Source organism: Dama dama, chromosome 20 (assembly GCF_033118175.1).
Source record: "Dama dama isolate Ldn47 chromosome 20, ASM3311817v1, whole genome shotgun sequence".
Taxonomy (NCBI): domain Eukaryota; kingdom Metazoa; phylum Chordata; class Mammalia; order Artiodactyla; family Cervidae; genus Dama; species Dama dama.
This window is the reverse complement of record NC_083700.1, coordinates 90,799,780-91,354,365: the sequence shown is the minus strand read 5'-3', so window position 1 is coordinate 91,354,365 and position 554,586 is coordinate 90,799,780. Positions and strand designations below refer to the sequence as shown.

General features: G+C 38.9%; 8 protein-coding genes, 1 long non-coding RNA gene, 3 other non-coding genes and 2 pseudogenes across 29 annotated transcripts; 7 read left to right on the top strand and 7 right to left on the bottom strand.

Moving 5' to 3' along the window:
• Positions 1 to 18,736: 18,736 nt before the first annotated feature.
• TXNDC12 (thioredoxin domain containing 12) lies at positions 18,737 to 49,548 on the bottom strand. The gene is made up of 7 exons (XM_061121902.1): positions 49,312 to 49,548; positions 33,815 to 33,875; positions 25,316 to 25,368; positions 24,459 to 24,532; positions 22,409 to 22,478; positions 21,544 to 21,627; positions 18,737 to 19,592 (listed from the first exon to the last, which is right to left on the bottom strand). Exons 1-7 carry the CDS (start codon positions 49,406 to 49,408, stop codon positions 19,513 to 19,515), a joined length of 519 nt encoding a protein of 172 aa, XP_060977885.1. The 5' UTR covers positions 49,409 to 49,548; the 3' UTR covers positions 18,737 to 19,512.
• On the bottom strand, positions 28,254 to 30,668 carry KTI12 (KTI12 chromatin associated homolog). The gene has a single exon (XM_061121900.1). The coding sequence runs from the start codon at positions 30,003 to 30,005 to the stop codon at positions 28,821 to 28,823; it is 1,185 nt and encodes a 394-aa protein (XP_060977883.1). The 5' UTR covers positions 30,006 to 30,668; the 3' UTR covers positions 28,254 to 28,820.
• LOC133041360 (large ribosomal subunit protein eL31-like) lies at positions 35,540 to 35,941 on the top strand (annotated as a pseudogene).
• Positions 49,549 to 50,623: 1,075 nt separating the features above from the next.
• BTF3L4 (basic transcription factor 3 like 4) lies at positions 50,624 to 72,768 on the top strand. Of its 5 annotated transcripts, none has more exons than XM_061121903.1 (6): positions 50,624 to 50,746; positions 53,953 to 54,019; positions 57,591 to 57,704; positions 70,599 to 70,800; positions 71,649 to 71,708; positions 72,235 to 72,768. In XM_061121903.1, exons 2-6 carry the CDS (start codon positions 53,966 to 53,968, stop codon positions 72,279 to 72,281), a joined length of 477 nt encoding a protein of 158 aa, XP_060977886.1. In that variant the 5' UTR covers positions 50,624 to 50,746; positions 53,953 to 53,965; the 3' UTR covers positions 72,282 to 72,768. The 5 variants fall into 5 exon arrangements, with proteins under 5 accessions (XP_060977886.1, XP_060977889.1, XP_060977888.1 ...); XM_061121905.1 differs by lacking the exon at positions 50,624 to 50,746 and adding an exon at positions 50,878 to 51,011; XM_061121904.1 differs by lacking the exon at positions 50,624 to 50,746 and adding an exon at positions 52,782 to 52,800.
• A 44,864-nt stretch (positions 72,769 to 117,632) lies between these two features.
• Positions 117,633 to 295,651, top strand: ZFYVE9 (zinc finger FYVE-type containing 9). Of its 4 annotated transcripts, XM_061121892.1 has the most exons (20): positions 117,634 to 117,796; positions 176,118 to 176,235; positions 187,151 to 187,255; positions 198,245 to 198,350; positions 202,817 to 204,912; positions 228,036 to 228,135; positions 230,549 to 230,725; positions 232,370 to 232,539; positions 237,562 to 237,682; positions 242,181 to 242,303; positions 243,872 to 244,027; positions 250,734 to 250,958; positions 252,032 to 252,114; positions 261,735 to 261,839; positions 283,126 to 283,276; positions 285,378 to 285,458; positions 287,763 to 287,925; positions 290,826 to 290,931; positions 293,291 to 293,467; positions 294,960 to 295,650. In XM_061121892.1, exons 4-20 carry the CDS (start codon positions 198,281 to 198,283, stop codon positions 295,119 to 295,121), a joined length of 4,266 nt encoding a protein of 1,421 aa, XP_060977875.1. In that variant the 5' UTR covers positions 117,634 to 117,796; positions 176,118 to 176,235; positions 187,151 to 187,255; positions 198,245 to 198,280; the 3' UTR covers positions 295,122 to 295,650. The 4 variants fall into 4 exon arrangements, with proteins under 4 accessions (XP_060977876.1, XP_060977875.1, XP_060977874.1 ...); XM_061121893.1 differs by lacking the exon at positions 176,118 to 176,235 and having other exon boundaries at positions 117,633 to 117,796; positions 232,478 to 232,539; positions 294,960 to 295,651; XM_061121891.1 differs by lacking the exon at positions 176,118 to 176,235.
• LOC133041842 (small nucleolar RNA SNORA44) lies at positions 121,790 to 121,920 on the bottom strand. Its single transcript, XR_009689400.1, has one exon. It is a non-coding gene; the product is annotated as a small nucleolar RNA SNORA44 (small nucleolar RNA).
• LOC133041769 (U6 spliceosomal RNA) lies at positions 148,631 to 148,737 on the top strand. Its single transcript, XR_009689343.1, has one exon. It is a non-coding gene; the product is annotated as a U6 spliceosomal RNA (small nuclear RNA).
• A 348-nt stretch (positions 295,652 to 295,999) lies between the features above and the next one.
• On the bottom strand, positions 296,000 to 314,521 carry CC2D1B (coiled-coil and C2 domain containing 1B). Of its 4 annotated transcripts, none has more exons than XM_061121898.1 (25): positions 314,378 to 314,521; positions 312,726 to 312,812; positions 311,390 to 311,534; positions 310,236 to 310,339; positions 309,724 to 309,882; positions 309,161 to 309,286; positions 308,798 to 308,957; positions 308,402 to 308,583; positions 308,170 to 308,245; positions 307,962 to 308,072; positions 307,753 to 307,883; positions 307,473 to 307,545; positions 307,136 to 307,272; positions 306,594 to 306,711; positions 306,344 to 306,516; positions 305,836 to 305,961; positions 305,236 to 305,294; positions 305,032 to 305,148; positions 304,588 to 304,661; positions 304,394 to 304,452; positions 304,146 to 304,197; positions 303,609 to 303,708; positions 303,352 to 303,442; positions 302,104 to 302,233; positions 296,000 to 296,815 (listed from the first exon to the last, which is right to left on the bottom strand). In XM_061121898.1, the coding sequence occupies exons 2-24, from the start codon at positions 312,789 to 312,791 to the stop codon at positions 302,105 to 302,107; spliced, it is 2,568 nt and encodes an 855-aa protein (XP_060977881.1). In that variant the 5' UTR covers positions 312,792 to 312,812; positions 314,378 to 314,521; the 3' UTR covers positions 296,000 to 296,815; position 302,104. The 4 variants fall into 4 exon arrangements, with proteins under 4 accessions (XP_060977881.1, XP_060977882.1, XP_060977879.1 ...); XM_061121899.1 differs by having other exon boundaries at positions 296,000 to 296,334; XM_061121896.1 differs by adding an exon at positions 314,053 to 314,221 and having other exon boundaries at positions 296,000 to 302,233; positions 314,378 to 314,512.
• A 60-nt stretch (positions 314,522 to 314,581) lies between these two features.
• Positions 314,582 to 325,137, top strand: LOC133041356 (uncharacterized). The gene is made up of 4 exons (XR_009689220.1): positions 314,582 to 314,621; positions 319,162 to 319,295; positions 319,734 to 319,842; positions 321,302 to 325,137. It is a non-coding gene; the product is annotated as an uncharacterized LOC133041356 (long non-coding RNA).
• ORC1 (origin recognition complex subunit 1) lies at positions 317,580 to 351,332 on the bottom strand. Its single transcript, XM_061121895.1, has 18 exons — positions 351,140 to 351,332; positions 347,090 to 347,164; positions 346,317 to 346,416; positions 345,405 to 345,532; positions 343,617 to 343,795; positions 342,128 to 342,446; positions 337,584 to 337,953; positions 336,358 to 336,459; positions 334,253 to 334,448; positions 328,918 to 329,015; positions 328,023 to 328,124; positions 327,451 to 327,622; positions 326,643 to 326,750; positions 326,232 to 326,381; positions 325,433 to 325,552; positions 320,761 to 320,930; positions 319,710 to 319,797; positions 317,580 to 317,917 (listed from the first exon to the last, which is right to left on the bottom strand). Exons 3-18 carry the CDS (start codon positions 346,409 to 346,411, stop codon positions 317,723 to 317,725), a joined length of 2,592 nt encoding a protein of 863 aa, XP_060977878.1. The 5' UTR covers positions 346,412 to 346,416; positions 347,090 to 347,164; positions 351,140 to 351,332; the 3' UTR covers positions 317,580 to 317,722.
• A 275-nt stretch (positions 351,333 to 351,607) lies between these two features.
• PRPF38A (pre-mRNA processing factor 38A) lies at positions 351,608 to 372,740 on the top strand. The gene is made up of 10 exons (XM_061121890.1): positions 351,608 to 351,766; positions 353,285 to 353,444; positions 354,951 to 355,072; positions 357,102 to 357,187; positions 364,463 to 364,573; positions 366,914 to 367,026; positions 367,609 to 367,635; positions 367,747 to 367,844; positions 368,263 to 368,311; positions 369,171 to 372,740. The coding sequence occupies exons 1-10, from the start codon at positions 351,637 to 351,639 to the stop codon at positions 369,211 to 369,213; spliced, it is 939 nt and encodes a 312-aa protein (XP_060977873.1). The 5' UTR covers positions 351,608 to 351,636; the 3' UTR covers positions 369,214 to 372,740.
• Positions 372,741 to 375,339: 2,599 nt separating this feature from the next.
• On the top strand, positions 375,340 to 375,412 carry TRNAG-CCC (transfer RNA glycine (anticodon CCC)). The gene has a single exon. It is a non-coding gene; the product is annotated as a tRNA-Gly (tRNA).
• Positions 375,413 to 375,563: 151 nt separating this feature from the next.
• TUT4 (terminal uridylyl transferase 4) lies at positions 375,564 to 504,750 on the bottom strand. 8 transcript variants are annotated; one of them, XM_061121886.1, is made up of 30 exons: positions 504,592 to 504,750; positions 475,618 to 476,493; positions 469,838 to 470,001; positions 462,535 to 462,651; positions 443,242 to 443,419; positions 441,571 to 441,659; positions 440,196 to 440,247; positions 437,925 to 437,994; positions 436,402 to 436,528; positions 430,248 to 430,367; positions 429,869 to 430,081; positions 426,746 to 426,920; positions 424,008 to 424,708; positions 421,880 to 422,030; positions 418,466 to 418,552; positions 413,666 to 413,769; positions 410,918 to 410,975; positions 410,733 to 410,836; positions 410,350 to 410,439; positions 405,045 to 405,158; positions 399,960 to 400,037; positions 399,641 to 399,818; positions 399,085 to 399,132; positions 398,914 to 398,996; positions 386,591 to 386,706; positions 385,471 to 385,694; positions 384,612 to 384,712; positions 381,552 to 381,999; positions 377,135 to 377,293; positions 375,564 to 376,284 (listed from the first exon to the last, which is right to left on the bottom strand). In XM_061121886.1, the coding sequence occupies exons 2-30, from the start codon at positions 476,402 to 476,404 to the stop codon at positions 376,217 to 376,219; spliced, it is 5,004 nt and encodes a 1,667-aa protein (XP_060977869.1). In that variant the 5' UTR covers positions 476,405 to 476,493; positions 504,592 to 504,750; the 3' UTR covers positions 375,564 to 376,216. The 8 variants fall into 8 exon arrangements, with proteins under 8 accessions (XP_060977869.1, XP_060977864.1, XP_060977868.1 ...); XM_061121881.1 differs by having other exon boundaries at positions 375,564 to 376,195; XM_061121885.1 differs by having other exon boundaries at positions 375,564 to 376,195; positions 381,570 to 381,999.
• LOC133041716 (uncharacterized) lies at positions 407,248 to 407,932 on the bottom strand (annotated as a pseudogene).
• Positions 504,751 to 554,586: the final 49,836 nt, after the last annotated feature.

Genomic DNA, 554,586 nt, shown 5'->3' with positions numbered 1-554,586 from the left:
GCCATTTCTAAAGCTCTTGCTTGTGCATTTATCACTTCGTACTCAAAGAAGCCCATGGAGAGAGGCAGGATCTGAATGGCTGTCTACAGGTGGAAGCGAAGCCAGAAACCTGGGCATTGTTGTATACCCTATGCACTCCTTCAGACCCTATATCCCATCAGCCTGGTAATAACGCCTCCATAAAGGTATCCCATGGAGAAGAGAATGGCAACCCACTCCAGTATTCTTGCCGGGAAAATCCCATGGACAGAGGAGCCCGGCAGGCTACAGTCCCTGGGGTAGCAAAGAGTTGGACACTACTGAGTGACTTTCACTTCACTTCACTTCACTTCACTTCAAGATATCCTATCCCTTCCCTTCCTCTCTATCGCTCTCACCCTGGTTCAGGCCTCATCACTTCTTGCTTGAACTAAAGCAACAGCCCCCCAGTGGGTCTCCCTGCCTCCACTCTTCAATTTACCGTCTTCATCAGCAGGTTGAGTGATTGTTCTATATGTCACCATGTTACCTTCAACCCTGATGAAACAAACAAAACATTTCCAATGGCTCTCCATTACCAGCAGTAGCCTGGAGTGAGAAAATGTTCTTTCCTTGTCATTAGACAGTCCCATCATTGCCAGAGAAGGCAGGTGTAACAGGTAAATAGCATCCCATCCTTCCATACAGACCTGGACTTCATTTCAAGTTTTCCTGAGGTCACAGGAACCAGCTGCCACGTTTGGTTTAGAATTATAATCCCTCCCCATTGTCGTCCTCCTTTTCAAATCTTAGAGGTCTCTTGTTGTTCAGTCACTCAGTCATGTCCAACTCTCTGCGACCCCATTAACGACAGCTTGCCAGGCTTCCATGTCTTCACTATCTCCCAGAGCTTGCTCAAACTCATGTCTACTGAGTAGGTGATGCCATCCAACCATCTCATCCTCTGTCGTCCCCTTCTCCTTGTGCCCTCCATCTTTCCCAGCAACAGAGTATTTTCCAATGAGTCAGCTCTACACATCAGGTGGCCAAAATATTGGAGTTTCAGCTTCAGCATCAGTCCTTCCAATGAATATTCAGGGTTGATTTCCTTTAGGATTGACTTGTCTGATCTCCTTACTGTCCAAGGGACTCTCAAGAGTCTTCTCCATTACCACAGTTCGAAAGCACCGAACCTTTGGCACTTGGCTGTCTTTATGATCCAACTCTCACATCTCTCCAGGACTACTGGAAAAACCATAGCTTTGACTATACAGACCTTTGTCAGCAAAGTGATTTATATGTTTATGTAACTGAATCACTTTGCTGTACACTTGAAACTAACACAATGTTATAAATTAACTATACATCAATTTAAGAAAAAAATCTTAGACAACAGAGTCAGATATCAGAATATTTTTTCCCTACATTCCATGATGACTTTATCTACAGTTTGTCTCTCTGGCCCAAGGAGCCACCCAAAAGACAGCCCCTCTGGTTGTCGGACTTCTCTCTCAGACTCATCTTGGAGCTCTTCTGAGCTTCTCCACCCCCTCCCTTTCACTCACCTTCCCACCATCCATGTCCTGACAGCCCTTCCCACTGTGCTGTCTAGAATCCTGTTCTTTTGCCAACAAACTTTCCTACACCCTCTGCTTCTTCAGAGCATACTCAGGTTACTTCTTTGCCTTTATTAATGCTTGACACTCCTCCAGGACTTCTCTTGAAGCCTTCTGCAGGAAGGCTTCTCACTTCCCTACTCTCTGCACACCACAGAACCAAGAGGTGGGGTTGGCATTGCCACTTCCACCCTTGTACAAAAATTCCTTCTCCTTTAGTCTCTGGACACACCACCTTCCATCTCTCCTATCAACGACATCACTGACCCCCCAGTTGCTCCTCTGTATTGAAGATTCCAACCTCTGGCTCGTGGTCATTCACATTAGCTCAGTCCTTACACCCTCCCGGTGCCTTTGGTAGCCATGTGGTTTCCTGATCCTTCAGTCCTTGGTCTCCTCTTCACTTTCCCTCCCATGGTCATACCTTGAACTTAACACAGAACTAGTGCCTCTGTGATCTTAAAATCAAACATCCTGTGCTGCCTGCTACCTCACTGTCTTACTTGAGTTTTCGCATTTTCAAAATGGGTGTCATGATAATGACTATTCATTCTTCACAGGAATAATGAAATAACACAAAAAACCCACCCTTTTGGAGTTGAGAGACAATAGGAGAACAGATGGTATTGGTTTACATCGCCTCAGATCTTATCATCACTTTCTCTTTCTTCCCTTGCATGTAATAAAGTGGACAGAGGACACACTTAGAACCAGACTGATGTAGTTTTTAATCCTTGTTCTACACACTTACTTGCTGTGTGACCTTATGTAAATTATCTCATTTTTCTGACACATGCACCTCATTGTTATTTGTAGAAATAGTAATAATGTTGTGAAGATCAAATAAGAAAATGGGATAGCTACTGGAAAGCACTTGACTGAGTGCCAGGGATATAGTAAGCCCTCAATAAATAGGAAACATTTTGGTTATAACAGAACAGAAAACACTATTTTTAACCACAACTGTCTTCCAAGAAGGATAAACTTTAATGTACAGAGGTCCTTTTGTCCTACTTAGGGCCTTAAGAAGTGTGAATATATAAGTGTGAGAGGAGAAGGGAGACACTAACTTACTCAGTGCAAAAAGGAAAGGAATTTGGAATTTACTTAGCAAAATGGGTGGGGGAAGTAATAAAGAGAGCTGGGAAGGGGAAAGGAAAAAAATGAGTAAGAAAATCAGTGTAAGGGTAGGTGTTGCATGGTGAACACCATTGTGGTTAAGAGTCCTACGAACAAAATTTCCTTATATCTTTTCTAGTTGTCAGAGTAGTCAGCCTTCTCTAGCTCCCAATTTGCACATGACATACACAAGTGATGCTTTTTATTGAATGAGAATCAATCACTGAGCTTCATTTTACATCAACTATACTTCAATTTCGAAAAGAAAGAAAGGAAAAAAGAAAAGGTAAGAAGGTAGTAGCCTAAGTGTGGATGTCACTTGGAATGTTCAAGTCTTTACAAGGTTCAAATCTGTACCCCAGTGTGAGTCCCTCATAGCCAGCCTAGAAATGTAGATCTGTTGGCAAGTCAAGTGTTTTTCTCTGACCTCTTCAGCAGGTTGCCTCATATAACAGAGAAACTGGTGCAGGTGCCTAGAAGTCACCAGAATGTGTAAAGCAGCTCTAGAAACACAAGATTCATGAGAGGAATGGTGGAAGACAGGGCTAGAAAGAGAAGCAGAGGCTGGCTGGTCTGAGGCCTTGGAAATCACATTATTGGGAATTTACTTTGCAAGCAAAAGGTTTGAAGCAATGAAGTAACCTGGTTATTTATGCATGTATGAAAGACAGCTCTGGGGCTTTGTGGGTTGCTCAGAGGTAAAGAATCTGCCTACCAAAGCAAGAGATGCAGGTTTAATCCCTGAGTCAGGAAGATCCCCTGGAGGAGGAAATGGCAACCCACTCCACTACGCTTACCTGGAGAATCCCATGGGCAGAGGAGCCTGGCAGGCAATAGTCCATGGGGTCTCAAAGAGTCAGACGTGTCTGAGCACACACACACACTCGCACAGACTGCAAATTACATTAGAAAAAAATAAAAGAAAGATAGCTCTGACTGTGGTGGATGTGATGGATGGAGTGGGAAGTGTAAGGAGCAGGGAGAAAGGAGAGAGGGAACCCAGTTAGAGATTGCTGTAACAATCCAGGTGAGAGATGAAGAGGACCAGAACTCATGTCAAGGCATGGGGAAAGTGGAAAGTAGAGAGATCCAATGTGTACTTAGGACCTGGTGGAAGATTAAATGTAAGATGTTGGGGAAAGGGAATCGGCAGAAACAACCAGGTAGGCAGTGAAGCCAGTCACTGGTAATGGGGGTGGAGAAGGTCCTTCAAGTTATGCATTCCTGCATAACAATCACTCCCAAAAGTTCAGTGGGTTAAAACAGCAATAGTTTATTATTTCTCACAATTCTGTGGGTGGCTGGATGGGTTCATTCGAAGATTTTTATTAATATCTCAGATCATTTGTGAACAGTGTTCAGCTGGAAGGTCACCCCTAGGTCTGGCAGTTGGTGCTGGCTGAGGGCTGAGTGCCATAGTTCTTTCCCACGAGGCTTCTAATCCACTGGCAGGCCAGACCGGTTCACATGGTGGTCTTGGGGCAGTGTTCCAAAAGAGCAAGGCAGAGGATACAATCTATTGAGGCCGAGCCTCAGAAACTGCAAAACATCCCATATGCTGCATTCTATTGGCCAAATCAAGTCACAAGCCTGGCCCAGATTCAAAGGGCTTTGATTAAGAAGAGCAAAGTCACTTTATAAAGAGGCATGAATAGAGATGGGAGGAATCTGTGGCCTTTAACCAGTCTGCCACAGGGATGGGAACAGATTTGGATAATGAGAAAAAATGGTTAAGTATTTCAAACACCACTTCTTGCACTAATCAGCTGTTCTCTCTGCTCTGTGCCTCAGCTTTTTCATTTGTAAAATAAATGAAAATGCGCAATGAGGACACTGCCCCATCACCAGGGCACACTGCTGTCCCCATGGGTGGAATCTCACACACACACACACACACACACACACACACAAAGCTTTCATCATATGAACAGTCAGAACCCAGGTCCCACCCACCACCCCTCTCTCTTGCCCATCCTACCAGTCCTTCACCAAAACCTGTCTGTACTACTTCCTGAGAGTGCTCCATTCCATCCCTTCCTTGCCACTGCATGGCCACAGCCTTCTCACTGTCCTAGACTCACAGTAGCCTCAAAACTTCTCATGTAACCACCCTCCAACACTGCAGCAGAGGACTCTTCCTAACCCAGCTTAAATCTGTTTAATATGCACATATGGCTTCTTGTGATCTGGCCCCTATGACCTCCTAGGCTCATTAGTGGACACTCCCCCATCTTGCCCTAAGCTCTAACAACATTAAATTACTTTTAGTTCCCAGAGTGTGACCTGTTCCATAACACTGCATTGAATTTGTCTTAGTTTCTCCCAGTACCTTGAATTCACTCCTTCATTCACTCCCTCACCCACACAGCAAATAGTCCCTGATCCAAGATGCTCAGGGTCCATGCAAGATAGCAGGTTTTAAGACCCACTGACCTGAGTTCACAAAGGCATAGGCCAAGCTGCAACTCAACATGATCTCCTAGATCATTCTTAGAAGGGGTCAGGGATATTTGCTGAATAGATAGGCATATAGATAGTCACAAAAGATTTCTCACATCTACCATCTCATTCAACTTTCACAGTAAACCTATGAAGCGGGGATTGATTCATGCCATCCTGGACGAGAGGAAGAACTAAGTAGCTGATGGTTTCTTAGATACTGAAAGTAGGGAAAGCCAAGATTAAAATCAGCCACATTTGGCAAGATGTGGCTATTTTCTCACTGTGGAACGCATCAATGGGGAGGAGCCTAAGTGTTAGGCCCCATGCTGGGATGCAGAGTTGAGACTTAAGCTGAGTCTTCATGGATAAGTAGGAGTTAAACTCAGGGAGAAAGAACCCAGGCAGAAGGGCCAGCCTTGAGCCAAGGCCCGAAGGTATGAAATCATATGAAGGCTTCAGGGAACTTCAGGGATTGTAAGTCTCTGGAAGCACAGAGATGATGAGCAAAGTACAGGTGATGAATGAGGTAGGAGGGTAAGTCAGAGCCAGAGGTGAGCCAGGGCCTGGGAAGCCATGCTGAGGATGATGGACTCAAAGATCAGGGCAATGTGGAGCTGTTACATTGCTTTCTCCAGAGGGGACACTTGGTCCACTTTATACTTTAGAAAGAACTCAGCTTGGAGGATAATTACAATACTGTGATGGTTTTTAGAAAGAACTCAGTTTATAGAGTGGAAATGGATCAGAGGTTCCAAAATACAGAGGACAAGGAGAACAGAGAGAAAGCTGGTGCAGTGACTTCAAAAGAAATTATGAAGGGACTTCCCTGACGATCCAGTGGTTAAGATGCCACGCTCCCACTGCAGGTGGCACAGACTCCATTCCCGGCTGGGGAACTAAGATCCTACATGCCATGCGGTGTGACCAGAAAAAGAGAGAGAGATAATGAGCTTGAGCTGGGAGATGCAGTGGGACATAAAAGGATGAAAAAGATAAGATCTGGCAACTCATTGGATATAGATGGGGGAAAAAGAAATGGAGGCAACTAGGGGAGTTTTGTGACTTGGGTGGTGCCATTCCCCATGAGAATGGGAAGAGAAGTGACAGACACATGGGAAGTGAGGTCCAGAAGAAGGGGAACAAGAACCCAGTGGTAAAAGCAGCAACTGAACTGGAAATGATTATTCATAAATGTCTTCATTAGTTTTATTTAGTTTTAAGCATGCCAACCAGAAGACCAGATGGTTGGATGGTATCACCAACTCAATGAACATGAGTTTGAACAAACTCCAGGAAATAGTGAAGGACAGGCAAGCCTGATGTGCTGCAGTCCATGGGGTCACAAAGAATCAGACAGGACTTAAGGACTGAATAACAACAATCAGCATCTCAGGCAGGCCTTTCCCATGAAGCCCAGAAGCAGAATCTAGCACTATCAACTCCCTCATCTCTGCCTCCCCTGCCCTCTGGCCCTTCCTTTCCCTAGCTGTTAGAGAATACTTAGTCCATAATTGACACAGACAATGACAATGACCTGTTACCAGGGTTTTGGCTCAAAATCTAATTAAGATTTTACTGAGGAGCTAAACGAACCTCAGATCATCCCTCCCCCACCATCCAACACGGGCGCACCCTCTGTAGCCTTGGGATGCTCACTTCCAAGAATGTGGAGACAATCTCCTTACCCTCTGTAGCCTTGGGATGCTCACTTCCAAGAATGTGGAGACAATCTCCTTCAAGGCAGTCTGCTTTGTCTTTGGACAGCTCTTGTTATCGTGAAAATCCTCTTCTTTACTGACATCTCCCTGTTCACATCTTTCATTCTCTGCAACCCTGACATCTCCCTGTTCACATCTTTCATTCTCTGCAACATTCTTCATAATTCTGACATAATTCTTCATCATCATGTCATTCATTCATTCTTTCTACAAAGATTGGTTTGTATGTGCTAACACTTAGTGTTTCTGGCACAGAGTACACGAATGTGAACTAAATAGACAGAACCCTTGCTCATATGGAGGTTATAAATCCTAGAAGGACAAACAGTAAATAAGGAAATAAAATCTAACATAATTCAGTTAGTGATGAGCACATTTAAGGAAATAGTCCAACAAGGTGATGGGATAGATAATGACTGGATGGGGGTGGTTTAGTCTCTGAGTCATGCCCGATTCTTGTGACCCCCATGGACTATAGCTTGCATAGCTCCTCTGCTCTTGGGATTTCCCAGGCAAGAATACTGAACTGGGTTGTAATTTCCTTCTCCAAGGGATATTCCTGACCCAGGGATCGAACCTGCATCCCCTGTATTGGCAGGCAGATTCTCTATGCTGAGCCACCAGGAAAGCCAGAACGTGACTAGGGGAGGGGCTATTTTAGAAAGAAAGTCTCTCTAAGGAAGTGACATTTGAGTTAAGACCTGATGGAAGAAGAGTCAGCCCGTTTTAGGGATGAGGCACTTAAAGGGCAGAGGACAGAAGATTCTCCGAGAGTGAGACCATGGCTAACTGGTCTCACCAAAGTCTCCCCCTCTTGCAGAGTGTTTATATGGCAGTGGCATTGGCTCATTTTTGGTCAGTGGCTGGTGATTCTTGTGTCCACAAGCACACCCTAGGGACAAAATCCCCCTCAGTCTCATCAGTTATTACTCACAACAGACCAGTCTTCTTTCTGAACCATTTCTGTTAAATAAGGGGATTTAATTAAAATGAACTCAAAGGCTTTCTAGATGACCAGTGTGGAATAATCAAAAGGACGTACACTTTGGAATCAGAGAGTTTGTTGTTGATGTTGTTTAGTTGCTAAGTCATGTCTGACTCTTTTGCGACACCATAGACTGTAGTTCAAATCCAACTTTCACCATTTCCTAATATGTGATTGAAGTACTGTTGATCATACAGGTTGCTGATCTGTAAAATGGAGGTCAGAATTATTTCATTGGCTCCTTAAAAGAGTTCAATCAAAAAATGATAGTGTATGTAAGTTAGGGGATGCTCAATAGGATATTCAGCAACATCAGGTACTTTTAGGGATCTGACAACTCTTACAACTAGGTATATCATGCTTGCCAATGACTTCTCTCATCAAATACATGTCTATGGAACTTAAGAACAGTTGCCACTTTCTTAGAAGCTATAAAATGTCAGGTTGTCTCTCTATTCTTGGGAAAATATCTACGTCCTCTTTCTCAGAGGGCTTGCTGAAGGATACTGCTCAGGCTGCCGTCTGACCATTTGCAAAAATCCAGTCTCATACTCCCCCTTGTGCTTTAAAAGGGAAATGCATTCTCTCAGGACTGATCAGTCTTCAGTCGGGCCTGAACATAGAGGCTGAAAGAAAGGGGATTAGCATTTGGTAAGCACTTAACTTAAGGAAACTTAAGCACTTAAGGAAAGATATACCCATCTGAATACAGAGTTCCAAAGAAGAGTAAGGAGAGATAAGAAAGCCTTCCTCAGTGTACAATGCAAAGAAATAGAGGAAAGCAATAGAATGAGAAAGACTAGAGATCTCTTCAAGAAAATTAGAGATACCAAGGGAACATTTCATGCAAAGACGGGCACAATAAATGACAGAAGTGGTATGGACCTAACAGAAGCAGAAGATATTAAAAAGAGGTGGCAAGAATACCCAGAAGAACTATACAAAAAAGATCTTAATGACCCAGATAACCATGACGGTTTAATAACTCACCTAGAACCAGACATCCTGGAGTAATACAAAGTCAAGTGGACCTTAGGAAGCATCACTATGAACAAAGCTAGCGGAGGTGATAAAATTCCAGTTGAGCTATTTCAAATCCTAAAAGATGATGCTTTAAAGTGCTGCACTCAACGTGCCAGCAACTTTGGAAAACACATCAGTGGCCACAGGACTGGAAAAGGTCAGTTTTCATCCCAATCCCAAAGTAGGGCAATGCCAAAGAATGTTCAAACTACCACACAATTGCACTCATTTCACATGCTAGCAAAGTAATGCTCAAAATTCTCCAGGCCTTGCTTCCTCCATGGACAGACCTAAACAAAGAAAAGAACTGAAAAAATCAGTGATGTTTATTCATGATAGGATAAATTGCAACCTCATTAACAAATTCAACCAAGTCCTTTTCTCTCTACATTTATCTCCCACCACCAGCCCCCTTGATCCTTGTTCCCTGGATATGCAGAATGACTTACAACTCCCAGAACATTCTTTATTACTCACCATTTTGCATAGGCCTTTGTTTCTACATTGAGTGGCTTCCTGAATACTCCTCCTTTATAAAAAAGACTCCTCCCAGCTCATCCTTGCATCTATCTCATTCTTACTTGGAGGGAATCTAATCACTCCCTCCTTTGTACTACTTCTGGACCTTAGGATTGCAGTTGGTACATGATAGCTAAAGTAAAATGCTCAGCCCTAGGAAATTGGGCCCACGCTTTAATACAACAAGTATTCATTTATGGTATACTCATGGATTAGGAACCTGGCAGGCTACAGCCCATGAGAGTTGCAGAAGAGTCAGACACCACTTAGTGACTGAGCACACATGCACAGGCATAGCTAAAGGTTCTGAGCACTGGGACTTCCTTAGTGATACAGTGGTTAAAACTCCATGCTCCCAATGCGGGGAGCCAGGGTTCAATCCCTGGTCAGGAGACTAGATCCTGTGCGTGCGTGCTAAGTCACTTCAGTCGTGTCCGACTCTTTGCAACCCTATGAACTGTAGTCTGCCATACTCCTCTGTCAATGAGATTCTCCAGGCAAGAATACTGGAGTAGGCTGCCATGCTCTCCTCCAAGGGATCTTCCTGACCCAGGGATCGAATCCATGACTCTTAGGTCTACCTGCATTGGCAGGGGTTCTTTAGCAATAGCACCACCTGGGAAGCCCAGATCCTGTGTGCCACAACTAAAACCCAGTGCAGCCAAATAAAAATAAAACAAAGATACTGAGCACTAGAAACACAATAATAAGCAAGTCAGATACAGTCCCCAGTCTCACAAAACTTACACTCTGATAAGGAAGGCAGACATTCACAACTAATCACATCAGTAATTATCATTGTGATCATTGTTTTGAAGGGAAAGTGATGAGAGATATAAAACAAAGAGCTGTATTGGTGCCGTGATCATGGAATACTTCACAAAGCAACATTTAGGTGGGATTTCTGAAGAATGAGTTGGGCAAATATATGGGGAAGGAGACTCCAAATAAAGGGAAAAGCATGTGTAAAGATCATTGAGTAACTTGGAAAAATGGAAAGAAAACCAACATGGCTGGAATTTGTGATAGAATGAGAGAATGACATGCAATGCAGCTGGAGAGAGACTTGGGAGCCAAATTATACCACCCATTTAAACATATTGATTTTGGACTTTGTCCTGGAACTAATGGAGGAGAGTCAGCAAAGAGTATCAAGCACGAAAAATGAAACAATCAGAACTCTATTATAAAGAGAGCAGTCCCTGTGGAGAACATCTGGAGAGAGGGGCAAGGATGGATGTAAGGAAACCACCTAAATAGCTATTCATTTATTTAGCCATCTCATTAATATTTATTGAATGCCTACCACATGCCAGATTCTGTACTAGGCCTTAAGGATACAGCAATCAACAAGATGGAAAAAAGCCCTACCTGATGGATATTACGCTGTAGAAGTCTTGGTGACAAATGATGGTGGTTTAGACGATGGTGGTGATGATAGGGATGAAGAAGAGTGTGTTAGTCAGCTTGGGCTGTCATCATCCAGAACCACAGACTATGTGGGTTAACAACAGATTTGTTTCCTCACAGTTCTGAAGGCTGGAAGTCTGAGATCAGGATTGATTTCTTAAAGTCTCTCTGCTTAGCTTATAGAGAACCGTCTTCTCCCTGTGTCTTCACATGCTCCCTGTGTGTATCTGTGTCCTAATCTCTTCCTCTGAGAATATCAGTCATATTGGATTAGGCCCTGCCCATATGACCTCATTTTAACTTAATTACTTCTCTAAAGGTCGTATCTCCAAATACAGTCATCTTCAGAGGTTGGGGGTTAGGTCTTCAACATATTAACTTGGAGGTAGATACGATTCAGGCTATGACAAGGATTTAAAAAATATCTAGGAAAACGAATGAACAATAATTGATGATTAAGGAGTAAGAGAGAAGGAGATGTCAAGGATGGGTCTCAGGTTGCATGTGTGCTCAGTCCCTAAGTCATATTGGACTCTTGTGACCCCATGGACTGTAGCCCGCCAGGCTCCTCTGTCCATGGGATTCTTCAGGCAAGATTCTTCAGGCAATATTGGAGTGGGTTGCCATTTCTTTCTCCAGGGTCTCAGGTTTCTGGCATGTAAAATAATAGGGTGATGCTATTGACTTATTTGATAAGGAACACTGAAAGAAAGTTCACTGTTCACCAGGATCCATTTCCTGTTTTTTAGTAGTTGCGGTTCTCTTGGAGTCCTGAAGCAATGTACAAAAATGCATAGTTTGGCCAACAGCATATCACAATGTTTATTGGCACATGATATCAAATACAGGGTGGAGGGATTGGATCATCCCTGCAAGTCTGAATGAGAAAGAGCTTTCAAAGATGACTTTATCAGTCAAACTTTCCTCATTCACTTCCAATCTCTTATCTCCTACCGTTATCTTAGCAGGAACCATTTAGGTGGAGTTGCCAAAGCCAAAGTGTAACACGTAGCATGTTATGAGAGAATGAGGTGAGGAAAGCTTGATCATATGTGTGCTAAGTCTCTTCAGTCGTGTCTGACTCTTTGCAACCTATGGACTGTAGCCTGTCAGGCTCCTTTTGTCCATGGGATTCTCCAAGCAAGAATACTGGAGTGGGTTGCCATTTCTTTCTCCAGGGGATCTTCCCGACCCAAGGATGGAACCCAGATCTCTCATGTCTCCTGCACTGGCAGGTGGGTTCTTTGCCACTAGCAGCCCCTGGGAAGTGGATCAGGCTAAATAGCACATAAGTCCACAGATGGTTTGTTTTTAGATAAGAAATACCAATGCTTATTTACGTTTGCACAGGAATAACCCAAGAGGGATAGAGAGATTAATTATATAAGAGAGAAAAGGGAACATTTACAGAAAAAAAAAGAAGTCTGAAGACAGGGAGGGGATGACTCCAGAACTCAATGGAAGGATTAGCCTCTGAAAAGTAAAAATTGGGCTTCCCAGGTGGCGCTAATTATAAAGAATCCGCCTACTGATGCAGGAGAAGCAAGAGACCCAGGTTCAATCCCTATATCAGGAGGATCCCCTAAAGTAGGCAATGGCACCCCACTCCAGTGTTCTTGCTTGAAAAATTCCATGGGCAGAGGAGTCTTTTGTGCTTTAGTTCATGGGGTTGTAAGGGGTTGGACACTACTAAGCGACTGAGCACAGGACAGAAGTAGAAAGTATCTCTTTCACTGGAATAAAAGGGTAGGATAAAAGGATGAGACAGACGCAGGGAAGGTGTGTAGATTTACCAGTAAAAAGTTGAGGGAGTTATATTAGAAGATCTGGATAAGGTTAAAGTGTAATGGAAGATACTGATCAGTTAGGTTGAAAGGATCAACAGTTGATTGGAATCAGAGAATATTTCTGAATTCAGGGTTTCAAAGGTAAAAGAGTTTTGAGTGGTAACACAATGAGACCATTGGAGTGGGTGGGTGGCTGAAATAGAGTGGAGGTTATTGATGATAAGGAGGTCAAATAAACAAGAGGCCAAGGTTTTTTCATGGATTTTCATGGCAAGTAATGGGAAGCCAAACTTCAATTGACTTAAATTATTGGGATATCAGCTCATATATCTTCAAGTGCACGAAGGGGGATTTCAAGGTCGACTGAATCCACTGCTCCAACCATGTTTCACTTCAATTTTCTCAATATTTCATTCCCTTCATGTGTTGGTTTCACACTCCATCTAGTAGCAACTAAGAATATCCTGTGAGACCTCTCAGAACTTCTAAAATATTAACTTGAGTTATAAATCATTCCAAGAGATAAATTGTTATCCAAACTTATTTAATCATGGAAAGTCTTTCTAGGGGCACTAGTGTTGCATGGAATATACCTTGGGAAATGCTGCTATAACCTTGTTAAGCAACAGTTATTGGCTCCAACAGTGGCTAGCCACAGAAGCTTATACTCTGATTTATGTAAGAAAAAAAAAAAGAATTTGTTAAATGACACTGACTAGATCACAAACTACCTGGGGATGCTGGAGTACCAGGCTTGGGAGTATACATTGAAGACTTGCTGGGGAAGACACAATTGCTGTCACCACTAAGCCCTAAATTTGTACTGCTGACACCACTGCCTCCAACACTGGACACCTCTATGGGCACTATAGCCACCACTGCCCCAAGAACTCAGTCTTCCTGCAAATGATGTTATCTTGTGCTGCATGAAAGTGTACCTGTTTGGGCAAGCTGGGGTCATTTGCCTATAGTCTAGCTGCAAAGGAGGCTGGGAAAGCAATTATCTGGTATTTCCAACTTCTAAAATGGAAGGAGGGTCCCATCTCCCTCCAAAACTTAAAAGGTAAAGGATTTTTAGAACCTAAGAAAGACAATTTAATGCAAAAGCTAAAAATAATTTTTAAATATCTATATAATATACTAATTTCTTTGCCCAAATGAACTATGTTATTTCCCACCTAGTCATATTTAAACTTAAAAAAAAACTTCAATATAATGCAACTCAAAATACAATTACCCACTCACCAAAAGCAGTACAACCCAAAGTCTCATCATTTACTACATCCAATTACAAATGTAGAACTTCTAAGTGATATTTTTGAAATATCATTTAGATATGACATCTTTTCTAAAATATGTATGTATGTATGCATGCATGTATGTACATATTTGGCCACGTTAGGTCTCAGTTGCATCAAGTGGGATCTTTAGTTGCGGCATGTGAACTCTTAGTTGTGACACGTGGGGTCTACTTTCCTGACCAGGGATCAACCTCAGGCTCCCGGCATTGGGAATGCAGAGTCTTAGCTCCTGGACCACCAGGGAAGTCCCCTGTATATATGATATCTTTATTAGGAAGTTCACCACTATAGTAAGTTAGGTCCTATTGTTGATAATAGGAATCACGCTAGCTATTTTAATCAGAAAGCATTTATTACAGGGAATTAGTTACTGAAATGATCAGAGGAACACACATTAGCCTGGTCCCCAAGGAAGGACTCCAAGGACATCTGTCCTGACATGGGAAATGAAAGTTGACATCAATCTGGAAGGTCGAGAATCAGGAATCTGCTCTCCAAGTTTCTGGTTTTGGAATCATACCATCTTGGCCATCACACAATCTTAGCCATCATCGGGAATTAAGGAAGCCATTGTCCTCCTGGAACACACTGTGATAGCTATTAATACCACCTGAGGTCAGGAAGCTGGTGCCAGAATAGTTGACTCCGGGGCCACGTCACACCTGCAAGGTCACACCAGCAAAATGGAGGCCTCACACTCTGCAACTCTTCCCCAGCAGTTCCATCTTCAGATCTCACATGCAAGCATCACTGTAAAGTGTGTTCACTGCTCAGAAAATACTGAGTGAGACAGCATGATGGCAAGTAGGGCGGTCAGCAAGTGGTACAGATGGTGGTACCAAAGCAGAAACTTGGTGGAAGGGGATTCCAGATTAGGATTCCAATAAAGTCAGATCACTGCTTCTTCTGAGATCAGAGGGATCCAGTGTAATTAAACTGACATGAGCAGGAATTCCCTGGCAGTCCAGCAGTTAGGAGTCAGTGCTTTCACTTCCAGGGGCCCAGGCTCAATTCCTGGCCAGGGAACTATAATCCCACAAGTCGAGCAACCTGCCTCCCCGCCCTTAAACAAAGCAGAACAACCAAAACCTGACAGGGGGTACCTTGCTGGAGTGTCTGGATTGTGTCGCCAAGTCTAGAGATTCAGGATTGTTTGCTGCAACTGACAATTTGGGCACTCAGCAGTGACAGGTGGCAGGTTATCCTTGCAGAGGTTGTATAACTGTGATCAGTGGCCCTGATGCTCATGGCCTCGGATGGCAGGGGAGAGCTGCCCAATGAAGGGAACAGAAGCAGTGCTGAGGAACTGCAAGGGCCACCTAGAAGGGCCTTACTGACAAGATAAAGGGGCCAAGTGCATGGACTGAATAGTGGAGGCTGATAAGAAAATAGACGTCCCAGCAGATGCCTTCATGGAAAGATGTGCCAAGACCAGGTAGGGTACATTATACCTCAGAAGATGCTAGCCTGGGCAGTGTCTCTTATCTGAGGTCACGATATCATATAATTCTGAGACTTAATGCCATCCAGGCAAAGACGAAAAAGAAATCCTGAAGTTGACCTAGTTTAAACCTCAAATAACCTAAAAAACCTTGAACCTGACTTGAAGAGGTTTCGCTGTCTTCATGCAGAATGACAGTTTAAAAAGGAATTGTTATTGGAATATACAATTGTTTCTCTTTTTTTTGTAATTGTATTAGTTGGTTTGAAGATTTATAGTTGCTACACAGCCTAAGTCATTGATGCAATCCTTGAGTTGGTTGACTTGAATACAAATTACCTAGTATGGTGCAGTAGTTAAAGGCATAGATACAGGGGCCAAATTGCTCACATTCAAACCCCAACTCTGATCCCAGTAGCTTTGGTGAATTACTTACCCACTGTGTGCCTCCATACCCCTATCTATTATTTTATAAAGCACAGAGGATGATGGAAATGGATTTGGAAACCAAATCCATCAGTTTATTGTTAGGATAAAATGAGTTAATGTGACTGGAGGATTTAAAACAGTTCCTAGCACACAGTGCTGTATAAATATTTGCAGATGAAGAATGTTCGAAACCTTTAATCTTGAAACTTCTATGGTTGCATGACCCCTGAAAGAATTTTGGAAAACTATGTACTTTCAAGTTGACATCTAAAAGCATCACCATTTAAATAATTGCAAAGGACATAATTTTTGCTGTAAATATTAACATTTAGAAAAAGTTGTTATGTCACTTTTTAAAAATATATCCATTAGAGCCTAAGTACCACAGGAATTTTATATCCACTTACCCACTTAATTTTTTTCCACCTTATTCACTTAAAATTAATAGATGGACAGGCTCTTAACAATTGGGAATTTTACATCATTCTTCTTTTTGAATTTGTATTTCACTCTATCCACAGAATTATATTAATAGATGGACAGGCTCTTAACAATTGGGAATTTTACATCATTCTTCTTTTTGAATTTGTATTTCACTCTATCCACAGAATTATAAAATAACATAATGTATTTATTGGAGTAGGAAATGGCACTCCATTCCAGTATTCTTGCCTGGAAAATTCCATGGACAGAGGAGCCTAGTGGGCTGTAACCCATGAGGTCACGAAGAGTTGGACATGACTGTGTGACTGAGTACACACAAAGGACTTATATGCTTAAACCTCTCTTACTGACCATCACCATGTCATACCTCTCAATAGTAAATACATATATTTAATTGGAATTAAAATGCTAAAATTTCCTTTGGCTATAAGAATCTAAGATATGTTAGACAGTTTTTGTACCCTACTTTACAACCTCTGGATCTTTTTCCTGCTTTGGCAGTCACTGTGGTAACCAGCTACATTTGGAGGTTGAGGATACCACCATAAAGCTGCATTCCCTTATCTCTTGTTTTATGCTTCCATGGCTCTTTGTCGCCTCTGTGTCTGTTCTTCCAGGAAATTAGCTCCTCGGTGCAACGCTGGACCAATGAGGTAACCAGCTCAATAATATACTCTACGTTGGTTCTCCCTCCTGTGCTTCACTTTTACTAGTCCCTCAGGCCTGTTCCTTAAAATCTCTTCCTAAAATATATTACCTGTATAGGCCTTATCTCAGGCCCTGATTTTAGGGGAACTTAAGCTGAAATCCCAGAGTTAAAATTTTTCTTTCAGATTCAGCTATTGTTACAAGAATTATTATTAGTATGTCAATCAAAACAACACACATCACAAATTATAATAATTAACACTAAAGTTTTATTAAAACTTTAATAAAAATACATCTCAGTGACATGACTTTGTTTTTTTCTTTTTTTGACACGACTTTTTAAAAATATCATCATGTATCTGTGGGAAGAACATTACTTACAGCTATAATGAGACAGGATTCAGCATTAACTCTATTTTTTATATCGAGTATTTGCAAAATGTTAAAAAAAATTTTCAAACAGATTCTAAGCATATGCAAAAGTTTTAACTTATTAATAAGGACCAGCAAGATGACAAAAACCAATTCAAAGTTGAAATACAATTATTAAATCAGATACAAAACTGGTTAATGGACCTATCTTCTCCCTGGGAAAGAAATCATTTGCTTATTAGTTTTCTGTAAGTTAACATATAACTCTATAAAGTGGTAAAATGTCTGTACCCTAATTCATAGTAAATCAAGGACTTCCCTGGTCGTCCAGTGGTTAAGAATCTGCCTTGCAGTGAAGGGTTGAGAGTTCGATCCCTGGTTGGCAAACTAAGAGCTCACATGCTAACAGAGCAACTAAGCCCAAACGCCGCAAGGAAAGATCCAGCATGATGCAATGAGGATCCCTTGTCCCACAGCTAAGACCTGACACAGCCAAGTAAATAAATATTTTAAAAAACAGTAAATCAAACTAAGCTATATTCTCTCAGAAAATCAGTTAACCTTTTAGGCAGGATTGTTACAACAATGCTGTGTGCTTGCCTGCTCAGTCACTAAGTCACGTCTCTTTTGTGACCCATGTAGCCTGCCAGGCTCCTCTGTCTGTGGGCTTTTCCAGGCAAGAACACTGGAGTGGGTTGCCATTTTTTAAAATTCTCCAATTTATTCATTTAATAAATATTTATTACCTAAATATCTCCTGTGTCAGACATTTCAAGAATCTTGTCATATACTCTGAATAACACTGAAGTACTTGCCCTCCTGCAGCTTACATTCTCAAAGAAAGAGGTAGAGAATGAACTTGTAACTTCAGCATAGTTACGAACAGTGCCTCCGTCACTCTCAGTGTTCCAGTGGAGGTGATACCGTATAAGATCCCTCTTTTTATACTGCTGAAATAATATACAGGGGAAAGAGAAAGAGAGTGTAGGGGAGGGTAGGCTGTTACTACTAACAAAGTCAGTGAAGCTTTAGTGAGAAATGATGGTGCAGAGCCTGTAGACGGCACAGGGAAGAGTGGCCCAGGCAAACGCAACAGCAAATGCAGACTCTGATGCAGGGAGGCCCCAATATTTTCTGTTAACATTGTTTTCTTGAAGGAGGCAGGAAAGGCTTTAAGCAGGGGAGTGACATGGTCGCATCTGTGTTTTAGAAAGATTACTCTGAGGGAAGTTAAGGAGGATGGATGACAGGAGAGATTATCGGAGGCAAGTAGTCAAGTCACAGGCCGTAACAGTAAACAGGAAGTAGAAAAGGCCTGTCCTGTACAAACAGTGACAGTGAGGATGGAGGGAATTTGGGTATTTGAAAAGTAGAAGAGACAAGTTCTGATGTCCATGAGAATGTGGGAGATGCAGGTGTGGGAACAGCCCTAGATAGAGCTCCTGGATTAGGCCCTCAAGGTTAGTTTTCTTCCTGAAGTGCTCTCCCTCCATTCCCCAATAAGAAAAAGGCCATCACAACACATTTCCTTTTAAAGTTTTATTAAAGTTTAATGGAACAATTAATATTTTTTCTTTTTTTGTTGTTAATCCCAGTACAAAAATACAGTTGACGACTTGACAAAAATGGCTCCATCTAGGGCTAGAAGGTTTCTTCAACAGTTAACGGGGGGAAAGAAAGCATGCTTCCAGCTGGGGCCAGTCCAGAGCACACAGCCATTCCTGCACACGCATGCGCGCAGACAGGGAAGCCAAGCCAGAAAAGAGGAAGGAAGTTGCAGGCATTCAGGAAGAAGCCCAAGATTATTCCCAGGAGAAAAAGAAGAGACAGGCTGAGCTCCTTGGTGGGGCAGAATTACAGCTTTACATTTAGAATTTGTTGTCTTAAATGACAAGCTCCTTCCGCAATTTTTAACATTATAAAGAAGACGCTTCTGGTCTCTTTTCACCACCAAGGTGAGTTAAGCAGGAGGAATGGAAAGATTCAAATACTGCAGTGTGAGGAGTAAATCTCCAAATGGCTCAAGTTTTTTGTCAAAAGGTGTCATTCTTTACCTTCAATGACAAAGAGATATTTAGGTGAGAGGGGACAGGACAAGGAAGTCTGCCACATTCTGCTGGATCACAAACATGGAGACCAGTTTCTGGCAGCAGAACTCTTCCAACAGTGAGAGGGCCCCTTCCCATGTGGGAAGGAGCAAGGTTTCCTGATCCATTCAATTGTTCTGATTCCTCAGTATTCCCTTCCCTGCTGCTTTCTTCCAGCACAATAACTTTGAGGAAAGAAGGGATGCATTCATGTTACAACTCATCTTCCAGATGTTTCTCTCTGAAGGCATCACCCGTCAGCCTTTCCTGAGCTTCCTTCATCCCCTGAACAACTGTGAAATAAACATTGAGGGGAAAAGTATGAAGCAGGTTTTTCATATTTGACAATCAACACATAATTTTATGTTTTAGGAGACATGTAAGAGGAGCACAGGATCTGGATTTAAGATCTAATTCTGGATTTTAGCCCAGGAGAGTCTCTTGAATTTGTTTTCTCATCTATAAATAAGGTGATGTTACTAACTTCAAACAGATTATAAAAATTAAATGAGAGAATGAATAATAAATATCCTTTGTAAACTATGAGGTCCCACAAAAATGTTATTTAGCAGTTCCTTTGGCTTACCCTCCAGGATTAGAGTTGAACCCCTGTCATAAGCTGGAAATACACATGACACTAAGGGGATAGAAAGCATCTTCCTATCATCTCCATCACCTGTTCAGGATGAATGCTGCATTTATTTCATTTTCTTTGGGGGTTACACTGATAATGTGACCAAGTATGTGTGCTTAGAGGGAGGATGGCCTTCACAGAAAGAGGTGGTCATGTCCAGGACCAATTATGTATGGAAGAAGTCAAGTTCTCAGGCAAAAGAGAAACCTGGAAGGCAGGCCCTGGGTAGACAGGAGATGAATCTTCTTGTCTGTCTCAGGAATCAAGGAGGGAAGCTGGGTATAGGCTCCCTATACAATGGCAGGCCAGGTGTTAGGGTTGAGCCACAGTCTGTGGATCTCAGAAAACATAGCAGGTAGTAAAGTTTGTTACACCCCTTTAGTTTTGCCCAAGCATTTAGTAAAGCCAGGTTTGAATATTTCAGCTTCATGTCAGCTGAGCCATGGGGAATTCAGGTAAGGGTTCTGTGTCCATATCTGGACTAATATATTAAAGGATGATGCCCATGTCAAGATGGCAGGGGTAACTGCATGAAATTCTAAAAGGAAGGTGAATTTCAAGGGCCAAGAGTTGGGGACCTGAAGTTCAGTTGCCCTTTTCCATGTGGAAAACTTCCCTCTAATACCAGCCTCCAGGGATCTGCTTTTGGGTAGGCAAGATAACATTCTCCTTACCCTTGGGAAGGAGAGGATAACCTCTCCAGATTTTTCCTCTCCCTATTCTGAGAAATAGGAGTGCTGAGGACTCAAAACATAAAATGATCAACAAACTGGCAGCACGGCGAAGGAAGACACACGGCAACTTAAGAAATAACCCTCTTTTACAGATGGCAGGGAGAATTCAGAAGGAAAACAGTGACAGTATGTGGCATGAATTCCAACTTCTGCCTCTAGAATGGTTGCACTCAGGATTAGAGAACAAAAAAGCATGACTGACTTATGATTTCAATCTTCCCTCACATGTTTGGGCTGACGCTGTTCCCTCTGTCTTAAATAATGCTTTGCACATCCTTCTGCTGGTTAGGTCACATTCTTCAAGACTCAATCCAGTTATCATCCCCTCTAGCGTAACTCATGCACTCATGTTGGGCTACACCTCATACACACACACACACACACACACACACTTTTCCCTTGCTTCCTTAGCTTGAAATGTCCTCTTCATATCTGACCAAAGAGACAAATTCTTATCTGTCTAGATCAAGTTAGTTCACTATCTATGAAACCTTTCAGAATTGATCATCTAACAGCATTCCCCTTCCTTTGAATTCTTACAAGAATAGTGTTAATGAAGTGAAAAAAACCAAGTTGTAGACTGAAATCCTGGCTCTGTGACTTATTAACTGTGAGTCCAAGGGCAAGCAACTGTTTCTGGAAGCCTCAGTTCTCTAGTTTCCTATGGGTCAGTTAGCCTTCTACTGGATTGTAAGAAGCTAGAAGAGGGGCTCGCTCTTCTCTTTCTTCTATATCCTACACAGCACCTAGCCAAAAGCCAGATGCAGAAGATGCTTAGTTAACCTGCTGAATTAGTTTCCTATACAACCTTGCATGTGGTTCACTCCAGTTAAACCTAGCAGCAACCCTCTCTCTTCTCTCTCAACATAACCATACCTTGCTCAGCACTGATGTAGAAATACTTGTAGCTGGGGTTTCCATTCTCGTTGATGATTTCAGGACGTACTTTGCCACTGGGATCTATTGTAGACAAAATGGCAATAACTACAACAGACAGGTACTTCAAGCATTATATGATATACTAGGGCTTCTGGAAAACGAGACCCGCCCATCTTTGCAGCCCATAACTCACCACCCTCCCCCTGTGTTTCACATCGCGATCAAAATGAATCCCTTGGAATTCCCTGGACACAACCCACCCCCACCCCCACCCATGCCAATATGCTGTTCCATCTTTCTGGCATGTTCCTTTTCTGCTTGATGATAGTGGGATCCTATATTTTTATTTGTATTCCCCGTAGAATCTAGCAGAATGCTGATCAAAGACAAGGTGGTCATTAAATCTCTCCCAGGAAACTGTTTCTGAAAAGATATTTGTCTGGTTATAGTATCCCACTGCCTCAGCTGTGCTACAGGGCAAGGGTGGGAAGTATGGCTTCTCTCGGCCCCTGTAGTGCCTAACTTGTGGCTGACAGTGCTTAACTTGTGGCTGATGCACAGATGATTGCTAAATGAATAAATAAATGATCAGTACTCTCCCATTGCTCACAAAAGCAGTTAGTTTGGGCAGGGGGCAGGGGCCAGGGGGGTTGTTTTATTGTTTATTACAAAAGCAGCTAGTTAATGGGAAAAGTTTTCCTTCAGACCTGAGGCTCTGGCATTTAGAATCCATCAGTCCCTTTTGAAAATGGCTTTTGTTTTTAGCCATTACAGCATAATTTCACTAGGCGGAGTCAGTGCCTTGATGCACTTCTCTCTCCTTCTGTACCATGGATCCCCAGATTAAGACATTTCACCTTACCCAGGAACAGGATTCGTGGAATATAACCCCCATCGGGGCTGAAATCTTCATCTTTGGGCTCCTCTTCATCCTATTAAGTGTAAAACTCAAGTCAGATTATGTTCCTTCTCTCCTCAAAACTTTTCAGTGGCTTCCTTTCCCACTCAGGGTAAGTCCTTGAAGTGGCCTGAGAGGCCCTACATGACCTCCTACCTGGGCACTTCTCTAACATCACATCCCACCCCTTGTTTAGTTTTTCCCAAACACACTAAGTTGCCTGTTGTTGCTATCATTAAACAAGCCAGGCATGCTCCCCACTCAGGCTTTTGGACTTGTTCTTACCCTCTGCCTGGACATACTTCCCCCTTCATCCAGGTGGCTCACTCCCTTTTCTGCTTCAAATCTTTGCTGAAATGCCATCTTCTTTTCTAATCACCTAATTAAAACTGCAAACTGTCCCCTCTATTCTTCATTTTTAGCCACAGGATCTACCACCACCTGACATATTTTATTTAACTTATTTGTCTGCCTCCCCATATTCAAGTTCTCATATGTAATTTAATGCCAGCAAAGAAATTTGTTTGTTTTGTTCATTGCTTATTCCCAATACCTACATCACTGACTTGCACAGTTTTTCTTGAATGCATGAATTGATAAGATTGACATTTTAGTACAATTGTGAAGTTACCGTCCTCCCAGGAGACATGACCCCACAGCTAGCTTTCTTTTTAAGAAATCTCTCAAGTTGGGGAATGCTCATTGAACACATTTGTGTTTTCTTTGAATGGTGATTCTAACTTACCATAAAAAATGGTGAGGAGTTCAGATAGATAGGGATCAATAGTAACTTTGTCATTTATGGTGTGATTCCCATTTCAGAAGTTATACCAAAGAATATAACTTTGCCTTCAGTGAGGTGTGTTAGCATTCAGGCTATCTACTAGCTTTATTTTTTTTTTAATTATTTATTTATTTTTGGCTGTGCTGGATCTTCATTGCTGTGTGGGCTTTGTCTGTAATTGTTGTGAGCGGGGGCTATTCTCTAGCTGTGGTGTGCAGGCTTCTCATTGTGGTGGCTTCTCTTGTTGTAGAGCACAGACTCTAGAGCGTCTGGGTTTCAGTAGTTGTGGCACATGGGCTCCATAGTTTTGATTTCTGGGCTCTAGAGTACAGACTCAGTAGTTGTACTGCATGGGCTTAGTTGCTCTGCAGCACGTAGGATCTTCCTGGATCAGGGATCAACCTGTATCTCCTGCATTGGCAGGTGGATTATTTACCACTTAGCCACCAGGGAAGCCCCTATCCACCAGCTTTATGAGCAATCCCTTAGCTACCTCAACATTAACTGTTAATGTGTTCAGATTTACAGTCTTGTGTTCAAATAAACATCATCTTACAGAAACATAGGGCCAGGAGGATCATCACAGAGCATCCAAGAATCCCACATTTGAAAAGTACAGCCTAAGAGGCAGTACAAGTAGATCACAGTACCTATTCTTATCACTTACTCGGCTCTATGATCTTGACTAAATCACCTAACTCCTTCAGGTCTAAGACGCTCAATGTGTAAAATGGGAATGGTATCAATGGCCTGAAAATCCCTTCTAACTCCAAGATCTGATATTCTGGCTTGGGATTCTAAGACCTCTGGCCAATGTGAAGTACAAAAAAGACATCTAACCAAGAAAAAGGAGGCTGTACATATAAGCCCAGCACAGAGTAGGATTTCAACTGAATCCTACTATTTTTCAGGGAATTGTGGCCTGCATGTATGACTACATATTTAGTTATACAAAGATGTGAAACCATCACATAATCACAAACTAAAAATGAAAGAATCTTAAAAGTTAGTCATTTTAACCAATCTTTCTTCTCCTACTTCCTGTCACAAATGGGGGCTGGATGGTTCTACTGTACCTGATACAAGTCTTAGTATTAGAGTTCAAAAGAAAAGCACATACATACAAGTAGACAACTCTGCTGAGTAAGATTTTATACCATCAATGATGTTAATCCTAAAACAGTGAAGACTTAAAATCATAGCAGAAAGGAGAAACTCTGGAATTCTTACCTCAAGATTTACCATAACAAAATTATGGGAAAGTTCTGAAATTTCTGTAGATTCTGCAAATTTGGGCTTTAAAGCTGCGGGTGGGGAGGAACACAAGAAAACATCATTGTCATATCCAAACCTTAATTTGCTGAGATGATTCATGTAACTGACAGTTTTTCTAATCTTAAGACCCAGAAATCGGATCTGAATTCTGGTCCTGCTTCTGCCATTGACTTGCATAGCTGTGTATCCTTAAGTGATTAACTTCATTTCTGTGAAACTTGCATCTCATTTATAAAAAACAGATAATGAACACTGATGAAAAAATTACCACTATTTGCTTTTTTACATATTTCAATAACATCTACTTAAGAACAGATGTAATAAAGACAATAAAGGAACAATACTCTACCATTAATGCACATGTATTACTAAACTAATAATTTACACTAATTTTATACTTTTTCCAACAAGATTTTATTAAGTATAGCACACCAAACAAAAGAAGAAATCCACCTGGGAAGTTGCAGGGTGGCATAACAGAGAACACATGCTGTATAGTAAGAAAACCTTACTAACTCAGTTCCCACCTCCTCCAGGAAGACTTTGCTAACCACTCCTCATATCTCTTTTTGTATATACAACTGTTAATACAACTACTGTAGCACTTAATCCCATAATCTATATAACCATATCTTAATTGCCACATCCTTCAATCCCTTGCAAATACTACTTTCTTGAGGGCAGGGAATGTGTTCCATGTATTTCTTTGGTACTCCTACAGGCAATAAACAGTACTGAGCCAAAGTCAGTGCTAATATTTTTAAAATGTTAACATTTGAGAACACATCTCAGGTTTGATCATTTCCACCTACCTTTGCAAGCTCCACACCAGGACTTATGGATAATCACCATCAGGGGCAATCCACTTAAAAACAAAACAAACAAATTATAATCTAGTAATTCCACTTTTTGAAAGGCACTCTAATAAAATGACCAACCGATGAAGACAAAGATTAATGTACAAGGATGTTCATGTAGCATAATTTCAGTAAAAAGAAATTTAAGACAATCTATTCAATAATAGTGGACTATTATAACAAAATTATTGCTAAGTTCTGATGTTCCAGTAAATTGTGCAAATTTGGGCTTTAAAGCTATGGAGAAGAGATTAAAAAAAGAAAAAAACAAATTACAACACTTTCAAATGTTACAGTTATATAACCACTAAAATGGTAACAAAATTTTTCATTGGTACACTGAACATAAAATTATTATCTGTGTTGTTGTTGTTTAGTCTCTAAGCCATGTCCAAATCTTTGCAACACCATGAACTGCAGCACACCAGGCTTCCCTGTCCTTCACCATCCCCAGGAGTTTACTCATACTCATGTTCATTGAGTCGATGATGCTATCCAACCATCTCATCCTGTTGCCCCCTTCTCCTCCTGCTCTCAATCTTTCCCAGCATCAGGGTCTTTTCCAATGAGCTGACTCTTCGCATCAGGCGGCCAAAATACTGGGGCTCTAGCTTCAGCATCAATCCTAACAATGAATATTCAGAACTGATTTCCTTTAGGATTGACTGGTTTGACGATCTTGCTGTCCAAGGGACTCTCAAGAGTGTTCTCTGTGACATGTCACAGAAAAAAAAAAAAAGTCTTCTCCAACACCACAATTTGAAAGCATCAGCCTTCTTTACGGTCCAACTCTCACATCCCTACATGACTACGGGAAAAACTATAGCTTTGACTGTGGACCTTTGTCAGGAAAGTGATGTCTCTGCTTTTTAATGAGCTGTCTAGGTTTGTCACAGCTTTCCTTCCAAGAAGCAAGCATCTTTTAATTTCATTGCTGCAGTCACCATTCAGTGTTTGTGGAGCCCCCCAAAATTATTACCTAAAGTTTCAATTATACAAACATGTAGAAAATAAAAGGAAATGTTTCAAAACTTAAGTTATCTCTAGATAATGGGATTGTGGATTTTACTACACTTTTTCTGTATTTTTCAATTTTTCTAGAATTAAGTGTAATTTTTTTTGGAGGGGGCAGACCTGTGGGATCTTAGTTCCCTGACCAGGGACTGAACCTGGGCCCCAACAGTGAAGGCATCAAGTCCTAACCACTGGAATGCCAAGGAATTCCCAACTAAGTATAATTCTTTTATCATCAGGGAGGAAAAAGCTTTTTCTTTTATAAAATAATAAGCACCATATTCCACATGAGTCAGTCTTGGCCAGCTGAAGCTCCAATACTCTCAAGGCTCAAATGCCAACTTGTAGAAGGGTCCTACGTCAGCAGCCACTGGCTTTCTCCATCATCCACCCCAATGTCACCACATCATCACAGGCGTATAATACTATCAGAGCATTCAGCACACTGAACTGTATCTATTATTTACTCATCTCCCCTCACTGGCCTTAGAGCTTCCTAAGGAAGGGCCTCTTAGCTGTCTCTATATACTCTACAACTAGTACAGTATTATCGGTAGCCAAAATGTATATAGTATTTACTATGTACCAGGCACTACTCTACAGCAGACTGGTTCCAAATTGTGAAAGGAGTAGTCAAGGCTGTATATCGTCACCCTGCTTATCTAACTTATATGCAGAGTACGTCATACGGAATGCTGGGCTGGAAGGAGCACAAGCTGGAATGAAGACTGCTGGAAGAAATATCGATAACCTCAGATATGCAGATGACACCACCCTTATGGCAGAAAGTGAAGAAGAACTAAAGAGCCTCTTGATGAAAGTGAAAGAGGAGAGTGAAAAAGTTGGCTTAAAACTCAACATTCAAAAAACAAAGGTCATGGCTTCTGGTCCCATCACATCATGGCAAACAGATAGGGAAACAATGGAAACAGTGAATGACTTTATTTTTGGGGGCTCCAAAATCACTGGAGATGGTGACTGCAGTCATGAAATTAAAAGACGTTTGCTCCTTGGAAGAAAAGCTATGACCAAACTAGACAGCATAGTAAAAAGCAGACATTACTTTGCCGACAAAAGTCCATCTAGTCAAAGCTGTGGTTTTTCCAGTAGTCATGTATGGATGTGAGAGTTGGACTATAAAGAAAGCTGAGCGCCTAAGAATTGATGCTTTTGAACTGTGGTGTTGGAGAAGACTCTTGAAAGTCCCTTGGACTGCAAGGAGATCAAACCAGTCAATTCTAAGGGAATCAGTCCTGAATTTTCATTGGAAGGACTGATGCTGAAGCTGAAACTCCAATACTTTGGCCACCTGAGGCAAAGAACTGACTCACTGGGAAAAAACCCTGATGTTGGGCAAGATTGAAGGCAGGAGGAGAAGGGAATGACAGGATGAGATGCTTGGATGGCATCACCGACTCAATGCACATGAGTTTGAGCAAGCTCTTGGAGTTGGTGATGGACAGGGAAGCCTGGCGTGCTGCAGTCCCTGGGGTTGCAGAGAATTGAACACGACTGAGCAATTAAACTAATCATCTGTTTACTACTAATTTCTCAAGGGCAAAGACTAGTATCTAAACCATCTTTCAAAAATATAAGCACTTATCTATTATTTGTTTAATGAAATAAATGAAAGACAAGCTTAAAGGGCTTTTGCCTTGAAGAACAGAATGAAGCACCCAGTTAGGGAAGTTGTCATGATAGTGACTCCATGTTAAGAACAAGACATTGAGACTCACTGAGCACTAGCAAAGTACTTTTGATAGAAGGCATACATTTGCCTTGTATGTAGAGGAATACATACATTTGTATCTAAAATGTTACATTAAGTAAATTATATGAAGAATATAAAGCTACATTAAGAGAAAGAGATGCCAGCACATTGTCTTTTTATAAATGATTTTTATTAAATGAAATAATCTAGTGGTTTTATCTTTCAATTTCACTAGAACCAAAGCTTCCCAAGGATAGAAACCAGTGGATCTGTGACCCGGGGCCCCAGGTCAGAGACTAGCCAAACGTAGGCACAGTACTTAAAAAACTGTGGTATGAAGAAAGGGCCAGCACAGATGCAGAATTGTGCTATGTTCAGTTCTGTTCACAATTATTATAAAACAATTCATCCATCCCATCTGCTCTCCCACACTCCAGATGCAAGAAATCAGCGGTGTGTGACAGACCAAATAGAACTCAATCTATGCAAGCTCTGTCCACTTGAGCTTTGTCCTTTAGAGAAATTTGTCTAGATCCTCAGACAGTTCTTCATTCTCTAGTATCAGGTTTGCTGTAAACTCAAGGCCTGGCACAGAGGGATCCAGGAGGTATGAGTGAATCAGTCACAACAGCTCTAGTACCACACATCAATATATCCTGCAGAACTTTATTCTTCCCAGAGAAATGTTGTAGTGGTTAGACAAGAAACCATGGTTTTCCCCCTCACTTGCTCCGGTTAGTGCAGGCTCTGGCTCAGATACTGCAGAAACATGTTGGCCAGTTGAGGCAGGTTCTCATTGTTGGGATGCATTTTGGTGTAGGAAATAAACTGACGACGGAGGCGACTCAGTTCTGCCATGGTCAAAGGCCTGGTAAACTGCAGGTGCTCTGTGGTGCCAGGAAGCTTTAGCAAGTCTCCGGGGACTGCACTCTTCTGCGCTTCCATCAGTCCTGCCAGCACCTGGCTGGTGACCTGGTCCAACTGGTGCAGAAAGCTGCTGGAGGCAAGTGGTTGGGACTGTGTAGACTGATGGGGTGGAGGGGCCCGGTTCTCAAATAGGGCAGCTCTGATCTCTGCCAGGGGCAACGGTTCATCTAAGCCCACCAAAGTGAACAGGGGTCGGTCCCAGCGGTTCCGAGAGTCGGGAGCTTCGAAGCGCAGCGCTAGGGCCTCCAAAAGTTCGGGAGGGTAAAAAGCACCAGACACATGCTCGGCATATTCCGAAGCCACGAGAGCTGGAAAATCTGCCGCCCTGGTTTCCTTTTCCTCGGATTCCGTAGGTACTTCTGCCCGGGCTCGTCTATTTACTACAGAGGCCGCTGCCTGTGGTTCCCCGAGGATATCGGTGCCCACCACCAGAGGTCTCCCTCCCTCCTCAGCTCGCGATCTCCAACTCACACTGACATTCGGATTCGGATTCTCCACGGCGCCTGCCACCTGCAGTCCCCCGCTCAGACTGCCTGGTCGAACGCAGTAGACGAGGCAGAGAGGAGTGCGCGCTGCCCGCGCCAAGCAGTACAGCTCGTAACGGAAGCCCTTGATGTAGTTCAGCGAGTCGAGGATGACCACGTCCTGGCGACTCAGGCGCCGCTCCACAGCCGCGCGCAGGGCCCCACGCAAGGCCTTCTCACGAGCTGAATCGCCATACACTGTTGCGTCCTCCGCGCCCAGCACCGCCGCATCGTCCACCACATGCACCACGCGGCCCTCACCCGCCAGGGCAGCGCGGAGCTCCTCCACGCGCCGGCTCTTGCCACTGTACGGCAGCCCGCAAAACACCACCAGCGGCATCCTTCCAGGGCGCGGCCATGTGCAGATGCGCGGCGTCAACTTCCGGGTTGCCGGCAGCTCTGACGCAAACCGGAAATGAAAGCGGTACTTCCGGTATCTCTTTACTCTTACAGGACCCCTTGTTGCCATGGAAACAGGCGCTCCAGGCCAACTAGAACCAGGTCCTGCTCTCTGCAAAAGGAGCTGGACCTTAGAATGGCATCAGTTATCTATGTAAAATGTTTTAGGTCTCGAGAATGTGACCTCCAGATGCCCAATGACTGTGTCCATAAATTTACAGTGGGGGCCTTAAACAGCATTCAATATTGCTCAGACATCAATGCAAAGAAATAGAGGAAAACAATAGAATGGGAAAGACTAGAGATCTCTTCAAGAAAATTAGAGATACCAAGGGAACATTTCATGCAAAGATGGACTCAATACAGGACAGAAATGGTATGGCCCTGACAGAAGCAGAAGATATTAAGAAAAGATGGCAAGAATACACAGAAGAACTGTACAAAAAAGATCTTCACGACCCAGATAACCACGATGGTGTGATCACTCACCTAGAGCAGATATCCTGGAATGTGAAGTCAAGTAGGCCTTAGGAAGCATCACTACGAACAAAGCTAGTGGAGGTGATGCAATTCCAGTTGAGCTATTTCAAATCCTAAAAGATGCTGCTGTAAAGTGCTGCACTCAATATGTCAGCAAATTTGGAAAACTCAGCAGTGGCCACAGGACTGGAAAAGGTCCATTTTCATTCCAATCTCAAAGAAAGGCAATGCCAAAGAATGCTCAAACTACCACACAATTGCACTCATCTCACATGCTAGTAAAGTAATGCTCAAAATTCTCCAAGCCAGGCTTCAACAGTATGTGAACCATGTACTTCCAGATGTTCAAGCTGGTTTTAGAAAAGGCAGAGGAACCAGAGATCAAATTGTCAACATCTGCTGGATCATCAAAAAAGCAAAGAGAGTTCCAGAAAAACATCTGCTTCTGCTTCATTGACTATGCCAAAGCCTTTGACTGTGTGGATAACAATAAACTGTGGAAAATTCTGAAAGAGATGGGAATACCAGACCACCTGACCTGCCTCTTGAGAAACCTGTATGCAGGTCAGGAAGCAACAGTTAGAACTGGACATGGAACAACAGACTGGCTCCAAGTAGGAAAAGGAGTATGTCAAGGCTGTATATTATCACCCTGCTTATTTAACTCCTATGCAGAGTACATCATGAAAAATGATGGGCTGGAGGAAGCACAAGCTGGAATCAAGATTGCCGGGAAAAATATCAATAACCTCAGATATGCAGATGACACCACCCTTATGGCAGAAAGTGAAGAGGAACTAAAAAGCCTCTTGATGAAAATGAAAGAGGAGAGTGAAAAAGTTAGCTTAAAGCTCAACATTCAGAAAACTAAGATCATGGCATCTGGTCCCATCACTTCATGGCAAATAGATGGGGAAACAGTGGGAACAGTGTCAGACTATTTTTGGGGGCTCCATACTCACTGCAGATGGTGACTGCAGCCATGAAATTAAAAGACACTTTTTCCTTGGAAGAAAAGCTATGACCAACCTAGACAGCATATTAAAAAGCAGAGACATTACTTTGCCAACAAAGGTCCGTCTAGTCAAGGCTATGGTTTTTCCAGTGGTCATGTATGGATGTGAGAGTTGGACTATAAAGAAAGCTGAGCACTGAAGAATTGATCCTTTTGAACTGTGGTGTTGGAGAAGACTCTTGAGAGTCCATTAGACTGCACGGAGATCCAACTAGTCCATCCTAAAGGAAATCAGTCCTGAATAATCATTGGAAGGTCTGATGCTTAAGCTGAAACTCCAATACTCTGGCCACCTGATGCGAAGAACAAACTCATTAGAAAAGACCCTGATGCTGGGAAAGAGTGAAGGTGGGAAGAGAAGGGGATGACACAGGATGAGATGGCTGGATGGCATCACTGACCGGATGGACATGAGTTTGAATAGGCTCCAGGAGTTGGCGATGGATTGGGAAGCCTGGTGTGCTACAGTCCATGGGGTCACAAAGAGTTGGGCACAACTGAGCAACTGAACTGAACTGACTGCAAAACAATCAACATTATATTTAGTGTATAGAGGACAATTCACAAATACTAGTTCCCCTTCATTCCTTATGGCCAGTGACATTCAGTAACTGTTTATTTATTCAATAACAATTTCAATCATTCAGTATCTTCACAAATAGGAATACAGAGATGAACATAGAAGTTTCCCCACAGGAGATCCAAGGGTCTGAATGGGAAAAGTCAGGCACCTACAAGCTGAATAATACACATGCTATTGGATAGAGGTAGGCTGGGTTGTAAAAGTACAGAAGAAAAAAACATACTGCCCCCCAAAATTACTGAAGACTTTTAGAAGTAGTCATTTGATTTAGAACTTGAAAAACGAATAGGAATTTTTCTCCTTGGTAAGGATACCAGATAAAATATAGGATGCCTAGGGCTTCTTTGGCAGCCCAGTGGTTAAGACTCTGAACTTCCACTGCAGAGGGCATGGGTTTGATCCTGGTCAGGGTGCAAGATGTGGCATATATATACACACACATATGTCACATGTATATACATATATATACACACACAAATATATCATATGTATATACACACACAGAGAAGATGCCTAATTAAGTCTGAATTTCAGATAATTAATACATATTGTTTTTAAAATAAGTATGTCTCAAATATTACTTGGAGCATATTTAAAATTACTTATTGTTGGGAATTTGCTGTTATGACTCAGGGAACTCAAACTGGGGCTCTGTAACAAACCTAGAGGAGTGGAAAAGGGTGGAAGGTGGGAGGAAGATCAAGAGGGAGAGGACATATGTACACCTATGTCGAATTCATGCTGATGTATGGCAGAAATCAAACCAATATTGTAAAGCAATTATCCTTCAATTAAAAATAAATTTTAAAATAAATGAATAAAATTACTTTTTATCTGAAATTCAAATTTAACTGGGCATCCTTTAAAATTTTTTTTTTATTGAAGTATAGTTGCTTTACAATGTTGTATTAGTTTCCACTGTATAGCAAAGTGAATCACCTGTAGATATACATACACCCCCTCATTGTTGGATTTCCTTCCCATTTAGGTCACCACAGAGCACTCAGTAGCGTTTCCTAAATTAGACAGTAGGTTCTCATTAGTTATCTATTTTATAAATAGTATCAATAATGTATTTATGTCAACCTCAATCTCCCAATTCATCCCACCACTCCTCATCCCCTTGGTGTTCATAAGATTATAGTCATCCTCCATTTGTACTTGCTAAATTTGGCAACCCCACCTCTGCAGAAGACATGAGTCTCAGAGCCATGAAGCTACAGGATCTGTTCTAGCAAAAGCAAGCATTATCATTTGGTAGGTGCAGAAGTATGAGTGTTTCTATGCAAGGATGTGTGTGTATAAAGTAAGTGCAAACATACTGGATTTTTGTATCTCTCCAGTACAGTATAGCAGAGAATGTGCATTTCCTCCTCCATTTGTATGTTTCCTGTGCATAGACTACACATACTTGGAACTTAAGACTATTCAACTGAGACTATAAGGCAGTATGTTTTACTGGCTGAGTGTAGGATTTGAAGTGTCTGGGTACAGATCTTGGCTCTACCACTTAACTAGCTATATGATTATGTAACTGCTCTGTGCCTTAGTTTGCTCATCTATAAAATGAAGATAACAACAGTACCAACCTCAGAAGAGTTGTTTTTAGAATTAAATGAGTTAATTCACATAATAAATGTCTGGTGCATAGCAAGCACTTAAAAATGTTAGCTAGTATCACTACTTTTGTTGTTGTTATGCAACTACTCCACTGCTTTGCCTTGGCATAACCCTTCACCTGAAATTAATGGTAAGTTGATGGCTGGAAAGTATTATAGATAAGCAAAACCATATCTTGTACCTGGCAGCTGCTTCCTTCTTCCCATCTTCTAGGGTCCTCCAATGAATGTGATCTCCAAAACCTGGAAGGAAAGAGCCTCATAAATATTCACATGTGAACAAAGGGCAAAGACCCATGAAAGAAATGTAGCATATTCACAAGATACTCATTAAAAAAGGCTTTCCTTTGTCAAGAGCATGGTGTTCAAGTCTCAACTCCACCGCTTTCTAGGTGTATAGAACCATGGACAGTCCCATACCTCAAGTCTCAGTTTTCATACCTGCAAAATGGAGATAACGTCACCTAATTCAGTTTTTAAGGAGATTAAATTATTAATGGCTATGAAAAGCTTTGTAAACTAACAGAGTATGCAAATAATACTATAAGAAGGAATGAGAATTTTCCACAGTTATCATAAAGCAGGCCCTAAAATCATTGCTAGTTGGAGTCAACACAGCAGTATAGCTTAAAGAGTCAGAAAGACATTAAATGTGTGAATTTTGTAAATGAAGTAAGTTCTTGGAAGTCCCAATTTCTTCATCTATAAAATCAAGAATAATACCCATACCTCCAAGTGGTGGTGTAAGGATTTTAAGACATTATATTTTGAGACAATATAAAGTTATTCTTGTTGTTATTCCCCACACTTCAGCTAGAGTGATCTTTTAAAATCACATCTTTGCTTGGCAAAATATCTCTCAGAGGCGTTTCAAAGCCCTAAAAAGGAAGGTCAAACTCTTATAGCAGGGTTTCTGAAGCAGAAGATGGCTCCTACTCACCTCTCGAGGCTCACTTTCCACACTTTTCTTAAAATCTTACACAAAAAACTAATTTTCAGGAGCAGTTCTCTCAGGATTACTTGAGATGCTGTCTCCCAGGCTTGAAGTCCTAAAAATTCCCACTATATAAAACATAACTCTCAAAAAAAAAAAAAAAAACTAATTTTCATTTCCTTAAACACAATATGCACTCTCTCTCCCTTTCAGCCTTCATAATCACTGCTTCCCTTGCCTTTCCTCCCATTGTCACCTCCAATTCATTCTTCAGGTATGAAAGGAGAAGGCATTCCTTCTGGGAAACCTTCTCTGACTCCCCAAGCACTCTATTCTTGCCCCATCACAGCACTTCCCAGGCTGAATTGTAAATGTTTATGTGCGTCTGCCTCCTGGGCTGGGACCGTATCTGTCTTAGTCCCTCCTGTTTCCCTAGCATTTTGCACTACACAGGGCTTCCCTGGGGACTCAGACAGTAAAGAATCTGCCTGCAATGCAGGAGCCCTGTGTTCGATCCCTGTGGGAAAGATTCCCTAGAGTAGGAAAGGTCAGCCCACTCCAGTGTTCTTGCCAGTAGACTCTCATGGACAGAGGAGCCTGGCAAGTTACAGTCCATGGGGTCACAAAGAGTTGGACGTAACTAAGCGACTAACATTTTCATTTTTCATGGCTATAGTAAGTGCTCCACAAAATATTTATTGAGCAAATGAATACTGTTTAGGCCATCTCACATAAATGACTTAATTTTGCATCTTGAAAATGGTGACCCTAACAATGCTAGCTGTTATTTATTGACCAATTTACACATGTCCTGCACAGCACACGTTATCTTATTTATTTTATTTTTTATTTTTTTATGTTATCTTATTTAAATTTATTCTTAACAATAACCCTTACACTGAACCTCTCTATATTTCCATTAAAATAGACATAATAATAGCTGTATCTTGCCTTTCCAACCCTGGCCGGCACGATGGCTCCTGCATAGAAGGATGGTGAGAAGGGCTGGGCCACTATCAACGGAGGTGGTAACTAGAGAATACACTATGAACATTCACAAGCATCCATGGAGTGGGTTTCAGGAAGCATGTCCCTCAGGCACTCAAAAGAAAGCTGGAAATTCGCCATGAAGGAGATGGGAACTCCAGATGTATGCATTGACACTAGGCTCAACAAAGTTGTCTGGGCCAAAAGAATAAGTAATGTCCCATACTGTACCCATGTGCCCACCTGCACAGGGTTGTCCAGGAAATGTAATGAAGATGAAGATTCACCAAACAAGCTCTATATGTTGTTTACCTATGTACCTGTCACCACTTTCAAAGATCTACAAACAGTTAATGTGGATGAGAACTAACTGCTAATGGTTCTATAAAGTTATAGAACCTCAAAAACAAAACAAAAAACCAATAGAAAACCTGTATCTCATAAGATTGTTGTTGGACATTAAATCACACATTTTATATATATATATATATATATATATATATATATATATATATATATATAATCTTAACACAGTGCTTAGCAGATTGAAAATGATCAGTAAATAGCACCTTTTGTCATTCTTTACAGTTGAGACTTTTGAGACTCAGAATACACAGCCTATCAGTTCAGTTCAGTTCAGTCGCTCAGTCATGTCCGACTCTTTGCGACCCCATGAATAGCAGCACGCCAGGCCTCCCTGTCCATCACAAACTCCCAGAGTCTACCCAAACCCATGTCCATTGAGTCGGTGATGTCATCCAGCCATCTCATCCTCTGTCGTCCCCTTCTCCTCCTGCCCTCAATCCCTCCCAGCATCAGGGTCTTTTCCAATGAGTCAACTCTTCGCATGAGGTGGCCAAAGTACTGGAGTTTCAGCTTCAGCATCAGTCCTTCCAATGAACACCCAGGACTGATCTCCTTTAGGATGGACTGGTTGGATCTCCTTGCAGTCCAAGGGACTCTCAAGAGTCTTCTCCAACACCACAGTTCAAAAGCATCAATTTTTTGGCCTACACCAGGTCACATAACTGATAAATGGCCAAGTAGGGGTTTTAAGTTCAATTTTATGACTTTTGGTACTATACATACTGTTCTTGAGGCCTTTCTTTCCCAGAAATTTCCATCAGCTTAGCATAGGGAAATAAACAGCTTATCCAGATTAGCACTGAGAGGCAGTATCCAAACTAACCATCACTTTTCATTCCAAACAGCAAGAGCTACTGGCCAAGGGAAAATGTGTCACTTGCCTACAGCCCAAAGTCTAATCCTAGAGAGAGAGTGACCAAGTGACAGTGAAACTGGGAAGATGCCCAGGAGAACTGGAAGGCGCCTTACTATGACCATCATCATTCTACCCGTCAAAACCTAAACTCAGGCAACAGAACACTGCTCAGGAGAGATGCCTGACTAGACAGTCTGGATGGATATCCACCTACAAAACAATGAAATCCTACATAAAACAGACTTTCCAAAAGGCACTCACTGGGCTCAAAGTAATAGACACAAACACAAAATAAGCTTAAATCAGACAAGGAACAATGAGCAACAAGCAAAAGACAAGGCTAACCTGAAAGCAAATGTCCATCATCATGTGGCAAGATGGAGGAGATGAATCTGAGACTCCATTTTAACCCAGCTGTCAAAAGCAACTAGAGTGATTCCAGGGCAGTAATTAGTAGCCCCTGGTTTCCAGATGAATCAAATGCCAAACCTTCCTAGAGGAAAGCATTACTAATGTTAGGCCTCCAGGATAATTTATACAAATAACCATTATGAGCTCACAATCATAGATCACGAAACCTGTAAGCAAAGAAGTCACCACAAGTAAGAGTCAGCAGAAGCAACAAATAGATAAGAGGACTTCCGATATTAGAACGATCAGGCATAGGATACAAAAATAACTACTATACAAACATTTAAAGAAATAACATATGGCAAGACAAAAATATGCATATAACAAAACACAAAATAGGCAAAACTGTAAAGGCACCAAATAGAATTTTTTTTAACTAACGTGATTTTTGAAATACAAAATCAATGAATATTCAGTGATAGACAGAAATGAGTCATTAAGCCATAAAAAGACAAAAAAGAGCCGACTTCCCTGATGGTTCACACGGTAAAGTGTCTGCCTACAATGCGGGAGACTCGGGTTCGATCCCTGGGTTGGGAAGATCTCCTGGAGAAGGAAACGGCAACCCACTCCAGTGTTCTTGCCTAGAAAATCCCATGGACGGAGAAGCCTGGTAGGCTACAGTCCATGGGGTCGCAAAGAGTCAGACATGACTGAGAGACTCCACTTTCAAAGTGCATACTGGTAAGTGAAAAATGCCAATCTAAAAAGGCTACATAATGTAGGATTCCAATTATATATGACTGGTGTCTGGAAAAGGCAAAACTATGGAGAGAGTAAAAGACCACACTAATGCAGGGGAAACTGGGATAGGGAAAGGTGAAGTGGTAAGGGTTCACATGGGAACTCTGCATTTTCTGCTCAATTTTTCTACAGATCTTAAATTGTTCAAAAATAAACTCTACTAATTAAAAAACAATTCAATGGATAGGTTAAAATAGCAAATTAGAGACAGGTGGAAAAGTGGATCAGACGTTACCCAGAATATAGCACAGAGGTAAGAGAGAAAATGTAAAATAAATAGACAGTAGATTAAGAAAAGATCAGTATATATAAAATTGGAGTCTCAGAATGCAAAGTTGAAGGAAAAAAACTTATCTGAAGAGATAATATACTGGAGTGGGAACTGGATGCCTGAAAAACAAGAGTGGAAGGAAAAATATACCTCTTAGAAGTATTAAACCATGATAATGTATCATATCTACTTAAAAACACATTTGCATTTTTTAGAAAGAAAAAAGATGAATGATAGCATTTTTAAGAACCAAGATAAAACATGAACCTGCATGGCTGATTCATATCAATGTATTACAAAACCCACTGAAAAAAAAAAAAAAAAGAAAATCTAGGTCAACAAAAAAAATAAATAAATAAAGGCTCATTTGTTCAGAGGAAAAAAAAAAAAAAAAAAAACATGAACCTGCAGATAGTAAGAAGCACAATGTATAACTGACAAATTACAAAAACAAAACACACACATATAAATTGTAGTGAAACTGCAGAACAACAAAATATTAAGATCTTAAAAACATTTCAAAGAGAAATGACGTATTTCCATTAAAAGATCAACAATTTGACAGTAACAAATTGGAAATCAGAAGATGGCAAAACATCACTTTCAACATGCTGGAAGACAATATCTCTAAATTTAGAATTATGTACCTAGCAAAACTATCTTTCAAGAACAAGGGCAAAATAGACATTTTTAGATAAACTGAGGTATTTTTCTACCATCAGGTAGTCACCACTCATTATTTCAGTAAGTATTTATTGAGCAGTATTATGCAGTGGTTAAGAGCATGGACTATGGACCTAGACTCTCTGGTTTTGATTCCTCTAGTTCTGTAGCTAACTAGCTGTGTGATTTTGGGCAAGTTACTTAAACCCAATTTCTTCGGCTGTAAATGACAGTAACAATAGCACCTACCTAGTTGGGCTGCTTTGAGGATTAAATATATCAATACATTAAAGATCTTAAAACACACAAAAGACCTTGAATTGCCAAAACAATCTTGAGAAAAAGGAACAACGCTAGAGGCATCCTGTTCTCTGACTTCAGACTATACTACAAAGCTACAATCATAAGAACAGCACAATAATGGCACAAAAACAGATACACAGATCAATGGAACAGAATAGAAAGCCCAGAAATAAACCCACATTCTTATTCAATTAATCTATGACAAAGGAGGCAAAGTATACAAAAAAGAAAAGACAGTTTCTTCAATAAGTAGTATGAGGACAACTGGACAGTTACATGCAAAAGAATGAAATTACAACATTTTCTCATACTACATACAAAATTAACTTCAAAAGGGATTAAAGACTTAAATAATAGACCTGAAACCAGAAAACTCCTAGAAGACAGCATAGTCAGAACACCTTTGACACAAATCACAGCAATATTGTTTTGTATCTGTCTCCTAAGGTGAAAGGAACAAAAGCAAAAAGAAATAAATGATACCTAATTAAACTTAAATGCTTTTGCACAGGAAAGGAAACCACAGACAAAACAATAAGACCTCCTACTGAAAGGGGAAAAAAATGTTTGCAAATGATATCACCAATAAGAGGGTTAACAACCAAAAATACACAAACAGCTCATACAGTTCAATATCAAAAAACCAAACAACCCAATCAAAAAGTGGACACAAATATTTTTGCTAAGAAAACAATAGAAATTACCAACTGGCATATGAAAAAATACTCAAAATCAATAGAATGCAAATCAGAGCCACAATGAGATATCACCCCATACCTTTCAAAATGGCTATCTTGAAAAAGACAAGAAATAATAGATATTAGAGAATAGGTGGAGAAAAGGAAACCCTTGCACACTGTTAGTGGGGATATAAATTGGCACAGTCACTGTGGAACATAGCTTGGAGGTCCCTTAAAAAACTAAAAATAGAACTACTATATGATAGCAGTTTCACTCGGGAATATACATCTGGAAAAAACTGAAAACTAATTTGAAAAGATACACATACCCCAATGTACACAGCAGCTTCCCAAGTAGTGCCCGTGGTAAAGTGGTAAAGTGGTGTCTCCTACATTACTATACCTGCAATGTAGGAGACATAAGAAACACTGGGTAAGGAAGATTCCATGGAGGGGGAAATGGCAACCCACTCTAGTATTCTTGCCTGGGAAATCCCATGGACAGAGGAGCCTGGTGGGCTACAGTATGTGGGGTCACAAAGAGTTGGACATGACTGAAGCGACTTAGCATGCACTCAGTGTTGACAGCAGCATTACTTACAATAGCTATGATATGAAAATAACCTAAGTATCTATCAACAGATAAGTGGATAAAGAAGATGGGTATATATAGGGGAATCTGTTGGCAGTCCAGTGGTTAGGACTTGGCACTTTCACATGTGGTGGCCCGGGTTCAATCCCTGGTCAGGGAACTAAGATTCACAAGCCACATAGTGTGGCAAAAAAACCCAAAATGGTGTGTATATACATATATACAAAGGAATATTCCTCAGTCATAAAAAAGAATGAAATTTTGAAATTTGCACCAATATGGATGGACCTGAAGGATATCAAGCTAAGTGAAATAAGTCAAAGACAAATACTATGTTTTCATTCATACATGGAATATAAAAACTAAAAGAAATGAATGAACATAACAACAACAACAAAGAATTTAGAACAGTGTCTGGGGCTGAAGATTTGCTACAAATATTTACTATTAACATACCAAGCAATATTTTAAGCACTTCACCAATATAGATCCTCATAATAGCCCTAGAGATAGGTACTCACTAACCCCATTTTATAGATGAGAAAACTGAGGCAAAAAGTTTACATAACTTTCCCAAGTTCACGCAGCTAATGAGTATCAGATTTGGAATATGAACCTATGCGCTTAGGGTCCAGACTCCTTGCTCGAAAGCACTAAACAATGCTGTCCTTCAAAGTAGGAGGTAAGGACAAAAAGGCAAGGGAAGGAGCAGGCAATACAGGACCTGATAGGCTACTATAAAGACTCTGGCTTCTATAAACTTTTGGAGGGTTTTGAGCATAGTAACATGATGTGATTTGTAATTTAACAAAACTGCTCTGGTTTCTGTGCTGAAAACAGAATATAGCGGGTGTTACCTGTTGAACTGTGTGTCTCTAATCCCCAGTGCCTCAGATTGTGACCTAATATGGAAACAGGGTCTTTACAGAGGTAATCAAGTTAAAATGAGGTCATCACGGTGGGGCCTAATCCAATATGACTGCTGTCCATATTAAAAAAAGGGAAAGTGGACACAAACATATACACAGGGAGAACACAGCCATCTCTAAGAGGCCTGGTACAGATCCTTCTCTCAGCCTTCAGGAGGAACCAATACTGCCAAAACCTTGATTTCAAACTCCTAGTCTCTAGAACTATGAGACAACAAATTTCTGTTGTTTAAGTCACTCATAGCTTGTGTTACTTTGTTATTGCAGCCCTAGTAAACTAATACAGAAAAGGCAAAAGAGACTAGGAAAGTGGTTATTGCAATAATTCAGGCATGTGATAACAGTGGTTTGGACTAGCTGTGACGGTAGAGGAAGCAGATACTATCAGATTCTGGACATATTTTGAAGGTAAAGTCGAAAGGGTTTTGTCCTTGATATAGGGTGAGAGAAGTTAATGATGACTCTTAAGGTTTTTTGGCCTGAGCAACTAGAAGAATGGAGTTCTCATTAATAGAGATGGGGAAGAGAGTAGGTGGAATGAGTTTTTGAAAGAAACATTAAAGTGCCTGGATATGGATACGCTCATCTTGAGATGCTTGAAGTGAAGTGAAGTCGCTCAGTCCTGACTCTTCGTGACCCCACACATTATAGCTTAACCAAGCTCCTCTGTCCATGGGATTTTCCAGGCAAGAGTACTGGAGTGGGTTGCCATTTCCTTCTCCAGAGGATCTTCCGGTTAGGAAGGGTTCAAACCCAGGTCTCCCGCATTGTAGGCAGACACTTTACTGTCTGAGCTACCAGGGAAGTCCAACTTGAGATGCTTACTAGACATCAAAACAGAGATGCTGAATAAGCAACTAAATATCTGAGCCTGGAATTCAAGGGTTAGTTATCAGCATGCAGAAGTTATTTAAAGCTTAACAGTGAATAGGATCACCAAGGGAGTGAGTGTAGATAAAGAGGGAGTTCAGGAACCCTGGAGCACTACCAGATAAGGGAGATAAAGAACCAACCAAAAAAAAAAAAGAACCAACCAAAGACCAGCTGGTGACAAAGAACTGCCACCACCAGCACATGGAATTCCAGAAGTGTTTCCAGGATGTTTTAAGAAGGAAGGATGATCCACTGATTCCAATGCTCCTACTAAATCAGAGACTTCTGGATTTAGCAAGTGGAGAACAATGCAGACCTTGACAAGCCCAGTTTCAGTAGGAGTGAGAATGAAAAGATGATTAGAGCAAGATCAAGACAGCTCAGGGGAAGAATTAGGGAAGAAGCACACACAACTCTCTCAAAGAATTTTGCTGTGCAGGGGCAATTGCTAGAGGGTGCTGTGAGTCCATGAAGGGTTTGTATTCAATATGGAGGAAAGGATGGGATGTTGAAAGCTGATTGAAATGACATAATAAAGGTAGGAAAATTGAGGATACAGGACTAAAAGGGAGAGTCAAAAATATCGAGTAGATGAAAGGAGATGGGATTTCCTACTCAAGTAAAAGGACTAGCCTTTGCTAGGAGCACTATCTAGTAAAGACAGAAAAGGAAGAACATATGGACACTGGTGCTAGAAAGTGGGTAAAATCAGTAAAATCGTGGTGACAATTTTTGACAGATCTCTTCCAAGTCCTTCAACCTTCTGTTAAACAGGAAGCATGGTGACTGGCTGAAAGCAAGGATTGTGGAGAAAGTACTACTTTTGAAGAGACAAAAGTAAATATGAGATAGTCCTCTAGGAAAGAACCAGAGAAACTAAAAGGATACTAAAGGGCAAGTTTCAGGAAAGAAGTGATTCCATAATAAAGCCTACCTACAAGGAACAGTGAGCAAATTAACTGGTAAACATGTAGATAGATCTAAATACATTTGTATAAAAATTTTAATGCTCAATTTATAGTTAAAAAAAGAGAGAGAGAACTAAAGTATTGGACAACATAGCTTATAAAGAAAGAGGAAGTGACTGAAATTAGAATGCTCTAAGGCCCACTAACCATTGGGGGGGGTTAAGATATTAATGTTAGATTTTGTTGTTAAATATGTGAGTAAAATTCCAGAAGTAACCACTAAAAGAAAAGGGTGCCAACTTCCAAACTAAATAAAGGCAATAAAGCAATACAAGAACCAGCAAATATTCAACCCCCAAAGAAAGGGAGAAAAAGAATAGAAAAAAACAGTAGCAATAGAAAATTGGATGAGAGAAATAAGACCAGCTCTGTCAATAATCACTACAAATATAAGTGAACAAAACTTGCCAGGTAAAGTTAAAGAAAGAAATTGTCAGATTTTGGTTTAAAAAAAAATCCTCTATGATGTTTACAAGAGCACCTAAAACGGAAGGACTTGTAAAAGTCAAAAGTAAAATGACTGAAAACTACATCCCAGACAAATGAAAACTAAGTCCCAGACAGACATCAGGCAAAACAAAATTAGGCAAGCTAGATTACTATCAAGCAAAATAAAATTTCTCCATAAACATGGACTACTCAGAAGCTAGCTGACAAAGCATACAGTCATAGGTTATAGCTAAGAGAGACCCCAGGGTGGTGGGTCTTCCCTGGAGGCTCAGATGGTGAAGAATCTGCCTGCAATGCAGGAGACCCGAGTTTAATCCCTGGGTTGGGAAGGCCTCTGGAGAAGGAAATGGCAACCCACTCCAGTATTCTTGCCTGGAGAATTCCATAGATAAAGGAGCCTGGCATGCTACAGTCCATGGGGTTGCAAGAGTTGGACACAACTTAGTGATTAAACCAAGGGCAGCGCTGTTTGATCTTTCTCCAATGATGGAAATTTCTATATCTGCATTGTTCAATATGGTAGCTACAAACTGTTGAGTACCTGAAACATGGCTAATGCAACACAGAAGCTGGACTTTTTAAGTTTAATTTTAATTAATTTAAAATTTGAGTGGTAAGGGCCTAGCCTTATTTCATTGGACAGCACAAAGTTGCAGATCAGTCCAATCCTCTCACATTACAAAGGCCTGGAAAAGTGAAGAGGCTACCAGAGACCACAAAGGAAGCCACAACCAAAATTTACTCTGATTCATAATTAAAATGCTTTCCCAGAGCCCAACACTTCCCTGGCTGCCTTAGTGCACCGTTCCCAAGCGTAATTCTAGAGGTGTAATTTGAAACAGCTCACTATGTGTAAAAAATTTCTTTGAAAATTCATATTAAAAAGTATATTGGAATTTTTCATAAGTAATAATCACCACCATCATGTTTTGAGTGCTTACTTTATGAAATAATGATAATAATATGTTGTGTGTTAGCTGCTCAGTTGATTCTAACTCTTTGTGGCCCCATGGACTATAGCCTGCCAGGCTCCTCTGTCCATGGAATTCTCAGGCAAGAATTCTGGAGTGGGTAGGCATTCCCTTTTCCAGAGGATCTTCCCGATGCAGGAATTGAGCCTAGGTCTCCTGCATTGCAGGTCAATTCCTTACCTTCTGAATAATAGGGAAGCCCCGATTATGATAATATAATACTAGTAATGACTAACACTTATGTGGCATTTACTATATGCCTGGCATTGTTTTTCATGCTTTTACATGTATTAAATTATCTAATCCTTACACTTATGAGGTAGAAACTCAATTGTCTTCATTTTACAGACAAGGAAGGTGAAGTGAAATAGCTTGCTAGTAAATGCCATAGCTGGGATTAGAACCCACGTGGTGGAGTTCCAGAGTCTGTAGTTTACTCACCATGCTTCACTAACTCTCCCGCAAAGATAAACATGAATAAATGAATAAAGGAACGTGGCTTTCCCAAAGCAGAAGGAAAACACAGACTTCAGGTCTGGAAAACCTGGGTCCTTATGTTTCCCTTCAAAAATAACTTGAAAACTTGAAAAGGCACAGTGCTTACCTTGTTGCTATACCTACTCCCTGACACCACCCACACTCATACCCATGCCAGCATGGAACATCTGAAGACAGTCCAACTTCCTCAAGTATCACCTGCACAGCCACTTTATTTATGCCAGTTATCTACAGAGTGAGCTGGAAGTTCCCACATTAGCAGCTCCTTCCCTAACACATTAATTTAAAAGGTGGGCGAGGAAGGAAAGTGACTGTTTCCAAACACAGGATTTACATCAGAATTCCCAAGCCCTTCAGGATAAAACTGTTTCCCTGAGGGTAAGCTAAGGACATCAGAAAAGTATTACCCACCCTTTCGCAGCTGACAGAACAAAAGGTTAAGTGTCAGAACTGGCAGCCAAGCCTCTGAAACAGGAACGCTGTACCTGAGAGGTAGAATAACACCATGGCTAAATAAAGTCTGTATGCATCAAACAAGTCCTAATTCAGCCACTTGCTGTTTTCATGTGTGTGAAATATGACTAACAAAAATATCTGTCTCTTAGGCTTGTTGTGAATGTGAATAGGACACAGTATGGAAGGTAAACACTCCATACGTGTCAATGCCAAACGGTCATTTCAGAGACTTGACAAAGTCATCCATTTCTGTTTCAGGCAGGAGAGTGCATGAACCACCCCCATTGATAACTTTCCCTTTTCTCCTTCAAAGGAGTCTCTGCACTCAGAGCAGGAGAGGTGTACTGTTGAGGACAAAAGCTCTGGAATCTGCATCTCAGCTGGTCCACTTACTAGCTATGTGACTCCTGCATCCCATTCTAGGCTCTTCATCTGTGTAATGGGTAATGTAATAGATAAATGATTACATCCTTTATCTACCTCAGTGGGTTATTATGAGGATTTAACCAGTCAATACATGAAAAATACACAGAATGGTTCTTGGAATATAGCAAAATGTACAGTAAATGTTAATCACTACACTTCTTCCCACAGGTGGTACGTTCCAAATGCTGGGCACACAGAGAACAAGATTATTTCAGAACTCTAAGATATTAGAGCTGGAAGGACTCTTAGGAATCATTTCTAGTCCAACTTTCTCATTTAATAAATGATCCCCAGGGAAGCCAAGAGCTGGCTATATAGCCTGACCAGGATTAAAATTCAGGCCTCCTGATTCCTATCCAGTGCTCACACCACATCACTGTACTTCCTCTCTGCAAACTATCAGGCCATCAATATGGAAAGAGTCAAATCTACTTAAACTTCTGGGAAGAAATCTTACTTATCACTGCTCTGGGTAGCACTTTTCTGGGAGGTGGAGTGGGTGAACTATAATCTGTTTTCCAAGAATCCATACCCAGGAGATACAAAAAAAAAAAAAAAAGTTTGATATCTTATTAATTCCTTTCAGGAACAAGTCAATATTTTTCCTTGGGTAAATATAGTAATAAGCATTAAATAAATACTTTCTAAGTTTGTGACACAGTATTAAATGCCTTTTGTTTTTTCATTTAATCCTCACAGCCCCTCCACCACCAAGTTGCCCTTGTATGTACTCCTACATTTACCTGCCATTTCCTTGCTGACAGTACATCACAGTGTACTGCTTATTTGTGCTGACAGTCTTCAGACTATGAGCTGAAAAAAAACAGGGACCCCAACGATCATGTGTACCATTCATTTCTTCTTTCAACAAATATTCCTGAGCATGAATAAGACAGAAATAGTCCTAACTTACTGGGTAGACCATACTTTCCAAAGATGATTGTAGTAATATCTCCCATTCCACAAGCTCTTTTTACAACGTGACCTCAACATTCCTCCTGTGGGGGATGGAAAGGAGGTAGTTAATGTCCCTTCCCCTTGAACTGGCCCATAGTGTACAGTGGAAGTGATGCTATATGACTTTCATGGCTAGATGACAAAAACGCCATGTACTTTCACCTTGTTCTCTTAGGGTGCTCACTCTTGGAATCCAGCTGTCATACGGTGAGGAAGCTCACACTAGCCCACGAAGACGATGCACGTGGAGAAGTAACCAGCTAAGCTGAGGCCCCAGACTCGGAACCAAGGGATACACAAGGGATACACTGTGCCTTGTTTGACTTTCTGGCCCACAGAATCGTGAGCATAATAGAATGATTTCTTCACACCACTTAATTTGGGGTGGTTTATTATGCAGCAATGGTAAATGGAACAACCACACAGAGCTTAACATCTAACAAGGAATACTGAATATGTGACTCCAAGGTATTGCCTACACCTAACACATGCTTTTGAACTGTGGTGTTGGAGAAAACTCTTGAGAGTCCCTTGGACTGCAAGGAGATCCAACCAGTCCATCCTAAAGGAGTTCAGTCCTGGGTGTTCATTGGAAGAACTGATGCTGAAGCTGAAACTCCAGTACTTTGGCCACCTCATGCGAAGAGGTGACTCATTGGAAAAGACCCTGATGCTGGGAGGGATTGGGGGCAGGAGGAGAAGGGGAGGACAGAGGATGAGATGGCTGGATGGCATCACCGACTCGATGGGCATGAGTTTGAGTAAACTCCGGGAGTTTGTGATGGACAGGGAGGCCTGGTGTGCTGTGATTCATGGGGTCGCAAAGAGTCGGACATGACTGAGCAACTGAACTGAACTGAACACAGTTAACTGGAATAATAACTGGGTAATTATTTGTTGCATGTGTGAGATAGCTGTTATGATGCCCCTTTGGCACATGAGGAATTGAGCTTTGAGAAGTTTTAGCAACTTGCCCTAGGTCTCTCAACTGGTTTGTGGCAGAGTAAATTAAAACTCAAATCTAAACCCACTCCTAATACTACACGCTAATGTCTCCTTCAGTACTTACAATTTTACATGAATTTTACAGTAATCTGCTTTAAAATGGGACTGTTAGTACTTAAAACATTTTGGCCCAACAGAATTCCCTGTGGTTTCATCACTGAGATGGAAACCCACATATCACCTTCTCAGAGAAGCCTCCCCTGACCTTCCTAGCTCAAGTAATGTCAGCTCCCTCATCCTTTCTCAGTCTTTCTACTCCATCAGTTTCCAGAACTCATCCCTAGCTGAAATTATCTTGTCTATTAATTTGTTCATGTACCTACTCTCTTGTCTCTCTGAATTGAACATAAACTTCATGAGAGCAGGAACCTTGTGTGTCCTGTCCATTCCTATATCCCTGGTGCCTAGGATCATGCCAGGAATATGGTAGGTAATCAAAAATTATTTACTGAATGAAGGCATGACTGCATTCAGGTGCACTGAATGTCCACCCAATCTCATCACCCACCAATAAATGTGCAAATAGGGAGGATAAAACACAATTTAGAACATCAGGGCTGCAGTAAAGACATTTCATAAAGTAAGGTCAGTACAAAAACAAAACAAAAGAAAAAAGGAAGGGAAAGGAAATACACACTACCACACAACCACCTAGAAAAAGCATAAACCCTGAGTTCCAATAAAGATGTAGACAATGGGATGGATGGAGTATGGGGGTCACACCTCTTGTTCTCCATTCATAACGACTGTCCCCTCACGCTTCAAAAAAATCAGTTTCTTCAGACACACACACTGAACCACACCAAGGACAATTTTTGATGACCGTCTAACATCAGACCTGTGACCCTTCATCCAGTCCTTCCTTTTGTATCAGTCACTGCTCCCTGGGATGCAGGTGCTGTTCCCTACAAGGTAAGGAGGCAGTAACCTAGCTCTTCAGGGAAGAGGTGAGGAGGGAAATCTTCAGACCCAGGGCAAAGGTCCAAATATGCAGGTCCCCAAAGGTCCTATTTCTCCCGGGAGGGAAGGTAACAGTGCCCGAGGACCTACGAGGTGTTAGGCAGTATGCTGCTCTCTTAAACATGTTTTTCGAAATATAAAAGCCATTTCTTATCCCAACCCAAGAATTTAGGGAGGCCTCAAGTAAAACTTCCCCATCTCAACATTCCCCAGACCACTACTCCTTACCCCAAACTCCAGGAGCAGTTGGAGAGGATATAAAGAAATCTAGCGTGGCCAAAGAGACAGAACGGGAAAGGAATCGTATTAGGACAAGAAGAGGGTTGTACTGGGCTAGGGCCCAGGATAAGTAAAGATAAAGAAAAGAATGCAGTCTGACCCTTTCCAAGCCCATTAGGTCCACCAGAAGAGGTGACGAGGAGCAGGAAACTGAAGCCCAGCAAACAGGTGGCCCCGAGACGAGGCCGCAGCTCCATCGTGGTAGGTGCGCGGAGCCACTGGGCTGAGCAGACGTAGAGCCGACGAAGTCCTAGAAGGTCCGAGCGGTTTCCCAAGTGCGGATCAGCCCAGCCGCTCGCGTTCCCAGATTTCTTTTTTTTTTTTTTTTCTCCCTAACCCTGAAGGAAGTGATGTTAGACGGATGTGGGTGGTGCCTCCCGGGTCCGGTTTGGAACGGAGTGAGACTTTAAAGGTGCAGATCACGTAGAAGGTTGCGGGAGTTGCTTTGGGGCGCTATTTGCTTCGCCCCGGGTTCTGAACTTTTAGTCCGAGGACCAAGAAAGAAAAGATGGGCCGACATAGTGGGGGTGGGGAGGAGGCTCGGGAGAACCGTTGCTGGTTAAGTTCCCCCCAAGCTAGCCCCTCCCCCTCAAGAACCACTGCACTTAATATTCACTACGCAAATTACTGATCGGTGAAGTCAGCCGCTCCCAACCGTGGGCCGGTTGCCCATTGGCTCCGGATACCCCTTTCCCCAACGCAAAAAAAGAAAAAAAAAAGGCAGACCACTGGACTTCATTCTCAGGTTACTGCTCAGGTCTGGCACAGGTCTGCCAAACCTGTTTTGCGGTGCATGGTCTCGTGCCTGCAAGAATGCCCCTGACTGCTAGAGAAGAAGCACTGGACTTTATTATCCCTTGTAACCTAAATTCTTCCTCTCAGGGATGATGCAACCAACTGACGCAAGCTCCGAGAAAACCATACTTGGAATCTCTCATTGCAAAACTGACATAGCTCTTCAGGGCGCCAGGTCATAATTCACTGCAGGTACTTAGAAGTGCAAAGCTTCTTTTTAAATCTACTTGTTTTTGTTGTTTTTAAACTGGGTTATTTGTTTTCCTCTCTGATGTATAGCAAGGTCCCGTCTCTCCTCCGGAATGGAGGCTAATTGAGTCCCCACACTAGTGAGTTCGCCCTAGTTAAGTTTGGCAGCGCGTGTGCGTACTTAATGCCTAGTGAAAAGACAACCGGCAAAAGGACAAACCTAAACAAAAATACACACCTCCCCTTTATCAGGTTCCCTACAAATTGCAGGCACGGACACAATGGAACTCCAGGCGGACTGCAAGCTCCAGAATGCAGCGCGGCCACCTGCACCTGCCGCGTTTCTATTGGGAGGCGCAGAGCGGCTTGGCCTTTGTAGTTCGTATATGCGCTCCCAGGATAGGCTGCTCTGGTGAGAGAGAGGCGGGGCAGGATGTGTCACGTGGGTCCCACTCCCGCCGCCGCGGCCGCCTTCGTCTTTCTCTGTCTCGACTGAGGCAGCCATCTTGCTCTTGCCGCGTGCTGGTGTTGGAGGACCCTCCTTGCTTCAGGTGAGACCCCCGGCGGTCCCGCCACTCCACGGCCATAGGCCGCTGCGCACGGTCTCCCCCCGCCCTCTTCTTCCGACACCCGCCAACCGCTTGTGCTGCCACTTCCGCCGTGGCGCGCTGAGTGGGGGCGGAAGCGGCTGGCTTGGCCTGTCGGTTACCGGCGGCGCAGCTGGGGGTCTGCACCTGAGGGAAGGTCCCCAGCACCACCGCTTTCCGTGGGGGCGAGCGAGCCAGCGCTGTTGCCGCCCAGATCAAGTCCCAGGAGGCAGGTGGTCCCCCGCCTCTGTTCTGTTACTCCTCATTATTCACAACAATAACGCTGTGAGCTTTATACCACCTATCTGCTGTCATCTCATTTGATCCTCCCACTCGACAGCTAAGGAAACTGAGGCTAGCAAGCCCCGCCCCCGGGCTCTGGAGGTCGTATTCCGTTGCATTGCTCTTCACCTTGTAATGACAGGATTTGTTTACAAGGCTGCCACCCTCTCTGAAACATTGCCTTGCCCGTCATTCTAGCCTTATCACACTGCCTGGTGCATAGTAGGCTGTCAAGAAGTTGATGATTGACCGACAGGCAGTGTTACACATCTAGTGAATGGTGGTTTCAACTTCCGTTCCCACGGTCTTTCACTGTACCAGCTCTGTCCTTTGAGTGGTAACAATAGTTACCAGTTTTTGAATATCTGCTGTGAGCCATACCCTGTGCTTGATAACTTAATCTTTAACTCTGAAAACTAAAAATACTGTGAAGTATGTGGTGTTACACTTTTTCTAATACGGAAGGAATATAAGTTCAGAGAAGTAAAATATGTTTCTGAAGCTCTAAGCAGTAGACCCTTGATCCTTCTGATTCCAAAGCCTGTGCCTCTCTTAGAGGCCACATAATAAAAAGTCAGGGTTAAAGATTGAATTTATTTTATCTCTTGTGTAAAAATGAGGTGTGTGTAAATGCCTACTCTAATGCTTAAAACTTAGGCACTCAGTAAATGTTGGTTATAACCTCATTATTTGCACCGTTTCTTGCATCTTTGAGGAAAAGACTAAAAGATCCTAGGATCCCCAAGGAAGAACTCACGAATCATGGCCTTAAGAAGTTATTTCTCCCTTCTGGGCCTAGGAGGACTTTTATTTCCAATTCTGTTAAATTGGAAGGAATGTGAGCTGTTTTGTGTATTTCTGATTTAAACCCTGCTCCTGCTTTCAAGTATTTCAGATGGCATCCTTTACAGGACAGAAATAACAGGTACAATAAAAAGAAAGGTTGATTGAGGAACAGGGAGTTAAAGCAGGTGATCTTTGAGGTCTATTCCAGATTCTGAGCTGGACATCTCTTCTCTCATAAACTGAATCCAGTCCACTTTCTTACTTGAATTCCATGCACCCCATCCTGGTAGTAGACAAAGAACCACTTTTCTTCTTCCCCTCCCAACTTTGAACTTCCAGCCTCCCTAGAATGCTTTTTCTCTGAGGTACTCCTTGAGAACAAGTTTTTGATTATACTTATTACCTAGAATGGACTCTGTTCTTGTTTGCACATTGATTTAAAGAGTTAATTTTGTTCTGGCTTTGTTTCAGACAGATCAGGGCTCTATTTTGACTTGCATCTCTTCCATCTCTTCTCTTGGGGATTGATACTTCAGAATGCAGAATAGTCCCAAAAAGTTTATCTTGTATCTGGTTCTAATATTTTCACTTGTCCCCTTTTTAAATAAAAAATTCCTTAGGCTCTTTGTTAGTTCGCTACACCTTCATGGCCGCATTACTTTGAGAACAGTGAATTTTGGTCCTTTACTATAGAAACTGACTGTAGAGATTGGGATTTACATCAGCAAATTTAAGTCAGTGTCAGATTTAAGTGTCAGTGTCAGATTTAAGTTGAGATTGCCACACACTTAAGCTTTTTGATTTTGTACTCTATTCACACTTACTCCTATAAAAGAATTTTTTTAGCTGCTTGAGCATTGTGATACAGTGCTGAGTAAAGATTGAAGAATTGTAAATTCTAAATGTTATTTAGGAACTGGACTTCGCCCTTAAAGCAGAAAGATACACAGGTTTGTATCTTAAGTACAGTGTCAGAATACAGAATAATTAGTACTTACATAATCTTTGATTCTTTCATCTCTAAAATGAAGAAAACAATATCTTTTTCATCTGGAAGATGTTTATAAAGAGTTTAGAGAATCAACCAAAAAGTTTTGACAACAGCCTTACCCTTTATTCCCTCTGCTGTATCTCAGTAGTGATCTGTTGATCTAAGAACAAGTAAAATAAGACTTTTAACATTGGCTTTTATTTGTTTATATAGTGTGGAATGTTATGACCCATTATAAACTGAAGAACTTTTTTTTCCTTAGTAGGAAAGGGCTGACCAGACTAGGATTCTTGACTTTATAATGAACTTAGAGTTTTCAAAATCAAGATTAGCCTTTAAAAGTTTATTTTTAAGATTCCCCTCTTCCCTGCAAAATTTCATATTAATGTAGCAGAGATAGGTTTTTGTCAAATTGTGCAAGGAGGTATTTTACCTTATGTGCAAGACTGTCTTGACAGTTATGACATACTATGTTAGTGCAAGGTGTTGAACGAACTCTGTGGAAAGTGCTGCAGAAGCACCGAATGTCTGAAAATCTGGTTCTCTTTTCCTATTATTAACATACCACCTAACCTTGAATATAGGATGCCATGACTACCTCATATCTTGACAGCTAGATAGCCTATTGAATTTTTTTCTTTGTCCAGATTTTTCTTTCTTTTGTCTTCTATGATTTAAAAAAATAATACAGAATATGATTTGAGAGAAAAAAAAAGTTGTGCTAATTTGCTAACAGCTCTCTTCTGTAAAAATCTTTGGGGAAGAAACTGGTGTACCTACAGAGATTTTAGAATTGATTAGGTTTTATTGAGTACCAAAGTACCGAATTACACTTTTAAGGAGGGATCTTCAAGTAAGTAACTTTGAATCTCAATTCTATTTTCTGTTTGTATATACAGCTCCCTCTTGGTGTTTCTTAATTTTGGTTCTTTTGCTCTCTGACTTATGAAGCTAGAAAAAATTATTAATATTTTTAAAAATATAGACAATATTATTATGGTGGTGGTGCATATTACAGGTTCAGTGAACCAGAAGGTACTGTTGTATAAACAGTTATTTTGTTTTGGTAAATAAAACAGTGACTTTAACAAATTTATTTTTCCCCCCCTAGATTTACCAACAGCATGAATCAAGAAAAGTTAGCCAAACTTCAGGCTCAGGTCCGGATAGGGGGCAAGGTGAGTGTGGCATAAGAAAAATTGATAGGAGAATGTGTTATTACCAGATAGTAGTATTATTTTGGATTTGTGGTCATTGAAAATCTAAAATTTTTAAAACTAATCAAGATTAAACCACATTCCAATTTGAAAGTAACTTGTCTAGATCTAAAATAGGTAATTAGAAGATATCTCTCTGATGGGTACAATTGAAATAGCCACCTTTGACACTTTTTAACATTCTGGTGGTTAAATGATATGAACAAGTTATTTAATCTTGCTAAGCTTCCATTTTTGCATCTGTAAAATAAAAATGATCCTATATAAGATGCTTCTAAATATTAGAGTAATATTTTTAAAACACCTCAAACAGTGTCTGACACAGACTAGACACTTACTAAAAGACAGCTGTTATTATGTTAGACCCACCCTCAGATATTCCTGGATATTGAGGTTACCTTATCTTGACTTGATACCCCTACTGCTTCAGTTAGGTTTACAATGGGAGATGCAAAAGCTAATGGTACCTTTGTTCATTGCTAGGTTTTCCTCCCAAATTGTTACTTGTTTTTCTGTATTGGTGAATGTGAACATGAGCATTCTTATTCCATGTACTTTGAAACTTAAGGGAGAGTTAGTTCTGATCACTGAAAATCTTTGATTCCCTTCAGTTCCAACCCTGGCCTCAAGGAGAATATTCTACCTTTATCTCTGCTCAATACAATCTTTGTAAAAGGAAAAGCAAGAATAGTATTTACCTCAGACCTAGGGAGGGGATAGGTGGGACAGTGTGTAGCAGCCCCACTCTGTCATTTACTTTGATAATAACTATAGCTCCTGGGGATAGGAACAGGAGAGGGGGAAGGGAAGAAACAACTAGTATTAATACTTTCTCCTTCTTTCCTAGTAATACAGTTATCTGACTCTAGAGTCATAGCAACAAATTCATGTAGCTAAAGTACTAGTCACATTGTAGCAGGAAGTAATGTAATGTATCAGTGCAAAAATTAGGACTATTCAAGAAACACATACCTGGAAGAGCTTGATATAGCACATCACTATTGTATATTTTAAGCCAGAAGGTTGGCACAGTCAGCCAGCTAGTTTATTGAGCAACTGCTATGGGCCAAGCACACAGTAGATAAATAAGTCAAGGTTTCCTGCTCTTGATACAGTTCAGCTTGGAAGGGAGATGCACTCAGAATTACACTGCTACTGCGACTGCTGCTAAGTGGCTTCAGTTGTGTCCGACTTTGTGCGAGCCCATAGACGGCAGCCCACCAGGCTCCCCCATCCCTGGGATTCTCCAGGCGAGAATACTGGAGTGGGTTGCCATTTCCTTCTCCAATGCATGAAAGTGAAAAATGAAAGTGAAGTCACTCAGTCATGTCCGACTCTTAGCGACCCCATGGACTGCAGCCTACCAGACTCCTCCGTCCATGGGATTTTCCAGGCAAGAGTACTGGAGTGGGGTGCCATTGCCTTCTCTGCACAATTACACTACAGAATAGTAAATATTAAAATGAAGTTTAAGGTGCACCTGAGTCAAGGAAGTCATCACTGAGCAGAGATTTGAAGAATAAACAACAGGTATGAGAACAAGTAGATAGGGTGAAGGGGGAGATTGTTATTCTCACACATGCAAGTGCATATAGGATGCTAAGATGCTTAGTGGATGGCATGATGCTTAGTGGAATGGCTTGCTTTAATTTGTTACAACTAGAGTTTATAATGGATAAAGAATGGCAGCAAATGAAACAGGTAATTTAGAGTCAGATCATAGTTTTGTGTGTCATACTAAGATTAGGATTTTATCCCATAGGCAAGGTCAACTACTGAAGAATTTTAAGAAAAAACAGTAACAGTGATTTTAAAAGGTAGATACTGGCATTGTGGAAAATGAAATAAAACAAGTTGGCATAGAGGAGAAGCTACAGCTTGTAGTACGTGGGACACAAATTTAGGGGTTGTATATGACACAACTTAATGATGGATAGAATGTGGGGAACAGAGGTGAGAGAGGAGTCTAGGATGGCCTCCAAATTTCTAGTTTTAGAGCTATGAAAATTAGGAAGTATAGGAAGAATATTTTGGTGGGCTGATGAACTTATAGACAAGTTGATTTTAAGGTACGTAAGGATCATTTAAGTTGTAACCAGCAAGCAGTTGAATCCGGAACACTTCACAGATTAGTGGCCATCTATCTTAATAGTCTCTCTTAGTCCATCCTTTAACTTGATTTCATTACAACCTCTGTTGCTACTCATGGGGCTCTCTTCCACTCCCACCGGAGTTTCTGAGACTAAGCCTCCTGCCTACCCTTTATAAGGCTGATTTCCTGAGTAGTGTTGGCTCAGGAGTTTAATTCATTGTCTTAAATAGTTTTTCAAGGGAAAAAATTATTTAGAGTTTCAAAATATCCATTTAGAAGTGAAGTTTTCCTATCTCAGTAAATAGTATAATTTTCAACCCATTTGCTCAGGTCAAAATTCTAAACATCATTCTAGATTCCGTTTTTCCCTCATATCCCATATTTAGTCCAGCAGCAAGTCCTTTTGGTTCTTCTGACTATCTTAGCTCTATCTCCACTGCCACAACCCTCATCTCTCGTCTGGACTTCTACAGTAGCTTCCTGACTGATCTCATTATAGTTCATTTTCCACAGCAACCTCAGTCATCTTTTAGAATCATAAATCAGAACAAACCATTCTCGTGCTTAAAACCTTCCAGTAGCTTCCTATTGCAGTTGATATAAAGCCCAGTTCCTGCTCATGGCACATTAGGCTACGTGATCTGGCCCTTATCAGTCTTTCTGATTTCATTTTCCTCTACCTTTCCCATTATTTATTCTAGTCATACTGGTCTGCTCTGTCTAGAAATGACAGGTTCACTCTTGTTTCATTTTTCTTGGATCCCTCTTCCCGTAAATCTTTTCATAAGTCTCAGCTCATACACCACCTCTTCAGAGGGACCTTCCCTGAGCATTCTAATAAAGTAGTGCTTTGCCCTGACCCAGTATTCTTGTTGCTCTGTTATTTTTTTGTTTCTTAATACATTTATCCTGTTTGAAATAATCTAATCTGTTTATGTATTGATTTTTCCTTCCCATTGTAATGTGTGCTCCTTGAAGTAAGAACTTGATCTTTTTCATTCCTAGGTTCTAGGGCTCTAGAACACTCACAGAATAGGCATTTACCTGTTAGGTCATAATCTCCAAAGTTTCAGAATATCTTTAGAGGGTGGTAGATAGTATAAAAACCTTTCCTTATATTGTTGGAAGGTTGAAGTAAAGCATACTTCAGGTTATTTTGAAGTTAAAAATTTTTTGTTAGAAAACACTTGAAACAATGTGTTAAAATGACAGAGGCTAGATATTGGAAAGAATGAAAAAAATTGGCTAGAAACTAACCTTCAAAAATCTGAGTTAGGCTGACAGTCACAACTCTGTGACTATGAGAAGTCTTTTTAATTATTACTATTAAGTCTGCAATTTTTTATGTGAGGTTTAGGAAGAATATTATGGAGAGGAAGACAAGTGATTACAATCATCAAATGCATGGCATGCTAATACTTTTGTTTGGTTATCTTTCAGGGTACAGCCCGCAGAAAGAAGAAGGTGGTACATAGAACAGCTACAGCTGATGACAAAAAACTTCAGAGTTCTCTAAAAAAACTGGCTGTGAATAATATAGCTGGTATTGAAGAGGTATGATCACTTTGAAAATTGTTATGTGGATAAACAGAACATTCACAAATGATTATCCAGACTTTCAAATGTAACATATCAGCTTAGATGAATCGTATACTCACTTTTTGAAGGACTGGAGCTATTGAATTTGCTTACTGTATAAAATTGGATTGTCAAAAAATGATTTTATTAGATGGTTAAGGAATTCATTATACTTTTCAGACTCAAAGTACTGGGTTGGCCAAAAAGTTCGTTCAGGTTTTTCTGTACTGTCTTACCGGAAAACCTGTATGAACTTTTTGCCAACCCAATATTTACATATATAACAAAATTATGGACCTACTCTTTAGTTTTAATGTAAAATAAGATTTTTTTCCTAATAATACAGAAATAAGGAAACCCAAAGATTTATTCCAATAAGGTGGACTTTTTTCCCCATAAGAGTACCTTTCTGCTCTTCACAGACTCTCAAATTATTACTCAGAAAGCTCTCACAGTAGCTTTACATGAATTGCATTTCTTATTAGACCATTTCAAAAACTATTAATTTTAAAATTATTTTATTTTGATGATACTACTTTTCTCAGATCAGAAGCCAAAAATTGATATGCAAGAAAAATCATCATAACACCAACTATTTGTGATCTGTTACCATCTAGATCTACTTCTACCTGATGATTACATTTTTGATAATAGTGTTTAAATTTTAACTACTATCAGATTTCATTACATCATTACCAGGTGTAATACTACCTCACAAGTTTTAGTAGATTATTAATGCACATGTGCTGTAAAATGTAGATCAGAAACAATGCAGGAGGTGAGGATCACTATTAAAGAAATAGAAGAGTAACAAAGAAAAGGCAGTGAAATGGCAAAGTGCCACATATTCTTTCCATCACGGATATATGAACAAATAAATATATTGTTTAAGTCTGCTTTATACTTTCAAAATTAATGTACTGATAAAATAGTAGGGAAGGTAAGTCACATGTATCTTTTTTCCTTATAGCTTCATATGGCTGTGCATTCTTACTCTGATAAGTATTAAAACTTTATTTGCAAGTCTTGAAATTAAGCATTTAAAATGCTTTTTTTCCCCTGAGCTATTAAAAGCTTTCATATATTTTCATTGACCTAAAATAATTTCCAGAGAGAGCATTCTCTATCTGGGACATAATTGAGAAAAAGCAAATCTAAGCTTCTCTTTAAAAATTACAGCTTCACTAAAAAAAAAAAAAAAAAGTTGCAATAATGGACATGAACTCTGATAATATTAAACCTAACCTACTAATAAGTGTTTAGGCAATCTTATATCTTTGCCTATCTTTCTACCCTCCCAACTCCTACCCCTCCCCACTCAATCTCAACACTATTGACACTTTGAACCAAATAATTCTTTATTGTGAAAACTGTCCTATGCATTCTAGGATGTTTGGCAGTATTCTTGGAGTCTCCCCACTAGATCTTCAGTTACGACAACCAAAAATGTCTCCAGACTTTGATGCAGGTCCTTTGGGGGGCAAATCACCCTTTGTTGAAAACACTTCTTTAGAGAGAGGAAAAGATTTTATTTACCTCCTTGAAGTATAGATTTTATCTCCAAGGGCATGCTTTTCTAAATGTTTGATTTTGTTCAGATTTGGAAAACTCTCTGGCTCTTATAATTAATAAAACTTTTAGTATTTTATAGTGAAATAACAAACCAGTTAGCAGTGTTTGATCTCTTCCGAATATAATCAAACCTAATTATAATGCTGTGCTGAGGTCATAGTACTTTTGTAGTTCAAATTATCATACTGAATATTTAATGGTAGTGAATATCTGCTGTATGCCAAGCATTTTGCTAGGCAGTGGTGCATAAGATATTATTCATAGTCTCTGTCCTTTAGAGCCTGACATCTAGTAGGGAAACTAATTAGTCAGCTTAGCCAGATAAACAAAATATGTATTATGCATTTCAGCTCCACGGTATCTCTTTGAATTAGTTATTGTTGGTTACAGATAAGAAAGTTGAGACTTAAGAGTCAGGTACCTGTTCAAGATCACATAGCTGGTAAGTGTTGAATTCCAGATTTGAGCTAAGTATGTCAAAATGGGAGTTCATTTTATCCATTGATTTATCTTGCTTTGGTCTTCTTAGTTACACTTAGGCCCACTCTTGACCTTTCCCTCTCCTCCTGCCCCTCTTTCCTCTCCATTCTTCCAAAGTCCCACCAAAGAAAGGGACAGTACCTGCCTTATCCTGTATTATTGAGTACCTGCCATGCAGAATTCATTACTTACACCATCATAGATAAATGAAATTCCCAAAAGTATTTCTAAGGACATTGCTTTTTCTCCTTTTCAGGTATTAATGTAGGTGTTATTTTGTCCCAGAAGTCTTCCTGGTAGCACACATACACATTTATGCAAAGAGAGGTTAGATGCCTTTCTTACGTACCTCCATAATGCTCTGTATTTAATTTTATTACAGCATATATTAAACTATATTGTTAATTCATTTTTGTTGGTGTTGCCAATGCAATTCTGTTTGGGGAGTCATAGCTCCAAAATGTTGCGCAGAAAACTAATGGTACATATAGGCATATACCGATGCAATGGACATGAACTTGGGCAAACTTAGGGAGATAGTGAGGTTCAGGGAGGCCTGGTGTGCTGCAGTCCATGGGGTCACAAAGAGTCAGACACAACTGGACGACTGGAAACAATAGCAACAGTAGACATGTACACACTCTTGTTGCACCCCTACCTCCATATGGGTACACAAGTGACGTCTTCCAGTCCTCACAGACTAGTTATACAGAGAAAATACAGATAAAGAAAATTAACAACATGAAGTAACAGCTATAAAATTTCTGAATGCTTGAGCCTAAAATGGGAAGTTTTACTTTTTTCCTTCTTTCCCTCTTTCTAAAATTGATTTTTTGAGAACCAAGATATTTGTACTTTATATAACACTTTGCAGATCTAAAATAATTTTATTTAGGCATATCTAGTATATAATCTGGTTTGCCTCAAACATTACATTTGTGTTACTATAATTAAACAATTTTTTTCTTCAAGAAAATGATGACACACTTTAAAAACAGAAAAAAGAAACTACTACCTTAAATGTATACATGAAAACATGCAGTTTTCAGAAACATTAAAATAGGAAAAAATATATATGTCTTAGAATAAACACATTAATTACAGTTTGGGCTGTTTTGAACTTTTTCAAAGTGCTAAACTCTGGAATATACTATCTTCTGGGGTTTTGGCAGTTTAAGGAAAGTAGATAAAAACTTTTGAAAAGAGCAGATAGGAATGGTAAGAGAAGATCGCAATGGTAACATTTTAAGACAAAAATAACATTACTATGTTTTCTATCCTTTGACCTTCAAAACATCAAACCAGTAGAAAGTAATCAGTTTGGTGGCTTGGGCACAGAGAGATCAGTGGTGGGTTTCAAAAACTCATTGCACGTTTGCCTAGTAAAATTCTAACCTTACTTTCTAAGCCTTCAGTATTGGCAATTATTTTTTCCTCTCCTAATGCTTAATTTATGTCCTCTTCAAATATGTAAAAGCTAAAGGACTGTTTGAATTAAGAGGGATTTCACTGATCTTTATGTGTTAATTAGTTGTTGATTTGAGGTAATAAGTTTAATTGTATGTAGATTTCTTTGACCTGTCACCAAAGACAGAAATCCAAAGCTGTCAGAAAGGGGCAGGGGAGTGCCAAAGACTGTTTCATACAAAGAAGCCAAGTAACTAACCAGGTTTTAGGAAGGAATGCCTATGTGAACTCTGAGAGTATAATCCAGAACTCAGTTCCTGAAAAATTCTTACATTCTATGGCAGTTGAAGATACTTAGATGTGCTGCTTCTTTAGTAATCTGATGGAATATAGAGATGGTGTTGTCACCCTGGTGATAACATGAATCTATCAAAAGTAGAATCTGTTTTCTTTTCTCAGAGACGATTGATTTTTTCTGATGTATTTGGTAAGAAATGTCACCAAAAATCTGCTTCTCTGGTTCAGATGGTTTAGTTGCTTCATGGAGTTTTACTGTTATCTTCAGAGGACAGCTTCTATCTTAATTAAGGTATACTCTGTCTCTGTGAAACCTTCCCTTCTTTCCAGGCATAATAATCAACGCTTTCTCTGTCCTTCCACTCCCCTTAACTTAAATTGCTCTGCTAGAATATGTTTATTATTACCACCTCATATTGTAAGGTATGATTACTTTCTTATTAACCAAGTAGTCTGTTTGCCGTAGTCTCTTGATTACAAGAGTCTTGACAGCAGGAACTGTGTTTATTCATCATTTATAGTCTATAGCATGCTGACTCCCATGGACATCCCAGGTTTTTGGGGGCCTGTTAAATGTAAGAGATACTGATTATTCTAGGTGAAATTGTTTAGCAAGAAGTTAGTCATAGACAGCTGGAGCTCAGGAGAAAACTTAGGACTGGGAATTTAAATTTTGTAATTGTACACATAAGTTTTACTGTTCATATTTTCCTTTTCTTGAACCACTTGTACAGCAAAAGGACTTAAAGTTCCTAAAGTTACTGGTTGACCCTTACTGTAGTTCCTTCTTCCTTCAACCTAGAGCATCAGGTGCAATGGGTGTACAGCTCTGAGTGCAGGAGAATTAAAGAGGAGCACTCTGTCCCATTGACCTTATTATTACATGGCAGTCTTAGTTTCTTTGGATATCTTTTTTTTTTCCGGCCGTGCTGCCAGCAGGTGGGATCTTAGTTCACTAAGCGGGATCGAACCCATACCCCTCAGTGGAGCATGGAGTCTTAACAATGGGACTACAAGGGAAGTCCCAAATACCCTGCTTTTTTGGTTTTATGTTTTTCCACATTTTTATGTGGAAATAAACATAGCATAAAATCTGCCATTTTAACCTTTTTTTCCGTTCCCTGTGTGCAAATCCTTTTTTAACCATTTAAAATTAAAAAAAAAAAATTTAACTATTTAAAATTTTTTAACCATTTAAAAAATTGAATTATAGTAATTTACAACATTGTCTTAGTTTCAAATGTACACCAGAGTGATTCAGTCATATATATAATGACTGAATTACTTCACTTAACTTTATAATTTCTAGGTCTATCTATATTGCTGCAGATGGCATTGTTTCATCCTTTTTATGGCTGAGTAATATTCCATTGTGTGTATATTCCACACCTTCTTTATCTGTTCATCTGTTGATGGATGTTTAGGTTGTTCATGTCTTGACTCTGGTAAATTGTGTTCCTTTGAACATTGGGATACATGTATCTTTTCAAATTAGAGTTTTGTCCAGATATATGTCCAGGAATGGGATTACTGGATCATATGGTAACTCTATTTTTAGTTTTTTGAGAAACCTCTGTGCTGTTCTGCATAGGGGATGCACCAATTTACACTCCCATGTAGGAGGGTTCCCTTTTTCTCTACAGCCTCTCCAGCATTTATTATTTGTAGGTTTTTTAATGATGGCTTATGAGGTGATACTTCATTGTAGTTTTAACTTGCATTTCTCTAATATTTAGCAGTATTGAACATCTTTCCATGTGCCTTCTGGCCATCTGTATAATATCTTCTTTGAAGAAATGTCTATTTAGGTCTTCTGTCCATTTGTTGATTAGGTTATTTGGTTTTTGTTTTGGTTTTGATATTAAGCTGTTTATTTTGGAAACTGATCCCTTGTTGATAACATTTGTAAATATTTTCTCCCATTGAGTAGGCTGCCTTTTCATTTTGTTTATGGTTTCCTTTGCTGTGCAAAAGTTTTTGAGTTTAATTAGGTCTCATTTGTTTATTTTTGTTTTTATTTCCATTACTCTAGGAGACAGATCCAAACAAATAATGCTGAAATTACATTGAGGAGTGTTCTACCTGGGTTTTCCTCTAGGAGTTATATAGTATCCAGTCTTACATTTAGATCTTTAATCCATTTTGAGTTTATTTTTGTATATGGTGTTCTTTTACATGTAGATGTCCGGTTTTCCCACTGTCTTTTTTCCCATTGTATATTTTTGCCTTCTTTGTCATAGGTTAATTAACCAAAAGTGCGTGGGTTTATTTCTGGATTTCCAATTCTCTTCCGTTGATCTATGTGTCTGTTTTCTTGCCGGTATCATGCAGTTTTTTTTTTTAATGGCTGCACTGGGTTTTCGTTCTATGTGTAGGCTTTCTCTAGTTGCAGTGAGCAGGGGCTACTCTGTGTTTGTGGGGCACTGGCTTCTCATTGTGGTGGCTTCTTTGTTGTGGAGCATGGGCTGTAGGTGCACAGACTTCAGTAGTTGTGGTGCATGGGCTCAGTCATTGCAGCTCATGGGCTCCAGAGTATGGACTCAATAGTTGTGGTACATGGGTTTTGTTGCCCTGTGTCATGTGGGATCTTCCTGGACCAGGGATCGAACCAGTGTCCCTTGCATTATGAGGCAGATTCTTAACCACTGGACCACCAGGGAAACCCAGTATCAACTGTTTTGATTACTGTAACTTTGTAATGTAGTCTGAAGTCAAGGAGCTTGATTCCTCCAGCTCCATTCTTCTTTCTCAAGATTGTTTTGACTATTCAGGATCTTTAATTTCCATACAAATTAAAAATTTTTTTGTTCCAGTTCCATGAAAAATACCATTGTTAATTTGATAGGGATTGTATTGAATCTATAGATTGCCTTGGGTGATGTGGTCATTTTGACAAGTATGGCCTCCCAATCCAAGAATATGATATCTTCCCATCTGTTTATGTTATCTTCAATTTCTTTCATTAGCATCATAATAGTTTTTAGAGTATAGATCTTTTGCCTCCCTAGGGAGGTTTATTCCTAGGTATTTTATTCTTTTTGATGTGATAGTAAATGGGATTGTTTCCTTAATTTCTCTTTCTGATACTTCATATTAGTGTATAGAAATGTAACAGATTTCTGTATATTAATTTTGTATCCTGCAACTTTACCAAGTTCATTGATGAGCTATAGTAATTTTTCAGTGACATCTTTAGGATTTTCTCTGAATACTACTGTCATGTCATCAGCAAACAGTGACAGTTTTATGACTTTTTTTCCATTTTGGATTCCTTTTTTTTCTCTTTTTCTTCTCTGATTGCTGTGGCTGGGACTTCCAAAACTATGTTGAATAAAAATGGTGAGAGTGAGTATCCCTGTCTTGTTCCTGATTTTAAAGGAAATGCTTTCAGCTTTTCACCATTGAGTATGATGTTAACTGTGGGTTTATCATATGTGGCCTTTATTATGGTGCAGTAAGTCACCTATATGCCCACATTCTGGAGAGTTTTCAATGTAAATGGATGTTGAATTTTATCAGGAGCTTTTTCAGCATCTGTTGAGATGTCCTATGCTTTTTATTCCTCAGTTTGTTAATATGGACTGCCAGGGAATGCTCTACCCTTTTTTCTTTTTTCTTTTTTTTTTCCTTTTTTCTTTTACAGATGATTTCACCTGTTATCCTGCTTCCTCTTCATCATCATTTCACTGATACTCTGTAGCATTTGCCAACACTCTCCTTAAAATTTTGTGCTTTGCTTCTTGCCCTTTCTCCTCCTTTGTTTTATCCTTATTTCTTTTGGTGTCTCCTTTTCTTTCCCACCTCACTGAAACTATTATTTCCACAAAATTTTGTCATTACTATATTTGCTTCATTAGTTCTCAGATTGGTCTTGGGACCACTTTTTTTCAGAATCATATAGGTTGCTTTTAAAAGTTCAGACTCATCAGTCCACTGGAGAGCTCCAGAATTAGATTTCCATTTTAAGCATTTGTAAGTATACAATTCAGTGACATTAATTACACTCACAGTGTTTTACAACCAGCACCATTGTCTATTTCCACAATTTTTCATAATCCCAAATAGAAACTCTGTACCCAGGGACTTGCCTGGTGGTCCAGTGGCTGGGACTCTGCAGTCCCAATGCAGGGGGCCTGGGTTCGATCCCTGGGAGGGGAACTAGATCCCACATGCGGCAACTACAGATTCCACGTGCTGCAACGGAGACTCGGCACAGCTCAATAAATATTTTTTTTAAAAAAAGAAGAAACTCTGTACCCATTAGAAGTAATAACTCCTCATTCCTCTTTCTCCCAGCCTCTGATAATTTCTAACCTACTTTTTCTTTGTCTTACCTGTTACAGATATTTCCTGGAAGTGGAATCATAAAATAGTTGTCCTTTCATGTCTGACTTACTTCACTTAGCTTGTTTTCAAGATTTATGCATGTTTAATGTGTATCAGAACTTTACTCCTTTTATTGCTGCATAATATTCCATTCTGTGGGTAATACCACATATTATCCACTTGTTTATTGAGAAACATCTTTTGTTTTTAAAACAGCTTCCCCCCCAGTTATAACTTTTACAGAAAGTTAGGGGTATACAAAAAATATGAAAAAATATTAATATTCAATCATAACTCCATTACCCAGAAATAATTATTATTAGTTGTGTCTTTATTATTATTATTATTATTATTAGTGTCTTTCTTTCCCATCTTTATATGCATATATACTTAACATATCTGAGACTACAGCTAGATGTACAATTTAAAACCCTTCCATTTTTGAATAGTATTATAAAAATTGTTTCCTGTCAGTAAAAAACTCTTAAGCATCAGTCTGAGTGTCTGTATATATTCCAATATGTGAACATAGCATATTTTAACATTTTTTCTCATTTATTATGCATTATAATGCTGTGATAGTAAAGAATCCCATATTAGACTCATATATACATAAATATTTATCTTCATTTCTGATTTCCTCCAGACAGATTCTTGGAAATGTAGTTACTGACTGAAAGATCATTAGTATTTTTAGAACTTTTCATCCATATTGCCAAATTGATTTTCAGAAAGGGTATGCCATTTTACACTATCTACAGCATAGCTACAGAGAATCCATCTCATCAGATTCTTGCCACTATAGCATAAGGGAAAATGATCCCAGCATTATCATATAGTCTAATGATATCTGTTAACTTTCACTCTTATCAATAATAATAGGTTATGCCTCATACTAGCCAGAAATAAGCAGGCGCTTAAAAGGATTCAATGTGAAAGATGCTGACTTATGGGAATGCAGAGGCCATAATCTTCAAAATCTGACATCCTTTAGCCTTACAAAATCCAGACACTTATGTGCCTTATTCTTAAAATGTTTATTATTTCACCTCCATTAAAATATAACAGGAAGACAATAGAAGATTAATTTTCTGATAAACATTTAAGTACCACTACATATAAGAAGGAGTAGCAATAAAACTTGATATTAAGACAGCTGTCAATTATGAACTGCAGCTAACTGGCCTAATGGGGACTTGGAGACACACACGCAAAAAATCACATAGCAGAATTTAAATTTCCTCTCTGAACTGAGAGGGCAGTTACCAGCAAGAGCTGTGGGGTCAATTATAACTTTGTAAGCTTCTTTATAGCCACAAAAACTTACCCACTGTGTAGTAAAGCATCTAGAAGGCTGCTGTGGTTAATGTATGTACCCTATTCAAAGGCTAGCAGTGGCAGGGGTTGCTAAGGTTTTGATAGTATAATTGGGCCACCCAGCAGTTGCCTGGATTCTGTAGAGCATTTGGGCTCACTCAGAAAGGGCAGAACAATAGGAAAAGACAAGCCTAAAAATAGCCCCAGAGGTTCTGGGAATCTCCATTGGAGGAACTATTGTTGCTATTTCTAAACCTTAACATGACCCCTCATCTACCATTTGAGGTATTGAGGTCTGATAGCATCCATGATTTCAGAATAAGCTGTATAAGAGGTGTTGATTCATTCAGCAAATTTGAGTGACTGTTATGTCACTTGAGGGAATGCTGTGTCTCATAAGACAGTGACCTCTAATCTCAAGGAATTCCTCTTCTAGTAAGGTCAAAGATTACAAACACAATTATACTACAAGATAATTTTGTATAGTATCAGTTTTCATGAAGTCAGAAGGTACATAAACCACCTTAAGTTTTCACATAGAAAGAAGCACCTGACCCATGTCTTGGATAAATGGGAACTTGCAATGTGGAGAAGCAGGAAAATGTTCTTCTAAACAGTGAAAACAGCATATATAAATACACTATACATGAGAGGACGTAGTAGTTTCTGGTAACTTCAAAACATGTCAGTATTATTACAGTGAAAAATAAGAGCAAGAGCATCTGGAGTTCTGAACTGGGGTCAAAAAAAAAAAAAAAGCCTCTTCCTGTCTAATTCAAGTAGCATTCTTTACCTCAGCTACCTGTTAAGTGGAAAAAGCACTGTGACATAAAGGGGATACTTGATTGATTGAAAAAGGGACCTGAGAGCTGGTATGGTATCTAGTTTAACAGTCAGTTCCTTGTCCTTATACTATATATAGGTTGTATGATTTAACGTAGACCAAACAGCAGTAAAATCACTGGAGAAAGTGAGGTCTTCATATGAAATGCATACAGTTTGCTTTGTTAATTCAACAAATTCCTTATCCTTCCTTTTGCCTCTAAAAGAGTTGGGAAGTGTCTTGTTCATCTTGCTTGCTCAATAATTAATCCTTTGATAGTTCTAATAGCCTGTATCTAGGAGCCTTATATAACCATGTTATTTGCTCAGTAGAGGGGAAGGAATGTTAGACTGAAATAAAAAATTCTGGCCTTTGTAACCTCTAGTATTTCATTCTATCTACTCTAAAATTAAATTCTCCACCTGTTTCTGGACCTTTCTATTCATGAAGTTACATCTTTTACACAACCTCATTTAAAACAACCATTAATAAATTTCTATTTTACAATCTGACATGGAATAGATATGGCATATATTATTCATATATCTGCTGTTACTTAACCTGTACTCTGAGATGAATAATTCTCTGACAAGCTTTTATGGTGCCACACAATTGAATTTTTATAGACAAATAGGTGTTTAAGAATGTGAATGACATCATAGAAAAGAAACTAAATATAAAGTTGGGAAACCTAGGTTTAAGTTCTGAGTTTGCACATAATCGGTTATTTGTCCTTGGGTATATTGCTTACTGAACAACAGTATTGCTTAACCAAGAACTCTTATCATTAGGAGATAAGATTTGAACTAGGAGACCTCTAAGTTCAACAAATACATGGCCTGACTTTTCTTGAGCAGTACTGATTTTAAATCTCTTGTGACTGTAGTGTTTGTAAATAAAATATATCTCATATTCCAATGTTGAGACACTTTTCACCCCTGGTAGTGCTATAGAAGTCATTTATTAAGTTAAGTGATGGGTCTTGATTTGGAAAAACATAGTCCTACCATATCTTTATTCTTTTCCCATACTAAAATTATGTGATTCTGGGACAGATCCAGAAAAGCATCCCATTTCACATCTACTATGCCACTTCTGCCTTCTCACACCATTCCTCTCATACTTTAAGCTACTTTTCCATTGAACTTTTCTACCTACACAATAATTATCTTCAGAAGTACATAGTTTATTTTTTTCTAAAGTTAACATAAATTAATTTTAACTCATGATTTTTGTTCAGTTGGATTGAATGCTTACTCTGTATAGTATTTGTGGGATTTAGTTACAGTTTTCTAGGGGACTTGCCTTTATTTTCTCTGTGTTCCAGGTCTTGCCTGAAATTTAGAAGCCCCTTTCTTCCCCTTCCTTTCTGGTGCTGTGTGTCAGTGGTGGTGATCACCTCTGAGGAAGAAAAGCCCACTTCCACTGACCATGGAGAACACTCAGCATCTCTGCTTGATTGTGACAAGGGCAGTTTTTGGATGGACCATGAAATGCTTCTAAAGTAGCCAAGAATTAACTCTCCTAATCTTTTTGTTTAATAAGCATGTTACCACCAAGGTATCTTACCCAGTGAAGTCAACTGCATAGTGTAATCACATTATTTACACATTTAACTTACATGCAAATATAATACATAGGACTCTACTAAAACACAGCAAGAGTGAGAGAGAAAAATAACATTTTACATAGTGCACACACATTCAACCTTCCTTTTCAGTGAGTCCCAGGCAATGGATGAGATTAAATCTGAAGCGGTTCATATTGAAGAAAGCTATTGAAAGAATATGGAGATGATTTTAAGGGTTTCCTAGTAACTGATAAATGTTCAGATGGCTAGACAACTGAGTGGGAGAACTTCTTGTCATTTACAAGGGTTATTGAAGGTTGTTGAGAAGCTTTACTTAAAAGGATTAGAGGAACTGACAAAATCTCCTACAAAGAATGACATGAGGAAAACAAGTTGAAACTTTTGTAAATTTACTAGGTATTCAAGAGTAAAACCCTGATTGATTTAATTTCTGAGTGTTCTTTATGGGTTTTCAGTGGTTATTTTTACGATACACTATTATCTCCTTACCACCTGTTCCATAAGTAAGATGCTAACTATTGTACAGATACAGTAGTATCTGTATGGATTTAGTTTGATAGTGTAAATTGAGTAATGGGTAATTTCATTAAGAAGCCAATTCTTGGCTGATAACTACCTTTTTTAAAAAATGTGGGCCTGATCTTCCTTCTCATAGTAGAAATCTTTGAATTTAAAATCTAGATTCTAGGGAATTCCCTGGCAGTCCAGCAGCTAGGACATGGCATTTTCACTGTTTTGGACCCAGGTTCATTCCCTAGTCAGGGAACTAAGATCTTGCAAGCCATGTGGCACGTCCAATAACAACAAAATAATAGAATCTAGATTCTATAATAAAGCGATTATTTCTTTACCATCCTAGTAATTTGTGCCATAAACACCATTTTACTTTGTTGCTAGGGTGTTTTTCCACCCAAATTCACTGCTTAGATAATTATTACATCGGGATTGCAAACCACCTACCAGGTAAAAAACAAGAATTGTTTTTAATTGTTTTTTAAACAGATTTTTTTGAGTTGTACCAAATATGTGAAATACATTTTTTTCTGTGACCATACAGGTGAACATGATTAAAGATGATGGGACAGTTATTCATTTCAACAATCCCAAAGTCCAAGCTTCCCTTTCTGCCAACACCTTTGCAATTACCGGCCATGCAGAAGCCAAACCAATCACAGAAATGCTTCCTGGAATATTAAGTCAGCTTGGTGCTGACAGCTTAACAAGTCTTAGGAAGTTAGCTGAACAGTTCCCTCGGCAAGGTGAGATTTCAGCCTTTTTCCCTTCTCAGCTTACTTAAAGAACCTAATGATTTAAAGGTATCTATGTCATGCTGAAAGGATTTGCCTGTTCATAAATTTTACTTTTATAATGTTACTTGTATGCTTCATAAATTTTTGAGTTTGTTCCTTTAATGATTAATGCAGTGTAGTCTATAGACTCTTCGGATACATTTGGTAGTAATATAGAGAGTTGGGAGGTAATTACCTAAAAGGAAAGTACCAGGATCTGCAGGCTATTTTATAAATAGTTGATTTGGTATTTACTTCTGACTAATAACAAGAAGATAGTGATATCACACAGAACTGTATTTTCATTTAATATTGTTGATTATACTACAAATGCAGCAACTGTAAGTTCTGAATGTCCAAGATAGTCCTGGTTTCAAATTTGTCTTGTCATTCTTGAAAATCAGAGCCTTTTATTTCAGTGTTCATTCTACAAAGCTCGATACTTTTATGCAAATAAGATAGAAAAAATCTTGAATGTTGAATTTTTTATTTGAAGAATATGGAATTTGGAAAAGAAATTTAACTATAATGTTTTTATTTAAACTCGCCTAAATTATTCCATTTTGCATGTTGTACCTTCACTACACATTGAGATTGCCAACCATATTTAGTGTATATCTAAAGAAGCAAAACTTCTATTAATTTTTGTATTAAATAGAAGATATGGCATTTAGATTAGACAATATTTAGCTTCTCCTGAACAGCTATGTAAGATTTGTTTCTATAAACTATGTAGACAGGCAAAAAAGATAAACATTGTAAGTGTTCCATAAAGGTCTTTGTTCTCAGTGACTAATTTTAAAGTAAACTTTTTGTAGTGCTGGATAGCAAAACCCCAAAACCAGAAGACATTGATGAAGAGGAGGATGATGTTCCAGGTAAGTGACCTTTCTTTAGTTTTAAGACTTTTAGCATCCTGTTTATCTCATTTAATTCACTGTGATGATATTTCAGTTTTTTGTTGATGGTGAGCTTGTGAATTTAAATGGATTCATAATGATGTGCATTCAGTCTAATGAAAAAACCCTCCCGTTTAGAATGTGGAATCAGAAATCGTCACACAAAGCTCTGCTGCATTTACTGAGTTAGAATATACCTTTATTAAATTGAAATCACTGTGATTATAAATTTACGTTATAGCATTTCTGTAGAAATTATGATTGGCATATGAAAACGCTGTTCACCTTAGTAGTTTGCTTAGGCAAAAAAGGACTAACATTTCCTTAAGGTTTCTATTTTAAGCAGAAATTGAACCATTATCAGTGAAATGCCCCCAATTCGTTTCTGCCTCTTGTCCTGTGTCTTTTCAGGCTAATTCTGGTAGCAGTATTTGTTGAGCCAGAAGATAGGGATTGCATTTACTTTTTTTTGTATATTTAACTCATTAACTTTTTTTTTTTTCAGATCTCGTAGAAAATTTTGATGAGGCATCAAAGAATGAAGCTAACTAAGATCTTTTCTGATTTTTGGAAGCTGGCATGGACTAGATTTAACAAATCAGCTATGTGGTTCCAAAGTTTTACAGACACGGAGAACATCAACTGTTACTAGTTCAGTAATATAAATATTTTGTATATTAATAATGCTGTTTATTCAGCAATTTTTGGTCATTTAATTTTGCATTTTGCACTTCCTCCCAGGATCTATTCTTTTGGTCAAAATATGAAGTGTTGGTGCAGTTTGAGGGTCTTTTGGTTTTTGATTCATGGTTTTTTTGTTTTTTGTTGGGGTATTTTAGGTGTGTGTATGTGTGTATGTGTGTGTGTGGATATGTGTGTATACAGTGGAGAGCAAATTGGAAAACAGTTTTATTTATCCTCCTCCTTACCCCAGTAGAAATAAAACAAATCTTTACATTTGTTACTTTTTATTTTTTCTAATGATGCACAGAATTAATAAAAAGTGAGGGTCTTGGATTTCAAATCTGAGAAGATTCTACCCTTGGAAGTTTTGGTTTTAATTTGCTTGGTTAACATATTTCTCATATATTTTTCTGGGCTTAAAATGTCTTGAGATATTTTGCCACCAGCTACAGGCTGGCATGATGGGTAGCATATCTTTGGTGCAGTTGCCTTAGATTCACTTACCTAGTTAGACCCAGAAGAACTTCTTCTACTAGCTTTCTTTCTGAATGCCTTGTTTCCTCTCCTCTCGGTCTCCAAATGGCCTGGTCAGCCTGTAGCAATGCTCTTCCTCATCTTCCATCTAGCTTGAGAAGGATGTTCTCCGTATAGAGTTAAGTGAGTGCCTAATCCCTCTTTTTGTAAGATGGTTTCTTCATCTTTGAGAAACAACAGCTCCGTCTTCAACTTTTTAATCTTTTTGATTTTACAGCTTGGTAGATTTCAAACTGGAATAGCTAGCATGTGCTTGCTAAATAATTTTATGCCAGCCTTATCCTGTGTTCTAGCTGTTCTTAATAGCAGGTGCAAAAATGCCTCTTTTTCAGCAAGGTTGAAGTTGGGAATGTTCTTTCAAATCAGAAAAAATAGGCCATAGACTCATTCCCCAGCACAAACGCGCATTCTGTGAAATGGTACTGGCCCCAGGAGGACTTCTTCAACCGTTCCTCTACTTTTGGCCTTGAACCTACCTCTGGATTGGATCTTACTATTGTAGCTGCTCACAGCATCCTCCTGCATGCTTAGGTAATGCTTTGGGGGAATATTGATAAAACACAGTATTTATTTTTTCACCTCCTTTCAGAGGACTTGGAGGTAAGTTGCATTCATTCACTGAAGCTTCCCTCTTGCTGTCTGATGATAAACGCTTGCACTTTGTTATATCAGCTTTTGTTAGAGCCAATATTTAAGAATAAGATTTAGATAATCTGTCATGACCCATCATCAAACTATGGCTTAACCTTGCAGCATATCAAATCTTGTTTCAAGCTAGATATCTTTATTTGATATCTCTAGTGCAAGACCAACAATATATCAAGAGATCTATAGACACAAAGGCAAAGCTCTTGTGTTTTTTTCCATCCAGACACCTCAATTTATTTTATACATTTGTTGCTTTTTCCTGTTATGTTTTATATAATATATGGACTTAACTACAAAATAAAATAACAGTAATAAAATAACAAAAGAGGATAATACTTCCTCTTGTGCTTCTTTTTGTTGTCTATAGAATTTCCTCCTTTTGTATTTCCTCTCTGCTCCTCACCCCAAAATGAATTGCAATCTAGTCATTTTTTTATATACTGCTTCCTACATTGTTAGATCAGCAGGTCTACATGGTCTCCATAGTCCAGAACGCTGTTCTTTTGACTTTCCCTAAAGGGTACATTGTGGGGGCGAAGAGAGTTAAAGGGATTTCAAGTGGTTAAGAACACAGAAGAGGTGGGTAGTATAGCAAATGGTTGGGGGGTGGGGACGTCTCATTTGGAATTCAGGAGAATTAGGTCCTAGTCCAAACTGTGGCATTAACCATATGACCTTGGGCAGATTCCCTAACCTAACAACTTTGAAATTCATCAGCAGTCAAATGAGATGTTTCTGAATTAGTATTTCTTATGTTGCTATAGTTCTGTGAATTCCATTTCTGAAAATCCTCAAGTAGGTGTTTTATCATCTTTTCAGAGTTGTCTTTGTATCAATACCCATAGAAGTTTTTTGTATATATATACTTCCTCTTTTACATTTTGATCACATTTTAACTACCCACCCAGAGGAGCTCTCCTCAGTATTTTCCTTTCATCCTGTTGACAACAACTCTTAATGGCTGGCCTCTCATGTGTAATGAGCCAATATTCTTTTTGTTTTATATTTTCATACCTTCACTTTTCCTGGACAAAGCATACTGAGATCCTGACTCAACCCAAAGAAATGTTCCTGCCTTCAGAGTGAGTAGGTATAGGTAAGAATGTTGATGGAACTTCTGTAAATTGTAGTGTTCTTGGCATAAATATGAATTATATAGTTTTTTTAAAATATATGAAGTAGTTATTCAGCGTTTACTTTTTACTAAGTTTATGTGTTTACTGACAAGATAACTATAGGATTTTCTGGGGAAATTCACCTTAAAATTTTGAGATAATTCAAGAAATGTCTGCAGAGAGTTGATTGATAATCTTGGTTTTTGTGGTTAGTCCTTACAGTTTTTATAAAGGTCCTTATTTATCTGTTTTGGGGAAGCCCAAAGTAAATAATTGGAACCTTATATTTGTTTTACCCCTGTTAAGTAATGGCTTAAGAATACATCAAGCATCTTGATTTGTTGTTAAGTAACTAGTGTTTATGGGATTCCATTAAATTAATTTTAATAAGCCGACCAGGTTCTTGTGAAAACCCACATTGGGATGTGTTTGATTTGTTTCTTTGTTTCAACTCAGTGTTTAATCCTAAGTGTGTTATATATCCACAAATAAAATATTATGATAAAGACATATCAATAGTATGGGATAGTAGAAGATGTACAGGTTTTTAGATGGAGGTCAGTTCCATTGCCTGCTATGTTATATGTTATCTTTTCAATAAGACTGCTATAATGCACAGCTCTAGGGGTCACCATCCATATTTGTTGTGTTCCAGTGGTTGCCATTTTCATAGAGTATAATGTAACTAGTGTCCCTATATTAGCATAATAATGGCCTTGGTCTCTGAGCCTGTCTCCTCCCCTGTAAATGGTCTCTGAGTCAAACAGGGTTCCTTAGAACCCTCTAAATGATTAAGGTGAAGATGAAAGATTATTATAAAGTGTGTTATCTCCCAAGCCATGGCAGAAAGGAGCCTATGGTTCTAGGCACAGCAAGGCCCCATCCTGCACTGCCACCCTCCCGTTCAGGCTGCATTGCTCTGCCACACAGTTTGCCTAGATTATCATAGCCTCCTTATTGGGCTGGCTTATGAGTCACTTGCTCCAATCCATCCTTTAGAACCTAAATTTCATATCTGAGCATGACAGCCTTACATTTGTGACCATCATACCACTTTGTTTCAAGCTTTTATTGCTTTGCACATATTTTTAGTGTAGTATAATATTGAGATTGATTCTCTTCATACTTCTCCCATCTAGACTGTGAGCACCTTGATGGCAGATGCTGTGTCATACGTCTTTATTCCCAGTATCTTGCATAGTGACAACATGTAGTCTACTTACAGTCATAATAACCAACACTTATTGAATCCAGAGTTATCTCATTTAACTCTCACACTCCCACTCTCAGTGGGGCAGATGTTACGGTCTAAAGCAGAACAAAAATGGTGTTGAGAAGTCCCAATGCAACTAATTGGTGAGAGAACCAGAATTCTAATCTAGAGCTGTCAAATTCCAGGGTTTAAATTCTAAATATCACCCCACATCACTCAATGCTTATTGAAATGAAAAGTATGTATATGTGGCCTCTTGATAGAAATCTTCATTAAATATCACTCAATATTAGCCTGGAAGTCAAACCTTAAGGATTACTCAGTAAATTTGAGAGGTTTTTTCTTTTTTAACAAGTAGGATTCATAGTTTTTGTATATATTCAGGAGTTGACTTTTACAAACTTAATAATTAGATATTCTGCATACCTGGGACAGGATCTTTGGTCATGGTATTTGGGCCAGAATTCTTAGGTTGCATATGTTGATTTCCTTGGCACTGGTGTTTCTTCTCAAAGATTTGCCTCCTCTTAGGGATACCTTATCAAAGAAAAGTATAAACTTGAACGAGGTAGTGATGAGTTTATCCTGCAGTTAACACCTTTTTTTAAAATGTGTCTAAGAAATCAAACTAGCCCACCAAAAAACACTAATAAATAAATTCAGGAAAGCTTCAGGATACAAAATCAACACACAAAAATTAGTTGCTTTTCTATACACTGACAATGAACAGTCTAAAAAGTAGATTAAGAAAGTAATTCTGTTCACAACCGGATCAAAAAAGAACAAAATACTTAGAAATAAACTTTACCAAGAAGGCAGAAGACTTGTACACTGAAAGCTACAAAACATTGCTGAGAAATTAGGACATAAATAAACAAACTGACATACCATGTTAATGGATTGTTGTTCAGTCTCTAAGTCGTGTCCAACTCATTGCAACCCCGTGGAATGCAGTATGCCAGGCTTCCCTGTCCTTCATTATCTCCTGGAGTTTGCTCAAACTCACGTCCATTGAGGTAGTGATGCCATCTAACCATCTCATCCTCTGTTGCCCCCTTCTCCTGTCCTCAGTCTTTCCCAGCATCAAGATTTTTCTGAATGAGTTGACTCTTCGCATCAGGTGGCCAAAGTATTGGAGCTTCAGCCTCAGTATCAGTCCTTCTAATGAATATTCAGGGTTGATTTCCTTTAGGAGTGACTGGGTTGATCTCCTTGCAGTTCAACAGACTCTAATGGATTCATGGATTGGAAGACATAGTGTTAAGATGTAAATACTACCCAGAGAGATCTACTGAGTCAGTGCAATCCCTATCAAAACCCCAATGAAGTTTTTGCAGAAATAGAAAAACTCAGGACTTCCCTGAATGTCCAATGGCTAGGACTCCATGCTCCTGATGCAGGGTACCTGGGTTCAAACCCTGATCAGGAAACTAGATCCTGCATGCCACAGCTAAAGAACCTGCATGTGAACACGAAGACCTGGTGCAGCCAAATAAATTTTTTAAAGTAGAAATATTAATTCTAACTTTTGGTGGGGATGTAAATTGGTGTGATCCTGTGGAAAACAGTATGGCAGTTCCTTAAAAAAACTATTCTACCATGTGATCCAGCAACTCCACTCCTGGAATATATTTGAAGAAAAAAAAAAGAAACTAATTCAAAAAGATACATATACCCCAGTGGTCATAGCAGCACTATTTACAATAGCCAAGACATGGAAGCAACCCAAGTGCCCATCAGCAGATGATTGGGTTAAGAGGATGTGATACAAATACAATGGAATATTAGTCATGAAAAAGAATGAAATGTTGTCATTTGCAGCAACATGGATGGGCCTCAAGAATATGCTTAGTGAAATAAGTCAGAGAAAGACCTGCTATATTACATCACTTATGTATGGAATCTTAAAAATAATACAAGTGAATCTATATACAAAATAGAAACAGTCTCATGAACGTGGAAGACAAACCTTGCCAGAGGGGAGTGGGGGGAGGGTCAAATTAGGAGTATGAGATTAATGGACACAGGACTTCCCTGGTGGCGTAGTGGTAAAGAATCCACATCTCCTGTGTTGGCAGGTGGATGCGGATTCAGTCCCTGGTCCAAGAAGATCCCACATGCCGTAGAGTCAGTAAGTCCACAGGCCACAGCTACTGAGTTCTAGGGCCTGAGAGCCGCAACTGTTAAGCCCTTGTGTTGCAACTATATCTAAAATAGATAAGCAACTATAACTAACTATAAATAACTATAAGCAACTATACCTACAATAGATAATGCAAAAGAATGAAGTTATACCCTTATTTTACACCATAGGTGGCTCAGACAGTAAACAGTCTGCCTGCAGTGCAGGAGCCCCGGGTTCAATCCCTGGGTCAGTAAGATCCCCTGGAGAAGGAAATGGCAACCCACTCCAGTATTATTGCCTGGAGAATCCCATGGACAGAGGAACCTGGCAGCCTGCAGTCCATGGGGTTGCAAATAGTCAGATATGACAGAGTGACTTCACTTAAACCATAGCCAAAAGTTAACTAAAAAAGCACAGACAAAAAAGTAAAAAATAAGTAAATTGAACTACATCGAAATTAAAAATTTGTGTATCAAATTAACTATAAAAGAATGAAAAAGCAGCCCACAGACTGGGAGATAATATTTGAAAATCAAATATCTGGTAAGGGTATGTACAATACCAACTGAACAAAAAAACAGCCTAATTGAAAAATGAGCAAAAGATTTTAATAGACATTTCTCCAAAGATATACAAATAGCCAATAAACTGAAAAGATGTTCAACGCCATTATTCATTAGAGAAATGCAAATCAAAGCCACAGTCAGCTTCCACTTCACACCTATCAGGATGATTATTAAACAAATCTTGGCAAGGATGTGGAGAAATTGGAACCCTTGGGCGTTGTTGGTGGTAATGTAAAATGGGGCAGCCATTGAGGAAGACAATATAGTGGCTTGTCAAAAAATTACATACCAAATGGTCCAGCAATTCCACTTCTAGGTATGTGCCCCAAATCTGAGATACAGAGACTCAAACATATTTATAGAGCTAAGTTCATAACAGCGTTGTTTACAATAGCCAAAAAAGTAGGAACAACACAAATGTCTTGAAGTGATCAACAGAATGTCTATACATACAATAGAATATTATTGAGCCTTAAAAAAGAACCTAATTCTGATATGTGTTTAAAAAAAAGATGAACCTGGAAAACATGTTTAGTGAAATAAACAGACACAAAACTACAAATATTATAGATTCCATTTGTGTAAGTTGTCTTAGAATAGTCAAATTTAGGGAGACTGAACAGTGATTACTAACGGTTGGGAGGAGGCAGAAGTGGGATATGTCTGTGCTAAGTCACTTCAGTTGTGTCCAACTCTGTGTGATCCTGTGGACTGTAGCCTGCCATGTTCCTCTGTCCATGGGATTCTCCAGGCAAGAATACTGGAGTGGGTTGCTGTGCCCTTTTCCAGGGGATCTTCCCAACTCAAGGATTGAACCCGTGTCTCTTAACGTCTCCTTCATTGGCAGGCAGGTTCTTTACTACTAGCAACACCTGGGAAACCCCACAGGAAATGGGGAGTTACTGATTAGTGAGTACAGAGTTTTAGCTCAAGATGATGAAAAAGTTCTAGAGATGGATAGTAGTGGTGGTTGCAGTAAATGAATATACTTAATGCCACTGAAAATGTATACTCAAAAGTGATTAAAATGGTAAATTTTATATTGTGTATGTCTTAACCACACACACAAAAATCAAACTGTCAGCATGCCTCTCAGTACTCTTAAGAGGTCAGCCAACAGTAGGTAAGTGTATCCCATCACAAACTGTTCACCTCAGCATCAAGTTGATCCAGGGCACAGTGTTGAGAGCCCTTGGGTATAAGTTTTGAAGGGTCAAGGATAGATAGGAGCCAATCCCTGCCTCCATGGTACTTAATTAAGTTAGAAAAAGAGTGAACAGAAAATAAAAGATCAAGCATCCAACAAATTCAACTGCATCCAACAAATTCTGGTAAATTCTCTTCTCATTTTTATTCTGTTGCAATTTTTTTCTAATTTTCCTTGTTATGGCTTCTTAGATACACCCATCCTTTAAAAGTGGACATTTAATTTCCAAATACATGGGGTTTTTTAAGTATCTTTGATATTAATTTCTCATTTAAATGCTTTCTTCTCTGCAATCACCCTCTGTGTTTTTTCAGTCTTCTAACTTTCTTGAGGCTGTCAGTGGCTAAGCTAGATACCTCTCTTGGTAAATGTCACATTGCACTTCAAAAAATATGGGTTATTTTCAAATATCTTTTGATGTTGATTTCTAACATAATTCCACAGTGATAAGAGTACAGACTCTATAATTTCAATATCTTTAGACCTTGAAATTTTTGTACCTTGTTCTATGTTCCTAGGTATGTTCCAGTGTCTCCTACTTTATAGTCTATGGAAACTTGAATAGAATTTGTATTGTATCCTACTGTTGTGTGAAAACTGTATAAATCTTAATTATGCTGAATTGGTTCATGGTGCTTTTCATGTCTGCTGTATCCTACTTTTCTTTTAATTTTTGAGAGTTTGATTTTAACATTCCAACTAAAAATCTTAATTTATCTACTTAAAGATAATTTTCATAGTGTAACTAACTATATGTAACTTTGTTGTGTATTTTCTAAGTCTCCTATAAATATGTTGCCATACTTTAAAAAATAAGAAAGAGAAAAAATAAAATATGCCATGGGCCAGGTAAGTACTGTAGATTGTGTTTAAGTGCCACAGAAAAAGAGGCTATTCACCCCATTGTTATGTTTTTCTGAACAAGATTGTTAACACAGCCCAGTTCATACCCCTACTGAAATTATTTTACATCCACAGATCCTGCTTAAACCCAAGCAGCCATGTTTTCAGGGTGACTTCACTGGAGTCATAGGTGGTCAGACCAAGGTTAGAACATGATCCAAGATCCAACCCATAGGTTAAATTCTGTCAATCTATTTATTTCTAAGGATTTTGTACTTTAAAAAAGACTGAGTCAGAGATAATGAAATATGAAGGGTCAAGAAGGATAGCGCTAAAACAATAATGTTGGGTCATGAGCAAGCAGTGGGAGCTTGTAAGAATAATATGGAATGAAGAATGGATGAAGTAGAAATGACAGCTTCAGAAAATGGCTTCAAAATTCTTGTCCCTATGATGCCCAACTGTCCTTTTTCTGGCCCTGGGTTACTAACGTGCCAGTGAGTTTTTTGTGTTCTTAAAACATCCCCCTTGGGGACTTCACTGGTAGCCCAGTGCTTGACTCCACACTTCTACTATAGGGTGCACAGGTTCCATCTCTGGTTGGGGAGCAAAGATCCAGCATGCCTCATGTTGTGGCCAAATAAACACCTCCTTCTGCCACCATTACTGTTTGCTTAAGTTAGCTTGAGTGTTCTTTGCAACTAAATGATCCTAGAGAGAGAACATTTGAATTTCCTCTATAAGAATCTCTCGATTATAGATGAAAAGGATCACTTTGGAGAGCTGCTTGTCACTGGAGGGCTTCAAACAGGAATTTAATGTTTAATGAAGGAGTTGGAATAGATCAAGGTATTTTCAGACTATTAGGTCACTGGAAGTAGCGTGAAGGTATATGATAGAGTGGTTAAAGAGGATTTAAAGTCCCTGCAGCACTTCTACATTCAAGTCTTAGCTCTAACATTTCATGTCTGTCTTGGATGACTTAGCTTCCTAAACCTCAGTTTTCTCATATGGGGAAAGATAACATCTTGTAGAATTGTTGGGGAAAATAAATGTATATGAAGTATGTGGAACTCAATAATTGAGTTTTTATTGTTACAGCGTGACTGATGTGGCTTGTTCAAATCATATCATCATGATCTTGGCCCAATTCATGGTAGATTTTTAGCTAATAGAATTGTTCTCAAGTTTTTCCCATTTGGCCCTACTTTGTTACTACCTGAATCCTAGGAAAGGCCAGGGTAGAGGAAATAGATGAATCAAATAGCATGCAAATAGTAAGAGTAAAATTACACAGCTACTTGGAACAGGGAATAGGTTTTATTACATCTTTGTGCTTTCAGTGTCCAGGACAGGACCTGGCATATGTTAAGCACATGTTAAATAAACTAAGCATTAGTTCACTAGTGTGTGAGATGAGTGCAATTGTGCAGTAGTCTGAGCATTCTTTGGCATTGCCTTTTTTGGGCATTGGAATGAAAACTGACCTTTTCCAGTCCCTCCCGTGGCCACTGCTGAGATTTCCAAATTTGCTGGCATATTGAGTGCAGCACTTTCACAGCGTCATCTTTCAGCATTTGAAATAGCTCAGTTGGAATTCCATCACCTCCATTGGAGATCAAATTGCCAACATCCGCTGGATCATCGAAAAAGCAAGAGAATTCCAGAAAAACATCTATTTCTGCTTTATTGACTATGCCAAAGCCTTTGACTGTGTGGATCACAATAAACTGTGGAAAATTCTGAAAGAGATGGGAATACCAGATCACCTGGCCTGCCACTTGAGAAACCTGTATGCTGGTCAGGAAGCAACAGTTAGAACTGGACATGGAAAAACCGACTGATTCCAAATAGGAAAAGGAGTACGTCAAGGCTGTAAATTGTCACCCTGCTTATTTAACTTATATGCAGAGTACATCATGAGAAACACTGGGCTGGGTGAAGCACGAGCTGGAATCAAGGCTGCTGGGAGAAATATCAATAACCTCAGATACGCAGATGACACCACCCTTATGGCAGAAAGTGAAGAACTAAAGAGCCTCTTGATGAAAGTGAAAGAGGAGAGTGAAAAAGTTGGCTTAAAGCTCAACATCCAGAAAACTAAGATCATGGCATCCGGTCCCATCACTTCATGGCAAATAGATGGGGAAACTGTGTAAACAGTGGCAGACTTTATTTTTTTGGGCTCCAAAATCACTGCAGATGATGACTGCAGCCATGAAATGAAAATACACATACTCCTTGGAAAGAAAGTTACGACCAATCTAGACAGCATATTTAAAAGCAGAGACATTATTTTGCCATCAAAGGTCCGTCTAGTCAAGGCTATGGTTTTTCCAATGATCATATATGGATGTGAGTTGGACTATAAAGAAAGCTGAATGCCGAAGAATTGATGCTCTTGAACTGTGGTATTGGAGAAGACTCTTGAGAGTCCCTTGGACTGCAAGGAGATCCAACCAGTCCATCCTAAAGGAGATCAGTCCTCAGTGTTCATTGGAAGGACTGATGTTGAAGTTGAAACTCCAATACTTTGTCCACCTGATGCGAGAAGCTGATTCATTTGAAAAGACCCTGATTCTGGGAAATATTGAGGGCAGAAGGAGAAGGGGACAACAGAGGATGAGATGGCTGGATGGCACCACTGACTCGATGGACATAGGTTTGAGTGGACTCCGGGAGTTGGTGATGGACAGGGAGTCCTGGTGTGCTGCAATTCATGGGGTTGCAAAGAGTTGGACATGACTGAGTGGCTGAACTGAACTGAACTGAAGTAAACTAAAATCAACTAAATTTAGAAGTGCATCAAAGTCCATATGTTTAATCCAAGTGGTGACCAGGGGTTTCATACAGTGTCATTCTCTGTCCCAGATAGCTCAATTATTGTGAGATCTGTTGTGATAGGGCCCAAGTAGCAGTGGTGTTCATAAATCAGTTTTGATCTTTGAGTCCTTTCTTCTGGGTCCCCATCAAAAGTACCAACCTGCACAATTAGGCCACTCAAGATGGTGGTTCTCTTGCTCTTCTGTAATACCCTGCTCAACCAGTGCTTACTTCACCTGTACCCTATTCACATGATTGACCTTCCTACATACTTGCCCCAGGTCCCAGCTATGGCTTGTTGTAGCTTTGGATCAAAACTCTCCATTTTGCTTATCAAAGGTGTGATTAGGGGCATACCTTTCTGTTGCTTTCCCTGGTATCTGAAAAGCCAACCTGACATCAATTTCCCCTATAACTGGCAACCTCCCTCTCCTGCTGGAAGTGAAGACTGCTGCCATGTCTTGTCTGCTGCACACAGTGGGGTGCTGCTCCAGGACCTTGCTTCAGACATGTAAGTTCCCCCATTCATTAAACTGTTGAAGTCTCTGTTGCTGCCTCTGGGCTCTCTCTTCGGTCTTGAAGCTGGGCAAGTACAGGGCTTTCAGGCTTGTGGGATGGAAACCAACAAACCTGTACCTGCTGATAAATGGATCTTTGCAGTATTTCCAAGTGTAGAATATGCTGCCTCCAAAACCCAAAGAGGCTTACCAAATGTGCTTCCTTCTTGGTGTTTAACAGGTGCATTGTGCAAATGGCTTTTTTTTTTTTTTCAATGGTGGAAACAATGTGCTGGATTGTTCCAGATCATTCAGCCTGTAAAAACTTCACTGATGTGGTTGAACTCTTAAATATTTGTATAGTTTCTCCCCCACATTCTAGAGTAGCATATGCCTTACTAAGGCATCCAGGATATTTGCCTCTAATCTATCACTTCTATCACATCTGATGATATTGATATACTGGATCAATATGATGTTCTACAAAACTTTCAGACAGTTCATATGCCTTTGGACTACAATATGACAGAAACTATGACACTGAGGGATGACCATGAATGTACAGTGGCCCATCCTGTGTGATTCTCTTTCTATACGGGTGTGGAAAAGAACACAGTTTCTAGATGGATGTTTACACACCATGTACTACAGGCTCTGTTAAGCGCCTCTAGAAAGACATCACATCTGACACAGCAAGTGTAGTTGGAGCCAATGCTTGATTAAGTTTGCATTGTTTATCTTCTGCCTTGATCCGTCAGTTTTTGCAGAGGTCAGACTGGTGAATTAAACAGGAATATGACAGGGACCATCATTCTGGTATTCTTTAAAGTTTTGAGGGAGGTAATAAACTCTTCCATTTCCCTAAAATGTGGCAGATTTTTTATTTATTATTTTGACCATTGTTGAGGAGCAGCTTCAGGGGCTTCCACTTGGCCTTATTACCACGTAGCAGCTCTTATTCTATAGGTCAAGAAACTAATGTGAGGATTCTGTTGTTTCTATGTACACCCATTCAAATTATACATCCAGGAACAGGAGAAATAACTGGGTAGATCCATGCACCTAGTGGAACAACTGTGAGACAGACCTGGCCCAAGACTTCCTTTATTATCTAACTCATACATGCTCCTAGTCCAATAAGGAAACAATGCTAATACTTTATGTCCCCGGTATCAGTGTTAATTTGGATCCCCTATCCAACAACCCTAGAAATATCTGGGTATTTTCCTAACTCCAGTATAGAGTTTTCTGAATAAATGGCAATAGATTCCTGTGGGGAAGGACTGCAGGAGTCACTAGTATGTATACTTGCTGTGGTTTCATAGGGTCCTTCCTCATGAGAATCTGGTCTCCTTCAATCGACAACTTCTAGGTTTGATAACAGGCAAAGATTTGTGACTATCTATCTCCAGTAGAGCAGCAGAGCTCAGCCTTCTCATCCATTTTTTTCTAAATAATTAAAAAATTTTAATTGTGGTAAGAAGCACACAACATATAATTTGCCATCTTAACCATTTTTAAGAGTACAGTTCAGTAGTATTCAGATTATTCACATTGTTGTGCAACAGATCTCTAGAGTTTAAACATCTTGCCAAACAAATTATCCATTAAACAACAACTCATTTCCCCCTTCTTTTTAGTTATATACAAGTGGCATTCCATCTACCTTGGCCCTAAGAACACCATGTTCTTTTTCTTTTTTTGCTGTGCTACCTAGCTTGCAAGATCTTAGATCTCCATCCAGGGATTGAACCTAAACCTCCAGTAGTAGAAGCTTCAGAGTCTTAACCACTGAATGGCCAAGAAATTCCTGAACATGATGTTCTTTGAACCATTGCCAAAATCCGTGTTGGCCAGACCCTCCTGGCTGCCATTCTAACATTATGCCCCACCCTTCTTCAGGTGGTTAAGGACTGCCACCTAAGTCAGTTCACTTCAGTCGCTCAGTCATGTTCGACTCTTTGCAACCCCGTGGACCGCAGCACACCAGGATTCCCTGTCCATCACCAACTCCCAGAGTTTACCAAAACTCATGTCCATTGAGACAGTGATGCCATCCAACCATCTCATCCTCTGTTGTCCCCTTCTCCTCCTGCCTTCAGTCTTTCCCAGCATAAGGGTCTTTTCAAATGAATCAGCTCCTCGCATCAGGTGGACAAAGTATTGGAGTTTCAACTTCAACATCAGTCCTTCCAATGAACATTGAGGACTGATCTCCTTTAGGATGGACTGGTTGGATCTCCTTGCAGTCCAAGGGACTCTCAAGAGTCTTCTCCAATACTACAGTTCAAGAGCATCAATTCTTCGGCGTTCAGCTTTCTTTATAGTCCAAATCTCACATCTATACATGACTACTGGAAAAACCATAGCCTTGACTAGACGGACCTTTGATGGCAAAGTAATGTCTCTGCTTTTTAATAGATTGGTCATAACTTTCTTTCCAAGCAGTATGTGTCTTTTAATTTCATGGCTGCAGTCATCATCTACAGTGATTTTGGAGCCCAAAAAAATAAAGTCTGCCACTGTTTACACAGTTTCCCCATCTATTTGCCATGAAGTGATGGGACCAGATGCCATGACCTTAGTTTTCTGGATGTTGAGCTTTAAGCCAACTTTTTCACTCTCCTCTTTCACTTTCATCAAGAGGCTCTTTAGTTCTTTTTCACTTTCTGCCATAAGGGTGGTGTGTCATCTGCATATCTGAGGTTATTGATATTTCTCCCAGCAGTCTTGATTCCAGCTTGTGCTTCCTTCAGACCAGCGTTTCTCATGATGTACTCTGCATAGAAGTTAAATAAGCAGGGTGACAATATACAGCCTTGACCTACTCCTTTTCCTATTTGGAAACAGTCTGTTGTTCCATGTCCAGTTCTAACTGTTGCTTCCTGACCAGCATACAGGTTTCTCAAGTGGCAGGTCAGGTGGTCTGGTATTCCCATCTCTTTCAGAATTTTCCACAGTTTATTGTGATCCACACAGTCAAAGGCTTTGGCATAGTCAATAAAGCAGAAATAGATGTTTTTCTGGAATTCTCTTGCTTTTTCGATGATCCAGCAGATGTTGGCAATTTGATCTCTGGTTCCTCTGCCTTTTCTAAAACCAGCTTGAACATCTGGAAGTTCACAGTTCATGTATTGCTGAAGCCTGGTTTGGAGAATTTTGAGCATTACTTTACTAGCGTGTGAGATGAGTGCAATTGTGTGGTGGTTTCAGCATTTTTTGGTGTTGCCTTTCTTTGGGATTGGAATGAAAACTGACCTTTTCCAGTCCTGTGGCCACTGCTGAGTTTTCCAAATTTGATGGCATATTGAGTGCAGCACTTTCACAGCATCATCTTTTAGGATTTGAAATACCTCAACTGGAATTCTATCATCTCCACAAGCTTTGTTCGTAGTGATGCTTCCTAAGGCCCACTTGACTTCACATTCCAGGATATCTGGCTCTAGGTGAGTGAGCACACCATCATGATTACCAGGGTCGTGAAGATCTTTTTTGTACAGTTCTTCTGTGTATTCTTGCCAGCTCTTCTTAATATCTTCTGCTTCTGTTAGGTCCATATCATTTCTGTCCTTTATTGAGCCCATCTTTGCATGAAATGTTCCTTGGTATCTCTAATTTTCTTGAAGAGATCTCTAGTCTTTCCCATTCTATTACTTTCCTCTATTTCTTTGCACTGATCACTGAGGAATGCTTTCTTATCTCTCCTGGCTATTCTTTGGAACTCTGCATTCAAATGGGTATATCTTTCTTTTTCTCCTTTGCTTTTTGCTTCTCTTCTTTTCACAGCTATTTGTAAGGGCTCCTCAAACAGCCATTTTGCCTTTTTGCATTTCTTTTTTTTGGGGATGGTCTTGATTCCTGTCTCCTGTACAGTGTCACAAACCTCCATCCATAGTTCATCAGGCACTCTGTCTATCAGATCTAGTCCTTTAAATCTATTTCTCACTTCCACTGTATAATCATAAGGGATTTGATTTAGGTCATGACTGAATCGTCTAGTGGTTTTCCCCACTTTCTTCAATTTAAGTCTGAATTTGGCAATAAGGAGTTCATGATCGGAGCCACAGTCAGCTCCTGGTCTTGTTTTTGCTGATTGTATAGAGCTTCTCCATCTTTAGCCAGCCTTAAATTTCACCCCACATATCCAGTCCTCAGGCACACTTTCCTGGTAATTGCCATACATGTAAGTCAGGTCCTGTAGCTATCTGGGGATATAATCTTGCCTACTTGGGCTATTTGATCCTAGGTATGAGTCTGGGGTCAGGAGAAGAAATCAGAGTAGGTCCTAAGGAGTACTTATATTGTCTTCTAAGGTGACATATATCATGGTCAGGTGAAAGGAAAACTTGTTTGGGAGTCAGATATAAATTCAAATCTAGTTTTTGCTGCTTCATTCATTCGTTCGAGCTTCAGGCTTCTATTTTGACTGTCAGGCTTCTACTATGACTGAAATCTCTAAGGTGGATTTTTGGCAAAATATGTACCAAGCAATAAAAGAAATCAAAGTTCCCTTATGTAGATAACAAAAAATGTTTGTGAAAGTGTAATTTTTTTTCTTTCACAAAATGAGTATAAGAACATTGATATCTGGTATATCCTTTGTGGACTGACTGATCGCCAGGTTCAGGTTATCTTGATGGTGACTGTATCCAGGGAGCCAGAATCTAGGCCAATGGTTAATTTCCCAATGTTCATTTTATGTAATTAAGTCTTACAGTGACGTTGGGATATCTTTCCCACACACAGCTCCTGGAGCAAGTGGGACAGCAAATAGGACACAGAGATGGCTCTGGGTCGCATGGCTTCCTTTGTAAGGCTCTGTGCTATCTGCCAGAGGCAATTCTTTCCTACACCGGGGGCCACTCAGCCCTGACATTCATAAAGGGTACATGAGTATTTTTACCTTGCCACCTGTATTATTTTATCTTTTTTTTAAACATTCTTGGAGGATTGTTTATTTTTTTAATCTATGTATTTTTAACTGGAGGATAATTACTTTACAATGAAAGTTGCGTTGGTTTCTGCCATACATCAACATGAATCAGTCATAGTATTTTATCTTTTATCTTATTTTTATTTTTTTCCCCCTCAGAGGCTTGAGGTATATTTTGGGCAGTAATGAAGAACAATGAAACTCATTTGGCAACTGGCTTGAGATTCATTTCCTCAATCTTATTGCCTGGGTGGCGCTAGTGATAAAGAACCTGCCTGCCAGTGCAGGAAACATAAGAGTTGGGAAGATCCCCTTGAGGAGTACATGGCAGCCCACTCCAGTATTCTTGCCTGGAAAATCCCATAGACAGAGGAGCCTGGCAGGCCACAGTCCATAGGGTCGCAAAGAGTCAGACGCAACTGATGCGACTTAGCACACATGCACAATAAAATACATAGAACCAAAACCCAAGGCAGGGACTTGTGGTTCAGTGGTTTTTATTACATGCTTCCAATGCAGGGGGCCAGGATTCAATTCCTGGTCAGGAAATTAGATCCCACATGCTGCTCCTAAAAGACCCTGCATGCTACTAGGACTTTCCAGATGGCGTTAGTGGTAAAGAACCTGCCTGCCAATGAAGGAGCATAAGAGACTCGGGTTCGATTCCTGGGTCAGGAAGATCCCCCGGAGGAGGGCATGGCAATCCACTCCAGCATTCTTACCTGGAGAATCTATCTAATGGACAGAGGAGCCTGGTGGGCTACAGTCCACAGGGTCGCAAAGAGTTGAACACAACTGAAGTGACTTAGCACTCACACACCCTGCTACTAAAGACCCCATATGCCAAAACTAAGACCCAGCACAGCCAAATAAATTCAAACAAAACACCTCCAAGGCATAAGAATGTGAAGTTTTCCACAGCTTTGGTTGTGTTCTGTTCCCCAAGACATCATCCAATCATGATCCTAATTTATTAAACTACATAATCACTTTTTATATCACTGATGAGCTTGTTCAATGGATTAGAAGAACTTAATTCTGGCTAATTTCAACTCTCAAGTTTGCATATACTGGTCTCCAAGTGTAGTGGGAATTCCTAATAATGTGCTTTCACAGCCATGAGAAATTTCACAGAAATAGCACTTGGAAAAACAGTATAAGTTAAGAAACTGTGTTATGATTATTCTTCATGTTTTTCTTAGAATAATAACCTTGTTACAAACCCCAAGGCCAGACCCAGAAGGGATTATCATTGGGATCATAAAAGCATGGACTTTGGAAAACCGGGTCAGGTATGAACACTGCTTTTGCACTTGCTGATTGTTCCCGAGACGTTCCCAGAGGGGAACGGCCTGGGGTAAAAACAAGGAGAGCTGAACTATGTCAGTGTAGTGTCTTGGGAAAGAAAGATCAAAGAAAGTTTTGTAGTCTGCAATTAGAAATAAAAGCTGGACTCAGAGTGGACTCTGCACCTCAGTCCAGTAGAGACTGCGGGTACCCTGACCCATTGCAGGATTTCGTTCTGTTTTCATACTCGTTGCTCACTCCTGGACCTTTAGGGCAACATCCAAGTACTGTTTCGGAGGCAAAATGGGAAGTGGCACTAATAGCCTATCTGCACACACACCCTCATCAACCCTGACTCCAGTTTTTCTCCTTCATTCTATATAGAACACTTTTTAAGAGCTAGGAATTCTCCCCCTCTGGATGGCTGTGTTGGTTGGAGTCCTCCTGGAAGCAGGACAGAGATAAAATGCAATAAATCTATTGGGGGTAACATCTGTGGAAGATAAGCAGAGGAGCAGGAGTATTTTCAATGTGTCTTTCCTCTCTGAGTCATTTTCCTTCCAAAATATTCAGCCAATATCTGGATTTAAATATACTAATCATGAACTCCAGCATTAAAAAGGCACATACTCACCATGTTTAAGTGAGTAAATCCCCTTTTCCAAGGCGGTTATTGGTGTGGGTCTTCAAAGAATCCAAGATGGGATTATCATACACAAGTTTTATTAGGGGAGATTCCTCTATAAAAGAGAACAGGCAGGAAACTGGGACAGGCTGGCATTGCTGTCAGACTACCATATAAATCTGACCCTAAGTGAAAGAAGAAGAAAAGACTGGGTGTGAGCACCCCAGACTTCTCTACAGTTAGGGGAAGGTTTGGCAAAGCCATATGGAATCCCCAAGTCAAAATCAGTGATCAGAGGAGTCCTATGTCTTTCAGATACAGATCTGCCTTTGTATTCTGTCATACTCAGTAACTGGGTCAGCCCCTGGAAGGCATAGACTCAGTACAAATGTGGCAATGGATTTCACAATTCAGCAACTGGAGTCTTGGTCAATTACCCTCTCTGGTTGAAATTCTCCATGTCACATTCTCATGGCTACCACCTGAATATACTCATAAAAATATTTTGTAATGCATACATACAAGGGTAGCCATCGGCTTTACTTTTTAAAAATCATCATCGGGGGTGAAATTGGATAGCTTTACACCAATCATTCTATTTAATTGCAACAACAACTTTGAGATAGATACTAATATTATCTTTGTTTTATCGATGAGGAAAATATGGGCCAGCAAGGTTGGAGAACTTGTCCAAGATCACACAGTTTGCAAGTGTCCTGGCTGGAATTTAAACACAAATAGATTTGTCTAACTCTAAAGCCAGTGTGGCAGGCATTGTGTTTGGGCCTGACTTAGTGAACAAGATAAAAGTCAACCTTCAGAGAGTTTACAGTGCCAATAATCTTTCTCTGCTCCCTGGTCTTCAGAGCTATAATTTATTGATTATTTCTCTGTGCTAGTCACTATGCTCAGTGCCTTACAGACATTAGCTTCCTTAGTCCTCAACACACTTCCTGTTGAATGAAGTTTAGAAAAGTCATAGCTATAAACTATAGCTGATATTTATTGAGCTCTCATGATAACCTTATGTAGTAGGTGCTCTTTTTATTTTCATTTTACAGATGAGAAAACTGAATTAAAGCACCATTGGTTTAATAGCTTCCCCAAGGTGGAGTGGTGGAGTCAAACCAAGGTACACTGGTCTCAGAGCTTGTTTACTTAACTACTATGCTAAACTGCCCAATGACAGGAGAGCTGGATTTGTATCTCTAGTCTGTTTGACTGACTCCAAATAATTGTCTGCCCAAATGATATATTGCTCTGCTACTTAATTGTTCCTCATTCACTTATACTTTTTTTTTCTTTTGGATCATGCACTTCCTCAACACACTCACTGAGCACCTACTCACATGCTACATGCTGCGGCTGCTGCTCGCGTGCTCAGTCGAGTCAGACCCTTTGCGACCCGACGGACTGGAGCCTGCCAGGCTCCTCTGTCCATGAGATTCTCCAGGCAAGAATACTGGAGTGGGTTGCCATTTCCTCCTCCAGGGGATCTTCCTGACCCAAGGATTGAACTCGAGTCTCCTGCATTGGCAGGAGGATTCTTTACCACTGAGCCACCTGGGAAGCCCCAATAAGCTACATATATGTACTATATGTGACGTACCCAAACAAAGGAGGATTATGGAGCCATTAAAAAAAAAAAAAAAAAAAAAAAGTAAGGAAGGGACTTCCCTAGTGGTCCAATGGCTAAGACTCCACACTCCAAATCCAGGGGTCCCGAGTTTGATCCCTGGTCAAGTAACTAGATCAGATCCTACATGTCACAACTAAGGATCCTGCATGACACAATGAAGATCCTATATGGTGCAACTGAGACCCGGCATAGCCAAGTAAATTAAACAAATAAATAAAATTTTGTTTTAAAAAAGAACAGAAGAGCTTATTATGATACAGCATAATCTCCGGGATATATTGTTAAGTGAAAAAAAGCAAAGTACAGAAGAGTATTGTTGGCCCTCCCTAATCTTATAAGGAAGGGAACCATGAAACAAATGGTCTGAACTCTTAAAAAATGTCAGTGTGATGAGCAACCAAAAAAAAAAAAATTAAGAGGTAAATATGAAAAGACAATAAAGAGACTTGACAAACTAAATGCAACTTGTCATTCCCCAATAGGTTCCTGGATCTGGGGAGGGAAGAGTTATAAAGTGTTAAGTCCTGAACTATAAAGGGTCTGAAGTATTTCCCTATTTTCAGTTTTACACACACACACACACACACACACACACACACACACACACAGAGGAACATGATACCTCTGGATATGGATCAGAAATAGAACTGTTTTTACTGACATAACAATCTTAGCACCAGTTTTCTATGTCCTGTTTTCCCATGGGGTGACAGAAAGAGAGCCTGATGTAACCTGTACATACAGTGCAGTTTGTACTATGTAAGAGAGACTCCAAAATTATGAATCCTAGAGCTTATCTAGCATGGCCTTCACAGCTGCCCATCCTTCCCTCCAGAAGTGAAGAGAGATCTTGGCTCTGGAATGCAATAAATCCTATTTAGGGAGAGGTTGGAGTGATCACTAACTTTCTGGACAAAAGAACTACGGGGAGAGAGAAAACTTTAATTCTCCAGAAGTCTCTATCTTTAGGGTTTCTATTTAATCATCCTTTAACCCAGGCTGCCAAAATTTGTTTTCTCAGCCCTAACCATGCAGAAATGTGAAAATATTTGTGGAGAGGTTGTTTCTTAACGTAAGGGACTTAGTGGGACAAGGAGTGAAATTTGTATTTGAACTATATATTAGACAAAAATTTGGAATGAATGTTAAATTTCCTGAAATGGATAATTGTATTATTATCTATTTTAAAATGTCCTTTTTCTTAGGAGTAAAGGGTCATGATGTCTGCAACTTCCATGCAGTTAAAAAATTTATACAAAGCAATAAGTCAAAATGTTGATTATTAAACCTAGGAAGTTGAGTTCATGGATATTTATTTAAACTTTCTGTATGTATGAGTTTTTCTATAAAAAGGAGTTTGGGGGGGGAAAGACATAATTTCTATTCTCATGGAGCTCAAAGATTAAAGGAGAGGATCAGTAAATGTAAGTAAATTTGATGGGTGAAACATGGAAAGGATTCCTAACTCTAAAACCCAACCTTTCCTTCTATGCTTATGTTGCTATTTATCTTTCTTCCCAGCTAAATTTTTGTAAGGTATATGTAAGCAGAGACATCTTTCCTACACTAGTCTAATTAGCATTCAGTTAGGCTCTAAGCCTGTTCAATATATTTCTATTGAGTGAATCTTTCCTATTAACAACACTTCAGTGCTTCACCATAACCTAGAGGCAATTAGCCTGGCACTACAAATCCTTTACTCAGCCTCATCAACAAATGGGTCTTTGAAAATACTGTTCCCTCTCATGCTTCCATACTTTTATAATTTTTCCTTCCTCTTCTGAAATGCTCTTTCCCTTCTCTGATTGCCAGATGCATCCTACTATTATTCAGGAGTTAGCCGAAATGCCACTTACTCTCTGTTTTCATAACATTTTGTATGTGACTCTGAGCATATCATCACTATCATCATCATCATTATAGCGTCCCCCATGCCTCTTTACACACACACATACACATACACACACAAAATTATGGATATTCTGAATGCTTAGACAACCCCTAAGGAAGGTATCATTCTCCTCTTTGTATAGAAGAGACTAGTTCAAAGATATAAAGGGGTTTGCTTAGTTGCATAACCACTAAGTTAATGAGCCTGCTTTCCAAACCCAGGTGTGTCTAATGCCAAAGCTATTATAATTGTTTTTTCCACATAATTTCCTCAGAGGAAACTACTTCTGATTTCTTTTTATTTCCCCAGGGCTTACAATGTAACTGGTGAGTAGTAGACACTCCATAATATATCTTTGTGGAAAATTGTTGGTGCACACCATGTTAGATCCTACTTCCATAAGCTCTTACTATTTTCCCACCTAAATACCCTACCTCCCCTCTGCCTATTTAAATTATATCTATCCTTTGAAATGCCTACTCTGTGGATCCCTTCAATTGTTGCAGTCTACACATAGCTCTTTCACCTGTTTCAATAATGCCAGCCTACATATTTTTGCCCTGGATTACATTCTACCCTGCACTGGGCTTGTATTGTCTTATTCATGGCTAGCTTCTCAGGACAAGGACAGAATCTTCTTTTTGAAATGCCTCAGAGCACATAACACAGGTCTGATCACTAGGCTCTTTGCTTAGAAGACTTCTTTCATCTATAGCCAAATAGCCTTCAGTAACATTGGGAGGTTACATTCAGTTCTACACATATCTGAAAGTGGCAGTTCAACTCCTACTCTCTGAATAAGATCCTTTCCTCATTAGACAGAAAAGTGACTTTTGTGGAGGCACAATCCTATTATTAACATAGGATAAGGATTGAAAACTGAATTGAAAACTAAGTATATCGAATCCACCATCGGAAGTTCAAGTTCTACTTTAAGTTCCAGAATCCTTCAATTGCACTCTAGATTGTTCCACTGAAATCCCCAAGTTCTATTTTGTGAACTCCAAATTCTAACACTGGACTTCTAGGCCTACTCTGAGCATATCTGATTCTACTAATGCAAACCGTACTCTACTATCATTCCATAAAATTAATCTATCGAACTATAGATTCTACTCTGGGAACCCAGTTTATGTTTAGAATTCCAGATTGTATTATGTGAGTCCTATGTTCTCCCCCTGGGCAAACAGATTCCAGTATTAAATAAAGCCTAAGATGCTGCTTTTGGAATTATAGCATCTATTTTGGCAATACTAGATTCTATTCCCTAGATTCTAGATTAAAATATTCCAGTAATCCCAGAGTCTCTTGTCAAGGCCCAAGATTCTAACATTAGAATTCCAGGTTCTATTCTTTGAATCACATATCCTACTTTTGGAATGTGATATTGTACTCTCTGAACTCAAGATATTTTAAAAAATAGATTTATTTATTTATTTTTATTTTTTGGCTGTGATGGGTCATCATTTGCTGCATGCAGGCTTTGTTGAGTTGCAGAGAGCAAGGGCTACTCTCTAGTTGCAGTGCATGGGCTTCTCATTGTGGTGGCTTCTCTTATTGCAGAGCACAGGCTGTAGGTGCATGGGCTTCAGTAGTTTCCACACGTGGCTCAGTAGTTGTGGTGTACGGGCCTATTTGCACTATGACACGTGGAATCTTCCCAGACCAGGGATGCAACCTGTGTCCCTTGCCTTACAAAGCCGATCTTTAACCTATGGACCACCAGTGAAGCCCTGAGCTCAAGATCTTAATATTGGACTTTACATTCTACTACTTCAATTTAAGATTTCATTATTTGAATCTCAATTTCTAATCTTGGAACTCAAGGATCCACTAATTCTGGATTCTGCCATTAAAACCCTAGGTCTGTTGTCTCCCCAGAAAAATTCAGACGTTAAAACTCAAGGTTCTACTCTCAGAAACTAAAATTATACTATAGAAACTTTACTTGCAGAATAGATTCCATTATCAGGATTAAACCTGAAGGTTCAGAGCTGAGTCTGAAATTCTGGTTGTAAAATTTTGAACTCCAATTATTGAGATTAAATTAAGGTCTTCATTTGAAGCTCTAAATTCAGGATGAAATCATTTATGTTTTATTCAGTTTTTATTGCATGAGTCCCTTAGTCTACCATTGGACATAAAAATCACTCAAGATGCTGTTATTGGCATAATTTCTATTAGGGTAACTCAAGTTTCTGTTAAACCTCAGGTTTTACTAATAGAATTTAAAGTTCTTCTAAACTCTAGAATCTAGAAGTAATCTCAAAATACTTAAAAGCATGAGCTCTAGAGGCATACTTGCTTATGGTCAGATACCATCTTTGTGCTTCCCAGGTGTGACCTTTGGAAAATTATTTAACCTCTCTATGCCTCAGTTTCCTCATTTGTAAAATAGGGATGATAATAATAGTACTCAGCTGACAGTTTTTTTGTGAGCATTTCCATGTAATAACAACAACAACAACAATAATACAGGTAAAGGACTTAGAACAGTGCTTGGCACATGCGTCTGTGTGCTGCTCAGTCGTGTCCGACTCTGTGACCCAATGACTGTAGCTCCCCAGGCTCCGCTGTCCATGGGATTCTCCAGGCGAGAATACTGGAGTGGGTTGCCGTTTCCTTCTCCAGGGGATCTTCCCGACCCAGGGATGGACCCCAGACTCTTGATCTCCTGCATTGGCAGGTGGATTCTCTACCAACTGCACTACCCGGCAAGCCCAATAATAACAATGACAATGATCATACAGATAAAGGACTTAGAACAATGCTTGGCACATAGTAAGCACTTAATTAGCATTAGCCATTAGCATTATTACTATTGAAAGCTGATTCTAATACTAATCTAATATGCTAGATTTCAATTTTGGAATTTCATAATTCAATATTATACCTTAGGTTCCACCAGGACACCTCAAGATTCTCTATTGGAATACAACATGTGCTCTCTGAACCCTGTATTCTGTGCTTGGATTTCAGGCTAAGACTTCAAACTAGAATACTGTATTATCAGAACTTAAAGTTCCAATCTCAAAGCCCAAGATTCTAATAATATTGTAAATTCCATATTCTATTCTTGGAACCCCGCATTCAAGTTAGGAACCATCAGTTTCTTTCTCTGAAATTGAAATTCTGCTATTGGACCTCTAGATTTTACTCTCATAACTGGAGTTTTGTTTTATTTTTTTTCCAGAGATTTTACTATTAGAACTCCAGGCTCCAGATTCAGTCTGAGACTCGAGTACTGAATTCCTGTACCTACTATTGAAACTTCAGGTTCTATTCTCTGAACCTGGGCAATCTACAGTTAGAACTCAGCTGCTATTTGGAACCCCAAAATTCTACTACTGGAAGAATAGGGTTTCTTCTTGGAACTTGAATCTACAATTAGATTCCAAAATCACAATCAGAAATTCTACTTCTGGGGAATTCCCTGGTGGTACAGTGGTTAGGACTCAACACATTCACAGTGGTGTCCTGGGTTCAACCCCTGGTCAGGGAACTAAAATTCTGCAAGCTGTGTGCAGTGCAGTTGGAAAGAAAAAAAGAAAAAGAAATTCTACTCTGAAATTTCAATAATAGCAACCTAGGATTCTATACGGGAACACAAGTTCTAACTTGCAAATTTTAAACTTTATTTTTGACCTTTCAGTTCTATCAAAGTCTGAGATTCTAATACTGAACTCCAGGTACCAAATCTGGAATTTCAGATTTTACTATTTTACTCCAGATTTCATTCTTACGACCCCAGATTTGACTTTTGGTTTTCTAGCTTCTCTCTAGAGGATGCCATGAAATGTTTCTTGAGAATTTTCTAGGCATTCTTACTTGACTCTACACTGTCCTGAACTGTACTGTCAAATTAGAATTCCTGGGATAACAAATCCCCTGATGAATAGAGTCCTCTGGCAATGGCTACCACAACAGAGAACTAGTTTAGCATCTGGCAAAATTAATGACACTTGCTAGAGTTCCTTTTCCTTCCCCTATCTGCCATCTCATCTTTGTGGCTCTTCTTCAGGTCCCCTGGCTTAAAACTCAACATTAAAAAAACTAACATCATGGCATCCGGTCCCATCACTTCATTGCAAATAGATGGGGAAACAATGGAAACAGTGACAGACTATTTTCTTGGGCTCCAAAATCACTGCAGAGGGTGACTGAAGCCTAAAAGATGCTTGCTCCTTGGAAGAAAGTTGTGATAAACCTAGACAGCATATTAAAAAGCAGAGACATTGCCAACAAAGGTCTGTCTAGTCAAAGCTATGGTTTTTCTAGTAGTCATGTATGGATGTGAGAGTTTTACCATAAAGAAAGCTGAGCCCTGAAAAATTGATGCTTTTGAACTTTGGTGTTGGAGAAGACTCTTGAGAGTCCCTTGGACTGCAAGGAGATCAAACTAGTCAATCCTAAACGAAATTAACCCTGAATATTCATTGGAAGGACTGATTCTGAAGCTGAAGCTCCAATACTTTGGCCACCTGATGTGAAGAGCTGACTTATTAGAAAAGACCCTGATGCTGGGAAAGACTGAAGGCAGGAGGACAAGGGGACCTCAGAGGATGAGATGGTTCGATGGCATTACTGACTTGATGGACATGAGTTTGAGCAAGCTCTGGGAATTGGTGATAGACAGGGAAGCCTGGCATGCTGTAGTCCATGGGGTCTCGAAGAGTCATCGGACACAACTGAACAACTGAACTGAACTTCAGGTCCCCATGGCCCTGTGCACACTCACTGCATCCATCCAGCCCACTTAGGTCAAGTGGTTTTGAAGAATGTATTTTAAACTTTTTACACTGAAGTGCAAATGAATTAAAGTATTTAATACATTCCCCGATCCCTACCCTCCATTTAAATATTTAAAATTTAAAATCTCAACCAAAGAGATGAAGCTCCTAAAGTAATACTACACACATTTTCAAAAAAGGAGGGAGGTAATTTGGAAGGAAAATCAGAGTCTCTGGTGGACCCTTGAAATCAACTCACCTAATTGATTGATTGGTCTTTCCAGGTGGTGTTAGAGGTAAAGAATCCTCCTGCCAATGCAGGAGACAAGTGGCAGCCCACTCCAGTACTCTTTCCTGGAAAATTCCATGGATAGAGAAGCCTGGCGGGCTACAGTCCACGGGGCCACAAAGAGTCAAACATAACTTAGTGACTGTGAAATTGATTGATAATGAAAAGATTTTGGGATTTGGGAAAGCTCCCTTATTTCTCACTTCATTTTTAAAGTGGGAATTAAAAATTCATGTGGATAATATACATAAAGTGCTTTATGAACTTTACCCAAGTATTAGTTGCTGTTGTCCCTTTTGTAAAGAACACTTCCTTGACTGCCTTGATAGTGACTACTGTGCCACCTGTTGGACATGGCTTGAATTACACCATTGTTTTTCTAAGTGTCAACAATCACTAGATTTTCTTTGGTACACTTGAAGATCCTTAAGATTAAAAAATATGTATCTATTCCCTTGATTGGTTTCACTGAATTTATAATAAATTATTTAAGATTAATGAGTTCAACAAATATCTACTGAACTTTTATCAAGTGTATAGGGCTAAGGACACAAAGAGGGAGGAGTCTTAATGCCTACCACCAAGGGAATGAGAGATATGCCAGTGTTTTAGGGAAGACATCACAAAGTAGGTGATCTCCTACCTACTCTGTGCCAGGGAACTAAATCGTGGGAACTAAGAAGTGCTGATCCCATAAGAGTAGAACTAGCAAGCCCCTCAGAAGTTATGTCCAGTATCCTCACTGTGCAGATAAGGAAACAGGCCCAGAGAGAAGCAGTAATTTGCCCAAGGGTCACAATGTATTAAAAAGCAGAGACATCACTTTGCTGACAGTATAGTCCATATAGTCAAAGATCCATCTAGTCAAAACTATGGTTTTTCCAGTAGTTATATATGGATGTGAGAGTTGGACCATAAAGGCTGAGCACCAAAGAATTGATGCTTTCAAATTGTAGTGTTGGGGAAGACTTCTTGAGAGTCCCCTGACCACAAGGAGATCAAATTAGTCAATCCTAAAGGAAATCAACCTTGAATATTCATTGGGAGGACTGATGCTGAAGTTCCAATTCTTTGGCCACCTGATGCAAAGAGCTGACTCATTGAAAAAGACCCTGATGCTGGGTAATATTGAGGGCAAGAGGAGAAGATGACAGAGGATGAGATGGTTGGATGGCATCATTGACTCGATGGACATGAGTTTGAGCAAACTCAGGGAGATAGTGAAGGACAGGGAAGTCTGGAATGCTGCAGTTCATGGAATTGCAACGAGTTGGTCAAGACTTAGCAACTGAACAACAACATATAGCAGTGAGGCAGACTTTAGGGACCCTGACTAACTGGGATTTGCTTCTCTTTAATTCATGACAGAATATTCTTTCCTAAAAGCATGCATTTAAGAGTAGAGATCACCTGGAGAAGGAAGGGGACAGAGAGGGAGGAATAGGAGTCTCGACTCCTGGGGACAATCTGACCCTCTCTCCAGCTTTTCTGGGAGGTGGCTTTGTTCGGGGACTTAAGAGGTTGTTAGTGGGAAGACAATTGTTTTTGACAGGAAACTCCTAGGAGCAGAAATGAGATTTGCCTCCCTTCCTCTACTCAAAATTCCTTTACTCACATGGAATTCATTTGATATGGTATATTCCAGTATTGTTGGGACCATCAAAGAAATAGCAGAGTCCAGTTCTGTGGCAACTGTAGGCTGGGAGTCAGACGACCTGGTTCTACCTCAACTCTGACACTATCATTCTGGGTGACACCTGCAAGCTCCTCCTTTTTTCTGAACTTTAATATTTAGTTTTCTCATCTGTGCAGTGGGATATTTGTACCCAACCACCTGTAATGAGTCTTTCAATCTGCAATCATATGTTTTTTTTTAAATTGCTAAACATTTTAATTAATTAATTAATTTATCTTTATTGGATATAATTGCTTCACAATGTTGTGTTAGTTTCTGCTTTACAACAAAGCGAGTTGGCTACATGTATACATATATCCCCTCCGTCTTGAGAACGACAACTTTCTAGGGCTTCAATTTTTCATGTTGCCCAATAGGAAGCTCCCTACTAACTGGCATCAAGGGGTTCTGATGGCCTGGTCCTGTGCTGAGTCAAACAGTTTTCTAGTTGACATAACCTCCTCTAACCATAGCAGTTCCGTACTAGACTGATCTCTTTCATCTGGAAAAAGAAAAAGCCTTTTAGACAGGAGCTTTATCATGCTAATCACTCTGACACCAACTCTGGTTTCCTTACTCAGCATAATGAAAGTGAAAGTGAAAGTCGCTCAGTTGAGTCTGTCTCTCTGCGACCCCACGGACTACACAGTCCATGGAATTCTCCAGGCTGGAATACTGGAGTGGGTAACCTTTCCCTTCTCCAGGGGATCTTCCCAACCCAGGGATCGAACCCAGGTCTCCTGCATTGCAGGTGGATTCTTTACCAACTGAGCGAATATGAGATGATCATTATTACACAGAGGGAAGGATGATATGGAAGCTGAACCTCTCTGAATCTCAGCTTCTTCATCTATAAAATTTTTAAAAAATCTGTAAAATACCTACATCATGCAGTTATTGTGAGGCCTAAATAAGAGAGTATATTTGACAGTAACAGGCATGTATTTCAAATTCATCCATCTTGTTTGTATTTCCGAGACTCCTGTTCCCAGTTTCAAATATTATTTCTACAATTCCAGTGCCTCTCAGCAGTCAGTGATATTTTAAACATAAGTTGGGTCATATCCCTCCCCTGGTTGAAAACCCTTCAAGGCTTCCCACTGTCCATAAGATGAAACCCCAACTCCTTATCATGAGCTACACGTCCTTTGTGATCTGACGTTTGCTTCTTTCTGGTCTCACCTCTTGCCACTCACTCCTTTCTCTGGCCACTCCAGCCACACTGGCCAACTCAGGTTCCCAGGTCATTGTGCACATGGCTCCCTGGTTAACTGCTCCTGCAGGTCCCAACTTATATGCTGCTTCCTCAGTAACAGTTTCCTGGACCCTCCTGAATAATGGTTTCTCAAAGATCTTTTTGCCCCAGTTCTTCTCTCTCCTAACAATCTATTTTTTTATTACAAATGACTAACTAGTAATAATCCTCTGAATATTTCTAGGCCTGTGCTGTGGTACTTTTGCACCATGGAAGACAACTCAATTGTGTGTCAGTATATTTGGGCTCCAGTCCTAAAATTTGTTTCATGAACATGAGCACCCTGTCTCTTTGAGCCTCATTTCCTCATCTATAAAATAGGTTTACTAATCCCCTACCCTACTCACCATATAGGGCTATTAAGGGGCTTAAACAGGATGGTGCATGTACAAAGGCCTTGCAAATTGTAAAGGGCTGTATTTAAAAGTAAAGGTCTATTATTATTAATAATCCTCTCAAGAGAGACTCTGGGTAAATAAGATAATACTGAAGTAATATTCCAAGTGATTGAGGCCAAGGAGAGAGCTTTGGCCTTGAGGCCATGTTTGAACCTGATCCTCTCCCCTGGGGCCAGGTCTCTTGTTTAATCCCTTATTGAAGAGAGAAGCCTGAATATCTCCCCAGTCTCTTGAATGCCTCAGGGTGTAAGGAGAGAAAAGTCCAAAAATAAGACATGGCTTGTTTGCCTGCCCTATTGCTGTTTGCCAGGATAGGGAGAGACACCTGGCAGGTCTCTTCTTGTGTCCTAATACTTCTCGCGCCTCCTTCCCCTAGGGGAGGTACACAGCATTATTAGGACTCTGGAGAAAAAGGGCTTTCTTATTAGCTAAACTGATGACAACTGTTTTATACACCTTCGCTGCCCACGGTCACTCTGCCATGCCATGGAAAATATATTTTCCTGGATACCCAGGGATGTGGTGTCAAAGTGTAAAAGAACAGTACATGATTCAAAGGTTGACCATCCATTCATTCACTTGTCTGTAACCTTGGGCAGGTCCTGGGTCTCATGCCCCTAAATTATAAAATGATAATAGATCATAGGATCATTGATGTCCTTTCTAGCCTGTGGTGTGCTGGATAAAGTCCAATTTATCTATTTTTTTCCTTGGACTGCTTGTACTTTTGGTGTTACAGTTATGAAGTGTTAGTCACTCAGTCGTAGACGTAAATCTTTGTGACCTTGAATCAGGGGGTGATGTCTTAAATATACAAGGTCACAAAGATTTATACCTATGTTTGTTTCTGAGAGTTTTATAGTTTTAGGTTTTACATATAGGTCTTTGTTTCATTTTGTATGTGATGTGAGGTAGGGTCTGACTTCATTCCTTTTCATGTGGATATCTAGTTGTCCCAGCACCATATGTTCAAAGGCTATTCTTTTCTTGTTGAGTGGTATGGCACATTATAATTTAAAACATTCAAAACATTGAGAATTAAAGTGTTTTGTTTCTTTGTAAAAAATTATTAAGAGTAATTTAAACAGTGCTTGCCTTCCTGTTTTATAACTTAAAATATGACTGAGCAACTTTTTTATAAGTAGAACATGGACCTACTTGTTTCTAAGTTTGGATCCACTTTCAACATTTCACTCTTTGTACTTTCAACATTGTAAAATATCTCTAAACTTTTTAAAGTGAAGTTTTTTGCCAGGGTTACTTTCTCTAAGATACCTTCAGTCTTTCTCTCACAACCACTTTCCTCAATGCTATCAATAAGTTTCTCTGGGGACACACACATGTAGTGCCTTGCAAATGAAAGAAGTATCAGTATTTCCATGCTCAACTATTTCTTCTACAATTCCATTTATGTTCAATTAAAGTTTCACTTTCGGTCTTATTTTTTGTTACCTTGCTTCATTTTTTTTTTTCCGGTTAATTCCCTTTTTTGATTATTAATTTCTGTTTTTTTGATTATTGATTTATGTAAAATGTCTTATGGGTTTTGTCATTAGTAAAAGAGGCAACACAATACATACTTTTTTGTCTGTGTAAGAACTGAATAACAATGGCTGTATAGTGATCAATTCCCAACACTTTGAAAGAAGTGATGTGATTGATCACAAGTCATAAAGTGCATCTGTTATTTATATAGTGATTTGTGAACCAAAGAGACAGCAGCAAAGTTTGTACTTCCTGCAATTACTTGCAGTTAATATACTGTGATAAATGAAATGTGAACTGTCCTGTTGGACTGATGTTATTTAACTAAACTGTGGGAACTAAAATTTGCACATTTCAGAACTTTGCAAAGCAAGCTGCCTGTATGGATTACTCTAACATCATGCTTATATAACTTTTCAAAATGGCCACATTTAACAACTAGCTCACAAAGTTTCTTAAAATTTAACAACTGGCTCTCATGAGCCAATAAAGCTGGCTCCACCCCATCACTGTTTTCAGCTTTTATATTCCTCAGCTCTATGAATCTAATCCTTCCTTTCCTCAGCCAAAACACATATTAACACATACATAAGGTGTGGTGTGCTTTAGTTGCTCAGTTTCCGACTCTTTGCAACCCCATGGACTGTAGCCTGCCAGGCTCCTCTATCTGTGGAATTCTCCAGGCGAGAATACTGCAGTGGGTTGCCATTTCCTTCTCCAGGGGATCGTCCCAATGCGAGGATAGAACCTGGCTCACCTACACTGCAGGCAGATTCTTTACTGACTGAGCCACCAGGGAAGCCCAACACACACATATAAATACACTTAAAACTAAGTAAAATGTCCTTTTTTTCCAACTCTGTATCCCTATAACTTCTGGATCATAGTTAAAAATCAGTGTTTGTAGGACTGAGGTGAATTCATATGAGAACACACACGTTATTCGCTCATATGCACAACTGGGGTGTAGCATGCTCAAATAAAATAAACCTTGTGAGTCATCAGGCTATAATGGATACTGACTACTTGGCTGGTCTACTCTGCTGCAAAATGTTTTCTGTTTATTTGATTTTCTGACAGTGAGAAGATACATGTACATTAGAAAGAAAAGGAAGGGGTATAAAGAAACTATTAACTCACTTCTGGAGCTGATAGAGATAGGAAACAGTGTTTGAGGTTCAAAAGATGAGAAAAGACAAGGGAAGATAATTTACCTTGAGTGTTTACTACATACTTGGCACTTTCTTGATGACGCTTTCAACCACATACTATACAAATGAGTAAAATAAGACTCAGAGTAAGTGGCTACCTTCAGTCAAATAGCCTGAAGTCAGTGGAACTGTGATTTAAACTCAGATTTGCCAATTCCAAAGTGCAGGTTCTTTCCACTATACTATACTATCTCTGTACATGGCCAGTAGTATGGAGTAGGCTGGTATGCTGAAGCAGCCCTGATTGAACTGGACACCCTGAGGTAAGGCCCAGGGATTCAAAGGCCTAAATAACAATTTTCTTCTTCAGTCCAGTCCATGTTTACGTCATTAGAACCCAGGTGTCCAGTCTCTAACCCAGGATCTTTCCATTGTACATACCTGCCATGTTGCCTCATATGTAATCCTTATGAAAAACCCATAATAAACATTCCCCAATCTCAAATGTATCTCCATACTTTCTTTCTAGGACCAGAGAATGGCAGTGTGAGTCATCACAGGCAGAGGGTTAATAATTATGCTTATGGAAACACCCTCTTGTGTTGTTATTCAGTTAAATTTGACTCACAGGAAGATATTTCACTCACATTATAAATGTTTCCAGTGGCTTTCCCCTCCCTGGTGGTTGGTGCACATTCCCAATCTGAGTGTGGGAGGAGGTGTGGTGGTGCTGAAGCAACAGGGAACATTGTAGTCAGATGGACCAGACTTGGCCTGCCACTTACAGTCACCTGGAACAAGTAACCTCAGTTTCTTAATTTGTCAACATGTTGAAACAGCAGTCATCATTTTTTTCTCCCAAGCCCACTATTTCCCCACAGTTGTCACCCAGTCTGATAGCCATAGACCGACCACCCAGTTGCCTAAGCCAGAAATCTGAGTCACCATTGACTTCTCCCTCTTTTTCACACACCAATCCTATCATGAGTTTGATCATTTTGCCTTGTGAAATCTCCATTCTCCCTACTCTACCTTAATTCAGGTCACCATCGCTTTTGCCTAGATTATTGAAATAGTGAAAGTGAAGTCACTCAGTCGTGTCCGACTCTTTGCGACCCATGGACCCACCAGGCTCCTCCGTCCATGGGATTCTCCAGGCAAGAAAACTGGAGTGGGTTGCCATTTCCTTCTCCAGGGGATCTTCCCGACCCAGGGATTGAACCTAGGTCTCCCGCATTGCAGGCAGATGCTTTAACCTCTGAGCCACCAGATTATTGCAATAGACACTTATAAATGGCTTCCATGTCTCCAAATTTGTATCCTCTAATCTATTTTCCTTTTATTTACCTTAGTATTTATTTTGGGGATGTGCTGGGTCTTTGTTGCTGCCCACAGGCTTTCTCCAGGTGCAGCAAGCAGGGGCTACTCTCTAGTTGCGGTACACGGGCTTCTCACTGCAGTGGCTTCTCGTGTTGCAGAGCACGGGCTCTAGGGTGCTCAAGCTCCGCAGCTGTGGTGTACGCGCTTAGCTGCCCTGTGGCACGTGGAAACCTCCTGGACCAGGGATCAAGCCCGTCTCCTGCATTGGCCAGTGGATTCTTAACCACTGGACCACCAAGGAAGTCTCTAATCTATTTTCTACACAGTGTATAGAGTGATTGTCTGTAAAATCAGACCTACTAATCCCACTGACAGCTTAAAAGCTCTAATGGCTTTCCCTCACTCATAATAAATGCAGAGTCCTTGATATTGACTATAAAGCCTTTCCTGACTTTGCTTCTGCTCTGGCTGTCATCCCTCCCCAACCCTGTCCACTCTGCCTGAGACAAAACTGTCTCTTAGTTCTTCAGACACACATTTTCTCTTGCCCCTAGCATGTCGCACATTCTACGCCTGCTGCCTGAAGCACACTTTCCCTAACTACCCACTTCGTGCCCCTCCACCCAATTTACCTAGCTAAGTTCTAGCCATTCTTCATGTCTCCATTTAGGTACCATTTCCTCTAAAAAAATCTTGCCCAATCTTGCCCAAAAATCTTACTAAGTTTAAGTAAGATGCCCTGATTTTTGTTCCTATATAACACACTGTGCTTACCCTCTAAAATTCTAATTGCCTATTTTCTCATCTGCCTCCACCAACAGTCTAAACTTAAGGGCAGAGATAATATCTTGTTTACCATAGAACATAGTATCTCATACATAGGAGTGTTCAATAAATATCTGATCAACTGAATGAATTAATGAATTGTTCAGTGCTCTCACTGTCTAGATTCCTGGCTCTGTACCCTAGATTTTAGGATCTGTTTCTAGCCCTCTTTTCTGATTTAGGTGCCCTATGTCTCTTCTTGTCCAAGGAGTTGGGATATCCAAGGAATTAGGATATTCCAAGGAATCCAGGGTAACTGGGCTGATCAACCCTGACCGCAACTCACACTCGCCCAAAGAGACTCAGATAATAAAACAGTTACCATAAATGAGTGCCTACTATATGCCAATCCTTGCAAATATAGCAGACATTAGCCTCATTTTATTGATGAAAAAAAAATGGTCCTCTGTTCATTGTTGCTGTTCAGTCGCTAAGTTGTGTCTGACTTTTTGCGTCCCCATGGACTGCAGCATGCCAGGCTTCCCTGTCCTTCACTATCTCCTAGAGTTTGCTCAAACTCATGTCCATCGAGTCAGTGATGCTATCTAACCATCTCATCCTCTGCCACCCTCTTCTCCTTTTGCTTTCAATCTTTCCCAGCACCAGGGTCTTTTCCAATGAGTTGGCTTTTCACATCAGGTGGCCAAAGTATTGAAGCATCAGCTTCAACATCAATCTTTCCAATGAATATTCAGGGTTGATTTCCTTTAAGATTACTGGTTTGATCTCCTTGCAGTCCAAGGGACTCTCAAGAGTCTTCTCCAGCACCACAATTCAAAAGCATCAATTCTTTGGTGCTCAGCCTTCTTTTGGTCCAACTCTCTGATTTGTACATGAATACAGAAAAAGCTTTGACGATATGCACCTTTGTTGGCAAAGTAATGTCTCTGCTTTTTAATATGCTTTCTAGGTTTGTCATAGCTTTCAAGGAGCAAGTGTCTTTTAATTTTATGGCTGCAGTCACTGTCCACAGTGATTTTGGAGCCCAAGAAAATAAAACCTGTCACTGCTTCCACTTTTTCCCCATTTACCCAGAATTTGAACCCAGATCTGTCTTGTTCCAAAGCTTTTGTACAACAGATCATGTAAAGTGTTATTCTTTTATTGTAATCTCTTACTGTATCAGATTTGACAGAAAAATACATGTGTTCCCTAGTGGCTCAGTGGTTAAGAATCTGCCTGCCAATGCAAGAGATGTGGGTTTGATCCCTGGGTTGGGAAGATCTCCTGCAGAAGGGAATAGCAACCCACTCCAGTATTCTTGCCTGGAGAATCCCATGGACAGAGGAGCCTGGCAGGCTACAGTCCATGGGGTTGCAAAGAGATGGACATGACTGAGTACAAATGCAACATTGGTAGGGGAGACAGACACTGGTAGCACTGAGGCACAACCCCTTGGTAGGGTAATTTGGTGCTATCTTTTTTTCAAATTATTTTTTATTGATGTATAGTTGCTTAACATTGTTGTGATAGTTTCTGCTGGACAACAAGGTGAATCAGCTAAATGTACACATACATTCTGTGTTTTGGATTCCCTTCCCATTTAGGTCACCATAGAGGATTGAGTTCCCTGTGTTATACAATAGACTCTCACTAGTTTTCTATTTTATACACAGTTGTGTATATATGTCAGTTCCGATCTCCCAATTCATCCCACTTTCCTACCCCATGCCTGTATCCATATGTCCTTTCTCTGTGTCTGTCTTTACTTCTGCTTTGCAAATAAGTCCACTTGTATCATTTGTTTAGATTCCACATGTAAGCAATATTATACAATGTTTGTTTTTCTCTTTCTAACTTACTTCACTTTGTATGACAGTTTCCAGGTCCATCCATGTCTCTGTAAATTGCACAGTTTTCATGGTTGAGTAATAGGTGCTATCTAATAAAACTACATGTGCATTTATCTCTTGAGCCAGAAATATCAATTCTTCTAAGAATTTCCCCTGAAGATACATCTACAACATTATAAAAACATAGATGAACAAAATTATTTGTTGTAACATTGTTTGTAATACAAAATACTGGAAACAACATAAATCCCCACATGTAGGAGAAAGTGTAGAATAAACTATGGGCGAATAAACTATAGACATGGTTCTCAAACATTTTGGTAACAGACCCCCTTGACTCCCTTATAAATTATGGAAGACTGCAGAAATCTTTTGTCTGTGTGGATACCTGTTAATATTTATCATCTTAGAAATTAAAATGGAGAAAATAATTTAAAGAATTACTCATTTATTTAAAATAACAGTGAACTCATTATATGTTAACATAAGCAACTTATTTTAATGAAAAAATAATTGTATTTTTCACAACAAAAATATATTATGAAAACTGGCATTATTTACATTTTTGTAAATTCCACCCCTGCCCCCAACCAGAGTACCCATACCCCTGCAGTGGAAGCTCAGAGTCCTAAGCACTAGACTGCCAGGGAATTCCCTTTAAATCTCTTCAAAGTCAGTCAATTAGAAGACAGCTGGATTAACATATCTACTTCTGCACTCAATCTCTTGGGATATGTTTAGTTGATGTTTGTGAAGAAAATCTGTCCTTAAAGGATACATAGTTAGAATAAGTGAGGAGTACATTAACAGTCATTTCAGATAACAGTGGATATTTTCTTTGATACTACTTTAAAACTTAACAAATGGTAATTTCTTTCATATAACATATACATATATATACACATATACATGTATGAAAAGTGAAAGTATTAGTTGCTCAGTTGTGTCCGATTCTCCAGGAGCACATGGACTGTAGCCCGTCAGGCTCCTCTGTCCATGGAATTCTCCAGGCAAGAACATTAGAGTGGGTAGCCATTCCCTTCTCCAGGGGATCCTCTCAACCCAGCGACTGCATTGCAGTCAACCCTGCATTGCAGGCAGATTCTTTATCGTCTAGTCACCAGGGAAGCCCATTCATGTAAAGAACAAAATATTTATATATACTTATATATGTATGTATATTTTTTATTTGGTTGTACCACGTCTTAGTTGTGGCATGTAGGATCTTTTAGTTGTAGCATGTGGGATCTAGTTCCCTGATCAGGGATCAAACCTGGGCCCTCTGCAATGGGAGCCCGAAGTCTTAGCCACTGGACCACCAGCAAAATCCCGACAAGTACCAATTTCTTAATGGTTAGCTACAATGTGGAATCTGAAACCATATCAACTAATTTTTTGCATTCGTTTCCATTAAAATTTTTTGGTCTATATTACACTTTAACAGGATATTTTACCCACATATGTATTTGTAACATCATGCATTGGTCATCTGAAAAAAAATACTAGTACACTGAGTTATGTAGACCTTCCAAAGGTTGACATATTTTATTACACAATTAAAAAAAAAACAACTCTACAACATTTGTTAATAATCACCCATCTCTTCAGAAAAGTTTGGGAAGCTGTCAAGTTTATGTTAGTGGAAAGCTTGAATTTTATCCTTGGCAACAAATACTGTTAGTTCCTTTCCTTGAAGTGACAAGCTCACTTCAGCCATTTTCTAGAAAATGACTGCCAAATTCCCAAGTCTGAATACCAGAGTTAATCTGTTCTTTAAAATAAAAATGAGGTTCAAGTAAAAGCGAAGTGGGTGTGTTTGTATGTTTTCTAGTTCTACTTACTGAGAGAGCCTAGAAGCAATGGCATCATAGTGGCAGTGAGCATACCTACCACTTAGATTCTTAATTTCTAAATACCTTCCTTCACTAAATAGAACTAAGGTTTTTAGAGGAAATGGGTGTTTCCAGGGCAGGGACTAGGAAAGCCCAAGGCCAGACTGGGTTATAGTGCCAGAAAGTAAAGTAAATGCTTAGAAGACGATGGAAAGATGATAAACGAACACAGAAGCCAACCAAATCTGAAATAATTTTTCCATCAAAATAAACAGTGAAGGTAATGATTATAAAATTCATAGAGTAAAATAAAAATTGATGAGCTTATTCTGATATAAATCAACAATTTGATTGATAAACGGGGGAGAAGCAAAAAGCTCGCCCATACGGTAGGGAGGCAAATAAAAAAATGTACTGGGAATGATAATGATGGAATTAGAAATTTGGCAATGATTAAGTTAATAACTGTTTCAAGCAAGAGTTATCAACACATGTTAAAATTTGTAATCTCTCTAAAAGATATTTATTAATTACAAAGAACAAAATAGTTACTGACGCTGGATAAACCTGGCAGATACCATCTTAATCAATCAAGTGATCATCACTAGTCATCAGTTCAGTTGCTCAGTTGTGTCTGATGACTCTTTGCGACCCCATGGACTGCAGCATGCCAGGCTTCCCTGTCCATCACCAACTCCCAAGCTTACTCAAACTCATGGCCATCAAGTTGGTGATGCCATCCAACCATCTCACTCTCTGAGGTTCCCGTCTCCTCCTGCCTTCAATCTTTCCCAGCATCAGGGTCTTTCCCAGTGAGTCAGTTCTTTGCATCAGGAGGCCAAAGTATTGGAGCTTCAGCTTCAGCATCAGTCCTTCCAATGAATATTCAGGACTGATTTCCTTTAGGATTGACTGGTTTGATCTTCTTGCTTTCCAAGGGACTCTCAAGAGTCTTCTCCAACACCACAGTTCAAAAGCATCAATTCTTTGGCGCTCAGCTTTCTTTATGGTCCAACTCTCACATCCATACATGACTACTGGAAAAACCATAGCTTTAACTAGATGGATGTTTGTCAGCAAAGTAATGTCCCTGCTTTTTAACATGCTCTCCAGTCTGGTCACAGCTTTTCTTCCAAGGAGCAAGCATCTTTTAATTGCATGGCTGAAGTCACTCTCTGCAGTCATTTTGGAGCCCAAGAAAATAAAGTCTGTAACTGTTTCCATTGTTTCCCCATCTATTTGTCATGAAGTGATGGGACTAGATGCCATGATCTTTGTTTTTTGAATGTTGAGTTTTAAGCCAGCATTTTCACTCTTTCACTTTATAAGGGTGGTGCCATCTGCATATCTGAGGTTATTGATATTTCTCCCTGCAATCTTGATTCCAACTTGTGCTTCATCCAGCCTAGCATTTCGCATGATGTACTCTGCATATAAGTTAAACAAGCAGGGTGAAATACAGTCTTGACGTACTCCTTTCCCAGTTTTGAACCAGCCTCTTGTTCCATGTCTGGTTCTCACTGTTGCTTCTTGACCTGCATAGAGATTTCTTAGGAGGGTAAGGTAGTAAGTGAACAAAACTGCTATTACTACCAGTGATGGGATGTACAATTAGCATATGACTTCTGATATGATCCATTGAGAAGGACACAACATCAATTCTGTAGTACTCCTGCCAAAAATGCATAATCTGAATCTAATCAAGAAGAAATAGCAAGCTAAAATTGAGGGATACTTTACAAAATAAATGGCATATATTCTGTAAAAATGTCAAGGTCATTAAAAACAAAGACTGATAAATAGTTCCAGATGAAAGAATATTAAAAAAATTTGACACTAATTATAATGTGTGATCCTGCACTGAATCCTGGGCCAGAAAAAAATTATTTTATTTTTCTATAAAGAATACTAGTGGGACAACTAGCAAAATTTGAATAGAGTCATAGATTAAGTCACAGTGTTGGATCAATATTTTCTGATTTTGATAATTGTATTCTGATATCTGTACTATTTTGGGTAAATACACTTAAATATTTAGGAATAAATGGATCAGAAAATAATTATAAAACTTACTTTAAATATATTTATATCCATCTCTCTGTAGAATATGAGAATAGGAGTACTGGGTTCGATCCCTGGATTGAGAAGATACCCTGGCAGAAGGCATAGCAACCCACTCCAGTATTCTTGCCTGGAGAATCCCATGGAGAGAGAAGCCTGGCAGGCCACAGTCCATAGGGTAGCAAAGAGTCAGACACGGCTAAAGCGACTTAGCACCCATGCAAAATAAAATATATAGAACCAAAACCCAAGGCAGGGACTTGTGGTTCAGTGGTTAAGATTACATGCTCCCAATGCAGGGGGCCAGGGTTCAATACCTGGTTAGGAAATTAGATCCCACACGCTGCCCCTAAAAGACCCCATATGCTACTAGGGCTTCCCAGATGACCTTCGTGGTAAAGAACCTGCCTGCTAATGAAGGAGCCATAAGAGACCTGGGTTCGATTCCTGGGTTGGGAAGACCCCCTGAAGGAGGGCATGGCAACCCACTCCAGTATTCTTGCCTGGAGTATCCCATGGACAGAGGAGCCTGGCGGGGTACAGTCCATGGGGTCGCATAGAGTCGGATAAGACTGACCAACAAAGCACAGCACAGCACAAGGGTGAAAGATATATGGGATCTTTTTTGGTAGTATTTTTGCAACTTTTCTTTAAATATAAAATTATTTCAAAACAAAAAGTTAAAAAAAATCTCACAAACATACATTTTGTATTACTTCTTCTAAATATTATATGTTTCAGAAATATATAGAAAAATGATTGGCATCATCAATGGTCTTTTTTTAACACTTCATTTGATATTGAATCACAAGAAGTATTAAATGTCTTTTAAAACTCTTCAAAAATGCAATTAGTAGATGCATGGTATTTGTATTGAGATACTGTAATTCATTTAAGGTTTTCCTTACATATTTGTGTCATAAACCTACAGTAAAATCTATAATAAATATCTTTTTTGCACATATCTTTCTTTACATATTTGATTACTTCCTTAATGTACATATTTGAAAAGTGGGAACTGCTTTGCTCCTTTTGAAATGACTCAAGTGACATAACCCAAATGTTCCCAATTTTCTTTTTTGTGTTGCTTTACTGACCTGACTTCTAGTTTCTTCTAGGGCTCTCCTGTTTGGTAACAAGTAACTCTCAATTTTGGTTTGAACCCTGGACAGAGAAGCCTGGTGTGCTGCAGTTCTTGGGATCACAGAGTCAGACATGACTGGACAGAACAATAACATCCCCTGAGATGCACTCTGTGCTGAGACTGGTTGTGGGAACATAGAAATGAATGAAACATTCACAATCTGATAGGGAAAACATACAAACAAATAGATATTGACAGTGTAGTAATGCGTACTTACAAATTGGAAAGCACAACGATTATCAAAAACACAGAAGAGATTTTGTGCTCTTTAAACAAACATTTATACAGTAATACTCCTGTACACAAGTATAATATTAATTCCTCCTTCTTCCTTCCCTTCTTTCTTTGTATTCAGTGCATCTACAGAAGCGGAACTGGAGAGAAGGAGAGAAAGTCAATGATTAAGTAACAGATAGAGTGATTTCCCCTGTGGTTCAGTGCAGAGGGTGTGGGTTTGATCCTTGCTCAGGGAACGAAGATTCCTCATGCCACATGGTGAAAAAATTAAAGTTAAAAAGAAAAAGAAGTATAATTTATCAGGTGTAGTGATCAATTGTCCAGGACAGAGACACAAAAGTTAATGACAATTCCTATGCCATTCACCAAGCCAGAAAATGAATACCTTTTTGTTCTGAATTTTCTTTTCTCAGCCTATAATTGACAAATAAAAGGACTGAATTTTAAAGAACAAATTTTAAGGAGCAAAGAAAATTTTGTTTGGGGTGCTATACTTTAAACTCACTTGAAGAAACCATTCTTAGAAATATGGGCTTTCTATAGGTATGTATGCGGTATAAAAGCAAAAGTGTGTTTACCAGGCTGGGAATAAGGAGGTATTTTACTGTCACTGGATAGGAGTGGGAATCAATGAAAAACTGAGGGTAGGGTAATCAAATCAATTGATAGCAGGTCAATGTAGATTAAAATGAAAGAGATTTACAGTAGAGGAGAAGAGAACAGATGAAAGACATTTCAGAAGCAGAGAGCAGATTGGGTAGGAAGCATTGAAACCATGCAATAAAAGTGTAGATGAAAGGATTTAAAATGGACTACTATAATCAGAGAAATGGTAGTGATGATCAAGGCAGCCTCTTTGAGCAACATAATTTGAATAGAAGGGGAGAAAGTGTGAAGCAAGAGGAAATTGGTCCTGGGAACAAATGAATCATCTTCACGTAGTAGCTACACCCTGTGTAGCACGATTATTCATAAACAAATGCAGATTTCCTGCTGGTGGTAGTGAACTAGGCTTGAAAAGCACAGTGCTAATGTTAGGTTGCCAAACTAATCTTAATTAAAGAGCCCATTTCTCTAGATTGAGAACTAGACTCAAATTGTCGTAGCCTTACAGCATTTTCAGAATATTGCAGAAAAGATTGTTAGAGCATCAGATGATACTTAAAGAAGGAATTTCGGGGTCTACTTCCAACTTTTCCTTACACTGGAGGTATTTCACATGTAAAATGGTGGTAGTGTAGTACTTAATTCATAGAGCTGTTGTGAGAATGAATCACAGTTTCCTTCTGAGCCCCAGTTTCTCTTGTTATAAAAAGGGGATAGTGACTTTTTTGCAATGTGACTCAGAAGTAGGTGGCAAAGGCACATGCTGGAACAGCTTTCATTGATTGGAAGAGAGCTGTTAGGTTATATTTTCTCTGAGGTGGCTGCTCAATTATTATTTGAAAGTTTCTAGAGACCTTATATAATTTTCTCATTAAGATTTATTATTCTTAGGACATAACCTAAGGTAAGGTGAGATTGCCTTATAATTCTTTTTTCATACAGAAAAATATACTGGTTCTATGCTGATATCTGCCATGCAACAGAACATCATAGGATCCAGTATACTGGCTCTATTAGCCTTCTGTGGAGGGATGTTATATAAATTCAACAGTGAAATTTAGGGAGATTTTACCCAGTCCAAGAATGTTGCACCTTCTTTTTATACACCCAAGAAAGACTGCAAAGGTGTTTTGGAACCAATCATAGTAGGAACTAACATTTATTGAGTATCTTTCATGGGCTAGTTCCTTTACACAAATTCTGTCTAATCTTCATAACAACCAGCAAGGTAGGCATCAGAAAACCAAGTTTCTGAAACATTATATAATTCATCCAGGGTCATAAAGTTACACGTGACAGAACTGCAATGGGCAGTATCAGGACTTGTCTGCCATCAAAGTCCCTACTTGTTCCACTATACCACTTTATGACAAAATGATCTATTTGGAAAAATTGGGGACCAGAGGATTTAAAGAATTTCTCAGTTTCCCTATTTTCCCTCTGATAGTTTTTTCGTTTGTTTTTGGTTCTGATGTTTGCACCCTAGAGTTTGAGTGGGATCGAATGTGGGGTGTCTGCAAACAGAACAATTCCACAGCCCTTCCACAGTCCCGGCTATGTAACAATTTCCTTCCTACAAAACCTCACCTGGGATTTGGGAGGGAGGAAGAGCAGAGACGGAGGCGGGGGAGTAGGTTAGTTAGAATAGATGGATAGTTCTTCTCTTACCTTTAAGTTACTTATGAATTTCCGGACAACTTATTGGTTAACTCTTCTCTTGCTCTGGATATTATTGTTTTCTATTGTGGGGGAGGTTGGGGGTTAAGGGTTTGGAATCTGAAGGAAATTCCTCAGATGATCTGCCACTAGATCCAAAATAAATTAAGGTCAAAGACAATTCCTTCGTCTGTTTTGGGAGAGGACTGGGTGGGGGTGGGGTGGTGGGAAGGGAGGTTGATTCTGGGTCACTTCTTATATCCAGACACACTGAAGGGATTAGGAGGGATCCCCCTTGAATCACGAGAGATGAAAACGAGAAGACCGCCTCACATTCCCGCTCTCAGGTGAAGGTCCGAGTGCCAGGATTGTTCACGTACCTTCTGGAGAGAAGGAAAAGGTGCAAAGATGCTCAGGGCCTGAAGACTGGGAAGTGGGGAGGGGACCCATCAAGCTCGGTGGGGACCGAGGGGCTTCCGGCTCCCGGGAGGCGTCTTCTGGGGCGGGCCGGGGACCCGAGGGCGGCGCAGGGAGCACCCGGCCCCCGCCAACCTCAGGCCGCGCTCCCTCGCGTTCCCTACCGCTCGTGCCCGGGCGGCCGCCGCAGTCCCGGCGCCGTAGCCGGGCGTGGGGTCCAGGGGGCGCTGTGGCCCAGCGGCGCCGGCGGCAGGAGCGGCCACGGCGACGCTGGAGGCTTCGCGGAGGATCCCCGCCTGCAGCACCTCGGTCGTCCCGCCGCAGCCTTGCGCCCCCGGCCCGGCTCGGCGGCGCTCCTGCGGGATCCGCGTGGCTGCGGCGGCCGGGGAGCCCGATGCGGTCTGGCGGGCGCCGGGCCTCAGCAGCAGCGGCGACCGCAGCCCCTGTAGGAGTGGGAGGCTTCGCGGCGGCGCCTGGGGCCGGGCCGGTGCCCTCCGGAGGAGGCTGTCGGCTCAGGGACGACCCCCCCGGCCATGCTGAGGCGGCAGCGGCCGCTGCTCGAGGTGAGTGTGGCGCCGCGCGGTCCCGGGCTCGCTAGCCTTCGGCCGCCCAGGAGGGCCCTGGCGGCAAGTCCTCGGGCCGGGCGGACGGGGCGTCCTGTCGCGGCGGCCGCCTCCCCACCCCGCGGCTGGTGGAGGCGGGGGGGGGGGGGGGTCGGCTCAGCCTTTCCTCCTCGCGTCCCCCGAGAAGCTGGAGGCGCGTGGGGGGCGACTAGGCCCCGCGACGCCGGGAAGCCCTCGCTTCGGCCTGGGCAGCGGGGCGGCCGGGTGTGTGGAGCCGGGGGCTGGCAGGGTCGCTGGCAACCTTTGGATTGGCCGCGGGCCCGGGAAAGCGCAGCCTCTTACCCAGGGCCCCGCACGTACATCCCGGAGGGAGGCAGAGGACGCGTGTTTGCGAACAGCCCGGGCTCCTCCGCGCCCGGTGCGGAGTCCCGCAGAGTCCCGGGGGGAGGGCCGGGAGGGCAGGGTGAGAGAGCCCGCGCCGAAAGTGCGGGCCCCGAAAGCCCTTGGAACTCCTGGAGTGTCATTCCCCCACCTGACTGGGCTGAAAACGACCGTTTGCGTCTTATTTGAGGTGAAATTTCATCACCTACCGGGAGCTCATCTCTGCCTTCTTCTGTTCCATTTTGCTCCTGAGCGTGGTCTGCCTTGGAGAAAGCCCCATTCCAGCTTTGCGGTGTTAAGTTTCCTAGATAAATACTCACAATTAGAAAAACATCTTTTTTTTTTTTTCTTTTTTAACAAAGGTCTGGCCCCCCATCCCCACCCCTGCCATAAGAGAGTGTAAATATTTTAATGCCTCAGTCCTCGTTACAAAATTGTCTCCCTAAATAGATCCATAGGATGAATGACAAGAGGATTTTAAAGTCATGCTAACTATCCTAATAACAGATACCTGATAGAAATAGGACGTATTCTAAATTTTAGTAGGTAAGTGATTTGTCCTAGTATTAATGTAAAAAGAAAAGTTAGTGATCATGATTTGATACCTTAGATATTTGAGTATTTATAGTTAATGATAAACGTGGTTCGGATTATTGTTTTCTATTATGCATGTGAAGGTTGTAGAATTAAGTGCTTATAAAACTTATAGTCCTGAAAAAAATATGCTTATTGGAGAAAATTCAGAAAGTACACAGAGGTGCGTGCCAACCCTCAGTAAATATTTAATAATGGGGGAAAATTCATCCATAATCTTGACAGAACATTTTGATGGCCATTTAAAGTTTAAAAATGGGCTTGTATTATTGGTGATTTTCAAGTGATTATTTCTGTGTTAGGTTCAGAGTTAACCGTTCCATTTTACTGTTGCCAGCCATTTGTATTAGACCTATAAAAATGTTTTACTAAATTACATTGCAGTCATAGTTGATTTCCTCAATTAAAACAGAATTTAACATAGCTAACTACTTAAAAGACCCCTAATTTACCTCCTGTGCAGTGTGTGAAGCTCCAGGTGGAAGGAGGTTTTGTGTGTTAAATGCTTTTGTTAAATATGTTAAATAACCTATCCTATTAGATGCCATAGTCTAGTATTGTTTTTGGAAGATTTTTGCTTAAATATAACTGTAAAAAAAATGGCCTTCATTAAAACATTTTGGGGAGGTAGATTAAGTTTAAACAAATCTAATTCATTTCTTAATGTGTCTCTAAAGACTACCAACATTATAATCAGCTAAGAGTGCTTATTAAAATATGCAGACTGCTGGCCCCTTGAATCAGAATTTTTAGAGATGGTGATGATCCAAGAGCTTAATTTTTATCAAGCTAGTCAGTTCTTAGGCCTTCTAAAGTTTAAGTATCACTGGTAAAATTAATTAACCTTGTCAAGCTGAATGAAGGTATCTGTTTTCTAGCAAGTCTATAAGTCTTAAGTGGCAGTACAGTCATTTCTCATAGCAACAGATCATTCATTATGTCATACATGATGTGGTGTTATACTCTTAGAAAAATAATATTTTGAGGGACAGCTGATTCAATCAAACACAATTTTGAGAGCCTGTTCTGGTAGCTGTGGTGTTACTTCAGAAGGATACTTACCTTGGCTCTTAATCTTGGATTTCAATGTCATTGTCTGTAAAATACAGATAGTTATACTTATGCAAGGCTTTTAGGGTAAATGCGTTTGGAAAAGTTTTGTAATCTGTAAAGATCTTTGTAAAATTTTAGCTACCAATATTAAGTGTGAGGTCCTGTCTTTGGTGTTGTAAGAAACAGGAAATGACCAAGGTCTCTGTGAGCAACTAGGTAATTGTGGAAGCAGGACATGTTTAATTAAATGTTATAAGGCAGAACCAGACAAGTGTAATTGGGGGAAACATGCTGGATCTCTCTTTAAAGCTTCTGTGTTTAATCCAGTAGCTTGCCCTTTACAGATATTAATAATTTTTATATATGTTCATTCCTTCTTCTATTTCCTGATTCAGTGTTTTATTTTTTAAGGAAAAAACCATATATGTTACTTGTGAGCAATAATTTTACATTAGCTCCTTTAGAAAGATGGTGTGTGTGTGTGGGAGGCTCAAGAGGCAGGGAATATATATTACATGATTCTTTGGTGTGTTTATGAGTGAGTGAGTGATAGTCACTCAGTTGTGTCTGACTCTTTCCAACCCCATAGACTGTAGCCTGCCAGGTTCCTTTGTCCATGGAGTTCTCCAGGGAACAATATTCAAGTGGGTTGCCATTTCCTTCTTCAAAAAAAAAAAAAGAAGATGTGAGTGGAGTTGATCCCATTTCTTCCTCTGTTACATTCCATTCAATAGACTTTTGTTTGGCACTTTTTTTGTACTGGCCACAGACTAGTGGCACAGGCATAAAGCTTATTTAAAAGATAACTGCTTGAATTTTAACTTAAATTCTCATGTTCCTAAATGGTGTGTTTTCTGGTTGTTAATTGCATGATGTGGTGCAGAGCATGGAGTCGGATGTGAGTAGGAATCCTTTCTGCAGTGTTACTATACCCTAGAGCAATGTGACATTTAGATCCTGAGTTTTTTCTTATGTGCTGTTGGAGTAATAGTACCCCTTAGTACTCAGGCATTCCGTGAGATGAAAGTGATCAAAAACAGTTAGTTCAGTGTCTGTCACATAGAAGGTGCTCAATAAATATTTAATTCCTTTCCTTATTTTGGGGAAAACGAGAACAAAACCAGGCATTGGAATTTCTGTGTGCCTTAAAACTTGGTAGCTTTAATTTTTTAGAGAATGAGTTTACTTTTGGACTTTAAAAACAAATTTTTTTTTGATGGAAAACTATTTTGATCTTAACTATTACACATATTTTCCATTTCATTTTTAGCTAACAAATTAACTATTCTCTGTGTTTAGCTAAAAATTAGCCATTCTCTGTGAAAATATATACATGTTACATTTTCAGAATTTTGTTGATTTTCAGTTATTCATTTTCAGAGTTTTGCATGATCTTTGGTTTTACTTGCATTATATAGAACAATATTCTTAGTATATAATAATCAGTGAGAGGTACATAGTTGCAGTTACTGAATAGAAATAGTTCTTATACTTAGTTTTCAAAAAGCAGCATCAGTTTATTGACGAATCTTCAAAACATAGACTTTTCCTTACATACTGCTGTAGATTAGAACTAGATTTTTGTAACATGTCAGATATGGGGTCCAGTCTTTTCTTATAACCCATTAACCCTGGACAAGTTTCTTACCCCTTATAAGCCTCAATTTATTCTCCTAGAAAATGAAGCTGATAATGCCCACCTTATAGGGTTATAGCAAGGATTAAACGATATAATGTCTAAGTCAGAGCTGTAATTCAACCCCATGAGTCCTGGTAAATCAGTGTTACCCTGGAAGTGGAAAATATACTTCTTGTTTACTTCTGTTTGAAAGAGCTTGAAAGGTGATTATTTTTTTTTGTGTGTGTGTGTGTGTGGAAGCGCTAACAAAAAACCTAACCTATACAGAATGTGATTTTGATGGAAACATGGATTCAAGTGGAAGACTTCCAGCCCAAATCCTGAGAGATTATAGGAAAGGCAAGTGGCAGCTGCAGGTATTATGCTGACCTGTGCTGTCAAAGTCTCTCCACGTTGCTCTCGCATGCAGTTGGAGATCCCATGGCCACAACAGGCCACAGCCCTTGGAAACATGCCGGAAAGGTGATTATTTATAGAGTTTACTATAAGAAAATAAAATCAATATAGTCAATATGTATCTATTAGATATTGCTAAATTAGGGAGAAGCTAAAGTATCAGAATTAGTATATTAATTGTGTAGTTAGTGGAATGTCTTATACTGTCAGTCTTATTTAATAAAATAATTTAAATGTTGTGTGTGCATGTGTGTGTGTGTTCAGTCACTAAGTCGTGTCCAACTCTTTGTGACCCCATGGACTGTAGCCTGCCAGGATCTTCTGTCCATGGGATAGCCCAGGCAAGAATAATGGAGTGGGTTGCCATTTCCTTCTTCAGGGGATCTTCCTGACCCAAGGATCGAACCCGTATCTCCTGCTTGGGTGGGTGGATTCTTTACCACTGAGCCACATTGTTGTTGCTAAGTTGTGTCCGACTCTGCTGTCCCGTGAACTTCAGCATGCCAGGCTACCCTGTCTATCACTGTTTCCTGGGATTTGCTCAAACTCGTGTCCATTGAGTCAGTGATGCAATCCAGCCATCTCGTGCTCTGCCGTCCCCCTCTCCTCTTGCCCTCAGTCTTTCCCAGCATCAGGGTCTTTTCCAGTGAGTCAGCTCTTCACATCAGGTGACCAGAGTATTGGAGCTTCAGCTTTAGCATCAGTCCTTCCAATGAATATTCAGGATTGATTTCCTTTAGGATTGACTGGTTTGATCTCCTTGCTGTCCAAGGGACTCGCAGGAGTCTTTTCCAGCATTGAAGTTAGAAAGCATCAATTCTTTGGCGCTCAGTCTTCTTTATGGTCCAGCTCTCACATCCGTACATGACTACTGGAATACCATAGTTTTGACTATCTGGACCTTTGTCAGCAAAGTGATGTCTCTGCTTTTTAATATGCTATCTAGGTTTGTGATAGCTTCTTCCAAGGAACAAATGTCTTTTAATTTTGTGGCTGCAGTCACTGTCTGCAGTGATTTTGAAGCCCAAGAAAATAAAATCTGTCACTGCTTGCATTTTTTCCTCCTTCTATTTGCCATTAGAGTGGTATCAGCTGCGTATCTGAAGTTGTTGATATTTCTTCTGGCATTTTTGATTCCAGCTTGTGATTTATCCAGTTCAGCATTTCACATGATGTACTCTGCATATAAGTTAAATAAACAGGATGACAATATACAGCTTTGATGTACTCCTTTCCCAGTTTTGAACCTGTTTGTTGTTCCATGTAAGGTTCTAATTCTATCACTGTTTCCATTGGAAGAAAAGCCATGACAAACCTAGACAGTATATTAAAAAGCAGAGACATTACTTCACTGACAAAGGTCCGTCTAGTCAAAGCTATGGTTTTTCCAGTAGTCATATATGGATGTGAGAGTTGGACCATAAAGAAAGCTGAATGCTGAAGAATTGATGCTTTTAAACTGTGGTGTTGGAGAAGACTCTTGAGAGTCCCTTGGACAGCAAGGAGATCCAACCAGTCCATCCTAAAGGAAATCAGTCCTGAATATTCATTGGAAGGACTGATGCTGAAGCTCCAATACTTTGGCCACCTGATGTGAAGAACTGACTCATTGGAAAAGACCCTGATGTTGGGAAAGATTGAAGGCAGGAGGAGAAAGGGACAATAGAGGATGAGATGGTTGGATGGCATCACTGACTCAATGGCCATGAGTTTGAGCAAGCTTCGGGAGTTGATGATGGACAGGGAAGCCTGCCGTGCTGCAGTCCATGGGGTTGCAAAGAATCGGACATGACTGAGCTGAAGAATATTCCACAGTTTGTTGTGATCCACACAGTGAAGGATCCACACTATGCTAAAGTCATAGTCAATGAAGCAGATGTAGATGTTTTCGTGGAATTTCCTTGCTTTCTTTATGATACAACAATTGTTAGCAGTTTGATCTCTGGTTCCTCTGCCATTTTTAAACCCAGCTTGTATATCTGGAAGTTCTCAGTTCACGTACTGATGAAGCCTAGCTTGAAGGATTTTGAGCATAATTTTACTGGCATGTGAAATGAACACAATTATTGGGTAGTTTGAACATTCTTTGGTATTGCCCTTCTTTGGGATTGGAATGAAAACTGACTTTTTCCAGTCCTGTGGCCACTGCTGAGTTTTCCAAATTTACTGCCATATTGAGTGCAGCATTTTAACAACATCATCTTTTAGGATTTGAAATAGCTGGAATTCCATCAGCTCCACTAGCTTTGTTTGTAGTAGTTTTTCCTAAGGCCCACTTGACTTCACATTCCAGGATGTCTGGCTCTAGGTGAGTGACCACACCCATGGTTGTTATCCTGGTCATTAAGACTTTTTTGTATAGTTCTTCTATATATTCTTGCCACATCTTCTTTTCTTTTCTTTTTTTTAGTTCTACCAGTTTATTGCTACCAACCCATTTCCCTCCACCCTCGTGCACACATGCTCAGTCATGTAATCCCATGGACTTCAGCCCGCCAGACTCCTCTGTCCATGGACTTTTCCAGGCAACAATACTGGAGTGGGTTGCCATTTCCTTCTCGCCACATCTTCTTAATATCTTCTGCTTCTATTAGATCCTTGCCACTTCTGTCCTTTATTGTGTCCTTCCTTGCGTGAAATATTCCCTTGATATTTCCAATTTTCTTGAAGAGATCTCTAGTCTTTCCCATTCTATTATTTTCCTCTATTTCTTTGCATTGTTCAGTTAAGACCTTCTTATCTCTCCTTCCTGTTCTCTGGAACTCTGAGTTCAATTGGGTATATCTTTCCCTTTCTCCCTTTCTTTTCACTTTTCTTCTTTCCTCAGCATATTTGTAAAGCCTCCTCAGGCAACCACTTTGCCTTCTTGCATCTTTTTTTCCTTTGGGATTTTTGTGGTCATTGCCTCTTGTACAGTATTATGAACTTCTGTCTGTAGTTCTTCAGGTACTCTGTCTACCAGATCTAATTCCTTGAATCTACTAGTCACCTTCACTGTCTGTTCATAAGGGATTTGATTTAGGTATACCTGAATGACCTGTGGTTTTCCCTACTTTATTTATTTTAAACCTGAATTTTGCAATAAGGACTCATGATCTGAGCTACAATCAGCCCCAGGTTGTTTTTGCTGACTCTGTAGAGCTTCACCGTCTTCGGCTGCAGAGGATATAATCAATCTGATTTCGATATTGACTATCTGATGATGTCCATGTGTAGAGTTGTCTCTTGCATTCCCTATGACCAATGTGTTTTCTTGGCAAAACTCTGTTAGCCTTTGCCCTGCTTCATTTTGTACTCCAAGGCCAAATTTGCCTTGGTATCTCTTGACTTCCTGCTTTTGCATTCCAATCCCCTATGATGAAAAGGACACCTTTTTTTTTTTTCGGTGTTATATCTAGAAGGTTTTGTAGATCTTCGTAGAAGTGGTCAACTTCAACTTATTCAGCATCAGTGTTTAGGACGTAGACTTGGGTTGCTGGGATGTTGAATGGTTTGCCTTGGAAACAAACTGAGATCATTCTGTTGTTTTGAGATTGCACCCAAGTACTGCCATTTCCGACTCTTTTGTAGACTATCAAGTCTACTCCATTTCTTCTAAGAGATTCTTGCCACAGTAGTAGATATAATGGTCATTTGAATTAAATTTTCCCATTCCCATTCATTTTAGTTCACTGATTCCTAAGATGTCAGTGTTTACTCTTGCCATCTCCTGCTTGATCATGTCCAGTTTACCTTGATTCATGGTTCGTATGCAGTGTTGTTACTTACAGCATTGAACTTTACTTTCACCACCAGACACATCCACAACTGTGCATCGTTTCTTCTTTGGCCCAGCTTCTTCTTTCTTTCTAGAGTTATTAGTAGTTGCTCTCTGCTCTTCCCAAGTAGCATATTGGACACCTTCCAACCTGGGGGAGCTCCTCTTCTGGTGTCATATCTTTTTGCCTTTTTATATTGTTCATGGGGTTCTTGGGGCAAGAAGACTGGAGTGGTTTGCCATTTCCTTCTCCAGTGGACCATGTTTTGTCAGAACTCTTCACTGTAACCCATCTGTCTTCAGTGGCCCTGCAAGGCATGGCTCATAGCTTCATTGAGTTACACAAGCCCCTTCGCCACAACAAGGCTGTGATCCATGCAGGGGTTTATGGATAATACCAGTTTAATTTATCCATTCAGTTTGGGTTGTTTCAACTTTTTCACTATCATGAATTATGTTGCTTTGGATATTTTATGTGGTTTCATTTCTCTTGGGCATATACTTATAAGTGAAATTGCCAGGATCTAATGGTAACTATTTAAACCTTTTTGAGGAACTGCACCGTTTTACATTACCACAGATTCTTCACATCCTCAAAACACTTGTTATCTGTCTTTTAAATTACTGTATAGCCATCCTAGTGGGTGTGAAGTGGTAAGATAAGGCTTTATTTGAGATTTGTAACTTTTATTTACAGTCATTAGGTAAGTTGTTGAAACTTTTACTTGCAGATAAATTGCCAGATTCTTCGATGAGAAGGGGTTTTTGGCTTGAGGATGAATGGCATGAACTTTTTAGTTTCATGTTTAGTAAACGGTGAGCTGGTTAACCACACTGGGTGATGATGAAGATAGTGGTATGGGGACTTCAACTAAAAGATTGAATTCTAAGAATTTTTGTCAGTAAAATGCAGTTGTAAACCTTAGGTTTAGTTTTCTGCTAACTGCTAAAATATTTCTTAAAAGTTAAGAGTACAGTTGCAAATTTACCTATTAACGTTTCTAAGCACTCAGTTCTGACAGGTTTTAAGGATTGTCATTACCTCCCCGTGAGATGTAATTCTGTATAAATACAGATTAGTCAAAAATACACATTATTTACAGCAAAGTTCTTTATGCTTGTATGTAGGATGGCCCCCTATTGTTTGTTCCCATTCAGGGAAAAGGTTATTAAAACCTTTTCTGTGAGGTTTTGTAGGACACAGTTCAAAGTCAGCCGTAATGACTTGCTTATGTTTCTAAAGTTTTTTCAAACTAGTTAGGAAATTCTCCAGGGAACCATTGTTTGAGTAAACAGAATGCATTTTGGGGCTTCATTCTACATACAGTGGATCACCTTCAGTATTTTCCCATTTGATTATGATCACTGTTAGATCTTTTAATGCTAACTTTCAACTGAGTGAGCTGAAAGTTATACAAGATTATATAACTGGTTTTTACACAGTCTTGTAGTTGCTTTGGATGCCATAATTTCTATATAGTTATTAAAAAAAACAGTAGTTCTGAAGTCTTTTGCTGGGATTAATGAAAATGTAAACATTTCTGTTTGTAATATAGTTCTTCTTTAACCTCTCATGGTAAGGTTTAGTAGCTTATCTGCCAGAATTCATTTTATTTAAATGAAGAAAGATAAATGGTAAATGTTTTCATTATTTTTTTAAACCTCAGCAGACCCTATCTTAGAATTCCCTTTATTAAAATAAAGAGCAAGCAGTATCAGAATTTTGTGAAAATATTCCCTTAAACTTCATGTAAACATTAGTCTCCATTTCTCATTTTAAATTGAGAGAAACAATCTCTAATTATTTGAAGTAAAACACTGCCACTTTGAGAAAAAATTTTTAAACTTCAGAACTTCATCATTTAGACCTTCTTGTGATTCTGGTGATATAATAGCTGTCCATGGTTTTTTGTTTGTTTGTATGTTTTTAAATTAGTAGCTAAATTAAATTATTTTTGAGATTATTCTGAGGTCACTCTTAGAAATTTTTGCTCAGAGGTTAAAAAGAAAGATTGAAATTCTTTATTCTGGCACAGCCCTTCATGGTCTGCTTCCAACCTGATCATTCCTCACTCTTATTTCTGCTTACCCCATTATCCAGTGCTCCCAGGTTAACAAAATTTTCCTTGATTTCTTTTGCCTTTTATTACTTATTTGTGTAATGTACAAAAGTTTTGTCAACAGTGTGCCATCTTTCTAATAGGTGTTTCATGTCTGTTATTTACAATTATTTTTTTTTTTTTAGAATTCTTAGAATGATCCTGTAATATCCATGGTGTCATGGATGTTCTACAACTGAAGAAACTGAGGCTTAGAGAGTTTTATTGACTTTCCTAAGCCCACATCCACGATTCAGACCATATAACTGACTACAAAGTCCAGTCTTTTTCATCAAGTGAACTTCCACATGTGTTCTGTATTTGTTTTTTTTTTCTTTTTTTTTCTGTATTTGTTTTATCCTAAGATTTTCCATACTGCTTAAGGGAGTATTCAAATTAGGAGAGCACAACTTTAGTTGATTGATTTTGGTGGATATTTGTCTTTGAAGTGTGCTACTGGCATGTAGCTATTTGTATTCATTTTTAAAAATGTATATATGCGTGTATTTTGGGAATTTCTGCTTTCATACACTTATTTTTGAAGTAGATAATGTGCCTGCTTTGTGATTAGTAGATAAGTATAATAACTGACCTCTGGACCTCATTTCTCTGATCTGAAATTGAGTGATGGGCTAGATGTTAAAGCCGTTTCCACACTTAATAGTCTGTTCAATATTTCTAAAGAAGAGCTCAATGAAAAGATAGTTGGTATGTGAACAACTCTAGGCAATGGTGACTAAATGTCATTAATGAAGTAACAGAATGGATGGCAGTGGTCTGTTGGTAGTGGCTGAGGAAGATAGGAGAATCAAGGTCAAGGGATTGTGATTTACAGAGATGTTTTCCCTGAATGATTAAAGAGAATGTAGTTCTGAATAAAAACACAGAAACTCTGGAACTTAGCTGGGTGAATAGTTTGTGGCTAAGGTCTCTTCCCTCTCTACCTATTATTCCCCTTCTTTTGCCCCCTCCCCCCTTTTGTTGTTGTTTTTTTATTCTTTTTTGGCTGTGCCTTGCAGCTTGTGGGATCTTAGTTCCCCAGTTAGGGGTCAAACCCACACCCTTGGCAGTGAAAGCAGTGAGTCCTTACCACAGGACTGCCGGGGAATTCCCTCTTCTGCCCTTTCTTGTGATGTTTATATTTGTGGAAAATGCATGTCAAACTGTGTTATGTGAAAATAACCAGGTCACCACTAGCACACTTGAAATAATTAAAACTTTCATATTGCTCATAAAGTGGGAATTCAGTAATTAAAATGTGGACCCATTATTGTGGATCTTAAGATAATTTGTTTATAAAGCAAGGTAGGGTGTGTTTTGCATTCAAAAAGGATGACAACTTTAGTGACAACTTTTATATAGCCTACCCACCCTGAAGGTATTAGATATGCTAATATTGACATGTAGGTAATCAGGTGATGTTTTGGCTGGCTGGAAAATTGTTACCCAGCTAGAAAACTATCATGCTTTTCCTTGTCAGCTTCTGGAGTCTTTGAATCAGTGAATCTTGACTTAGCAAAGAAATAATCCTTGACCAAGAGCAAGGAAGTGTTCTTTAGTCAAATACATTTTTTTTTTCCGCAGCATACTAGATCCCTCAGAGATTTGTAACTGCACATTAGTATTTTAAAAACTGAGGAGTAAAAGTAAAGAATTTGTTTCACTTTATTTAGTGGTCTGTTACCCAGACTAATTGACTGTGGAACCATTTTTTCCACATGATACTTAGTAGTAAAGCTTTTACTGATCTAGATCAACTTTTATCTGTTTTGTAAAGCCTCACTCTTCACAACCCTCCGGTGACTGGCTCTGATTATTTCTGAAGGACTTCATTCTGTTGTTGGTTACTGCTGATTATTAGAAAATTTCTTTTTTAATTAAGATCTGCTTTTCTTTAGTATCTATCCTTTTTTTATTTACCTCTAAAATTATACAGGATAAACATTTGCTCTCATTTTAATATCTGAAGATGACAAGATAATTTCTTCTCTTCCCTGGTATAGTGACTCAAAGCTCTCAATGCCTGGGTTCATATTTTAGTTTCACTGCTTTTGCTTTGTGATCTTGCACAAGTCATCATCTCTGTGCCTCAGTTTCCTCATCCGTAAAAAGGGAATAGCAGTAATACTTTAGTAGGCTAAATGGGATAATCCATATAAAGAGCTAATTGCATAGTGTGTTGGTTTGGTCCCCTGGGAATCACTGAGCTGGATGCCCATGACGGGAAAGGGAGAGGAAACTGAACTGACCAAGGAGAGCCTCAATCTATGATGCAGATCTGGGGGCGGGGGGGGGGGGGGGGGGGAAACTCAGTCAACTCAATAAGAAACTCAAGAGCAAAAACTTCTTATTAGAAGGAATGTCTAGGTTCTAGAATACCCCCTGTGTTTAGTCACTGGCTAGGAGCTGCCCAGGCTTCCCTGGTGGCTTAGCGGTAAAGAATCTGCCTGCCAATGCAGGAGATGAGAGTTCAATGCCTGGGTGGGGAAGATCCCCTGGAGAAGGAGATGGCAGCCTACTCCAGTGCTCTTGCCTGGGAAAACCGTGGACTGGGGAGTCTAGCAGAATACAGTCCATGGGGTTGCAAAGAATCGGACTGAACAAGAAGGAACTGCCCAAGAAGAGTATGGCCTCCACTGGAAAGCTGAGATGAATTCTGATATGCTGCAGCTGGAGGCTGTTAGCTAATTGTACCCTTTGCCTGTGAAAGCAAGTTCTTTGAAGGGAGAGGCAAGTAAATGCTATAGTCCTTTTTTTATGTTGTATCGATCTCTGTCTCTAAACATTTTCTGAGAGCAACTCCTCCCTTTTCCATGGCCTTCTCTTCCTGATGGGAAAGTTAGAAGAAGTAGGACAGTGAGACAGGCTTCAGCCTCCTTCTCTGTAGCTAGTCTTAGGGTCACAGTGGTTCTCATTGTCTCCTCCACTATCCAGTCTGAATTCTTGCCATCAGCTATCATTTCTGAAGGTCTTGGTGGTTTATCTAGTGATATGACCCAAACCTTTCTGAAGGGTCTGAAAACCATACTCTTCTAAGGGTGAAGTGGTTGTGTTTTTCCATTCACAGTCACAATTGGGCAGGGGAGTATCAAGTGGTACCCAGTAGATCATCTGAATTCCAAACATACTTCTTGATCCCATTATGTAACAGCAGCCCTACTTCTCCTGAGGATGAAGTTTAATTAACTCTGCCATGGTAGTGATTCTTCTTGTCTCCTGGTCCCTGGTCACACAGAGTCCCAAATGCTCAGGTATGATCCTTGATATATCTCCTGGCAAGTGTGCCCAGGACCTCTAACTCTGTAGAGCCCAGTGTTTGGGAATCCACTGGAAACCTCCAGTGGATCACTGGGGATGATGGTAAGTGGGGGGTCATTTTGGCTACTCCCTTTTGGTTCTTGAATCTATGGGTTCTTAGACCCAACTGGAAACATAGCTTTGAATCAGTACATGTACTGCATCCTAGAGGATATTGTACCATTCTCGCCTCTGAGCTGGTACACTGGCTGTGTCCTTAGTAGGTCATTCCAATAATCTGTAAGCCTGGCTGCCTTTTTGTGATAAGACCACTTGGTCCCATGGATATGGGCCCACTGCCATATTTCCTTCATGATGAAGTGATTCCCTTGGTTGGATGCTCCATTATGTGGGATTCCATGTTTGTGGATCAAGTACTCTCTAAGCCCTTTTTTAGTTGTGTGGATGCAGCTCTGTTGGCAGGAAACACAAACCCATACCTGGAATAAGTATCTTTTGAATACTCGTGAGGATCAGTCACTGGCCCTTTCAAGAGGGAGTAACACAAGTGGTCAGCTTGTCATCTAGAGCCAGTTGGTCAGCGTGAGGTATAGTGCTGTACTAGGGGCTCGGTGTTGGTCTCTGTTGCTCGTAGGTTGAATATTCAGAGTCGGCAGTAGCCTGATTAAGCCTTGGTAAGTGGGAGTCCATGCCTCCTCCTCTGCATCCGTCTTCACTTCTGTTAGAGTGGCTTCTCTGTTCCTGTCTCCATGTGCCAGTTCTGGGGTGGCTAATGTCAGCTGTCTGAGTCATTTTGTCTGCTTGGTTGCTTGCCTCTTCTGCATTGGATGCTTTCTGGTGGACATTAACGCCTGGAGAAGATTTTCACACTTTATGTTCACTCCCGTGTATTAATTCATTTGTCTCCACTCACATCTTTTTGCATCCATTATACAGTCTTTTTCCTTAAAGACCCCTAACCAGGTACTCAATCCATTTACATTGCCCATAAGTCTGTATATTTTCGTCTCAGGCCACTTTTCTTTCTGCACAAAGTGTATCAAAGCTAAATCTTAGGGAGACTTTCCCTTTCCACTATCAAGGTCACCCCTAAGTGTAGCTGTAATGAAGCTATTGGGTTTTTGTTTTGTTTTTTAATTTTTATTTATTTATTTGGCTGCATGGGGTCTTAGTTGTGGCATGTGGGATCTAGTTCCCTGACCAGAAATCAAACCCAGGCCTCCTGCATTGGGAGCATGAAGTCTTAGCCACTGGACCACCACGGAAGTCCCTGAAGCCTTTTTTTTTTTTTTCCCCAATGTGCATTCACATACTGACCTGACCTGTTGTAAGCAAAACTTTGGTTATGTCCTCCTTAAGTTGATTTCATGCTGCTGCTGCTTAGTTACTTCAGGTCATGTCTGACTCTGTGCGACCCTCTGGACTGTAGCCCACCAGGCTTCTCTGTCCATGGAATTCTCCAGGTAAGAGTACTGGAGTGGGTTGCCATGCCCTCCTCCAGGGGATCTTCCCAACCCAGGGATCGAACTGGAGTCTCCTGCATTGCAGTTAGATTCTTTACCACTGAGCCACCAGGGAAGCCCCAAGTTGGTTTCATGGGATCCCCCAAACAGTTATAGATGTGAGCTGAAGAAGGGTGCTGGCACAGCTGTGGTAGATGTCAGGGAAGTCTTGCCTGCCTACTTACATAGCTTACTTGTGCCCTTTGGTTCTACTTGGGTTTGATTTTTGTTATACTATTACTGCCTCATAATGGATTGTTGCTGAGCTCACTTGACTTTATGACTTGGAGAGCTTCCTGTTGAACCCTGCTTATGGGCAGTTCTGGACATACGGTGCCCAATGGTCAAGTGTTCTATCTCTTCCAGAGCCCAGTAGCACACCAGAAACTGTTTTTCTAATAGCATGACTTTTCTGCAGAACTCCAGGGGCCTGCATTGTATCTCTCCCACTGGGGCTTGCTATAAATGCTATACTGCAACTTTCCCCACCATTTATACCTCCAGTGGCATAGGAACTGCTTGCTCTACAACCTGGATCGACTGCAGAGTTGTTTATGCCACTCAAAGCTGACAGCCTTTCATACTAAGTACATGGGCCAGAACAGTGTATAGAATGTGTTGTATCTAGAATCTGAAGAAATCTACCAGACCTTGTGCTTCCCCTTTTTTTTTTTTTTAAATAGTGGAGATACAAGGTGCAGCAGTTTGTCTTTTGCTTTGGGGAAGGGGGTGTTGGCATAACCTTAACCATTGGATTCCCAAAACTTCATTGAAATGGCAGACCCCTGAATATTTGTAGTTTTTCTCTCACCCTTTGGATATATCTCCTTGGGAATGCTAGCCATCTCTTGTTCATCTTGCAAGAACAACATCATGTCGTTGATTTAAAAGGTTAGTGTTCTGTTCTGAGTTCAGGTCTCTTCAGACTATATTATGACAAGGTATGACAATTAATACAGCCCTGAGGCAAAACTGAGTGTATCCTGTTGTTCACTCCACATGAAAGGAACTGTTTCTAATTGGGATAGAAAAGAACTCATTAGCCAAATCAGTGACTGCATGACATGTTGTTGTTGTTTGGTCACTAAGTCGTGTCCAGCTCTTTTGTGACCCCATGGACTATAGTCTGCCAGGTTCCTCTGTCCATGGGCTTTCCCAGGCTAGAATACTGGAGTGGGTCGCTGTTTCCTTCTGCAGGGGATCTTCCCAACCCAGGGATGGAACCTCCATGTCCTGCATCGGCAGGTGGATTCTTTACCACTGAACCACGAGGGAAGCCCATGTGCCGTGTACCTGAAGCTTCTCTCTGCTGTAGCAAACATTACGTCCTGCACGGTGGCTGCGGGCTTCCGCAGTGGCTCAGTGGTACAGAATCCACCTGCAGTGCAGGAGATGCAGGAGACACAGGTTCGATCCCTGGCTTGGGAAGATTGCTTGGAGTAGGAGATGGCAACCCACTCCAGTATTCTTGCTTGGAAAATCCCATGGACAGAGGAGCCTGGGGAACTATAGTCCATAGGGTGGCAAAGAGTTGGACACAACTGAGCATAGCAACATGATAGCTATGGCCATGGCTACTACTTGGTTGAACTTGCGTTAGTCTCTTAATTCTCTAGGATCCAGCTAGTTTCTACACAGAACAGACTGGTGAATTAAACGTATGAAAGGGACCACTACCCCTGTGTCTTTGAGACCCTTAAGGGTGGCATTAATATCTGCCATTCCTCTTACCTCCACCCTGACACAATATTTTTTTGATTTACTCTTTTGGCCAAGAAGTAGGGAGACATTTGAAAATCTCATTTGGCTTTGAACTGCTAAGTATGCCAATCCCATTTATATATTCAGGGCCTGGGAAAATAACTGCTGGGTGGGTCAGTGGACAGTGGACCCACTGTAAACTATTCTTTGGCCAGGATTCTATTAATTGCTTAGTTCCTATATTCCTTCCCCTGTAGTAGAGCCATGATGTTGCAACTATGTTCCAGGTTTCCAGATATCAACACTAACTTAGACTCTGTGGCCTGTAGTTCTTCAAATGCCTAGGTATTTTCCTTTTCCCACTATACCTATATAGTCACCTGAGTAAATGGTCATAGATCCTTTTGGGAAAATATATATATATATATATATATATAATATTTGTTTCAGGGTCTTACTCCTGGGGACCCAGCCATCTCTTTAAATCCGTGGGTCTGGATCCGAAAACTGACTCAGGTCTAGGAATTAGGCAAGGAATAGTAGCTATTTATTGAGGCAGGCACTCTCAGTTTTGTTTTTATCTGTTCTTGCTTGCTTTGATTGTGAATGTAGTAATAAGCAGAACTGTTGTTGATTGCCTGTTTTGCTCTTCTGACACCAAGTTCTGTTAACTATCTCCACAGCTCCCTGTGGATCAGGCTTTATTGGCTGTCTCCTACCTTGCAAGTTACGATGATAGTGTGGTCCACTAGCTTCTGGTTTTTAGTGCCACCACCTGGCCGCTGTTGCTTCCGAGCCCCATCATTGCCTTCATCAATGAACCAGTTTCCATGACAGCCTCTACTATAGAGGAGAGCCACCCCGTCTCAGTGATGCTAATGCCTGTCTCACCCGTGTATTCTAGTGGCCTTGGTCAGTGGTGTGTCTAATGGACCATCTTATGGAACATAACTGGTGATTCCTCTGACCTCACATAATATATCCACTCCAGCATTCCCCCCTTTCTGGAACCTTTTAATCCCATCATCCATTCTCTGCCATGTTAATTCAGGCATTTGAACTTCATTCAGTGTGGGCTATTTTTTCCAGGCTTCTAGGAGTCACTAGTAGTGAGTTAGTGATTAGTGAAATAGCCCAGTCTTGTCCCACTCTTTGCGACCCCGTGGACTGTAGCCTACCAGGCTCCTCCCTCCATGGGATTCTCCAGGCAAGAATGCTGGAGTGGGTTGCCATTTCCTTCCCCAGGGGATCTTCCCAACCCAGGGATCGAACCCAGGTCTCCCACATTGCAGGCAGACGCTTTAACTGCTGAGCCACCAGGGAATTGTCACAGTGGTAATCCCCATATTCTGCGACAGTGGCTCTCCTCCTAACCAGACTTTATCTTATTCAGTCATGTTTGACCTCCTTGGTTAAATACTCTCAAAATCCATCACCGTGGGTATCCCCACTGATCCAGCTGGTATATGCTGGCTAATTCTTGCAGCACCTTTGGGGTGTTGTCTCTCTTCTCTCTTATCAAGCCCAAGATGTCCTTAACAGGATTAACATCAATTATTACCATGGCAACCAGGAATGGAGGTGGGCGGCAGATTTTGAGGGGAGCTCTTGTTGCCTTGCAGGAGAGAGACCTCTGAAGTGTGTTCCTTTAGAGGGGGAAGTGCCAGAGTCAAAGTCTTTGGAGGCAACCATCTTGTTTATCCCTTCACCATCTATCAGGCCTCCATGTTTTCCAAACCAGGGCCCTGACCTTAAGCATAGCAAACTTGCCCTGAATGAGATTCAGTCCTCTTTGAAGCCTTGCAGCCTTTAATTATCTCTTTCTGCTCTTCACTGTAAATGATAAGGACTTCTTTGTGAGCTACCAGAGAGCCACACTTAATTTCCAATAGTCAGTTGCCCATGCTAGCTACTTAGTGCCACGTAATAGCCAGCCAATTCCATTGTTCTTATTCGTATTGTTCCCCTTAAACTTTTCAGTCATCACAGTTATTACACCAGATGGAATATTCCTCTTTGGAAACATTTTCCCAAGAAAGTTTTAGCATTTTCCGAGGAAAGTTTTAGCATTTGGGCCATTAGCTTGTTCCAGGGACTGCCCATGCCTCACACATCAACTGGTTGAGATCCTTATTGCCAGCAGGAAGTGATCTAGTTTCCAAACCCCATATCTTACCTTCTGCTTTCTCAGTCCATTTCTGGTACCAGCTGTGCCAGTTGGAGTTCTGGAAGTGAACGTCAAGACAGAGTTAAGAATACAAGACGTATAAGGGAGAGGGGGTTCCCTGGTGGCTCAGTTGGTAAAGAATCCTCCTGCAATGCGGGAGACCTGGGTTTGACCCCTGGGTTGGGAAGATCCCCTGGAGGAGGGAACGGCTACCCACTCCAGTATTATGGCCTGGAGAATTCCATGGACTGTATAGTCCATGTGGTTGCAAAGAGTCGGACACGACTGAGCTACTTTCACAAGGGAGAGGGGGAGGACTCGTATGAAAGGCCAGAGGGAGGAAACAGAATTGGCAGGAAGAGCCTCAGTGTGATTCTGATCTGACAGAGTCTCAGACCCAGTGAGGGCTCCATCAAATATTCTTCATTAGAGGGTCCTGTATTTGACAGAAATGTCCAGGCTTTAGTGCTGTGCTGTGATCAGCTATCCAGGAAGACAGTGGTCTTAGCTTGAGAGCTAGGGATCCTCAAGGGACTGTAGCTGGAAACTGCCATCTGACTTCTAGGCTATGCTATCAGTTATTGGAGGGCTGGAAGCATATCTTGTAGTATTTAACCCATCTCCTCTGAATCTCCTTCTGCTATTCACACTCTTTGTTATTCCCTCTTTTCTTTGAAGTATGTTCCATGGAAAAAGGGGCTAGTTGAATCTGCATGTGCAGATGCTTTCATAAGACAACCATTACACTTCGGTGTGCAGCACAAGTGCCTTATTCATACTTACCATTTTTTTTACACAGAACATTAAAAAGACATTTACTCAAGAGTTGATTTAACAAAATTAATAATTTTTATTGCTCCATTAATCATGTGAAACTGGCATTTTTATTATTTTTTTAAATTGAGAGTACATGGCAGTGAAGAATATGACTACTAATACAATTTGGTGTTGCTGCCTTGATTCGCGCCCAAGTGCAGACAGCTCTTCCCACTTTTGCTTTTGCCCCTCACAAATATGTCCACCAGTGCAAATGTCGGTACAGTGAAAAAGGCATTCTAAGCTGTTGTATCTTAGTGTTATTATGAAAATGTGTGTGTGCTTAGTCGCTCAGTTATGTTGGACTCTTTGCCACCCCATGGACTATAGCCCTCTAGGCTCTTCTGTTCATGGAATTCTTCAGGCAAGAATACTGGAGCAGGTAGCCATTCACTTCTCCAGGGGATCTTCCTGAGCCAGGGATTGAACCTGGGTCTCATGTATTGCATGCACATTCTTTACTGTCTGAGCACAAGGGAAGCCCAATATGAATTTTTTTTTTAAATTGAGGGGTATAACTCATGTTTAACATTATATTAGTTTCAGGTGTACAACAGAATGATTCAGTAATATGTATGAAAATAGTTTTGACCTCATATACTTTCTGGAAGATCTCCTGGAGTCTGTGGATGTGCTTTAAGAACTTAATCAGCTCATCCCATATTGTGCTTAGATGCCTTCAGGCAGCCTGAACTTTGCTTATAAGATTACCTAGCTTGTTTCTAAACTTCCATAAATTCAACAGCATTGTTAGATAAACTCCACTGAGTGTTTGAGCCAGTCAAGTCAATTTTAGAAGTCAGAGAGTACTTAAGAGATTTTCTAGGCTAGTTTCTTCTTTGGATAGATGAATGAACTGAGATCTAGGTTAGTACTTTTGTCTTTTAAGCTATTAATTTTATTTATTTAAATTGATTAAATTAAATTAAATTCTTGAATATCCTTTCTCAGGACCAATTTTGTTACACATGTTTGTCTAGATAGAGTACTTTCAATTTTTAAGATATTCTAATTACACATGAAACTTTAAAAAATAACAAAAGACCAGCCTAGACAAGTCAGTATGCGTACCTTGAAAAGAATAATTTATGCAGCAGACTCGTTCCTCAGATTCCACATTTATCTCAAAGATCTCTTTCGATCTTTCTTACTTTCTCTCTGCTGAACTAAGTGCTGTATCTCTGTATACTCATCTCTCATGGAAAATATTGTTGTTAGTCCCCTGATCCCCATTGGGCTGGAAATTTCTTATTTTCAGAGCTCTTAGAATAACTGTTGAGCATAATAGTAGGTGATCTGTAAATGTTTTTTTTTTTATTTTGCTGCACCATGTCGCTTATGTGATCTTAGTTCCTGACCAAGGATCGAACCTGGCACTTGGCAGTGAAAACATGGAGTCCTAACCACTGGCAGAGAATTCCTAAATATATTATTTTTTTAAAAATTATTTACTTATTTACTTGGCTGTGCTGGGTCTTCATTGCTGTGCATGGACTTTCTCTAGTTGGGGAAAGCAGGGGCTACTCTTCAGTTGCAGAACACGGGCTTCTCATTGCAGTGGCTTCTCTTGATGCAGAACACAGGCTCTGAAGTAGTTGCAGCTTGCAGACTCTAGAGTGCAGGCTCAATAGTTGGGTCATACGGGCTTAGTTACTCTGCAGCATATGATATCTTCCCAAATCAGGAATCAAACCCATGTCCCCTGCACTGGCAGGCAGATTCTTAACGACTCGATCACCAGGGAAGTCCTAAATATATTCTTGAATAGATATATGCTTGGATGAATTCACAGACTGGCCAAAAAGATAGACTTTCCTTTTTGTTCATGTATAAATTTACCAGTGTCCAAGGGAAAGAAATACCTTAAACCTGCAGATATACCACTCTTACTATGGATGAGTTTCAGCAATCTTTGAGTTTATGAGCTTTATTTTCAGTATTTAGGTGTAGTAGTAGTCCCCCCTCTCCACTTTGAAGCTTCATAATCACATGTATTTGTTGAGGTATCTGCCCTCAACCTCCATATTTATTATACTGAATGTTTCAAAGATAGAACTGATGCATGCCAGTGTCTTCCTTACCAGTTATGAGTTGTCTTTTATTGTGAAGGTTAACCAGAAGATGTGTTTTAAGTTTTTGAAAATTGTGAACATACTTTCAAAATTCCTTTATTGTTATGTGCTTTCCCTCTTCTGTTGCTCTTTCAGCTTTGTCTTTAATACAAGTTCATCAGAGCTTTTCCTTTTTAAACAATTCTTAAAAGACAGTTAAGTATGGGTGGATGGGGCTGCAGATAGGACATCATGAAGTTTTACGAATTCATGCAACTGTTGGTAATTTAATACAGTTTTTATCCTTGGGAGAATACCTTTCTAGCTGCCAACTTTAAATTAGGTTATTTTACTTTTCTGCTTGTCCTTTTGGTGATTCTTTAATGACAAGTGTGGATGCTCCCTAACATGGGGTTCCTATTTTAGATTGCTTAGGGTGGTGTTGGAGAGAGTGTTACTTTTGCTCAAATATTTTTTGTAGTATTTTAGAAGCAACAATAAACAGGTAAACATGACATTTTTGTGACTTGACTTTAAAAGCTTTAAGGAAAATACTTTTGAAGTCAGCTTTAAAAAACATTTTTTTTGTCCTGCTCAAAAAGAAATTCTTTCTTTACTATCTAGGAAAATTATCACTGATAAGGACCCTTTAGATTTAAATAGTTACTAATGTTCAGTATAAAATAATTGATAAAAAGCTTTATAAATCAATTGATATACTATTTTTTTGTTTTGAGCAACTAGAAGCTTTTAGGTCTGTTTCCTTCTAGTATAGCACCACTATACTAGTGGTGTCCGTCCCCAGATTTATGCTCCCCCTAAGAAGTGTTTGATATTTTAATCATCTGCTGTCCATTTAGGAGATAATAACTGTACTTTACAGCCATCTGCTGTCCATTTAGGAGATAATAACTGTACTTTACAGAATGCTTTCTTTTTTGATTTTCATAGCAATCAAATAAATGGTTAGGGCAGATAATTTTATTATAAGGAATTAAAAAAACAAGGTAAAAATAAGTCAAGCAACTTTTGTAAGGTCACACCATGCTAAAAGATTGTAAACTCATGCATAGAGTTTTTGAAAATTGTGAACATACTTTCAGAATTCCTTTATTGTTAGGAGCTTTCCCTCTTCTGTTATTCTTTCAACTTTGTTTTCAATACAGGTTTATCAGAGTTTTTCCTTTTTAAGCAATTCTTAAGAGACGGTTAAAGTGTGGGGCTGCAGATAGGACATCATGGAGTTTTATGAACTCATGCAACTCAGAATAAGGTTGGAAACTTATTCTGACAGAATTCTCAATGCTTAGTGGAGGTTGTTATTGTTGTTTAGTTGCTAAGTCGTGTCTGACTCTTTGTGACCCCATGGACTGTTGTCCACCAGACCTCTCTGTCCGTGGGATTTCCCAGGCAAGAATACTGGAGTGGGTTCCTTTTCCAGGGAATCTTCCCAACCAGGGATTAAACCCACATCTCCTGCATGGCAGGCAGTTTCTTTACCACTGAGCCACCTGGGAAGCTCTTAGTGTAGGTACTTTTCATGAAATTACAAGCTGGGAAATGTTGTTCAGGAATGTCTAAAATTCCTTTGCTTAGCTCTGTTAGACAATTAGTACTAGTTCTTGATAAATCAAACAAATAAAATATGCTGTTTTTGAGTTGGAGGTTTTAATATATTATAGAGCTTTGCTAAACACTTTAAAATCCTTTATTAAAAATAAAATTGCTTAATTTTTTCAGCATTTATCATAGTTGGCATTTGATGACTGTTTTAAATAATATGATTTCATTAAAAGTAATAGTTTTATCTTTAAAAAATGGGCATAGAAGGAACCTACCTCAACATAATAAAAGCCATATATGATAAACCCACAGTAAATATTATTCTCAATGGTGGAAAACTGAAAGCATTTCCTTGAAGATCAAGATTAAGACAAAGGTGCTCAGTCTCACCACTGTTATTCAACATAGTTTTGGAAGTCCTAGCCATGGCAATCAGAGAAAAAAAGAAATGAATCCAAACTGAAAAAGAATAAGTAAAACTCTCAGTTTGCAGGTGACATGGTACTATATACAGAAAACCCTAAAGATACTATCAGAAAATTACTAGAGCTAATCAGTCACAGAACAAAATCAATTCACAGAAATCACTTGTATTCCTATGCACTAACAATGAAAAATCAGAAAGAAAAACTAAGGAATCAGTCCCATTTACCACTGCAACAAAAAGAATAAAATACCTAAGAATAAACCTACCTAAGGAGACAAAAGAGCTGTATACAGGAAACTATAAGACACTAATGAAAGAAATCAAAGACAGCATAAATAAACAGAGAGATATTCCATGTTCCTGGGTTGGAAGAATCAAATACTGTGAAAATGACTATACTGCCAGAAATAATGCAGATTCAGTGCAATCCCTATCAAATTACCAACGGCATTTTTCACAGAACTAGATATGCAGATGACACCACCCTTATGGTAGAAAGTGAAGAAGAACTAAAGAGCCTCTTGATGAAAGTGAAAGAGGAGAGTGAAAAGGTTGGCTTAAAGCTCAGCATTCAGAAAACTAAGATCATGGCATCCGGTCCCATCACTTCATGGAAGATAGATAGGGAAACAGTGGAAACAGTGGCTGACTTTATTTTTCTGGGCTCCAAAATCACTGCAGATGGTGATTGCAGCCATGAAATTAAAAGACACTTCTTCCTTGGAAGGAAAGTTATGACCAACCTAGACAGCATGTTGAAAAGCAGAGACATTACTTTGTCAACAAAGGTCCATCGAGTCAAGGCTGTGGTTTTTCCAGTGGTCACGTATAGATGTTAGATTTGGACTATAAAGAAAACTAAGTGCCGAAGAATTGATGCTTTTGAACTGTCGTGTTGGAGAAGACTCTTGAGAGTCCATTAGACTGCATGGAGATCCAACTAGTCCAACCTAAAGGAGATCAGTCCTGGGTGTTCATTGGTAGGACTGATGTTGAAGCTGAAACTCCAATACTTTGGCCATCTGATATGAAGAGCTGACTCATTTGAAAAGACCCTGATGCTGGGAAAGATTGAGGGCAGGAGGAGAAGGCGATGACAGAGGATGAGATGGTTGGATGGCATCACTGACTCAATGGACATCGGTTTGGGTGGACTCCAGGAGTTGGTGATGGACAGGGAGGCTTGGCGTGCTGCGGTTCATGGGGTTTCAAAGAGTTGGCCATGATTGAGCAACTGAACTTAACTGAGAACAAAGAATTTCACAATTTGCATAGAAACACAAAAGACCCCGAGTAGCCAAACAATCTTTAGAAAGAAGAATGGAGCTGGAGGAATCAACTTTTCTGACTTTAGACTATACTACAAAGCTACAGTCATCAAGACAATATGGTACTCACACAAAAAGAGAAATAAAGACCAGTGGAACTAGATAGAAAACCCAGAGATAAAAACACATCTGTGGGCACCTTGTGTTTGACAAAGGAGGCAAGAATATACAGTGGAGAAAAGATAGTCTCTTCAATAAGTGATGCTGGGAAAACTGGACAGTGTAAAAGAATGAAATTAGAACATTTCCTAACACCATACACAAAGATAATCTCAAAATAGATTAAGGACCTAAAGGTAAGATCAGAAACTATAAAGCTCTTAGAGGAAAACATAGGCAGAACACTCTGTGACATAAATCACAGCAAGTTCCTCTATGACCCACCTCCTAGAGTAATGGAAATAAAAATAAACAAATGGGACCAAATTAAACTTAAAAGCTTTTGCACACAAAGGAAATTGTAAATGCCATGAAACAACCCATAGAACGGGAGAAAGTAATAGCAAATGAAACAACCAATAAAGAATTAATCTCCACAATATACAAGTAGCTGGTACAACTCAATTCCAGAAAAGCAAACACCCCTGTCAAAAAGTGGGTTGAAGATCTAAACAGACATTTCTCCAAAGAAGACATACAGATGGCTAATAGATGAAAAGATGGTCACCATCGCTCATTATTAGAGAAATGCAAATCAAAACTACAATGAGATATCACCTCACATTGGTCAGAATGGCCATCATCAAAAAAAATCTACAAACATAAATGCTTTAGTGTGGTGCTGGAGAAGACTCTTGAGAGTCCCTTGGACTACAAGGAGGTCAAACCAGTCAATCCTAAAGGAAATCAGTCCTGAATATTCATTGGAAGGACTGATTCTGAAGCTGACGCTCCAGTACTTTGGCCACCTGATGTGAAGAGCTGACTCATTGGAAAAGACCCGGATGCTGGGAAAGATGCAGGAGGAGAGGGAAACAGAGGATGAGATGGTTGAATGGCATCACTGACTCAATGGACATGAGTTTGAGCAGGCTCCGGGAGATGGTGAAGGACAGGGAAGCCTGGTGTGCTGCAGTCAGTGGGGTGGCAAAGAGTTGGACACAACTGAGCAACTGAACAACAAATGCTGGAGAGGGTGTGAAAAAAAGGGAACCCGGTTGTACTGTTGATGGGATTGTAAATTGATACAGCCATTATGGAAGACAGTGAGGAGATTCCTTAAAAAACTAGAAATAAAACTACCATACAACCCAACAGTCCCACTGCTGGGCATATCCTCTGAGAAAACCATAATGGAAAAAGACACATGTACCCCAGTGTTCATCGCAGTATTATTTACAATAGCTAGGGCTTGCGAGTGAGAGTCAATTCTTAGGTAGCTTGGTAAGAAGCCCAGGGTCCCCAGGAGGAGAAAGGGTCCTCTGGAGTTCTCAAGGAGGATAAAAGGACAAACTTTTTTCCTACATTCCTTAGTGTTAGTCACATAAAATGTTTTTTTTTTTTTCTTCTTTAAGCCCAGAACTGATGATTACACAACAAAACAACTCAGCTTAAACACTGTACTAAGGATTATATAACAACAATGTATCATGCTTAAGGACATGTTTCTTCTCCTTGAGAACCTTTTGACTAATCCTGTTATTTTACAATGTGGGAGTGGGTTTGGTAAGACTTTTACAACCTTGAGACATTCTTTTGATTTACTGTAATAACCAACTGAAAAAGTATATAGCTCCCTTGCTAAGACTAGTGAGTGGGGCACTCTCCATCCCCCTTCTGATGTTTATTTCAGAAACTTGCTCTGTTCCTTTTTGTAATTTAATAAAACTCTGCTATACAAAAGGTCTTGAGTGATCAAGCCTGGTGCCTGGTCCCTGGTCCCGAAGCTAAATCTTCTTTTGAGATCATGAATCTGAGAACCTAGATGTCCATTGACACATGAGTGGATAAAGAAACTGGTACATAAATACAACGGAATATTACTCAGCATAAAAAGAAACACATCTGAGTCAGTTCTAATGAGGTGGATGAACCTAGAGCCTATTATACAGAGTGAAGTAAGTCAGAAAGAGAAGAACAAATATCATATACTAACACATATGTATGGAATCCAGAAAGACGATACTGATGAACCTATTTGCAGGGCAAGAATGGAGATGTAGACATAGAGAACAGACTTGTGGACCTGAAAGGGGGAAGAGAGGGTGGGGCAAGTGGAGAGAGTAGCATGAAAACATATACTTTGCATATGTAAAACAGATAGCCAGTGGGAATTTGCTGAATCAGCAAGGAGTGAGTGCAAATCTGGTGCTCTGTGACAATCTCTAGGGGTGGAATGGGATGGGAGGTGGGAGGGAGATTCAAGAGGGAAGGGATGTATGTATACATATGGTTGATTCATGTTGGTATGTGGCAGAAACCAACACAATATTGTAAAGCAATTATCCTTCAACTAAAAATGAAAAAAAGAGTTTTGGAGTTTTGTACAAAAATTTGATGGTCTTGTAGCTCTTATAATGAGAGTACTTTGTTGAAAGAATACTGGTTGTTAATTTTTCCATCTTACAATTGAAGATTTTCCATCTTATAATTGAAGATTCACAATGGCTTTTATGTGGTAGATTGATGGACATGACAGAGCATGCATATTACGATCAGGCAGGTTAAAAATAATAGTTATTTCTAGTTTTGTTTAAAAAGTAGCTTTATTGAGAGATTTCCCCCATGGTCCAGTGGCTAAGACTTTGCACTCCCAATGCATGGGGCCCAGGTTCAATCCCTGGTCACGGAACTCGATCCCATATGCCAAAACCAAAGATCCTCTATGCTGCAATGACGATCAAAGGTCCCAGATGCCACTGCTAATACCCAGCACAGCCAAATAATAAATAAATATTTTAAAAATAGCTTTATTGATTTATAATACGCATAGCATAAAATTCACCTGTTTAAAATACACAGTTCAGTGGTGAGAGTCATACAACTATTCAGTTCAGTTCAGTTCAGTCGCTCAGTTGTGTCTGACTTTGCGAGCCCATGAATCTAAGCACGCCAGGCCTCCCTGTCCATTATCAACTCCCAGAGTTTACTAAAACTCATGTCCATCGAGTCGGTGATGCCATCCAGCCATCTCATCCTCTGTCGTCCCCTTCTCCTCCTGCCCTCAATCCCTCCCAGCCTCATGGTCTTTTCCAATGAGTCAACTCTTCACATGAGGTGGCCAAAGTATTGGAGTTTCAGCTTCAGCATCAGTTCTTCCAATGAACACCCAGGACTGATCTCCTTTAGGATGGACTGGTTGGATCTCCTTGCAGTCCAAAGGACTCTCAAGAGTCTTCTCCAACACCACAGTTCAAAAGCATCCATTCTTCGGCGCTCAGCCTTCTTCACAGTCCAACTCTCACATCCATACATGACCACTGGAAAAACCATAGCCTTGACTAGACGGACCTTTGTTGGCAAAGTAATGTCTCTGCTTTTCAATATGCTATCTAGGTTGGTCATAACTTTCCTTTCAAGGAGTAAGCAAGCGTCTTTTAATTTCATGGCTGCAGTCACCATCTGCAGTGATTTTGGAGCCCAAAAGAATAAATTATGACACTGCTTCCACTGTTTCCCCATCTATTTCCCATGAGGTGATGGGACCAGATGCCATGACCTTAGTTTTCTGAATGTTGAGCTTTAAGCCAACTTTTTCACTCTCCTCTTTCACTTTCATCAGGAGGCTTTTTAATTCTTCACTTTCTGCCATAAGGGTGGTGTCATCTGCATATCTGAGGTTGTTGATATTTCTCCTGGCAATCTTGATTCCAGCTTGTGCTTCTTCCAGCCCATTGTTTCTCATGATGTACTCTGCATCTAAGTTAAATAAGCAGGGTGACAATATACAGCCTTGACGTACTCCTTTTCCTATTTGGAACCAGTCTGTTGGTCCGTGTCCAGTTCTAACTGTTGCTTCCTGACCCGCATACAAGTTTCTCAAGAGGCAGGTCGGGTGGTCTGGTATTCCCATCTCTTTCAGAATTTTCCACAGTTTATTGTGATCCACACAGTCAAAGGCTTTTGCATATTCAATAAAGCAGAAATAGATGTTTTTCTGGAACTCTCTTGCTTTTTCAATGATCCAGCAGATGTTGGCAATTTGATATCTGGTTCCTCTGCCTTTTCTAAAACCAGCTTGAACATGTGGAAGTTCATGGTTCACGTATTGCTAAAGTCTGGCTTGGTTAATTTTGAGCATTACTTTACTGGTGTGTGAGATGAATGCTATTACCATTGTTTAATTTTAGAACAATTTCATCACCTCCATAGAAACCCCTTTCCTATTAACACCCATCCTCTATTTCCTTTTATCACCCTTTTTCAGTCCCTGCCAACCACTAATGTATTTTTTGTCTCTATGGATTCCTCTTTTCTGGATATTTCATGTAAGTGGCATCTGGCTTCTTTCACTCGGCAAAGTATTTCCAGGGTTCATTCATTTGTGTATCACTACTTCATTTCTTCTTATTACTGAATAATACTCTATTTATTGCATATACCACATTTTATTTATCCATTCGTCAGTTAATAGATGTTTGAATTGTTAACACTTTTTGGTTATTGTACACAGAGCTGCTGTGAACATTTTTGTATAAATTTTTATGTAGTCTTGATATGTAGTACATATGATATGTAGTATCATATTCTCTTGAGTGTTTACCTAGGAGTGAAATTGTTGGGGTGTTTGGTTATCTCTATGTTCACCTTTTTGAGGAACTGCCAAACTGGTTTACAAAGCTACTGTACCACTTTACCTTCCTGTCAGCAATGTATCAGGGTTCCAGTTGTGTTTTTCTTTTTGTTTTTCATCTTACCAACACTTGCTGTTGTTTCGTCTCTTTGATTACTTTGCCAACAAGGGTCCGTCTAATCAAAGCTATGGTTTTTCCAGTAGTCATGTATGGATGTGAAAAAGAAAGTGAAGTCCGACTCTTTGCAGCCTCATGAACTGTAGCCTACCAGGCTTCTCCGTCCATGGGATTTTCCAGGCAAGTGTACGGGAGTGGGTTGCCATTTCCTTCTCCAGGGGATCTTCCCAACCCAGGGATCGAACCCAGGTCTCCTGCATTGCAGGCTGACGCTTTACTGTCTGAGCCACCAGGGAAGCCCACGGTTGAGAGTTGGACCATAAAGAAAGCTGAGCGCCAGAGAATTGATGCTCTTGGACTGTGGTGTTGGAGAAGACTCTTGAGAGTCCCTTGGACTGCACGGAGATCCAACCAGTCAATCCTAAAGGAGATCAGTCCTGAGTATTCATTAGAAGGACTGAGGCTGAAGTTGAAAGTCCAATACTTTGGCCACCTGATGTGAAGAACTGACTCCTTGGAAAAGACACTGATGCTGGGGAAGAGTGAAGGTAGGAAGAGAAGGGGATAGCAGAGGATGAGATGGTTGGATGGCATCAGCGACTTGATGGACATGAGTTTGAGCAAGTTCCTGGACTTGGTGATGGACAGGGAAGCTTGGTATGCTACAGTCCATGGGGCTGCAAAGAATTGGACACGACTGAGCGACTGAACTAAACTGATCCTAATGGTTGTGAAGCAATATCTCATTATCATTTTGATTTGCATGTCCCCGGCAACTAAAGACTTCAACCTCTTTTCTTGTGCTTGTTGGCCATTTCTGTATCTGCTTTGGAGAAATGTCTTGTCAAATTCTTTGCTGGTTTTTAATTGGGTTATTTGTTTATTTTTGGCTGTAAGAATTAAAAAAAATAATATGCATGTATTTATATATTCTGTAAGTCTATTAGATTACAAGTATTTTCTCCCATTTTGTGGGTTGTCTTTTTTACTTTCATGATGATATCCTTTGAGGCAGAAAAGTTTTTAAATTTTGATGAAGATTAATTAATGTAGTTTTTTTCTTTTGTTACTTGTTCTCTTGGTGTCATATCTAAGAAATCATTGCTGAAACCAAGGTCCTAAAGATTTGCTTTTGTGTTTCTTTTGAGAGTTTTAGCTCTTAGGGTTTGTCATAGAGGGCATTTATCAGGTTGAGTAAGTTCTCTTATGTCTTAAGTTTGTTGGGTGTTCTGATAAGATTAGGGTGTGTTCAGTGCTCGCTTGGGCAGCACATATACTAAAATTGGAACCATACAGAGAAGATTAGCATGGCCCCTGCGCAAGGATGACACGCAAATTCGTGAAGCGTTCCATATTAAAAAAAAAAGATTAGGGTGTGTTCAGTGCTTACCCTCCTTTCATCTGGTCTCAGGTAATCTTTTGATGAGTTTCTCAGGTTTATTTAATATGGCCTTGGTAGTCTTCTCTGGAATGAATGTTGACATCTATTTGTTGGGCATTTTAGTTCTATAAGGAATTTAAAGATATAGTTATGTATATCTCTTGAGACAGAACCAGGACTCTGACCCAAGGCTGCACTATTGCTTCTTGGCTGCTCCTCCCTTGTTTCTGCATCTCCTTCTGCGAGAAACATGCTCACCAGCCCAAAACCAAGGAATGGACTCAGAGACAGGAAGCAAAGCAAAAGGAGACTTTTAATGAAGGTCTTACAAGATCAGGAGTCTGATGGGCAGGCACACCCAGGACAGTTACAACCAGCAACTTATTCTCTAGCTCACAAGTCCCTCCTGTAGTTACTCATTGGCTGAGTACTATGGGGTGAACAATCTTCCTGGACGTCCGCTGAAGTTTATTCCCTTCCTCTTTATGGGCTGGCCCCTCCCTGACATCTTTTTTCCCTGTTTCCTGTGCACTTCAGTTCAGTTCAGTCTCTCAGTCACGTCCGACTTTGTGACCCCATGGACCACCGCATGCCAGGGTTCCCTGTCCATTACCATCTCCCAGAGCTTACTCAAACTCATGTCCATCGAGTTGCTGATGCCATCCAACCATCTCATCCTCTGTCCTCCCCTTCTCCTCCTGCCTTCAATCTTTCCCAGCATCAGGGTCTTTTCCAATGAGTTAGTTCTTTGCATCAGGTGGCCAAAATGTTGGAGTTTCAACTTCAGCATCAGTCCTTCCAATGAATTTTCAGGACTGATTTCCTTTAGGATGGACTGGTTGGATCTCCTTGCAGTTCAAGGGACTCTCAAGAGTCTTCTCGAACACCATAGTTCAAAAGCATCAATTCTTTGGCACTCAGCTTACTTTATAGTCCAACTCTCACATCCGTACATAACTATTGGAAAAACCATAGCTTTGAATAGACAGACCTTTGTTGACAAAGTAATGTCTCTGCTTTTTAATATGCTGTCTAAGTTGGTCATAGATTTTCTTCCAAGGAACATGCATCTTTTAATTTCATGGCTACAGTCACCATCTGCAGTGATTTTGGAGCCCAAGAAAATAAAGTCATTCACTGTTTCCATTGTTTCCCCATCTATTTGTCATGAAATGATGGGCCCGGATGCCATAATCTTATTTTTCAGAGTGTTGAGTTTTAAGTTAACTTTTTCACTCTCTTCTTTCATTTTCATCAAGAGGATCTTTAGTTCTTCTTTGCTTTCTGCCATAAGGGTGGTGTCATCTGCATTTCTGAGGTTATTGCTATTTCTCCCAGAAATCTTGATTCCAACTTGTGCTTCATCCAGTCCAGCATTTCTCATGATGTACTCTGCATATAAGTTAAATAAGCAGGGTGACAATGTACAGCATTGACGTGCTGCTTTCCCGATTTTGAACCAGTCTGTTGTTCCAATTCTGTCCAGTTCTAACTGTTGCTTTTTGACCTGCATACAGATTTCTCAGGAGGCAGGTAAGGTGGTCTGGTAGTCCCATCTCTTTAAGAATTTTCCACAGTTTGTTGTGATCCACACAGTCACAGGCTTTGCTGTAGTCAGTAAAGCAGAAGTATATGTTTTTCTGGAACTCTTTTGCTGTTTCAGTGATCCAGTGGATGTTTGCAGTTTGATCTCTGTTTCCTCTACCTTTTCTAGACCCAACTTGAACATCTGGAAGTTCTTTGTTCATGTACTGTTGAAGCCTGGCTTGGAGAATTTTGAGCATTACTTTGCTAGCATGTGAGATGAGTGCAATTGTGCAGTAGTTTGAGTGTTCTTTGGCATTGCCTTTCTTTGGGATTGGAATGAAAACTGACCTTTTCCAGTCCTGTGGCCACTGATGAGTTTTCCAAATTTGTTGTCATTTTGAGTGTAGCACTTTCACAGCATCATCTTTTAGGATTTGAAATAGCTCAACTGGAATTCCATCATCTCCACTAGCTTTGTTTGTAGTGATGCTTCCTAAGGCCCACTTAACTTCTCATTCCAGGATGTCTGTCTCTAGGTGAGTGATCACACCATCATGGTTATCTGGGTCATAAAGATCTTTTTTTGTATTGTTCTTTCTGTGTACTCTTGCCAACTTTTCTTAATATCTTCTGCTTCTGTTAGGTTCATACCATTTCTGCCCTTTATTGTGCCCATCTTTGCATGAAATGTTCCCTTGGTATCTCTGATTTTCTTGAGGAGATCTCTAGTCTTTCGCATTCTATTATTTTCCTGTATTTCTTTGCACTGATCACTGAGGAAGACTTTCTTATCTCTCCTTGCTATTCTTTGGAACTCTGCATTCAAATGGGTATGTTTTTCCTTTTCTCCTTTGCCTTTAGCTTCTTATGTTCTAATGTTTTGAATTCACGAATAGAATGAGCCCCTGGGAAGCCCTAGGCATCCCACCTTCCCTTTGTTTGCCTGGACTACAAAACTGGAGTTCCAGTTTTGTAACTCCTAGGGTTGCTACATTAGCAACAAATCATTAGAGAGAGGCAAATATTGGTTTGACAATGTATGAATGCTTTATTCAGGAGGCTGACAACTGGGGGAGAAGGCGAACTCCAAAACCAATTCTGAAGATCCTGCTCAACCATGAAAGGTTTTAAAGGGAGAATCATTTGGGGAGGGGGTCAGAGCCTTTATTATCTTCTACTGTGTACAGACTTACTTCTGATTGGTTGGTGGTGAGGTAACAGAGTGGTGTTCCAGGAATCTTGTGTTTAGCGTGAAGTTGCCATCCCCCACCTGTGTGGGGGCTTTAGTTCCCACAGAAGAACTTGAAGGCATTGTTATATATGTGTTCCTTGCGGAGCACCCAGAACTCTGCGCCACAGTGGCACTATTGCTTCTTGGCTGCTCCTTTTCCTTCTGCCCTTCCTTCTGATAAGCAACTGTTTGCATCTGCCCTTTGGAACTCAGGGAAGACCAGGGAGGCTGAATGAAACCTCTTTCCTACAAACAAGAGATGGGAGACCCAGAAAGGATTTGTATCCGAGAGGGCCCCACAGGGTCATGCTCTGTTTATTATCTTTATTATTTCCTTCCTTCTGCTTGCTTTGGGTTTAGTTTGCCTCCCCCCGACCCTTGTTTTATTTTTAGTTTCTAAAGGTAGAAAGTTACTACTTGTAATTTTGCTTTTTTTTTTAAAGTAGATGTTTATAAAGTTTCCTCTAAGCATTGCTTTCACTGTACCCCATAAGTTTTGGTATGTTGTATTTGCAATCTTAAAGTATTTTCATTTCACCTCAAAGTATTTTGTAATATTCCTTGTGATTTATAATTTGACATGTTTATTTAGTGTGTTGTTTAGTTTTCATATATTTTGGAATTTCCTTTGTTATTGATTTCTAATTTCATTCCATTGTGGTCAGAAAGCATACTTTGTATGATTTCAGTCCTTCTTAATGTATTGAAGCTTGTTTTATGGCTTAACATGGTCTCTCCTAATCATGTGCACTTGGGAAGAATGTATATCCTGATGTTGTTGGATGGAGTGTTCTGTAGATGTCTGTTAGGTCTAAGTGGTGTACAGTGTTCATGTGTTCGTTTTCTTTACTCATCTTCTCCCTAGTTGTTTTATCCACAATTGAAAGTGGAGTAGTGAAACATACAACTCTTATTATTGAATTGTCTGTTTCTTACTTCAGTTCTGTCAGTTTATGCTTCATGTACTTTGGTGCTCTGTTGTTAGGTGCCCTAGCTTTAATTCTGCTGCATGATGTGAATTGGATGCTTGTATGTGGACACTGTTGATAACTCTAATAAACATTATTCCCATTTTATGCCCAATAAATTGAATTTGTTTTGATGTGGCTTTGATGCTTAAATGATTATAACTAGTAGTAAGTTATTTTGTCTTGGTTTCCCAGGTTGTGCAGTGGTAAAGAATATGCCTGCCAATGTAGGGGACACAAGAGACGGGTTTGATCCCTGGGTCAGGAAGATCCCCTGGAGAAGGAAATGGCAACCCACTCCAGTATTCTTATTCTTGCCTGGAAAATTCCATGGACTGAGGAGCCTGGTGGACAGTTCATAGGGTCACAGAATCGGACATGGCTGAGCATAGGAGATTATTTTGTCCGGGTTACATAAAGATGCACTTGTGTCTGAGAAGACTTATCTTTACTAGGGCAGTGGTTCATTTTAAGGGTTTATGTATATGTGAGTTAGAGTGAACTGAAGCAGTTTAAACGTGGCAGAGATAAAGTATTTAATAATGACTTTGCCAGTACTGATTTTTTTTTTCTAAACAACTTTTTATTTAAGTATAGCTGATTTATAGTGTTAATGTTAGTTCTAGGTATACAGCATAGTGATGCAGTTTCAAAATGTGTGTGTATGTGTATATATATATATATATATTTTTGTTTTGTTTTTCAGATTCTCTCCATTATGAGTTATTATAAGATAGTAAATATATTTCCCTGTTTTATACGGTAGATTCTTTTTGTTTATTTGTTTTATATATTGCAGTGTGTATCTGTTCATCTCAAGCTTCTAATTTATCCCTCCTGCTCCTTACCCTTTTGGTAACCGTAAGTTTGTTTTCTATGTCTGTGAGTCTATTTCTGTTTTATAAATAAGTTCATTTGTATCATTTTTTGATTCCATATATGTGATTTCATATGATATTTATCTTTCTCTGTCTGATTGAAAGTGAAGCTGCTCAGTCGTATCTGACTCTTTGCGACCCCATGAAGCCTACCAGGCTTCTCCGTCCATGGGATTTTCCAGGCAAGGATACCGGAGTGGGTTGCCATTTCCTTCTCCACGGGCTCTTCCTGTATTAATTTTTAGTGAGATTAGAGGGCAGATGATAGTATAATGTTCCTGACTATCTCTAGAATAATTTGAGTCAGTACCATTATTATTAAACTACTAAGAGTATCTACTTTTTATACAACCAGGTCCTAAAGTATATCTGGCTTTGGAGGAAGAAGGAAATAGAAAAGTATCTTTTATGTTACATCTTTTGATATAAGTGGTATCGCTCTCACTTTACAAATGAGCAAATTGAAACTCAGAGATTTATTAATTTGATGAAGGTCACTGGTAGGTGCTCTTTTCATTTTCTGTTGTTCTTTTAGTTGTTCCTTCAACAAATATGCCAGGCTTTGGAGATGCAGCTGTGACCCAGTCAGACATCATCCTTGCTCTCATGAAGTGAATTGTCTGGTGCAATTGTTTTAGTGTAGTCTTTGAGTCCTATTTCATATAGTAGTGACATATATTTGTAGAGTACCTCATAAAATATTTCTGCATTTTAATCTAATTTTATAACTCTTATTGCAGTCTTGCGGCCCAGGTGGGTTAGATATAGTATTGCTGTTATTCCCATTTGAAAACTTAAGGAAACTGAGACTTAGGGATATTTAGGTGATGTAGTAAATGGCTGAGTTAATACGCAGACCCAGATCTTCTGGCTCCAAGGATCCTGCACTTCTTCCGTTATGCCACATTGTCTCGCTGTTTCGCATGAGACTACGAGCCTAGATCACCAAGAGTGATATTCCGGAAAATAATCAGCCTAAGAGCACTTAGCAAAGCAGAGCTCTGTCAGGCAGGGCATGTGGGAAGAGGAATCAGGAGACCCAAACAGCTGTGTCTAGCACTGGACTGGACTTATTTCTGAGTAACACACTGAGGAAGAATGATTTGGAGAGAGACTAAACCTTGAGAAGCACTGCACAGACATGGTCTCAGCAGCACCTGCATGGCCTCACAGCAGGGTAGCTGCCAGGGACTTTTTTTTTTTCCTAGAACAAAGACTTGAAACAGATGGTGAATTCAAGAAGTGACCTAAACAACACCAGAGTCCTAAACAACAGCTCCATACAGAGCTATTTACAGCTGCAAATCAGAGAATAATCTTTATATGAGGAAGGGATTGTTTGTTTTCCATTGATTACCTCAGCTGCTTTCACACAGGTTCAGAGATAGCAGTCTCTTCAGTAAAAACCTTTGAGTACTTCCTCTGTGTAAAAAGACTATTAGGCATTGTGGGAGTGATACCAACATAGGTATGATGCCATCCTTGCCCACAAGGAGCTTGTAACCTAGTAAGGTTTTTGCATTCATTCAAACAATATGTGTTTATCCAGAGTTCATTATGTGTCAGGCCCTGTACCACATGTTAAGGAAACAAGAGTAGATAAGATAGAAACCATCCCTTTGCCTTTAGCTTTTACTTTCCATTGCCTGGAGAGTATTCCTTACTTCCTTCCCCTGAATCTAAGCACTCAGAAATCTTTTTAAAGTAGAGAGCAGAACGTGAAATTCTCGTAGCAAAATAGTAGTCAGCACTGCTATTCTTGTAACTTGGCCACAAACAGAACCCGATAGCTTATGGGTCAGAGCTTAGGTGTCATGCTGTGAAATATTTGCATCACATTTAGTGTCACATTAAGAAAAGTACAAAACATCCCAATAGAAAAAATGGATAAGAGATTTGAACAGATCACAGAATAGAAACTAAAAAAGATAAAATATATGTCAGTCTTACCAGTAATCAGAGAAATGGCAATAAATAGTAAAATAATGTTTTTGCCTCTCTCATTGGCAAAAAAGTAAAAGTTGGTTAGAGCAAATTTAAGCAATAACTACAAGAGAACTTCACCTGGATCCCTTCTCTGTGGCAGGCACAACAGTCTTTACAGTAACCCTAGTGAGGTGGGTACTATTATTATTATTGCTTTATTGTTAAGGTACTTGAGGCACAAGGATAGAGAAACTTGTCCAAGGTCAGACGTTCAGTGCTTACTAAGCCAAATTTGAATTCAGACAACCTATATCTAGAGCCTGTGCTGTTTTTTTAAAAATTTATTTTAATTGGAGGCTAATTGTTTTACAATGTTGTATTGGCTTCTGCTGTACAAGAGTGTGAATCAGCCATAAAGGTACATTTGAGCCCCTCCCTCTTTCTAGAGCCTGAATTCTTAATCACCAAAGTGGTGCCTTTGCCTGAATTGGTTACCATTATGCTGTATGCTCAGCCTCTGGAAGTGTCTGCCACAAAAAAAGCTCTTAATTATTTGTTGAATGAATTCTTAAAATGAAAATGTGTTAGGCATATCATTTTGGAGGGTAGTTTATGAATAGCAAAGAAGACACATACTAATAACTCAATAATCCTATTTCTTAATGTGTATCTTAAAAAAACATGTGTATAAGGAGGCATGTCCATGGCAGCATTCTTGGTACTTGTTGAAAAATAGGAGAAAATGTAAGTGCTCATCAGTGCTATAAATAACTAATAACTAATGTATAGCTCTATATAATTATTAAACAGCTAAATAAGCTATGATATAGGACTATTTTAGAATTCTATATGCATAGTTAAATGAAGTATGATGTGGTAAGTTATCTAGGATATATTATGGAATGAGAAAAGCAAGTTACAGAACTTTTACTGCCAAAATAGATTCTAGACAATGAAAGAGTGAAACAAACAAAAATAGCCATGAAAATAGCAGGGAAAACATATGTTAACATTTTTATAATATTGGAATGAGAAAGGCTTTTCTAAGTATGATGTGAAGTGTAAAAACCATAAAGGAAACTGATGAATTTGATTACAAAGAAATGGATGACTTCCAAGTAGAAAAAAAAGAATAAGCATTAAACTGAAATAAAGATCCTAATAAAGTGGATGAACAAGAGCCTATTATACAGAATGAAGTTAGTTAGAAAAAACCCAAATATCATATGTTAATGCATCTAGAAATATGGTACTGATGAAGCTATCTGCAGGGCAGTATTGGAGATGCAGACGGAGGACAAGCTTGTAGACACAGTGAGGGAAGAGGGGGGATGAACTGACAGAATAGCACTGAGATGTGTACATTACTGTGTGTAAACCTACAGAGCCAGTAGAGATGTGCTGTGTGACATAGCAAGCTCAAATCTGGTGCTCTGTGACAGCCTCCAGGGGTGGGATGGGGTGAGGTGTGAGGGAGGCTCAGGAGGAAGAGGACGCAGGCATACTTACGGCCGATTCATGTTGCTCTGTAACAGAGACCAACACAGTATTGTACGGCAATTATCCTCCAATTAAAGATAAATAAAAAACTCCAAACATTGTGTGTGTACATATATATATATACACACACACAATAATATATATACTGTGTGTGTGTGTGTGTGTGTGTGTGTGTGTGTGTAGGCTTCCCTGGTGGCTTAGATGGTAAGGAATCTACCAGTAATATGGGAGATCCAGGTTTGGTCCCTGGGTCAGGAAGATCTCCTGGAGGAGGAAATGGCTACCCACTCCAATATTCTTGCCTGAAGAATCCCATGGACAGAGGAGCCTGGAGGGCTACAGTCCATGGGGTCATGAAGAGTTGGACATGACTGAGTGACTAACCCAACCTATATGTATATATAGACAAAAAGGCCAATAAGCATATGACAGATAAATAGATGTTCAGCTTTTACTCATAATTAAAAATACAAATTAGAAGGATGTCCCTGGTAGTCCAGTTGTTGAGAGTCTGCTTTCTCTGGTCTGGGAAGATTCCACATGCCACAGGGCACCTGAGCCTATGAGCTGCAGCTTCTGAAACCCACATCCCTAGAGCCTGTGCTCTGCAACAAGAAAAGCCATCACAGTGAGAAGCCCACACTCGCACATCTAGAGAAAGCCCACAGGTAGCAAAAAAGACTCAGTGCAGCCAAAAATAAAAAATTAATAAAAAAATACTAAGTGAAATATCAGATCCCATTGCTTCTACCTGTGAAATTGGTGAAGTTTGATAATAGTAATGATGAACTTATAGAAAGAATTTTACATAGAAATAGAAATAAGCACAGCATATTTGGAAATTTTGGCAATGTTTATTAAAATTTAGTCCGTGTAATACTTTTGTCTAAAATTCCACTTGTAGGGTTTTATTGTATATTAAAGTGTAAATGTATGTGTACAAAGATATTCATTATGTTGTATATAGTTATAAAAATATTCAGACAATCTAGATGTCTGTTAAAAGGGATGAGAGTTAAATTGTAATACATGTAATGGAGTGCTATTCGGCTATTTTAAAAGACTGTGGCAAACCTCGGTGTATACACATGCCCCGTTTTACACTGCTTTGTGCAGTGCTGACTGATTATAATGCTACATTAAATAACCTTCGTGTGAATGTAGTCCAACAGTAGGCCTGTGTGTATTTTAAAAATCCATTATAGTAACCCACTGATGTATATCTCTTTTTCCTTGCTCTGCTCTCAGTACTATTACCTGTAGTGGGAGCATTAAGTAATTCAGACATACTATGGTCTAGTATTTAGATGTTATTAAACTAGAGTTTCTCTTTCTTTTATTAGCAAAAAGAATAAGGACAACTTATAGCTCATGATAGCATTTTTATACTGTAAGTACTTCTAAATGCGAAAAAGCAGAAGTGAAAGAGGAATGTTGTTTCCAAATATATACATAACTGGTGGCTAAGACTCTGGGATATGAAACCAGGATGCCTGGGTTCAAATTCTGGCTTTGTTACTGTGTATGACTTTGTGCAAGTTATTTAGCTTCTTTTTGCCTCCATTTCCTCATTATTCATCCAACAAATATTTGAGTGCTTTCCATATGCCAGACACTATTCTGGATGCCAATGATAAAACAAGGAGAATTAAGACAAATTCTCTACCTTCTTGTGGTATATGTACATTCTGAAGGACTTAATTCTATACCTTACTATTTAGTGTTCATAAGAGGATTAAGGGTTTAATACCTCTAAATCACTTGCAGTAATGTCTGGTACATAGTAAGTGGACAATAAATAATATTGTTCATCCCTCCCAAATAAATAGGTACATGGAATGTAATTTATTAACTATTTTATGAAAATTTTTTGTTAAATAAAATGACATTCAAAGATATATAAAACACTGTTTCAGTATATCCTTACATTTGTCTGCATGCTAGTTGGTCACATACATTTTTAGTCACTGAACTCTAGCCTGACAGATCATACTGTCCGCTACTGGCCACTGAACTTTACCTTATACCATATACCATGTTGCAAAAGCTCTTAGCCCAAGAGTGTTCTCCTACTCTATCTTGAGTGTACTCAATGTTGAAGTGCAAAGTTTTCAGTAGTTCTTTTAAGGAATCTTGATGGAAATGCTACAAAATCAAGAGAGTAAAGATTAAAAAGATATTAACATTGGTAAATTGCAGGTCATCATAAATATCAGTGAAGCCTGGGATGATTGACTAATAATTGTATAACATCTACTAGGAGAAATTGTATGTTATATTTATTGTGAATATATAAAATTTCAGCATATAATCTTTTTGTTGTTGTTCGGTGGCTCAGGTGTGTCCAACTCTTCGACCTCATAGACTGCAGCACGCCAGGCTTCCCTGTCCTTCACTGTCTCCCAGATCTTGCTCAAACTTATGTCCTTTGAGTTGGTGATGCCATCCAGCCATCTCGTCCTCTGTCGTCCCCTTCTCCTCCTACCCTTCAGTCTTTCACAGTATCAGGGTCTTTTCTAATGAATTGGCTCTTGGCATCAGGTGGCCAGAGTATTAGAGCTTCAGCTTCAGCATCAGTTCTTCCAGTGAATATTCAGGGTTGATTTCCTTTAGGATTGACTGGTTTGATCTCCTTGCAGTCTAAGGGACTCTCAAGAGTCTTCTCCAACACTACAGTTCAGGAGCATCAATTCTTCGGCGCTCAGCCTTCTTTATGATCCAGTTGTCACATCCATACAAGACTACTGGAAAAACCGTAGCTTTGACTATATGGACATTTGTTAGCAAAGTAATGCCTCTGCTTTTTAATATGCTGTCTAGGTTTGTTATTGCTTTTCTTCCAAAGAGCAAGCGTCTTTTAATTTCATGGCTGCAGTCACCATTTGCAGTGATTTTGGAGCCCAAGAAAATAAAGTCTGTCACTGTTCCCATTGTTTCCCCATCTACTTGCCATGAATTGATGGGACTTAATGCCATGGTCTTAGTTTTTTCAGTATTGAGTTTTAAGCCAGCTTTTTCACTCTCCTCTTTCACCTTCATCAAGAGGCTCTTTAGTTCCTCTTTGCTTTCTGCCATAAGGGTGGTGTCATGTGCATATCTGAGGTTATTGATATTTCTCCTGGCAATCTTGTTTCCAGCTCATGCTTTATCCAGCCCAGCATTTCGCATAATATACTCTGCATAGACGTTAAATAAGCAGGATGACAATATACAGCCTTGATGTACTCCTTTCCTGATTTTGAACCAGCCGTCGTTCCTAATGTGGCTCTAATTGTTGCTTCTTGACCTGCATACAGGTTTCTCAGGAGACAAGTAAGGGGGTCTGGTATTCCCATCTCTTTAAGAATTTTCCACAGTTTGTTGTGATCCACACAAAGGCTTCAACATAGTCGATGAAGCAGAAGTAGATGTTTTTCTGGAATTCTTTTGCTATTTCTGTGATCCAACTGATGTTGACAATTTGATCTCTGGTTCCTTTGCCTTTTCTAAATCCAGCTTGACCATCTGGAAGTTCTCAGTTCACGTACTGTTGCAGTCTAGCTTGGAGAATTTTGAGCATTACTTTGCTAACATGTGAGATGAGTGCAATTTTGTGGTAGTTTGGGCATTCTTTGGCATTGCCTTTCTTTGGGATTGGAATGAAAACTGACCTTTTCCAGTCCTGTGGCTGCTGCTGAGTTTTACCAGATTTCCTGGAATATTGAGTGCAGCACTTTCACAGCTTCATCTTTAGGATTTGACATAGCTTAGCTGGAATTCCATCACCTCCACTAGCTTTGTTCGTAGTGATGCTTCCTAAGGCCCACTTGACTTCGCTCTCCAAGATGTCTGGCTCTAGGTGAGTGATCACACCTTTGTGGTTATTTGTGTCTTTAAGATCATTTTTGTATAGTTCTTCTGTGTATTCTTGCCACCTCTTCTTTACATCTTCTGCTTCCGTTAGGTCCATACTGTTTCTGTCCTTTATTGTGCCCATCTTTGCTTGAAATGTTCTCTTGGTATCTCTAATTTTCTTGAAGAAACCTTTAGTCTTTCCTATTCTATTGTTTTCCTTTATTTCTTTGCATTGTTTACTTAGGAAGGCTTTCTAATCTCTCCTTGATATTGTTTGGAACTCTACATTCAGATGGGTGTATCTTTCCTTTTCTCTTTTGCCTTTTGCATCTCTTCTTTTCTCAGCTATTTGTAATGCCTCCTCAGACAGCCATTTTGCCTTTTTGCATTTCTTTTTCTTGAGGATGGTTTTGATCACCACCTCCTGTACATTTTTACAAACCCCGTCCATAGTTCTTTATGTACTCTATCAGATCTAATCCCTTGAATCTATTTGTCATTTCCACTGTATAATTGTAAGGGATTTGATTTAGGTTATACCTGAATGGCCTGGTGAATCATACTTGAATCATAGAGCAAATATTTATTTATTTATTGTCTCCTCTCTATTATGTTAAATCCTATCAGTTCTTTAGTGAACTACATAGTCATGGAACCTACCCTCATATAGCTGATATTTCACAATATTACAGAAATAATTATAGGGTTATGAGAGAGCAATGCAGGAAACCTAGTCTGAGGAATCACAGGAGATCTTCCTTGTGGAACTGAGATTTAATCAGAGACCTGAAGGTTGAGTGAGTTTTTATTAGCCAGGAGAGAGTTACAAGAAATGGGTGGGAAACAGAAATGCAAGGAGAAGGGATAGCATCAAAAAAGAACCAGAGGTGGAAAGGACATGGTACTCTTGAAGAACAGGAAGATGTCAGCGTGGGTGGGGAGCAGTAAATGGAAGGGGATGTGGCAAAAGAATAAGCTGCACAGGTAGGCAAGGATTAAATTATGCAGACCTTATAAAGTCAGAGTAAGGAGTTTTGATATTGTTGTAAGTGCAACAAGAAACAGTTGAAGAATTTCAAATTGAAGAATCACTTGATTAAATTTTAAATTGAGGTATAATTGATGTATGACATTTTATTAGTTTCAGTATACAGTATAATGATTGGATATTTGTTTGTAGTTGTGTGAATGATCACCACAATAAGCCAAGTTAACATGTAGTTGAAAAAAATTTTTTATTTTGATTAAGCACTTTTAAGATCTGCTGTCTTAACGACTTTGAAATATGCAGTATAGTAATATTAACTACAGTCACTACAGTGTACATTATGTCCCATGACATTTATTTTATACCTGGAATTTTTTGCCTTTTGATCCCTTCACCCATTTCACCACTCTCCATCCCCTCACCTCTGGCAATCACCAATTTGCTATGAGTGTGATGTTTTGTTTTTTTTAAATTCTGCATATAAGTGAGATCATATAGTGTTTGTCTTTCTCTGACTTATTTCACTTAGCAAAATGCTCTCTACTTCCATCCATGTTGGTGTAAATGGCAAAATTTCTTTTTTTATGGCTGAATAATATGCCATTGTCTATACTACATTTTCTTTATCTGTTTATTCATTGGACAGTTGGATTATTTCCCGATAGTTTTATTTTTAATTTTTTGAGCAACCGCCTTACTGTTTTCTGTGGTGGCTGCACCAATTTATGTCACCACCAGCAGTGCGCAGGGTTCACTTTTCTCCAAGTCCTTGCCAACAGTTATTATCTCTTGTCTTTTTGATAGTAGCCATTCTTACAGGTGTGAGGTGCTATCACTGTGGTTTTGATTTGTATTTCTTTGATAATTTGTCATATTAAGCACCTTTCCATGTACTTGTTGGCTGTAAATATGTCGTCTTTGGAAAAATGTCTATTTAGACCTCTGTCCATTTTTAAATCAGATTTTTGTTTTTTTGCTATTGAGTTATGTGAATTCTTTATTTATTTTGGATATTAAACCCCTATTAGATAATATGGTTTATAGGTATTTTCTCCATTTTTTACAAGCATTTTCATTTTTTTTGATGATTCCCTTTGCTATTCAGAAACTTTGTGGTTTGATTTAGGCCCAGTTGTTTATTTTTGCCTTTGTTTCATTGTTTTGGAGTCAGATCCAAAAAATCATCATCAAGGCAAATGTCAAGGAGTCTACTATTTATGTTTTCTTGTAGGAATTTTATGATTTCAGGTCTTACTATTCAAGTCTTTAATCCATTTTGAGTTAATTTCAGTATATACTGTAAGAATAGTTATATTCTTTTGCATGTAGCTGTCCAACTTTCCCTATTTTATTTATAAGAGAGATTATCCTTTCCCTGTTGTATATTCTTGCATCCTTTGTTATATTAATTGACTAAATATTATATGCATTTATATGTACATGGGTTTATTTCTGGGCACTGTTTCTGTTCCATTGACCTGTGTGTGTTTTTGTGCCAATACCATGCTGCTTTGATTACTATAGCTTTGTAATATAATTTTAGTGTGATGCCTCCAGGTTTGTTATTCTTTATCACAATTGCTTTGGCTATTTGGGATCTTTTGAGGTTCCATCCAGATTTTAGGATTGTTTGTTCTATTTCTGTGAAAAATGTTGTTGGAATTTTGGTTTTGATTGCTTTGGATCTGTAGAATGCTTTGAGTAGTATGTAAATTTAAACAATATTAATTCTTGTAATCCATGAACACAGAATATCTTTCTGCTTGTTTATGTCTTCCTCAACTTATTATTTTTTTTTTTTCTTCCTCAACTTCTTTCACCAGTGTCTTAGACTTCTCAGTTACAAATCTTTCACCTCCTTGGTTAAATTTATTCCTAGGTATTTTAATCTTTTTGATGCAATTGTGAGTGGAATTGTGTTCTTAATTTCTCTTTCTGATAGTTTATTAGTGTATAGAAATGCAACACATTTTTGTATATTGATTTTGTATTTTTCAACTTTACTGAATTTATTTATTCTAAGTTTTTTCGTGAAGTCTTTAGGATTTTCTGTACTGTATATAATATAATGTCATCTGCAAATAGTGGCAGTTTTACTTTTTCCTTTCCAATTTTGATGCTTTTTATTTCTTTTTATTGCCTGAATGTTCTGGCTGGGCTTTCCAATACTATGTTGAATAAAAGTGGTGAAAGTTAACATCTTTGTCTTGTTCCTGATCTTAAAGGAAAACTCTCAGTTTTTCACCACTAAGTATATTAGCTATGCACTTGTTATGTATGGCCTTTAATTATGTTGAGGTACATTCTCTCTATTCCCACTCATTTGAGATTTTTTATTATGAACAGGTATTGTATTTTGTCAGATGGTTTTCTGCATCTGTTGAGGTGATCATATGATTTTTATCCTTCATTTTGCTAGCATGGTATATATCACCTTGATTTGCAGGTGTTGAACCATCCCTGGAATAAATCCCACTTAATTGTAGTGTATGAGCCTTTTAATATATCATTAAATTGGTTTGCTGATATTTTGTTAAGGATTTTTGCATCTGTGTTTATCATGGATGTTTGTCTGTAATTTTCTTTTTTTGTGATGTGCGGTCTGGTTTTGGTATCAGGGTAATTCTGGCCTTGTAAAAGACATTCCCTCCTTTACTGTTTTTTCAAAGAGCTTGAGAAGGGTTGGTGTTAATTGATGTTAATAATTAATTGGTGTTAATTCTTCCTTAAATGTTGCTGAGATTGGACTTTGTTGTTTGGAGTAGTGTTATTAGTGATTTAATCTTCTTACTGGTAATCACTCCACTCGGATTTTGTATTTCTTCATGATTTAGTCTCATAAAGTTGTATGATTCTAGTAATTTGTTCATTTTTTTCTAGATTGTTTAATTTGCTGGTGTATAATTGTTTATAGTCAGCTCTTTTGATTATTTTTATTTTTGTGATACATTGTAACGTGTCCTCTTTGATTTCTGATTTTACTTATTTGAGTCCACTTTTTTTCTTGGTGAGTCTAGCTTAAAGGTTATATTTTCAAAAACCTGGCTTTAGTTTCATTGATATTTTCTATTGTCTTGTAGTGTCTATTTCCTTTATTTTCACTCTAATCTTTCTTATTTCCTTCCTTTTACTAACTGTGGGCTATTTCTGTTCTTCTTTTCCTAGTTTCCTAGGAAAGTGTAAAGTTAGGTTGTTTGTTTGAGATTTTTCTTAGTTTTAGGTAGGCATTTTTTTGTTATAAACTTCCCTCTTTGAAATGTTTTTCCTGCATCCCATTAATTTTGGCATGTTGTATTTCCATTTTCATTTGTCTTAAGGTATTTTTAAAAGATATTTTTTAAGTTCTCTTTTGATTTCCTTGTTGGCCCCTAATTAGACCTTTTTAAAAGATTACTTTAGCTTCTGAGTGAAGGATGGATTGGGGGAAGTGACAAAGGTACTATGAGATGATCATTGAAGAGATTATTTCTGTAATCCAGATATGGTATAATAGTGGCTTGGACCAAAGTAGTGGTTGTTGACAGAGAAAGTGTATTTTTATCAATTTTAGGACATGATTGAATGTTGATGATGACCATCATGGAGAGAGAGAGATGGAGAATGACTATGTCCTGAGCATCTGGGTAATTGATATAGGGAACAGAGGAGAAACAGCATTGATTATTGTGAGACTAGATGTGCATTTTAAGTTTGAGATGTCTGTGAGACACAAAGACTTAAATAAGCACTTGTATATATAGATTTAGAACCCAGAAAAGAGGTCTGAAGTAGAGAAAAGGGTATTAGGACTTGTTAACAGATAGTGTTTGAGGCAATTGTAGTAGAATTCTCTTGGAAAAGAATATAAATCAAGAAAGAAGAGGGCTAAGTATAGAACTTGGAGGAATTTCAGCATTTTATTGTTATTTAGTTGCTAAGTCATGTCTGACTCTTTTGTGGCCCCATGGACTGTAGCTTGCCAGGCTCCTCTGTCCTTGGGATTTTCCAGTCCAGAATACTGGAGTGGGTTGCCATTTCCTTCTCTAGGGGATCTTCCTGACCCAAGGATCGAACCTGCATCTCCTGCATTGGCAGGCAGATTCTTTACCACTGAGCCACTAGGGAAAGCCCATTTCAACATTTAAGATTGGGTAAAGGTGAAGGAGTCAGGGATGAAAGTGTGAGGGAGATATCAAAGAAGTAGGAGAAAATAAAAAATTTCAGTGTCACATAAGTCATGGAAGAATGGTTTCATCAAGAAGGAGGATGTGATCTACTACAATTGAGGGTTGCTAAGATGGGAAAAGAAGCCGGAAAAGAGTGGGGCATGCATGCCAGGTGAAGGGGAGACATTGAGAGTAGACAAATCTTTGAGAAAATAGCTCTCCTGGGACTTCCCTTGCAGTCCAGTGGTTAAGATTCTGTGCTCCCAATGCAGGGGACATGGGTTTGATCCCTGGTCAGGGAACTAAGATCCTGTATGCCACACGGCAAGACCAAAAAAACGGTAAAAAGAAAATAGTCCTTTTGAATGTGAAGGGTTAACTATTTGAAATTCGAGGTATAGTGAAATATCTAAATGGAGAAGGATTGTATGTTGGGTGGGTGAAGCAGCTGTGGCCCTGGAATTTGAGTGAGAGGTGAGGGTTAGAGAAATCGGAGAGCCATTCACAAAGTAGTTGAAGGCTTTGGAAGAAAAGGGGGCCAAAGATAAAACTGGGAGATCATGTGTAGTTAGCGATTTTCTTTGGATTGTTATTAAATAATGCTGTAGTGTTCCTAGTGCAAGTAATCTGAGCATGGGCCTGTTTCCTCCAACTCAATTATCCAAAGCTTTGGCTGATACAGTTAGGTTTTGCTTTTCTTAAATTTGACATTGTTAAAAGTAAGATACAGAGCTCTAAATTGCTCCCTTTCAAGGTTGTCAAGACAGGTACAGCATAGGATTTCATTTTACTGCAGATGTTAGGGTAAACATTTTATGAACCTACCTGTTTGGCTAGGTTTTCAATAGTTGGTAGTTTGTACATGAAATACATAACTTGTAGTGAGTAGGTTAATGGTGAGTCGTAACTGTTCTTTACACTAACTCTTGTTATTACTTTTGGTACATACAATTTGTGCTGTACAAATTATATCTCCTTGTCAATCTTCTTCCTGAAGTGATCTAAAAAAATAAGACCCTTCTCCAGTGAGTTTATCTCTTATTATCTACTGTAGCTCATAGAATTTCTAAGCTAGTGTCTGATCTTTGAAATTTTAGGTATGTGATTAAGGTTGAAACTCTGATTTTTTAAAGATTTTTTTTTTTTTTTGATGTGGACCATTTTTTTTTTTATTCTTTTTTTTTTTAATTAATTAATTTATTTTTTCAGTGGGTTTTGTCATACATTGACATGAATCAGCAATAGATTTTCATGTATTCCCCATCCCGATCCCCCCTCCCACCTCCCTCTCCACCCGATTCCTCTGGGTCTTCCCAGTGCACCAGGCCCGAGCACCTGTCTCATGCATCCTACCTGGGCTGGTGACCTGTTTCACCATAGATAATATACATGCTGTTCTTTCGAAACATCCCACCCTCACCTTCTCCCACAGAGTTCAAAAGTCTGTTCTGTATTTCTGTGTCTCTTTTTCTGTTTTGCATATAGGGTTGTCGTTACCATCTTTCTAAATTCCATATATATGTGTTAGTATGCTGTAATGTTCTTTATCTTTCTGGCTTACTTCACTCTGTATAATGGGCTCCAGTTTCATCCATCTCATTAGAACTGGTTCAAATGAATTCTTTTTAACGGCTGAGTAATATTCCATGGTGTATATGTACCACAGCTTCCTTATCCATTCATCTGCTGATGGGCATCTAGGTTGCTTCCATGTCCTGGCTATTATAAACAGTGCTGCGATGAACATTGGGGTGCACGTGTCTCTTTCAGATCTGGTTTCCTCAGTGTGTATGCCCAGAAGTGGGATTGCTGGGTCATATGGCAGTTCTATTTCCAGTTTTTTAAGGAATCTCCACACTGTTCTCCATAGCGGCTGTACTAGTTTGCATTCCCACCAACAGTGTAGATGTGGACCATTTTAAAAAGTCTTTATTGAATTTGTTACAACGTTGCTTCTGTTTTACGTTTTGACTGTGAGGCATGTAGGATTTTAGTCCCTGGCCAGGGATCAGTCTGTACCCCTGGATTGGGAGGTGAAGTCCTAACCACTGGGAAGTTTCAAAACTCTGATTTTGATGTCATTTGTCTCAATTTATATCATTCTGTGCAGATGTATTTGTTAAGATATTTGTTGTAAGTTAAAGCAACCAATTAGAGCTTACTTATGGAGAATTTTATAAGGATACTAGCATATCTCACAGAAAGGCAGGGATTGCGGTTGTTTCTTAGGAATAGTGTAGGAGAGTCTGTAATTCGTTAGTTTAGTCCAAGAGCCCACACCAGATTAATAAACTTGTTAAATTGATTAGCTTCCCAAGAATATGGCTTTTTATCTTGCAATAAAAATTTATATGTGTGTATGGAATGAGAGACAGGCAATCCTAGAGTTCTAACGACAAAGATAATACAATAGATACCTACCACATATTTAAAAATTAAAGATATTGACTTGAACTACTGTAGTGTTCATTAGTGGTTCCAGTCATGGACCATCTATTTGCTACTTAAAGGGTGTTGTATATCTGAATAATATACCCTATATACACAAATTTGTTTTTATGTCTTGAGTCTTACTACTCTAGACTTGAGAATTATGCATGTTACTTGTTTCAGTGGCAATCTCAGATCAGTTTTTGTTCTAGAGGTTTCAGTGGGTATGTATATTTGATACGTCTGTTACCATGCTTTCCAATATTTGTTCAACTCTGTTTTTTTTTTCCCCAATGTGTACTAGATGACAGCAACTACCAGGTCCTAATAGCTCTTGACTGAGAATTCAATGTTTGTGAAAGATGCCAGGTTGATATCCTGGAAATTGAAACCCTGTGTGAATGTGATATAGCAATAATGTCAACTTCCCACATCTTCCTCTCTTAATGTACTTTGGTCTTGATCTTGCAGGAATAAAGCTCTTCTCAAAGATTATCTCATTCCTTTTTCTGCCACTGTGAGTGAGATTGTTTAAAGCATGTTTTTATAGGATCAAATATACTTAGCCTCTTCAGAAAGTTGAATAGTCAAGTTACTTTTTGTTCCTGTGTTTCTTTTCATTGTTCAAACTTGAATCCATCACTTAAGACCAGTGCCTCTGATGGATTACTAATTGTATAGACAGACTAGTCCACTGTTGGCTTTATGGTGCAGATCACATTCTGGTTTTCTGTTGTAATTCTTTCACATAAATTGCATTTTGATGATGAATAGTAATAGCAACCACTCATTGAACACTTAACATATGAGACCTAGGGAAGGCACATTTTTAAAACTGTCCTGGCAAGGTTGGTGTTCATACAAAGTATAAAGAAACTAAGACTCAGAAAGTTTAAGTAAATTGCTCAAAGCAACAACAGTTGTTAGATGCTGCTGCTGCTGCTGCTGCTAAGTCACTTCAATCGTGTCTGATTCCGTGCAACCCCATAAATGGCAGCTACCAGGCTCCTCTGTCCCTGGGATTCTCCAGACAAGAATACTGGAGTGGGTTGTCGTTTCCTTCTCCAATGCATGCGTGCACACTAAGTCGCTTCAGTCGTGTCTGACTCTGTGCGACCCCATGGGCAGCAGCCCACCAGGCTCCTCCGTCCACAGGACTCTTCAGGCAAGAATACTGGAGTGGGTTGCCATTTCCTTCTCCTTGTTAGATGCTAGAGCATAAATTCAGACTTGGATTTGCCGGAGTCCTGCGCTAGTGTTCTTTCACCAAACTCCAGTGATGCTCATAAAAATGTTCATTTGATTAAACATCAGAGAAGCAAGTTACTTATTGGTAATCATTGATTTGAAATTCCAGTCCCAGTTTTCTAGATATTCCATTGCTGTGTTTATGGATACCCTTGAATCACACCTTTTTTTTTTTTTTTTCTTTAAAGGTGAGTCATCAAATTAATAGAAGCTGTTTGAAGTTGTGACTAGGATAGAAAGCCCTGATAAAACGTAGTTTAAGTTTGAACTTCATTATGCAAACTAATAATTTTATGTTGGCGTTAGTGAACTTTAAAATGGTAATTACATTAGAGCCTTAGCAGTCTTAGCACAACTCTTGGGATCCTTTGTGGGTGGAAGTACTATAAAAGTTTGCTTTTTGGTTATTTTACTTTGGATCACTAGTAAGTTAGTGAGCACTTATTCTGTGCCATTCTCTCTCTCTCTCACACACACACACACACACACACACACAGAATATAGTGATCAATGTGTCAGAAGCAGTCTCTTTTCTGTAAAACCTCAGTAGCCTGGAAAGAGGAGATAAACAGTTAAAAAAAATCATAATTCATATGAGTGCTGTGATAGAGGAAATGAAGATATATGGAAAGAAGGAGCTCTTGTCCTAGACCTAGAGCAGAAGGACTTCATGGAAGATAATGATGTTTAGGGTAGGAAAAGGAGGATAAGCAGGAATTAGTTGAGTAATAGTGGTGGGTGCAGAGTATTCTGGGCCTAAATATTAATATGTGAAGACCTGTTTTTTTCCTCAGTAGTTTGGAGATATAATTCACATATCATAAAATTCTCTCTTTTTAAAATTCACATTCAGTGGTTTTCAGTTATATTCAGAGTTTTCCAACCATCACCACTACTTAATTCCAGAACATTTTCATCACCTCCAAAAGAAACACCATACCCATTAACATTCACTCCCTATTCCCTCCTCTCCCTGGCCCCTGGCAACTACTAATCTACTTTCTGTCTCTAAAGAGTTGCCTGTTCTTGACATTTCATATAAATAGAACCATACAATATGTGGTCTTTTGTGACTGGTTTCTTTCACTTAGCATAAGGTGTTCAAGGTTCATCCATAGCATGTATCGGTATGAAGGCCTGTTTTGAGAAATGGAGATGAGCAGTATCGAGAATCTAAAGTTCAGTTGATCAGGATGATAGTGCATAGAGCAAGGATTTAAGACTAAAGAGAATGTTTCATACTGGAGAGGTAAGCAGAAACCAAATCAACAAAGCTGTGTTACAGAGGTATGGGCTTTATCCTGAGGGCAGTAGGATACCATTGAGTATGAAAATAATATCATCAAATTTGTGTTTTCTATTTGTGTAGAGGATAGGCTGGATGGACACAAAATGGGAGCCAGGGAGATTAGTTAGGTTTCTTGCAGAAATCTGAGCAACAGAAAGATGTTGATGGTGTGGGATGTGGCCTGGGAATAGAGAGCAGTGGATAGATATGAGAGGTTTAAAAGGCAGGATTGGCAATACTTGGTGTTAGAGTGGATGTAAAGGTGAGGGAGGAGAGGTAGAATCTAGAACGGCACTGAAGTTTTAGGGTTGGTGGGCCAGGTGGATTGTGATTCATAGATTAATTAAGGAACTGGCTAGGTAGATAAATTCCCAGGGTGCCAATCTATGAGGAGTACTAAAGTAGCACTGGAAAGCTAAAGAGATGAAAAAATGCATTTACAAGAACTCTTGTGGAGGAAAACTTTGGTAAGCTTCTAGAGAAGGAGATAAGACTCCCCTCTCTCACCTACCTTCTTGGTTGAGTAATGAATGAGATGTTTTCTAAACTACTCTGAGAAGCCCAAAGGCTTTTTTATTGAGTGGCATATGTAAATTTGGAACTAGCGCTAAAAATAAGCCAGTAGTGGAGAGGCTGCCATCAGGGGTCTTCTTTTTTGCCTGTTCTTATGTTTCTTACCCTTTTTTCGTGGATTTTTCATATGAGATTGGATTGAAGAGTGTCAAATTACTTACTATTGTTTATATCTATTGTTATGTAATAATTTGCACAAAAACATAATTTTTTACAGAATTTTTGTAATTCTCTCTTGTGATTCTAGGGATTGATTGGACTAGTTAAGTGGTTCTCTTTTAAGGGTCTTTATGAAATTGTAGTCAGATAGTGACTGGGGCTAGGGCCATCTTGAGGTTTGCTCATTCACATATGGGAAGGTTCATGGGCCAAATCACCTACGTGTAGCCTTTCCCCTGGGCTCTCTCAGGATAACTGGATTCAAAGACTGAGTGTCCCAAGAACAGGCAGGAACTCTATTACTCCCCCCCGCCCCCCCAGTTCTGATTTCTTTTATTTAAAAGAATAGCAATTTTTAAAACTTTTAATTTTGTATTGGAGTATAGCCAATTAACAATGTTGTAACAGTTTTAGGTGGAGAGCAAAGGGACTCAGCTGTATCTATTATATTTTATGACCTAGGTTTAGAAGTTGTCTCCCTCCTGTTTTACTCTGTTAGTTGAAGCAGTCGTGAAGGTTTACCTCTGTGTAGAGGAAGGGGATATAGGTTTTACTGTTCTTGAAAGAAGATTATGTGGGATGGAATGGCTACTGCAGCAGCCATCTTGGTAATTTTTATTTTTTGAGCTGTACTATGGGACTTGTAGGATCTTAGTTCCTGGTCCAGGGATTGAATCAGGGCCTTCAATAGTGAAAGCATGGAATCCTAACACTGGACTTCCAGGGAATTCCCCATCTTTGGAAATATAATATGTCATACCTACGGTGTGGACCTAATAGGAGCAGAAGATATTAAGAAGAGGTGGCAAGAATACATAGAAGAACTATACAAAAAAGATCTTAATGACCTGGATAACCATGATGGTGTGATCACTCACCTAGAGCCAGACATCCTGGAGTGTAAAGTCAGTAGCCTTTAGGAAGCATCACTGTGAACAAAGCTAGTGGAGGTGGTAGAATTCCAGTTGACCTATGTCAAACCCTAAAAGATGATGCTGTGAAAGTGCTGCACTCAATATGCCAGCAAATTTGGAAAACTCATCAGTGGCGACAGGACTGGAAAAGGCCAGTTTTCATTCCAATCGCAAAGAAGGGATATCCCAAAGAATGTTCAAACTAATGCACAGTTGCACTCATTTCACATGCTAGCAAAGTAATGCTCAAAATCCTTCAAGCTAGGCTTTAGCAGTACATGAACTGAGAATTTCCAGATGTTCAAGCTGGATTTAGGAAAGGCAGAGGAACCAGAGATCAAATTGCCAACATCTGTTGGATTATAGAAAAAGCAAGAGAATTCCAGAAAAGCATCTACTTCTGCTTGGCTACTTCCTTGACTACATTAAAGCCCTTGACTGTGTGTATCACAACAAACTGTGGAAAATTCTTAAAGAGGTGGGAATACCAGACCAGCTTACCTGCCTCCGGAGAAACCTGTATGCAAGTCAAGAAGCAACAGTTAGAACCGGACATGGAACAATGGACTGGTTCAAAATTGGGAAAGGAGTACATCGGGGCTGTATATTGTCACCCTGCTTATTTAACTTGTATGCAGAGTACATCATGTGAAATACTGGGCTGGATGAAGCACATGCTGGAATCAAGATTGCTGGGAGAAATATCAACAACCTCAGATATGCAGATGACACCACCCTTACCCTTATGGCAGAAAGCGAAGAGGAACTAAAGAGACTCTTGATGAAGGTGGAAGAGGAGAGTGAAAAAACTGGCTTACAGCTCAACATTCAAAAAACTAAGATCATGGCATTCAGTCCCTTCATGGCAAATAGATGGGGAAACAGTAGAAACAGTGAATGACTTTATTTTCTTGGGCTCTAAAATCACTGTGGACAGTGACTACAGCTATGAAATTAAAAGACGCTTGCTCCTTGGAAGAAAAGCAATGACAAACCTAGACAGCATATTAAAAAGCAGAGGCATCACTTTGCCTACAAAGGTCCATATATAGTCAAAGCTGTGGTTTCTCCAGTAGTCATGTATATAAGAGCTGGACAGTATAAAAGGCTGAGCGCAAAGAAATGATGCCTTTGAACTGTGGTGCCAGAGAAGACTCTTGGGAGTCCCTTGGACAGCACGGAGATCAAACTAGTCACTCCCAAGGGAAATGAACCCTGAATATTCATTGGAGGGACTAATGCTGAAGCTGAAGTTCCAATACTTTGGCCACCTGATATGCAGAGCCCATTCATTGGAAAAGACCCAGATACTGGAAAAGATTGAAGGCAGGAAGGGAGGACAGAAGATAAGATGGTTGGATGGCATCGCCGATTCAGTGGATATGAGTTTGAGCAAACTCTGGGAGATAGTGAAGGACAAGGAAGCTTGGCGTGCAGCAGTTCATGGGGTCACAAAGAGTCGGACACAACTGAGCAACTGAACCCCACCATTACCTACCTTGAGAGCCCTGCCCAGACTGAGATAGGAAACCAAGAATGAGGACTTTGGGATGTTAAATGTAATTTTGTATATATTGAGTTAGGCTGTTTGTCAGACTTCTTGGTGGAAATACTATTAAGAAGTTTGGATGTTAAGCAGATACTGAATTTGTTCTGAGATGAATAGTATTAACCAGAGACAAGACAGGAAACAATTTAACTGAGAATGTTTTCTAGTTTATTCTTTTTCTTTTTTTAAATGTATGGTCAGGATTTTGGAAATTATTACCTTAATCTCTTATGTTGTAAATAAGCCCACATCATAGTTTCCTATAAGTTGCTTGTATTTTATATTTTAAACATTATCTTTATTCTTGTCATTTTTCATTATAGGTTTTTTTTTTTAAAATCTTGGTTTCTTAATTTTAGATGATTCTTCTTTTACTTGCCCTATATTATAATTAAAAATTTAATCATCTATTGTATATCCCAGGGAGATAATCTTTTGAAATACTTGTTTTTCCTGCTTCCTTCCTTTTTCATTTTTCATATTTGAAAGTAAAAATTTTAGTAGTTTGGTTTTTATTTGTTGAAATTCATGAATGTGCCATTCTCTTCCCTTTTATTAAGAAATAATACACATTCAACTGAGAAAAATTTAGGCTATAGATAAACTTGAAGAAAATGTTAATCACCCAAACATTATTGAGACTATTATTTTTTAGTGTATATATATTTAAAGACTTTTATGTTTTTTCCCAAATGTGGAGTCTTACCATTTGTACCATTTTGTAAATTGATACTTCTATCTGACATTTAGATTTTTCTCACTATACACTGTGTTAAAACATCATCTCACAGTTAACATGTTGTCAGTTCAGTTCAGTCGCTCAGTCGTCTCTGACTCTTTGCGACCCCGTGAACTGCAGCACACCAGGCCTCCCTGTCCATCACCAACTCCTAGAGTTTACTAAAACTCATGTCCATTGAGTCAGTGATGCCATCCAACCATCTCATCCTCTGTCGTCCCCTTCTCCTCCTGCCCTCAATCTTTCCCAGCATCAGGGTCTTTTCAAATGAGTCAGCTCTTTGCATCAGATGGCCAAAGTATTGGAGTTTCAGCTTCAACATCAGTCCTACCAATGAACACCCAGGACTGATCTCCTTTAGGATGAACTGGTTGGATCTCCTTGCAGTCCAAGGGACTCTCAAGAGTCCTTCCAACACCACAGTTCAAAAGCATCAATTCTTCGGTGCTCAGCTTTCTTTATAGTCCAACTCTCATATCCATACATGACTACTGGAAAAACCATAGCCTTGACTGGATGGACCTTTGTTGACAAAGTAATGTCTCTGCTCTTTAATATGCTCTTTAGGTTGATCATAACTTTCCCTCCAAGTAGTAAGCGTCTGTTAAAGTTTCATGGCTGCAGTCACCATCTGCAGTGATTTTGGAGCCCAGAAAAATAAAGTCAGCCACTGTTTCCTCATCTATTTGCCATGAAGTGATGGGACCGGATGCCATGATCTTAGTTTTCTGAATGTTAAGCTTTAAGCCAACTTTTTCACTCTCCTCTTTCACTTTCATCAAGAGGCTCTTTAATTCTTCTTCACTTTCTGCCATAAGGGTGGTGTCATCTGCATATCTGAGGTTATTGATATTTCTCCCAGCAATCTTGATTCCAGCTTGTGCTTCTTCCAGCCCAGTGTTTCTCATGATGTACTCTGCATAGAAGTTAAATAAGCAGGGTGACAATATACAACGTTGACGTACTCCTTTTCCTATTTGGAACCAGTCTGTTGTTCCATGTCCAGTTCTAACTTTTGCTTCCTGACCTGCATATGGGTTTCTCAAGAGGCAGGTCAGGTGGTCTGGAATTCCCATCTCTTTCAGAATTTTCCAGTTTGTTGTGATACACACAATCAAAGACTGCGGCATAGTCAATAAAGCAGAAGTAAATGTTTTTCTGGAACTCACTTGCTTTTTTGATGATCCAGCGGATGTTGGCAATTTGATCTCTGGTTCCTCTGCCTTTTCTAAAACCAGCTTGAACATCTAGAAGTTTATGGTTCACATATTGCTGAAGCCTGGCTTGGAGAATTTTGAGCATTACTTTACTAGCATGTGAAATGAGTGCAATCGTGTGGCAGTTTGAGCATTCTTTGCCATTGCCTTTCTTTGGGATTGGAATGAAAACTGACCTTTTCCAGTCCTATGGCTACTGCTGAGTTTTCCAAATTTGCTGACATATTTGTCATCACTTTCACAGCATCATCTTTTAGGATTTGAAATAGCTCAACTGGAATCCCGTCACCTCCACTAGCTTTGTTCATAGCGAAGCTTCCTAAGACCCACTTGACTTCACATTCCAGGATGTCTGGCTCTAGGTGAGTGATCACACCATCATGATTACCAGGGTCATGAAGATTTTTTTTGTACAGTTCTTCTGTGTAGTCTTGCCACCTCTTCTTAATATCTTCTGCTTCTCTTAGGTCCCTACCATTTCTGTCCTTTATTGAGCCCATCTTTGCATGAAATGTTCCCTTGGTATCTCCAATTTTCTTGAAGAGATCTCTAGTCTTTCCCATTCTATGTTTTCCTCTATTTCTTTGCATTGATTGTTGAGGAAGGCTTTCTTATCGCTCTTTGCTATTCTTTGGAACTCTGCATTCACATGGGTATATCTTTCCTTTTCTCCTTTGATTTTCGCTTCTCTTCTTTTCACAGCTATTTGTAAGTCCTCCTCAGATAGCCATTTTGCCTTTTTGCATTTCTTTTTCTTGGGGATGGTCTTGATCCCTGTCTCCTGTACAATGTCATGAACCCCCATCCATAGTTCATCAGGCATTCTATCAGATCTAGTCACTTAAATCTATTTCTCACTTCCACTGTAAAATCATAAAGGATTTGATTTAGGTCATCCCTGAATAGTCTAGTGGTTTTCCCCACTTTCTTCAATTTAAGTCTGAATTTGGCAATAAGGAGTTCATGATCTGAGTCTCAGTCAGCTCCCGATCTTGTTTTTGCTGTCTGTATAGAGCTTCTCCATCTTTGGCTGCAAAGAATGTAATCAGTCTGATATCAGTGTTGGCCATCTGGCAATGTCCATGTGTAGAGTCTTCTGTTGTGTTGTTGGAAGAGGGTATTTGCTATGACCAGTGCGTTCTCTTGGCAAAACTCTATTAGCCTTTGCCCTGCTTCATTCTGTACTCCAAGGTCAAATTTACCTGTTACTCCAGGTGTTTCTTGACTTCCTACTTTTGCATTCCAGTTCCCTATAATGAAAAGGACATCTTATGCTTGTTAGTTCTAAAAGGTCTTGTAGGTCTTCATAGAACCGTTCAAGTTCACTTTCTTCAGCATTACTGGTCGCGGCATAAACTTGGATTACCATGATATGGAATGGTTTGCATTGGAAACGAAAAGAGACCATTCTGTCATTTTTGAAATCACATCCAAGTACTGCATTTCGGACTCTTTTGTTGACTATGATAGCTACTCCATTTCTTCAAAGGGATTCCTGCCCACAGTAGTAGATAATAATGGTCATCTGAGTTATATTCACCCATTCAAGTCCATTTTAGTTCGCTGATTCCTAGAATGTTGACGTTCATTCTTGCCATCTTCTGTTTGACCACTTCCGGTTTGCCTTAATTCATGGACCTAACATTCCAGTTTCATATGCAATATTGCTCTTTCCAGCCTCAGACCTTGCTTCTATCACCTGTCACATCCACAACTGGGTGTTGTTTTTGCTTTGGCTCCTTCCCTTCATTCTTTCTGGAGTTATTTCTCCACTGATCTCCAGTAGCATATTGGGTACCTATCGACCTGGGGAGTTCATCTTTCAGTGTCCTATCTTTTTGCCTTTTCATGCTGTTCATGTGGTTTTCAAGGCAGGAATACTGAAGTGGTTTGTCATTCCTTTCTCCAGTAGACCACATTCTGTCAGACTTCTCCACCATGACCCATCCGTTTTGGGTGGCCCCACATACCATGGCTTAGTTTCATTGAGTTAGACAAGACTGTAGTCCATGTGATCAGACTGGCTAGTTTTCTGTGATTGTGGTTTCAATCTGTCTGCCCTCTGATGCCCTCTCTCAGCGCCTACCGTCTTATTTGAGTTTCTCTTACGTTGGATGTGGGATATCTCCTCACGGCCGCCACTCCTGACCTGGGATGTGGAGTATCTCCTCTCAGATGCCGCTTCTGAGCCTGGACGTGGGGTATCTCCTCTTGGTCGTCCCTCCTGACCTTGGACATGGGTATCTCCTCTCGGCCGCTCCTGGGCCATGCAGCTGCCGCTTCTGTTTTATATCCTTTCTATTTATTTCCTTAAGATAAGTGTCAAGAAGGGTAATTGTTATGTCAAAGGGCCTATGTTTGTATACTAACATTAACATTTCCCAATTATTTAAATCCTTGGCACTTTTTCTCTCTCCTACTAGAAAATTTCTGTTTTTTGTTTCTCTCTTGTATTTGCTTACTGGCCCTCTCTTCCAACACACAGATATTCATAAATATTTATTTCTTAGGAAGAAATCTTCATCATGAAGTTGATTGGTTAAGTATGAACATTATTAGTTTCATTTGATTTACTTCTTCATGAGACATTTATTGAACACTATGGGCTTCTCAAGTGGCTCAGTGGTAAAGAATCTATCTGCAAGAGATGCAGGTTCGATCCCTGGGTCTGGAAGATGCCCTGGAGAAGGAAATGACAATCCACTCCAGTATTCTTGCCTGGGAAATCTCATGAATAGAGGTGGGTTGCAGTCCCTGAGGTCACAAAGAGCCAGACAGGACTGAGCAAGAGCATGCATGCATATGTGCCATGCCCTGGCTTGAAGAGAATGAAGACATAGTCCTTTTCTCAGTGAATTCACAGTCTAATGGGGAAGACAGACAGGATTACTCACAATGTAAACTAATTTGTTCTGTGCTGCCATTAGTAGAGAGATACATGACAAGAACGTAGGGTGACTCTTCTAAAACAGTTTGTAGAGAATCGAGGATGGCTTCCCAGGTTTAGCTGAAGTGAATTGAACCTTGGTAATGCAAGTTAGGCAAATCAAGAGTAGTTCAACATAGGTATAGAACATGCAGTGATAAAGAAGCTTGGTAGAGTGTCTCACAAAAAATATTGGTAGTTTGGTATGATTGGAGCTTGGAAAGTAGTGAAAGACCAAGTTCTGAAGGGATCTCTATGCCATGTTAAAAAACTATACTTCATTTTTGGGGGAAAGGAGGAAGAGGATCCATTCAGTTAGCTAGGAAAATACAATCAATCTGGCTGGTATATATGGTAGCAGATGAAGACCTATCACTGTGACATCCAGAGATATGTCTATTAAGTAGGTGAGATGGAAAAATAACGTGACCTGATTTTCTTTTAAAAAGTTACTTTGGTAAGACTATGAATCGATATATTTTCTAGACAAAAGGAGATAGTGACGTTCGTTTGGAAACTATACTGAACCATTCTGGATGAGAACTAATGAGGGCCTAAACTAAGGCAGTTGTAGTAGAAATAGAAGGAGGGGGATACAGTTAGGAGCCATTGATTTGGAATCTTTGCTGTGCTGTACTTAATTAATTATGCCATGTATTAACACCTACTTTATGACAAGCATGGTGCTGAAGTGTTGGTATAAACGGATGAATAAAGAAGTCTCCCTTTCTTGAGTGGTTTTTTGTTCAGTGGGGTGTAACAGGTTTATAAAGAGAGAAATTACCGTGTAATGTGAAAAGTGTTATTGATAGAAATGTATTGTGAGAATGTAGAGAATTAAGTGACTGTTAATGTCACGTTGGGAGGTGACATTGATAAGAATATTGAAGGATACATTTTTTTATCCAGAATAAAAAAGATACACTTTTTTCTGTGTATATTGAAATGTATTTAAGGCTTTTTATACTGTATATCTGTGCATTTACTGAATTTCTTTTGTTCCTTCCAAAAAGCCATTCTGTGATGCCATAAGTCAGTGCACTAATATTTGCAGTATAGGGGTCCTAGAAGGAGAAGAGAGAGAGAAAGAGCCTGAATGATAGTAGCTGAAAACTTCCCAAACTTGGGAAAGAGAACAGTCACCTAAGTATATATAGAATCTCGTATACGGTGAATCCAAAGGGAACACATCAAGACATATTGTATTAAAATGACAAAAAATTAAAGATAAAGAGAGAATATTAAAAGCAGCAAGGGAAAAGCAAAAAGTAACATATAAGGAAACTCCCAATAAGGCCATCAGTTTCAGCAGAAACTGTAGGCTAGAAGTGAGTGGCAGGATATATTCAAAGTGATGAAAGGGGAAAGCTTAAAATCAATAGTAATACTTTACTGGGAGAGATCAAAAGCTTTATGGACAAGAAAAAGTTAAAAGAGTTCAGCACCACCAAACCAGCTTTGCAACAAATGTTAAAGCAACTTCTCCAGGAGAAAGAAACTAGAAAGTTATAAAATGAAAAGACTCACCATCAAAGGCAGACATACAGTAAAATTAGTGTATCATGCACACACAAAACTAGTAGGGAGGTTAAATGACAAACACAGTAAAATCATCTGTATCCACAATAAGCCATTGTGGTTTATACTAATCAATTTGATGTAAAACATGATATCAAATACAGTAATTGTGAAGGGCAGAGAATACAAATGCATACTATTTTTTTTTCCACAATAGTAAAAGATGTTTATCAGTTTTCACAATCAGTAGCCAGACAAGAAATAAAAGATAATTACAGTTGCAAGCCATAATGGGAACATGATTAACCTAACAGTATAAAATAATTACATACAGTTTGGGGGAGGGTCAAACAAAGTGATGTGATAAGTAGAAGTGCATACATCACATGTTTTCATCTGCCCAGCCAGTCTATGTCTTTTGGTTGGTGCATTTAATCCACTTACATTATTGATACGTATAATCAAATAAGCAACCTAACCATACATCTAAAGTAACTAGAGAAAGAACAAACAAAACCAAAGTTAGTAAAGGGAAAGAAAGAATAAAGTTCAGAGCAGAAGTAAATTAAATAGAAACAAAGAAAACAGTAGAAAAGATCAAGAAAAGTAAAAGTTGGTTCTTTGAAAAGATAAAATTGATAAAGCTTTAGCTAGACTCATCAAGAAAAAAAGGGAAAGGGCTCAAAGCGATAAAGTTAGAAATTAAAAAGGAGAAGCCACAGCAGACACACAAAAAAGTACAAAGGATTGTAAGAGACTGTTATAAGCATCTGTATGCCAATAAAATGGACAACCTGAAAGAAATGGACAAATTCTTAGGAAGTTACCATCTCCCAATACTGAACCAAAAAGAACTAGAAAATATGAACAGACCAGTCACAAGTACTGAAATTGGAACTGTGATTTAAAAACTCCCAACAAACAAAAGTCCAGGACCAGATGGCTTCATAGATGAATTCTATCAAAAATTTAGAGAAAAGCTAATACCTGTCCTGAAATTGTTCTAGAAAATTGCAGGGGAAAGAACACTTGCAAACTCATTCTGTAAGGCCATCATCACCCTAATACCAAAACCAGACAATGATATCATAAAAAAGGAAAATTACAGACCAATATCAGTATGATGGACAAAAGTGCCAAAGCCCTCAACAAAATACTGGCAAGCTAAAATCAAATAAGGCATTAGAATGATCATGTACCATGATCAAGTGGGATTTATCCCAATGACATAGGGATTTTTCCATATCTGCAGATCAGTCACTGTAATACACCACATTAACAAACTGAGGAGTAAAAAGTATATGCTTATCTCAATAGATGCAGAAAAAGCTTCAGATGAAATTCAGTGTTCATTTATTTTTAAAAAAAAAAAAGCATTTCTCCAGAAACAGGCATTGAGGAACATACCTCAACATGATACAGGCCATATCTGACAAATCCACAGCTAACGTTATACTTCATGGTAAAAAGCTGAAACCATTTCCTCTAAGATCAGGAACACCTGAAACTGAGGATGCCCAGTCTCACCATTCTTATCCAACATAGTTTGGAAGTCCTACCCATAGCAGTCAGAGAAGAAAAAGAAAAGGAATAGAAAGTGGAAAGGAAGAAGCGAAACTATCACTGTTCAAATGACATGATACTATACACAGAATATCCTAAAAACACCACCAGAAAATTATTAGAGCTCATCAACGAATTCAGTAAAGTTGCAAGATATAAAATAAATACATAGAAATCTGTTGCATTTCTGTACACTAACAATGAAATAGCAGGAAGAAAAATTCAGGAAATGATCCCATACCCACTCCAGTATTCTTGGGCTTCCCTTGTGGCTCAGCTGGTAAAGAGTCCGCCTGCAATGCGGGAGACCTGGGTTTGATTCCTGGGTTGGGGAGATCCCCTGGAGAAGGCAACGCTACGCACTCCAGTATTCTGGCCTGGAGAATTCCATGGACTGTAGAGTCCATGGGGTCGCAAAGAGTTGGACATGACTGAGAGACTTTCACTATCAGCATTGTATCAGAGAGAATAAAATACCTAGGTATAAATCTCCTTGAGGAAGCAGAAGACCTGCACTTGGAAAACTGTGAGATACTGGTGAAAGAAATTGGAGACAACATAAAGATATGGAAACATATATTGTATTTGGGGATTGGATGATCGATATTGTTAAAATGATTATACCACCCAAGGCAATCTATAGTTTCAATGCAATCCATATCAAAATACCGATGGCATTTTTCACAAAACTAAAACAAATAATTTTTAAAATTGTATGGAAACACAAAAGAACCTGAATAGCCAAAACAATCTTGAGAAAGAAGAATGGAACCGGTGGAATCAGTCTCCCTGATTTCAGACTATACTACAAAGCTATGGTAACCAAAACAATAGGAACTGGCACAGAAACAGACTTACAGATCAATGAAACAAGATGGAAAGCCCAGAAATAAACCCATGTGCATATGGTCAGTTAATCTATGACAAAGGAGGCAAGAATATACAGTGGAGAAGACAGTCTCTTCAGTAAATGATGCTGGAAATATTGGACAGCTACATGTACAAGAATGAAATTAGAACATTCTCTAATACCATATACAAAAATAAACTTAAAATAGATTAATGACTTAAATGCAAGGCTGGATATTATAAAATTCCTAGAGGAAAGCATAGGCAGAACATTCTTTGACGTAAATTGCAACAATATTTTTTTGGATCCATCTCCTAAAGTAAAGGAAACAAAAATAAGTAAATAGGATCTAATTAAGATTAAAAGCTTTTGCACAGCAAGGGAATCCATCAACAAAATGAAAAGACAACCTACTGAATGGGCAAAAGTATAAATCGCTCATAAAATTTAGCATCATAAAAACAACCTGATTTAAAAACGGGCAGAAGAATTGAATAGATAGACATTTTCCAGAGTGGAAATACAGATAGCCAACAGGCACATGAAAAGATGCTCAACATCATTAATCATCAGGAAATGCAAATAAAAACCATAATGTGATACCACCTCACATTCTGAGCGTGTGTGTCTTTTTAACCTATGATGCAAGTTCAATAATATTATGTAACTCTCAAAAATCATAGGTTTGTCAGAATGACTGTTATTGAAAAGACACAAATAATATGTGTTGGAGAGGGTGTGGAGGAGGAGGAACCCTTCTACATTGTTGGTGGGAATGTTAATTGGTACCACCACTGTGAAAACAGCATGAAGTTTTCTCAAAGAACTAGAGATAGAATTTCCATATGACTCAGCAGTTCCACTCTTAGTTACATATATGAAAAAGCCAAAAACACTATTTCAAAAAGATACACGAACCCCAATGTTCACAGCAGTGTTATTTACAATTGCCAAGATGTAAAGCAACCTAAGTGTGCATCAGTAGATAAATGCATAAAGAACATGTGGTAAGATGTACATTGGAATACTACTTAGTCATAAAAAAAGAATGAAATCTTGCCATTTACAGCAACATGGATGGACTTGGAGGATGTTATACTAAGTGAAATAAGTCAGAGAAAGATATTATAGGTTACTACTTATATGTAGAATATAAGAAATATAGCAAATTAGCAAATATAACAAAAACAGAAACACAGAATAAACTTGTGGTTCCCAGGGGGAGAGAGACAGGGGCAATGTAGAGGTAGGGAAGTGGGAGGTATTAATACATACTATTCATGGCTGATTCATGTCAATGTATGACAAAATCCACTGAAATGTTGTGAAGTAATTAGCCTCCAACTAATAAAAAAAATAAAATAAAAAATAAAACAAACAAAAATACATACTATTGAGTGTAAGATAGGTTCAAGGATGTATTGTACAACATGGAGAATATAGCTGATATTTTGTAATAACTATAAATGGAAAGTAGGCTTTAAAAATTATCTAAATTAAAAAATAAAATAAATTTAAAAATAAGCTATAAAAAAGAGAAAAAGTAAAGAAAGGTTTTAAAACAAAGACTATAAATTACCTGCAGCAGGAGCTTTGATGAGAACAAGTGTGTACCACCATAGAACCTTAGACAGTCTTGTGATGTGGAGTCTTTAGGGACCTCTGAAGGCTTAGGTGAGGTGTGGTGTTGAAAACAGGATTGGTTGCAAGTCTGTGCTAGGAGTGGTTAATTTTGCAGGTGTTCCACCTTATCTTTTATGGTCAAGTAATTTTCCTTCTTGTCCTGCAGGAGACTAGAGGTTTATCTTCTGGTAGAATTGAATTGTGAAAGCTTTCAACTGAAGGATTTGGGGCATGTCAGAAAGATGAAGATGAGATATAGGGTTGAAAGTAGATTAACTAAGGAAAATGTAGTGTGAAGTCATAAATGTGAAGTTGAGAGGAGTCACCATCTCGTGTGGGTTTTCCTTTAGCCTTGTTTAAGCTGCTTAGGGGAACGTATGGAGTAGGTAGATAGTTGAATTTAACCAGGCTTGAGATTTTACCAACTGAGGCTAGGTCAGAGGGATCCAGAAGCAAAACCTATATTTGAGACAGTTATATCATATTATTGGACTTGCCTCACATGTTAAAATAGACACACATACTCAGAATTTGACTTTGAATTTATATATATATTTTTAATTTTAGCTAGTTATTAGAAGTATTACTTTGGTCTCATTCTCATTTTGACCTTGGAACTTCTATCCTATATAGCCCTTTCATACTTCTGGTATGATTTTGTCCTTTATTTGATAGATGGAAGTTGTTTCTTAGCATCAATAGCTCTTCTCATTTAGAGTATATAGCATGTATATATTTTTCCACGTTCTCAAGACAGGAAGATTTTTCATCCATGATTTTCATTCCACTTTTTAGAATTGTTCACTGGAAACTTGAATTCCCAGCCTTTTAGAATCAGTTCAGTTCAGTCACTCAGTCATGTCCGACTCTTTGCGACTCCATGGACTACAGCATGCCAGGCTTCCCTGTCCATCACCAACTCCTGGAGCTTACGCAAACTCATGTCCATTGAGTTGGTGGTGCCATCCAACCATCTCATCCTCTGACATCCCCTTCTCCTCATGCCCTCAATCTTTCCCAGCATCAGGGTCTTTTCAAATGAGTCAGTTCTTCGCATTAGGTGGCCAAAGTATTGGAGTTTCAGCTTCACCATCATTCCTTCCAATGAATATTCAGGACTGATTTCCTTTAGGATGGACTGGTTGGATCTCCTTGCAGTCCAAGGGACTCTCTAAGAGTCTTCTCCAACACCACAGTTCAGAAGCATTGATTCTTCAGCGCTCGGCTTTCTTAATAGTCCAACTCTCACATCATACATGACTATTGGAAAAACCATAGCCTTGACTAGACTTTGTTGGCTAGGTTCTTTGTTGGCAAGGTAATGTCTTTGCTTTTTAATATGCTGTCCAGGTTGGACATAGCTTTTCTTCCAAGGAGCAAACATCTTTTAATTTCATGGCTGCAGTCACCATCTGCAGTGATTTTGGAAGCCAAGAAAGTAAAATCTCTCACTGTTTCCATGTTTCCCCATCCATTTGCCATGGAGTGATCAGACTAGATGCCATGATCTTAGTTTTCTGAATGTTCAGTTTTAAGCCAACTTTTTCCACTCTCCTCTTTCACTTCCATCAAGAGGCTCTTCAGTTCTTCATTTTCTGCCATAAGGGTGGTGGTGTCTGCATATCTGAGGTTATTGATCTTTCTCCCAGCAATCTTGATTCCAGCTTATGTTTCATCCAGTCCGGCACTTCTCATGATGTACTCTGCATAGAAGTTAAATAAGCAGAGTGGCAGTATACAGCCTTGACGTACTCCTTTCCCAATTTGGAACCAGTCTGTTCTAACTGTTGCGTCTTGACCTGCATACAGATTTCTCAGGAGGCAGGTCAGGTGGTCTGGTATTCCCATCTCTTTCAGTTTTTTCCACAGTTTGTTGTGATCCACAAAGTCAAAGGCTTACACTTTGGCTTTTTAGAATACTTATTATTTTAGTAACCACATCATTTTCACATCAGATAGGATAATTGCATTTGTAATAATGTCAGAAGAATTTCTTTTATTCCCAGATAACTTTAAAATTAAGTGATGTTTACTAGATCATGTCTAAGATACTCTTCTATTTTGAAACTGTTTTGATCATAGGTTAGGTAGTTTATACAGATAATATGAGATACTTAGTTTTATTCTGATTAGTTTCAACTTTCTAAGCAGCAGAAAAGGGCTGAAATCATAAGGGACTCCATTTGGAGGAGAAACAGTTGTTTGGCATTAAAAAATCTTAACAGAAATCTTTTGATCTCAGTTTAAGAATTCTGTATGTGTAGGAAAAAAATCACTAACAGAGGACTTTCTTGTGAAGCAGCAGTTTTGTTAGCTTTGGGTCTGTGGAAGGCCTATTGAAATATAAATAAATAGTGTTTTTATGAATTATCATAGTCATTGGATAAAAAGTGCCTGCCTTTGATCTCTCACTTTGTATTACTCATTGAAAATAAGAAGTGTGTGGAAATTTTTAACTATTCCTTGAAACATTTAACTTTGGGCCTTTTTAGACAACATGATGTGTCTGCTGCTGCATTCCATGCTGGCCAGGCCTTTGAATCTGAAGATATAATTGGAATAGCTTTGATTTGTCTAACTATGATAGATTGATTGGAGAAGGAAATGGCAACCCACTCCAGTGTTCTTGCCTGGAGAATCCCAGGGATGGGGGAGCCTGGTGGGCTGCCGTCTATGGGGTCGCACAGAGTCGGACACGACTGAAGCGACTTAGCAACAGCAGCATGATAGATTGATATGAAGAAAATTGGGGCTTATTGCTTTAGCAGATGTAATGAGCAATGTGTGTTTTCTTTAGGATCAAACAGAGCATACTGAAACAGCAGGACTGGCTGGTAGTGCAGCAAGCATCATGAGTAAACACATAGAAGTCCGTTCCTTATCACGTGTGTAAGGGAAAAAGGTAAGAAATACAGTGATCTTATTTCTTGTGAGAGCTTGAACTTGGGAAAACAGATAGCTTTATAGAAACTAATGCTCATGAATATATGTTCTAATTGCTTCATTTATGACACTGCCTTTTATTAAATCAGGAATATTGCTTTTTTTACAAAAAAGATTTGGCTTAATTCCAAGGAAAAAGAGGATGTTTTAAAATTCCTATTGAATTACATCAAAATGCTAATTTCTGTACCAGTGCTTGGCTTCTTCCTTTTAGAGTCAACTTCTGCCTTGAGCATAGAAAGGTAATTTCAGCATGACAAAGAGCATGGACTTGAGCAATATTATTAAGAGGAAATCTACCTAATTAATTGGTATATCTACCCAATTAATGTTATGAATACTTCTTAGTTAATCACACAAGTGCTAAATAGTTAAATCTTACTTTAGGATAAGGAATCAGAAATACAGATTTAATTACATTATTTTATTTTGTATGTTTAGATTAGTTCTGAAGAGAAGTCATTTCCAGCAGAAAATTGGAAGTATTTTATTAATTCTGATAGAGCAAGACTTCTTAATCGTTGACATTTTTCTGACTAGGAATCCTCTTTGTTTTCTTTCAAGTCTTATGATTATTTAATGTGTAGAACATGGTGGTGGGAAGGGAAAGTATGTGGGTGAGATTGGTTTCAGAGACTGATTATGCCATTCCCTATTGGAGTGTTGTGTGCTCTGGCTGAGTACTCTGATTTTCCGTGTACGCTTCAAGGATAGAGGCGTGGGTCTGACAGTGTGTGGCTGACTGAGTTCTTAAGGCACCTAGCAGTAGTACTTTCCTCACCAAAACTTCTGGACTTGGAGTTGGCTAGGTATTTCTTGTCCCCTAGCTTTCTCACATATGAGTGTGAGAAAAGAGTGCTTCTGTCTGCCTTCATCTGGCAAAATCTTATTTTTCAGGCATCTCCTCTTTAGGAAGTTTTCAACCCACTGCAAAGACCATTAATAATAATAAATAATAATTAGTCAGCAATAATAAATGATTGGAGTATTTCTTACAGTAGGCCATCCTACCCCAAATAATATACCCCTGCTCTAGTCTGATTTGGAGTCCCATCTTCTTTGGCTCCATCATAAAAGCAGGAGGATAAAGGGAAATCCTATATATTAAAGAGAGGCCCTTCCCATCTTCTGTTCTTCTTTCAGACAGTGATTACCTGGTGTTACATCTCTGCACCCCCTTATAGGAGATTATATGACTCTTTTGGGAGTCCAAAGAAAAGACCTAGATATGCTGACATTTGGAGGTCTCTCAGTGAAATAGCTTTGTTCCCCGCCAATCACCGTGCAGTGGAAGCCTTCCAGCTGAGAAGCCACACATTCAGAGCTTCCAGTTGGCTTTTGGTACTTCATTTGTTCAATGTGAGGCATTTGAGGAAAGCATCCAATGTGAAAGACAGAGATCAAAACACAAAACAGGAACTTGGAGGAAATAGTATTGGAAACAGAAGGTTTAGGAAAAAGAAAAAAAGTCAGACCAAATTGTAGGTAATTATATTAAAGAAGTAAGAAAAGAATTATATCCATTAAGTAAGATCAAGATGTCATAAAAAGGATCAGAAAAAGAAAGTACCCTGAAAATTTAAAACATCATAGTTTTAGTGCATTTAAATTAAAAAAAAAAAACTTTCTCAGGTTTATAGAAAATTTGCAAGTATAGTACAGAGTTTTTTTCTTTGAATCATTTGAGAGTAAGTTGCTAGCTGCATCCCCTACCATGTTTGAAACTGTTCCCTTCAAAAAGGGATTTTGTGCATAACTATAACACCGCCATCAAATTAGGGAATGAACTTTGATGCATTACCACCATCCAGTTGTCAGATCTTTCTCATTTTGCCAGATGTGCATATAATGTCCTTTTTGGGAGTACTGAGTTTGGGATCACATGTTTCATTTAGTTGGGAAGCCAGCCAGTGTTTCATGCAGTTTCAATCTGACCTCCCCACCCTGTTTTGGGAGTAAGCAAGGGTGTGCGTGCTCCCCGTGTGCTTCCCACAGCCCTTCTGTCAGAACCACCAGCCCTTCAACCAGCCAAGGGGACTTGTCTTCCTGGCGTCGAACCTCTGGCTGTGGCTCCCAGTGTGTGCCTTCAGTGGCTCACTCGCCAGGAGTTTCTCCACCCATGAAATCCCCCTCCTCTTCTGAGTCCCCTCCCAAGCACACAGGCCCCAGCCTGATCACTTCTTCCTTTCCTACCTGATTCCATGTGGATGTTTCCTATAGCCTTGGTTGTGCAAGAGTCTTTCTGGCAGTCTCCAGTTAGTGTTCAATGAGATGGTTCCACATGGAGATGTATTTTTGATGTGTTTTTGGAGGGAGGTGAGTTCCACTCTTTTCCTGCTCCACTACCTTGATCTCTCTTCAGTAAACTTTATTTTTTTTTAGAACAGTTTTAGGTTCAGAGAAAAATTGAGCAGAAAATACAGGGAATTTCCATATACCTCATTTCACCCTACCCCACCCCCCCAAATCCTCTCCCAACCTCCCCTAGTGTGGACATTGCTGTTTCTTTTTATTGCAATCTATCAGGGAGCATGAAGTTTGTTTGTCCTGTTACTGATGATGTTCATTCACTGTGATCACTCATGTAAGGTGACATCTGCCAAGATTTGCCTCTGAAGTGACTCCTTTTTTTTTGTAATTAGTATTTTTGTGGAGAGGAATTTTGAAACTATATAGTTTCAAAATTCAAAATAGTTTCAAATACCCCATTCCTCATTACACTTGGAATTCATTTATTTATGTTGTAAAGACTTGTGGCTTTCTTTTTTTAATCCAATGGTTATAATCTGTTGCTACCGTTGTTTACTTTGATGTTTAGAATGTCCCTGGTTAGGTCAGTGGAAGCTCCTTCAAGCTGGTTTCTGTGTCCTTTGATATGTCCCCATCATTTTTGGACACTTCTTTTTTCTTTTTTGTTTAATTGAAATGTAATTCACATACTATATCATAAAATTCACCCTTTTAAAATATATGGTTCAGTGGTTTCTATATATTTGCAGTGTCTTGAAGTCATCACCACTATCTAATTCCAGAACATTTTCATCACTCCAAAAAGAAATCTTGTCTCTGTTAGCAGTTACTCCCATTTCCCTCCGATTCCTCCCAGCTGCTGGCAACCCACTAATTTACTTTTTGTTTCTGTGCCTATTTTGGACATTTCATATAAATGGAATCATGTAATCTGTAGGTTTTTGTGTCTGCTTGTTTCAGTTACCATGATATTTTCAAGCTTCATCTGTGTTATAGCATATGGCAATAATTTATCCATTTAAATTATCATACACTATTATATTTTATTAATATATAATACTACATTTTATTTATCCATTTATCAATTAATAGATCTTTGGATCATTGTCACCTCTTGGTGTTATGAATAATGTTGTTCTGAGCATTCACAGATAAGTTTTTATGTGAATGTATGTTTTCATTTCTCTTGGGAATAAGCCTAGGCATGGAATAGCTATGCCATGTGGTTAATTCCTTTTAACTTTTTGAGGAACTGCCAAACTGTTTTCCAAAGTTGCCACACCATTTTACTTTCTTCCCAGTTATGGGTGAGGGTTCATGTTTCTCTCCATCCTCATCAAAGTTCTTATATTTTTTCTACTTCAACTTTAGAATCAGGCATTTTTCCGTGGAGCCCTTGCTCTTTTTAGTGAATAACAATATTTACAAATCAAATCTGGTGCTAGGTATGCTCATTGCTACATGGAGTGGAGGTGGGGATCTGCTGCTCCAAGGTTCTTTGAATATATGTGTACACACACACACTTAGATCTGTGTTTATTGCCATGAATACAAAAACTGTGTTTACTTATTACTATAAGTATGCTTATTGAAATCCATGAGCTCAAACTGACAACTCAGATTCCAAACCAACACTGCAGGGTTCTTTGTATTTTTCTCTTTTTCCACATTTACATTGCAGGGTTCTCTCTAGTTCTCAAGTTTTCCCCTATTTTAACCCCTTCTCCACCAATGAGAAACCTTCCTCCTAGTACCCTTTGCATCATCGCTTCTCTGATCCATCCCTCTGCATGTAATCTGGGCCCTGTCACTGTCTCCTCCCTTTGGTCCTTCTAGTCCTGCTCAGACTGTGACCTGCCACCCTGGACTGCCCTCTTATATCTCCTCCTCACCCTTCCTGCATGTGAAGCCATCCTACCCACTGTGCTGTCTCCCTGCCAGACCGTCCCCTTGGTGTGGGCGCCCTCCTCACCCCTCTGGGACTCTTAACAACTCACGCTGGGCTGTGCTGCACAGGCAGCTTCCTTCTTGGGGCTGTGACACCTGATGCTGGGCCACCCCTATGTAAGGGCATCTGCTTTGCCACACTTGGGCTCTGACTCCCCCCATACACAGATGCCCTCTTCATCTGCTCCTTATTTATTGAATTGTTAATAATTTTCCCCCTTTATTTTTATTTTTTCAAGTTTTTATTTTAAAGTCACTGTAAATTCACAGGACATTGCAAAAATAGTATAGTTTTTTGTGTATCCTTCATTTGCAGTTTTTCTCATTTGCTACATCTTATGCAACTAGAGAAAATGTAAAATCCAGGAAATTAGTATTTTATTTGTCCATTCATCAGTTGATGGATATTTTGGTTGTTTCTACCCTTTTGCTCTTATGAATAATGCTGCTGTGTGCATATTCATGAATGTATGTAGTTCTGTCCCATTTATCACAGGCAGATTTGTATAACCACCATTTCAATTTAAGATACAGCATGATTCTATCACCACAAATATCTCCCTTGTGCTTCTCCTTTATAGTCATGCGAATTCTTCTCTCTCCACTGTCACATATTTAATGACTTCTTAAAATTAAAAACATTATTACAAGTCACAGGAAGAGAAGAGCTGAGCAAGGATAGAGATAAACTATGTTTATGTTATGTTCATGAATGGGAAAACTTAGTATCATTACCAATCCTGAGGGAGGGGCAGGCTACGAATTCTAATTTCTGAAGGTTGATTTTTATTGGCATTTTTTTCCATCGGGCACCATTGCTGAGTCTTGGGGCCATTTGGGGCAGTTTTTCCTTCAGCTCTTGGCTTTATGCAGAGAGCCCAGTCTGGCCCTCTATAATGCAAAAACTTCTAGAAGTTTACAGCCAATAGTTCCCATCCTACTTTCTAGCTTTCAAATCCTGGGTCTGAAGGTTGCTGTCTAGTTTTGTAACCCCTGTGACTGCCACACTTCAGTTCTCACTCATTGCTGTGGCTTGATCTCTTCTTTGTTAATGGCGTATTTCTCTTCCTTGGTTTTGAATTTCACTGTATAAACTCTTTAGAAATAGTGTGTTTTATCTAGAATTTCTGTATTCAAAGTAGAAAAGAATGTTTTCCACCACAAGCTCAGTACACTTTTTTTCCTTTTCTTTTGAAAAATTTCAAGCCTGTAGAAAAGTTGAAAGAATACTATAGTGAAGAATATACAGTGAAAGAATAGTACAGAAATATCCATCACCAGGTTCATCAATTTCTACTATTTTGCCTCTTTCTTGAGCCCTTTTCTCCTCTCCCCCTCACCCTTGCCACTCACTCACACTGACATTCACATATTTTTTTTTCCTGAATTATTTGCAAGTTAGTTGCAAATAACATAACACCTTTTTTCCCCAAATAGACACAGTAGGTGTCTCCTAAGAGTAAAGACATTCTCCTACAAAATTTAAATACTTATCACATCCAGAAAAATGATTATTTATTCATTGTATCACTAATGTATAGTCCAAATTCCCCTGATTATCCCTTAAGTGTCATTTTTTTTGCTGTGTATTTTATATGTATATTTCCTTGATCCAGTTAGTATTCAGCACATAACATTTGGTTCTTTCATTTCTTTAGTCTGTCTCAATTCAGAATTGAATACACTGAATTTTTTGGAGAATTCAGGACAGTTGTCTTAGAATGCCTCACATTCTACATTTGCCTAATTTTTCATGATTCAATTCACATTAAACAATTTGAGAAAGAATACTTTGTAGGTAAATGTTTTAAATTTATCGTATCACATCAGGAGATGCATACTGTCTGCTTGTTAAATTGTTGGTGATGCTGAACTTGTTCATTTGGTTAAGGGAGTGATTGCTGCATCTTTTCACTGTAAATGTACATTTTCTCCCTTGGGACTAACAAATCATCTATAGAATGATATTTTGGGGCATTGTGAAAATTTTCTTCCCCACTATTTACCTAAAGGTTTTAGGCGTCCATTTTTGATGCTTGCCTGAATCAATAGTTACAATTGGAGTTCAATACAATTTCTTGAATGGCTGTTTATACTGTTCATTTATTTATTTCACAGGTGTTTATGAAATAGGTGCCACATTAGGCTCTGTGACAGTCACATGGTGAACACTGTTTAGTGGGTGTCTTGGAGTTATAGCTCAGGGATGGAGCATTTGACTGCAGTTTAGTGGCTGCCTTGTGGTGTCTGCAGTGTGGTAGGAGAGACTGACATTCATCAAATAATCACACCAATGTGTATTTATAATAAGACTGTGATAATTATTACAAAGGGAAAGGTAAGGGTGCTTTGAGAGATTGATTATAAGGAGAGATCACCTTTTCTAGGGATTCAGGGAAGACTTCTTGTGAAAGTAGTATTTGAGCTAAGAACTAAAGATGTAGAGTTGGCCAAAAAGTTCCTTCAGGTTTTAAGTAAAAAAAGAAGACACATTTGCATTTTCACCAGGAAATTTATTGAGTAACGTATTCACTGTTTAGTTTTACTACCCTTTGCCATTTTTCTGGCAACTTCATAATTCCATCTTCTCAAAACTTTATCTCTTTGAGTAAGGAACTGTTCCAGGTGCCTTTTATGCTCTTCTGGGGAATTAAAATTTTTTCCATTAAGAAAGTTTTGTAAAGACCGAAATAAATAGAAATTCAAAGGTGCAATATCTGATGAATACAGCAGGTGAATCAGAACTTCCCAGCCAAGCTGTAACAGTTTTTGCCTTGCTCAGTTGTGTCCAACTCTTTGTGACCCCATGGACTGCAGCATGCCAGGCTTCCCTGTCCTTCACCATCTCCCAGAGCTTGCTTAAACTTCTGCCCATTGAGTTGGTGATGCCATCCAACCATCTTGTCCTCTGTTGTCCTCTTCTCCTCTTGCCTTCAGTCTTTCCCAGCATCAGGTTCTTTTCTAATGAGTTGGCTCTTCACATCAGGTGGCCAAAGTGTTGGAGCTTTAGCTTCAGCATCAGTCCTTCCAGTGAATATTCAGGATTGATTTCCTTTAGGATTGACTGGTTGGATCTCCTTGCAGTCCAAGGGACTTTCAAGAGTCTTCTCCAACACCACACTTCAAAAGCATCAATTCTTCAGCACTCAGCCTTCTTTATGGTTCAACTCTCACATCCATACGTGACTATTGGAGAAACCATGACTCTGACTATACGGACCTTTGTTGGCAAAGTGAGGTCTCTGCTTTTTAATAATGCTGTCTAGGTTTGTCATAGCTTTTCTCCCAAGGAATAAGTGTCCTTGCTCCTAGTTTTTGCCTAGTCATCAAAGAAACATTCACTCTTATGTTGTCCTGATGGAAGATTATGTGTTTTGTGTTGACTAATTCTGGATGTTTTTCATTGAGTGCCACTTTGATTTGGTCCAAATGAGAACAGTACTTGTTGGAATTCATTGTTTGGTTTTCTGAAAGTAGTAGAAGATTCCCTTCCAATCCCACCATATACACAATATCACTTTCTTTGGATGAAAACCATCTTTGGTGTTGGTTAATGGTCCATTTCTCTTGCCCCATGATCTCTTCCATTCCATATTATTGTACAGTATTCACTTTTCATCACCCGTCACAATTTGTTTTAAAACCATAACGTTTTAAGTAGAGAATCACACACACAAGTACAGTCAAGAAAGTTTTCATTTACCTTATGTGGAACCCAAACATTAAAGTGATTAACATTACCAAGCTGGTGCAAATGACTTTCAGGGCTTTATTTGGATATTTTGAATATGTTGGTTTATCTCCTGTGTGGTATTAACATTTATTGGTCTCAGTTAATGCCTCGTTTTGATTGACATCAGCTTCACCTGATCTACCCGACTGTGGAGCACCATCCAGCGAGAAAGCTCCAGCTCGAAACTTCACTGACCACTTCTGATATGATTGATCAGTCATAGCACCTTCTCTGTATACTGCATAAATCTTTTTTTGCATTTCAGTTGTTTTTATCTTTCTTGAAATAATAAAGCATAGTATGCCAAAAATGTTACTTTTTCCCTTCCATCTTCAATGTTAGAATATCTACACAAAAATTCACCAATCTTGATGTTTTTTTAAAGTGCACTCTGATATGATAGCTGTCACAATACAGTCTAACAAAATTGTTTTAAATGAGGTTAAAGACAACTAAGTGCTACTAGAACCATCTTAGGGAAAAAACCGAAAAAACTTTTTGGCCCACTATTTTGGCAAGGAGTGTGTGTATTGGAGACAGATAAAAGGTCTCAAAGAGAAAAGGAGCATGAGACATTGAAGAAATGTATATTCAAGTAGTGTTCCAGCACAAAGCATAGCACATAATAGATGCTCAGTAAATATTAGTGGAAAGGAGGATAGGGCTGAAAATTAGCCTGTGTAATCACTGTTACTAGATATTTTATAATAAAAGGATCAACTCCAAGGTGTAAAAACTTAAATAATTACTGATGAAGCATTTATCATGTGCGAGACAGTATTTTAAATGTGTTATCTATGTTAATTTATTTAATCTTTAGGTATGTACTTTATTACTCAGTTTTGCAGATGAAAATTAAGTCACAGGTAAATTGAATACTGGACTTCCCAGGTGGCTCAGTGGTAAAGAATCGGCTTGCCACTGCAGGAGACGCAGGAGATGTGGTTTCAGTCCTTGGGTCAGACAGATCCCCTGGAGAAGGAAATGGCAACCCACTCCAGTATTCTTGCCTTGGAAATTCCATGGATATTGGAGGCTGGTGGGCTACAGTCTATGGGATCAAAAAGAGTCGGACACAACTGAACAACTGAGCATGCACGCAGGCACAAATTGAATAACTTCCCTAAGGTCAAGTAGTTAGTAAGGTCAAGTGGAATTAGAAACCAGGATTAGAAGTTGGATGGTCTAGTCCTAGAATTTATGTTCTTGTCCATTATGCTGTACTTCTTACTATTGCTTAAAGTATAAATAATACTTTTCTCAAATTTACATTCTGGGGCTTCCGTAATATAATGCCTGTCACTACAGCTGTGTCCTGCTGTTACCCATGTAAATAAATCTTTGTTCCAATTTCATTGATTCCTCAATAATTGCCCATTCCTAGTATGTCTCTCCCTGTTTGAAATTTCACTTGTGCATCTTCCCGTGTAGAAGACTACTACAATTTTATCCATCCTTCCAGACCCAGGTCAGATCCATAAATAATGCCTTCCTTGACCATCCAGACTGATCAGCTGGTCCATTTCTTGAACTTTTATAGTACTTACTCTGTAATACTTACCTGTTAATTTTGACAGATTAACCGTTTAGTTTCTTGCGCTGTGTTGTTATTAAAATTGTTTTGATTACTATTTAAATTTTCTCATTTAGCACTGTTTATCATTAAATAAATGATAAGATTCCTGATGTTAGGGATCGTATCTGAGACTTCAGTTGATCCCAGTACCCTGCATACAGTAGATGCACTGTAAATATGTTGATCTGATAGTTTCTGTGTCTTAGCTATTGTAAATAATGCTGCATTGAACATGGAGGTGCAGACTCTCTTCCAGCTAGCAATTTTATTTTCTTTGGATGTATACCCGGTGATGAAATTACTGAATTATATGGTGGTTATAGTTTTAATTTCTTAAGGAGCTTCCATACTTTCTGTAGTGTCTGTATCAGTTTGCATTTCCACCAATAGTACACAAGGATTCTCTCTTCTCCACATTCTCACCAACACTTATTATTTGTTTTCTTTTTTGATTATAGCCATTCTGACAGGTGTGATGATATCTTTGTGGTTTTGATTTGCATTTCCCTGATGATTGGTGGTGTTGAGCAGTTTTTCATGTACCTGTTGGCCGTCTTATGTCTTCTTTGGAAAAATATCTTTTCAGATCCTCTGCCCACTTTTAAATGCGGTTGTTTATTTTTTTGATGTTGAGTTATATGAGTTCTTTGTACAATTTTGGATATTTACCCCTTGGTGGATATATCATTTGCAAGATCTTCTCCCATTCAATAGGCAGCCTTTTTGTTTTGTTGATAGTTTCTTTTGCTGGGCAAAGTCTTTTTAGTTTGATGTAGTTCCATTTGTTTATTTTCACTTTTGTTTCTCTTGGCTAAAGAGCCATATCCAAAGGTATATTGTTAAGGCTGATGTCAAAGAGCATATTACCTATGTTTTCTTTTAGTTTTATGGTTTCAGGTCTTATATTCAAGTATTTTTATCTATTTTGAGTTTATTTTTGTATATGGTATGAGAAAGTAGTCCAGTTTGATTCTTTTGCATGTAGCTGTCCAACACCATTTATTGAAGAGCTGTCTTTTCCCCATTCCCTTTGTTATAGGTTAACTGCCCATACAAGTGTGGGTTTTTTTCTGAGTTCTGTGTTCTGTTCCATTGATCTATGTGTCTGTTTTTGTGTGAGTACTATACTGTTATAATTACTGTAGCTTTGTAGTATAGTTTGGCATCACAGAGTATATTATGGGGTGGTTTTTAAATAGTGATCTAATCAATCACCTTATTAGTGATTGGTTTGTTCATATTTTCTATTTTTTATGATTTCATGTTGGTAGGATGTATGTGGCTCGGACTTTATTCATTTATTATGAGTTGTCCAATTTATTAGAATATACTTATTCATAGTAGTCTGTTATGATCCTTTGTATTTCTGTTTTATCAGTTGTAATATCTATAAATTTTATTTTAATAATTGGGAGTATAATAAAATTTGATCTTTTTTCTAGATTTAAATAAGTCTCTTGAGTGGTGTTTTCTCACCGATGGAGAATTACTTCCAAGCAGAAGCTTACAACCTGGACAAGGTGTTAGATGAATTTGAACAAAACGAAGGTGAGAATTTAGTTTGGTGACACTATTTGAATGTATTTATGATATAGAAAATGTGGGATTATAAGAGGATGCAGTACTAAAACAGAGAAAGTTGAGTCCAATGCCTTATTAATGATAGTATTATATATTAATATTCAGAGGAAGAACTAACATTTTTTTAGCCCTAACTATGTGCCAGACACGAAGCTCACCCATGACCCTAGGCTAAGTCCTGGTTCATGTAAATTTGAAACTTATTATTTTGGGATTTTATTAGATGTATGTAGTTGGGCTTTATAAACATGAAGTGGAAAGTGTATTGTCCTTTCAGTTCGGATCATTTATACAAGTATCTTCTCACTCTCTTCTCTAGTTTCTTCCCTGCTTGTATCACAGTTGTTTTGTCATCTACACAAATGTTACACTTAATCATGTGAATACTGTCTCTAGAATACCACTGACTCTCATTAACAAATTTATAGTTCTTTACCTTGGTCTCTTTGCAACTTCTGTAGGTTCTAGTTGAATATTTTCTATATATTTGATGTGCAAAATATTCCTGTTGAGTAAGTAAAAGTTGTCGCTTTAGTTGAAATATAGTGTTTGCTTACCAAAAATAACTCCTTTAAAAGGAGAATGATTTCAGAAGCCAGATTTTTTGCAACTACACTGATCATTTGTTTTGAACTTTTTCTTTTTTTAAATTTTTGGTTGCTCTGGGTCTTCATTGCTGTGTGTGGGCTTTCTTTATTTGCGGCGAACAGAGGCTACTCTTCACTGCAGTGGCTTCTCTTGTTGAGGAGCGCAGGCTCTAGGCATGTGAGCTTCAGTAGTTTCAGCATGCAGGCTCTGTAGTTATGGCGCATGGGCCCAGCCTCTCTGCAGCATGTGGAATGCTTCTGGACCAGGAATTGAATTCATGCTCCCCGCATTGGCAAGCAGACTCCCATCTACTGTACCACCAGGGAAGTCCTGTTTTGACCTGTTTTTTAAAAATCTCAGTTGTTGTTGTTTAGTCATTCAGTCGTGTCTGACTCTTTGTGACCCCATGGACTGTAGCATGCCAGGCTTCCCTGTCCTTCGCTGTCTCCTGGAGTTTGCTCAAATTCATGTCCATTATGTCAGTGATGCCATCCAACCATCTCATCCTCTGTCACCCCATTCTCTGCTTGCCCGCAGTCTTTCCCAGCATCAGGGTCTTTCCCAATGAGTAGGCTCTTTGCATCAGGTAGCCAAAGTAGCTTCAGCTTTGGTGTCAGTGAATATTCAAGGTTGATTTTCTTTAGGATTGACTGGTCTTATCTCCTTGCTGTCCAAGGGACTTTCAAGAGTCTTCCCCAGCATCACAATTCAAAAGCATCAATTCTTCAGTGATCAGCCTTCTTTATGGTCCAACTTTCACATCCATACATGACTACTGGAAAAACAGATAGCTCTGACTATCTGTACCTTTGTCAGGAAAGTTATATCTCTGCTTTTTAGGTTTTAAACGCTGTCTAGGTTTGTCATAGCTTTTCTTCCAAGGAACAAGTGTCTTTTTCATGGCTGCACTGCACCGTGGCTGCAGTGATTTTAGAACCCAAGAAAATAAAGTCTGCCCTTGTTTCTATTTTTTCCCCATCTATTTGCCATAAAATGATTGGACTGGGTGCCATGACCTTAGTTTTTTGAATGTTGAGTTTTAAGCCAGCTTTTTCACTCTTCTCTTTTACCCTTATCGAGAAGCTCTTTAGTTCCTCTTCACTTTCTTGTCATTAGAGTGATATCATCTGCATATGTGAGGTTATTGCTATTTCTCCTAGGAATCTTGATTCCAGCTTGTGATTCATTCAGCCTGGCATTTTGCATGATGTGCTCTGCATAGATGTTAAATAAGCAGAAAGTGACAATGTACAGACTTGATGTACTCCTTTCCCGATTTTGAACCAGTCCATTGTTCTGTATCTGAATTAACTGCCGCTTCTTGACCCACATCCGGTTATCTCAGGAGGCAGGTAAAGTGGTCTGGTATTCCCATCTCTTTAAGAATTTTCTACAGTTTGTTGTAATCCACACAGTCAAAGACTTTGTGTAGTCAGTGAAGCAGAAGTAGATGTTTCTTTGGAATTCTGTTGCTTTCTCTGTGATCCAGTGGATGTTGGCAATTTGAACTCTGGTTTTTCTGCTTTTTCTAAACACAGCTCTATATCTGGAATTTCTTGATTCATATACTGCTGAAGCCTACCTTGAAGGATTTTGAGCATTACCTTTCTATTTCTAGTATGTGAAATGAGTGCAGTTGTATGGTAGTTTGAACATTCTTTGGCACTGCTCTTCTTTGGGATTGGAATGAAAACTGACCTTTTCCAGTCCTGTGGCCACTGCTGAGTTTTCCAAGTTTGCTGACATATTGAGTGCGGCACTTTTATAGCATCATCTTTTAGGATTTTAAGTAGCTCTGTTAAATTTCATCACCTCACTAGCTTTGCTCATAGTTATACTTCCTAAGACCCATTTGACTTCACACTCCAGGATATCTGGCTCTAGATGAGTGACCCCACCATCATGATTATTCCGATCATTATGATCTTTTTTGTATAGTTCTTCTGTGTATTCTTGCCACCTCTTAATCTCTTAAAAGAAGTACAAGTTACCAAATCTCAAGTCTCTGCCAGCACACATTTGGGGAACTCAGGATTTAACATTTAGCAGTCAAAGCATATTCCCATTCTGCATGCAATCTGAATTTTTTTGGGCTTTTGCAATCTGTCCTTTCTAGCTTCTTTTCACTACATTCTTACACTAATTCTTTTTTCACCTCAAACTGATTTACTTAATTGCTCTTTCAGATTCTTGTGCTTGGGGCTATACTTTTCCTTTTTTCTCTTTTATATATGTCCTGTTTCCAAGTTTATGTAAAATTGTCTTTGAAGCCCAGCACACATCCTCCTGCTTCCATGAATGCAAGTTTGCTGCATCAGCCTGTAAAATAGCTTCGTACTAAATTTATTTTCTACTACTACATAGTAGTTTTCAAATACTTAATCTGTCATATACTGCTAGTTAGATACTCATGTTTGCTTTATCTATTTCTTGTTTTTCCAGCTATATTATGTACTTTTTGGAGGCCAGAGCTATCATTTAATCTCATATTCCTCAACCTCAATGCTTTTACTGTGGTATCACTTAGCATATTTTTACTGTGTACCTACTACATATTTATCAGCATGTTTTTATTGTGTACCTATTACATATCAAGTGTTCTGTAAAGCTAGGGCTAACACTGATGGGAAGAAATGGTTTCTGCCTGAAAATGTCAGGTAAATCATTACATTTCAGTGTAATAAATGCTTTGATAGAGATATGAACAAAGTGCTAAGGAAACCTTAAAGATTAATGTTGCTGCTGAGAGGAAGGGGCTTCCCTGAGAGCAAATTGTATCAATGTAATTTCAGGGCTGTGACTATCAGATTTACTCTAGGAAGAAAGCAGGAGAGGCAATCATTGCAGAGTGCTTGGTTTCTTACTTCTCTAATTAGACATACACATAGCACATAACTTGGGAAAGTAGCTATCATAGTTATGATCTATTAAAAAATAAACATTGAATGAAATTTTGATTATTGATAGAGTATTAAAAACATTGATTTCATATGGCAAATGCATAATTTCTGCCAAATTTCCTCAGTATAATTATGAACCTAAGAAATAATGTATTGTAACATAGTTATAAGCAGAATTTCACATACTGTAGAAACTTTTAAACTTGTTGCAGACAAATTTCAAATATATACAAAAGTAAATAGACTAGTATAATAAATTCCTGTGTACTCATTACACAACTTTAGTAGTGATTGACATGCTGCCATTTTTCATTTATATATCTTCATTTATTCCTCACTCCCTGCTTCATTGTTGTTGTTGTTGTTGTTGTTTTTTTACAGATTTTTAAAGGTAAAATTTATACATTAAATGTATAGATCTTAAATGTACAGTTTTGACCAAGAGATATATCTGTATAACCCACATCTTAGTCATGATGTAGATTATATAACTTTCTGTCTCCACAGAAAATTTGTTTCCTTTCCACTCAATTACTATATCCTCATCACTGTTCTGATTTGTTTTTCACTTTAGATTAGCCCCTACCCCATACTGTGCTTAGCCTATGCAAGGGCTACCTGATTACTGTGCTCCCCTGCTCAGCACAAAGGACAGCCCGCGAATTGCTTTAATTATGTTAACTAGATTGAGGTAGAATTCTTTCATTGTTTGAAATGTTCTGAGGTATTACCATTTGGTGATATATAACTCAGGGAACTGTCTTAAATGTTTTCTCTTATCCTTAGCTAAAAATCAGAAACTTCATATCCTGGGAATATTCTGTTTTCACATATCCTAGGTAACCAATTTTACTTTCAGAGAATATTTGCAAGTGTATTTCAATAACTTAGTCCTAACCTTATCAGTGTTACCAACAAACTTACTGTAATTATTTATTTTTTCAGATGAAACCGTTTCTCCTATTTTATTGGATACAAAGTGGAATAAGATTCTAGATCCCCCTTCTCATCAGCTGTCATTTAACTCTGCACTGACCAGTGTGAATGAACCTACAATTTCTGAGTCACAGCCACAACTGAAAGTCTTCTCTCTGGCTCATTCAGCTCCTCCTAACACAGAGGGAGAGGACCACTGTGCTAATGGACAAGACTGTAGTCTGAATCCAGAGATCAACACAATGTGGATTGATGAAAATGCGGTCACAGAAGACCAGTTAATTAAGAGGAACTGTAATCGAGATGATCAATGCAGTACTGTCGAAGTGGGAGAGAAGAAATGTGGAAACCTAGCTTGTCTGCCAGATGAGAAGAACGTTCTTGTTGTAGCTGTCATGCATAACTGTGATAAAAGGACATTACAAAGCAATCTGCAGGATTGTAATAATTATAATAGTCAGTCCCTCAAGAATGCTTTTAGCTGTTCACTGGATAATGAAAACAGACAAACTGATCAGTTTAGTTTTAGTATAAATGGGTCCACTGAAAAAGATATGAACTCAGAGAAACAAATGGATCCATTGAATAGACCAAATGCAGAGGGGGTTTCTGATAAGTATATATGTACTACTTCTGATAATCTAGCCAGTGTTTGTTCCCCTTCACAGCTACAGGATGATGAAAATATAGATAGAGACCCCTCCATGTCTGTGATTACAAGCTTAACACTAGATTCAGTAATCTCATCCCAGCGAACAGAGGAAGGTCCTGCTATAAAGCAAGAGGACTGTACCCCAGATAAGGTTCTCACTGGCAAAACCAGCTCTCCTAGGACAGACCTGGGGAGTCCAAACTCCTTTTCTCACTCGAGTGAGGAGATTTTGATGAAAAAAGAACCAGCAGAGGAGAGGACAGCCGAAGAATCCACCCAGCCTGCTTCACCTTTACTTCTCAAAGCTGACTTGCCTAATGGGTCTGGTAGGGATGATAACTCTGAACAGGTTTCAGCTTGTCTTGTGCCCAGTGAAGCTAGAGCTGATGACAAGGAAGGTTGTAAACATGAAGAAATTCTTGGCACTAAAGAACTTCTTAATATGACAGAGCATTTCTCTGAATCTCAGGAGATGACTAACTGGAAATTGACTCAACCAAACAAGATGAATGACAGCCAAGTAAAAAAAGAAAATGAGAAGTTCCTGCAGGTGAATCAGCCTGAAGACACCTGTGATGACAGTGGAGAGTGTGATAGAATGGCTGAAGCAGGTCTAGATTTAGAAGGAACTTGCGTGAATGAAAGTGAAGGATGTGATTTCTCCACTGTTAGGGATACACCAGCAGCAAGTTCACTGTCTAATTGTTGTGATTCCTATGGAATGCAGAGCCCGGCTGTTTGTTTTGTTCCAAAGACTCTACCCTCCAAAGAAGATTCCGTAACAGAAGAAAAGGAAATAGAGGAGAGCAAGTCGGAATGCTACTCAAATATTTATGAACAGAGAGGAAATGAAGCCACAGAAGGGAGTGGACTACTTTTAAACAGCACTGGTGACCTAACGAAGAAAAACTATTTACACAATTTCTGTAGCCAGGTTCCATCAGTGCTTGGGCAATCTTCACCCAAGATAGTAGCGAACCTGCAGTCTATCAGTGTTCCCTTTGGTGGTGCAAGACCCAAGCAACCTTCTAATCTTAAACTTCAAATTCCAAAGCCATTATCAGACCATTTGCAAAATGACCTTCCTGCGAACAGTGGAAATACCACAAAAAACAAAAATGATGTTCTTGGGAAAGCAAAATTAGGGGAAAACTCAGCAACCAATGTATGCAATGCCTCTTCGGGAAACATCTCTGTTGCTGATACAAATGGGGACCATTTAGAAAGTTATGAATCTGGGATATCTAGTAGACCGTGCCTTGCATTAGCTCCAGAAAGCCCAGATAATGATCTCAGAGCTGGTCAGTTTGGAATTTCTGCTAGAAAGCCATTTACCACTCTGGGGGAAGTGGCTCCAGTGTGGGTACCAGATTCTCAGGCTCCAAACTGCATGAAATGTGAAGCCAGGTTTACATTCACCAAAAGGAGGCATCATTGCAGAGCATGCGGGAAGGTAAGCTGTGTGTGTCAGGAATCTGGCATGTGCATTTTACAACGCTCAATTAAAACTTAATAAAGGTAATATAAGGGAGTATGCTTAAGGCTGAGATGAGATTACAAATAGCTTTTGAATATGCAGTTCTAGTAAATTTCCAAATGAAAAATGGCCTCGCTGATTCTTAGTGTTTATATAATTTTCTTGTTGTTGTGAAGATTTAAGCCAAGTCAATTTTCATAAAGAGATGAGAACTGCAGAAGTGGTAACTTTGATTTCTATATTGATACTTTGCTTAATGGAATAGCTTGAAACGAGGAAGTTATTCTTTTGAATAAGATTTTAAGAAATTTAAGAAATGTTTATAATTGACTTTGTACTTTTTAATTCTTGAGTAAATTGAATGTTATACTTAGAATCCATCCCAGTTTTTACTATAGAATTTTTGCCATTGTACTAGACATTCTGGAACTTTCTGTACACATATTTTTGTCTTTTCCCCCTGTATAACTTTGACTCAAAAGACTTGAAAGCTGTTGATCCTTGTGACAGTGTAATAAGGGTAATTGATATTCCTTAGTTCTCCCAAAATTCTGTTAGCTAGTGACACATCAATATACTAGTGTTTCTTTAAGCAAGAACTATAAACAAGGAGGAAATAGGGTTTTGTATTTTTTAAAGGAATGTAAGGTTTGGTGTCAGGTCTGGATTTGAACCTCAGCTTTATTACTATTAACTGTATAACTTTATTAAGCTTTGTGTGCATGCTGAGTTGCTTCAGTTGTGTCTGACTCTGTGCGACCCTGTGGACTGTAGCCCGCCAGGCTCCTCTGTCCATGGGATTCTCCAGGCAAGAATACTGGAGTGTGTTGCCATTTCCTTCTCCAGGGGAATCTTCCCAACCAGGGATCAAACCCATGTCTCTTATATCTCCTGTATTGGCAGGCAGGTTCTTTACCACTAGTGCCATGTGCCAAGTTTGTCATAAGAAAACAAACCAAAAGATAACTTTCATTGGGCTGCTCTGAAGATTAAATGAAATTACATGTAATAGTAAGTGCTCAGTAAATGACCTCTGTTTCTCTTCTTGCCTGATTTACTGGTCTGTCTTAATTAGATTGCCATCAACTTCAAGGGACAGACTATCTGGCTCTCAGTGACTCAAACGAAAATAACATTTATTTCCCATAACAAGAAGACTGAAAATAGAGACTTTGCTGTGTCTGGGTGTAGAGTCAGGGTTACTGAAGTTCTCTTGGTCTTCCCTTCATGGTCTCAATATAATGTGGCACAGCTTTAAGCACCAAGTCCAACCTGACGACTTCCTAAGTACAGAGAAGCTGGTCAGTGGCAAAAAAGCCCATCTCTCTTGCCACCCTCTCATCAGGGAGGAAAGAACCCCCGGCAGCTTCTTTCACTTTATTGGCCACTTCTAGACCACAGGTCCAGTTTAGACCAATGACTGACAGCAGGGGACAGAAGTGCCAGGATTGGCAAAGATCAATCGTGGCTCACCCCCTGGGGCTGAGCCAGTATGGCAGCATTAGCTCCAGAAAGCTCAGATAGTGAAAGGGATATCAAAAAATACAAAATCCTGTTTCCTCCTTGTTCTCGCTTTAAAAAACCTAGTATATTGATGTGTTACTAGCTAACAGAATTTTGAGAGAACTAAGGGATATCAGTTATCCTTATAACATCACAAGGATCAATAGCCTTCAACTCTTTTTTGAGTCATAGTTATATGGGGGGGAAGACAAAAATATGTGTACAGAAAGTTCCAGAATGTCTAGTACAATGGCAAAGGAAAAGGGGAAGAATGGTTCTTGGGTGGACATTCAACAAGGGCTACTATAAAGTCATAGAACAGATGAACCAAATAATGGGGAGCAGAAAGTTGTTAAAATTGTGACTAGTCTGTTAGTCTCTGATTATTAAAATTTGAAGAAAATAATGTGTCTAACTCCTAAATATTTTGCAGTCTGAAGTAAACCTGTGGTCAGTAGCCTGAACAGTTAGTTTTTTGTTAGGGGATTAGAGGCATCATTTTTTTTGTTTCTGTTCTATGTTTTGCCTACTGTGTGTAACACTTTGTGAAAATTTTGCTTTCTTAAGCAAATAATAAAAATGCTTTTGTTCCAGGCCAGCATATTCAGATGTAATGACGAAATAGGTAACTTAGGTGGATTCAGAAAGAAAATGGTGGCATAAAAATGCACATAAACTGAAAAATTACATGGAATTTTTGCTGAGTAGAATTTGTAGGATTTATAAATTTATCATTCATATGGACTATGGATTCATATTCCGTATTTTTTTCTTTCCATCTCCATTTTCCTCAGAGATATTCTGAGGATTGTTGAGATAATGTCTGTGAAAATCCTTGAGCATCTCAGAAGAAAGGGGCTTATAAATGTGGATATAGTTTTTCTAGACAGTAAATTAATCAAATGATACTTGGAAGATAGCTGGAAAAATACCCTAAGCAATGTGATTTTGTAAAATAGTGTTTACTGTTGAAAAAAGAAATTTAGTTTGTACCATTCTAATATTTCTACTATCCAGTAATTTCCAATACTTTTTTAACTTAATATCTATAGGCAATAAATTTTCCTTATTGTAACAAGCATATATTAAGCATCTACTATATGAAAGTTTCTGGGCTATATGCTGGAGATTCGAAGATAGAATGTATGACCTCATAGAGCTTATAATCAGAAGGATTGATTTCAGTGAGTGAGGAGTATCTGGATTTCCTGTAGTTTTGTAAAAATCCTAAAAAAAAAAAGTAGTGAACTGCTGATCTGAGTAGAAAATGGGACCATCCCATACAATTTATAATACAGTATTTTAAGAGCCAGTTATGTATGTTTTATATTCATTCTCATTAAATCCCTATCACCATCTTGTAGAATGGGTGGTTAATTTTTTTCTACTTGACAGATCAAGAATTAGAGGCTCAGAGAGGTCAAGGAATATAACCAAAGTCACGTGGCTTGAAAGTGCTAGAGCCACCTTTGGAGGAAAAGCTAGGACTCTTTCCTTCCGTCATAACTGCTTCTCCTAGCATGTCTCCTCATTTATAATAGCAGTATGAACAAAATGCTTTAGGAACAGTAAGAAAGGGGAGCTTAATTTTTCCAAGAATGGAAGAAGGAGTCAGGAAAATTGTAATGTAAAAAGCAGCCATTTGGGCCTTCTCTGGTGGTCCAGTGGTTAAGACTCCTCTCTGTTTCTGCTTCAGGGCTCTTGGGTTCCGTCCCTGGTGGAGGAACTAAGATCCCTCGTGCTAATCCCGCATGCTGCCCGGTGAGCATACTGCCCCCCACCCCGCTTCTGCCCGCTGCTAAAAGATAAAATGACTATTTGGAGAAGGAGATAAGAAAGTGGATATAATTTATGGATCAAAATTCTAAAGTACGTAAGAGACTGGGATCACAGCAGAGCACAGGTGGAGAATTAGCAATAGGAAAAGGGAAATCGTTTTACAGAAGAATGGGCTGTGATAAAAATACACTTGAATATAGAAGGAGCTAATAGAAAATTGTGGGAAATTATTTAGCAAAGATTAGGGCATATATTCAGCTCTTGATGAGTAGTATTACAGATATTGTTATATTTATCTTGATATATTATCATTAAGAAGAATATAATTATATTGAATTTCAGAAGGTATTAAAATATTGCAGTTTATTTCTATATTGTTATAGTGGACATCAAAACACCTGGATTCCATTCTTGTCTTCATTGTTAATTGGAAAACTATGTCATGCTCTAAAATGCTTAGCAAATGGGTTTTATGATTTCACACAATATTAATTCATATAATTGTTCCATATAGCAGCAAAATCTCTACTTCTCCTGTATGATAAGTGATAAATTACAGAATAGAAAGAATACAGAAGAGAGTTTCCTGCTGGTCCAGTGCTTAGGACTTGGGGCTTTCACTGCTGTGGCCCCAGGTTCAATCCCTGGTTGGGAAACTAAGATCCTGAGAGCTGTGCAGTGAGACCAAAAAAAAAAAAAAAGAATATAGAGAATTCCTTCCCTGAAAAGTGCCCTCTAAGTTCAAATGATCATTGTTATTATGTACCTATATTTATTTCCTGTGGGAAACACTGAATCTAGTAGATCATGGTTATTAATCCTCTGTCATGTTCCATTTGCCATAAATATTTTGACCCCTTTTTATTTGATTATTTGACTTGAAAGGCCTGAAGGAAGCTATTGAATTTAAGAGTACAGGAAAGAGTTTTTTGAAAGTGGAAAAGAATTTCTAAAAGCCACTACAATATTGTAAAGTGATTAGCCTCCAACTGATAAAAATAAATGAAAAAAAAATTAAAAAAATAAAAATAAAAAAAACTTTGTTCTTAAAAAAAAAAAAGAAGAAAGTTTTTTATCTTTTATTTGGTCATTCACAAGGTTTTATCACACTTTATCCATTACCATCAGTTATGTGGCTGGTTGTTATTTACAAGATGTCAACTGCTTAATGACTGTTCTATCTACTGAAATAGACATGAAAATAGCCTTTAAAAGTTCTTGAACTGATCCTCACAATGTAGATACTGTGTATTTGTTTAGGACAGTATGCAAGATGAGAATAACATTTTTTTTTTAACCCTTCTACTCTATGCTAGGTTTATCTGGTCTAAACTAACACAGTTCTCTGAGATACAGTTAAAGGGGAGAAAAGTGCCTCAGAAAGTAGAGTTTATAAACAAGAGTGCATGGATTTTAACACAGATTTATTCAGTTCCAAAGCCCCTTGCTCTTTTTATCACACTGGACATAGTAGCAAAATTTATCTGTATTTGGATTGCTTACTAGAAATATAAATGATTGTCTTTGGGTGAACGTTAGTTTTGGATAGTGGTAAAGGACTGGGAATTTGAAAGGAAGACAAAAATGCTAAGTGATTGGTGCTATCAGTGGATGGGAGAGTATAGCAAAGATAGCAGGATTTTAGGTTTTACTTCACTGTTAGGTCTTGGACTACAAATTAGGAAAAGAACAATGTGGTTGCCAGGTCATAGAATGAGGAGAGATATACCACTCCAGTTTACTCACTTTTTCCACATTAATCGACTTTAACAGTATAACTCAAAACTGATGGATTTTTACTATGTTTGGATAGATGGTGGTTTGAATAGACAGACCACAGAAGAGAACTATAGGAGAGGTGGTATGGAAAGAACCCTGGAATGGGTATGAAACAGCTCTGGGCTTATGTTTCCTCTGCTGTAAAAGGAGGGGATTGCATAGATTTTATTTCCTTGCAGCTCTGAAATCTTGTGTGAACTTCTGTGTTTAAAAAAGAAAAGGAAATGATAAGGTTGTGCCAGCACTGATTTATCTCTGTAAAGTTATTATTAAACATACTTGATTAGCCAAGGTCACTTTGTGGGAAAAATATGCCATTAGACATTTTGTAATGTGCTGTGCTGGAAGTGTGTTTTCTGGAAGTCATCTTAGTTTGATTGGAATGCTGCTTATTACAGTACCACTTAATGGGCTAGGGATTGTATTTTGCAATTACTGTTATTTTTTATTCATTTCCAATAGTACTAATACTTTTACACGCAAATGATCATTGCATATAGTTTAAAGCAGATAGGTTGATGACATGTATAATGTCAAAATGGCATATTGAAGACCGATCTAGATTATTTTTAATATAGTTCTAGAAAGGTACCTCCCTCTACACACTGGGGATTATAGGTATTTAATGTATACGGAACATTTCTAAATGTAATTATAAAGTGTTATGTTTTACATAAATTTATATTTATGAAAGTGATTTCATATATAATGAACTTTTCTAAATATAATTATAAAATTTTATGTTTTACATAAATTTATATAACATAAATATGTTTATATAATTTATGTTTATGTATAAAATGGCAATCTACAGTTAGTATTTAATGTCATACTTTTTAATTTGAATTACTGTTCCACAGTCGTTATGAGTAATTTTGCCTATAAATATATATAACAGAATTATATAATAATATTTTGATATTTTTGTCTTTATAGCATATTTTTAGTTTAAGTGAAAAATATTTTAAAGAATTAAAATAATTTTTCAAATTTGAAATAGAAAATAAAATACATTTTTAGTTGAGAAGAAGAGGCCTGGTGCTATTTTTGTTTTAAACTAAGTAATAGTTATATATTAAAGATGGCAATCTTCTACCTACTTTTACAAATCCCAAGTCTCTAATTCAACTCCCTGGATATACCCACTTTAAGAAATTAATAGCCTGTTTCTTAAGTTAAAGTATAGTTGGTTTACAATATTACATTAGTTTCAAATGTACAATATAGTGATTCAATATTTTAATAGATTATACTTTTTTTGTTTTCTGACTGCACCATACAACTTGTGGGATCTTAGTTCCTCAAACATGGATTGAAACCACACCCTTGACAGTGAAAGTGTAGAGTCCTAACCGCTGGACTGCCAGGAAATTCCCTATATTCTATTTAAAATTATTATAAAATAATGACTGTGTTTCTCTGTACTGTATAATGCATCCTTGTAGCTTATTTGTTTTATGCATCAGTTCAGTTCAGTCACTCAGTCGTGTCCAACTCTTTGTGACCCCATGAATTGCAGCTCGCCAGGCCTCCCTGTCCATCACCAACTCCCAGAGTCTACCCAAACTCATGCCCATCGAGTCGGTGATGCCATCCAACCATCTCATCCTCTGTCATCCCCTTCTTCTCCTGCCCCCAATCCCTTCCAGCATCAGGGTCTTTTCCAGTGAGTCAACTCTTCGCATGAGGTGGCCAAAATATTGGAGTTTCAGCTTCAGCATCAGTCCTTCCAATGAACACCCAGGACTGATGTCCTTTAGGATGGACTGGTTGGATCTCCTTGCAGTCCAAGGGACTCTCAAGAGTCTTCTCCAACACCACAGTTCAAAAGCATCTATTTTTCGGTGCTCAGCCTTCTTCACAGTCCAACACTCACATCCATACATGACCACTGGAAAAACCATAGCTTTGACTAGACGGACCTTTGTTGGCAAAGTAATGTCTCTGCTTTTTAATATGCTATCTAGGTTGGTCATAACTTTCCTTCCAAGGAGTAAGTGTCTTTTAATTTCATGGCTGCAATCACCATCTGCAGTGATTTGGAGCCCCCAAAAATAAAGTCTTGACACTGTTTCCACTGTTTCCCCATCTATTTGCCATGAAGTGATGGGACCAGATGCCATGACCTTAGTTTTCTGAATGTTGAGCTTTAAGCCAACTTTTTCACTCTCCTCTTTCACTTTCATCAAGAGGCTTTTTAGTTCCTCTTCACTTTCTGTCATAAGGGTGGTGTCATCTGCATATCTGAGGTTATTGATATTTCTCCTGGCAGTCTTGATTCCAGCTTGTGCTTCTTCCAGCCCAGTGTTTCTCATGATGTACTCTGCATAGAAGTTAAATAAGCAGGGGGACAATATACAGCCTTGATGTACTCCTTTTCGTATTTTTTTTTTTTTCCTTTTCTATTTGGAACCAGTCTGTTGTTCCATGTCCAGTTCTAACTGTTGCTTCCTGACCTGCATATAGGTTTCTCAAGAGGCAGGTCAGGTGGTCTAGTATTCCCATCTCTTTCAGAATTTTCCACAGTTTACTGTGATCCACACAGTCCAAGGCTTTGGCATAGTCAATAAAGCAGAAATAGATGTTTTTCTGGAACTCTCTTGTTTTTTTGATAATCCAGAGGATGTTGGCAATTTGATCTCTGGTTCCTCTTCCTTTTCTAAAACCAGCTTGAACATCTGGAAGTTCATGGTTCACGTATTGCTGAAGCCTGGCTTGGAGAATTTTGAGCATTACTTTACTAGCGTGTGAGATGAGTGCAATTGTGCGGTAGTTTGAACATTCTTTGGCATTACCTTTCTTTGGGATTGGAATGAAAACTGACCTTTTCCAGTCCTGTGGCCACTGCTGAGTTTTCCAAATTTGCTGCCATATTGAGTGCAGCACTTTCACAGCATCATCTTTCAGTATTTGAAATAGCTCAACTGGAATTCCATCACCTCCACTAGCTTTGTTCGTAGTGATGCTTTCTAAGGCCCACTTGACTTCACATTCCAGGATGTCTGGCTCTAGGTGAGTGATCACACTATCGTGATTATCTGTGTGGTGAAAATCTTTTTTGTACAGTTCTTCTGTGTATTCTTGCCACCTCTTCTTAATATCTTCTGCTTCTCTTAGGTCCATACCATTTCTTTCCTTTATTGAACCCATCTTTGCATGAAATGTTCCCTTGGTATCTCTAATTTTCTTGAAGAGATCCCTAGTCTTTCCCATTCTGTTACCTCTCAATCCTCTATTCCTATCTTGCCCCTCCCCTTCCTTCTCCTCAGTACTAACCACTAGTTTGTTCTCCTTATCTGTGAGTCTGTTTTGTCATATTCATTTGTTTTATATTTTAGATTTCATATATAGAGTTTTGTCTTTCTCTAACTCTTCACTAAGCATACTCTGTAGGTCCATCCATGTTGTTGTAAATGGCAGAATTTAATTCTTTTTAGTGGCTGAGTGATAGTCCAGTGCGTGTGTGTGTGTGCGCGCGTGCGCACCCATCAGTACATGCACATGCACATGTGTGCTGCATATTCTTTGTCTATTCTTCTATTGATGAACATTTAGGTTGTTTCCATATCTTGGCTCTTGTAAATAATGCCATGATGAACATAGGAGTCCATATCTTTTTCAGTTACTCTTTTCATATTCTTTGGCTGAATAACCAGAATTGGGATAGCTGGATAATACGTTAGTTTTGTGCTTAATTTTTTGAGAGATTTCCATACTGTTTTCCATAGTGGCTATACCAATTTACATTCCCACCAGTAGTTTATGAGGGTTCCCTTCCATGTCCTTGCTGACATTGTTATTTGTGGACTTCTTGATGATAGCCATTCTGAAAGGTGTGAAGGTGATAATCACATTATGGTTTTGCTTTGCATTTTCCTGATGATTAGTCATGTTGAGCATCTTTTCATGTGGCTCTTGGCCATCTGTGTGTCTCCTTTGGAAGCATGTTCATGTGTTGTGTCCATTTTTAAATTCAGTTGTTTGTTTTTTTGATACTGAATTGTTTGAGCTCTTTATATATTTTGAATATTAATCCCTTACTGCTCATATAATTTGCAAATGTTTTCTCCCATTTTGTAGGTTGTTTCTTTGCTTTGTTGATGGTTTTCTTTGCTGTACAAAAGCTTTTAAGTTTAATTATATGCCATTTATATATTTTTTATTTTTTTCCCTTTGGCTTAGGAGATAGACCCAAAAAATATCAATACAGTTTGTGTTAAAGAGTGTTTTCTATGTTTTCTTGAAGTCTTATACTTTCCAGTCTAACATTTAGGTCTTTAATCCATTTCCTTTTTGTAAGTGGTGTGAAAAAATATTCTAATTTTATTTTGTAAAATAAATGTAGCTGTCCAGTTATCCAACACCACTTATTGAAGAGACTATCTTTTCTCCTTTGTATATCTTGCTTCCTTTGTCCTAGGTTAATTGATGTAAGTGTATGGGTTTATTTCTGGGCTCTCTATTCTGTGTTGATCTGTGTCTTTTTTTTTGTGCCAGTACTATGCTATTTTTTTTTAAAAACTTTTGATTTTGTTTTGGGGTATAGCCAGTTAACAATGTTGGAATAGTTTCAGGTGAACAGCAAAGGGATTCAGCCATACATATACATGTATTGATTCTCCCCCAAACTTTCTTTCCATCCAGGATGCCACATAACATTGAGCAGAGTTCCATGAGCTGTGCAGCAGGTCCTTGTTGGATATCCGTTTTAAATGTAGCAGTGTAGTACAATGCTATTTTCATGACTGTAGCTTTGTAGTATAGTCTGAAGTCAGAGAGTGTGCTAGCCCCAGCCTTGTTCATTTTTCTTAAGATTGGTTTGGCCAGTCAGAGTTTTTTGTGGTTCCATGTAAGTTTTAGGATTGTTCTAATTTGGTGAAAAATGTCATGGTTATTTTGATAGGGATGGCATTAAATCTGTAGATTGCTTTGGGTAGTACAGTATTTATCAGTGTTACTTCTTCTGATTCATTTCTTCAGTGTTTCAATTCATTTCTTCAGTATCATCTTCAATTTCCTTCATCAGCGTTTTGTGGCTTTTAGAGTCTTTTACCTCCTTGGTAAGTTAATCCTAGGTATTTGTTGTTTTTGATGGCATTTTAAACAAGATTGTTTCATTGCTTTTTCTCTCTGGTAGTTCATTATTAGTTTATAGAAAAGCAACAGATTTCTGTACATTAATCTCATATCCTGCAACTTTACTAAGCTCATTTATTCTAATAGTTTTTCAATGGAGACTTTAGGGTTTTTCTATATGTAGAGTCATGTCATCTACTAATAATGACAGTTTTACTTCTTCCTTTTTAATTTGGATGCATCTTATTTCTTTTTCTTGTCTGAATGCTGTGGCTAGGACTTCCAGTACTATGTTAAATAAAAGTGATTGAGAGTGGGCATCCTTTGTCTTGTTCCTGTTTTTAGAAGAAAAGCTTTTAGCTTTTCACCATTGAATATGATGTTAGTTATGGTCATGGGCTTTCCTGGTGGCTCAGTGGTAAAGAATCCACCTTTAGTGCCGGATACTTTGGGATTTGTTTGTTCTTCTTTTTCTGATTGTTTTAGATTGTAGTTTGTTTGAGGTTTTTCTTATTTCTTGAGGTAGGCCTGTATCACCATAAACTTGCCTCCTAGAATTGCTGTTGCTGCATCTCAAAGATTTTGGAATGTTGTGTTTCCACTTCATTTGTCTAGGCTATTTTCTGATTTTCTCTGTGATTTCTTCATTGATTCATTGGTTTTTTAGTAATGTGCTGTTTAGGCTCCACATGTTTGTTTTTCCAATTTTTCTTTCTGTAGCTGATTTCTAGTTTCATACCATTATGATTGGAAAAATGCTTGAAGTAATTTCTATCTTACATTTGTTGAGACTTGTTTTGTGACCTAGAATATAATCTGTCCTGGAGAACCACACTTGAAAATAATGTGTTTCTGCTTTTATGGATTGGATGCCCTGTAGTTGTTTGTTAAGTTCAAATAGTAGGACTGATGCTTGCTTATTGGCACACCTCCCCTCAAGTGGACCTCATTATTGACATCTTGTACTAGAGTAGTACATTTGTTGCAATTAATGAACCAATATTGATACATTATTTTATTAACAATAATCATATAAAAGAAATACACTCCACCTAATAAAAATAAATGAAAAAAAAGTCAATCTAAAAAAAAAAAGAAATACATACTACAGTTTTTGTTAACGTTTGCTCCTTGAATTTCACAGTTCTATTGGTTTGATTAATGCATGTTATTACCTTATTATTATCATATAGAATGGTTATACCACCCTAAAAGTCCCTTGTGCCCTGCTTATGTATCCCTCCCTTACTTTATCTGAACCCAGGCAGCTACTGATCTTGGCCCTGTAGTTTTTGCTTTTCCAGAATGTCTTTTATCATTAGTTGGTATCGTATATTATGTTGGCTTTCAAACTGGCATCTTTGACTTAGAAATACACATTTAAGATTCTTCCCCTTTTAAAAAATTGAGTATAATTGACATATAAGGATGTATTACTTTCGGGTATACAACATAATGATTAGGTATTTGTATGTATTGTGAAATGATCACTGTAATAAGTCCAGTTAAAATCTGTACCATACATAGTTACAAAATTTTCTTATGATGAGAACTTTTAAGATTACACTCATAGCAACTTTCAAATTTGCAATGTAGTATTATTAACAATAGATGGGATGACAGGCACTACACCCAATGATTTATGTAGTTTATAACTTCAAATTTGTGTCTTTTGAGCATCTCATCTCTTTCACATATATTGCCACCAGACTATTCTCTGATTTGATGAGCTCATTATTTGTTGTTTTGTTTGGATAGTTTTTAGATTCCACATATAAGTAAGCTCATCCAGTATTTGTCTATCTCTGACTTATTTCACTAGCATAATTCCCTCTAGTTGCATCCATGTTGTTGCAAATGTAAAGATATTATTCTTTTTTGTGCTAATAGTCCGTCATGTGTGTGTGTATACACATATACATACAAAAATACATACCAGAATTTCTTTATTCATTTATCTATTGATGGACACCTAGGTTGTTTCCATATACTGACTATTGTAAATAATGTTGTAGTGAACATGGTGGTACAGGTATCTCTTTGAGTTATTGATGTTGTTTTCTTTGGATAAATACCTAAATGTGGAATTGCTGGGTCATACGATAGTTGTTATTTTTAATTTTTTGAGCATCCTCTATACTGTTTTCTGTAGTGGCTGCACCAGTTTTCATTCCCACCAACAGTGCACAGGGCTCTCTTCACATCCTTCCCAACAATTGTTATTTGTTGTCTTTTTGATAGTAACCATTCTGACAGGTATGAATTGATATCTCATTGTGGTTTGATTTGCATTTCCTGATAACTAGGGAGCATCTTTTCATATACATGTTGGCCATTCTTATGTTGTCTTTGGAGAAATGTCTGTTCATGTTTTTTACCCATTTTTAATTGGATTGTGTATTTTCCTCCTGTTGAACTATATGAGTTCTTTGTACATTTGCAATATTAACCCCTTATCAAATACATGACTTGAAAATATTTTCTCATTTTCCATATTGTCTTTTCATTTTGCTGATGGTTTCCTTTACTGTGTAGAAGCTTTCTAGCCTGATGTAGTTCCACTTGTTTATTTTTACTTTTTTGGTCATTGCAAAGACCAGAGTCAAGGAACCTCCATGTCTTTTTGTGACATGATGACTCATTTCTTTTTATTGCTGTGTAGTGATCTGTTGTATGGGAACACCACAAGTTTGTTTATTCATTCAGCTATTGAAAGGCATCTTGGTTGATCTAGTTTTTGGCAATTATAAGTAAAGATGTTATAAATATTTGTGTGCAGGTTTTGACTAGATGTAAGTTTTTCATTTGTATAAATATATAGGAGCATGGTTACTGGAGGGCATGGTGAGCCTGTGTTTCTCTTCATAAGTGTTAGTGGCTCAGTTGTGTCTGACTCTTTGCGACCTCATGGACTGTAGCCCGCTAGGCTCCTCTGTCCATGGAATTCTTCAGGCAAGAATACTGGAGTGGGTAGCCATTCCCCTTTCCAGGGGATCTTTCTGACCCAGGAATCACACCCCGATCTCTAACGTTGCAGGCAGATTCCTTACTGTCTGAGCCACCAGAGAAGCACTTCTCTTCATAAAAAACCGCCAAATTGTCTTCCAAGGGGGCCGGACCATTTTTGCCTTCCTATCAGCAGTGAATGAAAATTCTTGTTGCTCCTCACCAGCATTTGGTCTTATCAGTTTTGGATTTTTAGATCTTTTAATTAATTTATTTATTTGGCCATGGTGTGTGGCTTGTGGGATGTTAGTTCCTCAACCAGGGATTGAATCTGGGCCCTTGGCAATGCGAGCTTGGAGTCCTAACTGCCAGACAGGCAGGGAAATCCCAAATTTTAGACATTTTAATAGATGTAGTATCTCATTTTTGTTTTAACTTGCAACTCTAATGACATGATACTGAACATCTTTTCTTATACCTATTTCCCATCTGTGTAGCTTCTTTGGTAAAGTGTCTATTTAAATCTTTTCCCTATCTTTTAATTGGGTTGTTTGTTTTCTTTTTAAAAATAATTTTATTTATTTATTTTTCACTTTGCTAAATCTCTGTTGCTATGAGAGCATCTTCCTAGTTGTAGTGAGTGGGGGCTACTCTTTAGTTGCGATGCACGGGCTTCTCCTTGTGGTGATTTCTCTTATTGCAGAGCATGGGCTCTAGGCTCGTGGACTTTAGTGGTTGTGGCACGTGGGCTCAGTGGTTACAGCTCCTGGGCACCAGAGCACAGACTCGGTGGTTGTGGCACACAGGTTTAGTTGCTCTGCAGCACATGGGATCTTCCTGGACCAGGGATCAAACCTGTGTCCCTTCATTGGCAGGCAGACCCTTTACCACTGAGCCATCAAGGCAATCCCATTTTCTATTTGCTTATTTGTTAATGGGAAACAATAGATATAAGAGTAAGAAATAGATGCTTTAAATAGAATATTGCATAGTAAGTTAGTTTCCCTCATACTCTGCCTGAAAACCTGCCTGTCCTATCTTTTCACTGACATTATGAGTTTAACCGTTCTGGTGTGGTAAAACCAGATCAACCATGCTGGTTTCATCTTGAGTTCTAATGAAGCTAGGAAATGTTTTCCTTTGAAAAGACTGTGAAGGCTAAAAATCAGCCTCACCCATGTCATAGCACTTATCATACAGTATTATCTTTGTCCTTCTCAAGACCCCATTGGTCTGTAAGGATCTTGTGATTATGATTCTTTTTGTATCCCCAGCATTTGGTGTGGTACCTGCTACCTACAAAGTGCTCAGTGAATGTTTGTTAATGAATAAATGAATCCCAGACAATTATTTTATTCAATAAACACCGAGTGTCTGTCACTGTGCGGGGTGCTGGTTTATACTAATGACATTGTGATCCGTATTCTCATGTAAAGATTAGTGGGAATAACCAAAAGCAAACAAACAGAATTGCAAATTGTGATGAGGCCTATTTAGGAAATTAACAAGGAGGGATACTGTATAAAAGGGACGGGGAGGAATGTCTGGGTAGTCCTCAGAGAAGTGGCATTTTAGGTGATATATGAAATTTGAGGAGTCAGTCATCAGAACAGGGAGCAGAATGCTTTAGGAAGAGTGAACATTACAGACACAGTGTCTGAGGTAGGAAAGCACCTCTTCAAGAAAATGAAAGGAATACAGTGTGGTTAAAGTACAACAAGTAAAAGAAACCGCCTAAAAAGAGCTTAGAGAGGGACTCGGGGAATAGATCATTGGGCTTTGCAGGTTATGTAGGGAACTCAGTGAGAAGCTATGGGGATGCATGAGCTCACCTAGGGAAGCGTGGACAGAGGGAAGAGAAAGGGCCCAGGGCTGAGCCACTGAGGTCAAGTGGAGAAGAAAGACTCAGTACACATGACTGAGAAAGAGTGGCCAGAGAGACAGGTAGAAAACAAAGAAAATGTGTTGTCTTGGAGGTCAAAAGAAGAATGTAGTTTGTCAAAGAATGGCGACTATCACCTATGTAAAATGCTGATCAAGGTCAATAAAATGTGGACAGAAAAAGGACCATTATACTTGACTACAGTAGGGTCACTTTAGCTGTCTTGATAGAGAATGCTTTCTTGTATTCTGTCAATGCAGAAGCAGAATGGGTCAAAAATGGAGAATTGGTTGAAAATGGAATAAGAAGTGAAGGGGCTGAGAGATCCTTTTCAGATTTTACTGTTAAGGGAGAACAGAAAAGATTGGAGCAATTATTGAATGAAGGTGGTGATTATGGGTGAATTTTTTTAAGGATGGAAGATTCTACTGTATTTATATAACATCATGAATGATCTTCTAGACAAGTTGTTTTAGAAGAAAAAGGGTATTTATCAAAGGAAGGGAAAAAATTTTGAGAATGCCAAAGAGATGACATCTGTGCATTTATTGAGTGTTAGGTTTTCAACAAGGGTAAGAAAGAGAAGGTAGGGAATTTTTTTTGTATTTAGGTAAATTTTTGTATTTAGTGGTGAAAGCATTAAGAAATTTCTAAATCCTTGGCTCATATTTCACATAGAAAATATAAACATTGAGAGAAGGTGAAATAGGGATAGATTATGAAGGTTTCAGAAAATTGTTAGTTATTTTGGAGTGGGAAAGTAAAGCTTAGTAGAAAATTGAAATTTTCATAGCCCTGTAAGACTTGGCGTTAAGCTTTCAGCTAAATTGTACTGGTCCAATCCATTCTTGGGATAGGGTCAGAATTTGTCTTTGGAGACATTTTTAACTTGTTACATTGTCTTTGCAATAAAAACACTTTCTATTGAAAAAGCAAGGGAAGTCCTAACGGGCCCATCTATGTTGCCATCTGTTGTCTATTTCCATTTATTTGTTTACTCATTAATTCATTCAGTGAGCATTATTTATTGCTTACTGTTCTGTTTTTAATTAAAGAGAGGCAAAAACAGTATAAGAATAGTCACTGTATTAAAACATACTGCTCATATTTCTGTAGATGACAAAGTTTCAGTATATAAAATATAATAAGTAACAAAGCAATTACAAAGTTGCAGATGCTTTGCAGTTGGAGGCAGATTGATGATGATGGTGGTAGTGATGGCGAGGAGAATGAGATAATGTTCTCATTTAATATTTAGTGAATGTTTACCATGTGCCAGACACTTCTAAATGCTGATTATATGATCTTATTTAGTACATGTTAACTCTTTAGGAGATAGCTAGTGTTATAATCCATATTTTGCAATAGGTTTAAAATGATTAAGTAACTTGTTCAAAATCACACAGCAAATAACTGTTTGAGTTAGGATTCTAACTCAGACTCTTTGACTTGTAGAGTCCAAACTCCAAAGCAATTTGCAATGGTTTTAGGAAAAAACAGAATAAGAGAATGGTGAAATTGAAGTCCTTAGTTCTAGGGCCACTTCTCTAGCAACACCTGGACTATGACCACACAGTTCCTGGGCAGCCAGCTAAGAGGGAATCAGAAGGGAGTTAACATTTATTTAGTACATGCTCAGTATTTTGTTTATTATCTAATTTAATCTTTCTAGTAAACCTGTGTAAATGGTGATATTATCCCTACCTTACAGTTGAAGAAACTAAGTGGAACTAGAAACCAACCAAGGCTTTTTTTGGCTGTATAACTCATGCTTTTCCCCCATAAATGTGATGGGAGAGGGTAAAAATTAAAAACCCAATAGGTTTATTGCATAGACATCACCTGTACCTTTGAGCATTTAAAGGTAATAATTTTTGTCCATTGTTGTTCCTTTTTTCTCTGTTTTTCCCTGCAGAGTTGAGTGACAATAGTATCAGTACAAAAATAAAACACTTCCCCTCAAAAAAAAAAAACCTATTAAACTTAATATGTTATACTTTATACACTTTTATACTTAATTCAAAAAGAAGGGTGAAGAAACCCTGATTTGTATTTTGCTAGATGACAATTTGTTATTTTAAATAAAACTATACATTAAGTAACAAATTACTTTTGAATAACTTGACTTACAGTCAGTTTTGTTTATCGCTGAGGATTTTGGTGGTGAATACAGCATAACCTTTATAAGACCCTGAATTAAAAGAACTTTAAAATAATCTGTTGGCTTACAACCTCAGAGATCAATTTCTCAAGATTTTTTTGTCCTCTGGTCTTAAAACATAGCCACTTGGTTATGCTTCTTGGGAAGCAGAGAGGTAGTTAATTTCTCAAACTGCAGTTGTATTGAATTGTGGTGTTAAGAGCATTGTAATGAACTGTTGTTTTTCAGTCATTAAGTTGTGTCTGACTTTGCAACCCCATGGATTGCAGCATGTCAGGTTTCCCTGTCCTTCACTATCTCCGAGGGCTTGCTCAAACTCATGTCCATGAAATCAGTGATGTCATCCAACCATCTCATACTCTGTCATCCCCTTCTCCGCCTGCCCTCAGTCTTTCCCAGCATCAGGGTCTTTTCCAGCGAGTCAGCTCTTTGCATCAGCTGGCTAAAGTATTAGAGTTTTAGCATCAGTTCTTCCAATGGATATTCAGGATTAATTTCCTTTAGGATTGACTGGTTTGATCTCCTTTCAGTCCAAGGGACTCTCAAGAGTCTTCTCCAACACCACAATTCAAAAGCATCGATTCTTCGGTGCTCAGTCTTCTTTATGGTCCAACTCTCACATCTGTACATGACCACTGGAAAAATCATAGCTTGACTATATGGACGGCAAAGTGATGTCTCTGCTTTTTAATATGCTGTCTAGGTTTGTCAGCTTTTCTTCCAAAGAGCAAGTGTCTTTTAATTTGTAGCTGCAGTCAGTATCCACAGTGGTTTTGGAGCCCAAGAAAATAAAATCTGTCACTGTTTCTACTTTTTCCCCATCTATTTGCCATAAAGTGATGGGACTGGATGCCATGATCTTAGTTTTTTGAACCTTGAGTTTTAAGCCAGCTTTTTCACTCACCTCTATTCACCCTCATCAAGAGGTTCTTTAGTTCCTCTTTGCTTTCTGCCATTAAAGTAGTATCATCTGCATATCTGAGGTTGTTGATATTTCTCCTGGCAGTCTTGATTGTCTGGCTAGTGATTGGTCCAACCTGGCATTTCCTATGATGTACTCTGCATAAAGAAGTTAAATAAGCAGGTTGACAATATACAGCCTTGATGTACTCCTTTCCCAATTTTGAACCAGTCTGTTGTTCCATCCCAGTTCTAACTGTTGCTTCTTGACCTGCATACAGGTTTCTCAGGAGACAGGTAAAGTGGTCCGGTATTCTGTTTAAGAATTTTTCACAGTTGGTTGTGATCCTCAGAGTCAGAGGCTTTAGCTTACTTAGTCAGAGAAGTAGAAGATGTTTTTTTGGAATTCTCTTGCTTTGTCTATGATCCAAAAGATGTTGGCAATTTGTACTCTGATTACTTTGCTTTTTCTAAATCCAGCTTGTAGATCTGGAAGTTCTTGGTTCACGTACTGTTGAAGCCAAGCTTAAAGGATTTTGAAAATTACCTTGCTAGTATGTGAAATGAGTGCAATTGTACGGTACTCTGAATATTCTTTTGCATTGCCTTTCTTTTGGATTGGAATGAAAACTGACCTTTTCCAGTCCTGTAGCCACTGCTGAGTTTTCCAATTTTGCTGGCATATTGAGTGCAGCACCTTAAATGCATCATCTTTTAGGATTTTAAATAGCTCTGCTGGAATTCCAGCACCTCCACTAGCTTTGTTTGTAGTAATGCTTCCTAAGGCCTGTTTGACTTCACACTGCATGTCTGACTATAGAATAGTAACCACATCATTGTGGTTATCTGGGTCATTAAGACTTTTTTGTATATTTTTTCTGTGTATTTGTGCCACCTCTTCTTAATCTCTTCTGCTTCTGTTAGGTCCTTGCCATCTGTGTTCTTTACTGTGCCCATCTTTGCATGAATTATTCCCTTGGTATCTCCAAGTTTCTTGAAGAAATCTCTTGTCTTTCCCCTTCTGTTGTTTTCCTCTATTTCTTTACATCGCTCCCTTAAGAATACTTTCTTATCTCTCCTTGCTGTTCTCTGGAACTCTGCATTAAGTTGGGTATATCTTTCCCTTTCTTCTTTGTCTTTCACATCTCTTCTTTTCTCAGCTATTTGTGAGGCCTCCTCAGAGAACCACTTTGTGTTCTTGCATTTCTTTTTCTTTGGGATGGTTTTGGTAACTGCCTCCAATACAATGTTTCGAACCTATTATGTAGCTTACTAGCTGTATGGCAGAGTAGTTTTACTTCACATTTATTTAACTCTGTTAATTATGAATGAATGCTTTCACAGAATTTATGAGTTTAGATGAGATAATACATGTGTGTTAAGTGCCTAGTATTCCTGTGAACTTGAGCAAGTCATTTAACAATCCAAATTTAGTTTCCTCTGATAGAAAATAAGATAATAGATCCCCAGTTCTCCCTATATCACAGAGTTATTTTGATAATGGGAAGCCTCTGAAAATGTAAATTGGTAATCATGGTAACTAGGTAGATTAATTATACCTAGTAGAAGAAGAGGTGATTGCTCTCACTTTGTCTTTGTCTTTGTCTCACTTTGTCATCTCTTGTTTCGGTTATGTAAGATACAGGATACTTATTGGCCATAAAAACTGGATTAGTAAAATTTGCACTGCTGGGAACACCTTTCTGCCTGTATAAAGTTCTCTCTGATAGGGATTAATGAGTTCTCAAGAAAATAAATCTTAACAGGGAGCTAAGGATATTCTTGTTGCCTGGTATGGAAGGGAGAAGAAAGTAAGATTGTCGGGAACCAACCCTGGAAAATGGAAGTAAGGTGCTGGAAATTGGCATGGCCAATTTTTGGTGGCCTAGTTTGATTCCCTGTAGCTGGGGCTGTGCTTACTTTTATGGTTGAACTGTGTATTTTGATCTTTCCTGACTTGCGTAGCAAACCAATGAAAGCAGCTGGTATGATTATTATTCCACACATAAGGGTAGTAAAAAAACAGAAGTGAAAGCCCAGAATTCCCAGTCTTTGTTTATTTCACCTGCTATATTGCCTCTTCAAACAGAAATAGCAGATGTTACTAATCTAAACACCCATGTTATGTGTTTGTGGATAGGAATTTTGCCTAAGAACAGCTTAGATTTTTTCCCCCTCCTATATATTTGCTTCCCTGGTGGCTCACCAGTAAAGAATCTGCCTGCAGTGCAGGAGATGGAGATGTGGGTTTGATCCCTGGGTCAGGAAGATCCCCTAGAGGAGGGTATGGCAACCCACTCCAGTATTTTTGCCAGGAAAATCCCATGGACAGAGGAGCCTGGCAGGCTACAGTCCATGGAGTCACACAGAGAGAATGCACTGGTCATAGTAAACACCCTTTTTCAACAATACAAGAGATGACTTTACACATGGATATCACCAAATGGTCAGTACTGAAATCAGATTGGTTTCATTCTTTTTAGCTAAAGATGGAAAAGCTGTATATAGTCAGTGAAAACAAGACCTGAAGCTGACTTTTGGCTCAAATCATTAGCTCCTTATAGCAAAATTAAGGTTTAAATTGAAGAAATTAGGGAAAACCACTAGGCCATTCATGTATGACCTAAATCAAATCCCTGATGATAATATAGTAGAGATGATGAATAGATTCAAGGGATTAGATCTGGTAGACAGTGCCTGAAGAACTGTAGACGGAGGTTCATAACACTGTACAGGAGGTGATGACCAAAACCATCCCAAAGAAAAAGAAATGCAAGAAGGCAAAGTGGTTGTCTAAGGAGGCTTTACAAATAGCTGAGGAAAGAAAAGATGTGAAAAGCAAGGGAGAAAGGGAAATGTATAACCAACTGAATGCAGAGTTCCAGACAATAGCAAGGAGAGACAAGAAGGCCTTCTTCAATGAACAGTACAAAGAAATAGAGGAAGACAGCAGAAGGGGAAAGACTAGAGATCTCTTCAAGAAAATTGGAAATATCAAAGGAACATTTCATCCAAAGATGGGCACAATCAAGGACTGAAATGAAAGAAGTAGAAGAGATTAAGACGAGATGGCAAGACTACACAGAAGAAGTATACCAAAAAAAGATTTTAAATACCTGGATGATCACGATGGTGTGGTCACTCACCCAGAGCTAGACATTCTGGAGTGTGAAGTCAAGTGGGCCTTAGGAAGCACCGCTGCCAATAAAGCTAGTGGCAGTGCTGGAATTCCAGCAGAGCTATTTAAAATCCTAAAAGATGATGCTCTTAAAGTACTACACTCATTATGCCAGCAAATCTGGAAAATGCAGCAGTGACCACAGGACTGGAAAAGATCAATCTTCAATACTAAAGAATGTCCAGACTACCGGCCAATTGCACTCATCTCGCATGCCAGTAAGGTTATGCTCAAAATCCTTCAAGTTAGGCTTCAGTAGTACATGAACCAAGAACTACCAGATATTCAAGCTAGACTTAGAAAAGACAGAGGAACCAGAGATCAAATTGCCAGCATTTGCTGGATCATAGAGAAAGCAAGAGAATTCCAGAAAAGTATCTACCTCTGTTTCATTGACTATGCTAAAGCCTTCAGCTGTGGATCATAACAAGCTGTGGAAAACTCTTCAAGAGATGGAAATACCAGACCATCTTACCTGTCTCCTGAGAAACCTGTATGTGAGTCAAGAAGCAACAGTTAGAACATTATGTGGAAGACTGACTGGTTCGAAATTGAGAAAGGAGTACGACAAGGTTGTTGTCACCCTGTTTATTTAACTTGTTTGCATAACACATTATGTGAAGTGCCAGGTTGGATGAGTTATAAGCTGGAATCAAGATTGCTGGGAAAAATATCAATAATCTCAGATATGCAGATAATATGACTTTAATGGCTGAAAGAGAAGAGGAACTAAAGAGTCTCTTGATGAGGGTGAAAGAGGAGAGTGAAAAAGCCAGCTTAAAACTCAGTATTAAAAAAGTTAAGATCATGGCACCTGGTCCAATTACTTCTTGGCAAATAGAAGGGGAACATGTGGAAGTAATGACAGATTTCCTCTTCTTGGGCTCTAAAATCACTACAGATGATGACTGCAACCATGAAATTAGAAGACGATTGCTTCTTGTCAGGAAAGCGAAGGGCTTCCCAGGTGTCACTAGTGGTAAAGAACCTGTCTCCCATTGCAGGAGACTAAGAGACCTGGGTTCGATCCCTGGGTTGGGAAGATCCCCTGGAGAAGGGCATGGCAATACACTCCAGTATTCTTGCCTGGAGAATCCTATGGACAAAAGGAGCCTGGAGGGCCACAGTCCATGGGGTCGCAAAGAGTCGGACAACACTTGGTGACTGAACAACAACAATATTGACTCTTTTTTTTTTTCAATATTGACTCTTAAAACAGAAATAGCAGATGTTACTGGTCTAAACACCCATGTTGTATGATATTTTGAACAGAAATTTTGCCTAGAGACAGCTTAGATTTTTTCCCCCTGCTATGTATTTGCTTCCCCGGTGTCTCAGCGGTAAAGGATCCTCCTGCAGTGCAGGAAACACGGGAGATGCGGGTTCTGTCCCTGAGTCGGACATGACTAAAGTGACTGGGCATGTATATATTTGCTATACAGTCTTGGCTAAAATTTTTGTTCTCAGTCAGCAATTTAGCTTTCCTTATTTTTGACAGACATGTTCATCTCTTTCTTGCTTTTGAATAGGGTCTCACACCCGGCTTTCACAATTGCATTTTCCTTTGAAGTTTTTAGGACTTCCCTGGTGGCTCAGACAGTAAAGTGTCTGCCTACAGTGTGGGAGACCTGGGTTCGATCCCTGGGTTGGGAAGATCCTCTGCAGAAGGAAATGGTAACCCACTCTAGTACTCTTGCCTGGAAAATCCCATGGATGGAGGAGCCTCATAGACTACCGTCCGTGGGGTCACAAAGAGTCGGCATGACTGAGTGACTTCACTTTGGAGTTTTTAGTGTTGTATTAATATGGTTTCCTGACCACAGTGTTGATCAGTATTGGTTTACTTCCTTTATACTGTGATCCTAAGTAAATTTAGTATGTTCTTTTTCCTGCAGGTTTTTTGTGCTTCCTGCTGTAGCCTGAAATGTAAACTGTTATACATGGATAGAAAGGAAGCTAGAGTATGTGTAATCTGCCATTCAGTGCTAATGAATGGTAAGTATTAAAACAGGTTGAATTCACAGTTACTGAGACAGAACAAGAGAATGCCAATGAAAAAACTCCTGATTTTTCCTGCCTTACTCTTCAAGTTGCTCACCTCAAATGTCGTAACTTTAACAGAAAATTTTGAAAATATCTTAGTATTCCAGAATTCCTGTGCCTAGTTTAATGAATAATTGCTAAATTCAGGTAAGTTTTGCAGGAAGAATGGAAATTTTTGTGGAAATCTGGTGCTACATGGCTGTTCACGTTCCTGTGAAGGAAGTAACTGGAATGGGAAGGGGAGGGCACTATTGACCACTAAGTTGATGAAATATTGGAACTGGGCTGAGGTTTTCCTTTCGAGGGAAGAATTCTCTTTCTAGGGAATACCTTAATGACTGAATATATTCTTATTAACACCTTGGTTCACTCATCTTGTGAAAAATAAATATTTTTAGCATCTAAGATCAAAGAAAATTGCATTTTTCTATCATGTATCACCTTAGTACCACTTAGATTTGTTATGAGGATAATGATTTTGAATTTACTTATATGGTAAAAGAATATGGCCAGGAAAAGGTAAATATAGCTTATCCTGTGTTCACCTTTTGCAGGACTGGAAATAAATCCAAAGGCATTTTAGTTAAAACCGAACAAACCAACCAACTCCAGAGTATTCTTGTAAAAAGATAAGATAAAATTGATCAGGCTATTTGGTATTTTCTCTTTGAGGGCATCTCTGTGCAGTTGCTAGAACAGTTGCTGATAGACGTGAAATGCTGGAGTTAGACGCCAGTGCTGCCTCTGCCGGGGTAGTGTGTCTCCTGGAGGCTGAAGCTTATCTGCTCAAAGCCCCTCCTGCTGTCTGTGTCTGCCTTGCTCATAGTGATGTTTTCCTGTTGCTGGCTTATTAACCTGTTGCATGTTATTTAATCTGATCTTTTCTGATTTCCTATGATCCACCCAGTTTCCTCCCATTTCTGAATTCTTATAATTTTGGTCAAATATGAATTCATTCTCTTTACTCTTAAGGGTCATTTTTCAGATGGTGGTTATTTCACTCAGTGATCATTTCATTTTCAGATGTTTATTCACAGATAATAGCATGCTGCTTAATTACAGTACCCAGTACCTCTTTTATTTGATGAGGTCTTCCAACTTGATAGCTTGTTTTTTTAACTTGGCATAGCTAAAGATGAAGGAAATGGCAGAGGATTCATATGGAATACTTACTTTTTTTAATTAAGCCAAGGATGCCCTTAACAGGGGATCCTAAATTCTTCTTTTCCTGGTTTTTCCAGCATCTTTCCTCTCGCATGGCTTAGCCTGGTCTTTTACTGAATATTTAATTTGATGCTTTTCAGTGTTCCCTGTCCCTTTTTCCCTTTCTCCTTTTCTCTTCCTTCCCTCTTCCTGCCAGTGCTTTCAAAGGAACATAACTGTTGTTTCTAGCTTTGTCCTGCAGTTTGGAGGCAACATGTATTCAAAATCTTATGGATCATTCTTTGATGCAGAATGAGATTTTTTAAAAAATGCTCCAAAAATTGAGTGATTTTGTTCCTGACCGTGTGATATTACCTGAACCTAGATAATAAAATTTATATATTTCATTTCTGTAGCATCTTTCATCCTATTTACTTTGAAGACAATAGTTGATATGTCAGTATTTAGTTAGTAAAATTATGGAGTATACAGAACCTTAACGCATTTGTGATCATTCATACTGGTTGATGGCACTTATATGATATTGGCACATTTTCATGTTCAAATGGGTCCTGTGCTTTTGAGACACACCAGAGATGTGAAATGGTTATTCTTGCTGTATACTTTTACACAGGGTAATGATTGCAAAAAAGCAAAATTCACAGAAATGTTGAGATGTTTTCTTCTGAGCTTTAGGCTTCAGAATTTTTCAAATGAGATTTTACTTCAGCTGAGAAGAGCCTAAAAATCTAGAAATGAAACAAAAAATATCATACAACAGAGTTTTGGTCTTTTAGCCCCTGAGTTTTTTTTTTTTTTAATGCATTAAATATTAAACCTGCCCCGCCACCAGAAATGTCTAAATGCTATCCCAATTATAAATTTTTAATAAGTTTAAAATTATTTTACTCCCTCTTAAGGGAATGTGTAGTCCCTTTTAAAGGAGCCAGGAGCCTATCATTAACCTCAAGACTGGTCTGCTATCAGGCTGTATCAGAAGTATCATGTAATTCTTATTTGTTGCTTCCAAATAGTTTACTTAACTACATGGTCTCCTTTACTGAATAAAATCATCTATCTCCTTAATACCTTTATTACCTGGAAGAGAGACATACTATGAGTGTTAATGAGGAGGAACTACATTATTTATCCAATATTGTGGAGGTCTTGATGTCCATATTTTGCAATCCATTCACATTGATTGTGTCTGTATTTGCTTTAGCTCAAGCCTGGGAGAACATGATGAGTGCCTCAAGCCAGAGCCCTAACCCTAACAATCCTGCTGAATACTGTTCTACTATCCCTCCCTTGCAGCAAGCTCAGGCCTCAGGAGCCCTGAGCTCTCCACCTCCCACTGTGATGGTACCTGTGGGAGTTTTAAAGCACCCTGGAGCAGAAGGTAGGGGATCATGTGCTATTCTCTCTCTTTTTCCTCACCAAGTTCCTCTGAAAAGGTGCTGATGTGATTTTACATCACAAGTCTTTAACACACTGCAGATAAGTCCCTTTGGGTGGTTAAAAGTGGAAGAACAAGGTGAGAAATGTCTTGAGACTATTTCTGGGCAAATAAGGAATAATATTGTATTGCCTGATATTTTGGAGGCACCTCTGAAAATACGCCAATACCCTCTCCCACTTAAGAATGGAGTAATTACTTTGTTTCTTCTTGAAGAGTTGAAGAATTTGAAGTCAGCCTGAAAAATTCTAGCCTCATGCCTACCTTAGTGTTCTTTGTCGGACTTTAAGAAGTGATAAAAATGAGAATTCTTTTTTTCTGAGCAGCCCATTCTAGTATCAATTTTTGGAATATATATTGCCATTTTAAAAACTCTACCCATATAAAAATATGAAAATACTGTGTTAGGTGCACAGATCTTTATAAAATCCAAAACTTTAATTCTGATGATATCATGTGTTAGGTGGAAAATTATAGACTCAACTTATTTTAGTTTATTATATCTTTATGATAATAGTATTGTTAGATGAAAGGCACTTTGTTAAGTTCAGGGGATTATGAATAGCAAAAATAGCAATTATTTATTTCTTTAAAATGATCTTGTCAATGAATCTCCCTTGGTAATTAAACTCTGTCTTCTTTCATTAATTTTATAACTTTTTTGTCTAGCAATATTCCCTTCCCCTTGCTAAATAGCCCTCCTCTCCTTTTGAAGACCAAAAACTTCTATTGACATTATCATACTTTCCCCCATTTCCTCCTCTTTTCAGATCATCCCTTGGTCATTCTCCTTGTGTTTTTATAAGCTCAGGTTTTCTTTCTTAAAATCTTTATCCTCTTTACTTCTTTTGTTGTTTTTGTTGTTCTTCCCTTGTCTCTCTTTGTTTTCACTGTTTGAATTGATTTTCAAAACTGGATTTGAAGAGATCATTTTTCTGGACTTAGTTTTCCAGCTTTTCCCCATCCTTTTACTAAAATGCAGACTACTTTTACACTGCCAGATCAGTCTTTTTCTTTCTCAGCAACACTTCAGCCAAAGATCTGGTCAGTTTGCTTCCCAGTTCTTTCATATCTGTGCCAGCTCTTCTTTTATTAGTTAATGATTCTTCAACATTCTTCAGGGCATCTTTTGCCCTTTCAAAATGCTGTATCACTTTTCCAGATAGATACTTTATTCCTACAGAAACTTCATACTTTCTGGAGATGTGGATGTCTATTTCTAGATATTTTCCCCCTGATGTTTATTTCCTATGCACTTCAAACATTTTCCTTAGTTTATCTGTTTGTGTTAACAGGACAGAGTATGTGACTCATAGGCATATTTAATATTTTAAAGCAAAGTGTTTTAAATCTTTAAGACTGTGTTTAAAGATTATAGAATTAAGGGATTATATAAGTAAGGAATATATTTAAATGTGTATTTTATTAACTGATAACCACTTTTATGCAGTCACAATTATGTTTATAATTATAAAATGCTAAATAGTGGTTTCTTTGTACATCTGAAATTGGTGACCTTCTCTTCTTGGTGTTAGAAACCCTACCAATGTCACAGTGATGCCTGTTTTATTTTTCTGGCTCCTCAAGTGGCTCAGCCCAGAGAGCAGAGGCGAGTTTGGTTTGCTGATGGGATCTTGCCTAATGGAGAAGTTGCTGATGCAGCCAAATTAACCATGAATGGAACTTCCTCTGCAGGAACCCTGGCTGTGGCACACGACCCAGTCAAGCCAGCAACTACCAGTCCTCTACCAGCAGAGGTAAGAAAATAAAACAACAACTAAAAGTGAGTACTTTCTTTTCTCAGCATTGTGCTGCCTCTGTCTTGCCTTTTTCTGGATTGAGTGACCTTTCTGTGGAACCCTATAGACTTTTGATACAGTTTCGTACATGTGTGTGTGCCTGCTTGTGTTGTGCATTTAGGGGTAAAATAAATGTGGCAAAATCAGTTGGTTTTGTTGCTCTATATTTGCAAGTTTTTTCAGGAGAAAGATTCTTATAAAGGTTGTTCTTGGGTGAGCTCAGCCTACCACTGTTGCTAGAGGTTGTGCTGGAGGGAATCTTGGTCCCTTGATACATATATACATGTGTGTTCAGTCACTCAGCCATGTCTGCCACTGCGACCCCGTGGACTGTAGCCTGCCGGGGTCCTCTGTCCATGGAATTCTCCAGGTAAGAATACTGGAGGTGGTTGCCTTGTCCTCCTCCAGGGGATCTTCCCGATCCAGGGATCGAACCTGCATCTCTTGCATTGCAGGCGGATTCTTTTGCTGTCAAGGCACCAGGAAAACCCTGGTCCCGTGATACACAAGCTTTTTAAAAGCATATTCCCCAGGTTCTGTGATAGCCTCCAAGAAATTGCCGTGGTGAGGAAGGGCCAGGAAATAGGAAGATGGCTGAGGAATTAATCTGTCCTTTGTCTTCAGTCTGAGTATCTCTACTTTTTTCTGGTGTACCTGTAGTGTTTCCATGTAAGATTTTTAAAAAGGGATTCTAAAGCTTAAAAATAAGTTGAAAATCCACTGACTTAATGGTTGAAAGATTAGTTTATCTGAGGAAACGAGCTCATACTGTGTGGTCACATTTACTTTGTCTCTATAGGATGTACTGGTCACAATTTGGGGGTTTATTTTCAGAAGGGGACAAATACTATCTTCATTATTTTTGAGTCCGTGAAAGAATAGAGCCACCTAGAACCATAATTAGAAAGTATACACATAGGATTGTTTATACAGTGGGTCCCGATATTATTACTATTTGCCCATTTAATATGGTAGTCAAGATTATAATAAGGTGATTAATTCCAGCTATGTGTGTTTGTCTTTTTTTTTTTAAATAAAGTAAGAGGATCAGAATTTGGATAATGTTGCTACTTTTCAAGTTTTTATGGTTACTGTTTATTTATGTTTATGTTCTATAATATTTTTCTAGAAATTTACATGATTTTTTGATTTGGTTGTAGTTGAAATTACATGTTAAGATTAAATTTATTGACATACAGAGCTAAATTTCCTTTTTGATGAAAGTACAGTAAACCATATCACTGTCTTCAAGTATTTCTATTTTGGGGGATTTTTCTATGGCTGCAGAGGACAATAGCAAGAACTAGGACTGATTCTTCTTTGTATCTAATAAATGACTTTGTCAAGAAAATTTATTTTTTCTCCAATTGTTTATGTGGAAAAATTTCAACCCACAGAAGAGTTGCAGGAATAGTACAGTGGACGCTTATATACTCTTCATCCATATTCACCTGTTGTTGCCATTTTGCCACATTTACTTTACCTCTACACACACACAAATTTTTTTTTTGAGGAACCATTTGAGGATTAGTTACAGTTTGTCACTTTAATACTTCAGCTTATGTTTCCTGAGAACAAGTCATTTTTTTTTTTTTACTTAAGTACAATTACGTGAGAAACAAATTTAACACATAATTCTATTATCAAACATATCATTCATATTCAGATTTCTCCAGTTGTTCCATGATGTTCTTATTCTTTCCTTTATACATACGTATGTGTATATATTTTATATATATAATTTTTATTAAAATATTTTTTAAAAAATTAGGATTCCATCAAGGATCACAGTTCTGTTTAGTTATGTTTCTTTGATTTTCTTTCATTGAGAACAGTTTTCCCACTTTTTTTTTGTCTTTCACATCATTAATATTTTTGAAGCATATAGGCCATATTTGGCATAAAATCCTTAATTTGTGTTTGTTTTTGCCCTCATAAGTAGTTTCAGATTAAATATTTTCAGCAAGAATGTAAGTGATGGTCATTTTTTATTGGAACACATCAAGAAGTATCAGTTTGATAATTAGTTAAATTGATGTCTCTTGTGTATGTCCACTGCAAAAGTAGCTTTTCCTCTTTGCAACTAAAAAGTAAAATGAGGGTGATACTTTGAGACTCTGGGTGTCCTGTTCTCCTATAGTCTTTCAAGGTCTTACTGCCCTTTGAGACAATCTTACCTGAATCAGCGATAACTGTAGTGATTATACAGTAAAGATTATAGTGTTTTTCTTTCTATGAAACTTATATGATAGGTTCTTAAAACATAAATTTTTTGAATGAATGAGCTAGCTCTAGTGAATGACTGTTTTAGTGAAACAAAACTCAGGTCATTAAGAGAAACTAAAACAAGTTAGTTATTTTATTTCTGTGCTCTCACATTGTTCAATACTCTATATTAACGTTTGTCTGATAAAATGAAGGGAAACAAATTCTTTAAGGCCAGAGTTGAATATATTTTTTTCATTTTCATGATCTAGTAGAGTGCCTGGCACTTATTTAAAAGATGCTCAGGAAATGAAACAAATTTCTTTTCATAGATATTTAAGTAGAGGCCAGATGACTACTACTTATAATATTAAAAGGTAGATTTATGCATCATTAAATAACAAGTTGGATTAGGTTACTTTGTTTCCTGTATTAGCCCTTTAGATCAATAATGTTTAGCCAATAAAATTTTCCAAATTTCATTATAGGGTGGTGTCCTGAGAACACTGCAAAATTTTTAGCAAAAACCCACTAAAAACTTATAGTCCTAAATTATAGTTAATATAGACAAAAATATGTTAACACCTGGGTTTTTTTTTTATTATTTTAATCTTTATTCAAGTATTTTATATATATATATAGTGAAGTACTTAAGGAGCATTAATCTTTAGGAAAACATTGATGAACATACACATATGTGTGTGTCTCTCTATATGTACATATAGACACACACACACACATGTAACCACCTCCCAGGTAAAGATACACATATTTCTGTCACCATAGAAGTTTCCTTCATGCCCTTTTTCTGTCAGTACCTTCCCCCCCCCCCCCCAGAAAAATAAACATTATTCTGACTTGTATCACCTCAGATTTGTTTTGCCTGTTTTTGAATTTCATATAAATGGAAAAATATAGTATATAATGTTTTGTGTCTAGCTTCTTAAACTCTAATTAATGAGATTTATTCATGGTGTGTGCATCAAAAGTAAATATTTTTTATTGCTGAGTAATGTTCCATCATGTAGCTATGCCACAGTTTATCTGTTTTCCTATAATGGGCATTTGGATTGTTTCCATATTTGGGCTATTTGAGTAAAGCTGCTATAAGCATTTTTAAACATGTTAAACAGTTTTTATATGCTTTTTCTTTAACTCTTTTAAAGCTTTCTTTTTTAACAGTTGAAGTATTATTGATTCACAGTGTTGTATTATATATAGCAAAGTGTACAAAGTGTAGAACAAAGTGATTCATTTGTGCTTATTATATATTTATATATTCTTTTTCATATTCTTTTCCATTATAGATTATTACAAGATACTGACTATACAGTAGGAACTTGCTGTTTGTCTATTTTACATAAACTAGCATGTATATGTTAATCCCAAACTCCTAATTTATCACCTCCTCCTTTCCCCTTTAGGGAAAGTTTGTTTTCTAAGTCTGTGACTCTATTTCTGGTTTATAAATAAGTTTATTTGTATTACTTGTTTTTAGATTCTGTATATAAATATGTGACTTTTGTCTTTCTCACTTACTTCATTTAGTATGATAATGTCTAGGTCTATCCAAGTTGCTACAAATGGCATTATTTCATTCTTTTTTATGGCTGAGTAATATTCCTGTGTGGGTGTGTATATGTGTGTGTGTGTGTGTGTGTGTGTGTGTGTGTGTGTGTGTGTGTACACGCGTTCACATGTGTGCATGATTCTTTGAGACCCCATGTACTATAGCCCACCAGACTCCTCTGTCCATGGGATTTTCCAGGCAAGAATACTGAAGTGGGTTGCCATTTCCTCCTGCAGGGATCTCCCTGACCCAGGGATCGAACCTGTGTCTCTTATGTCTCCTGCACTGGCAGGTGGATTCTTTACAACTAGCACCACCTGGGAAGCCCTGTGTGTGTGTGTGTGTGTGTGTGTGTGTGTGCACACGCGCGCACATCTGTATCTTCTCTATCCATTCATCTGTTAGATGCATGCTTAGGTTGCTTCTGTGTCATGTCTTGGCTACTGTAAATAGTGCTTAAAGCTTCTGTTTCTTGCTTAAGTTGTGAAGAATATAGAGAGTAGAGCATCATTTTAATAGCTCTTTGAGCATATTCTATTAAATTGTTAATTAAGTGGATTTAAACCCACTCAGGATGTATTCTGCAACATTATACTTTATTAAGTTTAGTTAATGTGACCTTCATATTGATGCAAAGAAAAAAGAACTTGAAGTTTAATTTCATTACAAAGTAAATGAAAACTATATGTTATCAAAGTTAATTTTTTACATTATAGTACAATATATATAACATAAAATTTGCCTTTTTAGCCATTTTAAATTACATTTACATTGTCGTATAACCATCACCCCAATTCTCAAAGTTACTTTGAAAAAGCCTATCATTAAGACTTTAAGTAGATCCAAATGTGTAAATGTTCAGAAAGTATGAGATAATATTGAAATTTTGTTTCTGTTGCCACTGCTGGTTTAAAAAATATTTTTCTTTTATGGTAGAAGAAGCCTTGGTAGAGGAAGCTTTCTCTCATTACTATGATTTGATGATGCCAAAAGGAGAAACTATACAACTGTAAAAATATTCACATTTTCATTTATAGTTTAAGCCCAGCCCTTGAGACCCACAGGTTAATGAGTATCTTATGCTATGTTTCAAAAAGTATGAATTTGAAGTTTTCACTTAAATTCCCATTTGTAGTCTTGACTATATATCCTGCCAAATTCTTAAACTCTCTGTAATGCTGTCTATGCCAATTTACTTTTCCTAGACGAATACTTCTCTATTCTCTGGAAGTATAACTCAGGTCGGAAGTCCTGTTGGCAGTGCAATGAACCTTATTCCTGAAGATGGTCTTCCTCCCATTCTCATCTCCACTGGGGTAAAAGGAGGTATGTGGACTTAGATGTTTAAACAGGGATAGTTATACATGCAAAATGTTGCCTTCCAATTAAGGGAATGAGAGAGAATTCAAGTAATAACCTCCTTTCTCTTTTCTAGCAACAAAAAAGTGATTATTAAGTGCCATGAAAAGCACTGTTGCTGTTAGTGATTGTTTTAGAGAATATATTTATGTTTTTATAGTATAATTTAATTTGTTGAAAGGATATATTATTTTTAATTGTAATGTAAATTGTAGCTTATTGGCAGTTCTTTCTTTGTATTCCAAAGCATATAATACTCTGTGAAGAGTTGCTCATAGTTCTAGGATTGACCCATGTTATACAGTCAGTATATTCATTTAACTTTTTGTTTTGAGTAGAATACATATTCAGAAATGTATATATAATAAGTGGAGAGCACAGAACATAAGTAGCAATTTTCTGTTAAAAAATATTTTTAGTGAGCCCTGGTAAGAAGCAAAGTTACTACTCAGTCAAAAGAATGCTTATCTTTATGTGAAAATTTCTTGTTGATAGATCCAGATCAGCATCCAGTCAGTACATTTTCAGGAGATGGTTTTTTCCAATAATCTTTCCTCACTTTTGTCCTAGTCTTTTACCTTGTCTCCTTGCCTTCAGTTTTCCTCACCTTTATTTAATCTTGCACATTGGTGCCAGTTATCTTTTATTTTGTTTAAGTACAGTTGATTTACAATGGGTTAATTTCTGGTGTGCAGCAAAGTAATTCAGTTATACATGTGTTTGTGTGTATATATGTGTGAGTGTGTGTGTGTGTGTAGACACACACACATATGTATACTTTCTGATATATTTTCCATTATGATTTGTAACAGGACATTGAATATAGTACCCTGTGCTATACAGTAGGACCTTGTTTTTTTATCCATTCTATATATAATAGTTGGCATCTGCTAGTCCCAAACTCCCAATCCAACCCTCCCCCACACTCCCATTTCCCTCGGCAATGACAAATCTATTTTCTATGTCTGTGAGTCTGTTTCAGTTTTGTAGAGAATCTACGTATAAGTGATATCATATGCTATTTGGTTTTCTCTTTCTGACTTGCTTTGCTTAGTATAGTAATCTCTAGGTCCATTCATGTAACTGCAAATGGCATTATTTCACGTTTTTTTTTTTTTAAATGGCTTAGTAATATTGCGTTGTATATATACACACTGTATCTTCTTTATCTGTTCATTTGTCAATGGACATTTAGGTTGTTTCCATGTTTTGGCTATTTTAAATGTTGCTACTCTGAACATAGGGGTGCATGCATTTTTTCAAATTATAGTTTTGTCCAGGTATATACCCAGAAGTTGAACTGCTAGATGATATGGCAAATCTATTTTTAGTTTTTTGAGGAATCTCCATAGTGTTCTACATAATAGCTTCACCAATTTACATTCCCACCAACAGTGTAGGAAGGTTCCCTTTTCCCCACAGCCTCTCCAGGATTTGTTATATGTAGACTTTTTAGTGATAGCAATTCTGACTGGTATGAGGTAGTACTTCATTGTAGTTTTGATTTGCATTTTTCTATGAGTGATGTTGAGCATCTTTTCTTTCATGTGCCTGTTGGCCATCTGTATATCTTATTTGGAGAAATGTCTCTTTAGGTTTTCTGCTCATTTTTGATTGGATAATTTTTTGTTACTGAGATGTGTGAGCTGTTTGTATATTTTGGAAATTAAGCTCTTGTTGGTTGCATCATTTGCAAATATTTTCTCCTAGTCTGTAGATTTCCTTTTCATTTTGTTTATGGTTTTCTTTGTGATGCAAAAGCTTATAATCTTGCATAGGTCCAGTTATCTTTTTAAACATAGATATTATCATATACTATTCTTGCTTAGAAAATTCAATGGGTTCCCAGTGCCTTCAATATAAATTACTTCCTTTGACGTATAGTGTTCCTGGTAACCTTATCTCAATTTATCTATTTCCAGCCAGCACCTTAGTACTTTACAGGCATAATACAGATTATTTGCTGTTTTCTGAATGTTCACATTTCATACTTCCATGCTTTTTCTTATGGTGTGCAATAGTGGGAAGAACATGGACTTAATTATTAAGAGCTGGAAAAGCCCGAGTTTTAACTCCAGTACCAGTCCATTCTAGCTCTATGATCCAGTGAAAGATGCCCATTCCTGTCTTACTCTTTGCAACCCCATGGACATGGAATTCTCCAGACTGGAATTCTCCAGGCCAAAATACTGGAGTGGGTATCCATTCCCTTCTCCAGGGGAATCTTCCCAACCCAGGGATCAAACCCAGGTCTCCTGCATTGCAGGCTGATTCTTTACCAACTGAGCCACCAGGGAAGCCCAAGAATACTGGAGTGGGTAGCCTATCCCTTCTCCAGCAGGTCTTCCTGACCCAGGAATCGAACCAGGTCTCCTGCATTGCCGGTGGATTGTTTATCTGCTGAGCTACCAGGGAAGCCCTTATGATCCAGGGGGCAAGTCATTTATCTCTCTGAATCCTTTTCCTACTTTTTTGTTTTCTTTTAAATTATGTAACTATACCTACTTAAGTATCATTATGAATTTAAATTAGATTTCATACCTGAAAATATATAATAAGAAAATTGGTACAAAGTAGGCATGTAATAAATATTTTTATTATTTTCCTTTCTTCTATCTAGAATAGAATACCCTGCTATATGCCAGTCTCCTTGAATAACTCCTCAATCTTTCAAAATCCATATTAATGGAAAACTTCTCTGAATCCTACGTTGGATGTCTTTGTAGTAGTGTTTTACATCCTCATTTCTGTTTAAATAGAAATTCTTATAGACTATTACTATACTAACACTTTTTTCACTGTAATTTACATACTGTATAGGTCTGATTCTTTCACCTAAACCATGAGTTCCTTCAGTCTGAATTCATGTTTGTGTCTTCTGTTCCTGTCATGGTGCTGGGCTGAATGTATCATACTGTCAAATCCAGCTTGTATCTCAGATGCTTCAACAATGAACTTTCACATAAAGTTAAGCCTTCTTTTGATTGGATAATGCTTCTTTACTAGAGCCATCTAAAAATATTCTTTTGTAAGTAAATTTGCCACTTAGGTTTCAAATTTGGGTTATTTTAATAAATCTTAAATTAATAAGAAATTAACTTGGCTTCTGTTGTTAATTAAGATTGTGTTTTCTTTAAAAGTTACATCCATTAAATCTAATTGTCAAAGCCTCTCTTGCCAAGAAGCAGCAACTAGTTATGTGTATTCACTTCCTTAAACCATATTACTATCTCTGAGCAGAATTTTGCTATTTTGTATTCCAGTGGAAAAAAATTTTTAAAAATTTAAATCACTTAATGTTTCTCTTTTCAATAAATATTTTCATTGATAGGATATACATTTCCAAAATACATTTTCGCTTCTATTGGTTAGTGAGAAATGGTGTTACTTTGTTCTATCTTGCTATCCTTCATTGCATTTTATATAAGACCAAACAATATGGACTTCCCTGGTGGCTCAGATGGTGAAGCGTCTGTCTACAATGCAGGAGACCTGGGTTCAATCCCTGGGTCGGGAAGATTCCCTGGAGAAGGAAATGGCAATCCACTCCAATACTCTTGCCTAGAAAATCCCATGGACGGAGGAGCCTGGTGCAGGCTACTGTCCATGGGGTCACAAAGAGTCGGACACGACTGAGTGACTTCACTTACACTGAACAATATGCAGCTTTTAGAATTTTTAATTCTGTCCCCCTGTCTGTAGATTCTGCAATAGTTATTACCCAGGGTTTTGACTTCAAGCTGAGAGGACTACCATCATTCAAAATGGTGTGGCTGAATTTTACATAATATGCTTGCAAAGATTAAATGGGAGGGGTTCTGTGCAGCCTCAAGTATTAACTTGTCATGCTAAGAATCTGATATGTGATTTCCTGCTGATTTTGGTAATATGTATACTAATCTCTTTCTTGACTTATTCTTCGAGGCATTTTTTTCATAAAACCAGTCACTTATGATACTTTACTTTCTAGGTACATTTTTAAAGTTTGACTTTTAATGGTGAAAAATCTCAACAATACAAAAGCATATAGAGTAAGAAGTAGGATTCCCCTCTGTTTCAACTGCTATACATCCTTTCCAGCGGTAACTAGTATATTACCACTTCCTTGTATATCGCAGATTATTTTATATGTTGGTCTTAGAACATGTCACATGTGAAATTCTTATTATGATGGTTGGAGGATTTTTGTTAAATCAAAGGGTTGTTTTTAGACTGTGATATAAACCATTGTGTGGAGACGTCTAAGCATAGGATAACTGTGTTACCATCCAAACTGGACTGGATCACTTTTGCGAATGAAAGGGCGCTAGTAATATGACACTAGGTTAGCAGATACAAACCTGTATTTGCCTATCTGTAAATCAGTTGCGTTTTTCCTATGAATGATGAGGCTGTTCCTCTGTCAGATTTCTCTCTTGATTTGTCTCTTTAACCAGTCTCTTAACATTGTTTTCTCCCTTTACAGACTATGCTGTGGAAGAGAAACCATCACAGATTTCAGTAATGCAGCAGTTGGAGGATGGTGGCCCTGACCCACTTGTATTTGTTTTAAATGCAAATTTGTTGTCAATGGTTAAAATTGTAAATTGTAAGTTGAAAATTTGTTTTTTTTTTTTAAATTAAAATGAGGTACTGAGTCATAGATAATAAAGCTTTTAGATTCATTATACACAAGTATTTTTAATGAAATAAATCCTTAATGAAAACTGGTTGCTGAAGAAGTACATCTTAGTGAAAACTGGGTACCGAAGAAGTTGGTTTGTAATAAATTATATATCGTTGAGGACAACTGTGGGACTGAGACTCTTGTTTTTAGTCAAAGGAGTGAGATACGTGAATTCTCCATGGAGGAAAGCCAAACGGAACTTCTGAGTTAAGTTCTTCCTGAGATGGGTATGCCAAGTCACAACTCACCACTCGGATAACTAGAGGTGGATAAATTATCCAGAGGGATCAATTTGTACATGCTAGGTTTAAATCTCAGGAACATTTAATCATGGTGCAAAACCTTATTTGGGAGTAGTGTTAACTAACACATAGTAAAACTTCAGTGTATCACAAGTTAGGATTCAGAAGAAACTTCTCAATTCCTGGTGCTAGCTTCTTAGGCAACAGAATGAGAGAGAGGACAGTAACTTCAAATCTTGGTTCCAGTATCATACTGGAAAACGGAGAATTCACTTATCCTGGATAAATGTTAATAGGCAGAGTTTTGGAGAGACGAAGAAAGCATTGGGGAACAGTCCTCCAGTCTCACTGTATATTGGTCTTAAGTTGTCCTTGAAAACCAGAATCACCAATGTACTAAATTCTTTAGAGGTTCTATATACATGAAATGCAGTTCTGGTTTGTTTGCTAATCACACCCTTGTGTGTTTCGCTAGTCACTAATGCTTGCCACCTTTCCTTCTAGGATCAAATTTTTAAATAATTTGCTTGTAATTTCAATTTACCATATATAGTTTATATACTTAGAAAATAGCTAGTCTAGAATTCCTTAAGTATGCACCATCTTAATATAGTTGGATTGGGCACCTTTTATTTGGTATATAAAGAAACAATTCCCAGAGGGAAAGAAAGATCTTTTATTAGTGTTGATTTATATCATGATATCCATAATTTTATTTGAACCTTCTTTCAATTCCATTGAGAATCTTGTGTTGAAGTACAAATAATAAAAATATCATGGACTGAACATTGTTTTGAACTACATATAGCTTGTGTTGTGCCTCTGCATAGCCTTAAAGTGAAGAAGTGGAAGTAATTAGTCCAGAAAAGCTATCTATTTCACCACTTTTTACAGGATGAAGTCAGTTAAAGTTCTCTTGCTGGTTATCTGGAACTTTCTTCCAGGAAAGACTATAAATAGCTAGACTCTTTCAATCACAGTTTAAATTCAGTAAGTGTACATCAAAATATATTTTCTTTAGGCCACAGCCTGAATCCCATCTAAGTGTTTGCTCAGAGCCAGAGGCACTGGTATGTTTTATTTTCTGCAAAAGTCCTTTGGCTCAGTAGTGACAGTTCACAGTTGAATTATACAAAGTCAGTGGGATCTGTTTTGTTCTTCGGTGTGTTAAAACAGAGTTCTGTGCATTTCTTAAGAGTAAGGATAGAGAAGAAGGTCTTCATTTGTATATTTTTATTCAATCTGTAGATGTGAACAGGAAGTGCTGGTGTTTCACAACAAAGGGAATGCATGCAGTTGGTCAGTCTGAGATAGTCATTCTTCTGCAATGTCTACCAGATGAAAAGTGTTTGCCAAAGGATATCTTCAACCATTTTGTGCAGCTTTATCGGGATGCTCTGGCAGGTGGGGATACTTTATGAGTTTGTGTGCACCCTTTATAGTTGATAAGAAATTGTGGACTCAGATGCAAAATAACAGTCTTTAATTTGGAAGCCTGGTGTTGGACTTTGGAATTATTGGCAAGTTAGAACTTGGCATGGTTTGAGGAGGTTATAAATTTTAATACTTTATCTGGTGTAGTTATTATTTTACAAAGACTGTAATCAGAGTTGTAAGATAATCCACTGACCACAATGATGTAAGAATCTTTTCCTTTGATTGGTTTAGGACATGGTATTGTTATCTGGTAGAAGGAAGGATAATGATAACTTGCTAACTTGTTTAATAATATTCATATAATCATAATATAGATATTCATTTAATTTTCAAGTTTCAAAAACCACTAGCATGAGTGACTTTATTATGATTTCAAAGTAAATTATAAGTATTACTAACTGTAACAATATGAAAGTAAATGCATAGCTATTAGAAGTTCAAAAGACTAAATATACTAATATAAAGACATACTATTAAAAATTGGGAGAGAGGGAATATTTTTAAGTATATTAATAGGATAGAAGTTTTAAAAAAAATGTGCATAATACTTTATGTGCTATGTCTATTTTACTATGAATCCCATATTTAGATAATCAAGGTAGAAGTTTAGTATATTATTTCACTGTGATATTTTAAAAATAAATGGACACATTATAAGTGTTCTAAGATGATCCTGATTCATTATTTTTCTTCTCTTATGGTACATTGTGTGGAATTGGCAAGCTATATGTTAAATTTCCCTTCAGTGTAAAAACCTTAAACACTCTATCCCCAGCTTAGTGGTTTCTCTGCTATATGTCACTCAAAAGGCTGCAGAAGCCCTTATATGAACTGTCTTTATAATTCTTTTATGAATTTTTAATTTAAACTACATGTATTAATAATAATGTATATATGTATATATGTATTTATATATGTTTCTCTTTTAGTGTATATAAAATTTTTGGTCACACATCACTGCTTATCCTTTCCACAGTGAGGGGGAAAATGGTGGTTTTTGAGAAGTGACATTCTGAGAGTTTCAGGATGCCTACTGGTTATTGCAGGGCATGGGAAAGTTATTTCTCCCCGTCTCTCCTCCCTTCCTCCATGTCTTATAGTTATGTTTTACAAACAGACACTCAGAGCATGAATTTGAATGAAACAGGAATTATATGTACCAGATTATTTTTTCTGGAGTTAGTCTTCAGTTATTTCCCTCTTTTACTCAAAACCCTTTCTTGGCTTCATGTTACCTTTAGAATGAACTGTGTACTCTGACATTCAGTGCTGTACATACATATCTGATCGTCTATTTTCAATCTCATTTCCCACTAGTAATCTCCTCATACTACCATTGAAGGCAAACTAGACATTCCTTGGTTTGTTACATGTTGGGTTGGCCAAAAATTTGTTTGGGTTTTACAGAAAACTGGCTTAAAACTCAGCGTTCAAAAAACTAAGATCATGGCATCTGGTCCCATCACTTCCTGGCAATTATATAGGGGAAAAAGTGGAAACAGTAACAGATTTTATTTTCTTAGGCTCTAAAATCACTGTGGACAGTGACTGTAGCCATGAAATTAAAAGATGCTTGTTCCTAGGAAAAAAATCTATAACAAACCTAGACAGTGTATTAAAAAGCAGAGATATCAGTGTTGGACAAAGGTCTGTATGGTCAAAGCTGTGGTTTTTCCAGTAGTTATGTTCAGATGTGAAAGGTGGACCATAAAGAAGACTAAGCACTGAAGAATTGATGCTTTTGAAGTGTGTTGCTGGAGAAGACTTTTGAGAGTCCCTTGGAAGGATATCCAACTAGTCAGTCCTAAAGGAAATCAAGTCTGAATGTTCATTGGAAGGACTGATGCTGAAGCTGAAGCTGCAATACTTCGGTGAAGAGCTGACTCGATGGAAAAGACCCTGATGCTGGGAAAGATTGAGGGCAGATGGAGGTGGGGATGACAGAGGATGAGATGGTTGGATGGCACACCGATTCAATGGACACGAGTTTGAACAAACTCTGGGAGATAGTGAAGGAAAGGGAAGCCTGGCATACTGCAGTTCATGGGGTTGCAAAGAGTCGGACACAACTTAGTGACTGACCAACAGCAACCAGTATTCTTGCTGGGAAATCCCATGGACTGAGGAACCTGGCAGGCAGTATAGTCCATGGCATTGCAAAAGAGTCAGACACAACTTAGTGACTAAACAGCAACAATGCTTAGGAGGAGAATTGCTTTTTTATAGGGTATTGATATCTTCAACATTATTAGGTGATGTTAAACTGTCTCCCAGAGAGGTTTACCAGTTTATATCTATCTGTGCCCATCTCCAGTGTATAAAAGTTGTCAACACTTGGTATTATCAGAGTTTTAATTTTTGCCATACTGGTGGATACAAAATGATATCTCACTCTGAATTGTGTTTCACTATTAATGAGACTGAGCATATTTTCATGTATTTATTGGCCATGTATAGTTTTTTTTCTGTGACAGATACATCCTGTTTATGTCTTTCACTCCTGTATCTGTTGCATTAGCATTTTCTTTGGGATTCCTTTAATTTTTTCAACGTAAGTGTTAACTATAACCATTTTATGACAGAGTTAAATTCAGCATGTATTAGTTTTTTATTACTATATTCCTAAGGCACAAACTTAGGCTTAAAGCAGCACACATTTATTATCTCAGTTTCCATAGGTTAGAAGTCCAGGCATAGCTTAAGTGAATCTTCATCTCAGGGTGCCTTAAGGTGTTAGCTATGCTGGGCTTCTCATTTGGAGCCCAAGGTCCTCAGGTTGTTGGCAGAATTCACTTTCTTACAAATACCCATTTTCTTATTACTACTGGTTGGGAAGTACTCTTGGCTCCCCGAGGCCGCCTGCAGCTCCTTGCCTCATTGGTAGTTTACCACATGAATGTTTCCTTTCCTTCAGGTCAGCAGGAGTGTGTCTCCACTTTGAATCTCTGACCCCTAGACCTAGATTTAAAGAGCTTATGTCAGGCCAACTCTGATAACCTCCCTGTTGATTAACTCAAAGTTTATTGATTAGTAGCCTAATCATGGGAGTGACACCCAATATGTTAATAGGTGTTATCCCCACAGAAAGGTAGGGAATTAAACAAGGTGTGAACAGGAGGAAGCTGACAGTTCTGCCTCAGAGCATTTCAGTCCTTCCAAACATGACACAGACCTCAGCATACTTCACTCATTTAATATCTTTGCCATTCTTGCATTTGTTGTAATTTGTTTTACCTTTTGTAAAAGAAAAAAAAATATTACTTATATTCAATTATATTCAGTTTTTAATTCCAGTATTAAAAATCAAGGTTGATTTTCAGTTCAATCAAAATTATTAAATTCACCACTATATTGTTATCTGCTATTTTAGTATCCCATGTTTCCATTAGGACTTGCTTTTCTTGCTGAAACACATCTCTTAATTAGTTCTCTTAATGATGGTGTCTGGTTGTTAAACTCCATTAGTCTTTGTATGTCTGAAATGTTTTTATTTTTCCATCATTCTTAAATAATTAGTTGGCTAAAGAATTCTAGGTTAACAGATTTTTTCCCCTCCCTTTCTTTCTTCCTTCTTTCGTTCATTGCTTCATTTCACCTTCCCTTACCAAGTACTTTGAAGGTATTACTTCATTGTCTTCTGGCGTTTTCTGCAATCTGAAAGAAAGTGAAAATGTTAGTCTCTCAGTCTTCTCCTACTCCCCTACTTCTCCTACTGTTTGCAACCCCGTGGACGAGAGCCTGCCAGGCTCCTCTGTTACTGGAATTCTCCAGGTGAGACTACTGGAGTGGGATGCCATTTCCTACTCCAGAGGATCTTCCTGACCCAGAGGTTGAATCTGGGTCTACTGCATTGCAGGCAGATTCTTTGCCATCTGAACTACCAGGGAAGCCCTGCAATCTAGCTGCTTTTTTTGAGCTGCATATGTTATGGATTCTTAGTTCCCCTACCAGGGACCAAGCCCTTGGCCTGTACAGTGTAAGGGCAGCATCCTACTTTGTGGACTGCCAAAGAATTCCCCTTTTCTCCTTTTTTAGTAAATAGTTATTTGTCTTTCCTCTTTGGCTTTTAGAACTGTCTCTTTCTCTTTGATTTTCTGTAAGTTCACTACTAAAGTTCTCTGAGTTTTTTTAGTCAAGTATATGAGGTATAATTTGTATACAGTAATGTGCCTTTTTAGACATATATTACTGTATATAAATACACATAGTTCATTGAATCTAGACAAACCAATAAAGTCCGGTAACAGCTACCGGTATCAAATATATAATATTTTCATTATCTTTAAATCCTGCCTCATGTCCCTTTGTATTTAATCCCCTCACTTTACCCTCTGCTCCTGGCAACTAGTAATTTGATTTCTGTCCCTATAGTTTTGCATTTTTGAGAAAGTTATACCAATGAAATCTCACTGTTGTGTTTGACTAATTTTTCTTAGTGCAGTGCTTTTGAGATTTGTCTGTATCGTTGAATGGATGCTGTTGTTGTTCAGTGGCTCAGTCGTGTCTGACTCTGCGACTCCATGGACTGCAGCACACCAGGCTTCCCTGTCCTTTACCATCTCCCAGAACTTGCTCAAACTCATGTCCATTGAGTTGGTGATGCCATCCAACCATCTCATCCTCTGTCATCCCCCTTTCCTCCTGCCTTCAATCTTTCCCAGCATCAGGTCTTTTCTCATGAGTCAGCTCTTAACATCAGGTGGTCAAAATATTGGAGCTTCAGCTTCAGCATCAGTCCCTCTAGTGAATATTCAGGATTGATTTCCTCTAGGATTGACTGGTTTGATCTTTTTGCAGTCCAGGGGACTCTCAAGAGTCTTCCAGCACCACAGTTCAAAAGCATCATTTCTTCGGCACTCAGCCTTCTTTATGGTCCAACTCACATCTATACATGACTACTGGAAAAACCATAGCTTTGACTATACAGATCTTTGTAGGCAAAGAAATGTCTCTGCTTTTTAATATTCTGTCTAGGTTTGTCACTGCTTTTCTTTCAAGGAGCAGGCGTCTTTTAATTTCATGTCTGTAGTCATCATCCATAGTGATTTTGGAGCCCAAGAAAATAAAGTGTGTCACTGTTTCCCCATCTAGTTAACATTTTTTGAGAACACACCGTGTGCAAGATGTTATTTGGCATTTTACGTATATTCTATCATTTATTCACATCAAGTCTGAAATTTAGTGTAATCTTCCCTATTGTCACAGATGTTGAGGTTCACAGAAATTAGGTAACTTGCCCCCAATCTTGTAATAGTAAATGCTCAAACTAGTGTTCAAACCCATGTCTCTGTGACTTCAAAATTTGTGATTTTTTTTTCCCAAAATAACATTTTCCTTCCTTGATATGGGGGTTATTCTGTTCTTATAGATCTGGCCCAGCAGTTTAAATGTGCAGCCAGATTTGGTTAATCCTGGGGAAGAGGTGGTTGTTCAGTTGCTTACTCATGTCTGACTCTTGGCGACCCCATGGGCTGCAGCACACCAGGCTTCCCTGTCCTTCACCATCTCCTGGAATTTGCTCAAACTCATGTCCATTGATTTGATGATGCCATCCAACCATCTCCTCCTCTGTCGCCCTCTTCTCTTTCTGCCCTCAATCTTTCCCAGCTTCAGGGTCTTTTCCAATGAGGCAAAGGTACTACCCCGAAGGTATTTGGAAGATGATGCTGCGCAGGTGAACGTGACTTTCAGTCATAAAGCTTCTCTGGATTTTGTGGGGTGGTATTCTCTCCACTTGTGGTCCCTGCTGTTAGTATAGCTTCCACTTCTCTCAAGGATTCTATGTTCCATCACTGAACTGTTCTGCAAATAGACTCTTAGTTTCCAAGGAAAGTAAGCATTAACTTCTCTGATGGCAGTTTCTCTACTTGCTATTATTTCAGAGGTATCAAAGGAAGTTTGCACATGTCTCGGAATAAATCTTCTGTTACGTTATTGAACAGCTCTTATCAGGAAGTTCTTTTGTAATTCTAAACTGAGGAAACTGTCTCCTTAATGAAGGGTGATTTGTTACTATTTCATTCAAAGAATACTTGAATTAGAAAGTACTTGGTTAAGAGCATTTGCAAGTAAAAGAAAAAAACCTGCCTGATATGAGATCAAATAAGCCCTAGGTTGTTTCTGTTTTATATTTATCTCAACTATTAATAAAATTAGAATAAATCCAATCTGTCGTTCTACTTTCTCCATAAATTTTCTTTCCTTAAGTGTCTCTTATGTATCTGTACTTAATGTCTTCATTAATTATATTCATGAATTGAATTTATTTACTCAATGGGACTGTAAACTGTGTGAGAGCAGGTACCTAATCCTAATACTTTTTCATGACCTTTGAGGTAATAATTCTGATCCTGAGACCTCTAAAGTAATTCATACAGTAAGTTGTATAATCTAAAGCAAGCAATCAATATTTTTTTATGTCTTTTAGCCAGACAAACTAGAGTGTGCTAATAATGCAAGGTATTTTATGCTCACCAGAAACCCTGATCAAATTGGAAAACAAATTTTCATTTAATAAATGCCATTTATTTAAAAAACAACTTTATAAATGTGTGTCTTTCATAGTGAAAGGTTTGGAATTAATGTTTGGTAATGTCTGGCCCAGTGCTGATAATAATGATTATTAAAATATGATTGTTTTATTGATAATAATTAATGTACTGTTTTGTTTTAGGGAATGTTGTAGGCAACTTGGGACATTCCTTCTTCAGTCAAAGTTTCCTTGGCAGTAAAGAACATGGTGGATTCTTATATGTGACATCTACCTACCAGTCACTTCAAGACCTAGTACTCCCAACCCCACCTTACTTGTTTGGGATTCTCATTCAGAAATGGGAGACTCCTTGGGCGAAAGTGTTTCCCATCCGACTAATGTTGAGACTTGGAGCTGAATATCGACGTAAGTAAAAAATACCCTCTTCTAAACCATATGACCAAGACCAAGACATAAAAACTAAGCAAAGACTTGAGATATTCAGAGCCCCATGGTGATACAATTAAACAGAAGTAGTCTTTTAAAATAACTAAGCTAAATATGGTCAGTGTCTCTACTTTTCTTTGAGACCTCCTCCAGGGATCTTCTGGACCCATGTCTCTTGCATTGCTTTGGCTGTAATGGGAAGGACTCAAAATAACAAGTGAGGATGTTAGTGATTATTTATTGCCTTGTAAACTTACTGATTTTATAGGTTAATTTATAGGTTTTATACAGGATCATCTTCAGAAAAAATGAATATCAGCTTAACAAGTAACTGTATTTTTTATAGTATCCATATATGGTGAGCATATTTTTTGTCACTTGCTTGGAAAATAGTTATGACAAATTGTATTTTATATAATGTAACAGACTGGAAGCTAGTGTTATAGAGATAACTCCCAGCTGGTAAAGTAAGCAATAAAAGAGCCTCTGTGCCCATGGTTGTAGCAGTGCAACTAAGCTGCTATTGTTTTTAAAGACATTGAGGCCTGAATGCAAGCCTTATTTTAAACTTTGTATCAAAGTTGCCCTGGTCTAGGAATTAGACCACTGGAATAGGTTTTTAACTTTGCCACTTACTAGCTCTATTACTTTGAGTGAAGTTGTATAAGTTGCTGTCAGTTTCTTTGCCTTTTCTGTTGCATGGCATTATTAAGAGGATGGTATTATGAATCAGCAAAATAAAGTAAGGAAAGGAAAGGATTAAATTTAGAGGAAACAACATTTGTGTCTCCCTGGCTTGCACAGACAGTTGAAACCATAAAGTTCAAGGAGCCAGCTAGGATCACCTGGTGTTTGGCTTATCTAAGGAGTGTCCTGATTCAGACATGTCTAAGAGTGAACTCTTTTAAAAAGACTCCCTAACCACAGAGGAAGGAATTCAGTGCTCTAATGAGTAACTACAATTATATTTTGAGAACTTTATGAAACTTGGTATCTCTTTTACCAAAATTATAAGCTGCCGAACTTAGTCTGTTGATTTCTCATTTGCATAGTTTATCCATGCCCACTGTTCAGCGTCAGATTTCGGAAGCCATTGTTCGGAGAGACTGGGCATACCATCATGAATCTTCTTGCAGTAAGTTGAGAATTATTATTTTATTGTTCTTCACTGGGATTTGTATGGGAGAAGGAAGCAGATTTTATTATTTTGTTCATACCTTGCTGCTTCAGGGAAGTGAAGATTTATGCTAAAAGAAAAGAACAGAACATGTATATTCTTTGGAAACTACTTGGAGCTTTGGAATGAAATAGTACTGGATTCTGGCTCTTGGTTGTACACTTACTAAGTGTCCTTGCAGGATTATTGTGAGGAGTAGTGCATACTTAAAGCACCCAGCATTATGTCTTGTTTTAATTTTAAGCCTGGCATCCTAGAGATTTCCCCTGTGTCCATGTAGCTTACAGTTTAGCCAAAGATTGATCAGAGGTTGTATTCACATACCTCAAGCCAGTAAGGCATCTATACTTTTTTGATGTGTGGACTGGGATTCAAATATTATTCCTTTATTTTCCACTGGACTCTCTCATATCTCCTTGGCACATGCATAGGCTCTGACCCTGTTGACCAAGAATTAGTTGGCTTGGTCCCACTAAGGTTTCTGCTGCACATGTGCACATGTGCACAGACTAAGGTCAGTCCTAGGTATGTATGTGGAGAATTTATGAAATTCCCTGTTGCCGTCTCATTCCCAGAACTCCTTGTTAAATTTCTGGCTAGTCTGCCTGCTTATTACTTGCTCCAGATAGACTAGCAGCCTCTGGGTAACAGAGCCACTGGTCTTCTCTCACTAGTCACTAAGATTACTGCTTTAACTGAGACACTCCAAATCAAGCAAGATTCTACAAGAAGCAAAGCTTACTGTTTTCACAAACTACCTTGCCTTGGTTGAACTACAGGACAAAGTTAGGGGCAGCCCCAGGCCAGAAGATCACAGACTCAAGTCTATTCTTCTTACTTGAAGTTCAGTAATTTTCCTGAATGAGCACATCTCAGTGTATTGTGTGCTTTTAGCCTGAGTCAAGGGCACTGAAATGGTTGGGTTTTGTTTTCTTTTTTAAATAAATTTATCCAACTTTATTGCTTTCGGGGGACTTGATTTATTACTCTGTCATGGAATTGTAGTTATAGTTCCAGTTATCTTTTAAAGAGATTTAAACAATGAGAAAGATTCTTATAGGTCTACTCATGTAGCTGCCATTTGCAGCGCTCTCCATTCCTTTGTGTAAATCTGTATTTCCATCTGGTGTCCTCCTACCTGAAAGATTTCCTGTAATGTTTCTTATAGTGTGGATTGACTGGTAATGAATTCTTTTAGCATCTGTGTTTCTTACAAAGTCCTTTGTATTTGAAAGAAGACACTTTTGCCGGATATAAATTCTAGACTGACGGTTTTATTCTTTGAGAATTTAAAAAATTTATTCTATTGCCTTCTGGTTTGCATTTTTTTCTGATGAGAAATATGTTTCCCATCTTGCCTTTCTTTGTTCCTCTCTACAGCGATTTGTGTGATATCTGGAATGAAAATGTAAGAAGCATTTTTCCCCCCACAAATTGAGTAGAAATACTGAGAAACAAGAGCAGATATTGACATCAATAGACAAATACTTCAAACGTACAGCCATTTTTCTAGTATACTACATAATTATGTTAAGATACTTTCTGTCCTTCAGCCATGACAAAGAAACTTTTAAGCTATCACCAGTAGGACATTTAGCTGTTATTTCAGTATTTATGATGAGATTCCGCAAATAGTATCTGACATTTATATGATTCTTTGTAACTCAAAATGCTTTATATTATTTTGCCACCACAGTAGTTCTACAAGTTAGTAGGGATGCATATTATCTGCATTTTAAAGATTCAGCAACCTAAGCTTAGAAGTTGTATAGCAATTGTAAAGCCAGGGTTTGCATCTTCCTGCTCCATCCTCCTTGCTCTTTCTGCTACATATCTCAAAAGTATACAACTCCTGCAGCTCAATTCCAGAAAAATAAATGACTCAATCAAAAAAATGGGCCAAAGAACTAAACAGACATTTCTCCAAAGAAGACATACAGATGGCTAACAAACACATGAAAAGATGCTCAACATCACTCATTATCAGAGAAATACATACTCCTTGTATTTTCAGTCAGTGCTCTTAGATGCAAACACTTGTGAGAACAAGCTTCTAGATTTAAAGCAAACTTGCTTTATAGTATTTATTGAATTTAGAGTGGATCAGATCATTACATTTTTCTCAATATTCTAGCCAAATAAAGCATTAATTATCATATGTTGAAAGTAGTACTATTAAATTTGTTTTGAAATGTAGTTATTAGTGTCTCTAAACACTGAACAAAATAGTCTATCAATTCAATCTCGAATTATGTTAAAATTAACTGGCTCAGAGTACAGAAAAAACAGTTGTAATGCAAATTACCTATTCAAACTGTAGGGTTGAGAATAAAATAGTGGAAAATATATGGTGGCCATTATAAGTGGAAGAGGGCTTTCCTGGTGGCTCAGTAGTGAAGAGTTCACTTACCAGTGCAAGAGACACAGGTTCAATCTTGGGTCAGGAAGATCCCCTGGAGAAGAAAACAACAACCTACTCCAGTATTCTTCCCTGGAAAATCGCATGGACAGAGGAGCCTAGCGGGCTACAGTCCATCAGGTCTCAAGAGTCGGACATTACTTAGCGACTGAAACAACAACCACAGTGATTTTTAGTGACTTTGGACATTATTTGGAATTAAGTTAAACCTCACAGATTAAACACACAGTTCTTCATAAGACTGCCATTACTTCAGATGCTAGCTGTAAATTCAAAGGTCCCCAGACCTCCTACAGTTGGCACTAACTAGATACAAATGTGGGAGATCCCACTAACCCATCAGGTTTGATGATTCACTAGAATGATTCACAGAACTCAGCAAAGTACTATGCAGTTGACCCTTGAACAACATGGACTTGAACTGCTCAGATCCACTTATGTGGATTTTTTTTTTTCCAGTAAATTTGTACTACACAGTCCATGGTTACTAGAACCTGCAGATTACAGAACTGTAGTTCAGAGAGCTGAGTGTAATGTTAAACATAGATTTTTGACTGTACAGGGGTTGACTCCCCTAACCCCCATGTTATTCAAGAGCCAACTGTACTTAAGATACAGTTTTATTATAACAGTGGGGATATAAATCAGGAGCAGCCACCAGTAGAGACACATAGTGCAGGGTCTGGGAGGGTTCCAAACAAGTAACTTTTGTGTCTTGAGTTTTTATTGGAGATTCCTTACTATTCCTGATTGATTGAATCATTGGCTGTGTGATTGAACTCAATCTTCAGCCCCACTTCAGCATTCCCCAAAAGTCAGGCAGGTATTGTGTACCTCAAAGCCCCAACCTCTCATCATGTGGTTGATGTTTCTGAAATGGCCAGCTACCACCCTGAGTCATCTTGTTAGCCTGAATATCATCAAGTTGACACTGACTGTCAAATGACATAGACATAGAGCCCACCAGGAATAAGAAGGGCACTCACATCACTCAGGAAATTCCAAGGGTTTAGGGGCTATGTCCCAGGAACCAGGGGCAAAGGTCAGCCAAATTCTTTTATTATACAGTAAGACTCTACTCAATGCCCATGAATGCCCAAGAGGTCTTTCTATCTGGATTTTGGGAATAGGCATTATTCCCAGACCTGTGTATCAGATAATGCTCCCAATAATCACTTCAGGCATTTCTTTCACTGGCCTCAGGTTTCCTCACACTTATTAGCTAATGAGAGCACTGCTAAATACGTGATGTGACCTTCTGCAAACGTTTGGAGTCCTGTCTGCAGTTTTCTCCTCTCTGTCCTGTCAACTCTAACTACCTACCTTCATTTTTCTCATTTTTCAGTTTTCTCTCCTCAGGAACTCTGCCAGCCTCTACCGGGGTTCCCCTTTCCTGCATCTGAGCTTGGAAGCTCTCCTGAAGCGTGACCTGGGCAGTCACAGAGCTCATCTTGTTTGTTTCTAGTCTCTCAAGGATCACTGTCCTTTCTTACCTGAAATTCGCTCTCTTGAAAATCATTGTTCCATATGTTTTGTGTGGTCTTTGGTTGTTTAAGACATGAGGCTAATCCAGTCTCCTTTCCTCTACATTGGGCAGAAATGAAAATTTCTAAGTTATATTTTAATGTATAATATCTCTCTATATTCTTCTACTCCAGCCCCCACCCCTTTGTCCCTCCTTGGTAATTTTAGTTTTTAGTCTCATTTTTTTGCAAGATAATTTTTCTTTCAGGTTGTATTCTATTTTGGAATGAAAAGGAGATATTTGTCCTGTAATCTAGCAACAACAGCCTAAGGTTTCTGTGCTCTCTATCATTTTATTTATACAAACATTTGTTGAATTATCTCCTGAAGCATCTCACTCCACATCATCACTTTCTCTCTAGATTATCAGGATCCTGCAGTCTACTGATTTCAAGAAACCTTTTCACTATTTCTCACTCCTGTTGCTTTTCTGTTTTTGTATATTTTGATTCCGTAGTTTCATCATCAAATCACTTTTTTACATAATTCTAGTTCCTTTTTCTCTTTTACTGTGTGTTGTGGTAGCCTGGCAAAATGTAAACTCTGCTTAAATCTACCTCTTTCTTTAAAACTTAAAAAAATTTTATGTATGGTAAAAGCCACCTTTTTTTGAGACATTTCCAAGAGTTTTCACACATGTAACGGTTACATTACAACCACTCTCACAATTGAAATACAGAACAGTTCTGTCACTCCAGAATATTTGCTGGTGCACTTCTAATATCTGGTAATCATTGATCCTTTGTCCCTGTAGTTTTAGTTTTTTCAGACTGTCCTGTAAGGGAAATTATACAGTATGTAGCCTTTTCAGTCTGGCTTCTTTTACTTATCTTAATGCATTTGAGATTAATCTGTGTTATATGTATTGTTGGGAAGGAAATAAAATCTTTCTCGTCCACTCATCTCAGGTTCTTTGGATGAGGTCCTCTAGATTAGACTGGCCAAAGACTGATTAACAAGAGGCATATTTAGCTGTGGTATACTCTGGTAACCTTCAGTTATCAATAGATGATTGATTTTTATTGCTGAGTAGGGTTGTGTTGTATGTGTGAACTATAGTTTGTTCATTCACCTGTTGATGGATATCTGGGTTTCTAGTTTCTTGCAACTGAATAAAACTGCTATCAATATAAATATTCATGTATTAAATTCTGTGTGAATGTTTAGTTTTCATTTATCTAGGGGTGGGAGAGTTGAGCCATATTGTATGTTTAGCATTATGAAAGTGAAAGTCATGAAGCCGACTGTTTGCGGCTTCATGAACTATACAGTCCATGGAATTTTCCAGGCCAGAATACTGGAGTGGGTAGCCTTTCTCTCCTCTAGGGGATCTTTCCAACCCAGGGATTGAACCCAGGTCTCCTGCATTGCAGGCAGATTCTTTACCAGCTGAGCCACAAGAGAAGCGCAAGAATACTGGGGTGGGTAGCCTCTCCCTTCTCCAGGGTTCTTCCCGACCCAGGGATCAAACTGGGGTCTCCTGCATTTCAGTTGGATTCTTTACCAACTGAGCTATCAGGGTTTAACATTATAAGAAACTGTAAAATAGTTTTCCAAAATGCCTGCAATGTCTTGCGTTCATCAGGTACAAAAGTCTTTTTTTTTTTTTTGGTCAACACTTGTTCCTGCCTTAGTTTTTAATTTTTGTGATTCTAATAGAAGTCTAATGGTTTTAATTTTTGTAATTTTAATTTTTATGTTTCCAATGATGAGTGATTTAGAGCATCTTTTAATTTGCTTATTTTGTCTTCTTTATGTCTTTAATGAATGTTCAAATTTTTGCCCATTTAAAAGATATGGTTTTTGTTTTCTTATTGTTGAATTTTGAGAGTATTTCATGTATTCTGAATGTAAGTCCTTTGGTAGATTTGTATCATTTTAAAATATTTTCTTTCAGTCTGTAGATCATCTTTTCATTTTTTAAAATAATGTCATTAATAGAACCAAAGTTTTTAATTTTGTTGAAGTCCAGTTTGTTAATTTTTTATGGGGCATTCTGTTTATATCATATTTAAGAACTTATGAACTAAAACTTAAATCACAAACATTTTCTGCTATGCTTTCTTCAAAAGTTTATGGTTTTATGTTTTACATATAGATTTGTGATCCATTTTTAGTTAATTTTTGTTTGTGAGGCATTCCTTGAAGTTCTTTTTTTCCCCATTTGCATGTCCAGTCATTTCAGTATCGCTTGTCATTTACTTGCCTTAGCATCTTTCAGTCAGTTCAGTCGCTCAGTCGTGTCCAACTCTTTGCGACCCCATGGACTGCAGCATGCCAGGCTTCCCTGTCCATCACCAACTCCCGGAGCTTGCTCAAACTCATGTCCATAGAGTTGGTGATACCATCCAACCATCTCATCCTCTGTTTTCCCCTTCTCCCGCCTTCAATCTTTCCCAGCATCAGGTCTTTTCCAGTGAGTCAGTTCTTCCCATCAGATGGCCAAAGTATTAGAGTTTCAGCTTCAGCATCAGTCCTTCCAGTGAATATTCAGGACTGATTTCCATTAGGATTGACTGGTTGGATCTCCTTGCAGTCCAAGGGACTCTCAAGAGTCTTCTCCAACACCACAGTTCAAAAGCATCAATTCTTCAACATTCAGCTTTCTTATGGTCCAGCTCTCACATCCATAATGACTACTGGAAAAAAAACATAATTTGACTAGATGGACATTTGTCAGCAAAATAATGTCTCTGCTTTTTAATATGCTGGCTAGGTTGGTCATAGGTTTTCTTCCAAGGAGCAAGGGTCTTCTAATTTCATGGCTGCAATCACCATCTGCAGTGATTTTGGAGCCCCCCAAAGTAGTCTGTCACTATTTCCATTGTTTCCCCATCTACTTGCCATGAAGTGATGGGACCAGATGCCATGATCTTAGTTTTCTGAATGTTGAGTTTAAGCCAACTTTTTCACTCTCCTCTTTCACTTTCATCAAGAGGCTCTTTAGTTCTTTGCTTTCTGCCATAAAGGTGGTGTCACCTGCATTTCTGAGGTTATTGATATTTCTTCCGGCAGTCTTGATTCCAACTTGTGCTTCACCAAGCCCGGCATTTTGCCTGATGTACTCTATATATAAGTTAAATAAGCAGGGTGACAATATACAGCCTTGATGGACTCCTTTCCCGATTTGGAATCAGTCTGTTTTTCCACATCCAGTTCTAACTGTTGCTTCTTGACTTGCATACAGATTTCTCATGAGGCAGGTCTGGTGTTCTGGTATTCCCATCTCTTTCAGAATTTTCCACAGTTTGTTGTGATCCACACAGTCAATGCTTTGGCATAATCAACAAAGCAGAAATAGATTTTTTCTGGAACTCTCTTGCTTTTTCGATGATCCAGCAGATGTTGGCAATTTTACCTCTTGTTCCTCTGCCTTTTCTAAATCCAACCTGAACATATGGAAGTTCACGGTTCACATACTGTTGAAGCCTGGCTTGGAGAATTTTGAACATTACTTTGCTAGTGTGTGAGATGCGTGCAGTTGTGCAGTGAGCATTCTTTGGGATTGCCTTTCTTTGGGATTGCCTTTCTTTGGGATTGGAATGAAAACTGACCTTTCCAGTTGTGGGGCCACTGCTGAGTTTTCCAAATTTGCTGGCATATTGAGTGCAACACTTTCACAGCATCATCTTTTAGGATTTGAAAAGCTCAACTGGAATTCCATCACCTCCGCTAGCTTTGTTCATAGTGATGCTTCCTAAGGTCCACTTGACTTCACATTCCAGGATGTCTGGCTCTAGGTGAGTGATCACTCCATCATGGTTATCTGGGTCGTGAAGATCTTTTTTGTACAGTTCTTCTGTGTATTCTTGCCACCTCTTCTTAATATCTTGTGCTTCTGTTAGGTCCATACTGTTTCTGCCCTTTATTGTACCCATCTTTGCATGAAAAGTTCCCTTGGTATCTCTGATTTTCTTGAAGAGATCTCTAGTCTTTCCAATTCCATTGTTTTCCTCTATTTTTTTTTTTTTTTGCTTTGGTCCTGAGGAAGGCTTTCTTATCTCTCCTTGCTGTTCTTCGGAACTCTGCATTCAGATGGTTATATCTTTCCTTTTCTCTTTTTCCTTTAGCTTCTCTTCTTTTCTCAGCTATCTGTAAGGGTTCCTCAGACAACCATTTTGCCTTTTTGCATTTCTTTTTCTTGGGGATGGTCTTGGTCACTGCCTCCTGTACAATGTCATGAACCTCCATCCATAGTTCTTGAGGCACTCTGTCTATCAGATCTAATCCCTTGAATCTATGTGTCACTTCCATTCTATAATCGTAAGGGATTTGATTTCAGTCATACCTGAAAAGTCAATTGATTTTACCAGTGCAGATCTGACTCTTCCTTCATTCTTAACTTCCATCCAAGTTAAATATGAGTGAAGACAGAAAGAGCAGCATACTCATGGGTCTCATTTTAGATTCATGACCAGTACCATTAAGGAAGCTCTTGAACCTACCCAGCAATCCTTCCTGGTCCCTAATACATTCCTAACTCCTCATATGACTTTTTGTATGTGATTTCTTCTCTAATTTCCTGTGCTGCCTCTCCTTTCCTCAGTTTCAGCTGATGACATAACCCCAATTTCTCTGAATGAATAGAAGCAATCAGAAGATAGTTTTCACACAGTTCCATCCAACAACTTACTAGCATCTACACATTTTTTATTCTTAGTTTCCCAGACACCATTCTTTCTCAATTCTTTTCCTGCAGTCTTCTGACTTGCCACCTTCCCCTTTCCATCATATTCTGTATCTCAGTTGGTGGCAGTTCCTGTCTTCTACCTGCCCAAGCCATAAAGTTCAGAATCATCTTTAACTTTTTTTTTTTTTTCTCACATTCCACATCCAACCTAAGGGCGAATATTGTCTGTTTTCCCTTCAAATATATCTAGAATCTGATAACTTCTGACTACCTTTTGAACTGTTAAAATCTTGGCTCAAGTTATCACTCTCTCTTGCCTGGATTATTTTTATTGTGTTTATCTGATCTCCTTTCTTCTATTCTTGCTCCTTTTCCATCTGTTCTTTACAGAGGAGAAAGTTAGAGAGATCCATTACAGTAGGTCGAAAGCCTTCTCAAAGTAAAGGTCAAGGTCCTTGTGACCTCCAGGACCCTGTGAAATCCAGCTGTGTGCCGTCACTCTGACCTCAACTCCTGCCACTTCTTGCTCATGTTGCTTCAGCCACACTGGGTGTGGTGTATGTGTGTGTTTTAGTGTATAAATGTTCAACGAGTTCCCATCATGTTCCAGGCATTTGGGATATAATGAGAACAAAACAAGTGATTATCTCTGCTGTCTTGGAGCTTACCTCACTGGGAGGCACAGTTAACAAATAAATACAGAAAATGTCTGGTGCTGATAAAGCAGGATAAACATTTAAATGTTTGTTTAATGTTGTATATAAAAGTATATGAAACTTCTTAATCTGCCTCCTTGTGAGAGTTTACAGACTAACTGGAGAGTTAGAATACACACAGTGGGGCTTTCATCATGCATTTTCTTATTATTTAAGTGAATGAATTTATTTATTTAATTCAAAAGTATTTAATTTTGGCATAACTTTTCCTTTGTGCTAGTTTTATTACTGTTAATCAGATCCTGCCGTTGATGAATTCTTTATTCCACTTCAATCTGCTTTTGCCCAGGACTTTAGAAATTACCAGTATACATTGCCGGTAGTTCAAGGTTTGGTGGTTGATATGGAAGTTCGGAAAACCAGCATCAAAATTCCCAGCAACAGATACAATGAGGTAAGACTTACTGTGATTTTTTTCATAATTGAACATTATCAATGAAGATGAAAAATACATGATTGCATGTAAAATTTTAATTTATTGGTAGTGAAATCAGTTCACAATATTATATGAATTAGATCAGTGATAGAGAATTTCATAACAGAAAGAAAGATGTTAAATTTGTCTTAGTTTTTGGTTGCGTCATTTGTTGTTTTTTGACCTTTTGGTGCTGACAATCAGCAGATTTGCATTTTGATTGAGGTATAAAATTCACTTTATAATATTAGTCGTGGGATCTTTTGATTTTTCCCTCTTTTGGTAAGTATATATTATTAACTACCCTTAATGTTTAAGCATAGCTCACCTGTGTAAGTCCCAAAATGATTTTTAAGTTTGAAAGCAAATGATTGCATCTTGAATTAAGCTGTATTTTGTAACTAAAATGAAGTTGTGCATACTACACCTATATTAACAGAATTATGTAAGCACTGTTCTTGCCTATTTGCCAAGTGAAGTACTACTTGAATTTTAAAATTTCTTAAAATCAATTCTGAAGTGCAGACTAGTAATCACTGTGATTTAAAAGAGGAATTTCCTCCAACTAATAAAAAAAAAAAAAAAAAGAGGAATTTCAAAACTTAGTTTGATATGTTAAAATTTGTTGTTTTAAAAAAAAAAATTTTGTTGTTTTATTAGGCAGAGTAGTAACTCCCCAATTATTTCTTGTACTATTTTTGGTATAAAATAATTTCTTCCTTCCTTCTCTTACTTTCCCTTATTCCTTTCTTTTTTCCCATTCTGCCATGTATTCACTTAGTCATTTGTACATTCAGTAAACATTATTTTTGTACTTGATATACACTTAAAATCACAGAAATGTCTTACTGGACTTATAAGCTCAGGGCTCAGTATTATTATGTGGGAAAGACATATTTGAAGAAAACATTTACCTCATGCTTTCTGTCTGATGGCTTTTTTCAGGACACTAGAAAATAGTAGTGAGAAAGAGTGCTTAATTTTTTCTGGGTACAATTAGCTGTTGGATAGCCCTACCTTGAAACTATACCAAACTACGTAGAGTCAAATTTTTAAAGAGAACTATTTTTGTGTAATTTGTACCCTAAGTAGTTTTTTAAGCTATGCTTTGAAAACTTGTTTTATTTCTCATTGAAGTGTTATTATCTATTTCATAGATATTTATTAAATATATTCTGTGATATGAAATACAATGATGAATTAGACATTATGAATGCTTCTGTGAGTTCATTGTCCAGAAATGAGATGACGACACACATTGCTATGCCTGATGTTTGCACGATGATGCTTTGTGTTTGGTAATTGGAACTATTTATACAGGTATATCTGTGAAAGCCATGTTGTTGTTGTTTAGTTGCCCAGTGGTGTCCAACTCTTTGCAACCTCATGGACTATAGCCTGCCAGGCTCCTCTGTCCATGGGATTTTGCAGGCAGGGATACTAAAGTGGGTTGCCATTTCCTTTTCTAGGGGATCTTCCCAACCCAGGGATTGAACCTGCGTCTCCTGCATTGACAGGAGGATTCTTGACCACTGAGCCAACCAAGAAGCCCGTAAAAGCTATGAGGCCCCCATAATTATTTCAGTACTTGACTAAGGACATTCATGACAACTTCCATTCATATTATCTGTCTTTATCTGAATTCTGCCTCCTAACTTTATGGTTGTGAAGTTTCAAAAATTTTTGTTCAAAAGCAGTAACTATATTTCTTGTAATTTATTATATTTAATTTTCAGTAAAGTTTACCAATTATATATCACTTATTTTCCTTACTTGATTTAGCAGACTCACTTCTCTTCTAATTCGATTTTTGTTTTAACTCAGTGTAATTTTATTTCTTATGATCTTGGACAATTGTGTCTATTAGTTGGAAAAGTAATTTCATACACAATATTTCATTGTATGTTGTTGTTGTTTAACTGCTAAATTGTATCTGACTCTTTTGCGACCCCGTGGACTGTGACCCACCAGGCTCCTGTGTTCAGCTTTTTCACTCTCCTCTTTCACCCTCAAGAAGGCTCTTTAGTTCCTTTTCACTTTCTGCCATTAAAGTAGTATCATCTGCATATGTAAGGTTGTTGATATTTCTCCCAGCAGTCTTGATTCCAGCTTGTGAGTCATCCATCCCAGCATTTCACATGGTGTACTATGCATAGAAGTTAAATAAGCAGGGTGACAATATACAACCTTTCTCAATTTTGAAGCAGTCCGTTGTTTTGTGTCCAGTTCTAACTGTTGCTTCTTGACCTGCATACAGGTTTCTTGGGAGGGAGGTAAGGTAGTCTGGTATTCCCATCTCTTTAAGAATTTTCCATATGTTGTGATTCACACAGTCAGAGGTTTTCTTATAGTCAATGAAGCAGAAGTATATGTTTTTCTGGAATTCCCTTGCTTTCTCTATAATATAATGGATGTTGGCAATTTGATCTCTGGTTCCTCTGCCTTTTCTAAATCTAGCTTGTATATCTGAAATTTCTTGGTTCACATACTGCTGAAGCCTAGCTTGAAGGATTTTGAGCCTTATTTGCTAGCATGTGAAGTGAGTGCAATTGTATGGTAGTTTGAACATCCTTTGTCATTGCCCTTCTTTGGGATTGGAGTGAAAACTGACCTTTTCCAGTCTTGTGGCCACTGGTGAGTTTTCCAAATTTACTGACATACTGAGTATAACACTTTCACAGCATCATCTTTTAGGATTTGAAATAACTCAGCTGAAATTCCATCACCTCCACTAGCTTTGTTCGTAATAATGTTTCCTAAAGCCCACTTGACTTCACACTCCAGGATGTATAGCTCTAGGTGAGTGACCACACCATCATGGTTATCTCATCATTAGGACCTTTTTTATATAGTTCTTCTGTGTATTCTTGCCACCTCTTCTTAATCTCTTCTGCTTCTCTTAGGTCCTTAATGTTTCTGTCCTTTATTGTGCCCATCCTAGCATGAAATGTTCCCTTGTTATCTTTGATTTTCTTGGGGAGATCTCTAGACTTTCCCATTCTATTGTTTTCCTGTTTTTTTGCATTGTTCACTTAAGAAGCGCCCCCCACCTTTTATTTTTAATCCTGGCTATTCTCTGACACTCTGTATTCAGTTGGATATATCTTTCCCTTTCTACCTTGCCTTTTGCTTCTAATATGATAATTTGTAAAAGAGATTTTTATAGGTTTTAAAGCAAAAACATGACTTAACCAAAGTAAAATTTTAGAAAACTTAGTTTTGGCAGCTTATATGTAAATTATCGAGAGAAGGGGGACTTCTAAGTGTCAACTAAAAAAAAACAAACACAACATAAAAGTTGAGAATTATGTTTTATTCAGTGGCCTTATTGAGAATACAGCCCAGGAGACAGCCTCTCAGATACTTCTGAGGGACTGTTCCAAAGAGGTAAGGGAGGAGGAGCCAGGACATGTAGGAATTTTTGCTGGAAGAAAATTGAACATCAAAAGATTACTGCTAAGTGTGAAAAATCCAGACATCTCAGGTTAATGGTTTTAGTTCTTTCTAAGTATGGAAAGATGCAAGAGTCAGAGTTCACTGAAATTATTCCTTAGATATGCATTTGAGCCATGTAAGGTCAGTATCCTGTCTTTCTCCATCCTGATATCCCCTTATCATGGACTGTTGATGTTGGCTATAGTGGTGATGAATTGATGGCAGGCAACATTCATTGTTTACCAGAATGACAGGCAGCATGCTTTGTTTACTGAAATGTCAGACAACATTTTTTTCCATATAAGGAAAGACTTTAAGCTTAGAAAGCTAGAAGGTAGTATTTCTGAAGTAGTAATTTTAATAAATGAAGTAGTCACTGTATATAAATTTTCTAATTTCCTTCATCAAGGCTATTCAAGATCTCTGTTGGTCTAGGTAAAGTTACTCATGTTCTTATGAGACATTATCTTGATCACTGTGTTAAGTAATATCTATTGAGGGTATATTATGTATCAGGCATTATTCTAAGCATATATGTATCTTCACGCTACCTCTATGAAATGAGTAGGGTAAGTCCATTGTTACAGGTAAGGATATTAAGGCACAGAGCTAGCAAGTGTTGGAGCTAGAATCAAACCCAGGCACTCTAATTTCAGTGTCCCTGTTCTTAAACACTATCGTAAACTGATTTTCATAGACATCAGTTTAATTATTATTTCTGATTGTAGAGCTGATTTTAGGGTCTTTGCAGAGGTAAAGCCCCAATCCAGTATGACCTGTTGTTTAGTCACTCAGTCATGTCCGACTCTTTGTGACCCCATGAACTGTAGCCTGCTAGGCTCCTCTGTCCATGGGGATTCTCCAGGCAAGAATACTGGAGTGGGTTGCCATGCCCTCCTCTAGGGGATCTTCCCAACCCAGGGATCGAACCCAGGTCTCCCACATTGCAGGTGGATTCTTTACCATCTGAATATAAGAAGGGGAAATTTGGACCTCGACATGTATAAAGAGAAGATGACAGGAAGAGACATAAGGAGAAGATGGCTATCTACAAGTCAGGAGCGAGTTCTGAAACAAATCTTTCCTTTTGCAATCCTCAAATGGAACCAGTGCTATTGACATCTTGATTTGGGATTTCTAGCCTCCAGCATTGTGAGACAATAAATTTCTGTTGTTTAAGCCACCACTTAAAGCCATCACAACACACGCTAACATACCAGTCTACCTTAAATAGCTAAACATCATGACAAAATATGTGAGGGGAAAAAAGCAAAAACTTAAGAACAATGGGATAGAGAAGGTGAGTCCTATGATTACCCTACCTTACTGTCTGGAGTTAGTTTCCAGGCCATAGTGCAGTTAGAGGGAAGTTAACCTGATCCTAGAGGTCTAGAGGCTCCCTGAGTTGAAGAGAATGTAGAGGGCATCATGGCTAGAATTTACAAGACAGATTATGGAAAAGAACTCTGGAGATCTGTAAGAAATTCCTATTGGGTCTTCAGCTGACTACTAATCAATGCATGTATGTGAGAAAAAACGCTGGAGAGGAGCAGCTGGAACATTTCTCAAAGTTCCAGGAATAATTTATATTCTTACCATCTAGAGTAAGAAAGGGACAGATAATTTCTAGTGATCAAAGTTGTTCATAAATTTAGTCTGCTCTGATCCTACCTAACAAGCTTAAAATAAAACTTCAACAAGATGAGGGCCTGTACATTCTAAGGCAAGACATGGAAAATATAAAAAACCCAAATCAAACTTCAAGAAACAAAAATGACAATGAGATGAAAAATACACTGGATGAGAATAATGGCAGATCAGACACTACTGAAAAAAATTAATAAACCTAAAAACAGAATAGAACCATCCAAGGTGAAACACAAAGATAAAAGGCTGGAAAATAAAATGAATGGAGTATCATTGAGATGTGAGAAATGTTGGATGGCTTAACTCTGTAATTGAAGTCCCCAAGAGAACAGAGAAGTGGGTTGACAGAAAAGGTATTCGAAGAATCAGTGATGAAAAATTTTGTAAATTTAGTGAGAAGTATAATCATAAAGATTCAAGAAGTTCAATGAACTCCAGCTGCAGGATGAAAAGTATTACATTAAGGAACATTATAATCATCATCATCAATTGCTTAACACCAGAGGTAAAGAATCTTAAAGGCAACTAGAGAAAAAAAAAATCCACTTTATGTACTGAGCAATGGGTATAAGAATGACTGTAGACTTCTCATTCAAACAGTGCACAAAATCCTTAAGGTACTAAAAAAAAGAAAACCTATCAACCTATAGATTAAAACACCTAAAATAAAATACCCAGGAATAAATTTAAACCAAGGATATAAAGATCAGTACTCTTAAAACCATAAAACATTGATGAAGAAAATTGAAGATGATACCAAGGAATAGAAAGATATTCCAGATTTATGGATTAGCAGAATTAATACTGTTAAAATCCATACTACCAAAAGTGATCTATAGATCTAATGCAATTCTTACCAAAATACTCATGACATTTTTCACAGAACTAGAAGAAATAATCCTAAATCTTATATGGAATCACAGAAGACCTTGAGTTGCCATCCAATCTTGAGAAAAAAAAAAAGGACAAAGCTAGAGGTACAATACTTTTTGACTTCAGACTATAGTACAAAGCTGCAGTCATCAAAATAGAATGGTACTGGTACAGAAAGAGATAAAGATGAATGGAATCAAATAGAGAGCTCAGAAATAAACCCACATACTTATGTTCAATTAACCTACAATGAAGGAGGCATGATATTTACCGGAGAGCACAGTCTCTCTTCAATAAGTAGTGCTCAGAAAACTGGACAGCAGCTTGTAAAAGAATGAAATTAGAACATTGTCTCACACCATATACAAAAATAAACTCAAAATGGATTAAAGACCTAAATGTAAGACCTGAGACCATAAAACTCCTGGATGAAAACATAGGCTGAACACTAATTTACAGAAAGTGGAGCAATATTTTCTTAGATCTGTCTCCTAAGGCAAAAGAAGTAAAAGCAAAAATAAATAAATGGGACCTAGTTAAATGTAAGAGGTTTTTTAATAGCAGAGAAAACTATCTCCAAAATGAAAAAACAACCCCCTGAATAGGAAAACACTGATGCTGAAGCTGAAACTCCATACTTTGACCACCTCATTTGAAGAGTTGACTCATTGGAAAAGACCCTGATGCTGAAAGGGATTGGGGGCAGGAGGAGAAGGGGACGTCAGGGGATGAGATGGCTGGATGGCATCACTGACTTGATGGACATGGGTTTGAATAAACTCCGGGAGTTGGTGATGGACAGGGAGGCCTGGCGTGCTGCGATTCATGGGGTCGCAAAGAGTCGGATACGACTGAGCGACTGAACTGAACTGAACTGAATAGGAAAAAATATTTGCTAATGATATGACTGATAAAGGGTTAATATCCAAAATAGATACATGGCTCACACAACTCAATATTAGAAAGGCAAACAACTTGGGGGACTTCCCTGGTGGTCCAGTGGCTAAGACTCCATGCTTCCAATGCAGGGGATCTGGGTTCGATCCCTGGTCAGAGAATTAGGTCCCGCATGCTACAACTAAGACCTGGTACAGTCAAATGAATAAAGTAATTAAAGAATAATAACAAACAACTTGATTAAAAAATGGTCAGAAGAGAATGCTCTGGAAGTCCAGTGGTTAGGACTCAGCACTCTCACTGCCTAGGTCTGGGTTTGATCCCTGGCCAGGGAACTAAGATCCTGCAAGCTGCACAATGTAGCAAAAAAAAAAGAAGGTATGAATAGATGTTCCAAAGAAAGTATACAAATGGCCAACAGGCACATCAAAAGTTTCTCAACATTTCTAATCATCACAGAAATGCAAATCAAAACCTCAGTGAAGAACCACCTCACACTTGTCAGAATGACTATCATCAAAATGTCTATAAATAACAAATGTGGCAAAGCTGTGGAGAAAGGAAGATCCTAGTACAGAGGGGATTCCTGTTAGGGAGCTTGTAAATTGGTACAGCTACTATGGAAAATATTATGGAGGTTCCTAAAAAAACTAAATATAGAATTATCATATGATTCAGCAGTTCCAGTCTTGGGTATATATTTGAAGAAAAAGTAATTTGAAAATGTACATGGACCCCAATGTTGATAGAAACATAATTTACAGTAACCAAGATACAGAAGCAGCCTAAGTGTCTATCAACAGATGAATGGTATATGTGTACATATGTATACACACACACGCTTGCACGTGCAATGGAGTGTTACTCAACCATAAAAAAGAATTAACAACAAAATGAATGGACCTAGAGGATATTAAGCTTACTGAAATAAGTCAAAGACAAATACTGTAATGTTATCACTTACTTGTGGAATCTAAAAGAATAAAACAAGTGAACATAACGAAATAGACTCACAGATGTAGAAAATAAATTAGTGGTTACTAGCAACCTAGATGCCCATCAGCAGATGAATGGATAAGGAAGCTGTGGTGCATGTACACCATGGAATATTACTCAGCCGTTAAAAAGAATTCATTTGAATCAGTTCTAATGAGATGGATGAAGCTGGAGCTCATTATACAGAGTGAAGTAAGCCAGAAAGATAAAGAACATTACAGCATACTAACACATATATATGGAATTTAGAAAGATGGTAATGATAACCCTATATGCAAAACAGAAAAAGAGACACAGAAGTACAGAACAGACTTTTGGACTCTGTGGGAGGTGAGGGTGGGATGTTTCAAAAGAACAGCATGTATATTATCTATAGTAAAACAGATCACCAGCCCAGGTGGGATGCATGAGACAAGTGCTCGGGCCTGGTGCACTGGGAGGACCCAGAGGAATCAGGTGGAGAGAGAGGTGGGAGGGGGGATCGGGATGGGGAATACATGTAACTCCATGGCTGATTCATGACAATGTATGACAAAACCCACTGAAATGTTGTGAAGTAATTAGCCTCCAACTAATTAAAAAAAAAAAAAAAATATATATATATATATATATAAAAATTAGTGGTTACCAGTGGGGAGAGGGGAATGAAGAGCAGCAAGATATGCATAGGGGAATAAGGAGGTACAAACTACTGTCTATAAAATAAATAAGCTAGAAGGGTATATTATACAGCCCAGAGAAGTATAGTTGTTATTTTCTAAACTTTAAATGCAGTATAATCTATAAAAATATTGAATCACTGTGTTGTACACCTGAAATTAGTATTGTAAATCACCCATATTTCACTTAAAAATAGTGAAAACACAAAGTCCCATTATGAGGTATGAGAGAAGGGGTATTATTACAGGCTCTATAAATAGTAGAAAAACAGTAGAGCATAGTATGAATGCATTTATACTAATACATGTCCAACTTGGACAAAATGGACAAATTCTTTGAACGTTGACTTTCATACCTCTCTCAAGAAAAAGTAGGTAACTTGAATAGCCCTGCATACATTGAAAGAATTGAATTTATTATTGTAAACCTCTTCACAAGGAAAAGCCCGGGTCTAGATATGTTCACTGGTGATTGTTACAAAAGGAAGGACAAAAGAACACCAGTTCTATACAAACTCTTAATAAATAGATGAGGAGGCTTTAATTCCACTAGTATCAAAATCAGAAAAAATTTTTAAGAAATGAAAACTGCAGACCTATATCCCTCATAGTTGGTTGCATAAATACATAACAAGTTTTTAGTATATCCAATTCAATAATATACAAAAATTAAGATACTTCATAACTAAATGGGATTTATTCCAAGAATGCTAAATTAATTTAACATTAAAAAATCAATCTGTAACTCAGCATATTAATAGGATAGAAAGGAAAAGCATGTTAAAATAAAAAACTACAGAAATCTCATCTCTCTATATATATACATATATATGTGTGTATATATATATCAGCAGTTTAAAATAGAAGTTTTACAGTCTAATAAAGAGAATTTATGAAAGACCTAAAATTAATACGTCCAATGGTGACTGACTGATTGGTTCTTTAAGATGAGGAACAAGGAGATGATGTCTATTCTTGGTTTTGTTAAACATTTCAGTGGATCTTCTAGCCAATGTAATAAGGGGGGAAAAAACAAAATCAGAGGAATACAGTTGGAAAAAAAAATGTCTTTATTCATGGATAACATGATTATCTATGTAGGAAATCCTGGAGTAGTGTGTGCATGCTCAGTCTTGTTCAACTCGTTGCAGACCCATGGACTGGTAGCCCATCAGGCTCCTCTGTTCATGGGATTTCCCAGGCAAGGATATCGGAGTGGATTGCCATTTCCTACTTCAAGGGATCTTCCTGACCAAGGGATCGAACCCCAGTCTCTTGTGTCTTCTGCATTGGCAGATGGATTCTTTACCACTTCTTCACCTAAGGAGTTTACAAAATAGTACTAGATCTAATCAATCAGTTTATCAGAGTTACAAGATCATTGTGTAAAAATCAATTGTATTTCTGTATACTAACAATCAGAAGTTGGAATTTAAAAACTATACAATAGCATCATAAATATGATGTATTTAGGGGTGAATTTAACAGATTATCAGCAGACCCTCTATGCTGAAAATTACAGAACATTGCTAAGAGAAACTGAAGACCCAAATAAATACTATGAGGTATACTATGTTTTTGAATCAGAAGATGCAATATTGTTAAGATGTCATTTGTCCCCAGATTGATTCATAGCTTCAGTACAATCCCAGTAAACATATCAGCAAGCTATTTTAAAATAGAAATTGAGACACTGATTCTAAAATGTATATGGATATTCAAGAGACCCAGAATAGCTGAGACAACTTTGAAAAAGAACTTAATTCAAAGACTTACACTACCTGATGCTTAAAGCTTATTTTAAAGATATGTTAATCAGGACAGTATTATTTTAGTGTATAATATGTATGTCTAGATCGGTAGAACAGAGTTGAGTGATTTCAAGTGCTGTTTATAAGGGTATATACACATACCAAAATTTGTCAGATTACACACTTTAAATGTGTACATTTTGTCACTTATTTTAAATACAGCTAAAAAATATCACAAAATCTTTCAGGAAATGTAGTGGACATTCAAACTTTCATCACATCACTGGGGGAATAGAACCAAAGAGGTAGCCTCATGTCAGAGTTTCAAGCAAAAAGGAACAAAATTGTGTTGATTCTTTACTAAAAACCAGAGAGAAATAATGTTGGTTGTGATATAATATAAGAATCTATGAAACTGTATATCTATGCAATCCCCAACTTGTATAATTTAGGCTGAATGGCATCTTGAGATTCTTTTTCCCTGAACAGTTCTAAAATAGGAATTTCCGTTTATTTTAGTTCAAAGCTACATATATCCTTCAGAGAATTGTGAAGTTACAAAAGCATAATTTTAAAGGTTCATTGTAGCACAAGCATGAACAGATGGTCCTAAAATCTGCTGGAGGAATGTTTTATTTTTTGGCCTTCAAGGAATACATTTCTTTTCTCTTAGGGAGAAGGAACTAATAGTCTTCTTTTCAAAAGAATGAAGGGAGTTGGTGAAAGGTGCTCTGGAAAATGGGGCAGAGGAAAGAGGTGCTGTTCCATTGACTGTTAGCATAGCTGTTCCTCGTGTTATACATGGAAGACAGTGTTTAACCTCAGGTTGAATGAAAATACAAGGATCCCCCAGGAGCCCTGGCTGTTACCTCTCCAGTGACTGCAGCAGGAGCTGAACACTGCATGTTCACAGTAAGATTGTCTTTACCCCTCCTCCCCCATGTCCCTGCATGCCCAGTGATAGGGGTGAGCCGTGGCTTCAGAACGTTATTTCTAGCTAAACCCCTGGGTTTCCCTATCTCCTAGCTCTCCCAAGGTTGCTGCTACTTTTAACGTTGAGGCTACCAGCTCTAATCTCATTGTGTTCAAGTACTGTAAGAAACCCTGGTCTCCCTCCACATCCCTCATCTCCCCAAATTTAATTTCTGTCTCTGTACATCCACCTTTCTGACCCCATTTTTCACTCATCTTGAAAAACTCAAAGGCTCAGTCCCTGTAAGTTTTATTTGTCTCTGTCCACTTCCTTGTTGATCTAGCCAGTCCCTTGGGTTGAAATACAGCCTCCTGATGTCTTCCAGATATCTTCCTTCAACCTGACTCTTCCCTGTTTTATAGGCTTGAGTGTCTTTTTTAAAAATTAATTAATTTGTTTATTTACTTATTTTGTTGGCCATGCCACATGGCTTGCAGGAGTATCTCAGTTCCCTGACCAGGGATTGAACCCATGCCATGGCAGTGAAAGCCTGGAATCATAACAACCAGGCCGCCAGAGAAGCCCTCAACTTGAGTTTCTTATTGCTTACTTTGACATCTCTAGTTTTTTTAGGCATCTTAAGCTTAGCATGTTCAATTCTGAACTCCTGATCTTCCCTCAGAATTTCCTCTTGCAGTCTTCCCTAAATTAATGGCAGTGCCATCCTTCCATTTACCAGGCCCAAAACTTTGGAGTTGTCTTTAAGTCTTCTTTCATATCCTAAGTCGAACCTGTTGTTCTGTGTTCTGCTGGCTCTACCTATCTAGATCCCAGCCACTTCTCAACCCTTGGGCCAGTCTTGGTCAAAGGTAGTCTTGGATTTGTGCGGTAGTCTCCTAACTGGTCTTTGTCGGCAGCCTTTCCCCCATCCATTTATTCTCAACACAGCAGCCCAAGTGATCCTGTTAAAACTAAGTCAAATCATGTCACTCTTCTGCTCAAAATTCTTCAAAGATCTTTCATCCCGATCAGAACTATACCTGAAGTCTTCTATACCATACGTTCCCCTTAACCCACTACCTGTTTAGCCTTACTTCTTATACTTCTCCCTTTTCAGTCACACTGTCCCTAATTAATGTTCCTTGAAATTGTCTGGCTTGCTAACATGCTGCAACCACACAGCCACTGAAGCAGCTGCTCTAAGTGCCTGTAGGGCTCCAGGCCCTTCCCTGGGTGGTCCCGTGGCTTTTCCCTCTCTTTTCAGTAAGAGCCCTCCTAAGTATCCAGGGTTAAGTGGCACTTGCCAGTACTCCTAGTCATCCTGCATGCCTTATTTTTCTATATAGCACTTATCAGTGTCTAGCATTTAATGTATGTTACTTCTTCCCCTCCCCCTTTGCACACAAGAACATGAGTTCTGGGAGGTGAGAGTTCAGTACTGAATAAACCGAGTACTGACACAATGCCTGGTACACATCAGATGCTCATTTGCTACACAAATGAGTGAAGGTTCGTGCTTCATGATATGTAGATCCATAGGCCTGGAAGGTGGCTGCTAGCTTCTCCACACAAGGGAACCGCAGCTAATTAGAAGGACAGATATTTGTATCTTCCCTGCAGCCATGAAATTAAAAGACACTTACTCCTTGGAAGGAAAGTTATGACCAACCTGGATAGCATATTAAAAAGCAGAGACATTACTTTGTCAACAAAGGTCTGTCTAGTCAAGGTTATGGTTTTTCCAGTGGTCATTTATGGGTGTGAGAGTTGGACTATAAAGAAAGCTGAGTGCCAAAGAATTGATGCTTTTGAACTGTGGTATTGGAGAGGACTCTTGAGAGTCCCTTGAACTGCAAGGAGATCCAACCAGTCAATTCTAAAGGAGTTCAGTCCTGAGTGTTCATTGGAAGGACTGATGTTGAGGCTGAAATTCCAATATTTTGGCCACCTGATGTGAAGAGTTGACTCATTTGAAAAGACCCTGATGTTGGGAAAGATTGAAGGCAGGAGGAGAAGGGGACGACAGAGGCTGAGATGGTTGGATGGCATCACCGACTCAATGGACATGAGTTTGGGTAAACTCCGGTAATTGGTGATGGACAGGGAGGCCTGGCATGCTGCGGTTCATGGGGTTGCAAAGAGTCAGACACAACTGAGCAACTGAACTGAAACATCTCCAGGAAAGGACATTCCTCCACCTGTCCTATTGTCATTCAACTCAGTGTTGCTTTCTCAGTTCCGTGTCTCTTCCTTCACTCATGCTTTTTTTCTTTATCCAAAGTGTTCTTCCTCTGTACCTGATTTCATAGCCAATTCAAATGTTAAACCCTTTAGGAAACCTTAATTCTCCATTCTCCAAACAGTATCACTCCTTTTTGCCTTCCTCTGTTTCCCATCTTTCTTTTTCTTTTTTGACCTGCAGCGCTTGCAGGATCTTAGTTCCCTCACCAGGGATCAAACTCAGGCCCCAGCAGTAAAAGCACTGAGTCCTAATCACTTTACCAGAAGGGAATTCCTCTAGAACTGTATTCTTTAATGGTGTTTGTGATTGTGTGAATGTTAGATTCTGGGGGTGGGAAACAGGGAAAAAAAGCTCATGTACGTTTCACCTGGTATGCTAAAATGATTCTTTTAAGATAAGAGCACATAGAATTTAGCTCAATGCCTGGCTCATGGGTGGCACTTCGTATACGTTCTCTGTTTTGCACGTACTGTTGTTACAGAGATTGTCTCCCTGCCTTTTATCAGTATGTCATTGTCACTAATTTGTGAACTCTTAGAAGGTCTGAATCCCGTTATCTGATAAGATATACTCAATGGAATTATTTGCTGCTGACTTGAAGATTGCTTTGCAGTTTTATATGCAGAGCAGAGGAGACAAGCATACAAATTTTATTTAACAAATACTTAAACTTATTATGCTCTTGGTGCTGTTCTAAGCACTTTATTAATATTTATTTAATCCTCATAGCTTATAAAATAGTTTTATTATCCCATTTTACAGAGGAGGAAATTGAGATACAGAGAAATCATGTGACTTGCCCAGTATCATACGGCTAGTTAGTAACGAGGCCAGGATTGTGTTATAGGCAATCTGGCTTGAGTCCTTGTTATTAATCAGATCCAGAGCTGGATGTGGATGATGCCACATAAGAAATACAAAAAATGTGCTATGGCAGTTCAAAAAAGGGGGTGGTCACATTAGTTCTGATGGGGAATTAAAGAAGGCTACTGGTGGGGACTGGTGTGTTTACTAAATCTCAACTTGGGATCAGCTTTTTTCAGCTGCTTGGATATGGGAGAAGAAAAGGGAAGGTGGTGGTGGTGGTATAGTTGCTAAATCATATCTGACTCTTTGTGACTGCATGGACTGTAGCCTGCCAGGCTCCTCCGTCCATGGGATTCTCCAGGCAAGAATACTGGAGTGGTTGCCATTTACTTCTCCAGGGGATCTTCCTGACCCAGGAATTGAACCCAGGTCTCCTGCATTGCAGGAGGATTCTTAACCACCTGAGCTACAAAGGAGGCCCAAAAGGAGGGTAAATAAGAGCAAACGCTACAACTCAGAGATGGGAAATGGTAAGACAGCCGGAGGCAGTCCTGCTTGCAAGGATCCAGTAGGAAGGGAGGTAAAGCACGAGAGCTGGTTTGGAGTTAGAGTGTAGGACACTTAGGATCTGAGTGGAGGACAAGTGGGGAAGATGTGATCAGAGCTGTGCCTCTGGTAAACATGGAAGCATTCAGTCAATCTAAGAAAGAAAAGAAAATTTTTATTTGAGCCAAATTGAGGATTATAGCCTGGAAAAGCATCTCAGAAAGCTCTGAGAACTGTTAACACCCGTTAGAAGTCAGTGCACAGTTATATGTTTTTTGAGACAGAGTGCTATACATTACATGATGTATTATTAACAGTTGACACAATCCAGATCTGCTAGAAATGACCCCCTTAGAAGATCCAGAGGAAATGTTATCAAAAGTGGTCTTGTTGGAGCTTGGAGAATGTTGCTTTCATGGTTGAGCAGATATTTCTGCCAATGGGGAGGCCTGGTGGATGCATAATGCAGATACACAATGCACAGTAGAAGGGAGAGAGAAGGCCAAAAAGCAGAGAAAACTTTTTTTATGTTTAAAATTTTTCTTATCTTACCATTAAATATGAATTTTTTTTCACATGTAGAATGAATCAGTGCTGCTGGAGATAGACTGTAGGTAAAACAGTTATAAAGTTGTTAAATGTCCAGAAAAGAGGTAATTGGTCTTGAACAATAGTAATAAATCAACAGATATTACAGAATTTGAGTTGACAGCAGAGAAATGGCTCAACTAAAGTGGAAAACCAATTATTTATATCATCGTATGACAAGTGTAAGTTTACTTTATGTTCAGTAAGATCCTTTGAATATTTGGGAAATTCTCTCTTTGGTATAAATGAACATGGTTTTAAGAAAACAAACCAACCAACCCCGTTCATTCATTTCTAAAGAAATACGAAGTTTTAAGAAAATCTCATTAGCTTTGAAATTGACATCCAGGAAAATGATTTTGTTAGAGGCTAGCTAATTTATTCAGAATATCCAAATGGAAAACTTTTTATATTTTTTCATGAGGCCATTTGGCTTGTGGAATCCCTGACTTCCTGACCAGGGGCTGAACCTGGACCCAGCAGTGAAAGCTCTGAGTCCTAACTACTGGGTCACCAGGAAATTCTTTTTTTTTTTTTTTTTCGGAAATTCTTGAACATATTCTTAATCTGCTCAATGTTAGCAAAATTAGAAATCACTTTAGCCTAATGATTTGGAAGAAATGGCAGATATAATATTTTTTAGAATTCTGTATATGATTGTATCCATTTCTTTCATGTGATATAAATGTAAATTGTAACTGAGAACCTAAATTGGTCTATCTACTGACTTCTCCAAGAAGGAATCTTTTGACTTACCTTATTGGCAAAAACTTATTTAAAAGTATTTTTTAGAAAACTCTGATAGAACTAGTTTGTTTTATTGGGTTGATAAAAGTTAGTGTGAGAAGAATTTTTAATTATTTTTTGGATGCCTCTGGCAATACAGCTGTATATTAAAATATTAACTTTGCAAGAGTTATAAACATAACAAAGTCAAACCAGAAGATGATGGTATCTTGGCATTGTATTGGTACAGTACCTAGAAATAAATTTACCAAGGATATAAAAGACTTGAAACCTTAAAACTATAAAATTTGTTGAAAGAACTTGAAGAAGACCTAAATAAATGGGACGACATCTCATGTTTATGTATTGGAAGACTGAAAGTTGTTAACATGCTAATACTACTCAAAGTGATCTACAGATCCAGCACAAGCCCTATCAGAATTCCAATGGGGACTTCCCTGGTGGTCCAGTGGATAAGAATCCATCTGCCAGTGCAGGGGAAACAGGTTCAGTCCCTGATCCAGGAGGATTCCACATACATAGCACAGAGCAAGTAAGCCCCTGTGCCATAACTACGGAGCCTGCAGAGCCTGAGCTCACGAGCCCATGAGCCACAACTAATGAGTCCTCATGCTGCGACTGCTGAAGCCTGTGAGCCTGGAGCCTGTGCGTCACAACAAGAGAAGCCACTGCAATGAGAGGCCTGTGCACCACAGTGAAGAGCACCCCTGCTCACAACAACCAGAGAAAACCCTGCACAGAGCAGCGAAGACCCAGCGCAGCCAGAAAAATAAAATTTTTTCTTTGAATTTCTATGGCCTTTTATAGAATTGGAAAGCCAATACTCAAGTTCATTTGAAATTGCAAGGGACTCTGAAGCCAAAATCTTGTAAAAGAACAAAATTGGAGGCTTCGCACTTGTCAGTTTCAAAACTTACTTCAAGGCTACAGTAATCAAAAGTGTGGTATTGGCATGAAATAGAATTAAGGTCCCAGGAATAAATTCATACATTTAATGGCCAGTTGCTTTTGACAAGGGTGCCAAGACTGTTTAATGGTGAAAGAATAGTCTTCAACAAATGGTACTGGGACAACTAGATAGCCACATGTAAAAAGAATTAAGTTGTCCCCTTACTTCAAATCATAAAGTTTAACTCAAAATAGATCAATGACCTGAATGTAAGAGCTAAATTCATACAGCTCTCAGAGAAAAACATGAGGGTAAGTTTTCATGACCTTAGATTTGGCAGTGGATTTTTAAATATGCATAAAAAACAAAAGAAAAAATACATAAATTGGAGTTAAGAAAAAATAAAACCTTTTGTGCATCCAAGGATGTTAACAGGAAAGTCGAAAGACAACCAATACAATGGGAGAAAATATTTGCAGTCCATTTAGCTGATATAAGGATCTGTTCTCTAGGTCTAGAATAAAGAAATCTTACAACTCAACAACAAAAGACAAACAGTCCAATTTAAAAATGAGCAAAAGACATGAAGAGACATTTCTCCAGAAAAGACGCACAAATGGCCAACAAGCACTTGAAAAGATGCTTAACATGTTGGTGATGCCATCCAACCATCTAATCCTCTGTTGTCTCCTTCCCCTCCCGCCTTCAATCTTTCCCAGCATCAGGGTCTTTTCAAATGAGTCAGCTCTTCGCATCAAAGTATTGGAGTTTCAGCTTCAGCATCAGTCCTTCCAGTGAACACCCAGGACTGATCTCCTTAGGATTAACTGGTTGGATCTCCGTCCAGTCCAAGGGACTCTCAAAAGTCTTCTCCAACACCACAGTTCAAAAGCATCAATTCTTCAGCACTCAGCTTTCTTCACAGTCCAACTCTCACGTCCATACATGACCACTGGAAAAACCATAGCCTTGACTAGACAGACCTTTGTTGACAAAGTAATGTCTCTGTTTTTTAATATGCTATCTAGGTTGGTCATAACTTTCCTTCCAAGGAGTAAGCATATTTTAATTTCATGGCTGCAATCACCATCTGCAGTGATTTTGGAGCCCCCCAAAATAAAGTCAGCCACTGTTTGCACTGTTTCCCCATCTATTTGCCATTATTCGACCAGATTCAACCAGTCCATCCTAAGGAGATCAGTCCTGGGTGTTCATTGGAAGGACTGATGCTGAAGGTGAAACTCCAGTACTTTGGCCACCTCATGCGAAGAGTTGACTCATTGGAAAAGACCCTGATGCTGGGAGGGATTGCGAGCAGGAGGAGAAGGGGACGACAGAGGATGAGATGGCTGGATGGCATCACCGACTCGATGAGCATGAGTTTGAGTAGACTCCGGGAGTTTGTGATGGACAGGGAGGCCTGGCGTGCTGCGATTCATGGGGTCGCAAAGAGTCGGACACGACTGAGTGACTGAACTGAACTGAACTGAATGCGACCGGATGCCATGATCTTAGTTTACTGAATGTTGAGTTTTAAGCCAACTTTTTCACTCTCCTCTTTCACTTTCATCAAGAGGCTCTTTATAAAGTTCTTCCCTATCTGCCATAAGGGTGGTGTCATTTGCATATCTGAGGTTATTGATATTTCTCCCGGCAATCTTAATTCCAGCTTGTGTTTCATCCAGCCCAGTGTTTCTCATGATGTACTCTGCATATAAGTTAAATAAGCAGGGTGACAGTATACAGCCTTGATGTACTCCTTTTCCTATTTGGAACCAGTCTGTTGTTCCATGTCCAGTTCTAACTGTTCCTTCCTGACCTACATACAGGTTTCTCAAGAGGCAGGTCAGGTGGTTTGGCATTCCCATCTCTTTCAGATTTTCCAATTTATTGTGATCCACACAGTCAAAGGCTGTGGCATAGTCAATAAAGCAGAAATAGATGTTTTTCTGGAACTCTCTTGCTTTTTCGATGATCCAGCGGATATTGATAATTTGATCTCTTGTTCCTCTGCCTTTTCTAAAACCAGCTTGAACATCTGGAAGTTCTCAGTTCACGTATTGCCAATACGTGGCAATTTGATTTCTAGTTCTTCTGCCTTTTCTAAAACTGGCTTGAACATTTGGAAGTTCATGGTTCATGTATTGCTGAAGCCTGACTTGGAGAATTTTGAGCATTACTTTACTAGCATGTGAGATGAGTGCAATTGTGCAGTAGTTTGAGCATTCTTTGGCATTGCCTTTCTTAGGGATTGGAATGAAAACTGACCTTTTCCAGTCCTGTGGCCACTGCTGAGTTTTCCAAATTTGCTGACATATTGAGTGCAGCACTTTCATAGCGTCATCTTTTAGGAGTTGAAATAGCTCAACTGTAATTCCATCACCTCCGTTAGCTGTGTTCATAGTGATGCTTCCTAAGGCCCACTTGACTTCACATTCCAGGATGTATGGCTCTAGGTGAGTGAACACACCATCGTGATTATCTAGGTCGTGAAGATCTTTTTTGTATAGTTCTTCTGTGTATTCCTGCCACCTCTTCTTAATATCTTCTGCTTCTCTTAGGTCCATACCATGTCTGTCCTTTATTGAGCCCATCTTTGCATGAAATGTTCCCTTGGTATCTCTACTTTCCTTGAAGAGATCTCTAGTCTTTCCCATTCTGTTGTTTTCCTCTAGTCACTAGGGAAATGCAAATCAAAACCACAGTGCAGTACTCCTTTATGCCTGCTAGGATGTCTATAGAAAACAGCAACAACAATGGACAATAACAAGTGTTGACAAGGTTGCAAGAAAATTTGAAAACCTACATTGCTGGTAGAAGTTTTAGGTTCATTCACTATGAAAAACATTTTCTCAGCTACTCAAAAAGTTAAACAGAGAATTACCATATGACCCTGTAATTCCACCCCTAGTATATATTCCAAAGTATTGAAAACAAGTCCTCATAACAAGTATATGTACACACATTTTCATAGTAGCACTGTTCGCAATAGCCAAAAGGTAGACATAGCTGAAACATTCATGGATGGATAGTTTAACAAATTGTGATGTATATGCACAATGAAATATTTTTCAGCCATAAAAGAGATTGTAGTACTGATATATGATATACTGATATGTCATATATACGTATATGTATATATCATACATATATCAGAATGAAGTACTGATATATGCTCACCATGGGTGAGCTCTTAAAACATGCTAAATTAAAGAAGCCAGACACAGTAGTCACATATTCTTGTGTTTCCATTTATATGAAATATCCATAATGCAGACAAAATACAGATTCATGTTGGGGGAGGGAATGGGAAGAAACGAGTTAATTAGTAAGGGAGTTTACTTTGAATGAATGATGGGGAAGTTTTTGGAACTAGGTAAGAGTGGTGGTTGAAGAACATTGTGAATACACTGAATGCCTCTGAGCTGTTCATTTTTAAATGGTTAACTTTTTGTCATGAGAATTTCATTTCAATATTTTTTTTGAGTATAGTAGTACAGGAATATAAAAGGTATCAGAACACTCATCTGCTGTTTTTCACACTGCAATTTATAATGTTAAGAGGAGGGTAGTAAAACAAAAGTTTTAAACTAGAGTTTCAAAAGATCAGAGCCATTTAAAAAGATTGAATTAGAAAGTTTAACAAATGATAAGGATAAATGATAAGAAAAAAATAAGAATAAAAGCAAAGAAATAAATTATCATTGACCTATTTCAACCAGAAGCTAGATTTTAGCATCAAGATGATATAAGCTCAGACTTACTGACTAGATACAAAATGATGGCCGATGAGCTTTTCCATGTAAGGTTCAGAATTATCACCTTAAAATCTCTTGATAAGAATAAAGCAAAATATTAGTTATTTCATTGAAGATATCAAACATAAGTTAGTAAAACTAAGAAATAATGGAGTTTATATATTTATAGAGGAAAGCACTCCTTTGTATGGATGTGGGAAAAGAAGGCAGATACACTTAAATATAGGATATTCTTTTGACTTAGAATTTCAGTGTATAGATATTCTCAGAGAATCCATTGGATAGAATAACACAAATTACCTATAAATTATAGAGAGAATTTTTGTGTGTGTTAAACTTTTACTAATGGTGACTGATTTTTCACTTTGTCTTTATTCTTTAGTAGCTCCTTTGTCGCTTTAATAAACAATATTCTCTTTTGTCTTTGAGAAGGTGAAGGACCTGTGCTGTGTCAGGCACACCAAAAAGTGACCATTCTTGGCAGAATAAGAAAGTTAGCCCTGTTTTTTGATTGCAGATGATAAAAGCCATGAACAAGTCCAATGAGCACGTCCTGGCAGGAGGTGCCTGTTTCAATGAGAAGGCAGACTCCCATCTTGTGTGTGTACAGAATGATGATGGCAACTATCAGACCCAGGCTATCAGTATCCATAATCAGCCCAGAAAGGGTGAGTGTTTGAGCTGACTGAGGTCATGGGATGGAAGATGGTGCTGTAACTGGAGAGTGGATATCTCAACCCCGTAACACTCAGTGTCAGAATAGGTGAAAACGATTGATTATATTAACCTTTTGAAGCTTGTTCTGCAGGAATATGTTGACTGCCCAGACTTAAGAGTTGCAAATGGAATCTCTGTTATTGAGGGGAGCATCTTGAAAACACTGCTTCAGGATACTGACCGGGCCAGCGTAGGTATTTGGTGCATTGGCCCCATAGTGAGAATATGTTTAGGTAGATTTAGTGCTTTTTGAATGATCATACCCAAAGAGTGTTAATTAACAGATTGAAAGGATTCTGAAGGAAGCCTTCCAGGTTCAGTGGTACTCAGAATGTGATCTCATCAGTTAGGAGATTGTTAGAAATGATGATTGTATCCCAGACCTGCTAAATCAGGGTTTGCATTTTAACACAATTGCTATGTGATTCAGATACACATTAGAATTTAAGAAGTGTTGCTCAACATTAGAATTTAAGACACGCTGCTCAACATGCCATTTTCTAAAATGTCTTACCAGTGTCTGTGGTTTTTAAAATATTCACATAAATAAATAAAACTTTTGCTTATTATTTTAGACTGAGAAGCCCTGTATTAAATAAGTTTAAGCAGATTTCTTTACTATAGGACTTTTCAGAGCCTGTTTAACATGTTTTTTTTTTTGAAAAGGAGGATAGTGCTTAGACCTTCCCAAATTTATTTGACCACAAATCTTTTTCCTCTCAGAATATCTCCTAAAACTAGCTTTCTTTAGTATGCTTCATTAAGCACCTCTCTAGTAGATATACTACTTCTGTCTTCAAGGTGCGTTTTTAAAATTAGTTGTTTAGTAAAGGCATAAAAGGTACTGAGCACATGTATATTCAAATATAATATCTAAAACAGGTAGGTGACAAGTCTACTATGCTCCCTATTAGTCAAATCATATCTATAATATTTTAATAAATTCTGGGTGTCATTAATGTAGTTGGCAATATCCACTGATAAAACTAGAAGGTCTTCAAAGGATGATTCAAGGCCAGTGAGAAGTTTGAAAACTAGGTCACAGGAAGATCTCTTGAATAAAATATAAATGTTTAACCTAGAAAAGTATAGATTGAAAGAGGGTGAAAAATAGGTATCTCTATTTTTAAGGTTCTCTATTATGTGGAAATAATATTCAGCTTACTCTCTATAGTTACAAAAGACCAAAACCAGCACCAGTGGGTGAAAGCTACAAGGATCTAGATTTGGGCTCTGTTTGAGAGCACACTCTGTAACACTGAGAGCTATCCAGAAATAGAAATGGTTGCCTTGTGCTGTTGCGGGCTCCCTGTCACTAGGAGTCTTTGACAAAGACTGGATGACCTACCCATTAGAGATGCTGTAGGGCCAGTGGGTAGGGAGTTGGAATATCTTAGTCCAATGTAAGATGTAGAGAAACAAAACAGTGTAGTGCAGTTTTATAAAGCAAAATGTAATTAAATATCCTTTCTTTTATGAAGAGGTGTTCATCTTTTAAATACGTATTTGTTTTTTAAAACTCCACTTGGTAAGTAAAATAGTTGGCAACCATATCTCCATATTCAAAATATATTTGCTCTTAAAAAAAAGCAATGAATTAGATCCGGGGTCAGCAAACTTTTTCTGTGAATGGCTATATGATAAATATTTTAGGCTTTGCAAACCTGTGGTCTTTGTTGCCAACACTTTGGCATCATACTTCAAAAACTGCCATAGACAATATAGAAATGAATGAATATGGCTGTGTTCCAATAAAATTTTATTTACAAAACAAGCTGCAGACCAAACCTTAGTCTTGACTACTAAGATTTCCTTGCTTCTTGATTGAAGGGAGCTCAAAACAAAATGGAAGAGTGTATCTTAAAACCTCATTCTCTAAGCTCTCATTAGTATTTGAGTTATTGGTTACTCGTATATGGTAGTGTATAGAGTAAGTGTTTTTTATTTTCTGTATAATGGTTTGAGTTCCCAACTACCAAGTGTTTCATTATTATTTTCAGTCCTTCCATCTCAAAATCTTTCTTCACTAACCTATTTCTATTGCTATTCTAGTGACTGGTGCCAGTTTCTTTGTGTTCAGTGGCGCTCTGAAATCCTCTTCAGGATATCTTGCCAAGTCCAGCATTGTGGAAGGTAAAGAATGGGTTATTTACTGCATGTACATAGATCAGTCTTAATTATACAACTGAAAAACAAGGGACATTAAAGGAAAACTTGACACTTTTGCCATAGACTTCTGACTTCATAGAAGTTATTTATTCAATAGCATCTCACTGTACAGCTAATTAAGACTGTCATAAGGATGCTTAACTCTCCAAAGAAGGGAGTAAATGGTAGAGATGCCATGGGACACCGACATAAAGTTAAGAGAGATGGCTTTTCAGAGCTCTGGAATAAGGTATCCAAGGGGACGTAGTCTGAGTTCAGATACATCACTGGGTGCAAATCTGTAAATAAGTAGATGAAGTTCAGCCCCACTTATAAATTTATTTTATTGAAGTATAGTTGATTTACAATGTTAATTTCTACTGTACAGCAATGTGATTCAGTTATATATGTATATATATATACATTACATTATTTTTCATATTCTTTTCCATTATGGTTTATCACTGGATATTTTCTTCCTCAACTATTCTTCACTGTATTTTGATCTAGTTACTCTTGTTGCATAACAGATTAACCAGAATTTAATGGCTTAAAGCAACTATTTTATCACCCTCACTGATTGCGCTGGGTCTGCCCTTGACAGGGCAATGCAGGGATGGCTTGATCTTGCTCATTGATGTCTGGGGCCTCAGTTGGGATGACTTGAAGGCTGATGGTTACTTGATAGCCAGGAGCTAGAATTATCTGAAAGTTTGTTGACTCACATGTCTGGGGCCCATCTTGGGATGATTTAAAGACTAGGAAAGATGACTGGAGTCCATAACAATGGACTGTTTAGCATGCGGCCTTGGGCTATTTGGACTTCTTATATGGTGGCTTAGAATTCCAACCACAAGTATTCCAGCACAAGGCCAAAGCCACATTGGTTTTATGGCCAAGCCTTGAAAATCATACAGTCACATCCATCATCTTCTGGTGGTGGAAGTGGTCATAAGTCTGCTGCAGGGAGAGGAGTTAGACTCCATTTCTTGATGGGGAAATGGAAAGGTAGCGTTGTAGAAAAGCATGTGAGACAGGAGATGCTATATTATCTTTGGAAAGTACAGTCTGCATACAGAATGACAGATTTTCATTTCCACTGTGGCTCACTCCAGTGCCCTAAGAGCAGTTCTTCCTGAGGGTGGATTCCTTTGTGTTAATTGAAATACATAGATAAACTTAACGTATGTTAACAGAGATTGACTTTGACCTCCTTTATTGCCAAACCCAATAAAACAGCAAGTGAAGAGCAAAGTATGCTAATATTTCGCAACTTAATTTCACAACTCAAGGCAGAAATATTCTATTAAGAAATTAAGAAATCTAGGAGTTAGTCGTTCTACTTCCTCATCAAGAAATCTAGGCATTAAATGACTGATTAATGCCTTTGTAATCAAATATTGACTACCTTTAAACTGTGTCTTTACAAGATGCTTAAAAAGCACCCCTTAAAAGTCAAAATGATAAACTGAACTGAAAGAAATCCTTACAAATGCACAATAATGTATTTAAAAAGTTACATATATGTCTTTGGCTTGGGAATTTCTTAGGTCTTATATTTCGCCATGTGTGTCAGTAGAGCAGTTAGCTACCTATTTATGAAAATTTTACTGATGGTCTTTAGAAATTATTTCAGTTGACAAAATTATGTGTCAGAGAAGCAAGATAACTGCTCAGTATGTGACAGCTTACTCCCTCAATTTCAGTACTTTCCTTTAACTTAGGTGGTATCCCCCAAATAGTTATCATCTGTTGGCTCATGGCAGCCCATGTAAAACATACATGGTAGATTTGCCTTATTGCCAGTCAATAAATGGAATTACTCCCCAGGTTACTACTGTTGTTTATTCAGTGATTTGTTTAACAAGCACTGGCATTCACTATATGCAGTCATAGTAAGGTGAGTGATACAAACAAATGAATATGATTAGAGCATGATGCAACAGTGGAAACACGAACAAAATGCTCTGTGTGTCCAAAAGAGGGATGTGACCATTGTAAGTTTTCCCTTTGAGCAGTCTCAGGACAAACTTAGTTGTGCCTGAAGTGAAATCAACAGGCAGGTGTTTTAAGCAGAATCCATCTTGGCATTTGCTCCTCGTAACACTTTGAGTAAGTAAGAGGTTGAGCTCAAAGGACAAAACCTCTTTGTATCTGTCAGCTTTAGAGAACAGAAGTTTCACGTTTAATCCTGGAGGGATTTGCTAGATGCCAGGTACAGAGTTTCCTCTGCCCCTCTCCCTGGCTTTGCACTGTTTTCATCTGTATTGTCTTGGTGCTGATTCTCAGATGGCGTTATGGTCCAGATCACTGCAGAGAACATGGATGCCCTGAGGCAGGCACTGCGGGAGATGAAGGACTTCAGCATCACCTGTGGCAAGGCAGAGGCCGAGGACCCCCAGGAGCAAATCCACATCCAGTGGGTGGATGACGACAAGGACGTCAACAAGGGGTAAATGCAGCAAACGCCCCCTCAGTGGCATTTCGTCATGGGCTAGCCTCTGGATTTTATCTAGACTGGCATTTTATTACTTTCCTGAAACCCCTGCCTAAAAGGACTGCTTTGTATTATAACATGGATTTTTAAATTTCTGATTTCTTGGCTTAGTTCCTGAAGGAGTTTCTATGCATATTTTTGAAGGGAAGGGGAAGGAAGGAGCTGATGAAACACAGCAGTCCCTCTAAAGTTATTGAGATAATAGTAAAACCTAAGCCTTTTTGGTTTACAAAACACTTTTGCTAATATTGTTTCATTTTCTATAACAACTACAGATGAGTGAATAAACACCAAAAGGATAAATGACTCCACAAAGCTTGGAAGTGGCTGGGCTAGGACTTAAAGCCACCTCCTTGGGCTTCAAATTCTATGTTCATCTCTGGAATATGGCAACTATGTTTCTGATGGTTCAAGCCAAAACCCTGGAGTCATCTTCGACACTCTGCCTCACACCCTACAGCTTTCCAGCAGTAGAGCCTGTTAGCTTTCTTTTTAAACATGTCCAGAATTGTACCACTGCTCACTGCTTCTCCTGCCATCATTCGGTCTGCATTATTGCAGCAGGCTCCTGATTGGTTTCCTTGTTTCTAGTCTTGGCCTCCTTCCTCCTCCTAGCCTAGTCAGTTTCCAGGACAGCAGCCAGAGCAATGTCACTGCTTGCTCAAAACTCACCACTGACTTCCAGGTCATTCAGGGTAAAAGCCAAAGCCTGCTACAACTTACAAGCCTTAGACAATCCCCTGCCCACTCTCTTACTTCTCAGAAACTATCTGGCTCCTTGTATGAATATATCAGCTGTACTTCTGCCCTCAGACCTTTGTACCTTCACTTTCTCAACAAAGGCTTCCCTGGCCAGCCTACTACATTGTAAGCCTCTCATACACATTTCTTCCCTCCTCCACCAAATACTTCATACTCCCCTTCCCCATATTATATTTAAGGGTACCTATAACTCACTAACATATAATATATTTTTACTTATTTATTTTATTATATTGGCTCTGGAATGTCAGATCCATGAGGGCAGGAATTTTTGCTGGTTTGTTTACTGCTGTGTCATCATCACCTGAAACACTGTATGGCACCTGTAGGTTCTTTAAAAAACTGATTAATTGAATAAGTATGTCGAACTTCATTGTATTAAGCTTTCTCCCATTCATCCTTCAGGCAATAATTCTGTATGTGGGCTTCGGAAAAGGCAAAAATGAATTCATGGTCCTTGGTGACAGGTGACTCAGTCTAAGTTTTGAAGATAGTCATAATAAGAGCACCAAAGTATGGAAGATGCTCATAGAAAACTCTATAGAAGACAGTAAAGATAAAAGAGAAATGAGGAACTCAGTAGAGGCAGTAGGGCAGGATTCAGGAATGACTTCCTAGAGGAATGGCTGCCTCTTGAGCTGAGTCTGGTAAGATGGTAGATATTTGCTGCCCAGCTGTGGCAGAGTGGGCCTGCCAGTGTGACGGAACGGCAGGAGCGAAGGCAGATAGAAGGCGTTCGCAGCATGGCATACCAGATTTTTTTAAAAGAATGTTTTAAAAACTTTTGTTATTGAACAAACAGAAGCAATTTCTAAATCAATGAGTATGTTTGTCTACTTTATAACTTATATTTTATCTTCCCATACTTCCTGGAAAACTTAATTTCAAAATCAATTTGTGTTTAATTCTCTATTATAGTGGGTTGTTAGGTTGATGGTGTGAACCGATATGGGCAAGCATCTATATTATCACAACAAATTCCATGGTCATTAGGACAAAAAATTGGTAATCTGACAATCGGATGCCATATGGTATTGGTAGCTAACAAGTAGGTGGTCACTTCCTACAACAGTAGCAGCATCTTAGAAAAAAGAACAAGAACTCATCAGGGAAAGCTCTCAAACCCAGGAGTTTAGCGTATAGTGTGTAGACAGAATGTTTTCTAGCTTGTCCCACAATGTCAGGGTATCCTTTATCAAGAGAGTTCTTATCAACTAAGGCTGCTCTAGTTTTTATACTGTCTGATGAGTTAGAAATTAAACTTAACAATGTTTAAATAATTTTAATTCAGTCAAATGTAGCATGTCCCTGATAGTCAACATTAGGTTAAATTTGATCTTTTATACATAGAGATTCAAAAACATAAACAGGCTTGAAAGTTGTTAGGAAAAGTTCACAACAATTACTTTGACTCCTCATCAGAATGAGTGTGTACATCCACATATTTATACTTGCTATATTTTGGAGAGGACACAACCATAAAATGTGGCCTTTCAATTCAGGAACCTAGGAGTGCTATGCAGCACTGAAGGGAACTTGTTTCGAGAGATAATAGAGATGCACGTTCATCAGTTCATACCAGCACTGTCATAATTAACATACTTGGCCAAATAACTCCTTTAGTCTGTAAACACTGAACTCCTATGTTGTGTGTCAGACTGTGAGTATAGCACATGGAAATGAGTATATCATGTACCTTCCCCTTCGGAAGTTTGTTTGTGAGGCGGATACACAGATGTATGGAGGGTATGACGTGATGGTGTGGTGGTGGAGCAGGGAGCAGGGCTGGGTGTGGGTCTGTGCAGCCACTGAAGGGAGGAACACGAGGGAAAGAGAGCAGGCTTGGAAACAGTTTCTTTACGTTAAAGAACCAGCTTCTGCCATCAGGACTCCTTTTTCACACGTGTGTCCTCGGAATTATTTCAGTGCACAGGCGCCTCCCTGAGAGCGCTGTTCATGTACATTTTGGGGCAGTGGCTGCTTCTTTTGTGATGTTTTGCACAGGTGTTTCCAGCAAGGCACCCAGTATATGATAAGAGAGAAGCAGTTCTTCTAAGAGCTGCTTTCATCTCTTTCCTTTGTTTCTGTTTTAGTGTCCTAAGTCCCATAGATGGGAAGTCCATGGAGTCTATAACAAGTGTGAAGATATTCCATGGATCAGAGTATAAAGCGAATGGAAAGGTCATCAGATGGACCGAGGTAAGGAAATAGAAACTTGGCATCCTTGACCCCCTCCTTTGAAGACAACTTTTTACTTGGCCCAGACACATTCTGGACTGATTCTGGAGGATAAGGGGGAAAAAAATCTCTGTTACCTTCTATACTCCAGTTCCCTCTGGTCTCTCTTAGCTCACTGGAAGGAAATGCACCAAGTGTGGCCTGCAGCGGTCTGACATCTCCGCCCCATGAACTAGCTTTTAGAAATTTGTTCACACTGGACCTCAAGAAGGGTGCATCTCTGAAGGGTACATACTGTCTTTGCTGCATTCTTCAGAAAGCTAGGCTGGTTATGTTGCTCTCAGTTATAACTTAGATAACACTGTCTTTTAAAAATAGACTTATCTCACAAATAAGAAAACTAAAGCTCAGAAACTAACTTGTCCAGGATTACATGGCAAGTAAGCGCTGGTAAAGTCCTGATCAAACCCAGATGTGGCCGACTCCTAACCTGTTTTCTACTATATTGTTTCTTAGAGCTGTATTAGAGGCTTACCCAGGGGTGAGAGGAGCCAGGCAGGGACCCTATATATGTGTATGTGCGTGCGTGCATGCTAATTCATTTCAATTGTGTCTGATTCTTTGCAACCCTCTGGACTGTAGCCCACTAGGCCCCTCTGTTCGTGAAATTCTCCAGAATCTCACGTGAGATTATCCAAGAATACTGGAGTGGGTTGCCATGCCCTCCTCCAGGGTATCTGGACCCAGGGATTGAACCTATGTCTCCTGCATTGGCAGACAGGTTCTTTGCCACTAGCGCCATGTGGGAAGCGCATCAAACAAATCAGAAAGTTTATTTCTTGAGAATAAACAGGTAGGTTCTGGATCTCTTGATTTCTTTTGAAGCTCATTTATACCTGTCTATAAAAATCAAATATTAAATTATAAGATCTCTAGGATTTCTGGAAGCTTTAAAAGTCTTAATTTTTTTTAATTTAAGAAGTTCTGTGACTTCTGCCTTCTCCATTTTACACACAAGGTAACTGAGCCAAGGGAGGATAGGTGCCTAGTAACCCAAGTTTACTAGCTGGTTCCTGACAACACAGAGGCTAGAAGTTCTTGAGCTGTTGTTCCAAGTGACATCTTTCATACCAGACTTGGTAATTTTATATGCAGCTGAGTGGTTTTATCTGCTTGCTTTGTAATGATCATCTGTTTGACATATCTTGAGTAGTCGAGGGTCTGAAACATGTGAATGTCTTTACTGCTTACAGAGTAGTTTGACCTCTGCTCCCTCTTTTTTGCTCCCCGCTGATCCCCTGAGATAGGGAGATGAGGAATGAGAAATTACATGATGAGAAAACAGTCTCAGAGAGGCCAGGTGACTCTGTGATTTGTCTAATGCTGGTTGCTGGCAGAGCAGGGACCAGAGTCTCCTGACTCCCACTTGAGAGTTCCGTCTATCACTTCACACTGCCATTTTCACGAATGCATCGGGCACCAGGCTTCAGAGCTACCCCTTTGCAGATTCTTAATATAAGCCACTGCTTGAGCCGTAAGCCAAGTGTTGGTATAGAGAAGCATTCTATATTTACATGTCTGTATCTTTTATGTTTTGCTTTCTATAAAATTTTAAATGTATTTTTTATTTGAAGGATAATTGCTTTACAGAATTGTGTTGGTTTCTGCCAAACATCAACATGAATCAGCCTATGTTTTGCTTTTATATCATTTATACGATAACCAGAGAAGGTAGGTGCTTCTCGTTTTACAGAGGCAAATCGGCATTAAGAAGCCAGAGGACTTGCTCAGGACCCTCCTCTGTGTGATAGGACTCAGGTCTCAGTTCCAGATCTGCTGTGCTTCCGCCTGCGCCCAGCGTGGTGCTCAGTTCACAGTGACACAGCTTTGGCCTCAGCAGTGGCAGAGCCATGTGGTAGGAAGAGCTCTGTCTGTGATGAGAGGCAAAAGACGCAGATTCTCACCTGGGCTCTGAGTGAGTCCCCTCTCTTCTATGAGTGAGCAGTAATATGCAGGTGTTAGGTGATGTGATCTATAAGAACCGTTCTCTTTAGAAAGTTGCAATGTGTCCTTTTAGAAGTACACATTGCAAAATGCAAGCCTTTTCCAGTTCTGAACAGAATGTACCATTATGACTGCGGCCATGGCTTTTAGGGAGATCAGTAAGTGGTAGTTACCATCCTGTGGACGCATACACTGTGAGAGGCAGAGGCTGTTACTTAGACATGAGATGTCAGTGCCCTGCTTTTCTTGGTGTTCTGTGTCTGGTCTTCCCGCACGTCTCAGGGAGTCAGGGTACTCATATCCATGAGCTGGTGCACTCACTTCCTCCCACATCTCCTGGACACAAGCTTAAAAGTCTCTTTTGTTTGGGGAACAGGTGTTTTTCCTAGAAAATGATGACCAGCACAATTGCCTGAGTGATCCTGCAGATCACAGCCGGCTAACGGAGCATGTTGCCAAGGCTTTTTGTCTTGCTCTGTGTCCCCACCTGAAGCTTCTGAAAGAAGATGGAATGACAAAACTGGGACTTCGTGTGACACTTGACTCAGATCAGGTAAGAATCTCAGCCTTTGAAGCAGGTCTTGGGCAGTATCTTTTTTCTGACACGAGTTTTCTTCCTGCAACCCAGAGAGTACAAGTCTCTGCACTTGGGCCTGACGGGATGTAGTCTCTGGCCTTCCGTCTGCTGGTAAGACAGCTGGATGTGGTGCTTGGTCAGCCTCTGAACCGTGTGAACTCTGGCTCCCTCACCTGAATGTCTTGCCTTGTCTTTCTTTTTAGTGTGGGGTAAGAAGTGTGAGGACCTGCCGCCCTGTGTGAGTGACATAGGGGCCACCCTGCCTCCTTTAGAGAGCAGGTTCCAGGCTGTCCCGTCCCCTGTTGTTTTCTTAGTCCAACCACAGCAGGCTTCTGCTGACTGGTCTCTGCAGTTCTACTTGTGTTTTTCTTAGCACCAACATTGCCGTGCTAGTTCGTGGATGTGACTTGAACCATTTCCGCGTTAGTGTTCCTGTCAGCGCGGTGTCTCGTGGCCGGGCTTTCCTCCCCGTCTTACTCCCCTGTGTGCTCTGAGTAGTCATAATCCAGTCTGAGTGCAACCTGCCCTCACTTCCTTGTCCCAGTGTCTCTTATATGGCCTAGCACTCTAATCTCTCTACGTTTCCTTTGGATTTTATTTATTATTATTTTGGGGCAGCATGTGGGATCTTAGTTCCCTGACCAGGGATCAACCTGGGGTTCTCTGCATTTGGAGTGCAGATTTGTAACCACTGGACAGCCAAGGAAGTCGCTCTTTTGGATTAGATCCCTGTGACATGTCCCAGTGCTCCTGCTTTGGCCATTTGTGTCATTATCAGGGAAAATGTGAAAGGTCATATGTTTAGTTCCATTTCTTGACTAGTCATCAATCAACAGATAGTTATTTTCTACTTATGGTCTTGCCCAATGCTTTAACTAAGCATGTCAGGGTAATACAAATGAGTATTACAACCCTTTTCCAAATGGTACTGATAATCTGACTAGAGAGAGAATTACTTCACATAAAATAACAAGCATTTTTTTCTACTAAATATGTGGGGCTCTTGAGGGCAGGGGCCCTGTTTACATTCATGCTTGAATTCCTGTGTTTGTAGGTGTTTAAAAAATGGTATGTGGAGAAATGGATGGAAGGACAGGTGTTCAGTTCCTGTTGAGTTAGGGAGTTTACCCAGTATATTTCTCATTTTAACTTCTACAACCAAAGGTTTATGTACTATTGCTGACATTCCACACCTCTCTGTGCCCCAACTTCCCTTCCTGGGAAACTGAGACCATAACAGGTTGTCTTGCCCAAGGTCTTACAGCTATGAGGTGGTAGGGGCAGGATGAATATATGTAGGATGGTAAGTGACAGTTCTAAGGAAGAGAAGTAGTTTGTGTTTACTGCCAGTGTCTAGCCCCTAGCCAAAAAGGACATCTCCTTTCCTGCTCAGCCTCTTGGCCCTCCAGTCCTCTGGAGAGATCTTCTCTGTCCAGTAACCTGTCGTCCCCTTCTTTCCATGGTGTAGGTTGGCTATCAAGCAGGGAGCAATGGCCAGCCCCTTCCCTCGCAGTACATGAACGATCTGGACAGCGCTCTGGTGCCGGTGATCCATGGAGGGGCCTGCCAGCTCAGTGAGGGCCCCATCGTCATGGAACTCATCTTTTATATTCTGGAAAACATCGCGTAGACAGAGAGGACTTCACTGTTTTCTGTTCAGACCTGTTGCAACAGCAGTCATACCCAAATCATTTGCACTTTAGAACTGGAAAATTAAGCTTTTGTTAACACTATTAATGGGGGGTGGGGTGGGAGTGGGGGTTTGGGGGACAGGGGTGGGAAGGGGTGGTGGAGGGACAGATGTTCCATAATTCTAAGTCTTCTATGCATTGTCCACCAAGAGGATCTGGGCAGCTTCTGTTACTGCACAACAGTTATGCTATCCTTGCAGCTAATCCCCTTCTGTTACTGTTTAGACAAGAATTCTGCTCCTCTGTTTTAAGACTTACTTTTGGTCTTGTGCTCAGAAATGCTCAAATGGGTACAGCCATCACCAAGGGTGGGTGGGAGGGCAGAAGGGAAATAAAAAAAATGAAGCATCAGTCTTGAACTCTCTATACAGAATTGATGTAAAACGGACAGTTTCACACTGATCTTGTCCCAGATACATTACAGCGACCTCACAAAGTCACACTTAGGTATTTTTTCCCCTAGATTATTCATGAAGTGAATCAAAGAACCAAAGGATTATCTCTCTTCTATCCAAAGAAGGGCGACTCAGTATAAATGAGGTCACTTGAATAGTAAAGCGCAGTTCAGGTTCTTTCAAGACCTGCCAGACTGAATGACAGATACTGAACTGGACCTTTCTGTGAAAGCTGATAGATTATACCCAAGACGTTTCTAGTTATAATATACACTAGAAGCATTTTATTTATTTTTGGCATCACCACATGGCTTACAGGATCTTACGTTTCCTGACCAGGAATTGAATCCTGTGGCTCTGGCAGTGCAAGTGCCAGGTCCTTCCTAACCACTGGACCACCAGGGAGCTCTCTACATTGAAGGTATTGTTAAAAATATTTTATTGAGAAATAATTTAAACTTCCAGGAAAGTGGCAAGTTAAAAAAACAAACAATCTATGTATGCTTTACCCAGATTCACCGGTTATTTACAGATTAACTTGTTTGCTTTATCAGTGTTCCTTTCTCTCCTTTTCTCTCCATAAAAAACTGAGGCATTGAGAAGTACATACATTGCATACATCAAAGTCCTTCACCCCTAAGTACGTTAATGCTTACTTCCTACAAATAAGGGTATCCTCTCACATCACCGCAGGACAGGCTCCACTTCAGTTTGACATTTTAACCCAGCGTCCTTCCCATCCAGTGAAGCTTCCAGCCTAGATCAGAACATGGTAAGTTTCTGTCATGACTCACCTTTATTTTTTATGTCATTGATATTTTTGCTGAATATAGGTTCTTCCAACTCATTTAACAGAAAATGCCCCATTTTTAACTTGGTTGGTATTTCCTCAGAATTAGATGAATTATGCATTCTTGGCCAGAATCCTACCCAAGTGATGTTGTGTCCTTCTTGGGACATCACATCATGGGTCACTTAGATGTATGTCCTTCTGCCCCTCATTGATGATAAATTTTTACCCGGTCAAGGTGTTGTCTGGTTTCTCCACTGGATATTTCCCCTCTTAGAACAAATAACTGGTTTGTGTAGACACTCTGGTCATATGGAGATCTTACTCACTGAAACGTCCCCTTAGATTTAGCACTCTGCTGTTTCTTGCCTGAGTTGATCTTTTACTATGATGGCGTCAAGATTGTTCAATTCCAGCACTTCCTGTTTATCAGTTGCACTTGATTTACCTATAAGCAAACACCCTTCTTTTTATATATATATATACATATACATATACACACACACACACACAAACACACACACACACACACAAACACACACACACACACACATATATATATGTAAGTTTAATGCTGGTAAAGAATCCTCCTGCAATGCAGGAGACCTGGGTTTGATCCCTGGGTTGGGAAGATCCCCTGGAGAAGGAAATGCTACCCACTCCAGTATTCTTGCGTGGAGAATTCCATGGACTATTCAGTCCATGGGGTTGCAAAGAGTCAGACATGACTGAGCGACTCTCACTTCACTTTCACTTTAATGCCCAACTTGTGGGTGTGTGTGGGGGTGTGTGTGTGTGTGTGGGTGTATGGGTGTGTGTGTATATGGGTGAGTGTGTGTGTATGGGTGGGTGTGTGGGTGTATATGGGTGGGGGTGTGTGTGTGTGGGGCTGGGGGAGTGCTGCACTACACAGTATGTGGGATCTTAGTTCCCCAACCAGGGATTGAAATCACATCTCCTACTTTGGAAGTATGGAGTCTTAACCCCTGGACTGCCAAGAAAGTTCCCAAAGCCCTTCTTTCTTATTTACTCATTTAATTAACTTTCATTCTGGACTTGGGATTACTCTTTGAATGGTTCTAATTCATTATTTAGGTGAGCTCCCACATCCTTGTCACATGCTCCTGTTTCTTAACACTTCCTTTTCTGGCCTAACAAGATGCCCCAGTGTCATCTTGTGCTTACCCTGCCCCAGCCTTGGAATCAGTTGGGTGTTTTTTTTTTAGTAGAAGTGGTATTAGAAGGCAAGACTCGGTTTTACCTGTGACATATGTGATGCATGCTGATCATTTTCTCCTTAATGAAAAATTTAGTCAGACCAAATAGATTTCACAACCCACGGTTTGAAAAACGCTGCTCTAGGGCAGCTCACTTCCTCGTCACTGGCATTTTCTAAAACCCCAGGCCAAGGAGGAGGCTGGTGCCTCTGCAGTGAAAGGACAGTTCCAAAAATCCCCTAGAAGGTAGTGCAGGCCCAAGACAGCGAGAGGCTGCTCCTCGGCGGCTGGAGCTAGGCCTAGTACTTGGCATTACAGGCTGTGGAGCTCCCTTCAGGTTAGTAGCTGTTTTCTGAGGCCCAAAGGTGTCTGTTGTTTTTGTTTAGTCACTCAGGTCTGTCCAACTCTCGTGACCCCATGGACTATAGCCCGCCAGACTCCTCTATCCATGGGATTCTCCAGGCCAGAATACTGGAGGAGTGCCATGCCCTCCTCCAGGGAATCTTCCTGATCCAGGGATTGAACTGCATTGGATTCTTTACTGCTGAGCCACTGGTGAAGCCCAAGGTTTATCCCTCTTCTATTGGGCCGGAGGGGAAAATCCACATTCTACATCTGCTTCTTCATACGCTTCGCTGATCGTGGCTGCAGAGGGCTGGGATTGTAACCTTTCCCATAGACTGGGAGCTTCCAAAGGAAGAACACCAGCTTGTAAGGACCAAGCCCTGGACTGTCACCCCCTAAACCTGACAGGCACCGGATGCACTTGTTAACAGGGGTAGTAGGAACTTGGGGTCCAACATCCAGCTTGGTCTACACTGGAGCTTCCCCAGGAGCTGGCTCTCTTGGTTCTGTCCTACAGGAGTTACCTTTCTTCCTTCTCAGCTGAACAGACCTTGCAGTTGTACACGTTTCTTACAGATCAGTGCAAACCTTTCTAAGAACAGACTCTGTCCTTGCAGAGTCGGGTCCATTCTCAACTGCATAAAATTTCCTTTATATTTAATGAAATCATCTTGTGGGATTGGACATAAGATAGCCAAGGCTAGTTTACTGTTTTCCCTTGTTTCACTTTTGTTTTTATATACTGTATGCTGTATAGAACTGGAAACATCATGTTTCTAAATAAATAAGGCAGATTCTTCTATAATGTAAACTCAGATTGAGATACAGAGATCCTATAATGAGGAATAGAACTGCCATTCTGGTATTACTACATTTTTAAAAAATTACCAAATTCTCACCAAATGCTAGGCAGTGTAGTTTCTCCAGTTTTTTTAAATCAACATGTATCTGAGCACCTACTGGACTCTTGTTGGTCAGTTGCTCAGTCATGTCTGACTGCAACGCCATGAACTGCAGCATGCCAAGCTCCCTTGTCCTCCAGTATCTCCTGGAATTTGCTCAAATTCATGTCCATTGAGTCAGTGACACTGTTTAACTATCTGCTCCTGTCACCACCTTCTCCTCCTGCCCTCAATCTTTCCCAGCATCGGGGTCTTTTCCAATGAGTCGGCTCTTCGCATCAGGTGGCCAAAGAATTGGAGCTTCAGCTTCAGCATCTGTCCTTCCAGTAAATATTCAAAGTTCATTTCCTTTATGATTGACTGGTTTCTAGGGCTGTAGATAAATTGAACTCTGCCCTGTTTAAGTTCCCATCTAGTGTCTTCCCTCACCTACACTGGTTCCTGAATGTTGGTAAGCCCAGAATTTCCAACTAAATTTTCTTCTATCATAACTAGTCACTTGGGGAATAATTTATGCATTTAATGCACTTCAGACAGTAAGAAATCTGCTGAACACTGTTTCTAGAAAAAGTCTGTGATAGTTGTTTAATAATAATGCTGAAATAATTTTAGTAATGATGGTTAACGGGACTTGGAGGACTATAATGTAGCCAGAAGGGAGAAGGAGCATAAGAGGAATGAGAATGTCCATTTTAGAGTTTGGGAAGCTGAGGCTAAGAGAAGGGAAGAATCCATCTGTGATGGAACTGAATCAGATGCAAGCTTCCTTCTGCTAGTCTCAGCCCCAGAGTTTCATCTTCAAAGCAGCTGCCTTAACTTAAGGGATAAATGAGTGTTTAAAAACTGCCCACAAATATTTGGAAAACACTCAAAAACTGGGAAGCAACAATATAGGTTTCAGAATAGAACCGTGAGAAAGGAGCGTAATAAAATGCAAACTAGTCTGCCCTTTAATTGTGAGCAAGACTTCCTGATTCTAAGATAAATTCCTTCCATATTGTATTCAGAAGAAAGTATGTCCTATACAATTGAAAAGAAATTTTAAAATTTAAAAATGATTTGGGTCATGGCTGGTTCCCAACTGCCCACAAGTCACTAATCTGCACTGCTGAAATGCTGTATTTGGATAAATCTTAGCACAAGATGAGGCTGGGCAGGCTCCTCCCATGCCAGTGACCCCTGCATGCCTGGGCTACAACAAAGGCCTTTTAAGAACCTTAGTTTCTAAGTCCAGTGGGCGGTTTTGCCTTGCCTCTCTCAGCCTGGAGGTTCTCGTTTTCAAAAAGCAAAGGGCAGTGAAGCAGAAGGAAATTGAACAGGTTATGATGAGAAATCGTTGAACCACAGAAAAAAACTTGCTATCCGATTTCTAGCAGAGGACTGAGTTTAGACATTCCTAGTACTGGTCAGAAACGTCAAGCCTTCTTAGCACTTACAAACCCTAAGGGAAGACTAGGTTGAGTCAGGAACCCTCTTCTGGTTCCCTCTCTGCTCTAGGCCACCTTATGAGGGCTGACAGCCCTCCTTTTCATTCTAGATGGCTGCTTGTATGACACACAGATAGGACTGCATTTAAGTGTTAAGTCTCACATCTATGGAATTTTTAGTAAGTTAAGATTAGCCTTCTAGCTAGACTAGCTTTCTAGCTCTCAGAAGTTATCTGTTGTCTGTTGTTACACTATAAGCTCTGCTCTTAAGGGCAGGGAAGTGTGGTCCAGCTGCATCCCAGAAAAAGACGCACACACAAAAGCTCAATCCCAAACTTGTGTGTTTGCAGGACTACAATCATCAGTAAGTTGAATGTATCTGCTTCATGTAGAGCCTTAAAATATTATCTTCAGGAATGCTTTGTTAAACAATGTTTCAAAGAAAGGGGGGAAAAGATGGGGTGTTAAAGTTTATTTTTAAGAGATATAGACTATTGCAGTTTTGAACATTAAGTCTACTGCAAATATTGATATAAATCCCTCCATGATCTCCATCTGTTCACAAAAATAAATCCAAAGAATTTCTTGGGAAGAAATTTAGGGATTTCCCTAGGTGATAAGATGAAGAGGCAAGGCTTCTCCTGCCTGGTCTCTGAAGAGGAAGCCATAACTGCAGTTTCTGTCAATTAACAAATGTTACTGCCACTCTGGCTTTTAAAAAGTGATGGGGTGGGGGTGGTGGGGGGCAGTGACAGGGAGGAGCAGGGCTTTTGTTTAAGACTTTGATGGTTATTTTGTGAGAACGTAAACCCCCTACAATGAATTAGACCTAGTTTCTTAAATAAAATCAGTTACATCTACATATTTATATATATATATATATATATATATAAATATATATATATATATATAAATTTTTTTTCTTTCTTCCTCAGTTAACAGTCTCAGTCTCAGGTACATGGACCTAACTCAAGATAACCTGCTCTCACTTCCCACCACACAGTCCTGAACAAAATCCCACTGAGAGCGTTGGGAAGCAGGGAGGCTATGGCAGCAGCTGTCGGGAGGCAAGGCACAGGCGGGGCTGGGGTCAACTGAGTTGGGGGGACAGGCGGCTGCCGACCAACTGGAGTCACAGAACCCTGCCCTGCCCTATGGGGAGGGGGGTCCGGATCACACTCGCGCTTTCCCATCCCTTACAGTTTTATCTTTTAAAGGCACGTCTAGAAATGGTGCAAATGGGGGCTGGGGCAGGTTGCAAACAGTTGATTCACAGGGGTTAAGGGGTTGGTTACAAGGCTCCATGGCAGAGCAGTGAGGCTGTCCTTGCCCTGCCCGGACAGAGAGGGAGGGGGAAACCCTGGAATCCAGCCTGCTTTGGTGGAGGCCTGGGGAGAGGCCAGCAACGGGAAAGACCAGAGCCGTGGTCAGTAATGCACGTGCTTAACAGGTCTTTGGTACTTGTTTAGCAGCATCTCCTTTATGTACAAAGACTTCTGTAGCCAGCGAAGCCCAGGGGGAAAAGCTGGAGAAGAGTCTCCAGCTTGACTCCACTCCAGCGTTGACCCTCTGTTGCACACGGGCACAGAGCACAGAAGTCTAAACTGCATGAATGTCCAAGTAGGTTTCAGGAAGGGTTTCCTGACAACAACCTGGGAGAGTTAGCTTCCTTCCCCAGTTCTACTGAATATCGTGAACGAACCTGAGCCCAACCCAACAGTTTTGCCTCTTGGTCTTCCTCACAGATGAGAAATTCCTCGGTTTTCTCCTTAGATATGAGTTGAGTACCGGAAGGGCTCCCATGGGGCCCAGGCAGACGTTCTAAGGGCCCAGAGAGCTGCCCACCTCACAGGCCCCTGGGCTCCAGGACCAGCCAGTTCTCGGTGACCATCTGCACGTCTTGGCCACTCAGAGGCTCCCGCAGCCTCACCTTCACCTCCAGCTTGCCCCCAGTGGGCTTCCTTCCATCCAGGACCTGTGAGGACCGCGGAGAGGGAGATGGTAACTGAGAGGTGGGGCGGGGACCGGCAGCTCCCTGTGCTCACAAGGTGAGAGAGAAGCTAAAGTATCCTGCATGTCAACAGAAGAGTCTCCATTTCAGGACAACCCCAACCTCCTGCTGTCTGGGTTCGGTGGTTTTAGGTACGTCTCAGAAGATACATCAATCCAAATAAGCGCCAGTGCTCTGAAGTGGGGATGAGAAGCCTAGAGCTGTGCTGACTCAGTTTGCCCCACAGTCCCCATGGTAACTCCTAGAAGAAATACTCTGGCTTTAAGGCACAGCCTGAAAACCACTGAGCCCAAACCCTCTGTTCACAGATGGCATGAGGGACACAGTCACACAGTTCACTGTGCAACAAGGTCAGGATATGCCCGCCTTTTCGCCCACCGTGTGCTTCCTCCTGTGCGGGAGACGAGGCAGCTGGAGTACAAAGCAGTGCTACAGGCTCTGAAGTCTGACCCACCTCACTGGGGCTGACACAAAGCAGGCCCCACTTAAGAACAACTCTCCCAAGCAGGCAGAGGCAATGTAGCAGGAAAAGCCTCCGTCTGTGAAGGCACCAGCCGAGGTCTGGGCCCAGCTCTGCCAGAGCCCCTTCTCTGTGGATCTCAGTTGCTATCGTCAGGGGCACATCCCTGTGAAATTCAGTGAGTTCAGGGCAGCTTAAGGAGTTGTCTGGGGGTGATTCCTAAGCAGACTAGCTGCATTCTGGTAGGTCCCTCCTTGGAACTACCTTATCAACTTTACGTCCAGAGTTTGTTCTACTTCATTGTGTTGCCACAACTGCCTCAACAAAAGCCTGCTCCCAGATACCTAGGAATTCATGGGTGCCACATGGACAGCCATGATCAGGCCCCTCAAGGGAACATGAACAGCTCAGAGTGTTGTGGAAAGAGTATAGCTACTTCCTTTCTGACACAATGAAATTTTCTCAGACCCTCTGTATTTCATCATTTGTGAAATGGGAATAGCACATACTCTACAGCACACTTACGGCTATTTTTAAATTAACAAGCACCAAAAAACCTACAACAGGGATTCAGTGAATGTTGGCCCTTTTCTGGCCACGTCCTCCAGTTTTCCCACCTTACCTCCACAATCTCTCTGATCTCACACTCATTCTCCAGCCGCTCCAGTTTCAGGTGGGCTGTGCCAACCAGCTTGTCACTTCTGAAGAAGGATCTGGAAAGCCAAGAGTCAGCAGAGGACTGGACTGGGCAAGGACAGCAGAAACAAGCTGGCTAAAACCAGCACAAGAAAACTGAATAGTAGCAGGGGCAGGGGCAGCAACAGAAGCCAATCCTTCCTCCCAGCCCACCTTGGCAGTGTTTGACCGATGGGCCCTCACCCTTTGTGGAAGATTTCAAACTTGATTCCTTTGTTTTGAATCACTCTCCTGAAGCCCCGGTGGTTTCGGTTGATATTTAGTTTGAAGAGTTGATCAAATTCTGCAAGAGGGGGAGAAGGAGGGACTTGGCTTGCAGGGATCTCCTGACCAAGTGGAAACTGGCCCACTTGCTTCCACTCTGTCTTTCTGCTTGCAATTCAGAGTTACTGCCACCAGAGGGAGGCAGAGCATCCAAATCCTGGCTTTGAAGTTCACCTGGATAGTTCTTGTTAGATGCAGATCGTATCAAAATGGGAATGGCCTGGAATGTGGAGTCAGGATTCCTGGATTCAAGTCCCATTTCCACCACCTCTGCTTTAAGGCCCTATGCAAATCCCTTTTCCTCTCTGAGCTTCAGCTTCCCCAACTACATTCGAGACATAGTAGTCATACCTGCCTTTATCTCCCAAGGTCTGAAAGTACTCTGGAAACACAAGTGCTGCACACATGTATCAGAGGGGGAGGGGAGGAGGAAGCAGCCCGCATGTAGGTCCTCACCTGGAGAGTTTGTGTTTTTCACCACAGCTGTTTTGTTTTTTTGAGCCTGGTCCTAAAGCAGTGAGAAGAGAGAAGTCAGGACAGCTTGAAAAAAAAACCAGATACAGGCCCAGGAGCTCTGGTCTACATCAGTGCTGAGGGAAGGGACCCTGAGAGGGAATGAGACCGAGGGATGGGGAGAAAAAGAGCACAGGGCCTTGGAAGGGGAGATGGAGTTCACAGGACCCTCCTGCTTATTGGAACCTCACCGAATTAGGGTAGTGGAACTCAAACCGCACAAAAGCATCCAAGTCATCAGGGGTCACCCCTAGGAAGGAGGAGGACGAATCAGGGTCACAGGAAGTAGCCAGGAGCCCCAGCACTTGACCAGAGGGAGAGCCACTGCCTCCTCCTGGCCAGGGCTGGAGCATCTGGACAAGAGTAGGGGTGGCCCCAGGGCTACCTGGAGGGGCTGGGAGGTTCATTCCCCGGACAACAATCAGATGCATTTCTGTGCTGTTGAGTTCTGCAAAGATCCTAGAGCCAGGAAGCAAGGAAAGCAAAGTGAAGGAGAGCAGTGGGAAAAGGTTCCCTTTTCCAATGCCTGCCTATCCAGCTGGGTGGCGGCCAAGAGGAGAGTGGGCCCAGGGAGGCAAAACGCCTGAGCAGCAGAGTTGGAGTGAAGGCCTCTCGGTCTGTGACTAGTACAGGGCTCCTGCCCCAGCGACCACACAGCTCCAAGCCCCTCCTCACAAGCAGGCACCACATCCTGCCCCTCTCCAGCCCCAGGGCCTATGTCAGGGCCAAGCCCGAGCAGCCTCACTCAAGGGACCTAGGTCTCCACCCCTGACTCCCAGTCTCTTGCCCAGTCCTGCATGGAGCCACGGTCTCCCTTAGGCTTTGGCACCTCACAGTCTGGAATGTTTTCAACTCAAAGTGGTGGCTAGGAGGGTCAAGGCCTTGAGCCTGGGCCAGCTGCAGGATTTCAAGCTGCTTCTTGCGGTCTTGAGCAAGCTTCTCAAACCTGACAGGAAAAGGTGTGCACATTAGCGCGGCAGTGCTCACTTCCTGCTCCCCACCCCACAAGCTGTAGCCCCAGCCCTGCACTCACCGGGTGGTCTCAGCCACATTGCCCTGGTGCATGAACTGCTTGGAGAACAGCAGACACTTCTGAAAATGGGGGTTCAGAGTGACTCCGTGGTCCAGGACAGGACCCAGCTAAGCTGGCCTTCAAGGCCTGACTTCTGAAAGCGCCAACCTTCTGTAGCCTCATCCCTCTCCTTCTCCAACATAACAACCCAAGGTTACTGTTCCCAAGTCCCACTGCACCAAGTTTTTGCTGTTTCCTCTACTGGGGATAGCCATTCCCCCAGATTCCCTTAGCAAATTCCGTTTCTTCCTCATCACTTTAGCAACCAGACTTGTAGGCAGCCATTCAGGTAGACACACCATCAGATAGACATACATACACTCCTCAAACACTTCTTTCTCCCATCTTCAAGCTAATTCCCCCTGCACTCTGTTGTTTGAACTTCATAGCCCTGCAAGAGGGGTATTAATCATCCTATTTTACAGATAAGGAAAATGTGGTTTAGAGAAGAGAAATTCCTTACCCAAGATCTCATAGCCAGTAAGCTGAAGAGCTAGAATCTGAACCCTATCTTGCCTTTCGCCAAGGGGAGGCTATGGGCACTGGAAGGGGAGGACTGACCTCATGTTGCTCCAGAAGCATTTTCTGTAGCTGGGCATACACCTCCTCAGCCTTCTGAGAGAGTCGCAGGTCCTCATGGTGGATCAGGATGAAGTCACCCTCCTCATCCGTTAAGGGTGAAGGTACCTGTCCAGGTCACAAGGCCCCTCAGGGGCCCTCAAGAGTCAAATTATTCCTCTACTGAGCCAAACAGACCAGAAATCTACGCTAAATGTTTCTCCAGCTTCCAGTAACCTCAATGATGGGAACTCACTGCCTGCCATCCTGTCCCAGTGCAATGCTCTGTCACTGGCCTTGCCCGGCCTGGTCACCTCTCACCACAGGCAGGCCCCCGGGCTCTCTTGGGGTCATGGGACAGGGAGACACACAGCAAAAGAGTTCTCAGCTGTCACCGCATCCTATTCAAGTCCCACCTCCTCCAAGCAACCTTGTTCACAGTCCTGCTCATCAGGACTGCCACCCACCTCTCTGCCGGAGAAGTCCTGCTGCTTAACCAGGCAACACTCACCTTGGAGAGGTCCACGGGGTGGCCAGCTCGCACCTGGGTGATCTGAGCCTCGAGGGATTTGGCCACCCGCAGATGGGCTTTGGCCTGCTCCAGGTCCCGGCCACGCTTGGCCTGCAGGGCTGCCCGCTGGTACTGCAGTTTCCGTGCCTCCAGCAGGGTCAGCTGCTCTCGTGCTGGAGGAGGGGACACAGGTGAAGCCATGCCACCTCTCACCACAGCCTCCCCTCCATCCCTCTTCTCTGCAGCTCACCAGATGGACTCAGCACCTCCTTAGAACTCGAGGCCTTGGGCTCAGGCAGGGGCCGCGATGAAGGGACGACAGGCTGTGCTGGCTTCTTGGCCGCTGGGGCCTGGGCTGGGGGCTCATCCTGCAGGCGCCCAGGAGGCTGTCACAGGGGTTCTGTCTCCCACCCTGGCCACGGCAGTTCCCTGACTCGGACTCTCTTCATAACACTGTACTCACTCACTGTGTGACCTGAGAGGAATGGCTTTCCCTCATGGACCCTAGAGAATCTCAGAACCAAAAGTCTCAAAAGTTCTCTGCGCTAACCTCCCAACATGAGAGTAGGGGGAAGGGGATCGAACTGGGCTCTGAAGTCAGAAAGACCTTGGTCTGAATCCAGCTCTGTTAATTCCTAGCTGGGTGCCCTAGCCCAAGTTTTTTTCTCTATAAAATAAAAGCAAAAATATCTACCTTGCTGAGCTTGTTAATATGGACACCAATGGCTGGGTTTACCCCTTATCAGCTATTTCCCCCCACCACTCCCTGGAGCCTTGGGCCCTCAGCCAAACCTTGTCCTCATCCTCCTCTTCCTCTACTGGGGCTGTATCCTCTGAGGAGGCCAGTTTCTGGGCAGTTGCTAAAGTAGCTGTCATCATATCCTCCTCAGTAGCCACGGTGGGCTCCAGGCCAGGTATAGGGGGGAATCCTGCAGGAGAGAGACACTGGGAGAGGGTTCAGGGAGCCTTGAGGACGCATCAGGCTGCTGTGGGTCCTGTTGGGGTCTTCTTGGGCATGGCTGGGATGGGTGGTTCCCCCAGGGTGGAGGCTGATGTGTGAGAAATCATTTCTCCCCTGCCTCCATCCTGCTCAGAGACCTCATGAGCCCCCAGGCCAAACCCCACTCACCTGGAGGAACAGGCAACTCGGCAAAGTCAACCTTCCGTCCTGCCTGGTGGGCCCGAATGGCATCTTGATATTGCTGCAAGAGGAGGGGGAGGGACCTATGGTGGGCAGCGGTCACAGGCTCCACTTAGGCAGAGGCAGAAAGAGGAAGATGAAGACAGCAGCCCCAGGAGGAAGGAGAGCCCCTGAGACAGCAAGAGCTCCAGAGACACAGACAAGATGAAGACTCAAAGACCAGGGAGCAGACGGACAGAGCTGGTCCAGGAGGGAGGCTGTAGCCCACCTTGGCAATGCGCTCATGCATCCGGGCCTTGCGCTCATCCCCACTGCCCCGAGCATGGGTGCCTGCCTCGCGGTACTTGTTCAGCCTCTGCTGCAGGGCATCCAGCACTGTCTGTGGCTCAGCAGGGGCCACTTGAAAGGAGAAAGGAGACAGCATCAGCTCTGCCTGCCTCCCTGCAGGTCCCCACTCCACAGTGTGCCCAGTCCTACCCGGGGCTGCTGGGATGTCAGAGGCCATCACTGGGTGCATTCGCTCCACTGCCGGGGATGTATCTGAGGGTGCTGTGGGGGCCTGGGAAGCCTGTGGAAGGGGCTTCAGGTCTGGGGAATCCAGAGCAGAGGTGTAGGTATGGGTAGGGGTGCTTGGCCAGCCCTGGCCCTAGCCTGAGCAGGCTCCCCCCACCACCCCGATACTGACCCTCTGGTGCCGGGGGCATGGCACTCAGGTCCACAGGCTGCCCCTTCTCCAGGGCCTCCAGGACAGCACCAAATCTCTGCAGTAGGAACAAGGCGGGAACATAAGCCAGGGAACCCCAAGGATCTGGGCTGAAACCCCCCCGCAGACCAGTCTCACTGAAGCTTGGCCAGGTCACTGCTCACATCTGTGAAATGAGGGGCTGGACACAGGGCCTCTGAAGCAGATGCCATACCTTCCCAACCCTCATGAGCTCTCGGGCACGGTCTAGGTCTCCAGCCCGCTTGGCATTCAGAGCAGCCACTTTGTACTCTCTCTGTCGGGCCAACAGCAGGGCCCGTGGGTCTGGGTCTGAGTCGGGTGGGGCAGAAATACCAGGGCTGCCCAAGAGGCTTGTCTCAGGCTGGGAGGGGTTGTCTATGGAGAAACAAGAGAAAGTATCAAGGTCAAAGAAGGTTTCCAGTGCCTCCAGGTCTGGCTAGCCTGAGAACATCTTAGGGAAGTTGTGACTGACACAGCCACATGTCACTGACACGGTCACTGACATGGCCACGGACAATGGCAGGATGGGGAGGCAGGCCCCAGGCCCTGACCTTGGGAACTAGGACGGGATCTGACTGTCTCCAGATACCTGGCTCCACAGAGGGGGCAGCTGGAGGTTCTGCTTCAGGGCTCCTATTGGTTGTTTCCTGGGGGGCCAAGGGCCTCCTGCCCAAGGCCACTGGAGGCGGGATCTCATCCTCACTGATCTTCCTGCCTTTCTTCACAGCAGCCAGCTGGGACTCCAGTGTCTGAGAGGGAAAAGAACCAGAAACCTATCCAGCCATCACAGACTGCAGCCTGCCCAAAGACAGGCCAGGGGTCCTTCACCTCCACATTCTGGTGGGGAGGCTTCCCCTCTGCTGGACCAAGCTCCTCTGGTGCTTCACCCTCTGCCTTCACTGACCTCAGCCTCACTCCTCCCAGCCCTGGTGCCCAGCCAAGCCCAACGCACCTTCAGGCCGCGCTCACAGCGCCTGGCTTTGGCCGCTTCGCCTGCCTCCTTAGCACTGGCTGCAGCCTCCCGGTAGTTGCGGATCCGATCCTCTAGCAGGGTCTGCAGCCCCGGGGGCCCTCCAACCTGTGGATACTTCAGTTCAGGGCCTGGCCACTCCAGGGCTACCTAGGCCCCTGCCACTCCCTCCTTGCAAGGAAGCTGCCCCAGAACACGAAGCTCCTGGATTCAAGAAGGAGGGTCTAAAAGCCTCAAGGTGGGAGACAAAGACTCAATGGAGAGGCCAGAGGCCATGTCAGAGGCAAACACAGAGGCCCAGACAATCTGTGGAGGCCGGGAAATGGCTGTGGGGGGCGGTATGAGAGAACAGAGAGGCCTTTGAGGCCGGCAGCCAACAAGGAGTTTCTCGTGCTCAGTCTCGGCTTGGGCAGCTGCTGGAGGAGGGCCCTGGAAAGGGTCATTACTGCAGCATTCCTAGACAAGCTGTGCTCCACGAGTGTCCTACACGGGCACGCAGGCACGAAGGACACAGCCAAAGGCACACTGGAGACTCCAGAACCTACCTGAGCTGCTGGGACTGGGGCTGTCAAGAGAGCTGCCTGCACCGGAGGTTCAATGTTTTCCTGTTCCTTCTCCTCCTCAGGGCCACCCAGGCTGGCTGTCTCATCACCATCCAGGGCCCCAGCCTCCTCATCTGTACCCAGGACCTCCTGCAGCTCTGTCTGGGGAGACACAGGTCCCAAGAGTTTGGAGCCTCATGATCATACCCACGACAGGACCTGAGAATAAAGGACACTCTCCTCCAGCCATATTTCCCAGCGTCACTCACTGTGCCTGAAAGTCCCCTTTACCAGAACACTCCTACACCCTTCCAATCTGATCAGGGACAGCCCCCAAAACAGTGAAGCCTCCGTATCTGAGAATCCCCAAGTACAGAGCTCAGATGTCAGGAGACCTCTCACACCGTACAGACAGGAAAAGGGCCCAGGAAAGGACATCAGCACACAGAGGGACAGACCCAGGTCTCCTCCACAGCTTGACCACAGAGCCCCCGACACCAGCCTGGCAGACGCACCAGCAAGTCTGCATCCTCCTCCAGCCCTTCCTCCTCTTCCTCTTCTTCCACATCCCGCATGCAGTCCGCCGCCAACTTCTCAATGTGGGCCATAGGCAGAGGGGCTGGGGGAAGTGGGTCACAGAGGGTCAGAGCAACACGGAAAATGTTTCCAAGGAGTAGAGGATGGTCTTCAATCCACTGCACTGGCAGATACACCCAGGCAGCTTCCTTCCACAGCCAGAGTCCCACCTCTGCAGGGACACTTTTCCAGGCCCTCCAACAAGCATCAGGCTACTGCCTTCTCAGCCCTTTTACTGTGGCAGTTATTCACAGACATTGCCATCCGTTCCCCCTAACCACACCTTTCATAAATAAAGATTTTTAACTTGTGAGCTTCCCAATGATTCCACAAAATAGGTAATACTGGGAATTCCCTGGCAGTCCAGTGGTTAGAACTCTGTAATTTCACGTCTGAGGACCCAGCCAGGGAACTAAGATTAGATAAGCCACGCGGCACAGGTACCATTCCCCCCGCCCCAAAGGTAATATTATCCCCATTTTACATATGAGTAAACTGAGAACTTTATTAATTTTCCTAACATGGCAATCTTGGTAAACAGCAGAGCCAAGATTCAAACCCAGGCTCATCAAACCCAAAGCAGGTTTGCACTGAGAAAGAAGTGATGGCCATGGTTCTCCCAGACCAGTCAGTCCCTTCAGGGTCCTCTCCTTGTCCTCAGCTCAGGGACATGTGGGATGGGAGATGGTTTTCTCTGAGGGTTCCTGGCTCTCTCTGACCTCACCCAACAGGCTTCAGGTCTCTGTCCTCTTCAGGCTAGGGAGGAAGATACCACTTATTCGTTCATTTGATACAATTTCTGTGCACTCATTGTGTGACCGATTCACTCTGTGCTGAGTCCCTAGCCTATACCAGGCCCAGAGACTCAGACTGTCCAAAGGGAGAGGGTGCAACCCAGGAAGGAGTGAGCTCCCCCCACACAACACACAGTAAGTGAGCAGAGCAAGACAGCCTCTCGGTGGGGATGCTGCAGATGGGACATGAGTACAGAAGGACGAGGTGATCTGGCTGGCTCCCCGCAGCTGTGAGGAAAGGCCCCTCCAACCACCTGCCTGAGCCCACCTGGTCCCCGCACCAAGTGTGGCAAACTCACCCTGCCCCTTGGGTGCTGGTTTCCTGCCTGTGGTCCCTGCTTCCCCAGTGAGAGCCAGCAACTCAGCCTCCAGGTCCCCATCGTCTTCAGTCTCCTCCACCCCCAGCAGCATGTCCTCAGGGCTGAACTCCACAAAGAGCCCGAGCTGAGAGCAGAGAACGTTTCTTAAGAACCGTACAATGAGGAGAGGGTGGAGCCCAGACCCAGAGTCAATCCCCAGGAGCTAAGCGGCTCCCTGTGGGGCCTGATGTGCAGAAAACGAAACTAAGGCCTGAAACGTTACTCCTTGGGACACTTATCTCCCTGGTGACTCTACAAAGAACTCAGTAAGATCACATTGCCATTACTATTACTAACAATAACAGCACCAGCTGCCAGGCAGGGTCCCTGGCAGCCTATGTGAATATCTTAGTTTTCAAAATCCTAAGGTAGATCCTATTTCCTTTTAAATTGTGGTAAAACACACGTAACATGAAAATTACCATCTTAACCATTTTTAAGTGTAGAGTTCAGTGGCATTAAATACATTCACACTGTTGCATAACTATTATCACCATCTTGCAAAACTGAAACTCTACACCTATTAAACAACTCCCCATTTCCCCTCCGCCCACCCCGAGGGTAACCACTGCTCTACTCTCTGTCTTTATGAGTTTGACTACACTACCTAAAGTGGGTCCTATTTTTATCTCCATGTTCAGATGAAACTGAGACAGCCCTGAGTGTGTGGCAGGGCTAGAATTTAAAATAATGTCTTAAGAGACTTCCTGGCAGTTCAATGATTAAGACTCCATGCTTCTACTTCAAGGGGAGTAGGTGTGATCTCTGGTCAGGAAACTATAATAAGATCTCACATGCTACAAGTTGCAGCCAAAAAATTTTAAAAATAAATAAAATAAATGAGGTCTTGTGACTTGAGTCTATGCCCTTTATCCTACCACCTCTCTTACCTGCCTCTTTTAAGACAGTAACAATACGCTAAGAAGTCTCAAATTTGGGCCGAAAAGAAATAAAGGGAGAAAGTGAGCATGCAGATCCAATCAGAACACCCTAAATTTTGGTGGTTCCTGAACTCTCTGGATCGTTCACATGGAGGTGGCCATTGCAGGAGGAAGCCTGGGTTGAAAACAAGAGAGTTCAGGCCTTAGCTTCCACATGTGTGTCCCAGGAGCTGGTCCAGAGGGTCTCCGTGGGTTCTGCCAGCTCCAGGAGGCATGGCTCAAAGTCGCTAGACTTAACAAGGAAACCACACAGGTGACCCAGTTTGCCCAAGTTGTCAGAGACCCTTACCCTCAGACTGACTCAGAAGTGAAGGTGAAGAAGGCTATATCCATACCTGCTTGGCAGCTGCCACACCCTGGCCACTGGCCGGAGGGCCCTTCCGAGGTCTTGGCCCTGGCATCTTGACAGCCTGGATACCTGTCTAGTGGGGAGTGGAAGAAACTCAGACTCGAGCAGCTTACAAGCCCCGCCCCCAACAGGTGTGGTTAGTAAACTCCCAACTCAGAGAAAGAAGGCAATGCTTAATATGCTTAACATCCAAGGCTGAAATACCTAAGCTGGAAGTAGAGCACTGAAGCAAGCAACACAGAAGATGGAAGGGAGGGGACCACCTATTAATACCATTAAGAGGGGAGAGTGGACACAATAAAAAAGTCACTGAACTGATTTAACCTGGATTAAACCCAAGAGGTTGAGTGGTGAGTGGCCTAAGAAGGCAGATCAGGGAAGTTAACTCCAGGTTCAGGGAGGGTGTAAGGCTTGGCAGGATTCAGAAAGGCTCTAAAACAGTGCTGTTAAGCATAGCTGCGCTATGTGGCTACTGACGTTTAAATTTAATCCAGTTAAAGCTTCTGTCCTTCAGTTAGTGGCTACCATGGGCCAGCACAAATAATGAACATTTTCATCACTGCAGCGAGTTCTATTGGACAGTTCTGCTCTAGAGAAATCTGGCTCGGTATTCTGATTCTCTCGGAGATCTCACAACCATTTACTGGACCTACTATGTATCAGACCTTGTGCTAGGCACCCGAGGGCAGGAGTGGATGTGACATGCCCTCAGCTCTCAAAGAACAGTCACAAGGTGGGGAGCCCCTCACCACTGGACAAAACCCAAACAGGGATGTGCCAGGCGCCATGGCTGCCCAGGGCCGGCCCTTATCCAGCAGAGAGAGAAAAGGCTTCTTGGAGAAGGTAATGCCTGTGCTGAGTCACGAACATGTTGAGGGGGAGGGAGGGGAATAGGATTCCAAACATAGGGAACAACCTGATAATGGTTCTGAGGTGACAACAGCTTGACTTGCACAGGGCAACTAAGCTGGGATTAGTGAGGCATACAGTGTGAGACAAGCGAAACTGAAAATGTTAGCAAGGGGCAAATGAGGAAAACTCTGAAGCCTAAAGTAGTTTGGGCACGGTTCTGAAGGCAAAGGACGTGAGGGGATGAGGTCGGCGATTCAGAAACATGCCCCCTGTCTGCAGAAAGGACGGACGGAAGGAGGGAGAACGCAGGCTGGACACCGAGCTTCGTGAATCCGTCCCGGCGAAAAGGGGAGAGGCTGAGGGACCGTGAGGGCGGTGTTGGGGAGGGAGAGAAGTGGACCTAATCCAGAGTTAGGGGGTACAACCAGCAGGACTCCGAGATTAACTGGCCGTGCACGCACGGGAGGAGGCGCTCAGTGACTCCAAGGCGTCCGATTTCAGTGACTTGGGTGTACGGCGGGTGGTCAACTGAGCGGGGGACACGAAGTGAGTGGGTCGGCGAGACCCGCCAAGTCTGCGGCTCCGGGGGCGCCCGGCTGGGAGCAGCGGTGCTGGACCCAGACGGAGGCTCTGGAGACAGGAGGACAGGGAGTGCGCAGGCGAGGCGAAGCCGGCGACCCCACTCCCGCGGCAGGACGCGCCGCCCTGCCCAGCCCTGCCCGGCCGCCTCCATCTCCCCCGCCGTCCCCTCCTCTTCCCTCTCCAGAGAGCGGGTTCGCGGCATACCTCGCGGCGGATCCGAAACCGACCCGGGCCTTCTCCCGCCCGGTGCCGCCCAGGCCTCCCGCAGCCCCCGGGCCGCCGAGGCAGCCGTGACAGGAAGCGCCCCCGCGGGAGACGCCTCGCGCTCTAACACGTGACTCCACGGCCGGTGCGGCGCAGATCACGCATGCGCAACGCGAAGCGGGCGTGGCGCTCCAACAGGTGACTCCAAGGGTGGAGTTCTCAGCGCGCAGGCGCCTTCGGGCAGGTAACGCGAAGTTATCCGGGCGGGTCTTTGGGCTGTTCCACATCTGGAGCAAATGCAGCAGCCTCGCAGTCTGTACTAGCCCATTTACAGGTTTCCCGCCAACCTTCCTCCCTCACTCCCCTTTCCGAGGTTGCCTGGGTGCACGCTCACCTATCTAGCTTCAAGTCCTCGTCCCGCCCCCATCGGCGCGGAGGGGAGGGTGGTGCGGACGCCGCCCTATAGGAGTGATTTCTCTGCCTTACCATCTCTTTCAGTGTCTTTTATAATTTGAGTCTCTAGGGAAAGGGGCTCACAGATTCCTCTTAATCTTGCAGCATCTAAAGTTACCTTTTCTAATCAGAAGGCGGGTTTAATCCTTAAGATATGAGAGGCAGTACTCATTGCATCTCTTTATAAAGTCACTTCAGTTTAACACCAAGTTCTTACTCTCCTACCCTGCAAGTGTAAGGGGGTAGTGTAAGGGGGGATCGGGGGAGAGAAGCCACCTCCTGGAACCTTGCGAATCGTTTCCTCCTGCCTGTCTCCTAAACTTCTGAATTATCTTCCAGTTTCCTTGGACAAAGAGCTTTTCCACCTCCTTTTTGGTGATTTCTCCGAGGAAGAGACTGTCTTTACTATTTTATATTTTTTAAAACTCAGCTTAAAAAAAAAAAAAAAAAACTCAGATTTTCTTCTTGGCTACCGTTTGGCATGCAGGATCTTAGTTCCTTGATCAGGGATCCATCCAATACCGCTGCAGTGGAAGTGGAGTCTTAAGCACTGAACCACCAGGGAATTCCCCATCTTTATTGTTTTAAAAGGGGAATTTCAGGGAATCCCCTGGCGGCTCAGAGGTTAAGACTCCGGGCTCTCACTGCAGAGGGCCCAGGTTTGGTGCGGCAACCAAGATCCCACAAGCCACAAGGGGGAGCCAAGAAAAGAAGTGTTAGAAGTAAATAAAGTGGAAATTTCACTCATTTCTTTTCATTAAATTTGAATGATACATTCAAATGTTAAGACATTCAAAAATGTACAATATGTAACATTCGCTAGAATGCAAGCTACTTAAAGGCAGAAGTTTTTGTGCTTTAAGTTATCTAGGGCAGTGCATGGTACATAGTAGGCACTCAACGGTTTCTATTTCTTGTGTGAGTTAAATACATGGGCACTTACATCAAGTTTGAGAAATATAGTTGAAGCCATCTGTCCCCTCTCATGTTGCAACCCTTTCCCAAAGAGATATCCACTCTCCTGATTTTGGTATTCTTGAGCATTACTATTGCTAGTAGACACACTGTACTATGTATGTGCACATCCTTAAGCAGCCGGTAGTATTTTTTTGCTAGCTTTAACATTGTATCATTATCACTGTCTGCACATATTTTTCTTTAACTCCTTTTTATACTCAACCTTGGTTTTAAGCTTCATCCATTGATCTTACTTTTCATTTCTGTATGGTATCTCATAGTATGAAAATAATTCACTTTTCCAATGGCTTGCCATTACAGTGCTATGGATGTTCTTATACATTCCTTGTGTATATGTATGTGTTTCTCTACGGTGTATTTCTAGCAGTGGAATTGCTGGCTAATAGGATTTTATAGACTAAAAATTACCAAATCATCTCCAATGCAGTTGTCTTAGTTTACACTTACATCAATGAGGCATTTGGGTTCTAATTGTTCTCTATTACCATGGAAAGGTTTTTTAATAGATATGAAAGTGTTTTGACTTGCAGGCGTCTTTTACTATGTTTCTAATTTGTTGGCCATTCATATTTCTTACTCTGTGGATGCCTTATTTACCCATTTTCCCTTTTTCTTATTGTAACATACTTTATTCTGATACCCTTAGTCCATTGCATGCAGTTTTAATAATATGCATGTGTATTAGTTGCAGATGTTATATTTCACTCAGTGCCTTATCATGATTCTCCTAAGAACAAGGACATTCTTCTACACAACCACAATAATTTGTCACACTCATAAAACTTAGATATTTACATAATCCTATTACCTAATATGAATATAGTCCATAATAATGCTTATAACTGTATTAATGTCTTAAATCCATGACCCAATCAAAGTCCTCACATCTATTTAGCTATTTAGCTCTTTTTATTAGGTAAATTTTGATTTACCTGATAATTTTTTTTATTGGTAGGTTCACAGCAAACATTTCTGGCAGGACTATGACATGGATGACGTGTTTTCCTCAGCCCCTGACATCAGGTTTTTAGATGTCAGTTTGTTCAGTTGTTGGTTTATCAGAATTAACTTGTAAAGTTACACAAAAAACCCTATCAAGATTTTAATCAGAATTTATTTATATTTAGAGATTAATTATATCTCTTTATTATTAATAGATTTATTCCTAGGTTCCTTAAGTTTTTGTGCCATCTAAGTGATTTTTAAAGATTTTTTTATGATAGATGGTACCTTTTTAAAAATTCCATTTTCTACTATTTGTTGCTAGGGATTATTTATTACTGATATTATTTCCAACAGTTCTTTTTTATACACTAAGCATGTTACACCCACATTGTTCAAAAGTTAAAAGAAACATAATGACATAGAGTGAAAGACTTCCTCTAGCCCTGAAGGTAGCCATCTCAGAGGCAACCAATATAACTAATTCTTTACTCTCTTGGAACTATTTTTTTTTTATAAACAGTATTTATTTATTTGGCTGTGATGGATCTTACATGTAGGATCTAGTTTCTCGACCAGGGATCAAATCCAGGCCCACAGAGTCCTAGCCACTGGACCACCACGGAAGTCCCCTGGAACTATTTTATATAGATACAGTAATTGCATTTATATACATACAGTAATTGTATTTATATACATGATATGTTACCATTAAATAAATGGCAGGGCTACTAACAGAAATAAAAGCCAGAGAGAGGGCCTACTGTAGGAAGGACGGTGTGTGGTTTTATAATTTGATATTTATAATGACTGTAAAACTTCCCAAACACCCCGGAAAAAGTAAATGATTTAATGGAAAATCCCAAAATACATGACAGCTATTTCCATACTTTGCTACAATGATTCCATGTGCTTAGAAAAAGGAAATAGGGCTCCTTAAAAACAGATCACAGTCCTTCCTTGTGAAGCCCTTCACTCCTCTTTCAGAGCATACAGCACATCATCCTGGCTGACGTTGAGCCGCACCCGAAGGAGCACGTCATTCCTGCTAGGCTCCACGAGGAGGAGACGGCAGGCACCCAGGCGAGAGCACACCGCCATCGTCTCCGACATGGTGGGGTACGGGAGGCCCTCCATCCTGCACAGAGCCACGTGTTGAACGTATACCTGAAACAAAAAGCAAACCTGAGGTCAGCTAGTCAGAAAGGTAGTCCTGGGTCTGTATCCAAACATTATTTCTTCTTTTGGGAAACTGAGACACTTCTTCCCCAGGATACTCAGGACCCCAGAAGGGAACCAAGGGGTGTCCCACTGGGATGAAAAGACAGGGACAGAATGTAGTATTGGCCTCAGGATCAGAAAATAGCAGGTCTGAACCCTGGTTCTACCAATTACCTAAATAAGCAAACTGGGCCAGTTATTTCACTTTTTAAGCTTCAGTTTTATCTATTAAATATAAGATATTCCTCACGAGTTAATAGATATGAAATGCCTAGTAACTGTCACAGCTGTACAAACAGTCCTCATCTCCAGGGGCTGATGGGTCCAATTGAGATTGTCATAATTCAAGTCAAATTTTGCTATACGGGCATTTTTCCTTGGCAGAAACAGTGAGCAGGGTGCCAAGGTATGACCCTTGGAAAAATCAAAAGTGCAGAGAGAATACAAGACACTCTGTGCAGAAGAGCTATCTCAGGCTTTAGAAAACCAGTAACAGGCAAAACATGATTAGCAACTAAATATTTAAAAATAGAACTTGGGACTTCCCTGGTGGTCCAGGGAAGAGTCCACCTGCCAATGCAGGGGACATGGGTTCGATCCCTGGTTCAGAAAGATTCCCCATGCCTCAGGGCAGCTAAGCCCACGCAGCACAACTACTGAGCCTGCAAACCCACAGCCTGTGCTCTGCCACAGAAGCTACCACAGTGAGGAGCCCGAGCACCGCAGCAAAGAGGAGCCCCTGCTCGCCACAGAGAAAACCCAAGAGTAGCAACCAAGACCCAGAGCAGCCAAACATAAATAAATTAAGAAAAGCTGGAAGGAAATGTTTTCCTGACTTCTCTATTTATCTAAAACATACTCATACAAACAGACATACAAACTGCTGGGTATTTACTCAAACATCTTTGATAATTCATCTTCAAAGGCAGCTCAGTACCTATGCACACAGTTGTAAACAAACCTCGCCTCCGCCAGTGCCTAGCAACCAACTTGGAACTGGTGCAGACCAGGGGAATCAGACCGTTTAATTAAAACAGAGCATAGCGAAGGCCTGAGGCAGGTGTCGATGCGATGTGATTTCTACCCAGTGCTCTGAATGTCAAAGTGAAGAAATTCAAGGAAGCACAGGTAAATGGCAGGAGTAACTATGACTCTCTTAAGATAGCCAAAATGCCTTGTCATCTAATTAGTGACTCGCATGAATGGATCAAAGAGATTCCCACTGTCTCTACCTACTATCCCTCGAAACCACAGCCAAAGGAATGGGCTTGGCAGAATCAGTGGGGAAAGAAGACCCTACTGAAGTTGACTCTAGTGTGGCAAGGTAAGAGACATGAGAGGTGTAGAATAAGTGGGAGGCCCCCAGCTCACTAAGGCATGAGCCCTAACGATTCCTTTACTTGATATAATTGAAATTATGCTCAGAGCGTTTGGGCTGGTCTTTGTGATTTGTTTTTAAACAAGGGTCATTCTGAGAGCCATGCCTCCCAATATACCATAAGCTGTATCGGGGCAGTAACTTTTGTTCATCTGTGAATCTCCCACTCGCATAAAAGTATCTGGCACATACTAAAGCTTCAATCTCATATGCAGAAATCATTTGCTGTAAGTCTCTTCTCATGCAATACAATATGGTTTTATTTTCAATATACCAGCTCAATAAAAATGAGCTGGTTTGATATTCCCACATATTCCCACCAGACCAAAATCTAGGATTTTTGAAAAACAGATCAATCACCTGTTGAAATGTTGCTTCCTCCAGTCCTGATCGACGGAACTCTGCAAGGATGGCTCTCAGAAAGCTCTGTTCCAGAACGGAGGAATTTCTTAAAGAAAATGAGGAAATGTGAATTCTCCAAAGTGGCTGCACAGTAAGTCCCCTACATGTGAACCTTCAAAGATACGAATGTGCATCTGGTTCCAGCAAGGAACCAGAACCTGTGCCGTCAACCTCAGGGTGAGTGAAGTGGCAGCTTGCCCTCTGTCTCCTATTGCTGATGATCCTTCAGCTCTACCATCTCCCACCTCCTCTCCCCGTTCTAGTCAGTAACTCTTCTTGCCTGTTCACTGGTCGCCAGCTCCTGTAAGCCAGGTGTTGAACTGTACTATATACTTCTGTAAGATGAAAAAATGTTTTCCTTATTTTGTGGTGTTGTTTTTTATGTATTATTTATGTGAAAATATAAGCCTATTACAGTACAGTACTATATAACCAATTATGCTAGTTGTACCTAGGATAACTTTGTTGGACTTATGAATGCACTCTCAGAACAGAACTCATTTGTATGTAGGGGACTCCCTGTATCACCAACCTGGAGAAAAGTCAAATAAAGATATTCTGTGTCTTTAGAGAAGAGACAGGAAAACACTTGGAACTGTTTCCTCCTATGTTCCTATATTATTTGGCAAGGATTCCCCTCCCCCCGCCAAAGTCTCAAAATGATATGAAAAATACCACTTTGGAAGTGCGGGAACACAGCAAGTTTATCTGGACATGTACCAGCACTCCCATTACATGGTTGAATACGTCATTCAAAGTTAGAGAATAGCTACTTCAATCTTATTTCCACAGCACTTTGCTTCATAAACACCTATAGTGTAACTCAATATATCATACTAGGATTACATTTCTGTCTCTCTGACTAGACTATGTCCCTTAAGAGAAAGAACAACATTGTCAGTAAATGTAGGTTGAATGAGTAAAAGCTTTGAAAGGAAAACATGCTTCTATGGCCCTCTTCAGTGGTCCTCTGAGGGAGGTTGGGAGTCAGGAGGCAGAAGGGTCTTACTTGATGGCAGTGATATATGATGATGAAAACATCTCATCTATGGCTTCTAGTAAATGGGCTGTAGTGACCAGGCCAGGGGAGTCGGGCTTCTGGCAGGAGAACTCACAGATCTCTGTGGCACGCCTACAAATGTCCAGGCAGCGTCGTGCATCTCCAGAGAGAGCTGCTACCTACAAGAGGCAATATTTTATTCCTTGAGGTCCCCTTGTCACCTCAACCCATGAGAAAAACCAACTGATTCTGTGTTCAGCTAAAAAGGAAAGGTAGGGGGACTTTCCTGGTGGTCCAGTGGTTAAGACTTCGCCTTCCGACGCATGGGGTGAGCGTTCGATCCCTGGTCAGGGAGTTAAGATCCCACATACCTCTTGGGCATGGAACAGAAGCAACATTGCAACAAATTCAATAAAGACGAATGGACTAAAGCCTGAAATTAAGTACTTAGCCCTTTCCGGGGACCTGGTGGGAGCACAGATATACTGTAAATTATTATACTGTGTCTGGAACTCTTCCCCTGGTCCACACCTTTGTCTTGGCTTTACAGATAATTCCAGAATGGAAAAGGCAGAAATTCTCAGCTGTATTTAATAATAGAGAAATGAAGAAATCTACAAGAAGAGACCCTTGGCCCAAGATTATTATTGAACCATCTGGAAAAACAAGGGTCTGTTCCTTGCATAAAGAGAAAAAGCCAAAAGACTGAAGTGGAGCCTATTTTGCCACAGCCTGAGGCTCATAGCACGTGGTGAATTTTGGAAACCACCTGGCCAATGGCTAAATGAACCAGAATCAAGAGGGAAGGAAGCCATGAAACTGGAGGACCCAGAGGAATCCGTGATTAGATGAGTCAGACCAATCCCCCACGCCAACGGCTGTACTTTTGTGCCTGCCCTTCCCTGTGCACTGGGGCTGAGGGCCTCCTGGGCTCCGTTCACGGGGAGGCCTGTACTCTCTCCCGAGGTGACATAGGTGGGCACTTGCATTTTAAATTGCACTGAGGGAACTCTTGGACTCAGCACTGTCTGCAGGGACCTCTGTTTCTGCATTCCCAGTGCTTGCCAGCAACGCCGTCATTTGCCTAACGACCACTGCAGGCGATGACATCCTGTCCGATGGTATCCCAAAAGAACTATTTTCTTCCAAAATTTATATAACATCAGGTTTAAAAAAGCAAACTGTAGGGATTTCTCTGGTGGTCCAGTGGCTAAAGCTCTGTGCTCCCAATGCAGGGAGCCCGGGAGTCCATCTCTGGTTGGGGAACTAGATCCCACATGCCACAACTAAGTGTTCACATGTTGCAACTGAAGATCCTGTGTGCTACAACTAAGAGGCAGCACAACCAAATAAACAGATAAATATTGAAACAAATCAAAAATAAAGTGATAACATTAAAAAATAGAAAAGCAAATTATATAGGTATATACACATACACCAAACTAGGACATTAAAGAGAGTTATTTCTGGGAAGTGGGATTATAGGAGTTTTTATGTTTTCTATTTGTTTTCAGAATTCAACTATAAGACATTCAAATACTTTTGGGTCACTTTTTCAGTGACCCAAGACAGAAATATGAACAGCAGTGTATATTATTCCCTCCTCCTAATCCCCCATATTCAGCTGGTGAGGATGTCCTGGGTGGGTGGGTGGTGGGGGGGGGCGGTTTCCTATCTTTCCTCCTTTCCTCATGTGAAGCAGCTCCATACAGTGGATAATAGCAGGGACTCAAGGGGCTGCTGCAGAGGTCTAGAATCAAGAGTGGGCAGGGGACCCTGGGAAGCAAGAAAATACCGAAAGCAGCTCCCCTCCAAGGGCCTGAGTCTTGGTGACCATAAGCACTCTTTCTGACTGCTGCTGGTGTGAGGGAGTAAAAAAAAAAAGCTGGGGACACCAAACATGGAATCTAAGAAGACACTGCATAAACCTGGGGTCTGAACACCACCACACCCCCAGTATGAGGATGAATGAGAGACTCTTCATGCAGAAGGGATGGTAAGAAAAATGGCCTGTGTGACTTTGGTGTTGGGAGGGGGTGTAAGGGGAAAAAAAATCCTCTGAGTCTTTGCAACCACAACCCCTCATGTGGATCTGCAGTTCATATTCATGTTGTGTCTCCTAAAAACCCTCAGTGAAAATGGTCACCGTTGGCAGTGCCCCTCAGTAACTGACAGAAGCGCAAAACGAACTAAATGAATTCAAGTTCAACGCAGGCCTCAATCAACTTCCAGATAAAGCTCTAAGGAGCAAAACACAAAAAACAAGTAAACAAGGCCATATAGACGTGGCCTTTTTTATAGAAGCGATAGAAGTAAACTCACAAAGACGTCAGATATCATAACTACAAGATAAACAATATAGGTATGTTTGTTTTTATGTTAAGAAACAAAAGAGAGGTTTGAAATTACAGGCAAGAGTTTTGGGTAAAAACAGCAGCCAAATGTGAAGCCTTCCGAAACATTATTTAAAGACCAAGAACCCTAAATAAGCAAGCAACTGGAGAGCAGTAAACAATATAATTCTGCAAGTTAGAAAGAGGTGGCAGGGTAGTAGTGGTTGACTTAGCTGACTGTAGAAAGCCCAGTCCTAAATCAGTAGTGAGGAATCCAAGAACAAACCTAAAGCTACACTAAAAATCTTCAAAACACTCAAATTGTTAGTGGTACTGGAACTGGGGGTAAAGAGGGAACTTTGTCTAAAACGAGGAGGACTGGTTGAAAGTTAAGAAACTGATGCCCTAGATTAGGAATCAGCACACTATGGCCTGCCACGTTTTTGAAAATAAAGTTTTACTGGAATACAGCTTTGCACATTTGTTTACGTGGCTGCTTTCACAATTTAAGGGCAGGACTGAATAGTGGTAACAGACCATTATGGCCCACAAAACCAGAGGGGTGGGATGGGGAGGGAGGTGGGAGGGGGGTTCAGGATGGGGAACACATGTACACCCATGGCGGATTCAAGTCAATGTATGGCAAAACCAATACAATGTTGTAAAGTAAAATAAACAAACAATTAAAAAAAAAAAACCAAAGAAGTTTGTTGACCCTTGCCTAGGCCTCCCCCCCATTTCATGCTGGTGGGTGAACATTCGAGCAATATTCTGTGAGAAAATGTTGTGCCTTGGTGATTTGTGCTGTTTCCATAAAACGCTCTGCCCTGGAGATTATCCCACTTACACCATAGCAGGAGACCAGAAATTTATTCTCAAGCAAAGATAAACAAAGTTGATCAACCTGGAACACTAGCAATTGTTGCAAAGAAGGGGATGTCCCTTACTAAATATAGACAGTTACTATTTGCATACTGAATTTGAAGACCTCCACCCTCCCTGACTCCAGTTCACCTCCCCTGGTCAAAGGAAGAAAACAACCTCAAATAAGTAGGATGGTGCATAAAAGGCCCACTCAGAGGGGAAAGAACTTTTAGAAACTGTATGACTGCGGCGGTAGAACTGATGCTTTTGAACTGTGGTGCTGGAGAAGACTCTTGAGAGTCCCCTGGCTGGAGTGCAAGGAGATCAAACCAGTCCATCCTAAAGGAAATCAGTCCTGAATATTCACTGGAAGGACTGATGCTGAAGCTCCAATACTGTGGCCACCTGATGCGAAGAACTGACTCATTGGAAAAGACCCTGATGCTGGGAAAGATTGAAGGCAGGAGGAGAAGGGGATCACAGAGGATGAGATGGTTGGATGCTATCACCGATGCAATGGACATGAGTTTGAGCAAGCTCTGGGAATTAGTGATGGACAGGGAAGCCTACCGTGCTGCAGTCCATGGGTTCGCAAAGAGTAGGACACGACTGAGCAACTGAACTGAACTGAGGGGTGGAGAAACTCTACCCAAAAGAGTGGGTAGAGAGTAACTTTGAGGCTGTCTCTCCTGGAAAGCATAGCTTGGAGATAAACACCATATCTGGCTCTCTGCTGACCCTAATACTTAACAGAGTGCCTAGCTCTGAGCACATGTTATAGACATGTGTTGCTACTATAGCCATTCAGAATTTACATTGTTTCTGGCAAAAAACTAGAAACAAGTTTACAATTCTTTTAAGTGCTGAAATACTGTGGCTGTGTGGTTTCTCTTGTTCAGCCCCAGGTAGACATTTAACCTGCTTTGTTCCTCAGCCGCCTCAGAGAAGTCTTAGTGGAATCTCAGTTGGCATTCTCCCAGTGGGCCTCAAGTGGGAGAATGCCACACGTCATACCCACCACAGAGCATGCACCCTGCTAGGCACATTACAGACACGCTCTCATTTAATTCCCACAATGACCCTATGACATAGCTATTTTTCAGAAGAAAACTGGAGCCCAGAGGTTTTAAAGTAACTTTTCTATAACTTGCCACACACCTATTAGAGTCAGAATTCAAACCAGATTTGTCTACCCCATTGACTATGTTGCCCTTCTAATTATACAAAGCACTCTGAATTAATTAATCTTCATTTATATATATATATATATATATATAAGCCCATCATACTCAGAGCCTTTTAATAATTAATCATACAATAAGCTTAAGGAATTTTTCAGAATTTTGTTTCTATTTTCTGAATTTGTTTTTACAGGACTTCCTAATTTTTTCTTCACCTCCAGAGCACCCAGCCTAGGGCCTAACATGGGCAGGTGGTCAGCAAACACTGTCAGTGTGGCTAGGGGCTCCCCAAAGGCGACTTACCTTCCTGGCTACCAGCTGGATGGTATCATCCTCAAAAGCCTTTACATGTCTGAGTCGGGACATTAGGATCTGCTGCAGCTGGCTGTGAGTATAGGGCTGGAAGGACATCCTGGTCAGACCCTGGGGAGTCAAGACGACAGAGGAACAAGTACATGGATTTCCCACTCGGACAGTCGGAAAGCCACTTGCAAATCCCCCAAACCAAGTCTCAGATAACAATTTACACATTTCATCCCAGGACTACCACTGCTTCCAGCTCCTTTTGTTACTGACAATGGCCCGTGGGACCCTGTAGGGCAGTAGTTCTCAACGATTTTTTCATTTAGCTTAAAAGAAACTTTTATTCTACCGGAATCATTTACTAGTAGATCTGAGCAGAGGTGCTCTCATTAGAGCTGGAGGGAGGATCTTCGGCTCTACAACATCAGCTGAGCTTCTGGTTTCACTTCTACTGAACCACAAGGTCCACAAGGCCAGAGACCGGGTCCGCCCTGTTCACTGCCATACTTCGTGCGTCTAACACTGCCTGCCAAGGGGTAAGCACTTAAATATTTTTTTTAAATAATTAAACCTTTAGTGCTCTGTGCAGTTTGAGTGCAGAGGTAGTAGAACCCCAAGAAGATACGTTTGCAGAAAACCATGCAATGGTGACATATTTAATTCTAATGTAGAAATTATCAGAATTTCAGAAATCACATTTCTTACTTTTCCCCATCTATTTTAGATCCTATGTATTCATTTTTGCAGAACTCCTTGGCCCAGCTCTGGGACTATAAGAACAGCTTGAGAATGGCCCTACCAGTCGGCTGGACACCCGGTTCATCATGATGCGCTCTGGCAGGTCCATGGTGTTAGCAATGGTCAGGACCACAAGGCGGGCCTCCTTGTGAGTGGGCCAGTCAAAGAGATTGTACATCACGTCTTGTTTCTGGGTCCACAAAAGGTCAAGCTGCCAGGAACGGAGAGAGACACAGGGTCAACCACAGAGAAAGAGCCGGGACCCCAGAGAGAAGCCGGTTACTGCTGCTTTCACAGCACGTGCCCTCAGGTCACACCACCTGAGCAGCAAGGATGTCAGGACACATGCCCCTCCCCACCAGAGAATGTGCCCAAGTGAAGGAGAAGGGAGCCAGGACTTCCCTCCTGCCTTGTATCTGCTCCCGAGCCCCAGTCAAGAGCCACTCCGGTGCTCCCGTGGGTGCCTTCTCACCTCATCCACAAGCAGCACGGTGGTTTCCTGAGAGGACCCTTGAGCGCAGAATCGCTTAGCCAGCAGTTTTGCTGCGTGGTTGGCTGTTGCCCTTTTACCTGTCAGCTTCTGCAGTGAGGGGGAAAAGAATGGGTGTGGTACACTATAAGGATTTGACTCCCCTTTTAAGAGTTTAAAGTTAAATCTGCCTATAGAGGAAGCTATTTAGCCTGAGGACTTCAGTATCCTACCCTCTGTCTTCCACCGGGAGGAGAAGAGATGGCCACAAGAGACATAAATTGTGTCTGAAATGCACACGAGCCACAGGGCAATCCCAGAAGCCCCTCCAGAATCATCACTGCATGACTGGACATTACTTCTTCCAGGACAGCAGCTAGTGAGTCAAAGAGTGAGACTCAAATTCCAGCCTACCCTTTTCCAATTTACTGCCACGCCTGCTGTATACAAATGGTTTTCACCCTCCTGGTTAAGTACTAGCTCCCAGACTTCAAGGTCCTTGAGGGCATGAATTCTGCCTTCTTTGCCCTTTCTACTGCTACACATACGGGAAGTTGAAAACATGTTATATGCACAAAACTAAGTAAACCTTTCCCTTTTCATGTGCCACCCAGAAACTGTATTTTTCAAAAAGCCCAAATTGGAATTCCCTGGCAATCCAGTGGCTGAGACTCTGCACTTTCACTGCTGAGGGCCTGGGCTGAATCCCTGGTTGGGGAACTAGGATCCTGCAAGCTGCTTGACCGAAAAAAAAAAAACCCACCCCAAACCAAAACAAAATAAACAAGAAGGCCCAACCAGCTCTGCTCACCTGTAAGATCTGCACGTAGACTTGGTGGGGTTCTGTCAGCTTCATGCCATTGACCTCAATGTATTGAAAGGGAGGAACGTCACTGTCTTGGGCTGCCTGCTGCAGGCAGCGCATCACCTCGTGCACAGTGGCAGTCTTCCCTGTCCCAGGGACCCCGGAGATGTACATGCACCTGGGGCAAGAGGAGAAGACCCCGGGTTAGGTCTGTGTAGCTGCGTCACACTATCATCAGTTATGAGTATGAGAATGTATGCTGAAGGAAGGACAGAGACCCATGAAATGTGGAGGTGGGAGGAGTAAGGGTCATTTTTGGAAGCTGACCAGAGCAGGACCTGTTTATATACAGTCACTCATTCCATAGGCAACTCTGTATGCAAAATGCCTCCCCAAAAAGGCCAGAGTTATTTTCTATGAAAGACAAAATTTCTATAGAAATATTCTGATAACAAAAGCTGCTTCAGCAATGAGCTTGCCTGTTTTTCCAACACTAGGGAAAGACTGGTTGAACTGCACCTATGGTGGTGCACTGGCAGGGGCCTCCTGACCATTCTGCCTCCCTCAACACAACTCACCCTCCAGTGCGGTCAAGGAGTTTGCTTTCCACAAAGTTGTAAATGTCTTGGAATTCCTGCTCCCGACAGGGAAGAGACTCGGGTACAGCAGAAACATGCAGCCTACAGTGGTGGTAAATGAGGGAAGAGGAGGACGTTATAAACAATTTACTATCAACTGCATAATAAAGGAAAAGACTTAGCTATAGTTTCTATTGGAAACCTTAATCACAAATCCATGGGAATGCCTTCATTCTTAAACCTCTTCATTTGGCCCTTCTCCACCCAGACATATTACCCAGTTCAGTGGTTCTAATCAAGAGTACGTATTACTTGGGAGCTTTCCCCAGATCATGTGGGTAGACCTCTCTCACATGAGATTATGATTCAGCTGATTTCTGGCAGGATCTAGGCTTACCTATTTTTAAAAAGTCCCCACAAAGCTCTAAAACATACTGCAACTGAGAAGCAGTATCATGACCTTCCATCCCTGAGAAAAGCGAAGCAGTGTACTGCAGACTCCTCCCAGGACTTGTCCACAGTGGCTCACGCAGACACTGCTTGAGAGGTTTCTCTTTTCTAAACATGCACCTTCATTTTACCCGCTACCTTTATTACTGGGCTTCCCTGATAGCTCAGTTGGTAAAGAATTCACCTGCAATGCAGGAGACCCCAGGTGGATTCCTGGGTCGGGAAGATCTGCTGGAGAAGAGATAGGCTACCCACTCCAATATTCTGGCCTGGAGAATTCCATGGACTGTATAGTCCATGGGGTGGCAAGGAGTCAGACAGGTCTGAGCAACTTTCACTTTCTCTGGTATTATATACACAATGACCACAAAGTACTGCCAGTTCACATGAATAAAAGCAGAGGTCTGTTTCGGCCTATCCGAAAGGGGCCCCAGAGCCGTGTCACCTTAGCCGGGCCTCCTCCAGCATGTTGGTGGGCTCCTGGGCAGCCAGGTTTCGGCTGCGGATCCGGGGAGTGGCATCACGTGGTGTTCTGGGCTCAGGCTGTGTTCAAAAGAAGGAAATTTAGATAATCAACAAGGACCTACTGTACAGCACAGGGAACTATACTCAATATTCTGTAATAACCTAAATGGGAAAAGAATCTGAAGAACCATGGACCTATGTATATGTATATAACTAAATCACTTTGCTGTACACCTGAAACAAACACAGCATTGTAAATCACCGATACTCCAAAATAAAATAAAGATTTTTAAAAGAGAGAGAACATATTTTTGAAGGGAAAAACAAAGCAAACTCCATCCAGGATGTATCAGCAAATCTGATTGTGATGATCTGATAAAAGGAAGAGAGGTAGTGAGTCAATTCCTCTTAGTATCTTCCTGTATAAAGTACCAAGATTCTCCCTTTCTCCCCTCACATTACACATACATTTTGTTCACAGTCCAAACAATTTCTTATTTATAATTTACATATAGTATTAGGATCTGAAAACACTGTCAGTCTGACTCAATGAAACTATGAGCCATGCCATGTAGGGCCACACAAGATGGACAGGTCACGGTGGAGAGGTCTGACAGAATGTGGTCCACTAGAGAAGGGAATGGCAAACCTCTTCAGTATTCCTGCCTTGAGAACCCCATGAACAGTATGAAAAGGCAAAAAGATAGGACACTGAAAGGTGAACTTCCCATGTCAGTAGGTGCCCAATATGCTACTGGAGATCGGTGGACAAACAACTCCAGAAAGAATGAAGAGACACAGCCAAAGCAAAAACAACACCCAGCTGTGGATGTGACTGGTGATGGAAGTAAAGTCCGATGCTGTAAAGAACAATATTGCATAGGAACCTGGAATGTTAGATCCATGAATCAAGGCAAATTGGAAGTGGTCAAACAGAAGATGGCAAGAGTAAACGTTGACATTTTAGGAATCAGTGAACTAAAATGGAATGGAATGGGTGAATTTAACTCAGATGACCATTATATCTACTACTGTGGGCAAGAATCCCTTAAAAGAAATGGCATAGCCATCATAGGGTCAGCAAAAGAGTCTGAAATGCAGTACTTGGATGCAATCTCAAAAATGATAGAATGATCTCTGTTTATTTCCAAGGCAAACCATTCAATATCACAGTAATCCAAGCCTGTGCCCCGACCAGTAATGCTGAAGTTGAACGGTTCTATGAACCTACAAAACCTTTTAGAACTAACACCCAAAAAAGACGTCCTTTTCATTATAGGGGAATGGAATGCAAAAGTAGGAAGTCAAGAAATACCTGGAGTAACAGGCAAATTTGGCCTTGGAGTACAAAATGAAGCAGGGCACAGCTAACAGAGCTTTGCCAAGAGAATGCACTGGTCATAGCAAACACCCTCTTCCAACAACACAAGAGAAGACTCTACACATGGACATCACCAGATGGTCAATACTGAAATCAGATTGATTATATTCTTTGCAGCCAAAGACGGAGAAGTTCTATACAGTCAGCAAAAACAAGACCGGGAGCTGACTGTGGCTCAGATCATGAACTCCTTATTGCCAAATTCAGACTTAAATTGAAGAAAGTGGGGAAAACCACTAGACCATTCAGGTATGACCTAAATCAAATCCCTTAGGATTATACATTGGAAGTGAGAAATAGATTCAAGGGATTAGATCTGATAGAGTGCCTGAAGAACTATGGATGGAGGTTCGTTACATTGTACAGGAGGCAGGCATCAAGACCATCCCCAAGAAAAAGAAATGCAAAAAGGCAAAATGGTTGTTGGAGGAGGCCTTACAAATAGCCGTGAAAAGAAGAAAAGCGAAAGGCTAAAGACAAAAGGAAAGATATACCCATTGGAATGCAGAGTTCCAAAAATAGCAAGGAGAGATAAGAAAGCCTTCCTCAGTCATCAATGCAAAGAAATAGAGGAAAACAATAGAATGGGAAAGACGAGAGATCTCTTCAAGAAAAGTAGAGATATCAAGGAAACATTTCATGAAAAGATGGGCACAATAAAGGAAAGAAATGGTATGGACCTAACAGGAGCAGAAGATATTAAGAAGGGGTGGCAAGAATACACAGAAGAACTGTACAAAAAAGATCTTCATGACCCAGATAATCACAATGGTGTGATCACTCACCTAGAGCTAGACATCCTGGAATGTGAAGTCAAGTGGGCCTTATGAAGCATCACTACAAAAAAGTTAGTGGAGGTGATGGAAGTTCAGTTAAGCTATTTCAAATCCCTTTAAAAGACGATGCTGTGAAAGCACTGCACTCAATATGCCAGCAAATTTGGAAAACTAAGTAGCGGCCACAGGACTGGAAAAGATCAGTTTTCATTCCAATCCCAAAGAAAGGCAATGCCAAAGAATGCTCAACTACCACATAATTGCACTCATCTCACAATTCTCCAAGCCAGGCTTCAACAGTACATGAACCGTGAACTTCCAGATGTTCGAGCTGGTTTTAGAAAAGGCAGAGGAACCAGAGGTCAAATTGCCAACATCTACTGGATCACTGAAAAAGCAAGAAAGTTCCAGAGAAACATCTACTTCTGCTTTATTGACTACGCCAAAGCCTTTGACTGTGTGGATCACAACAAACTGGAAAATTCTTCAAGAGATGAGAATACCAGACCATCTGACCTGTCTCTTGAGAAATCTATATGCAGGTCATAAAGCAACTGGACATGGAAAAACAGACTGGTTCCAAATCAGGAAAGGAGTACATCAAAGCTGTATATTGTCACCCTGCTTATTTAACTTATATGCGGAGTACATCATGAGAAACACTGGGCTGGATGAAGCACAAGCTGGAATCAAGATTGCTGGGAGAAATATCAATAACCTCAGATATGCAGATAACATCACCCTCATGGCAGAAAGTGAAGAACTAAAGAGCCTCTTGATGAAAGTGAAAGAGAGTGAAAAATGTTGGCTTAAAACTCAACATTCAGAAGACTAAGATCATGGCACCCAGTCCCATTACTTCATGGCAAATAATGGGGAAACAGTGGAAATAGTGACAGACTTTATTTTTAGGGGCTCCAAAATCACTGCAGATGGTGACTACAGCCATGAAATTAAAAGATGCTTGCTCCTTGGAAGAAAAGTTATGACCAAAACGAGGCAACATATTAAAAAGCAGAGACATTATTACTTTGCCAACAAAGGTCCATCTAGTAAAAGCTATTGTTTTTCCAGTAGTCATGTATGGATGTGAGAGTTGGACTATAAAGAAAGCTGAGTGCCAAAGAATTGATGCTTTTAAACTGTGGTATTGGAGAAGACTCTTCCGAGTCCCTTGGACTGCAAGGAGATCCAACCAGTCCATCCTAAAGAAATCAGTCCTGAATCTTCATTGGAAGGGCTGATGCTAAAACTGAAGCTCTAATACTTTGGCCACCTGACGTGAAGAACGGAGTCACTTGAAAAGACCCTGAAGCTGGGAAAGATTGAAGGTGGGAGGAGAAGGGGACGTCAGAGGATGAGATGGTTGGATAGCATCACCAACTCAATGGACATGTGTTTGAGTAGACTCCGGGAGTTGATGATGGACAGGGAGGCCTGGTGTGCTGCAGTCCATGGGGTCACAAAGATTCAGACATGGCTGAGTGACCGAAGTGAACTGAAGTGACGAAGGAATGAATAAAAGTACGGATTATATACTTTTTCAAATAAACTTATCTTAAAAGAAAGAAAAATATTAAGAAATCCTAAATACTCTGCCCGGATACAGGGTAGAGTAGGAGGCATAAACTAGGTTTGATTCATAAGATCCTCCTCTATTCCACCCCCGTGAGTTGCATTTACTGATTAAAATTTAAAAAATCATCCCTAAGAAAGAAAGATTCTCCTTTAGACTTTTTTGAAAATATGGCCAACCTTTAGTTCAGAATTTCCACAATTCACTACATAGTACCCAGAGAAACCTCCCCAGATTTTTCCACTCCAGACCCCAGGGTCACTGTTCAGCTTAGGCCAACAGCCCTATTTTACTATTCTGTTCCTTGCCACTGGCTCACTAGAGCAGGCCTGCTACCCAGCAGTATCCACAGGGTTTTCACAAAGCACTCCCTTTTATGGGGGCGTTTCACCTACCAACCCCCTGCTTCCAGCCAAGCTATAAAGTGACAATCTCTGCACCTTTTCTCAGAAGCAGAGAAGCACTTAAGACTCAAATCAGCTTTACATTTATTAACTTGGAGAAAACAGGAAAATAGTAACAAAACCTTGCTGAGAAAGTATTTTTTTAAAAAGGCTGTCCTCTGACCTTTTTTATTATGCTAAAGAGGGCCCACCACACCCTAAATCCATTCTTCTGGGTGGGACTCAGAAAATGGAATCAAACCAGAGCAATCCCCTTATATAAGATTGCCTGGTCTCCAAAGGTAATCTATTGCAGAGGTCCCCAACCTCCAGGATCTAATGCTTGATGACTGGAGGTGGAGCTTACATAATAATAATGGAAATAAAGTGCACAATAAATGTGATGTGCCTGAATCATCCCTAAATCCACACACCCCCTCCCCCAACCCAGTCCATGGAAAAACTGTCTTCCATGAAACCAGTCCGTGGTGCCAAAAAGGTTGGGGGCTGCTGAATTGGATTTCTTTCCCTAAAGGTCTTTTGTTGACTTCAACCCAAGCTCAATCACATTTTTCTTGATATGGAGAAATAGAGATCAGCTTTAGAAAAAAGCCTCCTAATTAGGCATTTCTAAATTGCTCTAAGGAACAAGATGCTTTATGAAGAAAAGTTTCCTAATATACTAATAGTCTCCTGGAAGGTCACAATAACATAAGTTAAAGGCCCTGAGAAGTCATGTGACAGTGAAACCAATATAACTTTGTTTAACCCAAACATTTTTCAAACATATCTGAACACAGTAGACCCTCTTTTCTCAATAGTTTTCAGTGTTCTGCTCAATTTCACACAAAGCAGGCAGACGTCCCCATTTTCAGTCTGAGGGTTCACTTAGAACCTTTCCTCGATGAATACACAGGCACACTATTCAATATTCTTTAATAACCTATATGGGAAAAGAATCTGAAGAAGAACTGATATATGCATAGCTGAATCAACTGGCTATACACCTGAAACACACTGTAAATCCACTACCCCCTCCTCCCACAAAAAAGCTTTCCTCTATGAATATTCCAAGTGGCATAGCTTTGAATTTGAGAGTCGTGTTCTCAAAATCTAGCTGTTACTAGTTGTATGACTTTAGTCACAATTTCTAAATTAAGAGAGGAGCTTCACTGGTAATAAACCTAAAAGAACCTTACAGTTTTCTTTGGTGTCTTGGAGGGGGTCTGTAAGGATGACTTCATGGAGGAGCGTAGGTTCCTGGACACACTATTGCGTGTTCTCCTCGAAAGCGGGGTTGTGGAAGCCTCTTCCTCCTCACTGTCATAGTCTGAAATCTCGGCTGCTGGCAGAAACTCTTCATCACTTTGGTCACTTTTACTGTTACCTAAAAACCTGAACGGCAGGACATGTTATTTTCTGATATTCAGTGTGTGAAGTCTAAATAAGAAGCTCCTAACAGGTCAGTGTGGATGCGAGTATTGCAGTCTCTCCTGCAACTGAGCAATATCAGATGTACTCCAGTTCTTGAGCCCTTGCTACCGAGAAGCTCTGCTAAGGGCTTTATTTATTTCATTAAACCCATCAACAACTTTGTGACTTGTATATTACTCCCCATTTTACAGATGTGGAATCCACAGCTTAGAAAGGTTAAGTAATCTTCCCAAGGTTACACAGATAGTATTAGGTTGATGCAAAAGTAACTTCAGTTTTGTACTGGTGAACTTTGCTGTTGGATATTGTAATACATTCTTAAATACATGTGGTTATGCAATACATCATCTCAATGCGTATTTGTTGCTTTATGTTTTTTTGCTAATGACATTACTTGCTGTTTATTTTATATTTATTTTAGACTAGGGAAATGATGTTAGACAAAAGGCAAATTCAACCAATTTTCTTATTTGAGTTCAAAATGGGTTGTACTTGCTGAGTTGTGTCTGATTCTTTGCGACCCCTTGGACTGTAGCCTACCGGGCTCCTCTGTCCATGGAATTCTCCAGACAAGAATAGTGGAGTGGGTAGCCATTCCTTTCTCCAGGGGATCTTCCCGACCCAGGGATCAAACCTGAGTGTCCTGCATTGCAGGCAGATCCTTTACCATCTGAATCACCAGGAAAGCCCCTCGTCGAAGCTGATCCTCTTACAACTACACAATAAGTTGCTGAAGAACTTAACACCGACCTTTCTACATTCTACATTCGGCATTTGAAGCAAATTGGAAAGGTGAAAAAGCTCGATACCTGGGTGCCTCATGAGCTGACCACAAATTTAAAAAATTGTCATTTTGAAGTGTCATCTCTTATTCTATGCAACAATGAACCATTTCTCAATTGGATTGTGACATACAATGAAAAGTGGATTTTATATGACAACTGGCGACAACCAGGTCAGAGGTTGGACCAAGAAGCTCCAAAGCACTTCCCAAAACCAAACTTGCACCAAAAAGAGGTCATGGTCACTGCTTGATGGTCTGCTGCCAGTCTGACCCACTACAGCTTTCCGAATCCCAGAGAAACCATTACATCTGAGACATATGTTCAGCAAATCAATGAGATCCACCGAAAACTGCAAAGGCTGCAGCCAGCATTGGTCAATAGAAGGGCCCAATTCTCCACAACACCACCTGACTACACGATGCACAGCCAACGCTTCAAAAGTTCAACGAATTAGGCTATGAAGTTTTGCCTCATCCACTATATTCACCTCACCTCTTGCGACCAACTACCACTTCCTCAAGTATCTCACCTTTTTTGCAGGGAAAACACTTCCACAACCAGCAGGAAGCAGAAATGCTTTCCAAGAGTTCCTCAAATCCCAAAGCACAAATTTTTACACTATAGTAATAAATAAACAAACTTATTTCTCGCCGGCAAAAATGACTTGATTGTAATGGTTCCTATTTTGATTAGTAAAGATGTGTTTGAGCCTAGTTATAATGATTTAAAATTCGCGGTCCAAAACTGCAATTATGTTTGCACCAACCTAATAAATGACAAAGCCTAGGTTCAAATCCAAGTCTGCCAGAATCAAAGTTCATGTTCTTAGGCACCCTACCAACAGTCCTGCTGGGTGTAATGACTATGGGGCCCTGGGAGCCACCTAAGCCCAGGGCACTGTTTCTTGCCCCTTTCAAACTATGATGTTTATGTGAAATGAACACAATTCCAGACATACTAGGTAAAGGTAAATTTCAATGGATTAGCAAATAACAAACAAGAAATGTTAAGAGGATTTAAGAAATAGGATTATAGATTTCACAGATGGCAGTGATGTTTTTCTGCCTGCCAAGGAGCAGTCTTACCTAAGCTGCTGCCTAATCCGATTCAAAGTCAAGAGAGAACTCTTCCTGCGGATACGGGAAGTAGAGGTAGCTTCATCCTGAACTTCTGGCTCTTTGCCCTCCCTGCAAGATATTACAGCAAGATTGCGGAAAGTGGTTTTGGGTGCCAGCTATCAGCAGCAGGACTGGAAGCGAGTCAGGTAGCCTGACAGGCTCCTATTCTTTCGGCAGCTACTTTGGAAGGAGCTAAGCAAAATTTGCCAAAAAGTTTATAATGGAAGTTTGACTCAAACCCGAAGATTAAAGTTTGCCAAAAGCTTATCATTTAAATTAGACTGATCACCTCCCAAGAAATCAGAATATATTAATACTAATTCTACACAGAGTTTTTTATTCTTTTTAAATTTCTGATGTATCTGTAATTTACTGTCCACTCAAGGTTAGTAGCAATGCAGGTATACTCTCAATGCAAAGCATTTATCAAGAAATCTAGGTAAAGGACTTTACTGGAACTCCACTGCTTAAGACTTTGCCTTCCAATGCAGGGGTTGCAGGTTTGATCAAACCAGGTTTGATCCCTGGTTGGTGAACTAAGATTCCATATACCTTGGGGCTAAAAATCCAAAACTTAAACAGAAGCAGTATTGTAACAAATTCAACAAAGACATTAAAAATGATCCACATTAAAAAAAAAAAAAAATCTAAAAAAAAAAAAGGAAACCAAATAAAATCAGAAAAGCCAGGTGCTAGAGTTTCTGAGCAGGAAACACTGAAATTTCAGGATTGTCAAATTTGTACAGCCCATTATATACAAACAATGCCTAGCATCAAACTTCAGAGTTGTTCTAGATGTATTATCTTCTTGTATTTTATGTATTTGAAAATGGTTTCCAGTTTAAAAAAGAAAAGAAAGAAACTGACTAAGAAAATCACTGTTAAAATGTGATAAAGAGCCAAGCAAGTAATGAAATCCAAGACTGTGAAGCAATTCAGAATTATCTTCTGGAGCAGCAATCCCCAAAGGACAGCTGGGTATATCAGAATCATCCTAAGAGTGTCTCTAAAATACAGATTCCTGGGCCCAACACTTGGAGACTGATTCACATCTGGCGAGAGGCTCAGAAATCTGGATTTTAGAAAAGCTGGTGATTCTATGACACAGATTCACTGGCTGTGACCCACACATTGGACATCATGTGAAGCAGCTTGATTCGCTCTGTGGGAGGCAGGGTAACATCCCCAGTCACCTTCTTTCGATGTATTCTGGTTTCAGAATCACAGAAGGCACTACCGAGGATTTCCGTCCCCTGCTGGTAGGAGTAAGTGTTCTTTCTTCACTAGTCTCTGTTGTTTTCAAAGCTGGGACTCGAGTTCTCAGGATCATGCCATGATCAGGTGAAGTCTTCTTGGCATCTTTGGTACAAGAGTGTTGAATCTCTCCAGTTTTCTCTGGGACTTTCAGAGCTGGAGACAAGGTCTGAGAACCATCAGGCAGAGACCTCTTTGAAGGTGACATGATCTCAGAGAAGGCCACTTTCCGTTTCATTCTTCCAGGAGAATCCAATGAGGCACATGAAGTCGCCTGGGAAATCCTTGTGTTAGGAGTCCTAGGGAAACCTAAGTTCAAGAGAAATCACCATAGACAGTGTGTGAATTTTATGACAAGCACTATACAGATCCCTAATCTCTTTAGAGATAAATTCTTTCACTGAGTGATACAAAGACATGAATTATTCATATTTGGAATTATTCTATACTTTCTTTTCCCAGGTCAGGTAGCTCTAATATTTTTGGTCTCTCTCTTAAATTCTATGGGTAATTTTGCTAGCTGGAACAGTTAAGTCAGCCTTCACAGATAAATGTTCAAACATCAGGTTTTCCATGAAGTCATCTCCCAGAACAGTTCTTCTCAACCAGGGTGATACTGCACATCCTCAAACCCCATTCAACCCCATCTGAACTTTATTCCAATGGCTCTGCTGAGTAACACCAAGGCCTTACATTTTTCTTAACCCAGATTATACCAGTGGAGAGATGGATCCTGCAGGCAATCAAATGGGTTTTGAGAATACACAGAACCACATTTGGATCTCCTCCAATTTCATCATGATCAAAGGCATCAAGAACCTGGACATTCATTCATAGATGAACAGCTCATCAATTGAGCTATTAAAATGGCAAGGTATATACCAGGTGCTAGGAGACAAAAGTTGAATGAGACTCAATCCTGGTTTCCATCCATAAGATACTCTAGTCTAACGGGGCAGATGAGATGCATAAATGTCTATAATATCAAGTTTAATAATGATCCTAAAGCATCTAGTGCTAATAAATAGGGCTTCCCAGATGGCTCTAATGGTCAACAACCTGCCTGCCAATGCAAGAGACCATAAGAGATGCGGGTTCAATCCCTGGGTCAGGAAGATCCCCTGCAGGAGGGCATGGCAAGCCACTCCAGTATTCTCGCCTGGAGAATCCCATGGACAGAGAGGCCTGGCGGGCTACAGCTCTTGAGACAGGCCTTGAAAGAAAGGCAAAATTTCAACAGAGCTGAAAGCAGAAGGAGGGGGATGAGAGAAGGGAATAACTGAAATTGATGTGAGCTAAGACAGCGAGATAGGAAAGCAATGGGCAGAGGAGTTCACTCCAGCCACAGCACCGGGTGTGTGTGGAACTGCTGCTGCAGACAAGACAAGAAGTCATCCAGGACCTGTGTGGTAAATATGAGGGTAACGCGTGTCTGGATTAATATAAAAATGTCCCAATACCCTAGTCTCCCTTATGCCTCATTTCTCCATCTTTCTGTCAAAAACAATCTGTAATATTTTCCTCATAACTACCACATCTAATTATGTAACTGTGTCAAGTTTAAATTTCTTACCCTAACTTTCATGGTCCTACAAAATCAACAGTGAGAAAAATACCGCAATTATTTCTAAATGGTGACTGTACAAATTATTTCTTTAGTAGTCGTTTGCATGTCCAGAAAGTTTCATACGTTCATATTCAGTGCCTAAATATACAGAAACTGTGGAAAATTCTAAGAGATGGGAATACCGGACCACCTTACCTGCCTCCTGAGAAACCTGTATGCAGATCAAGAAGCAACAGTTAGAACGGGACATGGAACAACAGACTGGTTCCAAATCGGGAAAGGAGTACGTCAAGGCTGTGTATTGTCACCCTGCTTATTTAACTTATATGCAGAGTACATCATGAGAAACGCTGGGCTGGATGAAACACAAGCTGGAATCAAGATTGCTGGGAGAAATATCAATAACCTGATATGCAGATGACACTACCCTTATGGCAGAAAGCGAAGAACTAAGGAGAATCTTGATGAAAGTGAAAGAAGAGAGTGAGAAAGTTGGCTTAAAACAACATTCAGAAAACTATGATCATGGCATCTGGTCCCATCACTTCATGGCAAATAGAAAGGAAAACAATGGAAACAGTGAGAGACTTTATTTTTTTTTTTGGCTCCAAAATCACTGTAGATGGTGACTGCAGCCATGAAATTAAAAGATGCTTGCTCCTTGGAAGAAAAGCTATGACCAACCTAGACAGCATGCTAAAAAGACATTACTTTGCCAACAAAGGTCTGTCTAGTCAAAGTTATGGATTTTCTAGTAGTCATGTATGGATGTGAGAGTTGGACTACAAAGAAAGCTGAGTGCCGAAGAATTGATGCTTTTGAACTGTGGTGTTGGAGAAGACTCTTGAGAGTCCCTTGGACTGCAAGGAGATCCAACCAGTCCATCCTAAAGGAAATCAGTCCTGAATAGTCATTGGAAGGACTGATGCTGAAGCTGAAACTCCAATACTTTGGCAATCTGATGTGAAGAACTGAATCAATGGAAAAGACCCTGATGCTGGGAAAGATTGAGGGCAGGGGGAGAAGGGGACGTCAGAGGATGAGATGGTTGGATGCCATCATCAACTCGATGAACATGAGTTTGAGTGAACTCCGGGAGTTGGTGATGGACAGAGAAGCCTGGTGTGCTGCAGTCCATGCGGTTGCAAAGAGGCAGACATGACTGAGTGACTGAACTGAACTGAAACATACATTATACTAAGAAGTTTCAAGAATACTGAATGAACTTGGCACTGAAAAAGAAAAACTAAGGACACATAATAGGATGAGGATGAGCTCATAGGATGGCCATGGAGTAGCTGTCAGACATGTTATTAGTGAAAGAAGTTAAGGGCGAAAATGTATCCAGTATGGTACTCTACTGGCTAAAAAATAATGGGAAATAAAATTAGGAGGAAAATAAACCGGAAACTAATAAAATTTATTACCTATAAAAGATGAGGTAGAAGCAGGGCGAGAGGATAAAGAAAGGAATGGGGCTTCTCTGAGGACACTCGTCTTAAACAGTTCTGACTCTGTGCTAATGTTTCACATGTTTTAAAAGTCAAAGATGGGAAAAGCCCTAAAATTAAACATAAATGAAAGAACTTAACTGTTTATCACCAATAAATAACGATTAGCAGAAGAAAAATATTTAATCAAAGTAACATTACTGCCTCAATGGAATATATTCGAAAAATATAAGGAATAACAAATCAATTACTATTTGGAATTATGCAACATGGGAAAGATGAAGAACTCTGTGGTATAGATTAGAAGTATCAGTATGAATTTAAGAGTTTTAACATTATAACAAATATATATATTTCTTAGTTCTTCCACTAAGGATCTAAAAGCAATGTCACCTTAGTAGCTGAGCTCCTAAAGAATTAGCTGATTATAGGGCTTAACATCAGTAATCATTAAGAAAATGTTAATAATGATATACTACCTCACACTCATTAGGATAGCCACAATCAAAGCCACAGAAAATAACAATATAAAATAACAAGATCTAAATACTTAGTGAGGACATGGGGAAATGGAACTCTAGTGTTATTGATGAGAATGTAAAAAGAAAATTGATGCAGCTGTCTTGGTTCCATTTCTGAGTACATACCCAAAATGAAGGCAGGGACTCGATAAGATATTTGTAAACTCAACTTCATAGCAGCATTAGTCACAATAGCCAAAAGGTGGAAGCAACCCACATGTCCATTGACAGTTGAATGAATAAATAAAATGTGGTATATGTGTACAATGGGCTATGATTCAGCCTTAAAAAAAGAGTAAATCTTACTCCAACAAGCCAAAGCAATCTTGAGAAAGATGAACAAAGCGTGATGCATCATAGTCCCTGATTTGAAGCTGTTATTGGGCTGGCCAAAAGGGTCATTCAGGTTTTTCCGTAAGATGGCATGGAGAAACCCAAATGAACCTTTTGGCCAACCCAATACGAAGCAATAAGTCATCCAAACAGTTTGGTTTTGTCATTAAAAACAGACACACAGACCAATGGAACAGAACAGAAAGCCCAGAAGCAAACCCAAGTATATATGGTCAATTAATTTACAACAAACGAGCCAAGAATATACAAAATGTAGAAAGGTGGTTGCCAGAGGATGGGGCATGAGGGAATGGGAAGTTATTGCTTAAAGGTTGGAAAGACTGTTTTAGAAGAAGATGAGGATGGTCATACAACAGTGTGAATGCACTTCATGCTACTAAACTGTACACTTTACAGTGTAAATGTAAAATGGTTTACATTTTACAGTGTAAAATGATGAAAATGGTCAATCTTATGTGACACTTATTTCAAGATATGTTAGTACTTGGCCCACTGCTGCACTAACTCAATGCTGTACTGTAGCATGAATTAATATTTTACCATTTTCCTTTAGCCTCAATATTGCCCACTATCACCCATTTCACACTTACCACTGAGCTCCAGCCTCTTCCTTGCCCTTGGGGTGACAGGATGGGAAGCAGTGTGACGAGATTTGGAAGTGGAATGCCTTGATTCAATCCTTTTGACTGCATGTTCTGTTGTGGTCCAAGAAAGGCTTTCTGTACTCTTAGTTTTGGCTTCCATGGACTTCTGATATCTATGATTGTCTTCTTGAAGCTTATTCAACTGAGCAAATACTTCTGGAGGTAGTGGTTTGAATTTTTTCTCATTCCAAGACAGTTTCACAAAGAATGTCTTCTCATTTTTCAGATCTATAGGTATGACTTCATCTGGGGCTAAAGCTACCACCTGAATTTAGGAAGTACAGATGATAGAAAGAAAGGAGAAGCAAAAGAGTCAAGGAATGTTCTAGGAGTGCTATGATTAAAAAGCATGTAAGTCTTCATTCTTACCAGGAACATTACTTTTCTAAACAAAAAAGGCATGCACATGATATAGCATATTTCCACAGACTCCTCCTTGCTGATATGAATACCTTATGTTGTTTTTTCAACGCATTTTATTCACCGAGGCCAGATTTCCCCACAAAAACTTCTCTAAGCATAGTCTACAATGCTTCAATAACCTACAGTGGTTACCCACTCTAGCAAGATTGGACCACTTAAACTGATTTGCAGTGATTTCTAAATTTGACCCCACTTTATCTCTTGAGTCCTCAATACTCTTCAAAATGGCTTCCCACCACTAGTTGACTGTGGCTTTTCACAGCCCTGCTCATTCCCACCATGGTGTTCCTGCCTAAACACCTTCCCTACCTTTCCAAATCCACCCATCTAGCTGCTGCAACTTCTACATCTGCCTTTCACTTCTTCACTCATTTAACTCAAAGGTTAATTATTTTGTGGCACACAATATGCTGAGCCCATAGATTGGAAAAATCTGATTATAGTCCTGCCAAGCCATGGTCTCCTTGTCCTACCAACCACCTAATCACATGATCACATCATGACCTAAACCCATTTTGGAGGCCTGAAGTAGCTTGAGAAATAATCCACACCCTAGTCCCCAGTGTCCCAGCTCAGCCGATACCTCATTAGAACCTGATTTATCATAAAATCCCATAACACATATTTGCTTGTAGCAATTAGCACTCTTTGTACTGATTTACTCAAGGTGAAGTCCTCATTTAAGCATGCATATTCAGCCTCACAATGCTTTATGCCTGCCACAATCATAGCTAAATATAATTTCCCACTGAGATACTTTTGCCAATTTCTGCTCTTCCCTCAGGTCACAACCTAGATGTCGCTTCCTCCAGAAGGCTCCTAACACATGGTGAGTGCGTTCAGTAAATATTTGTTGAAAGGAAGTAGGCAGGCAAGCAGAGACAATGACAAACAGGAAAAATTCATTTCTGTGAGGTAAACTAGAGCTAGTAACATCCTTGAGGCCATGCAGTTTAGCAGTCAAGTCACAAATAAGCTTCACAACAGAACGGAGGATCAAGGTACCACCTACCCGCACACAGCCAATGATGGTCTCGACATTAATGTTGCTGTTACAGGCAGGGTTGTCATACCAGAATATCTCTTGTGTGTCAGGCTTCCGGCCCAGCAAGTGCTGTTTACAGACAGGGACTTCACAGAATCGGATAAACCACTGTACTCGAGCACGTTTTTTGGAATAAGGTTCAGAATCTAGGAAGGACCGATGGAAAAGGTAAGGTTAAGAAAACACGATAACATTTCATTAAGCACTTCTTATGTGCCAGACACTGTGCTAAGTACTTGATAACACTTGATTAATACATTATCCTTAATCCTCACCATAATTGTACAAGGCAGACACTAAGGCTATCTCCCTTTCACAGGTAAAGTAATCCCATTACAGGGACCTTAAGTAATGTGTCAAAGGTCACAGGACCAACCAGCTTGCTGACTCCACCCAGCACCCATGTTCTTCTCATTTTGCCCCACTTCCCAATGGTGTTATCAGTCATCAAATAAATTATGAAAGGCATTTGAGAGGAGCAATTCTAATCACAGGCACCGAACAAACTTTGCAAATCTGTGGAAAACTCCCAGTAAGACTCAGACCATAAGCTACTGAGCTGACTTCTGGCAAATGTATGCTTGCAGTCTTCAGCTTTATGATTGTAACGCTTTACCATTGTAATGTACTGCTAACATCACTCACTCCACACCAGTCTTCGCTCCAAGCGAAAGCACATACACTCTTAGTGCCACTATCACCATTGCCTCGTCTCTTCCTTATCTTGCTTCAGAGAAAGACTGAAGCCATTTGATGTAGCACGATACACAAATTCTAAAATCGATACAGAAAGGTCCGAACCACAAATACAAAAGCCCACCCTGCTGACGTGCTCCCCCTAGTGGACGTTAGATTGATGACGTTTTCCTCCATGCTTCGTGAAGTATCTTCTGTCTCCGCAATGTAAAACATCTTCATCCACTCTATCAGTACTTTCAGGGATACAAACTGCCACAGGCTAGGACTAACTACTACACACTCTTCTCCCAGCTTTTGGAAGAAGCAGTTTTATATAGTTTAAACTGTTATCCTTCATCTTCCTTTTGGAATTCTGCCCCATTTCTACTTTTCAGTGCTCTTCTCTACTCTGCAGAGGGTCAATAGCAGAGAAAATCAGCAGCAGCTTGAGTGTGGCCTTCCAGGTCCCATTTAACACTCCTTTCCCTTTGGCTTCTCCAGCTTTGAGGGCAGTAGTGGCGTTCTGCCCTTATTGATCTCTGGAAAGCACCAATCTTTGCTCTCCTACCTTCTCAACACTTGTATACAAGTCCCTCTGGGTAAATAAAACACCTCGTGTTTTTGTTTTTCTGACTGAACATCAATCAACTAATACACCTTCCCAATCCAACTTAAGAACTCCCTGGTAAAAGTAACTTTGCATTTGCAAAATTACTAACTTCCTGATGCCAAAATAAAGGACACATTTCTATTAGAGTGCAAATCACCTATTTTTTCCCTTCCCCATCCTTTCCACTTCAACAATCCTGCCTTCACGGCCATGCTCACCCGCTCCTAGAAATAATGGAAAAGCTAAATTATTGAGACCCCCCAATCCCACTCTTTCCCAGTACTGCTCTAGTGAGTAAAGACACTCACTAGGTAGAAGAGGGTACAGCTGGTGCTTAAGTGACCCCATGTGCACACCCGATATACTGCTCTGAGCAGAGGAATCAGTAACCACCCTTCTTCCCCATCATGGAGTACTTCCCAATCATTCACAACAAGGAATGCTTTTCATTCCAGCCCCAAACTCACCGTCTTCAAACAACTCAACCAATTTAGCAACATATGGATTTTCATTATCATCCCCCTCAATCAACACAAACTGTCCAACTTGGATGTGAATCTCAGTCGAATAACCTTCTCTTTTCATACTCATCTCTCTAGGAAATAACAGAGAAACAAGTTAGGAAATCTGGTAGGGTGGGCCAAGCTCTTCAGACCCCTTGGCACAGAAGAATATGCTCTTTAACTGGAAAATCTCCTGAATAGTTTCTCTCTGCTGACCAATTATACTAGAAACCAATATACCAGTCATACGCAAGTGTAGATGAAATGAGTTAAATGAATTGTTTTAGCACGGATGATTAATTCAGAGGCCTTCTGTAAGAACCCTAACTTCTCTCATTTATTTACAAAGAACAACAAAGGCTTCCTAAAACATGAAAGCTGCCTAAGAGCAACATCAAATTGTTCAGAGAAGTCTTGGGTGGAGAGGATATAGTAACATCTGATCCTACCCTGCTAGCATGCAGAATTACACAGAACCTATCTGAAATAGGAAAGACATTATCATACATTTCAAATTTTATTAACCTAATGTCTTCCTGTATCACTAGCTGCTCTATTTATGCTACTATCTTCTTCCATCTAACAAACCCCTGCTCCTTTACTGTCAATTCATATTTACTGTCCCTCTGGGTCAGGAAGATCCCCTGGAGAAAGGAATGGCTACCCACTCCAGTATTCTTGCCTGGAGAATCGCATGAACAGAAGAGCCTGGTGGGCTACAGTCCATGGAGTCACAGAGTCAGACATAACTGAGTAATCATAAGGACACACACACACTCCTCAACCTATAATAACTAGGACACTTTGGATACAAGTTATTAACAGCTTAGCTTGGAGAAGCTATTAGTTTCGGTACTAAAGAATTCTGTCACTCACTTGTAGGTTTGGTAGTGTAGTTTTTGATCCAACGACGGCCTGCCAACCCACAAATAAGTTTTTCTGGTCCTCAGTCTTGCAGAACAGTACGCCATGGCTCCTGTGTAAAAGTCACTAACTCTGAGTTAACATGACATGCTCTGATGAATTCAAGGGCACAGTTCCTGCCTTCAATGGGTTCAGCCTTCTTTTCTGCCCCTACCACACTCCCACACATTTTAGGCTTAGAAAAAAAACTTTTTGAGGAAAAATTCAGGCTCTACAAAGATCAAACATACGCCATTCAGTATTATCTGGCACTATGCCTTATCTCTTCCTATCCAGGGAAACAGAAAGGTCAATATAAGAAACTACAGATATTTAGAAGTACTTGACACAAGACACAACGAGATAAGAAACATATGCCAACATGAAACTAAAAACCAGTGATACAGTAGTTTTAAGTGTCTTTATAACATTTATAATCTAGGCAGGGATAAAATAAAAATGCACGAAAGGACAACTAACAGTACAAAGAGCCAAGAGAAAGAGCCAGAAAGGCTAAGGTAAAGGACTGGGTCTGTTGACTGTTCCGGGAGGAAGGGTTTCTTAAAGGGGTTTTCTAAACTGAATATAGAATAATGGATAGCTAATTGATAAGATGGATGAAATGAGGGTTTCCAAGGGATGGAGGGAAAAACATGCAAGAGGCATTTGGGGGAATGGCAATGGATTTTATCAAATCTATCATTCCACTTACATTAAAAGCAAAACAAAATTCCAGTGTCACTAACCTGTACTGCTCTGGCAGTTGGAAGGAGTATTTTTCTTTGCAACTGATAGGTCCTAGATATACGTACTGTGAATAGCTGAAAAGAAACGATTGTATTAAAGTACATGAAAAAGAAAAGACATTTTCCTGACAATACTGAAATGTGAATGAAAAATCCAAACATATTTAACAATCTTTACAATTTGGAAGCGGCAATCTATTAGTCCTAATAACAATGCCGATTCATCATCTTAAGTTTGCTATTAAGAAAATAATAACTTTCCTTTAAATTCAGTGCTTTTCTTATACAGCTAAAGTTTGACAAAACTGGGTTAAAAAAAAATTTTTTTTAATCCAGCCTGACAGAATACTCTGACTTACTGAGAGAGGGACCAACAATTTCAGTCCATGTAGAAAACAATAGAATTAGAACAGTCTATAGACATCCTGATTAAATAAGCTGGTTTCCTAAAGTTCAGTAGCAGTATGTCCTACATTCTACTTGGGAACATTTTGACCCATAAGATTTTCTGCTTTTAAAAAATGTATTTTTTTAATATACTGTGAGGAAACTAATTAGCAAAAAGAAGATATCGAGTCAGTAAATGCACAGCTTACAAATGATGCCTCAATGATTACTATTAAGAACATTTAGAGTGTAATTCACAACACAGTACTACTAAAATCAATCTAATTTTAGCAAAATACATCTAGAAATGAACAAACAGCAGATCAAGGAGTTAACACAGGTTGGAGACTTGAGTTCAAGTAAAAATGCATTTGTGTTCATTATATCCAATAATCTTTTGATAAAATATTAATAAAAGTGTTTGGATCTCAATAAATGTCCAAGGGAATATATGAACTCTAACTTCCTTTCAATATATGTTCCTTTTAATGGAAGATGTAACATGGAACTATTACAGGTTTCACCTTTTCACCTTTCCACAGTGAAATCAGGCAAAATAGGCTACAGAGGTACAGACAAAAGATCCAAGTAAATAAGTTCCATCATTTTTTTAAAAAACGGAATATCACTGAGAGTGATATTATAGCAAATTGGAATCTCCCAACACATTTTCTTTCCTGGTGGCTCAGATGGTAAAGAATTCACCTGCAATGTGGCAGACCTGGGTTCAATGCCTGGGTTGGGAAGATCCCCTGGAGAAGGGAATGGCTACCCACTCCAGTATTGATAAGTGTGATAAGGATGTAGAGTGGCCAGAACTCTCATACACTGATGGAGAGCGTATAAATTAGAAAGTGGAAAATTGACAGCATCTACTAAAACTGAACATGTGCATATCTTACGATCCAGTAGTCCCAACAAAATATATCCAACAGAAAAACAAACAAATCATCAAAAGGCACGAACCAGAATGGTTGTAGCAGCACTACAAAGCAGTGAAATTAAACCAACCACGACTGCACACATAAGGAAAATCTTACAAAATTAACAATGCGCTAAAGGATACCAGATACCAGATACCAGATACCAGAAGAATACATGCTATATTGATTCCATTTATACAAAGCTCAAGAGCAGGTAAAAGTAACCTATGGTGCTAGAAGTCAGACTAAAAGGAAACCTCAGTGACTAAAAGGAAGCACAGTGAGGGAATGGGGTGCTTCTAGGATGCAGGTTACATAGGTATGTTTTCTTCAAAACAACTCACTGCGCTGTACGCTTATGATGTGAATTTTCTATATGTAGGTTATTTTTCCATGTAAAGTTCAAAAAATTAATCAGGAGTCCTTCTGAAGAGGCAGCACTTTCCTACCCTTGACCCAGCATTGCATCTCATCATCAGCAAAGAGGTTTCCCAACAGGAGTGATGAACAGAGTGGAAATGCAGGCCAGATTTGGCCCAGCAAAGACTTCGGCTTCTAGGAGATACGCATTACAGGCTCTCAATGTTGAAGATACCTGAAATCTTGAACATACACACTATCCAGTCCAGGAGCCACACCCAAGAAAAACAGATAGGAGAGTTGCAGAAAAAAAATAATAATGTCTACGCTCAGTTACATCGGACTCTTTGCAACCCTATGAACTATAGCCCATCGGACTCCTCTATCCATGGGATTTTCTCAGCAAGAATACTGGAATGGGTTGCCATTTCCTCCTCCAGGGATCTTCCTGACCCAGGGATAGAACCCATGTCTCTGGATTCTTTACCACTAAGCCACAGGGAAGCCCTAAAAATAATGATAGCATATATTTTTTGATCCACCAAGACAGAGGGTAGAACCAAAACTCTAGCACTTCAAGATAGTAAGTTGTCCCAATGTTACACAGAATGGCACAGCCTTAATTCAAACCTTAAGCAGCTGGATTCCACTGACAGTGCTCTTAAGCGCTTCACCTTAGAACACCTTGTGTGAAAGTGAGTAATGTTAATACATGTCTAAGGGGAGGAGGCAATAGCAAACCACTCCAGTATTCTTGCCTGGAGAATCCCAGGACAGAGGAGCTAGGCAGGCCAGTCTATAGGGTCACAAAGAGTCACACACGACTGAAAATACAGGCACACAAGAGTTTGCTTCTGGTATGCTTATTACAATAAGCCAGGCTTCTTATCTGCTGACTGAGAGGTCAAATGGGTCTCAATTTCCTTACCCATAAAATGCAAGTAATAATAGAAACTTGCTTTTATTCAACCAATATTTATTTATTAATCATCCATTCTGTGCTGGGGGCATTATTCTATGATCACTGAGAATTAAGTGAGAAAATGCAAAACGGTCGATTTATTTCCCCAACCTTTTTTTTTTTTTTTTTTAATTTATTTTTGGCCGCAGCATGCAGGATCTTAGTTCACCAACCAGGGATCGAATCCGTGCTCCCTGCAGTAGAAGCACAGAGTCTTACCCACTGGACTGCCAGGAAAGTCCTTCCCCACTCCCTTAACCTCTTGCATTTATTTATAAGGAACAGTGGCTTTTTTTGGTTTTGTTTTTTAATACTTTGATGAATGTTATGAAACACAATTCACACAAAATTCTGCTTTCAATTTCAAGGAATTCAGAAACCTTCTAAAGTTGCATATTGTCCTCTGTTACATTAAAAACTGTTGCAAAGCGACTTGATAAACATGATTTCGCAACAGAAACCTTCAATGGCATTCACATGGACCCAAAACAGCAGGGAAGAGTGTACCACTTTTACAGACAACCCTGGTGGCTCAGACGGTAAAGCGGCTGCCTACAATGCGGGAGACCCGGGTTCGATCCCTGGGTGGGGAAGATCCCCTGGAGAAGGAAATGGCAACCCACTCCAGTACTCTTGCCTGGAAAATCCCATGGGAGAAGCCTGGTAAGCCACAGTCCATGGGGTCGCAAAGAGTCAGACACGACTGAGCAACTTCACTTCACTTCACTTCAAAATAGAAAACTACCATATCTAATCATTGCAATTTGGCAGATGGCCCAAGATAAGAATCTTAACATCTCATTTCTCTAAGTTCAGTGCTTTTTCCAATTGCCAGAAGAGAAGGCCCTTCTATTTCGGGGTTAGACTAGAGAAAGTAAAAGACGTGCCACTGCAGTTAAGAGCAGCTCGTCTAGGGGGAAAAAAAGATCTGAGTAGGAGCTCAGGCCCCTTAGTCACGAAAAGGGACTTAAGACTAGTCTCTTTTTCCCTCTGGGAGCAATAGCGACATCCATATCGAGTAATAACTTCTGCTGCTCCGCTTCCCTGTGGTGCTTGTTACACTACCCTGAAAGGAAGAAAGATGCGATTGCTTCCCACGGGCCATGTGGATATAAGGTTCATATGACTCAGGTCACTACTGAGAATCTCAAGGAGCTGAGGACAGGAGTATTCACGCTTCTCCGCTGTTGGCTTCCGGTTTCCCACTGCAAGATCGCAATCCCCGGCAGAGGCAGAAAGCTGTTAGAAATCGCCATGTGGAAAGTAAGACGTTCCTAATGCGCTTAGAACAGTGCCTGTCATTTAACAGGCGTTTAGTACATATCTGCTGAATGGATTTATGGCTGAATGAGTCCGCAGAGAACAAATTCCACAGTCTCGCGGCTCAGGTCCCTCTCCAGCCCGGGACGCCACACTCACCGGGCGCCAAAGCTTGTTGGAGCTGGGTGCAAGTCCTCCGCTTTCCAGCGTCCCCGCTTCAGGAGCTCGTGGAGCTGCAGCAAATCTACCTGCCCCAGGGGAACTCCTCTTAGAGCTAACAGCCGCGAACCAACGCCGAAACGGAAGCCTAGTTAGGAATGGAAAGAAGGTGGAGAAAAGGAAATTTCGCGCCAAACGCTGTAGCCCCGCCCCCCAGGGTGTCTCCACGTTCCGTCAGCAGCAAGCCCTTTCGCCCCGCCCATCTAAGGAGGGGACGCACGACGTACATCCGCCAACGTGCCGCGGCCATCATTGATTAGGTCTGCGAAGCCGTTTGCCGAAGAAAGTTCCTAACTCGAAAACATTTCCGGGTTCAAGATGGACGCGCGAACCGTTTAGTGAGACTTCCTCCAACCTTATCATTTCTCTCTGGTTTTTTTAACCAGGATGTGACGTCTTAAAGGACCCGACGGAAATAGAACGTCAGACGTTCTAAAATGGCGAACCGTACGGTGAAAGATGCGCACAGCATCCACGGCACCAACCCTCAGTATCTGGTGGAGAAAATCATTCGGACGCGAATTTATGAGTCCAAATACTGGAAAGAGGAGTGCTTTGGACTTACAGGTGAGCAGGAGCGTGCTGAACACCCTCCATCCCTGCCCCAACCCCTGTCGTCCCATGGCTCAGTTTTCCAGTCCAATAGGACTGGCCCACTGGCGGTGAGATTTAGGGGGAATTTTTCAGTCATTCAGAAGAATCTGAGCGCCTACTCTGTGCCTAGTGTTGTGTTGGGCTTTGGGAACACAGATCTGATAGGACCTTATTCGGAAGGGTGTCACAGGTCGTTTCTTTGAGGTATTCCATGTTTAATGATAACTTACTGGGTTCCAGTGTTAAACATGGGAACCCTGAAGGTCTTAAAGGAGCGTCAGTATTCCCGAAACCAAATTTATAATGTTACTACCCCTAAATCTGGACCATTTGCAATATTTTTACATCCCAGTCCTAATATAAATATATGTTCTTAAGAGAAATCTTCCAGGTCGTCTTTGATACTTGTTTAATTCTGGCTTTTTTTTTTTTTTTTGGTACCTGTGTTTCCCTAGTGAACCGTGAGTTCATCTTCTGTAAAACGAGCACAATAATACCCACATCAAAGGTCAAAGGATTAAATGATTTAATCCAAGAAATCTAAGGATTAAATGAAATAATGTATAAGCAGTGTTTGGTATAGTTACAGCTTGTTCAGTCGCTAAGTAGTGTCAGACTCTTGTGACCCCATGGACCGTAGCCTGCCGGGCTCCTCTCTCCTCCACTGTCTGCTAGAGTTTGCTCAAATTCATGTCCATTGAGTCCGTGATGCTATGTATATATTTAGCTAAAGCTATATATTAATAAAAATACTCAGTAATCAGTGGTGGTAGTGGTGCTAGTTGTCACCACTGTTAATTACTCCTGTGCTGTTACTGCTCTGCCATCACCCTAGCTATGTGTCCACGGAGGAGTGATGTTGTTTTTCTGAGTTGCCATTAAATTTAGAGTCATGTAAGATTTACTTTGGGGGCCTTTTCTCATTCCAGAGGTGAAATGACTTGCTCTAGTTCACGAAACTGGTGTCTGATTTTGATGACAACATCGAAAGGTTATTATCCCTGTTGTCTAGATGAACTTTATTTAGAGTTATGTAGTTATTGAGGTTTGTTAACGGTTTTTGTCCTTCTAACTCTTATTTAATCTGGCAGTTTTTCCCCTAACATGATGGTGACAAGCACAGACTCTGAAGTTAGACTTGTTGGACGAAAATCCAGGCCCTGCCACTTTCTGGCTGTGAATATTGAGCAAATCACTTAACGTTTCTTGGCCCTCATTTTCCTTAGCTGAAAACAAGGCCAGTGCTAGAACTTAACCTCATGACTTGTGAAGATTAAATAAGATAATATAAAATGCTTAGCAGAGTACTTGGCATATAGTAATCTTTCAGTGTATACTGGCTGCTGTTATTTATTACACACTTGTTCTCCTAATATTAAGCTATTAATTCAGGAACACCAAATCTTGAACTAACTTTAACTCTCTGCACTTTAAACCGGTAAAAACTTAGTCCTAATATATCTGCAATGCCTCTCTGTTTTTGTTTTTTAGCTGAACTTGTAGTTGATAAAGCCATGGAGTTAAGATTTGTGGGTGGTGTCTACGGTGGCAACATAAAGCCCACTCCTTTTTTGTGTTTAACCTTGAAGATGCTTCAGATTCAACCTGAGAAGGATATCATTGTAGAGTTTATAAAAAATGAAGATTTCAAGTGAGTGAAATATTTACTAGCTAATATAAATATTTTAATTTCGTGGTCCAGAATTTGGCTTTGGTTAAAAGAAGGGAAAGCAGTGTATCTCATTTCCAGAGTCCCACTCTGGTATTTTGTTCTTGAACCCCTTGAGTTTTTGTTTTGTCTGTTTTGATTGTATTGACCTTCTTCTTTACTTTCTGAGGCTTGGTAACTTTTCCTCCAAAAAAGTATTTCACAAAACTCACTGACATATATTAAGCAGAAGTTAATGCCAAATATGTTGGTAGCACTGAATACTTAAGGATGAAGGAAGCAACATAAAGTGTGGTAAAGAAGAGGGAAACATTTGTGTTAATTGTAGGTTCGTGTCCAGACCCTATTACCTATGAACTGTTACCTTGGAGAAGTTACTTAATTTTCTAAATTTTACTTTCTTTACCTGTAAAATGGAAACAATAATACCAGCTCGGGATAGATGTGAGGATTAAGGAAGAAAGAGCTGTAAATCTCTATCGGTGCCTGTTGCATGGTATCTGGCCCCAAAATATAAGCTGCTTGAGGAGCTCACAGATAAGAACAGGAGACAGATGTAATAATTATTATTTGCCACTCTCAGAAGAAATTTACATGCAATAATTTATTTAACCTTCACAACAACCCTGTAAAATTACTATCCCTATTATGTACGGGAGGAAACTAAGGCACAGAGAGATTGCTTTCCCCAAGGTCAAATGCTGATAAGTGGCAAAGCTGGTTTCAGAGTCCATTTTTTTTTTTGCCAATGTATTCTGTTTGTCATATAAGGAAATGAATTTCAAATGCCTACTGTTTTTTGAAATGGAGATTTGAGTAGGTAGTTGGGGTATAGGAGAAAGGGAAAATAAAGGAAACTTACAAATTAATGGCTAGAAAATAGTTAACTCTCATTAGGTACTTACGGTGTGCTATATACCTCGCTTAGCATCGTAACGTTCATTTTTTACTTAATATACCAAACCATCAAATTAGGGACTATTATTTTACAAGGACTGAGAAAGCAAAAGTAAATTGCGTAGTGTTACAGAGTTAGTAAATAATAGAATCAAAATTTGAACCCAGATGACTTTTTTCCATAAGCAGCATTCTGCTTTCCAGCAACTAGCAATCTGTGTAAATTATATTGTTAGTAAATAAATCTCTACTTTCTGTTGTTAAATTCAGTATCTCATTTGATTCTTAAAATAATCCCATGAGGTAAATAGGTTGTATCTTAGTTTTACAGACGATATAATAGACTCGGAAAGTTGAACATTATATCCTAAGTCACTGCAGCCAGTAAGTGGTAGAATGAGAACTTGAACCCAGGTTTCCATATTTTAGCTATTTTTTCTGCTGCGCTATGCTGCCTCTAGAAATGTAGCTTTCTCATCTACCAAAGAGAAAAAAGAACTTGTTTATCCACTGCTGTCATGAGAAAAGCTACTTGTAAAGCTCAGGAACTTTTTGGAATGGCCTGTTGTTTCACTGTTGTCTATCTGTCAGGTATGTCCGCATGCTGGGAGCACTTTACATGAGGTTGACAGGTACTGCAATTGATTGCTACAAGTACTTGGAGCCTCTATACAATGACTATCGAAAAATCAAGAGCCAGAACCGAAATGGAGGTGAGTATGGTCCTAAGTATCTAGGCCTTCATCCCTGAGCCAGTTTTTATTTCACCAGTATCTCTGGCATCACATAATCCAGATTGTTAGCATCTTCAGTCAGGTCCTCCATCTCTCGTGAGGAGTCATAATACTCCATTAGACTACTAGCTTCCTGTCAACCTCACCCAGTCTGCCCTGTCTGCCTATCTTTCCAGCTGCATCTTACGTTAATCCCTGCTTTGGCATCATGTGCTACATCCCGTAAGATCTATCTCTCGAATGACCTTTGCCTTAAAATCCTTCCCCAGACCTCCCAAAGTTAGTTTTCCATTTGTTGGACCTTCACAGTTCTTTCTACTGGCCTCTCTTACATGATACTTGACCCTGCAATACATGGACTGAGTGTGCTCAACTTAGGTAGGAATCTTGCTAAAACATAAGTATATCCAGGAGGGCCAGCTCCATACCTTTTACAAAGAGACACATTTTATGATAAAATGGGATTCAGAGAATGCAATCAGAACTTTTTCTCACTTAGTGTTATAACAAAAGATTAGTAACATTGGCCTTTACCCTCTAAATATCGCATTAAGCAGTACAAGTTTAAGAATTTGGTATTATTCTTCAACCTTCTGTTAGCTTACTCATTCACTTGAATGAATACATACTAAGTGCCAGTGTTGCGCTGGGTACTGTACTACATACTGGAAATAATGTGATGAACAAGATGGACATGGTCCTGGCCATCATGAGATTACTTATTTATTTATGACTATATTATGCCAAGCTAAGGTAGAGTTTTTAAACCTAGTGATAATTTGGGTCAGATATTTCTTTGTTACGGGGAGCTGTCCAGTACATTGTAGAATGTTTAGCAACATCCCTGGCTTCTACTCACTGAAGGCCATTAGCACCCCATAGTTGGAGGGGCAACAACCCTGGTTGAGAACCACTAAACTAAGGTAATGTTTACCATAGAAATTCTAAAAAGCTGTTGCTCCACTTACCATGTAAGATACATGATTCTTAAAAATAGCAAATCACTATCACTTGGAACTAATACGACATCTTAAGTCAGGTTTGCATGTGTGCTCAGTTGCTAAGTCATGTCCAACTCTTTGTGACCCCGTGGACTGTAGCCAACCAGGTTCCTCTGTCCATGGAATTTTCCAGGCAAGAATATTGGAGCGTGTTGCCATTTCCTTCTCCAGCCTAGAGATAAAACTCACATCTCCTTTATTGGCAGTCAGATTCTTTATCACTGAGCCACCCAGGAAGCCCCAAGTCAATTATATATCCATTTAATAAAGTTTGCTGCCCCACATAGGGGAAAAGATACATATTTTTAGGAACTTAGTAGGTTCACAGGAGATACTGTACTTGAGTTGTAAGTTTTATTCAAAAACATTACCCTTTTATAATTCAGGACTCATTGTGCTTGTTTTTGTGCTTGTCTTTCCTGCTAACTGGGACTGCTTCATTCATCCCATTATCCCTAGTTCCTAGAAGAACCATGGCACATAAACGGCCTCAATAAAGGGGAGTTGACTGGATGAAGATTGGTGGTGATGACAAGGCAGTGAAAGCTTGTAGTTTGAGCTCAGGTTTGACAGTAATCTATTCAGTGTTAATTGCCACACTGCAGCAGCTTTACTAGTGCATGTGCAGGCAAAGGGAAGGGGCTTCCCTGGTAGCTTAGATGGTAAAGAATCCACCTGCAATGTGGGAGACTTTGGTTCTATCCCTGAGTCAGGAAGATGCCCTGGAGAAGGAAATGACAGCCCAGTCCAGTATTCTTGCCTGGAAAATCCCATGGACAGAAGAACCCGGTGGACTACCGTCCATGGTGTCACAAAAGAGTCAGACATGACTGAGCGACTAAGTCACACACACACACACACACTCAGAGGGAAGCTGCAGAGGATTCACACTTTCTATACCAAATACCCTATTAGATATCGTACATAAAGACTCTTAAACTTTTTTTTAGCTTTTTGGCTATTTAAACTTATTTCCAAGTTTCTTAAGCTTACGGTTTTTCTTTCAGAGTTTGAGCTGATGCATGTAGATGAATTTATTGATGAACTACTGCACAGTGAGAGAGTCTGTGATATCATTCTGCCCCGGCTACAGGTAAGAGAGAAAGGTCATACATACACAGCACACAATAAAATGTGTGTAAAGATCTCTTTATACACATACATTATAAAACACCATGGAACTCAAAGTCTTTTTTTAACTGAAGTGTAGTTAATATACAGTATTATATGTTATAGGTATATCAGTATTGTGACTCACAATTTTTAAAGGTAGTACTCCATTTATAGTTATTATAAAACAGTGGCTCTGTACAATATATTGTAGCTTATTTGATTTCGAATACTTTGTTCCTCTTAGTTCCCTCTCCCTTCCCCTCCTTACTGGTAATCATTAGTTTGTTCTCTATATCCGTGAGTCTGCTTCTTTGTTATGTTTACTAGTTTGTTACTTTTTTGAGACTCTCTATATAAGTGATATCATACAGTATTTGTCTCTGTCTGACTTATTTCACTTAGAATAATATCCTCCAGTACTGTATAGCACAGGGAACTCTGCTCCATACTCTGTAATAACCTAAATAGGAAAAGAATTAGAAAAAGAATATCTTAATCTTTCCTCACTTAACATAGTTATTTTGGAATATATCCATGTTTTTGCATATACTAATAGTTTTTTATTTGTTGCTAAATAGGAATAATATTCTTTTGCATGGGTATATATACCACAATTTGTTTACCCAGTCATCTATTTATGCAGAATTGTGGGGTGCAAGGTCAGTATATAAAAGTCAGTTGTTTTCTGTACATGAGCTAGGAACAATTAAATTTGAGATTTTGTATAAAAGATACCATTTATATCAGCATCAAAAAATAATTATGGATAATTTTGTCCAAAAATGTGTAAGACTTTAAACTATTAATATAAAACATTTCATTACTGACAGAAGTTAAAGAAGACATGATTAATGGAGATATATCATGTTCATGATATATCTGATATATGTATCAGATATATGATACCATGACTTAACAATTGTTGTCAGTTCTCCCAAATTAATCCATAGATTCAATTCAGTTCCAATCAAAATCCAAATAAAATTTGATAAAACTTGACAAACTAATTCTAAAATGTATATGAATATGGAGAGGACCTAGAATATCCAAAACAGCTTTGAAAAAGAATAAAGTAGGACAAACACTACCTAATTACAAGACAGTGTTGTAGTGGCATAAAGCTAGACAAGCAGATCAGTGGAACAAAGTGAAAGAACCAGAAATAAGTGTATAATACCTATTTATGGTCAGTTGGTTTTCTGCAGAGATGTTAGGGCAATAGAATTGAAAAAGGATAATCTTTTCCACAAATGGTGCTAAAATGATTAAATAGCCATATGAGACAAATGAATGTCTTCCCCTAGCCCACATTATATGTAAAAATAAACTTGAAGGGGATAATAGACTCATAAAAGCTAATAGTAGAAAACAAGAAAAACATAGGTGAAAATCTTAGTGACCTTGTGTTTGACAAATTCTTGTAACAAAATGTGAATTATTTATTAAAAATTAATAAATTGACTTTATAAAAATTAAGCACTTGCCTTTCAAGAGATACTATTACAAAACTAAAAAGGCAAGACTGGAAGAATACATTTGTACAACATATATCCATAAAAGTTCTTGAATCTGTACTTTATAAAGTACTCTTGAACTTACTAACAAGAAGGCAACCCAGTGGGAAAATGAACAAAAAATTCTTAACAGACCTTTTACCAAAGAAAATATAGTCGACCAGTAGCACATAAAAAGGTGTTCTATATCATTAATCATTAGGGAAATGCAAATTAAAAGCATAGAAATATGCACTACATACCTAGTAAAATGTGTAAAATAAGACTGATCGTATCAAGTGTTAGTGAGGATGTGGAGGAACTAGAAGTCTCCATAGCCTATTGGTGACAACATAAAATGGAACAACCATACTTGGAAAAGTTTGGCAGTTTCTAAAGAAGTTAACCATTCAATCCAGCTATTCCACTTCCAGGAATTTACTCAGGAAATGAAAGCATATGTCCACACAAAGACTTAACCACAAGTAATCTTAACAGTTTTATTTGTAATGGCCAGAAACTGGAAGCAACCCAGATGTCCAAGTGAATGAATAAACAAATTGTGATGTGGCCATACAATGATACTACTCAGCAGCAAAAATGAACTATTGATAAATAGCAGTAGCATGGATGAATCATAAAATAATTGTGCTGAGTGAAAAAAGACACAAAATTGTATGTACTGTGTAATTCTTTTCTAATAAATGTAAACTATAGTGACAAAAAAGAACAGTGGTTGCCTAGTTATAGAGTAAGGGATTGGGGAGGAGAGGAAATGAGAAATCAGAAAGGAGCGCAGGTAAACTATTGGGTGGAGTGGCTCTATCCATTGTACTGATGTACTGACTTACATTTGTATACAACACAATACTCATCACATTGTATACCATAAAAATTACAGTTTATTGTGTATCAGTTATACCTCAGTGAAATTGTAAAATGTATTGCAAAAATCATTGGAATACCTGTAGACTAACAAGAGTCTTTGACTCTCAGATTCTGATATTCTGTGTAAAATTGGTAGCATTGATGAAAGGGTCCCAGAGACAGTGTTTAAAATGGGGCATGGGAACAGATTGTTCAGAGTTCTAAGCAGCCACAGAAACCCAAATTGGGAAGACCCAGAACTTAAGATCTCCTTTGTGATGCTACTGTAGCTCAGTAATTCTGAAGCAGTTTGCTGTATCCCACCTTGCCTTGCTAGATAAAAGCCAAGAAGGAATAATTTAAAGATCAAAAGTCACATAGTATTTTTGCTGTTCAGTTGCTAAGTCATGTCCAAATCTTTGCAACCCCAAGAACTGCAGTGCGCCAGGCTTCCCTGTCTTTTAGTATGTCCCAGAGTTTGCTCAGACTCTTGTCCATTGAGTCGGTGATGCCATCCAACCATCTCATGCTCTGTTGCCCCCTTCTCCTCCTGCCCTCAGTCTTTCCCAGCATCAGTCTTTTTCAGTGAGTGGGCTGTTTGCATCAGGTGGCCAAAGTATTGGAGCTTCAACTTCAGAGTCAGTCCTTCCAATGAATATTCAGGGTCAGTTTCCTTACGATTAACTGGTTTGATCTCCTTGCAGTTCAAGGGACTCTCAAGAGTCTTCTCCAACACCCCAATTCAAAAACCTCAATTCTTTGGAGATCAGCCTTCTTTATGGTCCAACTCTCACATCTGTACATGACTACAGGAAAAACCACAGCTTTGACTACATGGACCTCTGTCAGCAAAGTGATGTCTTTACTTTTTAATACGCTGTCTGGGTTTGTCATAGCTTTTCTTCCAAGGAGCAAGCATCTTTTAATTTCATGGCTACAGTCAACTATCTGCAGTGATTTTGGAGCCCAGGAAAATAAAATTTGCCACTGTTACCATTTTTTCCCTGTTTGCCATGAGGTGATGGGACCAGATGCCATGGCCTTTGTTTTTTGAATGTTGAGTTTTAAGCCAGATTTTTCACTCCCCTTTTCACCCTCATCAAGAGATTCTTTAGTTCCTCTTCGCTTTCTGTCCTCTTTTCACCCTCATCAAGAGATTCTTTAGTTCCTCTTCGCTTTCTGCCTTTATTTAGTGGTATCATCTGCATATCTGAGGTTTTTGATATTTCTCCTGGAAGTCTTGTTTCCAGCTTACAATTCGTCCAGCCTAGTATTTTGGATGATGTACTCTGCATAGAAATTAAATAAGCAGGGTGATGATATACAGCCTTGATGTACTCCTTTCCCAATTTTGAAGCAGCCTGTTGTTCCATGTCCGGTTCTAACTGTTGCTTCCTGACCTGCATGCAGGTTTCCCAGGAGGCAGGTAAGGTGGTCTGGTATTCCCATCTCTTTAAGAACTTTTGACAGTTTGTTGTGATCCACATAGTCAAAGGCTTTCACAGTCAGTGAAGCAGAAGTAGATGTTTTTCTGGAATTTCCTTGCTTTTTCTGTGATCCAATGTATGTTGGCAATTTGATCTCTGGTTCCTCTGCCTTTTTTAAATCCAGTTTGTGCATCTGAAAGTTCTTGGTTCACATACTGTTGGACCTAATTTGAAGAATTTTGAGCATTACCATGCTAGCATGTGAGATGAGTGTGGTTGTACAGTAATTTAAATATTCTTTGGCATTGCCCTTCTTTGGGACTGGAATGAAAACTTTTTCAGTCCTGTGGCCGTTGCTGAGTTTTCCAGATTTGCTGGCATAATAAGTGCAGCACTAACAGCATCATCTTTTAGGATTTGAAATAACTGAGCTGGAATTCCATCACTTCCCCTAGCTTTGTTTGTAGTGATGCTTCCTAAGGCCCACTTAACTTCACGCTCCAGAATGTCCGGCTCTAGATGAGTGACCACACCATTTTGGTTATCCAGGACATTAGACCTTTTTTCTTTAGCTCTTCTGTGTGGTCTTGCCACCTCTTCTTAATCTCTCCTGCTTGTGTTAGGTCCTTGCCATTTCTGTCCTTTATCATGCCCATCTTTCCATGAAATGTTCCCTTGATATCTCCAATTTTCTTGAAGAGATCTCTAGTCTTTCATTCTTCTGTTTTCCTCTTATTTCTTTGCCTTGTTCACTTAAGAAAGCTTTCTTTTCTTACCTTGCTATTCTGGAAATCTGCATCCAGATGGATGTATCTTTCTCTTTCTCCTTTGCCTTTTGCTTTTCTTTTCTTTTCTCAGCTGTTTGTAAAGCTTCCTCAGACAACCATTTTGCCTTCTTGCATTTCTTTTTCTTTGGGATGGTTTTGGTCATCACCTCCAGTACAGTATTACGAACCTCTGTCCATAGTTCTTCAGGCACTCTGTCTACCAAATCTAATCCCTTGAATCTATTGGTCACTTCCACTGTATAAACGTAAGGGATTTGATTTAGGTCATACCTGAATGGTCTAGTGGTTTTCCCTACTTTCTTCAGTCTGAGCCTGAATTTTGCAATAAGGAGCTCATGATCTGAGCCACAGTCAGTTCCAGGTCTTGTTTTTGCTGACTCTATTAGAGCTTCTCTATCTTTGGCTGCAAATAATGTAATCAGTCTGATTTCAGTATTGACCATCTGGTGATGTCCACGTGTAGAGTCATTTCTTGTGTTGTTGGAAGAGGGTGCTTGCTATGACCAGTGTTCTCTTGGCAAAACTCTGTTAGCCTTTGCCCTGTTTCGTTTTGTACTCCAAGGACAAACTTGCCTGTTCAGACTAAGTAAATATGTAAGAGACAAAGTAGGGATTAGTAGTTACCAGGGGATTCAGGGGAGGGGAATGAGGAATGATTAATTAATAAGTATGGCATGTTTTTCTGGTGTGATGAGGAAGTTTTTAAACTAGTGAGAGGTGGTGATGGAAGAATTTTACACTTGAAAATTGCTAATTGTGTACCTTGTGAATTTCACCTCAATAAACAACAGATCAAAGGGACCTGAAAAACGTCAATGTGGAATATAGAATGGATTGTAAATATGATAAATGGGTAAGGTAAACTTTGTTGAGGCAGCAAAGCAGAAAGATATAGTTGGTAGATGAGCGCTCACAGATAACTGCAGTGAACCACTCTTCCTCCAGAGTGACTCAGTTACAGAAAATCCTAGAAAATAATTCTGAAAATTATATCTTCTTTTCCATATTGATTATTATAGACTGTAGTGAAAAGAATGACATTTCAAATCTGAAAACCTGATTTTAGGGTCCAGTTGTCACACTTTTTATCCTTAGCTGTGATTATTATGTTTGCTGCTGCTGCTAAGGCACTTGAGTTGTGTCCGACTCTGTGCGACCCCATCCCCCATCCCTGGGATTCTCCAGGCAAGAACACTGGAGTGGGTTGCCATTTCCTTCTCCAATGCATAAAAGTGAAAAGTGAAAGTGAAGTCGCTCAGTCATGTCTGACTCTTCACGACCCCATGGACTGCAGCCTACCAGGCTCCTCCGTCCATGGTATTTTCCAGGCAAGAGTACTGGAGTAGGGTGCGGATTATTATGTTTAGAAACACTGTAAAAAATTATATACTCCGAACTATAGTCAGGTTGTGACTAAGGGTTCTAAAGTCCAGTCACCTCTGAGCAAGCGTGTTGATGCAAATGGGGTAGTCTGCTGGAGTCTAGAAGATCACAAAGCAGACCTCACTGAAGAGAGGAAAGTTGAAATATGACTGATATATGTTATCATATCACTGAGAGGTGTGTTCTGGTGTGGGCCTCTCTATGTGCTGGATGAAGTGACCCTTAAGACTACGTTTAGCTTTGTTTCTTTTAAGCAACCCATAGGGCATAGCTTCTCACGTGCCCTGGCGTTGGCAGGGAGCTGCTCTGGAGTGAATTCTAATTTTATCAAATACAAATACTGTAAGTTAATACATTGACGTTGATCACTTCCAAGTCTGGTGAGCATCAGGGATTCTGGATGCCCTGTCTGATATAGTCCTAGATCCCAGACTGTGGTGGTCTTTTCCAAGGAACCCTTTTTCAAGGGATTCACTTCACTGAATGGCATCTTTATCTCATTTCTCCTAACCTTTATAGAATTTTGTTAGGGATGAATGAGAGCAAAATAAGAGTACAAATGCTATTACTTGTTTTAGGGCTATCCAGTGATCTGTATGTCCTTGGCGCGCACACACACAAAAACAAAACCAAACCATAAGGGTCTTATGACCCAGCCAGTCCTTTTGTCTGTTTTGAACTCACCTTTGCCTTTCAGGTCCTTAGTCACTTAGGACTGCTAAGTCACATCTTAGAAGAAAATGAAACTAGGAGGTGGTTTGTTTATGTCCTGAGCCTTGTTCAAAATGCATGTCTGTAGACAGCTCCCCAAATCCTGGGTCTGTGAGAGAATTGGTGCTACTTAAGAGCAGGAGGACCCAAACCCCCACACTGGACTGAGTCTCAGTGAATCTCTTAGTGGATTCTGGCCTGAGCTGCTCCTGGAAAACTCCCAGCCAACATTGTCTTGAACTATTGACCCTTGTGTGTGAAGCCCATAATTGTTATTCAAGGCTACAGCTATACTGATTGATATTCTAGTTACCTTAGAGTATAAGGTCACAGGGAATAGAGGCAATAGAAAAGTGATATTCTCTTCATCTTTGTATTTATCTCTTTACAGGGAAACTTAAAAATATATATAGATCCTAGGGATGCTAAACTCTCTAGGAAAATCTGCGTCTAGGATACCTTTGAAATGAAATTGCCTCGGCTGTTGTGCCATAGGTTTTCTGCCACTTGCAGAAGCCCAGTGTTGGCGCTTCAGGACACAGAGGAGATGGAGGGCCCTCTCTGACTCTGTCTGTGTTCCCCGTAGAAACGCTACGTGCTAGAGGAAGCCGAGCAGCTGGAGCCGCGGGTTAGCGCTCTGGAGGAAGACATGGACGACGTGGAGTCCAGTGAAGAGGAGGAGGAGGAGGATGAGAAGGTCAGGCACCTGGGAGCTGAAGGGTTGCAGGAAGGAGAATTACAGGGAATGGGAATGTCTTTTTTGTTTTGTTTTCAAACTTTATTTAGTTTTAACCAAAAAAGAAAACCCCCAAAATACAGTATTTCATCATTGACAGTGTGGATCCTAGAGTTAAATGGACTTGATCCGTATTTCAGCTCTCCTGTTTATTACTGGCATTATGTTATGTAAATTACATAATCTCCATTTTCTTTTCTATAAAGCAAAGATTATGATACCTTTCTTTTAGGACTTTTATGAGTATTAAATGAAATTACATACATAAAGCCCTTAGCTTTGGGACATTATAATTGCATAATAAGTGGTAGCTATTAAATACGTGGGACAAAAATAATACTGATCATAATTGAATGCATACTAAGAAGTAAACCTAGTTTAGGGAAATAAAAACCTACTGCATAGTCATGTTCTTCCACATTTGTTAAAATGCTAAAAACTTGAAAACAAGCAAATTGTCAGGGAGCAGTCAGGTAAACTATTGCTAACAATTCAACAGAGTATTAGGCCACGATTAGAAGTATCATGAAAAGTAACAGTGACCTTCCTTGGAGGTCCAGTGGGTAAGACTCCATGCATCTGCTGTGGGGCGGGGTGAGAACTAAGATCCTGCATGCCACTTGGTGCAGCCAGAAAAAAAAATGTATGTGATAACGTGGAAATGATTACAGTAAGCTTTGTGATTTTTTGTTTTTCTTTTAAAGATTTAAAACATTTGTGATTAAAATTATATGTGTAAAAAAGCTAGGGGGAAATAGAAGAAATTCTGGCTTGTAGATACTGAGGTAGTGCAGATGAAAGTGTAGCTCTGAGCTTAGTAGACTCCATTTAAGATAAGTGCTAAGGGAAGCACAGTCATTCATGAATGGAAAGCCAGGCGTGGCTGAGGGGCTCTTCTGTGGTGAGTGAACCAAAAATATGCATTCTTTTTAATGGAAAATTTAATCGCATACCAAAATGGAGAGAATAAACCTCCATTTACCCATCACCTAGCTTCAACAGTGATCAGCTCAGCTATTTTGTTTGCTCCATATCTACTCAGTTCTCCTTCACCAGTTATCTCAAAGCAGATCACAGCCATCATATATCTCATATTTCAGAAAAAAAACATGGACCCCTTTTTAAGGCACAGCCATATACCATCTTCAGCCCTTAAGTCAGTGGTTCTTTAATATTAAAATGTCAGGTCATAACATTCTGTACAAATTTTCATAATCTGTTTTTGTGATTGTGTCCCTGTGATATCACTTAACGTGTTCATTTGTCTATTTTATTTTCTGTTAACTAGTTCTTGAGTCTTTAATTGGATTTGGGGTTTTTGGAGTAGAGCAACACTACTTCATAGGTATAGTGTACTTCCTCCAGGATGAACAGTCTGCTCTCTTTTTATAATATTAGGATCCACTGATGATCTCTGCATAGACCCATTAAGGATTGTAAAATAATGATATTTAAAAAAAACCTCCCAAATCAACATTTAGTTTTTTTACAAAGTTTATATAAGAAAAGCAAGATAAATTATTTATTTCCCTTTGTCAGTTTTTTAAAATCATGAGTTGATTTTATAGTATTCTCCTAAGAAGGTATGCCCTTGGTAACATTTGAATTTCTCAATTTAAGTATATTTGGTGTTCTGGACCATTATTGTCCTTGTTGATGCTGAAATTGTCCTATGTCTGGCCAGTGGGGGCCCCTCAACTTCACCTTTGGATACAATCCTAGTAGTTTCAGCACTTGCTATCTGATACAATGATATGTTCTAGGTATGTTACAATGATACGTTCTTGTTATATTCTAGCCTGGACCTAAAAGTAGCCATTTTTCCAAGAACATCTTAGTTCCATTAAGTGAGATATGTTATTTAGAGACCACAATCTGGGCTCATTGCTACATGGTATTTCTAGGACTTTACAGTTGATAAAGCTAAAGGAAAAAGAAATTTTAAGCTTAAGATACACTGTATTTAACCTCATCAGTTTTACATCTCTATCTCTTCTTTCACATTAGAAATCCAACTTCTTAGGAGATAAGCATACTTACCTGTCATTACTCTTACATAGTTCCAGAATAATGGTACCAGCACTAGAACAGTAACGGGATTATTAGAAAGATTTTAATTTTTTTATTTGGTAGTGGGTTTTTTGGTCCTTAGTGTTATCCCATACATATTCAAATTACTGTGTTTTAAAGTCAATTGGAGGTGGAATTTGGGGTGGGATGGGGAGGAGGGTACAAGCCATGTTCCTAGTTGGCTGTCTATCAGCCTGTGCTCATCACTGACCCAGGCCATCTCTTCTCCAGTTGGAAAGAGTGCCATCACCTGATCATCGCCGGAGAAGCTACCGAGACTTGGACAAACCCCGTCGCTCTCCCACACTACGCTATCGGAGGAGTAGGAGTCGGTCTCCCAGAAGGTAAGGCCTTAGTCATTGGCATCTTCCAGGGATACTTTAAGCACTGGAGTGTAGAAGTTTGGACTTCATGGAAGGAAAATGCGAACCTCTGGAGAATGTGTGCTTGCCAATGTATTAGTTGCTACAAAAACACCACCCACAAAACCTCAGTGGCAAACATTTTAATTCACAGGTCTGTGGCCAGTGATTTAATCTGGGCTTAGGCAGTTTTTTGAGTATAAGCTATGGTCACTCACTTGTTTTGCAATATTCTCTGTTGGCTAGTGTAGGTGGCCTTAGCTAGGATGACTGGAGCAGCTCCTCTCTATGTGTCACATTCTAGGCTAGGTTAGGCCTGTTCCCATGGCAGTGGCAGAATACAAGACTGATAAGCCCAACCATGCAAGTAATCTTTGTAGCATCTGCATCACATGTACAAATACCCCTTTGGCCAATCCCAGACTTGGGAGTCAGAGGGTCTTAAAGTTACATGACAAAGGACATGAATAACAGAGTTGGGTTAAGAATTGGGGCAGTTTTTGCAATTTACAGTGTCCAGGGCACCTACTAAGGTTCTTCTTTCTCTTTTTTCTTTCCATATAGGCGGAGTCGGTCTCCCAAAAGGAGGAGGTAGGCCTTTAGTGACTTGTGATGAAGGGTAGAGATTTGGGGGAGGGGGGGTGGTGGTGTTGTGTTTATGTGTCAGGACAGATACGGGAGTCTGACCAGTCATTTCCACAGCCCCTCCCCTCGCCGAGAACGGCATCGGAGCAAGAGCCCAAGACGTCATCGCAGCAGGTCCCGAGACAGACGGCACAGATCCCGCTCTAAGTCCCCAGGTACAGCACTGGGGCCTTTTGTTTGCTGTTGGTTGTCTTAATAAAGAAATGTAATAGGAGTAATTAGCCTCCTGCAATACAGGAGTACCTTACTCCATTACTGCCTAGAAAAAGAAGTGGACATAGAATTTGGAAATTAGAGTTCACATTTTAACTGTCATTTACCAGCTTTGTTGATAGGATGGTGAGCTTCAGTTTTCTGAAATTACAGGAGTAAGACATGACAGAGTAGTGGTAAATACCCAGTGTGATGTTAGTGAAATTTAGCCATAAAGCCCTGAAGGCTAAGTGGGTTCAGTTCTTTGCTACCAACAAGCTGTCCCTATCACAAGCCAAAAATGAAAGGAACTAGGGGAAATAACAGCAGAGAGTATGAGGGTGGAAACTGGTACACTGAACAGCCTTTTTTGTTCTCCAGGTCATCACCGCAGTCACAGACACAGGAGCCACTCAAAATCTCCTGAAAGGTATGGATTAACTTCTGTTCTGACTGAAGTCCCAATTATAACTCAGTTGGACTTGAAATTTTATATAATCTCCATCAATACAATTTAGGAATTCTCCTTAATTATAGGATGAAGTGGTCTCTTGCCCTGAAAATTACTAGAATTTTATATATATATATATATAGTTATTTTGTTTTTCCTGTAGGATTGCAGCTTTGAATAAAGGCATGAGCCTTAATCTCAGGAGACCTGGGATTCCGTCCCAGCTTTTAAGATTTTTAAAATATATTTACTTCTGGCCACACCAGGCCTTCTTTGCCGCTGGGCCCTGTCTAGCTGTGGCGAGTGAAGGCCTCTCTTCAGCCGTGGTGTGGGCCCCTCACTGCAGCGACCCCCCAGTTGCAGAGTACAGGCTCCGGGGCTCGTGGGCTCAAGCAGTTGCAGAGCACAGGCGTAGCTGCCCCACAGCACCTGGGGTCCTCCTGGACCAGGGACTGACCCCGTGTCCCCTGCATCGGCAGGCAGATTCCTAACCACAGGACCACTAGGGAAGTCCCAGTCCCAGTTTTTAATACTTAGCAGTTAAGTGACATTGGATAAGTCATTTTCATTTGGGAAGCTTCCATTAGCTACCTCTAGATACTGTACACTGTTGGAAGCACTCCATCTCTCAGAGGTCATTTCTTCAATGGTAAATTTTGGAGAGTAATGCCTAACTCACTGTTGCTCTTAAACATAAAAACACCAAGTACTTTTAATGAACATTGACTGTCTTCTCTGTCCCCATCAGTGTTAGCATGTATCAGTCTTTCTCAAAAATCCTTGCTCAGCTCCTAAAACAGCTGGTAAATTTAATGATTTGTATGTGTCACCATTTCAGGTCTAAGAAAAGCCACAAGAAGAGCCGGAGAGGGAATGAATAATGGACTTAGTTTGGTTTTAATACAAGTGGCCTTCTGTGGAGACGAAGGCATCTGTCTACGCGGGAGAAAGATCTACTCAGTCCCAGGCAGCTATGAGAGTATTTTAGATTTTTTTTAAACCAAGTTTTCTTCACTTTCTTTCTTTTTTTTTTTAACATGAAAGAGGTGCTGAGTTTTGTATCTCTTTATGAATTGTACATAATCCACACATTTGAAAGATAATGCTTCCTGAACTGAGAGCTGCTTTTGGCCTCTTTGTACAATCAACCTTGTTTGTACTCAAAAATTTATGAGGGTAGAATGGATTTGAATAGAGTGTATGAAACAAGGGGAGAATGTGGCCCCCTTGTTATTTTTGTTATTAAATTTGACACACCCATTTCCTGTTTTTCTGTGGTTTTAGTTTCGGTTTACACTGAGATTAGAACTGTTTTGAGAATTCTGAGATATGTGCTAATGCTTGCTGTTCCGTAAAAAAAAACCAAGTTGGTAAAATATATTAGCTCTAGGTTTTACTTCCAGCAGCAGCAAATGGTAATAAACATGAAAACTGGCCTGTTATCAGCAGCTTTATAATAATTCAGTTGTAAGGCTTTTTCTGGATCATTTAATCCAGTTGCATCGTTCAACAAACAGTAAAACTTGACACCTATTACGTAGCATTACTGTATAGTGTTGTTTCTTCTTCCCTACAGCTTTGAATTCCAAATTAAGGTGCTCAGCACCTTTATGCTGTGAGCATTGGTATTAGCAAGACTAGGCAGTAGCAGTAGGAAAACCAGGGTGAAAACGTTCAGTGGAGAGAAAAATACCTGATGCCACTCAAGGTTTTAACCTGAGTTACTGGACAACAGCACCATTCACAAAACCAGAAAATACAGCAGGAAGAGAGCAGGCTTTAGAGGGGCAGGTAGTGGGAATTGCGGTAGTAGGGAGAAAAGAATGCATTCAGCTTAACTTGAAGTTTACTTTGAGACAGCTATGGTATGTCTAGATAAAGCCCAGACATTATAAATAAGAACTGGAGTTGAGCTAGTGATCTGACCCTGAACTGACAAATGTTTAGGTAATTGTGGAAGGTGTAGAATTGAATGCAATGCCCAGGGAGCATACATTTGTAAGGAAAACCAGTAGTAGAATCATAAGCAACATTCACACTGTTGAGGAAGAAGTGCAGACACTGATTGAAAATTGAAATGAATCATTTCAGAAAGGTACAGGAAATAGAGTGGGTTAAGGAAGCTAAGGACAAAGAAGCAAAATAAGGATTAAATAGTGCCCATGGATATTGATAATCAAGAGGGTGTTGGATCTTTGCTAGAGGAGTCCTCTCTACCTGTACTTACCTTTCCTCCTTTAAAATGGAAAAAAATAATTGATTTCCTGCAACTCTGCCCCTGGCAACAATTGTGAAGACCAACTGCCTCACAGGATCCAGTTTCTTGGGAAGTCGTATTTACTCATAGGCTAAACATCCTATTACTTGTTGAACTTAAGGACTTGCATCACTATTAAAGCATTTGGGGATCATATTTGGAGATTTCATGTTCTTCAATAATTGCTCTCCTGATAATATTTGAGCTAATAAAATCATAACAGTTATTATGGTTCATCATACAACTATATATAGGACTGTCTTTAAAAATTAAATGTAAGCACCTCTATTTGTATCTGTTATAGAGAGTCCTAGCAGTTATTTCTTTTATCAAAGTGTTCTAAATGGGAAAAAAAAAAAAGTGTAGTCTGGCTGAATGACCTATCGACCAACCAAGTTATCATCCAGGATATTAGTTTTAAAAGTATATTTTTAAAGTATAAAAATGTAGAAACCCACCCTAAACCCCAGTAATATTTAATACCAAAAATAAACCTTCCCAAGCATAAACTACAAACTTAAAGCCTACTTGAGAGTGGGACATGTCAAACCTCTCTCTCTGGAGATCACTTTGATAAACTACAGAATTGTACAGCAGATGAATTTAGGACAGACCTTGCTGAAGGACCATTTCTGTCATCTGTGTGCTAGCTTACTGCATGAATGAGGCCTTGGAACTAAAGGTTTACAACTTTCTTTGCCCTGTATTAAGAGACATATTTTGTATCTTACCTCTATACTTATACATACTCTGCACTAAAACAGATTTTAAGAAAATATTCCTTACGCAAAATACATTCTGATATTTCTATGCATTATCAGTTTTACCATTGGGTGTACAACCACTAAATTGTTTATACTCCCCACAATTTGAATTATACTGCTTTAAAAGCTTTGCCATTGGGCATGATGACCTTTTAAATACTAAAGAATGGGCAAAGGAAACAATGGATTTGGTGAGAGGCTTCCAATGTAACAACCCAACTTAAAGTTCATTCCTCTAGCCCCCTTCCATTAATTTTGGCAGATCTAAGTTTAATTAAGCACTAATCAGAAAAGAATGCTCACATGCTGGTCATTCTGAGCCAAAAAAAAGGAACAAGTTTCTACAGATTCAAAAAAGATAAAATGATCTGTTTTTTTAAAATGCAAGAATACAAGTTCAAAGAGATTAAAAGATAAGAGGTGGAAAGTAAGCATGGCAGAGCTTGAAGAAATGAAGATTTGAAAACTGAAAATGAAAGCCTCACAAAATGCAAAATAGACAAGGCACAGAGAAAACAGACTGGAGGAAATAAAAAATGGAAAAAGCTGTAGAGATAAAAAGATATGGAAAAAAATCTTGCCTATGATTAACTGATATTTCTGATAAAGAGAATTGAGTGAATCAACTTAAATTCAAACAGAAGAAAAATCACCTTGATTTAAAGAGATAAAGAATTATATGGGTACCCAAGCAGAGAAATCAAGTCCTGTATAGTGAGGGAAAGGATCAGGGTGGCCTCAGGTCTCCATTAAGGCAGTGAAGCAAAAGGCTCCAAAGGTGTAAGGAAAACAGTGTGCCAGGAACTTTATACCTAGCCCGGGTTGTCCTTAAAATATAAAGGGAATAGACATTCTTAAGTATGCAAGTACTTATAAGCATACAACCACTTGGGGGAAAAACTGCCTAATGTTACTGAACAAGAAATGAATCAAATTAAGGACTTGGGGGAAAAAAAGAAGTAGCAAAAGAAATGGCAGTAAACACTTTAGAAATTTTAAGTAAAAATAATGGGAAATCATTAAGACAAATGAAATATTTGAACACTGTACAGAAATAATGTAAGCAGGAAGTAGAACTCACTTTTATGACGAGTCATACGATCTCTAAAACATACATGAAGCTGGAAAAAAAAAACTCCAGCCTCTCTAATGTTCTCTATACTTGTCCTTAATTTTAGAAGTCTTTAGAACTAGATTCTCTTGTAGAAAAAAATTTTTTTATAAGTTGAAAATTTTACACTTTTTTCTTTGGTTAAATTGAAGTAAAATTAATTTGCTATATGTACTAAATACAGCATATGAACCCACTTTTGTAAAATTTGTCCTATGTATGTGTAACTATATATATGACACATGTATATTAAAGAGATGGTTTGAAAGAATGAAATTCACTGGATATTAATAGTATTTCTGGTTTATGGAATTTTTAGTGATTTTTATACTGTTATTTAATGCTCTTTTTGTAATAAACAGATTATCCTTTACAAGGAAAAACTGTGTTTGGTGTTTAGGGCTTTTTTATAAGCTTACCAACACATTTTTTATATATTGTTTATTGGAATTGCAAATTAGTAACCACTTTTCAGCAATACAGCAATTTTGTAGTATGTAGCTTCCCAGGTGGCGCTAGTGTTAAAGAACCTGCCAGCCAGGAAATGTCAGTGCAGGAGACAATAGACATGGGTTAGATCCTTCCGTCCAGAAGATCCCCTGGAGCAGAAAAAGGCAACCTACTCCAGTATTCTTGCCTGGAAAATCCTATGGACAGAGGAGCCTTAAGGGCTACAGTTCACGCAGTCACAAAGAGTTGGACACTATGAAGTGACTTAGCAGAGCACAGCAGGAACCTTTGAACCTTTATCCTTTTTATCTAATAATCCTATTTATAAGAATTCACCGTAATAGAATACCGTTGATCTTTGAATAATGTGAGTTTGAACTGCATACAGTCCACTGCAGATTTTTTCCCAATAAACATTACAGTTCTACATGATCAAAAATTGGCTGAATCTGCAGATGTGGATATGGAGGGCCAACTATGGGATTTGAGCACCTGGGGATTTTGGTATCTGCCACAGATCCTGGAACCAATTCTCTGTGGATACTGAGAGCTGACTATAACCAAATACAAGAGCAGCCTATTCTATCATCATTTTACATATATATTTTATTAATGAGAAGAGCTGGAAACAGCAGAAATGTCTATCTACAGGGGACTGAATGAATATATACTATGTAATTGTTCATATTTCTTAATCTTTAATGACAAGGGAAAATGTTAATTACTCCATGTGATTAAACACTACAAAAATTTCAAAGCAATGTCATCTTAAGCGTTTGTGTGTATGTGTATTCTCTGCAGAAGACTGAATTTCAGACTTTTCAATTGACCTACAAGAGATGTGAATTCATAATAAATTTTATAGTTTATATGAAAAGTCTGTAAATTTTAAAACTCAGCTACTACCACATAAATTACAAACTTAAGTTTTCTATTTTTCAACTTGGAACATTTCTACAGTTGAATACTAGCAATTACTGAAGGAGGGACAAGTGAGATGCTGAAAATTACTACATAGGAACACTGTTATAGAAGTAAAACTTAGGTGACTGGGGTTTATTGCCCCATAAATACCTTTTGCCAGACGGTATACTACCTACCTTTCAGACGGAAGGTTGAACTGGGGCAGTCTCGTTGTAGATTAATTTTGGAGGCAAGGGGTGCTGCACTGCACAGCTTTTGGCATTTTAGCTCCCCAACCAAGGACTGAACCCAGGCCCTTGGCAGTGCAAGTGCAGAGTCTTACCATTGGACCACCAGGGAATTCCCAAATCATTTTCTTTTTAATGAATAATTAAAATATGTACAAAAGTAGAACAGGAAAACTAGCACTCTATTCTCTAAGACCTGAAAGGACATGAAATGCTTAGAACACTGACTTTAAAGAAAAATCTTGAATTCTCTTAAGTCATATGTTAACAGAAAAGTGTACGTTGGGCCAATTACCTATCTCTTTATTAAGAAAACCAATAAGCTAAACTCCACCACTTAGGAGGATTCCACGAGGCTGTGAATGAAGCTTTTTTTTTTTTAAGTTTAACTGACCAAAAACACTGTTAGTTCCAGGTGCATAGCATAGTAATTCATAATGATCGCCAAGGCATGCTGAAGCTTTAATATGTAAAACTAACAGCTTAACATTTAATAATTCCTTTCCAAGGCTATAAGTATGGCAGGAAAGCCTTCCAACCACCTGCAATAGATTTCAAGCATCTTCCTTCCATATTGGAAACTGTGGCAAAAGTCCACATGCTCTCCTATTTAAGGAACACATATCTGTGAGGAAGCAAAACAAAGATAATATACTGTTCTTAAAAGACATTTGTATTTACTTATTCTGCAGATTTCCAAATAAATCTATAGCATCATTTAATTTGAACTCTCTGGCAAGTCTCCCTCAGTTGTTCATATAAGATGACCTCACTTCAACGTAGAGTACCAAGAATAGTTAAGAAATCTACCACCAACAATACAATTTTGAAATCCAACAATAATCACCGATCACAAGGTACAATTGGTAAACACCATCCTTGCAAGTGTACTTTCCAGGCAGTAATATAGGACTCAAAACAGTCTGGCATATGTTAGTTCCTCAGTAAATAAGGATTACTTTCCCTCCATTCTAAGCGTCAGTATCAGTTTCAGTGGTTTAAAAACTCTGCTTCAAAAAAAAAAAAACTCTGCTTCAAAGATCTGTTTCAATTCTATTCTCAACATGTAATTGTCCTAACTTTAGAATTCATTTTGTTTTGCACCTCCAGTTTTTTCAATGACAAAATGAGATGGTATCTGCATCTATCAATCTCATATGGGTGTTGTGAAGATCCAATAAAATAAAATGAAAAGATTCTTATATCTTTTTCTAAAACTAAGTCTGTGATTTAGAATAGTCTATTCACTGGGAGTAAAACAAATCTCCAGGGTTTCCCTGGTAGTCCAGTGGCTAAGACTCTGTACTCCCAATGCAGGGGGCCTGGGTTCGATCCCTGGTCAGGGAACTAGATTCCACATGTAGCAACTAAGAGTTCACATGCCACAACTAAGACAGGGTGCAGCCAAATAAATAAATAAATACTTTTTAAAAAATCTCTGAATTGTAACATTATATTCCTATCATCTAAACAACTAGATGAATTAACCAAATTTGACTCTTGTCAAAAAGATTTATTAACTTAAAATAGAATTACTTCAAATACAGACAAAAGCAAATTTCTGTTCAAGTATGAATATTTTCAATATACAAGAATGTAAAAGAAAAAAATTCTAAATCTTCAATCTTGAGGTTTTATTATTTTTTTACCTTTTAAAAAGTTTTTGGCACTACAAGGTTCTGTAAAGAATAGAAGTGACAAATTTAAAACACATGAAAGTCTTTCCTAATTCTTAAGAACAATATATATAAAGTCTGAAGCAACCAAAGTATGAATACAGCTAATAGAAAATAAAGAATGTAATTTTTAAATTCTCTCTTTATACAATTCATCAAGGTTAAACAAAACAAAATTCCCTCAAAAATAGGGTAATAAAATAGATGAAATTTGTATCACTCAATTTGGTGATACTAGTAAAAACTATAGTTCATATTTATATACAAATAATACAGTCTTTAAAAACAGTCTTAGAATTTAAATAAGCTATCTAAACGTTAAAATTTTAAATCAGAACCTGATTTGTTTTATTTTCCATTAAATGTCACTTTTTCTGCTGAATGTAACTGACACTGAGGTACGGATACCCTTGAGACAGCAGGATTGGCTGGTTGCTGTGCATCTGTAGACCAGCTGAAAGAAAATGGACTTGCATTACTCCGACACGTTTCCTCTTGGTGGGTGGGGACAACGCTCTCTACACCGACGGGTGGCACATCTGTCTGTTGGACACAACACAGACAGGAAACTGAAAGGCTTGTGCCTATTTACCTGACAACCTCTTAGAATTAACTTTTTTCCCCTAGACATTTCCTGTTTGAATTGAGATAAACTGTGGAGGCAAATAAGACTAGATAAAATGCTATTAATTACTTAGATCAAAGCCATTACTGATACATAAGTACCAACAGAATATAATCAATTCAAATGTCATTCAAATCTCAGTTTTACTACACAAATTGACTATTACACTACTCAACTCAAAAATTCTACTAGATTCCATTGCTTACTAAACTAAATCCCAACTCCTTTGTAATATGACCTCAGCCGACCCTTCTAGCCTCATTACCCACACATTTTTCCATTTACCTCATCTAACCCTATTATTTTCTCTTTTTTCCTTTTCTTTTTACTGAGGTAAAACTCAGTGATTTTGCATATATTTTTGCCTCAGCTAAGAACACTCTTCTCTAATCTCTACACAATCTCCAGGAAAAAAAATTTCATATGTTTCAAGACCTAATTCAAATGTAAAAATCTTAGGCAGTTTGATCCTTGGTGTCCATATTCTTGCTCTCTCTGCTAGGGCAAAGTTAATGGATTCCTCTAAGCTCCTATCCTTGTCTGTTTTACATGTCTAACTTTCCTAATAAAATATGTATTAAGTTTAGGTGTTATTATTTAATTCTGCTTGAGCAATAAGCATCTAGCATAGTCTGACATACAGTATGCTCTCTCAGTAAATATTTACTGAATTCATAGTTTCACTCCCAGACCCTGGCCTTTACAAAGGCTCCACTGTCCCATAACAAAACCCACTCAGCCTTGTAACAAATATGTAAGCAATGGTACCTTGAGTATAGAAAGGTTTGTTGGGCTGGAATCTGGCATTTCCCTGATGCATGAAGTTCTGATGCAAACCATAAGGCCACGAAGCTGGGACAAGAGGGAAATGGGGTCGTGGTGCATGTTCCCAAGGAATTGGAGGATTCAGTCCTGGAAATCCTGGCTCTGCATTTCAAAAACAAAGGAAAGATATATGTTAAAACATCACCTTGTTCATTCATACATTCCTTCATTCCACAAAGATTTACTGGTCATCACTGACCAAGAAATATGCTAAATGTGGAGGATACCTTCCTCCGAAATTTTTTAAAAAAATTTTTATTGAAGTATTGCTGCTTTATAATGCTGTGTTAGTTTCTGCTATCCAGCAAAGTGAACCAGCTATATGCTACACATATACCCTCTTTTTTTGAATTTCCTTCCCATTTAGATCACCACAGAGCACTGAGTGGAGTTCCCTGTGCTATACAGTAGGTTCTCATTAGTTATCTAAATGTCTTATTTATGAATAATTTGAGAATAATTACAGTGTTTTATTTCTTAAAGTTTTTTTGGTTGACATATCTACACAATTAATACTATATATTAATAGCGTAGGACTTCCCTTGTGGCTCAGACGGTAAAGCATCTGCCTACAATGTGGGAGACCCAGGTTCAAACCCTGGGTTGGGGAGATCCTCTGGAGAAGGAAATGGCAACCCCCTCCAGTACTCTTGCCTGGAAAATCCCATGGATGGAGGAGCGTGGTAGGCTACAGGCCATGGGGTCGCAAAGAGTCAGACACGACTGAGTGATTTCACTTGACTTGACTTGATTAATAGTGTAAATCATATCAGTTGTGTATATAGAACAATAGTGTACATATGTCAATATATGTATTATGTACAGTGTATATATGTCAACCAAAAAAAATTTTAAGGAATAAAACACTGTAACTGTTCCTAAATTATTCATAAAGGAAATATTTAAGAAGACATATACAACAGTATGTGGTAATTGCTGTGACAGATTGGTAGATGGTGTCTAAAAAGGGGACTACTCCAACTGTTCAAAGACAGAGCAGGTTTTCCTAAAATGATTGACTAAATTGAATTTTAAAGGACAAGGAACAAGTTAGGCAAAATGGGAGAGGGAGGGAATTTCAGACAGAAGGAATAGTGTGTTCTAAAGCCAGGAAGCAGAAAAGTACAGCCAGCTTGGGAAGTTGCAGAAAACTGGCAAAACAGAGACAAATGCAAAGGAAAGCAGAGGTTAGAGGAAAAGCTGGACGGGTGGGCAGAATTTATATTTCATAGAACCTTAGTATGTCATTAAGCAGCTTACATTTTATCATAAAGACACTGCCAATTATTCTAGAATCAATTATATATTGGCCTGGAAGATTTTGTTAGAAGCTGAGACATTATGGTGAAATGGTTGAAAACAGGCCTTGGTGCCAAACAACTTTAAGTTCAAATACTAATTACAAAAATTACTAAGGTTTAATTATGAATCCCAGGTTGTTATGAGGATTAAATAAGATAACAAAAATAAAGTGGCTTGTACAAATTCTGGCATATAACCAGGAATTTAAAAAAAAAAAAATCAGTCCTATTCTATGGCAAACCACCCCCACCAATCTACTTCCCTTTAAGACCTATCTTAAAATAAGTCTTTCAAAATGCAGTAACCCCTGAATCTTCTGGATCATTTCTGGAGGCTTTTCTCATTCAGGATCAAAATGTGGCAGAAAATAATCTGAAAGACACTGACCCTTATTTACTTAACTTCCTAGCAAGAAGTTAGGAAGTACAGGATAGGGAGGAAGAAAACCAAAACCCATACTAGCCACGCTCCTACAAGCTCAGTCTTCTCAGGAGGTAGCTAGAAAACAAAGCAGCTGGTTCACCGCAAGTTCGTAAAGCCAAGTTACAACTGAGAGCTGAAGCTGCAGAGCTCAGAGTTTACAAAAAATAAGACTGGGTATACATTACTGAGATCCTTACTAACTGAGGAACATTTTTATATAAAAGGGTATTTTTAGAATATAGTTCAATCTCTCTTGGTCATTTTTCACAACCAAATATTTTTATAATTAGAGACAGTCTGAACAATTACCATTAAAGATAATTTGAAAAATCAGTGAAAAAACTCATACAACTCCCTATTCTAATACAAACACTATTATCATTTTAAAATATCCCCATCTGGTTTTTCCATTTTTAACATAATGTTAATTTTAGCAGTAATAATAACTAGAAGTTGTACACCCATCCAACAAATAACAAACATTTGCTAAAAAAATAAAAAAATAAACATTTGGTGAGTAACAGTTTGTTATATAATAAGTTAAGTCAAGTCACTCAGTCGTGTCCGACTCTTGGCGACCCCATGGACTGTAGCCCACCAGGCTCCTCCATCCATGGGATTCTCTAGGCAAGAATACTGGAGTGGGTTGCCATTTCCTTCTCCAGGGGATCTTCCCGGCCCAGGGATCGAACCCAGGTCTCCCACACTGCAGGCAGACGCTTTAACCTCTGAGCCACCAGGGAAGCCTAGAAGTATACAAATAACATCTATCTTACAACAGGCACTATACTGGACACTAGGGAGACAATGATAGACAAGAAACAATTTACAACCTCTAAAAGTTCAGTCTAATGCATTATGCAGACAAGTAAACAGGCAATTTCAACACAGTAAGACAAGTCTTATAATATGGATATTAAGGAAACATGAAGGAGAGAAAAGAATACCTAATACAATTGGAGGAGAGGATCTATAAGAATTAGAGGCTTCCTAAAGAAAGTGATCCAAATTTTAAAATGAAGGGTAAGTAAGTTAGCCAAGCTTTTGGAGAAAAGCAGAAGGAGGTGAGAGTGAACAGGAGAGTTATTGGAGAGGACATTCCAGGCAGAGGGAACCAATCACTTAAGTAAATAATCAGGGGTAAGACCATGGTGTGCCTGTAGGGTGTTAATTAATTAGTTCATTAAGGCTAAAACAGAGATCAACTAGTGGTAGAGAAAGAAAGAAGTTAAAACTGTTAAAACTGAACCAATATATCAAAAGGCAAAGCATGTGTCTGTCCTCATGGTTATATAACTCAGTGACTATCACAGTATTTATCATGGCATGCATACAATAAAAATTTGCTGAATGAGAAAAGCAGAGGCCACATTAGAATGGCCATGTATGACATATATCCTTTAATCCTTGAAATCTAAATGAGTTCCACATTCTGGAATTTCTGCTCAGCAAAATATACCATCTGTATTATTTCAAAAGAGGTCAGAGATTCCTCCATTACAGTGCTTTAAGGAATAACATATATTCGTTTAAAACTATAACTAAAATTATTCTGAAAATTGATAAAGGTAAATAATCAAGCTTTTAGTCTACATTTCCTCTACAAACAATATATGAGGATAACCAAGTAGTTAATAAGGAAAAGAATCACAGACAGTAGGCTACAGAAGAATCACAAACAGTAAATAGAAAACATAGATAACTTAAATCCAGGTAATGGGAGGTTTATACTTTACTCTCTCCTACTGTGTTCAAGTTTTCCATGATAAAAGTTTTAAAAATAAATATAATGTAAAACTAGCTTAACAGCATTTATCAACTATTTTTAAATACACAAAAATGAAAAAAATGACTGGCTAGTAATAAACCAAAATATTTCTGAACAATTCTGCCCAGGAATTAAGATTATATATGGTTTTCTTTTTCTTTTTAAAATGCTCTACAAAAAAAAATTTTTTTAAAGAACAAAGAAACAACAAAAAAGAAAAAGAAAAAAAAAAGAAAAAAAATGCTCTACAAAGAATATGCATTATTTAAATATCAGTAAAAAACTATTCTTTCTTAAGCTATAAAGTGTTACTAATCTTTTTCTTTTTAGAAAACTGCTTCTTAGTAAGTAAGGAGACAGTAAGAGTCCAAAGCAAAGATTACAGGTTTTGAAGAAAGAAATTGGTTTAAATCCTGGATCTACTATGATTATAACAGCATGACAGTTATTTTTAACTCTTCACAATTTCCTCAACTGTAAAAATAAGTGCTAATAATACCTATACCAAATGAGACTGCAATGAAATTTTTAAATAATAATAAAAAACATTTATATTTATTACCTCACTTAATATTCACAACATTCCTGTGAGTTAGGTTCTATTAATACACACTTATTTCACAGGTGAAACCACTGTACAAAGAGATTAAGCAAATACCTGATGCCACATAATAAATGGCAGAGCCACGATTCAAATCCAGGTGGTCTGAATCCATAGCCCATACTCTTCACCTTACCTTATACTCCCCCCTCCACAAATAATGATTGCCATCTTTTTACTCACATTTATCTCCCCAGGTTCAACCAATAATACAATTCATCCAACCTTTCTACAGACAGATACAAAAGAAGAAAAGAAAGGGTTACCCGAATTCCCCACTGTACCATTGTTCACCAGGGAATTTGGAGCCACAGTACGGGGCCAGTGTCCATCATGAGAGGAGCTAGGGATCGCCACAGGTCTGGCAGCAGGCTGTGCAAAGATGATGCTGGGATCGTTCAGGCCAATATTGCTGGGCGCACTGCCTGGTGCAGAATGGATCACTGGACCGTGAATAGGCCAGGACGGGGCAGGGATTTGGAGGGGATGCATTGGCAACAATCCCATGTTGTGCATGGGAGAATACTGAGCTGGTGGTGACTGAGGGAAGTTATACATAGGCATCTGGACCTGATGGGGGTGCTGGGTTCCCTGCTGAGGTGGGCCAAGCTTGGGTTGGGATCCTGGCTGGGATGGAGGCTGGGTAATGGCAGTGGATTGGGAAGAGTTCTGTGGAAATGGCTGGGGCTGAGGAGAATAAGATGGCGAATCAGACTGCAGAGAAAAAAAAAAGATATATTTTTAAATTATTTTATGAACATCTTAATTTTATAAAAGCAGAAATTATAAAAATATAAAACTATGGAGTTACTTCATCAGAATACTATAAACGGAATTCTAAGATATACATACTAACAGATAATTTTATATGAAGGTAGAGTTTTTCCCAAGGTTCTCAAACCCTCTCTCACATAGGTTTTATCTATAAACCTTTTTATTGCCCAAAGAAGACAAAGTCCAGACAACATATTTATCACATAGAACACACAACTCCAACTGTAATTAGAAGTTTACATCTAAATCTCTCATACTCTCTGTCATTTAGCTCCTCAACAAGTATTTATAGGGTGTCAGTTATGTGCTGGGCATTGTTCTAGGTATTAAAAATAAAATACTAACATGTATGCCCTCATGAAGCTTAAAGTCAATATGGAAAAAGAGGAGGAAGAGTTTATATAAAGATTACATAAGCAATCACAATAAAGTATAACAATTACTATGATAAAGACTGTATAATGTATAATGAAATCCCAGAGCAGGAACACCTAAGCCCACTTTGGGAGAAGAAGAGAAGACAAGATTAAAGAAAGTGGAAATCAAGGAAATCTTCCTGAAGGAAGTTACTTTTAAGCTGAGACTTAAAAAGAAACCAATATGATAAAAGAGAGTAGAGAAAAAGGAGAAGAGAAGATTCTGTTAGAGCGAACAACATAACTAAAGGTATACAGAAACAAAAGCACATGGCCTTTTAAAGTAATTGGAATCTGAAATGATGGTTACCTAGGCTAGGGAAGCAAATGGATGTGAGCTATTTGTTACAGACAGAAGCAGCAGGACCTAGTGACTGACTGGAGGTGGAGGTTGAGGGAAGAGTAGTAGTCCAGGAAACTAGAGACAGTGAGATCATTCAACGAGATGGAGAAGACAGGGGGAAGAGGCAAACCTGGGGAGTTGGAAAGAAATGTAAGCTACATTCTAGACATGTTGAAGCTGAAGTGCTTTGCAGGACCTTGAATAGCAAAGTCCATCAGTCAGACTCTTACCCGATCTCAGGTGGGGTAAGTGCTAGAAGCAGAGGGTGAAAGTTAGGGACACCATAGGAGAGTGGTTAGAGCACAGGCTTTGGAAACAGAACCTAAGGATACAAGTTCTGGTTCCAAGTGTTTATTGACCTCAGGCAAAAAACTTAAATCTCAGTTTCTTCACCTGTAAAGTATAAATAATAGAATCTACATCATAGGTTTTTGTGAAGATTAACTTCAACAATACATGCCAAAAACATAAACACCAAATTCAGAATAGTAGATACATTTTAGTAGCAAGGAAGGGATAGTAGGAAAAGTTTTAAGAAGGGAACAGCATCCAAGAGGAATGCATAGGGGTTGTCAACTGTGGATACTCTTTAATAAAACCAAAATAACAAAACACTGAGAATTGTTAAAGCCTCGTAGTAGTGCATGGTTATCATTTTCTATACTTATATATAACCATGGTTATACCCTAACCTTAACCATATATAACAATGGTTATCATTTTCTATACTTTTTCAGTATTTTAAAAATATTTAATAAGAAACAGGAAAAATGCATATATAGCAAATAGCAATCAATAAATGTTGTTACTGTAATATAATTGTTATTATATAATTTTTATGAAAATGTCAGACCCACAGTAGTACATATTCAAGTGTTGGAGGTAGGGTTAGTGGGATCCTAAATGTTTTTTTAAGACAAGTCCTACTATTGCTCTTCAAATGCTTTAAGAATTTTTTTCCAAAACACAGATCACATCTGATTTAGCATGTTTAATAGTTAACAGCTTTGAAGTGATGTAGACCTGTGTTTGAATCTTTCAATTTCTCTTATTCTCAGCTTCCCAATTTGTAAAATTTGATCATACCAATACCTATCACTTCACATGGCCATTTGAAGGATTAAATGTGATAACAGGTGTGAAGCACTAAAGCACAATGTCAAGACTTAAAATAAGCATTCAATTAGTATTTACCTAATTTAAAATGTGCAAGGTGAATACATATTTAGACAAAGGTTAGAGCAACTCAGCAAAGACAACATGAAACCTGTGAATCAGAAATCTAATTAAGTACTCTTTTACAGGATATGTTTCACTAGGTATCCATCAGTGATGAGAAGCCACAAAATTTCAAGCAAATGAAGTATCACGCATGTACTGCCTTAAGAGTACTAAACCCTTAATACATGTCAATTTTGGGGTCTATTGTTAATTAACAGTGTTCTTTCATTATAGACTATTCTTCCATATTCTTGTGTTATGCAAAACCTAAAGCCTCAAAGTTATTACCTTATTATAATCCAACCAACAACCTTATTTGGTAGTTACCTTATTTTACAAATAAGAAATAGGTTCACTGAAATTAAGTATCTTGCCCATAGATTAAAACCCAGATCTATATTACTCCAAAAATAATGCTCATTCTAGCTGATGTGCCTAGCAAGGACATCTCTGTAAAGCATTGTGTAATCTGAAAGACTGAATTTGCCAATCTCAAAGATCAACCTTATCACCCACCAAAATTAGAGCTGTTTTCCTGCCAAGACCAACCCATCTGCAAGCAGAGTACTCACGCATTCTGAAGACTGCCTAGTCCTTATGGACTGATCCCCTTGTTGCTGGGCTGAACCAGCCACCTGCTGGGCATTTACAAGATTGCGGACCAGCTGGGCTGCTAAGAGAAGACATCACAAAGAAATTCAATAGATAAAATAACACAGAAATGATAATCAATAAACTCCCTTCTTCAGTACAACAGTCTCAAATCTGCGATTTTATAAACTTGGACTTTTAAACTATGATTATGTTAGTAAAGAACTTTTTAACAACTCATTTTTAAATTTAAGCCATTTCTCAACCCTTAGAGCATTAAAAAAAAAAAATACAGCGATTCTGGAAACAAGAACAAATATCATACTGTTTTCTAAAGAAGATTATACATTTATTTAAGAAAATAACTCCTGCAACAAGAATCTGAATAACTGGAAATCATCACTTATATTTTTTTTCTTTCAATCAACTCTATCTGGGTTTCTAATTCATAAAATTCCCTATGAAATATAATAAGAACAGATATCCCTCTCTCATAAAAGACATGGGAAGAGATACAATTTCTCCTATATGTTCCCAGAAAAACAATCTCTCATTAACTTTTGGGGGTGGGTAGTTAACTGTTGTTAACTTTTCATAGCAAGAGAAATAAAGAATATGACTCAAATCCAAAAAATACTTAGAGGGAGTTACTGAATACAACAGACTGCTAAGACCTTAATAATAAACATATCCAAATACTATTCAAAATAAAAACCTAAATTTTCTCTTTAATAAATTAAAAGGCCTGAAATCATAAAGTTATGTTTAGAATAGAGAAGAATCAGGGTCCTTAAAATGACATCAACATAAATGACACTATTTTTGGCTTTTTCTATTTACCTGCCACACTGCTATTCCTCTGACGGGCCAGCTTGACCTCTGGGCACTCCCTTCGCACATGTCCTGCATCTCCGCAGATAAAACATCTGAGGTCTCTGGGGTCTCTAAAGTCTCGAGTGTCGTGGAGGTCTCGGGGGTCAAGAAGGTCTCGGGAGTCTTTCTCCTCTTCATTCCCTTCTTTCTCTTCTTCACTGTCTTTCTTCTTTAGTCTAAACAGTAAACTGCTGATACCAATAATGTGGGGCTAGGGACTTATAAAATAACTACAAAACAAACTAAACTATACAAGAGCCTCACAATAAAGGGACTAACATGCCCATTGTTTCATGCATTTTTTTGACGGCAAGGGTTCTCACATACCTACTCATGTGGCAGACACTGGGTATTCTAGTAGTTTCATAATACAATATCAATTTTTAATGTTTAATAGCAAATTTTAATTGTACAATCCTTAGTTGGCTATTTGTTATGTCCATTTTATAAAGACAGACATTTGAGGCTTGGAGAAAGTAAGTGTCTTCTCTAAATATAATAAATAGCAGTGATGGAAACTACAAATTTGTTCTGTATGAAAAGTTCTAAGCTCTTTACATTAAGTAAAGCTTGATGACTAAAAAAGGAATTTCCTGGCCTATTAAACAGTATAAAGAACACAGGAAAGTATCACAAACATATTTTCAGGGAGCACAAAGGATGTTTATTCCTTAAGGGAAAGAGTATATAGGCATATCTTACAATATATACCTCAAAGATTCATTTAATTATTTTTTAATTATTTGTTTTCATAATAGTGAGGTTCTCAGCAAGAACCTCGTATCCTGGTCTCTTTTTCTCCCCCCTGGATCCTAGAATGGTTTCCAGCATACAGTAAGTGTTAATAAATACTTCTGCAGTTTAAAAAACCTTAATGAATAGATGAACAAATAATAAATATCATGAGACACCAATGTACCAGGAATAAATCTCACTCTTTCACAAAACACCACTCAAATATACATTTACCTAAGGGTCAACTGCAAGCTCTAAACTTTCTCAATTTAAACATATCTAAACACATGATACCTTCAATTTGCCTCATATTTATTTTTCCTACAATGTTGATACATAATAATTTGCCAACCTTCTCCTTTTGGGGCAGTCTTTCATATAGTGGCCTATTTTTCCACACACACGGCAACATCGATCATTGGGAGCCAGTTCTCCATCTGTTAATACTCTGGAATCAAAGAAGTACTCCTAGGAAGAAAATACAACTTTACTAGGAAAAAAAAAAAAATCACCGTAAACTTTTGAATCCAAATGGAAAGCAGACCAGGACCCAAAAGTAATTTTTTTAAAAATGAAATAAATATCAACAAGTATTTCACTGTAACTAAAACCATGACATGACAACAAGATTCAGAATTATCATCATCAATATCACAGCTGCTAACAGTACTAATCACTTCACATTTATGCTTTTTTCTCATTCATCTGTAACATCTTTGTGTAATATCCCGATAAAGCAGATACTATTTTCCTGCTCATTTTATAGATGAGGAAACTGAGGCTCCAAGGCTCAGAAAGTTCAAGCCGTTTGCCCACAGCAAAAAAAGCTAATAAGTAGAAGATAAAGGATTTCAAGCTAAGTCTGATTACAAATCTCATGCTTTCTGCCCCACCGGGCTACTTCCACAAAGGAATCAATATCTTTACAAAAGAATTCTGTGTAAATAAATCAATCCTCTGGTTTATTTAAAATATCACTGGATTTACATTCAACATTTCAAGACTATGTAACATTTACCATACAAAGTAGAATATACCTAAAAAGAACACTGAGAACCAATAAGAATTAAATCATTTTTCCAAGTCTTCAAAGAATCAGGCTCATTTTTGCTTACTACCTTTGTTATATTTCTAAGCTTTAGTTCAGTTTTGCACTATCACAAAGACTAGTTTATCCTGACAATACCAGTATCTTTGGATGGCAAGAGAACATGTCTACTTAGTACTCTCTGATTTCTTCAAATCTATCTAATGTTAGGGATAAAAGTATAAGAGAGACACCCACTGCATGGCTATTAGGAAAGAAAAAATATAGCAACAAGTATTATAAGGATGTGAAAAAACTGGAACCTTCATATATTGCAGGTGGGAATATAAAAAAGTCCAACTCTTTTAAGAAACAGCTTGGCAGCTCCTCAGAAAGTTAAAACATAAACTTATTAAAACAACCCAACAATTCTACTATTATGTATATGATCAAAAGAAATGAAAATATACATCCACAGAATATTTTGTACATAAATATTTATAGCAGCACTACTCATAGTAGCCAAACAGCAGAAAGAATACAAATTTCCACAAATTGATGAATGAAAATGAATAAAATGTAATATAACCATACAGTGGAATATCATTCAACCATAAAAAAAGAATGAAGTACTGATATATGCTACAGCTTGAATGAACCCTGAATACATTCTGCTAAATGAAAGACACCAGTCACAAAAGGCTACACATACTCTGATTCCATTTTCATAAAACGTCTACAAAAGGCAAATCAATAGAGTAAGAGGAAAAAGGAAGGAGGACTGACTGCTAATTGGGATAGGAGTTTCCTTGAGAGAGGACAAAATGTTCTAATTAGATGTAGTGATGGTTGCACAATCCTGCAAAAATACTCAAACACTGAATTACTCACTTTATATAGGTGAATGCTAAAGTACATGAATTCTCAATAAAACTGTATTTCTAAAAAAGAAAACAATATAATCCTTTACATTTACTACTGATGATGTCAATATAGTTTATTAAACTCTTCATTATCATTTTTTCTGATAAGAGAAAAATGAAAGTCTTTCTTAATTTACCTGGTTGCTTATGGCAAAAATCTAGGAAACCACCCTGAACTTATTCTCGACTCATCCCCTCTAATTAACCACCAGGTTGTATCCATTCTATTCCTGAATATCTATCTCTTTAATCAATTTTTCTTTATCCCACTTTCCTAGTTAAGGTGACCTAGACCTGGGGTCAACAAACTTCTTCTGGGAAGAGCCAGATAGTTAAAATTTTAGGTGTTGAGGTAAAATTGAAGACATTATATTATATAGGTACTTATAAAATGAGAGAAAGAAAATTTCCACAAAAATTTTATTGAAGAATTTAAAAATATATTAATAATAACAGAGTATAATGTTTTTATAATGTAAATTTACTAATTCAAAAAAAGGAACACTTTCTGGAGGAGACATTTGCTTAATTGGAGTTCAAAGTTAGTACTGCCTATCATTAAAATAGAAGGCAAAATAAAATAAAATAAAATAAAATAGAAGGCAAATAGTTAATCCTAATCTGCAGATACATTTTATCTACTTCATCTTTGAAAATATTTTTCACAGAAAAAAAGATTGAATATTTAAGTTACAGAAAATAATGAATGGATCTAGAGTACCTAGGGAAGGACTAGTCTCTGATAAAGAAGGTATATCTGGTGACTGGCCAGCAAGATGGTAAAGTAGAATGATTGAGTTCACCCCTTCTCAGTTGTGTCTGACTCTTTGAGACCCCATGGACTATACAGTCCATGGAATTCTCCAGGCCAGAACACTGGAGTGGGTAACCTTTCCCTTCTCCAGGGGATCTTCAAGACCCAGGAATCAAACTGGGGTCTCTTTGCAGGCGGATTCTTTACCAACTGAGCTATCAGCGAAGCTCTCTTTTTAGAGAAACACCAAAATAACAACTAACTGCTGAACAGCCATTGAACAATAAAAACAAAAAGGCTGGAACCTACAAAAAAAGACACCTATATCCAAAGATGAAGAAGCCACAACAAAATTGTTGGAGAGGCACAATTCCAGTAAAATCAAATCCCATACCTGCTGTGTGGGCAACTCACAAACTGGAAAATGATAATGCCACAGAAGTTCTACCACAGGACTGAAAGCCCTGAACTTCGTGTCAGGCCTCCCAGCCTGAGGATCTGGTAACAGGAAGAGAAGCCCCCAGAGAATCTAACTTTGAAGGCCAGTGGGGTTTGGTTGCAGGAATTCCACAGAACTGGGAAAAACAGAAATTCCACTCTGAGGAGTACACAAGGACCTCCCCAGGACTCAGGGGAAAAAAACAGTGACTTCGTAAGGAACTGGGCTAGATCTACCTGCTATTATTGGAGGGTCTCTGGCAGAGGCGGGGGGTGGGGCTGTGGCTCACTCTGGGAACAAAGGCACTTGCAGCAGCAGTTTTAACGAGCATGCACTGGTGTGAGTCCTCCTGGAGGCTACTATTTCCTCCCCACAACATTAACCCCACTCAACTGAAGGCTCAAGTGCCGGACACCTGAGGCCAAACAACCACCAAGAGTGAAGCACAGCCCCACCCATCGGCAGACAGGTTACTTCAAGTCTTCCTGAGCATGGCTCTGACCCCCAAAGGGACAAGACCCAGCACCACCCACCAGCTGACAGGAACCAGACCCTCCGACCAGGAAGCTTGCACAAGCCTCTTAGACAGCCGCATCCACCAGAGAGCAGACAGCAGACACAAGAACTACAATCCTGCAGCCTTCAGAACTGAAGCTGTAATTACAGAATGTTAGACAAAATGAAACAACTGAGGAATATGTCCCAGATGAAGGAACAAGGTAAAACCCCAGAACTAAATGAAGTAGAGATAGGCAATCTAGGGTAAAAAAAAAAAAAATTTAAGATTAATGGTAGTGAAGATGACCCAAGATCTCTTAAAAAAAATGGAGGCACAAATTAAGAAGATGAAAGAAATGTTTAACAAAGACACAGAACTGAAGAACAAACAGAGATGAACAATACAATAACCAGAATGAAAAGTACACTAGAAGGAATCAACAGCAGAGTAACTGAGGCAAAAGAAAGGATAAGTGATCTGGAAGTCAGAATGGTGGATATCACTGCCACGGAACAGAATAAAGAATGAAAAGAAATGAAGACACTCTAAAAGACCTCTGGGACAGCTTTAAAAGCCTCAAACATTCACATCATGCAGTCCCATAAGGAAAAGGAAGAAAGAAGGGACTTGAGAAAATATCTGAAGAGGTAATAGCTGAAAACTCACCTAACATGGGAAAGGAAACAGTCATCCAATTCCAGGAAGGTCAGAGAATTCCAGGTAGACTAAACACAAGGAAGAACACACCAAAACAAATGGGAATCAAATTGACAAAAATTTTAAAAAAAGAAAAAAAATATTGAAAGCAACAAAGAAAAGCAACAAATACAAGGGAACTCCCATAAGGTTATCAGCTGATTTCTCAGCAGAAACTCTGCAGGCAAGAAAGGAATGGCATGATATATTTAAAGTGATGAAAGGGAAGAACCTACAACCAACAGTACTCCATCCGGCAAGGCTCTCATTCAGATTTGATGGAGAAAGCAAAAGCTTTACAGACAAGAAAAACCTAAGAAAATTCAGCACCACCAGACCAGTTTTGCAACAAATGCCAAAGGAACTTTAAGAAGAAAAGAAAAGGCAACTACTGGAAACAAAATTGTGAATGGAAAAGCTTACCAGTAAATACAAAGTAAAGGTAGGAAATCATCTGCACACAAATATGGTATCAAAACTAGTAACTTTGAGAAGAAGAGAACACCAATGCAGGATAATTGGAAATAAATTTGAAATTAAAAGACCAGCAACTTAAAACAATCTTTTTTATATACAGAATGCTATATCAAAACCTCATGGTAACCACAAACTAGTTGTGACCAACCTAGACAGCATATTAAAAAGCAGAGACACTACTTTGCCAACAGAAGTCTGTCTAGTCAAGGCTATGGTTTTTCCAGTAGTCATGTATGGATGTGAGAGTTGGACCATAAAGAAAGCTGAACACCAAAGAATTGCTGCTTTTGAACTGTGGTATTGGAGAGGACTCTTGAGAGTTCCTTGGACTGCAAGGAGATCCAACCAGTCCCTCCTAAAGGAAAAAAGACCTGACTATTCATTGGACGGACTGATGCTGAAGCTGATATGCCAATACTTTGGCCACCTGATGCGAAGAACTGACTCATTTTAAAAGACCCTGATGCTGGGAGAGATTGAGGGCAGGAGGAGAAGGGGACGACAGAAGATGAGATGGTTGAATGGCATCACCGACTCAATGGACATGAGTTTGAGTAATCTCCAGGAATTGGTGATGGACAGGGAAGTCTGGCGTGCTGCAGTCCATGGGGTCGCAAAGAGTCAAGACATGACTGAGCAACTGAACTGAACTGAATATCAAAACCTCATGGTAACCACAAACTGAAAATCTATAATAGATACATACACAAAAATGAAAATGGAATCCAAATACAACACTAAAGTTAGTCATCAAATCACAAGACAAGAGAACAAAACAGTTCAGTTCAGTTCCGCTGCTCAGTCGTGTCCGACTCTTTGCAATCCCATGAACTGCAGCACGCCAGGCCTCCCTGTCCATCACCAACTCCTGGAGTTTACCCAAACTCATGACCATTGAGTCAGTGATGCCATCTAACCATCTCATCCTCTGTCGTCCCCTTCTCCTCCCGCCTTCAATCTTTCCCAGTAGCAGGGTCTTTTCAAATGAGTCAGTTCTTTGCATCAGATGGCCAAAATACTGGAGTTTCAGCTTCAACATCAGTCCTTCCAACGAACACCCAGGACTGATTTCCTTTAGGATGGACTGGTTGGATCTCCTTGCGGTCCAAGGAACTCTCAAGAGTCCTCTCCAATACCACAGTTCAAAGGCATCAATTCTTCTGCACTCAGCTTTCCTTATAGTCCAACTCTCACATCCATACATGACTACTGGAACAAAACAGGAAGGGAATGAAAAAGACCTACAAAGCAAATCCAAACCAATTAGGAAAATGGCAATAGGAACATATATATTGGTAATTACCTAAAACATAAATGGGTTTAGTGCTCTAACCAAAAGAAACAGAGGTACAAAAACAAGACCCATATACATGGTATCTACAAGAGACCCACTTCACATCTAGGGACACATACAGACTGAAAGTGAGGAGATGGGAAAAGGTACTCTGTGCAAATATAAATTAAAAGATAGCTGGAATAGCAATATTCTTCTCAGACAAAAGAGACTTCAAAATAGACAAAATAAGAGCGACAAAGAAGGACACCACACAATGATAAAGGGATCATTCCCAGAAGGAGCTATAACAATTGTAAATAAATACTTACCCAACACAGAGCACCCCAACAACAAGGTAAATACTAACAGTCATTAAAGGAGAAATCAACAGTAATGTAATTAACAGTGGGGGACTTAAAAATACCCCATTTATATCAATGGACAGATTATCTAGAAAGAAAATTAATACAGAAACACAGGCCTTAAATGACACATTAGACCAGACCACCTTCATTAACATTTACAGAGTATTCCATCCAAAGGCAGCAGAATACACACTGTTCTCAAGAGCCCATGGAACATTCTCCAGGATTAATGACAGGCTGGGCCACAAAGTAAGCTTCAGTAAATTTAAGAAAATTAACATCATATCAAGCATCTTTTCCAGCCACATTGCTATGAGATTAGGAATCAACTACAAAAACTAAAAAACGCAAATACATGGAAGCTAAAGAATATGCTATTAAACAATCAATGGATCACTGAAGAAATCAAAGAGGACATAAAAATTACCTAGAGTCAAATTAAAATGAAAGCACAATGATCCAAAACCTAGGGACGTGGTAAACACAGTGCTGAGAAGTTTATAGCAATACAATCTTACCTCAGGAAACAAGAAAAATCACAAATAAGCAACCTAATCTTATATATAAAGCCAACAGAGAAAAAAGAATAAACAAAACCCAAAGTTAGTAGAAGGAAAGAAAGAAAGATCAGAGCAGAAATATAAACAAAGAAAATCAATAAAATCAATGAAACAAAAAGCTGATTCTTTGAAAAGATAAACAAAACTGATAAACCTTTAGCCAGACTCATCAAGAAAAAAAAGGAGAGAGCTTAAATCAACAAAATTAGAAATTAAAAAGGAGAAGTTACAAAAGACACCAGAGAAATACAAAGGATCATAAAAGACTACTACAAACAACTATATGCCAATAAAATAGACAACCTGGAAGAAATGGACAAATTCTTAGAAAGGCACAGTCTCCTGAGACTGAACTAAAATATAAACTTCCAAAAAACAAAAGTCCAGGACCAGATGGCATCACAGATTAATTCTATCATTTAGGGAAGAGTTGACACTTATTCTTTTGAAACTATTCCCAAAAAAAATGCAGAGAAATGAATACTCCCAAACTCATTCTACAAGGCCATGACCATACTGAAACCAAAACCAGACAAAGATACTACCAAAAAAAAATTTATAGGTCACTATCACTGAGGAACATGGACACAAAAATTCTCAACAAAAAATACTAGCAATCTGAATCCAACAATATAGTAAAAGGATCACACACCATGATCAATTGGGATTTATACCAGGGATGCAAGGATTTTTCAATATCTGCAAACCAATCAGTATGATACACCACATCAACAAACAGAAGAATAAAAGTCACACGATCATCTCAACAAATGCAGGAAAAGCTTTTAACAAAATTCAATACCTATTTATGATAAAAACTCTCCAGAAAGTGGGCAGAGAGGGAACATATCTCAACATAATAAAGGCCATATATGACAAGCCTGTAGTTAACATACTCAATGGTGAAAAGCTGAAAGCGTTACCTCTTAGATTTGGAACATGACAAGGATATCTGTATTCTCACCACTTTCATTCTACATAGTTTTGGAAGTCCTAACCATGACAAATCAGAGAAGAAAAAGAAATAAAAGGAATATAAATTGGAAAAGAGGTAAAACTGTCACTGTTTTAAATGACATACTATACACAGAAAATCCTAAAGATGCCACCAGAAAACTACAAGAGCTTATCAATGAATTTGGTAAAGTTGCAGGATATAAAATACACAGAAATCTTGCATTTCTATACACAAACAATGAAAGATCAGAAGGAGAAACTAAAGAAACAATCCCATTTATCATCACATCAAAAAGAAAAAATTACCTAGGATTAAACCTACCCAAGGATACAAAAGACCTGTACTCTGAATCTATAAGACACTGATGAAAGAAATCAAAGATGACACAAACAGATGGAAAGATATACCATATTCTTGAATTGGAATAATTAATATTGTCAAAATGATTATACTACCCAAGGCAATCTACAGATTCAATGTAATCCCTATCAAATTACCAATGACATTTTCCACAGAACTAGAACAAAAATATCTTAAAACTTTTATGGAGACACAAAAGACCCAGAATAGCCAAAGTAATGTTGAGAAAGAAAATAGAGCTGGAGAAATCAGGTTTCTTGACGTCAGACTGAACTACAAAGATACAGTCATCAAAATAGTATGGTACTGGCACAAAAACAGAAATATAGATTAATGGACTAAGATGTAAAGCTCAGAAATAAACCCACGCAACTATGGTCAATTAATCTACAACAAAGGAGGCAAGACTATACAATGAAGGAAAGACAGTCTCTTCAACAAATGGTGCTGCGAAAACTGCACAGTTTTACAAGTAAAAAAATGAAATTAGAACATTCTTTAACACCATACACGAAAATTGATTAAAGACCTAAATGTATGACCTGATACTATAAAACAAGTTAAGAGGAAAACACAGGCAGAACACACTTTTACATAAATCGCAGGACCATCTTTTCTGAGCTGTCTCCTAGAGTAATGGAAATTTAAAAATAAACAAATGGGACTTAAATAAACTCAAAATCTTTTGCACAACAAAGGAAACCATAAACAAAATGAAAAGACAACCCACAGAATGGGAGAAAATATTTGCAGATGATGCGATGGACAAGGATTAGAGTCTCCAAAATTTACAAACAGCTCATGCAGCTCAATTAAAAAAAAAAAAAAAACAATCAAAAGAAGACATACAGATGACCAAGAGGCACAAGAAAAGATGATCAACACTGCTAATTATTAGAGAAATGCAAATCAAAAACTATAATGAGGTATCATCTCACATCAGTTACAATGGCCATCATCAAAATATCTACAAACAATAAATGCTGGAGAAGGTGTAGAGAAAAGGGAACCCTCCTACAATGTTGGTGGGAATATGAACTGGTACAGACACTATGAAGAACAGTACAGAGGTTCCTTAAAAAACTAAAAATAGACAAATTGAGAGAGTAGCACCGAAACATATACACTGCCATGTGTAAGGCAGATAGCTAGTGGGAAGCTGCTTTATAACACAGGGAACACAACCTGGTGCTCTGTAAGACCTAGAGGCACATATCTGGGGTGGGGGTGGGAGGGAAGCTCAAGAGGAAGGATATATATGTATACTTAACAGTTGATTCACCTTGCTGTATGACAGAAACCAACACACCATAGTAAAGCAATTATTCTCCAATTAAAAACAAAATTAAAAAAACAAAAAGAAACTAAAAACAGAGATACCATACAATCCAGCAATTCCAATCCTGGGCATATATTCAGAGAAAATCATAATTCAAGAAGATATATGCACCGAAATGTTCACTGCAGCACTATTTACAATAGCAGACATGGAAGCAACCTAAATGTCCACTGACAAGGGAATGGATAAAGATGCAGCACATACATACAATGGAATATCAGCCATTAAAAAGAACGAAATAATGCCATGTGCAGCAACGTAGATGGACCTGGATGTTTTCATACTAAGTAAAGAAAGTCAGAGAATGACAAATATCATGTGATATATGTGAATTCTAAAAAAAGTTTTACAAATGAGCTTATTTACAAAACAGAAACAGACTCACAGACTTAGAGAATGAACATATGGTTATGGAGGGGCAGGGGGAGAAAGATAGATTGAGAGTTTCAGATTGACATGTACATACTACTATATTCAAAATAGATAACCAACTGTATGTATCTGTACAAGGACCTACTGTATAGCACAGGGAATGCTGCTCAATAATCTGTAATAATCTAAATAGAAATTTTAAAAAGAATAGCTACATGTATATGTATAACTGAATCACCTTGCTATATACCTGAAACTGATACAACATTTTTAATCAACTATGTTCTAATATGAAATCAAAGTTTATTTTAAAAAAAGAAGAGATATCTGAAGATACAAGCAGATTTATAGATATGGTAGCAGAAAGTTGAAGGAGCATCTATTTAATACCATCTCTGTCTCAAAAGGAAAACATCCAAGTGTGAGAAAGGCAAAGAAGAAAGATGGGACAAAACAAATTGGGCACTGAATTTTGAGTAAAATAAATAAAACTTCAAATAGTCCCTATTGAATGGGAGACAGACGTAACTAAAGAAATGTAGTAAGAATGTCCGATAGTATTGAAAGTCCAGTTGAGGCTGGTGAACATTAATTTATAGTTGTGCTATAAACTGCTTAGCTTTAAGACTTTTTTCCATTAGTGCTTAGTTCAAGCATAAGGAGATGGTGGATGGCTGAGTTCATGTAAAGTTGAACACACAACAATGCAAAAGAAGGACAATGGTACAAAGGAATATAAAGTATATGCCAGAGGTAGACCAAGGAACATGAGTTAAATGGAGAGGAAAAAATGAAAACAGGAGATAACTGACAGATTGGGAGAAAATGGATTAATATGTCAGAGAACGTAATGAATAGAATAGTTGAAATGGGAATGTTTCAGTGAGCAAGAAAGGTGAAAGTACAGAAAATATACTTGGTCTTCATTTTCACTAGAATCTAAGGGGATGAAACACATCTATTCTATATGCTGTTATAATCTTAGTACATATCAAAGAAATAGGTACAAATCAGGAATTCATTAAGTGTTGAAAGAATGAACTTTACTATGGAAAATATTAAGCATGAAAGACTATATAACAAGGTTATTTTTCTACAATATCAGTTAGAACACTGATACCAACTTAAATGTCCATTTAAGGAAAAGAGTTAAACTGGTATACCCAAGCTATAAAATACCATATATTGACTTTTAAAGTAGAATAAAGCAAATTAAAAGATGATCGGGAGAATCATAGGCCCCTCCTGATAGGCTCTTATGCCAAATCACATTCAAGAGGACTCTACGGTAGTATTTCACTAAATAGTCTGACTGCATGAAACTACTAGGTTTCTACCAAACACACACATGCACACATACTGATAGAATTTCCATGATTTTCAGGTAAAATGCTTTATCAGTGTGTCACCATATCTGTTGTGATATGACTATGCTTTTCATTTATTGCTATTTTAATATACTAGTAAAATTATCACTGTATTTTCCTTTTGTTAGATATTTTGCTTCTGCATGACTTTTGCGCCATTTCAAATTTTACTGTTATTTTATTTTGATTACAATCATTATCACCCCCACCACCTACGAATCAGGACTATCGAATGCTTCAAGGGAAAGAAGCTCTAGACTTTTTCTGCTTTTCTCACCCCAACAAGAAAAAGTGATGAAACTGAACAAGATCAAAGATATTCATTATGCAATAACAGAGACACTGTTTCTCTTTTGAGACTTCTTCTTTCTTTCTCTGTGAGACTGTGACATCCTCCCATTAGAAAGCAACCTAAACCAGAGTAAGACCAAGAGGAATAGGGGACACTACACACCCCAGTTCAAGTAAAAGGAATCCTCTTAGTTCCATGCCATTAGTTCAGCTTACCAAGGGCTGTACCACAATTAAAGCAGAAGCTTCAGCAAATAATAAAGTTTTATCAATACTTTGGGCTTCCCTGGTGGCTCAGACAATAAAGAATCTGTCTACAGTGCAGGAGACCTGAGTTTGATCCCTGGGTTGGGAAGACCCCCTAGAAAAAGAGAATGACTACGCACTATAGTATTCTTGCCTGGGAAATCCCATGGACAGAGGAGCCTGGTGGGCTACACACAGTCCATACGGCTGCAAGGAGTCAGACATGACTGAGCAACTAACCCTTTCACTTTCACACTGATACTTTGGTACTGACTTCTCTGTTTGTATTTTCACCAAGATTTCTAGAGATAGAAGAGAGGCAGTAGGGAGCACCTCAGATTCAAAATTAAAGGATCCTGAGTCCTGACTATCACCCCTCACTTGTTTAATGAATGCTTATTTGATGCATCCTATGCGCCAGAAATTATGACAAGCGCTGGCAATATGATGGTCAATCTCACAGACATGGCCTCTGTCCTCATGGAGCTACTCAGTCTAGTGGGAGAGACAGAATTTAACAAATAGATTAAAAAAACAGATAAAATATAACCAATAGATATCTCACTATAGACTATGGTAAGTGCAATAAGAAAAGACAGAGGGAGTTATAACCATCTTTCCCCCTATTCCTAACACCAACTTGTAACAGGATTAGGTTTCTTGTACTACAAAGAAAGTTCTATAGAAAAACAGAAAAGACTCAGAATTCAAATTATGTAAACTTACAGCTTCTCTGCCAATGAGTGGGTAAAAAGGGGTACCAAAAAGTTTCCTTCCATTGATAAATGCTTTCATGATGAAATTGGTCACTATTGAAGAAAGAAGAAAAACAATGAAGATCCAGACCTTAAGGTGTAAGAGCTTTAAAAGCAGGGTATTTCTATATTTAAAACTTACTTTTTCTAGAAACTCCAGCACCAAGGTTATGATTCAAATCAAAAGGGTCTAGAAAAGAAACATTTTATTCTTTAATGAAGAAGCTCATTGTAACACAAATATACTTAGTAACCATAACTAGAGTCTAATACTAAGCAACACAAACCAGTCAGAAATTATTTTTTTATAATTACAGATTAAAGGATGGAAACTGATTAAAAAAAAAAAAGAAGAAGAAATATCTTCCAAATTCTTATGTGTTTCAGGTTCCCTCTCAATTTCATTGGCCAAATAAAATTCGAGCTTTTCAAAGGAAATTTGCTATATGACTCAGAGAACTCAAACTCAGGTCCTATAACAGCCTAGCAGGGTGGGAAGAGTGAGAGGTGGGAGGAAGGTTCAAGAGGGAGGGGACATATATATACCTATGGTTAATTCATGTTGATGTATGGCAGAAACCAAAGCAATATTATAAAGCAATTATTATTCAATTAAAAATAAATAAATTTTTAAAATTCTGCCTTTTGTCTTGTTTTGCTTTGCTTTGTTCCTGAATTAATATCAGCTGAATGATTACCTTCAATGGCAATACATTTGGATGTCCACTGCTTCTCAAAAGTTGTCAACAGTTTTTTCTGCCGAATGCTAATTACATATTCTTTGAAATCAAATTCTTCAGTATAGAAGCGAAGCAGTCCCAACCAAAGCTCTCCTAATGTTTCTGTGTTCTTTCCAAGTGAAGGTAAACGTTTTTTCTAAGGTGAGAAAAAAAAGAGAGTGACATATCTATACTTATCCAAAATACAGATCCCAAATCCAAGTAAAATTATTAAATTATGCAAATCCTAACATGTATCAGTGAACACTCCACAACATAAAAACTATGAAGAAATTACCAGTTCTTCTGTTTTATCAAAGAAAAAAGCATTCCATCCATCAACCATTCTCTGTGGAATCTGTTTTCCATCAAAGATCTGTATTAAGAAAATCAATTTTATTATTAGATTTCAAATCATCCAACTCAAAGCCTAAATACCTTCACACCATTTTAGAATTTACATATAATAGACATATTGGAATATTTATTCCAAAAGGAACACGTCGAGATGATATAATTTGATGTCAAGTTATTAATGAAAATGAGTAAAACGTATCTGAAAGACCAAAGCTGGAAAGGATGTCTCGAGAGCATCAGACTCTCCAAATGATCCATCTGATATTGTCTATTTGGTCTATCAAACACAGCCAGCCCAAGTTTAATTAAGTAAAACTGAAGAAAAAATAAATGAAAATGGCATCTTCATCAAAGGATCACAGATGCAGAAATCCATAAGAGATAATACTCATTGACTGTAAACCTTAAAGGAAATCAAAGAAGCTGGTGTGGGGAATAGCTCTAGTACCTTTAATCAGTTATCTGTATCAGATGAGGCTAAAAAGGGTCTGGACACTGATTCTTTTTTAATAGAATATTAGATAGCTTTTCTTGACATTTTGATAAATATTGTGAAGTCTTCATGATTAATTATGAATAGTAATTCTCTGTCCTAAGGAAAGGGGGGAAAATAATGCTATTCTACTAGAAGAATTTCCTAAGATGATTGTACAGGTACCACTGGTCTCTATAAGCAATTTTGAGACTTATTTCTTACAGGAACTTTAAGAAAGAGCTGCAATAAAGTAAAAAGCTGGGATAAGTGCAGAGTCAGCAGACCTCATTTCTAGTTTTAGTCCTGCCAAGTAATAATTCTGAACAAGACACTTATCCTTCCAAATCCTCAGTTTTCCCAATGGGAAAAAAAAGAGATTAATTAGGTCAGTTGTTTTCAAATTTTATTTTTCTTTCAAACTGTTAGAACCCCTTTCTAAAATAGATTCTTCTTGGAAGTTCAATAGTAAAACAGAGGTACTCTGATAAAAGCCTGAGTGGAGAAAATCACAGCCTATCTTTCCCTTCCTCCACTCCTCACACACACTTTAAAGAGCTCATAGAGCTTGTCAGGCTTCCCTGGTGGCTCAGATGGTAAAGAAACCGCCTGCAATGTGGAAGACCTGGGTTAGATCCCTGGGTTGGGAAAATCCTCTGGAGGAGGGCATGGCAACCCACTCCAGTATTCTTGCCTGGAGAATCCCCATGGACAGAGGAGCCTGGTGGGCTATTGTTCATGGGGTCGCTAAGAGTCAGGCATGACTGAGCAATCTGACTAAGCACAGAGCTTATCAAAATATACTTTAAAACCACTAGATAAGGTGCTCCCCATGACTCCTTCCATTTTAAATGAGACAGTTAATTATAAAACTAACTGCATGTCTGTCCCTCTAGTTTTACTCTTAGGTTTAAGTTCCTTGTGGGCAAGGACTATAACTGACATCTAGAGCCAAAATTCCTACTACATCAAAGCCTGCCATATAGAGAATACGTAATACATGTCTGTTGGATGAATATATTTACTCTGTAAGCATGTTTTTACATAAAGGTCAGGTTTCCAGGGACCTAATCTAATACCTGGCTTTTTAGTATTTACATATAATTTAAACAAACACAGTTACCAAGAATCATCTATCATAAATTCCAACATTCCATAAATCAAAAAAGAGAAAGTCCAGCAATTACAGTTATTAATATCTAAAATAAGAGACATGGGATCCTACACTCAAGGAAGAAAAAAAAGTTTTCAAAAAGGCCAAAATATAACATTTTGCCTTCATAGATTAAGGCTATTTATTACACAAGCTGCCTCTTTAGACCTTGATTATTTCAACAGATTCCTAGTTTTAAGAAATAACCAACATCCAAACCCAATCACGTTGACTAATAACACAGTAAAGTGAACCTGAGGGCTCTGGAGAACCTTTAATCACTGATTTGCCACCTGTTTTAATGAACTATCATGTTTCATAATGCCTAACTTTTCACTCTGTTTCAGCCCTTAGAAGTACTAATATTGTCCTCTCTTTCTCTTAAACACACACACACATATAAAACACATTTACCTTCTGTTTCTTTTCTTAAAAATTTATCATTTATTTGGCTACATCGGGTCTTAGTTGTGGCATGTGGGATCTTTAGTTTTGGCATGCAAACACCAAGTTACAGCAGAGGATCTAGTTCCCCTCCTAGGGACAGAACCGGGGCCCCCTACATTGGGAGCGTGGAGTCTTTTCCACTGGGTCTCCAAAGAAGGCCCCACCTTCTTTGTTTCTTTTTCTTTCTCTCAATACCAATCATCCTCTACTCAAGCACTCAAGTCTTCCCTCTAAAACCTCACCAAACAAGTCTTTCTTATTTTGTAGTTTGATATTTTAATATCTACTGGAATATTTAAACTGTAATTTTTTAGTTGTGGTAAAATACACATAAAGCTTATCATCTTCAAGCATTTTTAAGAGTACAGTTCAGTGGCATTAAGTACATTCACATCACTGTGCTACCATCACCATTCTCCATCCATAGAATTTTTCTCATCTTATACAAATGAAACTCTGAACCTATTAAACAATAGTTTCCCATGCCTCTCTCTCTCCAGCCCTGGCAACCATCATTCTACTTTCTGTCTCCATGTATCTGACTACCCTAGGTACCTCCTATAAATGGAATCATATAGTATTTGTCCTTTTGTGACTGGCTCATTTCACTTAGCATAATGTCCTCAAGGTTCATCCATTTAATTTCAATTTTTAAGCTGACAGAAGCTAAAAAAACATAGTTCATAATATCAATTGTGACTAACACTCCCTAATCTTCTCTTGATATTAATTTTTATGTGAAAATTTACTTTTACTTACAATGATTGCTAGAATATAGCAAAATCATCTTGCCTAGGAAAGCTCCTTTGACCTTAAGAATTCTGTATTGTTGATCATGAGTAACACTCTTAGCAGAGCCTTATTTATTATACCCAGTCACTTAAGTCTAAGTTCAGTTACAAATGGAGTCAAAGATCATCAGCTTCATTAAACATATCCTTACCCTCAAAAGTTGATCGATGCCAATGATCAATACTTAAATGATGCCAGAGCAATGGACAATGGGGTCCCACATGACAAGCAAAAAAGGCCAGAAGCAAAAATCCATTTATCATCAGTTCATATGTATCACAAAGCCCCCCACAATCAGAGTTCATTATGATGGAAAACATTCCATGGACTGTCTCTCATTTCATCAATCACTGTCTGTTAAGCAGATAATGGAACAGTTCTTGAAGTTGGCTACAGCAATCCTACCTACAATTTTCCAATAATAATATTAATAAAGCTGCTAATAATAATAAAAGTAATAATAAAAGCAACCACCATTTATAAACTCCTACTTAAGCATCTACTACATTCAAAAGCATTTGATGTCTCTGTTCCTTATATCAACACTGAAATAATACTACTATCATTACATTTTTACAGAAGATAAAATTAAGACTAGTGGTAGTCAGGCAGCTTATTGAAGGCTACATGTTAAAATCAGGATTCAGATCAATTAACTCTGACTCCAAAATCATGGTCTGCCCATTATATCAGGGTCTTTCCATTATATCATGCTGCCTCAATAGTTCCTCATCCACAGGTAACATAATGAGAGAACAGAGACCACAATGAAAACAAAATTTGCATTCCATTTGGATTAATCGCAGTATTCTATCAAAGGCATAGCAAAGTATAGCAAATGGCAGCTATAATATTATTGGGGCAATTATGCATAAGATCTCCAAATTTAAAGCCTTAACAAGAATTAGACTAATATAGAGAAAAACCTTGGCTTTGGCAGCCTTAACTAATTCATGCAAAATTTTAAATATTCTATAGTGAACAAACTTGGTAAAAAATAAACATCACTCAACATAGGTTCAAGCAACTTAAACTTTTCTATTAGAAAAGGATATTTAAATTTTTTCTCTCCCACTCTTTGTTTAAAAGAGGGAAGGAAATGCTATTAAAATCACATGGCATTCATTAGAACTTTAAAAAACTTACTAAGGCCATCTGGCACACAATATGGCTTATTATTTTGCAATATACTTCTTTGCTATGATGATCAAAGTTTACGTGAAATGAGAATATGTGATTTTCCAAATAATTCTGATGGTTATTGCCTACCTCAAAATAACCACCTTTCTAAGAAATTAGACTTTGATCCACCCCAATGCTTGCATATTCACTTTGTGCCAAGAAAGAGGAGGAACAGATGGATGATTAAGAATTCTTTTGGTTCTCTTTTACAGAGTATAAATGGGCTATAACAAGCCTCTATGACTCACCAAATCTGAGTAAATATGAGTATGTTTCTTTTGATGTACAGTCTTATGCTTAATACAACTGACATGACCTTACAGAGATAAGAAAGAATTTCCTTAAATTTTTTCCTCAATCAAAATTCACAAAGTTGACCAAAATATATACAGGAATAAATTAAACTTCAGGCTTCCCTTCTCAAGAATCTGCCTGCAATGCAGGAAGACCCGGGTTGGATCCCTGAGATGGGAGGATCCCCTGGAGAAGGAAATGGCAACTCCAGTATTCTTGCCTGGAGAATTCCATGGACAGACCACGGAGTTGCAAGGAGTTGGACAAGACTGAGTGACTAACACTTTCAACTTTCAACAAAATCAAGCTTCAATGCCAAGCACAAGGAGGGAAAATTTTACTCTGGAAAGAAGAAACTATGTATTTTCATCTGAGAGACTGTATAAGTTTTTGAATGGTTACAAACTTCATAATCACTGGCAGCATTCTAAGACTGTAAAATACAAAAACGTTGCAAAAGGTATTCAATAGTTCTATTCCTCGAATATTCTTTCAGTAGTCTATATTCTCCCATAATAAACTTTCCCAAAAGGTTCATTATTTGATTATACCATTAGCGGAAGAAGAAAACTTAGGCCATTAATGACAGAAAAATCCCTCATGATCTCATGAACTGAGCATGATCTACTATATTTAGATCTATTGTTGTCACAAGAAATGACTTTATAGTTTTCTTAAACACTTACCTCTTGTAGAACTGGGATAACAGGTGGTTTTCTCTGCTGCAGAAAGTACAGCACCATAAGGATATAAGCATATGAAGATAAACTTCCCCTAGAAGCATCCCCAATGTCACATCGCTGAAAAAACATAATGATTGAAAATAAAACTTCAGAATCTTATTCCATTCACAAGTATTGGCTACCTTAAAGCAACATTTTTAAACTCATCTAGCTGTCAAATACCCAAAAGTTCAAAAATAAACTGTTACAGAAGGTATGGGTAAATAGGCACTCTTACACATTACAGATTAGAGTATATATCAGTATAAATTTTATGAAGAATAATTTGACAATATCAAAATTACAAAAGCACATCTCCTTTAATATATCAATTCTATTCTAAGAAGTTATCCTGTAAATATGCCAAAAACACATGAAATGACTAAGATTTTTATTGTAGCACTATTTTAACAGCAAAATATGAGAAAGAACTTAAAAGCTCATCAGTAAAATACAGGTTTAAAAAACTGATGACTATCCACACAATGGAATAGTATGTAACCATTTAAAAAAGAACAACAAGGAAACCCTTAGTATACTAATAGGAAATAATTTCCAATATCTATTGCTCAGTTAAAAAAGCAAAATACAAAACAATGTTTTCAGTATATTATATCCATAATAAAAAAAAGAGGTAGGAAATGTATATATTTGCTTGTACTGGAATAATATATTTATGGAAGGATACAGAGGAATGTTTAACACTGTTTGCCTCTAACAAGAGGCAATGGCTGGTTAGGAGACAGATAGGGAAGGGAGATTTTCTGACATAAAGGGAGGGAGAAGAATGATTTCTCTGCCATGAACCACATGATTTCATTACCAAAATGCCACGAGAGTGAGGATCTGTCATACTGGAGTTATTTGGTGAGATGAATATAGAAGACTAACTGTACTGAATATGACCTGTACTATGTCGCTGGACGCCCTCCTGTTGTAAGATGACTTACTGTCCATAAAGACACGTATAGGAATATTTAAACAAACATGTCTCCCTTCTGGAAGAATGGGCTTTATGAAATGAAAATGTAACTGAGTCACTCCCCTACTAAAACCCTTCCACCAACACATTTACAAAATTAACTATTTACTGAGCAGCTACCCATAAAGCAGACGTTCAGCTCAGTTGAGTTCAGTCACTCAGTCGTGTCCGATTCTTTATGACCCCATGAATCGCAGCATGCCAGGCCTCCCTGTCCATCACCAACTCCCAGAGTTTAGTCAAACTCATGCCCATCGAGTCGGTGATGCCATCCAGCCATCTCATCCTCTGTTGTCCCCTTCTCCTCCTGCCCCCAATCCCTCCCAGCGTCAGGGTCTTTTCCAACGAGTCAACTCTTCGCATGAGGTCACCAAAGTATTGGAGTTTCAGGTTCAGCATCAGTCCTTCCAATGAACACCCAGGACTTATCTCCTTCAGGATGGACTGGCTGGATCTCCTTGCAGTCCAAGGGACTCTCAAGAGTCTTCTCCAACACCATAGTTCAAAAGGATCAATTTTTCAGTGCTCAGCTTTCTTCACAGTCCAACTCTCACATCCATACTTGACCACTGGAAAAACCATAGCCTAGACTAGACAGACCTTTGTTGGCAAAGTAATGTCTCCGCTTTTTAATATGCTATCTACGTTGGTCATAACTTTCCTTTTAAGGAGTAAGTGTCTTTTAATTTCATGGCTGCAGTCACTATCTGCAGTGATTTTGGAGCCCCCAAAAATAAAGTCTGACACTGCTTCCACTGTCTCCCCATCTATTTGCCATGAAGTGATAGGACCAGATGCCATGATCTCAGTTTTCTGAATGTTGAGCTTTAAGCCAACTTTTTCACTCTCCTCTTTCACTTTCATCAAGAGGCTTTTTAGTTCCTCTTCACTTTCTGCCATAAGGGTGGTGTCATCTGCATGTCTGAGGTTATTGATATTTCTCCCGGCAATCTTCATTCCAACTTGTGCTTCTTCAAGCCCAGCGTTTCTCATGATGTACTCTGCATAGAAGTTAAATAAGCAGGGGGACAATATACAGCCTTGATATACTCCTTTTCCTATTTGGAACCACTCTGTTGTTCCATGTCCAGTTCTAACTGTTGCTTCCTGACCTGCATACAGGTTTCTCAAGAGGCAGGTCAGGTGGTCTGGTATTCCCATCTCCTTCAGAATTTTCCACAGTTTATTGTGATCCACACAGTCGAAGGCTTTGGCATAGTCAATAAAGCAGAAATAGATGTTTTTCTGGAACTCTCTTGCTTTTTCGATGATCCAGTGGATATTGGCAATTTGATCTCTGGTTCCTCTGCCTTTTCTAAAACCAGCTTGAACATCTGGAAGTTCACGGTTCACGTATTGCTGAAGCCTGGCTTGGAGAATTTTGAGCATTACTTTACTAGCGTGTGAGATGAGTGCAGCTGTGCGGTAGTTTGAGCATTCTTTGGGATTGCCTTTCTTAGGGATTGGAATGAAAACTGACCTTTTCCAGCCCTGTGGCCACTGCTGAGTTTTCCAAATTTGCTGACATATTGAGTGCAGCACTTTCACAGCATCATCTTTCAGGATGTGAAATAGCTCAACTGGAATTCCATCACCCTCCACTAGCTTTGTTCGTAGTGATGCTTTCTAAGGCCCACTTGACTTCACATTCCAGGATGTCTGGCTCTAGGTGAGTGATCACACCATTGTGGTTATCTGGGTCATGAAGATCTTTTTTGTACAGTTCTTCTGTGTATTCTTGCCACCTCTTCTTAGTATCTTCTGCTCCTGTTAGGTCCATACCATTTCTGTCCTTTATTGAACACATCTTTGCATGAAATGTTCCCTTGGTATCTCTAATTTTCTTGACGAGATCTCTAGTCTTTCCCATTCTGTTTTTTCCCTCTATTTCTTTGCACTGATCACTGAGGAAGGCTTTCTTATCTCTCCTGGCTATTCTTTGGAACTCTGCATTCAAATGGGAATATCTTTTGTTTTTTCCTTTGCTTTTCGCTTCTCTTCGTTTCACAGCTATTTGTAAGGTCTCCTCAGACAACCATTTTGCCTTTTTGCATTTCTTTTCCATGGGGATGGTCTTGATCCCTGTCTCCTGTACAATGTCACGAACCTCCGTCCATAGTTCATCAGGCTCTCTGTCTATCAGATCTGGTCCCTTAAATCTATTTCTCACTTCCACTGTATAGTCATAAGGGATTTGATTTAGGTCATACCTGAATGGTCTAGTGGTTTTCCCTACTTTCTTCAGTTTAAGTCTGAATTTGGCAATAAGGAGTTCATGATCTGAGCCACAGTCAGCTCCCAGTCTTGTTTTTGCTGACTGTATCAAGCTTCTCCATCTTTGGCTGCAAAGAACATAATCAATCTGATTTCGGTGTCGACCATCTGGTGATGTCCATGTGTAGAGTCTTCTCTTGTGTTGTTGGAAGAGGGTGTTTGCTATGACCAGTGCGTTCTCTTGGCAAAACTCTATTAGCCTTTGCCCTGATTCATTCTGTACTCCAAGGCCAAATTTGCCTTTACTCCAGGTGTTTCTTGACTTCCTACTTTTGCATTCCATTCCCCTATAATGAAAAGGACATCTTTTTTGGGTGTTAGTTCTAAAAGGGCTTGTAGGTCTTCATAGAACCATTCAACTTCAGCTTCTTCAGTGTTACTGGTTAGGGCATAGGCTTGGATTACCGTGATATTGAATGGTTTGCCTTGGAAATGAATAGAGATCATTCTGTCATTTTTGAGACTGCATTCAAGTACTGCATTTCAGACGCTTTTGTTGACTATGATGGCTACTCCATTTCTTCTAAGGGATTCCTGCCCACAGTAGTAGATATAATGGTCATCAGTAGTAGATATAATGGTCATCTGAGTTAAATTCACCCATTCCAGTACATTTTAGTTAGCTGATTCCTAGAATGTCAACGTTCACTCTTGCCATCTCCTATTTGACCACTTCCAATTTGCCTTGGTTCATGGACCTAACATTCCAGGTTCCTATGCAGCGCGCCGGCTGCAACGGACTGCGCAGAAGCATGGCTGTGAGGAGCTACCCCTCGCCCAAGGTCAGGGGTAGCGACCGAGAGCACCAGGCTGCGATAGCGCAGAAGCGGTGGCCGAGAGGAGCTTCCCCACTCCCAAGGTCAGGGGCGGCGGCCGAGAGGAACTACCCCACCTCCAAGGAGCAGCTGCTGCGTGGGCGCAGGAGGGCCAAGAGGAGCTACTCCACGTTCAAGGTCAGGAGGGGCAGCTGTGAGAAGATACCCCTCGTCCAAGGTAAGGAGCAGCGGCTGCGCTTTGCTGGAGCAGCCGTGAAGAGATACCCCACGTCCAAGGTAAGAGAAACCCAAGTAAGACAGTAGGTATTGCCAGAGGGCATCAGAGGGCAGACACACTAAAACCATAATCACAGAAAACTAGCCAATCTGATCACAGGACCACAGTCTTGTCTAACTCAATGAAACTAAGCCATGCTGTGTGGGGCCACCCAACCATGTGTCGGTCATGGTGAAGAGGTCTGACAGAATGTGGTCCACTGGAGAAGGGAATGGCAAACCACTTCAGTATTCTTGCCTTGAGAACCCCATGAACAGTATGAGAAGGCAAAATGATAGGATACTGAAAGAGGAACTCCCCAGGTCGGTAGGTGCCCAATATGCTACTGGAGATCAGTGGAGAAATAACTCCAGAAAGAATGAAGGGATCGAGCCAAAGCAAAAAGCAGACATTACACTGAAATAAAGATACAGAGGCCTCAATCCTCATGGAGTTTATACACGGAGTAGAACAACCAAGAAAACATAATTGAGTATTTCAAGTGTGATAACAGAGAAAAACTTAGGTTTTATTGGTATTGCTTCCCACTAAATCCAAATGAGTTTGAGCCAGCTCTGGGAGCTGGTGATGGACAGGGAAGTCTGGCGTGCTGCAGTCCATGGGGTTGGAAAGAGTCGGACATGACTGAGCGACCAAACTAAATCCAAATGACAGATCTCCTAATCCAGAGCTTTATAGCTTTGCATGCCAACTCTCACCTCACGCCTGGGGCTGAAAACCATGCACTGAGAAATTATACTATGAGAAATTTACTAGAATGCTACCCTTGACAATACAGCAAACACAGGAAAAAAACTAAGAATCACCCTAGTCTAACAGGTATACTTTTAAACCAATTAATATTGACAGTCTCTTCTTAAAAGCACAGGTAAAGAAAACTGAGAAAACATTTTTCACAAGTCTGACATCAGTAATGTTTTATCTTAATATAAGTATTATAACAAAGTGGACCACAAATACCTTAGCAAATACTTTCATTGTATATCCCAAGTACTGTACTCTAGGATCAATAGCTGCATATGTAGCTAGCATTCTTGTGTTATGCTGAGCCTGAAAAATAAATTACATATTTGAAAGCACTTAAATTTACTAAAATTAAACTTACAGATCAGATAAAAAGATATAATAAAGTCCAAACAGATGTTAAACTTAAAATACCTGTATGTGAGTCAAGCAAAAACTAACCTTCAATCTGAAGGAAATGTTAAAATGATCAATAAAATTTTTTCCCTTATACTGCTCACATTCATAAGTTTTAAACATAGAGGTATAGTCAGTGATCTGTAAACTTTTAAAATGACAACTGTAAACATACCTGGGTCTTTACAGACAGTGAAACTTACCAACGTATTATATAAACTGATATCACCTTCTAAACCACTTCGCCTGTGTTCAAATTTTACTATAGGCACTTTGGCAGTAGTTATAGGCAAAATGTTTCTTAAACCTAATTAAAAAAAACAAAACTTTACTAGGTTAAACAATTTTCATAAAACTAAAAAAAATTCTTTTGTTTTAAAGTTCATACCTGGATGTCTCTTAAGAATTTTCGCCAAATTTTCAATTATTTCCTTACAATTTAATTTCTAAAAAACAAAAATAAATAATTAAGTTAATAAATAAGTTAAGTCTGTCTGACTTAATTTGGCCTTGTACAAATTCTATTTTAATCTAGACATTTAATACTAGCATATAAAATCTCCAGCCAGAAGGTCTACATAACCTCGCTGGTCAAAGAACGTGGGTCCATAGACCTGCTGTGTCACCAACAAATGGAAACTTGATAGAAATGCAGAATCTAAACCCCCACTGCCGTCTACTAAATCATAATCTGCATAGTAACAACATCCCCAGGTAATTCAAATCCGCATTATAGTTTGAGAAGCACAAAAACAGGAGAATAATGTTTTTAAATACACCGATAAACAACCAGAGATGGATTTGGTAAAGGCAAAACACTATAGTGATTAAGAACAGACTCTAAATTTAGACAAACTTGTATTCAAATCTTGAACCTAAGTACTGACTAGATGTATAACTTTGACCAGATCCTTAACCTCTCTGTGTCATACTACTATTTCATAAAATCAAGATAATCATAAACTCATACTCTATAAAGTATCTGGAATATTACATGAGACACCTATGTAAAGCATTCAGCAACGTACTTCGTACACAGTTGCACTTTAAGTCTGTCATTTATGATTGTATGTTGATGAGGAGAAGAAAAATAATCCTACCTTTACCAATACCTACTTCTTCAAAAAAAACCTCCTACCTCTGCCAATTTAAATGTGTTGGTTATTCAAAAACTAGACAGCAAAGCTGATACGGTAACAATAATCATAATATAAGGAACAGGAAGATAATGGCATAAATTAACTGGATTAAGCTCAGTGCCTATACCTACTACTAAAATTGCTTTTGCATATCCCCAAAATGTTCTTTTTAGCTACAAGAAAAGAGGAGCCACTACAGCTTAACCTGAGGATTAAGGGAATCTTTAGAATTAATCCATAATAAAAGATGTTATTTTTATTATACAAAAATACAATTTATGCTAAATTAAAAGTTTCAATTATGGCTCATCTGAAAAAAAATTTAGTATTTTTCATTGTTTCAACTTTCCCGTGTGAATACCACAGACACTATACAATATACAAACCCTTAGTGATTAGAGGTCTGATTATTAAATTTTACATAGAAGAGATCTAAAACTCTAACCTCCTCCCTGGGTAAAAACCATTTCCTATTCCCTTAATTCCTGCCCTTCAGAATGGAAGAGGGAATTCTGCCCTTCAGAATGTCATCTTCCCAAGTAGATGCCATTGAGTATAAGTTAGTTAAAGAGAACTAAAAAATTTACAACTTTTCAGTTCATTTATAGAACAAAAAGATACTAACACCAGAAGCAATTTCTTGGGACAAGAAATAAGCATCTACCAGGCATCACTGCCATCTTTTCTTTGGTTTTAACAATGAAATTTTTTTTGGAAAAAGCTATTTCACAGATACACTATTTTGCTGAATTCTTTCATAATACAACAGAGGGTATACTGACACCACTAAAGATGCCAGAAGCTCGGCCTCACCCCAATCTCGCAAGCAGTCCCTGAATTGGAAACATAAATCCCAACAGCTATGCTGGTAAAGAAACAAGCAACTACAGGGATACCCTCCTTTTCTAGTTGTTGTTAGGAAGGCCTGGGACACTTCTTTCCTGTCCATTCAGTCTCTTTCTTTATGGAGTTTGGACAATCTTATTCCCGCTGTTGAGGCCTGGTACACAAAGAAGGAAAACATAAGTACCCACTCCCACTGCTGAGACTGCTCTGGGGGGAAGGTTTGCTCCTGGCATCTCATGGTGCAACTCAGAAAGCTTTCAATCTCAGAAAGTAGTGGTTAGGTTCTACAGTACTATTAGTACTATATTTCAACTACATTATGGGTTAAATAAATTATAGAGAAGCAGTGGGATACAACAGAAAGAGCATGAACTCTGGAGACAGACAGACCTGGGTACGAATCCCGGCTCCAACATTTACTAGCTGTGTGAACTTGAGCAAGTCAGTTTATCTCTCAAAGCCTCAGTTTCCTCATCTGTAAAATGGGGGAAATTATCTACCTCGAAGGTGGTTTTAAGAGTGAAATGAGAAATGTATGTAAAAGTGTATACTGGGGACTCAAATGTTAGTTCCCCTTCCCACCCCAAACTGAGTTTCTAAAAGCTATCCTAGAACACATCATTTATAACAATTCTTCTATAAAAAAAAAAAAAAAAATGTGCTTTGAGTGCCCCCAAATCATAATTAACTTGCAGAACACAATCCATTTATAAATTAAATGTCCACCTTTATTTTCTATCTTTAGTGATACAGAGACATAACCTAACAGAGGAGATATGAAAAGATAGTATAAGTGAGATCAATGTTCCCTACCCAAACTAAAGCAACATTTCCTCACTGGCTCTAAAGAAAAAACTTCCAACTCTATGGCATATTTTCTTCAAAAATTCATTGAAAAGCTCTTGTAATTATTGGTGACATGGTTTTTGCATCATAAAATCACTTAAACAGTATATTTACTCAAATACTTGAATGTCTTTTAAAATGATAATGCTAATGCTTTTACATTTCAAACACTGCTACTGCTAATATATTTATACAAAGAATGATTTCATAAATTTTTTTAATTCTATGTACAAAATTTAAAGCAGATTCATCATTGGAAGAAAATAAACTTCCACATCCCTTTCCAAACACTAAATAACTCTTACCTCTGCATTTTCGTGGCCTTCAAGTGTCATACAAATATCCAAATCACTATCACGAAATCCAAATCCATTCTTAGAAGAGCCAAATAAGCACAATCTTGCCTTTTCTAAGTAAACGAAAACAAAAGTCAAAAGTTGTATCATTACCAGGGAAGACAAATCTTCTATTAACTACTAATGGCCTACCACAGGATGATCTTATCCAATTCCACAGCTTAAATTACCTACCACTGGCAAATGTACTGAAAAATTCCAAAACACTCACCTAAAGTCCAAATGTTCTAACCAAAATCCTACACCTATGTGTCAAACTGCTTTTTCCATTTTTCCACAGACGTCATAAATTCAACATGTCCAAACTAAACTAGCAGCTTCACCTCAAATCCACTATTATTCCTATAATCCCTGTTTCTCAGCAAAGAGGATCATCATCTACTCAGCTGTCTACACCAGAAATAAACATGTGGTTCTTAACACTTCTCAACTTCCACATCCAAACTCTTACCAAGTCCTTTAGTTTCTTCCAACTTAACTATCTCATAAATTCATCTACTTTTATTCATTTTCAACATCAATACCAATAGTTAAAATCAACATTTAGAGATTTAGTTCTTGGAAATAAACTGGTTTTTTTTTAGGGCACAATTCAAATAACAAACATCACCTCAGTATATAGAATTAATCCTTCTCTAAAAGTGAGGGATTAATCCATTTGATATAAATTATAATAGGGTTATTCCTTCATGCTTTGTTGTTGTTCAGTCGCCCAGTTGTGTCCGATTCTTTGCAACCCCATGGATTGCAGCACACCAGGTCTCCCTGTCCCTCACCATCTCCCGGAGTTTGCCCAAGTTCATGTTCATTGCATCAGTGATGCCATCCAGCCATCTCATCCTCTGACACCCTCTTCTCCTTCTGCCCTCAATCTTTCCCAGCACCAGGGACTTTTCCAATGAGTCAGCTGTTTGTACCAGATGACCAAAATACCTGAGCTTCAATTTCAACATCGGTCCTTCCAGTAAATATTCAAGGTTGATCTCCCTTAAGGTTGACTGGTTTCATCTCCTTGCTGTCCAAAGGACTTTCACGAGTCTGCTCCAGCACCATAGTTCAAAGGCATCAATTCTTTGGTGTTCTGCCTTCTTTACAGTTCAGCTCTCACAACCGTACATAACCACTGGGAAGACCACAGCCTTTATTATATGGACCTCTGTTGCCAGAGTAATGTCTCTGCTTTTCAACACACTGTCTAGGTTTGTCATCACTTTCTTGCCAAGAAGTAATCGTCTTCTGATTTCATGGCTACAGTCACCATCTGCAGTGATTTTAGAGCCCATGAAGAGGAAATCTGTCACTACTTCCACCTTTTCCATGAAGTAGTGGGGCCAGATGCCACGATCTTAGTTTTTTAATATTTAGTTTTAAGCCAGCTCTTTCACTCCCCTCCTTCACCCTTATCAAGAGGCTCTTTAGTTCCTCTTCACTTTCTGCCATTAGAATGGTATCATCCACATATCTGAGGTTGTTGATGTTTCTCCCACCTATCTTGATTCCAACTTGTAACTCATCCAGCCTGGCATTTCTCATGATGTTTCAGCATATAGGTTAAACAAACAGGGTGATAGCAGACAGTCCTTCAATCCTTTCTCAATTTTGAACCAATCAGTTGTTCCATATAGGGTTCTAACTGTTGCTTCTTGACCTGCATACAGGTTTCTCAGGTGACAGGTAAGATGGTTTGGTATTCCTATCTCTCAAAGAGAGTTTGTCATGATCCACATAGTCAAAGGCTTTAGTGTAGTCAATGAAACAAGAGATAGATGTTTTCCTGAAATTCCCTTGCTTTCTCTATAATCCAGCAAATGTTGGCAATTTGATCTCTAGTTCCTCTTCCTTTCCTAAACCCAGGCTAGACATCTGAAGTTCTTAGTTCACATAGTGCTGAAGCCTAGCATGCACGATTTTAAGCATGAGCATACTAGCATGGGAGATGAGTGCAACTGTCCAATGGTGAGCACATTCTTTGGTACTATTATTCTTGGGAACTGGGATGAGGATTGACCTTTTCCAGTCCTGTGGCCACTGCTTGGCTTCCAGATTTGCTGACATAATAAATGCAAAACCTTGATGGCATCATCCTTTAGGGATATGACTAGTTCTGCTAGAATTTCATTGCATCCACTAGTTTTATTAACAGCAGTGCTTCTTAAGGCCCACCTGACTTTGCACTCCAGAATGTCTCATTCTGGGTGACTAATCACACCATCATAGTAATTCGGTTCTTTTGAGATCTTTTTTACACAGTTCCTCAGTGTATTCTTTCCATGTCTTCTTGATCTCTTCAGCATCTACTAAAGGTCTCTACCATTTTTATCTTTTACTGTGCCCATCTTTGGGCAGAATGTTCCCTTGACGTTTCCAATTTTCCTAAGGAGATCTTTAGTCTTTCCCCTTTTGTTGTTTTCTTCTATTATTAAGCACTGTTGATTGAAGAAGGCTTTCTTGTCTCTTCCAGCTCTTTTTTGGAATTCTGCGTTTAATTGGATGTACCTTTCACTCTCTTCCTTTGCTTTTCACTTCTCTTCGTTCTTTGCAAAGCTTCCTCAGATAACCACTTTGGCTTCTTGCTTTTCTTTTTCTTTGGCATAGTTTTGTTCACCACCTCCTGTACAATATTACGGACCTCTGTCCATAATTCTTCAGGTACACTGTTAACGAAATCTAATCCCTTGAATCTATTCGCTACCTCTGTGAATTCATATGGGATTTAAGTCATATCTGGCTGGCCTAGTGTTTTTCCTGGTTTTCTTTAGTTTAAGCCTGAATCTTGCTAGAGAAGCTGATGATCTGAACCATAGTCAGCTCCAGGTCTTGTCTTTTTTTTTTTTTTTTTCCTGCTGACTGAATACAGCTTCTCCATCTTCGGCTACAAAGAATGTAATCTATTTGATTTCAGTATTGACCATTTGGTGATGTCCATGTGTAAAGTCATCTCTTGTGTTGTTGAAAAAGGGTATTTGCTATGACTAAATGCATTTTCTTGGCAGAATTCAGTTAACCTTTGCCCTGCTTCATTTTGTTCTCCAAGGCCAAACTTGCCTGTTATTCCAGGTATATCTTGACTTTCTACTTTTGCATTTCAATCCCTGATAATGAATAGAATATCTTTTTTAGGTGTTAGTTCTAGGAGGTCTTCTAGGTATTCATAGAACTGATCAACTTCAGCTTCTTCAGCATCGGTGGTGGGGCATAGACTTGGATTACTGTGATGTCGAATGGCTTCCTTTGGAAAGAAACCAAGATTATTCTGTCATTTTTGACCTTGTACCCAAGTACTGTATTTCGGGACCCTTTTGTTGATTATGGGGGCTATTCCGTTTCTTCTATGAAATTCTTGCCCACAGGAGTAGATATAATGGTCATCTGAATTAAATTCACCCATTCCCATCCATTTTCGTTCACTGATTTCTAGGATGTCGACATTTATTCTTACCATCTCCTTCATGCTCAGTGTCACTCAGTAACAGTTGCGACTTCAAACAAGTTCTGGCTTACCAGGATTGGATTATTCTCCCTATTAATTCTTATAGCCTGCACATTTAGATAACAAATTCTGTATTTTCAAAACTTAATCCTCCTATTCAGTTCTGAGGCCCTACTTGAAATCAGTGACAGCTGAGAGACATACAAGAACCTACATTCATCAGCAGATAAAAATGTGCATGGGTTTAATATAATAGGAACTTAGATTTGGTCAATATACACTAGCAAAATATAATTAAAAACTAGAATCTTGTAGTACAAAACAGATCACCTTGTAAAGATATAAGTTCATTCTGATTATATATCAACTCTTTACCCTTTTCTAAAATATATGACCATAGAATTCTTGATGCTTTACCCCATGCCCAAAACCTGCTCTTGATATTTTTTGTTATCTCAGTTAAATAGCACCACCCAAGAAGTGAATGAAAATCTTTGAAACTGTCCTTGACTCCTTTCTTTTTCTCACATCTAACACGTATTGCATCAACAAATCCTGTTGACTCTACATTCAAAATATATCTTCAATTTGTTTCTCACTGACTCTTTCAAATCACTATTATGTCTCATCTGAACTTATGCAACAGCTTTCTAAATGTTCTGTTTGCTTCTATCCTTATGGACCTGTACTCTATTCTTTCAGATCAGGTCTTAACACAAAAGCTTCTCATGAGACATTCAAAATAAAATTTAAAGTCCTTCTTCCCAACATCTGTAAGACTCATTATCCAAACTCTAGGTTAACTTTCTGACCTAAATTTTCTAGATAATCTACTTCACACATTCAAGTCACATTGACTTTCATGCATGTCAAACATAATTCAGTCATGATATATTTGCACTTAATACTCCTTCCTCCTTTTTAGAATGTTCTCTAAGCCTTAAGTATTCATAGTCACTTGCTCCTTCATATTATTCACGGCTTTGCTCAAGTGTCACCTTACCAAAGATAACTACCATAATAACTCTTCACTATCCTTTTAACCTCTGTATTTACTAGTATTTATATTTCCTGACATTGTGTTATTTACTTGTCAGTTGATTATCTGTCACCCCTCTTAATAATATAAGCTTAATGAAAGCAAGCTTCACCTCTTTTATTAGCACTGTATCCCCAGCAACTTGAATAGTATCTGACACATAACATGCAATATACTTTCAAACAAATGAATGAAGCAATAAACACTTTTATACATATGAATGAAACTCAAACCAGGTGACTACAATAATGAAAGCAATCAATTTTGACATACAACATACCATCATATTCTTTTTGAATAAACTTTTCCAAGCCAATTAAAATTTGTTCCCTGTTGTGTTGTTCAGAAAAAGGTGGTGACAATTCATCTAAGTTTAAAAAAAAAGGAAAAAGAAAAGTAAGGAAAATGAAATCTGAAAACATTTTCAATTTTTTACCCTAAAAATTTTATTTTTCTTCATAATTTGTTGACTTTTCTGACACTAAAATCATAAATGTTACTGGTAAGGAAGGTGCAGAGAAAGTGCTTAAAAATAATTTTATAGATCTATGTATATTTCACATGATCATTCTCCCTATGAAACAGCTACAAGATATAGTTTCTTCTACAAATTATTTAATATTTTGTCATATAATCCACTCTCTCCTGTATACAGGCTATTTTCTTCCCTTCTATTAAGACTATTCTCATAGTTACACTCGATACCCAATTCAATTAAATCTAGCAGTTCCCTCAAATGCCTGGTCAAGACTCCTATCTTTCTTATAAGCTGCTCTGACCAATCATAGCCTTCAATGACCTCTCCTTAACTGAATTTCCTTTGTTCTCCAAACCACTTGTCAGTTTATACTTTCAGTTTTCCAATGATTTCATTTATATTCATCTTATTTATTTTTCCAAATAAAACCACACACTCCTTAAGAATAGTCTTTTTTTCCTATTTCCTCCTCTAGACTCAAAGAGTCAATATGGTAAAGAATTAAACTAATATTCAGCTTTTGAAAAACAAATGCAGCATCAATGGTTGCAAGCTGAATAGCTGAAATACAGGTGATTTTTTTTTTAAGAGTGGAGAAACTATTCTGTAGATACTCTAATGGTAATATATGACATGATGCACTTGTAAATACCCACAGAACTTTGCAGTACAAACAGAGTCAACTTTATGGTATGCAAATTTTAAAAAATCATCTAGGAGGTCAGGGAATCTCAGGATGGAATGTAGTCTATAGCAAAAGAATCCTGCTGTATTATAAATGTATAAGAAAACTTCACTCAAGGGAGTGGGGGGAAACAGTACTAATCTAAACAACTTCAAAAATAAGTGGAATCTTTAAGACTAAAGGTTAAAGGAATTGCACATAAGCACTGTACTCTAATTGATAAAATTGCTTCCCATTGGGGTAGAGGATAATAGTTCTGATAATGCTATACATGTGTACTTAAATGGAGCAATTAAATAAATGGGTGGCACATAGTGGGAGCCAGGTTTCTCCCTGTTAAGAGTTGGAGATTTACAGATAAGCAGGAAAAGGAGGCTAGAAAGAGCCACATGGTAATGTATCAGAGTTGGAGACATCAGTACAAACTCCTCCTTAGCTTGATAAAGGTTAAGATGGTCACAGAGAAATATTTATAAATATGTGTACATACATGGGTTACTATACACACAAATTTTCTTGCTTGGAGAGGATCTAGAAACACCACCACCCAGTAATAACAAGCACTCTAACACCCAGATCTTGGTTTCTAATACCATTCTCCAATAAAGGAACCATAGGGCTCTTTGGGAAAATGTCTAATTCTAGGACTGGAGCAGAAATTTACATGATGATCCTGAAGTATCTTTCAGGGCCAGAAAGTAAGGAAGTGATAAACTACAAAGGAAGAAACTAACAGCAAAAACTCCACACACTGAAGGGAGTATCAAAGGATCACAGGAGTCAAACGAAAGCACTCCCAACAGCCAAAATCTGGAACAACTTGGGCAACAAAAATAGTAGTACTGGATTAAGTAGTAGCATTGGATTATATCCCAAAATATAAAACATTCATGAGTCTATATTGAGATAAAGAACAATAAATGAAAACAAATGCAATGAAAAAAATGTAGTGACGTCTACCTTAATTAAGTTGCTAAGGAAGAAAGTGCCATGGTTCAGCCTTTCAACTCCTGGTTATTTATCCAAAAGAAATTATAGTATATGTCCATACTTAAGACTCATACATGAATGTGCACAGGAGATTTAGTTATAATAGCCAGACTTTAGAAACAAACAAAATATTCATCAACAGGTGAATGTTAAACAAAATGTGGTATAGTCACCCAACACAGAGGTTTCCCTGGTGGCTCAGCAGTAAAGAATCCACCTGCAAAGCAGGAAATGCAGGTTCACTCCCTGGGTCAGGAAGATCCCCCAGGGACTGAACCCACGTCTCTTATGCCTGGAGGAGGGCATGGCAACCACTCCAGTATTCTTGCCTAGAGAATTCCATGGACAGAGGAGCATGGCAGGCTACAGTCCATATGGTAGCACAGAGTTGGATATAACTGAAGTGACTAAGTATGCACGCATACACACAACAGAACACAACTTAGCAATAAAAAAGAATGAACCAATGATATACACTACAAGACCACAACACAGATGAATCTCAAAATAATTATGCTAAGTGAAAGAAGCCAGATCCCTTCACCAAAAAAAAAGAAGAACACATTCCATGTGATTCTATTTACCCAGAACTGTAGAAAAATCAAAATTAATCTATAGTGACAAAAAGCAGCTAAGTAGTTGTGTGGCAGAAGATGAAGACAGGGAAGAGAAGAAGGGGGGAGATTACAATGGAGAACTAAATGTTATGACATCAGAAACTTGATCTTACCTGGAACACAGCAAGTACTTAAAAAATGTTGGCCGAGTGAAAGTTTACTCCAGGTACACAATAAATGTTTGTTGAAAATGGCATGTAAGGCTTTACTCAAATCTTTACAGCCTTATCTCCCACTATTACCTTTACTCTACTAAATGTAAGATCATTATTATCCCAAACAAAGTATACACTCTATGTTTTATGAATAATTTCCTATGTCTGAAAATGCATTCCATCTCAAATGTCACATCATTAATTCCAATTTCTCTGATCTACTCCACTTAAAAATTAATAGAATTTCAACTGCATTTTGTTTACCACTACTACAAAAGGTAACACATCCTGCTTCCAATTATGGCAAGTTTCATACAAGTCTTATACATCCATTTAGAGCAACACTGTGCAAGAAAACTGCAATGATAGCAAAGTTCTCTAACCAGACTGTCCAATGCAGTAGCCACTAGCCACATGTAGCAGCTACATGCAGGCCTGTACACATCAGTTCTTGAGGTGTGCTAGTTCAACTGAGGAACTGAACTTTTTATTTTAGTTAATTAAAATAGCCACATATATTTAGTGACCACCAAACTATAAGTACAAATCTAGAGTCTAAGGCACCTTAAAAGCAACACTATGGACTCTGCATTCCCTTTGGCATTTAGTAGGCAGTTAAGAAATACATGTGGTTGGGTGTCTAAACTATTTAGAAACTCTACTCAAACAAAATGTAAGCAAACTATTTTCAAGTAAAAAAATAAACAAATATTCAAAATTAAAGAAATAACCTAGTCTCAGTAAGTAGCTCTAGTAATAAAAGACTTACCAAAACATCTTTTACATACTAAATCAAGTATTTCCCGAAACCGATTTGTCATTGGTGGTAGAGGTTTTAAATCAATTTTCCTGAAATCCTCTGGGCAATCATTTTTTGAATGGCCATCTTTTTTGCAGATGCTGCATACTATTGTTGGCGGCTATACAAAGGTGAAAAAAAAAATCTAATAATCAAACAAGCTATTGAGGGACTTCATCATCGCTTTCAAAGTAGTACAAAAAGAAACTTGTTTTGTAACTCAGTCTGATAGCCTGCACTTTCAAGAGGTTAAAAAAAAAAAGCATATTAATGAAATTTAGTATTAAATGTAAATAAACATATTTTGAGCCAACATTTTCTTCTTCACTAAAATATTACCAAGGATTAGATTTACCTGAAAATGAAGGATAAAGGAAATAGCAGGAGATACAAAAGCAACAGGTTAATTCAAAGAGTTTGATCAGTTCCCAAAATGAAATGTATGTATCACATTTTAAACTATTAAGGTCTTTAACAAAGTAGATTATAAAGAAAGTTCAAGTGGCACCTTTCATTTCACTCTAAACATTTTCTATCGTTAGAGTCAATCAATTATAGAACCTTGACTAGTTGGTTCAATTTATTACATTGGTACTCAAGAAAACAAACTAAAGGGCTGAACACTAAAAGTAACTATATTACATGGTACTCAAGAAAACAAACTAAAGGGCTGAACACTAAAAGTAACTATATACAAGAAACAATTCTTAGGCAATAACCACAAACTTAACTTTCAAACCCTGTCAATACCATTTCAAATGTATTCCAATGGACTACCACCAGACAGGTAATCAAAACAACAAAAATCCAAGCTTGGAGGAAAAAAAAATATATGATTAAGGAAGAGCACTACTCTTTTCTTTATTGTAATATGCTTAGGAACTTAGCTTCTTTCTCCAGGATTAGTTTGGACATTTACCTAGCCAAATACACACAGAAATTTCTATTTGTGAGAATACTGTGCTCCTAGTGCCACAGAAATTTTTTATCAGCTTTAAAACCTTTATAAATATGACATATTTACCAGAAAACTCTAGAAATGTGCTACAGATAAATACAGAGAGAAATAAAATTGGAGAAATAGTTACCCTAAGATAAGTTTTCAGGAAAAAAAAAAGTATAAGAAATGTAAGCTGCAGTTATATTATTAAGAGGCTCTTCTAAAAATCTTCCATTTCTTTTATCTTTTTGACAGTCCATTATGCCCTAAATACTACACCTAAACAAAATGGGACAGAGTATCCTTAAAAAGGATGAAAATATACAGTTTAGTCATTAGGTTAAAATTTTTAAAGCTTGTTAATAAATAACTATTGGTCAAACAATAAAACCTGATGACTTCTCGGGTTTTTGTATTCTATTTGATTAATACACTATCTGTATAGTCATTTTTCCATACTAGGTGCTGATAATGTGTTCAGTTACATACCCTGCACTTGAAGCAATGTAAAACTTAGCTAAAACTTTTATTCACAAAGTAATTATTTTCTGTTACAAAGTAGCTTATTTTCTGTAATTCATCAAGTTAACAGTTCAGACTATCCCACTTTAAAAGTAGAAAAGTTAAAGACTCATGAGAAATGTGCCAAAATCCAAAGAGAAGCTCAGTGGCAGACACTGAGTGGCAGACTGGTTCTGAATTCTTTTTTTTTTTTTGGTTCCTGACCTTACATAGTTTTAACTCAACTATCTTTAGTTAAGTTTATATAACAGCTCCTGAGCCTCATCAAAAAAACTTTAAAATACTATTAAAGTTTACACTGTGTTCTCAAATATAATCACACCTATAAAAAAGCAACAAAACTTAAAATATATGCTGCCTTTACCAAACTCACTTTTGTAACACATCTGTAACAAATCCTTTCATATATGAGAAAGTTAAGCACACCAATCAGAAAAAGAGTGCTTTTCAGTGTTTCATGTACATTCTTATAAGGCAAATACACAAAAAGTAAATATATATATATACCAAAATACCATTCCAAAACAAGTCTAACATCACAGAAGCTATTTTTACATTTCTGAATCTAAAAACCATAAATACAGAGTCATACAACAACCACAAAATCTTACAGAGTGTTTACAAACTGTATCCTACCTTGCCAGAGGTTAAAATAAACTTATCAAACACATAATATAACTCCTGGATGGGGTGGTTATCATCATCATTAGGGTCAGAAGCATCTTCTGTAGCTTTGCAGTTGCAAGAGGTAGCAGATGTGTCAGTGCACACAATCTGATGTGAACTTTCTGTTTCTAAATTTGACCTACAGTCTGTACCAGCAGATTCACCTGGTTCAGGGGATTTATAATCAATGCAATTATACTGGCTGAAATCCTTTTTAAAACAAGTTTCTGAAGGTGCTAAAACATCTTGATTTTTAATTGATTTGGGCTCTAATTCACTGTTTTCACTGGTAGATAGAGATGAAGATTCCTGTCCATGTTCAGCCAAATCTAGTTCATTTACCAACAAATTATCAGCTTCAGTAATACATCGCTGTGATGTGCATTCCATTTCATCATATTTATCAGGTTGACCTCTTCCTGCATTTACTTTTTCTGTGCTTTCCCCAAGTAGAGTGCAACAATTGGATGCCATAGTTTCAGTCTTCACTGGTTTCTTATTGCTTATTTTCCCCTTCTCTTTTTTCATGGAATCCACTGTAGATTTATTTCCACCCTTCTTCTGAGGACAGGCAAAGTACCGATAAGCTGCCCTGAATCTCTCCACAACATATTCATAGACAAGCTGGCTGTTTAAGCTCCGTGCAACATTTCTCTTGATTGAAAATGGATCTAGTAAAAAAGAAAATGGTCAGTAGCTAAGTATTTACTAACAAACTACATTTCCAAGCTTATATGAACAGCTACATTGTCAGCAGAATACGTTTCCCCTCTAATTTTTCTAAATGTAAACTCCCAGTGAGAGTTCCTAACTAGAAATGAAAAAGCAATGTCTTTCTTCTGTTTCTATCATAAAATAAAAAACTTAAAAAAAAAAAAAAAGAGAAAAGAATAACATAAAGTAATTAATGACAGAATGGCTGAGGAGGCCAACTCAGTAATTACAAAATTGCAGTGATGAAATTGGTAGAAAAAGCTATACTAACATGTTTCACTGTAGTCTTTGAGTGAAATTTTTCAAGCTCCAGGACCTATTTTATTAATAATTTTCATGTCTTGTCATAGTATTCTTTAGTTATATACTCTTTGCAATTTAAACAAATAACATACAATGTAAAACTCTCAAGGCTTCAAGTTATGCTTATTTTAAGATTAACTTCAGTAATAATTAGAAAATTAAAGACAGAAAGAAAGAGAAATAATAGAAAGAAAAGCAGAAACCCAAAAGTAAAGATTAAACCAAAATTTAAATTCTGATCCAGTCTAAAATGTCTATGCTGAAAATGCTTGTGACAACTGAATCCTCATTACTAGGAGCACAGAACAGAATTCTCAAAATGTTTATGGATGTTTGGATTTTATAAGCCTTAATACAAATATGCCCCGGGAAAAAAGAATGATGCCAACCAAAAAGCAATACACATTTTCTCCACTACTGAAGATCATTAAGTAAAAGGATTAATAATAGGCCAGGCTTCATATTATTAAGATTGGGGCATCTGTTACTTTATTTTTTTTTTTTTTTTTTACTGTTATCGAAATCCATAGGCTTTAAAAAGCTTTACCTAGCCTCTTTCCCTTTTCTAGGGGAGAAAAAGGCAGAGAAATTATGATGGTTGCAGACTTCAGACCTCTTTTATTTACCATACGTAAGAGAGTAAAAGATGTGAGTGTATGAGAATATCTGTAGGTCCAACTGACAGTAGATAAGCCATACAGAGGATGAAGGGAACAGAAGAATGTGCAGTCTAAACAGACTAATAATAAAATGATGACAGAAATTCAATTTCCTATCTATAAAAGCTGAGCAAAATGTTGTAGAATTTAAATTTTTTATTAAGAATTTGGAAGCCATATTATTAATATTCTTTACTATTTGTTAATATTTACTATTAATTTCTATCTTAATGTTCTTGAGATTTCATATGAAAGCTTATTTGTCAGTATCAATTGCTCTTCTTTCCTTTAGCTTAGCCACATTTAACAGATGAAGTACTTTACAAGACAATGAAAAACTGAGTTTGAAAATTATACTTTAACATAATTTTATGGCACAAATCTATTCAAAGCTATCTTATTTATTTATATAGCTATTCTATTTTTCTATATTTTGAAATTTTTTACAATTAAAAATAAAGGCATGTAAATAAGCTAATAACCCCAGCCATTATAATATTTACAGATTGGAAATTTTCAAATAAGCATTAATCCTATAAAGCTATCATGGACTTAATAAAGAATTTATCCAAAATATTTAGTGACAACCTGGTGGCATATAGTGCTACAGGTGAAGTGATAAAATTTATACTACTACTTTAGAAACAGATGATGGGGGGGTGTCCCTGATTGTCTAGTGGTTAAGAATTTATCTGCCGAGGCAGGGGACCCGCGTTCAATCCCTGGCCAGGAAGATCCCACATGCCGTGGAGAAACTAGGTCCCTGCACCACCCCTACTGAGCCAGTGTCGCGAGAGCCCGTGAGTTGCAGCTGCTGAAGCCTGCATGCCTAGACCCCATGCTCCCCAACAAGAAAAGCCACAGCCTCGCACTCCAACAAAGAGCAGCCCCCACTTGCCACAGCTAGACAAAGCCTGTACATGGCAATGGAGAACTAGCACAGCCAAAAACAAATAATTTTTTTTAAAGAAATAGATAATAAGTAGCACACACACAAAAATTCTCCAAATGAAATATAACATATCATCTCACCTTCAATGGCTATCCGCCTTTTAGGCCAGTTTTTGTTTTCTCTTGTTAAAATATCTTTTATTCGAACACATATGACATATTCCTCCAAAGCAAAATCCAGTGTGTAAAATTTTAGCAGCTCTAACCATAACTGTCCCAGGGACACCCGATTTGGTGTTTCCAATGTTAAAGGAGACTAGAAAAGAAAAATTACCTTTAAGCTTCACAAAACTATAGAATCACTTAATTTTCAGCTTAAAAAGACCTTAGAGATGGATCACCTTTTCAAAAATTGAGGCATAAAGGGGTCAGTTGCCAAAAAGCAATTTGTGGCACAGCTGCAAACAGTGTCCCAGATTACTAACTCCTAGAATTTTGTGTTCTTTCCACTAAACCTGTGATTCTCAACCTTGGCTGCACATTAGAATCACACTGAGAGCACTAAAATTCACTAATTTTAGTTTGACCCCATTCCCATCTCCCATACCCTTTCCAAGACTGTGACTTAATGGACAGAGATTTTTAAAGCTTCCTTCCTAAGTGATTCTCCTGTGCAGCCGAGATTGCTAACCACTGTGTAGCAACTAGTATAACTCTTCCATTACAGAAATTACTTATAAAATCTATGTAAAGGCCCAGGGTTTTCAAAAGCTAATTCTTTCATTCAACAAACATTTTAGAACCCACTAAGTGCATAGCACTGTGCTGGGGATAAAAAAAATAACAGGAGCTCCCATGTAAACCATGCATCACTCACTCTTCTAAATGTACACATAAATATTAATTCAACAACTATGAAGTTGGATGTGACTCTGGACCACGTGGGTCCATGCTGCTAATCATTACTGCATACTGCCACTCAAACAAGTGAGGTCCTATTTCACAGACCATTAGGAGAGGAAGAGACCATTTAACATTTACAGTAAAGGCTATAAGCTAAAATGGGCCTCTAAATCAGAGGGGTCTTAACAGAAAAGGCAGTTTCTGAATTCTAAAGCAATTAGCTAGATGAATGCTGGCTAAAAGTGACCAGTAAGGTATATAAAAGCATAAAACAGTCATTCACTTATTCCATTCTACAACTATTCACTGAGTGCCTACTATGTGCCATGCACTGGGGATATACCCGTGAAAAAAAAACAACTTTTTTTGCCTTAATGGAGTTGACATTCTAGGAGAAGAAGATAATAAACAACAAATTTAATAAGTAAATTACACAGTAAATTAGAAGAAAAGTGCTGTGGAAATAAAAAGTTCAGCATGTTTAGTAAAGGAGATGGGATATGGAAGCAGGAGATTGCAGTGTTAAAAAAGAGTGGTCAGGATAGGACATGTTGAGAAGGTTTGATTTGAAAAGAAAAAGTATTCTAATAACAGGAAACAGAGCAACACTAAAGTAGGATAAAGTAGGAGTGTAAATAGTTTTAAAAAGAAAACTAGTGTGGCAGCGAGAGAAGGAAACAGAGCTAATCAGTAAGAACTCTTTGGCCTTTATTCTAAATTAAATGAGGGGCAACTGGAGGGTAGGGAAGGAGAAGGGCATGATCTGACTTAAGTTTTAGAAGAACAATTCTGACTGTTGTGTTGAGAACAGACTATAAAATGGGGAAGGAAGGGTAAATTCAAGGAAACTTATGAGGCTGTGGTAGTAATTCAGGCCAAAGATCATATGGCTAGGATCAGGATGGTAACAGGGGAGGTGGCCAAACTGTGTATTTATTTTGAAGTAGAGATGACAGGATTTCCTGATAGACTTGGTATGGGGTATGAAAGAGAGAAGTAATCCATGGGATTGAATGAGACCATCAAGGGAGTGTAGACACAGAAAAAAGGGGGATCGAGGACATTAAAGTGATTGGAGAGGAAAGGAGGAACCAACAAAGAGACTGAGAAGAAATAACCAGTCATGGGTGTGATATCCTGAAAGTCAAGTTAAGAAATTTTTTAGAGAAGGAAATGATCAACTGGCAAATGCTGCTGACAAATAAAAAAAGATAAAAATTAAGAAATGACTATTGGATTTGGCCATGCAGAGGACACTGATTATACAAGTTTTGGTAGACTGATGGGGATCAAAGCCTGAGTGGAGTGAATTACGAGGAGACAGAGAAACTGGGAAATAGCATACATAAACAATTCTTTCAAGAAGGTTTTCTTCACAAGAGAGCAAGGAAATAGCTGGGAAGGGAAGCGGTAGCAAGATTTTTCTTTCAAGTGGGAGAAATAAAAGCATGCATGATTCAATAGAGAATGAACAATTGGTAACCTAGGATAGAATTGCTAGGGCAATGTTCTGAAATAGACAAGAAGAGATGAGACTAAATATACAAGTTAAGAAAATGACTTCAGACAGCAACAGGGGAAGTTCCTTTATGAAAGTAGGCAGCAAGGCAGAATATGTGAGTGCAGAGAGTGGAAGCTGGTGGTAGAAATGGGAAGTTCTCTTTTCATTGCTTCAGTTTTCTTAGAGAAATAATAATAAGCAAAATCATTAGCTGGGAGCACTGATGGTTTGAGGAAAGGGTAGAAGGTAGTCTAGGAAAGTGGAAGACTTGAATATGAGTTTAGGGAACTACATACAATTCAGTATAGCTAGAGCAATGATATCTGTAATGTTGTTTTTGTAATAACATGTCTGTCTGCTTCAGAAGACTACACACTTTTAGAGGACATAAGCCATGAATATTCATCTTGGGTTATCTAGCACTCAAGATAATGCCAGCACATAGCTGGTCCTTAATAAATGAATGCTGAATGATTAAATAAGCAAGCCACCCTCTAAAGAAGCATAAGGTCTTCATTTATCCACCAATCTGGCAACATAATCAGTATAATCATATACTACAGTTTTGGTCACAGCCCATCTCTGAAGGAAAATTTTTCTATCTAAATGAAAAGGATACAAAGAATTACCTTGATATGATTCAAACAATACAAGTCTTTCAAAATGAGGTATGAATTCATTAAGGAATCTTGGTACTGAAAAACTAAACCAGATCAACCCCTCACTTTACAGATGAGGAAAATGAGGCCAAGAGGCTTACTTAAGGTCAGTCAGTCAATCTACTATTAAAATAGTTTTAATCAAAGGCATCACAAATTCTACAGATAGAAAACCCAAAAGCAAAAACAAAAAAACCTTACTTTGCCATATTTTTCCTTCCTGGCATTACTTTGGTTGGTTGTTTCTGTCTTCTTGGTATCATCTTTTGGTTGGTCTGCCTTAGCTTTGTTTTCTTCAGCAATTGAGTTTCTCTCAGTTGCACTACTTGAATTATATTCCCACTTCACAAACTTCTCTTCTACTATGCCCTTCAGCTGAAAGTCATCCATTCTTTTTGGGTCAAAGCCTTCAATCTGTATAAAAAGGCATTCCAGATTGGTAGTGAAAAATTATTAAAAGAAAAAACCAAGATGGACAAACAGACAAACCAGAAATCCAGCTTTAAATGTATGAACAGAGGACTCTGCAAGAGCAAACTACATACATACATACACATATATGTTACAAACTCATGCTTACCCAACTTCCAAGTAAGCAAGGAAGAAGAGGGGGCTTTCTTTGTTGTAGAAAAAACATCACCATTAATGCAAAACAGTAAGAAGGGATTCCACCATCAGTTTGGGAGTCAATATAGCACAACTGAAAAATGAAGAGGGGAAAAAAGAACCACCATTTAACTTTCCTTCTGATCTCCTTAAAATAAAAGTAGCTTTTATTTCCTTCCATAATCACTGTTAAAAGTTCAAATAATGAAAAATATAAGGAATGACTTGAAATCACACCACCCTGATTTATAAATTGGTATTAACTCATTTCCTCATTGCATATGGAGAAATATATTTTTTAGTTAAATGAAATTGTATCACCCATAGTGCTTTTACTGTGGACATCTTTTAAAAATATTATTTTCATATTTCCCACTTCTGTCTCAATGTTAACAATCTTCTATGTACTCTTCCATGCCTTTTTCTATACTGAACCATACACAAATATACATATATTCCAATTTTCTATATAAATACAGGGAAGATTTTATCATTTCTGTCACTGTTTTACTAAAATTGTGTATTACAGATATCTCTCTGTATATTTTAATTCTTCCTTAACAATGCACCAAGAAAGTTCTTGTTAGTCAATTGTGTGCTCAGTTGCTACGTCATGTTCAGCTCTTTTCAAGAGAGACCCTATGGAATATAGCCTGCCAGGCTCCTCTGTTCACGACATTTCCCAGGCAAGAATACTGGAGTGGGTTGCCATTTTCTCCTCCAGGGGATATTCCCAACCCAGGGATTGAACTGTGTCTCCTACGTCTCCTGGGTTGGCAGGTAGATTCGTCACCACGGAGACACCTGGGAAGCCCCTTAGTCAATGAGCATATGTCTAATGTATCTTTTAAAATGGTTAAATTATAGACTATGGTCTGGATGGTTATTCAATAGTTCCCCCACCCAAGGACTTTTACATTTTGTTCCCAGTTTTTGCCACTTTAAAACAATACTGTAGTATTTATCCTTCTACATTTTCCTGAGTGCTGGTGCTCATTTCTATGTGCTATATTACCAGAAAAGTGTTTGCTGGATTTTAAAATGTGATATATTTAAATTCTAATAGATACTATAATACTGTTTTCCAGAATCAGTGTAAAATTTTCTCTTTTCATCTGTAACAAGAATGTATACACATGGTTTCCAACACTAGGTGCTACCACTTTTTAATTAAAATATAGTTGAATTACAAAGTTGTGCTTGTTTCAGGTGTATAGGTGTCATCACTTTCAAAAAAATTTGTCAACAGGATGGGGTAAGATGTAATATCTAATAGTTACTTCAATTTGCATTTCCTTGATGCTACGAGGTTGTGCAAATTTTCATGTATTTACTAACGATTTGAATTTGCTCTTTTCTGAACAATTAAATCTTTTGCTAGTTTTCCTGTTTTCAACAATACATATCAATTTGTATGTTTTTTTTTACATTACAGATAATAACCCTTTATATATGTTATATACATTTGAAAAATGTTATCTTTCCTAATCTGCTTTGGCATTATTTATGGTACTTTTATCCTATAAAATATACTAATGTTTATATAGTTAAAGATGCTTATTGTTTCTAGGTTTCCTACCACGGTGAAAAGATTTCTCCAATCCACAGGTTTTATATATATATATATATATATATACATGCTTAAATTTTCTTCTAAAATTCTGAATTTTCATTTAAGTGAAATTTATTTTTGCATTTAGTGTGCTAAGGGTCTAACACTATTTTCTTCAAGAAAGATACAGTTGTGACAGCACCATTTATTAAATAAACCATTGTTTTCTCACTGATATGAAATATTTCATTTTTTCATAGACTAAAATTTCATTTACACTAGGATTTACTTCTGGGCTTTCTATTCTCTTTCACAGATCTATTTGTCTATCCCTATGCCAATGGTATATATTTGACTAAAGCAGTTTTATAAGGTAAAATACATCTTCCTCCACTAGTTTTCTTTTTCTGAATTATTTTGGCTACTCTCAAACATTTATTCTTTCAAACTAAGTTAAAGTATTATCTTATAATTTTTTACAAAATTCTTGGTGATTCTAATTTAAACTACTGTACACTTGAAAATTAATTTAACAAGATTTTACATTTCAGGGATCCCATCTCTCTATCCAAAAACTTAGTATCTTTTTGCATTTTCCAAAAATTTACTCAGCATTTCCCTCAACTCCTATGTCATTTACCTCTGCAAGTCCTACTAATAACACTTATCCCAAATCTGTCTCAGTTCAGTTCAGTCACTCAGTCGTGTCTGACTCTTTACAACCCCATGGACTGCAGCACGCCAGGCCTCCCTCTCCATCACCAACTCCTGGAGTTTACGCAAACTCATGTCCATTGAGACGGTGATGCCATCCAACCATCTCCTCCTTTGTCGTCCCCTTCTCCTCCCGCCTTCCATCCTTCCCAGCATCAGTGTCTTTTCCAATGAGTCAGTCTTCACATCAGGTAGCCAAAGTATTGGAGTTTCAGCTTCAGCATCAGTCCTTCCAATGAATATTCAGGACTGACTTCCTTTAGGATGGACTGGTTGGATCTCCTTGCAGTACAAGGGATTCTCAAGAGTCTTCTCCAACACCACAGTTCAAAAGCATCAGTTCTTCGGCACTCAGCTTTCTTTATAGTCCAAATCTCACATCCATACATGACTAATGGAAAAACCAAAGCTTTGACTAGACGGACCTCTGTTGGCAAAGAAATGTCTCTGCTTTTTAATATGCTGTCTAGGTTGATCGTAACTTTTCTTCCAAGGAGCAAGCGTCTTTTAATTTCATGGCTGCAGTCACCATCTGCAGTGATTTTGGAGCCCCCAAAAATAAAGTCTGTCACTGTTTCCATCATTTCCCCATCTATTTGCCATGCAGTGATGGGGCCAAATGCCACTAACCTAACACAGGTCATTATCTTCTCCAGCTAATCTACCACAAAATCCTGTTCACTTGGTTCCCCATTACTACTCTTTACCCCAGAAATACCTTCTCCAAACATAAATCACATCAAGTCACACACTGCTTACAAAACTCATCTGATGCCTTCCCACTGCAATTAAATACAAATTCCTTACTACTACAAGGGTCTGCCTAACCTCATCCACTACAACTTTCACTCTTACTCGCTTCATTCCAGCCACTCTTGCCTTGTTCTGCTTCTCAAGAGTTCATTCTCACGTTTAAGGCTTTGTATGAGCTATCCCTTGGATGCTACTCCCTCAGATGTTCAAGTGGCTAGTTACACTGGTCTGAGTTTATATATCATATCCTCAAAGAGACTTCCCCGCCATCCAATGAAATGTCACACTCTTAACACATCATCTCATTTTAATGGCACTAAATTCTACCACATATTGTGTTATTTATATATTTGTTTACTGTCTGATTCTTCCACAAGTATGTAAGCTTCGTGACAGAAGGACTCAGTTCATCCTGTTAGATGTTTCCAGCACCTAAGAACAGTATGTAGCACATAGGAAGCATTTAACAAATGTTTTCTCAATAAATAAATTTGAAAATAAATAAATATATATATATATATTTGCTGAGAGTTTGTTTTCACCATTCAATAATTCTCTTCTTGTACCCTTCTAATTAAATTTATTCCTTAGTATTTTATAATTTGTATCACTGTCATGAAGGTAACATTGTTCCCTGTGTCTATTCTATAAGGTTATTTTTATGACAGAGAAAAGCTACTGGTTTTTATACATTTATATTGTATTTAGTCATCACAAATTCTAGTAGTTTTTAACCCGGGTTTTCTAGGTGTACAATCATATCAATAGCAAAAAGAACATTTTGTTTTTCCAGTATTTACATTCATTACTTTGTCTTCTTTCCTCGCTGCATTTTTTTTTTATATCTCCAAAACAATGTATAACATCACTGGTGAACATCTCTGTAATATTCCTTATTTGAACACATATGGCTTGAGCAATTCACCTTTTTGATGGTGTTTGCTTCTGTTTTGTTTGGGGTTTTAGAAAATAGTCATTAAGTTCCATTTCTAGTTTACTCAAGAATTTTTTTTAAGGAAGAATATGCCTTATCAGCATCTATGTTAGTTCCACTTCAAACTGTTAGTACAATACATTATGTTACCAGATTTCCTGAGATTAAACTATTGTTATATTCCTGAAATAAACCCTACATGGTCACAGTATATTAGCTTTTGTTACAATGGTATCTTCCATATATTACACTTGCTTATATTTTATTTAGACTGGTTCACCTCTCCCAGTCACTCCAAGGGTTAAAAATCTTTTTGAAGAACTAGTTCATGTATTCAACAAATATTTACTAATGCCTACTCTGAGCTGGCACAGGAAAATGAGAAGCATTGGGACCAGCCATGAATAAATGAAACAGACCAAAATTCCTATCCTCACAGTACTTATAATTTCACAGAAGAAAACAGATTATAAATAGTACATGAATATACTTATGGCAGGTAGTAAGAAATGATATGAACAAAATAAAAAAATGAAAAGGAAGAGACAGTGATGGAGACAATGCTATTTTATACAGGGTGGGCCAGGAAACTCTGGTAAGATGAAATTTGAGGAGAAACTTGAAAAAAAGTAAGAGAGTGAACCATTCTGGATATGTGAAAAAAGTGAAAGTCACTCAGTCATGTCCCACTCTTTGCAACCCCATGGACTATATAGCCTGCCAGGCTCCTCTGTCCACGGAATTCTTCAGGCCAGAATACTGCAGTGGGTAGCCATTCCCTTCTCCAGGGGATTTTCCTAACCCAGGGATATGTGGGGGTTAGAACATTTTAGATAAAGGGAATAACAAACACAAAGGCCTTACATATGAAGACACCCCAACTTTAGGCTTCTGATGGTTTCTTATTTTTTAAGCTGTTCCACTCAGCTGGTTCTGCCCCAACTATGGGGAGACTCCTCCAATTAAAAGTTGAGGCAAAATATTTAAAAAGAATCCTCTGTCTGTTTTTGTTCTCAAGTTATCACTCCTCCATTATCCCTTTAATTCATCTTCTTTGTGTAAGATAGAGAATTTACTCATCACTAGTCTAACAAGTCAGAGAAGGCAATGGCAGCCCACTCCAGTACTCTTGCCTGGAAAATCCCACGGACGGAGGAGCCTGGTAGGCTGCGGTCCAAGGGGCCGCTAAGAGTCGGACACGACTGAGTGACTTCACTTTCACTTTTCAGTTTCATGCACTGGAGAAGGAAATGGCAACCCACTCCAGTGTTCTTGCCTGGAGAATCCCAGGGATGGGGGAGCCTGGTGGTCTGCCGTCTATGGGGTCGCACAGAGTCAGACACGACTGAAGCGACAGCAGCAGCAACAGCAGCAGTCCCAGTGGGATTCCCTGGTGGCTCAGACGGTAAAGCGTCTAGGGTTCAATCCCCAGGTCAGGAAGATCCCCTAGAGAAGGAAATGGCAACCCACTCCAGTACTCTTGCCTAGAAAATTCCATGAATGGAGGAGCCTGGTGGGCTACAGTCCATGGGGTCACAAAGAGTTGGACATGACTGAGCAACTTCATGAATACTGTACTGACGAATAGTATACAAAAAAGCCAAAATTTGTCTCTCCTATCATTTGGACTGATACTGGTAATTACCACTCCTTGCTACCTTCAAGGGTAGAAAGGGGGAGCAGAGCAGGAACCACAGCCTTTAATAATATAAGTTAATTCTAATTTAGGAAACTCAGATACCTAAATGTTAGCAGTTTCCCATTCAAAAACTGCAGCAGGTTATCAACAATTTAAGAGGAAAGAGAATAATATTCTAAGACAGAGATTGGAAAAAAACATGCAAACATAAGAATCTTAACTTGCACAACCATATCTTACAACCTTCCAACTTTAACTTACAGTAAGAGTGAAAACCTGAGTCTAGATATATGAGAATATTTCTACATGGCATAAAAGAGAATGAACTATAATAATCAAAAACCTAAAATCTATAAATAACTCTACATGACTGTGAGATGTTATTTTTATTCCATTATCAGAACCTGCCATACCACTTTCTGTCCAGCACAGATACTATTTTGTCCCCACAATACTATGATTTATGTTATATATTAGTGTAAGAAAAAGCCTGAGTTATCTAAATATTAAGTACTTTTCCCTTCTGTTCCACATACCTTAGCCCAATAGCGAAAGGCTAACACCAAGGGAGTAAAGACAGGTTCCATTTTGCCAAGAGCAGCAAGCAAATCAGTAGTGAGGCATGCCATATCATTTCCTGCACTCACTCTACAAAGTAAACCACTGTGAATGAAAAAGAAACAAATTTTACTGTACTAATACCTTAAAAACCAGAATATTTCAAATCCTGTGGCTATACTTTCCAGGTATCCATAGTTAACACCTAAGAAGTCATAATAGAAAACAAATATTTTAATAAACTTACAGCTAACTGAAAAACTATGTATCATTTCCATCACTAGAGTTCCATATAAATTAAAGATGTTTTATTTGTTCATTTATACTTCAGAAAAAAATAATCTTAAGTAATTAGTACTTAAGATCATGAAAAATTAATCTCAAAAGTTGCATTATGATTCATCAAAATTTGATTTATATGAGGGAAAGACACTGATCACATCAATGTTAAACAATGCAACATATCTTCCTAGTCCATTCTTTTTGCATTGCACATAATAAAAACAAAATATGAAATACTGAACTAGCTATACTTCTTAAATCTAATTTTTACTATCCAACTTTTAAGATTTTATTGTTAGGCTATTTCCAGATTAGAAATTAGAAAGACTTTATCTATTAATCCACAAGTAATGCTTATATTTAAGTGAAAAGAAGAGATACCTTAAACAAAATTATAGCAGAAACATTTTGGTGGCAGGGAGAATGTGACTGAGGTTGTCACAAAGGCAATTTAATACAATGTGGTAGAAAAAGCACTGGAAATCGTTAATACCTCTATTCCAATTCTAACTTTCCCCTGAATAATTTGAATTTGGACAAATCACTTACTCACTCTAGATCTCAATTTTCAAATTTAGAAAATAAGGAAGTTGAACTAGATCTTCATAGATCTTTCTAGTTTTGAATAAGAAAGCAAAGTAATCTTAAAATACAAGAAATAATGATAAATAATCAATAAAAGAACCCTTTATTACTTCTGTACTGTTTCCATCTCTCCCACATTGGTCTCAAATAGGATTATTTTAGTTTCCTTTATCAAAGGTATGTTGCTGTCTCCGTCCTATAAATATCTGAATAGAAAGTCATCTCCAATGACACCTCAATTTCAGTGAACTAAAAACTAAATTCTAATAGTCAGTGAGCTCCTTGACAAGAAAGACTATTTCTTACTTTGAAATAAAAGTAAGAAAGCAAAAGCTTGAAAGCAAAGCAGTATCTAACATACAGTAAGTGCTCAATATTGTTGGGTGAATAAACAAATGAAAAGTTTTGCATTAGAACGCTTTATTTCCAACTCTCTGGTAACTCATTTCTTGTTCAAAAGCTTGTAGTAAGCTTGCTATTTTTAATAAATAGAAACTAGCTTAATTAAGTTAATCCAAGGAGAAATCTAAAACAAAAATGTTCTCTCTTAGAAATACTCACTGCATACTTGGTTGCTGTTATTTCAAAAAAAAAAACAACCCAACAACTTTATTTTCTCTTCACTGTTACCAACCTTTTCCGATCTTTGCACACCACAACAGGAACTTTAGCGTGAAAATCAGATTCCACATCTACATATAATACTAATAAGGAAAAAAAAATAAAACAGGTAAGCTAATGTCAGAAACTCTCAAATGTTTACTCTATGGTAAACATGTAATAGTCTCCTAAAAATCACTCTCAGTGCTTCTGTGGATAATCCATAAGATGATTATGTATTATCTTGCTCTTGTATTGAGTGTCAACCCAACAGAATCTCTTCTCTCTCTTGATGCCATCTGCTGTATTATCACAAACCACAGACAGGCAGAATCCCAAGTACTATCAGAACACTGTAATTACCTTAAGAAGAAAGGTTTTAACATCCCTAAAAGTTTGAATATTTCTAAGTATGTATACAATCTAGTCAAAGTTGTTAAACCTTCATATAGTAAACAGAGGAGGACATCACTTACTTCTGAAGGCTACTTCCACAGGAGTCACGAAATGAGAACCTACAATGCTTTGACAATATAGTTCTTTTAAATTATCCATGGCAGTAAAAGGCTAACTCTACTGGCCTCATTTGCTGTTAATATATGGTTCTGCCCAATCAAAGCTCCTAAGGAAGGACTAACAGGTGAAGCACACTTCCACTCTGAAGTCTTTCTCTACATCTCCAAGGTAGGCTCCACGCCATAAAATATCTAATCTAAACAAAAATAGATGGATTAACATTATCTCATTTGAAGTTTAAAGAAAATCTCTTAGTAGTACTTGTTGGAATTAATTTATTCAAAACAAATGTGCTGAAGAGCCATATATCAGGAATTGTATTATGAATGGTGGATATGACAATGAATAAATACAAAGATCAGGAATTTGGAAAACAAATATATAAACAAATAAATCTTGTAGATAACAGGATAGAGGTCCTGAAAGAACACAGAGGGCATATAAAGGAGGGAATAATCAATCAATCAGACTAAATCTTGAAAACCTATGCTATGTGACTTAAGATATACTATCCATGTATTTCAGCGGAAACATGTATTTTAAATATTTTTCCTAGGTTGACAGTGAGTTGCAGTGAGTCTAAAAAGGTAAAAGTCCTTATCAATAATATGCTTTAGAGCTTTTGCACAATGAGAGTTAGCTATTTATTACAAAAGAAAATATTAAATTCCCTTCCCAGGTTAAATTGAACCAAAATAATTCCTTAAAAATTTCCCTGAAAAATGGCCAAAAAGCTGATAAATAATGGAGAGCTGACAGGGCAGACAGAGAGAGGAAAAGAGGTTTAGAACTGACACTACAGCCAATAAGAAGGTATGGCTAAAGTCAATAAGCTATCTCTGCTAAGTCAAAATGCAAATATTTTTGACAGGTGATTTTGATTCATAAAATTTAGGATCATAATAGGAATAATAATAACGATGACATCAGCAGAAATTTAATAAGAAGTTATTGTATACTGGGTACTTTTCTAAGCTATGGCTTAATCCATTTCATCCTCATAAACAACTTTTTTATCAAAAAGATACTACATTATTGCCATTTTACAGATGAGAAAACTGAAGCATTAACACTTCAGTAATTTGTCAAAGGACACTCAACCTGTAAGTGGTACTTTGAAAACTAAAATTTGAGTATGGAAAGTCTGGCTTCATATTCTAAGCTCTTGAGCATTTACTTTATAACAAAAAAAGCAGCAAATAAAACCAAGAGAATAGTAGTCCAGATTGTACTACATGATCTGGGATTTTGTAACTTTCACAATTTTTATTTAAAAAGTATTTTTACCTAGATGAATGTCATTTTTACATAAAAATTAATCCAGACAGAAGGGCCACATATGAAAAACTTATTAGGTATAATTTGGTTGAGGTACTATAAATGGTTAATATTGTTTAAGTGGGGTAAAAAACATATTTACTCAATGCATACAGGTATTTTTCCCCAAGTCTCTCCCTAAATCTTCCTTCGTCAACAATCTAATGACTGTAGGTTTTCTGTCTCCTTCTACACAAGAAATGTCCATAATATTCAAAGGTAAAATTTTAAAATTACCCAAAAGGCAATAGTTTTTAACGTATCGATTTTAAATATGATGTTTTTTATCTAACCAACATGTAAATATTCTAGTAACCTATTAAATATATGTATGTATATGGATATATCTATATTTAATCAATGACTCAAACATGCTAGCAGTTTTAGTTTAACTTAAATAGCCATATATATATACAGCACAATGCATATATCTTTAGAGAACTTTCTTTAGAAAGCAACTTGTAAAACTCACCACTTTTTTTTAAAATTCCAAGCACTTGTATCAGAAGATCTGGATGATTCATCTAAAAAAAAGTTTCAAATTAAACCAATATACTAATTTTAAACTTCAAGTTGCAAAACTTTAGAGATCATTCATTAAACATAAGTAAAATAATGCTTTGCATTTTAAAATAATGAAAACAGAATAGTGTTTTACTTTTATATTAAGAGATCTTATTCATGGAAGTAGAATCTAACAAATCATGTACTGCTATTATTCTAGCAACACTCCTAGAATTAATGAGTTCTTAGAGTGACAAAAGTCTGCAATTTCGTATCAAAACAAATGAAAAGGAAATTACCACATGATTTCTAAAGAAAAGTTGTTGAGGTAAGAAATTTAAAGATATTGACAACTGGCAGCATGGATAAAAGGCTTAGATTAAAATACTACTTTAAATAACAACCATGTCAAATATTTACCTTAAATGTGTTCTTTGCTGCTATTTAAAAAAAAGTTAACAGCTGATTCAGACTAGAAATCAAACATCAAAAAACTTTCACCCAAATCAAACCTCCTTGAGCATAAACTTATTATTAAAAAAATTCAAAACACAAAAAATGTCAACTAATTATTTTAAACGTTTGGTGTATCAGTAAGTAAGCAATGTTAGCAATGCTAAGCAACACTGGTATTTTGCTAATGGCTCTTACGTGAAGTCGCTCAGTCGTGTCCGCCTCTTTGCTACCTTGTGGGGTATAGCCCACCAGGCTCCTCTGTCCATTGGATTTTCCAGGCAAGAATACTGGAGTGGGTAGCCATTTCCTTCTCCAGGGGATCTTCCCAACCCAGGGATCAAACCCAGGTCTCCTGCACTGTACGCAGATGCTTTAACCTCTGAGCCACCAGGGAAGCCCCAGCCACTACTTACTAAAAGTACCCATAATGTACCAGGCACTATACAAAAATATATGGTATATATCACCATATTTAATATAAAAGTTATTATTCCTATCTTGGAAATTAAGAACTGAAGTTCAAGAAGGTCAACGAACTTGCTCATTGCAGCCAAGATTTGAACACAGGCTATGATTTCAAAATTCTTTCCTCTTTCTATGCTGCTTACCATAAGCAATAACTGTTCAACACAGTCAAACACAAGCATTTTTCCTTTCTCCTTTTTTTTAATGCCATCCTCTTCTTCCTTATTTTCTGTCTCATCTTTCTTTAATACTATCTATGCCTAACACCTAAAAAGTACTTTCCAAAAGCACTGTTAAATCATCACGGTAACATTCTTTAAGCCAGAGTTTTATATTCCCCTATATCTTCTCTAAAAAGATAATAAAAAACACTAACTACTAAATAAGAACTACACGGGAAAGGTTCTTTTCTAATTACTTACCTTGGGAGGAAATTTTATATCTATATTCACATCACTACTTTTCAGAGCAAACTTAGTCAGAGATGAGCCATACAACCTAAGTGAACACTCTGGAAATGAAGGAAAAATGTCAAAGTATGAAACAGCATGCAAATATGAGAACTTTTAAAAATAAACAGTGGTAGGAAAATTGCATATATTTTAATTCTGTGTCTTCCAATTCTAATACAAGAATTATAAAACAATACTATCCTTTTCTAACTGATCTACAAACGAATAAAAGTGTTTCTCATTTGTAGGGTTCAGGAAGAGAGAAATAACTCATACAAATTCAGTGTTTAGACAAAATTTTAGTAATAATTCATTTAGGAATGACCAGAAGTATGTTTCACATTTAATATTTAACAGTAAAGAATGTACTAACCTAGCTATGGCTACTGTCACAAACTACATTTTTAGATATTTCTATTTACACATGCAATAGCACTTTAAATGGGGAAGGAATCACAGACGTTCAGCCAATGCTCTTAAAAACACAAAATGAAGCCAACTCAATTGATATTGCAGACCTAAAACCAAAAAACTATGGTTTTCAAGAGTTCATAGGACAAAATAAAGGAAACAATAACATGCCACCTACATCTTTTGCAAACTAACAAACATGTTATTTCAAAAATCATAATAAGGCAAATATTATGGACAGAGTTGGAAAACTCTGAGGACAAGTTGAAAAATAACATAATTAGGACTGACGGGCATATTTAGTATGTTAGAAAGTGTAAGTTTATACTCAGTTATACATATAAAACTCTACTTTTCATGTTCACAAAATGTCTAAAAGTCATCCAAGTCATTAAAATCCTAAATATTTCATTCTTCTTTATAATAATAGTGAATTATTCTTATATGTAATTTAAATTAATACCAATGTATTTTAGATATAAAACTACATTATTAGTTTTATTATTATTAGAAATAATAGAGAAGTAAACATTTTTCAATTTCAATTTATATTCTTTCTTACAAATATCACAATGGTTTCATATAAAACAATAATTTATTAACTGTCCAAAATTCCTTTGGTGGTAAGAAACAAATCATATTTAATATACATTTACATTTATTTAAATTCAGTATTAATGGAAAAAAATAAGGGCTAAGCAAATAATCTATACACAAATGCCTATAATAAACTTGACCCAATTCCCCCTTGAACCCAAAACTTAAGCTTTCTATAAAGAAAGATAAAGAGTCAAAAAAAGAAATAAAAGTGCAAATTTTGCCTCTGACATCCTTAATTTTCCCCACAATCAAGCAAAAGAAATTTTATTTAGTGAGTAGTATTAATACATACAACTGAAATAAATGATTAAAATGTCCATTCAGAAGTCAATGACAACAAAAATTTAATATGAAATACAATATTCAAGCACTAAGCAATTATTTTAAAGTGTATCTGACACTTTAAAAATCTTTTTTTCTTATTATAAAAATTATACCATACTACAATTTTTCATTTTCTTTTTCTGAACTATCTCCCGCCAAAAAGTTCATTTATAAAATAATGAAATTCGTCTACTTTTAAGTAGAAAAAAAGAAGAGAAAAAAATTGAAAGAAAAACATTAAGTTTAAGGGGAAGCAAGAGGAAGAGTTGTATCATTTTAAAAATTAAGTATAAAATGAAGTTGTACCTGGTAAACATGTTGTTATAACCTTTGACATTTCCTCCACAATTTCCTGACGGACTTTGAGGTCATCATCTGTTATTCCTTGTTCTTTTGCTAATTCAATAACTGCAACACTTAAAGCAGCCAAGTGGGCAAGGGAAGGAGGCGGCAGAGAACGAAGCTCACTTTCTTCCTGTTTTTCCTGTTAGTGTAACATTTAATAACAACAATACAAAAAGAGACTTCTATTTTAATGTCCTCATATTTAGGAGAGCAGGACATACTCAACATATATTCATCTTCAATTGCCAGATTTAAGACATCTAGGAAATGAAACTGAACAACAGAGACAGAGATCCCTGCCTCTGTGAAACAGGATTGAAAAAATGAGAGATGCTATGGGGGGAGCTGTTATTAAACATTTAAAAAATAAAACTTGTTTTACTTTACTGTCTGCATAAATTATGAAATGCTACAAGCCAAGCTTCCATAAGTACAACATTTAGCTGATCATTCTGTTGTAGCCAAAAGAGACTGTCTTAGGTGTAGCAGAAGGTCTTGACTGTGTCTGACTGGCATGTACAGTATCAGATTAAATCACTGCAGGAAAACATCCTAAACACTATCATCATATATTTTATACACTACCTCCCATTAAAAAATTATTTCCCTGTTATTTTATACAAAACTAGGCAAAATGTTTTTAAAAAATCTTTATTCTTCTAAGTTTGAAAGCCAATTTAAAACAAGGAGCTAAAGAAGGACTATATTATATATATGCACAGTAACTTTTTTAAATTGATTAATATTGATTTTAAAAAATACAGGGTAACTGCAAAAGCTACATAAATTATAGGAAAAGAAGAAAATCATCTACTAGCTCCCATACTATTCTGTTCATTTTTTTTTTAACAAAATTGACGATCGTGTGTGTGTGTGTGTGTGTGTGTGTGCATGCGCACGGCATGCACAATCATGTCCAACTCTGCAACCCCATGGACTGTAGCCCACCAGGCTTCTCTGTCCAAGGAATTTTTCAGGCAAGAATACTGGAGCAGGTTGCCATTTCCTACTCCAGGGGATCTTCCCAAGCCAGGAATTGAACCCGCATCTCCTACCTTTTTTATTTAATATTATAATAAAGGCATTTTCTATTATCACATTTCAGTCAAGAAACAATCTCTTATTTTTTTGAGATAAGGAGCTCCCAAAAGAATAATCAAAAGTAGTTTGTTCTTTCCCCCTCCCATACTCAATATGGCTAAACAAAGACTTTGGTTTATTCCTAATTTTATTGTTATCATAATCCGTTTTAACCTATATAAAGTTTACCTATCATACAGAATAGTTAAACATAGAAAGTAAGACAACTTTGTTTTTATAAGTTTCTATGATCGCTTTTACAATCTTAACTATAAACTAAATAGAAGTTAGATGAACAGATCTATCAGTTTTCAGGACTTTTTGTTTTCAGGATTTATCCAACGTATTAACAGCAACATAATGGGAAAAATGATATAAAATTAACATGCAACAAAACTATCTTTATATACACGGAAGTATTTCTAGATTGAAAATGGATAAAAGACAATCAATGAACACCCTCCTCTATGCTATTAATAAGTCTATTCTACCTTCTTTAGGATACTGTTCCATCAAATATTGTCATTTATATCCTCATATCATTGATCATCCTCATTTCAACAGGATATATATCCTGTCATAAATATGATCAATTAAGTCCCTGCTCTTCTGCAACATATATTCTAATTAGAGAAAATAGACAACATATAAATAAACAAATATTATAGTGTCAGGTAGTGTTATTGAGAAGAAACAGGGTAAGAGGCTACAGACTGAGAAGAGGGTGCTACTATAGAATAGAGTAGACAAAGAAAATCACTCTAAACAGGTAAAGAAACTTGAAAGAAGTGAAGAAAAGAGACATTCAAATTTCTGGGGGAATAGCATTCAAGACATAGGAAATAGGCTTGGAAAACTTGCCAGGAGGCAAAAATCTCCTAATTATTCTCCCATTTCTAATCTATGACTCTTCATCCAGTTCCCTGTATTTTCCAAGACATAGGAAATAGTAAATCCAAGGACTGAGAGGCAAAAAAAGCCTAATGTCTGAAGCTGAGTAACAAAAAGGTGACTATGAAATGTGATGAAGTTGAAAAGTTGAGTAGCAGTCAAATACTGTACAACACTGTAAAATCTGATAAGGGTTTAAAATTTTAAGTTGGGAAGCCACTGATGGGCTATGAGCAAGAAATAACATGATATTTTAAAAGAACAATTCTGGCTGCTAAGTGAAGAAGATTGTGGGGGGAAAGAAATGGAATAACTTGAAAATAGTTCAGGTGACAGATGGTGGTAGTTCAGATTACAGCACAAAAAGTAGAGATATACAACAAATGACTAAATGTGAAATACACAATATTTTGAAGGCATATTCAATAGAACTTACTAATTGTTTGAATGTGGGGTATGAAAGAAAGAGATGAACCAAAGATGACTCAAATGTGCTTATGCTAAGAACAGGGCAAATCGTGGTGCCTACTACTGAGATGAGGCAAATTATGGAAAGACCTAGTTTAGGCTTGGAAAATTTGCCTAGGAGGCAAAAGTCTCCTAATCATTTTCCTATTTCTAATCCCGAGCTCTTCATCCAATTCCCTGTATTTATACCAGTTATTGGGCTTCCTGGGTAGCTCACCTGGTAAAGAATCAGCCTGCAATGCAGGAGATTCTGGTTTGATGCCTGGGTCGGGAAGTTCCACTAGAGAAGGAACAGTATACCCACTCCAGTACTCTTGGGCTTCCCTGGCGGCTCAGACGATAAAGAATCAGGCTGTGATGTGGGAGACCTCAGTTCGATACCTGAGTTGGAAAGATCTCCTGGAGGAAGGCATGGCAACCTACTCCAGTATTCTTGCCTGGGGAATCCCCTTGACAGAGGAGCCTGGCGTGCTACAGTCCATGGGGTCGCAAACAGTCAGACATGACTGAGCAACTAAGCATAGCACATACCAGTTATTCTTCTATTTAAAAAATTTCAATAAATCTTCAACTAAATACTAGCAAACTGAATTCACAGAATATTAAACGGATTATACACCATGAACAAATGTGATTTATTTCTAGAATGCAAGAATGGTTCAACATAAAATAATCAAGATGTAATATATCATCTTAACAGCATGAAAGGAGAGAAAGGACAAAGAACCTAAACTGATGCAGAAAAACCATTTGACAAAATACAACACCCCTCTGTGGTAAAAGCACTCAAAAAACTAGGAACAAAATGAAACTACTGCTATATAAGACCATGTATGAAAAACCTACAGGTAACATCATATCTGATAGTGAAAAACTGAAATTTTTCCTCTCCAGTAAACAATGACCACTTTACCACTTCTAGCCAAAGAAATTAGGCAAGAAAAAGAAATAAAAGGCATTCACATTAAAAAATAAATAAATAAAATTATCCCTATTTGCAGATAAACATAATCGAGTATATAGAAAACCCTTAAAAGTCTAAAAACAGACATCAGAACTACTGAACAAATTCAGCAGGATACAAATCAACACTCAAAAACTCAAGTGCATTTCTGGGCTTCCCTGGCAGCAGAGCAATTAAGAATCTGCCTGCCAATGCAGGAGACATGGGTTCAGTCCCTAATCAGGGCAGATCCCACATGCCATGGAGCAATTAAACCCATCCACCACAATTACTGAGTCTGCTCTAGAGCCTGGGAGCCATAATTACTGAGCCCATATGCTGCAACTACTGAAGCCTGCACACCTAGAGTCGTGTACTGCAACAAAAGAAGCCACCACAATAGAGAAGCCTGCTCACCACAACTAGAATAGCTCCCACTCACCACAACTAGAGAAAATTCTGCACAGCAACAAAGACTGAGCTCAGTCAAAAATAAAAATAAATAGAATTATTTTAAAAATCAGGTGCATTTCTATATACTAACAATAAACAATTTGAAATAGAAATTAAGAAAACAATTCCACCCAAAACAGCATCAAAGAGAATAAAAGACTTAGGAATGAATTTAACCAAGAACATGAAAGAGGTATGCACTGAAAAAGACAAAACGCTGCTTAAAGAAATTAAAGACATGAATAAAAAGAAAAAAAAAAGATATTCCGTGCTGGGGGAAACTCCTGGACAGAGAAAGCTGACAGGCTACACAGTCCATAGCATCACAAAGAGTCAGACACAACTAAGCAACTGAGGATTCCATGTTCATGGACTGGAAGACTCAATATTGCTAAGATGTCAGTAGTATCCAAAGCAATCTACATATCCAATTCAATCCCTATCAAAATCCCAACAACTTTTTTGTAGAAAAAGAAAAAAAAAATCCTAAAATTCACATGGACCCTCAAGAGACCCCAAACAGCCAAAACAATCTTGAAAAAGAGTAAGAAACTTAGGGGACTCAAATTTCCTGATTTCGAATGTTAGTGCAAAGTCACAGTAACCAAAAGAGTACTGTATTGGCATAAAGATAGACACAGAGGTCAATAAAATGAGGGCCCAGAAGTAGATGTTCATATATAAGGACAAATTATTTTTAATAAAAATATTAAGAACATTCAATGTGAAAGAACTGTCTTATCAAAACATGGTACTAGGAAAGCTGGATTGTTGTTGTTGTTCAGTCACTAACTCATATCTGATTCTTTGTGAACCAATGGACTGCAGCAAGCTAGGCCTCCCTGTCCTTCACCATCTCCCAAAGTTCACCCAAGTTCATGTCCATCCAGTTGGTGATGCCATCCAATCATCTCATCCTCTGTCATTCCCTTCTCCTGCCTTCAACCTTTCCCAGCATCAGGGTCTTTTCCAATGAGTTAGCTGGCTCTTCCCATCAGGTGGCTAAAGTATTAGAGCTTCAGCATCAGTCCTTCCAATGAGTATTCAGGGCTGATTCCCCTTAGGATTGACTGGTTTGAACTCCTTGTTGTCCAAAGGACACTCAAGAGTCTTCTCCAGCACCACAGCCTGAAAGCATCAATTCTTCGATGCTCAGGCTTCCATATGGTACAACTCTCACATCCGTACATGACTACTGGAAAGACCACATCTTTGACTATACAGACCTTTGTCAGCAAAGTGATCTGTTCGTTTTTTAATATACTGTCTAGGATTGTCATAGCTTTCCTTCCAAGAAGCAAGCATCTTCTAATTTCATGGCTGCAGTCAGCATCCACAGTGATTTTGGAGCCCAAGAAGAGAAAATCTGGCACTGCTTCCACATTTTCCCCTTCTATTTGCCCTGAAGTGATGGCAACAGAAGTCATGATCTTAGTTTTTTTAATGTTGAATTTTAAGCCAGCTTTTGCACTCTCCTTCACCCTCATTAAGAGGCTCCACAGTTCATCTTCATTTTCCAGCATAAGATGTGCAGAGTATCATCTGCATATCTGAGATTGTTGCTATTTCTCCTGGAAATGTTGATTCCAGCTTGTAACTCATCCAACCCAGCATTTTGCATGATGTACTCTGCATATAAGTTAAATCAACAGGGTAACAATATACAGCCTTGCCATACTCCTTTCCCAATTTTGAACCAGTTAGTTGCTCTATATAAGGTTCTGACTGTTGCTTCTTGACCCACATACAGCTTTCTCAGGAGACAAGTAAGACGGTCTGTTATTCCCACATCTCTTTAAGAATTTTCCAAAGTTTGTTGTGATCCACACAGTCAAAGGATTTAGCACAATGAAGCACAAGTACATTTTTTTTTTGTTTTACAAATACATTTTTTTCCTGGAATTCCCTTACTTTCTCTGTTATCCAATGAATGTTGGCAATTTGATCTCTGGTTCGTCTGCCTTTTCTAAATCCAACTTGTACATCTAGACATTCTCAGTTCAAGTACTATGGAAGCCTAGCTTGAAGGATTTTGAGCATAATCTTACTAGTACAGGAAATGAGCACAATTGTCCAGTAGTCTCAACATTCTTTAGCACTGCCCTCTTTGGAACTGGGATGAAAACTGACCTTTTCCAGTACTGTGGCCACTGCCGAGTTTTCCAAATTTGCTGACATACTGAGTGCAGCACTCTAACAGTATCATCTTTTAGGATCTGAAATAGTTCAGCTGGAATTCCATCACCTCCACTAGCTTCGTTTGTAGTAATGCTTCCTAAGGCCCACTTGACTTCATATTCCAGGATGTCTGGCTCCAAGTGAGCATCCACACCACAGCAGTCCTTACTATACCTTTTATGTATAGTTCTGTGTATTCTTGCCACCTCTTCTGACTCTGTTAGGTCCATCAAAAAAGGGGCAGACCTAAATCGATCCTTCTCCAAAGAAGACATACAGATGGCCAACAGGCATATGAAAAGATGTTCAACATCACTAACTATTAGAGAAATGTGACTCAAACCTACAAGGTACCACCTCACACCAGTCAGAATGGCCATCGTTAAAAAGTGTACAAATGAAAATGTTGGAGACACTGGAGAAAAGAGAACCCTCCTACATTGTTGGTGGGAATGTAAACTGGTACAACCAGTATGGAGAACGGTATGGAGTTTCCTTAAAAAACTACAAACGGAACCATATGAACCAGCAATCCTACACCTGGAATATATCTGGGGGGAACTCTAATTTGAAAAAATACATGCTATCCTATGTACATAGTAGCACCAGTCACAGTGGCCAAGACATGGAAACAAACTAAATGTACATTAACAGGATAAAGACATGGTACACATATACAAGGGAATACTACTCAGTCATAAAAAAGAATAAAATAATGCCATCTGCAGCAACATAGATGAACCTAGGGATTATTATACTAAGTGAAGTAAGTCAGAAAGAGAAAGACAAGTATCACGTAACATCACTTATATACAGAATCCAAAATATGACACAAATGAACTTACTTTTGAAACGGAAACAGAATCAGACATAGAAAACAGATCTGTGTTTGCCAAAAGTGGTGGGGAGAGATGGGACTGGGAGGCTTGGGATTGAAAGATATTCAAACTATTATATATATAGCATGGATTAACAACAAGATCTTGCTTATAGCACAGGGAACTATATGCAATGTCCCAGGATAAACGATAATGGAAAAGAATATTGGAAAGAACGTAGGGCACTCTCCAGGTGGTCCAGTGGCTAAGACTTCATACTTCCAATGCTGGAGGCCAGGTTCAATCCCTGGACAGGGAACTAGATCTCACATGTTACAACCAAGATCCCACAAGCCACAACAAATATCAAAGACCCTGTGTGCCTCAACTAAGATCTGGCACAGCCAAATAAATAAATAAACTTTAAAAAAAATAATGTATACTGGGATTCCCTAGTGGTCTAGTGGTTAAGAATCCACCTGCCAATGCAGGGAACACAAGTTCGATCCCTACCAGGAAGATTCCACATGCTGCAGAGCAACTAAGCCCATGCCACTACTGAGTCCATGTGCCACAACTACTGAAGCCCGTGTGCCTAGAGCCCATGCTCTGCAACAAGAAAACCACCACAATCAGAAGCCTACAAGCACAATGAAGGGTAGCCCCTGCTGGCTGCAACTAGAGAAAGTCTACATGCACAGCAATGAAAACCCAGCACAGCCAAAAATAAATAAAGTTACTGGCTTACAAGACCATGGGTCAATGATTTAAGAAAAAAGAATGTATATGTATATATATATATATAGATCTGAATTATTCTGCTTTAGAGCAGAAATTAACACAACAGTGTAAATCAACTATACTTGAATAAAATAAAAATGCATGTGTGTATATATATATTCTGTGCTCACTATTGTTAATTTCACTGGGTATAGAAATATAGTTTTAAAAAAAAAAGTACTTCCCTGGTAATCTAGTGCTTAAGACTCTGCTTCCAATGCAGGGGGCATGGGTTCAATCCTTGGTCAGGGAAGTTCCTCACGCCGTGTGGTGTGGCCAAAGAAATGAAAGAAATATATGTTGACAGATTTTTCCTTCCTCCAGAACTCTGAAGGTACTATTCAACTGTCTTCTGGCTTCTATTTCTGTTATCATGATAAGTCAGCCAACATTTCCATCCTCTGCACCTTTTATCTTTTTGGCTGCCTTTAAAAAAGCAACTTTACCGTGGATGTAATTTATATAAAATAAGTTGCACATATTTAAACTTTACAACTTGGTTCATTTTTGACATAATATGTATATAATAAAACCATCACCACCATCAAGATAATAAACATATCAATCTCTCTCAAAAATTTCCTCAAACCCCTTTGTAATCACTCCACCCTTCTACACCCATATTCTGGAAACTACCAATCTGCTTTCTATGATTACAGCTTAGACTGCATTTTCTAGAATTTTATATATATGGAATTGCACAGTATATAGTCATTTTTGTCTGACTTTTTACACTCATGATACTTAAGATCCATCTATGTTGTTGTATAGTCAATAGTTCACTCCTTTTAATAACAAATAGCATAACAAGATATGGATATACCACATTTATTTGTTCACTTCTTTGGCTAATTATTAAACATAAAACTGCTATGAACATTCATATACAAGGAAGTGTAGAGACATATGCTTTCATTTATCTTGGATAAACCCATAGGAATGGAATGGCTAAATCATGTATTAGTTGTATGTTTAACTTCTAAAAAACTGCCGATATGTTTTCAAAAATGGATGTATTACCAAGTAACCGAGTAATTACACTTCTGGGTATTCATCCAAAAAAAATTAAAACATCAACAGAAAAGAAATCTGCACCTCCATGTTCACTGAAGCTTTATTTACAATATCCAAGACATGGAAACAACCTACATGTCCACTGATGGATGAGTGAATAAAGAAAATGTGGCCCATACATACAACTTAACATTACTCAGCCATTAGAAAAAGAAAATCTTGTCATGTGCAACAACATGGATGGACCCTGTGGGCATACTGTTAAATGAAGTAAGTCTGACCAAGAAAGATAAATACTGTATGATCTCACTTGTATGTGGAATCTAAAAACAACAGCAACAAAAACTGAATACAGAGAACATATTGGTCCCTGCCAGAGGCAGGGATTAGTGGTTGGGGGTGAGCAAAATGAGTGAACATAGTCAAAAGGTAAAAGCTTTCAGTTATAAAATAAATCAGTCCTTAAGATTTATATATACTTCTTGGTAATTATAGTCAATAATGCAGTATTGTATATTGAAAAGTTGCTAAGCATAAATCTTAAAGTGAAGATTGAGGTGAAGTTCTCACCTCAAGAAAAAAAAAAACTTATGTGTGGTAGTTGGTATTAACTAAATTTATTGTGGTGATTATTTCACAAAATATATATATGTTGAATCATTATGTTGTACATGTGAAACTAACATGTTGTATGTCAACCAACTCTCAGTTTAAAACTAAATCTTTAAAATAAAAGGGGGATTACTAGATTGGCCAAAAAGTTCACTCAGGTTTTTCTATACCATTTTATGCTATGGAAAATCCCAAATGAACTTTTTAGCCAACACAATACTATTTTACATTTCCACCAGCACTGTTTTAGACTTGCCATTCATTCACATCCTTGACAACACTTGGTACACTCAATCTTTCTAATTTTAGCTGTTCTTGTAAGTGCAGTGATTTCCCTAATGATGAATAATGTTGAGCATCTTTTCCTGTGTTTGACATCTGTATGTCTTCTTTAATAAAGTGTTGGCTCAAATCTTTTGCCCATATTTTTATTTGGTTGTTTGTTTACAGTAGTTCCCCCTCATCCTTGGAGGACATGCTCCAAGGCCTTCAGTGGAAGCCTGAAACCACAGAAAGCACTGAACCCTGTAAATGCTATTCTCTTCCTCTGCGTACATACCTATGATAAAGTTTTACTTATAAATTAGGCGCATTAAGAGACTACTCATATTGCCTGCTTCACTACTCTTGCACGTTGGGGCCATCATTAAGTAAAATAAGGATTACTCAAACACAAGCGCTGTGATACCACCAACAGCCAATCTGATAACTAAGATGGCTACTAAGTAACTAACAGACAGGTAGCATACACTATGCAGATACCCACATCATGGGCAGGACAAAGCCAAACAAGAAATTTCATCAGACTATTCAGTCAGAACCAGACATGGAACAATGGACTGGTTTAAAATTGGGAAAGGAGTTCATCAAGGCTATATATTGTCACCCTGCCTATTTAACTTATATGCAGAGTACATCATGTGAAATGCTGGGCTGGATGAAGCACAAGGTAGAATCAAGATTGCTGGGAGAAATATCAGTAACTTCAGGTATGTAAATGACACCATCCTAATGGCAGAAAGTGAAGAGAAACTAAAAGAGCCTCTTGATGAAGGTGAAAGAGGATAGTGAAAAAGCTGGCTTAAAACTCAACATTAAAAAAACCTATGATCATGGCAACCAGTCCATCACTTCATGGCAAATAGATGGGGAAACAATGAAAACAGTGACAGACTTAATTTTCTTGAGATCCAAAATCACTGCAAATGACTACAGCCATGAAATTAAAAGATGCTTGCTCCTTGGAAGAAAAGCTATGACGAACCTAAGATAGAGTATTAAAAAGCAGAGACTACTATTCCAACAAAGGTCCATATAGTCAAAGTTATGATTTTTCCAGTAGTCATGTACCAATGTGAGAGTTTGGACCATAAAGAAGGCTGAGTGCCAAAGAATTGATGCTTTTGAACTGTGGTGTTGGAGAAGACTCTTAGACACCAAGGAGATCCAACCAGTCCATCCTAAAGGAAATCAACCCTGAATATTCACTGGAAGGACTGATGATAAAGCTGAAGCTCCAATACTTTGGCCACCTGATGCAAAGAACTGACTCATTGGAAAAGACCCTGATGCTGGGAAGATTGAAGGCAGGAGAAGGGGACGACAGAGGATGATATGGCTGGATGGCATCACAGACTCAATGGACATGAGTTTGAGCAAATTCCAGGCGACAGTGAAGGACAGGGAAGCCTGGTGTGCTGTAGTCCATGGGTTGACAAAGTCAGACATGACTGAGCTGTTGAACTGAACTGAATTCAGAATGGCATGCAGTTTAAAACTGTACATTCTTTATCTGTGGAATTTTCCATTTGATATTTTCAGACATGGCTGACCAAGGGCAACTGAAACCATGGAAAGCAAAACCATGAATAAGGGGTGATTACTGTACTTATTACTGAGTTTTGGAAGTTTTTTATTTCTTCTAGATACAACTCACTTACCTGATATGATTTGTGAATATCTGTTCCCAATCTGCAGCTAGTATTGTCTGTCGTTCTTTATTTTTTTTCCATTTATTTTTATTAGTTGGAGGCTAATTACAATATTGTAGTGGTTTTCGCCATACACTGACATGAATCAGCCATGGATTTACATGTGTTCCCCATCCCGATCCCCCCTCCCAGCTCCCTCCCCATCCCATCCCTCTGGGTCTTCCCAGTGCACCAGCCCTGAGCACTTGTCTCATGCATCCAACCTGGGCTGGTGATCTGTTTCACCCTTGACAGTGTACTTGTTCCAATGCTATTCTCTCAGAACATCCCACCCTCGCCTTCTCCCACAGAGTCCAAAAGTCTGTTCTGTACATCTGTGTCTCTTTTTCTGTTTTGCATATAGGGTTATCGTTACCATCTTTCTAAATTCCATATATATGTGTTAGTATACTGTATTGGTCTTTATCTTTCTGGCTTACTTAACTCTGTATGATGGCCTCCAGTTTCATCCATCTCATTAGAACTGATTCAAATGAATGCTTTTTAATGGCTGAGTAATATTCCATTGTGTATATGTACCACAGCTTCCTTATCCATTCGTCTGCTGATGGGCATCTAGGTTGCTTCCATGTCCTGGCTATTATAAACAGTGCTGCGATGAACACTGGGGTGCACATGTCTCTTTCAGATCTGGTTTCCTCGGTGTGTATGCCCAGGAGTGGGATTGCTGGGTCATATGGCAGTTCTATTTCCAGTTCTTTCAGGAATCTCCACACTGTTCTCCATAGTGGCTGTACTAGTTTGCATTCCCACTAACAGTGTAAGAAGGTTCCCTTTTCTCCACACCCTCTCTAGCATTTATTGCTTGTAGACTTTTGGATAGCAGCCATCCTGACTGGCATGTAATGGTACCTCATTGTGGTTTTGATTTGCATTTCTCTGATAATGAGTGATGTTGAGCATCTTTTCATGTGTTTGTTAGCCATCTGTATGTCTTCTTTGGAGAAATGTCTGTTTAGTTCTTTGGCCCATTTTTTGATTGGGTCATTTATTTTTCTGGAGTTGGGCTGCAGGAGTTGCTTGTGTATTTTTGAGATTAATCCTTTGTCTGTTTCTTCATTTGCTATTATTTTCTCCCATTCTGAAGGCTGTCTTTTCACCTTGCTTATAGTTTCCTTTGTTGTGCAAAAGCTTTTAAGTTTCATTAGGTCCCATTTGTTTACTTGTGCTTTTATTTCCAATATTCTGGGAGGTGGGTCATAGAGGATCCTGCTGTCATTTATGTCAGAGAGTGTTTTGCCTATGGTCTCCTCTAGGAGTTTTATAGTTTCTGGTCTTACATTTAGATCTTTAATCCATTTTGAGTTTATTTTTGTGTATGGTGTTAGAAAGTGTTCTAGTTTCATTCTTTTACAAGTGGTTGACCAGTTTTCCCAGCACCACTTGTTAAAGACATTGTCTTTTTTCATTGTATATTCTTGCCTCCTTTGTCGAAGATAAGGTGTCCGTAGGTACGTGGATTTATCTCTGGGCTTTCTATTCTGTTCCACTGATCTATATTTCTGTCTTTGTGCCAGTACCGTACTGTCTTGATGACTGTGGCTTTGTAGTAGAGCCTGAAGTCAGGCACGTTGATTCCTCCAGTTCCCTTCTTCTTTCTCAAGATTGCTTTGGCTATTCGAGGTTTTTTGTATTTTCACACAAATTGTGAAATTATTTGTTCCAGTTCTGTGAAGAATACCGTTGGTAGCTTGATAGGGATTGCACTGAATCTATAGATTGCTTTGGGTAGTACACTCATTTTTACAATATTGATCCTTCCAATCCATGAACATGGTATATTTCTCCATCTATTTGTGTCCTCTTTGATTTCTTTCATCAGTGTTTTATAGTTTTCTATGTATAGGTCTTTTGTTTCTTTAGGTAGATATACTCCTAAGTATTTTATTCTTTTTGTTGCAATGGTGAATGGTATTGTTTCCTTAATTTCTCTTTCTGTTTTCTCATTGCTAGTCTATAGGAATGCAAGGGATTTCTGTGTGTTAATTTTATACCCTGAAACTTTACTATATTTGCTGATTAGCTCGAGTAATTTTCTGGTAGAATCTTTAGGGTTTTCTATGTAGAGGATCATGTCATCTGCAAACAGTGAGAGTTTCACTTCGTTTCCTATCTGGATTCCTTTTATTTCTTTTTCTGTTTTGATTGCTGTGGCCAAAACTTCCAAAACTATGTTGAATAGTAGTGGTGAGAGTGGGCACCCTTGTCTTGTTCCTGATTTTAGGGGAAATGCTTTCAATTTTTCACCATTGAGGATAATGTTTGCTGTGGGTCTGTCATATATAGCTTTTATTATGTTGAGGTATGTTCCTTCATTCCTGCTTTCTGGAGCGTTTTTATCATAAATGGATGTTGAATTTTGTCAAAGACTTTTTCTGCATCTATTGAAATAATCATATGGTTTTTATCTTTCAATTTGTTAATGTGGTGTATTACCTGTCATTCTTTAAATGATATCTTTCAAAGAGCAAAAGTTTTTAATTTTGAGTAAGTCCATTCATCCTTTTTTTCCTCTTTAGTATCATACCTAAGAAATTTTGCCTAATCCAAGGTCATATAGATTTTCTACCATATCTTATCCTGGAAATTTTATACTTTTAGGTTTTACATTAAGGTCTGTAAGTAAAGGTTTTACATTAAGGTCTGTATCCATCTTTATACATGGATATTTAACTATTCATATGTTTAAGGGAGTAAAATTTGTCTGCTGAATTGCCTTTAATCTCTGTTTAAGAAAAGAAAATCAGTTGTTCATACAAGTGTGCCATTTCTATTCTCAATATTCTGCTCCACTGATCTATTTGTCTACTTGATGCCAATACCACACTGCCTTATTACTGTAGTTTAAATCTGTAAAGCAGGTGTTGTTAGTCCTCCAACTTTGTTCTTTTCAAAGTTCTTTTGTATTTTCTAGGGCCTTTGCTTTCCCACATGAATTTCAGCTTTTCTCTTCCTTCTTTTTTTGTTTTCTTTATTGAAGTATATTGATTTGCAGTGTTTCGGGTTACAACAAAGTGATTCAGTTATACATACATACATACATACGTAAGTACATGCAGATATATTCTTTTTCAGATTCTTTTCCATTATAGTTTATTATACGATATTGACAATAGTTCCCTGTGCTATAAAGTAGGTCCTTGTTGCTTATCTATTTTAAATATAGCAGAGTATATTCCAGATGAATTTTAGAATCAGGCTTTCAATTCAGGATTTTGTACAGGATTGGGCTGAGTCTATAGATCAGTTTAGAAAGAAATTTAATAATATTAGTTCTTCCAACATATACACAAGGTTTTATTTCTGCATTTCTTTAGCTCTTCTTTAATTTCTCTCAGGAATGTTTTATAATTTCTGTGCATAATTTTGCATATTTTTGATGATATTGTAAATAGTTTTTTGAATTTCACTTTTGTACTGTTCATTATTAGTATGTAAAAATACAGCTGACTTTTGCATACTGAGTTTGTATTCTGCAACCCTGCTAAACTCATTAACTCTAATAACTCTTTTCTGACGTCACTGAATATTCTATATAAATAATCACATTTACCTACAAATATAGTTGTACTTCTTCTTTTCCAACTTAGATAGCTTTCCTTTCTTTCTCTTGTCTGAATTCACTGGTTAGAACTTCAAATAAAACACTGAATAAAAGTGGTAAGAGTGAACATATCTACCTTTTTCCTCAATTTTTTTTACTGTCATAAAATATACATAACATAAAATGTACTATCTTAACCATTTTTACAAGGACAATTCAATGGAATTAAGTACATTCATTTGTTGTGCAACCATCACCATCACACATCAGCAGAATTCTTTTTATCTTGTAAAACTGAAACCTTTCCAGTCCTCCATCTCCCCAGACAACCACCATTCTACTTTCTGTCTTATGATTCTGACTACTCTAAGTATCTCATATAAGTGGAATAATTACAGTATTTGTCTTTTTATGATTGGCTTATTTCAGTTAGCATTAACTTACTCAAGGTTCTTCCATGTTGTGACATATCAGAATTACCTTCCTTTTTAAGGCAGTATATTTCAATGTATGTACATGTAACATTTTATCCATTCATCTGCTGATGGACAGCTGAGTTGCTTCCATGTTTTAGCTATTGTGAATAATGCTATAAAGAACATGGTGGTACAAACATCACCTAAAGACCCTGCTTTCAATTCCTTTGAGATTATAACTCAAAAGTGTAACTGCTGGATCATATAGTAATTCCATTTTTAACTTTTTGAGGAACTACAATACAGTTTCCCACAGCTATACCACTTTCATACCTGTCTTTTTTCTGTCTTAAGGAGAAAACATTCAGTTTTTTCACCATTAAGTATAATGTTAGTTGTAACCTCTTAACAGATGTTCTTTATCATGTTGTGAAAGTTCCCTTCTATTCCTAGTCTGCTGAGATTTTTTTTTTAATCAGGACTTTTTAAAATGCTTTTTCAGCATCTACTAAGATGATCATATATTTTTCTTTTTCTGTTTGTTAATGTGATGAATTACAGTGATTCATTTTCTAATGTTAAACCAAAAATGCACTCCTGGAATAAATTCCTATTTGGTCATTTTGTATTTCCTCCTTTAAACATTGTTGGATTCAATTTTCTAAAATAATGTTCAGAATTTTTGCAATTATTCTAATGAGGGATATTGATCTGAAGTTTTCTTTCATTGTAATATCCTCTTCTGGTTCCTGTACTAGAGTAATATGGTCCTTATAGACTGGGTTGGGAAGCATTCCTCCTCAATGTTCTGAAGAGTTTATGAAGAAATGGTACAAATATCAATTATCCAAGAGCTCAAGGATGCTCTTTTCTTTTTTCCAAGTTCTTTTTTTTTTTGTTTCATTACTTACTTCCATTCCTATATCTTTAAGTTCACCAACCACTTCTTTTGCAATGTCTCATCTGCCATCCTACATACTGTATTTTTCATCTTAGACATTATAGTTTTCATTTCTATAAGTTCAATTTGAATCATTTTTATATCTTCCATGTCTCTATTTTTAGGAACATCAAGAGTAGTTATATTAACTGTTTTAATGATCAGTTCTACCAATTCTACTGTGTCAGTTCAAGGTCGCTTTTGATCGACTGCCTTTCTTCTCTTCACGATTTCTATCTTCCTGCTGCCTTGTACACCAGATAATTTTGGACTGAATGGCAGACAACATGAACTTTCAGGGGATGATGGACATTTTGTATTCCTAAAAATATTCTCAAGCTTTTTTCTATAATGACATGAAATACTTGAAAACAGGTTATTTTTTGGTGTCTTACCTTCAAAATTTTTTAGTTGGCAACAGATTTAGCTTAGGGTTAAAGATTCCCCACTATTGAAATAAGGTCTTTCTGATTACTCTACCCAACTTCCCACAGAGTATGAGGTTTTTCTTTTTGCTTTTCCATTCAAAAAAATATATATTTATTTATTTATCCAGCTACACTAGGCCTTTTTAAAATTTTTATTTTCTTATTATTTATTTTTGGCTGTGCTGGGACTTCATTGCTGCACACAGGCTTCCTCTAGCTGCAGAGAGCAGTGGCTACTCTTACTTGTAGTGTGCAGGCTTCTCTTGTTGTAGCACACGAGCTCTAGGCATGTAAGCTTCAGTAACTCCAGCCCGCATGTTCAGTCATTGTGGCTCACTGCCTTAGCTGATCCACAGCATGTGAAATCCTCTGCGACCAGGGATCAAACTCATGTCCTCTGCAGTAGCAGGTGGATTCTCATCTGCTATATCACCAGAGAAGTCCAAGAAGGCTTTATTTTAAAGCAAGATTCTGTTCATATTATCAAGAAAGTTTTACTTTGGAGAAGACCCTAGTAGCAGTCTGCATATCATTTTAGATTTCATGTGAAGCTGTTATATATACGGGTAAAAATACAACTCTTCCTTTCGAGATTTTTCTTACTCACGGATTAGCTATTTGAGTTTGGGGTTTACCTTATTTTAATACATTCACTGTGTGCGCTGGGTCTTAGTTTGGGCACACAGGATCTTCCATTTTCATTTCAGCATGTGGTATCTTTGTTGCAGCATGTAGGATCTTTAGTTGTGGCATACAGGACCTAGATCCCTGACCAGGGACTAAACCTAGCTCCCCTGCATTGGAAGTGCTGAATCTTAACTACTGGACCACCAGGGAAGTCTCATGACGTTTTTCAATCTGGAAGATACTATTCGCGGCTTTGGAGGTGCACCAAGCACTATTCTAATCCTTTCAGATGGTTCTTACCCTGACTTCAGGCAGCTTTCTCACATCCGTGCACCAATCAGTATTGCACTAGATATTCTGACGGAACTGTTCATAGATCTTTGAGTTTCTGCCTGTATAGCTTTCTTTTTGTTTTTCTGTCCTACAAACTCTAGCCATACTGTACTACCTGAAGAAAAAGTTCATCTTCTCATCTCTGGGAGCCCGTTGCATTCTGATCCCTATAGAACAATCTGAAAACTCTCTCAAATTGGAGTAATCACTGAGCTCATTTGTTTTCACTGTCAAGTCCTTCATTGCCTAAAGAAAAAAAATTATTAGTAATAGCTGTTTTTTTGTTTTGTTTTGTTGCTTATTTCAAGAAGGTAAATCCAGTCCCTACTACTCCAACTTCACTAAAAGTTCAGGATAGCTGATTTTAAGGTTGGTTTGGGTTTTTTTTTTAACTATTCTGAAATTTCTCTATAAGGTATATAATGTGTAATGACTTTCTTTTAAAGTTTGTTGGGAATTCCCTGAGCTTCCTGCAACTAGTGATCAGCATCTTCCAACATTTCTTGAAATTTCTCAGTTACTATCTCTTAAACTACCACTTTGTCTCTATTAACTCTTCTAAAATGCTAATTGAATAAAAATAGGCTGATAAAATTTGAGTGATTTCTTTTCCTTCTAAGTTGCTGAATTTTTTTTAATGCATTTTTCTTCCAATAGAAGTGTACTGATCACCAACTATGTGTCAGATACTGTACTTAGAAATGACGAAAAATAGATAAATAAGAAATTAAATCTGTCCTTGAAAATATTTACATACTGAAGTCTGCAAGAGGAGAGAAGCACAGATATTTATAATACATAAGTATAAGGTTTTCTGATCAAGTCACTATGGGAACACGAAGAAAGTATCTGTAACACAGACTTGCTGGAAAGGTCAAGTAAAAGAGTATTTCTCAGAGAGGATATCTTAGAGATAAGTAAGAAGTTATACAGAATTAATATTACAATTTTGAAAAGAAAAAAATTAAATAGCTAATATACTAATGGATTTAAAAAAGAAAACATTCTAATAAGTGATCACATATGAATTCCCAAAGTCTAAACCTTATCAGGCCCTACATACTTCTCTAGCTTCATCTCATACCACTTTTCCCTTAGCTCTCTTGCTCCAGTCATACTAGACTCTTTCAGTTACTCATATGTCATGTCCTCTCACAATTTAGAGACCTTTATTCATGTTGCTTATTTGTGTAAAATGCTCTCATCTCACCCCTCTATGCCACTTAGCTTTCTGCCTTTTAAACCTCTAATTCAAGGTTCAACAACTCAAATGTCATTTTCTTAAAGAAATCATCCCTCCCTTACATTAAGTAAAATATCCTTTGTACACTTCCTTAGTATCACAATTCCCCCTTTAATGAAACTCATCATACTTAAAATCCTTATTCATTGTATGCTTTCACCAATACTTTAGAAACTCAGGGCAAGAACCATGACTATCTTATTTACCACTTCACAGAGGTAACACATAAGAACTCAATAAAAATCAGTTGGACTGACTGTACCTGGCTTTTAAGCTTAGGAATCACAACATACTTTAGGATGAGCAAACTGGTCACTGAGAAGGTTCCCCTCCTGACCATCTAACAGAAGGAGGGCAATCACAGCTTTCAACACTATCATATCAGTTACTACTATAAGAATGGACAAACACTTGGTTTTTAGTTTCATTAATAAAAATATTTCATATAGTTTTATCATTCAATAAATAAATAAAATATTTTCTAAAAAGACTTACCAAAATGTTTTTCTTATGTCGTTTCTCTTTTATATGTTTATGAGCTCCCTGGATGTTTTCAATGTGAATTAAGCAAAGTTTGCATAGATATCGGCAATTGGTATATTCTGGTGAGCGCTAAAAAAAAAGTTAAAAACACATTTCTTCAGAAAACAGAAACAGTAAAAATTTTTACTGTATGTTAATACAACTATGTAAATATATGAGGCAAAAATAAGCAGTGAAGTAATACTTTTTAATAAACAATTCAATACTCATACACTCAAGAGGTAGGTGTCCTTTTAAAGTAGTCATCATAGGAGATAATATACTAATTTCAAACTATATCATGATAGTCCTAAATATGTTTGATATTCATCTAGTATAGTCTTTAGAATTCACTGTAAGATAAGAAAGGCAGTATTATTATTTAGTGTTATTCCAACACTGCCAAAAATTGGTTTCAAAATTTCAGTCTTTTTGATTCCTATAAAAAATAAAATCTACTCTCAAATTGGGGATTTCAAAAGAATCTACAAATATGGGGCTTCCCTGGTGGCTCAGTGGTAAAGAATCTGCCTGCCAATGCAGGAGATGCAGGTTTGATTCCAGAATCAGGAAGATCCCCTGGAGAAGGAAATAGCAACACACTCCAGTATTCTTGCCTGGGAAAATCCCAAGGACAGAGGAGCCTTGCAGGCTTCAGTCTATGGGGTCACAAAAGAGTCGGACACAACTTAGTGACTAAACAAATAAATACTATAAATACAGAAGACAACTCCAAAAGATGAGTTGTGAGAACACTCTCATCAATTACAATCACATGGGAATAAATGGATAACCTCTTGAAGTAACTATTCTGAAAGGAAAAATAATTACAACACATGGAAAGTAGCAGTCACAATACTTAAAGTATACTTTATACATGCATTCTTGAAATAATAGTTAAAAATTTCAAAGTGCCTGTTATATGCTAGGCACTATGCTAGATATTTGACATAAAATTTATCATTTTAACTCCCCTAATAATCCTATTACATTGGTATTATCTTCATTTTATACACCTGGGGGGAAAAAAGTTCACAGAGCTTGTAACTTTTACAAGGATACAACAGTATTACAAGGTAGACACTGATTTAACTTCATGTACATCTGAATCCAAAGCCAAGAGGAAATCCAAAGACCCTAAGGTGATACAATAAAAAATTAACAAAACACAATGAATCTATGTTGAATTTTAAAGCACTGTTTCCAGTTCCTTACAGTGAAATTGCAGCAATACTTAATTTTTACCTCATACTGACCTTCAATAGGCTGCAACTCCTGACAAAAAGATTCTCTTACTTCAGAATATATCACAATTTCCTTTAAATAGGAAACCTGCCCCAAATTTAGCAACAGTCCTGCCACAGATCAAAAATAAACATAGCTTTCATTTATAGAGTATCCATTATTAACCTTACAATACCCCTATTAGGAATTCCTCATTTTACTGGCAAAGCAACTAAATCCCTAGAATTAAGAAATTTGCCCAAGGCAATAAGCAAGTAAGAAAAATAAGTTCAATCTAGTCATTTCTTTACTTTAAAATTACTTCAAATCTGTCCTTATTGGGGAATGAATTAAGCCCTCACAGACTTCTCTTAGTTTCCGACCGTAACTACTTCTTAATTCACCAAATATTTTCTGAACTCACACTATATGTCAAATATTCTCTAGAAGCTGAAGATAATAATATAAGCAAAATAGATGAAAATTCTTGTCCTCATAAGCTTACATTCTAGAATAGAAAGACAGGTAATAAACAAATGCACAAATTAAAAAATAGGAATTTAAGGGAGGTATCTTCCTTTTAAAAATAGAATCATTATTTACTGATAAAAATAACTTAAAGGAAGTGAAGGACTGAGTTGTATGGACGTATGAAGGCATTTCAAGTGAAGACAAATGTGAATGCTAAGACCCTGAGGCAGGAATGTGCTTAATTTGTTTGAGAAACTGCACAAAAAAACAAAAAAAGTTACTATGACTGAAGAGAGAGGTAATAGAAGTCAGATCACAGGGCCCCTTATAAGGACTCTAAGTTTTATTCTAAGTGTGAGGGGAAGGTACTGAAGACTTCTGAGCAGAGAATTATAAGATCTTATTTAATTTTACAGGGATCACTTGCCTTCTTTATGAAGAAAAGAAACAAAAAGAACTTATTGCCATTATAAGCACACTGCAATAATCCAGATGACACTGACTTGGTTCAAGCTAAGAACTGTGGAAGTGGCAAGAAGGGCTGAACTGAGGAGTTGAAAGCATAAATACAAAATACCTAAAGCCATGAATATTGATGATGTCACTAAGGAAATCATATGCCCACTTATCAGACAACTTTTTCAAATGTAAAATGTGAGCAGACAAGGACGTGTCTGGAATCTTTCAGTAAGAAAAGCTTGGTATAACACTGAATGGGGAGACAAAGGGCCTGAAATGACATCTCAACTGATCCTGGATAAATTTCTAACACTTAAACCTGCTTCTATGTCTGTAAAAATGAAGTAATAAAAAATTGCCCCATTTGGTAAAATAACTCATTTCTACAAGTAGCTAATCTTTATTTAGTACTTAGCATACACCTGGCACTGCACCAAGAACTTTACCTCTACTATCTAATTGTCTCAGCCCAATAAGCAAATTTCTATCAACTCCATTTTAATGATAAACTGAGGTTTAAAGCTAATTACTTCCCAATTCTAACCACTTACTTAATCAGTAAGTGGCAGAACTAAGACCCAGTGACTCCAAAACCCATTTATTTAACCAGGAAGCTAACTATCTCTAATTACTAACCAACTACTATGTACAAGGTACTGTATTAAGCATAACAGTAAATAAGACAAAAATGTCCTCATCATCATGAAGCTTCTAGTTTCACAGAAGGGACACATGAAAAATACAATGTTTAAAAATTTCTTTATTACTGTTTTAATATTTTATTTTACCATTAACAAACACATTGGTAAGTTTACGTAGACCAGTTAGAATAAAGATTTGTGTCCTGAACAATCAATGGATCAAACAAAAAATTAAGGGAAATAAAAAAGTTTCTTGAGACAAAATTGGAAAAATAACATACCAGAACCTGTGGGATACAGCAAGAGCAGCTCTAACAGGAAAGTTCATAGCAATAAATGTCTATATTAAGAAGCAAAGAAAATGGAAGTGAAAGTCGCTCAATTGCGTCTGACTCTTTACAACCCCATGGACTATACAGTTCATGGAATTCTCCAGGCCGGAATATTGGAGTGGGTTGCCTTTCCCTTCTTCAGGGGATCTTCCCAACCCAAGGATGGAACCCAGGTCTCCCGCATTGCAAGCAGACTCTTTACCAGCTGAAACACAAGGGAAGCCCAAGAATACTAGAGTGAGTAGCCTATCCCTTCTCCAGCAGATCTTCCCAGCCCAGGAATCAAATCAGCCATAAAAAACATGAGAAAATCCTACCATTTGCAACAACATGGATGGACCTTGAAGGCATTATGCTAAGTAAAATAAATGAGATAAAGTAAGATTAATACTCTATGATCTCACTTTTATATGGAATCATTTTTTTAAAATCCCTCAAAGAAAAAGAGATCAGACTTCTGATTACCAGAGGCGGAGGGGAGAAGATGGGAATACTGTAGAAGTGTGGATAAAAAGTACCAACTTCCAGTTATAAGATAAATAAGCTCTAGGAATATAATGAGCACTGCTGTTATGATATATAAAAAAGTTGCTGAGAGTAAATCCTAAAAGTTCTCATCAAAGAATATTTATTACTTTTTTATTTTCTTTTTATTGCATCTATATGAGGAGATGTTAGCTAAACCTACTGTGGTAATTATTTCAATCCATGTAAATCAAATCATCATGCTATATACCTTAAATTTATACAGTCAATGTATGTCAATTACTTCTCAATAAAACTGGAAAAAATAAAAGCTGTAATTTTAAATAAAAAAAAAAAAAGATTCCTGGGCATGGAGAGTCTAAGTATTTCCCAGTCAGCATTTAACACTTACTATCAGGTGGCAGAGTCATAAAGAATCCACCTGTCAATGCAAGAGACACAAGAGACTGGATTTGATCCCTGAGTGGGGAAGATTCCCCTGGAGTAAGAAATGGCAACCCACTCCAGTATTCTTGCCTGGAAAATTCCATGGACAGAGTCTAGTGGGCTACAGTCCGTGGGGTCACAAAGAGTTGGACACGACTGAGCATGCATGCACATATGGGGAAATTCACTCTTTTGATCTACATTGATCCCCAACCTTTCTGGAACCAGAGATGGGTTTCATGGAAGATAAGCTTTCCACAGATGGGGCAGGATGGTTTTGGGATGATTCAAGCACATTACATATATTGTTCACTTTATTTCTATTACTATTATATCAGCTTCACCTCAGATCATCAGGTATTAGATCTTGGAGGTTGGGGACCCCGATCTAACAGTTTGGGTTTATTCCTTCTAGCTACAGTTTAAAAAGTCTACATCTTTACTCTTCAATTAGATAATACATAAGGAAACTGTGAACCAAATATCTGATGCAATCAAAAGCAAGCTGGTAAGAATATTCTTAACGAGTATTTAAAATTGGTAAAGAAAAGTTTTATTTAAGAATATAATGGATTGAAAACAAGAGGTTTTGGAGGGCATGAAAACCAAAAAGGTGTCAGAAAAAGAAGAGTTTATAGACATCTATGATGGTACTGGCACGCTGATTTTACATCATTACTATTTAAATTCAACAACAATATGTTTTACATGCTTTCAAGATTTCTTTCACCTCAGGACCTTCTTTCCTACTACTATCAAATATCTATTCCAACCCAACTTCTTCCTTTTCCCAACAAGTAACTTTTCCTACTTCATATACTACACATTTTCACATCTAGTCCCCTGCTTATATTTCTTGAAAACACATTTCACCTTTCCTTTATACATGTCACACAATTTACCTACACTACTATTCTCCAACCCACCTACTCAACTCCTAGCCATTTCTGCAAACTCAGTTCCAATGTCACTTTCTTATAAAGCATTCCCAAATTTATGCCTCTACACCCCAACTCAAGTTGGGATCCCATTTTCAAACAATATTGTTACTACCATTATTATTTGCTTACATGTCTTTCTCTAAAAGAAACCCTAGAAAAGCAGTATAATGAAGCCATGTATGCCCCAATTCTAACTTTTTATCACCAGATCATAGCACACAAGTACTCAGTATTTATCCTGATAATGCACAGATCCAGACTAATTCCAGACTTAGGAAAGAGAAAGTGAGAGGAAAGACAGAACTATGTAAAAGAGCAAATTGAAAAAAAGACTTCCATCTAACTAGGATTATGTGAAACTATGTAAGCCAAACTCTTTCCTATTTTACATACTCTTTCATATTCCTTCCTACTTTCACAGGACAACTACTTTATCATAAGTTTTACTAATGACTCAGGATTGCCTTCTTCAATTTAGATGTGACCTTTTTTCTAAGTTATAAAAAATCACATCATTTCTTTCTTTATTTATCAGAAATGATGACCTATTTATTATATTAGCTTGGTGCAAAAGTAATTGCAAGTCTGCATTGTTGAAATGTGCCATTTGATATTGGAATACATTCTTAAATAAATGTTATGTTATACATCATTTGAATGCCCATTTCTTGCTTGTTTTTTGCTAATGAATTATTACCTGCTATTTATGTTATATGTATTTTAGACTACAGAAATGATATAGACAAAAAGTAAATTCCAGTGATTTTCTTGTGAGTTAAAAATGAGTCATAAAGCAGCAGAGACAACTCACAACATCAACAACGCATTTGGCCAGGAACTGCTAATGAAGGTTTAATGCGGTGGTGGCTCGAGAAGTTTTGTAAAGGGAATGGGAGCCTTGAAGATGAGGAGCACAATGGCTGGCCATCGGAAGGTGACAATGACCAACTGAGAGGATCGTCAAAGCTGATCCTCTGTAACTACAAGAGAAGCTGATGAGTGATGAAAGAAGACGTGATGCAAACTGGATTTTACACAACTAGCAATGACCAGCTCAGTGGCTGGACTGAGAAGAAGCTCCAAAGCACTTCCCAAGTCAAACTTGCACCAAAAAAGGTCACGGTTACTGGTGGTCTGCTGCCAGTCTGATCCACTAAAGTGTTCTGAATCCTGGAGAAACCATTACAGGGAAAATGCTTCCACAGGATGCAGAAAATGCTTTCCAAGAGTTCATTGAATCAAGCATGGATTTTTATGCTACAAGAATAAACAAACTTATTTCTCATTGGCAAAAATGTGTTGATTATAATGGTTCCTATTTTGATTAATAAAGATGTGTCTGAGCCTAGTTATAATGATTTAAAATTCAGGGTCTAAAACCGTACTTACTTTTGCACCAACCTAATATTTCCCTGTATGCATACTCACAAATATCCCAAGTATCTATTTAAGAACAAAATGATTTATGGTTCTTTCCTTCAACATCTAGCAGTGTTTTTATTGTTAAGGCTGGGAATGTGTGTTTCTAGGTCAGGAAATTAATATAAGTACTTAGGAACAAGATACTGATGGCTAGAACAGTTCCTAATACATAGAAGATACTCAATAAATAAGGGAGAAAAGAAAAAGAGAAAACCTAGGGGGAAAGGAGAAAGTTTAGTATATCCCGTAGTATTTACTATTTAATTTGGCACTCCAAACAGACTGTTAACTTCTAATGGGCAGAAACTGTGCCATATTCACCAATATATCCCCAGTGTTTAGCACAGTATCTAGAACGTAACAAGCTCTCCATATCTATTTGCTAAATGAATAAATTAGGGGTCAGCACACTTTTTTAAAGGGACAAAGTAATATTTCAGTAAATATTTTATGCTTTTGGTAAAGAGTAGATATTTTATGCATAGTGATCCAAATACTCTACAGCAAGTAATCAAAACTCAACTCTGCCACAGGAGCAAGAAAGCAGCCATAGACAATAAGGATGACATGGCTGTGTTCCAATAAAACTGTTTATAAAAACATGAGGTATTTTACCACAATTTTAGAAAACAAAAACAAGGTGATAGGCCATAGTTTGTCAAGCCCTGGGATGAAAGAATAAAGTCAAGACTCACAGATGAAAGGATTTGCTGAACAAACGGAGCGAAAGACAGGGAGAAAAGAAGAAAAGAAAGAGGGAAGGAAGGGAAAATGAGTGACATCTCTGCCTAAGGAATACTGTAAGAAAAATAAAAAGAGCTGTACTTGGTTGAACATGCATTTTCCTCCAAATAACTAAAACAACATGGTATACTTTTTCAAGTCGAAAGATGTGATCTCTTTCTAAGCGTTCTTCTGCTTGTTTCAAGCCTAGCCTCTGCTCAGGTGTCAATGTAGATTCATCTATCACAGTGGCATTTTCTAAATAGTCCATCTCTGAAGAATTTTCTTTATTAGATTCATCACTCTTCATTTTACCTAGAAAAGGAAGCAATCACTTAGTTACCATCAACAGAATTGGTAAATTAAAAATTTTTTAATGAAAAACAGACATTCAATGTATACACATACAGAAAAAATATTTTTCCTTGGTAGTGCAAATTGGTATACCTACTTAAAATATTAAGTAAAAGATATACATGGTATCAAAATTCACATACAAAAAACTATTTCATGGGTCAAATGCCTATCTTCTTCTGACCCACCTATATCAGAAAAGACAACTATGACTAAGACTTACTATACAAGGCTAATATAACATACTATCTTGCAGAATCTCCAAAGTAAATATGACATAAAGCTACTTTAAATCCCAAAGGTGACTCACTGAAATGAAGTTACTTCAGTGACTTTATCACTATAAAGTAGGAGCTAAAAGAACATATATACTCCAGACCACAAATCCACAAATCTATGAGGGTCCTTCTTCTTTGCTTTCACTGAACTCTATAGATATTTCAACCACATCAATATTTTTTCTTTGTTTCTCCTAGCTAGACTGCAATCTCTTTAAAGCACAGACTATGTGCTTTCAATCCATGCATTTCCAGCACCTGTCAATATACACTTGGAATACAGCAAGTTTCAACATGCAATAATGCAAGCTCCACCAGTGTGATTTTTTAAAATACAAACTGAATCATGTAACTCTCATGCTTAAAATACCTAATGGGCTCTCATAAAGTTCAGAATAAAGTTTTAAATTCTCTAACACACAACACACAGCATTTGTCCTCTTGCAGGCAGTCAACAGTTTAAATACAATAATTCCAAGTTGTGCAAACGCTATAAAGGAAAAAAAACAAGTAACTGAGAAGGAGATAAACTTTCAGGGAAGGCTTCTCTGAGATTTTAAGCCAAGACCTCAAAAACAGAGTTGGGGTTCCCCTGATGGTCCAGTGGTTAAGACTTCACCTTCCAATGCAGGGGATATGGGTGCAATCCCTGGTTGGGGAAGTAAGATCCCACATGCCTCATGGCCAAAAAGCCAAAACATAAAACAGAAGCAATACTGTAACAAATTCAATAAAGACTTAAAGTGGAAAATAAAAACTTTTAATTTTTTAAAAAAGATCTAAGTAGTCTATATCTCCAACCTTATATCCTGCCCTAACACTTTTCACTTCATTCGTAACAAATGTGTTACAATGGATCACTGCGGCTCCAAGGATCAATGCCTTTACATGTTCTGTTTCCTCTAGTATCAAGGCCCATCACACTTCAACTAGTACTGTTTACCTTTCCTGCAAAATTCAGTTTAAGCATCACCTGTTTCAGAAGATAGTCTGATATTTATATTCTCCGAGCACTCTCTATTATCTCACATTTTCACAGTAATGTAATTTGTATTCATTTATCTACATGTTACATTAGATAATGAATTCCTTGATGCTAATGACCAGGTTTTATTCACTTTCGTACCTTCAGATTTTAATACAATGCCTATACCAGAGATGACAATAAGTGTGTTAAATAAATTGACTTGGACAAATCTAATATTACTTTTAAAAGTAAATGCTCATAGATAATCAATAAACCTCTCCTCGCTGCCCTCAAAAGCCACTCTACATGCCATCTACAAGAACTCTGAAAGTCGGTTCTTTCTTTCGATAGCACTAATTTTCTGAACAAAAACAGTGTACCTCTGGAGGTGATGTGTCTCCTAGCACAAGGGCCCAACTGGAATATTACTTAGCAATGAAAAAGAACGATATACCAATACCTACTACAACATGGGTGAATCTTAAAATACACTAAGTGAAAGAAGCCAAACACAAAAGGCCACATGCTTCATGATCTCGTTCATATAAAAGAGGCAACCTACAGAGACAGAAACTAAATCAGTGGTTGGCAGTACCTGGGAGGACAGGATAATGAGTAGTGACTGCTAATGGGTATGGAATTTCTTTTAGAGGTGGTGAAAATATTCAAGATTTAGACAGTGGGCCTCTGGAGTGCTGCGATTCATGGGGTCGCAAAGAGTCGGATATGCCTGAGCAACTGAACTGAACTGAACTGAATGTCTACACAATTTTATAAATACACTAAAAAACACTAAAGTGTATATTTTTAAATGGCAAATGTTATGGTGTATGGTGTATGTTATGGTGTATCTCAAAACATAAAAAGGTAAATGGGAGAAACTTTAAATATGACAGATGATAACAAGAACTTTGGAGAAAAAACGGTACAAGGAATAAGGAATGCCACAAGTAGAGGTAAGGGTTATAAATTTTAGATAAGCAACCCAGCAAAAGGCTCAATGAGAAGGTGAAGGAGGTAAGACAGCTAGCCATGTGGCCATCTGGAAGAAGAGTGTTCCAGGCAAAGAAAAAGCAAATACAAAACACATCAGGTGACCACTTGCCTTCACATTTGAGGAACTGCAAGGAAATCATGCTGTTGGAACAGAGAAAAAGGATAAGAAGTAGATAAATGAGAGCAGAGAAGCAGGGGGGAGGGTCGAAAATCACAAGGTCACAGCAAGGACACTAGCTTTTACTCTGATATATTGAAAATGACTGAAACATTCTGAATAGCAGTAACACAATCTGAATAATTTTAACAGGATCATTCTGGCTGCTATGTTGAAAACATAAGGAAGGGTGGTATAAGTGAAAAGTAAAAAGATGAGTTACTAATAGGTTCTGCTGTCCAAAAGCATGATCCTGACCACCAGCAGCAAAAGTTTCATTCAGGGGCTTGTTAGAAATCCAGCATCATCAGACTCTTAACTTTCTAAATAAAACAATCCCAGAGAATGGAGCCCAAGAACCTGAATTTTAATACACTTCCCAGGCGATTCCTACACACATTAAAGTTTGAAAGAAGCTCAGATCTAGAATACACTCCCTTCAAATATTTACCAGGCGCACTCTCTCACCTCTTAACTTCAAATATTTGCTCTAATGTCACCTTCTCAGTGACAATTTAAATGTGAAACATCACCACCAGACACAGCAGCATCATTCTTCCATTCTTTACAACCTTTCCTGTTTTATTTATAATATTTATCACCATCTAACTTATTACATACTTCTGTTACTTACTATGTTTGTCATCTATTTCCTCCCACTAGAATATTAACTCCATAAGTGTAGTATTACCTGTTTTGTTCACTGTTATATTCTCAGCGACTAGATCAGTAACTGGCACATAGCAGATATCACTCAAAATATTTTTTTAATTTATGAATGGCAAAAGGAGAAATTGTGAGAGCCAAAATTGGACCTAATGAAAATTAATTCACTAATCAGGTAGGCCTGAGATTAATCAAAAGTCTATAAACTATGTTAAGTCCAAACAGACAATGACCTAGACAAAGAGATTTTATTCTATTTAATTTACAAAGGGGAAATCTATGTAAAAAGTTAATTTACAAAATAGAAAAAAAAAGTGCTACATAATTCTGTATCAACAGGACTTCAACACCAATATTATACATATTGAAGAGAATTCTTTAAAATAAGCCCTTATTTATGAAATGATTATTATAACTCATTCTCATTACTTTGTTAAAACAAGTTTCTCAAAAGGACCTTTACTCAGTCCACTATCTTCCTGAAGCTAGTTCAACTCGTTCTCCACGTTAACAAATAACGAAACTGCACTTCATTGGAGAAATAATAATAACAAAGGATATTCACTGCAATCGTGCCTACTGTGTCAGGGACTACATGAAACATTCTATGAATTATTTCACTTAACCTTTGTAACAAAGGCAGCAACATCTCCACTTTTTAAAAAAATGAGGAAACTGAAGATATGTTGTAAAGGATGGGCAGCTTATCCAAGTTCACAAAGCTCTTAAGTGAGGAAGATAAGATTCAAAACCTATGAAATTTTACTCCAGAGCTCACTAGCTTAACTACCTCACTCTGTCACTTTATTTTGTCACCTTTAAAAAAAAAAATCTTTAAATCATAGCTTTAACTAATTAAAGTGATCAGACCCTTGTAAGTGATCTCATACAACAGTATTTCCCAACTTTAGTCACATACTATCATGTTTAGATTTGCCATATCCAAAAACTTTCAGTACTATTATTTATTTGATATTGTCTTTGACTTACTTTTGAGGGTCTTGTCCTAAGCCATATCTATGAAAGTACTAATATTGTTTCTTACATACAGGTACCTCTACTAAATTAAAAAAAAAAAAAGGTCTGTCAATAAACCATTATCTATGTACACTAGAAACAAAAAGAAGCTATTTCTGAACTGTTTATTAGCATTTCTCAACGAGTGGTAAATAATGACTTAAAAATAGCTTTTTCTATTTATACATCAAGAAAAGGTTTTATTCTTTTAGCCACAGAAACATCAGGAAAAAAGACTGCCAGGGAAAATTCATTAATTTCAACAAAATTAAGATTACTCAAGAGACATGGACAATATTTATAAGAAATTAATTAAAGCAAATATCAAGATCCTATTAGAAAATTAATTTTACACTGACAGTTCTCAAGTAAACTGCAACAGTGTCATAACACGTCTCTGCTTCCAGTTTTGTTCCTGTCAAAGAATTTGCTGCACTGTATCCCAAAAAATATACACACATATATGTGATCACAGTGGCTTTAGTGGCTTCTCAAAACACTCATAAAGTCCTATCATATCCTAAAGGCCCCTTACTCTCTAATTCTTGTGTGCCTTTTTCAGCTCCATCTTTTGCCACATTCCTCCTCAAGTCCTTGTTTCAGTCATAATGAACCTCGGTCACACTTGAAGTCTCACCTTTGCATCACACCTTTTCTCAACCCAAAGTCTAAATGTTGTTGATGTTTAGTTACTAAGTGGTATCCGACTCTTTTGCCACCCCATGAACTGTAACAGTCTCCCAGGCTCCTCTGTCTGTGGAATTTCCCAGGCAAGAATTCTGGAGTGGGTTACCATTTTCTTCTCCAGGGGATCTTTCCAACCCAGGGAATGAACCTGTGTCTCCTGCATTGGCAGGCAGATTCTTTACCACTGAGCCACCAGGGAAGCCCCAAAAGTATAAATACCTCAATTAAATCATGTACTTTCTCAATTCTAAGTTTTTGGCACTGAACTAAATTACCAACTTACTTATCTGTAATACCTTCACCTAACTAGAAGCTTCCTTGAGACCTGGGGCTGTATTCTTTTGGTTTTCCATTGTAAATACCTGAACGACATATAATAGGAACTCAATACATGCATACATGTTTGGTGAATGAATGGGTATTGTATTACCAGGACCATTTAAAAAGAGTATATGTAAAAATAAATAAATAAATAAATAAAAAGAGTTTATGTGCCTGTGTGTGTACCAACCACATAAGCCACTAAATTTGTATTTTCACAAGCTTTGTCCTATCATAATAAATGTTTTTCCATCTAAAGAATGTCTTTTTCATAGTTAAAATTGTTAAAATCAAACTAGGAAAAAATTTAAAGAACACATATAGTTGAATAAACTCCGGGAGTTGGTGATGGACAGGGAGGCCTGGTGTGCTGCGATTCATGGAGTCGCAAAGAGTCAGACACGACTGAGCGACTGAACTGAACTGAACTGAATATTAAAATATCTCTCCAAAAATGTGAGTTGTGGGATAATCTAAGTTTTACTTACTCAAATCATCTGATATGTCTTCAGTTCCTGAAGCACTATCATCAGAATCACCAGTATTATCTGTACACGTTTGCTGCTTCTGAGATCGTTGTGAGTTTTCCATAGCAGATTTTTCTTCTTCTGCAACACCAGTATTCACTTTATCCAGAGAAGTAAAGGAACTTGGAATTTTTTTTCCAATGTGCTGTAATTCTGTCTGTCTCATGTTTTCTTTCAACAGTAAATTGGGTACCTTCTCAGCTTCTGCTGGCAGGCTGTGTACCTTTTCTGATTTCGTCTGAGAACCAGGTACTTTTTCTGCTTTTCTCTGTGAATTAAGTGTCTTTTCTGCTACTATTGCCTGTGAACTGGGTGTCTTTTCTGTTTTCACTGGTGAATTAGGTGACTTTGATGGTTTTTCTGTTTTTGCCTGTAAACTGGGTGCTCTTTCTACTTTTGCCTGAGAAACAGGTAACTTTTCTGCTTTCGCTGGTAAATTAGGTGATTTTTTCACTTTGCAGTGACTTTGATCTCGAAGGACTAATCCCAAATCTTTACCTGGAACACTGGCAGCATTTACTTTACATGATTTAACTTCTGTTTTTTCTATACAAATATCATTTTGCTTATTTTTTTTACTACTATTTCTATTTGGAGAGTTGGTCCCAATTTCTTTTATGGATTTATCATTTTTAGCTTTCAAAGTCTGATTAGTTATAACTTTAACTGCTTTGCTTTCTTCAGAAAGAGCCCAAGCATTCTTCTTTGGTTCATGATTTTCATTTTCAGAGGTCTTAGACTCTTCCATTATTTGAAAACCTGCTTCCTTCTATGATATTGTAATGTGGCAGATCTCCAGTAGTTTGAATTACTTCAAATCCAGTTTAGGCAAGCAAACTATTGCGTTAAGAAAAAAAACAAACAAAACAAAATCTGTTATTTAAAATGCAAAAACCGTTTTTTAAAAATTGATTAGACATAAAAAAAGCTTTTACAATTTACTTTCAAAACTGAATAGTAAAAAATAAAAAATTTTAAACTCTGAAAACAATATGAGAAATAGTTAATGCCCACTTAGTAAATAACAGCAAAATGCCCATAAAGGAGGTTCTAATGTAATTCTGGCAAATGACATCAAAACATGGGAACTTTAGAAGTAAAATGCTGTTGTACACTAAGCATTTCAACTAAAAGGGGAAATAAAACTTGCAACTGATGTACCACAATTAACCTAAAAGAAAATGGAGCAAAAATAACACAACAAATTGGCAAAGACTGATTCTGGGAAAGACTTACAGCAAAAGAAGGGAACGGCAGAGGATGAAATGGTTAGATAGCATCATTAATTCAATAGACATGAATCTGAGCAAACTCTGGGAGATAGTGAAGGACAGGGAAGCCTGGGATGCTGCAGTCCAGGGGGCTGCAAAGTCAGACATGACTTAGCGACTGAACACACACACAGGTGGTAAGATCTTTCCCACATGACTTTCCTACTAAACACTACCTGTTTATGTCATTAATCTACTTCTAACTTGGCCCTTTAAACATGGGGAATCAACGTCAACAGACTTTTTCCATCTCCAAAAAAAAAAGGAGTTTAATAAAATCTTCTGAGGTAAGAAAATTTTAAGAAACCAATGGGAACTCAGAGTTTAAAAATGATAGTAATATTCTGTATGATGATATAATGGTGGATATATGTCATTATGCATTTATCAAAAGCCACAGAATGGATATCTTTAAGACTGAACTCTAAGGTAAACTATGACTTTGGATGATAATGATGCGTCAGTGTAGGTTCATCAATTATAACAAATGTACCACTCTGGTGCAGGGATGTTGATAGTGGGGGAAACTATTCCTATGCGAGGGAAGGGAGTTACATGGGCACTATGGTTGGATGGCATCACCAACCCAACGGACATGAGTCTGAGCAAGTTCCAGAAGATAGTGGAGAACAGGAAGCCTGGTGTGCTGCAGTCCATGGGGTCACAAAGAGTCGGACATGACTGAGCAACTGAACAACAATGTACTTTCTGCCCAACTCTACAGTGAAACTAAAACTGCTCTAAAAGAATAATAATGTTTACAAAAAGATAGTAATAATGAACAAAAAGTCAGAACCAATTTTTTTCTAAAATATTAAAAGAACTATTACACTTTTACCACAAACTATAAACAGATAAAAATACTGCATTTTATAGCCCCTCTATACGAGAAATAGCTTGTATACTATGTATTAGGGAAATCAGGATTTTTTTTTTTTTTTACTTTTCAGTTTGTCCTATATGCCTTAAATTGATACTTAAATTTACACCTCTAAACAAAGATTAAAAACATGAATAAAAATTAGTCACCAAAAGCAAACTGCATGTAGCACTTTTGATTTTACTTGGTTAATTTATTAAATAACAAATTTGGGCAGTCAAACACCTCTAATCATAAAACTCTACATCGTTTTAAAACAAAAACACTACCTAATCATATATCTATACATCGTTTTAAAACAAAAATTGTGTGATCAGAACACAATTCATTTACTCTAAACTATCTATGTTTATGTCAAAGCATACTTCCAAAAAAAAAGAAAGATATTAAACTTACCCAGTTGTGTCTTCACTGAAACATCTTACTCAACTTGGTGTGCATGCATGCTCAGTCGTGTCCAACTCGACCCCACAGACTGTAGCCTACCAGGCTCCTCTGTCCATGGGATTTTCCTGGCAAGAATATTGGAGTAGGTTGCCATTTTCTCCTCCAGGCGATCTTCCCCACCTAGGGATCAAACCTTAGTCTCCGGTCTCCCGCACTGGCAGGCAGATTCTTTACCAATGAGCCACCTGGGATTACTAATTCTACAAACCTACTTGGACCTAGCTTTCACAATTCCTGTTGTAGTACAGTCCTCTACAGTCTCTGCCTTCATCTCTGTTCAGATTAATATTATCTTTTATTTTAGAAACCTACTAGGCAGATAAGCAACAAGGACACATTGTATAGCACAGGAAATTACAGCCGTTATCTTGCGATAACTTTCAGTGGAGTATAATCTCTAAAAACACTGAATCACTATGCTGCACACCTGAAACTAATATTGTAAATAAAATATATTTTAATTTAAAAAATTTTACTAGGCTTTTCTTTTTAAATTATTTTTTTTCTTTTTCCCTCCTGTGTTCTCACATGGTTGTCCCTCTGTCTCTAAATTATTCTGTAAGATAATATTTAAAGGAACTAATTAAAACTTGAGCCAAAGCCATATTAGATTTTCACCATTAGTTTCTTTTTTGACTAACATTATTTCCCAGTAAAAAGCTGGAAATAAAGTACTTTTGCCTATAAAAGAATGTTTTTGCACCTGGATTTTTTATATTTAAATTTAATACATTTTTCTTTTATTATTCTTGATAAAGCTTTTTTTACATACCTGTCAAAACAGTTGTCAAATATATATAATTTCTTGTAGAAACTGCTTCAGGTTCCTTATTTTAAAAATAAAAATGGGCTCTATTCTAAATTAATAGCTTAGCCTTATCCAGTAACCAAATTATTTTAAATTTTCTTTTCCTATTCTATGATAACAACTCTAATAATTTTGTAGATGTCACCTTACTGACAAAAGCCTAAACAATAAAGACCTGATATAGCAAAGGTGATCTACAATTCTGTTTATAAAACTTTTTAGACACACTATTCCTCTACTCAAAAAGAAAAAAAGAACAGAAAAACCTCTATAAATCAAGTTTGTATGTATAAATAAAAGCTACAAAGATTTTTTTAAAAATCAATCTACTGAATATAGATAAATGCAACCAAGGAGTTTAAAGACTCAAAAACTGCCAGGTTTCACTTTAAGTGAGCAATCTATTTCACACAACTGAAGCAATATTTACATTTTTAATAGGAATAATGTGTTATTAAAAAACATACCTTAGTTATCTTCTGATCTTCCCCACTTTTTCTTATATGAGTAGCAAATGTCCTCTTGCTTCAAAAAAAAGCTGAGGTAATTTGACAGAAAAATAGCTATTTTTAACTTTTTCTTTTAAGCTATCAACAATATGGGTTTCCCAGTTGGCACTAGTGGTAAAGAACCCACCTGCCAATTCAGGAGACTCAAGTTTGATCCCTGGGTTGGGGATATCCCCTAGAGAAGGAAATGGCAACCCACTCCAGTATTCTTGTCTGGAGAATCCCATGGACAGAACCTGGAGGACTACAGTCCAAAGAGTTGAACACAACTGAAGCAACTTAGCATGCATGCATCAAGAGTATAAAATTCTCCCCAAAAAGCTACAGTCCCTAGAAATGTAGTTCTCTCTGAGAACATAGTGCTTTGAAAATAAGATTCACTGCTTCCCAGTGCACATTCAGCAAAACTGGTTGAAACAAATAAAAATGTCAGACTTTCCAGTTCCTGGTTATATTTTCATAATGCAGTAATGAGTATTAAGTGAGATTTTAACCTTAAATAACCAATTATTAACAAGAAAATACAGAGAATTTTTAACAAATTTAAGTGTCTGATACAGAAAACAATAGCATTCGGAATGTATTCCATGCAATTTTTAGTAAATCATTAAACATCAGTCCATTTCCTACTTCTAGTTCTAATCATGTCTTCTACCTTCCTTGAATCCTTACCATCAATGACTACCACAATGCTACGTACTTAATAAACATTCAAAATCACTAACAATTAAAAGAATATCTATTCCAGACTGATGTCTTTACATCATTCTTTTCCTGCTGCAAACTAAAGTCTTCAGCAGAAACTGGAATTCTTTCAAGAGAAGTTTTTGATGCCTTTCTGTAATTATCCATCATTCAATTGCAGGTTGACCACAAGTTCTGGGGCCTGAAACTTAAAAAGTGTTGTTTAGATACATTAACTGAGAAAGCTTACCTGAATTAACTATTGCATAACTAATGGAAAAGCTGTATCACAGAAAGAATTACGTTACTGTCCAAGTAACCCTTCATGGGATAGACAAGGGAAACTATTTTAAGGCCTGATTACAGAAAGTTATCCAAAGCTCCTACTACTTTGGAAAGAAAAATTATATGATGAGTCAATTTCAGCTAAGACCTCCAACCCCTGGTTCAGACAGTAAAGAATCTGCCTACAATGCAGGAGACTGAGGTTAGATTCCTGGGTGGGGAAGATCCCCTGGAGAAGGGAATGGCAACCCACTCCAGCATCTTGCCTGGAGAATCCCATGGACAGAAGAGTCTGGCAGGCTACAGTCCATGGAGTTGCAAAGAGTGGAACACGACTGAGTGTCTAACACTTTCATTTTTCCAACCCCTGAGGCCCACTAGTTACTTACTGAGTGACATTAAACAAGAGACACTGACCCTCTCTAAGTCATTTCTAAACTATAAAATAAACCAGTCTATTCCAACTAAGATATTATAATTCAATGCAAATCCTAAAACACAGTGATGCTAATGTTATATTGGTTCTGATAATTTTACAATTACATAAAATCACCAGGGACCTCTCAGTTCCCATAAAGATACAGCATTTGTACAGACGTTAACCAAACTTATTATGGTGATCATTTCCCAGTATACTTGAATACGGAATCACTATATTGTACACTTGTGCTAAGTCACTTTAGTTGCATCCAATTCTGCGACCTAGGGACTGTATGGACTGTAGTCCTCCAGGCTTCTCTGTCCATCACCATATCCTGGAGCTTGCTCAAACTCATGTCTATCCAGTCAGTAATGCCATCCAACATCTCATCCTCTGTCTCCTTCTCCTCCTGCCTTCAATCTTTCCCAACATCAGGGTCTTTTCCAATGAGTCAGTTTTTCCCATTAGGTGGCCAAAGTATTGGAGCTTCAGCTTTGGTATCAGTCCTTCCAATGAATATTCAGGACTGTTTTCCTTTAGGATGGACTGGTTTGATTTCCTTGCAGTCCAAGGGACTCTTAAGTCTTCTCCAACACCACAGTTCAAAAGCATCAATTCTTTGCCACTCAACTGTCTTTACGGTCCAACTCTCACATCCATAACATGACTACTGGAAAAACCACAGCTTTGACTAGATGGACTGTTGTTGGCAAAGTAATGTCTCTGCTTTTTAATATGCTGTTTGTCATAGCTTTTCTTCCAAGGGAAAGGAAAGTGAAACTTGATCAGTCGTGTCTGACTCTTTGCAACCCCATGGACTGTACAGTCCTTGGAATTCTCCAGGCCAGAATACTGGAGTGGGTAGCCTTTCCCTTCTCCAGAGGATCTTCCCAACCCAGGGATCAAACCCAGGTCTCCCAGATTGCATGCAGATTCTTTACCAGCTGAGCCACAAGGGAAGCCCAAGAACACTGGAGTGGGTAGCCTATCCCTTCTCCAGCAGATCTTCCCAACCTAGGAATCAAACTGGGGTCTTTTGCATTGCAGGCAGATTCTTTACCAACTGAGCTATCAGGAAAGCCCTCTTCCAAGGAGCAAGCGTCCTTTAATTTCATGACTGCAGTCACCATCCACAGTGATTTTGGAGCCCAAGAAAACAAAGCTCAATGGTAAACAATCCACCTGCCAGGCAGGAGACATCGGTTCAATCCCTGGTCTTGGAAGATCCCATATGCTGCAGAGCAACTAAGCCCATGTGCCACAACTACTGACGCTGTGCTCTAGAGCCCAAGAATTGCAACTACTGAAGCCCATGTACCCTAGAGCCTGTGCTCTGCAACAAGAGAAGCCACTGCAATGAGAAGCCCACACACCACAACTAGAGAATAGCCTCTGCTTGCCTCAACTAGAGAAAAAGTCCACACAATGAAGACCCAACAAAGCCAAAAATAAATAAGTAAATAATTACTTTAAATGTAAATAAATTAGCCTCTTCAATTAAAGGCGAAGATTGGAAAACTAAATTAAAAAACATATGAGCCATCTATCATCTATCTATAAGAGATTCACTTTAGAGACAGAAGCAGAGGTTGAAAGCAGAGTCTGGAAAAAGATATTCCATGAAAACAGTAATCAATATAGAGCTGAACTGGCTATATAATTGTCAGGAAAAAATATACTTTAAGTCAAAACAGGTAACAACAGACAAAGAAGGGCATTATACACTGATGAAAAGATTAATCCAGCAAAAGCATGAAATAATTATAAACATATATGAACCTAGTAACAGAGTCCCCAAAATAGGAAGCAAAAATTAACAAAATTGAAAAGAGAAATAAGCAGTTCTATGACAATGGCTGGATCCCTATTAAACTACCCACGACACTTTTCACAGAACTAGAACAAATAATCCTAAAATTTATATGTAACCAAAAAAGACCCAGAATTGCCAAAGCAATCCTGAAGAAAAAGAACAAAGCGGGAAGCATAACCACCCTAGACTTCAGATAATACTACAAAGCGACAGTAATCAAAACAGCATGGTATTGGCACCAAAAAAAGACATGGATCAATAGAATAGAACACAGAGCCCAAAAATAAACCCACACACCTACTGTCAATTAATTGTCAACAAAGGAACCAAAAATATACTATGGGATAAAAGACAGTGATGTTAGAGGATTTCCTTGGTGGTCTATCAACTAAGACTCTGTGCTCCCAATGCAGCAGGCCCAGGTTCAATTCCTAGTAGGGGAACTGGATCCCACATGCCATAACTAAGACTTTGCTTGCTGCAACTAAAGATCCCAAGTGCCACAAGAATAAATAAATAAAAATGAATAAATTTTTTTAAGTGGTGTTGGGAAAGTTGGACAGCCACATATAAATAAATAAAGTTAGAACACAACCTCTCACCATACACAGAAATAAACTCAAAATGACTTAAAGGCTTAAACATTTTAGACATTAACACCATAAAAATCCCAGAAGAAAACATGAGTAAAATATTCTCTGACATAAATCATATCAGTATTTCTTTAGATCAGTCTCCTAATGCAACAGAAATACAAATGAAAATAAACAAATGGGACATAATCAAACTTACAAGCCTTGGCATACCAAAGGAAACCATAAATGAAACAAAAAGACAACCTACAGAATTGGAAAAAATATTTGCAAATGATGAGACCAACAAAGGCTTAATTTCCAAATTATACAAATAGTTCATACAACAACAAAACAAACAACCCAATCGAAAAATGAACAGAAGATCTAAAATAGACATTTCTCCAAACAAGACATACAGATGGCCAAAAAGCACATGAAAAGATGCTCAACATCACTAATTATCAGAGAAATGTTAATCAAAACTATAATGAGGTACCACCTCACACCAGTCAGAATGGCCATCATCAAAAAGTCTACAAATAACAAATGCTGGAGAGGATGAAGACAAAAGGGAACCCTCCAACACTGTTGATGGGAATACAGGCTGGTGCAGCCACTATGGAAAATAGTATGGAAGTTCCTCAGAAAACCAAAAATAGAGCTACCATTTGTTGTTGTTGTTCAGTCACTAAGTTGTGTCCAACCAAATCGACTGCAGCACACCAGGCTCCTCTGTCCTCCACCATCTCCCAAAGTTTGTTCAAATTCATGTCCATTGAATCAGTGATACTATCTAGCCTTCTCATCCTCTGCTGCCCCCTTCTCCTTTTCTCTTCAATCTTTCACAGCATCAGAGTCTTTTCCAATGAGCCAGCTCTTCCCATCAGGTGGCCAAAGTATTGGTACTTCAGCATCAGTCTGTCCAGTGAGTATTCAGGGTTGATTTCCTTTAGGATTTACTGGTTTGATCTCCTTGCTGTCCAAGAGACTCTTAAGAATCTGCTCCAGCACTACAATTCAAAAGCATCAATTCTTCGGCATTCAGCCTTCTTTATAATCCAACTCTCACATCCATACATGACTACTAGAAAACCACAGCTTTAACTATAAGGACCTTTGTTAGCAAAGTGATGTCTCTGCTTTCAGTTTACTGTCTAGGTTTGTCATAACTTTCCTTCCAAGGAGCAAATGTCTTTTAATTTCACAGCTGCTGCAGTGATTTTGGCATCCAAGAAAATAAAACCTGTCTCTGCTTCTACTTTTTCCCCTTCTATTTGCCATGAAGTGATGGGACCGAATGCCATGATCTTGGCTTTTTTTTTTTTATCTTGGCTTTTTTATGTTGAATTTCAAGCTAGGTTTTTCACTCTCTTTCACCCTCATCAAGAGGCTCTTTAGTTCCTCTTCACTTTCTGCCATTAAATTGGCATCACCTGCATATCTGAGGTTGTTGATATTTCTCCCAGCAGTTGTGATTCCAGCTTGTGATTCATCCAGCATGGTATTTCCCATGATGTACTCTGCATATAAGTTAAATAAGCAGGGTGACAATATATAGCCTTGTCGTAATCCTTTCCCAATTTTGAACCAGTCTGTTGTTCCATGTCCAGTTCTAACTGTTGCTTCTTGGCCTGCACATAGATTTCTCAGGAGACAAGTAAGGTGGTCTAGTACTCCTATCTCTTTAATAATTTTCCACAGTTTGTTGTGATTCACACAATGAAGCAGATGTTTTTCTGGAATTCCCTTGCTTTCTCCATCATCCAACGAATGGTGGCAATTTGATCTCTGGTTCCTCTACCTTCTCTAAATAAATCCAGCTTGAACATCTGCAAGTTCTCAGTTCCCATACTACTGAAGCCTAGCTTGAAGGATTTTGAGCATAGCCTTGCTAGCATGTGAAATGAGCTGAACTATATGACAGTTTGAACATACTCAACTGAACAGAGAGTTCCAGAGAATAGCAAGGAGAGATAAGGCCCTCTTAAGTGAACAAGTCAAAGACATAGAGGAAAACAACAGAATGGGAAAGACTAGAGATCTCTTCAAGAAAACTGGAGATATCAAGAGAACATTTCATGCAAGGATGGGCACCATAAAAGGACAGAAACAGGAAGGACCTAACAGAAGCAGAAAAGGCTAAGAAGAGGTGGCAAGAATACACAGAATAACTATACAGAAAAGGTCTTAACGACCCAGGTAACCATGGTGGTGTGCTCACTCACCTAGAGATGGACATCCTGGAGTGTGAAGTCAAGTGGACCTTAGAAAGCATTACTATGAACAAAGCCAGTGGAGGTGATAGAATTCCAGTTGTGCTATTTAAAATTGTAAAAGAGCTACCATAGGATCCATCAATCCCAGTCCAGGGCATATATCTAGACAAAGCTATAATTCAAAAGATACATGCATTCATATCTTCACAGCAGCACTATTTACCATAGTCAAGGCATGGAAACAACCTAAATGACCATCCACAAATGAATGGATGAATAGTGGTACACATATGCAAGGGAATATTAATCAGCCATTAAAAAGAACAGCATTATGCCATTTGCAACAGTTAGAACTGGACATGGAACAAGAGACTGGTTCTAAATTGGGAAACTAGTACGTCAAGGCTGTATATTGTCACCCTGCTTATTTAACTTGTATGCAGAGTACATCATGAGAAATACCATGCTGGATGAATCACAAGCTGGAATCAAGATTGCCAGGAGAAATATCAATAACCTCAGATATGCAAATGACACCACCCTTATGGCAGAAAGTGAAGAAGAACTAAAGAGCCTCTTGATGAAAGTGAAAGACGAGAGTGAAAAAGTTGGCTTAAAACCCAACATTCAGAAACCTAAGATCATGGTATCTGGTCCCATCACTTCGTGGCAAATAGATGGGGAAACAGTGACAGAGTTTATTTCCTTTGGGTCCAAAAATCACTGGATATTTGATTGGAAGTCCTGAATATTCATTGGAAGGACTGATGCTGAAGCTGAAACTCCAATACTTTGGCCACCTGATGTGAAGAAGTGACTCATTTGAAAACTGATGCTGGGAAAGATTGAAGGTGGGAGAAGGGGATGACAGAGGATGAGATGTTTGGATGGTATCACCGACTCAATGGACATGTGCTTGAGTAGATTCCAGGAGTTGGCGATGGACAGGGAGGCCTGGTATGCTGCAGCCCATGGGGTCGGAAAGAGTCGGATACGACTGAGCGACTGAACTGAACTGATGCCATTTGCAGCCCAGAGATTGACATACTGTGTGAAGCAAGTCAGGCACAGAAAAACAAACATATTATATCACTTATATCTGAAACCTAAACAAAAAGGGACTGTACAAATGAACTTATTTAAAAAACAGAAGCAGAGTTACAAATAGAGAAAACAAACTTATGATTACCTGGGGATGGGGGGAGGGACAGGAGGGATAAATTGGGAGACTGGGACTGACATATGCATAGTACTATATATAAAATAGAGAGCTAATAAGAACCTGCTGTATAGCACAAGGAACTCTATTCAATACTCTGTAACAACTTATATGGGAGAAGAATCTTAAAAAAAGAGTGGATATGTGTATATGTAAAACTGATGCACTTTGCTGTATACCTGACACTGACACAACATTGTAAATCAACTGTACTCCAATAAAAAATTTTTTTTAAAGATGTAGTACATATATATAACAGAATACTATTCATTCATAAGAACAAAGTAAATAATGCCATGGATGCAACTAGAGATTATCATACTACATGGAGGAAGTCAGAAAAAGACAAATACTGTATGATATCACTTATATATGTGTGTGTGTGTGTGTGTGTGTGTACAATCTAAAATATAACACAAATGAACCTAACTATGAAGCAGAAGCAGACACAAAGACATAGAGAACAGACCTGTGGCTGCCAAGGGAGAAGGGACTGTGTGGGGGGGGATGGACTAGAAGTTTGGGGTTAATAGATGTAAACTATTACATATGGAGTAGACAGAAAAAAAGGTTTTACTTTATAGTACAGGGAACTATATTCAATATCCTGGGATAAAACACAATAGAAAAGAATATTAAAAAGAATGTGTCTGTGTGTGTATATATATATATATATATATATATAAAACTGAGTCACTTTGTTGTATAGCAAAAATTAACAACATTGTAAATCAACTACACTTCAATTAAATAAGTAAATACATTAACTGGAGACTTTAATATCTATCTTTCAATAACGGTTAGAGCAGTAGTAGTAGGAGTAGTGTTAGTCGCTCAGTCATGTCCGACTCTTTGCAACTCCATGGACTGTAGCCTGCCAGGCTCCTCTCTCCATGGGATTCTCCAGGCAAGAATACTGGAATGGATTGCCATCTCCTTCTCCAGAGGATCTTCCCAACCCAGGGATCGAACCCAGGTCTCCTGCATTGCAGACAGATTCTTTACTGTCTGAGCTACAGGGAAGATACCTATGGTTAGAGCAACCAGACAGAAAACCAATAAGGAAACAGAGGACTTAAATAACACTGTATAATGAGACCTAACAGATAGATCCTGATAACTCAACACAACATCAGCAGAATAGACAGTCCTCTCAAGTATATAAGGAACATACTCTAGGACAGACTATTTTGTTAGGCCACAAAACAAGTCTTAATAAATTTTAAAAGACTGAAATTATACAAATTATCTTTTCTTATCACAACAGACTGAAATTAGAAATCAAATCAGTTAATAGGAAAAAACTGGAAAATTCACAAATATGTGAAGCTAAACAATGGACTCAACCAACCAATGAGTGAAAGGAGAAATCACAAGGACAATTAGAAAATATTTCAAGACAAATGAAAACAATGTACTTTTAAAAACAATGTATTATTTTACCACAAATTTTCAAATGAAAACAAAAGGATATTTAATAGAATTTAAAATAAGGACTATAAAATAATTCTATGAACAACTGTACATCAACAAACTGGATAAGGTAGATGGGATGACAAATTCCTACCAACACACAAGTTACCAAAACTGGGTCAAAAACAAATATAAACCCAGAATACACCTATAACAAGTAGACTGAATAAATAATCAAAAATCCCTCAACCAAAAAACTCAGAATCAGAAGGCTATACCACTGAAGTCTATTCAATATGTAAAGAATTAACATCAATCCTTCTCATACTTCCAAAAAACTGCAAAGGAGGGAACACTTCCTAACTGATTCTATGAGGCCAGTGTTACTCTGATTCTATGAACACACATGCAAAAAAATCATCAATGAAATACAAGCAAACCAAATTTAGCAGCATATTAAAAGGGTTATTATACACCATGACCAAGTAAGACCAAGTAAGATTTATCTTCGGAATGTAAGCGTGATTGAACGTATGAAATATCAATCAGTGTGATAAGCCACATTAATAGATTGAAGGAAAAGAAAAATTACATGATCATCTCAACTGACACAGAAGGAAGCATTTGACAAAATCCAGCACCTTTTCATGATGAACTAGTAATAGAAAGGAACTTCTTCAACATGGTAAAGGCCAACTAGCAACAACAAAAAAAAACCTAAAGCAAAATAAAAAACACACAACTAATATCATAACCCGTGAAGGATTTTAAAAATTTCCCAAGATCCAGAAAAAACATCTGCTTTATCACTTCTATTTAACAAGGTACTAGAAGTTACAGCCAGAGCACTTAGGCAAGTAAAAGAAATAAAAGAAATCCAAACTTGGAAAGAAGAAGTAAAATCATCTCTGTTTGCAGATGATATGATCTTAAATCATAAAATAATCCTAAAAATACACACAAAATCAGAGCTAATAAATTCAGTAAGTTTAGAGAATAAACACACAAAGAATGCTATACAATAGCAATGAAAAATCCATAAAGAAATTTAAAAAACAATCCCACTTACAATAGCATCAAAAAGAATAAATACCTAGGAATAAATTTAACTGAGGAGGCAAAAAAATTAGTATACTGAAAACTATGAAACATTACTGAAAGAAATTAAACACTTAAATGCAGCGATATCGCAGGCCCACAGATTCCTTCCACTTCTTTCTTGCTCTTCTCTTTTCAAACTCTGATCACTACCTATGGTAACTAAGGAGTCAGAAACAAGAAGGAAAAGTCTAAGTTCACGTGTCCTACAGCCCAAGGGAGCAGAAGACTGGAAAACACACATTTTACAATGTTTATCATTCACTTTAGAAGAATTACATACTCCACCCTGTGGTGGCTCAGAGAGTAAAGTGTCTGCCTGCCATGCGGGAGACCCAGGTTCGATCCCTGGGTTGGGAAGATTCCCTGGAGAAGGAAACGGCAACTCTTGCCTGGAAAATTCCATGGACTGAGGAGCCTGGTAGGCTACAGTCCACGGGGTAGCAAAGAGTAGGACAAGACTGAGCGACTTCACTTTTTTTCTTTCTTTCCCTTTGTTATTGGGCTTCCCTGGTGGCTCAGACGGTAAAGAGACCTCGGTTTGATCCCTGGGTTAGAAGATCCCCTGGAGAAGGGAACGGATACCTATTCCAGTATTCTTGCCTGGAAAATTCCATGAACAGAGAAGCCTGATGGGCTATAGTCCATGGGGTCACAAAATTAAGGTCAAGAGTCCCCAGAGCTGCCAAAAGCTGGAGACTGACAAATATAAACTGCAGCCCACTGTGCACTCACCCATTTGTTTCCTTCACTTAAGTCAATGCCAATGACTTACATTGTTAACCATACTGTTAAGATGCCAATACTACCCAAAGTGATCTACAGATTCAATGCAGTCATTATCAAAACCACAATGGCATTTTTTGCAGAAATAGAAAAACCCATCCTAAAAGTCATATGGAATTTCAAAGGACTCTAAATAGGCAAAACAATCTAAAAAAATAAAAATGTTGGAAGAGTAACACTTTATTACTTCAAAGCTTTCTAGACAAAGCTATAATAACCAAAACAGTCTGATAATTGCATAAGAAAGACATACAATGGAACAGAACCAATAAATAGATCATCACACACATGGGCATTCAACTTGACAATGCTGATAGTATTGAATAGGGGTAAGGACAAATGCTGATTCAGTTTTCCTGAATGTATTCCTGTATTTCCTGAATTCATTTCTGTTCAAAGGAATGAAGCTGGCTTCTGACCTTCTGCCAGTTACAAAAATTATCTCAAAATGGATCAAATAAAACAAGACACTAAATGTAAAAAAAGCAGACAGGGAAAGAACACAAATGACCATTTGAGTCACTTGAAAAATTACAGAAAAACTATCATAAAACAAAATATATAACCATAGAGATGTAAAACAAAATGAGGAAATCTCTATTCTGCTATGGAGCGATACTGAAAATACACTGCTAAGTGAAAAAAAAGTAATATACACAGGCATGCATAGTAAACTAACTTTTTGTAAGAAAAAGAATATATATACTTGTATTTTCAGAAGTAAACAAGTGAAAGATAAAAACAAAAGGACAAAGATCTAAATTTAACCCCTATACTAAAACTATACCTTATACACTAAGTTACACAAACATATACATACATATAACCACATAAAAACTATAAATCTTCATAGTTTGGCAACATTTTCTAAATATGACATCAAGGGCATGGACAAAAGAAAAAAATAGATAAATTGGACTTCATCAAAATTTAAACTTTCATCCTTGACATCCAACTTGGCAGTGATTTTTTGGATTTGATACCAAAAGCAAAGGCAACAAAAGCAAAAACAAAACAAGTGGGAATTCTCATGCAACTGCTGATGAAACTAAAATAATGCAGCTGATGCAGAAAACAGTTGGAAGTTCCTCAAAAACTTAAACATGGAATTGCCATATGATCCAGCAATTCTGTTTGTAGGCATATATTCAAAAGAACTGAAAGTAGAGACTCAGATATTTGAACATCATGTTCACTGCAATACTATTCACAACAGCCAAAGGGTAGAAGCAACCAAGCATCTATTAACAGAAGAATGGATAAACAAATTGGGATATATACATACAATGGAATATTTCTCAGCCATTTAAAGGAAGGAAACTCTGACACATGCTACAACATGGATGAACCTCAAGGACATCATGCTAAATAAGCCACTTACAAAAGGATAGACATTGCATGATTCCAACTGTATAAGATTTAGAATTAGTAGATTCATAGGAACAGAAAGTAGAACAGAAGTTATCAGGGGCTGGGGGTGTGGGAAATAGGGAGTCATTGTTTAATGGGTAGAGTCTCTGTTTGGGATGATTAAAAAAAAAAACTCTGGAAATAAATAGTGGTGATAGTTGCACAACATCGTGAATGTTCTAATGTCATTGAGATGTACACTTAAAAAGGTTAAACAGTAAACTTAATGTTATGTATCCTTTACCACATTATGGCTTCCCTGATAGTTCAGTTGGTAAAGAATCCACCTGCAATGCAGGAGACCCCGTTTCGATTCCTGGGTCAGGAAGATTTCCTGGAGAAGGGAAAGGCTACCCACTCCAGTATTCTGGCCCGGAGACTATACAGTCCACGGGGTCACAAAGATTCGGACACAACTGAACCACTTTCACTTTGATCCTTTACCACAATAAAAAAAATTTTAACTCAAAAAGTCAAAACAATGTGTATTAAGCTTATATAAAGTATCACAAAGCTCGATTTTTAAACGTTAATCAACTCTAAAATAGCTAAAGGTTAAAAAAGCATAACTTTTTATATGGGTAAATCAACTGACAGAGATTTTATGATCAAAGGCATGTAGAACCACACCCCCTTCTCGAAAATTCAGTTTTGTAAATAAATGGGATTTCTAAACTAAATTATCTAAATCCTCATCTAAATCCCCATTAGCTACGTTTTCTAGATTACTCAAGTATTTTCTTTTTTTTTTTAATTTTTTTCATTTATGTTTATTATTTGGAGGCTAATTACTTTACAATATTGTAGTGGTTTTTGCCATACATTGACATGAATCAGCCATAGATTTACATGTGTTCCCCATCCTGAACCCCCCACCCTACTCAAGTCTTTTCCTTCTATGTTCATCTAGGTAAGCTTTTTTGGCCACTGGTCAAAGAAGCTGAGGTCATGCTTCTTTTCACTAGCAATTTGTTGATTAAAATAGCTTGAGGTCGCCAATTGTTTTTTGAGTTTTTTTCCCCTGAGATATGGAGATCATCTGGATTCCCTAATTATCCAAGCCAGCCTTTCCTCTTTTTCCTTATAAACAAATAATCAAGAATGAGCTCTATCTACAGGAAGAGTTCTGTGATGCTATATACACCAGAAAGTTCCTCATTCCTCCAGTATCAAGCAGCTCTTGGGTATTCGGGTAAATAATGTAGCTAACACTTTTTAAGTGTTGTTTGCTAAGGAGACTTAGCTTGCCCCATAGGTCCAAAAACTGTGATATATAACTGTGCTGGCCCTCCAATGCTTGTGCTTCTAACAACGCACTCATTTTGAAATTTCACATCCATACCGTTTGGAATGGGCCAGGTTATGCTGTGGTAACAACTCCTACAACTAATGCTTATCATAACAAACTGATTTAACAACTCATGCAAAATGCTTTTGGAATTAAGGTAACTCTCTAAGGCAGCTGTCCTTCATGCACTGGTTCAGCATGCCAAGCTGCTTTAATCTCATCTCACCTCCCATATTAGCAAAACAGAGGCAGAAAGAATAGCACTAGGTTGCCTTCATTCACATTTCATTTGCCAAAAAAAGGGCCACATGGCTACACCTAATTTCAAGGCAATAAGGAACACAACCCTCAGAATACCTCAAAATAAGGTAGTAGCAACAGGGCTTATCACAAGGTGAAATAAGGCAATCTCTTTGTCTCCACACATGTTACTATTTCCTCCAGTCCTTTTGTTTCGGGCTAATTTCATGGTCATGTGATCTGTGCAGTTAAACAGGGCTCCATACTCAGAAAGACACTATGCTTGATTTAAAGCTCTCCTGTCATCAACTTGATATTCTTAATAACTTTATCTTTGAACTTGTGTTTGGTAGTGAAGTCTTGTGGGACAAAGGAAGAGGCAAGAGAGCAGAAGAGATAGATGCAAAGTGTCTACCTGCCATTCCTTTCTACTTTGCTCTTAGAGCCTTGGTGATGCCCTGTGAACACAGGGTAGCAGTGGGTCCATGATGTGTGGGAGTTTAGCGAAACGCAAAGGGACATAAAGTAAGCATGTTGTCTACAACCAGGTAAGCAAGGATAGTAACAGCCCAAGAAGTCGTATTTTCTATTTAAAATATAACTTTCTTCACAGAGGAAAGGCAATCAATTCTAAGAAACATGAATTACCAAAAAGTCTATCAGGTCTTTTCTTACTCATGTTACTTCCCTGTATTAACTAACCACTTATGATAAAAGTGACAACAGAAGGAAAGGGAAAGACAGAGGGAAGAAGTCACAGGTCCTTTACCTTTCAGTTCTGCCAAATCAAAGGTAGAGACTGTTGGCAGAATGTGCAAGTATAAGAAACTAAATAAAAACAGTTGAGTAAGTTTTACACAGTGTTTTCCCTGTTCTGGAAAGAATGAAATATACATGTATAAGCTATGAAATACCATCAATTTCACATAAGAGTTAAATAGTCATATATTTGCATTTAAAACTGGCATTGCACAATATAAAGATGAAGAGTAAAATTCATGTTTAATATTGATAATTCAATAATTTCAACTGTTCTTTATTTAGAATGACATTAAAAAGTAAATAAACATGACAAGCTAAGAGAAAGATCAAAGAAGAAAGAAAAAAATTTTACGTTTTAGTAACTTTAACAGCACTTTTTCCTGCCTTCTGAACTAGGGACTTTAGATTTTTATTTCTCAATATGTCCTGCAAATTATGTAGCTAGGCCTGCACTTGTTCAGATAAACAAATATAAACATGGACTGTGTTTTAACAAAGATCGTCAACATTAACACAAAAGGTGTTCAGTTAAAAGCTGGGAATACAAAAAAAAAAAAAGCTGGGAATACAAAGATAATAGAATAGTCTCATGTATAAAAGAGGAGACAGTCATATAAACAAATAATAACAATATTACATGACATACGTTAAGGAAACCCTGAGGAAAGAGCCTAAGAAAAAGTGTTCATCATAAAGGTAATTGAGCTGTGAAAGAATTTTTCACTTGAGAAAGGGAGTAAGAAGGAATAAGATCTGTATATACTAGAAAAAATACATTTATAAAATTTTAACAAGTTTTTTAGGATGCAAAATAGCATGCATAATGATGAATACAGGAGATGAACTGGGAATGTAAATTGGTACACATATTTACATACCGAGTCAAGTTTAGACTTTAGCAAAGAGAAGCCATAGATTATAAGCAGAAGAGTGGCACAATTTCTGCTTTAGATTAACTTCTGCAGAAGAGGAAGACAGAGATGAGAGGAAAAAGAGATGCTACTAAAGTAAGTAAAAGTAATTACCAATTATTATTAAAAAGTATTAGGAGGTTATTTAGGATCTTATTACAAGCAATTTTGCTGGGATTGTGGAGAGGGAAAAGCTGTGTTGAAGGTAAATGGATTTCTTCCCAGAAGATGCTTTGGTATGGTAATAAGCACTGCAAATCTCTAAGAGAAAGATCTAATTTGCAACATTTTCCAGATTTATTTGACTAAAAAAAAATTTTTCCCAGGACAACCTATTAACATCTGAAAGAACTGTGGGGAAAGTAAGTTTTATAACACTGTTCTATGAAACAGAAGGCCAGCACTAACTGAGAAAGGCAGAGGGCAGTAGAGGACTTACAATCAGAGAAAAACAATACCAAAAGTGAGAAACAGGAAAGAAACCTGACTGAAATACTGCCAGGCTGGGTTAAAGGCCTAACTACATATATAAAACACCAGTCTACTAGTTTATACAATTTGCAGATATTTAAATTATTCTGGGAAAGGGATTAACAGGATGAATATTTCAATAGGGTATTGGATGGCATCACCAACTCGATATGAGTTTGAGTTAAGCTCCAGGAGTTGGTGATGGACAGGGAAGCCTGGCGTGCTGCAGTCCATGGGGTCGCAAAAAGTCAGACATGACTGAGCGACTGAACTGAACTGAAGACAACACAACAGTGATGATACTGGCGAAAGCTAGGGATAAAACTCAAAAGAGGTTATACAAAAAGATCAGGGATAGATGAGAAAACTGAAGAAGTGAGGAAGATGTATACAGATATTAAGGAGATTTTGGTCAGAAGTAGAACCATTTATGAACCATATGAGTAGCCGCATCAAAGAAAGTTGAATACCACTGGAATACAGAAATTAAGGAAAAATAAAGTTAAGATGTTAGGTAACCTTCAATGTTACACTTCCAACTGCCTGATATGATATGAAGAATTATACCAAAGTATCAGTGAACACAGGGGAGTGACATAGAAGTTCCTAGATTGAAATGACAAAGTCAGGTAAGAAACAGCCAGTAGAGTACCAGTCTTAAGAGAAGTTGTAGAGGAGGATAGAAGAATAAACAGACACTAATTAGAAAAACATGGGTCTGGTTTTCTGGCTTTAAGGAAGCAGGTGTGAGGGGAAAAAAGCTACACACCTCTTAAGAGGATTTAGAATAATGGTTCCCGGTTTTTTTTCTAACACATCCAAGAAATAAAATACATGTCCAATAGAAGTAAAGAGGAACACAAGAATGGGGGATGGGAAAGGCTAGCTGTGAGTGGTTTAAAGGACCTTCCAAAGCAATTATGAAATACCTTCCTAAGGAAGTGTACCTCTCATATAGCGAGAATCATTGGTTTAAAACTGGTACTATCAAAAAAATAAAATAAAATAAACTGGTACTATCACAGAAAGCGTAAACACAATTTACAAACACAAACTAGCCATTTTTTACCTGTATGACAGAATACAAGACACTCATAACAATACCATAAGTGGCTATAAAAGTCCTGCAGCTCTTACAAAATTTTCAGTTTAAAAAAAGATTTGTTTTGAAGATACAGCATTAGCTAACATATATATGTCTAATATGCCCATTCATTTATCTTTTCACATCTGTAAAGTTAACACAGTCTGGTAGTGTTTTCACTTTATTTATTGAGACACCTTGAGTGTATAACTTGAGTAAAATGACACAAATGGGACTGGTTTATGACAAGAAAGAAGAGACCTATTTTTTGGTTCATTGCTTGGGCACTAGGGTATGTCTTTAGCCTAAACCAGCAGTTTTCAAACTTTTTGACCTCAGGACGCATTTATACTTCAAAAAATTACTAAGAATCCAAAGGACTTTTGTTTTTGTGTATTTAGCTACTGGTACTTAATACCATTAGATAGTAAAACTGAGAAATTTTTCAAATACAACAACACACTATTAACTTACTCTATAAGGCCAATATTACCCTAGTACCAAATCCAGAAATTACAAGACAACTATACACCAATGTCTCTTATGAAAATAGATATAAAATCCTCAACAAATTCTAGCAAACCAAATCCAGCAATGAAAGGTTATATACCAGGATAAAGTGTATTCTAACCTAGGAATACAAGTTTGGTTCAATATGAAAACCAATCAATGTAATGCATCATATTAATAAAGGACAAAAACCACAGAGTTGTTTCAACTGACAGGAAAAAAGGATTTGATAAAATCTAATGTCCTTTTACAGTAAAAAAAAAAACTCAACAAACTAGGAATAGAAAGAAACTCTCGTCAATCTGACAGAAATACCGCATGTGACATTACACTTACGGTGAAGGACTAAATGTTTTCTCCTCTAAGAACAGAAACAAGACAAGAATATCTGTTGTCTTCACTTTGTTTTAATTTTATTTATTTATTTAGGCTGTGCAGCTTGTGGAATCTTAATTCCCCAATTAGGGGTTAAACCTGGACTGTGGAAGTGAAAGCACCAAGTCCTATCTACTGGACCGCCAGGAAATTCCCTACTGTCTTCACTTCTATTCAATAGTCTACTAGCCAGGGCAATTAGGTAAGAAAAAGAAATAAAAGACATCCAGAATGGAAAGGAAGAAGTAAAGCGACCTATATTTGCAGATGACATGATCTCATATATAAAGTCGTAAGGAATCTACAAAAAAGTAATTAGAGCTAATAAATTAGCCTAGCAAGGGTGCTATCCAGGATCAACATACAAAAATCAATTGTATTTCTATCCACTAGCAATGAAGAGTACAAAATTCCATTTACAATTGCTTCAAAAAGAATAAAATACTCAGAAATAAACTTAACAAAAGAAATACAAGGTTTTCTTCAAAAACTGACAAACAGATCCTAAAATTCACATGGAAATACAAGGCACTAAGAACAGCCAAAGCATCTGCCTGCAATGCGGGAGACCTGGGGTTTGATCCCTGGGTCAGGAAGATCCCCTGGAGAAGGAAATGGCAAACCACTCCAGTACTCTTGTCTGGAAAATCCCATGGACAGCGGAGCCTGGTAGGCTACAGTCCATGGGGTCGCAAACAGTCAGACACGACTGAGTGACTTCACTTCAAGAACAGCCAAAACAATGTTGAAAAAGGAAAGTAAAGTTGGAGAACTCAAAACTTCAACTTCAATTTTCCAACTTCAAACTTTCTACAAAGCTACAGTAATCAAGACTGGGGGGGTGGTACTGGTATAAGCACAGACATACAAATCAATGGAGAATCAAGAATCAATTGAGAGTCCAGAAATAAACAGAGACATTTGTGGTCAACTGATTTCAACAATGATGCCAAGACCATTCAACAAGGGAAATAACAGTCTTGCCAATACATGATGCTGGGACAACTGGACAGTCGCATGAAAAAGAATGAAGTTGGACCTCTACCTCACAACACATATAAAAATTAACTAAAAATGGGTCAAAGAACTAAATGTAAAAGCTAAAACTGCAAAACTGTCAGAAGAAAACATAGGTGTAAATTTTTATAATCTTTGCTTATCTTATACATGACTCTGGAAGCACAAGAAAAAATAAATATAACTTTATCAAAACCTAAAACCTGGGTGGGTGCTTGAAAAAACACTCCAGAAAATGAACAAAATGGCAATTCCTCAAAAAATTAAACAAAGATTTACCACATAATCCAGCAATTCCACTTCTAGGTATATTTCCAAAGAACAGAAAGCAGGAACCCAAACAGATATTTGTATGCCCATATTCACAGCAGCATTATTCACAAAAGCCGAAACACAGAAGCAACCAAAGTGTCTATCAACAGATGACTGGAAAAACAAAATATGGTATATACATAAAGGCAATAAAACATTATTCAGCCTTAAAAAGGAAGGAAATTCCGATACATACTAGAGCATAGAAGAACCTTGAAGACACTGTGCTAAATGAAGTAAACAAGTCACAAAAGGACAGATATTATATGACTCTAATTACATACAGTAGTCAAAGTCATAGAAACAGAAAGTAGAATGATGGCTGCTAGGGACTGAGGAGAGGAGGGAATGAAGAGTTATTGCTTAGTGGGCACAGAACAGGAAAAAGGAAAAAGTTCTGAACATGGATGGTGGTGATGATTTGTGCAACGCTGTGAATGTACCTAATATCACTGAATATACACTTAATAATTATTAAAATGGTAACTTTTATGCCTATTTTGCCACAATTCTTACATTTGAAAAAGAAAATGAATAGACAATTCACAAAAGGGAAGAACATTTTTGCATATCATTTATCTAACAAGGATCTAATATCCAGAATATATAAAAAACTCTTTATAACAATAAGACAAATAATCCAATTTTTTAAATGAGCAAAGAATTTAAATAGATATTTCTCCCAATAAAATATACAAAAAGCCAACAGACATATGAAGAGATGCTCAACATCGTTAGTCATTAAGGAACTGCAAATCAAAACCACAATGAGATACCACTTCACCAATTAGATAGCTATAATTTAAAAGATGGACAATAACAAGTGTTGGTGAGGATGGGTAGAAATCAGAACCCTCATATATTACTAGTGAAAATAAAAAATAGTGAAGCCTCTCGGGAATAGTTCGGCAGGTCCTCCATAAAGTTAAACATAAATGTATCAAAACCCTTAGCAATTCCACTCCTGGGTAGATATCCAAGAGAAATTAAAACATATATCCACACAAAAACTTATACATGAATGTTCAAAGCAACAGTATTTGTAATAGCCAAAAAGTGGAAAAAACCCAAATGTCTATCAAATGATGAATGGATAAACAATATGTGGTATCTCCATAGAATACATTCCATACAATGTAGTATTATTCAACCATAAAAAGGAATGAAGTGCTAATACACGATATATTATGGATGAACCTTGAAAACATTATGCTTCAATGAAAAAAACCAGGCACAAAAAGCCACATGTTATATGATTCTACTTATATGAAACGTCCAAAGTAGGCAATTTCAAAGACAGAAAAGCAGTTCAGCGGTTGCCAAAAGCTTGAGGGGGGTGGGGGGTGGGGTGGGCGGAGTGCAGGGTGATTGCTAAAGGGCACAGGGTTTCTTGGAGGAAGATGAAAATGTTCTGTAATTAAATAATGGTGATGGTTACATAAGCTTATGAACATACACTGAAAACTGCATGCTTTTTTTTGGGCCACACCTCGTGGAATGCGGGATCTTAGTTCCCCAACCAGGAATCAAACCTGTGTTCCCTCCAATGGAAGCATGAAATCTTAACTGCTGGACCACTAGGGAAGTCCCTGAACTGCATGTTTTAAAAGAGTGAGTTTTATGGTACTGAAAATTATATCTCAAAGCAAAAGCAAAAAAAATATATACGATTACACATTCCAATAGCCATCAAAGCAATAATGTTTTCACATGTATCTATCATTCTACATTCCAGGTGAGAAAATGAAAAGAGAAAAATCTTAACATTACTATGAAAACAATTATGACTCAGAAACCCCCAAAAGATTCCCCACACATAGTTTGAATATCACTGACCTAAACTAACACTCAGCACAAGATTGAGCTTAAATAGTTAATGACCAATCAATTTTAATTATTAAATTATTTAAACTACAATGTACAGCTAAGACTAACAAAATGCAATTAAATTTCATCATGTATAATTCATACTCTATGTTCTTACAAGATAGTTTTTGACAACCTATGTGACTATTTTGAACTTAACACTCTCTGCATACTAAATGTTGACAACCTAAGCTTGAGGTGCAACATAGCATAATGGTTAAGAGCTCTAACTCTAGACTTAGAGAACCAGAGTTCAATTCCTGGCTCAGCAGCAAACTAGCTCTGAGATCTTATCCAAGCTATTTAGTCTTTCTGCAGCTACCTTCCTCACCTATAAATGCTGATAATTTATAAGCTGTTGTGAGGACTGAGTTAATAGTCTAAGATCTTTGGAAAGAAATTAACAAATAGTAACTATGCAGTAAGTTACTTATTATCATTGTAAATCAAATACCCATTTAAAACTACCAGACTATTGTGTGTCTGCCTCTTGAGAAATCTGTATGCAGGTCAAGAAGCAACAGTTAGAACCAGACATGGAACACTAGACTGGTTCAAAATTAAGAAAGGAGTATGTCAAGGCTGTAGTATTGTCACCCTGCTTATTTACTTTATATGGAGAGTACATCAAGCAAAATGCCGGGCTGTTTGAAGCACAAGCTGGAATCAAGATTGCTGGGAGAAATATCAATAAATTCTGATATGCAGATGATACCACCCTTATGGCAGAAAGCTAAGAGGAACTAAAGAGCCTCTTGATGAAAATGAAAGAGAAGAGTGAAAAAGCTGGCTTAAAACTCAACATCCAAAAAACAAAGATCATGGCACCTGGTCCCATTACTTCATGGCAAATAGGTGGGGAAACAGTGGAAACAGTGACAGACTTTATTTTGGGCTCCAAAATCACTGCAGATGGAGACTGCAGCCATGAAATTAAAAGACACTTGCTCCTTGAAAGAAAAGCTATGACCAACCTAGACAGCATATTAAAAAGCAGAGAGAGACATTACTTTGCCAACAGAGATCCATATAGTTAAAGCTGTTTTTCCAGTAGTCATGTATGGATGTGAGCTGGACCATAAAGAAAGTTGAGTGCCAAAAAATTGATGCTTTTGAACTGTGGTGTTGAAGAAGACTCTTGAGACTCCCTTGGACAGCGAGGAGAGCAAACCAGTCAATCCTAAACTAAAGGAAATCAGTCCTGAATATTCATTGGAAGGACTGATGCTGAAACTCCAATACTTTGGCCACCTGATGGAAAGAACTGACTCATTAGAAAAGACCCTGATGCCGGGAAATAGCGAAGGCAGGAGAAAGGGATGACAGAGGATGAGATGGTTGGATGGCATCGCCAACTCGATGGACATGAGTTTGAGCAAGCTCCAGGAGCTGTGATGGACAGGGAAGCCTGGCGTGCTGCAGTCCATGGGGCCGCAAAGAGTTGGACATGACTGAGCGACTGAACTGATTATATGATTGAATTCCCTGAAGCAAGAGACTATCTTCAATAAGTTTATACCTCTAAAATGTAGCAATGTCTAGCATAAAGTACAAACGCAAATGTTTGATGATTAAATGATGAATGAATGAGCAACCTCAGGCAGTTCCTCCTACAAAACTGGGAGAACTCTTGACACATCTCAGAAGCAACATGGCGTATGTAATAAGAAGAGTACACAGAGTTGCTTTCAATCTTTCTAACTCTATGATCTTAAGCAAATTAACCAACATCTGACTCAGAGATTCCTCATTTATAAAACAAGTTTCATAGGGGTGTTACACTGAACAAGTGAAAAAAATACATGGACATATCTAGCACAATGCCTGAAATAAAACAGGTATAAACTTAGTTTAGTGTAAAAATATTCTATTTACTTAGTTCAGCAAAGCAATCTTAATTCCTCGAAAAATAAGAAGAGAAAAAGTCTACATATCCTGCTTTACTACAGTATCCCTTCCCCTTCTCTGTTAGTCTTTCTAGAATTGTTCTTTTTTAGAACATATTTCTATCTGCAGTAACAACTTAATTCAACCATTTGCTGTTTACATTAGGAAGTAATACATCTCACTGAATTTGTTTTATCAAAATGGTTTTTTTAAAAAAAAGGATAAAATTTACTGACATCAACATTCATAGGTAAGTCTTATTTATAGCTTTTCTGCTATAAAATAAAAAGTTTCCCAGAAACTTTCTGCAGAAATAAAATTCATAACTTTTCCTACCCAAAGATCCTGATTTGACATTATATAAAGAATACAACATAATTAATCCTTCTTATTATGCATGTCAAGGTTAACTTTGAGGTCAAAAAGTTCTCCAATTACTCTTACTAAAATGACTTTACTCAAAACTAAAAAAAATTCTCTTTAAACAGTTTTTTATTAATCAGAGACATTTATAATTACAAATATAAATTTTTATTTAAAAAGGTCTCAAATTATAATGTAGACACTGTTCTGTTCCAGTTACATTAGTTAAAATTAAATGTAATGTTAGAAGTGACTTACAATACTGAACTAAACTTATGTTCATGATAACATCTTGTTAGTTTATCTGTTACTAACAACCTAGGGCAATGAACAGATTTTAATTTCTTTTTTGTATTTAGATTTTGCTAGACTTAAAACATTAAATGTTAATAACTTTTCACTTCCTGTTCTGTATTATTTCAAGGAAGCTTTGTTTTTTCATTAAATATCATCTTTTTAAAGCCTAAAACAACTTAAAATTCCTATCTGCCCCAAAGTATACGGTTTTTAAGATGCACTCTAAAATTTGTTTATAAAAGGATCATAGTACATTAGATACTAGTAAATTCATTGTCTTAAGCCGTTTTCTAAATGAATCAATATTTCATAATTTTACAAGTTGTGACTAATCAATATTAGGATGCAGTGTAGTGCAACAATATCTAAGGATACATATATACAAGGGTTCTGAGCCTAAAGAAAATTTCAGCGTACATTTTACTCACATACAGAACATGCTGATTGATAGTAACCAAAAAAAAAAAAACCAACTTAAAAAAAAACTATCCCACAATTCACTACCCTGATATAGCATTATGTCTAAATTATCATATCCAGGTGTGATTACCCAATTTTAATAACTAATAGTTCTCATCACTTTAAAACAGAAACAGGGTTATGTTCTGCTTCACCCAGTGTTACACATTTCGAGACTACAAGACTTGTGGGGCGCGGGGGGGGCGGGGGGTGGGCGCCGATCTTTGGAAACAAAAGGTAACCTGATCCATTCCAGCTAATTACTAAATGCATGCCAACAATACAAAATTCGAATTGCATTTCTGGACACTAAGTAGATCACAAAGGGAGCAGAACGTCAAATGTGTAAGGAACTACTTTTGTATTAAAAATATACCAAAACGAAGAAACATGGTACACCGAAACTAAGATCTCGCGCAAGGTACAAAATTCATCTGATTAAAAATTTGATCATCTAAAAAGAATTTAATCAATGTTGTTAACAGTAATTCATCGCATCCACATACGACTTGAAATCCCGATGAAGTCTTTCTTTCAGGTCTAAATATCTCATTATTTTGCAATCCGGATACCAAAAGGACCTGAAATCTCTCGCGGAGGCGTACAACACACTCGGCGAGTGCTGTCTGTTTACAAATACGAATCTCACAGTTTCCCACGTCAAAAGCGTTGATTACCACCGTTCGACTGGGGGGCGGGGAAGAGAGAAGGCGGGCGAGCAAGAAACGAAATCCTCACAGACACCTCTGCCTTCTCTCCTCCCGACAAGGGCGATCCCGGAATAAATATTTATTATGTATTATATGCGTGTGTGTGTCTATAAGTTATATACGTAGTCTATATCAAAGCCAGGGTGAAAGAAAAGGCACACAGGACAGGGAATCCTACTGGACCCCAGAGAATATTCACTCCTATCCCGTTAACTCAAAATCCGCCGCCTGGGTCTACAGGTTTCGGCTCGGGGCCGAGAGCCCCAACCTCACCGTGGAGTTCGGTCCCAAAGCGCCCCGGTGCCCTGCTCAGGAAGCCCAGGCCGCCGCCCCTACCTCCCTCATCTCCGCCTTCCCCTGGGACACCCGATGCCCAATCCAGCAAAGAAAGAAGTGTCAGGCCCCAAGAGGGCGGCTGATACGCGCTCGGGCCGGGACCGCGACACCTGCGAGGCGCGGCACCTGAGGGCGAAGAGGGGGCCGCCCGGCCTGCCTCGAGCACACCCCCTCGGGCGCCGGGTGCTACGCCGCGGCCGGAACCTCCGTACCTGCGAGGCCCGCGAGCTACAGGCGCGCGCGGCGCCTCCTCATCTCAGTGGCTCCCGCTCCCCCTCCGCCTCCCGCAGCCGCCGTCACCGCCGCCGCCGCTGGAGGCCAGGACACGACGAGCTCAGGGCTCCACCGCCATGTCCGCCGCGCCGCGAACTGCATTGTGGGGGGGAAGGGATGGGGAGGGGGAGGAGAGAGGGGGAGAGAAAGAGGAGGACCCGTTGAGGGGAGGGGGCCGAGGGAGAAAGGGAGCCAGGGGAGGGGGGGAGGGGACAGAGGGACAGAGCCCTGAATGGAGTCCTGACCCGGGCGGGGGGAGGGAACAAACGCACAGGAGACCCTGGGTAGGAGGCGCGGAGGAAAGGGTTTGGGGGTGCCCCTTCCTTTCGTTCTAGGGGCCCCAGGGCACTGGTTAAACCGGGGCGGGAGGTAGTAAACACCAATGGGAGAAGGGCTACATTCAGGGGCTTGTGGTGAAGACGGGAAACAATGGTGAGGGGGCCGAGGTGGGAGGATAGCTCACTCACACTCACGCTGTGGGAAGGGGCGAGCGCGCGAGGACACTCGTTAGCCCGCGAGGAGGGGGCGGGGCCCCTCTAGCGTTGGGGGAGGGTTGAAGTCACCGCGGGCTGGCGGGGAGAGGCGGGCGGGGCCGCCGAGCGGGGGTCGCTAAGTCTAGCTCCCTGCCGGGGCCCCACGGGAGAGCGGCGGGAGGACCCCTTATTTGCCTGCGGAGGCCGGGGTCGCGGGCACTGCCGCCCTGCTTAGGTCTGGTTCCTGGGTTGTGGACTTCCCCGCGGAGGCCCCCAAGCGTGAAGAGGGCCCGAAAGCCAACCCCCAGGGGTCGGAAACCCCGGCCTTGGACGTGCACCTCCGGCCTGTGTGCGGACCTGGCCCGGTCCGGGCCTCCGCGGACCCGTGGCGCTTAGCCCGGGCTTGTGACCACCAGCGAGTAGGCAGACAGAGGAATCGAATCCTCAGGGTCTCCCCCACCATTCCCCGTCTATTCACCTTTGCCACCAACCCACCAAGCTGAAATCCTTTTCTTTTAAAATGCAGCCAATTTCTGGAGTTAGGAGCGCAAGAGAAATCTTAAGAGTATCCCCCCGGCTCCGCGCGCCGCCCGGAAAAAGATTTTAGAAATCACTTATTTAGTTTTACGTGGGTTTGGCGTCAACTACCATCCATGAGCCTCCTCCCCCTTTTGCTTTTAATATAGGCTCCTCCATGTAGTTATTTAAAGTCCCGATAGGAAAGGATTTATGATTTGGTTAATTTTTTTAGTCGTGTCCGACTCTTTGCAACACTTTGGACTGTAGCCCACCAGGCTCCTCTGTCCATGGGATTTTGCAGGCAAGAATCCTGGAATGGGTTGCCATATCCTCCTCCAGAGGATCTTCCCCACGGAGGGACTGAACCCGTGTCTCCTGCGTCTCCTGCATGGCAGGTGGATTCTTTACCCGCTGAACCATCTGGGAAGCCCAGGTCCTAATTTTTTTAAGGTCCCAGCCTTGGAGGTTATTCAGCCAACCTCTAACCTCAAAGCTGGACAAATCACACAACTATAGACCTTGCAGGGGACACATGCTAAGGCAGGAAAAGTATATGAGAGGGTGGACGTGAGGGAAGATGCAAAATCTTAAGTCTTTACAAGATGTCATTTATTTGCTAAGTCGTGTCGGACTATCTTGTGACCTTGTGAACGGTAGCCCACCAGGCTCTGTCCATGAGACTTCCCAGGCAAGAATACTGGAGTGGATGGTTATTTCCTTCTCCAGGGGATCTCCCCCCACCCAGAGATGGACTGGCATCTCCTGCATTGACAGGCACATTCTTTACCCCTGAGCCACCTGGGATACTGCCCGATAAAATTTCTCATGATGTGACTCAGAGGCTGGAACCTATAAGTTTACAGACGGGGCCTTCCTCTCTGTAGGATCCATCTTCTTTGCACTCCCAAACTGGTTACTTCTTATTTATCTTTTTATATGTATATGAATCTGAAGTTTGATGAGAAGGGACCACTAAGTGCTAGTCATTGAGCTAGGGATTTCATATGTTTTTCCATTTAATTCTCATGACAGAGAATTCTCTCTGCTGATGAATGGTTAGAACTCAGAGCTTCCAATGCAGGGGATTAATGTATGATCCCTGGTCAGGGAACTAGGATCCCACAAGTGGCACAGCACCCCACCCCCACAAAAAAATTACAACAATCCCATGAGGTCCGTGATATTACTCCCATTTATAAATGAGAAAACTAGAGCTCTGAGAATTAAGTATTAATACACTTTACCCCCCCCCCCGCCCCCCATTTCATGCCAGGGTGTACAGGTGTAGTGCACAGAGTAAGTGTGTTACTTGCTCAGTCCTACTCCGCAATCTCATGGACTGCAACCTTCCAGACTCTTCTGAAAATGAAATTCTCCAAGCAAGAATACTGGAGTGGGTTGCCATTTCAAATTAAAAGAGCCCTACCCAGCTTCAACACTTACCAGTTGTTTGATTTTAGCCAAATACATTCTGAGTTTCTTTATATGTGAGTTTTCAACAACAAAATAGCTACTTCACAGAGATGTAAGGAAAATAGCAGATCCCAAATTTAAAACCTGTAGAGATATTAAGATGATACTAACATGTCCTTCTCTTTGGTGAGTGATATCAAGGTCCCTGGAGCAAGTTCAATGGAATAAAATTTCCCGATTACTTAATAAGAGCAAAACACAGAGTTACAAAGCCAAGCCAGATTCCTGCCTCCAAAAAAGTTCACCATTGAGCAAGGAAGTTTACTACTGCACTACAAAATAGGCAACAGGTCTTACCAAGAGCTGGACTAATACAGAGGAGTGCATGATAAATCCCACTTGGGTGAAGTTTTAATGGAAAAGGTAGAAGCTGAACCCTGGAAGTTTGTTTATTATGTGCTGGACACATGTCTGTGATCCTGAGAACATTGTTTTGTCTGGAGTGGGCAGAAAATAATGATTCTGAAAACAAAGGTGGGGGCCAGACTGAGAATCCCAGTGCCTCTCTGCTCTTATCCCTTCCAGATAACTCTCTTCTACCACTTTTCTTATTACTCAAAATCCAGTTTAACTCCTACCTCCTTTATTAAATCATCTTCATCACCACCACCCCAATAGGTCACTGAATGAGAGTCCTCCATTCTCTGAATCTCTACACATTACTTTTATGAGTCTGACTCCAGTAAGTTATAAACTTGAATGCAAATACTTAATATTTGTATTCCTTATAATGCCTACATGCTTGTTGAAGGAAAACTCCGGCAACTAGACTCCTATTATCATCACAATAAAACACATATAACACAGGTATTTCTATGTGAAAAATGAGGGAAGTTAAGGTATAAGAGACTTCATTAGTGGCCAGGGTCACATAGGAAGTCACAGGCAGTTCTAGAATACCAGTTCTGTGTTCTTTCCTTTGAATCACCCATTTAATGAGAAATTAAATGGTAAATATCTGACTGCTCTGTATAAATACTCTGAGGACTTACATCTGATACTTGCAAGAAAGACTTCATGCTTGTGGTTAAGTCTCCAGTTCGGAAGTTCTGGGAGTTCAGTTTCACCCAAACTCAGATGAAAATTACTTACAGTAAAAGTCATATTTCATCATAAGTAATTAGAAATATAATTGCCCAGTGGATCAATATTCATACTCTATTATCTTCCTAGGTGATCAGTTCAGTTCAGTTCAGTCACTCAGTCATGTCCAACTCTTGACTCCATGGACTGCAGCATGCCAGGCTTCCCTGTGTATTACCAACTCCTGGAGCTTACTCAGACTCATGTCCATCCAGTTGGTGATGCTGTCCAACCATCTTATCCTCTGTCGTCACCTTCTCCTCCTGCCTTCAATCTTTCCCAGCATTGGGATCTTTTCTAATAAGTCAGTTCTTCAAATAAATCAGGTGGCCAAAGTTTGAGTTTCAGCTTCAGCATCAGTCTTTCCAATGAATATTCAAGACTGATTTCCTATAAGATTAACTGGTTTGATTTCTTTGCAGTACAAGGGACTCTCAAGAGTCTTCTCCAACACCACAGTTCAAAAGCATCAATTCTTCTGCAGTCAGCTTTCTTTATGGTCCAACTCTCACATCAGTACATGACTACTGGAAAAACCATAGCTTTGACTAGATGGACCTTTGTTGGCAAAGGAATGTCTCTGCTTTTTAATATGCTGTCTAGGTTTCTCATAACTTTTCTTCCAAGGAGCAAGCATCTTTTAATTTCATGGCTGCAATCACCATCTGCAGTGATTTTGGAGCCCCCAAAAATAAAGTCTGTCAACATTTCCCCAACTATTTGCCATAAAGTGATGGGATCGGAATGTTGAGTATTAAGCCAGCTTTTTCACTATCCTCTTTCACCTTGATCAAGAGGCTCTTTAGTTCTTTGCTTTCTGCGACAAGGGTGGTGTCATCTGCATATCTGAGGTTACTGATATTTCTCCCGGCAATCATGATTCCAGCTTGTGCTTCATCCAGTCCAGCATTTCTCATGATGTACTCTGCATAGAAGTTAAATAAACAGTGACAATTTACAGCCTTGACATACTCCTTTCCCTATTTGGAACCAGTCTCTTGTTTCATGTCGGGTTCTAATGTTGCTTCTTGACCTGCATACAAATCTCTCACGAGGCAGGTCAGGTGGTCTGCTATTCCCATCTCTCTAAGAATTTTCCATTTTGTTGTGATCCACATAGTCAAAGGCTTTGGCATAGTCTATAAAGAAGAAGTATATGTTTTTCTGGAACACTCTTGCTTTTTCAATGATCCGAGAGATGTTGCCTATGTGATTGCTGGTTCCTCTGCCTTTTCTAAATCCAGCTTGAATGTCTGGACGTTCTTGGTTCATGTACTGTTGAAGCCTGGCTTGGAGAATTTTGAGCATTACTTTCCTAGCATGTGAGATGAGTGCAATGGTGTGGTAGTTTGAACATTCTTTAGCATTGCCTTTCTTTGGGATTGAAATGAAAACTGACTTTTTCCAGTCCTGTGGCCACTGCTGAGTTTTCCAAATGTGCCGGCATATTGAGTGCAGCATTTTCACAGCATCATCTTTTAGGATTTGAAATAACTCAACTGGAATTCCATCACCTCCTCCAGCTTTGTTTGTAGTGATGCTTCCTAAGGCCCACTTGACTTCACATTCCAGGATGTCTGGCTCTAGGTGAGTGATCACACCATCATGGTTATCTGGGTCATGAAGATCTTTTTTGTATCGTTCTTCTGTGTATTCTTGTATCCTAGGTGACAGGAAAACCCAATCCAAAAATCATCATGTTGAGTGAAAAGGTGATTTGATGAGTAAATTATATCAGAACAAAAAAGGTTCCTTAGAGATAAGTGTGCTAAAACCAAGATCTACTGGTAAATCATAAAGAGAACAAATCATAACAGGCCATGCATGTATGTTATTTTAAAAAAAAAAACAGGTTTTATCCTGTAGTTAATGGAAACTTACTGAACATTCATAAGTAAGAGAAAGATACAATCAGATCTGCTAAAGTTTTTTTCTAAGACTCCGTTTTTTTCTCCCAAATAACCTGATTTCTTCAAGGAGAGAAACTTCAGTGCTTGGTAATCTTTTATAGACTCTGGATGATGATACTCTCCAGCCAAAAGAGTCCCGTGACATGGTCCTAATATGTCTTCTTCACCTGTATATTCCAGCACCCAGAACAATTCTGATACTCAGAAAGTACCTAGAAATTGCTTGCTAACACTCTAAGTCGTCTGTAAAGCAGAAGGTAGGTTCAAAGTTTAAAATTTTGTGATTCTTAAAAACAGCATGCAATACCAGAGCCTCTAACGCTCACCTCAAAGATAGTGTAAAGAATTGATTTCTTTTTATCTTTTTGCATTCTTGGAATTAAATAAGCTAAAATATGTTAAAATGCCTATCCTAGTAAACATTCAACAAAAATTAGTTCCCTTTATCCTTAAAGTCAAGTTTCTTCTCATCTGCCCCAGACTCACACTAGCACATGTGACTACTTGCTATCCATTAATTCCATTTAATTTGTTCTGAAGATTCAATGTGTGGAATTTTTAACTACAGCCACACCCTTTAGTGTACTTGCTTGAAGTGTGTTAAAATGGTCTGTTTCTTTTTTTTTTTTCCAGGGTGGCTTTTTTCTTTAATGTAAATAAGAAATGAGAATTAGAAAAGACACTGGAGTTCATATAGTTGTATATACCAAATACTTATGTACAGGCCAAGAGATGATGCTGTAATTGTAACCTAGGACCATATCATAAGGGCCATGTGTGCCATTTTTAAAGGGCAGCCTTTTTACAATGAAAGTTAAAATGAATTTAATATCACAGAACATTTGCAAGCAAGGCAGAGAGATCATCAGATCTATGTCCTCCAGCAAAATTTACTTACATGCTATGCAGCTCAGGTCCCAGGCATAGAAACTGTTGGTTGATTTTTTATTTTTTTTACTATATAGGTATTGTATTTTGTATTTTCTTTACTATATGGGTATTGTAAGTTGTATTTTATCAACAGGATGCCACAAAGGACCATGATAAAACCATAGTGAAACAGCTAGATCCAAGATGGTGGATAAAGTAAGCTAAAGGTCACTGCTTTCCTTGTCTTGATTTATCTCTTTGTTTCCATACCAACCCCTGAAAGCTGAAATACACTTGCCCTGATTTATCTCTGTGTTTGTGTCAAGTTACCTCCTAGTATTGGCAGAGATGCCTTGCAGCTGTACCATAAGAGATAAGTGCTTTGAGAAATATACAATGGTCAACCACCCCCAACCAGCTCTGACTTGATCACAGGAATGTTCCAGCTCAGATGAAACCCAGAGGTATCTGAAAATTACCTTTGCTTCATTACCTTGCTAAGGTCTCCACCCAAAGTGGGGGTTTATACTCTGCTAGGCACAGCTGGTGCTGCATGCAAAGGAACACAATAGACTGTGCATGCCCTGGCTGTCCGTGAAAATCGCTGCTCCTTTCCTAGAGCCCTGTTGACCTGTTCACTTAAAAAGTGCTTTTAGAGCATGAACTCCCCTTCTGCTTCTCTGGCCATTGGATAAAAGCCTGGCCTGCGTGTACCAAACTCAGTTTCATTATTGGCAGTGCAAAACTGATTGAAAAAGACCCCCCTGACAGCCAGGGGATCTTCAGTTCAGCTGGGGCCCCAAGAGGGGGCCTTGCTTCTAACTCAGCAACACAACCTCTGTTTGAATATTTATGCTTAATACAGAGCTCATTTCTTCCCATGTTTATCTATGCTATATGTTAGAAATTCTTCCTTTACTGAGGTGAAATCTTCCTACTATAATGTTTTTTGTAAGTTCTTACCTCAAGAGTAACACCAGGCCTCTTTTTCTTCATATATAAAAACAAGGATGTGAACTAGATGAACTAAAGCTGAATAGGAGTCTAAAGGTCTATAATTCTGATATAAACTCCCTTTAAGTGAGCTATTTTACTTCTTCTAAATCATATCTTTTCCCCTTTTCCTTCAAAACAAAAATGAGATCCAACTTCCATTCTAACGATCTCCCTATGACCAATTCTAGTGTGTTAGCTGACTTTTTTTTTCCTGGGCTCCAAAATCACTGCAGATGGTGATTGCAGCCACAAAATTAAAAAACGCTTACTCCTTGGAAGGAAAGTTAAGACCAACCTAGATAGCATATTAAAAAGCAGAGACATTACTTTGTCAACAAAGTTCCGTCTAGTCAAGGCTATGGTTTTTCCAGTGGTCATGTATGGATGTGAGAGTTGGACTATAAAGAAAGCTGAGCACCGAAGAATTGATGCTTTTGAACTGTGGTGTTGGAGAAGATTCTTGAGAGTCCCTTAGTCCCTTAGATCCAACCAGTCCATCCTAAAGGAGATCAGTCCTGGGTGCTCATTGGAAGAACTGTTGTTGAAGCTGAAACTCCAATACTTTGGCCACCTGATGCGAAGAGCTGACTCATTTGAAAAGACCCTGAAAGATTGAGGGTGGGAGGAGAAGGGGACCACAGAGGATGAGATGGCTGGATGGCATCACCGACTCAATGGGCGTGGCTTTGGGTGGACTCTGGGAGTTGGTGATGGACAGGAGGACTGATTTGCTGCAGTTCATGGGGTCGCAAAGAGTTGGACACGACTGAGCAACTGAACTGAACTGAGGATAATCTATACTCTGATTCATCTTTGAATCCTCTAAAATGTCATGCGTTCTTTCCAGAAATAAATCCCAGATAATATATGATCAAATGATTTTCAATGAAAGTGCTAAAACTATTCAAAGGCAAAAAGTCTTTTTGCCTGGAAAATAGTACATGGATAGTCATACTGCAAAAGAGTGAAGTGAGACCTTTACCTAATACCATATAAAAAAATTAACTCAAAATGGATCTGAGACCTAAGTGTAAGACCTAAAATAATAAAACTCTTAGACAGAAATATAAGGCAAAAACTTCACAACATTGGATTTGGCAACGACTTCTTAGATATGACACCAAAGGCTCAGGCAAAAAAAGAAAATATGGACAAATTGGACTTCAAGAAAATTAAATACTTGTGCATCAGAAGACAGTATCAATGGAGTAAAAAGGCAACCCACAGAATGGGCAAAAACATTTCAAATCATATATCTGATGTCTACAGTATAGAGTGAAGTAAAACTCAACAACAAAAAAACAAACAACCTGATTCAAAATGGACAAAGAACCTGATACACATTTCTCTGTAGAAAATATACAAATGACCAATATGCACATGAAAAGATGCTCAGCGTTGCCAGTCGTTAAAGAAATGCAAATCAAACCTACGAGATATCATTGTATCTCACTCTCATTAGTATGGCTACCCCCATAAAACAAACAAATAAACAAAAAAAAAAACTAGAAAATAGTGTTTGTGAGGATGTAGAGAAATTAGAACCGTTGTGCAATGCTGGTTGGAATACAAAATGATACAGCTGCTGTGGAAAACAGTAAGTGGTTCCTCAAAAAAATTAAACGTAGAATTATAATACCATATAACCCAGCGATTACATTTCTGGGCATATACTCAAAAGACTTGAAAACTAGTCTCGAACGGATATTTGTACACCCATATTCTTAGCAACATTATCCACACAATAGCTAAAAAGTGAAAGCAATGCAAATATCCATTGATGAATGAATGGATAAGCAAAATGTGGTATATACATACAATGGCATACTATTCAGCCTTAAAAAGAAAGGAAATTCTGCATATGCTACAACACAGGTGAACTTCCGATGACACTGTGCCAAATGAAATAAACCAGTTACAAAAAAAAACAAATACTGTGTGATTCTATATACTTAGAGTAGTCAAAATCATAGAAAGAAGGTAGAAAGGTGGTTACTAGGGGCTGGGGGAGGGGAGAATGAAGAATTATTGTTTAATAAGTGTAGAGTTTCAATTTTACAAGATTAGAAGAGTGGCAGAGATGAATGGTGGTGATGGTTGCACATTATGAATGTATTTAATGCTAACTGAATTGTACACTTTAAAATGGTAAAGATAATAAATTTTATGTTATGTGTACTTTACCAGAACTTGTAAAAAGAAAAAAAAAAAAAAAAAGACATGCTCTGATGAGTTCTGGAACTGCAAATCTCTCTTCCCTCAAGGAGCTCTCAGAAACATAAACAAATACTAATAGAATGTGATAATTACCATGATAAGTATATGTATAAACATTATGAAAACACAAATAAGGGATAACTAATTTTGTCTGGGAGAGAATAATTTGTTAGGGAAGAATGACCAAGAAAACTTTGGAAAATAAATATTCTTGAAGTATCTTTGAAGGGTGAAATAGCCATCTAAAGGAGAGGAAGAGCATTCAAGATGTAGAGAAGAAAAAGGGCAGGGCGTGCTACAGGAATCTGCAACTAGTTGGCACAGTGGAGGGCAGGGTACAGGAGATGATACTGGAGCGCCAGATCATGAGGCCTGCAGTACCAGGCTAGGCACCTGGTCGTACCTGAAAGGTAGTCCTTAAAGAGTTTCAACCAAGAGAATGATGTAGTCATACTTGGATATTAGAAAAGATTAATTAGCAGTGCATAGATAAGAATAGAGGAGCCAAAAAAAAAAAAAAAAAAGAATAGAGGAGCCAAAACTGAAGGCTGGGAAAACAGTTAGGGATTGTTGTAGAAAATAAGGTGAGAGATTATGAAAGCTTGAAATAAGCAGAAGTAGTAGGACAGAAAAAAGGGACAGATCAGAAAGACGTAACACGTGTACAGTGTTAGAATAATAAGACCTAAATGGTTTATTAAATGTGTTGTTCATGGTACAGATAAAAGCTCTCATGTAGAAGAGACTGTTCTTGTTCAGGGAGGTTTCACTATCACCAGCTCTGAACAACCAGTAGCAACTTCTGGTATACAGTTTAGAAAGTGAGCCTAAAAACTCAGTCTAGGTACAATGAGAAAGAGTGATGGGGACTTCCCTGGCGGTCCAGTGGCTAAGACTGCTCTCCCAGTGCAGGGGGCCTGGGTTTGATCCCTGATCAGGGAACTAGGTCCCACATGCCACAACTGAGCGTTCACATGCCACACTAAAGAGCCTGTGCCCAGCACAGCCTAATAAATAGAACGACTTTTTTAAAATGATGAATTAAGAATGTCTGCTGAATGGGAAAACACTAGCACATGACAGATATTTAACATTCCACTCTCAGGCAGAGGAAACATTAAGATACACTGAGTGTTTTAAAGAATACATATGGTGTGTTTCCATTTTTTTAAATTCAAGAACAGATAAAATTAATTTTTGTTGATGGAAGTCAAAATGGTTGTTATCTCTGCATGAGGATGTAGACATGGACCAGAAAGGGGCACAGAGGAGCCTATTAGAGTGCTAGAAATCTTCTAGATCTTGATCTGGGTGGTGGTCACACACGTGTATACATCTGTGAGCAACCAATAAGTGGTACACCTAAGTTTTGTACTTCTTACTATATGAATTGTATATATCAATTTTTAAAAAAGTACATATGTGTTTAAGGAATGGCAAATAGTTGGATGTTGTATAGGGTAAGGAAGAAAGAAAAAGGTTAGCAGATTACTGGGAGATAAAGTTGGAGAAATAATAGGATGGCAATAGACAGTGAAGGGTTTGGGAAACCATTTTAGAGTGGGCTTCCCCGGTGGCTCAGCAGTAAAAGAATCTGCCTGCAATGCAAGAGTCATGGACTTCATCCCTGGGTCAAGAAGATCCCCTGGAGGAGGGCATGGCAACCCACTCCAGTATTCTTGCCTGGAGAATCCCATGGACGGAGGAGTCTGATGGGCTACAGTCCACGGGTCTGACACGACTGAATCGACTGGGCACACACGTTAAAGAGCTTGACTTGTTTCTACAGCTTTTGGGGAGTATATAAAGCTCTGGATAGTCCCATATCTCTGTTTTGGCTGTGCAGAGTCTCCTTTGGAGAGAAAAAGGTGAAGAACAGTTTCGTTGACCCAGCTTGGATCTCAGACCCAGTATCCTCTTGGTTTATCAATTTTATATCTATCCTTGGAAATCATAAAAGGGAGGGGAATCCAATTACCTCTCAAAGTACCTGGCAAAGTACCTGACTTTAATTCAAACTTTGAATATTTTTTATTATAGACCTCACATAACCACATTGCAAAGTCTCAAACCTAAAGAAAGGGGGCATGAACTGTGGATAATTCTACTACAGTAGTATTAGCATTTTCATATAGTGGATTTCATAACAGTCTTTCTTCTTTAAAAAACAACAACAACAAAAAAAAAGCTCTTCAAGATAAGACAGCTGGCCTCTGCTGATAGCCCAGTACCAGAGACTAGGTCAAATATGGAAAAGCATAACCAAAAGTTGTCTCTGAATGTATTTTGGCTGGAGCAAGGCAGAATCTAGAAGTAAACGAGGTCAGAAATACATGTCTAAAACGAAAAAACAAAGGGCTAGAGTGCAAAGGTGGAAAGGTTCAAGTGTTAGCCACTATATGTGTACAGAAGCTCGTTTAACTGGGTGCCTACAGTTTTTGTGAGCTGTATGTAGTTGCTTACAGTGTTGGACTGGATAGTTGTAATCTTAATAATTTTGTCTTATTTTCATTTAACCTTAAATCATATGCATTTTTCATTTTGCTATATAGTCTTCATAACTATTTGCACTTTCAGAGGTAAGTTTTATTTTTCATAGGATAAAAATTAAAAATAAATTTTTTTTCATTTATTTTTATTTGTTGGAGGCTAATTTCTTTACAATATTGTAGTGGTTTTTGCTATATATTGACATGAATCAGCCATGAATTTACATGTGTTCCCCATCCTGATCCCCCCTCCCGCCTCCCTCCCCATCCCATCCCTCTGGGTCTTCCCAGTGCACCAGCCCTGAGCTCTTGTCTCATGCATCCAACCTGGGCTGGTGATCTGTTTCACCCTTGAAAAAATAAATTTTTAAAGTAAAAGTTTTATTTTATTCCTTTTAACAATTTTGCTTTATTTCCTTTAATGTGTATCTTACAACTCCTAAATCTTTTCTAAAATTATTTTCTAATAAATGACTTTTATGTTTGTAAATATTGGGTTGAGTGAAAAGTTAAAATTTCATCCCAATGAACTTTTTGGCCAACCCAACATTTAGTTCCCTGTTTTCTTAAACTGTTAAAATGAAATTATTATTTTTTTCTGATTATAATAGAATTATATGCTCTTTTCAGAAAATCTAGAAATTTTAGGAAAACATAAAGAAGAAAATGGAAAAGGAAATGGCAACCCACTCCAGTACTCTGGCCTGGGAGAATTCCAGAAACAGAGGAGGATTGAGGTCTACAGTCCATGGGGTCACAAAGAGTCAGTCACGACTGAGTGACTGAGCATACAAAGAAGAAAATAACAATATCAATAGACCATACCCCACTATCCTAAGATAATCAGTCTAAACAACTTTTGGGCATATTTTCTTTCAGCCTTTTTTTTTTTTTTAATGCATTTTAACAGTTGAGATCACATGTTGCACATAATATATTTTTTGTTTAATGTTTTGTCATTGTTGTTCAGTTGCTAAGTTGTGTCTGATTCTTTGTGACCCCATGGACTGCAGCGTGCTAGGCTTCCCTGTCCTTCACTATCTCCTGGAGCTTGTTGAAACTTAAGTCCACTGAGTCAGTGATGCCATCCAGCTATCTCATCCTCTGTCACCCTTTCTCCTCCTGCCCTCAGACTTTCCCAGCATCAGGCTCTTTTCCAGTGAGTCAGTTCTTTGCATCAGGTGGCCAAAGTATTGGAGCTTTAGCTTCAGTCCTTCCAAGGACTGTTCAGGATTGATTTCCTTTAGGATTGACTGGTTTTATCATAAGTATTTCTCCACATCGTTAAGAATTCTTTGTAAATTCAGTTTTAACAGCTGTAAAATTTTATATAAAAGAAGGTGTCATAGTTTGCTTAACCAGTCCCTTATTGTTAGGCGTTTAAGTTAATTTTAATTTTTTTCTATTCTAAATAATGCTTTTTGCCTTAAATGTATACGACTGAAGTGACTTAGCAGTAGCAGCAGCAGCATAAAGCACTATAATATTATTTCCTCAGGGCTTCCCTGGTGGATCAGTGGTTAAGAGTCGGCCTGCCAATCCAGGAAACACAGGTTCAGTCCCTGGGCCAGGAAGATCCCACATGCAACGAAGCAACTACTGAAGCTCCATTGCTACAATTACTGAGGCCCAGGCACCCTAGAGCCAGTTCTCCGCAACAAGAGAAGCCACAACAATGAGAAGCCGGTGCACTGCAACTAGAGAGGAGCCTCTGCTTGCTGCAACTAGAGAAAAGCCCACACAGCAATGAAGATCCAGCACAGGCAAAAATAAATAAAATTAAAAAATAAAAAAGATATTTCCTCAGAGAGAGTTCTAAGATGGAGGATTTCTACATCAAGTAGTGTGACAATTTTAAAGCTTCCTGATGTGTATTACCAAATTAATTTAAAAGATCTATCCTAAATTCTACTTCCCTACTACGTGGGAGAGAAAGCTTTAAAAATGACAGGTTTCTCAGAATCTCTGAATAAAAGCTATAGTATCCACAAACACAATTTCCTTAAAAAAAAAGTACTGACTAAAAACACAGGAGTGCCAGATTTGGGGAGGGGGGGACTTGTCACACTTTAGTTACTTTGATGTCCCCCTGGAGTCTGAAAACACACCTTCTAAATAGTCAAGTACCCCCCCCTTACAAGCCAACAATATTTTAGACAGCGATTACCTAAAGGTTAGGCAACATCAATGAAACATCCTGCTGTGTCTCTAAAGTTCCCCAGAGGATATGACCCAAGATCACTTACAGTTTTGGAGGGGAGACTGTCAAAGAGGTCCCTGGAGGGATTAGCAGTTCAAGCAGATCTTATATGCAGCTCTGAAGTTTTCTTGTTTAGACAACCCTTGGTCCAGTTCCAGAATCCTTGCCCAGCCTTAGATCTCTCCCTACACTAGTGTCCTCCCAGGGTCCTCCAGACACTTATAACCTTGAGAGAAATCTTGAGATTCCACTTTGTCTCTCTGGCCCACATACGCTTGCTTACTCTAGTTCCCTTCTACCAATTCTCACTCCATTTTTCCGCTCTTGATCTTCCTGATCTTTTCGTTCTCTCTCCTCACTCTCCTGAGTCTTAAATTTCTCTCTAAACTTCTCTATTAATGCTCTCCCTCTCCCTCTCTGTCCTTGTTTTCTCAAACTTTCAGCCCTTTCCTCCTCTTCAACAGGGACACAGCTGACCTTAACTAGGAGCCGCCTCTCACTATTTTGTCCCCAGACTTCTCTCCCTCGGACTGTTCTGTTCTCTCCAAATGGCACACACAGTCTCAGTTTTGCAGGAGTTTCTCCCAGCCTCTTTCACACCTAAGACAGCTTTCTTTCACCTTGTTACCATGGAATACTCTTTGAAGAGCACTGTTATCCCTCTAACCGAAAGATGACCTCCTTCTGCTACTTATACTTATCATTGTTGTTGTTGAGTCACTCAGTCATGTCTGACTCTGTGTGACCCCATGGACTGCAGCACACCAGGCTTCCCTGTCCATCACCAACTCCCAGAGTTTACCCTAATTCATGCCCATTGAATTGGTGATGCCATCCAACCCATTTCATCTTCTGTCGCCCCCTTCTCCTCCTGCCCTTAATCTTTCCCAGCATCAGGGTCTTTTACAATGAGTGGGCTCTTTGCATCAGATGGCCAAAGTATTGGAATTTCAGCATCATTGTCAGTCCTTCCAATGAATATTCAGGGATGATTTCCTCAGTTCAGTTCAGTTGCTCAGTCATGTCCGACTCTTTGTGACCCCATGGACCGCAGCATGCCAGGCTTCCCTGTCCATCACCAACTCCCAGAGTTTACCCTAATTCATGCCCATTGAATTGGTGATGCCATCCAACCCTCTCATCCTCTGTCATCCCCTTCTCCTCCTGTCTTCAATCTTTCCCAGTATCAGAGTCTTTTCAAATGAGTCAGCTCTTCGCATCAGGTGGCCAAAATATTGGAGTTTCAGCTTCAGCACCAGTCCTTCCAATGAACACTTAGGACTGATCTCCTTTAGGATGAACTGGTTGGATCTCCTTGCAGTCCAGGGGACTCTCAAGAGTCTTCTCCAACACCATGGTTCAAAAGCATCAATTCTTCAGGACTCAGTTTTCTTTATAGTCCAACTGTCACATCCATACATGACTACTGGAAAAACCATAGCCTTAGGATTGACTAGTTTGATCTCCCTGTAGTCCAGGGGACTCTCAAGAGTCTTCTCCAACACCACAGTTCGAAAGCATCAATTCTTCAGCACTCAGCCTTCTTTATGGTCCAACACTCACATCTGTACATGACTACTGAAAAAACCATAGCTTTGACTATAAAGTCCAAGAAGGAATCAGTTACATTATGCCCATATTTTCCTCTATTCAAATTAGGATACATGAGAGTGCAAGTTTATAAGCATACTTATAGTTGCAACAAGATAGGATAATTGAAATCTGAGCTGTCCTCAAAAAATCTGGGACATAATGTTGCTATAAATTCCACCTCTCCAGAACCCAGCTCTCCAGCAGTTTCACACACATGGAGAAGTCTGAACATCCTTGGAGTTGTCAGGAAGTTAGTGTTCTATATATTACACTCAGACTAAAAAGAAGTGTTCTTTTTTGTCCACTCTGGAAGACAGAGTTTTGACTACATGTCAACTTAGGTCTAACCTTCCAGATTGCTATTTATAGGACATACACAGAGGGATTCTTTAACTGGAGATTTTACAAAGGTCACAAAAGGGTTCACTGAGAAAGACCAAGTCCTTGCTCTGAAATGGAAATGTACGGTTTATTGCCCGTTGACTTACAGATTAATCTATTTAATGATCTTCAAAGCTGCTTTAGTAGGTCCTGGTTTAAACTTCAGTTCTTCCTTTCTAAGAAAATTAGGGGAAACTATTAACCAAAGTGAACTCCTCAGGTCCAGTTTAGACTTTCCATTTGGCACAAATTTTATAAATTCTCTTCTGCCTGGAGCTCTTAATCTAAATCTCCATAACTGTATTGGCTCAAGGTTCACTTTAAGTACAGTCTTAATGGATCATATTCCTGAGGAAGTTTGCTTCCTCCAATAAGCCTGCAAAATTCTCTCTTATTATTCCTGATTGTCCCCTGAAATGTTACTCTTTGTGAATTAATATGGCTCTGCCTAGCTCTAGATAAAACCCTAACTTTCTGTCATGTGTCTTGTCTGTGTTGCATTTTCTGTGCACTTTTGTCCTCCCCTACAGTGAAGGGGGTATTTTAAACATTTTTGTTTCCAGAGAGAGCAACTTGCTGGTTGGAGGATCCAAGTTTAAAATGGACCCCTAGAGAAACATGTATGGCTTGAGGCATCCTGTGTAATTCAATAAATATCCACCCTACCCCCAGTCCATATTTGCTGGCTAAAGTAAATGTGAGAGTCAGAGAGGGGAAGGAGTTATGTTCAAGCAATTCTATGTACAGTCTTGGGCAGACTGCACATGCTCGAGAGTTCACACACTTTTCTCCCAGAAGTGACCTTCAACTCTTACTTTACAAGCACTTCCAACTAGTTTGGATATCTAGTTTCCATAATTATAGCAGATCAAAATCATCAACTAGTGGGTGAGAGTTGGGGGTGCAGAATAGGTTAGTGGTGAAGAGTACAGATTCTGGTGTCGAACTACAGGCTTGAATTTTGGCTCTGCCACTTCCCTAGCTGTATGACTTTGATTGAGGTACTTCACCTTTTTCTGCCTCGGTTTCCTCATCTGTAAAACAGGAATAATAATAGTACCTAAAATTCACACAATTTTCATAAGGTTTGTATACATAAAGTGACTGCAGCAGTAGGTACTATATGAGTATCAAGTAGAGTGGGTACACTGGTAATAGTTCTTATGAAAAGTAAAAGAAGTAACTTTAAAAAAGTGTCAGGCGTAGACCTTGGAACATAGAAGATTTCTAGTGCCCCCTTTCCTTTGTTAAACATGCCTTAGGCTTGCATCCTACTAAGCCTTTGCAACATGGTACTTCCTTGGCATGATAAACTCTATTGCCTTTCTTTGCTAGCAAACTGTTCATTCTTCTTCACCCAACTTAAATGCATTCTCCCCTCTGTAGTTTCCCTTGTCTTTTTTTTGGCTTCCTTGGAGAGAATAAGTCACTCTGTCTTCTTCAGCACCTACTGCTATCACCCTGCTTGATCATATTGTATTGTAATTACTTATTTATTAATCTTCTCCCTCACCAGACTTTATGGTCCTCCTCCATGGCTGGAGCCACATCTTATTTTCACAGCCTCTATCGCAGTTCTGTCCCTCAATAAATGTTTTGATGAATGGAGAAATAATAACAGCCAACACACAGTGCTTAGTTCTAGGCTCTGTTCCAATGCTTTACAAATATTAACTTTAATCTTGACAACAGTCATATGAAGTATTATTATCATCTCTAACTTACAGATAAGAATAAATGACTCAAAAGAGTTTATGTAATTTGTCTAGGTCACCTCTGCTACTAATTGTCAAAGCCAGGATACTAATCTAAGTAGTTGGTATCAGAAACCAGGCTTTTAACTCACCCAGTACAATGTCTTCTAGAGAACAAGAGAACAAATAATTGCTCACAAACTTGGCTTTCCCAAAGGTCTCACTTTCTCAGGCAAATGAGACGTTCATCTAGCAAATATTTACACAGTGCTTTCTATGTGTACACCATCATGTTGAGCACTGATCTCTAATTGCTCCCTCCTTTCTCCTACCACCCCTCAACCTAATCCCTACTACCTGCCCCAGAACTCCACTGTTCTATGAGCTTCTTTCAGTTTCTTGAATTTCTTGTACTCTCTGTGTTTCAGCTTTGGAACCACAACTTCAGTTTGCCCTGTTAACTCACACTTATCCTTCAGTTCTGTTTGCGTACATGCATGTGTGCATACTTAGCTGTGTCCCACTATTTGGGACCCTCTGGACTGTAGCCCGCCAGGCTCCTCTGTTCATGGGATTTACCAGGCAAGAATACTGGAGTGGGGTGCCATTTCCTCCTCCAGCGGATCTTCCCAACTCAGGGACTGAACTCGCATCTTCTGCCTTGGCAGGCAGATTCTTTACCACTGAACCACCTGGGAAGCCCTTCTTTCTGCAAACCTTATGTTATCCCCGGCACCCCCCCACCCCCACCTCAAGTAAGTTACATGCCCTTGCTCTGAGCTCTCCACAGCTCTCTGCATTTTCTTTATCATAGCGTTTGTATACTTACTATTCTTGCCCCTTTACTCATCTGCCTTCTGCACTAGACTAGAAGCTTTGTGAGACCAAGGACTGAGTCTTATCTGGGTTATCAATGAATATGCAGCACTCAACCTGATGTCCAGCACATAGTAGGTGTTTGATAAATATTTGTCAAATGACCAATTTAAGGATGACCATGACAAAATCTCTATCCTTAACGAAGTTTACTTGGGGGAAAAAAAAGGTCTAGTGGGGATACAGAAAATGAAAAGAATATATTATAATAGAGACACAGAGGGAAAGATTTCTGACTCAATCTGGAGTAAAGCGGAAAGGGGACAGTTCAGCAGAGTCTTAAAGGAATAGTGAGAGTTTATGAAAAGGAAAGAAATAGGTCATAAGCAAGAACTATACTATAAACTGTTTGGTTGCCTAAGTGGCTAAACCATTTTTTCTGTGTTTCTGAAAAGAATACTAAACTAAACTTAGTTCTACAACTGATTGTTCTAATGCGAGTTTGGAGACAATATGCCATAACATAAAAGGCAATATGACGAGATACTTTTACTCTTTAAGTGGCTATTCTGTGAATCCCCATGAAAATCTCTTCTTACCTCTATCATCATATTTATTATGCTGCACTGTCATTAGCAGAGTGGTTCTACCCACGTGATGAGCTATTTAAGGCCTGGGGTTAAAGTCCTTTGAAAGTCTGATTCAGTTCTGTATATCCCTAGTACCAGAACAAAGCCATTCCAGCAAGAAGGTCTGTGAATGCTCCAACATGACTATGAAGTCTTAGATGAGCTGACCTCCAGCAGTCTCTCAGCTTTGTCTCATGTCCCATACTACATGTTCCAGTCAACATATACCTTTCAGTTCCCTGAATAACATTGGGCTCTTAAGGCCTGTGGACCTCCCCACATGCCAATGCCACTCCCACTGTCTCTTCACATTCATTTTCCCAGTTCATCATCCAGCTAACTCCTACTCATCCTTAAAGCTTCAACTTAAACCTCACTCCTGAAGAAAGCGTTCCCCAGCCCAGAGACAAGTTTAGACCTTCCTGTTATATGGTATTATAATATGGTAAATTTCTCACCAGTGTCATTTATCACACTTGTAAATACTTATTGTCTCTCCAGTGGAGCAGAAGTTTCATAATTCAGCACTTGGAACAGAATATAAGATAACAGGTGCTCCAAAAAACCCTTTTGAATAAGTTACTGAATAAATGAATAAAGTGCTATAATTCGTTTTTAATATGATTTTTTAGTGGCCTGGGCTTCCCTGGTGGTTAAGCTGGTAAAGAATCCGCCTTCAATGTGGGAGACCTGGGTTCCATCCCTGGGTTAGGAAGGTCCCCTGGAGAAGGGAGCAGCTACCCACTCCAGTATTCTGGCTGGAGAATTCCATGGACTGTATAGAATTCCATGGGGTTGCAAAGAGTCAGACATGACTGAGCAACTTTTGCTTCAGTTTAGTGGCTTAGCTTTCAGGAGGCTCTATGATAGATCAGAACTGATCAAATTAGCAAATAACCCTTTAGTATTATAAACATTTCCAATGCACAATTAAGAATCAGGGTTTTTGCTCTGCCGAGCAAACAGTTGAAGAACAGTGTCTTAACCAAGACAATTTACAGGGACCTCTATGCACACCACCTTTTTTTCCTCTGCTCTTGAATCATTTCTAGTAATCCCTTCCTTGCTATCAAAATCTCCTGAGCTTGTTTTCCTAAACCAGATTTCAACTCATCTCTTGCTCCAAGTTCTCCTTCCTGGTTCTTCAAAGGCTCATCTGATTCCAGCCAGCCAGAGGATTCCCGGTTCCTCAACAGCCTTGCCCAGAGCATCAGAATATTATTGCTTCTGGCCCCAAGCCATCCTACTCAGCACCTCTCCAGCTCCTACCAAGCCTTTCTCAAAAGCTCTGGCACAAGATAAGGGTGTGGAAGAGTCAAAGGAAAAGAGTTTCTGCTGTCAATGAGCTCCCAGTCTATCAAGGAGACAAAGTGTTAGTTGCTCAGTCGTGTCCAACTCTTTTTGATCCCTTGAACTGTAGCCCACGAGGTTGCTCTATCCATGGGATTTTCCAGGCAAGCATACTGGAGTAGGTTGCCTTTCCCTTTGGCAGGGTATCTTCTGGACCCAGGGACTGAACCCAGGTGTCCTGCATTGCAGGCAGATTCCTTACCATCTGAGCCACAGACGAGACTATCGAGGAGACAAAAGATAAACACAGAAAGCAAAACAACCATAGCATACTGTATTTGCTTAAATGCCAAATAATGTGAATGTACAGAGAGCATTTGTGAGATACTTCAGAGGAGTCATCATTCTTGAATCTTCCTTCTTACTTACTACACATCTGACAATATTCCAAATATTGTTTCTTTTATTTCCTTCTTCTGGGATAGCTTCTTCTAAGATAGGTCTTCTATTTTTCCCTTTCTCGCTTTTCCCACCACCATCACCTTGGTTTGGACCCTGTATACTCTCCTCTAGATTATGGTAAGAGCCTCCCAGTTTAATCTCTTTGCTTCTATTCTCAACCCCCATTCAATTCATTCTCTATTGTAGCCAGAGTCATAATCTTTTTTTCCCATATCTATGATTATTTTTTGTTGTTGATGTGTAGCTGATATACAATATTATATAAGTTACAAGTTACAATATAGTGATTCACAAAGTTTGTACCCCATTTATAGATATTGTAAAATATTTGCTATATTCCCTATGTTGTACAATATACCTATATAACTTATTTTGTATGTAGTAGTTTGTACCTTTTAATCCCCTATCCCTATACTGTCCCACCCCCTTCCTTCTCCCCACCAATAATCACTAGTTTGTCCTCTATATCTGTGAGTCTGTTTCTTTTTGTTATATCCACTAGTTTATTGTATTTTTAGATTCCACCTAGAAGTGATATCACACAATATTTGCATTTTTCTATCTAACTTATTTCACTACCATAATGCTCTCCAAGTCCATTCATGTTGTTGCAAATAGCAAAATTTTCATTATTTTTTATGGCTAAATAGTATTCTGTTGTGGGCATCCCAGTGGCTCAGTGGTAAAGAATCCGCCTGCAGTGCAGGAGCTGCAGGAGACCCAGGAAGAGCCCCTGGAGAAGGAACTAGCAATACTCCAGTATTCTTGTCTGGAAAATCCCTTGGACAAAGGAGCCTGCTAGACTACAGTGCATGGGATCGCAAAGAGTCGGATACATGTTTGAACGACTGAAAAACAACACAAGAATAAATATTCTGTTCTATATACATACACCACATCTTGTTTATCTACTCATCTGTTGATGGGCATTTAGTTTACTGCCATGTCTTGGCAACTGTAAATAATGCTCCCATGAACATTGATGTGCATGTATCCTTTCAAATTAGTATTTTTGTTTCTTTTGAATTTATACCCAGGAGTGGAATTGCTGGATCATATGGTAGTTCTAACTAGTTTTTTGAGAAACCTCTATGCTCTTTTTCCACAGTGGTTACACCAATCTAATTCCCACCAACAGTGTACGACTGTTCCCTTTTCTCTATGTCCTCACCAATATTTGGTATCTATATCCTTTTTAATGATAGCCATTCTAACAGATGTGAGGTGATATCTCAGTGTGGTCTTGATTTGCATTTCCCTGATGATAGTGATTCTGAGCATCCTTTCATGTTCCTGTTGGCCACCTGCATGTCCTCTTTGGAGAAATGTCTATTCAGTTCTCCTGCTCTCTCTTTTTTTTTTTTGCCCATTTTTTAATTGGATTGGGATATTTTTTGTATGTTGAGTTGTATGAGCTGTCTATATAGTTTGGATATTAACCCCTTAGTGGTCATATCATTTGCAAATATTTCCTCCTGTTCAGTTAGTTATCTTCATTTTGTTTATGGTTTCCTTTGCTGTGCAAAAGGTTTTAAGTTTTAATCAGATCCCATTTGTTTATTTTTGCTTTTATTTCCTTTGCTATTGGAGACCAATTCAGAAAAAATATTGCTATAATTTATGTCAAAGAATGCTCTGCCTATGTTTTTCCCTAGAAGTTTTATGGTTTCCAGTCTTACATTTAGGTCTTTAATCCATTTTTAGCTTATTTTTGGGTACAGTGTTAGAGAATGGTCTTATTTCACTCTTTTACATGTAGCTGTCCAGTTTCCTCAGGACCACTTAATGAAGAGATTTTCTTTTCTCCATTGCATATTCTTGCCTTCTTTGTCATAGAGTAATTGACTATAAGTTCATGGGTTTATTTCTGGGCCCTCTATTCTGTTCCATTGATCAATGTGTCTGTTTTGTGCTAGTACCATACTGTTTTGGTTATATAGCTTTGTGATAGAGTCTGAACTCAGAGAGTGTGATTCCACCAGCTCTGTTATTCCCTTTCAAGATTGTTTTGGCTATTCAGGGTCTTTTGTACTTCCACACAAATTTTTTAATTATTTGTTCTAATTCTGTGAAATTTGCTATTGGTATTTTGACAGGGATTACAGTGAAGCTGTAGATTGCCTTGGGTAGTATGGCAATTTTAACAGTATTAATTCTTCCAATCCAAGAACTTAATATATCTTTCCATTTGTTTATGTCATATTCACTTCTTTCATTAGCATCTTATAGTTTTCTGAGTACAGGTCTTTTACCTTTTTATGTAGATTTATTTCTATGTATCTTATTCTTTTTGATGAGATGGTAAATGAGGTAGTTTCCTTAATTTCTTTTTCTGATAGTTCATTGTTAGTGTATAGAAATGCAACAGTTTTCTGTATATTTATTTTGTATCCTGTAACTTTCCTGAATACACTGATGAGCTCTAATAGTTTTCTGGTGGTATCTTTAGGATTTTTTTATGTATAGTATCATGTAATTTGCAAGCAGTGACAGTTTTGCTTCTCTTCTTCCTTTTCAATTTGAATTCCTTTTATTTTTTTTTATTGTCTGATATGTAGGCTCGGACTTCCAAAACTCTGTTGAATAAAAGTGGCATGAGTGGGCATCCTTGTCTTGTTCCTGATCGTAAAGGAAGAGGGTAATTCCTTATCACAGTTGTTCATTTTGACATTGAACTATATATTTCATTTGTAATGAAATATTTCAAATATACCAAAAAAATATAGAAAAACAAAGTAGCAAATACTTGTATTCCCATGGCCCATTTAAGAAATAAAATATTGAATCCCCTACATACTCCTCAGTTGCCTACTTCTCTCTTCTCATCCCCTAGCATCTCAAGGTATTTACCACGTGATTTGGGGGTTTTCACTCCTCTACATTTCCAATGCATATTTGTGCCCACGAATAACATATACTATTATTTTTCATTTTAACTGTCCAATTTGAAACAATTTCAAGTTAAATTTATATTGAATGTAATAGAAAATTATATATATTAAACTTCCTTTAATATTAACATACTGCACAATCTCAGTTCAGTTCAGTTCATTTCAGTAGCTCACTTGTATCTGACTCTTTGCAACCCCATGGACTGCAGCACACCAGGCCTCCCTCTCCATCACCAACTCCTGGAGTTTACCCAAACTCAGGTCCATTGAGTTGGTGATGCCATCCAACCATCTCATTCTCTGTCATCCCCTTCTCCTCCCGCCTTCAATCTTTCCCAGCATCAGGATCTTTTCCAATGAGTCAGTTCTTCGCATCAGGTGGCCAAAGTATTGGAGTTTCAGCTTCAGCATCAGTCCTTCCAATGAATATTCAGGACTGACTTTCTTTAGGATGGACTGGTTGGATCTCCTTCCAGTCCAAGGGACTCTCAAGAGTCTTCCCCAACACCACAGTTCAAAAGCATCAATTCTTTGGTGCTCAGCTTTCTTTATAGTCCAAATCTCACATCCATATATGACTACTGGAAAAACTATAGCCTTGACTAGACAGACCTTTGTTGGCAAAGGAATGTCTCTGCTTTTTAATATGCTGTCTAGGTTGGTCATAACTTTCCTTCCAAGGAGTAAGCATCTTTTAATTTCATGGCTGCAGTCACCATCTACAGTGATTTTGGAGCCCCCCAAAATAAAGTCAGCCACTGTTTCCCCATCTATTTGCCATGAAGTGATGGGACTGGATGCCATGATCTTAGTTTTCTGAATGTTGAGCTTTAAGCCAACTTTTTCACTCTCCTCTGTCACTTTCATCAAGTGGCTCTTTAGTTCTTCTTCACTGTCTGCCATAAGGGTGGTGTCATCTGCATATCTGAGGTTATTGATATTTCTCCCAGCAATCTTGATTCCAGTTAGTGCTTCATCCAGTCCAGCATTAGTTACAATTATCAAAGCTAAGGGCTTCCCTTGTGGCTCAGCTGGTAAAGAATCCGCCTGCAATGCAGGAGACCTGGATTCAATCCCTGGGTTGGGAGGACCCCCTGGAGAAGGGAAAGGTTACCCACTTCAGCATTCTGACCTGGAGAATTCCATAGACTGTATAGTCCATGGGGTTGCAAAGAGTCGGACACAACTGAGTGACTTTCACTTCACTTCACTCCAAGACATTAACATGAATGCAATACTATTAATTAAACCAAACTCTGTATTCAGACTTCCTCAGGTTTTCCATTATGTCCTCTTTCAATTCTAGAATCCAGTCTAGGACCCCATGGCATTCATTGAGTTACTGAGTCTCCTTAGTATCCTTCCATCTGTAACAGTTCCTTAGCCTTCCCTCTTCCATCGTGATCTTGACACTTTGAAAGAGTACTTGACAGGTATTTGGTAGAATGTTCCTCAATTTGTTTGTCCAGGGTTTTCTTATGATTTGATTAAGTCTATGGATTTTTGGGGAAAGTATCACAGAAGCTATGTGCCCTTTTCAATGCATCTGCTCAGTCATACACAACACTGATACAACTTATTATTTATAATATTTATCTTGATAGCTTGATTACGGTGGGGCTGCCAGGTTTCTCCATTGTGAAATTACTGTTTTTTCTTTAGTAAAAATAATATTTGGGGAGATATAATTTGAAACTATGCAAATACCCTGTTTTATCGTAAATCTTCATTTACTAATTACAGTATTTATTGGTAGATCTTGCCTGATACAATTAATATTATGATGTTCTAAAGCTGATTTTCTAATTCCCTAATTCATTCTATTTTTTAAAAAACATTTCTAAAATTTATTTTTGGCTGTGCTGGGTCTTCGTTGCTGCACAGGCTTTTCTCTAGTTGTGGTGAGCAGGGGCTACACTCCAGTTGCAGTGCGAGGGCTTCTCGTTGCAGTGGCTTCTCTAGTGGAGCACGGGCTCTAGTGTGAGGGCTTCAGGAGTTGTGGCGTGTGGACTCAGTAGTTGCTGCTCCTAGACTCCAGAGTATAGGTTCAATAACCGTGGTGCATATGCCTAGTTGCTCCCCGGCATGTGAGATCTTCCCAGATCAGGGATCAAACCTGTGTCTTCTGCACTGGCAAGCGGATTCTTTACCCCCGAGCCACCAGGGAAGCCTAATTCCTTCTATGTTTATTCATTGAAATTCTTCTGTAAGGAAGACTTTTTACTTCTTACTCATTTTTTATTTATTCATTTATTTATATCAGCAAGGACTTAGTGATATTTATTTCATTATTTGGATTATAATCCAAACTGTGAATATTTATTTTGTTGCTCAGATTGTTTAAGCTTTGGCCTTTGGGAGCTCTTTTGGTTGACTTCAGTGTCTTTTTGACATGTTTCTGTCTTAGTACCACAAGATGCTCTAGGCTCATCTTATATTTTCCCAGCCCTGGAATCAGTCACTTCTCGAAGGAGCACTGATTCTTTTTATTAAACACTGGAAATTATTAGAAACCAAGATCTGGGTACTGGATGTGATCATTGCTACTGGGGTATCACTGCTTATAGGCCCTCTAAGCAGACAGAACTAGGAAATATTTGTATGTATACTAACTCATGTGTATATACATATTTATACTTATATATCTATTTGATATATATTTTTAAAAACAAGAGTTGATACTGATAACTTGCATGTTTTTTAACTTTACATAAATAATGTCATGTAAAATATATTTCTACAGCTTGAGTTTTCCTGTTCAACATTTTTGGGGGGCCGTGCCACCAACATGCAGTGTCTTATTTCCCTGGCCAGGGAACAAGCCCACGCCCAATGCAGAGGGAGCACAAAGTTTTCACCACTGGACCACCAGGAAGTTTCCAATTTGATTATTTTTGAGATGTAATCATATTGATACATATAGTTCTGGTTTGTTCATTTTAACATTTATCTTAACAGTAGCCTTTTGTGTGATAAATCATGTGCATTTTTTCCTAAGAGTCATAGACTGTTGCCAACTGTAAGATTATTGTCAGTCGTTTGTAGTGGTTTATGGGCTTTCCTGGTGGCTCGGGGGTAAAGAATCTCTGTGTCAGTGCAGGAGATGTGGGTTTGATCCCTGGGTCCAGAAGATCCCTTGGAGGAGGAAATGGCAACCCACTCCAGTATTCTTGCCTGGGAAATACCATGGACAGAACAGCCCAGTGAGCTACACAGCCCATGGGGTCGCAAAGAGTCTGACACAACTAAGTAAGCATGCACGCAGGCATAGCTATTTAAAGATGATATTAAAGATAGCTATTTAAAGATGAAAAAGCAAAGCTGATTGCCTACCTCACATTTTAAGCACTTCATAACTATTACATTCTTGTGGTGACTGTTTTTTGAAGAGCACAGTAGAGGAGTATTATTGAACAGCCAACCACTCTATTCTTCTATTAACAGTTCTTTATGGATTATACCTGTATATGTTGTAGCATGGTGAGTTGTCTTCTTTTAGTTTATTTCTTTATTCCAGTTTTATGTTTCTTAGTTTCTAACCTGCTTAAAAATAATTGTCCTTTGTAGTTACTTACTTCTGAGGTCATTTGATAATCTTTTAACATTCCTAAAGTTTTATTTGCTGTTTGAGAAATTTGCCATTTGCTATTTTTCAAATTCACTCTGAATTTTCTAAATTTAGACCTTATTCAGAAAATAATTAAGGTAAAACAGTAAATCTAGTACATATTATAGAAATTTAAATATAGTAAATAGAGGAAAGCAATAGAATGGAAAAGATTAGTGATCTCTGCAATAAAATTCGAGATATGAAGGGAACATTTCATGCAAGAATGGGCACCATAAAGGACAGAAACAGTAAGGACCTAACAGCACCAGAAGAGATTAAGAAGAGGTGGCAAGAATACACAGGAGAACTATACAAAAAAAGTCTTAATGACCTAGATAACCATGAAGGTAGGGTCTTCACCTAGACATTCTGGAGTGTGAAGTCAAGTAGGCCTTAGGAAGCATTACTACAAACAAAACCAGTGAAGGCGATGGAATTTCAGCTAAACTATTTCAAATCCTAAAAGATGATGCTGTTTAAGTGCTGCACTCAGTATGACAGCAAATTTAGAAAACTCAGCAGTGGCCACAGGAGTGGAAAATGTCAGTTTTCATTCCAATCCTAAAGAAAGGAAATGCTAAAGAATGTTCAAACTACTGTACAGTTGTGCTCATTTCACATGCTAGCAAGGTTATGCTCAAAATTCTTCAAGCTAGATTTCAGCAGTACCTGAATGGAGAACCTTCAGATATACAAGTTGGGTTTTGAAAAGGCAGAGGAACCAGAGATCAAATTGCCAACACTGGTTGGATTCTGGAGAAAAGCAAGATTCCAGAAAAACATCTACTTCTGCTTCATTTATTACAAGAAAGCCTTTGACTGTGTGAATCACAACAAACTTCAGAAAATTCTTAAAGCAATGGGAGTACTGGACCACCTTACTTGTCTCCTTAGGAACGTGTATGCAGGTCAAGAAGCAACAGTTAGAACAGGACACGGAATAATGGACTGGTTCAAAATTGGAAAAGGAATAGGTCAAGGCTGTATATTATCACCCTGTTTATTTAACTTATATACAGAATACATCATGTGAAATGCTGGGCTGGATGAGTCACAGGGTGGGATCAAGATTTCCAGGAGAAATATTAACAATCTCAGGTATGCAGATGATACCACCCTTATAGAAGAAAGCAAAGAGGAACTAAAGAGCCTCTTGATGATGAAAGTGAAAAAGGAGAGTGAAAAAGCTGGCTTAAAATTCAACATTCAAAAAACCAAGATTATAGTATCTGGTTCATCACTTCATGGCAAATAGAAGGGGAGGAATTAGAAGTAGTGACAGATTTATTTTCTTGGGCTCCACATGATGCGAAGAGCCAACTCATTGGAAAAGACTCTGAAGCTGGTAAAGACTGAAGGCAAAAGGAGAAGGGGGTGGCAAGCATGAGTTGGTTAGATAGCATCACTAACTCAATGGACATGAATCTGAGCAAACTGCAGTAGTGAAGGATGGGGCAGCCTGACATGCTGCTGTGCATGGGATTGCAAAGAGTTGGACATGCTTAGCGACTGAACAACAGAAACAATAGTTGAACATTTTCCTATTCATAGTGTAATAGTTTTATAATTTGTCACTTTATTGTTTATTCAAACATTTACCCCTGATTCTATAATGGAATGCAGCAAGGGCGGTCCTCGGCATGCAGCCATTACTGTGCATCATTACTCCCGTTGATTTAGTCAATGGTCAGTGGGGCAGTGGTCATCAGGTGGAGAGTGAGATAAGAGGTGGATCCTGGCCTTCTCCCTGAGGCCTTCCAGCCTGTTTCCTGAACTGTGGCTAGGGTTGAGCTGGGAGGCTCATGAAACAGGCTGGGAGCTGTGTCCTATGGGGCTCCAGAGCCCTCGGCAAAGCCACTCACTAGCCTTGGTCCAGGCCTTGAGGCAGCGGCGAGCTTTTCCCCATCTCTGTCTCTGCAACATAATAGCAGTGGCAGTTGGCCTGGCTCACAGTCTGTGGGACCTGGTTCCTCACCCCCCAGTTTGGGCAGCCTGAGTCTTGAGGGCCAGTTGGGTTGGGCGCCTGGCTCCCTCAGAGATGACAGCTGGGCAGGGCCTGGGAACCTGGCCCTGAGGAAGCCGCCAATTGATCTGCCTCCTCTCAGCCAGGATCAGGAACTTGGTGGGTGAAAGTTGTGCCTTGGACCTTGCTCTTTCTTGTCATTTAGTGTTAGTTGCTCAGTTATATCTGACTCTTTGTGACCCCATGGACTGTAGCCCGCCAGGTTCCTCTCTCCATGGAATACTCCAGGCAAGAATACTGGAGTGGGTTGCCATTTCCTTCTCCAGAGGATCTTCCCAACCCAGGAATTGAACCTAAGTCTCCTGCACTGCAGGCAGATTCTTTACCATCTGAGCCACCAGGGAAGCCCTTTCTTGTCATAACAGAGAATAACATTTGTTTGGTAGAGATTTATAGGAACATCATTACCAGACCATGACCTGACTTCGAGGACAAAGGATCTGACACCAAGAAGTTTGCAACAACTAACCACATTCCTCCCTTGCCTTTCCTATAAAGGGACTTGCTGGAAGCTTTCAGGAGCTTGGGGTTTATAAGACATGAGTCACTCATCCCCTTACAGGGTCTTGCAACAAGCCTTTCTCAGTTCTAGACTCTAATGTTTTAGTCTTTTTAAAAAATTTATTTTTTAATTGAAGGATAATTGCTTTACAGAATTTTGTTTTCTGTCAAACCTCAACATGAATCTGCCACAGGTATACCTATGTTTTAGTATTGTTTGGCCTCACTGCGCTTTGGGCATACAGACTTGCATTTTCAGTAACAATTCTAACTATTAGTAAAATCTATGACTCTCAGTGTGGATGAGAGTAGCTGTGAGAAGCTTCAAAATGAAAAACTGGTTTCTTTAGGGGTGTGGGGTTTTATTTATCACACTGCATCATAATTACCTTTATTCTTGCCCTGGTGGCTCCATGAAAATGTAGACATGACTGATTCATTGATGAGTCCCCAGCTAACAGCCTTACATAAAGAAGATGCTCAATGAGTAGTTGTTAAGTAAATGGATGACTGGTTGGATGGATAGGTGAATGGTTGGATGGAGATGTAGGTAAGATCTCCTTAAACTCTGGCATCAGAAGGCTTCATAGAGGACCTGGAAACTGTCATTTTAAGGATGGGTAGGAATTGATGAAAAAGAAGGACATCTTTAACTTTCATCTTTCTCCTCACCCTCACTTTAAGTGTCCAGAAGTGAAGTGAAGTGAGTGAAAGTCACTTTTCTTCCAAGGAAAAGGAAAGTGAAAGTCGCTCAGTTGTGTCTTGACTCTTTGCAGCTGCATGAACTGTACAGTCCATGGAATTCTCCAGGCCAGAATACTGGAGTGGGAAGCCTTTCCCTTCTCCAGGGGATCTTCCCAACCCAGGGATCGAACCCAGGTCTCCCTCATTGCAGGAGGATTCTTTACCAACTGAGCTATCAGGGAAGCCCCTAAGTGTCCAGATGTTCCCACTAAAAAGAGGACCAATTGGTGTCAGTTGACAATGGCAAGGCAGAGTCAAGATAATAGGTTCATCTTGGGTCTAGATCTGTTCTAAGTTCCATCATCATACTGCACTACAGAGAAGAAAGTATAGGTTAAGAATTATGAAGTCTGAATTCCAGTCCCTGCTGTGCCACTAACTCACTGTGTGACCTTGTACAAGCCATACCTCTTCTCTGAGCATCCGATTGCTAATATGTAAGATGAAAGCATTGGGTTAGAAGGGCTTAAAGATACATTCCTACTCTAAACTTCTATGAAACATCAGACTTTAGCCAACTAGGCCCCTAGTCACAGAAGCATATCAAATCATCGCTATTCACTCTAGGGATGGAAAAGGACCATCTAGTGCTCTAGTCCATTTTCCCACAAGAACTTGAAGTCCTGCAATAACCTCCAGAAGCAGCTCTTTCAATTCAGTTCTTACATATCTTTTTTCCTAACAGCCTCCAAAAGAAAAACTACCTGCTTGCTCATTCACAAATTCAATCAGAGGAGCATAGACTGCCAAAGCTGAAAGTACTCATTATCTCCCTCATTTGGGGAAAATGAGGCCCAGAGAGTGACAAGGTCTTAACCCAAGTTCACTCAGCTAACTATAAGAACATAATAAATTATCTAGTGATACTGTCAAAAGAGAGATTAATCCTGGTCAAATGGTTGAATTTCACAGACGAAGAAACAATTCCTTCTTCAAGAAGTAAAAGCAAGTCAACTATAAGGAGGAATAAAATCAGACTTGTCCACAGCAAAAGTTTGTCATTCTGAGGGAAAGTGTAACGCCATGGATATTTTACCCAACTATGTTGTCAGAGAAATAAAAAAATTACAGGTGCTTTAACAATTTAAAGTTGTTAAAACTATTATTAAAATTGAAAGAATTTAAAGAATCCAGCATCCTTCTTGAAAAAAATAAATAAAAGCTTGATGCTGAAATCCAGCAAATCAAAACATGAATGTAAATTAAAGAAGTTATTATGAAACATTGGTGATGAAGATTGCATCTGTTTAAATCTAGAATTTAGCCTAAACAATTAGAGGAATTATAGTTGTAAATTAAAATGTGAATATTATAAATATTGGTAAAGTAAAAATTATTGCTGTTTAGTTGCTAAGTTGTGTCCAACTCTTTTGAAAGCATGTGGACTGTAGCTCGCCAGGCTCCTCTGTCCATGGGATTCTCCAGGCAAGAATATTGGAGTGGATTGCCATTTCTTCCTCCAGAGGATTTTCCTGACCTAGGAACTGAACCTGCGTCTCCTACATCGGCAGGCAGATTCTTTACCACTGAGCCACCAGAGAAGCCCAGAGTAAAAATAATGAATAACAAAAATTAGGTGTAGGAGAGGAGATGGGAGAAGTATAGACTACTGATCATCTTTATGACAGATTAGACAATATTGTTTAACATTAAAATGTGTAGTTTTAAAAAATAACTCCAATTATTTTCATAATCTTTTATAGCTTATTCATAAATCCATTAGTCATTTTACTTGTTAAATTAACTTCCATAAGGCTTTTTAATTAAATATTTTATTTAAAACATCTTGCTCAGTGTGAGCCCTTTAAAATGGTTTCTCTATGCCAATTATCCTGTATAAATACATATAGAGATGTTCAGAATGATTTTCACCATAAGTTAAAGATGTTATTTTGAGTGTTAGAATTAAGAGTGATCTGTTACTTTCTTCCTGGTGTTTTTTCTGTACTGCTTGAATTTTTTATAAGCATGTATTACTATTTTTAAATCATGACAAAATTACTGTTCTAAAAAACTGGAGAGGGAGTTTGGTTCTGAGGAAATACTCCCTAACTTTTGAAAAACAGATTCTGTCAATAATATCAATATTAAAAGTTATTTTCATTGAGTGCCTACATCATGCCAAGGATTTTTCATACAGTATCTTTATTGCTCACCACAACTCTAAAGGCTAGGTTACAAATGAAGCTCACAACGATAAAGCATTTTGCCCAAAGTCACATACCCCCAAAAGATCAAAACCTCTCTGATTCTTTCCATTGAGCAAACACTTTGTGCATAATAATCAGAATTAATTCATTGTACTTCAACTTTCTCTTTGAATTTCCACAGCCTTAGATTATTCTCTGGATGCTTGATGACAAACAATGAGGCATCCTCAAAAAGACAGAGAATAAAGTTGCCCCTGAAATAAAATCCACTCTCCATAAATGAAATTAAACATCTGTAGGAAACTAACAGCCTGTGTGTAAAACTGTCAGAGAAGTTTGGAAACACTCAAAGCTCTCAGGCCAAGATGCCAAGGTGATCTGGAAGTGTTCCCTAGAAACTGACTACAATTTAATGAGTGGAAATCATATCAACTGTAACATATCCTGTTTGGAGAACATCTGTGTGAATAGAAAAACAAGAACAGTCAACTACGGAAACCTGAAAAGGTAAAGTCACAGGTGTCTCTCCAGGTACTACCCGGGGATAAGAAATTTTAGCTAAGCAATGTTAACAATATGATTTTCTTGACAAGACCTAGAAAACAGTCCTTTGCTGCATGTTAGACTTGCCTCAGCTACTTTTAAAGTAAGATTCCTATTTGGGCTTTGCCATAACCAACTGAAAGAGCTTCCCTGGTGGCTCAGTGGTAAAGAATCCATCTGCAATGCAGGAGACATAGGAGACACAGGTTCGATTTCTCGGTCAGGAAGATCCCTTGGAAGAGGAAATTACAAGCCACTCCAGTATACTTTCCCGGGAAATCCCATGGACAGAGGAGCCTGGCGGTTACAGTCCAGGGGGCTGCAAAAAGTTGAACACAACCAAGCACAGCACAGCACAGCGCACAACCAACTGAATCAGAATCTCGAAGAGAGGGCCCAGGCATGAGCGCTTAAGAAATCTCCCCAGGTGCTTCTAAAGTGCAATCGGGGTTGAGAAACAGCTGAAATGAGTAGAGTGTCTAAGCTTACTGATGGAGAGGTCTCTCTTGAGATTGACTCACACCCTTTCCTCTGATTCCAGACCTACCACCAGGCTCCCCTCTGATACTTGGCTTCCCATTAGAAAATGCATGGATCTTCTGATATGAGTATTCTGGTCTGTTTTGCGAATTAAATTGGCTTTGAAAATAGCACTTTCTTTTTGTGAATTAATAAATGGACTCCTGGTTTATGTATCAGTTATAGTGATCTTTGTTAATGTGGGTCTGAGATATGTCTCTAATCTGAAAGATGTAGCCCCTGTCAAGTGCCATAAACATCAAGGTTCTGAGCCTGTCAGGATGCTGGACCCTGGTAATGTACCAGTCTGTGAAAATGAATCCAGGTGACCAGCAGACCTTTCCTGGGACCAAATCATTAGCTCCACTGCAGGCCTTTTTTTCTCCAGAGCCAGGTTATAAGCTTCTTAAGAGCACAGACCCACTGGTCAGGATTCTGGTCTTTCACTGCTGTGGCCTGGGTTTTCACAACAGAAAAAAAAAAAAAGCACAGACATGGCTTCTCTTTTTTCATCTCCCACCACTGCCTAGCACACGGCTGGGCAGTTTAAGAAACTTCCAAAAGAGATTGAGAATATCAATGAAGGAACGAATGAGTTCAGTGCATGTAGGGGTATGTCTGTCTATTGTGGAACCTTGTGTCCAATCTCTGTCCTTAGATCAGGAGGCCATTTCTCACCTCTGATTCTCTTCTTTATATTGGGAGACTTCTTGAGTCTTGGTGGAAGGTAGAGCCTTATAGAGAGTCAGAAAACACAAGATGATTGTTTCCCCAGCCTCATTTGCAACTAAGTAAGGGCTTGGGTCCTCCAATTAGACATAGTCACCCCAAACTTTGAATCCGGGGCTGGTGACCCAGAGGAGGAGGGGCCACAGAAAATCCATTCTAGTGGCAAAGTGGGAGCAGCAGCGGGCATGCTGTTTCTGGGGGGTGGGGACTGTGGCAGCATACAGGATCCAGAGATAGCAGTTCCACTGGTCACAGCAGCAGTGCTCTCACCAGACTGGCTTGGTGATGTGGTTTGAGTTGTGGGCTGGTTACTCACTGCCTCACCTTTTACGCTGCTGTATATTTTCCGTGCCTTTGCTGTGATTCTGCGAAATCCTCAATGCCCCTCCCACCTCCACCTTTTTAATGTGCTTTTAATAATTATTTTTCCTGCTGAAATCAATGAGTCATTTTCTGTTGCTTACTGCTTGGAACCCTGTTATGGGCTGAATTCTGTCTGCTGTCAAACTTCCTATGTTGAAGTACCTCAGAATGTGACTATATTAAGATACAGAGCCTTTAAAGAGGTGATTAAGTTAAAATGAGTCCGTTAAAATGGGCCTAATTCAATCTAACTAGTGTCCTTCTGCGGAGAAGGCAATGGCAACCCACTCCGTTACTCTTGCCTGGAAAACCCCATGGACAGAGGAGCCTAGTAGGCTGCAGTCCATGGGGTCGTGAAGAGTCGGACACGACTGAGCAACTTCACTTTCACTTTTCACTTTCATGCATTGGAGAAGGAAATGGCAACCCACTCCAGTGTTCTTGCCTGGAGAATCCCAGGGACGGCGGAGCCTGGTGGGCTGCCGTCTATGGGGTTGCACAGAGTTGGACACGACTGAAATGACTTAGCAGCAGTGTCCTTCTGAGAGAAGGAAATTTGGACACATGGTCACCGTGGGCATATGTGGACAGAGGGACGACCGTGTGAGGATACAATGAGAAGGTGGCCACTTGTAAGCCAAGGAGAGAGGCCTCAGGAGAAATTATACCCTACAGATGCCGTGATCTTGGACTTCTAACTTCCAGAAGTGTGAGAAAACAAATTTCTGTTCTTTTTTTTTTTGTTTTTTCTTTATGTGGACCATTTTTAAAGTCTTTATTGACTTTGTTACAGTACTGCTTCTAGTTTTTTTGGTTTTTTTTTTAAATGTTTTGGTTTTTTGACCGCAAGGCATGTGAGATCTTAGCTCCCCAACTAGGGATCAAACCTGTACCCTCCTGCATTGGAAAGCAAAGTCTTAACCACTGTACCACCAGACAAGTCCCTAAATTTCTATTCATGAAGCCATTTAGTCTGTGGTGTTTTGTTAAGCAGCCCTAGCAAACTAATACAAACCCTAAATACATTTAGTGATTGATCAAATATTGTCTGGTCAGTTACAAACCAGGCATTGGAACAAGATTACTACATGTAAACAGAGCAAGATGAGAAGGAAGAGTCAAGATGGGAAGCCAAGCAGGACCCCAGGAAAGAATAGACTAGGTGGTGCAAAGCAGCAGGTAGGAAGGGAAGCCTAGAGGAATACTCTAACCCCAGTTGAAGTGTTTATATGGAACCCAACTGATCCTTTGGGGTCAATGTATAGCACTAATAATAGTTATAATTTATTAGTGATTACCATGTACCAGGATCTTTCACATGCCTATTCCTCCACCTCGTAGCAACTTTGTTATTTCAAAGGCGACTTTTATTTCTGAAAAAGAAATTGAGTTTCGGAGATGTTTGGGCAACTTGTCTCAAACCATATTGTCAATAAATGGTGGGGTCAGGAGGATGACAAATTTCAAAGTATACCTGATGAAGAAAAAAGGTTTGATTGTTGGCAATGTGAAGAAATTTCTAAGAAGGAATTTTCTACTATTACAACAGATCTTTTAGAAGCACAATATACCTCCTAGGATCTCAATACACGGCCCAGCTTCAAACCTTTGATATTTCTACCAGAAACTCACATAACAGAGGGCAGCCGTCTAGAATATTTTCCACAGGAAACATCTGCCCAAATATTTCGAAGACTGTGAAGTGTCCCAAGAGGGAAGAGGGAAAGCTGAGGCCAATCATAAGTGTGGTGATAAGTCCAGGTACCAGGTGGACTGAAGCAGAGAGAAAATGCAGGCTTCCTGCTTTCTACTCCCTCTGGAAGCATGCTCTAGTAAAGTAAACTCTTTCCAAGACTCAGGTTCCCAGGTTAGTGATCTGGTTTTCTTCTAATAGGAAGTGAGCCGTCTCTCAATCAGGGAGTGGGGGAGGGGGAAATTATTGCCAATTACACTTAACATGTAGGAGGGAAGGTTCAGACATTTTGTGTCTTTACAATTAAGAGACCTCCAGTTTATTCTTAGAGTCAATCACAGCCCAGCCACAGAACACACATTCTTTCTTTGAGTGTTTACAAGAGAATCAATTAAAAAAGATTTTTAAAATCCCTTTTTGTTTAAAGCAACTGACATAATAGAAGGAAAGGATTGAGTCCCTGCCAAGAAAAGGCTTTCTAAACCTTCTTTGGCTCAAGTTGACAGCACTTTAAGGTCTTTCAATAAACCAAGTCACTGGCCCCAAATAGAAAATTGCTACCAGGAAAGAAGAATTTTTTAATGGGATGTCTTTGAGTTAAATTAGAGTCTGTAATCACCCTGAATGTATTAGTCAGACTCATTGTTCTTCATATTTGTCCTTCACATGTGATTAAGGAGAAGCACTCCTCATGTGCCAGGCATTGTACTAGGACACTGAGGAGCCAGGGTATTAATCCATCCTGATTCACGCTCTCTCAGGACTTCCAGTCTGGGGAGGAGATGGACAGGTACTCACAGATGGTACAAGGGAGTGAACAAAAGAAAGGGGAAAGTAGAAAGGTCTAAGGGAAACTAAGCATGTAACACTGAGCTAGTGGGTTCTAAGTTGTAATTTGGGGTCCCTGAGTGGAAGGGACAGCACTCCAGTCTTCTCTCAGTTTTGAGCAGAAAAAATATCTGCTTTCATTTGGCGATAGAAGGGGATAGTATCAGTATTTACTAGTTGCTGTCACAAAGCAGAATCAGACATAGTTCCCTGCCTTCAAGGAACTTATGGTCTTTAGGAGAAAAGACAAGTACACACAAAATATTACAATCCAGATAAATGACAATATAATAAATCTACTAAGAAGAGACATTGTAAGTTTTCAGGGAACAGGAGAGGATGCAAGTCTCCTTGGAATAATTGGGAACAGCTCCACAAGGAGAGAGGACATATTCGAAGAACATGTAAGAATCTGCTGTGAGACGCTTCTTCCAGTTATCCAAAGGCACCATGCTATCTTGCCTTTGAACTTTTACACATGTTGTTCCTCTATCTAAACCACTTCCCTGTTCCCTGTTCCTGACCCAGTTAACTCTACACATGTTTCTGGTAACAGTTCAGTTAACACTTCCTCCTGGAAGCCTTCCTTCACAAGCCCTTTCTCCATCCCATACCTAGACTGACTTATTGCCACGGTTTCCCGTAGAACTGTGTATATATGTTAAGGTTGGACGAGCACAGAACTTTTGTTTATTGTGTTAGGAGCAGTGAGAAGTTCAGTATGATTAAAGCATAGGGAACACGGCTCAACCAAGAAATATTTGTGGAATGGATGAATGAATGAAGGCTTGCAAGAACTTTATTTATTTTTGACTACACAGCTTGTGGGATCTTAATTCCCTAACCAGGGACTGAACCCCAGGCCATCAGCAGTCAAAGTGCAGAGTCCTAACCACTGGACAGGCAGGGAATTCCCTTTGTCCCAGAATCCTTCCCCGGCAGCCCTCCCCCGTCCTTCCAGTCTGGGTCAAATACTTACCACTCTGTTGTGCCTTTCTGGCATCAGGGAGTTTAGGCAGAGAGTTCTGGGGTTCTGATGTTGCTGCTCTCTGGATCAAAGTCTACCAACTGGGACCCCAGATACCAAGTTGGAGGGAACCATCAAGGTCATCTCTCTCCCACATGGAACTGATCTCCCAGCCTTCCAGTTCTTGCTTATTGCTGAAGCACTTACCCCATTGAAACCTTCATGAGGAGGGCATCAGTGTGACCCACAAACTCTTGAATCACTCCTCCTGAGGATCTGTGGACACTCCAGATCCAACTTGTCCAAAATCAAAATACTGGAGACGGTTTGGGCTTTAAAATCAGACAAACCTGGGTTTAGCTCTGCACTTTACTTGTTCGGTGGACATTGGGCAAGTTACTTCAAATCTCAGAACCTTAGTTCCCTCAACTGAGACCCCAAAGCTCTTGGATTAGAGGAGTGCTGTGTCCATGCCCATTTTAGAAAGATCTCTCAGGCAGCTGTGTGGGGGATGGGCTGGAGGGGCGAAACCAGAGACAGTTCAGAGGCTGCTGAATAGAAGTGTTTCCAATTACTTCGGCCTCAGCCTCCTCCCCAGCACACTCTCCACTGTGACCCCGGGGCCAACCTCATGCTGTTGCCTAGCAACTCACCTGCATCACCCAGGGATCTGAAGCTGGGGCCCCACAGAGGATGTGGAAATGACCAGTTTAGTTACAAATTCTCAGGGGAATCATGCATCAGTTCATTCCTTAAATATTCACTGGGCTCCCACCAAGTGCCAGGCCCTGTGCTAGGTACTGGGGACTTAGAAATAAATAAAACCTAGTCTCTTTCCTCAAGTAATTCATAACGTAGCAGAATGGACAGATTTCTTCATTTATTCATGAAATATTTATTGAGTGCCCATCAACAGCAACAGTAGAATGGATAAAGTTGTAGCATATTCGTACAACTTAATAGTATGCACACAGTAAGAGGATGACAATCTACAACTATACACAAAGATATGAAATACTGATGACTGAGTGAAACATGACGAGTGAAAAAAGCTAGATAGAAAAGAGTACATTCTGTATGATTACACTTAAAGTAGAAAAACAGGAAGAAGTAATCTATACTGCCAAAAGTCAAGATTGAGCACTTGGGAGGTAGTGACTAGAAGGGGGCATGAGCAGGGCTTCCGGAGTGACTGAAGCATGACTTCCTGGAGAAGGGGATTTCTAATCAAGTGGGAGTCTACCATGCAAGGGAGAGGAGGCAAGGCCTTACAGGCATCAGAAACCAGAAGGAAGAGGCAGGAAATGAGACCGAGGGGTTACGTGGGGCCCAAACTGTCAAGGGCCTGAGAATAACAATCATGATAGCTCAATGTTTGTCGTATGACAGACGTTGTTTGGCATACTTTACATGTTTACATTTATTTAATCCACCAACCACAATGAGTAGGTGCTTTTATTTCTATTCTATAGATGAGAAAATTGAGGCAGAGTGCAGTTAATTAACTTGCTTAAAATCCCACAGAATGTGACAGAACACACCAACGAAGATAATTCCGGCATGCTTGATCACTGTTCCACGCTGCCTAGGTCATTTGGTCACAGACTAAGCCACTGAAGGTATTTAAACAGTGGTGAACCAGGATCATTTTGTTGTTGTTGCTTTGGCTGACATGGGTCTTTGTTGTTGCACATGGGCTTTCTGAAGTTGTGATGTGCAGACTTCTTATTATGGTGGCTTCTCTTGCTGCAGACCGTGGTCTCTAGAGCATGTGGGCTTCAGTAGCTGTGGGTTCACCTGGGTTCAGTTGCTCCAAGCCATGTGGAATCCTCCCAGACCAGGAACTGAACCCGTGTCCCCTACATTGGGAGGTGGACTCCCAATACCTGGACCAACAGGAAAATCCCAGGGTTCGATATTTGTGTGACAAGGATTATCCTGGTTGCTCTACAGATTGGCTTGGGTTGGGTTGAATGGGGCAAGAGTGGAGGCAGAGAGACCAAGGAGAAAGCTGCTCCAGGAGTCCCGGTGAGAGAAGCTGAGGCCCACATGAGGGTAGAGGCGGACAATTTTTAGAAATCAATGACAAAGTCTGAGTTTTACACATACTGCTAGAAATAAGATCCAAGAGAAAGCAGAAGTTATTTTATTTTATGACTGCAAAAGCAGAGGGTTGAGTTAAATATACCACTCAGTTGTCTTTGGTCTTTGTCTTCTTTACTTATTTATTCCCTTTTACCCTCTTTCTTCTCCCAAACTCTACAGGTAAACTCTTTCGTGTATTTATTGTGTAACTTTATATTGCAAATATGTGTTTTCATATTGTGTTGAACATATTTTACATTCAGCCAAATGGTACTGAGTTATGTATCTCATTCTGTAACTTACTTTTTAAAAAAATATTTATTTATTTATTTGGCTGTGTTGGGTCCTCGCTGTGGTACACAGGATCCTCACCGTGTCATATAGGATATTTCATTGAGGCACACGGATTGTCTAGTTGTGGCACTTGGGCTTAATTGCTTAGAGGCATGTGGGATCTTATTTCCCTGACAAGGGATGGGACCCACATCTCCCATACGGCAAGGTGAGCTCTCAACCACTGGACCACCAGGGAAGTCCCTGTAACTTACTTCAGTATACCACATTATATTTTTCAAGATCTATTCCTGCTGCATGTTTATTTTTAGTCTGTTGTCTTCCTAGAATTAAAGAATTAGATTGACAATACAATGCCATAGAAAGTGCTTTATCATTGAGTGGAGAGACTACAGCTATAGCGCCTGCCCCTCTACTAACATGTGATGTGAACTTGGGCAGGTCCTTTTTCCTAGTTGAATCTTAGCTTCCTCACTTATAAAATCAGAGTTGCCTTCTACATCTAACCTTCCAGGCAACCTTCCTTACCTTATACAGAAAACTCCAGTCCAGAGTGGGAATGACTTGATCAAGGTCACACAATAGTTATCAATAGTTCAATTCAATTTAGCCCACATTTATTGAGTGCCAGACATGATGCTAAGTGCTTTGGATATTTAAATAAATAAGCCCTGCTGAGTTCCTCCTCTCAGGGCCTCTAAACAGAGCTGTGTTAATTTTCCAACAGCAGGTGCAGAGATAGCCTGTGGGAACTGGTCAGATGCAGTAGAGATATTAATAGGACGGAGCCTCGGATAGAATCTAAGGCAGTAATTCCACCACCCCAGTCAGGCCCCACAACATTCCTGGCCTCAAGAAAAGGAAAGAGGTTGGGTACACAGCTTCCTATTTGTAAAAGGTTATTTATTGCTTTAGCATGTACCAACAATAACTGATCTAAAATAGACAGAATGCCCTTATCTATCTCTGTGCCTGATTACACAGCAGTAATCGTAGGATAAACAATTTTATATTCTACTTTTTAAAAATGTTTTTGTTGTTGAACAATAAAACAGCTGCTGTTGATTATTTACTCTGTCCTAGACACCAAGTACTTTACATATGTTAGTTTATTTAATCTTCATTACAATCCCATGAAGCAGGAGGTACTATTATTATCCCTATATTAAAGATAACAAAACAGAAGCCCGGGGAGTTATATTACTTGCCCTGGGTCAGTGGATTTCTAGCATTTTGAGTGCAACCCATAGCAGAAACATAGTTTACATTATACTTTAGATCACACGTACCTGTTTCACAATATTATACTAATCCTTACTGTGGGGGACACACTCAATATTTTCTATTCTTTTTGTTTGTTTTCATGCTGTTCTGAGCCACTAAATTGATTCTATGACCTACTAATGATTTGAAACACATAGTTTGAAAAACAAGGCCCTAGGCAACACATATACCACAACCCTAACAAAATTGCACAAAATGTGAAGTTGTCATACTCTTTAATGCCCTGTATCAGGTTCCATGCTGCAGGTTAAAGACACAGGTTTGAATCAGACACAGTCTTGTACTCAAAGCATTCACAGCCTCCTCAAGGAAACAGGTGGGTAGGCAAGGACAGCCAGCAGTGGTTTTCGGTCCTGGCTGCATCTTAGAATCACCCAGAAGATTTGTTTTTAAAGCACTAACTAGTGTTGAGTCTCTATTCCCAGACTTTCTGATTCAGTTGGTCTGTGATGGGGCCTGGATATTGATATTTTTGTTTATTTAGTTTTGCTATTTAGACATGCACATATATTGATAACAGGGAACATCATGAGGGAAAAACACATTGGAAACTCTTACTTCTTGGGTTCCAGGGTTGAAACAGGAGGGAGGGAGGCAGGGCACAGCCATAGGATACGATGTAAACTAATGAGAATCAACTAGGTAAATCCATGATGGTGGAATAATTGACTTCCAGTGGACCCTGAGGCTCATTATACACTCATTGTTAAATTTTGTTTTGCTTTTAGCTAGTTTGTATTGAAATATAGTTACTTTACAATGTTGTGTTAGGTTCTACTGTATAGCAAAATGAATCAGCCATACATATACATACATCCCCTTCTTTTTGGACTTCCTGTTCAGGTCACACAGCCCATTAAATGGCATTCTTTGTGCTATACAGTATGTTCCCATTAATTATCTATTTTACATGTAATATCAATAGCGTATATGTATCAGTCCCAATCTCCCAGTTCCTTCCATTTCCCTGGATCTTGGTATTTCTTAAAAGCTCCACAGGTGATTCTAAGGTGCAACTGGTCTGAGGATCAGTGCGATAAAGTATAAGCACTACATTAAAGGGAAGCATAATATAGGAGCATCTAACTATCTAAAGGTATTGAGAAAAGCCTCAAAGAGAAGTTGTTTTTTGAGCTGAGTTTGTGCGCTGAATACCTTCTGTTTGGTCCTTTAAATCCACTGTCTGCCCAACACACTGAAACTGTGCAGAGTAAGTCAGTGGGTTCCTCTGCTCACTGACTTCAGCTTAAGTATGGGCCAACATCCTTGCAGGAGATTGGTGAGAGGGCAGGCACATGGTAATCCCCTGGCTATCTCCTGGTAAGTTTGCCTTGGGCTGGCTATGACCCTCCTTTGAAGGTAATTCCCCTCTCAGGATGGCTTGATGAATAGGACTCTTCAGATTCCATAATCTCTCCCCTTTCTCCCCACCATTTCAGGTCAAGGGGTATTAACAGCCCAGATAGGTTCCTGAACTATCCCCTGTCTTCCTCTATACCCCACCCACATGTTTGAAATTAGTCCCCTTGTGAATAAACCTTTGTCTAATTATCCTAATCTGAATGTGTCATCTGTTTCCTTTTGGGACTGTCTGATAGAGCCTAGAAGCAGGATGGGAGCTTGCTCTAAGGATAAGGAAGAGGGAAAAAAAACAAACCCAAGCAGAGGGAGCAGCATGGGCAATGAAAAAGAGGCATGAAAATATTGTATTTTTGTTTAATTCCCTTTATTGGTGAAGGACATATTGCTAAATTCAATGTTCCGTTCTCAGTCCTATTCTTACTAGATTTATCAGCAGCATTTAAGCAATTTATTGCTCTCTCTTTCTTGGGACAAATATGTCACTTGGCCTCCATGATATTGAGCTCTTTTGGTTCTTGTTCTTCCACTGGCTAGGGCTTCCTAGGTGGTGCAGCGGTAAAGAATCTGTGTGTAATGCAGGAAGTGCGGGTTCATGTGGGTTTGATCCCTGGGTGGGGAAGATCCCCTGGAGAAGGAAATGGCACCCCACTCCAGTATTCTTGCCTGGAAAATCCCATGGACAGAGAAACCTGGAGGGCTACAGTCCAGGGGGTCTCAAAAGGGTTGGACACTACTGAGCAACTAAACAATAACTTCCTCTGGCTACTCTTTTTCAGTCTTCTCTTCTGCTTCTCTCTTATTTTCCTGATGTCTTCATCTCCCTGAAGGTGAATCTTGGAGTCCCAAGGACTATCTTTGGTTCTCTTGTCAACACTAACTCTCCATCATCATCCAGTAAGTTTCTATCTTTGACCTAGATCTCTCCTCCAAGTTCAGACTCATATATCCAACCTAACTAGAGATAGGAGTGGTATCTGGAGCTGACCCCTCATACCAACTGTTACATTTTCAGTAATTTTTTCAGCCTCTTGTCAAACCCTCTTGAAAAGGGTGAAAGAGTCATACGATCTGAACAGGTATCAGAGTATTGAGTATTAAACATAGTCATTACTAAAAATTAAAATTATGTACATTTAAAAAATAAATTATATTAAAAATAAAAAATCACTGTCTAATTATTTCAGTATATCTTATTATTTTTTTATACTCTTGGGGTTATTTCCATCTATTCTCTTTGTATTATGGAAATACTATATAATGGTGTGCTGCTCTTGCATCCCTTCCTAACTCCATGTTCAGTGACATCAAGTTGGTAGCTTGAAATCAACCATGGTGAGAATAATATACAACAGAAATTGACAAATGCTACCAATGAGAGTTTGGTTTATTGTTTTGTTGATTGCCTAGACTTAAGAAAGTGGTGGGAAGGGCTTCCCTGGTGGCTCAGTGGGAAAGAATCTGCCTGCCAATGTAGAAGACACAGATTCGATCCACGGTCCAGGAAGATCCAACATGCTGTGCAGCAACTAAGCCCCTGCACCCCAACTATTGAGCCTGTGCTCTAGAGCCCAGAAGCTGCAACTACTGAGACCATGTGCTGCAGCTACTGAAGCCCACACAATCTAGAGCCCATGCTCCACAACAAGAGATGCTACGGCAATGAGAAGCCCGTGCACCGCGCCTAGAGAGCAGCCCCACTCTCTGCAACTAGAGGAAAGCCCGCACGGCAATGAAAACCCAGCACAGCTAAAAATAAAAAAATCATTTTTTAAGTGATAGGAAAATATTAATAATGCAAAATAAATTTACAGTGTATTGTGTCTAGCTATTGCATTGTAAATAACTTTAAAACTTGAGGAAATATTCTAGTATTGGAAAACTATTAACCCATTCAGCATAGAAGCCACTTACGTCTCTGTAGTGAATTCCAACATGTCTTTATTGTTTCACTTTCATCTCAACATTAATGCAAATGAAAATATCAGCAAACATTCACCCTAGAACTATACTCATTCAGCAGTTCAGCCATTAGTTGGCTACTAATACAAGTTTGGCAAAAATTGAATAAAACATTCTGTAAGTATAAATTGGCCATGTGGAATTTACAATAAGGAGTATTGTATATTCATTATTATTTGTGAATTATTTGCTATGCATAATTTATACCAGAAAATTTTATAACAAACTGATATGGGATACACACACACACACACACACACACACACACACTTACACAGCTTTTTTCCCTAGAGAGCCAGTTGTTAAACATTTACCAGCATACCACTAATAATAGGCAACTCAAACTTAACGTGTCCAAAACTGAACTTTTGATTTCCCATTCCAAACCAGTTGTCCCTGCAGGATGATGATGTCTTCATTTCAATTAATAGCAACTTCACCCTTCCAGTGCCTCTGACCAAAAACTTTTTTTTTTTTGACCAAAAACTTTAAAATCATCTGTGATTATTTTGTTTCTCTCAAACCTTACATCCAACCTGTCAGGAAATCCTTTCGCCTCTACTTTCAAAATACATTCAGAATCTGTACTACATCCCACTGCTTCCGCTGCCATCACTTTGGCCTAAGACTCTATGTTGTCCCCCTCCCCGCTGGGATGACTGCAGTAGCCTTCTGACTAGTCTCCTTATTTCAACACTGCAGTCAGACTGATTCTGTTAAAATAGAAATGTTATTCCTGTGCTTAAAACTCTTCAAGGGCTTCCCACCTCACTCAGATTCCAAGCCTATGTCTTTATAGTGGCTATTAAGTCTCTGCCCCAACTCCTATCCCATTACCTCTCTAACCTCATGCCCTGTTATTCCTCCCCTCCCTCACTCCACTGCAGCTACACTAGCCTCCTTGCTGTTCTCCAAACACATCATTTCCTGCCTCTAGGCCTTTTACTTGTTTTCTCTACCTGGAATGTTACTTTTCTTAAAGTTTTCTCTCTTGTTTGCTCTCTTTTTTCCAATCTTTGCCCAAACCACTTTTCCAGTGAGGATTCCTGATCTTTGAAATAACGTTGCAATCCCTTCCCACCACCACCACATTCTCTATCCCTCTCTCTTGCTTGTCACCATCTAATGTACTGTATGTTCCATATTATAATTTTTAATTATTATCCTTTCCTGCCCCGATTAGAATGTAAGTTCAAGAATTTTTTTGTCTGTTTTATTAACAACTATATTCCTGGCCATGAAATTAATGTCTTGTACATAGTAGGTATTCAACAATTTGTTGAACAAATGAAACATTAATAAGATTCTGGGATGTGCTATGCTGAGTCGCTTAGTCATGTCTGACTCTTTGCAACCCCATGGACGGGGGCCCACCAGGCTCCTCTGTCCATGGGGATTCTCCAGGTAAGAATATTGGAGTGGGTTTCCATGCCCTCCTCCAGGGGATCTTCCCAACCCAGGGATCAAACCCAGGACTCCTGCATTGCAGGTGGATTCTTAACCTGCTGAGCTACCAGGGAAGCCCAGTGAGTATTCTAAATATCCATAAAAAGCTTCTTTGAGTTTATTATAGGGAAGAGGAGTATGGGGGATCCAGGATTGAGTCCTCTACTCCTCCAGATGCTCAGCTGAGACCATGGGTGCATTTGTCTGAGCCTGGAGATCTCATGTTTGTGTCAATGGACTACCTAGAAACATCTGTGCTCTTTCAGAAACACCAAAAATTTATACAATGGACTGAAAATAAAATGATAAAATATATGTGTGTGTGCTAAGTTGCTTCAGTTGTGTCCGACTCTTTGCAACTCTATGAATTGTAGCCTGCCAAGCTCCTGACTATGGAATTCTCCAGGCAAGAATACTGGAGTGGGTTGCCTTGCCTTCCTCCAGGGGACCTTCCCAACCCAGGGATCAAACCCGGATCTCGTATGTCTCCTGCATGGGCAGGCAGATTCTTTACCACTAGCACCATCTGGGAAACCTGATAAAATATATACTGTTGGCTAAAATCAACATTTCATATTAGATTCCAGTATAGACAAGTAGTAAAAGTCACCAGAACATTTAAGAAAAATGAGTATTTACTGAATAGCTAGCTTGTGCCAGGGGGCACAAAGATGATTCGGGTATGATGGGGTGATAGACCATGGAAACAGACAACTACACAATATTATCATCAGCTCACTAACAGGAAAATGTCCTAAGTACAAAGGCAACAGAGAGGAGAGGATGATTAAGTGCAGCCACAGAGAAGGATGTTATCTGAGCTGGGTTCTGAAGCATGAACAAGAAGGAGGGAAATGCCCTGTGAGAAATTTACAAGCGAAATTTACAAATTCACCACAATCCCCCCCCATCCCCACCCCCTCTGCTTACTAGAAATGCCTAGGTATCTGGATTGTAACAGGAAATAGGTTGGCCAAGCTTGCAAAACTCCCAGGTTTTGTGGGGCAGAATTTGAGAACTCCTGGTGATTGGGACTTGCAAGGAAAGGCTGAGTGAAAGGGACAGATGGCAGGAAGTGAGACCAAAAGATTCACAAGGGCAGGGCAGAGAAGAGGGGACCATTTTATTCCACAGGACCCATCACAGCCTCAAGACTCCCCTAAGACATGGGGAAGGAGGAATATGAAGGCAGGAATACTTTATTTTTGCCTTGGCCCTTGCCTAGAGCAGCCGTTTTCCTATCCTCCACACCTCCTTAAAATGTTGTCTGCTGCTGAAGAGAGAAGCTGCCCTGGTGTACAGAAAGAGCTCATGTTCTTAATCTGAAGGCCTGGGTTGAGTCCTGTCATCTGTATAACCTTACGCCCAGCTTCAAAACCTTTGCCTGCCATACTCTAGAGCATGAAGTCCAAGCTCCTTGGCTTGGCTCTCCAGACCCTTCTTCTTCTGGCCCCTGATGACCCCTCCAGCCTCATCTATCGTTTACCCCTTCTCACCGAACAGCCAAGTACTTCTTCTGGGTTCTGTGTCTTCGCAGACAGTTACCTCGGTTGACATCTTTCCCCTCCTCCTTCCCAAGCTGGAGAATTCCCATTCCTCTTTGAAGACATGATCCTGATGTTAACCACCTCCATGAGGCTTTCCCTGGTGGCTAGGTTAGCAATGGTCTCAAAACCCCAGAATTTCCTCTATCACAGAGTGTAGAGCACATCTGCTCTTGCCTCTTCCTATCCAGAGGACTCTTTCTCCAACACAGGACTCACTGTCTCTCCCCTGCTTAAAAAAAAGCAGCAGCAGCTCCGGGGAATTCCCTAGCGGTTCAGTTAGGGAACTGAACCGCTAGGTTAGGGCTCTTCAGCTTTCCCAGCTGAGCGCCCAGGTTCAGTCCCTGGTCAGGGAACAAAACATACCAAAACCCACAGGGCCTGAAAAAAAGCAGCTTTATTTCTTGGCTTAAGGATCATAATCTTCACACTGTGGCCTGTCAGGACTGTGTGACCTCACACCCACCTGCCTCCCTGTCTTCTCTTCTCATCCTTTGCATGAAAGGATGCACCTAGAGCACCTCGAGCAGGACCTGGTATAGAACTGGAAGAAGCGTTTGTTGAGTGACTGTAGAAGTGCTTAGTCCATACTGCATTACATGAAAGCTCTAGTTTTCTCACACCAGCTTCTGAGCCCCTGGAGAGTGTCAGCATTCAGGACCATGCTTGGCACTTAGTGGGGCACCCTAAGGGTTTTCCAAGTTTGGGAGACACTGTGACATGCTTCCCGGAAGCCCCATCAGGGAAGACTTGGAACACCAGCTATTGGGAATGCTGTCAGTGAAGAGCCTTTTACTGTCAGCCACGCACCACAGACACCTTGGTTCCTGTCATACCTCTTCCCAGATGGCCCCACAACCCATAAGAGATGAAGGCAGGGATATAAAGGCCTGGTCTGGTCATCTTAGCTCATCTGGGGACAACTCTGACGGGCCATTCTAGCTCCAGAGCCCCTGCAGGGTCAGCCACGACTGTCCTTGAGCCTGCATGGAGCTCTGGGCTTCTGCTCACTTCGCTTCCTTCCCTCCCTCCACAGGTGTTCATCCCAAGGGCACTCCCCCACAAACATCCTGCACTGCAAATCTCCATCTCAGAATCTGCTTCCCAGGAATCCAACCTGAAATTCGCCCTGTCTTGTCTTCTTTGTCCCATCACTTTTAGGGAATGTTCATTCATTCACCCAAAGTTCATAGGCACCATTCAAAACGTTTCACATCCATTTTTCTATTGCGATCATTCTGTCCTGTCTAGGTGCGTCAGGAAGGAAAGGGATGAGAAACTCGGGCCCAGAAAGGGGAAGCGAC

Coding starts and splice junctions, on each gene's coding strand:
- ORC1 (XM_061121895.1), bottom strand. CDS start 346,411: ATGGCGTACTGTTCTGCAAGACTGAGGACCAGAAAAACTTATTTGTGG. Junction 345,533..346,316: donor CTACACTACCAAACCTACAA/GTGAGTGACAGA, acceptor GTTATTTCCTAG/AGAGATGAGTATGAAAAGAG. Junction 329,016..334,252: donor CCAAGACACCAAAGAAAACT/GTAAGGTTCTTT, acceptor TTTTGAACACAG/CCTGAGCCCAGAACACCACG.
- KTI12 (XM_061121900.1), bottom strand. CDS start 30,005: ATGGCAACAAGGGGTCCTGTAAGAGTAAAGAGATACCGGAAGTACCGC.
- TXNDC12 (XM_061121902.1), bottom strand. CDS start 49,408: ATGGAGCTGCGGCCTCGTCTCGGGGCCACCTGTTTGCTGGGCTTCAGT. Junction 24,533..25,315: donor CTGGTGTGGAGCTTGCAAAG/GTAGGTGGAAAT, acceptor CCCCACCCGCAG/CTTTAAAGCCCAAATTTGCA. Junction 21,628..22,408: donor TCCACGAATCCTGTTCCTGG/GTAAGGTGAAAT, acceptor TGTCTACAATAG/ATCCCAGTGGCAAAGTACGT.
- BTF3L4 (XM_061121903.1), top strand. CDS start 53,966: ATGAATCAAGAAAAGTTAGCCAAACTTCAGGCTCAGGTCCGGATAGGG. Junction 54,020..57,590: donor AGGTCCGGATAGGGGGCAAG/GTGAGTGTGGCA, acceptor GTTATCTTTCAG/GGTACAGCCCGCAGAAAGAA. Junction 71,709..72,234: donor AGAGGAGGATGATGTTCCAG/GTAAGTGACCTT, acceptor TTTTTTTTTCAG/ATCTCGTAGAAAATTTTGAT.
- PRPF38A (XM_061121890.1), top strand. CDS start 351,637: ATGGCGAACCGTACGGTGAAAGATGCGCACAGCATCCACGGCACCAAC. Junction 357,188..364,462: donor TCATTCTGCCCCGGCTACAG/GTAAGAGAGAAA, acceptor TGTTCCCCGTAG/AAACGCTACGTGCTAGAGGA. Junction 367,027..367,608: donor AGGAGTCGGTCTCCCAGAAG/GTAAGGCCTTAG, acceptor CTTTCCATATAG/GCGGAGTCGGTCTCCCAAAA.
- CC2D1B (XM_061121898.1), bottom strand. CDS start 312,791: ATGCCAGGGCCAAGACCTCGGAAGGGCCCTCCGGCCAGTGGCCAGGGT. Junction 310,340..311,389: donor ACCAGCACCCAAGGGGCAGG/GTGAGTTTGCCA, acceptor CACTTCCCCCAG/CCCCTCTGCCTATGGCCCAC. Junction 306,517..306,593: donor GGAGGTGCTGAGTCCATCTG/GTGAGCTGCAGA, acceptor CCCCTCCTCCAG/CACGAGAGCAGCTGACCCTG.
- TUT4 (XM_061121881.1), bottom strand. CDS start 476,404: ATGGAAGAGTCTAAGACCTCTGAAAATGAAAATCATGAACCAAAGAAG. Junction 399,819..399,959: donor TTGATAAAACAGAAGAACTG/GTAATTTCTTCA, acceptor TTCTCACCTTAG/AAAAAACGTTTACCTTCACT. Junction 384,713..385,470: donor GAGGAATAGCAGTGTGGCAG/GTAAATAGAAAA, acceptor GTCTTCTCTTAG/CAGCCCAGCTGGTCCGCAAT.
- ZFYVE9 (XM_061121891.1), top strand. CDS start 198,281: ATGGAGAATTACTTCCAAGCAGAAGCTTACAACCTGGACAAGGTGTTA. Junction 230,726..232,369: donor AAAGCACCCTGGAGCAGAAG/GTAGGGGATCAT, acceptor TGGCTCCTCAAG/TGGCTCAGCCCAGAGAGCAG. Junction 232,540..237,561: donor CCAGTCCTCTACCAGCAGAG/GTAAGAAAATAA, acceptor TACTTTTCCTAG/ACGAATACTTCTCTATTCTC.